Source organism: Zalophus californianus, chromosome 3 (assembly GCF_009762305.2).
Source record: "Zalophus californianus isolate mZalCal1 chromosome 3, mZalCal1.pri.v2, whole genome shotgun sequence".
Lineage (NCBI taxonomy): Eukaryota > Metazoa > Chordata > Mammalia > Carnivora > Otariidae > Zalophus > Zalophus californianus.
Window position 1 is genome coordinate 56,037,099 of NC_045597.1, and position 548,998 is coordinate 56,586,096.

Consider the following 548,998-nt stretch of genomic DNA (forward strand, 5'->3'; position numbering starts at 1 on the left):
ATGTATGATGAGGTGGCAAATAACTTTTCTTTTTAGATCATAGGTCTTCAGGCTTTGAGAAACCATACTCAAGGAGATGTACTCTAGGAATCCTGAGGCATCTCCTCCACACTGAGACCTCATTTAGGTAACAAGATCCTGGACTTCAAGCTAATGCTATATAAGAATGATTTTTGGGGAGCCTTGGAAAGGTAAGTGTATTTTACATTTGCATTGTAAATCAGTAAGCCAGAGGAGAGTAGAAAGAAATATGCCTGCAAGTTCTTTGACATTGCCCTTTCAATGGATGGAGATTAATTGTCCTCCCCTTGAAAATGAGCAGACATAGTGATTCACTTATAATAACAATGTGATAGACAAGACAATGTGTGATTTTTGAGGCTGGATCATCAAAGGCATCGCCATCTTGAATACTCACTTTGGGGGAAGCCAGAAATCATGCTGTGAGGACCCTCCAATAGCCCTATGAGAGCAACTGAAGTCTTCTGCCAATGTCCAGTCTTCTGGCAGCAGAAGACTGCCAGACTTCTGGAAGACTTCTGGAAACAGATCTCCCAGCCCCAGTCATGCCTTCTGATGATGGCAGCCCTGGCTAACATTTTGTCTGCAATCTCATGAGAGGCTCTGATCCAGAACCATGCAGCCAAGTTGCTTCTGATTTGCTCCTTCATAGACACTGTGACATCATTAGTGTGTATTGTGGCTTTGCACCATAAGTTTTGGGGGAATCTGATGTGTGTGTATTGTTGATGAAGCAAATGGGTAATTACGTTGGTGTCATTGGAGTAAGAGACAGGAGCCACGGGTTTAAGATTGATGAGGTTAAAAAAATACTGTAGTCTTGAATTCAAATGGCAATAATTGCAATGGCATATTTTATGTTAAGGAGCAGGCAGAGGAGAAGGAGAAAGAGGAGGAGGAAAAGGAGAGCAAAAGCCAAGTTTCTTAATTCTGTCCACAGAAAGGACTTTGAAAAATGAGTACCTTAAAACCCAGATCGCAGCTTCCATATAAATTTTCCCACTTAAAAACAAACTAGATCTTTTTGAAGAAATGTCTTGTTCCAGATCTGGAGCAGAAAATGTTTACGATGAGCCTGGAACATCTCATCACACCAGAAAGTAAGGATGCAATGAAAAAAAGTACTAGAAAAAAATGCTAGGGTTTTCTTAAGGATTCAGAAAACAATGCGAAGAGGCCCCCTACTAGCTGAAGATGGGACAATTGAAGCATGATTAAGAACAATAACTGTAATGGACTAAAACACATCAAATATGTTTAAACCCATGCATTCATAGTGATACTAGAAAAACTAATTAGTTCTCTTTGGCTCGTAGTTGGCATTTAATTCATTATTTTGATTATCAGTGAATGAAAGGAATAAATTAGGCATTTATCCTGCCTTTCTTCTATGAATGATACCTTGGTATAATTAGATAGCCAATGAGGAGAAGTTTCTCTTTGTAGAAGTACTCCAGTTCACAAATGAAGAAATAATGGTAAAATGAGAATATACTTTTTGGAAGTTCCTCATGACATAATGGATCTGGGCAGCGAGTATCACTGCTGACATCACAGAAGGACAGCCAGGTCGTGTGTGCCACCTGGGATTTCTACAGCATTGCCTGCAGAGCACTCTGGCCAAAGTAACAAATGTGCGTCTGATTGAACTTCTAGATGTAGCTCCAGTTATTAGGGGATCTAGGGGACAGAGAGGCAGGATAAATGACAACATGAGGATCTGACTAGCAAAATCCAGCTTGTAGGAAAAATAACAGGTACACTGCAGAGACAGAGAGAGAGAGGAGAAAGAGAGAGAGAAATCAAGTTTCAATTAATTTTTATAACATGCAAAAATGCCCAGTGTATATTGAATTAGGAAAATCAGGATATAAAATTGTATTTATAAAATAAGTCCATCGTATTTTTAAAAGAAACATGCAGTACAAAAGAAAAGAAATGTAAAAAAAATAGTTAACAGTAATCTGTGGGCAGCAGGATTGTTGCTAATATTTCAATTTGTTCTATATGTGCCCAATCTGTTTTACGATCCAAATATTTATTTTACAATCACTACATTATCTCTTCTTTGGAAGAGGACAAATAGGTAACGTAGTGAACATATGTCTATAGTCAAGAAAAAGTGCGTATCATTATGAAGTACTTGTTATTTCACATGGTGGTCCTGTGATTCTGTCCATGGAGATTCTGTTTTCTTCAAAAATGTGCACTAATCCCATTGGATTGTGATGTGTTGGTGGGTCCTGTCTCCCTAGTTGCAGGTGTATATTTTACTAAGGGTCCTATGGAAAAGACCCGAATCCAAAGGAATGAATCAGCCCTCCTAACTTTGAGATAGTTCTCCTAGAACATCTGAGACGTTCGGTTAGCCCTCATAGAACTGTTCAGGAAGGTCAGCATCTAAATAGGAAGCCCGACTTTTGGCAGATGACAAACAGGAAAAGGAAACAAACAGCTTCAACACAGCTCAGGTTGGGTACAGATGGTCCAAAAGCAACAAGTTTATTCTGTAATGTTGCCAAGGCAACAGCAGCTGCTCCTGTCGTGGTGGAGGGTGGGGGAGGGGGAAACAGTAGAAATGAAGAAGCGGAATGATGCTGTAAATCTTTCCTAGGAAAATAGGAAAAAATGCTATAAAATATTGAATACTTTCCGGGTGAACATACTTCCATAACACGTGAAGGGTCATCAGTGAAAGGCAAATGGTGTTTTTCATATTAGAATCTGCCTAGACCCAAACAGGAGTCCAGTGTCTGTTGTCATATTGTCATTTTCCCTTCCATGACTCCCAGCAGCGGTGGACAGGGCTTTCTTACGGCTCTATCCTCTTGAGTGTGAAAACGCATTGACGTTTTCTTGGGACAGGTACTGCGGCATCTGGTCAGGAGGCTGAAAGATGCTTATTATTATGTTTTTACCGTGTCTGGACTTGAGAGGGAAGAAGAGAAGAAAGGAATAGCGTTGGGCTTCCTCCTCCCCTTCTCCTCCCTTTGGCTCTTGCCTCCGCTTCTTTTTAGCTGCAAAGGAAGAGGCTGAAGGGAGGAGAGTGTGGCAGTGAGCGGAGGGAGAGAGAGAACAGCAGGTCTGGGGAATGTGCTAGAGATATTTTCAGCCAACGGGTTGTGCAGCCAACAGGCTACCTGGCCAGAAGGCAGCCCCCAAAGGGATGCTGGGAGCCTGGGGAAGAGCGCAGTCAGGAGCCCAGCTCTGCATGTAATGAGCCTTCGAGAGAGATCAGCACTGGACATGAAGACAGAGGTTCGGAAACAACTGGGGGGAGACGTTGGGCATCTCAGTCATTCTCCAGGCGGAGAAGCTGAGCGCTCTGACCTACCGGCTCAGGGAAAGGCTCTCTATCCTGCCTGAAGCGCATTGTGTGTGTTCAGAAGCTGATATAGTCTTTGGGTGGTTTTCACATGCTCAGAAGTAAAGAGAATTTAAAGCCCTGCTCATGCCCAGTGGGGGCTGAGTCTTTTTTCAAATGTCAAACCATTTCTATAGCAAGGCGGCGTGGCTTAGATAGGTCAAAAGCCTGAACTTGGAAGCCAGGCAGGTCAGGCAAACCTGGATCAGGACCCAGGCCTGCCCCCTGGAGCTGCTCAGACTCTTTAGTAGGAGTCACATTTACAAGGATAGCATCAGGGTCCCTGGGCCTTAGCTTCCTCTTCTGTCAATGCAGGCTCCTGGGCCAACCTCCTAGTGTTGGGCTGTGAATTTGGCAGAGTGCCTGGGACATTACTATGATTACCACTGTCATGTCAACTTGTCTTAGAAAAGTGGGAAGGCATGGATTTCACCTATGCTTGCTTCTTGGATTTGGAATTGACACTAGATAAGGTAAAAACCCTGACCAGAAAGCTCTGTCCCAAGCTGATGATGGGCCTATATTAGGATTCTCCAAAGAAAGAGAGCCAATGAGGTCTATAACTATATCTATGATAGAGAATTGGAATGGATTTATTTTAAGGAATTGCCTCACATAGTTGTGGAGGCTGGCAAGTTCAGAATCTGCAGGGCAGACGAGCAGCAGGTGCAGGGAAGATTTGATGCTGCAGTTCAAGTCCAAAGGCAGTCTGAAGGCAGAATTTCCTCATCTTCAGGGGAGGTCAGTTTTTTCCTATTAAGCCCTTCAAATGATTGGATGATGCCTGCCTCCCTTATGGAAAGCAATTTGCTTCACTCAGGCTCTGCTGATATTAAATGTTAACTCATTGAAAAAAAAACACACTTTCACAGAATTATCTAGAACAACGTTTGACCAAAATATCTGAGTATCATGGTCTAGCCAAGTTGACAGAAAAATTAGCCATCCCAGGGCCCTTAGGGCACCGTCCAAACTTTGGTATCACCTCACAAATCAGTAACTGTGACCCCAGAGAGTCACTCACACAATGAATAGGGTCCCATTAATGCGGTTAATGTCATGGCATATACGCAGACTAGCTGGGGCCAGATCTCACTGTTTCTTTATTTGCGCTGTCCCCTTCCTTAGGAGAGGCTCAAAGCATGACAAAAGTCGATAGCAAGAATTCTGTAGAAAAGGCAATTTTTACTACAGATCCTGGGGCTAATATGTATTTATTCCAATGTCTTACATAGTAAGTGAAAGAGGAGCATATTCAAAGGGAGCCCTAGCCTGGGGACCAGGAGCTCAACACTCTACCCTGCCATCTAGGCAAGTGTCTTAACCCACAGCAAAGCGGATGCTTATACCTGCCCCAAATCACGCAGCAGTGGGGAGGGTTTGCTAGGATGATCTATGTAAAAGCACACAGGTATCAACTGTACTCCAATCTGGAAAGAGGGTTGGACGCTACAACCTTGCTGGGGTAATCTAACTTTTCCAGAAGAGCCTCACTGTCTAGACAGAAAGCATTGCTGCTTTTAAAACAGAAAGGAAGGAAAGAGAGAACCGAGCCTCATAACTCTGAGCCTGACACCTCGCTCTTTTCTTTTCTTTCTTTCTCTAGAGCAAAATTTCACTATGTCTTGACAGCGCCTCTCTGTTATTCCTCCAGCTTATGGCTGCCTGCCCGTCTTTCTTTGTCTGGTGCACACGCGTGGTACAGAGCCCTTTCTGTCAGCTGTTGTCAGGAAAGGAGTGTGTCCTGGGTGGGAGTCCAAGGACAAAGATGAGACAGAGGATTTTCAAAGGTGCCTTTCACGGGTCTAGGGAAAGAGGCTCTCTTAGACACTGTTGCTAGAAGTGTAAATCGGTACAATATCCTGGAGGACAGTTCAGAAACACATAGAAATACATGTCAAAAGGGTATGTGTCCCAAACAACTCTGCTCTAAGAAGTTTATGCTAAGGAAGTGACAGACAAGTATGCAAAATGTGCATACAAAGATACTCCTTATGGTCTTTTGATAGCAAAAAGCTGCAAGTAACCTAGATGTCCAATGGTATACAGGATTGAATTACAGTTCACCTTGAAAATAGAATTATTGAACGGTTAAAGATAATAAAATGATGATGTACATGTGTGTGTGCACATAACTATCTAAAGATATTCATAACATATCAAGAGACAAGTAGGTCACTAAATATTAAATATAGTATTAATTCCATTAAAAAACAAACACACATAAACATATGAAAAAGTTTTGGTGGATGTCTTAGTATGTTTGGGCTGCTATAATAGAATACCATAGACAAAGTGACTTATAAACAACAGATATGTATTTCTCCTAGTTCTGAAGGCTGGGAAATCCAAGATCAAGGCAGGAGCACATTCACTATCTAGTACGGATCCACCCTCTGTTTCATAGATGGTAATCTTTTCCCTCTGTCCTCACATGGAGGAAGGGAGGAGGGAGTTTTCTGGGGTCCCTTTTATAAGGGCATTAATCCCATTCATAAGCGTTCCAGCCTCATGGCCTTATCATTTCCCAAAGGCTGTACCTCCTAATCACACTGGAGGTTAGGATTTCAACATATGAATTTGGGTGGGGGGCGGGGGGACATGAACATTCAATCTATAGCGATGAATATACACCAAAATATTTACAGTGATTTTTCACTGGGCAGTAGAATTTTGGTTGACTGTTTTTATTTCTTTTTATTTATCTGTGTTTTCTATTTTCCTACACTGAACATATGATTACTTGTATACCTGAAAAAATAGGGGGAAAACTGCCTTCCTTAGATATTATTTACTTCTTTGTAGCCTGCCCACTCTTGATTAGAAGGGGAGTTCCGTGTATTCTTGAGAACCATCAGGACATCTGGGAAGGAAAATTGTTCTTGGCATTATTTCTGTTATTTCTCAACTTCCACTGGCATTTTGACATCAGCGTTCATGGTAACCCCTCAGGCTGATTTTCTTTCTTCTGTAGAAAAGAAACTCTTAGCAGACACAAACACTGGGCAGCTCTTTCCAAAGAGTCTGGATCATGAGCCATTATAAGGTAAAGCAGCCATGTACCTGGTACCCATAAAGAGGCCCTGGTACCCATATTATCATAAGGACTACAAATTCTTTGAGGTTTGTGGACATGAATCCATCAAGAAGGTTCTGAGGTTAATGCAAAAACCTGAAGTCAGGAATATAAACAAAGGTAACACTGAGAAACCTTGACAGGCGGGTGTGTATTTCTGTAAGGAGGGTTGATATTTTTCTTCTTTTTTGGCAGATCATGAGATCTGATATTTTTAGTGTATGCAATGGCAGGGCTTGAAAGGCTGCTATTTCTTGATAACCCTGGGACATTTTCCCCTGTCGGTAACCTAGAACACACTTTGCAGGTTGGACGATGCAGAAATGCCGGCGTGGACTCATGTTATGCTGTCCTTCTTCTGGGCTGTTGGCTTATATTTAGAGATTTTTGTCTCCTGACTGCACAAATATTAAGACAACTTAAAGTAGTCTCAGGCTTGTAGATCCTGAAACACAAAGCAGAAGGCCCAAAGTCACTCTGTTTCTTCAAGAGGGAGCAAAGAGTGCGTCCAGATGAGGGGACCAGGGGGTGGTAGGGAGGAAGGCCAGCATACTGCCCGTATATCGGCAATGTCAGGCTGGCTTCTGCTTTCTGATGAGCCTCTTTCCTGTCTCCACTCTCCTGTAACAATGGAGATGGTAGATTCTTCTCTTGCCATATCTCTACCACCTCAGAGCACCTACTAGCCTTCACTGCATCTCTCTCAAGACATTCCCTTTATCCTGCCTTGTGCTGTAGTAACATACAAATACTTCTTAGACTCGACTAGGTTGCAAGCTCCCGGAAGGCCCCGACAGTTTCTCGGTTGGCTTGGCATTGATGATATACAGTACCTAGCAGATGCAGTTAAAAAAAAAAAAATTCAGTTAAAAAAAATTCATTGAATGAACAAATTAATGAATGGATGAATAAACCATAGGCACTCAAAATTTGCTCATCTCCACTGGCAGAGAGGACAAGAAGGTGGAGCTCTTGAAAAAAAATTGATTTTCGATCTCCTGATGGTTTAATGGGGTGTGATTCTCCCTTCTCAGGGGAGGAGTGGCTCTGATACCCCTGACATCACTGCTCTGATGCTTTCCTACTCTTCCTCTCCCGGTAGAAAAAGTGAATTTAGCAATGAATCCAATGGACTCATTATCCAAGGACCTGTTCTCCATCTGGGGCTCTGCCTAGTCTGTTTCTCTCTGCCCACCACACCCCCCCCCCCCACTGTTAACCAGCTGTCTGATGATGGAACAGGCTCAGTCTTTCCACCTACAACCTATTAAATGGATTCATAAAATCAGCCCACGGGTATTTGTTATTCAACGATTACACGCAGAACTCCGAGAGGTACAATACTCATAGAATTTGGCGACTGACCAGTAAGGTGTCTTTTCATAGATGACATGACATAGCAGAGATAATGTAATCCCTCCCTTTTGCAGACGATGGCACCAAGCCATTCCAAGGCCTCATCATCATCTCCTCCCCCTCCCCCTCCTCCAATCATCAGCCACAACCTTTACCAAAGGCCCTGTGTACAGAGTACTTTGCTAAGTGTGTAAAATGAATACACGGAAGTGTTCGATCAATATATGCCTGTCCAAAGAATTGTTTTCCTGGTTTAGTTTTACATTGTGGACTGAAACGGAGACTATATCTTCCATTTCTAATGATCGCCTGGTGCTTTGTCACTGCTTTGAAGGACATGCTAATAACATTAATAGAACGCACAACAATTTGCTGGCCCTGTGCCTCTTTCCTTCTCATAGGCTCCAAAGGAGCGTGGCCACGGGCAGGCTCCAGGTGGTTCTATTAAAGGGGCCATGGTCTCCCTGATGGAAGCTCCTGGGAGAGGGAGGCTGGCCCTGTAATTAGGTAGCGCCCCCTCCTTGAGCTCCCCTGAGACGTGTGAGTGACGCATTCCCTCACACACGCATATCAGCCGTGCCTTCCCAACTCATGGGCTGCCTGTAGATCTCTCTTTAGTGAAGGAGCTCCACTCTCCCTTACCTCAGGTTTAAATCGAGGCTCAGACATGCCCCAAATCGCTGGGCCAAATCTGCCAGGAATCATAAAGGAAAAAAACATTTTTCCGGGAGTGAGTTATATATGGCAATGAATTCATACACTTTGTGTAGCTCCTCATTTCCTTCCATTATGTTAATTCTTCTAACTCAATAACCTAATTCCACCCCCCTGCAACACACACACACATTTTTTTTTTTTACCCAGGGAAGAAGCTGATTGATGTTGAAGTCAGAATCCATCCAATTTTGTGATGGTCTAAGTAGTCCAGGCAATTGGCCTGCAGTGACCTGCGGCAAGCTTCAGCCCATGCTAAACCAACCACGTGCTCAGCAGGCTTGTTTAGAGCGGCAAGGAGGTCAGGGGCGTGTCCTAGGTGTGCCTTCAGGAGTTTGTATGCGGCTGCGTGTCCTGGACAAGTGCCAAGGTCAGGAAACCTATAGAGGGTTGTCGTAATATTTCCTCTTTGCTCGAGAGCAGCCTGCCTTGGTGCCACTCGGGGAGGTGCAGCTCCAGCCTGTTGGCATCGCTCCCTCACACGGTCTGTGCTGACTCGGTACTTATTTATTATTCAATTATTAGAGTTATCGGGTGTGCTTATGGCTTATTACCCTCTGGATGCATTTGCAAGTAGGATAGGAAAAACCCACAGCAGCTTAATTTCTGGGATCATCAAGAAATGTGTACTTACTGTGAATCATTGTCTTTGTTTCATAAAGCTTCTCAAACCTTGATTTTCCATTTAGGGGCTACCTAAAATGTACATTTAAGTCTTTTATATGAAGTAGGTTAGAAGTAGGCATTACTGATCAAGAGGCTAGGCGAAGAACCAAGAGCCCGTGCTGTTAGGGAGAGGGCCCCATGCACTAAAACCTGCAGGGTGGTACCTGGCTCCTGATTATGTCAACATTTGCTTAACAAACTGCATTTCCATTTCTTTTTGGTCTTTCTCAGAAGCTTGTTCTGTCTCCAGTTTGTGGACAAACACATGTGTACACAAGCAGATGTAGACACACACACACACACACACACACACACACACACACACAGCAGCAACATTGCAGTCTTCTATCCACAACACAAACAAAGAAGCATTAGTAGTTGTCTGGGGATGAAGGAGACACATTTCAAGTCATCCCAGCAGACAACCACATGGATTCTTTCAGATGACAGAAGGTTCCTGATTTCCTGCATTGCCATATACCCTGATGCAGAAGGAAGGCTCTGAGTACCTATGGACCAACTGCACCCAGGGATGGTCTTCTCTGCACATAAGAGGATACAAGGTTCATAGAGGGCCAATAATGTTGCAGAACATTTCTCCCTCCTACTTAGGAAGAGAAGTGCTGGATGAAAAGGATCTGGGAACCTAAGTTTGATTGTTCTGGCTATAAATTTTCAGTGATGGTCAAGAAAAGAGAGGAACGTGAGAATTCTGTCATTTCTTCTTTCACATTTTCTCTCATTCCTGCCCTTGTCTTACTGCAAACCATCCCTGTGATTAGGTGGGACTCCAGCCACCCTGACATCACTACAGAGATCATCTGGAGCCCAAATGACTTCCTTGTCTCCTGGCAGCTCACGTTGAAAGTTCTGATCCTATCTACCAGCCAGGTATTTATCAGAAACATTGCTCTGCCTTCTTGTGGTTCAGGGTGGTGACAGGGCAGCAGTTAACTCTGACTTCTCCCATAGTACACCTGGATGTTCCATCCACTTACCTTTTCAAGGCTTGAACAGAATGTCCCAGAGTACTTACATGCAGCCAGAGCCTACCCAACTCTGGTTGCTCCCTGGAGAAGGGCCTGGGACTAGCCCATGGCAGAAGGCATCTGAAATAGCCCATATGAGGTTTTGCTAGATGGGCTGGGAGCCTTGGAGACGGCATCCCATTGGCTCCCACTCTAGTCTGGGTTCTAGAGCCTGTGGGGGAGTCACCATTTACTGAACTTAGGAGTCTACAGGAAAGCCAGAGGGCGGATCTCTTTCAGGGGTCCTGAAAACTGTGAGACCATCCAAGCAGATGCTTGGTCTCTTAGAGCAAATGCATGATTCACATGAATCTGAGTTGTGGGAGTTGGCTCTGCCCAGGGTCATACTCAATCTTAAAAGCAACGCTAACACTGAAGCCCTGGAGAGGAACATTCTGAGTAATTTGGACACTAAAGGAGTGTTCGCTGGTTGTCTATTGATTGTTCCTACAGCTGCTCTGTTATCCGGCCAGCAAGCAGCTCTGTCATCCACAAGCTGCTCCCTCCACATAATCTGCCAACTGCAACAGGACAAAATGCTCTTCCATGGGATGCCCTGTTACGCTCCATTTTCATCTCAGCATTCCAGTCCTTTAGATGCGTCTGCTGCAACAGTAAGTAGCTTCTATTGTATAGTTCCTGATGATACACTTTGGTTTGTCTCCTGGAAACACTGTTATTGCACCCCAGAGAGGCAGCCCCCAAACTGTTGCATTCAGCCTTCTTCTTGCTTGGCTGTTTGGATCAGATGACAAGTGTGCCTGATTCCACCACCATAACCAGCAATCTCTTACGGGACAGGCTTCCCAGAGGAAAAGCTCTGCCGTTGACATGCAAATGGCTGATCAAAAGCAGTCAGTCCCTTCCAAGAACAAGGTCTGTCTCCACCACATTGGGCTTTCTCATCTAGGCAAGGGGGAATGTTGGTATTTATCATCGGTCCGAGGCAGGGTTCTTCAGTTGTGGGTCGTGATTCAGTAGGGGGTTCTGAAATCAGTTTAGCAGGTTACAACTGCATTAAAAAATAGAATTGAACCGAGTAGAATAGAATAGACATACATAGGGGTACAGCTCATGTCATAAAGGCTGGTTTCTTTGTAAAATTTTCATTTTAGTGTAAACACACACACATAGATGTTATAATTAGATATAGATAAATGTGTGTACTGGTGTGGGGTATAAATGTATTTCTCTTTAGTTTTTAACCTTTATTTTAATTGTAAATACTGTTAAACTACTAGCAGCATATATACGATTTCTATTTTAAACACTAATTAGGCAAAACTCCGAATTTCCCCCACGATGGGTTGGGAACTAGGCCAGAGCTGAGACCTTAGAAACCTGCGGTCTGACCCTCCTCACCTCACCCCCGACCCCCAGAGGCAGCCACCATCCTGAACTGTATGATAATCACCCCCCGGGCCAGTGGATGTGGGGATGGTTCCAGATCGCGTGTTTACAAACAGCACCGCTGTGAAGCGTCTCCCTCATTTTCTTGGCACACGGGAGAGGGATGTTGGGTTTGTGATTCCTGCGTGTTCTACACGAGGGGGTAGGTCAGTGTTTGCACCCGTCCTCCCCTCCCCCACCAGCCCACACCTGGGTCTGTTCAGATGTATTTCTGACTGTGGATTGTGACCCACAAAGTTGGAAAACATGTCTAAAGACCCTAAGGTAAGAACAGTCCTTTCTCTCCCCTCCCTTCCGTGCTGGATTTTGTAACAGTAAGAATTTTCTCATTGCTGTGTGTGTGTTTGGGGGGGGGGGGGGGGGGGGGGGAAATTGGGGCAGGTGAAAGATAAAAGGACGCTCACATTATTGAGCACTTGTTACCTGCCACACACAGAGCACGGCACTTTACCACTTTAGAGGTACTTTCTCCGAAATCTTTTTTTTTTAAGATTTTATTTATTTATTTGACAGAGAGAGAGAGAGAGAGAGAGAGAAAGCAAGAGAGCACAAGCAGGGTGAGGGGCAGAAGGGGCAGTAAGACTCCCCGCTGAGCAGGGAGCCCGAGGTGAGGCTCAATCCCTGGACCCCAAGACCATGACCTGAGTCAAAAGCAGACGCTTAACCGACTGAGCCACCCATGCATCCCTCTTTCTCCTAAATCTTCACATCCGCCTTATGAGATGTGGTAAATCCCACTTAATAGAAGGACTGAGGTTCAAAGAAAGTAGGGAACACACCCAGAGTCACGTAGCAAGGGCTATGCTGGAGCTGGAATTTGAACCTAGGCCCGTTGGTCTCCAAAGCCTGGCCACTTTTCCCACCTTAGGTGCTCTTCCCGAGGCCCCTCCCTCTCCAGGCTGCGCTTCTCTGCTCATTGGCACATGGGCTTGGCCCAGGGCTGCCCTGTCATGCCTGGGAGAGAGGCACCATTCATCCCGGGACCTCAAGTCTTCTGGAGAGTGCGCTTTGCCTCTCACCCAGCCACCAGTGCACAGCCCCCCTCCAGATGCTTGGCCCCGCACAGCTTGCCTCCCCTGCCCTGTGCTTAGACCTCTCCTCCCATTCACCAGCTCCTCGTGTTTCTCACTGTCTCTCGCTCTTTACATTGTGCCCTCTCCCTGCGAGGACCAGATCAACCTTTCCCCTCTGAAAGTTTTCATGTGTCTGCTCCCACACGGGGAGAGGTGAGTTTTAGCTCCTCCCCCCGAACTCCACCTGACGGTGAAATTTCAGCCGCTTGAACGGCTGGCCAGAGAGAGATGTTTGCACAGAAGAAATCCTTTCCCACCTCGGCCACAGATTGCCAGAGTAGAGCAGGGCTGGCTATTCAGTTGGCAAAATCAGTGCCTGAGTGGCCACCCCAGCGGGAGTTCTTTTCGACTCTCTCCAATACAGCTCCCCACACTTTTCTCACAGACATAAGGGGGCTACCTCTAGCCAACGAAGTATTCCCCTTCATTCAAAACAAAATCCAGCATGGAGGGGAGGGGAGAGAAAGGCCGACCATTCGTTCATTCACCGGACATTTACTGGGCACCTTCAGGAACTGTGGGAGATTGCTGCTGCAGTACAATCCAGCCAGTCCTCACAGATGCAAATATGGAAGCCCATTCGTGCCTTCTGGCTTTGAGTGCTTGTTTTGATGTGCCTAACACAGATGGAGGCTTTCTTTTGGTATGAGACATTCTCCTGGCCATGAAAAGGCCCATCACGGGGGAGATGTTTCATTATCAAGGTATTCTTAGGATGTTTTTAGAATGTTCTCAAAGCTTTAACATTTCATGCAATAATTAATATATTCAGACAGATTAGTCACTTTCCAGCAAAAGCCTCAATTTCTATAGCACTGCTGGAGGCAGAAAACTCGCTGTGTTTAACAGACTTAATTAGTAGCTCAGAGTTACAGTTGAGATCATTTTAAGTCCAATGGACAAGAAAAGGTGGCAGGAAGGACTGATCACTGAAGACTGAGAAAATGTGTTATCTAGGGAAATAACATGATAGAGTTTCCATGGACTCAAATGGAGTTCACCTTCAAAGGACCCATCCCTGCTGATTAAGGACTTATATTCAGTGAGCTACTCTGGAGACCCAAAATTCCGCCACATCCTCTCTGGTCCCAGGGCACTCCACCCCGGGTCCTCAGAGGCTGGGCCTTCACCTGCTGGACAGCATGGCCTGGAGAGCCTGACGGGGGCCGGAAGGCTGGTGTGCATGCCCCTGCCCCCATTATATATCATATGTTCTAAACCACATACAGATGATAGATAGATGGACAGATGATAGAGATTTGATTTAAGGAATTGGTTAATGTGATTGTGGGGGCTGATTAGTCCAAAATTTGCAGTGCAGAACAGGAGGCTAGAAACCCAGGCAGGATTGCTATGTTATAGTCTTTTTTTTTTTAAAGATTTTATTTATTTATTTGACAGAGAGAGACAGCGAGAGAGAGAACACAAGCAGGGGGAGTGGGAGAGGGAGAAGCAGGCTTCCTGCGGAGCAGGGAGCCCGATGCGGGGCTCAATCCCAGGACCCTGGGATCATGACTTGAGCCAAAGGCAGACGCTTAATGACTGAGCCACCCAGGTGCCCCTATGTTATAGTCTTGAGGCAAAAATTCCATCTTCTTCAAGAATCCTCAATATTTTCTCTTAAGGCCTTTTAGTGGATTGGGTGGGGCTGATATGGACTGAATTGTGTCCTCTCCAAATGCATATGTTTAAGTCCTAACTGTATTTGGAAATAGGGTCTCTAAAGACATAATTAAGGTTAAATGAGATCACAAGGTTGGGGCCCTAATCCAACAGACTGGTGTCCTTATAGGAAAAGGAAGTAACACCGGGGGAAGGGGGGGAATGCACGTGGCCTCACATGGCACAGGAGCCGGGGCCATCTATGAATCAAGGAGAGGGGCTTTGCAAGTGTTAAATGAGTTTTTCCTCTTGTGTCTTTCACATTAACCCTAGGAGGTGCATATTATTTTTCCCATTTTATAGCAGAGGGAAGTAAACTCAGAGAAGGAAAGTAATTTGCCCCAAAATCACAAAGCTACAAAGAGGCAGAGCTTGGCAGAGCTTGTGACCAGCTCGCTGTGCTGCCTCCTGCAAAAGGGTTGTGTGCAGAAAGGAGAAAGTGTAACTGCTCAGAAAACAGAGCAAGTCTCAACCCGGAAGCCAACTCACTGCCACCACCCATTGACATTCTTCTGAAATCCTTCCATTTGAGTCCTGCCAAGAGCCTGTCCCCCATGCCTTGGGCCAGAGCTTCTCTGGAAAGCTTTTCCCCATTTCAGCTCCTGGATCTGTGATTGACATGCTTTTTTTCTGGGGATAGAGGTGGTAATGAAACTTCACAGGCTTGAAAGACGTTGAGCAGAGTCTCGCTGAAATTGCCTTTCTTTTTTCTCTTCATTTTTAATTTGAAGAAAACAAAGGCTCAAATGCTGCAGCAGAAGATTCATTAAATAATTTACTGCACCTGCCATTTTAAGTGGTAATTTAATACAACCAGCCTTCGAGCCACCTTTACGACAGAAATTTTCCTAGTGCCTCCCTGGAGCCCCTCCGGCGGGTGAGAAGCCGCCTTGTTTGGGAGGGAGCCTGTGTTCCCCGGAGTGGGTGCCTGGGGAGCAAGAGAAACCAGAAGCTCTCCAATGTTTTCCAGCCCTGACATCAGAGATGCAGTTGTTTAATAACTTTGCAATTTCATGCGGATTAATGTACCTTCGGGGGTGAAATATGGACACATTCAGAAAGAAAACCAAAACCCACGTGTTAAAGGTAGCCTGAAGACGAACCGGGATTGTGTGTGCCTAAGATCCTAGCTCAAAGAGATGGGAAAAGAGGTTTGTGATTTGGGGGACTCAACAACTTTTCATTCTCTCACTGGCTCTTCAAAGTTTATGGTGCCTTTTTTCTTTGTGAGCTCACCTGTAGTAAGGATGCCACTGTTGTCATTAACGAAAAAACCTAAACGGATTGTTTTTCTTAGCTTAATGAGTTAGTTGTATGACTCTAAGAAAAATCTGGAATAAAACCCTCAGGAAATCACTTGTGACACATCTTTTTAAAATTGTGGTAAAATACGCATAATGTAAAATTCGCCATCTTAAGCATTTTTAGGTGAACAGTGCGGTGGCATCCGGGACATTCACATTGTTGTGCAACTGGGGACACTTGCGCTTCCTCCTACCCTCACCCCCCGTGGCGCCGACTCACTGGAAGTGGTCAGAGCAAGATTTTGTTCAGTGATAGTTCTGCTTGTCCCTGTCCAACTGTCTCGGGATGTCGTGCCTTTATCCTGTGAGAGTCTGTCCTCCAACTGAACAGTCATTACCAGCAAACTTGTTTACCTTAGCCGAGTGCCCACAGAACGAGAGGGACAGATTTATTCTCTAATTTATAGTCACTCTTCTTTACACAAATACTACAAGAGAAAAGAAAAGTTGTAAGAGGACAAGGGCCCAACGCTTGTTGGGTAGCTCTGGGTGCCTTTTGTGCTCAGCCATTTACAGATGTCCTCTCATTTACTGTTTATAAGCATCCTTCGCCATACTAGCTCCATTTCCCAGGTGAGGAAATTGTGGCCCCGAGAGGTTAGGGAACAAGGTCACACGGCTAGGACTGAACTCCATGGTCAAATGAATCTGAAATCCAATACGGCATATCGCCTAAGAGAGAAAGAAGCTGCACAGGCAGGAAGATTCTAGAAGGGAGATGGGGAGGGTGAGTGAGTCAGAGAGTAAAAGACAGTGCTGGTCTCCCTGTCCAGGAGGAATCAACATCATTGACCTCTGCTCTTCACAGCACTTACAGATTCTGTAGCCAGCTGGGCTTCTTTCTTAGGGAGAGACCTCCCAAAAAGGGCTTCGAGACAGTGCTCTCCCTGCTTTGGGAGTCTGATTATCGGCGTTACAGATTACTTTGATCACTTGCATTCTCCTGCTCCAAGGGTCACTCCAAGCTGCAGGCAGAGTTTCTGACTCTGCCTCAAATTAAAACGCCAACTATATGTCAAGATGGATTTTCTTTAACCACTGGTCTCTCTGCCTGTTGGAATGTCTCTGTCTAGTTGAAAATGCCTTGGAGCGTTACCATGGCAACCCTTGTCTGCAGGACGACAGGATCAGATCTTTAAAAGAGACTTCCAAATTGGTGTGGCCACTTTCAGCCACAGGCCCATGGAGTGTTTTGCTTTGGGTCCCTAGCGAATAACTCTGGCTTAGGGGAGGAGAGTCCGTGAGGAAAAGTCAATGCTACCGAAACATATGATGCACTCCCCTCCCTACTTCTACCCCCCCCCCCCGCCCCCAGCCCCTGCAATGTCTCTGTCAGGCTGTGCTTTTTTTTTCTCTGTCCTTCCTCCATCTTCCAGGCTCAAGGTCAAACACTTAAAAGTAGATGTATTTCTTATAGAAAAGCACTGACATGCAAGTTAGGGAAGAGGTAGCCAGCCCAATAAAGGGGGATAAAAGGAGATCGAAATATTTGAAGGTTTGAAAACTGGAATTGGGTTTTGATAAAGGATAATATAATTTTCAAGAAAGCTCAATGACTGTCTTTCTTCCTTTCTTTCTCTCTTTCTTCTTCCTTCCTTCCTCCTTGAAATGGAATAGAAATACACACAGCCAAAAGATTTGGAATATATAATTTATTATTAGCAAGTTTAAAGTTGTACAGACTCCTATGCCAGTGTTTAGTTAGTGCCATGATCCATCTAAAGATGGCAAACAACATACCTTAGCATTTAAAAGCTGTGCAAGATTAGTTATGTGAGTGCATAGAAGAGATCTGCAAATACTATAGAAGCATCAGCCACTTCCAGTCCTTTCTGTTTGTAGAATATGGTCACATTGTTATTTTCATTGGCTATAATCACCCAGAAGGACTCCAGAAGAGTCCATTCACCCCTTTCTCCCATTCCTCTCTGCCTGATCTCTCCTGATATCACAGTCTGCCGCCCCCCACCCCGAGTAGGAACAAGGGGGACTCCTACAGTAAGGGACTATGAAACATATAACCAATGAGCCCCAGACTCAGAAAATCCAGAAGAATGAAGCATTCATTTTTTATCATAGATCGGTGTATTAGTTTCTTAGGGAAGCTATAACAAAAGACCACAAACAGGCTATATTAAAGGGATAGGAATTGATTTTCTCATAGTTCTTGAGGCCAGAAGTCCAAACTCTGGGTATTGGCTGAATTGGTTCCTTCGGGAAATTCTCAGAGGGAATCCTTTGCATGTGTTTCTCGTAGCTTCGGATAGCTGCTTGCAATCCTTGGCGTTCCTGGGCACACGGATGCATCACTCCCGTCTGTCTCCATCTTCACATTGCCTTCTCCTTGTGTGTGTCTGTGTTTCTTCTCCTCTTCTTATAAGGATGCCAGTCATTAGGGCCTACCCTCATCCAGGGGGACTTCATCCTAACTTGGTTTCATTTGCAAAGATCCTATTTCCAAATAAGATGAGGGGGCAGAGATCAGAACTTCAACCTATCTTTTTGGGAGACACAGTTCAAGCCACAACAGTGGAGTTCCTCTTGAAACAGAATGCAAATAGTTTATTTTTGAGGGGCCCCCAGGAAGCACTGGTGAGTCAGTGGAGAAATGAGAACGAGAAGGAAAGGAAGCCAATACGGAGTGCATTGATGAGCAAGATGCTGTTGTGGGCAGTTGGGGTTGTCGTCATGAGGGTCTCCAGGAGACAGTGTCAAATGCATCTCAGAGTTGTTCCACCTGGGGAAGCTGGGGGATTTATCCCCTGTCTTCTTTCATGGGTTGAAAGCCCTCCAGCAGAACCGTAGACGTGGCAGTAGGAAATGGCTAAGTGCAGGAATGGTGGGGGCCACGGGTGGACTGCAGGCAGCCTCTGCTACAACATCAGCTCATGGAGCCTTCTCTTACACTGAGAACAAAGAATTCTTACTGTAAATCAATTATTTTTTGAATGTTGGCAGATAACTACTGTATGATTAATTACAAGTAAAAAAAAGATATTTTACTCCAGCATAATTTTCTTCAAATATTGTCCAGTCATAGATCATCTCAGATGTTTTTAAATTACTAATTGTATTATCTGAACTTTGAAAAACCTTGTGCCTATGTCATATCTTTCCATCGCTTCAAAGTTTGACTTTCAGTCCTGTGCCTCCCTCCTCCCAACACACATCCATCTGGTAAGTTCCAATTCGATCTTTGAGACAAACTTATCCATTGGCTTGGAGCTCCTCTTAGTCATCCTGTATTACCGAGCACAGTGCCTCACACACCGTTGTTGCCCCATAAATGTTCGATGAGTGAATGCGTGAACATGGGATCATTGGTTATTTCAAGCTCTCCATACCACACCTGGAAAGTGGCACTCCAACAACAAAACTGTGCAATTCATTGCCCTTTGAAACATGCCATAAACCAGGACACACTTTATATTCACACAAACACCTTGAGAATAGTTATTGACAATTTGTTCAGGTGCCACTGAAAAGGCCAACGCGTACCAGGCTTTTCTCCCACGGTGAATGTTTCCGGTGCGCAGCTGTGCTCTCTTGTCACAGGGCCTGTTGGGGTTCTGTCCACAGCTTCTTCTCTTTGATTGGGGTCAGCTTGTTGTCGCCCCCCAGCTAGCCCAGTGCCTGTCACCTGTCACTTCCAGAAGCCTGACTCCTCTGGGATCACATCCCAGCTCTGCTCTCTGGGCTCTTGGTGCTGGTGTGGGGCAAACGCGGTCTTTTCCTGTCTTAGACCTTTGGTTTACTTTTTCTGGATTTCTGCAGGAGCTGAGGAACATCTACAACACAGGCAGCCTATCTTTAAATCACCCAATCTTGGGGTGCCTGGACGGCACAGTCGGTTAAGCAGCTGACTCTTTGTTTCGGCTCAGGTCATGATCTCGGGGTTGTGAGATGGAGCCCCCCTCAGGCTCCCCGCTCAGCGTGGAGCCTGTTTGGGACTCTCTTCCTCTGTCCCCCTAATAAATAAATAATTTTTTTTAAAAAAGAAAATAAAAGAAGTGACCCAATCTTGCCATCATCTATGATTCTGTGAAACTCAGTACTACATCATTCTTCATTATTCTTGCCGTGAGTGTCATCACTGTCAGTACCCATAACATCTGCCAAGCACCGGACACTGTGAGCTGCTTTTTTTTGGAGTTGGAGATGAGGTAACAGGACCCTTTCAGCTTATAGGGAAATGTAAATCTATTACACTGGCATATTTTTTTTCATAACCAGCTTTTGAACATCCAGCCACAAGTATTTATTGCAAGCCTCCTGCACAGAGAGTACAATAGTGGAAAAGACCCAGTTCCTCACCAACATTTAGAGCAACACTATTCATCATACCAAAAGGTGGAAACCATTAAACACCCTTCAACAGGTAGTGGGTTAAGTAAAAGGTGGCATATAAATAGAATATTACTCAGCTGTAAAAGGAATGAAGTAGTGATACATACTACAACGTGGTCGAACCTTAAAATATCTATGCTAAATGAGAGAAGCCGACGCAAAAGGCCATATATAATACGATTCCATTTATATGATATATCCAGGTAAATCTATGAAGACGGAACCCAGGTCGGTGGTTGCCAGGGGCTGGGGAGGGCTATAGGAAGTGACCGCCTAATGGGTACAGGATTTACTTTTGGTTGATGAAAATGCTTTGGAGCTAGATGCAGGTGGTGGTTGCATAAAAATGCGAATGTACTAAATGCACCAATTTGTATACTTTAAATGGTTAATTTTGTATTATGTGAATTTGCCTCAGTAAAGGGTTTTTAAAAAAGAACCCGTTCCTACACCTCACAGTCATTATTTCACAAAGTTTCATGTTTACAGTTTTATGAGCACCCGTGGGACGCCTGGGTGGCTCCGTTGATTAAGTGGCTGACTCTTTGTTTTGACTCAGGTCACGATCTCAGGGTCCTGGGATGGAGTCCCGCATAGGGCTCCGCACTCAGAGGGGAGTCTGCTTGAGATTATCTCTCTCCTTCGCCTCTGCCCCCTCCCTGCCATTCTCTCTCTCTCTCAAATAAATAAATCAAATCTTTAAAAAAAGTTTTATGGGCATCCAAAGAATCTATAACGTAATAGGGAGACAGGCAATAATCTTACAGTAGAGGCAATAATTTATATCAACAAGAGCTTTGAAGTGGAGGACAAGGAAATGATCAGTGGATAAGAGCTAGAGCGGATTGGCAGAGACTTTAGGTACTATGGTGCTAATGCTCCACGGCCCAATGCTTACTCAATAGATTTTTGTTGTTGTTGTTTTTGAGGGTTTTTTTTTTTTTTTAGACAACTACTCGTCAGCCACCAGGCAGGCGGACTGAGGAGGAAGGAGGTACAAGGATGAATGAGATGAAGACTCTGCCCACTATCCAACCAGCTTACATTCTAATGGCTGCAGACAACTGCAAAATGAGGTAGAACAAAGTATGCCATGGGAGAGGGTCCCATTGAACTCTCTGGTGCAAGCCCAGGAGGCGGAATGGAAATGAGCTCAATCCAAGAGAAGGAATCACTTTATACCCACACAGGGCCCAATGGTTATGAGGAGGCCGTGCCTCAAACTTTGTCTTCGTAAGCTTATTTGGTCCCTTCAGTAAAAGAGGCCGGTCGGGCATGTGGCACATTGTTTCCGGGTTAGAGCAGCAACCTGCTGAGAATTAGGGATGTGCCCAAAATGTGGGCTGATTCTGGTCTCTTATTTTTCTCTCTCCAGAAGTTCTCCACCTGGCTTTCCACATGCCTTGGGGGTGACCTGTTAGGGACACGAGGCATTGAGGAGAAGGAGATCCTCCAGCTGGGATTTCACTCTGCCCAAGAGGGTGCTCGGTGCTTTCCCTCTAAGTATTCCTCATAGTTGTCCTTTCAAAGAGGGATTGTAACCATCCCTCTTTTGCCAGTGAGGCCCAGAAAGATGAAGAGATTTGCGTATATCACACAGTCAAGAGGTGATGGAGTCAGGATTTGACCCAAGACCTGGAGCCCTGCACAGGCTCTGCATGTGGGCCTCACCCCACAGCCTTCCTGTCTGGCTAGGAATCGGTGCTACAGAGCCTAAACCTGAATTAAGACAAGCTCTCTGACTGAAAACATTAAAGGAAACATTAGCGGGAAGCTAAAAATACTAAGAGCTAGGCATTTAAAATATGCACAGCACAGAACTTGCCCTCCTGGGTGACCAAGGCTCGCTTCCTCAAGATCTTCCAGCCGTTGGGTCCAACCACTGAACCGCACATTAGGGCAAAGTTGCCATAGATCAGAAGCCAGCTGGTGGGGGGATGGGAGGTGTGGGGAGTTGGGGGTGGGTTGGGAGGAGAACAAACCTGGCCCCCAGATGTGTCCTGTTAGGGCCTCACAGTGTTCTTTTTTTAATTTGTGAGTTTGAGGTCACTATTTAACATTCAAGAAATGTTACATAAAATACAGAGTGTTCTGCTTTTCCTCAAGAAGCCATGCTGAACGTATATTGCTGGGCACTCCCAGGAGTTGGGTGGCCGGGCGGGCTTCATCACTCATAGGGTGTCCCCAGTTTCCCTGGGCGTCATAGCCTTGACCGCTGCACAAAGTCATGTCCTCAGCATGGAGCTGAGACCTGTGAAGTTTCTGACGAAGAAGAAGCAAAGTGTATGCAGACTTGAGTTACACTCTGTCACGGTGAAAAGGCCAGAATTGGCATTTTAAAAATTCATCATCTTCTAATAATAAAACTCTGTATTTACAGAGAACCGTGCTTCTGAGAGCATCAGGCTTGTGCAAACATCACTTCTGGAAGGATCATCGCGGAGGCTCAGGGAAGTGAGAAGGTGACTTGGAGTGGGGTCTCTACAGTTCGAGCAAGAGGCATAAAGGCAAAGTGGCCTATCCCAGGCGTCCAGAGGGATATGATGTGAGTGCAAAGAACAAATATTTGCTGAGCATCCACATGTGACAGGCACCAGGCTTTGCCCCGTGGAGGATCTGCCTCCAGGCTCCTGGGCTCACTTCTTTATTTCTTGATTGCAAACGAGATGGAGGTGGAGGAAGCTGGTCCTCAGAGGGCCAGAGGGACAAAGTCCACTTGGTGGCTTCCTGCATGTCCTCCTGGCCTTGCACTCACCCTCTTTATATTAGGCTCCAAGCCCTGGCTCATCCTTGTCCTGCTGCAACTTGTCCAGCTGGCCGGGGCTCTGCTTACCCTGGCCTGAGCCCAGAGACCACCTGCTCTGTAAAGCAATTATCTTATTGTTTTAGAATTCCTTCCCTGTCTCCCTACCGCAGGGCTGTCCTCTCCATGGGGGGAGGGAGTGCGTTAGGGGACATCTCTAATTCCCTGTCCCATGATACCAGGTGGAGGGGCTTTAGCCAGTACAACGTTCCTGGCCCATTCCCAACCTCATCCATTCCTTATTTGCGGAGGAGTAACCAGCATGTGGAACCCAGGGCACTTCGTAAAGTGCCTGGTCTGCTGGGCTCTCCCCTTCTTTTCTCTTTCACATCTGGCCCCTGGGGAGGAGGGGATGCCCACCGGCTCTGGGCCTGCCCAGTGAGCTCCCAGGGCGTGCTCCGCCCCTTGGGGGAGGCTGCAGCAGTGGGTTGGACAGGTGTGGAAAATAATAGAAGGCTGCAGATCTAAACCGCGTCCTCAATCTGGCTTTTACCAATAATAAAGCTGATATTTTCATCTCCATCTGTCTCACTCGTGAATGTGTCTCTCCATTGGTTCTGGAACTTAGAAGATAGAAACAGGAGTTGAATTTCTTTCTTTTCTGGAGCCATAGGGGTGTCTGTTTTCTCTCCCTGTGCCTAGCACACTGCCTGGCACAGAGGAGGTGCTCTCCATGTCGATCAACGAATTTCTCAAAGATTCTGGGCTGGGAGGCCTCTGCTTTTCCTCCCTCAAGACAGGAAAAGTGTGAAGGACAGCCACGGTCACGGACCACGGGTGAAGCCCCCAAATTCGATTGGCTGAGGGTCTCCTATCTTTGAGGGAGTTATGTATGAAATGGAATTCACCTCAGTTTGAAATGCCCGAGGCAAAACCCCGAAGGATCTTTCTACTGGAAGAACAAAAACAATGTGAATTTGACGAAGTTTAATTCTTTTTCAGGAGATGGAGATAACTGTTCAAATTTGTTTGAAAAGCACCTCAGCTGTCTGACAAAAAGACAGCAAACGTTGAACTCATCTCAGCCAAGCCGCCGCTCTGCGCTCAGATTGTGACCGGACCTCAAAAGGAAGCAGAGTGTGGTCAGCAGATTTGGGAATAGAGAAGGACAAGGAGGTTTTCCAAGCCTTGGCTGTGAGGAGACGAGAAACGCCATGGCAGATGTCAGGTGAGACTTGGAACGCAGGTGTCAATTTTAATGCTGCTGAGGTGCTAACTGGGGCTATGGGCTTCATGCAAGTCCCAAGAAATGACCGAGCAGAAAAAATGTTTTTTTTCAAGGAGGATAAAAGTAAAAATAATAAGAGGGACATGAGAGAGATCTCAAGACACCCACCCATAGGACAGAGGAGGAGACTGTAGAAGTCTTCCCGAGATAGTAAACGACCAATAAGGTGAAAATAAAATCCATTGACGAAAGTACCCGGTAATCCGCTTGTATTTCTGTTGTCTTGGTGCCATAGCAGGATTAATGCCTGAATCTAATCTTCCAGGCCACACAGAAGATATATTTCTTTCCCTGTCATTTTTTGCTCTGTGTGTGGTGTGGGGGTGATGTTGGGGGACGAGAAATGGAGCCCTCCCCACCGCCCCCAACAGGAGGTGTGCCTGCAGAGCAGCCCAGCTTCACTGAGGACCAAGGACACGGAGAATGTGCCAGTTTCAGGAGGAAGCAGTGGATTTGCTCGAAGGAAAAAGAACAAAACCAAAAAGACAGGGGGCCTTTTGATTAAATGCAGATCCCATTAGGATACATTCCCATGGCTCCCTGCTCTTTCACTGCAATCCAGTGAGCTGAGAGATGGGGTAGCGACTGGTTCAGTGCCCTGGTTGGAATGCTGGCTCCTCCACTTACCCAATTTTGATACTGGGCAAGTTGATTAATCTCACTGTGTCTCACTTTTCCCACTTGTTACAGGAGGACAAGAGCATCTGTTACCTCGGAAGTTGTTGTGCAAATTAAACTAATATTCTGTGCCACAACCTGTCCCATCACCTTGTTGTAGATCCAGAAGTCCCATCCTTAGAAAGCCTCCCTTCTTGTGCATCTCTTTGGAACTCAGCCACGTAGATTTCTTCCTACTATGGTAGCTGCCCCCGGAAGCACAGCCCTTCTGGGATGGGCCACAGATGGCACTGGGGTGGGGAACGATAATACGATAACATCATGGCAATACCTGGAACTTCCATGAATGGCAATGTCTGTTCCGGGTGTGAGTTAATCCTCCCAACCACCTTACGAAGCAGGTGCTGTTACTCTTCTCCTTTGCACACAAGGAAAATGAGGGCACAGAGGGGTTAACTAACCTCACGTCACAAATCTTTTCAGTTTCGTCAAGCCGGCTGTGGGTGGTGTGAACTCTGCATTTACCTTTCTGTCCTCCTGCCCGCCTCCCCCCGCACCACCTCCCCCGACTCCATTCACAGCCAGACTGGGAGGGTCACAGACGTTAAGTGAAGGAGCTCCAAGAGATCTGGAATTGCTCTGGGGTTGGCCTGCCTGGGTGGCATCCTCTTGCCAGGGCTGGGACTTTGGACAGGCCACTTACCTGCTCTCTGCTTCAGAAGCCCCCTCTGAAAAGAGAACATATCTATAAATTAAACATACACACGGCGCCCTCCTCGAAGGGCTGTCGTGAGGATTCAATGAGGATAATATGAGATGTGCTTACAAGGGTGCCTGGGACATATTAAGCATTCAGTAGACGTGGGCTCTTATGATCATGATTGGATTCATCCTCTCAGCCGGAGCATTCCTGAAGAGAGAAAGAGCAAGAAGCTCCTGGAGCACTGGGGGGGGCCCCCCCCCCCCCCCCCCCCCCCCCCCCCCCCCCCCCCCCCCCCCCCCCCCCCCCCCCCCCCCCCCCCCCGCCCCGGGATCATTAGTGCTCTGCAATCAGATCTTAGCAGACTCTTTTTTTCTCAGAGATACAGGAGGGCGATTGCTTGAATCTGCCAAAAGAAATAACTCGTGCCTGCGGTCACCAGATTGAGCAGCTAATCACGGCTCTCCATCTGTGATTATAAAGTCTCGAGAGACGTGAGCACGGGGAGATTGTTAAGAACGGAACCAGCATTAGCCACTTCTAGAAGCAAAACTTGCAAGGAACATCAGAAACTGCTGTGTCTTAGGCATTAATCAGGCAATGGCTTATGATGGGTTTTTTTCTTCTTTTGAAATATCCAAAGCCAAAGCTCAACAAATCTCAAACATCTTAAAGATGAGGACCCAGGACAGACTATGAGTCGAAAATACCCAGGGCCAAGTGAACTCTAAGGTTTTAATATGGAGTTGAGTGTACCACTCAGTTCTGAAGACTGTCCTCAGACTTCAGCTGCTAATTAGGGGGTTTAAAGTACTTTGTTTCCCCCCGACTTTCTCCCTTGTGTGTGTTTTTAGTGTTGAGTTTCCAATAAATCTGGGGTCACCTGCAGTTATTTTATTTCCCCCCCTCAACTCTCGGGCATTGCGTCAGAGCGCGGACACCTGGGTGAACCAGCCACCCCAGCTTCTGATTACTGTGTTTCTCTTGCTGCTCCCATGAGGAGCAGAGCCCGCCCCCCCCCACCATCCCCTAGCTATAGGGTCCTTGTGCAGAGCAGGCAGCGATACTCCACATGTGTAGTGGTCGCTGCCCAACATTGTCCAGTGCACACACCCGCAGGTGCACTCATGTTCCTGCATCCTGGCCTCTGCTCACTGGACCCCAAGGGAGATATCTGACCCAAGGACTGTAGTCATCTGGCTTTCAAAGATGGCTGAACCAATCAAATTCCTTTGTTCAGAAATTCAAACTAAAGAAAAATAGAGATAGCACATTTACCCACTGTTTTTTTTTAAAAGATTTTATTTATTTATTTGACAGAAAGAGAGCAAGGGCAAGCACAGAGGGAGAGGAAGAAGCAGACACCCTGCTGAGCAAGGAGACTGATGTGGGGCTTGATCGCAGGACACTTAACCAACTGAGCCACCCAGGTGCCCCAGCCACTGGTTTTAAGAGCTACCACTGAATGGTCATGCAGTGGACATGGACATGGGGGGGATCTTGCCTCGATGGAGGGGCTGCTGGTCGTCCTGCAGAAAAAAGCAGAGGTGGGTGGCCAGGCCTGACCAAAGTGGAGGGCCAAAGTGAAGGTCCCCAGATCCAGACTCCAGGTGCATTTTCAAAAGCTTGGCCTGATTACAGGTCCATGTGGATCCTCAAGAAGAACCCTATTTCAATAGTGCTGGCTGAGCCAGAGTCTCTTTATTGCAACCAGATGATCCTAATCCCACTAATCAGTATTCTTCTATAAGATGCCCTCCGAGGGCAGCCCTCTGACATTGAAACAAGCCAGCCTGGCCGTGGCTCTGGGCTGGCCAGTGGAATACTGGGCTCAACGCTATAATTGCCGATCCTGCTCTTGGGGTGGTATGTGAGTAGCTGTGACTTTGGGAACATCCTCTAAAACAAGCACTTACGGCCCACTTACAGGTAAGTGGTAAATGCATCCTAATTCTAAAATTGCTTTTTGGGGTCAGCATATACATAACTATTCAACAAGTATTTATTGGGTCCCTCTGATGTTCAAGTCCTTGTACTAGGTGCTGAGCATGATTCAAAGTTGAAACATTCAGGCAACTCTTGCTCCAAACATACAATTTTGAAAAATAAAATGCAGCACTGTAGGAGCCATGGTAAAAAGTGATCATTGTCTTACAGAAGTACGAATAAAATGCCATAGGCATTCAGAGTAGGAATAAGCTACTTCCTTCCAGAAGGATTAAATGGAATGTTGAGGCTGAGATGACATTTCGTCCGGGCCTTGACCATCAGGTAGGATTTGAAGGCTGGTGAGTAGGAGGCATCAACAGGAAATAGCTCCTGTTTAGCCGGAGAGCAAGAGGCAAGAAAAGGAAAAATCCTAAGTCAAATTGTGGAGGCAGATTGTGATGTTTGTCATTTAAGATCTGTCTTCAATGTGGAATCTATGCTTTATTATGACAATGTGATGTCTTTGAACAGAACAATTGTGGGCAGAACTTTAGAAAAATTACCACAGATTGTAGGAGGGAGGGAAGCCCTGGTGCCCCATAAGGAACTCCCCAAATCTCACCAAGGTGGGAGGAGGGTGTGCCTTCCATCTGGAGGCACCCTTCCTCTGCTCACTCCACTGAGGTCCGAGGGAGCTCTCCTCTCCACAACAAATTTTTTTTTCCTCCTGAAGGACCCCACCTCCCTCCATGGTAAAACGTTGCCAAATGGATTTAATTCAAATTCTATGTAATAAAAACATAAAGTAAAGCAAAATAAATGGGAATGCTTTAAGTAACGTGCTCTGGCATCTCATAAAACCTCTTAAATTGATCACCTAAGAGCGCATGGTGTAGACTCAAGAAAAAAGGTTTTATGGGAGCTCTGGCAGAGCCCCAAAGTGAAGTCGCGCTGTGCTTGCTGCGATCATAACTCTTCCTCATATCACGTTTTGTGCTTGAAATGCTGCACCCCACACAATTTTTTTCCTTCCCTAACCAGGGCGTATATTTAAAAACAAAAACCCTCAGTCATTAGCAATTCCAGTCAGCTCTGACCAGATTCATTATGCTGGGCCTCTTGGCTGCTAAAATCCTGGGGTCTGTTTTCCAATGATCGTGAAAACCAGGAGGTTGAGATAGTTGTCCCAGAAGTTGAGAAAGATCTGCTTTTGCCCGGGTCTGGCAGCCCCTGGGGGAGGGGGCTGATTTTGCGTGGCGCCCAGCCCCAATCCTGCTAGGAAACAATAATGGCAGTATTCCTTGCAGCTGGAAAACTCCTCAAGAGGTAGAAAGCTTTCTTTCTGATTCCACTCCAGAGTCTCCTCTTGCCTGTCTAATTCTCCTCTACAAAATGCCATCCAAGTGCAGATCTCTGCCAGCAGAGCAAATCAGCCAGGTTGGGGGGTTGGGGGGCTGGGGCAGGGCTGGCCAGTGGAACCCAGAGGCTGATCCTTGCATTTTGCAGAATGGTATGAGGGCAACCTGATTGTCAAAGAAATTGGCTTGAGTATAGGAACACCTGGCAAGGCTTGGAAATAATTTGTGTCATAGAGGTGGAAGGTCTTTAAGCTGGATGCCAGACTAGGAGAGAAATGAGGGACTGCAGGCAAAGTTCCAGAGGCTGCTTGATGTGTGTTCTGTGAATGGTTTAGATTAGTGCTTAGGAGACCAGTAATAGCTTCCGTGGTTTGGCTGTGCCCTCACACCGGACACCGGTGCGCCTTTCTCAGTGGATCTATTCTGGCTCCTAACTTCTTGAGAAGTAGATCTGGCCCTTACAGCTAAACCTGGAAATTTCTTTTCACAAAAATCCTGTATTAACTTGCAGTATTTTTCCCGAGTGTACCATTCTTCCAATAAGCCTAGAACACCCCCTGCTTCACCCCTCCACCCCCCTTTTTTTTCCTTTTTCATTGCACAGTGACTGGAAAGCTAAGTGCTATTCTGCCATAGGTTAAAAATGAACAAGACATGGGGCGCCTTGGTGGTTCAGTTGGTTGAGTGTCTGACTCTTGGTTTCAGTTCGGGTCATGATCTCCGGGTCCTGGGATAGAGTCCTGCATGGGGCTCCATGGTCAGTGGGGAGTGTGCTTGAGATTCTCTCCTTCTGCCCCTCCCCTGCTGGCACGCATGCTCTTGCTCTCTCAAATAAATTAAATCTAAATATATGAATAAGGCCCAGTCCCCAGACCTGGCCTGCTCAGAACTCACAGTTCAGTTCAGTATGGTGTTTCTCAAACGGGTGCACATCAGAATCACCTGGAGCACTTAAAAAAAATTCGTGGGCCTTACCCCACCTACTAAATTAGAATCTTCAAGGATGCTGCCTAACGATAGGTATTGTGGTAGGGAAAAAAAATCTTCCCAGTTGATGTTTATGTAATCAAGGAGAGAACTACTAGCCTATTGGAGAAAAATAGTTGCAACATTATATAGTAAGTGCTGGAATAGAGGTCTGAACACGGAGCTGTGTCAGCAAGGAGGGAACTTGGAATTCAGTTGTCGGAAGGGCATTGGTGGTCTGGGAAAACCTGACCGAGGTAATGCTTGAACTGGGTCTCGAAGGGTGGAAAAGGAGTCTGCTAGGAGGCCACGGGGACAGGTAAAGGCTGGATGGGGTGGGAGAGTGCTTTTGGATAGATATATACACCTGAAGAGAAAAAATGGCTCATTGCAGGAGCTCCATGCAGTTCCACGTGGCTGGAATGGAGTGGACCGATGGAAGCGCTTTGACATGTGGCCAGAGGCCAAATGATGCTAGCTCTAGAAGTCTTGCCAACTCCTTTGTAGGTTTTCCCTGCAAGCCATAGGAAACCTTGAAGCATTTCAAAGGGGATATAATGAAATTACATTTACCTTTGAGAAGGATAAATGAGGGGCATGGTTGGGAGGCTGTGGCTGGCAAGATGAGCTAGAGTTTTCTTCCATTAACTTAAAAGACCGACTCAGCATCTCTGAAGGCCCAATATTAAAAGGACAAGATGGCTTTGTCGGACATACAGGCAGGACTCTTCAGACCCTTTACAAATGTGTCCAAATTCTTCAGGTTCCATTTATTCCAATGGGAATTTAGGTCGTGCTCTTCCTATTGCCCCATTCTTTCATCAGGCACACCCACCTGGTGTGAAAAGGGGTTTATAAGCCTTAGTTAACAGACTGATTGCTTTTCAAGCCCCTCCTCCTTAAGACCACATGGTGGATGAAGACCTGGATCCTGAGGCAGTCTTAGTATTAGTTGATCAACAAGTATTTGTTGATCAACTCTGGCAGGTAATAATGATAGAAAGAATCCACGCCTTTACTTCATGCAAAAGATGTTTTCCAGGAAGCACAAGCTTTCATTTCAGGGTTAAATCAAAAACAGCTTGTTAACTTTATTGTCTTGTAAATACATTCTCTACTTTATGTTGCCAAAACCTACAGAACTGATAAAACACAAGTGAATGAAAAACTCGGAATTCCCGAAGAATAGCCTATAATGCTCACAGATAGTTATTAAACAGCTCAAAGATAATTTTTAAATCAAATGTTTATCTAGACTTAAATTTGACTCTGCTCCAAAAAGCTTTGCGACCTTAAAAAGTAGGCAAATATAGATCAGTGTCAAAATCCCAAATGAATGTGATTAAAGCAGTCTCTAGGAAAAAGATTCTAAGTGGAAAAGCAGATTTGCTTAAGAGCCAAATACTGAATGAAACAACCAAAAATAATGGGTTACCTGCTGTGATTGCATGTTACAAACAAATGCTTTAAAGTGTGACAATAGGTGATAGTGTTCATAATATATGCTGGGGTTAAAAACTGATGTCTCCATTATTTTGTACTGGTTGCTTATAACTTGGTGTGAGAAAGGGATTTATAAGTCTCAACCAATACACTCACCGCCCTTCAAACCCCAGTCCTCTATCTCAGAGAATATCAAAAAGCAGTAAAAATGGACTGAAAAAAATGCCTGGAGACTTACATTAGGCTTGTGAGCCAAAATTGTGATTTTTTTTTTATATGCATAAACAGTGATGAAATCATCAAAGAGGTCAGAACAAGTCACAAAGCCCTAGAGAAACTATTAACAATTTAGCGTTTTCAGATCATCTGGAAATTTTAATTCCATCTACCAAAGATACGTGCAGAAATGGTATTTGTGATGATTAAGACCTGTAACTGTAAAATTGGGAAATTTATAGCATCATAAAATGGTTTGTATGAAATGCAAATATCCCAGCTGGGTGGGTTGGCCAAGGAGGTCTCAGTTGGGTTCCTGCCTGAGCTCATTACCATTCTGAGTTCAGCATGGGCATTGGTTTTTTTTTAAAAAAAAGGCAGCATGTTTTTCTTAAGTAGCTTCTTTGATTATCTTTTGAGCACTGTGATGGCCTCCTCAAATGGTGAACAGCTGTGTAAGGCAAACACCTAAGCAAAAAGTATGTTAATTTGGGGGCTAAATTAGGGCATTATCCTATGTTCTTAGGACAGCGGAATAGTTCATTCAAGTCTGAGTAAATTAATGTTATGTTATCTGGTATGCAAGAGGAACCAGGACCACTAAGATCCCATGTTTATGGACCTAAACGGTGGGAGGAGACTAGGCAACTACAAGGTGAGAGCTAGTGGAAATAGAGAAAATAGAAAGTTGGAGTAAAGTTGGCATTCAAAGGAGAAGGGAAGGGAAATTAGATGACTGGTAGGCCTCAATTCCAAAAGTATGGCAAGATACTGAACACTGGTGGGGCCTACTGAGCAAATGAAATTATCCCTGAGAATTACTTCCGCTTGTCCTGTGCATTAGTCAATTTAAACTATTAGTCCCTTAGTCATAGTCCCCTCTCTGGGACTATCCCTGCCCTTAGCCCATGGAAGAGGCAGGTCTTGGCAGCCTGGGGTGAATCCTGTGGTTGTGATTGATTGAAATTCACACTTGTAGTCATGGTTGAGTGGACTGGGGTCCATTTTAATGGCTCAGAATGATCAACTTCTCTCCTGGGAACGTGAGCTAAGACACTGTGTTGGAAGTGCACCTCTATTATCACAGAGTTGGGGGTATCTGGAAATGCATGGAGGTATTTTTGGTTGTTACAATGAATTTGTAAGGAGACATTACTAGCATCCACTGGGCAGGGGATGCTAAAACTCTAGCTATGCACAGGACAGTTAGCTCAATGAAGAATTGCCCCACCCAAACTGCCAATGGTGTTCCCCCTGGAAAAACACCATCTCTAAGAAATAATTGGTTAGGGTGTTGGGGGCACAGGCATGGATAGCAATCCAGTGCAGTGGAAGGAGACAAACACAGTGATGAAGGGGACCACTGGCCTTGAGAGATGGCAAGATGGCTCCATGTCTCGTACATTTCCCATTGCACTTAGGCATGGATAGAATTCCTATACTTGATTCTGTGAGGTGTTCCTATATAGCCTTCCAGTAAAACACTTTAACTTGATCTCATTTCGGTAGGACTTTTTTTTTTTTTTTTTTTGCAACCAAATGATTCCACACTGAAGCAAAAATCTATGACCAGATCCCCTCCCTCAAGAGCTTAGAAGTCCATTTAGAGCCAGGACCATGTACATTAACACACAAAGCATTATGTAATACCTTTGTTAATGCAGATAGTGTGTTCCAGTGATAGGATTCTTTGTCAGTCTTTGTTTTACTGAAGGGAACATAATACAGGTATCTCTTTCACAGCAGTTTGTTAAATATTCATGACAAAAACCAAATGTGCTTCCCTCAAAAGAAAAGTTATGCTCATATATTTGGGACTTGCGAGGAAAGGAATGTTGGGGGGAATTGTTTGTTTTGATTTTTGAGACTGAGGCCCAAGCTGTGTTTGGGCAAGAAGCAAAAGGGAAATCTGTGGGGTCCTACCTCCCACCACAATCCTCTTTGCATTTTTGCGCTTGCTGTCTTCTCTCAGCCTTGGGATACACAATACTATCTGCATAAAAGCCAATTTTGGAAAAATACATATGTTTACATTTTCCCTCTTTCAAATAAAAACCAGCATTATTGCATTCCATAGACACACAAATATAAGTTTACAATCTAGCTGACCTACTTTATCTCAGGGGAATGTCAGTGGGAAACATGACACTATTTTGCCACAAATTATTTGAGTGTATTTGAGAACTCCTATGGAGACAATTTTCCGATCTATCTTCCTGGAACTGGATTGTAGATGATAACAAAGTGGACCCCATAAGCAAGGTCGTAGCTCCTTGAGACTGTCCTCATGCACACCTGTTGTGTCTGCAGAATTAAGTCTCCCACCCACCCTGTCATTAATCTCAAAGGCATTCCAGTTTGGATGACCTGGTTCTACTACACATGACCTATGTGGACTCTAGGTTACTCTTCACTGACTTAGAACAAAAAGACAGGCTGGAAGTCCTGCACTAGGGAAGGGTCTTTGGGCCCTGGAAGCACCAGCCATTTCTCCCTCCAGTTATTAAGAAACATTAGTTCTATACTTAGCCTCTGGCTGAGATGGGAGCTAGAAGAACATCAAAAATATCCCTGCCCTCGCAGAGCTCAAATCTGTAATGCTTGGGGCAGATCACTGAGCAAAGCAAAGTATTCCCTTCCCTTATGGATTTCAATTCTAGCAGGAGACAGAGTGAACTATATACACGATCAATGTATAATTTAACACGTTAGAAGGTGATAAATTTCCTGGGGTGGGGGGAACATAGATCAGGGTAAGGAGATTATGAGTGTGGTAGGTTAGGGGATTCTGGTTGTAGAAGTAAATAGAGTCAGATTAGGCCTATTTCCCTCTAGCTTTATACGATGTTATATCAACTATGTGTCCTTAAGTTTAAGGTGTCCAACAAAATTATATATATATATATATATACACACACATAGGGTAGACCTTATTGAGAAGGTTTTACATTAAGAAATTAGATCCTTTGACAGTCCTACATGACCACCTGAATCCTAGAGATTTCCACTGTGCTTCTCAAACTTTGTGACCCTTCCAATCACCTAGGGTTCTTGTTAACTCGGGGATTCCAATTCCAGAGGTCTGGAGTGCATTATGAGATCCTATAAGCTCCCAGGTGTTGCTGTTCTAGCTGCGTTGTGTCCTTGTCAAGTTAATATTTGTTTAGTAGGGCACAGGGTGTGGGATGGTGAACAGAAGTTCAACAAAAGACCACAAAGGAAATTGACATAAGTTTATTACAGGTCCTGGAGGAGGTACACAGCATGCTTTGAGGGGACACCTGGGAAGGTTAGGGCAGGGTGCAGGCAGAGAGAGTTGCAGGAACTTGGGTACATGCCCTTAAGGTTGGTGGGTGGAGTGCTTTGCACTTCCTGGGGTAAGGCGAGAGAAGTCCATTCAAACGAAAGAGTGGAATTTTGGTAAGCTTCTTGGGAGTTTTGTCTTCAGGGCGGCCAAGAGGAAGACCCTAGGAGGCAGGGGAGAACCTTTATCACAAGGGCTGTTGGAGAAGTCCTATCAGGCACTTAAATCTACCTGGGCTGTTATCCTGGGCATGCACTTGCTTGAGGAGCTAATGTTGGTTCCTGATACCGGCAGACTGCTTGGCCACACCAAATGGAAGCTGAGGCAGTTAAATTTTGGAGTAGTTGGGCTAAACTCTCCATATGCTGGTTCTCAGAGCACCTTGGCAAAGCCAAGACCTACAGCACAGGGACCACACCTTTCATTTGAGTTGTGTTCCCCAAGTCCCCTGCGTTTGAGCAAGTGTTCCATAAATGGAATGTTGGAAAACTCAGCTGAGAAAAATGATGCAACACAGAAGGTGTCAAGTAGTAGTAAAGAATAGCTAAGTTATGGTGATTGAGTCTCTTAATGGATTCATTTTCAGAAGCATGGCCTCGTCACAATTATGTTTGTTTGCATTTCATTTTAATAACACTTAAACCATACAGAATTAATGTAGCCTTAAATGTGGATGTCGTTAGTGTTTCTGAAAGATTTCTTGCCCTGGAATTTTTAATGAATTCATCACGAATTTAAATTTGTTTTAGCTACATCCCCGGGGCTGGCCCAATGCTTAGAAAATGACCCATCTAGTATAATTTGATGGGTGCCGGAATGGGCCATCGGCTCAAAAATACTTCCTGCCCTGACTCCAGAAAATTCACCATCATAGTTTGACTTAACAAATCAACAAATAATTTGATTGATAGTCAAGTCAGTAAATACTTACAAAATACCTACAACTTGCCAAGAACCATAGGTTGTATAAAGATGAATAAGACATAGTTCCTGCCTGTGGGGACCTCTCTGCTTGATGTAAAGTTAAGAAATAGATACTTAAAGATGCACGAATGACATGTTATTTGTTAGAAGCCCTAAGCAATGCAAAGGGGTAGCTTTCTAGTTCCTTAAGCTTTGCAATTATGATGGTGTCTAATTGGGGAGGGAGATGGGAATGTAATGATACGTAGACCATGATTATTGGGACTTTGGAACCAGTGGTGCAAACTGGGTGCCTTTGAATAAACTCCTTCCCTCTCTAAGCCTGCTTCTTCATCTGCAGTAGAGAAATAATAACCTCCATCTCCCTGTGTTGATTTGAGACTTACTGAAACAGTATATCCAAAGCACTGAGGATATTGTACTGTATTTGGTACAATGCCTGGAGCAGACCTAGTGCCATGTTATTTCCCATGCCCTGGTCATTTGAGTAGGCGAAGCTGTGAGCAGCATGCATTTCTTCAGCTCGATCTTCAACAGACACCTACCAGGTGCTTACTAAGTGCCAGATACTAGGTTAGATGCGGGGATAACAAGTAGAACTGCCTTCCTGTCCTCACACAGTTTTGAACGTTACACAGAGAAGTCAACGGTAACAACAGTCAGCTTGGGGCCAGGAAGAGGCTGGACCGAACTGGGAGGGTCAGAGCTGAGTCTGGAGGATGACTAAGAGTTGGCCAAGAGAATACAGTAAGGGCATCTCACTGGGAGCGAGTGGCATTGGCCAAGGCCTCTAAGCCAAGGAGAGCAAGGCCCTGCAGGAGAGAGGGCAGTGGGAATAGGCTGGAGGCAGACAGACCAGCTCATAGGTAAACTTGTCCTCCCTCTGGGAGGTGATCAGGACCTGAGGCCAATAGTGGAAGTGAGAATGTCACTGAGATTGGTACACAAAACACCACAAGGAAGAGTTGAGAGGACCCTTAAGGAGGAAGGTGTCAAAGATGGCTCTGGTTCTCAGCCCCATATCTAGTCATCAATGCCTTCTAACAGAGCATGCAATTTGTGAGGGGAGCTGGCTTGGGCAGGTGGCAATGGCCTCAGCTTTAGACCAGCCGAGTTTGCAGTGCCTTCCAGGAGGAAACGCCATTCCTCTGTGTTCCCCTAGGAGCCACCTGCCACATGCAATATGCCTACAGGCAGTAACATACTACAACCGCATGTCAGTTGCTTATGCAAGATTTTGTGGAAGGGAGAAAAGTAAGAAAAGAGTAGATAGCTATGGGTGTCTAGAATGTATTTTAATAAGGTAAGAAAGACCCTGGTCCCAGCTGTGACCCAAGGACAAAGTGAGGAGTGACAAAGAATTCTTGCTCTCCTAAAGTCAAGCCCAACACCAGTCATGGGCCCCACGCTCTGCACCAGAGAACACAGTCCTGGGGCACCTGGGTGGCTCAGTGGGTTAAGTGGCTGTCTTTGGTGTGGGTCATGATCCTAGAGTTCTGGGATGGAGCTCCATCAGGCTCCCTGCTCAGCGGGGAGGCTGCTTCTCCCTCTACCCCTCCCCAACTCATGTTTTTTTTTTTCTCTCTCTCTCTCTCTCTCAAATAAAATCTTAAAAAAAAAACAACAAACAAAAAAACCCAGTCCTTTCTGAGGCCACTCTGGGCTCCTCTCCCCTCCCTCCTCTTTGGAACATTTCAGGAGTGGAGGGTCCCTCCCATCCTTCTAAGATCATCTCTTCTCCAGCTACTGATCTGTACCCATGGCCATGGTCATTCTCATTAATTACTCTTACCTTTGAGTTTTTGGTTTCACCATCCCTATTGTATTCTTCTTTGCCTAAAAGGATGGTCTATTGTATCTTGCCTTAAAAGAAATTTAACCAATCCTTCCCAAACCTTGCTACCCCTTGAATTACCATATTCTTTCTCCCCATCCTTTCAACTGAATTTTTTTAATTGAAAAGAACATAGTCAATAGTCACCTTGGTGTACATTTTACCCCCAGGACTTATCTTTTAACTGAAACTTTGTACCCTTTGACCACCTTCACCTGTTTCAACCACCCCACCCTCTGCCAACACACCAATCTGTTCTCTGGATCTAGGAGTCTGGTTGTTTTAAGATTCCACATATAAGTAATATCATACACTGTTTGACTTATTTCACTTAGCCTTCAAGGGCCATCTATGTTGTCACACATGGCAGGATTTCCTTTTTTATGGCCAATAATATTTCATTCTATTAATATACCACATTTTCTTTATCCATTCAACCATCAATGGACACTTAGGTTGTTTCCATGTCTTGGCTATTGTAAATAATGCTGGTATGAACATGAGAGTGTAGATAGCTTTTTGAGGTAGTGATTTTACTTCCTTCAGATAAGTACCCAGAAGTGGAATTGCTGAATAATATGGTAGTCCTATTTTATAAATTTTTTGAGGAACTTCCATACTGCTTTCCACATTGGCTGCACCAATTTACATTCCCACCAAAAGTGTACAAGGGTTCCCTTTTCTCCGCATTCTTACCAACACTTGTTTTGATAAGTCTTTCTAACTAACAGGTGTAAGGTGATATCTCATTGTGGTTTTGATTTGCATTTCCCTGATGACAAGAGATGTTGAGCATATTCTCATGTACCTGTTTAGACATTTCTCCAAAGATATCTAAATGGCATTCAGTTCCTCTCTCCATCTTAAAATCAAGATTTTTTTTGTTTTGTTTTGCTACTGAGTTATAGGAATTCCTTATATATTTTGAAATTAACCCTGTATCAGATATAGGATTTGCAAATAGTTTCTTCCATTGGTAGGTTGTCTTTTCATTTTGCTCATGGTTTCCTTTGCTATACAGAAACTTGTTCGTTTGATATAGCCCTACTCATTTGTTGTTGCTTTTGTTGCCTTTACTTTTGGTGTGAAATCTGAAAAATTACTGCCAAGACTGATGTCAAGGAGCTTACCCCCATGTTTCATTGTAGGAGTTTTATGTTTCGGGATTTACGTTTGTCTGTAATCCATTTTGAGTCGATTTTTGTGTATGGTATAAGATAGTGGTCCAATTTTTTTTTTTTTTTTTGGTATGTGGCTCTTTAGTTTTCCCAACACCACTTATTGGGGGGGAAAAACTATCCTCATTGTATAATCTTGGCTCTTCTGTAATAAATTAATTGACCATATATATAGGTTTATTTCTGGGCTCTTTATTCTGTTCCAGTGATGGATGTATCTGTTTTTATGCCAATACCATACTGTTTTGACTACTATAGCTTTGTAATATACTCTGAAATCAGGAAGTACGATGCCTCCAACTTTGTTCTTTTTTCCTCAAGATTACTTTGGCTATTCTGAGTCATTTGTGGTTCCTTACAAACTTTAAGATGGTTGACTGTAAGTGAAAAAATGCCATTGGAATTTTGATAAGGATTACATTGGGTCTGTAGATAGTTTTGGAGAATAGGGACATAATATTCTTCCAATTCATGAGCACAGAATCTTTTTATTTTAGAATCTTTTTATTTCTATGTGTCATCTTCAATTTTTTCATGAGGGTCTTAAAGTTTTCAGTGTACAGGTTTTCACCTGCTTGGTTAAATTTATGTATTTCATTCTTTGATGCAATTATGAATTGTTAATATCTCTGAGATTCTTTATCAGTGTGAAGTACAACAAATTTTTATATATTGATTTTTGTATCCTGCAACTTTTTGTTCTAACAGTTTTTTGGTGGCATCTTTAAGGTTTTCTATGTATAATATCATGTCATCTACAAATAGACAATTTCACTTCTTTTTAAATTTGGATGCCTTTTAAATTTTTTCTTACCTAATTGCTCTGGCTCGGACTTCCAATACTATGTTGAATAAACATGGCACAAATGGGCATCCTTATCTTACTCCTGATTGTGGTGGAAAAGCTTTCAGTTTTCACCATTGAGTATGATGTTGTCTCTGGGCTTATATATGGCTTTATTATGTTGAAGTACTTTCCTTCTATATGGTTTCTTGCAAGTTTTATCATGTTAAATTTCCCAAATGCTTTTTCTGCATCTATCAAGATATGATTTTTATCTTTCACTTTGTTAATGTATCACATTAATTTACAGATGTTGAACCATCCTTACACCTTGGAATAAATCCCAATTAATCATAGTATATGATCTTTTTAATATATTGTTTGCTAATACTTTGTTGAGAGTTTTTGCATCTATGTTCATCATGGATATTGACCTGTAATGGTTTTGGTTTGGCGGGGGGACTTGTGGGGTATTTTTTGTTTTGTTAGTGTCCTTGTCTGGTTTTGGTATTAGGTTAATGCTGGCCTCATAAATGAGTTTGGAAGTGTTCCATCTATTTTTTGGGAGAATTTGAAGAGTTTGTATTCTTTAAATGTTTGGTAGAATTCACCAGTGAAGCCATCTGGTCCTGGACTTTTTTTTTTTTTTTTTGGCAGTGGGGAGGTTTTTTTTTTTCCTGTTTCAATCTCCTTACTAGTGATTGGTCTGTTCAGATTTTCTATTCTTCATGATTCAGTCCTGGTAGGTTACATGTTTCTAGGAATTTATCCATTTCTTCTAGATTATCTAATTTGTTGGCATAACTGTTCATAGTAGTCTCTTATGACACTTATATTTCTGTGGTATCGGTTGTAACATCTCCTCTTTCTAATTTTGAGTCCTCCATCTTCTGTTCTTATTGAGTTGAGCTAAAGGTTTGACTATTTTATCTTTTAAAACTGCTCTTAGTCTCATTGATCTTTTCTATTGCCTTTTTACTCTCTATATCATTTATTTCCACTCTCTTTATTTGCTTCTCCTAAATTTGGGCTAATTTTGTTCTTTTTCTAGTTCCTGGAGGTATAAAGTTAGGTTTTTTTATTTCACATTGCTCCTGTTTCCCTTTTTTTTTTTTTTAAGATTTATTTATTTGAGACAAAGTGCAAGCAGGAGAAGGGGCAAAGGGAAAGGAAAACCAGCAGACTCCCTGCTGAGCAGGGAATCTGATGTGTGGGCTTGATCCCAGGACCCTGAGATCATGACCTGACCTAAAAGACTTGGATGCTTAATTGACTGAGCCACCCAGGCACTCCCCTTCTTGTTTCTTAATGTAGGCTTTTATCTCTTGTGAACTTCCCTTTTAGAACTGCTTTTGCTGCATCCCATAGGTTTTGGTATGTTGTATTTCTATTTTCATTTGTCTCAAGATATTTTTTTTCTTTGACCCATTGTTTAGTAGCATATTGTTTAATCTCCATATATTTGCAAGTATTCCAGTTTTTTCTTATAATTGAGTACTAGTCTCATACCATTGTGTCCGGGAAAGATGTTTGATGTGATTCCAGTCTTCTTAAATTTATTGACTTGTTTTGTGGCCTAATATATCCTCTGTCCTGATGAATGTTCCATATGTATTTGAGAAGAATGTGTGTTCTCCCTTTGATCAGAAAGTTCTGTAAATGTCTATTAAGTCCATCTAAGGTGTTTAAGACTAGTGTTTGCTCATTGATTTTTTTTTTTTTTTTTTTTCCTATCTGGATGATCTATCCATTGATGAAAGTGGGATATTAAAGTCCCCTACTATTATATTGCTGTCCATTTCTTTATTATTTAGGTGCTTCTATGTTGGTTGCATAAATATTTACAAATGTTATATCCTCTTGTTGGATTAACCACTTTATCATTACCTAAGGACTTTCTTTGTCTTAATGTCATCAGAAGTATGGCTGTCTCAGCTTTCTTTTGGTTTCCATTTGCTTGAAATATCTCTTTCCATCTCTTCATTTTGTGTGTCTCTTGTAGACAGCATGTAGTTCAAAGCTGAGGTGCATCTCTTGTAGATGGCACATAGTTGGATCCTGTTTTTTTATCCATTCAGCCAGTTAATGTCTTTTGGAGAATTGTCTATTTATATTTAAAGTAATTATTGATAGGTAAGGGCTTTTGCCATTTTGTTAATTGTTTCCTGCCTTGTTTGTAATACCTTTGTTTTCTTCTATTCTTTGTGATTTGATTTTTCTGTAGTGGCATGCTTAGATTTCCTTCTCTTTCATGTCTCTGCTACAGATTTTTGTTACCATGAGGCTTATATAAAACATCTTAGAGGAATAACAGTCTATTTAAAGTTGATAACTTAAGTTTAAATGCATTCTAAAGTTCAACATTTTTATTCTCCCTCCCCCCCCCCCATTTTGTCTTTGATGTCACAATTTACATCTTTTTATCATGGGTATCCATTAACAAACTATTGTAGTTATTTTTACTATTTTTGTCTTAACCTTCATACTAAATTTATAAGTGACTTGTCCACCATCATTACGTTAGGCTATTCTGAATTTAAGTATGTATTTACTTAAAACCAGTGATATTTACTTTTATATATTTTCCTGTTACTAATTAGCATCCTTTCATTTGAGCTTAAAGAAGTCCCTTTCCGTTTAACATTTTGTGTAAGGCTGGTCCAGTATTAGCTCCTTTAGCTTTTGCCTCTTTGGAAAACTTTTTGTCTCCAATTCTGAAGGATAGTTTTGCTGGATAGACTATCCTTGAACTTTCAGAACTTGGAATACATCATGCCACTCATTTCTGGCCTGCAAATTTTCTGTTGAAAAAAATCTGATAGTCTTATAGCAGTCTCTTTATATCCAACAAATAGTTTTTCTCTTGCTGTTTTTAAGATTCTCTCCTTGTCTTTGACAATTTAATTATAATGTGTCTTGGTAAGTCTGTTGGATTTATCTTGTTTGGAACTCTCTGGGATTCCTGGATCTGGATGTCTGTTTTCCTCTCCAGGTGAAGGAAGTTTTCACTTTTTCAAATAAGCACTCTTCTCCTTCTGGGACCATTTATCTCTTTATGTTGTCCCATAAGTCTCTTAAGCTGTCACCACCTTTCTTTCAGTATAATTGATACACAATGTTACATTAGTTTCAGGTGTAAAACTTATTGATTTGACAAGATTATACATTATGCTTTGCTCACCACAAATATAGCTACCATCTTTCCTGTTACATTGCTATTACAATATCATTGACTATTCCTTATGCTGTGCCTTTCATTCCCATGACTTAATCATTCCATAACTGGAAGTCTATATCACCCTCTCCTGTCCACCCATTTTGCCCACCTTCACAGTACAAACCTACTCTAAAAAAAAAAGAATGTTCCCTTTTTTTATTCCCTTCTTGTTTATGTATATGTTGTCATATTTTACATCTTTTTTTCATAATTTTCATATGCCAAATTATGGCCATTTCTTTTCTATGTAAGTACCTTTAACATTTATTGTAAGACAGGTTTAATAATAAACTGCTTTCTCTTTTGTCTAGGAAACTCTTAATATTACCTTCAAATCTACTTTGCTGGGTAGAGTATTCTTGGTTGTAGGTTTTTTCCTTTCAGCACTTTGAATATATCCTGCCACTCTCTCCTGACCTGCAAAGTTTCTGTTGAAAATAAGCTGATGGCCTATAGGTCATCCTTTGTAAGTAACTTTTTGTTTCTCTCACTGCCTTTAAGATTCTCTTTATCTTTAACCTTTGACATTTTAATTATGTGCCATGCTGTGGATCTCCTTGCATTCCTATTGTTTGGAACTCTGTGATTCTTGGAGCTGGATGTCTATTTCCTTCCCTCAGTTGGGCAAGTTTTCAGTTATTTCTTCAAATAAGTTTTCTACACCATTCGCTCTTCTTGCAACCCCTAAAATGAGAATGTTTTTTCACTTGATGTTGTCTAAGAGATCTCTTAATGTATCCTCGGGTTGTTGTTGTTTTTTTTTTTTTTTTTTTCCTCTTTGCTGTTCAGCTTGTGTGCTTTCCATTTCCCTGTTTTCCAAATCACTGATACATTTTTCTGCATCCTCTAATCTACTGTTTATTCCCTCTAGTGTTTTATTTCAGTTACTGCGTTCTTCAATTCTGATTGGTTCTTAATATCTTCCATCTCCTTATGGAAGATCTCACTGAGATCTTCCACTTTTCAGTCTAGTGACTATCTTTACAATCACTACTTAAATTATTAGGCATATTACTTATCTCTTTAGTTTAGGGTTTTTTTTTTGAGTGTTTTTTTTTCTTGTTTTGGAGCATATTCCTCTGTCTCCCCATTTTGCTTGACTTTCTGTGCTTATTCTATGGATTAGGTAGAATGGCTACTTCTACACTTGAAGGAGTGGTCTTTGTATAGTGTCCTTTGTGTAGATTGTGTGTGCTTGGTGACTTTTGCTGGTTGGCTGAAGCTGTGGCTATATGTGTTAGTTACTCTTTTAAACCATGGCTTTTTTACAGGAAAACAATTGGTAATTATAATGAAAACAATAAAATTAAATTTAAAAAATCAAAACCCAAAAGAGCAAAAATTAAAACAAGAAAAGACAAATTAGAAAAATAAAAAAATTGAAATAAAATAAATAAAAAATTTTAATTAAAAAACCCATGGCTTATTTTCTGTGCCCCGGCACCATAGAGGCTGGTATGGACCTAAGGATTCTGGGCTCACTGATGTCACAAGCTCTCTGAGCAGGACCCTGCTCTAGCCTAGGCTTTTAGGGTAGAGGAGGAGAGAGCATTTCCACAGCTCTTAAGCCTATTTAAATCCTGGCTTTTTCTCTGTGTTCCAACATGACTCGGACTGGTCTGCTTTGTGAATCCTGGGTCACAAGCTCGCAGTGGCACCGGACACCCTTGTTATGGTGTCCAGGCTCTGCTCCAGTTTAGTCTTTTAAGGTGGATGGGAACATAAAGCATGGCATTCTCTGGGCCCTTTGAACTGGAGCACTTTCTCATGGCTCCTCTACCACATGGCAGAGTTCTAGCATGTCTGTTTTATATGCTAGTCACTCTTTTAAACCTGGCTTTTTTTCTGTGCAAAAGGACAGAGGAATCTGTTCCCAGTCCCTCATTACTTTTCCTTCCCACTGCCATTCAGAGTCAGGGATGGGGGTTCCCTTTGTTACCATGTCTGTCTCTTGCTGTTCTCTCTATCTTGGGTTGTTTAGTAGCTGTTCCATCACCTCTGTTCTTCAGGTTATATTAGTTTCAGGTATACAATATGGTGATTCAACACTTCCACACATCACGCAGTGTTTCATCATAACAAGTGCCCTCCTTAATCCCCATCATCTATTTTACTCATCCTGCCACCCACCTCCCTCTGGTAACCATCAGTTTGTTCTCTATAGTTAAGACAAACCAAGAAACACTTTTTTTTTTTTTCCTTTGCTCTTTTTGTTTCTTAAATTCCACATATGAGTGAAGTCCTATGGTATTTGTTTTTCTCTGACTTATTTCACTTAGCATGATATTCTCTAGCTCCATCCATGTCATTGTAAATGGCAAGATTTCTTTCCTTTTTATGGCTGAATAAGTGTGTGTGTGTGTGTGTGTGTGTGTGTGTGTGTGTATGTGTGTGTACCACATCTTTATCCATTCATCTATTGATGGACACTTTGGAGGTTTCCATATTTTGGCTATTGTAAATGTTATAAACATAGGGGTGTGTGTATTATTTTGAATCAGCATTTTTGGATCTTGGAATTATGTACCCAGTAGTGCAATTACTGGATTATAGGGTAGTTTTATTTTTAACTTTTTGAGGAAACTCTACTTTTTTTCACAGTGACTGCACCAGTTTCCATTCCCACCAATAATGCACAAGGGTTCCTATTTCTCCACATCCTCAACCCTTGTTTCTGGTGGTGTTTATTTTAGCCATTCTGACAGGTGAAAGCTGATATCTCATTGTGGTTTTAATTTACATTTCCCTGATGAGTGATGTTGAGCATCTTTTCATGTGTCTATTAGTGATCTGTATGTCTTCTTTAGAGAAATATCCATGTATTTTGCCCATTTTTAAAGTTGGATTATTTGGGAGGGTTTTGTTTGTTTTTGTTGTCTTTTTGGTATTGAGTTAAGTTCTTTATATACTTTGGAAACTAACCCTTTATTGAATATGTCATTTATCAATACCTTCTCCCATTTGGTAGGTTGCCTTTTAGTTTTGTTGATTGTTTCCTTCACTGCACAGAAGCTTTTTATTTTGATGTAGTCCCAATAGTTTACTTTTGCTTTTATTTCCCTTGCCTCAGGAGATATATCTAGAAAAATGTTACTACAGTTGATATAAGAGGAATTACTGCCTGTGCTCTCTTCTAGGATTTTTATGGTTTCAGGTCTCCCATTTAGGTCTTTAATCCATTTTGAGTTTATTTTTGTATACAGTGTATGAAAGTGGTCCAGTTTCATTCTTTTGCATTTGGCTGATCAGTTTACCCAACACCATTTGTTAAGGAGACTGTATTTTTCCCATTGGATATTTCGAGCTTTGTTGAAGATTAATTGACCATATCATTTATTTCTGGGTTTTCTTTTCTGTTCTGTTGATCTATGTATCATTTTTGTGCCAGTACCCTACTGTTTTGATTACTACAGCTTTGTAATAGAACTTGGAGTCTGCAATTGTGATTCCTCCAGCTTTTCTTTTTCAAGATTCCTTTGTTTGGGGTCTTTTGTGGTTCCATACAAACTTTAGGATTTTTTATTACAGTTCTATGGAAAATGCTGTTGGTATTTTGAGAGAGATTGTGTTAAAAGTGTAGATCACTTTGGGGGGCGCCTGGGTGGCTCAGTCGTTAAGCGTCTGCCTTCAGCTCAGGTCACAATCCTGGGATTGAGCCCCACATCGGGCTCCCTGCTCAGCGGGAAGCCTGCTTCTCCGTCTCCCACTCTCCCTGCTTGTGTTTCCTCTCTCGATGTCTCTCTCTGAAATAAATAAATAAAATCTTTAAAAAAGAAAGTGCAGATCACTTTGGGTAGTATAGACATTTTAACAATATTTGCTCTTCCTATTTGTGAGCATGGAATGTCTTTTTGTGTCCTCTTCAATTTCTTTCATCAGTGTTTTAGTCTTCAGAGTACAGGTCTTTCACCGCTTTGGTTAGGTTTATTCCTGGGTGTGTTGTGTTTTGTTTGTTTGTTTGTTTTTTTGGTGCATTTGTTGAATGGAATTGTTCAATGTTGAACAATGGAATTGTTCTCTTCTGTTTCATTGTATAGAAATGCAAGAGATTTCTGCTCATTGGTTTTTTTTTTTTAATCCTGTGACTTTATTGAATTCATTTACCAATTCTAGTAGTTTTTTGGTGGAGTCTTTAGGGTTTTTTTATATATAGTATCATGTCATCTGCAAATAGTGAAAGTTTTACTACTACTTTACCAATTTGGATGCCTTGTATTTCTTTTTGTTGTCTGATTGCTGTGGCTAGGACTTCTAGTGCTCTGTTGAATAAAAGTGGAGAGAGTAGATATCCTTGTATTGTTCCTGCCCTTGGGGGAAAAGCTCTGTTTTTCCCCATTGAGTATGATGTTTGCTGTGGGTCTTTCATATATAGCCTTTATTATGTTGAGGTACGTTCCCTTTAAACTTACTTTTTGGGAGCTTTTATCATGAATGGATGTTGTATGTTGTCAAATGCTTTTTCTGTGTATCAAAATGATCAAATGGTTTTTATCCTTTCTCTTACTGATGTATCACATTGATTTATGGACACTGAACCACGTTTGCATCCCAAGAATAAGTCCCATTAGGTCGTGGTGAATGATATTTTTTTAATGTATTGCTGGATTTGGCTTGCTAGCATTTTGTTGAAGATATTTGCATCCATATTCATCAGATATTGGCCTGTAGTTTTTTTTTTTGTGGAATCTTTATTTGGTTTTGGTATTAGAGAGATACTGTCCTCATAGAATGAATTTGGAAGAATTCCTTCCTCTTGTTTTTTTTTTTTTTTTTTTTTGGAAATTTTGAAAATAGGAATTAACTCTTAAATGTTTGGTAGAATTCGCCTGAGAAACTGTCTGGTTCTGGACTTTTGTTGGGAATTTTTTGATTACTGATTCAATCAGGTTATATATTTCTAGGAAATTAATCCTAGATTGTCTAATTTGTTGGCATATAGTTTTTCATAAATATTAATTTTTTGTATTTCTGTTTGTCCTCTTTAATTTGTGATTTTGAGTCTTTTCCCCATAAGTGTGGCTAAAGGTTTATCAATTTTGTTGATCTTTTCAAAGAACCAGTTCCTGGTTTCATTGATCTGTTTTATTGTTTTTGTAGTTTCTGTATCATCTTAATAGGTGTAATTTGATGTATACTATGGAAGAGGTGAGTTCAGAGTCTTCCTACTTTGCTCTCATGGACCAGAACCCCAATTTTTTGTTCTCTTTTTGTTCCTCTGGATGAATTCCATTGCCTTGTTTTTCCATTTGCTGGTCCTCTTCCATTTTAGTCTGCTGTTGAAACTTTTATAGAATTTTTTTTATTCTTCAGCTCTGTGATTTCAGTATGGTACTTTTTTTATAGTCTCTTTGTTGAAATTCTCACTTATACATTGTTTTACTACCTTATGGGGCATCTTTATGTCAATTATTTTGAACTTTTTCAGGCAAATCACTTTATCTCCATTTCATTAAAATCTTTTTCTGAGGGGGGGTGCCTGGGTGGCTGTTGGTTAAGTGGCCAACTCTTGATTTTTGGCTCGGGTCATGCTGTCAGGGTCCTGGGATCGAGCCCCATGTCAGGCTCTGCACTCAGCAGGGAGTCTGCTTCAGCATTCTCTCCCTCTGGCTCCCCAAATTCTAAAAGAAGTCTTTAAAAAAAATATCCGAGGTTTCATCTTACTCTTTTGTTAAGAATATATTCCTATTTTTTTTTCCTTTTCCTTGACCTTGTGTTAGTTTCTATGCATACATAAAACAGCCATCTCTCCCAGTTTTGATGAAATGGCTTTGTATAGATGAATCTAATCATTCATCCATGCCCTACCTTTTTGTTATGATTAAGTAATAACTTTGTGATTAACTATGCAGCCTTCTTTGTTCTTAGCAGATCCCAGTAGCTGAGGGTATGCCAAAATCTGGTAGTGTCCTAAAGGTGAGGATCGCAGTCAGCACTTAGATGCAGCACTTAGACTATAAGCTAGATCCTCAGGTAGCAGCTTGTAAAGTATGCAAGTATACCCCTTTCAAGGGAAGACTGGGGGATGTGTATTTTTGTTTGTTGCCTTTGTGAATCACTGGTTAAGTACTGTTTCTCTGTTCTAACCCTGTGGGACCTATGAACATAAGCCTCATTAACCATCAGAGCCAGGCAGAGTGTCCCCTGGGTGGTAGCATCAAAACCTGGAATGCCAGACATGTGCATAAACTCCTTTTTTTTTTTTTTTTTTAACAAGAGAACAAATCTACACCTTCTATTTCCTTTTCATTCGATTTAAATCCTTGAGGGGTACAGCATCACATGGATTCTGTGGCCAATGGTTTTAGCAGGAAGGTTGTTTCAGAATTGGGCACAAACCATGCCACTGTTTCCATGAACACAAGTTACTTTTCCCCAGATTACTCTGGTTTTGTTTAGTTTGCCACCAGGAGTCACTGTGTTGTTCTTTGCTTTGTATACAAAGCAATCTCTTGCCTAGATAGAATTCCGGTTCATCTTGAACATAAACACCTTCAATTTTAAGAAGAGCTGTGCGCTCCCTCTGGTTCCAGAGACGCTGCTTATAGCCAGCAAAAATGGCCTTGGAGCACAGCCTTCCAGACATTATTTGGCGTTACAGGAGTCCTGTTCCCAGCAGGCCTCCACAGACTCCAAGATGGCAGAAAAAGAAAGGCAAAGCCCATGAACTCCTTTCTTGAAGATACCAATAACCTAGAGCAAGGCAGAGGGAGAACCCAAAGATAGTGCTTTCTAGCATCCCTGGTCTCTGGAAAGTGTTGCAGTCATCCCCTAGATATGTGTTAAGTTAGTAGCCGTATTCTCAGTCCAAAGCTTTTAGGATAAGCAAATAGGTCTCTTTCATGGAAAGACTGGATTTGTTTCAGTCTCCTGCCTTTCTACTAGGCCCTGAAGGTTTAGCCATGGTGAATGTGTGGGAGCCCATGTGACCCCTTTAAGAGCTGTCTCTTAGTTCCCTGTAGCCTAGTGGGTCTTCTGGATAAGCTCCAGTGGCTTTCAAAGCTAGATATTTTGGGAGCCCATCTCTCAGGTGGAAGTGTTAAAAGTTTGGGCACCAGATATGGTGTCCAAACTCTTTACTCCTCAGGAAGAAGCTGGGGGTTGTCAGTTCCTTCCTAGTTGCAGGTTACCATGTTGGGTACAGGCTTTATGGTGAGATTCTCAACCTCTTATATTCATTTCATTGTGGGATTTTCCTCGTTTGCCTGATGTGTAGGAGTCTCTCAGCTAGTTTCTAGAATTCTTTCAGAGGAAATTGTCCCATATGTAGCTATAGATTCAGTGTGTCCTTGGGAGGAGGTGAGTTCAGAAGCTTCCTATGTTACTATCTTGAACCAAAACCCTCTTGCTTCTTAACTTCTTAAAAGACCATCTTTAATCCTTGGTTCTACTTCCTCACCACAGGCTCATTCTATTTTAAAAGAAACTTCTGTTTCCCTGATTATAAGCATGACTCATACTTACTACAGAAATTTGGGAAATACATAAAATATTAAAAAAGGAAATGAAAATTGTCCATAAGCCCACAATGCTGATATATCCACTGACGACTAATGTTCTAGCAGGTTTCCTTTTTAGTCTTTTTATCTGTGGGGCTAGATACAAAAATAGTAGGTGGATGGATGGATGGATAGATCTAACCCAGTTATTCTACAAAATTTAACTTCTACTGAACATAGCACTTTATATTCTGAAGTTTGGTTAAACATGATATTGTAATCCTAGGTGATTATACTTTGTAAATGTAATGAAGGTAATGACTAATATTTCTTTTACTTTATGATTATCAGTGTTGTGATAAAATTCTTATGCTTACATCTTGCTAGATGCCATGCCTAGAATAACTTTTAAAGCTCTCACTACAACATCACATCAATTTATATTTGAGCAGTGCTTGAAAGGGCATCTTACCAACATTGAGTACTGGCCTTCATTTACTTCTTAATGTTTTTTAATCTAGCTTTCCTTGCAACTATGCCAAAGTTGCTTTTCTCCAACTTCTCTGGTGATCTCTTAATTCTTGAATTCACAAGTTTCCTTTTGGTGTCTTCTCTCTCTCCCTGTCTCTGTGTAGTTACATGGTCTGTCTCATCTTCTTCTCTCCATCAACATCCTTGATTCTCCATTGCTCCAATCACCTGACTTCTCTCCCTCTTAAGCTCCTCTGGTGCTGCTCCTCACAGGCCCCCGTCCCCTAGTCTTCACCCATAGTCCTTATTAAATACAGGAAGGACTTATTAGGAAGCAGAAGAGGCAGAGGCTGTTCTCAAAGAAGTTAGGCCCATCTTAGATGGACATATGAGTTCTTAGAGCCCTGACAAATAGAAGTCAGTGAATCACAGAGGAAGGATAATGACATCAGTCAGGTAAAGAGATTCATTAGGGGGAGGAGGAGGCGAGAATACAGCTTGGTGAAGAGGAGTTGAGAGGACAGACCCTACTGAGAAAAGGAGGTGTGAGGGTGGGACCTAGTGGCACTGGGTAGTACCCCTATAAGTCTATACCCTGGTCCTGCCAACTGACCTCCTCTGGGCTGGGTCCTTTGTCCCTTCCTCTTCCAATTCAATCTCACTACGGCCACCACAGGAAAGGCAGACAGCTGAGGCTGGTGGAAGACAAGCAGCTCAGGGAAAGGCCAGGCAGTGTGTGTCATGTATAGGCTATGGGGACTACAGGGAAGAGGGAGGGAAGCACCAAACCACAATGAGAAATTTTGTCTTGAACCTAGAGGTCTATGTTGTATGGCTCATGGTCTCGCCTCCTTGCCCACCCTAATTAGCTCTGATTCAGGCTCAGGACAAGGTCTCACCTTGCTTTGTTCAGTTTTCAATCAGTAGATCTAAAAATGTCTAGCATTCCTGGAAATTCTGAGATCCATGGGGTGTTCCTATGAAAACTTCAGAACCAGGGACAGCAACATCAATTGCATTATAAAGATGGGATGAGAGGCCAAGCTCCTCCCCGCCACCCCTTTGTCTTATTACCTACAGCATTTTTATGCCAGGAGAGACCATTAGAAAAGCGTTACTGTCCTCCTTAGAACAGCCACAATGCTTCAACATCTTAATGGAAAGAAAATTATCGATGAGATCACAATCAAAGACCTTGAGTCTCTAATGGAATATTAGTCCTTTCCTATCCATCTCAGACCTGTGGAAAGAGTAGAGACCTCGCCTCTGTGGAATTAACATTTGAGCTTTAGACTCCTTGTAAGAACTGATGAGCTGGAGTCAGTCACTTAGGGAGCATCTGTGTGGTTTTCTTTTTTCCTTTTTTTTGAACTGGTTGTCTTTTTTTGAGAGAGTATATACTTGAGAATTGTTAATATCTCAGAATATTTCTCTTGCAAATACCGGTTATATATACATTTAATAAGATTTATATTTCATTCATTCAGTGGAAATACCTGAGTGCCTACAACATGCCAGGCACAACTGTAGATGCTGTGGGTTTGCCATGATTAAGACAGAAAAGGTACAGGATTCCCCCACTGTTCAAAAGCATAGTGTTCCTATGAAAACTTTTGTAAACCAATGGCATAAAACTATTATTTTGAGTATTCCCAGACCCAAACAATAACCTCTCTTAGGCTTTTCTGAAACCTTGGGACACATCTTGCCAATGAAGGTACGCAATAAATTGGGATAAAGCACAGATACTCACAAACACCGTTCAAAGCTATGGCGTGCTGAGATGTTGAGATGTTGAGTGAGTTCCTGGAGAAGGAGTTTGGTGGTGCCGCTCTTGCTGCTCAGGGGGTGTGCTGCCTCTCTAATTGCGTGTTGCAAAACAAATGCTGAACACTGTTTTTACTTTGTGCCTTTTCCCCTAAAAGTGAAAATCCTCTTTGGGTATCAGTTAGTGGAAACAGGTACTAATATAGGTCTTTTGTAAAAGCATGGTGTAGTATAAAAAAGCAGGGATACCTGCACCTGCCCTTACATCTATCTGGAGGACACAGAGTAATCAAAGAGACAAATGAGTAAGATACTTTTAGACTATAATGTGCAGAAAAAACAAAGCTAAAGAGTGATAAGGGGGAAGGGAGTGGCTGGGGTCTTTGAGGAGGTGACATTTGGACCGAGCCCTGAAAAGCTATGTAGCAGCCTCATTCTCTTGATTACAACCTACTCATCTCATAGAGTGAAGGGTAGGGTCACAACCCCTCTGAGGTTCCTGCCAGTGTTAGATCTCTGCATATGTTAGTGTGGAGGTTCGTTAAGCCTCTTACAGCAGAGGTTCAGAGCCATAAGCCCCTTGGCAGAGGCTGACCTCAAATCCCTTTTGGAGGATACTGGTGAGGTTTTCAGCATTCCTGTTTCTGGTGAACAGTTCTGAGGTGGAAGATTAAATTCAAAGTCTCTGGAAAACAGTATGTCAGTTCCTCAAAAAATTCAAACCTAGAATTGCCATACTCCAGTAATCTCACTTCTGGGTATATACGTGAAAGAATTGAAAGCAGGGACTCCAATACTTGTACAACAGTGTTCATAGCAGTGTTATTCACAATAGCCAAAAGGTGGAAACAATCCAAACGCCCATCAACAGATGAATGGATAAACAAAATGTGGTCTATACATCCAATAGAATATTAGCCTTAAAAAGGAAGGAAATTTTGATACATACTATAACATGGATGAACCTTGAGGACATGCTAAGTGAAATAAACCGGACCCCAAGGGACAAATATAGTATGATTCCACTTGTATGTGGCACCTAGAATAGGCCAATTCATAGAGCTAGAAAATAGAGGTTCCCAGTGCTGGAGGCAGGGTGGTGGGGTGTTATTGGGTACAGAACTTCTGTTTGGGATGATGAAAAAGTCCTGGAATCAGGTAGTGGTGATGGTTGCACAACAGTGTGGATGTGCTTAAGGCCACTAACTCGTATACTTAAAAGTGGTCGAAATGGTAAATTTTGTGTTCTGTATATTTGACCACATTAAAAACCAGCCCATGGGAGGCTGAAAAGATACTGCTCCAATAGTTACTTGGAGGCAGACTGACTGGGAGGATGTGGAGGCAGAAAGGAATCCCGCCAGGTCTCAGCAGATGCCTCTTGGTTAACCTCTTGATTCCACCCCAGGTGTTACCTATAGACAGACCTCGCAGTCCCCATCAGAGTAGAAAAGGACTGGAGCCCTGGACTCAGGCAGGGGGTGGGGGAGGGAGAGGAAGTTCGTGCCCAGTTGCCTACCTACCAGGTGGTGTACCAGCCTGAGGCCTGAAGAAGAACCGTTCCCCCACCCAGTGCCTCTGTCAGCAGCTCTCACCACCCTGGTGGCTGGCGTGGCTCTCCGGGGGCCAGAGTCAGCACTGAACACAATGGTTCTCAAAGTGTGGTCCCCTGGAAATGGGTTAGAATGTAAGATCTCAGGCTCCATCCAGACCTACTGATCTGAAACACCAGACATGGGGCCTGATGGTGTGTGTGAGAGCATGACCTCCTGCAGGAGGGTCCAATGCTGGAGCTGAAGTTGGAGAGCCACTGCCCTCAGATGACGCAGGAGCCAGGCATCGTGCTCCATGAACTCCTCCTGAACGCAGAGACCCACACTGGGCTCTGGGAAGATGGGTCTCGGGGAGCACACGTTCCCCTGTGGCACTAGGACTCCAGGGCAGCAGGGCACTAGAACTTGGGCTGAGTGACCATGAGCCCAAATCTGGGACCTGGGGCTGAAGCACACCCTCTCCGGGTGTGGGCATGTCTGGCGGGTCTGCCAGGACCCCTTCATCATGGATGCCATGGTGCTGCAATGTCAAGGTTATGACCTCAACTCAGCCATCTACATATGTAAAGTCCTGGCCCAGCTGGGCTATATGGGCTGCCCACTGCACCCCAACTTCTTTGAAGATATCTTCAGAGCATCAAGGCAGGGTCTTATAACTTTCAGGTCACTTTAAATCTTAAAGTTCATTCCAGCCCCCTTTGAAACGTCCACTTTCCCAGGCATTTTCATAGCCCACCTTGTCCTCTCTCCAAGTGTGCGGTCTTCCTAACTGACCGCATAGCCCTCCGAACCCACGAAGCTTGCCCTGCCTGCCTGGCTCCCCTCCTTGCCAGCATGCTACTCCAGAGTGCTTCTCCTCCTCCTCCCTTGGCTTGAGGGTAAGAAAGCACCCCTCTCCTATCCCCCAAATCCGTTCACTCCACACAAGGTCTAAAACTCAGATGACTGCTCCTCTCTCTCTCTCCAGTCATGTTAAATGGGCCAGTAAGGGCCCACCTGGTGTGATGGTTGGCCAGTTTGGCAGTCTCTTGGAGGGGACCAAGTGGGAGTACAAATACCATTTTTTTTTTTTTTTTTTTTTAAACTAGAGCTGGACTCCGCAAATCGAGGGCAAGAGAAGAGTCTCCTCAATGTCCTTTGTATTAGCATATCCTTTTCGAGGCCTGGCCACACTGACTTATCCAGGGCAGGGCCCCTGGGCAAGCCGGACCAAAGAGGCCCCACTGCAGGATTCTGGAATCTTTGGACCTGAGAGAGTTGTGCCAACCTCTGGGAGGGAGCTCTGGTGGCTGAAAACTGCAGCCCTAAAGCTTGGTTATGGTGGCGCAGGGTGTTTACTGACACATGGCTCAGAATGGAGAGGAAGCCAGTCTGGATGGACAGAAAGGTGAGGCAAGGTGGCCGACCGGGTTGTGACTGTGTGTGACCCTAGTTCTATTCTTGTCCAGGGTTCCCTGGGATGCCTTTTGAAGTGAATCCCCCTTCATGTTTAAGGAAGTCAGGTTCAGTTTTTGTCCTTTGCCCCCCAAATTGCAAACTAAACCTACCACTGATAAGTGGTCCTTCCCCAGTGCGCACTAAAAAATCTGATCTGCTTGGCCATGATTTCCCTGTAACTGGAGGAAATGAAAGAAGAAAGACCCAGAAAACAGGGCCCGAGTGGGAGGGCGTGTGGCCTCCGTGTTTTATGGGTAATGGAAACCCATCAGGTTCTGTGGAGATTTAGGACTTACAAAGCCACCATTACTGCCAATAACTCAAACTATTTCACCTGCAAAATGGAGATACACAGCCCACCTTGGTATTTCCCTGTTTTTAGCAAATCTGTAGGCTATGTGCTAACTTTGCTAGTCTTGCTGTGAGAACTCTTGGGGGCCGATTTGTTTAAGCACAGGCAGAATCTTCTATACCCCAAGTGTCCTTCAAAGACTTAGTGTGATTTATTCACTTTTGCAATATACTGGGAGCTATGACAACAGGCACTGTGCTAGCCTTAAGAGCTGTAACAGTGAACACGAGACCCATTTCCTGCCCTCATGGAGCTTACGGTCTAGTAGAGGAGCCCCATTCTAAACCACCAATCCTGCAACACGGTAACACTGTAATTACTGATAAAAGGACTTATTGTAGAGATACGTGATTCTTAGAGGAATCTTCACCATTTTGATTTTTCTCCCTTTGCTTTTCTCCAAATTCTAAAATCCCTCCTCCTGCTCCTCCTCCTGCTCCTGCTGCTGCTGCTGCTGCTGCTCCTCCTCCTCCTCCTGCTGCTGCTGCTCCTGCTCCTCCTCCTCCTCCTGCTGCTGCTGCTGCTGCTCCTGCTCCTCCTCCTCCTCCTGCTGCTGCTGCTGCTGCTGCTGCTCCTGCTCCTCCTGCTGCTGCTGCTGCTCCTGCTCCTCCTCCTCCTCCTGCTGCTGCTGCTGCTCCTGCTCCTCCTCCTCCTCCTGCTGCTGCTGCTGCTCCTGCTCCTCCTCCTCCTCCTGCTGCTGCTGCTGCTCCTGCTCCTCCTCCTCCTCCTGCTGCTGCTGCTGCTCCTGCTCCTCCTCCTCCTCCTGCTGCTGCTGCTGCTGCTGCTGCTCCTGCTCCTCCTGCTGCTGCTGCTGCTCCTGCTCCTCCTCCTCCTCCTCCTCCTGCTGCTGCTGCTGCTGCTCCTGCTCCTCCTCCTCCTCCTGCTGCTGCTGCTGCTGCTCCTGCTCCTCCTCCTCCTCCTGCTGCTGCTCCTGCTCCTCCTCCTCCTCCTGCTGCTGCTGCTGCTCCTGCTCCTCCTCCTCCTCCTGCTGCTGCTGCTGCTCCTGCTCCTCCTCCTCCTCCTGCTGCTGCTCCTGCTCCTCCTCCTCCTCTCTGGGATGTCTGCCGACAGCTGCTATTACTACCACTGTTTCAGCAACACAGAAATTCTCATTCCAGGAGGCCCCGGAAGTCCGTTTGTTTTATCCTTGAGCTGTGCTTCCAACACTGGCCACGTGTGGCTACAGAGCCCTTGAAATATAGCTAGATCACCTGAAGTTCTAATTTCCTATAAATTTAAAAATGGAAGCAGTAGAAAATACTTTTCCATTAAACGCAAAGTTATAGTTAGGACCCCATTTCACTTTGCCCATTGAAGACTGAACTGAGACGCACAGTAAATGTAAAGACACAGCGGGTTTCTAGGACTTACTGTGGGCTGGGGAAGAACATAAAAGATCTCATTAATTTTTATATTGATTATGTGTTGTGATAAAATGTTGAATATATTGAATATATTAAACTTTTACTTGTCTCTGGCCCGTTAAATGTGGCTACTAGAAAATGAAACCTCACATCTGTGGCTTCAGTTGTGTTTCTGTATTGGACAGCTCTGGCCTACTGCTGAGAGGGTAGGAATGGGGAGGGGGTAACCCCAGCTCCTGTGGGATCTTTTAGTCCCCATAGAAAGGTCTGGTTGAGCTTTTATTTCTTCGTCTGTTTCCTGTTTCCCAAACACTATGCTCCCAGGCATTCAGGGTGCTGTTGAGTTCTCTCCAGGTAGAAGATTTGAAGTGAGAGATGTGAGGAACACTCATTCCCTCCAGCCTTACCCTGCACCAAAGAGAGGGGCGCTCTCACTGCTGCTGGCCCAGGCATCAGAAGGAGCCTCGCTGTCTTGCTTCCCCTCCCGCAGGCGTGTGCATGACCTCCCTTAAGATCCCAACTCAGACTTCTGTCAGGGCGGTTTGATGGCCGATGTAGTCACTTTAATGCATGGAGCTACTTTAGACCATCTGTATCTAAAACCCACAGATGTCCGTGGATGTATCCAGACAGACTGAGGAATATCATGAAACCCAAACCCCTTAGGATGGGGGTAAATATGGCTCCAGGTGTGGACTGTAAGGTGATTCAAGTCTGGGACAAAAATAGGAGAAATGTAACTGAAGGAAGACCCCAGGGTCTGGGGCAAATCCAGGCTTTGGGGGGAATCAAAGCAAATACAATTTTAAGGATCTGCCTTAAAAAAGTAACATACAAGTAAATTTTTCAAAATTATATGTTATATGATCTTATGAATACATTTTTAGGATCCCTCCGGGGATCTTGGGAGGAGTTTGTGCAAAGAACCTGTGCAAGGAAGGGGATCATTAGCTTCACTGTATGTCAAAGGCGGGGGTGGGGGGGGTGGCGGAGAGACTTGGTAGCAATGCCAATTCTCGGGCCTCACTCCAGACCTGCTTAATCAAATCCAAGGGGGATGGGGTCCAGAAATCAGCATTCTTACAGGCCCTGCAGGTGATTTCGATGCCCACTTAAGTTTAAGAACCACTGACAACATGGTTAGAAGCACGGATTCTGGAGTAAGGCGGCCCGAGCCTGGTTTTGCAGTTTGCTTGTGTCCCGGATGACTTTGGTAAGTTACCCAATCACTCAAGCCTCAGTTTTACCATCTGTAAAATGAAGCAACAATAGAATGGATCTCAAAAGTTGGTGTGGATTAAATAAGATAACATATGTAGTACTAAGCATGGTATCTACTGTGTTGTAGGTGTTTAATTATATATTCTGCAGAGTGTATATAGTTGTTGGAGGGAGGGCGAGGAGGAGGGGCAAGAAGCGGTCATCTTAGGCATAATCAAAGTTCAGATGTGACCTTGGCCCCTTTCTCCAGGGTCTGCTGTGTGGCCCTCCCACTGGTTTGTCCTTCCTGGCGACAGAGCGTAGAGCCCCCTCCTCCCAGATCACCTGGTCATTGTCTCTTTTGACAGACCTGGGCCCACCTTCTAAATTGATCACATTAATACATTAAATTGAAGGAGACTTTGGTGAGTCCTAGACCTCCTTGAAATACAACGAGAGTTACAGGCCTCTCTCTAGAGATCTATGTGCATATAACACATGCACTAAACTGAAAGACTACCCGTGTCATGGAGCCACTGAAGCCCATGGCTGGGCCCCTCATCTAAGAACGCCTGAGGTAATCCACGGTGGTCACTCGATATTTAAGAAGGAAGAATGGGAAGGGGAGATGTGGGGAGGGCTGTGTGCTAGTTGGGCAGCTTGCTGCCTGTTTTGGGTGATGTCACTGAATTTTAGAAGATGCCTTTTGAATTCAGTGTCATATCCCAAACAGGTGCCTTTATTTTTTTTAACATTTTTAAATTTAAATTTGATTAACATATAATGTGTTATTGGTTTCAGAGGTACAGGTCTGTGATTCATCAGTCTTATAGGACACCCAGTGCTCATTACATCCCATGCCCTCCTTAATGTCTGTCACCCAGTTACCCCATTCCCCCACCTCCCTCCCCTCCAGCAACCCTCAGTTTGTTTCCTATGATTGAGTCTCTTAACATTTTGTCTCCCTCTCTGGTTTCATCTTGTTTTATTTTTCCCTCTCTTCACCTATGATCCTGTTTTGTTTCTTAAATTCAACATATGCGTGCGATCATATGATAATTGTCTTTCTCTGATTGACTTAGCAAATAAGTGCCTCTAATTGTGGGAATTGCAGGCGAGGAGAAAGGTTTGGGACAGGGAGTGCCTTTTAGCACCTTTCAAATCCCATCACAAATCACCTTCAAGCTCTTCTGATACGTAAGGGGAGTTCTGCATGGTGAATGTTCATTTCAAAGACATTTACAGTCCCAGAAGGACCATGTAATAGCTGGAGATTATCTAGTGCTGATAAAAGCATAAATGTGGTTAAATCAGAAAAACAGACCAGCCAGAGATGTGTATATGACATATTAAGATATGACTATCTCTTGTTTCTGTCACTCTCATGGAGTTTATGAGGTTTGTGACATGTTTGTGTTGTATTTAGCTGTCACCCAGCTGCAATTTACAACGTTCCTTGGAATCACACTTCAGGTTGACTGGGGCAGAAAGCGATTCATGATGACAGCCTTTCGGCTGTGGGCATTACAAGTCCCTCTAATGATGTTACTTGGTTTGAAATCAGACTGGAAGGAAAATAGGAACAAGAAAACACTTTGCCTGAACAGAAAGGCAGCTGGTCAGGACATACAGGTGGGATGCACCCATGAGCATGGGAACATCCACAGGGCTTTCCCAGTGTTCCGATGGTCTTACCCACTCTGGGCGCGACCAAACAAAGTTGAGGGTAGGAGAGTGTACCTGGGATGAAGGGGCCCAGCCTATCAGACCTCCAGCCCACTGTGCAGTGGGTCTTGGACCAGTTCATGGGAGGGAGGTCAAATGGCAGGTAGTCATGAGTCCAAGCACTGGCAAGACAGGAAGAAAGGGGACCGGTGAAGCAGGAAGAGCAGGAAGAGTCGTTGATGAAACAGGGTGGCCTGGCATGAGAAGGTTCTGGATTATGCCACCTTGCCCCTCACATGCACGCACCCCTTACTAGAGGCAGGCTTCCATAACGTGTGGTGGCCAGGGGATAATACAGTGTGAACCCGAGACAGTCTCTCCAGCCTCCCTGGCCCCACATCTATTACCTCCGCCCCCATCTCTCCTGACACCAACACTGAGCTTCTGTGCAGTGGCCCGTGGGTGTGCCTGAGTGCTTTCGGGCTAGCCCTGCTACCCTGTTCCATGAGTGCTCGGTGAGCAGAGCCCTGCCACTCCAGGCCAAGTGCACAGAGAGGAGCCCACCCTATGTGGTCCCTTTAGCCTTTTTCAGGATGCTGGAGAAGATGCTGGCTTGGGATGTCACCAGACCTCTTTACGGGAGAGGGTCACCCTCAGCCACCCTCCTGCCAGGGCCACTTTCCCAGAAAGAGCCCACAGACATGGACCTTGACAGAAGAAGAACGGGGAAGAGAATCCAGCTGAGGTGTGGGCCAGTTGTACTAAGACGGTGCCTGATGGACCTGCATTTTTGCAGCCAGTGGGCGCCTTGGCTTCCTGGCTGTGGTGGGGTGGGAGTCACTTGACCTTTCTGAGCCGTGGGTTTCTGCATGTGATAAGGCCTAACTCGGGGTGTGGAGAAGACCAAAGGAGACAGCAGATGGGGCAGTGCCTTGCGGATAAGGAGTCATGTTAGCTGTTGCCTCCTCTTTACTTCCTGTTCCCTTGGGGGTGGGGAGGCAGCAACACGACCTTCAGTGGGCATTTTGTGAGCAGGCTGTGCCTGCCCTGCAGAGACGGGGCTGGGGCGTCCCTGGCCCCGCCTGTCTGCCCCCCTCCCCTGACTTGGCTGCCACCGCCTTATCCTTCTCTCTTTTCAAATGGGGCTCAATAGGCAATGGCTTCTTACTGCAGTCTGTGGGCTGGGATCTATGTGTAGGATTAACTATTTTAATGCCTGTCAGAGCACCATTTCATAGCTGCTGAAATAGGTGCAGAGAGTTAGTCCTTTGCTCGTGGTCACAGAGGTAGAGGTGGTAAGGGATGGGGCCAGGACCCACTCCCAGGCAGTCTGCCTCCAAAGCCCATGCTGTTAAGCTTCCTGGTTTATCATCCAGTCATTCTCAGAGTCTGGTCCCTAGACCGGCAGCATCGGCAAGGCCTGGGAATGTGTTAGAAATGCAAATTCTCTTGGCCCCACACACAAAGCTACTGAATCTGAAACTGGGGTTGGGGTGCAATCATCAATGAGTCCCCAGCCCTCTGGGGCATTCTGGGCACTTGCAAGTTTGAGAACCATTGCCTTCCTATCTCCCAGCAAGCCCCATGTATAATTTCCTTAAATTTTGCAAGAAATTGGCTACAGTGAATAACAGCTGGTTTTTAAGGGTATTAGAAAGAAACTGATGGAAAATATTGATGTGGAAATAAGAATGGGGCTGGCTGGGAAAACACAGGCCCATCTCTGGGTTCTGGTTGAGAGGAGAGGAACCACTAGCCCCAGGTAGAAACCTGCCTCTCCAATCATCCTCTCTGCCAGTCTTTGCCTTTGACCTGCTCATGCAAAATGACTCCTTAAAGCCCCTGTGAGATGGCTGTCTCCCAGGCAAGGCCATGATCGTTAATATTGAGGCTCGGTACAAAGAGCCTGGAGGGCTTATTTTTATTCTGCTTCTCTTTCTTGTACACAAAGACATACATTTACATATGTTAATCTTGATTCAATCTTATATTTCCAAAATCTATTTCTGGACCTTTGAGCTAAGTTGGTACTTCTCAGGGTTGCTATGTATGGTTGCACAGACTGCACACTGCACCATCTGGGAGGGGCCTTTTACAGATGCAACCACTCATCTGGCCCAGGAAGGTTGACTCCTGTGGGCAGCCTCCTCCCTTCTCCCTTCCAGGTTAGCTTTGCTCGGTAGCCCAGGCTTTGCCTTCCCCCCCTTTTTTTTTTTTTTTCCTTCCAAGGCACTCCTGCTTCATATGTTTGCTGCAGGACTAGGGCTGGCTCCCCGGCAAGGGCCCCTCTGTCTACACAAGCTGGGCCTGCCTGCTTGAAGCCCCACAGACTCCTGGTGTCCAAGACTGAGAACAAAGTCCCCTGTGGGCTCTTCACCATCCATTCCCAGACCATTCTAAACTCATCAGGTTGACTGGGGATGGGGAGACTGTCCTGGATGGAGCTATAAGGAGATGGTGTGTGGCTGTTAAAAAAAATCGTTAGGAAAGAAGTTCTTTTCAGAAACAAAAGCCTCCAAGTCTCTACATTATAAACATGAATCAACACAAGGATAGCCCATTTCTGTTCTAGACAGCGTGGGGAAATGAGGACTCTCAGCATGGCTACCATTCAGATTCTGCATGTGCTGAGGGGAGAGAATCCTGAGTGAGAAAGGCCACCCCTGGAAACTTTGCTTCCCTGGCCACACCAGAAGAACTCGTGCCTGCCTTCCCCACACACACCTCTCTGGCATTTATTTCTCGTACAACTAGGGGTTGTGTAGGTTTTGTTTGCTTTTTGAACTAGGAAACTAAAAGTAAATACCAACTTTGGAATATTCCAGGCCCTTTTGGCTGGCATTTCAGACCCTGCAGCCTCATGCTCAAGCCTGGTTCTCTTGATCCATGGGCTAAGAAGGTATTGACTGTCTACCATGTTTTAAAGAACTGAAACTTGCCTCTCCTTTTCTTTTCACCAAGAGAAGGCCGCTGGGCCAGGAAGGCGTTCTCAGAGAAGCACTCCCTGGTAAAAACATTTCCTGTATTCCCATCTCTTAAATATGAATTTGGCTTTCGGTTTGACTTTGCCAGCTGGTTCTGTGTCCTTAAGAAACCATATAGGCTTTCTAAGCTACTTGATTTTATCTTTTTTTTTTTTTTTTTTTTTAACCTACAACTAGGAAATGATAGTAATTGCATTTACCTCCTGGGGTTGTCTAGAGCAGGCTGGCAAGATTTTTTTTTTTTTTTTTTTTTTTTTTTTTTTTTTTTTTTTTTTTTTATAAAGAGACAGATAGCAAATATTCTAAGTTTTGTGGACCGTAATGGTCTCTGCAGCCACAACTTGGCTGGGCCATTTTAGGGAAGGCAACCATAGATACACCGTGAAAGGATGGGGTTGGGTATGTCCCAGTAGGAAAAATAGGCAGTGAGCAGGATTTGGCCCCCTTGCGATAGTTTGCCAACCCTTGATTTAGCAGATGAAGTAAGAAATCTATGGGAAAGTAGACTGTGAAGTGCCATCTCAAAGTAAGGGATGATGAGGAGAGGCCACATGGCAGGCTCAGGTGAACCCCAGCAGACCTCACTGGCACAGAATGGAACCTTCGACAGGAGGGCCAGCAGCTGTGCAGCCTCGTGGGCAGGTACGCTCGGGCACAGGTGAGCAGGGCCTGCTGGCCCGCAGAAGAACCTCCTCCCAGGGAGAATGTTCTCCTTTACTGTAGAATAGGTAGGACAGTGGACTTTGAAGCTCAGGGCAAAAAAAAAAAACAAAAAAAAACCAGTCCATGTTTGGGCATCAAATGATCTGAGCTTTGGCACCAGCTGTTTATAGCCATGGTTGAAGAAGTCTGCTGCCCACATCTGGAGACCATGGGGAAAGCTTGGTCAGACCCCCTGTACCGGCCCGCACGTTGTAGACTACTGGAGGGCATCCCCAGGCTCTGCCACACATTCCTCCGTGTTTCCCTAGCAGGTGAATGTGACAGGCCAGCTGCCTCTAAAGAAGGCAGCATGGAGTCGTGGAGAGACCAGTAGCCTTGGCGCCAGGCAGAACTTGGCGTGAGTCCCATTGCCACCATATAGAGGCTCAACAGTTACTTAACCAGAATCCAAGTCCCTTTTTGGAAACTGTCAAATGTAAAGAACAATACTTATGGCTGTTGTGTTGTTAATTAGATACTATACATATAGTATGTGGTCCTTAATTATTTTTTAAAGAAATCTTAGTCCCCCTCTCCTCGGTATGCATGCGTCCATGAGAGGACTCCCCTCCATGTGGAAGGGGTGGTGATCTTGGATGCACAAGGGCAGGCTGCAAGGGGGAAGAGCCATGAAGATCTTTTGTCCTCCTTTGCTTGAGGTGATGCTGATTCTAGTACTGGGGAGGCATGATGAGCTGTGTTCTCTCTTCTCTGCTGGGCATCATACCAGACTTAATGGGCTTACATTTCAGCACAAACAGTTCGAGGCTTCCTGTTGGACCTATAAACTAATGACTTTGGATGAAGGAAGAATTGTAAAACAGGGTGTCGGTGGGGGAGGTAGCATTTTCTTATCTAGAGATGTGAGTTCTCTGGTTGGGGCCGGAACCTCTGTTCACATGGTCAGTAAATGATATGGGCTGTGCTCCACCCTCCGAAGCTGAGATAAAAAACACTAGTACTGGTTCTCACGGGAGCTCACAGGTTAGTAGGGACGCGTTTATACAAACTGTGATGGTTAATTTTATGTGTCAACTTGACTGGGCCCTAGGTGCCCAGATATTTGGTCAAATATTGTGGGTTTTTCTGTGGGGATATTTTTAGATGAGGTCAACTTTTTTTTTTTTTTTTGGTCATCTGGTCTTTATTTTTTTAAATTTTTAAAAACATTTTATTGAGGTATGGTTGAACTACAAAAAGCTGACCTATTTAATGTGTATAACCTGATAATTAGTGGATACCTATGAAACCATCACCATCCATCACCATAATCTATACCATAAATACATTGATTGCCTCCAAAATTTCCTTCTACCCTATTTGTATGTAATAAGAGTACTTGACATGAGATCTACCATTTTACCAAAGTGTTGAGTATACAATACAGTATTCCTAACTCTAGGCACTGCAGGGTATAGTAGATATGTCTCATTTACCATTTACGTATCTTGTTGATCTGGTACATACTGAAACTTTGTATCCTTTGACTAAGGCCTTCCCATTTATCCCTCCTCCCCAGCCCTTGGAAAATAGCATTCTACTTTCTGCTTCTATAAATCTGATTATTTTAGATTCCTCATATAAGAGGCGTCATGTAACATCTGTCATTTTGGTGTCTGACTGACTTAGCAGAATGTCCTTCCAGGTTCGTTCATGTTGTTGTAAACGTCAGATTTCCCTCTTTTTTGAGGCTGAATAATATTCTGTCGTATGTATACACCACATTTTCTTTATGCATTCATCCATCAGTGAATGTTTAGGTTGCTTCTAAATCTTGGCTATTGTGAATAAGGCTGCAATAAACCTGGGAGTGCAAATATCTCCTCAAGATCCTGATTTCAGTTCCTTTGGATATATACCCAGGAGTATGATTGCTGAGTCATATGGTAGTTTTTTGTTTTTTGTTTTTTTTTTAAATCTTTGAGGAACCTCCATACTGTTTTCCATAGTGGCTGCATCAATTACCATTCCTACCAGCAGTGCACAAGGGTCCCCTCTTCTCCATATCCTCAACTTGTTCTCTTTCTATATAACAGCCCTCTCCCTGGTGTGAGGTTACATCCCATTGTGATTTTGGCTTAATGTGATTTGCTCAATGTTTAGTGATGTTGAACACCTTTCCACCTACCTATTGGTCATTTGTATGTCTTCTTTGGAGAAATATCTATTCAAATTCTTTGCCCATTTTCCAAACCTAGTTATTTTTAGCTTTTCTACTGAATTGTAGGATTTCCCTCCAGGAGGTGGGTACTGAGACCGGGGCAAGCGGGCTTCTGAGAGCGCCACATCCAGCCTCTGTGGAAGAGTTGAACTAACAAGAACAGCAGGTAGCACTTAGGGACCTGCTATTATTTGCCAGTCACTGTGGTAAGTGCTTTCCAAGCAGTTCTCAAGTCCCCTAACGAATGAGGAAAGTAGCCTTATTACTCCCTGAGAGAGGTCAATGAACTTTCCTAAAATGACCAAGGTAGTGAGCGGCAGAGCTGGGACTGGAAGCCAAATCCACCTGACTCCAAAGTGCTTTATTCTACGGATTCGGGGCTCTTTCACCAAGGTCCAAGGCATTGGGCTCCCATGGAATTGCCAACCATACTTACCCAGCTGCTGGCCCCCAGTCCTAGTCACCCTATACCTCTCTAGATCCCCACTCAGCCTCCTCTCCATTCATTCATTTACTCACTAAGCATTCAGCACGTACTAGGGTGCTCGGCCATACACTGGGCACTGGGTGTACAGTGACAAACCAAATGTACACAGCTCCTTTACTCTTGGGGCCCACAGTCCAGGGGGCGGAGATGATAATTGCACTGGCAGTACTGTCCATGGGATGAAGGATGGAGCGACAGGAAATAGAGTGCAGGGGAGCATACAGCAGGTGGCATTTTGACTATTTTGAGGAAGGGCCATTGCGTCTGAAAGCTAAAGAATGAGAAGGTGTTTAAGGGGCAAAGACTCCACCTGCCTCAGTCAAGAGAGGGCATGAACATGTTCAAGTGATGGTTTGTAATTCTATCAGATGCAACGTGCCTTTTTTTGGGGGTGGAATTTGTAAGACTCCCTTTTTGGTAGTATAACTAACCTACACACATTTTTTTAAAAACCGATATAAAGTCATACTTGTAATATAGAAGGAACAAAGAGAAAGTATTTTTTAAAGATTTTATTTGACAGCGAGAGAGCGCACAAGCAGGGGGAGGGGCAGAGGCAGAGGGAGAAGCAGGCTCCCGGCTGAGCAGGCAGACTGATGCCCGGGGATCGATCACAGGACCCCAGGATCATGACCTGAGCCGAAGGCAGACGCTTACCTGAGACATCCAGGTGCCCCAAAGGGAAAGTATTTTAAATACAATGCCATGCATTTTCATCTATGCTCAAAAACACAACTACACTCAAAGATATAGGGAAGTAGGCAGAAACTTACACCTCTCCGGGGGTTGGGGGGGGCTGACAGTGCCTGGTGGGGATGGTTGTGTGTTATGTTGGCAACTCAAATACCATAAGCAACATTGCCAACAGTGCTGTGAATTTCTAAAGTGATGAACAACATTTGGTAATGTTCCAGTGAAACAAAGTGCAATCTTTCCTTGATTTACACAGCAGCTGTGTCCTTGGAAACTCCAGTTTGTGCAAAAAAAACAAAAAAAAAACAAAAAAAAAACCCCTCAAACCTCGTGTTTATATGTAAAATGGGGTTTAGTTGAGGTTCAGATCAAGATAACCAATTTTTCATCTATATCTTGTCTGTTGGGACATTCAGTGATGTGGGTCATGGGATAACCATCGTGTTGCATCTAACTGCTCTTGGTCATTGTGGGACTCTCCACATGCCTCATGCCCAACACACTGTGTCAGAAGCATCTCCTGCAAGCAGTGAGATACCGAAGAACCCTCTAAAATTTCTAAAAGGCCCTCTTAGGGGTGATGAGTCCCCCTCGCCCCAAAACACCAAGCTACAGAAACTCTAGAGCAATAGTGGCTTACAGAAATATGTGAGCTACATATGTAACTTTAAATTCTGTAGCAGTTATATTGGGAAAAAAGTAAAATGGAACAATTGTAATTAACTTCAATGATACGTTTTATTTAATGTGATATAGCCAAGATACTATTTCAACAACATAATCTAAAAATTTTTTCTCCCATACAGTCTTTGAAATTCAGTATGCATTTTACACTTAAAGCCTATCTCCATTCAGACTGGCCACGTTTCAGATGCTTCACAGCCCCACGTGGCTAGGAGCTGTCATACTGGAGAGTGCGACGCCAGAAAGCGTTAAGTTCCCTTCTTTGGCCCAAGGACTTCTTTTTTGAAGCCTCAGTTTCCAGAACTCTTAGACTTGGAGAAATACGGACTCGGGTTTTCCAGACGAGAGCATGGAAACCTATACACAGGCCCAGGACCCTGAGCCATGGTAGACAGGCTGCTCGGAGCGAGCCACAGAGCCTGTGCGTGCAGCCGCTGAATCCCAGCATCCAGCTCCCAGCTCTTGGTCATGAAGCTGTGTGGAGTCACAGTTGATTGCTGATAACCACATGGCTCAGTGCTGCCTGCAAATTGAAGGCCCCCTTGAAAATGCTGGAAACAGATGTTCTCAAGACTCTGACCTCTCGTCATTAATTTTAGAATTTAAATGTCTTAATTTCCCCCCTTTTATTGCTGAGCTCCACACAGCAGCATGCTCAGTGTCAATGGGAATATCGTTTGGAGATGTTCCATATATCAAATCTGAAGGTTCCTGGAAATCTGGGCACTTAGAGGAGGAGAGGAAAACCAGGAGAAGAGGGGTTGGGGAGCACCGTGGGGCACAGGGTGAGGCTGGAAAGAAGCTTCTCTGACTGGGATGGAGGCCTGGGTGGAAGACCTGAATGCTCAGTCTGTGTGCCCTTGGCTGGTGCATGCACTAACAAGCCCCACTCTCTCTGTGCCCCACCTGAGGACTTAAAGTGGCTTACCAGTAGACTACAAGCAGACCCTGGAGTCAAGCCAACCCAGGCTCCAATTCTGTTTCCCTTACTCTCTAGCTAGAGGACCTCAGGTACCCACCACCTCCGTTTGCTTGGGTAGAAAATGGGGGTGAGAGCCCCCTTGCAGCTTTATTAGAATTTCATGGTGTAACGGACCCAGGACCTCACACAGTGCCGGACATGGAGAAAGGACATGACCAACACCATCCCATTACCACTTGTCTCCTCTTCAGAGCCTTGGGTGATGGAGGTGATGGCGTTCGTCGTGGGTGGTAGTGACTTCAGGGAGCTGATGGTTCAACCATCTAAGGCACTGTCCTCTGGGATATGGAGGATGTTTGTGCCCAGACCTCTGGGGGGGGGGGGGTAATCAAGGTGGCTTCCTACTTAGACCAGAGGCTCTCGAGAAGAGCTGGGGCTGAGACCAGACAGGGTGCCTAGCAGGTCCAAATGTTAAGTCCTTAAGTGCCACAACTTGGTTCTTGGCTACTTTCATGCAGTCCCAACACTTCCTCCGAGAGTAGGGGAGGAAAATCTGAACAAAGAGTGCCCCATTGAGAGGAGACTCCATGTGTGACCTCTCTGGGCCCCCTCTGCTGTGTCTGCCTGCTCTACCCTGTTTAGGGACAGATGTGGCCACACCTTGGGATGGACCCTGGGAATAGATGTCGCCTTGATTGCCCAGCCCCTGCTAGAGCCCCAACCATGAGCCCCCCCTTTCCACCATCATGTCACTTTTCACCAAGGCCTCCTGGGCTTTCTCTAAACTCTTTGCTGCATTGCCCTAGTATGGGCTGGAGATTTCAGCCAATTTTTTTGTGAAGAAAAATGATCATATTTTGTCAGTACTTTGGAGGAAATACAAGGTTTCCTTCGCAAAAGAAAGACCTCTAGGGTTTTTAACTTCCCTGCTCTAAGAAAGGAGGGAAGAAGCCTTTAGCAGCCAACAGGGTCTCTGGCAAATCTCCAGCGAATGTCCCAACATCCACATTGTCCTTTGACTCTTGTAACTTCGCCCACTCCCTATAATTTGGCTGGGGGATGTTGGAGGAAAAAGTAGACTCTGAATCTGCATTGCTAATGGCCCCAAGTGTTCCTCCCGGGCCCAGGAGCCCAGCCGGGAGGGGCTGGTGGGGACTTCCAATATCTCCTGGCAGCCATTACAGCCTCCGGGTGTGGGGCCTGGGGTCCCCTTTCCTGCCTTCGGTGTTGAGGAAACCCCTCTCCCCCGCTGCTGAGCCAGACGACTTGTGACCTTGTTTTCAGTGTTTGCCCTCCTGTTTTACGGCGAGGCTGGTGCCTCCCAGCATTTGTTGGAAATGACTGCCTCCTTCTTCCCCCACTACACCGTTTTAAGTCTCCTCAACGATCCTTGCTGGCTGGAGGGTAGGTGAGGTGGAGACGTGGGGGCTCAGTGTCCTCCCTCTCTGCTGGGATCTGTTTCAGGATTGACATTCAAGATCTTCACATTCAAAAATATCTTATCGTAGCTCCATGTCCTGATTGGAGTGGCAGTTACACAAATCTATCAGTGTGCTAACATTTCTTAGTACCGTGGCATGCAGGTGCACACAGGGGCGTATTAAAAATGGTGAAAGCTGAATAACCCCTCCACTTGAATTAGTGTTGGGATAGCATCCGCTTCCTAGTTTTGGAAATGTGCTATGGCTGTGTAAGATGTTATCCCTGAGGAAAAGCCTGGGTGAACGGTCCACAGGGACGCTCTGGGTTTTTTGCATCTACTTTCGAATCTTAAACTACATCTGAATAAAAGTCTCCCACAGAAGGGCCCTCAGGTCCTCATGGAAATGAAGCCCAGTGACCTGCCCCAGTTACCCCTCTTGGTGGCACTGCATAGTGGGTCTCCCTTTGGAACATCTGCTCGGGGGACCATGCTCACTGGGCACCAGTGTTCATATTCACTGTGCTCTGGTTCTTAGTTGTTTTTTTTTTTCCCCATTTCTTTACTATTTGGGGACATGTCCATTTTTTAAAGTTTTTATTTAAATTCCAGTTAACATACAGTGTGATATGAGTTTCAGGTGTACAATATAGTGATTCAACACTTCCACACATCACATGGTGCTCATCACGACAAGCTCATTCCTTAATCCCCATCACCCCTCCCCTCTGGTAACCAGCAGTTCTCTATAGTTAAGAGTCTGTTTCTTGGTTCGGCTCTCTTTCTCTTTTTTTTTCCCCCTTTGCTCATTTGTTTTGTTTCTTAAAATCCGCATGAGTGAAATCATATGGTATTTGTCTTTCTCTGACTTACTTCACTTAGCATAATACCCTCTAGTTCCAACCACATCATTGCAAATGGTAAGATTTCATTATTTTTTATGGCTGAATAATATTCCATTTGTGTGTGTGTGTGTATACACACACGATACATGATATCGTGTATATACATGATATATATCTATATACCTATCACATTGTCTTTATCCATTCATCAGTTGATGGACACTTGGGCTGTTTCCATAGTTTGGCTATTGTGGACACTGCTGCTGTAAACATCAGGGTGCGTGTATCCACTCCAATCAATATTTTTGTATCCTCTGAGTAAATACCTGGTAGTGCAGTTGCTGGATCATGAGGTAGTTCTACTTGTAACTATTTGAGGAACCTCCATACTGTTTTCCAGAGTGGCTACACCAGCCTGTATTCCCACCAAGAGTACAAGAGGGTTCCGCTTTCTCTGCATTCTCACCAATACCTGCTGTTTCTTATGCTGTTAATTTTAGCTATTCTGACAGGTATGAGGTGATATGTCATTGTAGTTCTGATTTGTCCATTTAAAAAATTTTGTTTGACTCCCCCGCCCTTGCCAGCCTCTGAATGCCACCAGAATATGAACAATGAATTGCTCTTTCCCTAACCCATCCTGAAGTCACTCAACTTCTTCCCTTTGCTCTCTTCTTATTGCTGTATCCTGTGCCTGCCACAGAGTGTAGATGTTCAAGCAATGGGTTTTTGAATGAATGAGTCCTAAATAGAATCAGGTAAGACCCAAGTGTGTTGGGAAGGTTGCTTAAGTTGGACAGTTTTTTCCTCCTTGTGGACTTAAGGGGGGGAGGCGTCTGTTTTCTATTGGGATGGCTAAGTCATGTGAGCCTGGGGCTTCTGAAGACCTCTCTGCAGCTGGAGAGAGCTCCATGCAGAACAAGACAAGTGGGGAGAGGCAGGACCTCAGATAGCAGGATGGGGGTAGGGGGCTGGAGAGTGAGGGAGGGAGAGGAAAAGAAGACCCTGATGGCCCTACTCAAGCTCCTAGACTCAGCTGTGCCTGAACCTCCCAAGTTCTATGCCCAGAGCTGCCTGCCACCTCACCTGGCAAACCCACCTGGATAATCTCCTGCTTCTAGTCTGGCACAAAGATCCCTGTGGCCTGGCCCAGCTTGCCCTTGAACACCACTGCCCCCACCCCCCAACCAAGGTCCCTCTCAAGCTTCCTAGACTCTCCCTTCTTATCCTCTTTACATCTGTACTCAACCAGGGGCTGTGCAGCAGCTGTGTGAGCTTACGCACTACCAAGATCCCTCTTCCAACAGATCAGAAAGGTCTATCTTTACCTAACTCATGGGCCCTCCACGCTTCATTGCTTATCCTCACACATTTAAGCGAAACATATCAGAAACCTCACAGATGCTCCAATAGCACAGAGAATTGGCATCTAAAAAATTAGGCATAGGTGGAGTGACCTCAGAAGACTTCTTGGATGTGGTGCACTTTGAAGAATACGCATTATTTAGATGGAGTAACAGGGACATGATGACCGGTGGAGGGGCGGCACGTGGGAAACCACCACAGAACTGTGAAGCATTTAGGGGAGAGCAGAGGAAGGGCCAGAGGGAAAGTCATCCTTAGGATATTAAGGATCGCAGGGGCCAAAGCATGAGAGTCTAGGATGTTAAGTCAAATACTGAGTTTTCCCTGTGATGTGGAGAACCACTGGAGAGTTTTAGGCAGAAAGTGACATCAGAATTGTGTGTGAAAAGAATGATTCTAGTAGCGGGGGTGGGTGGTGGTGGTTACTGGGAGGGCAAGAGGCAGGGAAACCACCACGTAAGTCTGGGTGAACACAGATGCTCTTAGCAGAGGCTAGTGAGGAGCTCATGGAAATTTTCATCTGTTGCTGCATTTTCTCAATAAAATGGGAGGCAAGCTGTTATAACTGAGTGTGACCCTTCCCAAAAGTCATACATTGAAACCTAACCCCTAGAGTGGTGATGTTGGGATGGGCCTTTGGGAGGTGGTGGAGGCCTGGGGAATGGGAAGAGTGAATGCCCTGATGAGGAGGTTCGCAAGAGCTCGTGCCCCCTCTCTGCTGACCACCAAGGAGAAGGCAGCTGCTGACAAACCAGGAAGAGGCCTTCCTAAGACACCTGATCTGCCGGCGTCTTGATCTTGCACTCCTCAGCTTCCAGAACTGTGAGTTGAGAAATGTCTATTGCTTAAACCATCCAGTCTGTGGTGATTCGTTATAGCCACCCAAATGGACTGGGACCCATGCATGGGCAGAGGGGGCGAGTGAGGGAAAGTATGGGAGGCATCGGAGGTTTGGGGGGGAGGAAACCAGGGGTAAATGAGCAGTAGACGTCTCCTGAGGAGGCAGGAGGAATAGAATTCAAGTCCCAGGTCAGGAGATGAAGTTTAGATAGTTGAAGGGGTTCCTCTTGCTGAAATGAAATATGTGGGGCAAGGGGGGCAGGTCAGAAGAAGGGTAGTTGTGTCGGGGTGGAAATAGGAACAATCCCTTTTGGGGGTCCTGGGTCTATTTTCACTAGTAGTCCACAATCGTTGCTCATTGACAATGGTGTCCCCTTGTGTCAGGGCAGAGCATGGTCAGAACCACTGCAGTTTATGTGGGCAGGGTTTCCTAACTTCAAGTACCAGAAAGAGGAGATTTGGGGGCTGTCCCTGGCCTCTCAGGGGACCCTTAGTTTTTCTATGCAACTTCATAGTCAACCCCACCCCAGAAGTGTGCATGCCAAAGAAGGGCAGTCTCTGCTACACCATAAACAACAAAAACGTTAAAAACCCCAGAAGCTTCTATTGTACTCTTTAAGCTTATTAAGGAAGCCACTATGGAAATTTTTCACATAAGATAACTTGCTGTCTCCACCTCCAGATGTAAAAAAGAGACTGGTTTACTTGTAAAGTCCTACCTCAGCAGGTGTCCAGGTGAGACTTGAATAGCTTTGGCAGAGTCTCGGGTTAGAGCCCCTGCTGACACCATAGATGCGACGTCAAGATTCCAGAGTCCCTTACCCAAAATTACGGTTGCATTGAATGCCTTTTTTGGCTTATTTTGTACCCTGAATGAAATGTCAATAGCTTTGCTGACTCAGATCGGTCACTGCACGTTGCTTTCCAAAGCACACATTCTCTTACCCCTTCTCGGCTCATCCCCCATTTAGCGTCTCCTCCTCTTTATCTTCCTCACTTTTCATTTTTAAAGTTCTTATTCTTCTCACCTCCTATCCAGTCTCTACAGTTTTTCTCTTCCCAGTTCTCCACAAAAGCCCTTGTCCAGCCCATTTTCTTCTCTCATGTTTCATCTTGAAATAGAAACCCGAGCATGCGGGATTTTCACAGGTGTGACTCATGTATGTATACAATCGCAGTGAAACTGGAAATGCACGACCAGCTCTCCTGGTTCTGGAGATGGTGGTGGGAGAAGGGCTGGTCCTGGTAACGTTGCAGGACCCTGGCTGTCCGAGGTCTGCAGCCCAGACCCCTCGATCCACAACCGTGCTATCAGGAGCAGGCTTTTCATTTCCTTCACGCTGACAGTGCTTAGGAATGTCTCAGATATCAGGCTGTCCCTGCGTGAGAATCAATGATAAAGAATTCCATAAAAAATTTAGCAAAAGCTGGTGATGAGGGAAAATTCTAAAGTCACATACCTGGGGGGTGCCTGGGGGGGGCTCAATCAGTTAAGGGACTGTCTTGATTTTGGCTCAGGTCATGATCTTAGGGACCTGGGATCAAGCCCTGCATCTGCTCCACGCTCAGCAGGGAGTTGGCTGGAAATTGTCTCTCTCTCCCTCTGCACCTCCCCACCGGCTTTCACTTGTACTCTTTCTCAAATAAGTAATCTTAAAAAAAAAAAAAAAAAATCACATAGCTGGGCCTTCGTGGAGGTGAAGGAGCCAGGAGTCTAATCCCGGGGACAGTGTGAGTCTGAAGGGTGTTGTGTCCGCCCCATTCATCCCAATCACCACAAAGAGATCCTTGTTGGGGTCACTTAATGTCAAACTCCGTCTGACAAACAGAACATTTCTTTAACTTTTAGATGTGCATATAAAAGGGCAATGGGTGTCTGAAGAAGGAGCAGTGAACCCAATGATGCTCCTTGGATAATGAAAGGAGATGCTAAGACTTCATTTATCAAAACCAGGTCTGTCTCCGCGTATGTTGGGCTCACATATGGGTGGGGCAGGCATGTGAGTTTATTCTCACACGAGCACAGGAACAGGTGTACCGAAAAGCTGATTGGCCACAGTACACCTGCAGCCCACGAGCCAAGTCCGTGTCCTCCTGCTTCGAAAGATCAGCTCCAGTGAGAACTGTCAATAAAGGTCATTTGGGGAGAGGGAAAATGAAATGGACAATAGGGCTGCCACATCCATCTGCGATCGAGTGTTTTTCCTTTCCGCTTTTCCAGCTTTGGCCTCAAAAAGGCCAGAACCGTTCCTCAGACCTTCACGCAGCAAGTCTGAAGCTCTGTCAAGCCGTCAGTGACTGCTCTCGGTTCCTACGCCCTTGTTGTCTTGCTTGTGCAATGCCAGAAATGCATCTGGCGATGATTCTTGTTCTAAGTAATAAAAATGCATCCTTAAGGAGCATTCAGCGCTGCACCTTGTTGATTGGAAATTTAGATAGCTGCTAAGAAATGATGGGTGAGAGAAAGAATCTAGCAAACACATTTCTTTTGGATGGTGGGCCACTCTTCATGCTAACAGGGTGTTTTCATTAGTTAATGGGTCTGTCCAGAGAACTGATAAAGCTGGCTAAATGTTGATCATTTGATAAGCATTATTTAAAGAACTCAAGGGACTCACTGTGATGTCTCTCCTGAGTGGGAGAAGGGCAAAAGTTGAAAGCAGCAATGCAAAAACCAAAGCAAAACAAAAAAACAAATCCTAGTGAATAACAGGAACTAAAAAAATGGAGATTTGCCACTTTTCTTCAATATTAATACTAGATGCTTTTTTTTTTCTTTTTCTTTTTTTTTTTTTTTTTAAAGAGGGAGCGGAGTGGGGAGAGGGAGAGGGAGAATCCTAAGCAGGCTCCTCGCCCAGTGCAGAGCCTGATGCAGGGCTCATCTCACGACCCTGAGATCATGACCTGAGCCAAAAGCAAGAGTTGGACGTTTAACCAACTCAGTCACCCAGGCGCCCCTAAACTAGATGCTCTCTAAAGATGCTTTTTGTCACAAAAGCATTTTACAAAGTTACTGAAATATGAGTCACTGTTGTTGACCATTCTGTGCCTCCTAAAACATCTGCCTTCCATTTTTTCCTCTGTACAGAAAGAAGTACTATTGAAAATAAACCTGTTGTTGCAGCCGGCTTCACTAGAAGGACTGGAGTTGTTTATAGACATTACTTAGTCCAGTCCTCAGAATTATCTCACGTGCCAGTTTTATCCCCACATGAAAAGGTTAAATAACATCGCTCAGACCATACAGCTATCATACAGAGGAATAAGGATTTAACCTCAGTCTGTCAGGCTACCAAGGCAAAGTGTTATTTTCAAAATTATACACTGACCAGAGACTGGCAATCAAGTCATTTTTAAAGGAAAGAACATGACACTAGAATCAGACTTTTGAACTACAATGTATTATGCCAGCAGGTAAGGGGTAGTAAATTTAAGATATCCAAGGGAAGAAAACGTAAGCCAAGGACCGTATATCCAGACAAACCGACCTTCAAGTATAATGCCCATGGATGAATTGTTATGAACATATTAGAAATTAGGGAATATTCTTCCCATGAACCCTTCCTGAGGTATACGTTTGAGGACAAGCATCAGCCAAATGAGGGGTAAGAAAGAGGCACAGGGACTGGAGGTAAACTTTATGGATGTACCTATAGAACTAATAGAACTGTTGCAAATATGGGAGATAGTGTAGAAACAACGCATACGGAGCTCAACCATCCAAATATGGAGAGCGTAGGGAAGGTAGAGAAGCTTATTGGCAGATTCGTGATATTAACTATGAGAGAATAATAGTAATTTAAATTAAACACTAGAGGATAGGGAACGAAGGGGCAAGAAGAGGTTTTTGGCTACTGTTAGGATTGCTCAAAGGAGAGAATAGGTAGTATCCCCAAAAGCAGGACTGAGGATATTAAATAACGTTAATATAAAGCTAAATTTTAGATAAAAATACAAACCTTCCTGAACACAAAAGGTATATTCGAGAGAATAAGTAAGATAGGAAGCCACATAATAAAATAGATGAAATATATCAACTATATCAGTAAAACAGGTTTAACTCACCCGTAAAAATAAAAAGGTTTTCAGACTGACCAGCAAAGCAATATTTTAAAATTATGATGTACTCAAAAATAGGATCTAAAACAGATTCAGCTAGGTTGACATTAAAAGGCTGAAAACAAAAAAAAAAAACAACTGCCAATTTTAGTCCTACTGTTAGTGGTGTACGTACCCTTGTTCTGGGTCGTTATGTGCAATATTGTGGGGACAAGTAAATAAGTAGTTATGCTGATGTTGAGAAGCAGAGTATTTTGGGGATATAATTGACTTACAATATTGTATTAGTTTCAAGTGTACAACAATGATTCGCTATTTGTATATATTGTGAAATGATTGCTATGATAAATTTAGTTGTCATCTTTCATTACACGTAGTTACAATTTTTTTTTCTCGTGAAGAGCACTTTGAAGACTTACAACTTGCAAATATATAAGGTATTATTAACTATAGTCACTATGCTGGAGATTCTATCCTCAGGACTTCCTTATCTTCTACCTGGAAATGTGCATCTTTTAACCACTTTCACCCATTTGCCCCCTCTCCGCCCCACCACATGCCTCTGGCAACCACCGATTTGTCCTCAGTATCCATGAGTTTAGGGTTTTTTTTTTTTTTTTTAAGATTCCACATATAAGAAAGATCATATAGTATTTGTTTTTCTCTGACTTATTCCACTTAGTATAATACCCTCAAGATCCACCCATTGTTGCAAATGATAGGATTTCCTTTTTATGATTCATATTTCATTGAATCACATTCCATTGTGTATATATACTACATTTTCTTTATCCATTCATTCTCAGATGGACACGCGTCATTTCCATGTCTTGGCTATTGTAAATAATGCTGCAATGAACATGGGGGTACCGATATCCATTTGAGACAGTTATGTTGTCTCCTTTGGATAAATACCCAGAATGGAATCGCTAGATCATATGGTAGTTGTTTTTAATTTTTTGAGGAAACCCCATACTGTTTTCCAGAGTGGCTGAACCAGGTACATCACCACCAACAGAGCACAAGGGGTCCCTTTTCTCCACAGTCTTGCCAACAATTGTTATTTCTTTCCTATTTGATAATAGTCATCTTAACAGGTGTCGGGTGATACTTCATTGTGGTTTGGTTTGCATTTCCTGACGATTAACGTTGAGCACCTTTTCATGTGTCTGTTGGCTGTTCAGATTCTCTGCCCATTTTTTTTTTAATCTCATTGTTTTTTTTTTTTTGCTATTGAGTTGCATGATTTCTTTTTATGCTTTGAATAGTAACTCCATATCAGATGTATATTTTGCAAATATTTTCTTTCATACTATAGGTTGCCTTTTCCTCTTGTTGATGGCTTCTTTTGCTATACAGAAGCTTTTTCATTTGATATAGTCCTGCTTGTTTATTTTTGCTTTGTTGCCTTTGCTTCTCATGTCAGATCCCCCCAAAAATCATTGCCAGGACCAATGTCAAGGAGCTTACTGCCTATGTTTTCTTAGAGGAGTTTTATGGTTTCAGGTCTGACATATGTTTAAGTCTTTAATCCATTTTGAGTTGATTTTTGTGTATGATATAAGATGGGGGTCCAGTTTCATTCTTTTGCATGTGACTGCCTAGTTTTCCTTGCACCATTTATTGAAAAAAAAAAAAAAAACCAAACCTATCCTTTCACCATTGTATATTCTTGGCTGTTTTGTTGTAATTTAATTGACCATATATGCCTGGGTTTATTTCTGGGCTATTTTGTTCCATTGATCTGTGTGTCGATTTTTGTGCCACTACCATACTGGGTTTTTTTTTGGAGTTCTGCTGACACACGTTACGTTAGTTTCAGCTGTACAACACAGCGATTCACCAAGTCTGTACATTATGCTCTGCTCACAAGTGTAGCTACCATCAGTCAGCATACAACCCTATTACAATACCATTGACTATGCTATATCTTTTATATCTGGGACTTATTTATATCATAACTGGAAGCCAGTATCTTCCAGTCCCCTTCACCCATTTTGCTCATCATCCCCCCACCTTACCCCCTTGGCAACCATCAGTTTGTTCTATTATGGGTCTGCTTTTTTTTTGTTTTCTATTTTAGATTCTACATATATGTGAAATCGTATGATGTTTGTCTTTCTCAGTCTGACTTGTTTCACTTATAATACCCTTGAGGTCCGCCCATGTTGTTACAAATGGCACAGTCTCATCCTTTTTCATGACTGTGTAACATTCCATTGTATATACACCACAACTACTTTCTCCATCCATCTGTTGATGGACACAGGTTGCTTCCTTATCTTGGCTTTTATAAGTGCTACAATAAACATAGGGGTGATTATATCTTTTTGAATTACTGTTTTCATTTTCTTTGGGTAAATTTCCAGTACTGGAGTTACCAGATCGTGTGTTATTTTTAATTTTAAGGGAAACTCCATATTGTTTTCCTCAGTGGCTCCACCAGTTTACATTCCCACCAACAGGGTACAAGGGTTTCTTTTTCTCCACATTCTCATCAACACAGGTTATTTCTGTGTTTTTTATTCTAGCCATTCTGACAGGTATAATATCTCGTTGTGGTTTTGATTTGTATTTTGCTGATGATGAGTGATGTTGAGCATCTTTTCATGTGTCTCTTGGCCATCCGGATGCCTTCTTTAGAGAAATGTCTGTTCAGATCATGTGCCCATTTTTAATTGGATTATTTGTGTTTTTTCTGGTATTGAGTTATATACATTATTTATATATTTTGATACCCCTTATTGGATGTATCATTTGCAAAAATCTCCTATTCAGTAGGTTGCCTTTTCATTTTCTTGAATGTTTTCTTCACTGTGCAAAAGCTTTGAATTATGGTGTAGTCTCATTATTTTTGCTTTTGTTTCCCTTGCCTCAGGAGACAAATCTAAAGAAATGTTTCTACAGCCAATGTTGGAGAAATTATTGCCTGTGTTTTCTTCTAGGAGTTTTGTAGTTTCATATCTCACATTTACATCTTTAATCCATTTTGAGTTTATTTTTGTGTATGTTAGAAGAAAGTGGTCCAGTTCCATTCTTTTGCATGTGGCTGTAGTTTTCCCAGCACCACTTACTGAAAACACTGTCTTTTCCCCAGTGTATATTCTTGCCTCCTTTTTCGAAGATTAATTGACCATATGATTGTGGTTTATTTCTGGGCTCTCTATTGTGTTCCATTGATCTACACGTGTATTTTTGTGTCTGGACCATACTGAGGTTTTTTTTCATAAGTTTTTTTTATTTAAAATTTTCAATTTTACTTATTTCTGCTCTAATCTTTATTATTTCTTTCCTTCTGCTAACCTTGGGCTTTGTTCTTTTTCTAGTTCTTTTATATGTAAGGTTAGATTGTTTATTTGGGGTGTTTCTTGTTTCTTGAGGTAAGCCTGTATTGCTATAAATTTTCTTCTTAGAACTGCTTTAGCTGCATCTCAAGGACTTTGGACAATTGTGTTTTTGTTTTCATTTGTCTCCATATGTTTTTTATTTCCTTGTTGATTTTTTTTGTTGACCCATTGGCTGCTTGGTGGCATGTTTAGTCTCCATGTGTTTGTGTTTAAAAAAATTTTTCTTGTTGTGATTTTTAGTTTCATACTATTGTGGTTGGAAAAGATTCTTGACATAATTTCGTGATTTCAATTGTCTTAAATTTATTGAGACTTGTTTTGTGGCCTGACATTTGATCTATCCTGGAGAATATTCAATGTGCACTTGAAAAGAATGTGTATTCTGTTGTTTGGGGAGGAATGTTCTGTATATATCTGTTAAGCCCATCTAGTCTAATGTGTTTTTCAAAGACACTGTTTACTTATGATTTTCTGCCTGATCTATCATTAATGTAAGTGGGGTGTTAATGCCCCTACGATTATTATTATATTACTATCAATTTCTCCCTTTAAGTCTGTTAATATTTGCTTTATATATTTAGGTACACCAGTATTTTAATTGTTATATCTTATTCCTTTATCATTACATACTGCTCTTTGTTTCTTGTTACAGTCTTTCTTTTATTTTTTATTTTTTTTTAAGATTTTATTTATTTGACAGAGACACAGTGAGAGAGAGAACACAAGCAGGGAGAGTGGGAGGGGGAGAAGCAGGCTTCCCGTGGGGCATGGAGCCCAATGCGGGGCTCGATCCCAGGACCCTGGGATCATGACCTGAGCCGACGGCAGACACTTAACAACTGAGTCACCCAGGCGCCCTACAGTCTTTCTTTTAAAGTCTACTTTGTGTGATAAAAATGGCCAACAGACACATGAAAAAATGTTCCACACCACTCAGCATCAGGGAAATACAGATAAAAAACACAATGAGATACCACCTCAGTCAGAATGGCTAAAATTAACAAGTCAGGAAACAACAAATGTTGGCGGGGATGTGGAGAAAGGCGAACCCTCCTACACTCTTGGTGGGAATGCAAGCTGGTGCAGCCACTCTGGAAAGCAGTATGGAGGTTCCTCAAAAAGTTAAAAATAGAGCTACCCTAGGACCCAGCAATTGCACTACTAGGTGTTTACCCAAAGGATACAAACGTAGTGATGTGAAGGGGCACCTGCATCCCAATGTTTATAGCAGCAGTGTGCACAATAGCCAGATGTCCATTGACAGATGAATGGGATCCACACAATGGAATATTATTTGATCAAAAAAATGAAATCTTACCATATTCAATGATATGGATGGAACTAGTGAAATAAGTCAGAGAAAGACAAATACTATATAATTTCACTTATATGTGGAATTTAAGAAACAAAACAGGATCATAGGGGAAGGGAGGGAAAAATAAAATAAGATGAAATCAGAAAGGGGGAAAAACCATAAGACATTCTTAACTCTAGGAAACAAACTGAGGGTTGCTAGAGGGGAGATGGGTGGGAGGATGCGGTAACTGGGTGACAGGCATTAAGGGGTGCACGTGAGGTAACGAGCACTGGGTGTTACACACAACTGATAAATCACTGAACTCTACCTCTGAAACTAATAATACACCATATGTTAATTAATTGAATTTAATATAACCCCCTCCCCAAAATAAATAAAGTCTGCTTTGTCTGATATAAGTATTGCTATTCTATTTTCTTTTTCTTTTTGCTCCTATTTGCATAAAATATCTTTTTCCATCCTTTCATTCTCAGTCTGTACGTGTCTTTAGGTCTGAGATGAGTTTCTTTTAGGCAATAGCATACAGATGGATCTTGTTTTTTGTTTTTTTTTTTAATCCATCTGCCTTCTATGTCTTTTGACTGGAGCATTTAGGCCATTTACATATAAAATAATCATTGATAGGTATGTACTTATTGTCATCTTGTTATTTGTTTTCTGGTTGTTTTTGTAGTTCTTCTCTGTTCCTTCTATGGCTCTCTATCATTGTGATTGATTAGTTTTACAGTGTTATTTTTGGCTTTCTTTTCATATTTTGTGTATAGGTTTTGTGTTTATGGTTATCATGAGGTTCATATATAACATCCTAAGTATATAGCAGTCTGTATTAGGTTGATGGTCATTTAAGTTCATGTGTGAGCAGGGGAGGGGGAGAGGGAGGCAAAGAGAGAATCCCAAGCAGCCTTCACGCCCAGTATGGAGCTGGATGCTGGGCTTGATCTCACGACCCTGAGATCATGACCTGAGCCAAAATCAAGAATCAGATGCCCAACTGACTGTGCTACCCAGGTGCCCCAGCAATTATTTCTTCAAATAAGTCCTCTGCTCTTGCTCTCTTTTCCTTTAGGACCCCCATAATGTAAATATTTGTTCATTTGACATGGTCCAAGAGATCCTGTAACCTATCCTTATTTTTTAAATTCTTATTTTCTTTTTGCTGTTCAGCTTGGGTGCTTTCCATTATCCTGTCTTCCAGATCATTGATCTGTTTTTCTGCATCTGCTAATCTGTTGATTCCCTCTGGTGTATTTTTCATTTCAATTATTGTATTCTTTAAATCTGATTGATTCTTTTTCATTCTCTCTCTTTATTGAAGGTCCCTCTGAATTCTTCCACTCTTCAGTCTGGCGTGCATCATTGCTGTCATTGCATATAGCTTATTTCTATTTCATTTAGTTCTTTTTCTGGGATTTTGTGTTGCTCTTTCATTGGGAGCATATTTTTCTGTCTCCCCATTTTGCTTGACTTTGTGTTTATTTCTATGAATTAGGTGTAACAGCTACTTCTCCTAAACTTGAAGGAGTGGTCTTGTATATGGTTGTTACCTCGGTAGACTATGTGTGACTGGTGACTTGGCTGGCTAGAGCCATGTCTGGCATGGGCTGGGGCTTCCCTGCTGGGATGGCTAGAGCTGAAGTGGGCCTGGGTCAGGGCAGTCCTGGAGCTCTCTGCACAGGGGATCCCCTGGCAGGACAGTTCAAACTAACATGAGGGCAAGTTAGTGTCCTGGGGCTCTTCATGTAGAGGGCAATCTGGCAAGATGGCTGGAAACAAGGTGAGGTGCAGTCCAGTTTGCTGGGGTGCTTGTGCAGGGGGAACTTCAGTGGGATTGCTGAATGTGAGGTGGGGCACAGGCTGATGGGTCCTGGGGCATTCTGTGCAGAAGGCCCCCTGGCAGGAAAGCTGTAGCTAAAGTGAACATGAGTTACGTTAGTCCTGAGGCTCTCTGCACAGACTGTTCGTTGGGAGGACAAGTGAAGCTGAAGTGAATGCAAACTGATGTGTCCTGGGGTGCTTAGAACAGGAGGTGCCCAGGTGGGGTGATTATAGCCAAGGCCAGTGTGGATCAGCTGTTCCATGAAGGGGACACCTTGGCAGGGTAGCTGGATCTGAAGCAGGTAAGAGCCAAAGGGTCTCGGAGTGCTTTGCACCTGGGATACCTTAGTAAGCCATTTGGAGATGAAATGGTACAGGTCTAGAGAGTTCCAGGGTGCTTTGTACCTGTGTCACCTTGGTGCAACAGCTGGAGCTGTAGTGAACACTGACCTGGTGTGTCCTTGTTGTGCACTGCATTGGGGCTGCCTTGATGGGATGCCTAGAGTTGGTGTGGGCTAAGGGCCCAGGGCTCACTGAGGAGACGGGCAGGCAGGCTATGGTGCCTGGACCTTGCTCCCATCCACGTTATCAAGGTAGAGGGTGAATGTAAACCATGGTGCTCACCAGCCCCTCATACCTAGAAAGAGTTCCCTCACTGGTAGGGTTCTAGGACAGTTTCCTTTATATTCTAGTTGCTTTTTAAGCTGCAGCTTTCCCCCTGTCTTTCGGGGCATATGGGGCTGGTGTAAGCTAGATCCCTGGGGCTCACTGAGGCAGCAGGCCAGCTAGGGAACCTGGAACCCTCTCCAACTTGCATGCACTATCTTGGTGGAGGGTGGATGTTAACCACAGCACTTGCCAACCCCTCCAACCTAGAGAGAGTTCCAGCAGCTTCCATGTCACATTTGGTGGAAATCTAAGGCTGGATCTTATATATTCTAGTTGCTCTTTTAAACCATAGCTTTTTTTCCCCTGTGTCCCAGGGCAGGTGAATCTGTTCACAGTCTCTCAGTACTAGCCCTCCCTGCTGCAGTTCAGAGTTGGAGGTGGGGGTTCTCTTCATACCTTGTTTCCATCTCTTGTCATTCTCGATGTGGTCTATCTTTTGTTGTGCAGAGATGTTCATACAGTTGTCAGTTCTTCAGGAGGAATGACTCTGTAGATAGGTAGAGATTTGGTGTGTCAGTGGATGAGAGGAGTTCAGGGTCTTCCTATATTGCCATGTTGGACTGGACCTCAGTACCATAGTGCTTTGATTGCTATAGCTTTGCAATATAGTTTGATTACTATATTCTTCTTTCTCAAGATTACTTTGGCTATTTAGAGTCTTTTGTGGTTCCATACACATTTTAGGGTTTTTTAATTCTATTTCTGTGAACAATGCCATTGGCATTTTGATAGAGAGTGCATTGAATCTGTAGATTGCTTTGGGTAGTATGGACAGTTCAATAATATTATTTCTTCCAATCCATGAGCATGGACTATCTTTCCATTTGTTTGTGTCTTCAATTTTTTCATGGATGTTTTATAGTTTTCAGTCTTTCACTTCCTTGGTTAAATTTATTTCTACGCATTTTATTCTTTTTGATGTAATTGTAAATGAGATTTTTTAAAATTTATTTCTGATAGTTCATTATTAATGTATAGAAATGCAACAGATTTTTGTATATTGATTTTGTACCCTGCGATTTTACTGAATTTTTAAATTAGTCCTAACAGTTTTTTTGATAGGTTTAGGGTTTTCTATGTATAATATTATGTCATCTGCAAAGGGAGACAGTTTTTTTTTCCAATTTTTTAAGTCGGGGGGGGTGGGCAGAGGGAGAGGAAGAGAGAGGATCTTTAGCAGACTCCACACCCAGCATGGAGCCAAACATGGGGCTCAGTCTGACAACCCTGAGCCAAAATCAAGAGTTAGATGCTTAACTGACTGAGCCATCAGGCACCCTTCTTTTCCAATTTGGCTACCTTTTATTTCTTTTTCTTGCCTAAGTGCTCTGGCTAGGACTTCCAGTATTATGTTGAAAAGTGGCAAGAGTGGAAGGAATTTAATGTGAAATAAAGAAGATACTGATGTAAGATAGAAGAGATTTAATGAAAAACTTATAGTTCTGAATTAATTGTATCAGTATGAACTCGTATGTATTATAACCTTTTCAAAGAAATACATGTATTTCCTAGATCTGTCCATTGAAAGAGCCCGGAGACAAGATCTTGATCTATAAATATCATTCACCACTAAAAGAAACAAAGATCTTTGGAGAAATGGCTGATTCCAGGTCTTGGCAACAAATGTACAAAATAATTCTGAAATATCTTTTTACACTAGAAAATAAGCTTAAAAGAGTTGTGTCAAAAAAGTTTAGGAGCCAATTTGAAAAGATTTCCATTGGCCAGAGATGGTATAACTGGGGTATCAATAAGAATAATACCTGCAGTGGACTGAAGCAGATCAAATTTGTGTAAATCCATGAGTTCTAAGTTAAAAATAAAAACTCCATTACCCTTGAGGGTGACTGGTAAGTAGAGGGAAATAGAGGGAAAAAATAAATACTTATCTTGCCTTTTCTGTATGAATTACACCTCATGGTGACCAAAGAATTGATAAGGAAAATTTCCTCTTTAGGAAAGCTTCTAGTTTATAAATGGAGAAAGAATGATAGAATCAGACTATTACCATTTCACATCATGTAATAAAACGGTGGATGTGGACAATAATTGTTAATGGCTACTAACATCACAAAAAGACATCTAGACAGTATATGCTTCTTCTTGGAAGTACACACTACTATCCATGAAATATTTTTGCAAAATAACAACCTCACTGTATTCAAGTCTCTAATCTTCAGAGAGGTTACCACTTTATCTAAGATGGCACCCCTGCTCTCCACCTGGCTTTAGTTTTCATCATAGTACTTATTTTGTAAAAATATATTTTATGATTGGGGCTTCTGGGTGGCTCAGTCAGTTAAGCATCTGCCTTCGGCTCGGGTCATGATCCCAGGGTGCTGAGATCGAGCCTCGCATCAGGCTCCCTGCTCAGCGGAGAGCCTCCTTCTCCATCTCCCTCTGCCTACTTGTACTCTCTATCTCTCTGTCAAATAAATAAAATAAAAAAATATATATTTTATGATTAATGTTTCATTTGTTCATCTGTTGACACTGCTGGATTATAAGCTTTATATGGATAGGGAGCTTGTCTTTGTCAACATTTTATTCTCAGCATCTGGAATACTGCTTGGTACTTAATTGGGCACTAAGTAAATATCTGGGCCAATGATTTTATGACTCTCAGAGGATCAATGAATGATCAGCTAATACCTTATTGAGGATTAGTTGATAAGCAGTTGAGGGTAAAATTATGCAAGCATGGAAAAGCTAGAGGCAGCTGGAAATTTGGAGTAAAGAGGAGAACTGTGGAGGGTAAGTGAGGGGGAAAGAGGTTTTGCGGGCAAGACAGGAAAGATGGACTAACTTCAGAATCTGACAATTTCACAAAAATGAATCCTTTTAAAAATTTGGATTTCTCTTTATGACACTGGTCTTCCTTTGATGGAAGCATATGACATATGTGAAGATTTGGTGACGTAGTGGTTAAAAATGTGCTTTGAAGACTGATAGAGCTGTTTGACCTTGGGCAATCAGGTAATTGTTTTATACCTTCCTTTCTTCATGAGAAAACTGAGGTGCTGATAGCTTTCTTACAGCTTTATGAGGAACCTGTAACTTGGGAAGTTGTCTGGCCCATAGCAGTCATTCCTCCAATGTTCATTCCTCTGCCCATGCCTCTGGTGGGGAGGGTAATTAGTGTTCGTTGACAACAATGCCACGTTTGACGAGCGAAAATGAATTTTGACTCTCTTGGGTATTTGCATTCTTTCATCCCAGCATCGTTGAATATCCTTCCTATGTTTGGGCATTCTCTGCCCAGTGAGTCTGTGTTTCCACCAAAGTAGAAGAAACTCACATTCCCAGACTCCTGTTGTGGCTGGGGCCAAATATGTGACTAGGCTCAGAGCTTCTACCAGAAACTCATTCAGCAGAGAAGGGAGAAGCAGCTGTCACACAGTCTCCATTCTGCTGAGGGAGGCAGTAGTACCAGGGCTCCTGGTGGGAGCATCCTCGGCCCTCCACATCCAGGACAAGCTGTAGGGTCCTATGTCCAGAAACACAGACAGGAGTGATCCTGCGGTATGATTTGTGCCCTACTTCTGGTTGTATAGACTTCAAACTTGTTCTCTGGCCTTTTCACATTCTTTGATAAAATCTTTTCAGCTTTAACCAGGAGGAGTAGTTTCTGTTCACCCATATACTGAACTTCTCAATTAGCCAACATAAGTACACTGCTATAATGACCTAAATCTCAGCAGTTTACCACACTGGTCAAGTGGCCTTCCCCTGAGCAATGACTTGGGGGACTTGGGCCCTTTCAGCTTGTGAAGCCACAGTTCTGCAGGGTCTCAATGTCTCCTGCTGGATTCTCTGTTGGGTCTAGGCAGCTACTGAACAAAGAGAGTATGGAGGTTCTCATGGGAGTTAGTGGGTGGTAGGCCTGAAAGTGACATGAATCACTTCTGCATGTCAAGAGGGTTGGAAAATGTAGGATTGCTTGTGTGCCTGAGAAGAGGAAATGCCTAGCTTCACCACTGGCCTTGGACAAGACTTTCTGAGCATCCCTTTCCTCATATCTGAAATGCCTCCCTCACTGGTCACAGCAGTCCCCAAGGGGGATAAAAATGTGATAATACAGGAGAAAGCGTTTTTGTAAACTTGCAAAGGGGCTATTGCAATTAGAGCAGAGACCATGGTAGTAGAGAGAATGGCCCAATCATTAGATTTGCAAGCATCTCAGAGGCTGGGCAAAAGGGTTTTTCTTTCATAGGGAGGAGCAAACAAGCTAGAAAGGACAAGAGTAGGCAATGAGATTAACAGGGATGTGATTGGATAGTTGAGCAGGGAATGATGTTCCCTGCAGTAGGCTGATTCTCAGGAAGGGATATAAGGAGGAATGACTCTTTGTTCTTTAACCTGAAGGATGGGTCAAGATCCAGGGGTTGGGGGAGGAGAGGAGCCTGACTGAAGTTTAGTCAAGTTAAATTAGTGGATATTTATTTAGTACTGATTGGTAGTGGTGACAAACTGTCTAGCTAATCACTTAGGAGACAAGGAATTGGAATTTGGAGAGTCTGTGTTTGGCCACATCATAGATAAACAAGAGGTTTACGCAAGTCTTACCCAAGTTTGTGGGGAAGGATGATTCTTTGCAGTAAGCCTTTTCTGGAACATAAAACGTGTGGCTCAGGTAAAACTCAACATTGTAAACCAAATATGGAGAATTATATAAAATGACTATAATTATAGAAACACTAAAAAGAGGGTGCCTGGGTGGCTCAGTCGGTTCAGCGGCTGCCTTTGGCTCAGGTCATGATCCCAGGGTCCTGGGATCGAGTCCCGCATCGGGCTCCCTGCTCAGTGCAGAGCCTGCTTCTCCCTCTCCCTCTGCCATTCCCTCTGCTTGTGCACTTCTGTCTATCTCTCTGTCAAATAAATAAATAAAATCTTTAAAAAAAAAAACACTAAAAAGAATAACAATGGACACCAATAGTTAACTTTCACTTCTCTGGTCTATTTTAATACATCATAATGCTAAGCATTAGATAGGGTGTGCATCTAAGACAACTGCGTCATGTATAGGACAATTAAATCTGAGTTATGAAATAATAATGAGCTACATTTCAATGTTATCTATTAAGTCCCTGGCATTTGGGATTTTCGTTCAAATAAAAATATAATTTCAGCCTACTTGTGGATAAGATTAGGTTAGTCTTTTTGATTCAACTTAGATGTTTTTCATTCACAATTTTTAATGTTTAAAAACTTTCCAACTGAATAAGTATTAAACCAGCTTAAGCTAATTACGGCTTAAAGTAAGTATGTTATGTACTTAGATTTCAGAAGTCTCATTATTTAAACTTATGTTTTAATGTATTTTATGAACTCATTGTGAAAGTCATTAAAATCAGTTATTACTTATGCTCAGCAGGTTCATTTCAATTCTCCATATTTAAGCTGTTTTCACAGTTAAAATACCAAAAAGGCTTACTCAACACTATGCACCAACAGCAGGAAAAAACATTTTCATAATTGAAGTAACTTTCAATTTATGTGTACAAAACATTCAAGATCAAGGAAATGCCTCCTACCCATCCTATGTATCATAAATAGAGGAATTTTCTCTTCCCACACAGAGAGCTAAAGAGGAAAGAAATTTCCACACAGATGGTTTTTGGAATATGGGTGGAAGAAACAAGAGAATCGTGTTAATGGCCAGCAATTAGCCCCTTCAAAGATAGATTATCTCTACCTTACCTGTGCTTATAAAGCCTCCTTCCCTGCACATACCCCACCCCCCTACCCAAGTGGAGTCCTTTCACGTTTCTGTGAATGTTTGGTCTATTTCACATTTCACAGGGAAAGGAAGCCAGCACCAAGATCCTGGGGTGGGATTATCTAGTTACTAGTGTCCATGGAGTGCCAGTATAAGCCATGACCCACTGAGGTCTGGGGACATGGTCTCTGCTGCCCACATAAAAACCCCACATTATAAGCCAGTAGGAAGTAAACTGGACTCCCCCAGTTAAAACAAAAAAATACCCCTGTCCAACATGATCTTTCTCTGGTTTAATCATGTGAAGTTTTGGATAGATTTTTTTTTAACCTAATGGATCCTTGATTGAACAGTGATACCATTGGCAGAGTTATTTCCCAACTTTGCCAAAGTCGGCTTGTTAAAGATAAGTGCTAGGAGTTTAATTTATGCTATACCCTGTGGAATCTGATTGAAAATAAAAGCCAATATCTATTTAAGGATTGTAATATGAGATTATTTCCAAAGAGAGAGGCAAAGATCTTCAGGAGAGACGGTAATAATATCTCACATATAGCCACTAGAAATGTCATCAACTTATTAGGAAATTCCCTACTAGCCCCTTTAGCCTCAAAATGATTAAAAGAGCTTCTTGGTTGGATGGCTAACTTGGATAGGAAGTCTGTCCACATTTGCCTTTTAGGGAATTTATATTCTCTATGAACAATCAAATTCAAGGATGAACCTATGCAAAGATTAATTAAGCAATAATCTCTGTAACGCTGCTCAACCATGGTTAACAGGTTTGCTAAGTAACTTCCTAAAGCTAAATCCATGGTGGTGTGGATATTCTAGGCCACTGGTTAACCACAGTAACAGTTTTAACAAAGCGTAGCACTGCCTTCAGTTGCCCTTGATGATTTTTGGAACATTTGTAATGAATTCATAAATATTATGCACAGCATAATATTCCACAGCAGCGCAGATGGAAAGAACTGGCATTTATCCACGGGGGGGCCCAGGGGCAAGAACGGAGGTAACAATAGAGACGGGATTGCTGCCACAAGTGTAAAAACCGTATTATAGCTTCCCTTTTAAAATAACTTTTTGGTTATTTTAAATGATTTTGTCCATTTTTTCCCCCCATCACTACAGATGACACTTAATTGACATGGAAAAATAGTGCAGAGAGCTGAAATCTGGGAATTGAGAGTAAAAATTAATGAGGTCTAAGAAAACTTTGCTACCTATATTTACATGTTAACATGAAAAAGAGCTATATTACATGGATGAAAGTTTTAAGTGAACTGAACTGCAACCTGACCAATTCTAATGATTCTATCACAAAACTCCTGTCCTTACTTAAAGGAATAAATGCAAAGGAAAAAATATCCATAAATTTTATGAACAAGCAGACAAATTTCACTTATTCTACAACTGGATTCAGCCAACATTGGAGTGTTCGCTTTTGTTAAAAGATAAACTGAAGTGTGTTTAAAAATCTTAAGAGTTTATTTGAGCAAAAAGATTGGAATCGGACAATAATAGTTAAAAAGCACTGGAAGTAGTTAAAAAGTGCTCCACCAGGATCAAGACTTTTATAGAGAAGAGGTGGAAGCAAAGCAAGAAAATTACTTGGTCAGCTATAGCTGAAGTGTTTGCCTTATTTGGGAAAGCCTGGTTGGCAGTTAGGGATTAGTTGTCCTTAGGTTTTGATTTCTTAACCTTGAGGCATTTCAAGCTTAGGTTTTGGTTTGCTTAGGAAGGCTCCTAAGGCACTGGAATCATCTTGGTCTAATGGCTTCCTTGTTTAATTAATTTAGCACCATGTTCAAGGGAAAAGTGTTCACAGTGCTAGAATGAAATGGGTACTAAAAAGTTCATTTAAAGATGGTCTCTGAATTCAAGTTGTTTATAGTCTGGGAAACCAGCTGGATGCATACATATCCAGCCAACTAGAATGCAACTATAGAAGTGACATAATTGAGACCATAATGATACAGTGTACAGTAGAGGCATGCTGTGAGAGACAAAAAACAAAGTTCAGAGAGGAGAGAACATTTAACTCAGAATGAGAAAAGTTTCATCAAAGAAGTAGCAATTGAACTGTATCTGAAGGATAAATATAGATTTAATATATAATAAAGGGGGAATTGGAGTTAGGAGCAGGTAAGTGGTATTCAAAGCAGAAGAAACAACATCCAATGTTATGAAATTACTTAAGCATCTGGCACTGTGATGTAGGGGAGGAAAAAGTTTTCCTCAATCCTCTTAGGATCCCTGACTGAATGGAAAGACAAATGACATACTAATAGGAGAAAATCATTCACATTAATATAAATTTTATGTGACATGGGAGTCTTCATAAGAACATAAAGACCTGAAGAAATCATTAATCTTGAGTGTTTTTTGTAGGTTTGATGAAGATGGGAAGTTGTGGGAAAATAAGATAGGACAAAAAGGGTAGGAGCTAAATGTAATAAAGTGGGGGAATCTTTGCAAGACCTGTTTCTTTAGATTCTTCTCAGCATCCCTCCGTCTTGAAGATAGGGAGGGACACCTCTCACCCAAGGGTCTTATGATGTATTTCAAGGGAAAGGGATAAGGGAAGAGATCAGCGAGATCTTCCTGCGTCTGCTGTTTCTCAAATTCCTTCAGTTTAAAATGTCCACTACATCAAGGTGCCCTGTTTTGGGGGTAGTGTGTTTAGGACCCTGTCAATGTCCCACACTAGTCACACAAAGGTAGGTAAGACACAATACCCAAGATGCTGAGTCTCACAGAAGATGAATAAGCCCACAGAGCCGCGGAGATCTATTGGGTATAAGAAAAAAGATAAATTATGATGGGAAGGAGATGTCTAAAGGTAGGTTGGGGTGAGATTGTGAAGGGTGTTCACAGACCAAGCTCTCTGTTTGGACTGTCCTCCATAGAAAACCAAAGCATTCACCGAAGTTTTTTGTTAAGTGCAGGAGTGACAGAGAAAGTCCTGGAAATTTAAAACAACCTACAACTCAACTCCCTTACTTTATAGATTAAGAAAATGACACTTAGAGAGACTAAGTGATTTGCTTAAGTTTATTTACTTGACAGTGGCAGGACCCCAGCTAGAAACCAGGTCAATCATGCCTGTATTTTAGGATAATTTAGAGAGATTATTCTGGTGTCAATGTGGAGAATGGATTAGGAAGATAGGACTGGGAGAGAGTGTCTGAATAACAAGCAGAAGCCTGCAGAATGTTGAATGGTCCAAATCAAGAAATGATGAGATCTAGAATTTAGTATAAATGGGTGTTTTGGTGTCATTTTGATGTTTTTGTTTCTAAACTTAATATGCTTTAAAATCAGAATCATTCTTCTTAATCATTTTCATATAATTTTCCTGATGCTTTTTATCACATTAGAGATCAGAAATAAGGTATAATTCCCTATTCCCTACCTGCAAGTGCTAAGAATGTGTCCTATATATGTCATAGTGTTTTGCCCTAATTTCTTGGTTATGCAAGAATGAACTGTTGGGCTTGATTAATTGTAGATACATTGTGTGGTACATTTAAAGGTTATTGAATGCAATGCTTTATTTAAAAACCTAATTCTTTAAGTATTTTAAAAGTAATGTGAACGTGTGCTTGAACTGTGGCTGTGAAAATGTACAGATTGAAGAAATGACAACACTAAAAGTCACCAGTATTCATTTGCTAGGGCTGCCATAACAAGATACCACACACTGAGTAGCTTAAAAACAAATTTATTTCCTCACAGTTCTGGAGGGTGAAAGTCAAAAATCAAGGTACCAGTAGAGTTGACTTTCTTTGAGGTCTCTCTCATTGATGGTCAGATGATCATCCCGCTTGCTGCCTCCACATGGTTATTACTCGGTGCAAGTGCACCGCTGGTGTCTCTTCCTCTTCTTATAAGGACACCAGTCATACTGGATTAGGGTCCCACTCTAATGGTATCATCTCTTTAAAGATCTCATCTCCAGATGCATTATACCCTGAGGTACTGGGGAATGGTATTTCAACATGTGAATTTGGGGCAGTGGGCAGTGGGGAGACACAATTCAACCCATAATACTACTCTATAAAGAGCTGGTGAGATAAAAATGATAGCTGCAGTTATCTTGCATTTGTATAGTACTTCACAGTCTACACAGCAATTTTACATACTTATCTCCTTTAATTTGAATAGACTTTTGTTATTTGATCCAAACTTTTGTTAGAGCAGCACCTACAGAAGAATTCTGCCCATTAAAGTTTATCTGGAATGATTAGGTGATGCAGATTGAAAAATATCCAAATTATGTTCTAGTAATCTTTAAATATCAGCTTTCTTTAGATCCAACTTATTTTGAAGATAATAAACAAGTGCAGGAGTGACAGAGATTTAAATCTATATCCTTTATCTCTTCTGATGAAGAAATCAATTAAAAAAAAAACAAACCCTAAGCTAAAGAATTAGAAGGCTTGAAGGCTTGACTGGGATTGGAGGATCCACCTCCAAGATGGCGTATTCACATGGCTACTGACAGAAAGCCTTGGTTTCTTACCACATGGATTTCTCCAGAGTGTTTCAAAATGTTCTTGTGCGTGACAGCTGGCTTCTCCATAGCAAGTGATCTAAGAGAACAAATAAAAGGCTACCATGCCTTTTATGACCTAGACTCTATTTCTGTGAAAAGTAACATTGGAATTTTGATAAGGATTGCCTTGAATCTATAGATTGCTTTGTGTAGTATGGACATTTTAACAATAATAATTCTGTCAATCCATATGGGGTAACTTTCCATTGATTTGTTTCTTATTGAGTTTCTGTCATCAACGTCTATACTTTTCAGTGTGCAGATCTTTCACCTCCTTGGTTAAGTTTATTCCTAAGTACTTTTTGCTGCAGCAGTTATAAATGGAAGTGTTTTTTTAATTTCTCTTTCTGATAGTTCATTATTAGTGTATAGAAACTCAACAGATTTTTATATATTGATTTTGTATCTCACAACTTTACTGAATTCATTGATTAGTTCTAACAGTTTTTTGATGGAGTTTAGGGTTGTCTATATATAATATTCTCTGCAAGAAGTAAAAATAGTTTTACTCTTTTCAAGTTGAAGGGACTTTTATTTCTTTTTCTTGTCTGATTAATTTAGACAATTAATTAATTAATTTTATTTCTTTTTCTTGTCTAATTGCTCTTGCTAAGACTCCCAAAACTATGTTAAATAAAAGTGACAAGAGTGGGCATCCTTGTCAAGTTCTGATCTTAGAGGAAAAGTATTTAGCTTTTTGCCACTGAATATGATGGTAGATGTGGGTTTGTCATATATGGCTTTTATTATGTTGAATTAGGTTCCTTCTATACTCACTTTGTTGAGAGTTTTTATCATGAATGGATGTTAAATTTGGCAAATGCTTTTTCTGCCTCTATTGAGATTCACACAGGAATTTTAACCTTCATTTTGTTAATGTGGTGCATGTTAATGTGGTGCATTGATTTGTAGCTGTTAAATCATCCTTGCATCTCTGGGATAAATCCCATTTGATCATGGCGTATAATCCTTTTAATGTATTGCTGAATTTGGTTTGCTAATATTTGGTTAAGGATTTTTGCATCTATGTTCATCAGGGGTAGTGGCCTGTAATTTTCTTTTCTTGTGGTGTCCTTTTCTGGTTTTGGTATCAGGGTAATGATGGTCTCATGAGATGAGTTTCTAAGTGTTCCCTACTCATTTTTTTAGGAAGAGTTTGAGAAGGATTTGTATGAATTTTCCTTTAAATGTTGGTAGAATTCACCAGTGAAGCCATCTGGTCCTGGACTTTGGTTTGTTGGAAGTTTTTTTGATTACCTATTCAATTTCCTTACTAGGTAATCAGTTTGTTGAGATTTTCTATTTCTTCATGACTCAGTTTTGGTAAGTTATATGTTTCTAGGAACTTACAAATTTCCTCTAGGTTTTCCAATTTGTTGGAGAATACTTATTCTGATAGTGTCATAATCCTTTGTATTTCTGTGGTATCAGATGTGACATATCCTCTTTCATTTCTGATTTTATTTGAATCTTTTTTTCTTTTGAGTTGAGCTAAAAGCTTGTTGATTTTTTTTCTTGAAAAAATAAAAAACCAGCTTAGTTTTATTGATCTTTTCTATTCTTTTTGGTCTCTATTTCATTGATTTCTGCTCTGATCTTTGTTATTTCCTTTCTTTTCCTCACTTTGGGATTTGTTCTTTTTCTAGTTCCTTGATGTGTAAAGTTAGGTTTTTATCTGAGATCTTTCTTATTTGTTATTGTAGGGTTTTATCACTATGAACATACTTCTTAGAACCGTTTTGCTGCATCCCATAGTTTGGGTATGTTGCATTTCCATTTCATTCATCCCAAGGTATTTTTAAATTTCTCTTTTGATTTCTTTTTTGAGTCACTGGTTGTTCAGTAACATGTTATTTAATCTCCACATACTTTGAATTTTCCAGTTTTCTCTTGTAATTGATTCTTAGTTTCATACCATTGTGGTCAGAAAACATGCTTGATAAGATTTTAATTTTAAACTTATTAACACTTGTTTTGTGGCCTAACATGATTTATCCTGGTGAATGTTCCATGAGTGCTTGAGGAAAAATGTGTATTCTGTTCCTTATGAATGGAATGCCCTGTATATATCTGTTAAGTCCACCTGGTCTAACATGTCATTCAAGGGCAGTGATTTCTCATTGATTTTCTGTCTGGATGATCCACCCATTGATGAAAGTGGGGTATTAAAGTCCTCTACTATTATTGTATTGCTGCCTATTTCTCCCCTTTAGGTCTGTTACTATTTGCTCTCTATATTTAGGTGCTTCTCTGTCAGTTGCATAAATATTTATATATGTTATATCTTCTTGTTGGGTTGAACTCTTTATTATTATATAATGAACTTTTGTGTCTTATTACAGTCTTTGTCTTCAAGTCTATTTGTCTGAGAAGTAGAGCTACCCCAGCTTTCTTTTGGTTTTCATTTGCATGGAATATCTTTTTTCATTCCTTTACTGCCAGTCTATGTGTCCATATATCTGAAGTAAGTTTCTTATAGGCAGCATATAAATGAGTCTTGTTTATTTTTTTATCCACACAGCCACTCTGTCTTTTGACCAGAGAATTTAGTCCAATTACACTTAGTAATTTATAGGTATGGATTTATTGCCATTATGTTAATTGATTTCTGCCTGTTTTGTAATTCCTTTGTTCCTTTCTTCTTGCTCTCTTCGTGATTCGATGATTTTTTTTGTAGTGGTATACTTAGATTTCTTTCTCTTTACCTTTTATGTTAAGTTGTTGCTTTGTGGTTACTATGAGGTTTACATAAAATGACTTATATTTATAATAGCCTATTTAAGTTGATAACAAGTTGAACTCTTTCTAAAGCTCTAAATTTGAACTCCCACCACAGCCCAACATTTTGTTTTGATGTCACAATTTACATCTTTTTATTTTGTATATCTATTAATTATTATAGTTATATATACTATGTAGTATATATTATATAGTTTTATTTTTTAATCTTTATACTAGCTTTATAAGTGATTAACACATCACCTTTACAGCGTTGGGTTGTTCTGAATTTTACTGTGGGTTTACTTTTACCAATGGGATTTTACTTTCAAATGTTTCCTGTCACTAATCACTACCCTTTCATATCAGCTTAAAGAAGTGCCTTTAACATTTCTTGTCAGGGCAGTCCAGGGGTGAGGAATAACTTTAGCTTTTGCTTATCTGGAAAACTCTTACCTCTTCTTCAATTCTAAAAAAGAAATTTTGCTGGTAGAGTACTCTTAAAAAATTTTTTTTTGAGTATAGTTGACACAAAATGTTACTTTAGTTTCAGGTGTACAACACAGTTATTCAACTTCTCTGTACATTATACTATGCTCACCATAAGCGTAGCTACCATCTGTCACCATACAATGGTATATTACTCACTATATTTCCTATGTTGTGCCTTTTATTCCTGTGATTTATTCATTCTTGTGGAAGCCTGTATCTCCTACTTCCCTTCATCCATTTTGCCCATCCCTCTATCCTCTGGCAGCCATCAGTTTGTTCTCTATATTTACATATTTACAGGTCTGATTTTGCTTTTTGTTTGCTTATTTCTTTTTTTTAAAATTCTACTTATGAGTGACATTATTTGGTGTTTGTCTTTCTCAGTCTGACTTATTTCACTTAGCATAATACGCTCTAGGTCCATCCATGGTGTTGCAAATAGCATGCTCTCATTCTTTTTTTGACTGAGAAATATTCCATTGTGTGTGCATACCACATCTTCCTTATCCATTCACCTATCAATGGACACTTAGGTTGCATCCATATGTCGGCTATCATAAATAATGCTGTAGTAAACAAAGGGGTGCTTATATCTTTTTGACTTGGTGTTTCTATTTTTAATTTTTTGAGGAACCTCCATACTGTTTTCTACAGTGGCTGCCCCAATTTGCATCCCCACCAACAGTGCATGAGGATTCCTTTTTCTCCACATCCTCACCAAAACTTGTTTTTTCTTGTCTTATTTATTTTAGCCATTCTGACAGGTGTGAAGTGCTATCTCATTGTGGCTTTGGTTTGCATTTCCTTGATGATTAGTGATGTTGAACATCACTTCAAATTTCTGTTGGCCATCTGTATGTCTTCTTTGGAAAAATATCTATGCAGATCCTCTGTCCATTTTTTAATTAAATTTTCTTTTTTTGGTGTTGAGTTATGTAAATCTTTATATATTTTGTATACTAATCCCTCATTGGATATATCATTTGCAAATATCTTCTCACATTCAGTAGGTTGACTTTTTGTTTTGTTGATGATTTCCTTCACTCTGCAAAAGCTTTTTATTTTTATGTAGTCCCCATAGTTTATTTTTGCTTTTGTTTCCCTTGCCTGAGGAGACGTATCTAGAAAAGTGTTACTGTGGCTGATGTCAGAGAAATTACTGCCCGTGTTCTCTTCTAGGAGTTTTACGGTTTCAGGTCTCACATGTAGGTCTTTAGTTCATTTTAAGTTTATTTTTGTGAATGGTGTAAAAAAGTGGTCCAGTCTCATTCTTTTGCATGTGGCTGTCCAGTTTTCCCAGCACCATTTCTTGAAGAGGCTGCCTTTTCCCCAGTGTATTTTCTTGCCTCCTTTGTCATAGATTAATTGACCATATAATTGTGGGTTTATTTCTGGGCAGCTTATTCTGTTCTTTTGATCAAGTGTCTATTTTTGTTCCAGGACCATACTGTGTTGTTTTTTTTTTAATTAAGTTTTTAATTTTAATTCCGGGATAGTTAACATACAGTGTTATATTAGTGTCAGGTGTAAGGACCATACTATTTTGATTACTACAGCTTTGTAATACATATTGAAATCTGGGATTGTGGTATCTCCAGCTTTGTTCTTATTTCCCAAGATTGCTTTAGCTATTTAGGGTCTTTTATGATTCCATACACATTTTAGGATTATTCATTCTAGTTCAGGGAAAAATGTTGTTGGTATTTGGATAGGGATTGCTTTGAATCTACAGATTGCTTTGCACAGTATGGACATTTTAACACTATTATTCCAATCCATGAGCATGTATGTCTTTCCATTTATTTGTGTCATTTACAATTTTTTCATCAATATTTTTTCCCTGAGATTAAGAATTCCTCATATCAGTGAGATCATATGATACATGTCTTTCTCTGATTGACTTATTTTACTCAGCATAATACCCTCCAGTTCCATCCATGTCATTGAAAATGGCAAGATCTCATTCCTTTTGATGGCTGCATAATATTCCATTGAATATAGATACCACATCTTCTTTATCCATTCATCTGTCGATGGACATCTTAGCTCTTTCACAATTTGGCTATTGTGGACATTGCTGTTATAAGCATCAGGGTGCAGGTACCCCTTCAGATCCCTACATTTGTATCTTTGGGGTAAATACCCCAGTAGTGCAGTTGCTGGGTCGTATGGTAGCTCTGTTTTCAACTTTTTGAGGAACCTCCATACTGTTTTCCAGAGTGGCTGCACCAGCTTGCATTCCCACCAACAGTGTAGGAGGGTTCCCCCTTCTCTGCAACCCCACCAACATCTGTCATTTCCCAACTTGTTAATTTTAGCCATTCTGACTGGTGTGAGGTGGTATCTCATTGAGGTTTTGATTTGGATTTCCCTGATGCCGAGCAATGTTGAGCACTTTTTCATGTGTCTGTTGGCCATTTGGATGTCTTCTTTGGACAAATGTCTGTTCATGTCTTCCGCCCATTTCTTGATTAGATTATTTGTTCTTTGGGTGTTGAGTTTGATAAGTTCTTTATAGATTTTGGATACTAGCCTTTTATCTGATATGTCATTTGCAAATATCTTCTCCCATTCTGTCGGTTGTCTTTTGGTTTTGTGGACTGTTTCTTTTGCTGTGCAAAAGCTTTCTATCTTGATGAAGTCCCAATAGTTCATTTTTGCCCTTGCTTCCCTTGCCTTTGGCGATGTTTCTAGGAAGAAGTAGCTGCAGCTGAGGTCGAAGAGGTTGCTGCCTGTGTTCTCCTTTAGGATTTTGATGGACTCCTGTCTCACATTTAGGTCTTTCAACCATTTTGAGTCTATTTTTGTGTATGGTGTAAATAAATGGTCCAGTTTCATTCTTCTGCATGTGGCTGTCCAATTTTCCCAACACCATTTGTTGAAGAGACTCTTTTTTCCATTGGGCATTCTTTCCTGCTTTGTCGAAGATTAGTTGACCATAGAGTTGAGGGTCCATTTCTGGGCTCTCTATTCTGTTCCATTGATTTATCTGTCTGTTTTTGTGCCAGTACCATACTGTCTGGATGATGACAGCTTTGTAATAGAGCTTGAAGTCCCGAATTGTGATGCCCCCAGCTTTGGTTGTCTTTTTCAACATTCCACAGGCTATTCGGGGTCTTTTCTGGTTCCGTACAAATTTTAGAATTATTTGTTCCTGCTCTGTGAAAAAAGTTGATGGTATTTTGATAAGGATTGCTTTGAATGTGTGGATTGCTCTAGGTAGCATTGACATCTTCACAATATTTGTTCTTCTAATCCATGAGCATGGAACATTTTTCCATTTCTTTGTGTCTTCCTCAATTTCTTTCATGAGTATTTTATAGTTTTCTGAATACAGATCCTTTGCCTCTTTGGTTAGATTTATTCCTAGGTATCTTATGGTTTTGGGTGCAATTGTAAATGGGGTCGATGCCTTAATTTCTCTTTCTTCTGTCTTGTTGTTGGTGTATAGGAATGCCACTGATTTCTGTGCATTGATTTTATATCCTGCCACTTTACTGAATTCCTATATGAGATTTGAGTTCTAGCAGTTTTGGGGTGGAGTCTTTTGGGTTTTACACATAAAGTATCATATTATCTGCAAAGAGTGAGAGTTTGACGACTTCTTTGCTGATTTGGATGCCTTTTATTTCTTTTTGTTATCTGGTTGCTGTGGCTAGGACTTGTAGTACTATGTTGAGTAGCAGTGGTGATAGTGGACATCCCTGCCGCGTTCCTGACCTTAGGGGGAAAGCTCTCAGTTTTTCCCCATTGAGAATGATGTTGGCCATGGGTTTTTCATAGATGGCTTTCTATGATATTGAGGTATGTACCCTCTATCCCTATACGCTGAAGAGTTTTGATCAAGAATGGATGCTGTACTTTGTCAGATGCTTTTTCTGCATCTATTGAGAGGATCATGTGGTTCTTGTTCTTTCTTTTATTAATGTATTGTATCACGTTGATTGATTTGTGGATGTTGAACCAACCTTGCAGCCCAGGAATAAATCCCACTTGGTCGTCGTGAATAATGCTTTTAAGGTACTGTTGGATCCTGTTGGCTAGTATTTTGGTGAGAATTTTTGCATCCATGTTCATCAGGGATATTGGTCTGTAATTCTCCTTTTTGATGGGGTCTTTGGTTTTGGGATCAAGGTAATGGTGCCCTTATAAAACGAGTTTGGAAGTTTTCCTTCCATTTCTATTTTTTGGAACATTTTCAGAATAGGTGTTAATTCTTCTTTAAATGTTTGGTAGAATTCCCCTGGGAAGCCATCTGGCCCTGGGTTCTTGTTTGTTGGGAGATTTTTGATTACTGTTTCAATTTCCTTAGTGGTTATAGGTCTGTTCAGGTTTTCTATTTCTTCCTGGTTCAATTTTGGTAGTTGATACATCTCTAGGAATGCACCCATTTCTTCCAGGTTATCTAATTTGCTGGCATAGAGTTGCTCATAATATGTTCTTATAATTGTTTGTATTTCTTTGGTGTTGGTTGTGATCTCTCCTCTTTCATTCATGATTTTATTTATTTGGGTCATTTCTCTTTTCTTTTTGATAAGTCTAGCCAGGGGTTTATCAATCTTGTTAATTATTTCAAAGAACCAGCTCCTAGTTTCGTTGATCTGTACTACTGTTCTTTTGGCTTATATTTCATTGATTTCTGCTCTGATCTTTATTATTTCTCTTCTCCAGCTGGGTTTAGGCTTTATTTGCTGTTCTTTCTCCAGCTCCTTTAGGTGTAGGGTTAGGTTGTGTATTTGAGACCTTTCTTGTTTCTTGAGAAAGGCTTGTATTGCTATATACTTTCCTCTTAGGACCGCCTTTGCTGCATCCCAAAGATTTTGAACCGTTGTGTTTTCATTTTCATTTGTTTCCATGAATTTTTTTAATTCTTCTTTAACTTCCTGGTTGACCCATTCATTTTTTAGTAGGATGCTCTTTAGCCTCCATGTATTTGAGTTCTTTCTGACTTTCCTCTTGTGATTGAGTTCTAGTTTCAAAGAATTGTGGTCCAAAATATGTTTTTGGATGGAATGTTCTTTATATATCTGTTATGTCCACCTAGTCTAATGTTTCATTCGTTCAATATTTTATAGTTTTCAGGGTACGGGTCTTTCACTTTTTTGGTCAAATATATTCCTAGGTTGTTTTGGTGCAATTTTAAATGGAACTATTTTCTTTTTCTTTCTTTCCTTTTTAAGATTTTATTTATTTATTTGACAGAGAGATACACAGCGAGAGAGGGACCACAAGCAGGGGCAGTGGGAGAGGGAGAAGCAGGCTTCCCACTGAGCAGGAAGCCCGATGTAGGGCTCGATCCCAGGACCCTGGGATCATGACCTGAGCTGAAGGCAGATGCTTAACAACTGAACCACCCAGGCGCCCCTGGAATTGTTTTCTTAATTTTTCTTTCTGCTACTTTGTTATTAATGTAGAGAAGCACAACTGATTTCTGGGTATTAATTTTGTATATTGTATCTTTACGGAATTCATGTGTTTAGGGTTTTTTATGTATAGTGTCACGTCATCTGCAAACAGTGACAGTTTTACTTCTTTCTACCCATTTGGACACTGTTTATTTCTTTTTCTTGTCTGATTGCTGTAGCTAGGACTTCTAATACTATGTTGAAGAAAAGTGGCAAGAGTGACTATCCTTGTCTTCTTCCTTAGGGGAAAAGCTGTCAATTTTTTACCATTGAGTATGATGTTAGCTGTGGGTTTGTCATATATGGCCCTTTTAATGTTGAGGTATGTTCTCTCTAAACCTACTTTGTTGAGAGTTTTTATCATGAACAGATGTTAATTTTTATCAAATTTCTGTATCTATTGAGAGGATCATATAATTTCAATCCCTCTTTTTGTCTTTTAATGTGGTGTTTCATGCTTATTGATCTGTAATTATTGAACCATACTTGTATCCTTAGAATAAATCCCACTTGACCATGAGGAATGTGGTTTGCTATTGTTTGTTGAGAATTTGGCATCTATGTTCATCAGGGATGCTGGCCTGTAGTTTTCTTGTTTTGTGGTGCCTTTGGTTTTGGTATTATGGTAACCTGGTGTCATACAATATATTTGGAAGTGTTCCCTCCTCTTTTATATTTTGAAATAGTTTGGGGAATATAGTAATTCTTTATTTTTTTTATTATTATTATTTTTTTATATATAGTAATTCTTTAAATGCTTGGTAGACTTCAGCTGTGAATCCATCTGGTTCTGGACTTTTATGTTTTGGTAGTTTTTTGATTACCAATTCTATTTTGTTACTAGTAATTAATCTGTTCAGATTTTTGATTTCTTTCTGATTCCATTTTGAAAGATTGTATATTTCTCGGAATTTATCCATTTCTTCTAGGTTGTCCAATTTGTTGACCTGTAACTTTTCATAATATTCTCTTATAATGCTTTGTATTTCTGTGGTGTCAGTTGTTCTTTCTCCTCTCTCACTTCTGATTTTATTTATTTGGATCCTTCCACTTTTTTCTTAATGAGTTTGGCTAAGGGTTTGTCAATTTTGTTTATCTTTTCAAAGAACCAGCTCTTGGTTGATTTTTTTCTATTTTTTAAAATATCTTATTTATATTATTCTTATCCTTGGTACCCTTCCTTCTCTCACCTTGGGCTTTGTTTTCTTCTTCTAGTTCCTTTAGGTGTAGGGCTAGATTGTTTATTTGAGCTTTTTCTTGTTTTTTAAGGTAGGCTTGTTTTGCGATATATTTTTCTTTTAGAACTGCTTTCATTGCATCCCAAAGATTGTGGAACATTATGTTTTCATTTTCTTTAGTCTCCATGTACTTTTTGATTCTTTGATTGTACCATTGATCCATTGGTGGTTTAGTTATCATGTTGTTTAGACTCCATGTTTGTGTTTTTTCAGTTTATTTCCCTGTGATTGATTTCTAGTTTCATACCATTGTGGTTGGAAAAAATGCATGGTATCTTAATCTTCTTAAAATTATTGAGGCATGTTTTACATGTGATCTATTCTGGAAAATGTTCCACGTGCAATGAAAAGAATGTATATTCTGTTGTTTTTGGATGGAATATTCTTTATATATCTGTTATGTCCACCTGGTCTAATGTTTCATTCAAAAATACTGTTTCCTTATTGATAATCTGCCTAGATGATCTATTCATTGATATAAGTGGGGTGTTCAAGTCCTTTACTATTATTTTATTATCATCAAGTTCCCTCTTTATTTCTGTTAATATTTGTTTTATGTTTTTAGGTGCACAGATATTTACAATTGTTATATCTTCTTGTTGGATTGACCCCTTTATTATTGTGTAATGCCATTCTTTGTCTCCTACCACAGTCTTTCTTTTAAGGTCTATTTTTTCTGATATAAGTATTGCTACCTTGGTTCCCCCCCCCCGCCCCCCATGTCCATTTGCATGGTAAATGCTTTTCCTTCCTTTCACTTTCAGTCTGTATGTGTCTTTAGGTCTGAGGTGAGTCTCTTGTAGGCAACATATAAACTGGTCTTTTTTTTTTTTTTAGTCTATTCCTCCACCCTGCATGTTTTTTTTTGTTGTGGTTTGGTTTGGTGTTTTTTGTTTGTTTTTAAGTAGCTCCACACGCAGCATGGAGCCCAATATGGGGCTTGAACTCACAACCCTGAGATCAAGACCTGAGCTGAGATCAAAAGTTGGATGCTTAACTGAATGAGCCACCCAGGCACCTCCATCCTATATCTTTTTTTTTTTAAGACTTTATTTGTTTATTTGAGAGAGAGAGTAAGAGAGAGAGAGAGCACATGAGAGGGGGGAGGGTCAGAGGGAGAAGCAGACTCCCTGCTGAGCAGGGAGCCCAATGCGGGACTCGATCCCGGGACTCCAGGATCATGACCTGAGCCGAAGGCAGTCGCTCAACCAACTGAGCCACCCAGGTGCCCAATCCTATATCTTTTAATTGGAGCATTTAGGCCATTTACATTTAAAGAAATAATTGATAGTCATGTACTTATTGCCATTTTGTTATTTGTTTTCTGGTTGTTTTTGTAGTTTTTCTCCGATTCTCTTTTTTTTCTCTTGCTCTTTGTGATGGATGGATTTTGGCATTGTTATGTGTGATTTTCTTTCTCTTTAATATTTTTGTGTATCTATTACAGGTTTGGGGTTTGTGGTTACCATGAGGTTCGTATATAACATCCTAAGTATACAGCAGCCTATATTAATTTGATGGTCATTTAAGTTCAAACACATTCTAAAAAAAACTTTTTATTCTCTCCACATTTTATGTGTATGCTGTCCTATTTTACATCCATTTATTAATAATTTTTTTATGTCTAATTACGGTCATTTCTTTTCCACCTAAGTCCCTTTAACATTTCTTGTAAGCCTGGTATAGTGGTGATTAACTCCTTTATCTTTTGTTTGTATGGAAAATTCTTATCTCTCCCTCAAATCTGAATGCTAATCTTGCCATATATTTTTGGTTGTAGGTTTTTTTCCGTTCATCACTTGGAATATATCATGCCACTCCCTGCTAAGTTTCTGCTGAAAAATCAGCTAATAGCCTTATAGGGTTTCCCTTATACATAACTTTTTGTTTCTCTCTTGCTGCTTTTAAAATGCTCTAACTTTTGACATTTTAATTATGTGTTGTGGTATGGACCTCCTTGAGTTCATCTTGTTTGGAACTCTGTACATCTTGAATCTGAATATCTATTTCCTTTCCTAGGTTAGGGAAGCTTTTAGCTATTATTTCTTTAAATACATTTTCTTGCCCCTTTCTCTCTCTTATTCTTCTGGGACCCCTATAATGTGAATGTTTGCTTGATGTTGTCTAAGAGATCCCTTAGCCTATCCTCACTTTTAAAATTCTTTTTTCTTTTTGCTGTTCAGCTGTAGTGTTTCTATTACCCTGTCTTTCAGATCACTGATATATTCTTCTGCATCTGCTAATCTGTTGATTCCCTCTAGTGTATTTTTCATTTCAGTTATTGTATTCTTCAATCTTGATTGGTTGTTTTTTATATTTTCTATCTTTTTATCAAAGGTCTCACTGAGTTTTTTCTACTCCTCTCTCTAGCTTTGATGAGCATCTTTATGATCATTACTTTAAATTCTTTATTAGGCATGTTAATTATCTTTCCTTTCATTCTTGTTCATTCTTTTGAAGCAATTCCTCCATCTCCACATTTTGCTTGACTTTCTGCATTTTTCTATGGATTAGGTAGAACAGCTACTTCTCCTAAACTTGAAGGAATGGTTTTGTGTATGGGCATCCCCTATGTAGACTGTGCTTGGTGACTTGTGCTGGATAGAGCTGTAGGTGTTGTGGATTGGGCGTCCCAGGGCTCTTCATGCAGTGGGTGCCCTGTCAGGACAGCTAAAGCTAAAGTGGGTGCAAGCCTCTGTGGTCCCTGGGCTCTCCATACAAACTGTGCCCTGGCAGGACAGTTGAAGCTGAAATGGTTGCAAGCCAGGTTGTCCTGGGACTCTCCACAGTGAGGGTAACCTGGCAGTACAGCTGAAGCTGAATTGGGTGCAAGCTGCAGTGTCCTGGGGTACTCAGTCAGGGGGTGCCCTGGCCATTTGACTGGAGCAGAAGCTGGTGCAGGTGGGAGTGTTCTGGGGCACTCCATGTAGGGAGTGCTCTTGCAGGGTGGCTGGAACTGATGCAGGCATGATTGAGGGGTTCCCAGGACACTCTGTGCAGGGGGCACCCTGGTAGGGCAGCTGGTTCTAAAACAGGTCAGTCGGGAGGTTCTGGAGCACTCTGCACTGGAGGTGCCCTAGCAAGCTATCTGAAAGTGAAGTGGTGTGGGCCTGGAGTATTTCAGGATGTTTTGCACCTGTGTCACCTTGGCACAAAGACTGGAGCTATAGTGAGCACTTACCAGGGGCGTCCCAGTGTTCACCACCCTGTGGCTGCCTTGGGTTGGCTGAGGCTGGTGTGAGCTAAGGGCCTGGGGCTCCCTGAGGAGGCAGGCTGTTTAGGGTGCCTGGACTGTACACTGGTCTGTGCTTTCAAGGTGAAGGGAGAGCATAGATTTTGTCTGTCAGTGACTCCCACCCAGAGAGATTTCTAGCAGTTCCCTATTCGGTGGGGTTCTAGTGCTGGCTCTTTTATATGCTAATTGCTCTTTTAAACCATGGCTTCTTTTCTTTTTTCTTTTTCTAAGATTTATTTATTTACTTGAGAGAGAGAGAGAACAAGCAGGGGGAAAGGCAGAGGCAGAGAGAGGGAGAAGCAGACTCCCCACTGAGCTGGGAGCTCCATGCGGGGCTCAATTCCAGAGCCTGGATGGCATGACCTGAGCCGTAGGCAGGCGCTTAACCATCTGAGCCACCCAGGCGCCTGACCATGGCTTTTTTCTTGCCCAAGGACAGAGGAATCTGTTCTCCATCCCTCAGTACTTTCCCTCCCCACTGCAGTTTGCAGCATTGGGGGTAGGGGTTCCCTTCGTTACCATATCCCTATCCCTCTTGCTGCCCTCTTTCGCCATTCTCTCTCTCTTGTTGTGCAGAAGCTGTTCAGTTGGCCCTCTGGTCTTCAAGAGTAGTTGTTCTATAAATAAGTGTAATAAATAGGTGAGTTCAGGGTCTTCTTATGGCACCATTTTGGGCCAGAACTCCCCCTTGGGTATTCTTGGTTAATAGTTGCTTTTTTTTTTTTTATTACTTTGAATATATTGTGCCAATCTCCTCTGGCCTGCAAAATTCCTGCTGAAAAATCTGACTTACGTGGGTTCCTTATACATGTTTTTCTTCTTTTAAGACTTTTGGCACTTTAATTATAATGTGTCTCAGTGTGGCTCTCTTTGGATTCCTTTTTGGAACTCTCTGGGATTTCTGAATCTGGATGTCTGTTTTCTTCCCCAGGTTAGGGAAATTTTCAGCCATTATTTTGTCAAAAAAGTTTTCTGCCCCTTTCTCTCTTCTCTGGGACCTCTATAATGAATCTTGGTTTGGTTGATGTCATTCCATAAGTCCCTAAAGCTATCTTAACTCTTTTTCATTCTTTTTTCTTTCTGCTGCTCTTATTGGGTGAGTTTTACTGCCCTTTGACTGATCCTTTCTTCTCCATCTAGACTGCTGTTGAACCCCTCTATTGTATTTTTTAGTTCAGTTATTGTATTCTTCAGCTCTGTGACTTCTGTTTGCTACTTTCTTACATTTTCTATCTCCTTGTTGAAATTTTTAATTTTTGTCCATTCTTCTAAGTTCAGTATCTGTATGGCCATTATTTTTAACTCTATCAGAGGGAAATCACTTACCTCCATTTCCTTAAGTCCTCTTCCTGAGGGTTTAGTTGTTCTTTCATTGGGAACATATTCTTCTGTTCCTTCATTTTCCTTGACTCTCTGTAAAAGTTACCTCTCCCAGTCTTGGAGGACTGGTCTTGGGCTGATGAAACCTGCTGTTCAACCCTGCTCTAGCTCAATTGTCTCTCAAACCTTTGTGACTTTCCAAGCAGAAAGTTGGAAAAACTTTGTTTTTAGTGGTTCCCAGTAGTTCACCATAATCCAAGACCTGTCAGTGTCCCAAATGGGGGGATCTTAGCAGCACTTAGATTTAGGCTGATTGGGAACCAGACCCTCAGGCAGCAGCTCTTAAAATATGTAAATATACCTCTTTCTGAAGACTGGGAGATGAGGATTTCTATCTACAACCTCTGTACTGACTGGATGTCAGTGGGCCCAGGAATCCAAGTTCCACTGGCCATCTGAGCCAGGGAATCCAGGGGCTTCCCTGGGTCACACTACAAAAACCAGGGCACCAGACATATGTACAAGCTCCTCTCTGGGAGATACCATTAGTCTGGAGTGCGGCAGTGGAAGAGCCTTATTAACACAGCGGTCCCCCAAACCCTGCGAAGGATTACAGTTGGCCCTTAAATGCATTTAGTTAGAAGCCTGTCCCTTAGGCCACAGCTATGAAGATAAGCTAATAGGCCACTTTCACAGAAAGACTAAGTGCTGCCTCACGGCTCTGCCCTGGGGGAGGTAGCCAGTTAATAACTCGGGTTATAGGATCTGTAACAATCCTGTAGGACCCACAATAAGCCCCACTGGCCACCAGAGCTAAGCAGGGAAGAGGTGTCCTCTGAGCGGTAGCCCCAAAAGTTGGGGTGCCAGGTGAGTGTACAAATTCCTTCTAGGAGATACCAGTGAGCTGGGAAAAGGCAGAGGAACGGCACAAAGATTGCACCTAATGGCTTCCATTTTGGGAAGTATTTCAGTAGGCCCCTAGATGTGTTTTAAATTAGGCCAGTGCTTTGAGATAATCAAGTAAGGCTCTTTTGCGTAAGGTCTGGACACTTTTCGGACAACTGCCTCTACAGTGGGCCCTGGGATGGGGGAGTCCATCTGACCCCTATGGGGTATGGTGGATGAAAGCCCCATGGCCTTTCAAAGCTACACATTTTGGGGCCTTGTCTCTCAGGTGCAGCTCTTAAAAGTCAGGCACAGGATGTGGGGTTCAAATTCTTCACTCCTCAGGTAAAGGCTCAGGGTTGAGTTCCCTCCTGATTGTGGGTCTCCACATCGAGGATGGGGTTTATTTCAGGCTCTCCTACTTGCTTCGTTGTGGATTTTTTTCTTTTTTGCCCACTGTGTAGGAGTCACTCAGCTATTTTTGTTTTTAGGGACCCCCCCCGCCCCGAGAAAATTGTTCCGTACGCAGCTGTAGACATGGTGTGTCTGTGGGAGGAGGTTGAGTTCAGGATCTGCCTTTTATTAATACCTTGAGGTGGAAACCACACACCTTTTAAAATAACAAGTTGAGGTTCAGCTGCTGGCTCTTCTTTCCAAGACTCAAAAGCATCACTCACCACACGGATAACATATACCCTAATCTTTACCCAACTGGACAGTAACAAATAATGTGGGATATTCTGCCAATGGCACAAAATTTCAAGTTAATAATGTAGTCATGGGGTAGGATGAGGAAGGTAACATGGATTTACAGAATAGAATGAAGAGAAGTGACATGTTAGATTTTTCAGCATATTAAGTTACAAGTAGGGTATAGTTACAAAATTTTTGTGAAAAAGTTATCTATTGTCAGTTAGTACAACCCTCTACAAAATGGTGAACATAGCTGCCAAACAAATCCAACAAGTGACTCAGTGGTCTATGTTAACGCTCATTTATTTTGGATTGCAGACATACTCTTGCCAACTCTTTATTACCAAGCAGCTGGGGTCCAGTTGTGCAGTTATGGGAAATGGGCAAACTTGAGCCATCAGTTATGAGGCAACACACCTTCAAGTGTGCTACCAAATAATTTATAGACTAGCAGATGTTTTCAGGAATATTGGTTTCATTGAGACTTTAATTATGGTCCAAGAACTTTTATGGAAACTCAGTAAGATTTGCTTTAAAGAACTTTAAGGGTATGATTAGCAATACATAGAATGTTTGGATTAAAAAAAAAAACTGAGACCTAACAATACGTTCCCACTGGGAACATCAAACTCTGAATACTGTGACTCAATGTTCAGAGGAATAGCTCTGAAATTTTCTTCTATAATTTAACAAAAAGACATTCAAACCTGAAAAGGCAACAAATTTGATTACAGGGCAAATTTAAGTACATAGTTATCATTCTGTAAATGAGTAACTTGTGAAACATTCCTAAAGTCAGTGGACAAAACAGGAAAACCATTATTTTTGTTCCACAATTCTGGGAAATAAGATTGGAAGTTCTAGGACTTTAGATGCTTGCGCTACAGCAAATATATACTATAATTAGGAAGTCATTTTTTAAAGGATATTTATTCTTCAGGGTCATTAAAGAATTTTTTTTCTTCTTTATTTAAAATATCCATAAATTGGAAAAGGAAACAGATACCAGGAAAATCTGGTTACATTCCCCCCCCCGCCCCCCCCGCCTCCGCTTGCCATTTTCTCATACACACTTTCAAAGTCATTTGAAAATAAGACGATTTCCTTTGCTGGGTCAATTATCCGATATAAATTAAGTAGACAGTGAATGTTTCATGAACAGAAATTTTATATCAGTACCACTGTTACCTTTAGAGGATACAAAAACTACTGACCCAGGTGTAATGCAGGATTACAGTTTTGACAAACCTATGAGAGCCAATGAAAAAAACTTTAATTTTGATTGGTTTCCTTTATTATTACCACTGTCTGCCCCCAAATTCTGTAGCTTGGATTCCTTTTCAAATCCTTCTAAGAGTCCACTTCATGAGTTACATATATACACACAGAATAAAACAAATATTGTAATTTTAAAAAATTAAGTCATTCTACATATTATGGGCTAGACAGTTCAACGTAATCAAAGGTTATAGCTCTGAAAAATATGATGGTAATGGATTTTAAAGCTCAGATGACAAAGGTTTGCTAACTCCTGGTTTGCTTCAAGTATTACTGAGCTGCATCGGAAGTATATTCCTCAACTCCTGTTGCATTATTGAGCAGTAAAATACGTGAAGTATGAAGTGTAATGTTGATGACAAATGTTTCAGAACATCAGGAATAAGATCAATGAAGAGCAAAGTGAATCTAGAACAAGGAAAGGAAAGGTACATTTATTAAAAATAAGAACGGTAGACAGTCTTTGATAAACAAAACCACTGAGAATCCAAACACGTCCAATATACATTGTAACAATGCACATATAGTTAAAAAAAAAAAACCCATTAGTAATTTTTTTTTAGAACTTTAGAGAGGAAAAAAGTACTTTGGCTCTCCCCTGCTGGAGGTCTGCCCACAAACACAGCATGTGGGACCAAGCATCTGCTTTCAAGAGTTCTGTACAGCACAAAATTACAGTGTGTGCATTCATTCTGTGAACACACTGATTCTGAATAAAATCAGTTTCTGTAGGGATGATCCAAAACGTAAGTCAGTAGCTCCATTTCATAAAAAATATTCAGAGGCCGCAAGAGCAGTGGCAACCGTTTTCCAAAATCTTCAGTTTTAACAAAAGGTACAGAATAAACTGCTAAATCTAGATGTTTTCACATTATTTCGCAGGAGTATCAAGTAACTGTAAAAATTTATGTAAAATCTTAAGTTAGCCAAAACTAGTGTCTTTAAACTTTAGATCCAAGTTGTTCTTCACCCTTTTACCACAGCGGATAAATCTTTTCTGCCTTTGTCCTGAATGTTTGTCAAACCAAAGAACTCTGAAAGAGAATATGCAATCCTGAAGGAACACAGTCCCAGAAATGTCACTGGAATTCAGCCCTAAGACACACACAGTCCCTGCTGGGCGCTGGGCTGCGGGAATTTATTATCGTCGGCCTTCTCGTGTCCTGGGGCATGACAAGTAGTCTTCTTTTTAAATAGCCGAAGACTCAATCGCAGCAAGTCATTGTCTACCACTGGAGCATTCGTGTAAGCTTGTTTTACAGTGCCCTAATTTGAAGAAAACAAAAACAAATTTTAAAAGATGTATGTTATTAGTTAACAGGAGGAAAGACAGGTTAACCTCTAACAAAAATATCAAAGCTGCAAGAAAAATTAATTTGGGATGGATATTTAAAAGCAAAATTAAATGTTTTCAGATTCAAGGAATCTTAGAAAAGAAAGCAATCTTTAAAAGGGGACCTCTTAAAGTAGGAATCTTCAGCCGTCCCTGACAGGTAATCAACGAGCTTTTATTTCCAATGACAAAGCAAAGAACAATCACTGCACATTCTTGAACATGATGACATAAAATCTCTTTAGAGCTGCATACTAATTCAATTTTACTCTTCCATGACAACCTTTCAGTCCTCTGACGAGAAGCACCGAACACTCCACACTCCTTTCTGGTCTGTTACTATCCCATGAAATGCGGGCTCTAGAAGTGAACAAATTCTCTAGAAGACAGCTGATCACTGCAGTGTGAGGAGAAACTACTACCTCCCTTCTGTTAAAATGTGTATCTCTTGGAAGTTGTCCTAAAATTTTGTTAAATGATTGTTCTCCAACTATGTTCACAAATGAAATAAGGTGAGTTTTGACAATCGAGCGTTCTGCCATTTCTCTTCTTCCTAGGATCCTTAAAGGAGCAGTGGTTCTTTGATCACATCTACACTAAAAAATATGTATGTTGTGATACAGTAAATTGACTTTTTGTGTGTAGTTCTGTGAGTTTAGACTTACATATTGATTCACATAACCATGACCACAATGGGAATAAAGAAGTTTCATCATTCAGAAAACTCCCTTTGCTGTCCCTTTTTGTATTCACACCCCCTGCCCAACTCTAACCCCTGGCAACCAATGATGGAGTCTCTTTAATCGTTCTGCCTTTTCCAGAACATCAAATAAATGGGATTATATGCTGTATGATTTCTGACACATACTCTTGAGATTAATCCATGTCGTTGACAGTACTGACAGTCTGGTTATTTTTTATTAAAATTAGTAATCCGTTATGTGGATGTGCCCCAGTTTACCAATTAGCTATGTATAGAACACTGGGGTGGTTTTCATTGTTGGAAATTATGAAAAGACCTGTGCTAAGCTTTTGTGGACAGGTTTTTATATGAACGTAAGTTTTCATTCTTCTAAGGAACATACCTAGCAATGGGATTACTGGGTCATATAGTGAGTATATATCTAACTTTACAAGAAACAACCAAACCGTTTTCCAAAGTGGCTGTACCGTTCTGCATTCTCACCAGCAATACTGGCAGTTTAAATTGCTCTGCATCCTAACCACGGGGTTTTTTGTTGTTTGGTTTTTAGCTATTACAATAGATTCACAATGGTATCTAAGTTTTAATCTGCATTCTCTAGTTAATTTTGTTAATATTGTTAATATTTTTGTTAATTTGTTAATATTGTCAAACATCTTTTCAGGTGCTTATCCATATATATCCATTTATCCTCTTTGGTGAATTGTCCATTCAAGTCTTGCCCATTTAAAAAAAACTGGATTGCCTGTTTTCTGTTAATTTTTGAGAGTTTTTTATATACCTTTTTCCAAAAAGTGATTCCAAATATTTTCTCCCAGTATACCTGTCTTTTCATTCTCCGTCTTTCACAGAAGTTTAAAATTTTGATGAAGATCAAGTATCTCAAAATAAAAACTTTAAACACACCCCGTTTTTAAATCCCCTCCCCCCCCCCAGCTGACTAGTCATATTTGTGTGGGTTTATTTCTGGACTCTGTTCTATCGATCTAAGTGTCTCATTCCTGGCGCCAGTACTTGAGTATTGCGGCTTTATAGTAAGTCTTGGAATTGGGTACTGTGAGTCCTTCAACTTTCTTCATCTTTTTAAAAAATTTTGTGTATTCTTGTTGCTTTGACTTACTTACCACGTTGACTTTAGAATCAGTTTGTATATACAAGACAAACAAAAAAACCTGCTGGGATTTTGCCACATTGTGTTAAATCTGTAGATCCATTTGGGGAGAATCCTAGTCTTAACTATATTGAATCTTTCAATCCATGAACATGATGTATCTCTCCATTATTTAGGTCATCTTTGATTTTTTTTTTTAATCAGTGTTTTATAGTTCTTGGCACATAGAGCCTATACATGTTTTGTTAGATTTATACCTAAGTACTTTTTTGGGGGGAGCCATTGTAAAAAATACTTTTCCTCTTCGTTTCGTATTTCCAGGTACTTCTATATACTATCAGAATATGGAGATACAATTGCTTTTTGCCTGCTTTGTTGCCTGTGGCCTTGTTAAACTTATTCTAAGAGCATTTCTGATAAATTCCTTGAAACTTTTATGTAGGCAATCACGTTGTCTGTGAATAAAATACAGTTTTACTTCTTCCTTTCCAATCTGTATGCCTTTTATTTCCTTTTCTTATTGAACTGGCTAGAACTTCCAGTAAATGCAGAGTAGGGGTAGTGCGAATAGGCATCCTTGCCTTGTTCTTGATCTCTCCGGGAAATCGTTCAAACTTTTACCATTAAGTATGATGTTAGCTGTAGGTTTTTGCAGATGCCCTTTAAAAAGTAAAAGACTAGGGCGCCTGGGTGGCTCAGTTGGTTAAGCGACTGCCTTCGGCTCAGGTCATGATCCTGGAGTCCCAGGATCGAGTCCCGCATTGGGCTCCCTGCTCAGCAGTGAGTCTGCTTCTCCCTCGGACCCTCCCCCCTCTCAAGCTCTATCTCATTCTCTCTCTCAAATAAATAAATAAAATCTTTAAAAAAAAAAGTAAAAGACTAATTCTAGCTTGCTAAGAATTCTTATTGTAAAGGAATGCTGAATTTTATCAAATGTTTTTTCTGCATCAATTGATAGGATGTATTTTTTTTCTTTTTGGTCTGTTACTATGTAGATTACACTGAATGATTGTAGAATATTAAAACAGCCTTTCATTCAGGGGATAAATGGTTCTTGGTCATGGTGTAGTCTGTTTTATATATTGCTGGATTTGATTTCCACGTTTTGAGGATTTTTTTGTCTATGTTCATGAGAGATATTGATCTGTAGTTTTCTTGTGATGTCTTTATCTGGTTTTGATATCCAAGTACTGCTGGCCTCATACAATGAGGTGGGAAGTATTCCTGTCTCTTCAATTTTCTGGAAGAAATTAGGTAGAACTGGTGTTATTTCTAACTTAAATGTCTGGTAGACTTTGGCCAGTGAAACCACCTGAGAGTGGAGAATTCTTTTCCAACAATAAAAACAAAACCAAATGAAACAGACATAGGACTATTCAGGTTATCTATTACTTCTTGAGGAAGTTTTGGTGCTTGTGGCTTTTAGAGCAATTGATCCATTTCTTCTAAATTGTCAAACTTACATGCATAGAGACCTTTACAATATTATCCTTTTAATATCCGTGAGACTTGTAGGGGATTATCAGTATTTTTCATCTCTTCAGAACCAAATTTGGGGTTTTACTACTGCTGTTTTCCTATTAATTTATTTTTGGTATTCTTTCCTTTTGCTTGCTACAGGTTCTATACATTCTTTCAAAACTATCATACCAAATGAGAGTTAAACATTTAAAAAACTATCATACCAAATGAGAGTTAAACTCATTTAAAGCAGCTAAGTGTTCTCTTCACATCCTTCACCTTCTCTTATATTTTTTAAAAAATACATAAATTATAAAGACAATGCCAATCAATATGAGTTTACCATCGTACAACTTTCCCCAATGAACGGTCCTAGTCTGTACTTTTCTTTTATAGTTATACATTTTAAAGGTTTTTATTTTTCTTAGCATTCTTCGAGACTCTCTAGCATCTGAAATTTTTCTTCAGTTCTCTCTTCAGCTTTTGTGCAAATATTTTTAACCCTGAGCGATCAGAAAGCTCACAATGCTTTCTTTAGATGGATCTTTATACTGTGCCACTCTTTTGATAACGTGTCATGTGTTAATGGGCTGTGCCCTGTACTGAAGGATTACAAGGGTCTGACCACAGTGCTCAAGGAGACTTTTACAAGGGTATTTTTGGTTGTCACAATTTTTGAGAAGCATATGGTGTATCAGAGGAACCAGGGAATGTTACAAAATATTTTTTATAAAAAAGGGGCCAGGATTCTGGTGAGACTTTGAAATGTGTAGCCTTTCTCAACTGAAGTCCCCTACCTGAGCCAAAAGAAAATGTGATGGATTATTTTTCAAATTCGATACTGAGGATGGAGGCAGTAACACTTCAGATACATAAAAGAGAAGGTGATGCATTACCTACATGCTTATTAGGGCTACCTGGGGTTTAATTGTCTTGGGAAAATCTCCAACTGAGAAAAGCTGCAAGGAGCAATGGGCACCTAAGCAACACAATGCAGGGAACGAAGTAGTATATGAAGCACATGAAACGGGAGTGCAAAGAAGAATGACTGTAGCAACTGTCAAAAGTAGTTCTGAGAAAGGCCTTTAATCAAGGAAGACTTTAAAAACCTATGCCTTGTATCTGTTTCCACTTTAATCTTTGGCGTTGAGTTCATCCCTTGCTTTTTCATGAATTTTTCTTTAATGAAGTACACTTTCTGCTAGCAATGTTTTCTTAATGTCCCCAAGTAAAAAGCTAATGAATATTTCTCTAATCTTTAAAAAGCCTAAGAGAGTTGGTTTTAAAAGTTAAGACATTTTCAATTTCTCATGATCAGATCTCTCCCAAATCTAAATTTCTGTTTCTCTTGTGTTTCAATTCCCTTTATTCTTCTCAAGTAAAAGCTTAAATATAATCACTTGTATTTATTTCCCTTTCTTCTGACCTGGCACATTCTCATAAACACTATTTCTTCCTATAAATATCCTTATCACTTTGTGTCTGGAAAATTTTTTCCCTAATCTTGTTTAGATAATGAAACGTACTAGAAATTTATCTTGAGAAACTTTTCACAAATGAAAATATTTCACAGAGAATTTTAAACTCTTTATGCATCTAATTTTGCATAACAAATTGCTATTCACAAATGTTCAATACTATTAAAGTAAAATGAAAACTATTACAAATAGAATTCCTTTTACATGTGTAAAAGACTAGGAAACCGAACTCATAAAAGCAGATGAGACCTTAATCTCACCTTAAGCAAATAAAAAAAAATGCCATTCATATAATTCATTCATACAATGCATACACTTTGCATTTTTTTTTTTTTTCAAGGAAACAACAGTACCTTCTCATTTTTAACAAGCTGCTTCCGGATTGCTGAATCCCGTCTGAAGCATAACGCTTTACAACATGGTCCAAGATTACTAAGAAGACTTGCTCGCTCTTCTTTTCGTAGTAATGCAGCCATGTTGAGAGCCCCCAATTCATGTTCAAAAAGACTGTCTGCATCTTTCAATAAAAACACAGGCATTAAATTCTCCTAAAATAGGAAAGTGTTACTGGCTGCTTCCATATTCCACATAGTCTATACTTTATCAAAATTACCATAACAATGGTGAAAATTATAGGCAATATACATAATAGGCCACAAAACAAGTCTCAGTAAATTTAAGAGGATTGAAATCATATCCTGCATCTTTTCAGCCCACAACAGTATAAAACTAGAAATTATAAGGGGAAAAAAACACGTGGAGGCTAAACAACATGCTACTAAAAACCAATGGGTCAACAAAGAAATGAAAGAGGAAAACAAAAAATGTGAAGATAATGAAAATAAAAACACAATAGTCCAATACCTTGGGGATACAGCAAAGGAAGTTTTCGGAGGGAAACCTACAGCAATACAGGCCTACCTCAAGAAACAAGAAAAATCTGAATCTAACCTTAGACCTAAAGGAACTAGAAAATAAAAGAACAAAGCCCGAGGGGAGTAGAGAGAAGGAAATAATAAAAATCAGAAGAAATGACAGGGAATAAAGTAAAGTCAACAGAAAAGAATCAATGAAACCAAGAGCTGGTTTTCTAAAAAAAATTAATCTTTAGCGAGACTCATCAAGAAAAAAGACACAAATTTAATAGAAATGAGAAGTAACAACCAATGCCAGAGAAATACAAAGGATTATAAAGAGTACTATGAAAAATTATATGCCAACAAATTGGACAATCTAGAAGTAAATTCCCAGAGAGTCTTCCAAAATGGAATCAAAAAGAAATAGAATCTGAACAGACTGATTGCTAGTAACAAAACTGAACTGGTAATCAAAAGCCCCCACAGATGAATTCTATCAAACACTGAAAGAAAAGCTATAATACCCATTCACCTCAAACTACTCCCCCCCAAAATAGGAGGGAAAGCTTCCAAACACATTCTATGAAGCCAGCATTACCCTGATACCAAAACTAAAGACATCACAAAATAAAACCACAGGCCAATATTTCTGATGAACACAGATGTAAAAATCAACAAAATATTAAGAAACCACATTCAACAATACATTAAAAGGATCATTCACCACAATCAAATGGGATTTATTCTGGGGATGCAAGGATGGTTCAGTAACAAAACTAAGTATAAAAATTCTATTACCTCATTGGTAAAGAAAAAGCATTTGAGAAAATTCAACATTTCTTCATGATAAACACTCTCCACAAAGTGGGTTTAGTGGGAACATACCTGAACATTAGAAAGGCTGTTTGTGACAAACCCACAGCTAACATCATACCCAATGGTGAAAAACTGAGAGTGTTCCCTCTAAGATCAGGAATAGGACAAGGATGTCCACTCTTGCCACTTTTATTCAGCAATAAAAGGTGTCCAATTTGGTAGGAAGAAGTAAAACTGCCACTGTTTGCAGATGACATAATACATAGAAAACCCTAAAGACTCTACCAAAAAGTTCCTAGAGGTAACATGATTTCAGTAAAGTTGCAGGATACAAAATTAATTATATTGAGCATCATGTATCAGTTCTCTTGTTCTCTAATAAAGCTATCACAGCAAAAAGTAAGAGATCTGATTGGTAAGCAACAATTAACCCCCTTTTACAATGTATGTCGTCAAGTTAGGGCCAAACTGCATTTCCATAGTTAGTTAGCAAAGTCATGGGAGCAAATAGCTTCAGAGGTGGGTAAGACCTTAGGGGTTTCGTTCCATCATTTTATACCCACAGGAGTTATTTGCTTAAGGTCACAGAGCCAACCAAACAAGGCAGAAAGAGTGGGGCAGGAATCCAAGAGTTTGGTCACTTGTCAAGTTAATATACATTCACAATTATAATTTGTTTCATGTACATACATTCTATGTTCATTGGGACATCTCAAAGAATTTTACTGCTTATGCTAACAGTCAAAAAACCCTGAAACAATTTTTTTCAATTTTATATTATTAAAAAGCTTAATTTTTTTACCTAAACTTTTTTTACTCTCACAAACATAAAATTAAATGTTGCTTCTCTTCAACAAATGGTGTTGGGAAAATTGGACAGCCACATGCATTTCCTTACACCACACACAAAAATAGACTCAAAATGGTTGAAAGACCTAAATGTGAGACAGGAGTCCATCAAAATCCTAAAGGAGAACACAGGCAGCAACCTCTTCGACCTCAGCCGCAGCAACTTCTTCCTAGAAACATTGCCAAAGGCAAGGGAAGCAAGGGCAAAAATGAACTATTGGGACTTCATCAAGATAGATTCATCAAGATAAAAAGCTTTTGCACAGCAAAAGAAACAGTCAACAAAACCAAAAGACAACCGACAGAATGGGAGAAGATATTTGCAAATGACCTATCAGATAAAGGGCTAGTATCCAAAATCTGTAAAGAACTTATCAGACTCAACACCCAAAGAACAAATAATCCAATCAAGAAATGGGCGGAAGACATGAACAGACATTTTTCCAAAGACATCCAAATGGCCAACAGACACATGAAAAAGTGCTCAACATCGCTCGGCATCAGGGAAACCCAAATCAAAACCTCAATGAGATACCACCTCACACCAGTCAGAATGGCTAAAATTAACAAGTCGGGAAATGACAGTTGTTGGCGGGGATGCGGAGAAAGGGGAACCCTCCTACACTGTTGGTGGGAATGCAAGCTGGTGCAGCCACTCTGGAAAACAGTATGGAGGTTCCTCAAAAAGTTGAAAACAGAGCTACCATACGACCCAGCAACTGCACTACTGGGGTATTTACCCCAAAGATACAAATGTAGGGATCCGAAGGCGTAAGTGCACCTCGATGTTTATAGCAGCAATGTCCACAATAGCCAAACTGTGGAAAGAGCCAAGATGCCCATCGACAGATGAATGGATAAAGATGTGGTATATATATACAATGGAATATTCAGCCATCAAAAGGAATGAGATCTTGCCATTTGCAATGATGTGGATGGAACTGGAGGGTGTTATGCTGAGCGAAATAAATCAATCAGAGAAAGACATGTATCATATGACCTCACTGATATGAGGAATTCTTAATCTCAGGAAACAAACTGAGCGTTGCTGGAGTGGAGGCGTGGATGGGAGGGATGGGGTGGCTGGGTGATAGACATTGGGGAGGGTATGTGCTATGGTGAGCGCTGTGAATTGTGCAAGACTGTTGAATCACAGATCTGTACCTCTAAAACAAACAATGCAATATATGTTAAGAAAAAAACAGCAGCAGGAGGGGAAGAATGAAGGGGGGGAAATCAGGGAGAGACGAACCATGAGCGATGATGGACTCTGAAAAACAAAACTGAGGGTTCTAGAGGGGAGAGGGCTGGAAGGATGGGTTAGCCTGGTGATGGGTATTAAAGAGGGCACGTTCTGCGTGGAGCACTGGATGTTATGCACAAACAATGAATCATGGAACACTAAATCAAAAACTAATGATGTAACATGATTAACATGTGATTAACATAACAAGTGATTAACATAAAAAATTAAAATTAAATGTTGCTTTAATGTTTTATCTCCTTTCCTTCTTTTTACCATTCAGTCATCCCCCTCCCATTAATAAAGTATTAATAAAGTAGGAACCAGATAAAACAGAAAAAAAAATGCATAAACTAAAGGAATATTCTAGAAAATAGAAAAAAATTGTAGAATAGTGAAAAGTTTTTGCCATAACGTCTCAAATCAATGTGATAAAATATTTTCAAACGAAATAGTAGCAGTCAATATTTATTGAGTGTCACTAAATGTCAGGAATTGTTCTAAGTATTTTACTTATAATACCTCATTTGTTCCTCCTAACGATCTTATGAAGTTGATGGTCTAATTATTCCCAGCTTACAAACGGTCGTGACACTAACACATAGAGATTAAATAATAGCTAATAAGTGGTGGGCCTGTTGAGGAATCCAGACCATCTGGTCTAGACACCAAGTTCTAAGTTTTTATCCTTTCGTTAAAGGCTCAACCTACATATTTGCATTTGGTTAGAACTCTGCATTTTCCAGGGGAAAGGGTTGCCAAGACACCCTGGTTTACTTAGATATGAAAAATATCTAGTTCACTCTTCCAGGCTCTGCTTTGTTTAGTTTTTGGGAACACCACTGAGGGCTCTGACATTTGAACTTACCTGTTAAAAAGTAATTACGGTAAGAAAGATCATTTGTGCTATTTCTGTAACTTTTCTGTGGGTTTTAATTTTCATGGTCAAAATTCCTTTCTAAAATTTCAAAGAAGATTTAAATAAAGAACCTAAGTGAGTCACCAAAACAAAAACACAAACCCAGTTTCTATATGGTTAAGTGCTGCATGAGAACAGAACAGCACCCTTTGCAAAGGCACTTAATTAACAGTTATAGCAGACACTGCACAAAGTAGAATGCCAATTACCTTTGGGTTTTTCTAAAAGTCTCTGACATGTTTCTTTGACTTTGGTAAAGAGTTCAGAACCTGCCAACTTTTTAGAAATCCCAACTCTAAGCATAACAGCTCCAGGTGTGAATTTTAACAGTGCAGCCCCAGGCTCTCGTGGTTCTTTTGGATGCTTTGGCATAAGACCAGACCAATCCACATCTATCACATCTAATGGATCTGTAAAAAGAACAGGATTTTTTTTTTACACCAAGAAATAGCATTCTTGTTATCTTTAGAGAAACAGAAATTGCAAATCACAAGACGGCATTAAATAGCAAGTCCTTTGAACCAAAAATGTCCTATTCTTAAAATGAAAGCTTTCCTATAAAGACTAATATTTAGAATCTAAGGACCTTTACAATAAAAAACCTCACCAAAAGAAAACAGGCAAGCAAACAAAAACCCAAACGCATTCCTATAAATAACTCAGGCAGTGGCTATTAATACAGAGAACAAATAATCCATCCACTGACAAGAACTGAAAAAATTAACAAAGTAATATTCTATTTAGAAGTACCTAATGGCATATAATAAAAAAGATAATCATACATACCTTCTACATTAGTAGAAAAAATTGTGATATATATAAAAAATTAAGTCAAAATAAAAGTTTAATATTTTACATACCCAAAGCAAAGACCCTCACCATGATTTAATAAAAAGTTAGACTAATGGGGATGATTCAACAGGAACATCAATGGGTGTTGCTTCATGGTGCAGTCACTAGAATAAGCTCTGGCAATGCATAAAGTATAAGGGAAAATAATTCCTGAGTTCAGAAAATTGACAGAAGTATACAGATATTGTTTAAATATAATTTCAACGAATGTAAATTTTTGAATGTTTCAAAAGTTGGCTTGTGGCACCACAATTTTGAAGCTCTGTACCATATATCTACCATCTAGAGCACCGCTAGGCAATCAGTATTTGGTTAGATTCCAGGTCACAGAATATGAATCTTAACCTGCAGAATGGAAATCTTAGAATTTTGCTAATTTAAATGGGACCCTTTCCAATTTATGGGCACTGTCTACTTAAAAATGAGAACATAGTTTATAATTTTCATTTTATTGGCCTTTAAGTCTTAAAGGGAAATTCTAACTGCCTTTCATTATTTCGCACAGTATGAAAGGGAACAAAAAATACCTTAATATCATAAATCAGATAATTTTTATGTTCAACCACCCTTGTAAATGATTACCTGGCATCTTCTCCTCATCCTGTTGGTCTTCCCTCTTTTCAGCATCACCTGCTAGAATTTCATCTAGTTCATCATCACTGATTGGCTCATATCCTTCTCCAGCACCAGATCCTAATGAATGTGCATCATCTAACTTGGATTCGTCATCTCCTGCTTTGGAAAGATTAATTTCATGTCAAAGAGCACATCTAAGGGACATCTAAGTGAAACCAAAGAGGAAACACTAAAAATATCTGAAAAGTATTTTTTTCCTTAGAAAACTGTATTTCTTAATTATTCAAAATACTTGATTCAAAAAGAAAAAAATAAAACAATTAAATTTTAATGGCAAGAATACAGTATGAACAGCAATATCGAAACAAGTTATTACAATTAAAATATAACAAAAGGTACCACTAACTTATTAATGTTGCTTTTGTGTTAATCTTTTATAATAAAACTTCAAATAAATCCAAATTTACTAACTTCAATAAACTCATTAAAAGACTTGCAAGCTTATTAATAACATTTATTTGAAACTTAAATCTTAGTTCATAACATTTAGCTCATGATACGAAGATGTTTACAGCAGGGAGGTAAAAATGTAAAAGTGCCATTAATCCTCTCCCTACCTCCCAATTCATCTTTCCTATCCCAAGACAATTTTAAAAAGAATGTTGTAATATAATTTAAAAATATTTTGTAGGTACCACTAGCATACATTTTATTTATCTTACCAATCTTTCTCAACCATGTAGGCTAACCTTTGTCACCTGATGAGTTAGCTGTGAACTTAAAATTATCCTAAAACTACAGAGTATGTTTAACATTTCTAATCAGCAGTTATCCATACACTTTACCGAGTTTACAACACTAGTTATCAAAATGCAACCCTATGCTTTACAGGTATAAATTTGCAGCAAATAAAATATAATAATCTATGTTTCCAGTCATTCTATAATTTTCTATTCTATTAAATTCTATAATAATGTCCTCAGGCCTCCACCAATTCGCTTCTAAGGTAACCAACTTTAATGACTTCATTATACAAATATATGTCTAAACATAAATGCAGATAATAGGATTTTTATTTTTTCAAGTTTATCCAACCCATTTTGCTACTTTAGGTGAATAAAATTTTTCATCTTACATTAGGTAATTCACCTATAAATTTCTATGCTATGTTATCTGTGATCACAACCAGTGAATGATGTATTTTAGGGATGAGGGGCACTGACTCCAATCACAAGAGAGCTGTTATAATGATTAATTCAATTACATTCAATTATACCCCAAAGTTGTACCTCCATTAGTACCATGGCTCATGATTTGAGGTTATTTATACTCAAAATTGAGATGAAAATGTAATGTGAACACAGAGAAATGTTTTTGTCAAGAAGAAAAAAATATGTAACAGATGGTATACTGGAATATATCTAATCAGACAACCAAGAAATGGTAAAGATGTTTATAGTTCCAAAAGAAGGTGAATTTTACTCTGGGCTCAATGTTACCATACAGCAAATAAAAAGAACCGTAAAATACTGCCACTTATATACTTACAACCGTAAAATACTGCCACTTACATACACTGCCACTTAATACTGCCCCAGACGTTTCTTGAGGGCTTGAAATGGATAGGTAATATCAGAATAATGATATAAGCACTGGTACCAGAACTAGACAATTCCCAAGGAGGCAGAATTTCCAGGAGAATTCCCAGGGGAGCCATTACTATTGTTAAGCTAGCTTATAATTCACCAAAGAATAAGATGTGGGGTATGTATGCACAGGCAGAACATATTTTCATTCATCAACCATTTACTGTGTCCTTGCCATAGTCTTGATGATAAAGAAATGAAAAGCTGTGGTCCCTAACAAAGGAGTACAGTATAGTGGGGAGAAAACCATGGAGAAATAATTGTAATACAGTGTGGGGATGCTGTAAAAGCGATACAGACAAGGTGCAATGGCAACCTGAAACAGCCCCCTTAGCAGAGAAGGTTTCACAGAGGAAATGACACACAGACTGGGAGCTGACGTCTGAGTAAGAGAAGAGAAAAGGGCAAACATCTACCAGGCGATGGGAAGAGAGGGTACGAAGATGGCTGGAGCAAAGTGCCTTCAGAGAATTCAGAGGTGTGAGTCAGTCTGTAGTGCAGACTGGGGGTGAACAAAGAGTGGGGCAGTGGAGAATGATGGTCCCCACAGCTGAGGCTGGCTGTGAGTGGGCCAGAGGGGAAATGCAGCTTTAGGGAATGTGTACTGTTTCATGTATTCTCAAGTGCTCTGGAAAACAGGATCACTAATAAGTTATTTAGCCTGTTTCTGAACCAAGAAATAACTTCCATTTATATGATTTTTTTTAAAGATTTTATTTGTTTATTTGAGAGAGAGAGAATGAGAGATAGAGAGCACTAGAGGGAAGAGGGTCAGAGGGAGTAGCAGACTCCCTGCTGAGCAGGGAGCCCGATGTGGGACTCGATCCCGGGACTCCAGGATCATGACCTGAGCCGAAGGCAGTCGCTTAACCAACTGAGCCACCCAGGCGCCCCTATATGATTTTTTTTTTAATATCGAAGAAAAGGAGGTGATAACTCCTTTTTAACATCTACGGACACTGCATTTAAGTTTCTTTTATTTCATTTAGGCTAATTTGAACCAAGTCTACCTTGATAGTACCAATCAGGGGAACACGTTTTTGAAATATCATATGCATATGATATTTCCTTATGCATTATCAGAACACCTTCGTAAGAAAATATTTTGTTTCCTATATAATCTGAAAAGGAATGGAGCAGGGTAACAGACAAAAACGTGTGGCACTCACCTTCCACACTCTCAGTTCTCTCAGCTTTGTTTAGATCTTCAAATCCCTGCACAGATCCTAGATCTTTATCCATTTTTTCTTTATCCGAAGCAAGAGAGTCTCGGGAAGTGCCTTCTAGGTCTCTTTCATGTTCACTTTCCAGTTTTGCTTCACTGCGTTTAACAGACTCTATTTGAGAAGAACTCTCAAAAGTTCTGTCTCTGTCTCTGTCCCTGTCCCTTTCCAAAGAATCAGGAATTAGTCTCTCCCTTTCCCTGTCCAAATCTCTCCTTTTGTCTCGTTCTCTCTCTCGTTCCCGCAATCTATCTCGGTCCCTGTTCCGTGGCCAATCTTTTTCAGCATCTCGGTCCCATTCTCTCTGTCTTGTATCTCTCCTCTCTCTGTCCCGCTCTCTATCATGCTCATATCGATCACGTTCTTGAAGCCTATCTCTGCTATCAAACGACCCGGATCTTGAATGGACCTGTCGATCCGATTCAGGAGAACTTCTTCTCGAACTATGGCTCCTTGAGTCCTGGCGATCTAAAACAAAGAGTTAACACATGAGAAGATAAAAAATGCTTCACTGTTGCTATGCTTGTGGAGAGCACAGCATAAGTCAAATCACTGTGCTATATAACACCTCAAATTAATGTAACATTGTGTGTCAACCATACTTCGATGGGAAGAAAGAAAGAGAAAGAAAATGCTTCATCTTAGGGTCCTTTAAAGCTTACGATTTGATATTTCTATATTCCCAATTATTCAAGGAACTCATTTTAAGGAAAAATTGATCTCTCTCCATTAAAGTGCTAATTAAAATATGTAAAAGACATGGAAACATGTTTATTTCCACTATAACCACAAAGTATCTTCCAAGAAATATGTACATAAAATGGGTAAGTGTTAGTAGAACTGATCACTTTATCATCTGATCTCTTCCTATGCCCTACCTTATTTTCTGTGGTCAAAAGAACAAGCACTGGCTGCAGGAAGAAGAGCAGGAAGGTTAAAAATTTTAGGCATCAATAAGGGACTTGAATACATAAGCCCTTCCACCAAGATATACTTACTAACATCCTGATATTAAACTGATGGATGTCACTCAAAGTCTCTCCATTATAACGCTGGTATTAATGGTAACATTTTGGTGGCATGGTTAAGCTTTTAAGCTCCTTAAACTTTAAGGCAGTGTATATCATAACCAACTTAGCATTTACTTTATAATTTGCATAAAATATAAAATTGTATAAAATATGCTAAGACAGGAAACACTTGGTTAGATTATAATTCAATTTTATTACCTGAAGAAGTACTTCGACTGGGTTCTCCACGCTTTAACTGATCAATCCTAGATTTTCTCTCTCCTGTGATTTCCAGACTTTTTGTTTTCTCTCTATCTCTTGAGCCACTATGGAGTACTCTCTTTCGACCACTCTGGTCATCTCCACTTCGATGGGCAGAATCATTGGATGGGGAACGGAGACGACCCGACGTATGACTACGATTACTCCGATTGCTCCCAAGGCTGCTACTCCTCTTTTGATCCACTGGCTTGCGATGCGGTGCATCTTCTATGGTAACGTGAGGTGCCTCTACTTTTTCCGCTCGTGCTCTATGGCACTTTCTGTGCGAGTCTTCATTGGCGGTACTGGTGGGGGTGGCAGAGGAGGCAATGGCGGCGGTCGATGTGAAGCTGGCGGCAGTGGACGTGGCGAGAGGAGCCGGGCCAGTAGTACTGGCAGCAGTGGCCGCAGGAGGAGGAGGAGGAGGAAGAGAAGACGGAGAAGGAGTCCTTGCAGGAGTAGCAGCTGTGGTAGCGTGCTCCAGTTCTGCCCCCTCCGCCCGCTCAGGCACATCCTCATCAGACCAGTCACTGAACGCCGTATCTTCTTTTTTCTGAGAATCCTCTAGACTGCCATCCTTACCGTTGGAAATTTCAACCAGCTCCTCTTTGGTTGTTATTGGGGGAGTCCGTGGGCCTCGCTTCTTCTTACTCTGCAGGGCTGCTTCTTCATCAGAAATATCAGAATCACCTTTGGATTTTTTACGTTTTTTTTCAATACTTTTCTTCTTCTGTCCTTTTTTTGGTGAAAATACTTGACCATCTTCAGATGCTGTCTCTGCGTTACCCCTCTCTATCCCAACATCATCCTCTTTCTTTTTCTTAATAGGTTTCTTTTGAATTTTTGCTTTTTTCTTGTTCTCATCATGAGCTCGATCAGATGTGTCTCGATCGTCAGACGGGTGGTGTCCTATCATGTCTTGTGCACGAGTTCTTGAGCTTTCCATGATTTCTGTCTGTTCTCTCTGCTTATCTACAGAAGAAACTTTCTCTTTGAGTTCTTGCTCTTCATACCGTCTTGAACTCTCTTTTCTTTCTAGTTTACGATCTTCCTCTTTCCATCTACCCTGCCTGTCTTCTGTAAGGTGTGACGGACTGAGAGAACGAGACTCTTGAGGTCGTACAACCTGGCTCAAGAGTCTATGTTTTTCATCTATACAAAAAGATGAAAGTAATCACACTTTCACCAAACAACATTGCATGTTACACAGAAAAAATAATAACCTAACCTCTTACTTTTCATTTTAAAACTTTAAAAATGGCAATAATTTTACTCCACATGGCTTTATTACAAATAGTAGGAAATGAACAGTGCCAGTACGATAAAGCAACTGTATTTCTAGCATATACTTTAGTCACATGAGATATTCAGAGGCAGCAGAGTAAGAAAAATTTTAAATCTTACTTCATCATTTTCTACTAATGCCAAAGAATGGTCTCATGGCTATAAAGGCATGTGGACATAGAAACAGAAAATATTCTGCTTACTTTTATCATCTCCGCTGTTGTATGCATCACTGTCAGGAGAATGTTCTCGCCGGCGCTTAGGTGACTGACGAGGGCTAGGACTCCCTTCATTTCTATAGCGTTTCCTAAGTTGGACAAATGTAACTTATAAACTTCCAGGGGATGAAAAAGCAATTTCTTTACTAGTTTTTAGTATTATTTCTTTACTATGACCAGAATATAAAATTATAAGAGAGTAATACTGTCAGAGCTATATCAGACAAAAGGTATTCAATATCTTTAATAAAATTCTTTACTTTGTTAAGACACACAATTGTGGACTTCAAAATACATGGCAATTGGTCTTGCTTCATTAAATCACCAGATTTAATTACTACAAGATGGTAACATACAACAGAGGCGTTAATATATTAATGTACCCTCTACTAAAACTTAACTCATTAATTTTACATTTTTATGATAAAGAAATACTTTATGTTGGGAAGCCAAATGAGAAAATTTAGTATTTGCTTTGGAGTTAAAAAGACATGAATTTAAATTAGTTATATCATAAGCCCAGTGCCAGTCATGTTGTGGGTATACTGTAAAAATTGGTTCCTTACCTCTTCCTCGAACGAAATCACTTACTTGGTGGCAAATTAATAAAATAATTCATATGTTCACTGTATTTCTTGTTCTTTAAGGTAAACATTAAGTGACTAGTCATTTCTATCTCTGGTACTTAAATGATCCTAGTGTTTTCCTATTTTCTCATTAAATTTTGGCCACTTTTTTTTTAATTAACATTGTTTATAAATACTATGGTTAAAAGTGACAAAAACACTGCAGCACACCTATCTCCTTGAGAGCTCATTTATACAGATGAGTAACCAGGTGGAAAAAAGGAGATTAGAATGACAACTTAACAGGTCCAAGCTCATACAATTCCCTATCCAGAGCTCCTCATCATTAGGCCGTCTCTCTCTCCATTCTTTGAATCTGGGCTGGCCCACTGACTGGCTATGACAAGAGAATGTGGTGAAAGAACACAGTTTAAGTTTGGAAAGTCAGGACTCAAGAGGCATCACAACTTCTGCTTTTGCCCTCTGGGTATGTTTCCATCATTATATGCACAGTTTAGACTATATTGGAGGATGAAAGGTCATGTGGAGAAGAAAAGAGATGCCCTAACCAACAGCCTGTACCAAACGCCAGACATAAGAGTGGGACAATTCTGGGTCATCCAGACACAGATGAACTGTCAGACTGACTGGAAACATGAGTGATCCCAAGTAAAACCAGTAGAATCGCTCTGCTGAGCCCAGCCAAAAGTGCTGATCTACAGAATTATGAGCAGATAAATGGTTGTTTTAAAAACTACAAATTTTTTGTGTGGTTTGATACACAGCAAGAGATAACTGATAATACCAGAATAAAGTGATTAATTAAAATACACAAAAAAGAACTTTAACTTCAAGGAAATAGCTACAGAAACAAAATTAAGAGTAAAATAAACAGTATGGCAATTCAGCAAATAAAACCTTCTACGTAATAGGGGTTAAAAAACGTTCTGGATAAATTCAACTACTGAGATGACAATATAATTGATAAACATATCAAGATATTAATTTCAGATAGCTATTGTTATAGAGCTGTTTGACTCCTAAGTTTCTGGGGTCCTTACAATGTTTAGATTGTCCAGCTACAAAGAACCAGAAATTTTTGCCACTATAAGCAGAAATCAAAATCATGGAAAAATAAAGCATAGGACTGGATAATGATAAATAAAAAAGATTTCAATCTTAGCTTAAGGAGGTCAGAGAAATAATATGTATTGTGTGCCTACATGTGTTAAGGGCAGTATCTGAATTTTATGTTAATGTAAGATTTTTTTTTTTTTTTAATGGGGGGAAAGGGAAGCCAGTTGGTGAACTATAGAAAATCCTGGCTGCAGACTGAAGGGAAGCCAAGACCTAAGAGAAGAAGCCTCCACTTCTGTGCTATGTTCTTTGTCCATAACCATAATCTACAACAGCAGTGATGAAAAAAACCTAAAGAAGGGAGCTGTATTCACCATGATTCAAATGAACTGGAGGCAGAAGCAATGGAATTGAATATATAAATTATTTCTGCAGTTTGTTCTAGCAAACTTAAAAAAAAAGGCAGTTAACTCCAATGAAGTTGGCTTTATGTCCACAAAACCTCAAAATTGACCAATGAGTCCAAAATTTTCATGGCTACAGTGATTGACTTAGCTCCCTTGTCTACTCCTCAACTAATGAGAGCCCCAACATACAGAGAGGGCTGTGAAGATGATAGGCATACACTCGGGCCATCTTAGCCATCATCTGGAGAAACCTTTTTGAGACTGGAACTCACACAGAAGAAAACAGTGTAGAGACAGAGAGACAGCATTCCCGATACCTTGTTTGGAAGTCTGAATACAGTCACATCAGAACAAATGAACACCAACCATGGACTTCCCAGATACCTAAGCAAATAAATTCTTTTTGGTTAAAAAAAAAAAAAAAAAAAAAAAAAGACAGAAGGGAAAAAAAGAAAAAGAGAAACTGTCCTCAGATATTTGAAATAATAACACATCTTTTGAGCCCAGTAATATACTATAACTCCACAGCTCAAGAGAGGACAACTCCTGTCTCTCATCACCTTCTAGCCAGGCAGTGGTTGCAGGGCTTCCCTCAGTTTTAAGACATGTGAATGCTTCTGGCGCTGCGGGTAATGACTCCAGACTAATAAGGACACAAAACTCATGAAGGATTATCAAGAATAGCACAGGCAGTATCTCCTGGTGACTGGTCAACTCCAGTAACTTGTTATAAAGTGGATATGATGAGCTGTAAGTTTATTGGTTGTATCACTTTTAGTTGGATTCCTTAACAAGTCTATAGAAGTTGAATAAGCCAGTATGTCATCAAAAATGGCACAGTAAACAAGAATGATTAATTATATCCATGGTTACAGAAATAGAATGAGAAAGTGTTTTTTTTTTCCCCTAGACAATTCGAAAGACTTTAAACACCAAATATATACAATAAAATTAAAATACAGGAAAATGTAGAGAAGAATAAGAATTATTAGGACATCAGGGGCACACTAAAAAGCCTTAAATGAAACTTTCTGAACTCTTTACTGAAATGTAACTTCAAAGAACTGATTCATTCTCATTCTTACTTTGACTTTCTCTCATCGTGTCCATCTCTGGGATTCCGGTCTTCTCTGGTATCTTCCCGCTTTTCTCGGCGGTCATCTCGTCCTTTGTCTTTGTCTTCCCAATCCCTCTGACGCTCTCGTTCTTTATCCCTTTCTCTCGCTCTCTCTCGTTCCCGCTCTCGCTCTCGTTCCCTCTCCCGCTCTCGCTCTCTCTCTCGCTCCCGCTCTTCTCTCTCTCGCTCCCGCTCTTTTTCCCTATCTCGCTCCCGCTCTCTCTCCCTCTCTCGATCATGGTCACGATCTCGCTCTCTTTCGCGGTCCCTCTCCTTTTCTCTTTCTCTTTCTCTCTCCCGCTCCCTAGCACGCTCTCTTTCCAGCTCTCTTTCCTTCTCTCTTTCCCGATCCCGCTCACGCTCCCTCTCCCTCTCACGCTCTCTGTCTCGCTCTCGCTCCCTCTCTCTTTCTCTAGCCCTTTCATCTCTTCTATCCTCCATTCTGTCTATTCTTCGTTCCTCTCTTCTTTCATCACGCTCAAGCTCGTCATTCCTTCCCTGATGTCGAATTGGTGAGCTTGGTCTTTGATCTACAATGAAAATCAAGTTTTGTCAGTGATTAATTTGACAGATAACCTATTGGTAAGACAGTATGGCAACTTAAATTTTATCTGTGTATAGGGTCACACTGGCAGCAAATATAAATCAGGTACTATATTTACATTTTAAGTTAATCATCCAAATAATCACCCCTAGATGTTTACAAATTTTTTTAAAGGTAAGTTTTATTTGCCCTCTAACTAACATGTTTTCTGCTCCCCATCAACCCCCTTCCCACCTCCCACTGATCCACCTTTGATCTTTCTCTGCATGCTCCCTACCCTACCTCCAGCCCACTGCTCCAACCCCACTTTCTGCCATCTCTACCCTTCACCTCTGATCTTCTCTGTCCCCCCAGCAGGACCTGAGAACACTGGTGGCAAAGGATAGGGGCAGCAGGAGGTGTAGAACATAGGAGCTGAAGGAAAAAAAAAATTTCCCTCGTAAGTCACACCTCTAATTTCAGGCCAAAATATATACACATCAAAGTGCAGCTATTATGTGAGGAAAATATAGAACAAAACATCTGTCAGTAATTGTTGCTGCAATATCAATTTATCATAAACTAGAATATTAAGGGTACTGATGCTTAGCAATCTTGAAGTAATCAAATGTAAAGTGTTTCATATTAGTGATATATATATTTATAATAAATTAAAAGTTTTATTTAATCATATAATTCATCACTCAGATGAAGAGCTGTTTTCTTAAAAATGTTAACTTATCATCTCATCACATTTTGTATAAATATATATTTTTTTAATACATGAATCATATAAACACAGAGAAAATGAATACATGCTGCCCAAATGCCCAGCTGAGCAGGAAATTAGTCTGGGACCAAAAAATGTATGAGAAAATGGCATTAACTTTTCCACAGAACTAGCCAGTTTTGAAAGTAGTTCACTGTGGTAGGATCTAGGCTACTGTGTGATGTTTCTATTTTCATATTATGTAATAAAGTTTATGGGTTAGTCATAAAGGTCATACTACAATATGGTCAATAGGTTTTCAAGTGGAATATCTAACATCAACTTATTAAGCAGAATAACTTTAGGATATTTCCAGGGAAGGATTCAGTCAATATAGTAATTTGAATTTCCTATCTTATCACAGATGAAAAAGGCAGGACTTACGCATATTTACTCTTTAGAGGTTACATATCAATACAAAAGTTCATAGAATTTTAAAACTAAAACAAAACCTTGTCCAGCCCTTTTCTTCTTAAAAACACAGAAATTAAGGTCCAGAAGTTGACTGGCCAAAGTCACAGAGATGGCAGATTTATTAGGACATCAGGACTAGAAGTCAATTCTCTTAAACCCTTTTTTACTTTTGCTGAAGCCAACTTAAATTTAAATGGTTCTATTGTCCACTTTTGATTCCCCAAATGCAACATATTTATGGTCTTAGATTGTCTGAGTTCCTGGTTTAGGGGTCATACTAATGTCACAATGATTACAACAACGTGAAATTCAATACTGCAACTTGTAGTAATTCATACTTGAAATTTCTGATTATAGCAATGTCAGGGAATAAACTGTTTTACTCTTTTCTTGACAGATAAAAATTCTATTTTCCCCAACGAAAAAGACAATGTCTCTTACTTCAAAGAAAATGAAGAGGATATAAGAACATCACTTTAATGTGCCTAAGCTGTTTTTTTAATCTTTTCCCCAAAGTATGTTCTTCAAAGATGCTCTTCTCTTCATATTATTTCCTTATCTTAATGAATGACATACCCATTCATGAAAGCTGGAAATCTCTGAGTTACCCATCAATTTCACTCTCAAAATATTTCTTTATTCCATTTCCTCTCTCCATCCCTGTGATCTGATCACCTCTTCTTAGATGTCTATGTCATCAACAGTCTAACTGGTTGGTATCCTTGTCTTCAGTCCTTCCCCAGTCTTAACATACTTTTTTCATGAAAACTCTTATTTTTTTCTAACTGCTTAAAAGCAGTTGCCTCGTAGGCAGTGAAAAGGCAACTGAATCGAAATTTTTAGCCTGGTTTATTAGGCTATTTAGAACCTGGCCTATAGTCCCTCATCAATCGTTTTTCCCAATTTCTTTCCTTTCCTACCAATTATGGGATACCTCTGCTCCCAACATTTTAATTCATTATTACTCCACAGCATTTGTTTAAGTCCTGCATGTCTGCACATGCTATACCCTCTCTCTGCCAAAGTGTTTCTTCCTCTGTTCCTCCCAGCAAACTCTTTAGGGAAGCTTTCCTGATCTCAGATCTATCTGCTCCTCTGTCATCTCACAGAACTTCACACAGTAGTAGCTAGCATTCATCAAACTCCAACTGATTCTGTGTACCCTAATCAGCCTGTGAAGAACTAAAGGGAAGATTGAAATTCCTGAGCACAGAACATGGTGCCTGGGCACATCTCTCCCCTCAACCTCTATCAATCTTCCTACTGCTCATTGTACTCTGGTCACATTGGTTTTCTTCCAAACTCTAGGACATACTAAGGTATTTCCTATCTGAGGGAACTGGCACATATTCTTCCCTCCGTATGGAATGTTTTTACCATCAATCTTTGTAATGCTAGCTTCTTCTCTTGCGGAAGCATAAATGCCATCTCCTCAAATTTTACATACACAGTCTATCTAATCAGGTCCCTCTCTTATCCTTTATTTCTATCTGGGAACATTCTTTGTGTCCTTGATTGCACTCAATAGTCATTTCTCTTTCTGGGTGTAAGGGGAGGTATCTTCCCTCCCATTAAGTTCTATCAAGAACTATGGTACTTCAAGAACCTAGCAAAGTGCATGAGTACTCAATAAACATGGTGGAATATATCAGTAACCTCAAATATATAGTTCTATTTCAATCATGCAACTGATATTTATTGAAGTAGTTATAGGAAAGTAAAAGAGAAAGAAGACAGATCTTGCAATCAGAAGGTCTGAGTCTGAATTCCAGCTCTGGAACTTACTTCTCTGTAATAGTGGAAAAATCACTACCCTTCTCCTAGCCCAAATCTCCTAAGTTATGAAATGTGAATTCTCTTGTCATACCTACATTCACAGGGATATTATAAAGATAGAAGGATTTTAAAGGGTATTTTATATATATTCCCAGACTTAATATCTTTTACAATAGTAAGTCTGGGAATATATAAAAAGCAACTATCAAAGTTCCCGGAAAGTTAACACATGTATGGTTGAGAACTAAATATAAGATTGAAACCAAATGTTACTACTGAATTCCAGGAATAAGATGAAAAAACCTGAGCTAGGATATCCAACTAGGAAAAAAAAAGAGAGAGAGAGAAAGAAGATATATTAAAAAAGCACAGCATTACAAGGACATAGTGTTAGATTAAAGGGAGGTGAATCAGCGTTAGGGAAGATATAATTTCAGATATCAAAACACAACATATAAACTCTAGCCTCAGCTATAACTAAGGAAATCATACACATCTTTTAACCCAAATGCATTAGGCTTACTCTAACAAACTCAACTCAACCAAGTCTGACCTCATCTATACTCCCAAAATACATGGTGTCTTAGTGACTTCCTTCTTTCATTACTGTCCATATCAATATACACTATTACCTTTGTGATTCAGCCCACTATGAAACACCTTTATTCAATTTCCTACTCAATCAAGTTTTGTCGTATATTAATCTCAGCATTATAGCAAACCTTACTTTAGTAATCAGCCAAAGTTAGTAAGACCTTCATAAAATCTTAAAGAGTTTAAAGGCCCTAATACATATAGACAATAAAAGCTTGTTAAAGAAAGTACTTATAAACCCTTCTTAAATGACTTTGAGTAATCTTGCTTCAAAACTGATTTAAGAGAGTAGATCTAATAGAGTACAATCTAATACAGTAACCAAAAATGTTTAGCTTAAGATATACAAGAATATAAAATTAGCTAAAGCAAGTATAGCAAATTCTCAAGAAGGAACATGCATAAAACGTTCCCTCAAACCACCCCCAACCCTACCATCATCAATTTTTCCCTTTGTTCTTCTGACAGCCCTTACAAGACTCTGTTTATTATCACAGCTAGTGAGTGAGTGCCCAGGATACTCAGGTGAGAAAGTATCTCCTGAATCAGAAATGCCTACAATGGGCACATCTACATTCTTTAAAGGGTTGTAAGCTATCTGGTTAAGGTGAGAGACATAAAGTAGGGCACCTAGGTTCTTGTGGTATGCAAGTACTTATTACACCTCAGTACGTACTCTGTTGCCAAATAGGTACTCTGGTAGCTAGCTATTTACATACTCTCTCTTATACTAAGTAAACAAGGAAGATAACGTGAGTAAATATAATAATTTCAAATGTGTCAACAAGCAAAAGTCTTAAAAGATGTATTAGAAAGTAAATTGATAATGGTATTTAAAAGACAATTCTCCTAATCACTGTTGGTCATTATTGAATAATATGTGATTTGACAAACCTCTCTCTCTGTTGTCACGACGGTCTCTCTCTCCATGTCTTCTCTCAAAGGAAGAATCCCTTGCTTGGTCTCTGTTGTCTCTTTCAGGATATCTGTCTCTTTCAGGATAGCTACTTCGAGTTTCCCAGCTGTCATGATAGTTGCTACTACTACTGTGACTATCAATTTGAGAACCTCTTGTGCCTCGACTTCCTAAACAAAGGATATTCACACAAATGTTTAAACACATACACTTTATTAAACAAGTTTCATCAGTCACAGTCTTTCTTCCCAAAAAACATACAGATAAAGAAGGTGTGTTAGTATTTCAAAGTATGGTAATCATTACTGAAAAGAATATTAAATGTTGAATCAAAGCACCCAAGTTGTCTAATGATGGGCTTAGGTAAGCCAAGTCCCAGTTTTCTCTATCGATAAAAAAAAGTCTTAATGGAATCATAAAGCAAGACGGTTCATTTTCGTTAACCCAAAACCCAACAAAACAAAAAATGAAAACTATCTGTTCATATCTAATTCACAGAAATATGAAAATAAAAAAGTTGATACATAAATTACTGCTTTAATTACAATTTATAGCAAAAACATTCCAATACAGAACCAAGGTAATTTGCTGACATTAAGTGGGTGCCTGAAAATCTTCATTCAAAAATGTGGGAAATGAATGTTCATAGTATAAAAGCCAAAACCTGGAAAGTACCCAAATGTCTTTCAATGGTGAATGGTTAAACTGTGGTATCCCCAGACCATGGAATACTACAAGGAACAAATTATTAATACATGTAACAACTTGGATGAACCTCAAGGAAATTATGCTGAGTGAAAAAGCCAATCTCAACAGGATATATATAGCATGATTCCATTATGTAACATTTGTGAAATAACAATTATAAGATGGAGGACATATTAGTGGTTGCCAGGGGTTCGGGACAAAAGAGGGAATTTGAGTGTGGCTATAAAGGGGTAATACAGGGAGTCCTGTGATACACAACTGAGTATCTTGATTGTGGTAATGGTAATGCAAAGCTACACAGCCACTATTGGAAAACAGTACAGAGGTTCCTCAAAAAAATGAAAAAACAGACCCATGTATGATCCAGTAATCTCACTTCTGGGTATATATCCAAAGGAATTGAAATCAGGCTCTGGAAGAGATACCTCATGTTCACTGCAGCATTATTTATAATAGCCATGACACAGAAGCAACCTAAATACCCTGATAGACAAATGGATAAAGAAAATGTGGTATATACATATAATGGAATATTATTCATCCTTTAAAAAAAAAGGAAATCCTGCCATTTGAGACAACATAGATGAAACTGGAGGACATTATGCTGAGTGAGATTAAGTCATACACAGAAAGACAAACAGTACATGATACCACTTATATGTGGAATCTAAAAGAGTCAAACTCTCAGAAATAGAGAGTAGAATGGTTAACTGCCAAGGGCTGGAGGTAGAAGGAAACAGAGAGGTATTAGTCAAAGGGTACAAAGTTTTAGCTGTATAAGATGAAAAAGACTTAGAGCTCTACAGTACAGCATAGTGACTACAGTTAATACTGTATTGGAAAGTCAAAAATTTGCTAAGAGGGTAGATGTTATGTTAAGCGTTCTCATCACACATATACAAAATAGTAAAGAGAGAGCAAGAGGAAACTTTTGCAGGCGATGGATATGCTGATGGCATAGACAGTAGTGATGGATTCATGAGCATATACTTATCTCCAAGCTCATCATGTTGAATACATTAAATGTATAGAAGCTGTATGTGCAGCTTTTGGTATGTCAATCATATCTCAATAAAGTGGTTTAAAAAAATGCAGAGCTACACACACACACTCACACACACATTATACATAATAGGCTTTGAGCCTTCAAAGAATTAGAGAACAATTCTAAATACTGTTGCAATGTATTTTAATAGTCAAAATATCAGTATAATTAAAGACCACAAGGAAGAAATTTAAAACATTTTCTAGAAACTAGAAATGAGCTACATATAACATCTAGGAATGAATAAGTTAAGTAACAGCTTAGATGCTGCTAAAAGATAACTAGTAAAAAAAAAAAAAAAAAAAAAAGATATGTCTGAGGATATGACCCAGGAAACAAAAGAGAGATAGAGAGATGAAAAATCCGAAAGTTAAGAATCAAAGAAGATACAATAAGAAGATTCAACATATGTCTAACATATGTCTAACCTATGCTGTTTAGAGTCACATTTAAAACAAAAGATACAGCAAGGCTAAAAGGATGAAAAAAGATACTTATCAAATATTAACCAAAAGAAATGTTAGTAAAATAGCCTTCAAGACAAAAAGCACTATTAGGGATAAAGAGGGTCATTCTGCAATGATAAAAGAAATAATGTGCCTTATGTATACCTAACAGCAAAGTCTTAAAATAGTCAAAGCAAAAATTGATCAAATTACATGAAATCAACAAATTCACAATGACAGTGGAAGATTTAACTCACTTCTCTGTAATGTTAGAAAAAGCAGACTAAAAATAATTACAGATTTGAAACCATAGTTAACAAGCTTGATCTGAGACACCCTTTGCATCCAACAATTAAAAGCACACACAGAACATTTATATAAATTTCTGAGCCACAGCTAAGTCTTAACAAATACAAATGCCAAAGAGTCGACTTTAAAGTCTTCTCTGACAACAATTAAAATTAAAGAAGGGGATTTATTTTAAAAGGTTATGATTGGAAATTTAAAATCCTATTTCTACCTAATTCATGAGTCAAGGAAGAAATCATATTAAAACTTACAAAGTGTTTAGAATGGTTACTAATACAATTACCACACATTTCATAACAAAGTAAAACCTAAGAGTAGAATTAATAGAACAAAAGAGATACAAAAGAATATAAACCAAAGATTAGTTGTTTGAAAAGACTCAAAACAGACAAATCTCTGGCAAGATTGAGCAAGAAAAATAAGGGAATATAATTATAGATATAAAAGATTTAAAAAAACAAACTTTGGAACATCTTTGTAACAAAAATTTGAAAATAAATTTCCTGGAAAAATATAACTTATTACACCGCTTTAAGAAAAAAACCAAACTACAACTATTACAATAATCTAAATCTATAACTCTTACGAGAAACTCAATTGGTAGTAAAAACCATAACCATCAGAAAAATAGGAAACAATGTTTAACAAACAAATGTTGTTAAATTGTCAAAGAATAGATATCATATATAGATTGTTCCAGAGAAAAAAACAAGCAACACTAACACATTTTGTATGTCTAGTGTAACTCTGATCCCCAAACCAAAAAAGAAAAACACAAAAAATGAACTATGCAGTGGCATGCTAGAACTGGTTCACACTGGCTTGAAAGAGCCAATTGTGTACATCTCTTCTCATGTCAGTAGCTCAAAATCTGCTACAGCAAGATGGTATAAATACCATGGAAATTGGCAAAAACTAAAAGTCAGGACTTTTTCCGAAGAGTTCGTTGTAAATATTTATCATCATGCCACTAATTATATGTAATCTCAATTGAAAACAGAGATGTTTAATTCAACATCAAATTTTAACCTAATCTAGAACTTTAAAAAAATGAAAAAATTCCATTTATCTTCGAAATGCCAGGATAGTTCTAAATTTTAAAGAAATATATAAGTAAAAGGTTAAAGAGACCAACTATGACCTTCTCAAGATACAGAAAAAATGGTCATGATAGAAGTTAGCTAAGTTGGGGAAATTAGGGGACATCTGTAACAATAAAAAACATCTGCTAAAAATCTACAAACACCATGCTTAATGGTAAAATGCCAGCAGTAACACTTTAAAATCTGAAACGGAGCAAAGAAGCCCATTATACTACTTATATTCAACACTATACTGAAAGATGATCAGCAGGTTATCGACAGTAAATAAATAATAATCAGAAAAGAGCCAAATCTGTTCCCGACATAAATGTTTGAGATAATCTAATTAGATCTCCTACAAAAATGGAGAAACATAACAATGTAAGATTAATATACAAATATCAATGATCATTTCCATACACCAACAATAAGTGGTAAAAATAAAATACTTTAAAAAGATATTATTTAGTGACACACAGTTATTCACTGAAGCACTGTTCAAAAACAAAGACTGGAATACCTACACATGTACCAATATACGATTTATAGTAGTCTCTCCTATCTGTGGCTTCACTTTCTGTGATTCCAGTTACCCACGGTCAACTGGGGTTCAGAAGCAGATGATCCTCGTTCTGACATATCATCAGGTCAATGGTAGCCTAATGTTACATCACAATGCCTACATCATGCACTTTGCTTCATCTCATTACGTAGGCATTTTATCATCTCACTTCATCATAAGAAGGATGAGTACAGCACAATTAAGGTATTTTGAGAAAGACCACATTCACATAATTTTCATTGTGGTATGTGGTATGTGGTATGATAACACTGTTATCACTGTTTTATTTTATTATTAGTTACTGTTAATTTCTTACTATGCTTAATTTATAAATTAAACTTTATCATAGTTGTGTATGTACAGGAAAAGACCCAGTATATAGAGAGTTCAGAACTATCTGAGGTTTTAGGCATCCACCCAACATCCTGGAACACATCCCCTGCAGATAAGGAAGAACTACTGTATTAACTTTAGATTGTTTGTTCTAGCTCTGTGCAAAAAGGTGTTGGTATTTTGATAGGGACTGCAAAACAAATAATCCAATTATAAAATGGGCAGAAGACATGAACAGACATTTCTCCAAAGAAGACATACAGATGGCCAACTGACACATGAAAAGATGCTCAACATCACTCATCAACAGGGAAATACAAAATCAAAACTACAATGAGTTATCACTTCACACCTGTCAAAATGGCTAAAATCACAAGAAACAATAAGTGTTGGTGAGGATGTGGAGAAAGGGGAACCCTCCTGCACTGCTGTGGTGGCAATGCAAACTGGTGTAGCCACTCCAGAGAACAGTACGGAGGTTCCTCAAAAAATTAAAAAAATTAAAAATAGAACTACCCTACAATCCAGTAATTGCACTACTAAGTATTTACCCAAAGAATACAAAAGTACTAATTTGAAGGGATACATGCATCCTGATTATTTAATAGCAGCACTATCTACAATAGCCAAATTATGTTAATAGCCCAAGTGTCCAATGACTGATGAATGGGTAAAGAAGATGTGTTGTATATATACACAATGGAATATGAGCCATAAAAAGGAATGAAATCTTGCCATTTACAACGACATGGATAGAGCTAGAGAGTATCAGGCTAAGCAAAGTAAGTCAGTCAGAGAAAGACAATGTAGATTTGCACTCTTATGTGGAATTTAAGAAACAAATGAGTAAAGTTAAAAAAAAAAAAAAGAGAGAGAGAGAGAAAAGGCAAAGCAAGAAACAGACTCTTACCTAAAGAAAACAAACTGAAGGTTACCAGAGGCAAGGTGCGTGGGGGATGGATTAAGTAGGTGCTGGGAATGATTAAAGAGGGTGCTTGTGATGAGCAATGGGTATTGTATGGACATGCTGAATCACTGTATTGTACAACTGAAACTAAGATTACACTGTATGTTAACTGGAATTTAGTAAAAACTTAAAACTTTTTAGTAATTCCTACAACGGACAATGTGCACCATTAAGAAGAGGATAGCTGTTATCAAGTTGACTGATAGGTAATGATCTCCAAGGTCTTTTTTAAGTGAAAACAGCCAGGTGGAGAGTAATACACAGTTTAAAAAAAAAATTACGTTTGTAAAACCAGATGGGGATATCAGTAGACATACAAATCTGCTTGTGTAGAATATTTCTGGGAAGGACACAGACAAAATTGGCAAAAAGATGAATGAGGTCAGGGATAGAGTCAAGGCTTTTCACAATATATTCTTTTGTACTTTTGAAATTTTGAACCATGCAAATGCATTATTAAAAAGAGAGAAAAAAAATTTTTAAGTACCACTGACGAGCACCAAAAATGTTGCATACCCAGGAATAAAATATGTATAAGACCTTAACAGAAAAAGTTATAAATTCATAAATTTAATGCATTTGAAATAAAAATCCAAGTTTTTCATTACATTAAAACAAAAAAACTCATTTAAAAAATGCATATGAAAAAGCAAAAGGCCAAGAAAAGCCAAGACAACTATGAAAGAGCAGGTAAGGGGCCTTCAGCTTAATATGAAGCTATAATATTGACAAAAATATACCAAAAGACCAATAGAAATAATGAATGTTCAGAAATCTGCAGCAGTATTTTAGGGGAGGGGGAAAAAAGAGGAGAGAGGAACAGAGGTCAAAACTAATTCAGTCCAAGCAGTCTGGAGACAAAGACATTTAGGCAGGTAGTTACTGGGTGTTGGTAAATGCTTTTTAGGGGAAGAAGAAAAATGGCTCAAGATTCTGATGTGCAATTATCTGAAGTGGTTTGAAGCAAGCACAAGTAAGTATACTAAGGAATACACAGTCATTTCTGATACCACCAATTCTGAAAGCCCACCATTTTAATTCTACTTTAATAATCACTCTATCATATATGTACCTGTTCAGTAGAAATTATTTCCTTTTGACTCCACTTTTTTGCCTGACAGGAATTATCTTAGTGTTCCACACTAATCAGGAGGGTAGGCATGACTGGATATAATTTACCAGGGGATCTGAATCAGGACCCATTTATCTTTTGCTACTTTAGCAAATTCCTAAATCCTAGGAATTTAATAATTCTTATTTGGAATTTATAGGGAAGGCCAAAATTCAATTAACTGAAAATTACTTTGATAAAATGATAATGAATGTAAAAAAGAATAAATTTAGAAAAGAAACCTTAAAAGATTTAATACTTTCTATATAAGCATACAAGATACAGTTCACTGACAAGTCAAAAACCTTACCCTTTTCAGGTAATTCTGGACCTCTCCCCCTACTTCTGCCCATCCGGTCATTCCTAATTTCACTTCGAGACTCATTTCTGGCATCATTCCTTATTTCAGTACGAGAACTTTCTTCTCTCAAATGGTTTCTGCCATAACTTCGGGATTCTTCTTGATAGGTATCCTCCTTTCGATGAGAATCTCGACTTTCACGGTCCCTGTAGTCATGGGTATCACGAGCAGACCGAGAATCTCTGGGATCACGGCTCTCTTTGTTATCTCTGCTATAATCTCTCATCTCCCTGGAGTCCCGAATGTCTCTGGAGTCCCTTAGTTCCCGTCGGTCTCTAGTATCTCTGGTATCTCTTCGATCCCGACCATCTCGAGGTTCTCGGTCCTCTCTGTGGTCTCTAGAAGAGCTCTGATCTTGTTCATACTCTCGTTCTTCTCTTGTGTCCTTTTCTCTATCCCTTTTGCTTCTGGTCTCTGTAATGCAAGTTTAGAAATCAACTAGAACTCCTTTCACAAAATTTTGAGAAACTAGACAATACACATAAATATTAGAGCTTAAAAATTTTTTAAAAATGGTAATTCACGTTCTTTGCAGAAAATAAAAAAAGAAAACATAGGCAAATAAGAAAACCAAAACCATGCATAAGCTACAATTCCAAAGGTAACTTTATTAACACTTGGATAACTATGTTCTTGATTAGATAAACTGTGATTAGGATCTTCCCATGCCCCAACTTACCCATACTTATCTTCAACAACTGAAACAAATAAATTGATCTGATACCACTGATGGCTTATTTTTTAGAAACTACTTGTAGATCCAGAGGTACACAGTGACTTTAGCCATCTCTACCAAGTATTAGGCCAAACTAGACCACCCATGACCACCTCAAATGTACTTAAAGCACTTACGAAAGGCCTACAGTTAGTAAGCTGGCTGGCAAAGAGATATTGTTATTCACCCTCTCTTTTCTTGAACTGTTTACTGGAATCACTCCTGTCTCTGAAGTTTTCTCTCCTTAAAGCATTTTCTAACACTTCACAGAAAAATAAGAAAAGAACTTCAGTTTTTAAAAAGCTGAAATGAAACTCACTGATTATTTAATTCAACCTTGTCACCGTCTAAATGAAGAAATAAGGGGCCAAGAGCCTAAATGGCTTAGATAACTGCATACCTAATGGAATTTGCCAAGAATAGAAACTATTCTTTAGATATGCCTAGAACAGGCATAAATTGATCACAGCATAAATCTGACATCTGACATGAAGTCAAAGGACTAACAAGAGAACCTCGGAAAACAAACACTGCCTTGTTTTTAAATCAGATTCCTTTATGTGTTGCTCTGACCCTGTGGACTGCCTCAATATCTGAGGCTATTTTGGCAATTATAGCAGCCGTAGGCCTATTATAAATTTACCTTTTTTTCTTTGTCCCAGGTGGCTAGGCCTACAGACTTTCTCAAGCACCCAAACACCTAGTATCCACAAAACCCCCTAGATTTTCACATTAATAACTCATCTCTCCTGTCAGTTACATTGTCCATATGCTTATATCCACAAATGCCCATTAAGAACAGAAGCAGTAGGCAAGGATCTGCAAGGTTTCCATCCCTTTCTGTGCACATCTATGACTTCTAGTCCTCCTCCAATGCCAACTGTGCCTAAAAATATGTTCACTCAGTACCATATCCTTTTCATGATTCCATCTGTCTTTTCAAATCTAGTTACTATATTTTGTTCTTTACCTACCTCCCCACTCTTCCACTAAAATTATTCTTATTTCAGAAGATGACATCTAAATAGAGGAACAAACACCTGCTACATCTCTTATATGGAAGGTTAAAGAAACCTCTTCTTTACAAAGAAACTAAACACATATGGTTTATTATTAAATGGATTCTTCCTGTAACAGAGGCCACTCAGCACACACACAAAAATTCTTATAAGACTCAACCGCATACTATTTCCCGTCATTATTACTTCAAAACAGACATCAAACACACTAAAGAGTTTTCATTCAATAAGTAGTCATTAAATGTACACTATATTCCCAGTCAACTCTAGTTAAATATTTTTTTAAATTAACAGAAAGGTGCTAAGAGAATTTTCCTATCTTACCAATGTTCCAAAAATATTGCTATGCTGTTCTGGTTCCAAAATGAGGTACACAAGAAGTATTTCTATACAACAGATGCTCTCTCTGTTCCCTACCTGGGCATTCATCATTTTCTTGAATAAAAGAACTTGATTAATTATTACACTGTTGACAGGAAGAGAACAACTAAATTCAACACGTTTCACAGGAGACTGCTGTATTATACTCTCAGAGAGGTTTATTTTAAAATGCACATTAAAGAGAAATGTTGTAAGTAAGCAAGTATTTCCTGAGTACTCATTATGTTTAAACACCAACTCAGAAGCTAGGGAAAAAACTTAAATATATAAGGACAAGAAGCTTGGGTAAGGAGTACAGAAAGAGATGAGAGCTATTAGACTATACTGCCAGATAATAATAGCATCTCAGCTTGAACAAGGAGTAGCAAATCCAAAGTTAACTTAATTATCAGGGATCTCGAAAGGAAAGCTGCACTGCTTACTTCTTTCTTGAGTTACACCTAGAAAACTGATCACTTGGTTTACACTGACCTTCTGAATGTTCCCCCAGCCCTTACCTCTTTATCGAAACATGTCTGATGCTCTCAAACTTTGTCCCCTGGTTTGCTGCATTTCTTTCCTTCATTTCTTTTTTTTTTTTTTTTAAAGAATCAACTAAGCAATTAGAGGGATGCTTCAAGAGTCAGATAGCCAAAAATTTCTCAACTTCAGAGTACTCAAGTGAAACATCTTAACTGAAGAAAGCACTACCTCAGTATACATAAAAATGCCCACTTATGTACATTTAATAGCTTATGTTCCTGTGTCATTATAAAAGCACGTCTTATTGCCCTCAAGAACACTTCTCTGTTACAGAAGACTTAATACAACACAGTTTTCTTCTTTCCCTTATTATAACAGTAAATCTGAATGGCCAGTTCTTTAATAAAGAAAATACTTAAAGAATTCGAAAAAAAATCAAGATAAAGTACAGTGCATACCTTCCCTTCTTTCATGACGCCGATCATGAGACTGTGAAGTTCGTTCATGGTCATGCCTCCCTTTTTCTCGCATTGGAGAGCGATGTCTTGGGGGACTTTGCTTTCTCTGAGGAGAAGACAGAGAATGTGAAGGATAAGGAGAAGCAGAGCGTCGTAAAGGTGGAGTTATTGTCCTCTGATAAGATGGTGAAGGAGTTCTTTTTCGACGAGGAGAAGGAGAATGTCTTTGAATAGATGATCCTGATTGTGAGGAAGATGAATGATGTCTAGAAGATATAGGAGAATGATGCTGTCCTACTGGGGAAGTAGACCTGCAAAGAAAAGCAACAATAAAAAAAACTGAATGCTAAAGTTAAAGCTAAAAGTGTGAATCATAATTCCAGGATAAATATCAATTCATAATGCTGTATAATAAGTTAATTTTTAAAGATCTGATTGATTTTAAGTGAGCCTGAGGTCACAGTTCTAGATGAGATATGCACTGCCTTGCTTCCAAGCTTTGGCTCCAAGGAGCACTCTCCCTGAGCACAAATAGAGAGAATATTACCCTCACTTAAGTATGGAATTCACTCTTATCAGAGATAATCTCTGACAGTGCGAATAGGTACTTGGAGGCAGGAAACCACAAGAGGCTAAAGAGAAAACATACTGTAAGATCTAGATAGAAAGTGGCTGTGAGAATGCCTGTAATTCAAGGCTGCGGGGAAAGGGGAAAAGTCATCACCAGCTAAGCCAAACCTGAAGTCTGCACTGCCTGGGTTGAGATTTAGGATGGGGAAAGAACACTACGGTTAAGGAAAGGACACTGTCTATACTGTCTTTATCTTAAATACCTGGCCTTCACTCTCGGCCAGCACAGACTAACTTCATGAGTCTTGGTTTAAAGAAGGCTTCTACTCCCTTCAAATCACCTTCTTTCACTGCTGCCAGAGAAACAACTTACAACCCCACAAAGCACCTACAATTTGTTAAATCCTGGGCCCTGGTTTACACTGAATATGCAAAATGTGTGTGTGGAATACACACACACATTTTGCAGTAACTAAAAAGAAATAGGACTAAGGTTTAAAAAATAACATTCCATATACCACATACCTGGATTAGTATCCTATTCCTCAATCATTCTGAAGACTAGATGTTTGTTCAAAAACATTCTGGAGGCCTAGTCAAAGTATGTTAGAATTACCTTCAGTGTCTATGATAAATATTTTTTAATATCTGCAATGGTGGCAAAATTATTAATCCTAAACCAGGGTTTCTCAATCTTGGCGGTCCTGATAGTTTGTATTCAGTAATTGTAGTGGGGGGCTGTCCTGTACATCATGGGATGTTTAGCAGCATCCCTGGCTTCTACCCACCAGAAGCCAGTACCATGCTCCTTCTCATCCCCGTTCATAACAATAAAAAATTACTCCAGACATTGCCAAACGTCCCCAGGAAGGCAAAAATCACCCTTTGTTGAGAACTGCTGGTCTGAACTATGTTGTTTATAAATGATGCCTCAGTAGACCTTTTATCAATAAAAGCGCCAAATACATAAAATATATGTTGATTCACAGAAGTGATCCAATATATTGAAAAGAATTTCACAGAACAAGGATTTTAGCAAATAAAAACACCTAAAAAAAGTCAGCTAACTAGAACATCACATTCACCTAAACATTCTAGTTATCAGTAATTCCACTACACCTTCATACTTTTCATAAAAATTATTTCCTTCTCATAAAAAAATAAGCCATAAGCCACTATAATTTAACTGATTCTTAATAGAAATGTATTTACTTACGGGTATGAGTAGAAATGCTCATAGGGTCTTACCCAAATCTGGAAAACCAGCTATGATCAATGGTCATTCAAATGCATCTTACTGAATATGAATAATTATTGTTTGGTACATTCCAACTGCAATTTCATCAGGTTCTGGTCAATTTGGAAATCTCTAAATTGATAAAATAAAAAATGCGACTCTCCACTGAACTGACGTTTTGGTTAGTTTCATTTATTTTGCATACTTAAAATTGTTTCAAGAAAGTCTGCAATACCCTTTGGTGATTAGTTCACAGAACTTAAAAAATAAAATAGTTCATAATACTATCTTTAAAAAACACAATACAGTCCAATCACATTTGTATTCAAATTTGGTGTTGATAGCATGTAGTAAAAAAACTTCAGTTCAAGCTTAGGATAATCAACCTATCAAATTAAGGTCAGAGGACCAATGCATTGTCAAGTTATGGTTTCAGTATTTTTCTTCCTACCCATCCTTCAAGAAAAAAAAGAAACTTATGGACTGAATGTGTCCCCCCAAATTTATACAACCCCCCGATGTCACAGTATTTGAAGGTGGAGGCGTTTGGGAGTAACTGGCTTTGATGAGGTCCTGTGGTGGGGCTCCCATAAGATTAGTATCCTTACAAGAAAAGGAAGAGACCAGAGCTCACTGTCTCCCTCCATGTGAGGAGACAACTGTTTATGAGCCAGGAACCAAAACTGCTGGAACCTGGACCTTGGACTTTCCAGCCTCTATAGCTGTGAGAAATGAATGTCTGTTGTTTAAGCCACTCCAGTCTATGATATTGTGTAATAGCAGCCCAAGTTGGAATCTTTATTTTCCTGTAATTATTTTTTTAAAAGTCTGATGACTAAAGAACAGTGAAAAGAGAGGATCTGTTACCAAAACAAGATGCATCAAATTATGGATGTCAGCATAACTGGACCTAGGCCTACGTTCATTCTACACATAGGAAAGGTAGAAAATAAAACTGTCTTGAAATCTGACCAAAATTATTAGTACTTTGGCTTTTAGACTATTGCAGAGGTATATTAAAATACATTTCTAGTTAGAATAGCAGTAATTTTAGATTATTTTTAGGCTTTAGAATTGGCTGGCTTCTTGTCTGAGGAGGAAAAAAGGTGACATTTGACATTCAAATAAAGAAAAGAGTTTATTATTGCATGAAGAGAAGCTCAATACCTTTAAGAAGAAATCTGTGTACTGTCAGCAAGAGCTGACTTATATGTGATTTATAGCACAGGGAAAGCCAATCTTTACCCTGACTTGATTCTAATCAAAAGTTTTTTAATGCTGCTATAACTAGAGGACAAAATGTGGGATGAGAATATTCAGCGCATATTTCATTTGAGGAAAACGTGAAATGTTACAAAGTTTAAAAAGAAAAACTTTCTCTCATTCAAGATACATTAATTTCACCTACAAACCAGTATGCTTACCCTAGACTTTCCTAAAATTACTAATACCAATTTTTCTTTTGGTAAATAGTTTCTATTTCTCAAATACAAAAATATGCCTTCATAATGTAACTAACATTTATAACTCACCCTTTAAAATCATCATGCAGAAGGAGGAGGAGCAAGATGGCAGAGGAGTAGGAGACCTAAATTTTGTCTGGTCCCAGGAATTCAGCTAGATAGGGATCAAACCATTCTGAACACCTACAAACTCAACAGGGGATTGAAGAAAAGAACAGCAGCAACTCTCAGAACAGAAGAGAGACCGCTTTCTGGAAGGTGTCTTCTGATTTGTTTAGTATATATTTTTCTGGGGCCAGTGTTACCCTTTTAGCATTTTGTTCTCTCATTCATCTATTCTCCTCTGGACAAAATGACAAGATGGAAAAACTCACCTCAAAAAAAAAGAACGAGGGCACCTGAGTGGCTCAGTTGGTTGAGTGACTGCCTTCGGCTCAGGTCATGATCCTGGAGTCCCAGGATCGAGTCCCACATTGGACTCCCTGCTCAGCAGGGAGTCTGCTTCTCCCTCTGACCCTCTTCCCTCTCGTGCTCTCTCTCATATAAATAAATAAAATCTTAAAAAAAAAAAAAAAGAAGAACAAGAGGCAGTACCGACTGCCAGGGACCTAATCAATATGGACATTAGAGTAAGATGTCAGAACTAGAGTTCAAAATGACGATTATAAAGATTCTAGCTGGGCTTGAAAAAGACATGGAAGATACTAGAGAATCCCTTTTTAGAGAAATAAAAGAACTAAAATCTAACCAAGTCGAAATCAAAAAGGCTGTTAATGAGATGCAATAAAAAATGGAGACTCTAACTTCTAGGATAAATGAGGGAGAAGAGAGAATTAGTGATAGAGAAGACCAAATGATGGAGAATAAAGAAGCTGAGAAAAAGAGAGATAAACAACTACTGGATCACGAGAGCAGAATTCGAGAGATAAGCGATACCATAAGACGAAACAATATGAGAATAATTGGGAACCCAGAAGAAGAAAGAGAGAGGGGGCAGAAGGTATATTGGAGCAAATTATAGCAGAGAACTTCCCTAATTTGGGGAAGGAAACAGGCATCAAAATCCAGGAGGCACAGAGAACCCCTCTCAAAATCAATAAAAATAGGTCAACACCCCAACATCTAATGGTAAAACTTATAAGTCTCAGAGACAAAGAGAAAATCCTGAAAGCAGCTCGGGACAAGAGGTCTGTAACCTACAATGGTAGAAACATTAGACTGGCAGCAGACCTATCCACAGACACCTGGCAGGCCAGAAAGGACTGGCATGATATATTCAGAGCACTAAATGAGAAAAATATGCAGCCAAGAATAGTATATCCAGCTAGGCTGTCAGTGAAAAGAGATAAAAAGCTTCCAGGACAAACAAAAACTAAAAGAATTTGCAAACACTAAACCAGCCCTACAAGAAATATTGAAAGAGGTCCCCTAAGCAAAGAGAGAGCCTAAAAGTAACACAGGCCAGAAAGGAATAGAGACAATATACAGTAACAGTCACCTGACAGGCCATACAATGGCACTAAATTCATATCTTTCAATAGTTACCCTGAATGTAAACGGGCTAAATGCCCCAATCAAAAGACACGGGGTATCAGACTGGATAAAAAAAACAAGACCCATTGATATGCTGCCTGCAAGAGACTCATTTTAGACCCAAAGACACCTCCAGATTGAAAGTGAGGGGGTGGAAAACCATTTACCATGCTAATGGACATCAAAAGAAAGCTAGGGTGGCAATCCTTATATCAGACAAATTAGATTTTAAACCAAACACTATAATAAGAGATGAGGACACTATGTCCTACTTAAAGGGTCCATCCAACAAGAAAGATCTAACAATTGTAAATATCTATGCCCCTAACATGGGAGCTGCCAATTATGTAAGCCAATTAATAACAAAATCAAAGAAACACATCGAGAACAATACAATATTAGTATTTTTACACTCCCCCCTCACTGAAATGGACAGATCATCTAAGCAAAAGATCAACAAGGAAATAAAGGCTTTAAATGACACACTGGACCAAATGGACTTCACAGATATATTCAGAACATTCCATCCCAAAGCAACAGAATAACATTCTTCTCTAGTGCCCATGGAACATTCTCCAGAATAGACCATATCTTAGGTCACAATCAGGTCTCAACTAGTACCAAAAGACTGGGATCATTCCCTGCATATTTTTGGACCACAATGCTTTGAAACTAGAACTCAATAACAAGAGGAAAGTCGGAAAGAACTCAAATACATGGGAGACTAAAGAGCATCCTACTAAAGAATGAATGGGTCAACCAGGAAATTAAAGAAGAATTAAAAAAATTCATGGAAACAAATGAAAATGAAAACACAACTGTTCAAAATCTTTGGGATGCAGAAACGGTGGTCCTAAGAGGAAAGTATATAGCAATACAAGCCTTTCTCAAGAAACAATGTCTCAAATACACAACCTAACCCTACACCTAAAAGAGCTGGAGAAAGAACAGCAAATAAAGCCTAAACCCAGCAGAAGAAGAGAAATAATAATGATCAGAGCAAAAATCAATGAAATACAAGCCAAAAGAACAGTAGAACAGATCAATGAAACTAGGAGCTGGTTCTTTGAAAGAACTGATAAGACTGATAAACCCCTGGCCAGACTTATCAAAAAGAGAAATGACCCAAATAAATAAAATCATGAATGAAAGAGGTGAGGTCACAACCAACACCAAAGAAATACAAACAATTATAAGAACATATTATGAGCAACTATGCCAGCAAAGTAGATAATCTGGAAGAAATAGATGCATTCCTAGAGATGTATCAACTACCAAAACTGAACCAGGAAGAAAGAGAAAACCTGAACAGACCTATAACCACTAAGGAAATGGAAGCAGTAATCAAAAATCTCCCAACAAACAAAAGCCCAGGGCCAGATGGCTTCCCAGGGGAATTGTACCAAACATTTAAAGAATTAATACCTATTCTTCTGAAACTGTTCCAAAAAACAGAAATGGAAGGAAAACTTCCAAACTCAATTATGAGGCCAGCATTACCTTGATCCCAAAACCAGACAAAGACCCCATCAAAAAGGAGAATTACTGGGGCACCTGAGTGGCTCAGTCGTTACTGAGTGGCTCAGTCGTTAAGCGTCTGCCTTCGGCTCAGGTCATGATCCCAGGGTCCTGGGATCAAGCCCCGCGTCGGGCTCCCGGCTCAGCAGGAAGCCTGCTTCTCCCTCTCCCACTCCCCCTGCTTGTGTTCCCTCTCTCGCTGTCTCTCTCTCTCTGTCAAAATAAATAAATAAAATCTTTAAAAAAAAAAAAAGGAGAATTACAGACCAATATCCCTGATGAACATGGATGCAAAAATTCTCACCAAAATACTAGCCAATAGGATCCAACAGTACATTAAAAGCATTATTCACCACAACCAAGTGGGATTTATTCCTGGGCTGCAAGGTTGGTTCAACATCCACAAATCAATCAATATGATACAATACATTAATAAAAGAAAGAACAAGAACCACATGATCCTCTCAATAGATGCAGAAAAAGCATCTGACAAAGTACAGCATCCATTCTTGATCAAAACTCTTCAGCGTATAGGGATAGAGGGTACATACCTCAATATCATAAAAAGCCATCTATGAAAAACCCATGGCCAACATCATTCTCAATGGGGAAAAACTGAGAGCTTTCCCCCTAAGGTGAGGAACGCGGCAGGGATGTCCATTATCACCACCGCTACTCAACATAGTACTAGAAGTCCTAGACACAGCAACCAGATAACAAAAAGAAATAAAAGGCATCCGAATCAGCAAAGAAGTCAAACTCTCACTCTTTGCAGATAATATGATACTTTGTGTGGAAAACCCAAAAGACCCCACCCCAAAACTGCTAGAACTCATACAGGAATTCAGTAAAGTAGCAGGATATAAAATCAACGCACAGAAATCAGTGGCATTCCTATACACCAACAACAAGACAGAAGAAAGAGAAATTAAGGCGTTGACCCCATTTACAACTGCACCCAAAACCATAAGATACCTAGGAATAAATCTAACCAAAGAGGCAAAGAATCTGTACTCAGAAAACTATAAAATACTCACGAAAGAAACTGAGGAAGACACAAAGAAATGGAAAAACATTCCATGTTCATGGATTGGAAGAATAAATATTGTGAAGATGTCAATGCTACCCTAGAGCAATCCACACATTCAAAGCAATCCCTCTCAAAATACCACCAACTTTTTTCACAGAGCAGGAACAAATAATTCTAAAATTTGTATGGAACCAGAAAAGACCCCAAATAGCCTGCGGAATGTTGAAAAAGACAACCAAAGCTGGGGGCATCGCAATTCTGGACTTCAAGCTCTATTACAAAGCTGTCATCATCCAGACAGTATGGTACTGGCACAAAAACAGACAGCTAGATCAATGGAACAGAATAGAGCCCAGAAATGGACCCTCAACTCTATGGTCAACTAATCTTCGACAAAGCAGGAAAGAATGTCCAATGGAGAAAAGACAGTCTCTTCAACAAATGGTGTTGGGAAAACTGGACAGCCACGTGCAGATGAAACTGGACCATTTATTTACACCATACACAAAAATAGACTCAAAATGGATGAAAGACCTCAAATGTGAGACAAGAATCCATCAAAATCCTAGAGAAGAACACAGGCAGCAACCTCTTTGACCTTGGCCACAGCAACTTCTTTCTAGACATGTCTCCAAAGGCAAGGGAAAACAAAGGCAAAATGTGAACTATTGGGACTTCATCAAGATAAAAAGCTTTTGCACAGCAAAGGAAACAGTCAACAAAACCAAAAGACAACCAAAGGAATGGGAAAAGATATTTGCAAATGACTTATTAGATAAAGGGCTAGTATCCAAAATCTATAAAGGACTTATCAAACTCAACATCCAAAGAACAAATAATCCAATCAAGAAATGGGTAGAAGAAATGAACAGACATTTCTCCAAAGAAGACATAGAAATGGCCAACAGACACATGAAAAAGTGCTCCACATCACTCAGCATCAGGGAAATACAAATTAAAACCACAATGAGATACCACCTCACACCAGTCGGAATGGCTAAAATTAACAAGTCAGGAAAAGATACATGTTGGCGAGGATGCGGAGAAAGGGGAACCCTCCTACACTGTTGGTGGGAAGGCAAGCTGGTGCAGTCACTCTGGAAAACAGTATGGAGGTTCCTCAAAAAGTTGAAAATAGAGCTATCCTATGGCCCAGCAATTGCACTACTAGGTATTTACCCCAAAGATACAAATGTAGTGATCTGAAGGGGTGCCTGCAACCCAGTGTTTATATCAGCAATGTCCACAACAGACAAACTATGGAGTATAGAAGTCCATCGACAGATGAACGGATAAAGATGTGTGTGTGTGTGTGTGTGTGTGTGTGGTATACACACACACATCGACAGATGAACGGATAAAGATGTGTGTGTATACACACACACACACACACACACACACACGGAATATTACTCAGCCATCAAAAAAATGAAGTCTTGCCATTTGCAACGACATGGATGGAACTACAGGATAGTATGCTAAGTGAAATAAGTCAATCAGAGAAAGACAATTATCATATGATCTCACTGATATGTGGAATTTAAGAAACAAAATAGATCATAGGGGAAGAGAGGAAAAAATAAAACAAGATGAAACCAGAGAGGGAGACAAACCATAAGAGACTCTTAATCATAGGAAACAAACTGAGGGTTGCTGGAGGGGAATGGGATAGGGGGATGGTAGCCTAAATCAGCATTCACATGAAAACACTTGTTAGGCTTATACACAGGGCTTGATTAAGTGCAGAAAAAAACATTAATGCCTCAGATAAGCAATTTCCAGCCTGAACATAAAGGTCCCATTTTAATATTAAAAAGTCTGCATATCCTTCATTATATTATTTGTGTTAATACCCATTATTTATGAAAACGTTATAAAAGGTATTAAAATCATCAATACTTTTAAAATTTATTATTTTAAAGTTATACTATTCTCCTTTTTCCTTTTAGGTGTGATACTAGTGTGGTGATATGTATTTTTAAGTGTATTTCTCACCTGGAGATATATTCTAAAATATATATGGGTGAAATAGTAAGATGTCTGGGATTTGCTTCAAAATAACTGGAGGAGGGGAGGTGTATAGGAGTATGCATGGAAACAAGATGGATATAAAAGGATCATTATACTATTGTATTTTTATGTGTGTAAAATGTTCCATAATAATAATGCTAATGTAACATTTTTCCATCCTCTACATACAGTCCAGCAACATTAGTACACATTTACTCAAGAAACCGTAATTCAGTCTACAGAAAATGCTTGGTGCACAAATGGATTCTTCCTCGTCCTGTGGCTCATGGCCATAGGGTGAGATTTGCCAAACCAGACCATGGTACTTGTACATGAATGGAAATACTGAATATATCCAATAAATAATATTCCTTGCCAAAAGTCTGAAACATTCTGATTTAATTATTTTGATAAATGTGTGCAATCACTGAAAGGATATAAGACTGTCACTTTGATGATGATTTGCTTATTCTCCTAAATTGAAGTCAAAGCCAACAAATTTTGAATGATCACATCTGTCTTTCAAAGCTGGGTAAGACTCATCATGCAGGCATTTGTACTATTAAGAGGTAAGTAGATTTCTATATTCAGGTGATTATAATGAAGTGTTTTTTTTTAAAGTGATTAGCTATGCTCTCAATATTATCTTCTCATTTAATCACAAAATTTTGCATCCTAGCATTTTGATTAAAACATATTACCATCCAACAATAAAACCATATTTAACCAAATGTCCAGCAGAATGAGCTATACACAATTGCTAGCTTACTCCTTTGGTTAACTACTATCCAAAAAGTTTGTGTTTGTTTAAGCCTCTCTTCTTAAAGTACACTAGTAACTTGGTTCACTTTCCTAATTCAAAAAGCATACAGAATATGGATTTTTACTACTGAAGAAGATATTACAGGTCCACTGAAATACCACTGCAAATATCTACTTCAGGATTATCTAGATGTAACAGGTTAGGAATACAGACACAAAATATTCCCTTCACAAGTGATTTTCTGACTAAATACCTAACTTGAATTAATTTTCCTGTGAATTGCACCTCTTCTAAAACAAATTATAGAATAAAAATGATTTAGTTGAGTTCCAGGTAATCAGTAATCAAGATTTTACTATTTTCTGTACAGAACAAGTCATGAAAAGTTTACAAAAATGTAAGGGGAAATTGTTTTTTAGAAAACTAAAAGTAGAGTAATAAAATCCGTAAGGCTTTTTATTTTTCTTGGATAAACAAGTGGTATTCAGGTTTTGATCAATGTTGCATAAATAAATCATAGCTCAGTAAAGTCTACCAGCCAAATGGGAAGACATTGATTCACTTCAAAACATGACAGAACTTATTGCTATTAAATTAACAAATATTCTGGGAACAGAACATATACTTAACAAAGTTGATGTGGCCAATGAAGGTCAGGGGCGGGGAGGTACTCAAATTCTCAATGCCGGGTGAGTGGCAGATAGAGGGGGGAAAATCATGCCCTTTTTCTGGGAGGGAGGGTACTTTCCCTCTCACCAAAACACACACAGGCAAAATTTTACCCACAAATCAAGAAATTTGCAGATCCCCTGAAATCCACCAATGGATCTCGGAGGTAGAAGGTAAGGAGCCCCTGATCTAGAAAATTACGAAATTGAGACACAGAAGACAGGGAGAGGGACTTAAGCCATAGGATCATATGGTTTTGTTGCATCATCTGTCCTACACATACAAATACTCTTGTGTAACTAAATAGGGAACCATCCTTAAGAAACATAAGCAATCCCCTACATCCAACAGGTCTTGTAAGTTTTACTTGGAAAAAGAAAATCCATATTCAGAGATATATTATTTTCCACACACGTGATTACTATATTACTTCTACCTATAGTAACTAAGCTTCTGAGAACATTTTTGTTCACTGCCTTATCACCAGCTTTTAGAACAATGCCTACCCTACACCCAATAACTGAATAAATGAATTAGCACATTTTTACCTTAGCACAACATATCCTAACAACCAAATTATTCTGAATAAGCCCATTATAACATCTAAATTAATTTTAAAGGGCAATTTTCTCCGAAAAGAATCTAGATACTGACATTTAATTATATACCCCACCAATCTGAAAGCATGATGATGATTCTTAATACAGTATTTGGTTTTAGAATAAGTTCTCCTTCAAAGTAATGGGGATATATTAAAATAAGAGATCCACCTCTAAAAACCCCCCTCAAAATTAAATTAACTCCTCCTAAATCAAAATGCCCCCTTTTTCAACTGTGTCAAATATGGCTTCAGAACTCCACAGCAAGTCAGGTACCAATGCAGTTCTTCAGTACTCCTAGTTCTGCTGCTTTACTTTCTTAGATAAACAAAATAAACCGAGTTCAGATTTTTCTATATACTAAGCAACATGTAAGTCCTAGCCATACCTTGCTGTTCCTGGTAGAGACAGCTAGGAAGAAACACTGGAAAATGAAGAATCAACCTATATAATACTCAATTCCTCATAATACAAAACATGTAACTATTTCAATGGTGAAGTATCCAGGGACATATGTTAAGAATCACCTACCTCTCAGAGATTTCTGGGTCAAAATAACGAAATGAAAATACCAAGAACCATTAAAGAATAAAGCTTCTTTAAAATGTAAGTTAGTAAGAACATTTAACATAATTTATATCTGATATACATGTCATTTTCTAAAACATACCTATTAGATTGAATAAAATACAGAATATATTTTAGGAAAATATGTTCAAGAATTGTGGGTGCTCCACTTAACCATTCCGTTATTGCTCCAATAAGGCACAATGTTGCTAGGTCCTAGAAATGGTTCACAGAATCATTCTGGTTCTTCTAAGTCAAGTCACCAGAGGGGAAGAGAAAAATATTGATTCATCTAAGACAAGATGATCTCTTATCAAGACAAAGAAAGGACAAAGCTTATCATGCTTATCATCAGAATCTATTTTTTGGACAAAGATTGGTTTTGTTGAACTTTTAATCATTAAGCTATCTTAACTGCTTACTGGGTAGGTAATTTATCCTGAATAATATTACAATTACCAGTTCACAAGGCTTTCCAGATAAAGTGGCAGGTAATGCTGCTTTCATTCTAATAACACGTTGTTACTTAATAACGTGAACAGAAATGGCATCTAGACTGCAATAAGCTATCCCACACACACTCTCTCCTTGCTCTTTAGTAAACCCAGTTTTATCTGAGTCAGTTACATGCTCAGCTAAAGGATTACATTCCTTTCCTTTCCCTCCCCTTTCTCTCTCCTTCCTTTCTTCCTTCCTTCCTTCTTTTCTCTCTCTCTCTCTCTCTCTTTCTTTTGAAGGATTACATTTCTAAGACACCCTCAGAGCTAGATGTAGCCATGTGACTAAATTCTGGCCAACAGATATAACAGGAAATAGTGTTTGGAAACAGGAAAGGCTTTCTTCCCTTCATTTTTCTGTGGCCTGGAATATGGGCGAAATGCCTTAAGTCATCAGTAGTCGTCTTAAACCATGGGATAATCCTGAAAAAGAAAGCATGGGGGTGCCTGGGTGGCTCAGTCGGTTAAGCGTCTGCCTTTGGCTCAGGTCATGATCCCAGGATCCTGGGATCCTGTCTGGCTCTCTCAGTGGGGAGTCTACTCCCTCTCCCTCTGCTGCTCCCCCTGCTTGTGCAAGTGCTCTCTCCTCCTCCCCACCTTCCTCTCTCAAATAAAAATAAAAAATCCTTAAAAAAAAAAAAAAAAAGCATGTACAAGGCAGACAGACAGTACTTGGATCACCAATGACTGTGGAATGAACAGTGTACAGGTCCTGGACTGCCTCCCTCTGAGCTTCTTTATATGAGAGAATAAATCCCAATTTATGGTTCCTAAACTTTGATGAACATTAGAATCACCCAATGAGCTTTTAAAAAATCTGGATACCAAGGCTGCTCCTCATACTAATTAAATAAGAATATCTGGGGATTGAAATCAGGTTTTAAAATTTTTCAAAGACTCTCAGGCAGATCCCAAGGTGCAGCAAAGTTTGGGAACTATTGCTTTATGTACGTAAGCCCCCCACATTGAGTCCTTATTACTAACAGCTGATTCTAAATCTGATACTGCATAAGTATCAGTTAGAAAAAAGAAGAATATCTTTATGGCTACATTCTATTACCTATGTAGTTTAAGTGAAAACCTGCAAATGGAAAGACATTTTTAAATATCACTACACTCTAATTTATCATTAAAGTAGGAAGACAGAGTATATTTATTAAGTACTCTGCTTATTTTTTAAAGCATTATCTCATTTAATCCTCACCTCAACCCTATGAGGCAGTATCATGCATATTTTACAGTTGAAGAAATAGAAGCTCAGAGAAAACAACTTATTCAGGGTCTCACATCATGTAATTGGCAGACCCAAGATACAAGTTCCTATTTGTATTAACTTCAAGGCTTGTGCATTTTCTTTGAGAGCCCTCTAAAGAGTTACATTTTTTCTTGAGGAAATATTAATTTCATGAAAGAATAAATTTGAAAACCAATTTTTAAAAATGGATAGGGGAAAAGCATCCCTATTAAATCTGCATGCATTTCATAAATCTTGTGAACCACAAAAATATTATCTTCAAGTTAATTTTTTAAAAAATTTTTGCTCTTAAGTATCACTAAATAAATGAATTTTAAAAATCAAGAATTTATAATTTGTCAGTTTTGAAAATAGATATTTAAGAAGTACTACTGTTATAGAATAGAGGAAAAACTGGCTATGAGAATTTATAAAAATACAAAGAAACTAAATTAGTTAATGCAGTTACTTAACTTTAAATTTTGAAACAATGTTAATTTTAAAATGAACAGATTATCAGAAGGGTTTCAGCTCTTTCACTGGCTGGCTCTTTTATATAATTCCATTTATACCAAAAAGTTAATGTTGATTAACTGACAGAAAAATAAGGAAACAGAGGATTTGAACAACACTACAGATCAACTGGACCTAACAGACATATAAAGAACATTCCACCCAACCGTTGTAGAATATGCATCCTTCTCAAGTGCACATGGAATATCCTCCAGGACAGACCACATTTCAGGCCATGAAACAAGTCTTAACAAATTTAAGAAGACTGAAATCATACAAAGTATCTTTTCTGATCACAATGGAGAAAAACAGAACTCAATTTGCACAAGTGAAAACCTGTAAACAGAAAGGCATTTTTAAATATTATACTGCAATTTATTATTAAAGTAGGAAAATAAAGAATATATTTATTGAGTATTTTTTAAGCATTATGTCATTTAATCCTCAAATATATGGAAATTAAACAACACACTCTTAATGAGTCAAAGAAGACGCCACAGGGAAATTAGAAAACACCTCGGAACGAATGAAAATGAAAACACAACATACCAAAACTTATGAGCTGCCGCGAAAGCAGTGCTAAAAATAATTTTATAGCTATAAATGTGTACATTAAAAATAAGATCTCAAACTAACAACCTAATTTGACACCTCAAAAAACTGCAAAAAGAACAAACGAAATCCAAAGCTAGTAGAAGGAAATAATAAAGATTAGAGCAGAGATCAAAATAGAGAACAGAAAACCAACAGAAATAATCAGCCAAACTAAGTTGGATTTTTGAAAAGATAACAAAATTGACAAATCCTTAGCTAGATGAAGAAAAAAAGAAGACTCAAATAACTAAAATCAGGTAAGTGGGTCAATACAACTGATGCCAGAGATAAAAAGGATTACAGGAGAATACTATGAAACACTGTATATCAACAAACTGAATAACCTAGAAATAATGGATAAATTCCTAGGCCTACAACCTACCTAGACTGACTCATTTAAGAAACAATTTATCTGTACAGACCAATAATGAGGAAGGAGATTAAATCAGTAATCTAAAACTTCCCAAAAGAGAAAACCCTAGGACCACATGGTTTCACTGGAGAATTCTATCAAACATTTGAAGGAATTAACACTAATCCTCTGGAATTCTTCCAAAAATACTAAACAGGAGGGAATACTTCCAAGTTTATTCTATGAGGCCCTGATAGCAAAGCCAGACAAAAACATTGTAAGAAACCTAGACAAATATTCCTGATGAATACTGATGTAAAAATTCTCAACAAAGTACAAGCAAATCAAATTGAATGACACATTAAATTCAATGTAAATTGAATTACACACCATGGCAAAGTGGGATTAATTCCTAGAATGCAAGAATGGTTCAAGAATTAAGAAAGTCACATGATCATCTCAATAAATGCAGAAAAAAACATTTGACAAAATTTAACACTTTTTCATGGTAAAAACACTCAACAAACTAAGAATAGAAAGATACTATCTCAACATAACAAAGCAACTTATGAAAAAGTCCAAAGCAAACATCATACTCAATGGTGAAAGACTAAAAACTTCTAAGATAGGAACAAAGTAAGGATGCCTGCTTTCATCTCTTCTATCCAACGTGGTATTGAAGCTCTAGCCAGAGCAAATAGGCAAGAAAAAGAAATGAAAGGCATTCAAATTGCAAAAGAAGAAGTAAAATTATCCTCATTCAAAGATGACAGGATCTTACATATAGAAAACCCTATAGGTTACATGCATGCATGTGCATGCACATGCACACACACACACACACCCACCACACACACACACACACACACACACAGTTAGAATAAATTCAGCCAAATTGCAGGACACAAAAATCAACACACAAAAATTAGTTTCTATAGGCTAACAATGAACAATCTGAAAAAGAAATTATGAAAACAACTCCGGTTACAGTGGCATAAAAAAAGAATATAACACTTAGGAATAAACTTAACCAAGGAGTTCAAAAACTTGTACACTGAAAACTACAAAATATCACTGGAAGAAATTAAAGAAAACACATATAAATGGAAAGACATTCCATGCTCATGGATTAGAAGACTTAATATTGTTAAGATGTCCATACTACTGAGACGGACCTACAGATTCAACACAGTCGCCATTGAAATCCCATGGCATTTTTTTGTAGAAATACAAAAATTCATCCAAAAATTGATACAAAATTCCAAGGGACATGTAAATAAGTCAAAATAATTTTCATATAGAAGAACAAAGTGAGAGAACTCACACTTCCTCATTTTAAAACATGTAAGAAAGCTAAGTAATCAAAACAGTGTGGTACTGGCATAAAGACAAAACAGACCAGTGGAGTACTACAGAGGGGTCCAGAAATAAATCCTTGCACATATGGCCATATGATCTTCAACAAGGGTGCCAAGACCACTCAATGGGGAAAAGACAGTCTTTTCTAAAAAGAGTGCTGGGAAAAATGGTTATCTATATACAAAAAAATGAAGTTGGACCCTTATCTTACACCATGTACAAAAATTAACTCCAAAGGGATTAAAAATCTAAGTGTAAAATCTAAAACTATAAAACTCCTACACAAAAAAGCTTAGGGGAAAATCTTTATAACACCAGAGATGGCAATGATATTTTGGAAATGACACCAAAAGTACAGGTAACAATAACAAAGATAGACAAATGGTATCACAACAAACCTAAAATCTTTTGTGCATCAAGGACATTATCAACAGAGTGAATGAAAAGGCAACCTATGAAAAGGGAGAAAATACAAATCATATATCTAATTTGGGGTTAATATCCAGAATATATAATACATTCCTAAAACTCAAGAACAAAAATCAAATAACTCAATTAAAAATTGGGTAGAGAATAGACATTATTCCAAAGATGATATACAAATGGCCAACAAACATATGAAAAGATAATCAACATCACCAATCGTCAGTGAAACGCCAAATCGAAAACCACAATGAGCTATCATCTCACACCTATTAGGATGACTACTGTCCAAAAAAACCAGAAAATAACAAGTGTTGGTGAGGATGTGGAGGAATTGAAACCCTTGTACACTGTTGATGGGATTGTAAAATGAGGCAACTGGTACGGAAAACAGTATGAAATTTCCTCAAAAATTAAAAACAAAACTATCATATGACCCAGCAATTCCACTTCTGAGTATATATCCAAAAGTATCAAAAGAAGGGTCTTGAGATATTAACACATCTATGCTTACCACAGCACTATTCACAATAGCCAAGAGGTGGAAGTAACCCATATGTCCAACAGGGAAATGGATATACAGTGGAATATCATTCAGCTTTAAAAAGCAAGGCAATCCTGTCACATGCTACAACATGGATGAATCCTGAAGACATTATGCCAAGTGAAATAAATCAGTCACAAAAAAACAAAATGGTTCCATTTATATGACTACTAAAGTAGTGAAATTCATAGAAACAAAGTAGAATGGTGGTTACCAGAGGCTGGGGTACTAGGGGAGGAGGGGAAAGGGAGTTGTTTAATGAATATTCAGATGAATTTCAGGTGCGCAAAATGAAAAAGTTCTGGAGATCTGTTTCATGACAATGTGAATATACTTAACATTACTAAACTGTACACTTAACGATTAAGATCAAAAATTTCATTATTTTATGATGTTAAGGTAATGTTTACTGAATTATCCCTAACTCAACATGGGAATTATTAAATACACAGAGTTTTAAAACACTAAAAAATCTACTACAATGATGCCTTAAAAAGCTTCTGAAAAGTGAGTATTTTAGATTCTACAAAAGTAAGATTGTTAAAAACATACAATCCTACTTACCTTGGCTTGTCTCTTTTTTCCCTTTGTCTTTCAAAATCTCGTCCTCTGTCTTTTCCATCTCTTGGTTTTTCTTCTATTCTATCTTTTACTTTATACTTTTCTTTATATTTTTTCCCCAGAACAATATCTTCCTGTATAGGAGGGGGTGGACTAGGAGTTCGAGGTCCTTTCTTTTTACTCTGGTTGCCTTTTGAATTCCTGAAGGTAATACAAAGCTATCATTAGAGGTCCAGATACTTTTGGAAGGTCAAATGGGTATTTTTTTTCATTTTAACAAAGCACACTTAAAAAATATTATCAATACCCAGGAAAAAAATACACAGAAATGAGCAAATAATTAATTTAACTTGCCACTTACATAATTTTAAAGGACAGGTTTCTGAGAAAGATAGAGGTGGTGTAGGAAGAGAGTCTTTCAGAAATAGAAATAACAAGAAAACTGCATGAACTGAATTTTTTTAAAGCTTATATAGAAAAGTAGATGTATGATTCCACTACTCAAGGATAACCCTTGTTAACACCTTGGATATATGCCCACAGTTTTTCTATGTCTCTTCTCCCTCCTCCAACACTATTATAATGTTTTGTAAAAGTTTTTGTACTAAACATAGCATGGGTTATCTTTTCTATGACAAAAAACAGATGTAGATAATTATTTTTGTAGACTGTATCAAATTTCATAGAATAGAGATGCTCCATAACTTCTTTAAACAGTTTCAGATTGGTAAATCTTTTAGGTGGCCTCCATTTTTATGATAAAGAATGCAAAATTACATCATCTATAAATGAAATCCTAAACACTGTTAGTAAACATTTATTTAAACATTTAAGTCTTTTTTTTTTTAAGATTTTATTTATTTGACAGAGAGAGATAGCAAAAGAGGGAACACAAGCAGGGGGAGTGGGAGAGGGAGAAGCAGGCTTCCCGTTGAGCAGGGAGCCCAATGTGGGACCTGATCCCAAGACCCTGGGATCGACCTGAGCTGAAGGCAGCTCAAGGACTGAGCCACCCAGGCATCCCAATCTTTAAGTCTTGTTTAAGAAATCTTTCTCAACACTAAGATTACAGTGACTAAAAATAGTCCCTTAAAATTCGGGAATTTTACCTTTCACATTTAATCTACCTAGAAGTGATTACTGGGTGTAGAGTAGCCTCTTTAATTTGGCACTTTAAATAACTTTATCCAAATGGTATAACTTTGACCTCTTATATATCCAAAATTGTCTTTACCTTGTATCTGCACAGTCATTTGACTGAATACAGCATTTTGGTGTTAGATAACCTTTTCCCTCAGAGCTCTACAAATATTGTTATAATATTTTATAACATTTAGTGTTGCAGATGAAAACTACAAAGAGAGTCCATTTATTTTTCCCCATGCGTGTTACCCAGTTTTTCAGCTGGGATGATTATAAGACATTCTTCTTTAGAAATTAAAAAATGCACCAAGATATATTTAGGTTTTCTTTTTTTAACCTTCTCCAGAACTCAGTAAACCATTTCAATCTAAAACCTTAACTCTTTCAGTTCAATTTTAAAAAATTTTTATTTCATCAATTCTCCAAATGGCCCAAGTCTCTATGGTTAGCTTTATTATAGTTACTGCATCTCCTGGATCTCTCCTCCATGTCTTATTTTTCTATTATTTCCATCTCTCCTTTTGCTTTCTCATATCCCAAATATGTCTTCAAATTCACTAATTCTTTTAAGCAGCACTCATTCTACTTGTTCCAAATTTGGCAATCTCATTATTCTGCCATTTTTAGTTTCTTAAAAACTGTTTTTCTCCCAAAATATCTTTGTTCACAGATTGCTTTAATTTTCGTGTCAACTGGTCTCATCATGTCAATGCAATTATTCTCTCAGATTGTACTAAAATTATGAATTTATTATTATTTTTGTTTGTTCTTAAATTGTTATTAAACTTGTTCTTGTTTTTTCCAACACTGTTTAGTCTGGTGCTGAATTTTGAAGAAGCCCTCTCTTTTCATGTATCTGGTTCACCAGCTACTCATTTCACTATCTCTATTAGTTTTTATAAATGATGACCTAAGTCTATATCCTAGAACTTACTTCCTGTAACCGTGATGTCTCTAATCCCACGATTCCTTAGCTATGAAAAGGTAATGGACAGCATCTTCCTCAAAATTGCTGGTAAAATTTTAAAAAGATAAAAGTATAAAATCAATGGACTCAGTGGGCATTCAGAAAATCCTTATCCCTATTTCTTATTATCGTAGGTAGGGTTAGCTATGTAGCAAGTCAGAAGTTACTAAAGTACAATCAAATCTATTTTTCACTTTTGTCTCCTGCTATGAACCTTACTAGCCACATATCTCCTTACATATTTATGAGATAACTCAAACTTTTAATGTATCTAACAGATAAGTGATAAATGCCTGCATTTCTAAATGTTTTCCACTTAAAAGACAAAAATAGTAGTATCTATTAAAAATTATTTTAAAGATAAAATAATAGAGGAATTCTTGATACGAACTGTATTTTTACATTACTTCCTGTGACAGGGACTAGCTAGGTATTTACTAAATGTTGTCTTTGGCACACTGTTGAACCATACTGTCTAGACTTTTTTGAAATCAGGTATGGCCAAGTGACCAAGTTCTGGCCAAAAAATGTGAGTAGAAGTGATATACACCACTTCCAGGCCTAACTAATAAAAGACTCTCATACTCCAGGCAATTGTAAACTGTTCAGCCAAGTAAGAGCAATACTCCAATTAATTTTTTTCTCTGCACATTCCATTTTTTGGTGTCCCCAAAACCCAAGTGGAGCCAATGTCACAAGGAGCCTAGGCTAATGAATCTCTATGATAGGAGAGCAATGTATTAATCAGAACACCCATTTTGATTTTACTTCAGTGAAAAATAAACTTCTGTAGCGTTAAACTCACATTCTGGGATTGAGCTATTACAACAACCAGGATTACACCAACATACTCACTGAAGTACAGAATTTCTTCACATTACCTTCAAAAATATGGGTAGTTGGAAATCACAATTACGTTACAATATGAGATTTCAAGTGCCTTCCAACTACATGGGTCAAAATTGGTTTTGCACATTCTGAAGTCAACAAGATCTTTCAACATTTTTTTAAGTCAACTGATTATTCTTTATTGGCAGAACCTACTTCCTATTTGTGACATAGAGCTCAATTATCTACTTCTACCATTTTTAGATCCTTTCCTTCTCTCTCCTTAAAACTACTCCTTTTGAACAGCTTTTGACCTACTTTGTACAACTTTGTACATCTTTGTACAACTTTGTACATCTTCTTTTTTTTTAAAGATTTTATTTATTTATTCATGAGAGAGAGAGAGGGGCAGAGGGAGAAGCAGGCTCCCAAGGAGCAGGGAGCCCGATGCGGGACTCGATCCCAGGACCCTGGGATCATGACCTGAGCCGAAGGCAGATGCTTAACCATCTGAGCCACCCAGGCACCCCAACTTTGTACATCTTTGTACAAAGAGCTATAAAGAAAAATTTACTTAATAAAAACTAAGAGACAATGTAGATGGACAGAACAGATAATACATTTGCTGATGTATCTAAGCCACACTGTATCTCACATATTAGCCTAAAGCTTGCTATCAGGATATATCTCACAATGAACATCAAAGAAAACAGCCAGCTTTCAGGGAGAAGTATGAATTTCAATTTGTCTGTAATTACGCTGACTACCCAATATGATAACAACGTAAGACCAAGGAGCCTATTTACCTGATTGTCACCTCAGATGACTTACTGGCATTGCTACAACACTCTACTGAATTTTAACTGAAATTCTAATTCTTACTTTTTGCTTAATATGCCTTCATACAGCTTACAGTATGATTCAACAATGAAACCAGAAGTTGATGATCTGACACACACTACACAATGTATAAACTGCATGGCTAAAGAAATGCTATACTCTTAGAATACAAGAAATATACTAATTAAATCAAGGTGAGCAATTATTCCTGCTAAATAATAAGAGGATAAATGAATTACTAATAAAGCTGTAAGAGAAGACTATATGAAAAAGAACAAGATGCAACTAACCCTTCATCCAAACAAACCCTTCATCCAAACAGTTAACAAAATTTTCTACAAAGAGATTAAATTTCAAAGATTTTATAAACAGAAAGGATAAGGAAACAAAAGAAGGGTATTTCTGGTATGCTGGTTTTTGTTTTTTGTTTTGTTTTGTTTTTCGGAAATGGATGGAAGGAACTGAGGGATAGTTATTTAACTGGTTAGCCAAGAGGATAAAAGAACAAGAACAAATGAAGTGGATGCCATCACATAGATCTATCATTCACTTCTTCCATATTTCTTTGCAACATTTACTCAATTCCAGGAGCAAAGGAGAGGATCAAGTCATCTTTACAGAGTGTCTTAATACAATGCAAAGCTCTATGCAAAGTAGGTGCAGTGGGGAGAAAAAACAATGAACCACCAAGATCCCAATCTTCAAGGAACTTAAGTTTAACAGAGGTTCTAATATATGTATGCCACAGATAAAATATAATGCAAACAGTAATATTAAGAGGGAGGTATAAATAAAATCTGATAGATATACAAAAAGAATAGAAATTATGCTCAATAAAGAGAAATGGAAAAACTTAATGGAAAGACAGAATTTGAGCTGGACATTGAAGAACTGAAGGTGGAAGAGGGTAAGAAGAAAACTGGACAAAAATATTAACAAGACTGAAAAGATCAAAGTATAAACGTCATCTTAAGGAATACAAATTTTAGGGCACCTGGTGGCTCTGTCAGTTAAGTCTCTCACTTCAGCAGGTCATGATTTCAGGATCCTGGGATTGAGCCCTGCATGGACTGAGCCCTGCATCCAGCTCTCTGCTCAGTGCGGAGTCTGCCTGTCTCTCTCCCTCTGCTCCTCTCACCACTCATGCATGCATGCACACACGTGCACTCTCTCATAAATAAATAAAATCTTTAAAAAAAATAGAATCTGAATTTTATTCAACAGAATGGAAATCCACTGAGTTTTTCAATGGCATAGTAAATTAACTGGAATTGTTCTTTCAAGATTTCTCTCACAACATCTGTAAAATGAATAGGTTGGGGTTGCTGAATAAAATGTTTATGTGTGTAGGGGAGTGGCACTGGATAAAATAAACACAGTTAGTAGGATATAATAATCTAGGCAGAAGGTACCTGGAGTCTGTAGGGTTAAAGCCTCTAGAAACTAAAAGGGAGAAGACAGATATGTTTCCTTGTGGGTTCAGATAAACAGTTTGCCAACTGGTCATATGTTGGGAAGAGGTTTAGGTTTTTTTCTTAAAGAAAATTAGTATATGTGCTTTAATTAAAACAAAATTTAAATAGTATAGAGTGACATTAAGTGGGAATGTGTCTTCTGTCTTATTTTTAGTCCCTCAATGTAATCATATTTTCCTATTTCTATTTTTATTTCCTCAACTGGCTACTGGAATAATTCCAATATCTTCATACTGCTATATATAGGCTATAAAGAATCTAATCTCAGAACCACGTGCACAAGGAGACAAGAAGAACATTCACTGTGTATAACTTGTAATAGTGAAAAACTGAAAACAACTTCAATGTTCAATAGCAGAAAAGTAAATATAGTATAAGTACTCAAATGAAAAAAAGGCTATATACATCAATATAAATACAAAAAATGTTAAGTGAAAAAGAAAGTTGCAGAAGCAAAGCTTTAATACAAGTATTAAGATTAAACAGATAAAAATAATACATATGAAAGTATAAAAACACATGCACAAGTATCAAAAACAAATTCAAGAGGGAAAGACAGGATATATATGTATTATGTTTTATTCTTAAAAAATAAAAAGCTCTGAAGCATACGTAGGTGGGACACAGACATCTGTTTCATTGTTCTGTATAATTTTCTTTTAAATTTAAACTTTTTGTACCTTTTTTTAGAAGAAAAAAATTTACATTACATACTGAAAGTACCCTTCTGTCATCTACTAACTCTTTTGAGTATCATTTCAGAAAAAGCTATTTCATTCTGGCATTATTTACCACCCTACTGACCTCTGCTGGTCCAATAAGGGTGAGGATACTGCAGCTGTCTTCCTGTCTTTCTTGCTTGCTGAAGATGATGACTTAGGGCTTGATTTTCGCTTTGGAGATTTGCTTGATTTTCTTAGAGAAGGTGATGGAGATAATTTTGATCTAATCACTTCTGGTGAAACCTTTTAAAAGAATTCAGTCAGTCAATTCAGAAACTCCTTCAATCATGGCTGTTATAATCAGACAACAAAGTAGGTGTTTCTAAAATATACCAAACTTCAGATGAAATATTAAGCGCTATTACAGACACCATGATTAATCTGACTCCTAAACACATGCTTTTAACCAATATGATAATTAACTGCCCTAACTTAACACTAATATCAATAAAGCAAACTAAAATTATAAAACTTCAAAACCTCTTCGGAAAAATCACAAATTATATTCAAATAAGTTGTATTTCTACCCTTTAGAAAGTAAACAAGTATTCTAGAAATAGCTTAGGCCTAAAAAACAGACATACATAGATTCAAATCCTATTTAAATTAGCTGGCAACTCTACGCAATACCACCTCAGTTTTTTACCTGTTCAAAAGCAAAAATATTTCATATTTATTATATAATAATGTGAAGATTAAATGATTGACATATATGTAGTTGATATACAATAATTTGATCAGTGTATCAATATCCTAATACAATTTAAGATAGAGCTAATGAATTCTCTGATCAATAGCCATTTATTTGATGCTAATTAACATATTTCAATAAACAGCATACCTCTTTTTTAATAATAATTTCTTCTCTCTTGTCCATGTTTTCTTGTTCCAGCTTCATTAATTCCCTCTGTATCTTCTGACGCTTCATTTCCAATGACAACTCATGAACGTAATCATAATTAATATCTCCATTGTCAGAATCTTTAAAATAAAAATTACATTACTTGTCAGAAACTATCAATTATCTATACCAAAAATTAGAGAAATTTTTTTCCAGTAAATTTTATACAAATTAAAATGGTAGATTCTTTCATTAGAATAACATACTTCTTAAAGATAAAATATGTACTGGTTCTATAAAGGATTAAAATCAATATGGTTGATTTTTTTATGAAAAGCCAAACATTTTTAAGATTCTTGGGTTTTCTGAAAGTAGTTTTGGGTTGCCTGAGGTTGGGATTTTGGTTAGGAGACGGGATTTTTAAAAGATACAATTAAAAACTAACAAGTAAATTGTAAATATTAAAGATACCAAAGCCTTCAATATTTCATCCTGAATATGATGTGATTTCATTATCTCCTTGACTTTAAGAATTCATTAGTATTAAATGAAGGTTACATTAGGTGTCCTACACTGCTTCCATATTCTTTTTTTACTAGTGACACAACTGATTTGTATCTAAAACTAAAGTCTGATAATTTCATACTAATGTGTACATGAGCTAATGTCTGAGGGAGCTGTACATTTCCATTATAAGCGATTTGTACTGGTTCCTTAGATCAGAACTGCCTATCTCCTCAACAGATATGATACTACGCCTTTATTTCCATTCACCTTTTCCAATGAAAAAAATATGATGGCTTGGTTGAAGGAAAAAAAAAAAGAAAGAAAGAATGGTGTGCAGAGCTATTTCATCACAATATGCGGAAGTTTTCAGTGGCTACTGGCATTGCCACCCAACCTCTCACCCTCATTTGCTATAATGCCAAAAAGCCTAGAGGAAGGAATTTCAGTGACTCCTATCCCAACACATGACAATGTTGGGCTTGACTGCTTAGGAACTGAAGTGTCTTCTCAAACGATACTTTTAGCACTTAAGATCACCATTCCTTAACCTGGGGTAAAGAAATAAAATGAAAAACTAAAAAACAACGAAGAAAGGTAGTTCTACTTGATTGCTTAAAGCACAAGAAAATGAACATCAGGGCACTTGGGTGGCTCAGTCGGTTAAGCGTCTGCCTTCAGCTCAGGTCATGATCTCAGGGTCCTGGGATGGAGGCCCGTATCGGGCTCCCTGCTCAGTGGGGAGCCTCCTTCTCCCCCTACCCTTCCCCTCTGCTCATGATCTCTCTCTCTCTCAAAATAAATAAATAAAATCTTTCAAAAAAAAGAAAAGAAAATGAACATCATTGTCATGCATAGACCAAATACATTATAATGCCAACTATCCATTTATATGCTTGGGAACTGAGAGGGTAGCTATATAGCCTTTAACTGTGTAACTCAATTGATTACTCACCTAATAGAAGATGATGACAATTTTTCAGTAAATATATAAAATACACTAAACCACATTTTTCAGTCAGAAAGCAATCACTAAATATTTAAGGACATAAAGCTTTTACTAGATAAAATGATTAGAGATACCGAATTTTTTTTAAGATTTTATTTACTTGAGAGAGAGAGAGAGAGAGCACACAAGCAGGAGGGAGGGGCAGAAGGAGAAGGAGAAGCAGACTCCCTGCTGAGCGGCGAGCCTGACGCTGGGCTCTATCCCAGGACCCTAAGGTCATGACCTGAGCCAAAGGCAGACACTTAACCAACTGAGCCACCCAGGTGCCCCAGGAGATACTAAATTTAAGTAAATAAATAATGGCTATCTTCAGTATTACTGTGCATTCTGACACTTTGTATCAGTGAGTAATAGGGTTCAAAGATTCAGTTTGATGGTATTCTTAAAATATTAACAGAAAAAATTCCATAATTAAATACTAAGTATGTATAAAACAAAGGGAAGAGTAATTAATTGCAAAGAATGATTTATAGCATTTTTAAAGGTATTATCAATAATGTCCCACGTCCCTCTAAAAACTGCTATCTGGAAATATCACCAATACAGAACACACGTAAAAAATGAGAAGCTGGCTTTCAGTCCTTGAGTCCCCAACTACCCCACAAGGGGCTAAGCCTGAACAGTTAAAGTCAATGTACTATAACTAATATATCTTGCTTAGAGGAAAAGCTCTCAAGTCTTCACTCAGATACTACTTATTCTTATTTTATGGCTATCTATTATAAACAAAAGGAAGATGTTTTCCTGGCCTATAAGAGATGAGCTACAAAACAGGCATGATGCAACTGATAGTCTCCTAACAAAAAATGAAAAATGAGAAGGCACAAAACATAAAATGAAACTCAAAACAAGGTCTGAAACCCTTTAATAAATTTAGAAAATGTCTCTCATATCTTATAGCTTGAGGTTATCATAATTGCCTAATAAAAACTGATTCATATAGATGATTAAGTCATTAGAAAAATATTAAATATAATTAGAATGTCATATTTTATAAGGCAGAGATTTTTAAGAACATATACAATAGAAAAATACAATACATAAGGTTGACATTCTTTTTTTAAGATTTCATTTATTTATTTGACAGAGAGCACAAGCAGGGGGAGCAGCAGGCTGTGGGAGAGGGAGAAGCAGACCCCCCCAATGGAGGAGGGAGTCCGATGCAGGGCTAGATCCCAGGACCCTGGGATCATGATCTGAGCCAAAGGCAGATGCTTAACCGACTGGGCATCTGGGGCACCCAGGTGCCCCATCATTCTTAATACATAAAGAGTTCATACTGATTCAAAGGAGAATGAGCAAGGACACAAACAGCAATTCACAAAAAGAAAAAAACACAAATGATATATAAATATGGCTTTTTCATGTATGAAAGAGTCATTTTTTTCTAATTATAGCATTAGGTATTAGCAAAGGTACAGATAAAAGGTATGTTCATTATCTGAAGGTAACAATGTAAACTACTACATCTACCTTGGAAAGTAATTTGGCAACATGGGTAAAAGCCTTAAGAATATTCATACCTTTTAATAGAACAATTTTACTTCCAGTAATCCATTTTATGCAAATAATCATAGATATATAAAAAGTATATGTATATGGATTAAAACTATATATATTTAAGTATTTCCTTTTGTCTTTAACATATACATTCTCACTATTAAAAGTCTTAATTCTGGGTGGCTCAGATGGTTAAGCGTCTGCCTTCGGCTCAGGTCATGGTCTCCGGGTCCTGGGATAGAGCCCCAGAGCCCCATGTCGGGCTCCCAGCCCAGCGGGGAGTCTGCTTCTCCTCCCTCTGCCTCTCCCCCTGCTTGTGCTGTCTCTCTCTCTCTGATGAGTAAAATCTTTAAAAATAAATAAATAAACAAAAGTCTTAAGTACACAGGATAAAATGTGAAATTCCCTTGCACTCCTCCCACTGCCATCCTTACTCCAGTGGTAACACTGTTACTAGTTTAGTGTTGTAGGCATAAAAATAAATGTTTATATTTATACTCTTTAAAATAATGGGACTAAAACTACACACACTGCCCTATAGAAATATCTTTCCAGGGGCGCCTGGATGGCTCAGCTGGTTAAGCAGCCAACTCTTGATTTCAGCTCAGGTCATGATCTCAGGGTCCAGGGATGGAGCCTGCGTCGGGCTCCACGCTCACTGCAGAGATGCTTGAGATTCTCTCCCTCTGCCCCTCCCACCACTTGCACTCACTCTCTAAAATAAATACAATCTTAAAAAAAAAATCTTTCCATGTCATGCATAGAGATAAACCATTTTCATTTTAACATCTGTAACGCATTTCATGATATGAGCATATTGTAATTTATTTAATCATTTTCCTCTGACACACACTGTTTGTTTTCAATATTTTGCTCTATAAACAATACTTCAATGAACATTCTGACAGCTTCCCTGATTCACAAGTGCAAATTATTATTATTATTTTTTTAAGATTTTAGTTATTTATTCATGAAAGACAGAGGAGGAGAGAGAGAGAGAAGCAGAGGGAGAAGCAGGCTCCCAAGGAGCAGGGAGCCCGATGCGGGACTCGATCCCAGGACCCTGGGATCATGACCTGGGCCGAAGGCAGACGCTTAACCATCTGAGCCACCCAGGCGCCCACAAGTGCAAATTATTTCTTTAGGACAGATTTCTTAAATTAGATTTGCTGGATCAAAGATAAGCAAAATTTTATTTTAATATTGCCAAACTGCACTCCAAAATAGCTTTGCCAATGGAAACTCCCACTTCATAATATTAGTATTTTTCATTTTCACCCATCTGATGGGTGAAAAATGCTACGTTTTTATTTTCATTGGCTTTCTTCTGTAGTAAGCCTGAGCATTTACTGACCACGTCTATTTCCTCTATGAATTACCTATCTAATTTTTGTTTTTTGCCCATTTTTCAACTGGACTGTATCTTTTTCTTATATCTGTGGAAGTTCGTTATATGTTTACATAGTGTTTTTGCTGTGTGCTTACACATGTTACACATGTCAAATATTTTCTTATGGTAATCTTTTAATTATTAAATTACAGTTTAGTTATATAGAAAATTTAAATCTTTATAACTCAAAGAAGCCTTCTGGGTTTTATGCCTTACTTCAGGAGAATGTATCCACCACTAAGATTACCAAAATATGTTCATGTATTTTCTCTTCTCTTGTAATGATACCTTTGCTTTTTATGTTACTGCACTAGTCCCTATGATAAATAAATAAGAGGAAGTTTAAGTAACCAAATAAAAAACACAGACTTGGGGGTGAGGAGTTGGAAATATAAGAAGCAACCAGATAATGAAAAGTTCTGTAAAATAAGAATTTGTACTTGATCCTGAAGGAAATGGGAAATCCAAATATTTTTTAAAGATTTTATTTATTTGAGAGCTCGAGAGTGTGCGTGCACGTGCACCAGCAGGGGGAGGAGCACAGGAGGAGGGAGAGGGAGAGAGAATCTCAAGCAGACTCCCGCCGAGTACAGAGCCCAACGCACGGCTCCAACCAGTGACCCTGAGATCACAACCTGTGCCAAAACCAAAAGTCGGACACTCCACCAACTGAGCCCCCCAGGCACCCTGGGAAATCTGAATTTTAAACAGAGGAATGAAGTGAAGCAATTTATTCTTTCATAAGAGCATTCTGTAACTCACAGAGTGGAAGAAAATATTTGGAATACATGTATCTGATAAAGATCTTATATCCAAGGGGTGCCTGGGTGCCTCAGTCGGTTATGTGTCTGCCTTCGGCTCAGGTCATGATCCAGGGTCCTGGGATTGAGCCCCGCATCGGGCTCCTTGCTCAGCAGGGAGCCTGCTTCTCCCTCTCCCTCCACCTGCCGCTCCCCTTGCTTGTGCTCTCTCTCTCTCACTCTCTCTCTCTCTCTCTGTGTCAAATAAAAATAAATAAAATCCTAAAAAAAAAATCTTATATCCAAAATATAAAAGGAATTCTCAACAATTAAAAACAGGTAATACAACAGAACAGGCAAGTCTGGAACACATAGTTTACGAAACAGATAATACAGTGGGACAAAAATTTCTCAACTTTATTGGTCATTAGGGAAATGCACACTGAAAACACAGTAGGATACCAGCACACACCTCCAGAATGGCTGAGATGAAAAAAAACAAAAAAATACTATATAAAAAACAACAACCATTTTTAAATTATCTACTAAAGATGAACACATGCAAATTCTGTGGCCCAGCAATCCTACTCCCAGGCATAAACAGAAGAGAAATGGGTACATGTTTAGCAAAAGACATTATTAAGAATAGTAATAGCACTTTATTCATAATAGCTCAAAACTGGAAATCACTCAAATGTTTATCAACAGAAGAATAGATAACTATGGTACATTCATACAATGAAATACTATATAGCAATAATGAACTACAACTACATGCAGTAAACAATATGGTTTAATCTCAAAAATACATTGTAAGTAAAAGAAGCTAACCATAAAAAGAGTACTGCTACAGATTCCCTTTCCAAACAGTCAAAACTAATCAATGGTGGTAGAAATCAGGGCAGTTGTTACCTTTGGGAGGTGGGGGTTGGGAGGTGGTGACTAGAAAGGGAGCACAAGGGGGCTTACGGGTTACTATTAACTTTCTATTTATTGATTTGGATGCTGGTTATAGAATTCTGTTCTGTTTGTGAAAATTCAACGAGTTGCACACATGAATCATGCACTCTTCTGAATGTATACTACACTTTAGTAAAAAAAATTCTTTTAAGATTAATCTGACTTTCAAGAGGGAATGAATTTAATTAGGAGACAAGATTAACCTCAAGGCATGAGGTTGTTATTTTGATATTTAAAGGCAATACACAAATATCTTAGTAACCAAAATATTAGTAGTCATGCAGAAAAATAGATAGTTCTGAAAGATATTCAGTAGGTAGAAATGTCAGAACTCTACAAATGTCTAGGTTGAGGGGACCGAGTATCAAATAATGATTCCCAGGTTTCGGGGGGCCTTGATGGAAAGTGGTACTCTATATAAGGAAATCAGATAGAGATATACAGTTGATAGATGCCTCAACTGAGAGCTCTAGATACTGGAATCATTAATACATAGATGGTAACGGTGCCCTAAAAGTATGATTTCATCTGGAAGGAAAAATTAAAATTGAGAAAAGGTGGCCAGGCAAAGGGAAAATAATTGAAAGCAGAAGCCACTTCTAGAAAAATGTAGTTCTCAAAGAGTGGTCTGAGGACTTCTGGGAACCCCAAGACAATTCTGGGAGTTTTAGAAAATCAAAAATATTTCTATAACACTATACTATTTGCCGGTTTATTATTCTTTCCTGACTATATAGTGTTTTCTAGAAGTCACATGAGATGTAATACCACAGATAGATAGACTGAATGCAGAAGCAGATATGAAAATCCTTATGTCTTCTATTAAGCCAGATGTTAAAAAGATTTACAAAAACATGTAAAACACTGCTCCTCCTAATTTTTATTTTTAATTTGCAAAACATGTCTATTTTTTGTAAACATATATGCTGGGTTTATTATTGTCATTGTTAAATAATTCATAAATAAATATTTAAAAAATTTCTCAGATTCAATTTCTAGTATGGTAAGAACTGAAACAGATAACCCACCAGGTCAAAAGTTGTTTGGGGGGGGGGTGGCATAGTCGGTCACACATCTGACTCTTGGTCTTGGCTCAGGTCCTGACCTCAGGGTGGCTGAGACTGAGCCCTGCATCGGGTTCCACACTCAGCACAGAGTCTGCTCAAGACTCTCTCTCCCTCTCCCCCTTTCCCCCTACTTGTGCCCTCTTTCTTTTCTCCCTCTCTCAAATAAATAAATCTTAAAAAAAAAAAAAAGCTGTCTGGGATCCTTTAAAAAAGTGAAATGTGTCCTAAGACCAAAAAACTTGAGAAATATTGGTATAAAGCAATTTCTTCTGAGTCTAGCTAAAATTGCTATTCACTTTAGATTGAAAATGAAGAAGGAAAGCCTATTAAACTAGCTCACAGTCTCATTATCTGGGGATTGAGATAGCTAAATCCATGCGTCAATATTCCTTCAAGCATATTTTTAATATATAGAGATAAATGATCAAAACCTTTGAGTTCTAATCAAGAGAAACTGGGTAATAAATAGCCATGTGTATATTTTATATGTGAAACTAGATAAAAGGCATCTACTCACCTTTTAAAGGAATTTTGTACATAAAAGGCTCTTGTAGTAAAATCACTTTAGTTTTTTTTTTAAAGATGACAGTCTAGAGCAAAGCCTTGGGAAGCAACATTTAAGAGATAGATAAAATACAAGGAACCTCTGTAGAAGACTGAAGGGCTTCAAAGGAAGACAGAAAACCTAAAGAGGGACAGATAGATGAAATCCAAGGGGAAAGTGCTTCCAAAAGACAGAGGCTCTCAAATGCTGTGGAGAGATTACAGAAGAGAGACAAGTAGGTCTCCGTTCATTTAGCAAAGAGGAGGTTATTAGTAACTTTGAAGAGCAGTTTTAGTGAAGACATCGGTCAGAAAACGGAGTTAACTATTGAGGTGAAAAAGTAAAGACAGTAAGGTACAGATAAGCTTGGGATAAGCAGGGTGATGGCTGAAAGTCACATGGACAGGAGAAAAAGTATCCAGATGGGTGTTAAAGATATATAAAAGAGAATGTATGCTAAATGAACAAGACTTCAGAGGGGGGAGGAAATCGGATCCAGAACATAGGGAAATACAACCTTATACAGCAGAAGGCAGGCTTCTTACACAGAACAAAAGGGAAATAGTAAAGTTCAGGTGGGAAAAGGAGACTAATTTGGAAGTATGATAGAGGAAGTTGAGGGAGTTAGCGGACGGCGAGTTGCATGGTCTATGTGTAGTAAACAGCAGACAGGAACTATGAAGGGTTCATTGGGAAATTTAAGGAGAGGGTTTGAAATAGCTATTATGAAAACAAGGAGAGAACTGTCTTAAGCTTTTCCAAACCTTTTAAATGGGAATAGAGAAATTTTTGTTTCTAAAGATAAGTATTTAGTACATTTCAGAGTGTTTTTTTATCCACAAATAACTAAAATCAAAAGAATGCTGTGTTGAGTTAATCCTTTCATAACCTTTAACAGTCAAGGTTTGTAATATTTTATTTCAGTATATTAACTACTCAATTAACTACAATGGGACATTTTAGCTGCTTCTATTTTGTAGGAGGTATTAAATTGGCTTATGAAATCCCAATAAACTAATCATAGGGAAGTCTCCTATCTATTTTCAGGAGTAAGTTTTAAGTAGACAACACTGTCCAAAGATGGAATGGATTTCCTTAAAAAATACTGATGTTCGAATTACTAGAGAGGCATTTAGCACACTTTTCACACATGAGAATATAAGTCCTCAGAGGCTATTCTTAAATGTAACAGTAAATATTTTAGGCTTACAGGCTCTTGGCTCTCACAGATGTCTATGCATCCACTGTAGCTAAAAAGCAGCTATAGAAAATATGTAACCAAATGGGCATGGCTGTGTTCCAACAAAACTTTATTTGCAAAAACAGGTGGCTGGCCCACAAGCTATTGTTTTTTAACTCCTGGTCTAAGTTATCAGTTTACTATTAAGGAAGTTGCTTAAATTCTTAAACTCTTTAGTTTTGTCATCTGTAAGTACAATAACAAAGCTAATGAATTAATAAGGTAATTACATAAATTATATTAAAATGCCCAGCACAGGGGTGCCTGGGTGGCTCAGTTGGTTAAGCGACTGCCTTCGGCTCAGGTCATGATCCTGGAGTCCCGGGATCGAGTCCCATATCGGGCTCCCTGCTCAGCAGGGAGTCTGCTACTCCCTCTGACCCTCTTCCCTCTCGTGCTCTCTATCTCTCATTCTCTCTCTCTCAAATAAATAAATAAAATCTTAAAAAAAAAAATGCCCAGCACACCCAAAGCATTCAACAAATGTGAGTTCTCTTTCTCTATATTTGATAGTGTGAGGCTACAGTGCTCCCCTTCAGAAGGTCACAGAAGTGAAGAAGAAGAGAGAATATTCATGGTGTGGAAAACAAATGCTGCTTTGTTAAGACAATGATGCAAAGATGATTTTGCTATTTTTCATCAACAAATCCCTGATCTCAATTATTTGAACTGGATTTCTTCTGAAAGATGAAAGTCTACAAAATTTCTTGGAAATAATTTTCCCAGATCCTTAAGATTTAAAAATCTCATTTTAATATTTTATGTGAAAAACAAAATTTAGACATAATTTTTTCTAACCTTGGTATTGAGGAACTAAAAAAACTTAGAAAAGTAATACAATTTCAAAGGACTGTGATGCTGCCCAATATAGTTCTAGGGGGAAAAAAGGATGGGGAAGTTGAAAAATGCAGTGTGAACAGCTTTCTCTGCCTTTGTTCCGCTACCATAAGCCATCTGTATTCTAACTCAGTAAGGTAGAAACAAGGCAATAAGATGATTCTGAAACAACAAGAGGATCACAGTTGAAAAGTGTTTTGAAGCCCAAAAAATCTACAAAGTAAATAATCAATAAATTGACGATATAAACAAAGATTTTTTGAAACTCACCATCTCTATTAGTTTCCCATTCTACATTTTCTTCTTCACTTTCTGGAGTTCTCTCCTTAGTGATTTTTATGTCTTCCTTTTCCCTATGTCTCCCTCTTGAAGATTCTTTCTAAAAAGTATATACATATACACATATTACTATATTTAAAAAGTATTATGAGATAGTTACTATAATACAGAATATTTCTAGCTTCATTTTTTTTTGAATCTGTTCTGCAGATAATCCCTTATCCACTAAGCAAAAAAAGTGACAAGTTCTAGTGTTAGCACCACAACGAGAATACTATTTTATTAAAGAACAGCAACATGGTAAAAGGAATAACTGAGATTTTAAAATATACAATGCAAATATTTAATAAGCACTGGATAGTCTACAACATAGCAAGTTTCTATTTCTAAGTTTCTAGGGGAAAAAACTGTTTAAAATGGATAAAATAAACAAAAGGATAAGTGACTATATTAAAAAAGGACTAAAAAACAGCTACACTGTTCACAGATTATCAAAAATAATTACTAATGTAAAACTTGTCATATACTAATATAACAGCATTTCCCTATACACCGAAAGATAAATCCAAACTCATTTGATAATTTTATAAATGCTTTTTAAAAAAGATTTTTCCCTATTTTGATGAAACCAAAATGGTAGCTAAAACAGAAAATTAGTCCTTATCCTGTAGCTAAAAAACAGAAAATTCTACATTTTATTCCAAGTTTAATAGTATCCTACAGACAAAATAGGACAATAGTAATTTAGCTGATAACATTTAATTAAATATCCTATTACATAAAAACTCCAAACAACATTTTACTAAGTGGTAAGAAAATAAAGTAACCAGTGTTATGGAATTGTTACCCTCCTACCACAGTGTCTCACTTTTATTAAGTTTAAATCCTGCCTATGAAAGAAACTAACACATAAAGACGTTAAATGCTGAAAGTTCTTTACCAAACATATATGGGGCTGCTTAAGACACAAAATTAATTTCTCTTTGAAATCTTCTTTTTAAAGAACTCTAGTATATATTATAATTGCCCCTAATTTTACATATTTAAGTATAAAGTCATGCTGTATCACTTGCTAAATGACATATGTAATTGCTGTTAAGACAATAAAGGTGGACAAAAGTCATTATAAAAGATTCTACAAGAGTACAACCAGCCATGGAAAATGGTAAGAGGTCAAAAGAAGGAAGGAAGGAAGGAAGAAAAGGAGGGAAAGAGGGAGGAAGGATCGATCCTATTTATACATAAGACAAAAGGAAAAAAAGGAACATGATCTATTTTTATTCTTAAACTATATTCTAAAGAATATCAATGATGAACTAACTATTCTATATCCCATGCAGTGTGGGGCTTGAACTCAGGATCCTGAGATCAAGACCTGAGCTGAGATCAAGAGTTGGACACTTAACTGACTAAGCCACCGAGGTGCCCTCCACGCAACTTTTGAATGTTCTGCGGATTAAACTCACTATGAATATAAACTAGTACAAGTTATATCAAAATTTATAGAAAGTTATCTCCAAATTACTGAAAAATATATTGTTTCCTACTTAAATTATCATGTAATATTCAAATACTAATTTAGTTGAAGAGAGTTTCAGAGCCATAGTGCTGATACTGCAAAATAAACAAAATAACCTGCAAGTGTGTAAGAGTATTTATAAGATTTAGAACCAAAAATGTAATCATCTTAATACACTTCCTTAATAACTTATGTAAATATTTCAAAACATTCACCCTACACAATGAAATTATGTAATTTTTGAGCTATTGTCTTTTTTTTTTAAGATTTAATTTATTTATCAGAGAGAGAGAAAGAGGGAGAGAGAGAACACAAGCAGAAGGAGCTGCAGGCCAAGGGAGAAGCAGGTCCCTGATGAGCAAGGAGCCCATTGCGGGACTTGATCTCAGGACACTGGGATCATGACCTAAGCCAAAGACAGTCGCTTAATGGACTGAGCCACCCAGGCGTCCCTCTTTTTTTTTTTTAAAGGCTATTGTCCTTTAATATGACTCTGATACTGTCCTTAGAGATCATATATGACTTCTGTTATTAAGTACTAGAGACTGAATGCAGGCTTCAATAATGGAATCTCATTCAAGTTAGAAGATATTTTTTTCTAATATTTTGTCACTATCAAAATATAGGAATTGTTTTGATAATTAGTAAGAAGGCTCAGATCATTTTTAAAAATGTCACATTTCCCCATTTTTTTCAAGTCAACCATGTTTAGGCATAATTTGGTTAGGCATGTTATTTCTTTGTCAGTTATTTCTCCCTTTCGTTTACCATATTCAAATAAACAGGGTCTGGTATTCCCTGTCCCACGTAGCACAGCATGGCCTGCTCTCTCACCTCTTGAACAGAGTATCTCGTCATCTTATTTCTCTTAAATGCAAACATATTAATCAAATGTGCAGCTGTTTGATTACTTTATTATGCATTCTAAATTAGCCATCCCAGAACACGTACATGTTGAAATACTTGTTAATGAACTAAAATATTTCAGCCAGTGCCGTTGGGATGAGATATTTTAAGAAGTCAGAATTTTTCTGGACTTCAAAGTATATTAAGTAACACCCCCAGCAGGGTCTGGAGCAGCAACCTGTGATCAAACACACGAATATTTTTGCAGCAAAACATGAATTCGCCAATTGTATAAAGACTATAATTAGCTTCATGTCAATTAAAATTAGGTTTTGCTTTCAAATATATGCCTGACTTAGGAGAAATGTTTGGTTTTAAAAATGTCTTAAAGATTTCAGAAATGGAGTCATTTGATTGTGGACTTTTACTTTATTTACATTTTATATTACATTCACATTTATTCCTTAAACATTATATGTATGGACAGATAATATTCATTATGAATTTTGTTTTTAGATAGTAAGGAGGCATTACCAAGAATTTAATTTAAAAAATAAGTATTGAGGTTAAGAGTTGAAAACCAATATTACAATAACTGGATTAGCAACTAGAATAATAAAATTCTAGGGGTCTTTGTAAATAATATAATTCAACCTCCTCCTGCCTTATGTAGAAAATTTTTCTAATACTATATAGTTATGAAAGTCCTGTTAGGAGAATTTCAGAAAAAAAATTTCTTCCCTATATCTCCAATGATAGCTCTTCACTGCTGCATCCCTTTGTCCCCATTTTCAGACAGCTCTAAGTATTAAAACATTCTTTCTTATACTGATCACAACTCTTACACCTCTCCAGAATTCTTCCTGATTACAATCAGTTCTGATGTCTAGATCATGTAAAAATAAATCTAATACTTCTTTCACACGATAGCCCTTTAAATATGTGAAAACCAGTGTTACTAAATCTCTTCAGCATCTTCTTATACTTCTTATACTATTATCTTATAATATGCTTCATATTCATCATACATTAACATTTCAGGATTTTCACACTCTTCCTCACTCTGTCATCTTCCCTGGACATACTAATTTGCCTATGTACTTCAATAAAACGTCGTAACTAAAATTAATCTAGTCTTGTTAGAGCAATATACAGCATATGGCTTTTACTTTTCCTGGTGTAGAACTGAAATTATACTACTTGTATTAATGAAGTCTAACTTGTTTTGCAGGATAAGTTTTGGGTGGAGCTTAAATAAGATACTATAAGCTTATAAACTTTACATTTAAACTACAATCTCACATAAAATAGAGCAAACTTCAGGGCTGGGTGATTTAGTAACACACTGAAATCATTAGGGGTCAATTTTACTGCTGTTTTTCCTTTCTCACAGCTCTGCTATTCCTACTGTTGACTTCACATTAAGGCATATTTCTTTTACCATAATAAGAAGCAATCTAGGTTCTCCCAGTGTGCCTCTCCCTCAATCATGAAGAATTCTTTCCTTTAGTTTGAGTAGGCCAACTTCAGTCACATGACCACATTTAAGTCAATAACTACCACCAAAGTAATGGTCACAGGCAGGATGACTTAGGCCTGGTTCCTGAATCAACTGAATTATCAAGGAGAATGGGATTATTTCCGACTGAATTAAACTAATCAGGCCCTAGCAGTGAACTGGGGTCAATTCCCCCCAAACACAATGCAGCTACAGAATGAAAAAGTGATGGAATGGATTCTGGGGAGTTCAAAGCAATTTACACTTACACTTTTGGTACAATACCTCACCTCACGCTTTTGACAACTTCAAAGGCCATTAACAAAACAGACTGTCTAACCTAGTAAACATTTTTTCTGTTCACTTTTACTATTCACATTTCAGACCCTCCTTCTAAGGTCATTTGCTATCTCCCTGATACATATCTTTTTAGATATTCTCTATTTAGTGACGGTCTCCTAGTACTCAACACTCTCGATTTTATTTGAAAATGTCTGTATTATATCCTCATTCTTGAAAAATAATTTCACTGGGTATACAGCTATGGGTTGACAGATTTATCTTAGCACTTTGGAAATATTATCCCACTGTCTTTTGGCTTCCATTGCTATTGATGTCATTCTGTTGTTGCTCCTTTGTAGGATGACTTGCCTTTTTTTCTTGGGGAATTTCTAGTATTTTCTCTAACTTTGGTATTTTGCAATTGCATAATAATATCCTATTTGGTATGTATTGTGCTTTCTGTATCTGTAGCTTTGTCTCATCAATTAGAGAAAATTCACAGCACTATTTCTTTCAATATTGACTCCCCTACATTCTATTTTTTCCTGGAGTTCCAACTAGAGGTACATTAATTTTCTAAGTATTTCCCTCACATTTTTGAACCTCTTCAACATTCCCTGTAACTCTGTCTTTATGTGTTGCATTCTGGGTAATTTCTTCAGCTCCCATCTTTCAATTCAACAACTCTATCTCCACAGATGGACCAAAGGCTTACTCTCGAACTGGCTCTAATTCTAGTAAAAGCTTCAAGGTCACCACTAGCTTTCGGGTTTGCTACTTAATCCCTGGTTTCAATTCCTGTTCATGTTTGTTTTTGCCGCTGTTTTGCATTCTTGAGAAAGCAGCAATGCATTTAAAATGTGTTTGTTGTCACTTAGCCAGGATCTAGTATTACTGTAATGGGAGGGCCCTCAAAGTATATAGACCATAATAGTGCTGAAAGGGAAAGTTAATACTAACAATTTTTTCTTTTTTTAAGATTTTGAGAGAGAGAGCGTGTGCCCACACAAGCAGAGGATAGGGGCAGAGAGAGAGAGAGAGAAGCAGGCTCCCTGCTGCGGCAGGGACCCTGAGATCATGACCTGAGCTGAAAGCAGATGCTTAACCGACTGAGCCACCCAGGCACCCCAAGACTAACAATTCTTAACAAGATTAACAATTCTTCAGCAATCACATCAAACTTTGCCTGTTGTTTGAAGTATAGCCAACTATTTCCCCCTTGGACTTATCCACAACCATTGGTCAGATCAAGCCACCCTAGGCCATACTAGCGCAACTGACATTTGGTTCCTAAAATAAAGTCTGTTTATCCCTAACACAAGTTTGTTCTTTGTTAATGACAGGGAACAATATTATTATGTATTAGATGAGACAAAGAAGACGGGAAGGGGAAAAAATCTACTTTGACTAAGTTTTTCAATTATCCCATATAATCTCCTTACATTTCCTTACATCTTCCAAAATTACTTGGAGAAACTTCCTTTGAGACTAATAGATAAAAGTTATCACAGAATATTTAGTCAAAGAGTAACTCAATTATTTATATACCAATGAAGTTCTCCCCTTGTACGAATATTCACTTTAAAACAACTGTGTAAATTTGTCCATTACTAGCCTAAACCTATTATCGATCATAGTAATAATTCTGTTATATTAAAGAATATCGAGTTTTTAAACACTAATTGTTTTATACAAAGACTTTTTTTTCCATATCTTTTATTTTTAAAGAATAATGATTCCACAGACGTCTGGGTGGTTCAGTTGGTTAATCATCCAACTCTCAATTTCGGCTCAGGTCATGATCTTGGAGTCATGGTATGGAGCCCTGCATGGGGCTCTGTGCTCAACACGGAGTCTGCTCATCCCTCTCCCACTGCTCCTCCTCCCTGCTCCCTCTCTATCTCTAAAATAAAATCTTAAAAAAAAAAAAACAAAAAAACAATGATTCCAAACCCTATTATTCTAAAAATATACATAGTTTCACAAACACTAACATCATTAGTGAATTCTTAATTTTCTGTCAGAAGCTCTAGAATTAATGTTAATTCAAATTTTTCTTGCTGTAATTTACTACCACATATCATATCAAAGCTATTAACAACTGGAAAAAACTGCTATTGAGATTATGGTTCTCACCTTAATGTTTTTAAAACTTTTCAACTGGACACTTCTGAAGAAGGGTAAAAACTTTAAAAAATGAACAATGGTTCATTTTTTTTGGCCTGAACATTAGCCCAAAAACTCAGCTCAGTCTATAGCTACTAGAATAGATATAATCAGACATTTTAAAATTTTAAATTATTCACAGATGTACAATTTCAGATCCTTTCAATATTACAGAAACACAGAGAATAAAGAAATGTGGATCTATACTGGGGAAACCAGTATAATTTGTTTACTACTGAAGAAAACTCCCCTAAATAGGGTTAATGGAGATTTTGTTTTATGAAGTGATCACAAAAATTATATTATCTTGTTTCATAATAAGCAGAGCCACAAATAAATAAGACTATACTTTAAAGAACATTCAACAGATAACCAAACTCAGATCATCTCTAAACACTGCATTAAAAAAAATTATAATGAAAAGAGAACAGTTATTATCTCTATCTGTGCACTCAATACAGCAGTGAAGTACAGAAAGTACAGAGATAACTAGACAGAAACGTACCACTAAGCTACTTCAACAAGGTCTTCTCAAACCAAGAGATCAAGCAAAGATATTAAAAATACAGAAGATCAAAACAACAGAGGTTTTAGATAGACTCTAGAATCTGAAAACTAAAAGTAGAAAATACTCCTTTTCAAGCACACATGGAAAATTTAGATAAACTGATATTTTAAGTCACAAAGAAAATCTCATTAAAGTTAAAAAAATAGAAATATAAAGAGCAATAACATAGAACTTATTTTTTTATTCAAAATAACACACACATAACAAAAAGTTCTTCAACCTGAAAAATTTAAAACATGCAATTAAAAGATTATTGGATCATGGGTGAAATCCAAACCTAAAGAGAATTTCTTGAAAATAATGATCATGAAAACACAACATATAAAATCCATAAATTCAGCTAAACCATTTATCAAAGTTTAAAGCATTAAATACTAATACAAATCAAAGAAAATAAATGCTCAACCAATTCAACAAAGAAAAGAAATACAGTAAACCAAAGAATAAAAGAAAAAACAAATAAACATATTAGAAAAGAGAAAGAATTAATCTACTAATCCAAAAGCTAACTCTTGGGGAAGAAAAGAACAACAATAGAAAAATAAAAACCAACAACAACAAAAAAAGAATACTGGCTTACCTAATTAAGAAAAGGGAAAAAAGCATAAGTATCTAAAATCAGATATAACAAAGTAAAAACAGGTTTTAGAACAAAGAAAAATAAAGAAAAACATGAGATTTCTTCACACAACTCTATGCAGTTTAAAAACCCAGAGGAAATAATTTTTTAGAAAAATACAACTTAACAAAATTGACTTCAACAAAGTCAAAAGTCCACTAATTTCCAAATTAAAAAAAATAGTTAAAGAACTTTTCATAAAACAGTACCAGATTCAGTTGGTTTCACATGGGAATTCTATCAAACCGTTAAAGAGCAGAAAATCCCAATATCACTTATGATAGTCCAGAGCAAACAATCAGTAATATTTTGTTATTATACAGTACGTGGACTACCTGTGAAATACTACAGTGTTATGTGAAAGGAGACTTGAATTGTAAACTTACACTGCAAACTCTAGTGCAACCACTAAAAAAGTAAAAATAAGTAAACCGATATGCTAAAAAAGGAGAGAAGCTGAAATAATATAAAATGTGTGATTCACACCATAACAGGCACAAAAAGAGTAGAAGACAAAACAACAGGAACAAAGAACTATGGTAACAAACTAGAAAACTGTAACAAATATAATAGACATTAATTCAACTATATCAATACTTTCATTAAACATCAATGGACAATATTGATTAAAACAGAAACTATCAGCGGTGCCTGGGTGGCTCAGTCAGTTAGGCGGCTGGCTGCCTTCAGCTCAACTCATGATTCCGGGGGTCCTGGAATCAAGCCCCACTCAGGCTCCCTGTTCAGTGGGGGAGTTTGCTTCTCCTTCTTCCTCTGCCCCTGCCCCCAGCTTGTGCTCTCTCTTGCGCTCTCTCTCAAATAGTCTTAAAAAAAAAAAAAGACCCAAAAAACAAAAATGGACTGTCAGAGTGGATCAAAAACTAAGACCCAAATACACGTTGTCTACAAGAAACAACCTTAAATATGAAGACACATACAGAGTAAAAGGAAAGAGATGGAGAAAAATATACTACGCTAGTATTAATCAAAATAGAGTGGGAATAAGCTACATTAATTTCAGACAGAGCAGACTTCAAAGCAAGTGAAGTTACCAGTGACAAAAAGGGGCATACCGTAATGATAAAGGGGTCAGTTCTCCAAGAAGACATAATAATCCTTAATATATATGTGCCTAAAAACAGAGTGTCAAAATATGTATGGTAAAAACTGATATACAACTTGTAAGGAGAAGAAATGATCCACAATTACAGCTGGAAATTTTAACACCTCTCTGTCAAAAATGGATACATCCAGCAGGCAGAAAAACAGTAAGAACATAGTTGAACTCAAAAGCACCACCTGGGACGCCTGGGTGCCTCAGTCGGTTATGTGTCTGCCTTTGGCTCAGGTCATGATCCCAGGGTCCTGGGGTCAAGCCCTGAGCCCTGCATCAAGCTCCTTGCTCAGCGGGGAGCCTGCTTCTCCTCCCTCTGCCTGCCGCTCCCCCTGCTTGTGCGCTCAATCTCTCTCTCTGACAAATAAATAAATAAAATCTTTAAATAAAAAAAAAAAAGCACCATCCATCTACTGGAAACAACTGACATCTGTAGACTACTTCATCCAACAACAGCAGAATACACACTTTTCTCAAGCTCACATGGGACATTCACCAAAACAGACCATATTCTCAACCATAAAACACACTTTTAAAAGAACAGAAATCATACAATGTCTGCTTTCAGACTACAATGTAATTAAACTAGAAATCAGTAACAAAAAGATAGCTGAAAAATCCCTAAGTATGTGGAGATCAAGCAACACACTGCTAATTAATACACAGGTCAAAGAAGAAGTCTTTTCCTTTATTCAGTAAGTGAACTTACTAATGCCAGGGAGGTGAATCTGTGAATAAAAATAGATTCCTGGCATACAAATCTCTTTTCTCTTGCCAAACCCTGACTGATACATTAAGACTATTCAAAATGTGATTTACCTAATCTACCTCTTCAGCCCTCACCTCAAATTCACATGCTAAAATTTCTATACGTTAGGCACAGAGTCAGTTTCTCAAACACACTAGTCCTTTAAACCTCCTTACTGTTGCTGTGTTGGTTTCTTCCTCTTTCTAAACTTTCACCACCCCGTCTTTCATCCCACCTACCCTTTCAACACTCAGTGCAAATGTCATTTCCCTCTGTAAAATGTTCTCTGGTTCCCCAGGCAGTTATTCATTCCTTTCACTGTGTGTTTTGCTCATCTCTCTCTGTCATGCTATCATACTCTACAGAATTACAATTTATCTGTTTATGAATTTGTCTCCCCACAAGATCACGGGTTATCAACCTCAAAACTCAAACATACTGGAGCTGAATTCAGCGGCAGAGAAGGGGTAGAATTACAGTTCGTTTGTATCCTAACTTAGCTACGCTATGTCATCTAACCTGTAGCTCCCCCTACCTAAACTAAATCTGACTTTTCCATAGAAATTCATTACACAAAGATCAACAGATGTCTCTGTTGCAGTAGGAATGTATCACAGAAATGATCAGCATTTGTTATCCTAGACCAGATAGATCACTCAAAATAATTAATACCCTGGTATCCTAGCTTATTAACAGTTTTCTCTAAGTTTGGATAGGGAATTTCCTAAAACCTGGTCACTCTTCTCACTATTACCCTTAGGTATGCATGGCACTCAGCACCTTTGAGGGCTTTCTCATCTAGGGAAAGTGAGAAACAGGCTTCAAATTTCTTGATGAAATGCCAACTCTGCTGTCTACTAAATTCATATGCTGAACATATAAACCTTTATGATCAGCAACACACTTAGATTTAGATATCTGTTAACAACCTAAATCTCTAATGCTGATATTCATCTCCTACTAAGAGCCTAACACCAATTTATATTGAGAGGAAAGGCCAAGAGCTATTCTAATACTGTACATACCATTTATTAAACAGTCATCATGGATTAGCCACTCATGTTACTTGTTTTACATATATTTTCTTCACAGCAACACAATGATAGAGCTATGGCCTCCATTTAGATAAGGAAACTGCAGAGTTAAAAAATGATTCCTAAAATAATGTCTTCAGAATATGAATTCTAGATGTTTGCCTTTTAAACTACACTACATTTAGTGGTATGCTAGATAGAGCCAGTTCACACTGACTCACAAGAGCCGACTGTTAAATTTTTAGGAACTGTGTATGCCATTGTTAAACACAGCTATGGTTAAAAATTAAATGCTATAAGCTAACAATTACACAAATAATAAAAACAAAGGTAACTGTTATTCAAAACTCACTTCCTAAACATTCCAGTACATTTTACTCTTGAGGTTAATTACATTTATTTTATGTGTGTGTACATATATGTGTGTATGTGTGAAAAATACTATATAATGGTATGAAAATGAGTATCTCTTCCAACTCTGTATTCAGTAATACCACTTTGCTAGCTTGAAACTGACTAGGATGGGAGCATTTATGCCAAAGAAATTGGCAAATCCTACAAAGCATGGCTTTTTTTCCCTGAGTGGTTGTTAAACATTACCAACAAATCATGGAGTTCATTCCTAATTCTGAGTAATCGGTTATTTCAAAATACAATACACATGCTCAGCCCCTACCCAGAAATTCTAATTCAGTAGATCAGGGGTAGAGTATCAGCACGTTATTTCGCAAAAGACTATCTCTCCTCCAAAAGAATTCTGATATGTACATACCTCTAGCTGAGAATTACTATCTGAGACTTCTAAAGCAGTATTATGTATCATCAGACATTAAAAAAATACATACTTAAAGTGTGTTACTTTAGGTTCCTGAATTTAAGTCTCTACAAACTATAATGTAAAACTGTAATGCAGCTTTTTTATCAAGGATCAAAAACAGTCATAAACAAGCTTCTATGTAGCTTAAATTATCAGAAAGGTTTCTCTTTAAACAATTCGATAATTTTAATAAAAAGATTATAATACGAGACAACTAAGATATCCACATGAAATGAAAAAGAATAGGGCTGGACCATAAATAAAAATTAACTCAAAATGGATCAAAGCTAAAGCTAAAGCTCAAAGATTCTTTGAAGAAAACAAGGCATGTATCTTTGTGACCCTGAATTAGGCAATGGTTTCTTAGATAAGACACCTAAAACACAAACAACAACAAAAACAGATAAATCGGATTTCATCAAAATAAAAACATCTGTGCTTTAAAGGACATCATCAAGAACATAAAATGATAACCCACAGAATGGAAGAAAATTTTTGCAAATAAGGAATTTGTATCTAAAATATATAGAGAGTTGTTACAGATCAACAATAAAAAGACAACCCAAATTAAAAATTAGGAAAGATCTGAAAAGACATGTCTCTAGAGAAGATAAACAGATGGCCAATAAGCACATCTTATTGTTCAATATCACTGATGTTCAATATCATTAGCCATCAGGGAAATGCAAAAACTATAAGATTACCACTTCACACCCATTAAGATGGCTCTAATCAAAGAGTTCAATAATAGCAAATGCTGACAAAGATGTAGAGAACTGAAACTTCACACACTGCTGGCAAGAATGTAAAATGGTATAGCTGCTTTGGAAAACAACATAGCAGTTTCTCAAAAAATAAACTTGGGTTAGTTTATGACTCAGCAATTCTACTTTTAGATATAAACCCAAGAGAAATGAAAATATATGTCACTCAAAAAACTGTTTATGGATGTTTATACATAAAAGCCAAAGGGTGGAAACAACCCAGATGTTCATCAATTAATGAATGGATAAACAAAATGTGATATATTAATACAATGGAATATTATTTGCCAAAAACAAGGAATAAAATATCGATACATCCTATAATCCTTCATGAACCTTGAAAACACTATAGTAGGCAAAAGACACAAGTCAAAATCAAAGCCACATATTACATGACTCCACTTAAATGAAACATCCAGAACAGTCAAATCTACAGTTACAGTAAGTGGCACAGTCGTTGCCTAGGGCTGTTGGTCAGTTGGATGATACAGGTATTACCATTAAAAGGTATGTGGGGTTTTTTTTCTTTTTTTTTATGATAATGAGAATGCTCTAAAATTGATTGTGGTGATGGTAGCATGACTCTGGGAATATACAAAAAACCACCAAAGTGTACGCTTTAAATGGACGAATTGTATCGTGCGTGATTATATACCAATAAATCTGTTAAAAACACATATACATTAAGTTTTTTTAAAAAAATTAGCTCAGGACAAGATTTCCATATCTGAAACACTGATGTTTTCTTTTATTCAATAAGCTACATCATAAAACATATTTCTCTTTTGGCTTCATTGCCAGGAAATTCACCATTAAATTTTGTAGTCACATGAGCTTTCCCTCACCTAAGTTCTCTAGTTCAGTTTCTGTCACCACATGCCTTGCTTTCATTGTTTTAATTTCTAAGTGTTCTACTGTAACCCACTTCAATCTTTCTTGAAAACAAGCAGGATATGATGGCTGGCTGAATTCTGAAAATTTAAGAATACTTTTAGAAAAAAAAAAAGGAATACTCTTAGATACTAATGATGCCCACCAAGATACAGAAATCCTATGAAGTTCAGCTTGAGCTCTGCTAACCAATTCCCTTCATCTTAACTACCATCAAGAACTGATTCAGAGAATTAATGAGTTTTCCCAGGGACTTTTTACTCTAAATTACATTATCCATATAAAACATTATAATGTGGTATTACACATCTACCATACATTTAGCACAGAAGATAATAAATCACTACTGAAATTTAACTTTGTTTTGGGAAATTCATTCCTACCCTAACAGGTGAGGAAGACTCCTCTGTATTTCGTTTCTGGGACTCAGTGTCCACATCTTGGCGCTTGTTCTTCATTCTTTCTCTAAGATCCCCTGTAGGTCTTTCTGGTGACCTTTGAACCAAAAAACAAAAACAAAACAAAAAACAAAACAAAACAACAAAAATCTATATTTATATAACATTTATAAGAATATATTTACAGAAATACCTCACGAATCTCAATAAAATTTTTCTGTCCGTGGTTCCTAACGTTCAGAAAAACAATTTGCTTCAGCTTAAATATTAATATATAAAAAATATGAGCATCACTTACAAGTTTTCTCCCCATAACAATCAGAAATGTATACAATAAAATTCCATGGGGTGGCAGGTACTGGTGACATGAATAAGAAACTGTATGTGAGCCAAGAAAAAGGAATTTATAATTAACAGCTTAATTTGTTTTTCTAAAAATCACATAAAGGTATTAGTTGTATTTGAAAGTAAAAAGCAGGAAGATAAAGTTTTAAACCACAATGTTGTAAAATTAATCAAGAGGCAACAGTATTATCATGCATACATGTATGTGGCTGGATGCAACATCAACAACGGAATTACCCATCTTAAGAATCATGGGACACAGAGGAGCTTTGTGTTATTCTTATAAATTTTCTTAAAATTTGAAATGATTACAGGATAGAAAATAGTTAAAGGATTCAAAGCAAGATTTAGGCAGTGGATTTCTTTTTAATTAAGGAAAATCATACATATTTATATTCAACACTCATAAGCATTCATAATTCATACTGAAAATGTGACAAGTGGCTATCCAATTATTTTTACACCATATTAGGTGAGAAAATAAAGCAGACATGGAAAACACACTGCCTTTAAAGAATATTCCTAGAGGACCTTTTAAAAAGGGCAAAGAAGTTAAGGAGTGGTAATTCCTCATTGGCCACCAAAAATACTGTACACAATATTTTTTTAAGGATATAAACAAATCACATGAACATTTACATCTATTTCAAGTAATAGTTACCAATCAAATCAATTCTTTTATCAATCATACAAGTCACATGATTAATGAAGAAATAATTTCAGTTAATTCACTTTAAAGGATCTCATTAATATCTGTATGTACATTTTATAGGACTATATTAAATGTTTTAATAGTTAAATCTAACCTTGAAAGTGGAACTTACTAAAAACCAGTACTTAAATGCTTTAAATTATAATTATGACGTAAATGTACATCTTATGTGCCCTGGTCTCCTTTATGTAATAAGACAATTTATTAAGAACTTATTTCTACCCTAAGTAGCGCCTAACAGAGTGCTCTACATACAATGAATGCTCAATAAATGACTTAAATATTTTGTGACTAAGCATTTCTGAAATACACTGCTTTTCTTTCCATCTTTGAATCACATTATGAACTGTATTTTCTTCCCTATCAAAAAAGAAAAGAAGACAAATCCAAAGGGGGTTATCAAATGGAAAAACATGCACAAAATAACAACAAAAAGCCTTTATTCTAAGTCTAGTAATGACACTATTTCTTCCCATTTTAGACAAATTTCTCTGCTCACTTTCCTCAAAATTACCTCTTATATAAAAATTTTGTGTCAGTTAACAATAAATTTCACAGATGAATTAAAATGTATTAAAAGTGCGGTAATAATATGAACAAAACATTAAAATTATTGAAACAACTTTACCTAGGTATAAATTTATACACATAATTAAACATATGTTTAAGAACTGGTTTTCCTACATTAACAGAAGGCACAGGTGACAATCTAAATACAAATAAAACAGAGTACTCAGCATCACAAGTAAACTAAAATGTACATCTAAGTGAACAGGAACTCAGTTAAGGGTCTGAATTTGAAATTCTATTAAGCTTCAAAATCTACACACACACACACACACAAATTCACCCATTTAAAAAAAAATCTGCAAATGCTAATGTTCAGTTTCTATACTATTGCTGTAACCAAAGCAATCAGCACACCCAATTTTAGGATTTGGTTAACTATTTGTTTACCAATCAAGTTTAAACTGTTTTTGTGACAACCTTTACACGTTACGTATTTAAACATCATAACATAATCATCATGAACTGAACTGAAAGAAAAATTAAAGGTCTTTATTAGGAAAGTTTCATTTAGCTTTGCCTTTATTAAAGGCAAAAAGATGTCCTAAATAGGTAGTAGTACCTTTATCTACGTATAAGTACATGCTTTCATTTACATTAATACATTGTGATAAGGGATTTGGCAAATGCATTTAACGTACAGAGCTTGCAGTAGACTGTCTTATGTCATTAATGTTAAAACATCTTAAAAAGCTAAAATTATATCTTTGTTAAATTTTAATTTTTTAAGAGTTAAAAAGTCTTTCCTAAGTAAAAGTAAATCCATGAAATTCTGCTATCATAAACCATTTTAGTACATAACTGGGGTTGGGGGAAGTTAAGTCATACATATATTATTAAAAAAATCTACTGGCAAAAACAGTAAATGCTGAGCAAATAATTTTAAAGTGTACATTTTATTAATCTTGAAATTAACAACTGAAAAGATCTTGTTCATCTTTGACTATTGATAAGACCGCCACCAAAAGAGAAAAATCTAATCAAATATATGCTTGTATTTCAGATTTTTATACTAGATAAATTACAAAAGCCATCTCCTAATAGTATATGAACAATTCAAAGTTCTTAATTTACCTTCTATAATTGCTGCTATAACCTTTACCACGGGGTGAAGGGCCATGTACGAATCTACATGTGTTTCCATAGAGGCAGTTGCCAGTCTTCAGCCAGTTACGGCACTGTGTCTAAGAGACAGATATTACTATGTAAATTTCATATTTATTTCTGGAAAAAAGATGCTAGTGGGACAAAATTAAAATAAATGCTACCAAAATTCCAGCTACCCTGAGATACATTATTCACTCCCCAAACAATAAAAACATCAGGAAAAAAAACCATAAAAATTATTACTCTTTTCACTCTTTTATGAAACTCAGTTTTAAAAATTTACTGAACATTCCTATAATACAACAACCTGTTCACCTTTATGATACAAGTCAGTATTCAAGAACAGGATTATACGATAACCCCTGTGACTGAGCTAGTGACAACTCACCTCTGCTGTACTGCCAGTGCTGGGTCCAAGCCTCTCAAATACACTGGGTCTTCGGGATGTGCTATCAGATATGGTCTTGGTATTTTCCACTGTGACCTTCCTTCTAATTTTTGACATTTTGTACTACTTTAACCAAAAAAGAGAGAGGCAAAACTGTAAAATTCTTCAGTTGTAAATTAACTGAGCCCATAACTTACACGTAAAGCTGTAGATAACACTGTAAAATTATGGGGAATTTTCCTCAGAAGAAAAAAGGCATAGGAGAGGTCACAGGTAAATAGAAGGTATCTTCTAAGGCACGGCACATTAATGAACTTACAACAATGTTGAAATCTGTTGGCCAGAATTTTTACTCTTCTGCAGAGTGAAGGAATAAGATTCTACTCGCACAATTTTCATAGTACGCCCAACCTCAGAAAACAACTATGAAATGTTTAGTTTCTAAGTTCCTTATAAAAGTTTCAAAATTTAGTCACCTATCTTTTAAGGAAAAGCTGTGCTATCATTCTCCATAAGGTAGTTAACTGGAAAAGAAAGCCATGTCAAAGAGAATGGGAAAATAAAATCAGGTGACAATTTTATTGATAGTGGAAATTATGCTTTATACAGTTTGTGACATTAGGTATGTTCTAAAAATCAGCTTGGGAGAAAAACGCAAACTATTTAAATATTTTCTCCAATTTAGCAAGCTTGAAAAAGAACAGTCTAATCAAGGACATTTATTTTCAATAATATAAAGAAAATTCAATGTTGATAAAATGACTTTCTTTCAAAATAGGACAGGCAACAGAACTAGAAGTCAAGATGTTTCTATAATTTATACTACATTGACATAAAAGTCAAAGATGCTAAAAGTGATGAACAGGCTACCTTACCATCATTAGAAACAAGAAAGACAAATTGTAAAAATATTTTACAAAAGTAAATAAAACATTTAAAACTAAAACCATAACAAAACAAATCTAAGTATATAATCAGGTGATTCAATTGGAAATGAAAACATCAGATAACAGTATTATGATACATGTTAGAAAAAACATTAAATTCTAGATCTAGAAAAAATTAGCACATCACTGTGGGAACTGGGTAGGAACTGCCTAAGGGGGGGGGCTAAACCATATCACATTTCATATAATCCAATTAGTTGAAATCTTATCAATAGTCAAAAGTTACTAGAATGAATGATAGCTAAAGAAGTGAAAGTTCCATTTGGTATGGAACTGGTCTCCATAAAATTCACAAATTCAAGAAGCTGTTTAATGTGGTTTCAAAGTAAAGACATATCACTTGAAAGGAAATTAAGTCTTGATAGTACCAAATCAAAAGCTTAAAAATATTATAAACAATATTTGGTTTAGTTAGATACTTCTATTCAGGTCATATTTTTAAAAGAATCCTAAGAGTAAGGACAACATTTGACAAATGAACAAAGATAATGAACCAAGAGGAAAATAGGAAATACCATATGGTAGTTTTAAATTGGAAAAAAAAATGTGTTCTTATTCTTTAATATAAAATACAACCATTTTAGTAATCAATTTTTAGTGATTCAAAGAAGTTGGAAAGTAACTTTACAAATTCTTAAAAATTAGTGTAGAGCGGCACATTAATAAGAGTTTGTTGCAACATAAAACCACATATGTATCAACTGTTCTCCAAATAAGGAACTATACAGCCAACCCCACATACAACAGTTAGTATTATAAGATAATTTTTTATTTCATTCTCAGCCCAAATGTGATTTTACAAAGTAAAATTTGGTAAAATTTCATATGTCCATTTGATTTACTGAAAAGTTCTTTATAGAATGGAAGGCCAAGATAAATGGAACTGAGGAAAGATCTGTAGAGCTTTGATTAACTGAGAAAACCACTTTTTTACAATTTGTATCTGAGCAGGAGTCAATAAAAAGTGAATATGTCACAAAAAATAGGGAAAGTTTAGAACAAAAACAAATGTTCAAAGTCTCATTATGTTACTATATTAATATAGAGATGTACATTGTAATCTTCATTCACTAATAAACTTACAAGTGAATGAGTTCTAAAAGTTCCTTATTAGCTCTTATTAGTTATTTAGAACTTGGAAAACAGTACACCATCCCCCCATGCTGCCTCAAGAAGACCAACCCTAACCTTACATATTTCCCTCCGCTATCAATGGAAATAGTTCTGCTCCCGAAACTCCTATATAGCTGCAGCATGCTGCCACTCCTAACACACCCTCCTCCAAAAAAATTAATGGTAGTGCTTTCTATACTTAGGGGAACAGCTATTTATTATTATACCTGAAACACTGGTCATAGCATCTCCTTTCTTGTTTTTCTGAGGGCTCCAGGTATTAACTGTTTCTCTTCCTGCTCTATAATCCGTTGCTTGGATCAGAACTCCACTACTCCCCTGACCTACCACTGAAAACCATGGCTTCTCTCTAATCCTAGATCAATAACATAAATTTTGAAGATTTCAAAAGGTTTGGACTACTATGTCGAAGACAAACTAGTGAGGACTTACGATGGAATCATATACCCCTCCTTGTATGTATCCCTGCCACTAAAAAAGTACCTTCCCATAGAGACAAAGTTGCTTGTACACGGGACACAATAAGAACTACTCAAGATTCACCTACACAGTTATTATCACTGGAACTTTACTTTTAGCTACTGTCGAGTCTTCCAACTTAGGGGAAAACAGCAAAGTAAAAGTCATATTCTCAGCATCCAACAGTGTCAGGCTTCCTTCTAAAATTGCACTGACTTTGAGTACCAGGTCTATGTTATAGGGAGGTCGTAGACAGAAAAAAAAATCTGAGGCAAAAGGGAAAAAGTAGTATTTGAAGTTTTCTAATTGAAAGAGGAATTCTTCTGATCATCCCTCTAGGAACTTCTATCAGTAGTTAGCAATAAGTTTTTGAAATATTACTGAAATATTCATGATTGACATAGATAAAATACTTTATGCTTATAAAGAACACAAAATATAATATTTTAAATCCTATTTGCCTAAATATATACATATAATCTATAATACACCAGAAAAGCATTTACTCATATACATTAATATATTAATTTAAAAGTATGTTACCAATTAAAATGACTTAATTAGAATTTTCTATCTAAAAATTTGGGTCCTCAAAGGCAAATAAATACTACAATCTAATAAAATATAGATTTGACTGAGAGGGGATAAAAACCTTTTTCAATTAATATCTGAACAGGCTTCAATAAGCAAACGCTTCAAAGTATGTGAGAAGAGTTACAAACAATAAAATAAAAATGTAAATATTAAAGTCTTCCCTATTTCAGAGACTTTAAATCTTTTCCCTCCAGTTTTGTTTTCAAATTAATCTTTGATTTCAAGTTGTCATTACACTTTTACCCACATCATCATGTCTTTCCCAAACACCAACATTATCAAAGCCCAAGTGACACCGGTGAAAGTCTTTGGAGTTATTTTCCTATTTCTCGCCTCCATTTGCAGAGTAAATAAATATCAAGGTTTTTATGATATATTTTCAATTGAAAAACAGGGGATACAGAGTTTGAATCTATTAGAATACAACAAAAGAGGGTCTTAATAAATGGGAACAGTCCCCTTTCTCCCAAAACTCACAAATATCATAATGTACTCAAAGCTCCACCCTATAAATATGGCTAAGACTGGGGAAACATACAAATGATCAATGACTCCTGAAGCCTAATTATTAAAATCTTGTCAATAAAACATGTATCAATTCTAGTATCCTCATTTAAATCCATAATTACATCTTCTTGAGGCCTCATCTTCCCCTAGGACAAATGAAAGCATTTATCATTTTAACCTGGATAAGTTGCAGCATAATATTCGGAAACTGTCAAGTAAACAATTAAAAATACATAAATGTACTAACTGGTAGAATAAATTCTTATCCACTGAAGTTCTAAAATTAAAAGGTTTATATTAAAAATAAGGTCTCTTCCCATTTATATTTCATATATTTGAAAGAAAAAAAGTTTATTTGATGCATAGTCTGGGAGAAGTTTTTAAAAAATAACTTTCTAAAACAATTTTGCAGGTTGCTTCCAGATAGACTAAAACAATTCCAAACTTAACTCCAAACAATTAACAGAACTAAATTGACTATACCACTATGAGCAAGGCAATACTGTAGCACTGTATAGAAAAAATAATTTGTTAAAAAGACTATGCACAGAAGATAGCGGAAGCTAGCAACTACTATAAAGTGAAATAAACAGAACTGCAACATGCACACTACCAAAAAAGAATAAAGACACTTTAAATAGCAACACCAGTTAACTTTCAACTGTTACTAAGTATCTACTAAAATAGCTCCAACTCTACATGAAATGGAGAATGGGGTTGGGGGAGGTGGGAAAGACTAACATTCACTGAAAACCAATTCCTCAAATAAATGTCAATTAAACAATTTTGTTTTCTATATTTAACTGCCAATGCATACTGTAATACCAATTAACAGTGACAACTTATTAAAATTCTAATAACTTGTACAGAAGTGAAAATAGCACCCACTTGAATTTTAGTATTAATTTACCGATATGAAAACTGGATTGATTTGCATATCTTAAATATGCAATCAATATTCATTTTGAATCAGCAAGAATTAGGAAGCCAGTAAGAGGCATGCATTTGATAAAACTGGATCCTACCAGATCCACACAGTAAAAGTCTAAGTTTCATGGTGCAACTGTTTTTACAGACACAAATTGCTACATACCTGCATCAACATTCTGAGTAGTCTCTTGTTTAAACTGTCATTTTATAATCTATTGCATTAAGAAATTGTAAAGTATTTGAAAATCTACAGATTATGTCCACAAAACTCTTAAAAATATTGTCACTTAGGTACTAAAGCCAGTAATTTCCAATATTACAAAACTAGACTCCGCTAACTGGCACCATATACACATGCATGGATTGTACTGCATAAACATTTAGATTAACTGCAACAGTATCATGGACTTTGAAAAGTTGAGCTGTGAAGATATTTTCCAAACTTTTAAAATTATTTCTCCAAAAAACCCCCAAAATCTGAAGGGATAGTATACGCCTATAATTTTCAGAGTAGTTCAAATTATCTAAAAACTTCACAATATACCCGAATAGCTTAAGACACTACGCTCCACAAACTACATCCTACCAATATCGTTCAAGTAATATCAACTCTGAATAATTTGCAGCCACATAAATTATTTTAACCTGTTCAGAAAGAGATAATGCCAAACAGCAGACCCTCTCCTTTCACTCCACCTTCCCCAGTTTCTGACAGATAGTTGCCAAAATTAACTTCCAGGACCCAAGTGGTTAAATTATCACTGCCGGGAAATAAGCAAAACCAAATACAACCAACAGCAAGATAATTTTTCCTACAGGTCTGGAATGCGTAGAGGGAGCCTCTAAATCTAAGACCATATTCCTGCCCCCGTCCAGCGCATACAAATGCGAATACTGCGCCAGGGTTCCCAAGCCTTTCTGGTAGGGACCCAGCAGAGTTTTTTTGTCTGAATCCCCCCGTCCTTTTAAACAAACTCGCCGGAATCGGAACAAGAGCTAGAAACGCAGCCTGAGCCCAGGGAGCTATTGCAGAGTTAAGGGTGGGATGCTCAAGGAGAGCTCAAAATCCTGGCGTGACCCAAGAAGGGATGGAGGACAACCCGGGGCCTTCCCATCCCGGGTCCGTCCAACGCCTTTCCCCCGATACCCACACCAATTCACAGAATTCAAGCTTACCTCCTCCCCGAGCTCCTGTCGCAAGCTCAGTCAGGAGGCGCTACCGCCGCCACCGCTCCGAGGAGCGGGGGAGGCGACTCTCTGTCCCCGCGCCTGGCCCCGGGAAGACGACGACGAGGAGAAGGAGGTGCGCGCGCGGCTCCCGGGAACCGGCCCTTCGCTAGCAAGAGGACCCCGGGGCAGCTGAGAAGCAGAACCCGCCCGCCGCTTCGCCAGGGTCAAGTGAGACTGAGATGTAGGACGAAAATGAAGGAAGAGAGGTTGGAGAGCAAGAAAAAGCAACGAAAACACTAACAAGCCGATAGGAAGATCGACTCAAAATGCCGCCGGAAGTCAAGTGTTTTCCCTGATCCCCAGTGGACCCGAAGCAGCTTCCGGCCGCCAGATTAGTCGTCAGCGCGCAGGCACCGCCCCTCCGGAGACACGCCCCTGGGCGTAACGTCGGCTCGTAGGAGTGCAGTGGAAATCCTCAAATTGGTGCTTTGTGAAGGGACCTTTGGAGTGGAATCTCTGAGCCAGGGAGAGCCAAAATTTACGATAAAAAGTGAATTTAAGAGAGAGAGTTTACTTCTTTTATTACATAACTTCTTACAATAAACAGCTGTTGTAAATGCCACATCTGTTGTTGAAAATAACTACAGCTGTTCATTCATTTGCTCAACAATGTTTACTGAGCAGTGACAGGGGATATTTGTCCTGTTTTTGACATTCCGCTATCTGGGCCATCGCTTATTACTGTGGAGCAAAGCATACACGGCTGTGTTTTTAAAGGCGCAAGCAGTTCACTGAAAATTTGGAGCAGAAATCTTTAACGTACTTCTAACCACCTTTCCTTTTGTGGTCCAATGATCTGCAAGAAACTAGTTATTAAAATTGCTTGAGGTGGGTAGTCAGACATCCTGAATCAAAATCTCTATCTAGCCTCTTACAAATTTTTTAAAAAGGAAAAAGAAATGTGAGCCTTTTTCTGCCTTAATTTTAAGGTAACATTTATTTTGTTCTGTGACAAAAGCAAAGAATAGGAAAACCTTTTCTCAAAACTACTGATCAAATTTCAGAAGAACGGGTACAATGATTTGGTCCTGTTGGAACCAGTAAACTAAAATATGGGAGAAGAGTGAAAAAATTAACGACATTAAACATTCTTGATGACATGCCCAACTATTTTAGAGATAGCGGCGAAAGCTTCTCTACAAGTGGGCTTGATGTAACGCTCTGGCAGCAAGAATCCGTATCTGCCTTTATCTCGAAGTTCAATTGTAAACGAATATTTTATGCCCAAGTCATAGATCCAGTCATCTGAACCTCCAGGAGCTAGGTCTACAAGAAGAAAAAAGAAATTACTTTTTGAAATACAGATGTTTCAAGTTAACTAACAAAATGGATTTTTTCCCCTAAAAATAGCTCTGCTTTTTTCTGATTATTAAGTAATCTAAATTGCTGGTAGAAAATGGAGATTGAAGAAAAACAGGTTAAGGAAGAAAATAAAAATTACCCATATCTCTGCCAAGGAGTAATAATCACCAGTAACATTTTAGTGTTATTTTTTTCCTCAGTGCATGCTTTAACAACCTTAAATTTTTCCTATGGAAATAAGATCATCCTATACATGCAGTTTTGTAGTATTTCTACACATAATCTATCTGACCAGCTTTATGTATCAATAACTTCAAATCTACATTATCATTTTTCATGATCTCATAGCACTACATTGTAAAGCTGGATATAATTAAGTTCAATATTTACTTGGAGACATTTAGAATTGTTTTTCTAATTTCTAATTAATATAAACAACTTGACAATGTCCTTTTTTGTTTTTACTAATTGCTTGTTTCTCTACAATATTCTTCCCTAGAAGTAGGTTCACTAGCCTATGTACTTTTTACAATTATGCTACATGTTCCCAAATAACCTTCAAAATAATTGAACCAATTTACATCTCCATACTAGCAGGGTATGAATTTGCCCACTTCTCCCTCCCATACCATGCACAGGAATTATGCATTTCTGGCAGTATTATGGGTGAAAAATAATATTGAATCATCTTATTTTGTTTATTTGATTACCACTGAGCCGAACATTTTATTTGGTATATTTATTGTCCATCTTTATATTTTTTATCAGTTGTCTTTGCTCATTTTTCTGCTCAATTGATTTTATAGATTGTTTATAACAGCAACATTAGTGTAAATTTGAATTTGCTTTGTGTATTATTTGAATTTTTTTCTTATTTGGTTATTTAGCTTTCAACTTGGTTTTTGGCAGAGTGTTTATATTAAAATATTTTATCTATCTAGGATTTATTTTAGAGAAATATATGTTAGTAAATCAATTAATTTCTTTTTCTGAGTAACTTGTCAGGTTTTCCAATCCTATTAATTGAATAACTAACATTCTTAGAAATGCCTCCTTTATGAGAAATAAGATGCCCTAATATATTTAAGTGTCTTTCTGTTCTCACTATTCCCTCCTGTTGATCTGTCTTTTCCTGGCTCAGCTCCACAATCTTAATTACTCTAAGTTTATAATGTACCTTAATACCTTGTTGGAGCAAATTCTCTCTTATTAGTCTCATTTTTCAGAATCTTACAAGCTCTTCTACCAAATCCATTCTTTCAAAAGAAATTCAAAGTCATTTAACTGTTCATTGGGATTGCATTAAATATACAGATTAATTTAGCATGACTGACACATTTTTATTTTGCTTTCCTACTCAAAAACATGGTAGGTTTCTCCTTTTATTTATCTTCTTTTATGTATAGCAGTAAAATTTTCTAGGTTTTTCATATAAATATATTGATTTGTGTGTGTACCCACACACATACATTTAACAATGACTCCACATATATGTATCTGTATGTATATATGTGTGCAATGTGTATATTTGTACATAAAGAGGGGCAGTAGGATCTTTTTTTCATTTTATTTTCTACCTGATTATTTTTGGTATATAAGAGAGCTTTAGATTTCTGTATATTTAGTTCATATTCAGCCACCTTCAACTTTTGACTGTTACTAATATTTCTGGTTGATTTCTATTGTTTTCCAGGTAGACAATCATATAATATGTGAAGTGATCATTTTTGCCTCTTTCTAATGCCTATACTTAAATGAACTACAAAAGTGTTTACCAAAGCATTGTTTATAATACTAAAAATATCCATCAGCAGTGGATTAATGAGTTATTCAGCAAATATTTCTGACAACCACTATCAATATTTGGCATTTCTTCTTCCAGCCATTTTCTCATGCTTATGAACAGATTCTCATAGATGTATACTGACTGAATGAATGAATGTGTAGAGATGGACTGATTTCATCACACCAGAAAGTTGCTTTGTAAGCTCTCTAGCCCTGAGACACCTGTGATTATGCTTTGGGGAGCAATGGTAGAGAAGAGGATGAAAATCAAGAAAGCTCTGAATTGTGAAAGGAAGTTGTGGGGTCCCTCTCTGACAGAGCAAGCACCTGGGTCAGCAAAGGCAGCAGTGGGCCAGTGATACCAAGAGACAGAGATACCATGTGGACCAATCTGGCCCCACTTTGTTCTGAGATATTTTGGGGTTGTTGAGGTGGAAGAGGAAGATTCTGGACTTTCTACTAATAGGGCATCTGGTGCTCAAGCAATTTATTGAAAATAATATGAATGTGATTATTAAGATGAGTGTGTTTTTATATTCCTGTAGATCATACCTGTTAAAGAAAATTTGGGGGCTTTGAATATTGTCTCAGGGCCTTCTCACAACCCGTTTTCTCTCCCTGGTTTTCCCCATATATCACTGTTTGTCAGACACTTATCAGGTAGGTCTCCCAGAAGTGTCACCTACAGAGAGAGAGACCCTCCTAGGCCACTTTAGCTAAGTAGCCTCTCTCCTGCAGCCATTCTCAAACCCTTAAGCCTATTTTATTTTCTTCACTTCTCAATGGGATTATACTATATTTGACTATTTCATTGTTTACATCAGAGATTTGCAAACTTTTTCTCCAAAGGACTAGATACTAAGTATTTTAGGCTTTGTGGCCCACAAAGTATGTCACAACTACTCAACTCTACTATCGTGAAAGCTATCATAAACAATACATAAATAAATGGGTGTGGCTGTGTTCAAATAAAACTTTATTTTCGAATACTGAAATTTGAATTTCATATAATTTTAACATGTCACAAAATCTTTTTTTAAACCTTTTAAAAAATGGAAAAACTAGGGTGTCTGGGTGCCTCAGTCAGTCAAGCATCAGACTTTTGATTTCTGCTTAGGTCATGATCTAAAGGTTGTGAGATCCAACCCCTCATCGGGCTCCATGCTAGGCATGGAGTCTACTTGGGATTCTCTCTCTCCCTCTGCCCTTCCCCTCACTTGCTCTCTCTTTCTCTCTCTCTCTCTCTCTTTAAAATAAATAAATAAATCTTTTAAAAATGGAAAAACTATTCTTATCTCACAGGTGATACAAAACAAGCGGTGGGCTGAATTTGGCCTATGGGTCATAGTTTGCTGACACCTGGTTACATGTTTATTTTCTGTTCCTCTTTTTCCATTTCCTCCTCTGGCTTCAAAAGAAAAAAAATCATTGTCATCCTAAAAAGAGTCCCTCAATAAATATCTACCAGCAGAAATTAAATTTGAAAATGTTCTTAAGAGTTTGCCACATACAAGCTGTTATCAGTGTTATACAAACAAAAGACACTTAACTATATAGTGTGCCTTAGTGGGCACAGTGTGTTATTATAAGGCATTTATTGTAAAAATGTTCCCTAGATTTGTATAGTGTTCAACCTGCACAACTTTTCTTGGGAACCCTGGACATCTTATACATTCTTTTGGCCCTTTATGACCTTTCCTGCTTCACTCAACCAGTGTGATGCCAATTCTATAATCTCTGCTCTATTGCAATGAACATGATTTCTTAAATATCATTTTGGCTTCTTCTGAGGGTATTCATTTATTAATATAACCTTGTTCAGTGCTCTCATAGCTATTACGCTTCCATTTCTAATTGTTGTAATTCAACTATTTTACATGTGACCTTGTTTGAAGATTCCATTTAGGAAAATTAAACCCACAGAGAAAAACCAAACACACAGATTTCTTTAGTACCTCACAATTCTCCAGATCTTAAGAAGAAATACTTACATAAAGTTTCTGAACCACTGCCATGAGTGTATCTGATATTTTTATTAGTAGTCTCAATAGCACGGGCTGCTTCACTGGCCACTAGGGACTGAAATCAATAGAATATGGAATTTCAGTTAATGTGCAGCTTTGAAGCGGGACAGGTAGAAGTTTCTTAATAAAACAATCATATGTTAATTGAATCAAACTGTGTATAGGAAGAAATAGAAAGTAGAATGGTGGTTGCCAGGGGCTTGGGGTGTGAATGCAATGCAGAGATGTTGGTCATGGGCTATAAATTTCCAGTTATAAGATGAATAAGTTCTGGGGATCTAACACACAGCATAGTGGCTATAGTTAAGGACACTATTTTATATACATGAAAGTTGCTGAGAGAGTAGATTTTAAATGTTCTCACCACAAAAGAAAAAGTTGCAATTATGTAAGGTGATGGCTGTGTTAAGTACCTTTATTGTGGTAATCATTTCACAATGTGTAAGTGTATCAATTCATCACATTGTACACCTTAAACTTATACAATGTTATACATCAATTATAGCTGAATAGAGCTAGAAGAAAACTGTGCATATGAAAAAATCTACACAGGGGCGCCTGGGTGGCTCAATCCGTTAAGTGGCTGCCTTCGGCTCAGGTCATGGTCCCAAGGTCTGGGGACCAAGCCCCGCATCGGGCTCCCTGCTCAGCGGGGAGCCTGCTTCTCCCTCTCCCTCTGCCTGCCTCTCTGCCTACTTGTTCTCTCTCTGCCAAATAAATAAATAAAATAAAAAAAAAGAAAAATCTACACAGTAAGAATAAATAAACTTTAACAAATATTTTTTCACTTTATGGAAATCACAATTGGGTGGCTTTAAACATAGACTCTTCCAATACATTGAAAATTTTATTTAAATTGAAGGAAAAATAATTCTCACATGCTTTTTGGTCTTCAGGAATCCACTTATCATATAAAATGAAGTACAACTGTATTTCAAAGGCAAACAGCCTGGGGTTACCCTATTCCTACACAAAATTATCACCAAACTTTATTTATTTTTTTAGAGAATTAAATTAAATTATTTAGGGGCGCCTGGGTGGCTCAGTCATTAAGCGTCTGCCTTTGGCTCAGGTCATGATCCCAGGGTCCTGGGATCGAGTCCCGCATCAGTCTTCCTGCTTGGTGGGAAGCCTGCTTCTCCATCTCCCACTCCCCCGCTTGTGTTCCTGCTCTCACTGTCTCTCTCTCTCTCTGTCAAATAAATAAATTAAATTCTTTATTAGGGGAGGAGGAGCAGAGGGAGAGGGAGAATCCTGGAGCAGACTCAGCGCTGAGTGCAGAGCCTGAAAATGGGCTCAATATGACAACCCTGAGATCATGACCTGAGCCAAAATCGAGAGTTGGACACTTAACCAACTGAGCCACCCAGGCACCCCAAAATTATCACCAAACTTTAAATGTGACTTCTCGAAATACTACATACACCTAATGCGTAGATCATTTCCTTCTCACAGACTATTGTCTTCATGTGTAAAATGTCTAATAACTCCTAAAGACTCATCAGGTAAAAAGGATCATGTGCCAGTATGGGATAGGCTAATAAATAAATCCCTTATTCTACTACATTTGGTTCTACCTTATCTAGATCTTTTATGAGGTTGATGCTAGTACTCACTGACACTCTCTTAAGTAACGTAGAGGAATATCAGCGCATATTACATTGCGGCATTCCTTTGTTAAAAAAAATTTTAATGGAACTCCATTGTCTACAGAATGAAATACAAATTCATTCTGACATACAAACAAACTGACCACATCTACTTTCTGATGATGTCACTTGCCACTTTCACACCCCCACACACTTGAACACACCCCCATACCTGAACATACTTCCTGTGGGGAACACATTTCCTCAGCTTTCAATGTCCTCCCTTCCTTGCCTGTCTCTAGAATTCCTATCTTTCCATTTCTGGCTGAAAATGGATCTGTTCTTTGATGTCAATAGCGCTTTATTATTATTTTTTTTCTTTACAATATGTCACCCCTTGATAGATGATAAATCCCTCAAGAACAAGAACTTTATCCCCTGGCTTTTCTAGCATTTCCTTCTGAATCAGTTAATGAGGCCACCCCCTGCTATCCCAGTCAGAATTGAAGTCTACCATCTGTGCCACTTATTTAGTAGTTACTGCACTTAGGATATAGCTATCTGTAACATTTGCTAATGACTGAGCTCCCTAACCATATCATGTTCTCTTAAAGGGCAGGGTCCCACCTAATGCTTCTTTTAATGTCCACCAAACACAATATTTTACACAAAATAACTCTCAACAACTGCTAGTGATAACAGTAATCCAAAAATAAGGGAAATCAGACTAATTCTATTTCCAAATCAGGATAAATAGCCTCCCATTCTTCAAGGATAACACCAATAAAGGAGCTTTCCTTAAAAGTTTTCTCTTGAGAAGAAGAAAGAATTGCAAGTATCAGATGTGTTTATGTTCTAAATGAGCTATTTTCAGAAAATGCAAATAACCTTATATTTGTTATCAGCAACTGCTAGCCCCTAATGTGGCTATAGTTTATTCTTGTAAGAGAACCAGGACATACACATCAACACCAAAACAACAAAAACAAAATCAAAACAAAACCCAAATCCACAAATAATCTAAAAAATAGGCAGGGAACCTGAATAGACATTTTGCTAAAGAAGGCATACAGGCAGCAAACACATACACGAAAAGATGCTCAACATCACCAAACATCAGGGAAATGCAAATCAAAACCATAATGAGATATCTCCTTACACCTGTCAGAAAGGCTATTATCAAAAATACAAGATATAACAAGTGTTGGTATGGATGCGGTCAAAACGAAACTCTTGTGCACTGTCTGGTAGGAATGTAAATTGGTGTGACTCCTATGGAAAACAGTATGGGGGGGTTCCTCAAAAAAATTAAAAATAAAAATATCATGTGATCCAGTAATTCCACCACTGGGTATTTACACAAAGCAAATGAAAACACTCATTTGAAAAGATATATGACCCCTCTGTTTATTGCAGCATTATTTACAATAGCCAAGTTATGGAAACAACTTAAGTATCTGTTGATAGATGAATGGATAAAGAAGATGTGGGGTGTACATATATGCAATGAAATATTATTCAGCCATATAATAGAATGAGATCTTGTCATTTTCAACAACATGGATGGGCCTAGAGGGTATTAAGCTAAGTGAAATAAGTTAGAGAAAGACAAATACCGTGTGATTTCACTTACATGTGGAATCTAAAAAACAAAGCAAATGAACAAACAAAAATACAGAAACAGAATCATAAATACAGAGAAGAAACTGGTGGCTGCCAGAGGAGGGGGGGAGGCATTGGGAGGATGGATGAACTATGTGAAGGGAATTAAGAGGTGCAAACTTCCAGTTATAAAATAAATAAGTCATGGAATAAAAAGTACAGCATAGGGAATATAGTCATAATATTGTAATTATGTTATATGGTGACAGATGGTAACTACACTTACTGTGATGAGCATAATGTATAGAACTGTGGAATCATTATGTTGTACACCTGAAACTAATGTAACATTTTATGCCAACTATACTTCAATAACAAAAACAAATAAAAATTAAAATAAAAGGAGAGAGAAAGGAAAAAAAGAGAACCAGAACAAAAGGAGTTAGTAAGAAACAAACCACTACATAAAGATCAGACCTTAGCCAAGAGTCAGACTGTCACCATAACCCTTCCATGGTCTGGAAAGCATCTGGGGTAAGAATGTGGCCCATCCTAGCTACAGCAGATCAAGAACTCTTATATTCTTTGTCATCAACCCAAACATAGAACATCTGGGACCAAAAAGCAGTGAGAGGTTAGCAGGTTATATGAATCCTCTTCGAACTTCCTGTATCTTCTACTACATTCCAAAATGTTGACATTGGAGGTGCTTTTAATAGGACCAAACCTCTGGGGGTTAGGGAGGTGAGTGTGTACACAATTCCCAATGCTGGTATTAGATTGATGAGTGTTGTACCAGGACTTGATCTATGTCAGGCTGTTGTAGAAAGCTAGTTACCACAAAGCAGACCCACAATTCCAGAGACTCTTGTCCTTGCTTTTATGGTTTTATATGTAGTTCAGCTCCATGTGGAACAGTTCAAACCTGACGTTCAAGCAATATGTCTGACATTTTCTTAGGGACCCATCTGCTGGACTAAAGTTCACGTCCACAGGGTCGGACCTGTTCTTTACATTCCCTCAGTGAACCCTGACCCAGGATGACTCTCAGCAGAGTGACACCAAAATATAAACCATCTTTCCCTCTGTCCTCCAAAGGAGAAATTTTTTTCCCACAGTTTTTTATTCTTGAGCTAGGTATTATTTTATTTCTGAAATGCCAATGAAAAACATAAGTAGCACTTACCAGTTCCTCATGGTCTTTGCTTTTGCTTCGATTATAGGAATATGGAAACAGTATCTGCTGGGAGTATGAATGCATACTGATGTAAGCCTTAATATGGTTGATGTTTTTTCTCAAGAAATTAGCCATTGCCTTCACTTCTGGTTCTGATTCAGGGTACAGGCCACAGTAGGTTTCTGAGCATGAGAAACTTGATGCACCTTCCCCTGAAGTGAAATTGATAGAATGGGATTAGAGGGGATGCATATGCTATTGTAATTTGTGATTTCCCTGACAGTGCCTTTTCTGAATATCTATGGTGCAACATTTTTAGAGAAATGGATTAGATAGAACTCTGTAAAGAACATATTTATATTTCTTTTGAAGTAAATATTTTTTTAAAGATTTATTTATTTATTTGAGAGAGTGAGAATGAGAGAAAGAGAGAGAGAGAGAGTACCTGAGGGGGGGAGGGTCAGAGGGAGAAGCAGGCTCCCCGCTGAGCAGGGAGCCCGATGCGACTTGATCCCGGGACTCCAGGATAATGACGTGAGCCGAAGGCAGTCGCTTAACCAACTGAGCCACCCAGGCGCCCCTGAAGGAAATATTTTTATGCCCTCATAGCAAACACCCCAACAGTTGCTGCCTGGGGGCAGCCATCTTGTACCCTTTGTGAAAGGAAATCTCAGCGATGCCAGCCAGCCCTGCCTCCAAACTCGTGGCTATATGAGAGAAAAAAAACAAACCATTTTTTTTAGAAACCCCATTTTCTTTAATCCTTTGTGAGTTTGGTTTTTCTGGTATTTGTAGTTTAAAAGTTACTAATCAATATAGCCCATAAAAGACAAGTCTCATTTGGGAATTCAGAATATCCAAGTCTGCCTTCAGTGCTACTTCTAACTTCCTAAATAAAGAAGTCTGGTAAACAAAATAAAATGGTGATATTGGGGGCCAGCATAATATTTATTCATACTTTTGAGAGATTATAGTATACATCACTTCAGAGGGTAGTTTTCTTCCTTAATGCACCAGGGTGGAGCCCCAGGGAGCCATCTCTGACCCCAAACATTATTCCCTCCTGGAAACAGTTGATTAATCCTGAACTGGATCCTTAACTTGTGTTCTGTCAATCTGAATCCCTCCACTGATAACTTGAAATTGAGATGAAGATTCTGGTGTCAGTCTAGCTGCTCTCTAGAACAAAGAAGACAATACCAGTAACATCACCTGCTGACACAAACTCTAAGATTTACACGCAATATCTCACTTAATCCTCATGCAACCCTGTGAAGGAAATACTGCTATTTCAGGAGATACAAAGTGAACATTCTTGGTAGTGATGGCCCTTTACAGTAAGAGGCTAAGCGGCATAGGCATATTTTTAGTCATCCAATCACTTGATTCTAATCTTGGCGCTGCCATTTAATAGCTATATAGCCTTAGATAAAATGTTGTAAACCTATCCACACCTTGATTTTTTTATCTGCTAAGTGGGAAAGTTATATACTTAATGAGGATTCAATGAGCTAATGCATATGAAGTGCTTCGCATGGTGCCTTGTCTATACTAAGTGTTCAGTGACTACAGTTTCTCCCCTTTGTAGTCGTCGTCGTCATCATCATCATCATCATCATCATCGTCATCATCATCCGGACTGGAATAAAAAAAGAATCCAGTGTGCCTCACAGTGATGAATGGGGAGAGGAAGGACTCACGGAGCCCACTGCAGTGCTGAGGGCCAGTTCCAGGCTATTTCTGAGGCTCAGCTGCATCCTTGTCCTCAGGTCGCCTGGGCTACTCCATTAACCTTCCAGGGCTTGCCTGCCTTATTTAAGCTTGCTCTGCTTTCTTCCTTTTATTTGCAATAAAACAACCTTAATGTTTGTGAAACATTCTTTTCCCTACAAGAAAATGTTGTGCTAAACATCCAAGGCTTTTCCAAGTACTTCATTTGTATTAATTTTTTTTGTTATGTTAATCACCATATATTACATAATTTGTTTTGGAGTACTGTTCCATGATTCATTGTTTGTTCATAACACCCAGTGCTCCATGCAGAATGTGCCCTCCTCAATACCCATCACCAGGCTAACCCATCCCCCCACCCTCCTCCCCTCCAGAAACCTCAGTTTGTTTTTCAGAGTCCATCATCTCTCCTGGTTCGTCTCCCCCTCTGACTTACTCCCCTTCATTCTTCCTCTCCTGCTATCTTCTTCTTTTTCTTTTTTCTTAAAATATGTTGCGTTGTTTCAGAAGTACAGATCTGTGATTCAACAGTCTTACACAATTCACAGCGCTCACCGTAGCACATATCTTCCCCAATGTCCATCACCCAGCCACCCCATCCCTCCCACCCCCAACCACTCCAGCAACCCTCAGTTTGTTCCTGAGATTAAGAATTCCTCATATCAGTGAGGTCATATGATACATGTCTTTCTCTGATTGTATTAATTTTTAACCAATAATGTGATCAGCTGAACCGTTTTCATAGTTCTGTCCTCTTTGATTACTCCTGCCCTTTTCCCCCTGATATATAGTTCTAGAGAACAGAGATTCTATGTTAGGAGTAGAGACAGGGGAGGACATGAAAGAAATGAAGGAGGAGGTGGTGCCCTCACGTGAATCCTCAGACCAGAGCTCTTCCATAGATACATGAAGCAAGTCACAGGACTTATTTTTCAATCATTAAAAAAAAAAACCCAGGTGAACCTATTTTATTAATATACTTTATTTAACCCAATATGTACAAAGTACTACCATTTCAAATGGAATCAATATAAAAATTATTCATGACCTGTTTTATGTTACTTTTCTTAGGCCAAGTCTTTGAAATCTGGTGTGTATTTTACCCTCACTGCACATCTCAATTCATACAAGCCACATTTCAAGGGCTCAGCTGCCACTAGTTACTACTGTAATAGACACAGACAGTGCAGTCACAGAATTCTCCTTCTGTGACTGCCATTCTGGAGATTTCAAGTATTTTGGTAGGAAGACTCATGGAGAGTCAGGAAACTTGAGTCTGAGATCTGCTTTGCCATGAAACAGGCATGTTCATCTGGGCAAGCTACTTCATCTCTCTCAGCTGAAGGTGCTCTTTTTGTACCAAGAGACACCTGGTGTACCAGGTCCCTTCAAGCTCAAGCATTCTCTGATCTATAGGCCTAGTAGAGGAAAATTCATAAGGGCAGAAAGTAGAGTAGAAACTACCAGGGGCTGCAGGAGAGGGGGAATGAGAAGACGTTGCTTAATGGTCACAGAGTTTCTGTTTGGGATGATGAGAAGTTTTGGAAATGGATATTAGTGATGGTTTCCCAGACCGTGAATGTACTTAATGCCTCAATGTACTGAACTGTACACTTAAAAATGGTTAAAATGACAAATTTTGTGTTATATATATTTTAGTACCATAAAAATGATGAAAAGACACTATGGTCTCATAGGAAAAGAAATAAAGGATTTTCTACTGTACACCGGTTATAAACACTTTGTACTTTAACTTAGCAGTTTAGAAAATAAGTGGATCTCTCTCAGGAAGTTTGAGACCAGACGTCCTCACAAAATGTTCCCTGTTATAGACTGAATTCTGCCCCTCCGCAAATTCATATGTTTAAGCCCTAACGCACAATGTACTAGGTTTGGAGATAGGACCTTTAAGGAGGTCATTAAGGTTTAAGGAAGTCATAAAGGTGGGACCCCGATCTAATATGGCTGGTGTCCTTTTAAGAAGAGACACTGTGAGAACACAGTGAAAAGGTGACCATCCACAAGCCAAGGAGAGAGGCCTCCGGACAAACCCACCCAGCTGACACCTTCATCTTGGACTCCCAGCCTTCAGCTCTGCAAGAAATAAATTTCCCTTGTTGAAGCCACTCAGCCCGTGGTATTTTGTTATGGCCGCCTGAGTGGTCTAAGGCAACCTCACCCCCATTCTCATCTCTAACACACACACACACACACACACACACACACACACACACACACACGTGCATATGCACACGCACACAATTTTAATACAGAGGAAGGGGAAAATGAACATGAAATAAACAGCCTTGATATGTCAATTTTTGTTAATAAGTAAGGTGCTCTTTTAGATTCTTAAAAAAGTATCATAAAGGCATGTTCTAGGTGCATGAACAAGGAGGAGATAAGATTTAATTCTTTCTCACTGGCCTGCTTACATAGTACTAAAGAGATACTGGGGCACTGGACAAAAAAAAGAATTCTTGCAATTAGTTTTTGTTTTATTTGGCACTCTTTTGTCTGTATGCTTGCTGCTTCTGTTTCTGTTTTTAACTCTTGTGACAGGTAATAACATAGTGCCATGCCTCAGAGGGACTACCATATGTCTTGAGGGCAATAACAGGATATATTTGCCATCTTGATTATTCAAATTGGGTAGTACTGACTTCACCATAAAAAAATATTAAGTAAGACAGAGCACCAAAAGAGCATGAAGATAAAATAAGAAATTCCAATTGGGAACTTATAATAGAGGGGTGATTCTCTGAGAAGAATTGCGATAACTTTGGAGTCAGTCAGCCTGGCTTTATATCCCAGCTCTGCCGCTTCCTAGGTTTGTGCTCTTAAGCATGGGATTGACCTTCTAAGGCTGGAATTCTCCATCCAGGATACATAGATAATGAAACCTAGGGGGAGACATATGTAAACAGCTCAGCACTTAGTAACCATCAGCTCTATTCAGACCTATTTCATATTTGTTGCTTCTTCTCTGACTTCCTGCCCAGTTATCGCTGCTGTGGCAGTCTTTGGGCTTCAATGGGCACTCTTATTGGACAATCTTAAGAATGGCTCTCACGGAGAAACCACTAAGTAATTCCCTTAATCACAAAAGGAGTGAGCCCAAGGCAGGATTAACTGCCCTTTCCTCTGCTTGCTTATTACATCTGCAGCTCTCTTAGAACAATTCATTCATTCCTTTATGCATTTAAGTAATTTCTGGCAATGCTGCATGTGCCAGGCATTTCACTAGGTAATGGATAATGGTCCCTTCCCTCACGGAGTTTCCAACCTAGAGAAGGAAGGAATTAAGGAAATAAGGTAAGTACTCTCTTGGGAAGTTTTCATGTGGATTCTGAGATAATGATGAAATGTTCAAAATCACAAAACTTCCCTTCTTTTTTTTAGAAAGGGAATAGGTACAATCATGTATATAGCATTGTGTAAGGCAAAGGGTGGTTAGAAGCGGGGTTTTGTGGCTTCAGTCACTTTCAATATCTTCTAGTCCCCACAGAGCCACATGTACCCACTTCCAAAAATGAAGATGATTCAAGATCATTATTAGGTTTAGTTTTGTTTTGTAGCTCTTTCTTAAATGTAGTAACTATGAGATACAATGGGGGAAAGGCAAACCACCATCTACCTCCCTGAGAGCAGACAATATTCTTGAATGCCTAAATCAATATTCACTGAGTACTTTAACTCATTCAGAACAATGAATAAGCTCCCACTATGCTAGACATAAGTTTATGACATTCATGAAAGAAAAATTCCTGTTAAGTAAATAGTGAAAACCAAAGAAAATGTTTTTGAATGCTGTCGAAGTGAATATTTTCTTATGCAATTAAAAAGGAGAGGTACCCACCCCCAATCCTACTTTGAAACCCTACTGATGAATGTTATTTGTTCATTGAAGTAGGACTTTTAACAGTCACTTCCTTACTATTCTAGAAAAGTAGAATTTTAGAATTTTGAAACTAGAAGGACCTTAAGGAACTGGTCCAATTTCCTTTTTTTTTTTTTAAAGATGAAATCGTAGGGCAGAGAGGTTAAGGTGAGCTGTGCACATGCACAGCATCACATTTATCTAAAACGTTTATTAAATTATATCCTGATTCAGATAGGCCTCCCCTCTAATTACTTTGAATTATGAGCCTTTCTTTATGAATATCCCTTTTTAAATGAATAAACATTGCTAGAAATGAAGCGAATAACCTACCACACCAGTGTTTGGAAGCAAAGTTCCTGTTGAGGTCTGTTCCGATGCAACGATTATTTTCATGCAAGGACCGGTTCTTTCTCCACATTCGATTCTAAATAAACAAAATACTGATAACCAGGATGGCCATGTTCCTAGTTCAAGCAGAGACACGACTTCTAAAGCCTAAGTGGGCAGGGTTGTGTGTCTCCCGAAAACCCATCACTCCACCTGTCATGATTTTTTTTCTTTTAAAGACTTTATTTATGTGACTGAGAGAGACAGCGAGAGAGGGAACACAAGCAGGGGGAGTCGGAGAGGGAGAAGCAGGCCTCCCGCTGAGCAGGGAGCCCAATACTGGGCTGGATCTCAGGGTCCTGCTGGGATCATGACCTGAGCCGAAGGCAGACGCTTAAAGACTGAGCCACCCAGGCGCCCCCAGCTGTCACGATCTTCACAGCATTCCTTTCTCACAGCCCTTGTCTCCATCCAGGTCTCAATTACATTCCCTCACAACTATTTCAGTCTGAACCGAATGAAATGGTAATATTTGATCAGTTTTGACCTATACCAACAGAAATTTCATTTGGTTTTGCTAGGCTGCTTATTGGTTTTCTTTAATCTTATTTGCTCTAATTTTAATTTCTTCTGAGAAAAGTAAAATAACTTTGTGTTTCAACAAAAATTAAAACTATGAGTCATGAGTTTCAATGTTCCCTTTAGACTGAATTCAACTCTCACATTTAAAAGCTTCAAGAGGTAGAGCTGTGAAGACACCTGTAGCCTGATGGTTCCTTTGATCGCACTGATTCAATCCTCATTTGTAAACATAAAGCAAATTCCCCCATTGGATTCTTGGGGCAAACTGAGAAATTTGACCATGTAAACAGTTGCACAAACATCGTTTCAATCCTGGGGTTGGGATGATGTGGTACCTTTCTCCCTGCTCTCACCAACCCTCTGGAAAGCTTCCCAGTCTGCTTCCAACCCCTGGCCTGTGGTTTGGTAGCAAGAATTGCCCTGGAGAAATTAGGTTCTCAAACTGCAGGGACAAATTGGCAGTGTTAAGATACAAAGGACAGTGGGGGAGTAGCAATATCTAAAGTGTGGCTGAATTCTACCATGATTCAGTGAAAGAATAAATTTATTGTAATACCAATCTGTGAATGTGATTGATTATTTATTTATTTATTTATTTATTTATTTATTTGAGAGGGAGAGGGAGAGAGAGAGAGAATCTCAAGCAGATTCCCCACTGAGCATGGAGCTGGATATGGGGCTTGATCTCAGGACCCTGAGATCATGACCTGAGCCGAGATCATGACTTGAGCCGAAATCAAGAGTCCAAGACTGAACCGACTGAACCAACCAGGTGCCTCAATATGATCATTTACTGAACCCAAATTTATGTTAGGAACTATGCTAGGAATTTCTCATTTATTTAGTTCAGGATTTGCCCACTCCTCCCTACAAACTTATATTCACAGTATTCCTTTCACTTGGGATGACTTTTTCAGCCAATCCTCTTCACCATTCCCATTTCTTTTGCAAAAATTACCTCCTGCATAAAACAACTTCTCTTTAATCCTGTATGTTTCCAATCAGTCTGATTATTCTCCTCGGTATTTACATGTGCTGCTCAAGGAGGCTTTTCTGAACTTATATATGCTCAATTATGTTTTATGTGCTCCTCATTACATTAGAAAGGACAGCACTTATATTGCTTGAGTAATTTTCCTGAATCATGATGTTGATGGGCTAGAAATAACCATTGATAATGGTTTCCAGTATAGATTAGATTGACCAGGAAACTTACTCATATTTAAATGCTCATCACTAAATTAAAGGGTCCTAAGGCTTAAATTCACATATCAGTTAGAATGCAATTCTACCAGAATGCAAGTGCAGTTAGGATGCTTTTCTAAATCTTGCACTTTATGATTTTATAAATCAAAATGCTATGCAAAGGATTCCTAGTAAGAATGAATGGATCCAGGCATTGTGTATTGATGGCAGCTAACATCACAAAGGAAATACAATCAGACATTATGCAGAATACAGAATCACAATGAAGTAGTCCTACCCAAAACAGTCAAACCTGAATCTGGTTTATCCTCTACAATCCAAATTTCAAGTTTTAAGAAAGCAGAGGACAGAGGAATGTAAAATTGCAACATGGCAATGCAATGAGCAAATTCAGACAATGGGAAACCTTTTCTTCAATGAATAAATTGCAAAGAAAAAACAGAGAGAGAGAAAGAGAGGGATGGCAGGAGAATCTATGGATTGAAATAGAATTAAAAGATATCTAAACCAATCATAATATATTGGCTTTAATTGGATCCTGAATCAAAGAAAAAACTTTTTTAAGTTATGAAGCAATTACAAATTTAAATATCAAATGGACATTTTATGATATTAAGTATCGTTAATTCTTAGGTACAGTTGTACCATGTTTTTTTTTTAAAGATCTCTTTCAGAGATGCATCCTGAAATATTTATTGATGAAATGATATGGTGTCTGAGATTTGCTTCAAAATAATATAATAAGATAGAATTGGTTTGGAGATATACGTGAGAAAACATTGGCCATGAGTTGATTATTTTATTTTTTTAAAGTTATTTATTTATTTATTTATTTATTTGAGAGAGAGAGAGCAAACACAGGGGGAGGAGCAGAGGGAGAGTCTTAATCAGACTCCATGCTGAGTGCAGAGCCTGATACTTGGCTCGATCTCATGACCCTGAGATCAGAACCTGAGCCAAAACCAAGAGCCAACCCCTTAACCAACTGCACCATCCAGGTGCCCCTGGCCATGAACTAATTACTGATGAAGTTGTGTGATGGGCACAAAGGAGTTTACTGTGCAAGGATTTCCATTCATATGTTTGAGCTTTTCCATAATAAGAATTTAATTATATGTATACATAATATAATAAAATTAAATTAAAAAATAATTATATGTATATTTAAACCAAACCACTGTGCCAAGATCCACGATTCTGTGAATGATTCAGCCTGTGCATCCTGTATCCCCAAATAGGGTATGCTTTGTTTTCTTTGCCTTCACCTACCTTTTTCCATGTAAAGTCATAACCATCCACATTAACTACTGGCATCACATAGAAATCCACGTGCATCAGAAGATCAGTGTATGGTGTTTCTTTCCCATATGATTGAGTTACCTACAAATTAAACCAAGTATGTTTAATAATATCTCTTTTAAGTCCTTCTAAATTTAGTCTGTTTCTTTTATGTGTTTTATTTTTTTAAGAAGTCATTTGGAATGTTTAGATTTGTGTATTTAACTTTCAGGAAGAATATTAATTCCTTGAAAAGTCTGAACTGAGGGCACTATCCTGTCAAATGGTGGTAAATGCCTTGGACATGGGACAAATGGTCTTCTTATTTAATGAAGGCAGAAAATAGAACCATATATTTTCTAAAATTTTCTTCAAGAAACAAAAAAATTCTTTACTAAAGCAATACAGCTCACATCAGAGATTTAAAGAAACAAAACCTAGATACAATTCCACTCCTTTTTCAATAATCTTATCGATCAGAGTTTAAACTAACCTTGTCTTATGCCCAGATACGACTAGGTAGTTCCTACATTGTCCTTATTACCCAGGGAACTAAATTTTTAATTTTAATTCTTTCAACAAATCTATGAAACATACATTCCAACCCTAAACTCATCCCTTCTGTTTGAAGTCCTGCTTTTTGGATAAGAAATTCCAGAGCTAATGTGGATCATCTGTCAGAGCCCAACAAGAATTTTTTGTGGAGCCCAATGCGGGGCTTGAACTCACAACCTTGAGATCAAGACCTGAGCTGATACCAAGAGTCAGACACTTAACTGACTGAGTCACCCAGGTGCCCCTCTTTTCTTTAACAGCTTTATTAAGATACAATTAACATAAAAAGAAATTCGCCATTTTGAAATGTATAACTCAGTGATTTTTTCTTTAGTATTTTTACAGAGCTGTGCAACCATCACCACTCTCTGACTTCAAAACATCTTCATCAGCCCTCCCCCCACCAAAAAATCCTTACCCATTAGGAGTTATGCCCCTTCTACCTATCTCCACACTCACCCCTGACAATCACCAATCAACTTTCTGTCTCTGTAGATTTACCCATTCTAGATATTTCATTTAAATGAAATCATAAAATATATGGCCTTTTATATCTGGCTTCTATCACTTAGCATAATGTTTGCAAGATTCATCCATTTTGTAGCATGAGTCGGTACTTCATTCCTCTCCATTGCTGAATGATATTCAATTATAAGGATATACCACATTATTCTGTCTACTCATAGATTGATAGGCATACTTTTTGACTATTATGAATAATGATGCCATGAACATTTGTAAACAAATGTGTCTACTTTCCTTGGGTGTATACCTGGTAGTGGAATTGCTGAATCATACGGTAATTCTATGCTTAACCTTTCAAGGAATTGCCAAACTGTAAAATCATGGCTGAATTATTTTACAATCCCAACAGCAATGGATAAGGGTTCCAATTTTTTCACATCTTTACCAACACTTGTTATTACCTTTTTAAATTTTAGCCACCCTAGTAGGTCTGAAGTGGTATCTCATTGTGGTTTTGATTTGCAAATATTTCCCTAATGACTGATGATACTGAACATCTTTTCATGTGCTTATTGGTCATTTGTATGTCTTCTCTGGAGACTTGTCTTTTCAGATATTTTGCCCAATTCAAAATTGGATTTTCATTTTATTGTTTATTTGTAAAAGATCTTTATATATTTTGGATGAAAATCCCTTATCATATAAATTTCCCCCCACTCTGTGGGTTGTCTTTTCGCTTTCCTGATGACATCTTTGAAAAGCACTAAGATTGTTAATTTTGGTAAAGCTCTATTTATCACTTTTTTCTTTTGTTGCTTATGCTTTTGGTGTCATATCTAACAAATAATTACCTAATCTAAAGTCACAAAGATTTACTACTTCTAAGTTTTCTTCTGAGAATTTTATAATTTTAGCTTTTAAATTTAGGCCTCGGACCCATTTTGAGTTAGTATTTGTACATGGTATGAGGTAGGGGTCCAAGTTCATTCTTTTGCATGTGGATATCTAGTTATTTCAGCAAAAGATGTCTTTCTTGATCCTTCACAAGGACACCATCTGGACTACGGGTGGGCTTGTTTGGGTGCATCTAAAGAAGATGAGGGCCCAGAATAAGTGGGAATTGGTGATCTGAAGAGAAATAACAAGATGAAACCAGGACCTCAGTGCAGAGGCTTAGGAAAAAGAAAGACAGGGTAAATTGTGCATTAAGGGGACTTCTCAATGCCTATCTATAAGAGGAGACATGGACCCAAATGGGAGGGTGACCTGAATGGATCAGCTAGGTAATTTTATAGCATCCTCAGGACTTTGGGTATTTTCCTGATTGGCTAAGGGTAAGATTGGGTACTTGGTAATTGGGCAAACCTGTGTTCTTTTCCAGGCATTGTGCTGATTAAGGGCAGAGATACATAGAAATAGAGAAATGTAAGAAATGTTCTCAATTAACTTTGTGAATAATGTTATTACTCATTAAGACATTTTCAGATTTGATATTTATCCAGTAATTTGTATTTCAAAAGCATACAATCTAGATATATAATCATATCATTGAAGAAATACAGCCTCTAAAATTCTATAAGCCTTATAATTCTGACTTGGTATATCACCTGTGTTTTAAATACATGATTTTTTAAAATAACATTTTCAACCAAACTTGAACATGCTTATGAATCTAATAGTTCTTTACCCATTAATTTGTAATTTGTGTATCATGGGGCTCTCCAAGCATGTGTTATCCACTGAGTTTTCATGGTAGTTTGCAAATATGTTTACAGTCATGGTTTTATATCACTCTTAATCGGGTAGGTAGCTGAAGAAATTGTGCCTGACACACAAATGACAACAAATAAATATTTGTTGAAAGAATGATTTACCAACAAGTAACATAGTTGAAATCACTGTCGTAGTAATAAAAACAAGAGAAGAAAGATGAGAATAGAGGGAGGACTGCACAAGAGTGAGAAATTAGGGGGCGGGAAATAATGGTTTGTCTGATTCCTAGCAGCTCAGTCTGTGGCAGGTTACTCACCAGTCTTTTCCTGGGGTACGCCAAAGCTTTGTCTTTGGCCCTAAACAATAACAACAATAACTACCAACAAATTAACCAGCAGCCATTTGACAGAATAAATTAATACAAAAAGGCATATAAGATGCTATGAATGGAAGATTTTAAAATAAACCATTACTCCCGCTACCACTAGAAATACAGCAAAGAGCGTAAGTCCCAGTTTTTCTACAATGGCAATAAAGCATTTAGCACAATGGTAGGTACTCTCTGGACGCCAGAGTTGTATTTGAGCCTAATCTGAGCATTAATTTAAATTTTAAATATAACGAGAGGATGTTGAATGCTGGTTCTATGAACCAAATAATATACTGAGTTACAGGTAACAACAACAAAAACTGACTTTAGAGATGGTCTTTGTCCCTAACAAGCTGACAAAAGTGTCAAGTTGGAAAGGAAAGAACAGCAATTCAACGTTACAAGTATGATAATAAAATCAGGATATACAAGGTGGCTTAGAAGAAGGACAGTTAATTCTGTGGGGTGTTTGGGGTTAGAACTCCTGAAGAGCACATCACGGGGACAAGACATTCAGGATATGGGTGAATGGGTGATGAACAGGTGTGAGGAATGACAGAAGTAGAAAGAGAGGAAATTAAGTGGTCAGACTGTTAAGTGGCTTCTCCTATCATTCCTGGTTACTCTCCTTGGCCATATTCTGGATCTAAAGGTCAGGGAGAAAATTATTTTTGAGATCCAGAGGACGGCCATGGGGGAAAGATACTAAAATAGAGTTGAGGTTAGGTTTGATGATGTAGAATTCAAGTTGCTGAGATGATTCTTTGGGTGGACCTCCCTCACATATGGAAATTGAATTCACTCAGAATAAGGGCAAGAATTGGAGAGGAATAAAGAACCGTGAGCCAGGTTCCAGGGAATTATCCGGAGATCATTAGATGACAGTAAAAAGAAAAGACAAGGATGGTTCAACCAGATCAGATCAGGAATTTGGAGGAAAGGGCAACAGCAGTACAGGTTTCCCGCGCTATCCGAAAGCAGAGCATGCCTATGAAACATTTCCATAAGCCAAAACGGCATAAAGTCAAAAGTATCCCCACTTTGCAAACACTTTTACATTAGTACCTGTTTTTGCTGACTGAAAGAAATCTGAAAGACTTTTTTTTCTTTAATGAAGAAAACCATTCCCATCAAATGTAGGTCTTTCATAAAAGTGAAGTGGCATCATGCCAACTTTTGGAAAGTAGGGATTACCTGTATTAGGACAGGAGAACATTGATCTATTACTCGGGTCCCTCAGCATATGGAGACATGGAAGAGCAGCCCCTCTCCTTGATGGAGCTTCTATGAAGCAGTGTTCTTCACAAGTCACGTGTCAGCTAAGGTGAGGGGCAGCAGAAGGAATTCTGTGGAGGACCTGAGGTTGCAGGGTACCAACTTTGTGCGCAGCTACATGAGAGTTCTCCGGGTCAGAAGTTCAGAAGGAGGTTGGCACTGAGAAAATCCAGTTGGCAGACAAAGTACTGAGCTAGGTGTGATGCCCAACACATGTTCCTTGGGCTCCAGTGATGTGCCAGATCCTGTGTTGAGTTTGGTCCTAGTGATGCAGTCATGCGCAAGCTAGGCTCAGCCCCTGCCTTTGCACTAGTAGAAGGGACCTAAATTTGGCCTCTACCAGATGAATGAGAAGCACAGAAAGAAATGACTGGCCTCAGGGTCCCCAAAGTGTAGAGCAATGCATTTCCTTAAGCTGAGACTGCACCATATTGAGTTGGAGAAGACAGTGAGAATTGTGAGACAGAAATATGTATGTATATATGTTGGTCTCTACCCCACATCCCCTCTGGTTCCTGGCACAGACCTTGTAATTTCCTAAATGATAAGAGCAATAAGGGCATCTTTTGGTCTAGCATTTGGTCTTTGACCTAGGTTCCTGACACAGGACTTTTAAATCCCTTGGAATTTCCTGGGTGATTGCTGTGTCTTTTGTTCTCTCAGGTGACTCTTGGTGGGCTCCTGGAAGAATGCTGCTCAACAGAAAGACCAAGCCAGGAACTTGGAACTCTTAGCCCCAACCCGATCCTCCAGGAAGGGGAGAGGGGTTAGAAATTGAGTTAATGATCCATCATGCCTACATGATGAAGCCGCTTTAAAAATCCCAAAGGTATGGGGTTCAGGGAGCTTCTGGGTTAGTGAACGTGTGGAGGTGCTGGGAGAGTGGCTCATCTGAAGAGGGTGGGGGAGCTCCACGCCTTTCCCCACATACCTTGCCTTAGGCATCTCTTCCACTTGAATGTTCATCTATATCATTTATCATATCCTTTTCATAATAAACTGGTAAACAGTAAGTGAACCGTTTCTCTGAGTTCTGTGAGCTGCTCTAGCAAATTAATCAAACCTAAGGAGGAGGTCATGGGAACGTTTGATTTGTAGCTGATTAGTCAGAAGCACAGATAACAGCCTGGACTTTCAACGGGCATCTGAAGTGTGAGGGGGGCAATCTTGTGGGACTGAGCCCTCACCCAGCGGGATCTGACTCAATCTCCATGTAGATAGTGTCAGAATTGAGTTAAATTGTAGGACACACAACAGGTGTCACAGAATTGCGTGGTGTGGGGAAAGTGCCCAGGTATCTGGTGTCAGAAGTGTTGTGTGTGTTGTTGTACAAGAGGAAAGGAGAAACACAGGGATGGTGTAGGTTTTCTTTACAGAGACTTAAAAGCTAAGACTTCAATTCATCTTTGGGTTCCTTACTTTTTAAGTATAAAATCTACCCACATAAATTTTTAAAGCTAAATCTTTTATTTTTCCTTCTACAGTTGTTTGAATCATTATGAAAGATGATCTAAATTAGTTGTAGGCAGGCCAGGCTAGGGCTCCTGAAATGTCCATTAAAAAGAGTTTATTGACTGTGTTGCTTTGGGTTACAAAAATCAGACTCAAGTTGTTGGGGCAAAATACTTGACAGTAAGGTTTTTGAGCGGTATCTTGTTTCCTTTGGTATCTCCAGAGTCTGGAAACTCATAGGCAATTTATAAATATTTGTAGAATAAAGAATTTAACCTTGCAAAGATTCAGCAAGGGGGCAGGGTAGAGGCGAGCATGTGTAATAGGAGAGAAGAGGTGTCAGTTTGAGAAGGATGGCAAGTAAGGACAACTTCACCAATAGGAATTAGAGTCAATATGAATTAGAGTTTCTTTCTGGCCCTTTCCAGGTTCAGTGTTGGAATGAAAAAGAAGTGTTCTTTCTTGCTTGCTTTGCACCTTTCTTTCTCCACTAACTGGTACTCCCTTCATTACCTAAAATGAATAAAACTAGCCAACTTCAGGAAGGATCCTTAAATGGCTGGGCTGTGTTAAGGATCTAGTCAGTTGAGAACTATCCTCATTTGGTCAAGGTAGTACCGATGGTGGCTGGAAACTTTGCAGAAGCCTCAGGGATGCTGCAGCTCCCGTCAGGGGGAAGAGCACATGGCAAGGCAGGAGAAGTTAGGTAGAAATGTTGTATTTGACAAGACCCAGCAAAGGCAAAAACATTTTTACCTTTGATGTACTTCATTTGTTAATCTATGTGATCAGATCTATCTAAGCGACTATCTTTTAATTTTTAAAAACAAATCTATTTTGTATAGTTGTATACCTGTGAATAGAGGGAAAAGAAGCATCAGCAAGAAGGACACATATTTTAAGTTATTCTTCCAGTGGTAAAGGCTCTTTGTATAAATCAATAGAGAGAACATTTATGCCCATTTTATAGGAACTGAAGCATAATTCTTATGCTTTCATTTATGATAGAGGTTTATAGTCATTATAATTTTGATTTTTATGCCATACTCCTTGTCTTATATATGGATATATGGATTTTTTGCTGTCAAGGCCTTCTTCAGGGACAAAATCCCCCATTATGACATATAAGAAAATATGATCCGCTCTGTAATGTTGTACTTCATGTTCAATTTCCATGGGCAGACCATGGCCCTTAGTAAACACATTACAATTGTAAAATATTTCTTGATTATTTTCCAGTGTTTAGCCTTAGCCAGAAATGTAGGAAGGAAAAGGTGGACAATCTTTAGGGTGATTTAAATGCTTGAAGTTATGGTTCTCAAACCTAATATGCACAAAATCACCCAGGTAGCTTGTGAAAATTGTAGATCACCAGACCTCACCACCAGAGAGTTTAAGTCGAGAATTCTAGGATGTGACCTGGGAAAATGCACTTAATAAACAGTCCAGTTGATTCTGCACATGTTGTCTTAGGCCACACATTTAGAAACTCCGGCTTAAGAGAATGTAAATACTTACATGGTCTATGAACCACAAGCAGAAAGCAGGAGAGATCCATTCTCTGGCATGGATGCCACAGTCGATCCATATGGCATTTTTGGCTGTTTGTTCTTTTCTAGAAACCTGTCCAAAGAAAACCCACAACAATAACAAGAAGCTTCAGGATAATACCTCCATTTATGTAGTGCTTATATTTAATTCTTGCAACAAATCTGTGAAACACACATTATTCTCTGCATTCCTTTGAGGGTTTTCAAGGGACATTAAAAGCTGGTGAGATTAAAAGATACTAGTTAAAGTCACATAGCTGGTGAGAATCAGGATTGACATTTGCACTCAGGACTTTCAATTTAGAGCCCTCTTTATTCTTCCACAATTGCTTAGTCATATCAGAGTTGCATGTGGAAGTGTAGAAATAAAGACCAGAGCACTAGTACTTTAGCTGTATCTTGACAATTCCGTGAGGTAAATAGGTGTGTGTAGCATGGGCAGTTTCTGTAGGAGACTGGAACAAAGAAAGGTTTGGGGAGGGGAAGCCAGTGGTGCTGAAGATAAACTTGGACTCCCTCACTGTTTTCCCCAGGGTGCATACTTTTTACGTATAGACTATTTCCTCATTTCCCACAGAAAAAAAGCACACATTTAAGTTCACACAAACTTTTTACCACCAGATGTGGGGACAGAGGCCTTGTTTTGATTCATCGTATGGGGAGCTAGCGCAAGCTGCCAATTCTGGAATAAGAACTCCTAATCTGTCCTCAGTGATAGACTTTGGTGCCTTCAGAAGTATTCTCAAAAACACCTCCACACAAAATGAATCATGGTTCATTTGCTTTTAAAAATTAGTTTCAACACAATTAGGGTATGGAAGGGAGGGAGAAGAGTATTATAAAATTAAACAAATATGTGGAGTTGAAATTCCAAAACAAGAAAAGGAGAGAGTTCAATTTTTATTGCCATTCACCAGCACTCAGGGAAGTTTGTTCTTAACTAACCTGGAGCTAGTGATACTCCAGTAAGAAAGCCAGGGAGAAAATCAAAGGGCATTGGCTTCAAAGAGTAAAATAGTACACAGAGGAGAACTATGTGGCTGATTTAATTTACTCAATTTAAAAGAAAATCTTGAGTTATCTGGACTAGTTGCCTGACTCAATTTTCTGTCTAACAGTGCCAAGCAAACACTCTTGGTACCGGTCCTGACACTGGAAAGATGAAGGAACCCCAGAGACTCCCATCGTGTGCACGTTCTTGGTCAAGTAAGACTGGAACTAAGGCACGCAGGAAGCATGATCTTCTAATGTGTAAATCTGGGCCCCAGAAACACAAGTTCTGAAGAGCACATACATTATGGCCAAAAGCAAACAGCATGGGTAGGTAGACCACAAATGTGTGGATCCAATTTGATGCACCAACTCAGCCATCAAGAAGACCTGCTGTTTCATCTACCTTGAGTTTGCACTGCAGGTTCTTGTCAAAACAAATGAAAACCCAGGAACCCCAAGTCGAAATCTTATCTTTGGCTGACTAAAGAGGCTCACCTCTCACAATTTAGATAGATAATGTTGGGAAACTATATGTAAATTAAATGTTATTAAGTCAAAGGTATTTTTCTGATGCTTACTTTTTTCCTAGAACTTCTTTCTAATTATTTGGGTGGGGGGCAGGGGGAACTGCTAAAAAAATGCAGAATTAGAAATTAACAGCAGGAATTAGTATGGTTTCATGGCTCCCCAAAATTCTTTCTTTGGCCATAGTCACAGACCTTTAGTAAGGCCAATTTATTCAACTAAAAATAAATAACCAAATGGACAGGGATTGGAACAGAAGCTATCATATCAGCCCTACTGCCAAGGCCCCCAACATTGCCCTGGTTCCTATCTTACCCTGGGTTTGATTGTTCAGCTCTTTCTTTGGTTCCAAAAATTACAGCAGTATCAGTGTTTATCTAATAACAGGTTCCTCTTCGTTCTCTTCCCTGCCAGGTAAGCCAGTCAGAGGTGGTGGTGGTGGGAATAAATAAAGTACTGGAAAAATAATCCATATGGCTCCCCTCCTTTTACGAAGGTAGACACCAAAGCTCAGGGAGGTTAAATAGCTTATCTATGTCCCATAGACAGAGACAGAGTAAATTCTAAAAATAGGGTTTTCACTGTTACACCAACATTGCATTAGTAAAGGAAAGAATGTAAAGGTAATAACCAATCCCCAAATAGCTGGATATTAAAATTGAGGAACACTTGTAATACAAATATTTCCATAGCTCAAAGAAAAAAAATCCAAGTTATAATAAGCAGCAGTGGAGAACTAATACATTCTCCAAAGCTGAGAGATCAGTGACTCTCCCCACAACACACCTTTAAAACATAAAGTGGGTACTTCTCGTATGAGGATCCAATGTGGATTTTTTCAACCATTTCAGGATAGTTCTTAGTTATGGCTTCCATCCAAAAGTAGATCTATCAAAAGAGAAACCAGCAGTCAGTCACAGAGCAAGTTCAAAGCCTTTCCCTGGCCAAAGGAAGCAAACAATTTCTTCAGGGCAAGGCGATCCCTTTAAAACATTTGTATAAAGAAAAAATAAGGAACCAAAGCAAGTTGGGGCTCGGTGTTTCTTCTGCTGTTTAGGAAAATCAATAAAATTAAAGTTTTCAAAAGTATCAAGGTTTAGAGAAATAGTAGAAGAGTACTAAGAAACTTATGACAAAGTAGGAAAAGTTTAGAGTAGATCTCCTGAAAATTATTTTTAAAGGCTCATCACATCGAATCCCTGCCTCCGCGTGTGAAATCCTCTTTCCCATTCATTCCTGAGTTCACATTTCTATGGGACTTTTTTATTTTTTTTTTAATATTCACTTTTCAAGAGTAACCTAAGGAAGTCCTGGGCACTATCGTTGCACAGGATAAATAGCAGTGCCATTGTTTCCCACTAGAGACCTGTGTGCTCACAACAAGACGTGTAAAATGAGAGGAGGCAAAGGGGAGGACAATCTGGAGGGAGAACGTTTTCTCCGAGAAGTGTAATTCGGGACCATTCTCCTGGCTGGAAGTCTAGTGGTACCGGTGATTCTGTCAAGATTACAGTGGGAGGGCAAAACGAAACCTCCTGGCCCTGACTTCAGGCTAGTGGCCACTTCAAAGCAGGGTTTGAATGATGGAGGGAAGAGGTCTTGGCAGAATAGAGACAAGGGAGGAGAGAGAAAGGAGGGGGGTGCAATTCTAAGCTCCCCATCAATCAGCCAAGCGCATTGATTCTAGAAGGAGACTGAGTTCTGCTTTAACTAACCGGAAAGGAACAGATGCTTTTGAGGATTAAATAGAAAATTGATTCTTATTTCTTAAGTCTTAGATGTCTTAAAAACATGGATATGGTCCTTAACAGTTTCCGGGCACCTAGCCAAAGATGATAAAAATACTTATATTAAGCAATAGAGCAGCATACTCCTATGAAAGAAAAAAAGGTATCGAGGGATTTTTATTACTTGGAGCATACTATATAAAAAGAAAGTCCTCCAAAGAGTTTACCCTTTCAACTAACAAATATGGAGATATGGTTCTTAGAGTATTACATGAAAGCTCACACCAATCAACTGAGCCCCAGCATCTTTCTCAGGTTCCCTCTAGAAAAATTGGAACCTGTAAGAACTGATAGAAAAAAAAAATCAACTTTTTGATTAAAGTACAGGTGGTGCAAGAATAAAATACAGGTGGTGTTATTATTATTATTATTAGTTTAAATAGATTCCTCCCAAGGGGAATAAAATGCACTGGTTTACAGTGCACTAAAAGTGTATAAATTCCTTTAATTCAGTGAGATAACGTTGCCATTATTCAGTAAGAGTACAATCAGGGTAATGGTCCAAAGAGACATGATTAATTGGATTGTTAATTTTTTTGTAGCAGTTTCAATAAAAAGGGCCCTATTTTTTATTTCCTGTTATTCCTTAGCATGCAGTATTACTACTAACAGTTAGAGATACTCTCAGCTGTGGACAAACAGCCTGCTTAGAAGCAGTTTACTAAATACGACGCAATCTTCTCAGGGCAGATATTTACAAGAGGGTAAGTTAACACCATATAATCAACTGAATCATGATTTTTTTTATCCTTTTCCACTAATTATGTTTCTTTAATAATATCCCATGGTTGAAATGGCAATGTTAATTAAATGAAAATAGTAATTTTGGAGAGAAATGTAATGGCTTACTTCATTTAGTGGGTGATACCGTTCATAGTATGAGGAGGAAGTCCGGGGGGTGACCGTGTCATTGAGAGTTTGCTGTTTGATAAGATCTTTCACTTCTTCCACCAAGATTCTGGGTACAAAACAGAGGGAGAGCTGATTTCCAAACAGGACTCATGGCCCATTGCAGGCACAACAACAGGTGAGCATGGGAAAAAATCATGGAGAAATCTAACAAGCAAAAGTTCACCAAGGTGCAAACAATAACCCAGAACATTGTATTAAGCTGAAATTCACAAACCTTCTTGGGAGAGCCCACACAGGTGCTGGAGAGAAAGTGGCTTCTACATGGTATGTTTTCAGGGCCTCCAAAAATTCACCCTTTCCCCACCATTACCAACATTCCTTGATTGTGATTCATGAGTGTCTTTAATGTATGGATTAATGGACAACTTTCTTAAATCCAGAGTAACATTGTATTATTCTGTTTTCAGTTAAGGACCAAGGAGAAGCAGAAAGCCTTTTCTTTTTGTTTTTCATTGCGACAACCGTTGACCTATACCAGATGTTCTGCATAGCCAAAGATGATCAGACCTCTAGAGAAATAGAAGCACAGGGAAAGGGAAGGTACTGGAAAGTCATCTTGTTTAATTCTCTTCAGAAGTACCACCTTGTTAACTAGGCAAACATTTTAACTCAATTAAGCTGTTCCTTCACTTGGGATGAACAGTTTGAAAGTTAGCTATCATTTTAATATCATTTTCCTTTTTCTTTTTTTAAGGCCAACGGATAAAAGCCAAGGCTTTGACATCAGAAGAGTCTGAGTTCAACTCTTAGCTCTGCTATGTTCTATGTGGTATGATCTTGCAAAATTCCTTTGTGAATATGAAACATTTTTCCATCTGCATAATGAGGATAGTATCTATCTCACAGAGTTAAATAAGAGTTAAATGAAGCAATGTATATAAAGGCTCAGCACAGTCCCTGAAAGGCAGTAAACACCTATAACATATTATTAATAATTATTATAGCGGGGGCGCCTGGGTGGCTCAGTTGGATAAGCAACTGCCTTCGGCTCAGGTCATGATCCCAGGGTCCTGGGATCGAGCCCCGCATCAGGCTCCCTGCTCCCGTAGGAAGCCTGCTTCTCCCTCTCCCACTCCCCCTGCTTGTGTTCCCTCTCTCGCTGTCCTCTCTCTGTCAATTAAATAAATAAATAAAATATTAAAAAAATAATTATTATAGCGGCTTATCCAAAGGCTGCCCATTGATACACAGACTAGAGCATGGCCTCCAGGAAGTACTAGGGTAGCTGGTGGAAGACCCGCTCTTGGGCAGTGGATGCAGGAAGGAGACGTTGGACACAGGAGAATCCAAGAGTAAGGGACATGGAGTCTGAACAGAAATTGCCTCTGATACAGTGTTTCATTTAGGGCCAGACATTCAAGAATGTTCACTGACCTTGTGAAGCAAGGAGGAAGCCAGATCCCTTTAGCACTGCTTTTTCAAGAAATACCACCAAACCTACTAAGGTGAATGACAATTTTGCTCCCCAGGTCTAGGCTCAGAGTAGAACTACAAGAAGGAAGGAATAAGGAGGAACTCTAAGAGGCTCCTCAGATCGCTGAGTCTGAGGCATTTTCAGATAAGGGACCTAGGTCTTGAGAGATTAAGCCACTTGTCCAAGGTCACAGAGCTAGCCACTGGGGCCTTATCACCAGTCCACTTTGGAGATTTCCATGTTGCCATGTTCAACATAAGTGTTTATTTTTCCAGGAAGCAATTATACTGTCTGCTAGTAAAATGCATCATACGTGCTTATAATGACTACTCAATAAATATTGAATGGTGCCTACCTGAATTGAATTGTGCTGTCATGTAAATGGGCTTTCACATTGTTTACATCAGACTTATTCACAAAAAAATGGACTTCTTTCTGCTTCTTAATAAATTCAGCTGTTACTGGCTGCCAGAGAACAATCTGCATTTTCAAGGGGGAAAAAATGAAAACAAAAATTGTTGTTCGCATCATTCTCATCTGTAGTTAAAGCCATAAGAATGTGTCCATAGGAGAAATGAAAAAGACATTTCCTGGCCACTGGTAACCAGTCACCATTCACACACGTGGTAGTGTAAACATTTATCTTGCAGGGGGCTTGTTTTATTCTTCTCTGTAACCCCAGTTGCTAAAGAGGGCCTAGGACATATAGGGCACTCAATAAATATTTGGTGAGACAAGAATAAATGAGTGAATAAATACATTTTTGACCCAACTATAAAGCTGGCTGTGTATGTCAGATGTGTAAAGGAGAAATGCAATTCTGTCTAGAAAGTTAATTAAGCGTTGATTTTCTTTAATAAAAATTCCATGTCCTTGATATTATTATTATCCTGTCAGTATTCCTTTTCTTTAATCTAATTATGGACTTTGGGCAATGCCTTTCAATAATACTTACATTTTTTTCTATTTTACTGGGCTTTTTCCAAGCACTTTCTTACCCATTTCCTTTGACCGTTATAATTACACTTTGCTATGGGCTGGGCAGGTGTTATTATTTTCACTGTCATTATTTCATTGGAAATAATGAAGAAATTAATGCTCATAGCCAACTTGTCTAAAATCATACATGTAGGAAGTGGCAGAACAAGAACTCTGATGCTTCCTCTGGTGGTATGTCCTCTGGCCGTGGTGTGGTGGCCATAAAAACGCACCACTCAGTTCTGTTGAGAGGAGCATAGTTGAGTGCCCTTCCCAGCCCCTGTACCTCTTGATCCACTGGAGACTGAGGCCAAGCTGCCCCAGGGCTGCAGCCAGCCACTGATTGAGCACCGAGGGCATATTCTTGCAGGCCCATTTCTGCAAGATCTGGGTTTCCTCTTCCAGGTAGCTTTGGTTTAAGGACGCACCACTGGTCTAGCTAAACCTTCATCAGAACTACCCTAGAGAATCTCCATTTCTGCACAAGGGTCAGAGCTGCGTCACGGTCTGAAAGTGCCCCCTACCGTCTCTAGCTTCCTCCTCTTCATCCATCACAAGCATTCCCCCCCTAGTCCATCCCTGGCATCTTTGTTTTTTTTTTAAGATTTTATTTATTTATTTATTTATCTGAGAGAGAGAGAGAGAGAGAGAGAGAGAGACAGAAAAGGAACACAAGCAGAGGGAGTATGAGAGGGAGAAGCAGGCTTCCTGCTGGGCAGGGAGCCCGGCGCGGGGCTCAATCCCAGGACCCTGGGATCATGACCTGAGCTGAAGGCAGACACTTAACGACTGAGCCACCCAGGCGCCCCTATCCCTGGCATCTTTAATCTGGTTTTGATGTCTGCTTCTTGGAGAACCTTAACTGACAAATAGGGAGACATCAATTTTCTACCATGACATTTTGTAACTCTTGTCAGCTTTCTACACCTTAAGCATTCTGGGGAGATGGGTCCTGGGCATGAAGATTTTAATAAATGTTCCCTTGTGGTTTGATACTTATTCCTTTTACAAACCATTGTTGTATAAACAAAGTTCTATTGGACTTCTGTTATCACAACATCTTTGTAAGTACACACTTTCATTCCCAAAGTACAATTATTATGAAATTGGCTGAAAAGCCAATAGCACAAATGAAGAAGTTTTGATTTTAGCAACCAGCAAAATCATGTGATGATGGGAAGGGGGAGACGGCTATAAGAAGAGGGGCTTAAGGGCGCCTGTGTGGCTCAGTTGGTTAAGGTCTGACTCTTGACTTTGGCTCAGGTCATGATCTCAGGGTCGTGAGATCGAGCCTTGTGTCATGCTCCTTGCTGGGCATGGAGCCTGCCTAAGATTCTTTCTCTCTCTCTCTCTTTTTCTGCCCCTCCCCCCTGCTCGCTCTCTATTTCAAAATATACCAACTATATGTAATTCAGACAACGTATGAGAGAACATCGTACACAAAATTCACACCTAGTGAGGCTAACGTACAGTTGATCCTTGAAGAATGTGGGGGTTAGGGGTGCCGACTCCCATGCAGTTGAAAATCTTCACATAACTTTTGATTTCCCCCAAATTTAACTACTAATAGCCCACTGTTAACTGGATCCTTACTGATAACATAAACAGTTGATGAACATGTATTTCATGTGTTGTATGTATTATATACTGTATTCTTATAATTAAACTAGGGAAAAGAAAATGTTATTAAGAAAATCATAAGGAAAATACATTTACAGTAGTATACTGTATTTCTCAGAAAAAAAAAAAACGATCTGGGTGTAAGTGGATCCCCACAGTTCAAATCAGTGTTATTCAAGGGTCACCTGTAAAGATAAATGAAGGAGAATTTACCTCGAATGTTGTAGTAAGATTCTGCAGAATCTGAACTTGCCTGGAGGTTCTAGGAAGAGCAGATAAAACCTGGCCACTGGGAAAAAAATAAAACAGAATTTTGATGTTAAATAAAAAGCGAAAATGAGATAAATTATACTGGGAGGGGCTTCTAGGTAATTGTGAAAAGGAAACAAACTTTAAATGGTAAAAGAGGATCTTGCTACAGACTAAGTGTTAAAAAGAGAACATGCACTTTCTCATTCTTTCTGCTCCTGAGCACCTGCCAAATCAATAACTCTGTTGAATGGGAGTACTTACTTCTTTCTTCTCCTTTGTGTGCGTGTGCATGCCTGGGTGGTTTTAATTTTAAAAATTAAATATTTGATGCATAAGGGAATATTTATATTCATATTCACTGATTACATTATAAGATGAATGTCTGGGAACCCATTATGCCACTTAAGAAATCCAACGTTATTGGATGTCCTTGAAGCTCCTTGTGTCCGTGTCCCCACTGTCTCCCTGCCACAGCCCCAAAGGTATCCACTACCTTAAATTTTCATTTTGCTCCTTCCCTTACTTTTCCCCGATAGTATGGATTCTTAAATACACGTTTGGATTCTTGAATGTGTAGATTCTTAAGATACGCTTAGATTTGCTTGATTTAACTCTATAAAAATGGTGTACTATAAATATCCTTCTGTATCTTATTTTTCTCACTCAACATTTTATTTTCAAGTTTATCATCTGTGTTGAAAAATGTAGCCACGGTCCCCATGTGTTGGGATTTGTCTACAAGTGGAATTGCTATTTCTTGGGGGTACACATATTTTAATTTCATAGAATAGTACCAAGTTATTTCTCAAACCCTTTACACCAGTTTCTATTTTCACCAGTAGTGGAAATGATTTCCTATAGCTCCTCCTCCTTGCTAACACTTGAAGCTGCCTGACTTTTTAATTTTTCCAATTGAATGGTTGAATTGAAATGGAATCTTTAATGTAATTTTAATTCTAATTTTCTGACTTACTAATGAAGAACAATTATTTCCATTCAATTATTTTTTGTAACAGTCAACTAGTAGAATTTCTTTTTATAATCTAGATACTAACACTTTGGCAGTTAAATGTATTGAAAATATCTTGTACCAGTTTGTTTCTCCTTTCTCTTTCTGTATGATGTATTTTTAGCCATCATTTCCTTCTAGGTTTGTGCTTTACTGTGTGTTAAGAACTCTTTCCCAATCCCTAGGTCTTAAAGGTATTCTCTTATATTTCTTTTGCCTTTCTTCTTTCTCTAATTTGAATTCCAGTATAGTTAACATACAGTGTTGTATTAGTTTCAGGCATATAATACAATGATTCAACAATTCTATACATTACTCAGTGCTCATCATGATAAATGCACTCTTAATTCACTTCACCTCTTTCATCCATTCCCTCCCCCACCTCTGCTCTGATAACCATCAGTTTATTCTCTATATTTAAGAGTCTGTTTCTTGGTTTTTCTCTCTCTCTTTTCTTCCTTTGTTCATCTGCTTGTTTAGTTTCTACATATGAGTGAAACCTATGGTATTTGTCTTTCTGTTTGACTTACTTCACTTAGCATTATACTCTTTAGATCCATCCATGTTGTTGCAGATGGTAAGATTGTATTCTTTTTAATGGCTAAATAATATTCCATTGTATATATACACTATATCTTCTTTATCCATTTATCTGTTGAGGGACACTTGGGCTGCTTCCATAATTTAGCTACTGTAAACAATGCTGCAATAAACATAAGTGTGGGTACATCTTTTCGAATTAGTGTTTTGGTATTCTTTGGGTAAATACAGAGTGGAATTATTGGATCATATGATAATTTTAGTTTTAATTTTTTGAGGAACCTCTATACTGTTTTCCACAGTGGCATTCCCACCAATAGCACATGAGGGTTCCTTTTTTTACCATATCCTCGCCAACACTTGTTGTTTTTTGTGTTTTTTGTTTTAACAACTCTGACAGGTGTGAGGTGGTATCTCACTGTGGTTTTGATTTGTATTTCCCTGTTGTTGAGTGATGTTGAGCATCTTTTCATGTGTCTGTTGGCCACCTGTATGTCTTCTTTGGAGAAATGTCTGTTCATGTCTTATGCCCATTTTTAATTGGATTATTTGGGGGTTTCTTTGGGTTTCTATTTTTTTGATGTTGAGTTGTATAAGTTCTTTATATATTTCTGACAATAACCCTTTATCAGATATGTCATTTACAAATATCTTCTCCCATTCAGTAGGCTGTCTTTTAGTTTTGTCTTTTGTCTTTCTTATTTAAGTTTTTAAATCTATTTGAAAATTATTTGTTTGTGTGCAGTGTAAAGAAGGACTTGAGTTCCTTTTTTTCTTCATAGTGTCATTTGTTAATCGTTAATACCTTCCTCAGGGATCAGCTATGCCAATTCTGTCAGGTATAAGTTTTCATACTCTTCAGCAGAGATAATGCTGGTTCATCATATCATTTTTTGTTTCTGGGGATACAGAAAAAATCTGCATTTCCCAGCCTTCCCTATAGTTGTGTTGAGACCATGTGCCTGAGTTCTTAACAACGGAAATGTGGGAGGGAGGGATGTGCCACAGTTAAGAGCATGTGGGAGTCTTTATGTGCCATGTGGTCTCTTACCCTGGGGCTAGAAGCAAAGAACCCCAAGGAGTTGCAATAGGGAAGCAGCCCAGATCTCCAAGTTGGAGGAGAGGACTAGGGAGAGCCAGATGGCTTCATTAATTGGTGATATGCGTGACAAAGAAACCTGTGTTGTGGCAAGTAAAGCTATTTCAGGGTGCATTCCTTATACAGCATAATCAAGGATTACCCTTACTGATGTGGTGTGGTCTCTTTCTTGGATCTCTTTTAAGTTCCATGGATTTATTTGTCTATCCTTGGGCTGATACCATTCATCCATGTGATTGTAGCTTCATATTAAATCTTAACAACCTACAGGACAAGTTTCCTGTTTCCCCTCTCCCTTGTCTAGTTCTTTTTAGAGATTTTGTTGGTTTGACATTTTGCTTTTCCAAATAAATTTTAAAAATCAGAGAGGAAAAATGAAACAAGATGAAACCAGAGAGGGAGATAAACCATAAGAGACTCTTAATCTTAGGAAACAAACTGAGGGTTGCTGGAGGGGAAGGGGATGGGAGGATGGGAATGGGAGAATGGGTGATGGACACTGGGGAGGGTGTGTGTTGTGGTGAGCGCTGGGTGTTGTGTAAGACTGATGAATCACAGACCTGTACCCCGACACAAATAATACATTATATGTTAATTAATTGGATTTGAATTTTTTTAAAAATCAGCTTGTTATGTTCCATGAAAAATGTTTGGATTTTGATTAGTATTATTCTAAGTCAATAATTTGGGAGAATTGATATTCTACTGATTCGGGGTCTCCTTATCATTAATACAATAGATTTGCCAACCAGTTTAGGCATTCTTTAATAACCTTCGAAAAAATTTTATAATTTTATCCATAAAAATATTGCATATGTGCATTGATGCCTGTGATCTCTAGGTTTATTAAAGGCTAGGTTTATTTGGGCAGTATTAGAAAAAATACCAATTCGGGATAATCTCAAGAATTTTAATAGGTCCAAAACAAAGTTGGTGACCTAAAGGCTTGTTGGTGATGGGGAGTTTCTCCATGAACTTAGTGAAAAATGAGTTTTGTCCTCTCTTAGGAAAACTGGCAGCTCTCTCCAGCCTAATGTGTATTGTTTGTGTTCGTCCTGACTGTTCACCAAACAGCTAGTCATGGAGAGTGCAGGCAGGTCACGTCCCTCCAGAAATGGTTCGGGCATTGTGTATGGTTTGGTTTCTTTTACTTACCTGCTTGAACACTTGAATAAGCCATTCTCCAGTTTAAAATATATATATATATATATATATATATATATATTGCATATTTTTATTATATTTATTCTAGCAAATTTCTTTTTTCTTTCACAAATAGTCACTTTTAGTATTCCATCTCTTCATTCTTTCTTGTTGAGGCATAGAAATGAAATAAATTTTTAGATATTAATTTTCTATCCAGATCCCTTGGTAGTTTCAATCATTTTAATGTAGATATTTTGGGGTTTTTTTTTCTTTGCAAGAAATCATTACAATTGTACCTACTAAATTTTGCTTCTTTCGTTTCAAAGCTTGTAGAATATTTTTCTTGCCTGACTGTATTGACCAAGACCTGCAGTACAATGTTGAACAGAAGTGGAAATAAAATGCATGATGCATAATTTTTAAGAAAAATTTTATAATGTTTCACCATTAGGATGCTTGTGGCAGGGTTTTGTAGGTGCCTTTTTATCAGGGTAAAGAAGTTTCCTTCTACTCTCTGCTATGAGTTTTTATAAGGAATGGATGTGAATTTTATCATATGTTTTTATGAGATGAGCACAGTGTTTTCTAGTTTCATCTCTTAATGTGATGAATTACATCAATAGATTCTTTTTTCAGTAGACACCTGGTTTAATTTGTTTTCTCACCTTTGCTTTGTCATATTTCTTTCTATCTTATAATGCTTGCTGGGGCCGTAAGGGATGCTCAGCAATTCTTGCAAAGCCAAGGCAATAGATTAGTGTGAATCAACGTGGATTGACTTTATTTTTACATACCACCTAATCAGAAAGGAAAGAATTTCTTAAAAATTATTCTCATTCTTGCAGCTCTCTATCCATTTTGTAGGTGAGGGAGATTTGGATAAATAGAGAATGGAGGCAGTGAGGTGAGGAATTGCAGATATATGTGGAATCTGTTAACAGCAATGGCATTCTCAAATTTCTAGTATGCCTTGAAGTAACAATTTTATTTACATTAACATTAAGCTATATTGGTGGCATTTGCCAGAGGGAGCCCATTTTTTAACTTAAAGAAGTTTTTCTTTTATTTTTAGACAAATATTATCCTTGAAATGTGGGATAAATATTTTTTTTAATCACAAAGAAAATGTTTTGCTCTTTCTTTATTTAAAGCTAATTTTAACAGGCGCCTGGGTGGCTCAGTTAGTTAAGTGTCTGCCTCGGGCTCAGGTCATGATCTTGGGGTCTTGGAACCGAGCCCCACCTCGGGCTCCCTGCTCAGCGGGGAGTCTGCTTCTCCCTCTCCTACTGCCCCTCTCCCCTGCTCATGCTGTCTCTCTTTCTCTCTCAAATAAATAAATAAAATCTTTTAAAAAATTAAAAAAATAAAACTAGTCTTAGACTTTAGGGCGCCTGGGTGGCTCAGTTGGTTGTGTCCGACTCTTGATTTCGTCTCAGGTCATGATCTCAGGGTCGTGGGATCCATCCCCACATCAGGGTCTGCACTGGTCATGAAGCCTGCTTGAGATTCTCTCTCTCCCTCTCTCAAAAACAAAAACAAAAACAAACGAAAAACAAAACTAAACTAATCTTAGATTTTGCTCTTAGTCAAGATGGAGAAAAAAGGACTAGGTTTACTCTCCTGCCAGAAATAAATAAAAAACTGGACTCTCTCTCTCTCTCTCTCTATATATATATGTATATATATATAATGCACTTAAAATTGAATATCAGCAACATGATGACTAGATACAACATTGTATCCTAGATTAGATCCTGAAACAGAAAAAGAACATTAGTGGAAAAACTGATGAAATCCAAATAAAGTCTGGAGTTTAGATAACAGTAACAGTGTTAGCAATGTTGGATTTTTAGTTTTGACAAATATAACATGGTAATGTAAGATGCTAACAGTAAGGGAAACTGAGTGAAGAGTCTTCAGGAACTCTCTGTAATATCTTGCAACTTTTCTGTAAATCTAAAATTATTCCAAATAAAATTTGTATTAAAAAAATGTAACAAGAGCTCTGGAAGTGCAAAAGAGTTTATGACAACTTATGCTTGTCATTATTAGTGACGGCATTATGGAAGAGATGACTGGGTAAGTGAGAGTGTGGAAAGACCCTGTGGCAGGGGAACTAGCAAGCTGCTCCTTGTTGCCAAGTGTAGGATAGGATAGCAGCTAAACAGAAATTAATTGGAAAACTTACTTTCATCCTCCTCTAGAGAAGGTTTTGAATGCCCATTGAGAAATCTGGTCTTTATCTTGTAGGCAGTTAGGAGTTAGGAAAAGGACATCACTTGTGATTTGTAAGAATAACTTTGACAGCAGAGTGGAGGGTGGTTTTATTTTAGAAATCCTAATTAGAAGATTTAAATTCTGAAAATAAGTCCATGGAGACTTGATTTTCAGAAGAGGGAAAGACCGGCTCACAGAAAAAAGAGACTAGGAAATTTTATGTCAATCCCTGGTACAGTGTTAGTGTACATTATTCAACCAGTGCTTGAAGAAATATATTAAAGGGTAGGTACTGCAAGATCATTCATAGTAACCTGGAAACCACGTGAATGCTTCTCAGTAACAGAATTGTTGAATGATGGTAATGTCTGCACATTCTGGAATGTTTTGTAATCATTATAAAGAATGAGTTAGATTTATAACAGTTAACTTGCAGTAGGTTTACATGACGTTCTAAGAGAAAGAAGCAAGATATGGAGAAGTCTATAAAATATCCCATTTTTGTGAAAAAATAAATTAGAAAGAAAAAAGAAAATTACATGTGTTAAAAGCAGGAGAAGAGTGATGCATGAATAAGCAGCACATTAACATTGATTTGGATGGTGGGGGATGGCCATTTTTCGACTGGGTATATGAGAGAAGTGGTGGGAGGAAATAAGATTGTTTTTTAAAAGAAAGGACTCTAGAGTTCCAATAGAAGATCCGATATTCGACGAATATAAAATTATACAAGGGTGTATACAAATGTATAGAGAAACGCAGGAAAGAATGATCACCAAAATGTTAATGATGTTTTCTCAGGGTGATGAAATTTCAGTGTTTTTTCTCCCAATTTTATGCCTTTCCATATTACTAATTAACCAAAAAGAACTCTTATTTTATTTAATGGGGGGGAAAACTATTAAAATGTTACTCTAACTGTGAAAAAAACACTGCCAAGCTTCTTATACTGCTGATGACCCTTTTGCTAGAACATTCCTTGTTGTTTTTAAATGTTCTCTGAGCCCATCAGGGGAGTATAGTGGGTTTTCTAGTCTTTCATAGTATTTTCATTCTAGCATGTCCTGTTCTAAGAATTTTTTTTATTTTTTCTTTCACCATCTGCCATAATAGCTCTGGCATTTCTAGTTCACTAAATGTAGGCCACTGTTTTCTCCAAGCTTCCAAAAAAACACCCTAGCAGCAATTAGCACCACCTCCCAAGGATCTAACTAGAATGTCAAATCCTGTATCTTGGGTGAGTGTACCTCTTTAGAGATATAGTCCCTCTCCTTTATTAACATACTCAGCACTTGTGCCGCCAGAGTATGTCATGACTTAACCCTAGCTACCAGTTAGGAGGGTAGGGGGAGAGGTGGGAGTAGATTCTGAGGGCTGAAAGTAAGAGATGACATTACAGAACTGAGCTCTCTGATAGCAATGGGGGTGACGAAATCATTATACAATAGAAGCCAGGTGGCAGTGTTTAACCATCCTTGACAAGTTGGGCCCAGAAGAACATGATCCACAGAAAGCTATAGAGTTAGTTAAAAGAACATAGAGGGCACCTGGGTGGCTCAGATGGTTGGGTGTCTGCCTTCGGCTCAGGTCATGATCCCAGGGTCCTGGGATGGAGTCCTGCAATGGGCTCTCTGCTCCTCGGGAGCCTGCTTCTCCCTCTGCTTCTCTCTCTCTCATGAATAAATAAATAAAATCTTTAAAAAAAAAAAAAAAGAACATAGAGTTCTCAGGGGCAAGATAAATGGCAGCCAACAAAAGCATTGCTCAATCTTTATAGTCGAAATAAATCAAGGATGAATATGAGAGAAGCTAAGGACAGCTATCCCAATCAAGAGTCACAATCCATTGCCCAGTTTCCAGATGTAGGTTCTTAGACTCAGTTCTTAGACCCAGAATTTCTTTCCTGAAGTGGGGAGGCAAGTCCCCCAAGGAAAGACCCTGCAAGAGTATAGAAAGGGTATATGATCATTACTTCCTCCGTCCCTTCCCAAAGCAACCTATGAAAATGTACTCAGGAACTCTGCACACTGGAGAAAGGGGAATACTCAACCATTTTGAAGGTCTTTTGGATGCAGGGTCCAAGCTGACATTGACACCTGGAGGTCTGGAATGCTAGTCTAGATCCAGCTCTTGGTGGAGGCACTGGGTCTATGGACCCACCAATGATCATTTCCCTGGTCCCCAAATGTAAAACTGAGATGGACATACTTGGTAATTGGTAGAACCCCCACATCAGTTCCTTGCCTGTAAAGTAAGAGCTCTCATAGTGGGAAAAGCCAAAAGATGAAGCCCTCACCCTCAGCCAGGAGAAGGAAAAAAAATCCCAAACAAACCAAAGAAGCATTCTAGGGGAAATGGGAGATATTAGTGCCACCCTTAAAGACCTAAAGATGCAAGGGGGGTGGTTTCTACAAATCCACTTTAAATTCATTCGTCTGGCTTTCACAAAAACCAGACGGGCCCATAGTGGACAGCTAATAACTGAGCAAGGTGGGGATACCAAGGCAGACTCATTACTGAAAGATGGGGGGGGCGCTCTTCAGATGGATGACATTAGCTCAAGAACCGTCTTACCAACTTTGCAAAAACTTTCTTAGAACTGCACTACAATCTAAGACCTTCTGTGTTCCACCTTCCTTCCTTCCTTTTTTCCCCCACAGGGGTTAAATCAGCACTGCAGTCTTATGTGTCTCCCAAGAGCCTCTTCTTGTCCCCTCCTCATTTCTTCCTTTCAAGCATTTTTCTCAATACATCTCTTGTATGTCTAATTCCATCTTGGTGTCTGCTTCTTGGAGGACTAGGAAAGTGGGAAGAAAGTGTGGAGATCTTTGTATCACATTGTAACCCCTAACAGAGAGCACCCACCAAACAACAGGCACTAACTAACTGTGTAAACAAAATGATTAGGCAGTTGATGTCAGCCAGCCTCTGTCAACAGTCACTGCAGCGCTGGCACAAAGGGCACATGAACAGACTAGCCATGATGGTGAGGATGAAGTTTTGCGTGGCCCAACAGGTGGGTTCCTACTCACCAAGACTGATAGAGCAACGGTTGCTGCCAAATGTCCAACTTGACAGCAACAGAAACAAAAACCAAGCCCTTTAATCAGCACCATTCCACGAAGAGACCAAGCAACCACTTTGGGAGAAATTGCCTACTTTGGTCCCCTTCCACTCTGGGTCTGGATTTGCCTCTTTTACCTGCAGGGTCTCAATTAATGTGACCATACCAGGACTTATATGGTGTTTGATTCACACAGGATCCCACCTAACACTGTATCCGATTAAGGGATCCACTTTACAACAAGGGAGGTGCAGAATGGGCACCTCCATGGGATCCACTGGACATATCACACACCATACCACCCAGAAGCAGCTAGCCTCATACAGCAATTAGAATGGATTATCTGAGGTGCTAGCTTGGAAAGGGGAAACATCTTCCAGGATGCAGTTTTAAATCAATAATCATTATATGGTGTGGTGTCTCCACAAGTTAGAATACATGGTTCCTGGAACCAAGCTGAAGTGGCTTTATTCACCTCCATTCCAGGCGAATTAGGGGAATTTGTACTTGCAATCTACAAATATGGCTCTATAAATTTAAAAGTTCTGGTTCCCAGGAGAGGAAAAACTCCCACAGGGGTCATGGCAAGAGTTTTATTAAACTGACTGCTGTTGCAGCTACCCAGTCATTTCAGTCTCCTTGTCCCAAAAGATTATCAGGAAGGAGAGGAGTTATGCTGGAAGGGCTAAGTGACCTTGATCATCAGGAGGATATTGAGGGCTGCACTCACACACAGTTACGCTGGCAGGGAAGAATACATTTGGTACGTAGATGATAAACTTAGGCATTCTGTAATATTCCCTCATCCAATTTTGATGTATACAGACAAATGCAACAGTCATGGCCCAAAAGGACATGGTGATTGGAGGCTCAGACCCTTGAAGGTCAAGGGGCTGGGTCATCTCACCAGGTAAGTCACCTAGACCATGGTAAGCCCTGGTGAAAGGGAAACAGAATGGATTATAGAAAAGGAAAAAGATGAGTATTGGTTATTGTCTCAAGACTAGGTATAGCTGGGATGGACTGCAGTCAATCCTACTCATGTTCCCCTTGTGTGTTTCCTCCAGCAAAAGACAGCAACCAGAATCCAGAGGGGCTGCTCCCAAAGCTTATTTTGGAAGCAGACTGATCTGAGTGGCACAAGGGCTGGACTATAGGAGACTCCATGTTGTGCTGCACAGGTCCCCATGTAGGAATGAACTCTCATTTCCCCAGCTTCTGCAGGTGTTGGCTGCGGTCACTTGAGTCCCTTTCCAGGATTTTTCCTTGACTGAAGAAGGGCATGTTGCCAAGGTCATGCCCCCTCCCAGGTATAGTCCACCTCCAATGACTAATAAGTATGGGTTATATATTATATATGTGTGTATATATATATATATATATATACCCTTGCCCCAGCGTGGGACAACTTTGCATGGACAACTTAGCTTTAGGGATCCCAGGGCTTCATGTGACTGAGTCATTTTTCAGTCTCTCCTCATCCAGTTCTCTTTCCTTCATTCCTGCACAAATGTTGGTCCCAAGATCACTTTCCAGGAAACGTCCTACACGCAAATCTCTATCTCAGAGCCTGCTTCCTGGGGAAACTAACCCACAACAGATACAGGGGTCTACTATGTGGGATAAAACACGTGAAGTGCTCTATGAGTTTGTATTCTCTGTTATAAGAATACAAAGTCAGAAGTTATTGGGGGTTGAGGTCATCAGAGAATGGAGACGCTTTGAGCTGGACTTCTGAGATGGGCAGGATCCGGTAAATATAGGGATATTAGACTGAGATAGGTAGAAGTTTGGCAGATGAATTGGAGAAGAAATGACATAAGTACTGACACGTAAGTGGAAAAGCGAAAGCAGAGCTCGAGGAATGGCAAGCCATCCGGGTGGGCAGGAATATGGGGCTTCTGTTGGGATATACCAGGAAATAAAACCAGGATGAATGGGCAGGATGGGATCGGACCACTGAGGGTCTTAAAAGCTGGGGTCAGGATTGTGGCCCTTATTTATAAGGTCGTTGGGCCCCATTTGGGGAATTTGAGCCAAAGAGTGAAAAACTCAAAGCTGTCTTTCGATGTGAAGTATAAAGAAGTGGGGACTCATATAAGTAAATCATAATTTGAGAGTGAGCTCTCTAACAGCTTAAGCTAACAATGAAATGGGATGCCTTTTACCCAGCAATGAGCTCTCCATTATTCAAACAGGCTACATTTCAATCCCACGTAAGGGAAGTGTTATGTTGACTAGAAGATAAGGGCATTTTTCTAATGTATTTGACCAAAGTTAGTCAACAGAAAAGAGAAAAAAAGAAAAAGTAAAAGGTAAAAAATGTGTTATCCCAGTGGGCCTCTTTCTTAAGGAGAAAAAAATTTAAGGAAATATAGAAAAATAAATTGGGAAATGGAGGGGACTAAAATGATGAGGCTAAAACTGCACCATAAAGTATATTAATGTGTCCAGGTTCCAACTGTGGTGAGCCAGCCTCTTCCTGTCTCACCTGTTTGGCCCAAGTGCCCACACAATAGAATCAGGAAATGGGATGAGGGTCAGTCAGGTCACCTTATGCAGAACTTAACATAGTTTCTGAAAATCAGTTTCCTGACTCAATGTCCCCTTACTTCATCAGAAAGAGGCTCTGAAAGGTGGTCTGAGTGAAGAAAGGGAGAAGATTTGTGACAATATTTCTTTGGAGCAAGTTGTTGCCGTCTTGTTAGTACCCTTTCTCCCAAAGAGGATGAAGTTTGGAGGTGTTACTTCCCTCATCTCCAACTAGTAGTGGGGACTTTCAAGGGGTAATGGGAAAGTCTGAACATGTTTCCTCAAGTTTAGAGACACAGGGACTGGGGCCTGGCTTGCTCCCAAGGAAGCTAAACATGCATGCGGCCGGTCTCCAGTTGGTTGGACAGTGATTAAAATCAAAAGAAGAAATACTTCATGGGCAAGTAGTTATAACTCAGATGCTGTCAGATAACGCCACCTACAGGGGCAGGAACATGGGGATGAAGGCAAGATTCCTAGGGGTGAAACATGGAGTCACAAACGGCCACCTAGTGAGAGATGCATCTGTCCCTGATCTGGAGAATTCCTCAGCAAAGAAATCTGAAAAATTCCTAAGAAGTTAAAACCCAAGAAAAGGGCAAATGAGAAAAAGAGTCAGGGGTGTGTATGGAGAGGGGGTGAGGAGTTGTTTTCCTATAAAAACTGACATTTGAATAATACCTTGAATGGACCCAATATTCTAGTTTCTAAATTGAGATTGTTTGCATGTTAACACGGCCCCAAAATTATCAGTTACTTAAGAGTGGACTAAAAAGTCAGAATTTGCACACTTTCCGTGTAGGGGCAGAGAAAGATTACTCCACCACATGGAACATAATGGGGCAAAGGGAGACGAGAAAATAAAGAAATGTTTTGATTGCATCTCTGAAGTGATACAGTTAGAGGATTTGACTGATAGCCAATTGAAGAGTAAAAAAAAAATAGTCGCACCAAATATCAAGTGAAAAGTGTAAGCACAGTGAAATAACAGGTCATTTTACACAAAAAATAAGCTGAATTTCAAAGAGGACAAGTAAATTGTCCAAGGCTGCATAACTTATAAGTCGCAGCTCTGGGGCTATCTCCAGATCCCAAGATTTTAATACTTGACAACATTTCCTCTGTTGCTTCCCCTCTAAGAATATGATTATTTTCATCAAGCTCTGTCCCCTGCTATGGTTTACAGAAGAAGGTTCACATTTGCCATAGTTCTGCAAGATTATTTTTGAATTTGAAAAACTGGTGAGATGCCTCTGAACAATGGAACAGCGCTCAAGGCTGCAATTTTGTTTTATGCATTACAGTGTTTCAAGGCCACCAGTGCCCTGTTCTTTAAGATGAAAATAATATATCAGGGGGAGCTAAGTGAAAGAGAATAAACTGGTCTCTAGGTGGCAGATCGTGTATGAAGTTGACAGAAGGAACAAGTCCTGTGGTCTATTAATAATTCAGAAGCCCTCTCTCCTCAACCATTCTCCACTCTCCCAATTCTTTTTCCTTCTTTTCTTAGTACTTCCCCACCCCCACCCCCGCCCCTTCCCTGTTTCAAATAAATCGCCTCCACTGACAGGGTGCTCCTAGGTCATCAGAGCACAATACAATTAATGTCTCTGTTTACAGGGTTCTTGCTAGGATTTTATTTTTGCCCTTTATGGTGTTTGGCCTTTAAGAGCACGTGACCTCGGAGACATGTTTTGGTTTTTGTTTGTTTGTTTGGCTGCTTTTCTCTTTGGCATATGGTATTAATGCCTTTAAAACTTTTCTCGTTCTCGTTCCGGGGCATTTCGCTGATGAGATGTATCAAAAGGCACCTACAAATCAGCCAGTAAGAAATTGCCTGAATACAAAGTGTTATTAGGAAAATGATCACGACAAGAAAACAATAACAGAGAACAGCTTTAGGGAAAAGCCAGACTGTAAGCTCTTTTTAGAAGGGGTTGTATTCTTGCCCCCAGAAATAATCCATCAAAGTCTCTTGCCCTGAATGAAATTAGATTTCTGTTTTAGCTTTAGTAATAGGCTCTTCCTGGAAAAGCAGAGCCCAGAAACAGTTGGTAAAATGTATATATATATATATATTTTTTTTTTTTTTTTTTTTTTACTCACAGAAAGAAGAGTTTGGAATGTTCTTTCTAGTGGAGGGATGGGAGAGAGGAATCAGATATGTATCTGCCCACAAAGCTGCAGCTCGCCCTTCCTCAATACACACGGACAATATTTCCAATACCATGTGGTTGGTTAAAATATAGTCATATTCTTATTCCTCTCTTCAAGCATAGATATCGATCAGACTCCAAAGTATATGCTGAAGCAAGAAATAGTAAGAAAAGCCATTTAAAATAATAATATAAAATATTAAAATAAAAATATTCCTGAAGGAATATTCTCAATCATTTCTTTGCTATTTTTTTTGCGTAAGTCCTTTATTTGTGTAATATTTAGTTCCACTAAACTGTTATATGCTTTCTCATTTTGAAGCAACATGGTAAAGCTTTGGAAGTACCTTACTAATGATTGTCTTATCTAGGGGTTCAGTTCATGATATGATCCAGGCGGTGGCATGTGCGTGAGCCGCCATGCTCTGTGGCCGCCGGCTGCCAAGGGGCAGGCACCACACCACCAAAGACCCACCGCAGGTGAGGACCCTGACACTGAACTTCCAGCCCATCCCTCTCCCAGGCTGCATTCTGGACCACCTGTCTTCTCTGCAGGCTCACTGTCTCTAAATCTGACCTCCATCAAAGTAGCTTTCTTCCTAATTTCTAGATTTTTAGAGGCAATGCTATTCAGTGAAATGAATTGAAATGAGGCGAACATGGGTTCAAATCCAAACTCTACACTTATTGTTTGATTTGGGGCAAATGAATTCTCCTTCCTAGGGCTAGTTTCCTTCTCTGTAAGGTGTCACCATCAAGATTCCTAGGGTGTAGGATTTAATGAGGCATTTAATGAGATAACATTTCTAAGTGCCGGGCCCAGTGCATGACACAACACAGGTGCTATACAACCATGTGTCCCTTCATTTTCCCCTCCCTGTGGATGATACTGCCACTGTCTACAGTACCCAGCTGGATATGCTGATACCAGCTTTCCTCTTTCCCTCTCCCCTACCTTTAATTAAGGCCAATCACCAAGTTATGGGATATTAGAACTGGCAGGACCTTAGAAATTATAGTCATCTTATTTATTGATAACACATAGAGATATACGTCACCAATTATTCCAGCAATTTGACTCCCATGTCGAATCAATAACAATCATTATTTGGTGATGGACTTTGTTGCATGACACTTGACAATCATATTGAACAAAAAAGAATCAATGATGATGTATAAACACAGCATCAGGCTCTCAAGTCAAGCTCTGTTTTCTTAAATGCTGTCCCATGGTTCTTTCTGACTCAGAAGAGTATTTTTTTTTTTACAGATTTTATTTATTTATTTGAGAGAGAGAGAGATAGTGAGAGAGAGCACAAAGGGGGGAGGGGAGGGAGCAGCAGAGGGAGATGAAGAAGCAGGCTCCCCGCTGAGGAGGAACCTCCACGCCGGCTCGGTTCCCAGGACCCCGGGATCATGACCTGAGCCGAAGGCAGACTCTTAACCGACTAAGCCACCCAGGCGCCCCAAGGTAAGTATTTTTGACAGAATTTTCCTGTCCCTGGTATGTTTTTTCCCTCTTTACTATTTACTGAATGGGGAGAGGCATTTGTCTTGGAGATAATAGGAGAAGAGAAGAGTCACAGAAGCAAAACACAGGAAAAAAAAAAGATAATTCCAAAGGAAATAATATCAATTTTAAAAATCTACGAGTTCACTAGTTAATACATTACAATTTACACACGTAGCCTGGGACTATTTGCCATATATTATATGTCTTAGAACACAAGTTCATTTGTACTCTTCTAAGTGGTTTATAGTAGAAAATCTCCAGGGAATCACTCAACTAAGCAAAATAAGAATTAGATACGTTCATATACGTGTTCTTTATAACACATCTATTCTTCCTCTCATATCCCTTGTGAATACCCATGCCCAACCTAAACCTCCTGTTTCATACCTTCACCTTCCTCTCCATCCTGTGTTCCATGTACAAGAGGAAAATATTCATAGTTACCCATAGTTACATTATTCATAGTTAATACAAATTATCTAGTTAATATATTTTGTGTGTGAAGACAAAAAAAAAATAAGTCATGTGATGTGTTAGAGTGTAAATAATTATTTTTATAAAAGCTTCTATTTCCTTAGTCTCCCTAGCCACTGAATATACATATCATCCAGCTTTCTCTCAGTAATAAAAGTAGAGCCAGAAAAGACAAAAAAAGACCCTAGATCTCGTGAGAGCCTTATTACACTAAAATGTACTGTTTGTCAGGGCAACATGGAAAGTTTCTGAAAGAGCTGACCTTCAAACTTTTAACATTTTGCCCCCCAGGTTAGTGCACTGACTAGATTCCATGTGGGGCAAACAAGTGAGGAAAACAGACCCCCACCATTTAAGATTCTATTGGGTTACCTCTGAAAAGCGAAGACATGCTGCTCACACAAGAGGAAGATGGCTACCAGGACTCCAAAGCTACAAAGCTTCATCCCAACAGCAATTTGCTGAAAAACAAAGAGAAGGACCCGGATGGCAGGTTACATAAGAGCCTTCTTTACACACTGGTTAAAATGTAATGGCATGTTCCCTCTCATTTCTGTGATCAATTGACTTAGCTTCTATTTTCACCCTTAAAAGATAAAGTATGATGAGAGTCATTCTTAATTTCTACTGTCTAGAAAATATTTAACTCCTCAGGGAAGATGAGGCCAATACTAAAAGTATAATGATGTTGCAGAAATGGGTCTGGTTTTTTGAAGAAAAATAGCCCTAGAGTATTAACTAATGGCTCGTAACCCATGCTGAGGGAGGTCTCCAGTGGAGTACTAAAGAGGTCTTCCCTTGTCTCTGTCTTTTTCAACATTTTCAACTTAGATGAAGACATAAAAGGTGAGTTTCTCCACTTTGTGTCTCTTACAAGGCTGAGAAGGAGAGCTTGTATAGAGGATTATAGAATCTCCATTTAAATAAATTTTTCCTCGGTAATATGGAGTGATGGGCCCACCTGTAAGAGAATAGGAATGTTATGTCCTAGAGAGTTCTCTGAGCAATAAAAAATCAGGTTGCTTTGAATCATGTTTATTTAGGAAAGGTCACCATAAGAGCCATTATCTAAATCAAAGCTCATCACATGTCATTCTGGAGGTAGCATCTTACTTATATTGTCTGGCATGAGGCTACATCTTACCTAGTAAGTGGTTGAAGCCCAGGTATTATCCCCAAATTCCCACTGGTCAATGCGTTAGAATGTTCCTGAGGTCAGGGCAGGCAAATTTGAAAAATAAAACAACCTTCCCACAATGGACTTCTGAAAAGGAAAGGATTGAGATTTCAAGCTTCTCTCTCTGAGATTCAAAGCTATTAAAACATATTTAATGGATTAAGTTGACTTCACTGAAACTACCTCTTATATAAGAAGGAAGAAGAAAAAGAATATACATGTATATCTGATCACTTTTAGAGAAAGATACATAGGAAGAATAGACCAGAAATCCATTAGACCGTGGTTACCTACAGTGGGTGGGTAGAAAGCTGATTGGAAAAGATGCAGGAGTAAGAACAGGGTAGAAGAGATGCGAGGGGGGATGCTTTTTTGAGTAGACATCTTTGAATACTTTAGAATTCAAAAATACTACAGAAAATATACGTCATTTTTTCACTTCCTCAAAACAAACAAGTAAATAAAATGAATACAAGTAAAAACACATGAACTGAATGGTGTTTGTAATGAGTGACGTAACTACACTGAAAGGGAGAGAGGAAAAACTAACCCAAGGACTTTCACTTTGTTTTTTTAAAACACAAAAAGTAACTTTAAAATACAGTCAATGGGGCATCTGGGTGGCTCAGTCATTAAACGTCTGCCTTCAGCTCAGGTCATGATCCCAGGGGTCCTGGGATTGAGTCTCCGCATCGGGCTCCCTGCTCAGCGGGAAGCCTGCTTCTCCCTCTCCCCCTCCCCCTGCTTGTGTTCCCGCTCTCGCTGTTTCTCTCTCTCTGTCAATTAAATAAATAAAATCTTTAAAAAAATAAAAACGAAAATAAAATACAGTCAATGGTGGACGTTTACTGACAAATTTTATCAATTTTTGTCCTCCCTATTGAGTTGTATCCTATGTCTCCACTCCGGGTTTACACTTCTTGCTGAAGCAATCTTTGAACAGTTGCTTTAGTGAAGGTCTATTGGTGGTAGATTCTATTGTGCTCTGTCTGATGAGAACTTCATCCTGCCCTCACTTTCAAAGACCAGTTTAGCCAAAAGTCACATTCTAGTGTGACAGTTCTTCCACTGTCCTTTGGCATCTACTGTGGTTAAGGTAGGAATCTGCTGTCAGGTCTTGTTTCCCTGCAAAATAATCCCTGCAAAAAATCCCTTCACACACAAAACTATTCTTTCTAATAGATGACTTTTGAGGGATTAGGGATTATCTTTATCTTTAATACTCTTCAGATCCATTACTCTTGTCTAGCTGTGAAATTATTTTTTGTTATCTAGTTTGGTACATGGAATGTAATTTTGATCTGAGGATTTTAGATATTTCTTCAACTTGGGAAAACCATTTTATTATTTCTCCAGCTATTATCTGCTAGTGCTTTTTAGGGGCTCCCTTTGGAGTTCCTTGATCTACCCTCCATGTCTTGTAACTGTCTTTTCATGTTTTTAAAAAATCATGGTCTGTGTCTCCGTATGCTGAATCCTGGGCGAGAGTTTCTCAGTACCACCTTCAAATTCACAAATTCATTCTTTGTGTCTGGTTTAGACTACATGGTCAACTGACCTGTGTTTTTTAAAAATTTCAATAACTTTATGAATCTTTTCCAACTTTTACAATTGCTTTTTTTCACATTTATCCATTTTGCTTTTTTTAAAGATTTTATTTATGTATTAGAGAGAGAGAGAGAGATCATAAGTGGGGGGAGGAGCAGAGGGAGAGGGAGAAGGAGAGGAAGGCTCCCCACTGAGTGCAGAGCCTGTGGTGGAGCTCAATCCCAGGACCCTGAGATCATGACCTGAGCTGAAGTCAGCTGCTTAACTGACTGAGCCATCCAAGTGTCCCCATTCTGCTTTTATAAATATCATTTTAAAGCATTTTGTTGTTTACTTTTTAATAGATATGGTTCCTTCAGAGTTCTTGCTGAGAATCCTTAGAATACCTATTTTAAGGTCTGAGTTAAATTTGCTCTCAAGGATTAATTGTATTTGAGATGAATTCATACTCTGAGTATTGATTTTGTTGACTGCCTCTCTTAGCATTTGATTTCTTCTGTGATTTGGAACCTTAGTTTGCAGGCTCATTTTGAAGTCTTTTGTTTTCCTTTCCTGCTTTTCTCCTTCTATGGTTACTCTTCTCCAAGCAGCCCCTGGGTTTCAGTCCAGAACACTGTCTTAAACTGGTTTTTGGAGTTTCTACACCATGATAATATAATGGTTTTCAAAGATCTAGTCACCAGTCAGGATGACTTAACTTAGTTACTGGCTTAGTCACTCCTGGCCTGGTTACTCCTCTGTCTCCTACAAACCAGCAGATACTTATAAACCAGTCCTTGGCAGCAGTGGGAACTATCTTTCTAAAATTGAGGTACATACATTGAAATGCACAGATTTAAGTGTTTGAGGAGATTAGTCTTGAAAAATACATATACTTGAGTAACCCACACCTCTATCAAGTATAGAAAATTTCCATCATTCCAGAGAGCTCTGGAATGAGTTCATATCCCTCCCAATCAATTTCCCCTCTATTCTAGCAGCCTCTGTTCTGATTTTATCATAATAGATTAATTTTGCTTGTTTTAGAACTACATGGAATCATATATTGTCCTAGTCAGTTCAGGGTGTTCCTGCCAGAATACCATAGACTAAATGGCTTAAACAACAAACATTTATGTCTTACAGTTCTGAGTTTGGGCTTTGCTGTTATTTTAATTAGATTTTATTTACCACAGTCTCAAATTACTTAAAAACAGGAGCAAATCCTTCTCTTTAGCAGTGACTGGGGTCTGATTGCCTCAGGATTTGCCCTCAACTCTCCTCTCTGCCCTCAGCCTTCAGCAGCAGAGGAGAGAGCTCTCGGATCTCCTGTCTTTCCCCTGGTAGCAGGTAGCCACTCTGCACTTTTTATAATGTTTACACTTAAAGTAAAACGATTTATAAAAGCTAAAAATAGCAGGTATGTAGAATGAGACATCAACAAAACAGAAACAAAAGCTAGTGTGGAGCAGTAAAAGGTAATGACCTATCAAGCCACAGAAAGACATGGAGGAAATTTAAAAGCATGTTGCTAAGTGGAAGAAGCCAATCTGAAAAGGCTACAGACTATGTGACATTCTGGAAAAGGCAAAGCTGGAGACAGTAAGATCAGTGGTTGCACCGGGCTGAGGGGAGGAAAGGAGGATGCATGGGGGAACACAGAGGGTTTTTAGGGCAGTGAAACTCTTCTGTATGTTACTATAACGATGGACACATGTCATTATGTTTGTTAAAATCCATAGAATGTACAACACAAAGAGTGAACCCTAATGTAAACTATAGATTTTAGTTAATAATACTGTATCAATATTGATTCATTAATTGTAACAAATCGAACTCCACTAAGATGGCAACAATAAGGGCAACTGTGTGGTGAGGGAGGGGTATGTGGGAACTGTATTTTCTGATCAACTTTCTGTAAATCTAAAACTGCTCTAAAAATAGGTTATTAATTTTTTAAAGGTGGTAGTGTTGAAATCAGACAAAGCAAGTTTAATCAACACAAAAGCATTAAAGAGGACAAAGATCAATTGGGATCGATAACAGGTATAATTAATATACAACAGTCATTAAACTTTATGAGTTGAAAAATACCAGTAAAATATAAAAGCAAAATGTGATAGAAATACAAGCACAAGTGCATAAAAACATAGGGATTTTAGCATACTACCATTTTTCTATGGTAGTTTACACAAAAGGAGATACAGAGAATATGTAGCCTGTGATCCAGTGGGGGACAGAAGTTTCTGCATGAAAATGTGACTTTCACTTATCTTTCTCACTCTCCTCCCCTAATAACTTGATGAAGGTAACATGTCAACTAAATTTAAGGCAATACTGTTTATGGTAGAAATAACCCCTGCTGGGTAAATTGTATCTGAGCTAGGAGACACCATAAATGAGCTGATTGGGACATCATAGCCTTAGGCTTCTGTGAATGTGATGACTTTTGTATCTGGGCATGTCTCTACAGGGACCCAGGAATCTAGGCCTGTGAAATTGTTACAAAAAGTTGGCTACTGGGGGCATGGGGCTTCTAAGCCAGGGTGATTCTTACACCTGCCAGCTATAAATCTCATTCCTTCATATCTGAAATGTCATTTGGGGAGCCTGGGAAGCTATGTAGAGCATTTCAGGGACTGCTCCAAGACCTACTCAAATGCAACAGGAACTGCTGATATCATTTTGTGTCAGGCTTTGGTTTCTATCTTATACATCTCTGAGTGAATGGTGCTGAAGGAGGCTGGTGAAGGTTTTGTGAGTCTGAATGTTTTGTGGAACCTAAGAAGACTTCCTGGTGAATATCGCAAGATGGTACACTCAATTTGGTTGATTTGTAGAGAGTTTAATAAAAGTATTGTTTAAACTGATGTGGGCAGGATATAGGGAAATTACAAAAGATCACTGAGTACACCAAGACAAGTAACAGCAAGGCACTGAAAAGATGAGAACCTGGAAATAGAGCCATATGCAGAGGACTGACAGACAGGAACTGTGACTTCTCACTGAGAGACTCAACCAGTTTTTCCTAATCTTGCAGGGAAGGAGAAAAATAATTTTTATAGAAAGAAAAATAATTCTGACCTCCCTTTCCTCCTTTCCTTTGTTTTCCTGTGGGGGCTTCTTATGGCTGAACCCAAAGAACTTGAGTCAGGCAAAGATTTTTTAGATAGAGCATAAAAAAACACAAATCACAAAAGAAAAATTTGAAAAACTGGACTTCATCAAAATTAAAAGCACTTGTTTTTCAAAAGACACTTTTAACAAAATGAAAGGACAAGCTATGAACTGAAAGAAAATATTTTCAAAACTTATTGGGTAAGGGACTCATATCAAACATATATAAAGAACACTTAGAAATCAAGAATAAGACAAAAACTATTTTTTTAATGAGCAGATTATACACTTTCCCAAATATACAAATGGCCAGTCATCACATACTCAACATCATTAATTATTGAGGAAATGCAAATTAAAACCACAATGATATGTCACTCCTCACCTCTGGAGTGCCCCACTGGATCACAGGCTATATATTCTCTCAAGTTCGCTAAATGAAAAAAGGCGAACAATAGGAAGTAATAGTGAGGATGTGGAACACCTTGAACTCTCATACATTGCTTGTGGGAATGTAAAATGGTATAGCCATTTTGAAAAATGGTAATTTGGTAATTTCTTATAAAGTTAAACATAGTTACTACATATGTCCCCGGAATTCAATTCCTGGGTATTTACCCAAGTGAAAGGAAAACAATGTCTGTGCCAAGACCTGAATGTTCATAGTAGCTGAGTATTCAAAAAGTTGACTGTTTCATAACTGTTTTAGTCATAATTGAAAGAAAGAAGAAAGAAAAAGAAGAAAGAAAGAAAGAAAGAGAAAGAAAGAAAGAAAGAAAGAAGAAAGAAAGAAAGAAAGAAGAAAGAAAGAGAAAGAAAGAAAGAAAGAAAGAAAGAAAGAAAGAAAGAAAGAAAGAAAGAAAGAAAGAAAGAAGAAAAAAGAAAGAAAACTTGAAACAATCCAATGTCCATCAACTGGGGAATGAATAAACAAATTGTGGTTCATCCATACAAAGAAATGCTCCTCAGCAGTATAAAGGAAGAGCCTACTGATCATGCAACAAGATGGATAAATCTCAAAAGCCTCATGTCAAGTAAAACTGGCAGATACTACAAGATTGATAGTGTATGATCCTGTGTATATGACCCACTATAAAAGGCAAAACTATAGAGACAGAAAATAGGGTAGCTTTTGTCAGGGGCTGGGGCTAGAGAGGAAGGGATCAACTTGCAGAGAGGTACCGGAGAATTTTTTTGGAGTGGTGGAAAGATTCTGTACTTTGATTGTTGTGGTAGTTACACAATTGTTTACAGCCAAAATGCCTCAAACTTGACACTTAAGAGTTGGATTTATTTTGTAAGGAAAAAGATGAAAGGAAGGAAGGAAGGAAGGAAGGAAGAAGAGAAGGGAGGAGGGAGGGAAGGAGAGAGGGAGGAAAGAGAAAAGAAGAAAATGGAGACAAGTTCTTTTTCCTCGTTCTGCATCTCTATTTGAGATTTCTGATCTTGAAGAATGAAAAGAACACAAAGTTTGGACAGATGGACTCCACCCTTCGCTCACAGGCAAATCGCTTAGTCTCTCAGAGGTGCAGTTTCCTCTTCTGAAAAATGAGATTAATAATAACCTACATCAAAGGGCTGTTGTAAGGATTCAGTAGAATAACATGTGAAAGTAACTGGCAGAAACAGGTGCTCAAAATGTCCCACATATATTAAAAAGATAAACCAGGAAGGGGGTTGGTAGGGGCCAACATGTTCTCTGCCCAGAGTCTTATCTAGCTTATCGTGACCTTGGGTACAGCTCTTCCTCTTCCTCGGATGCTCCCAGAGAGTTAGGTAATGAGTTACCTCGCCAGAAGGCAATCTAGTTCTGGGGGATCAATTTATTTGAATCATGTCCCCTGGGACCCATCTAATTTATACATTTGTTCTCCAGCCATTTCGGACATCAGCTGGCAAAAATAATATGGCAAGTGCTTCTTCAAGAGCCCTAACTCTCAGCCTTTGTTAAGACTGCGTGTAAGAAGATAATTTCCCCTGTGAGGTCTGGTCTGCTTCGCCTTTCTTTCATCTGGAGCAGCCTAAGGATCAGGGTAAATGCCACAGAGATCTTGGCTGGCCTCACTTGGATATACAGCTCAGGCTTATTGTTAGGTAAGCGCTAAGAGAGTCAATTAATTTAATGGCTTTTTATTATGAGTTCAGGTGCACTTCAATTTACAAGTTTTCCTTTCAGAATCATTCAGCCATTAACGCCGCATAATCTTGGGAGGATTTGAAGACACTTAATTGATAAATGTTTTTTCTCTCCATACATTATCTCTCATGTTTATTCATGAAGAGTGAAGCAGTTTTATAATTTGCACAAAGGTTTGGCATATCTGGCCAAACCTTTCCAAAGGGGAGAAAGGATGATGCCATCTCCAAAGTCACTGAAGAGGGGGATTTGAGGTGTGAAGGCAGAGAACGCTATCTCAGGTAGCTATTCCCTTGCTTTGGCTAACAAGAGCCTGTGACCTGGGCCACCGAGGGGCTTACTTGGCACCCAGACAGGCAAATGCATGTTGGCTGGATGGTTAAATTGTAAACAGAGCAAGGTTTGTCTTTAGAAATTTCCATCCCTTCATTCCCCCCTTTCTAAATCATCATCCCTTGGGGCACCTGGGTGGCTCAGTTGATTAAGCATCTGCCTTCAGCTCAGGTCATGATCTCAGGGTCCTGGCATCTCCTGGGATAGAGCACTGCATTGGGCTCCCTGCTCAGTGGGGAGCCTGCTTCTCCCTCTCCCCCTCCCCCTGAGCTGTCTCTCTCTCTCTCAAATAAATAAAATCTTAAAAAAATAATAAATCATCATCCCTTGTATTGGTCTCCCCACTTTCTAACATGCTTCACCCAGTCCTCCCCTTTGAAGAGTACACCAGGCTATAGACCTGTGTTTCTCAAACTTGACCCCATATTGGAGTCATTTGGAGATCTTTTAAATATCTGGCTGCCCAGGCTGCACCATCACGTCAATTATATCAGAATCTTAGAGGGAGGGGTATAAGCATCAGCATTTTTTAAAAGCCCCCGAGATAATTTCAATGTGCAGCCAGAGTTGAGAACAGCTGCTCTGGACCGGCGCTTCTCCAAGTGTGGTCTGTGAGTCATGGACTCTCTTAGGGTATTTGTGGAAAATGCAGATTCCCAGGCCAACCACCTCTATAGGCACCGAATCTTGTGGTGGGATCTGGGAGATTTGTGTTTTAACAAGCTCCCCAGGGGATTCTTAAGTGCCCCAAATATCTGAGGCTCATACTAAACTTTTGCTAGACCATTGGTTTCTTGTGGTATGGTGGGTCTCACTCCCCATCAGCCATACTAGTCTTTCAGTTCCTCAAAGATAACGGACTCCTCCTTCCACTGGACCTTTGCACATTGTAGTTGCTCACTTGGAAGGCACTTTCCTCTCTCTTTGCCACTAGAAAATTGACAAAGATAACAATGATGAAGCTATATCCCCAGAAAGTCATTTCAAAGTGCATTTCAAAGTTTTGGTGGAGAAAAGAGTAGGCTCTGGAGGGCCGTGATCCCTCCCCTTGGGACAGTTTGGTTTCATACGTTACTTGTCGTTACTGGAAACCACAGAGAGATTGCTTCAGAGACAGTGGGAGAAAAGCCAGTAGGCTTGATGGAGGTAGTGAAGGAACAGGAGGGAAGACCAGTGATATGGCACTGGGTCAGATGCATTAAAATGGCAGCTGTAGGCATTCAGTGAGAGAAGGCTGTGCCAAGAGGCACATTAAAGGTACCCAGGAGGACCAGGAGATAAAGCTTGGGTCTGTGCCTCGGAGTGGGTGCCACAGGGAAAAGAGGGGTCAATGGAGAGAGGGACAGCAAAGGGCAAGTCTGTGTGGTGGGGAATACACCCCAATATAGGGCAAAGCCACTCTGGCTACCTCAAAAAATTATTGATGATGGAAAAATGTTAGTGGAAAGTTATTTTAATCCCTCGAGCCTGCTGTAATTGGGAAAGTATAATTTAATTTGAAGCTGGTTCAATTAACTACCTATCAACTGGAGGTCTTTTAAGAAGGCTTCTATTCTTTTAGGACAGTGTTTCTCAAGCTTTAATGTGCACATGAATTAACTGGGAATCTTATTAAAATACAGATTCTGATTTAATAGGGTTTGTGGCAAGGGCTAACCAGTGTCCACGTGCCCCTGGCCTGAACACTACCCTTAGAGCAAGGAAGTTGGAATATTTGCGACTCATCCTTGGGCCCTTGGGATAGCCAAGTCCAGGAATGCCTACCAAATTATCAACTTTTATATTACATTACACATAGCTTTATTATTTTTTTATTTAAATTCAATTAGCTAACATATAGTACATCTTTAGTTTCAGATGTAGAGTTCAGTAATTCATCAGTTGCATATAATACCCAGTGTTCATCACATCACGAGCCCTCCTTAATGCCCATCACCCAATTCCCCCAGCCCCCAACCCCCTCCCCTCCAGCAACCCTCATTTTGTTTCTTAGCGTTAAGAGTCTCTCATGGTTTGTCTCCCTCTGATGACTTGTCATTCAGTTTTCCCTCCTTTCCCTTACGATCCTCTGCATTGTTTCTTATATTCTATATATGAGCGAAACCATATAATTGTCTTTCTCTGATTGACTTATTTTGCTCAGCATAATACCCAGTTGTTCCATCCCATTGATGTAAATGATAAGTATTCATCCTTTCTGATGGCTGCATAATATTCCATTGTGTGTGTGTGTGTATGCATATATACCACATCTTCTTTATCCATTCGTCTGTAGATGGACATCTTGGTTCTTCCCATAGTTTGGCTATTATGGACATTGCTGCTATAAACAGTGGGGTGCAGGTGCCCCCTCAGATCACTACATTTGTATCTTTGGGGTAAATACCTTGTAGTGCAATTGCTGGGTATATTAATTATTATATAATTATATAATATATATTTATATTAATATATATATTTAATATATAATATATATTATAGGGTAGCTCTATTTTTAACTTCTTGAGGAACCTCCATGCTGTTTTCCAGAGTGACTGCACCAGCTTACATTCCCATCAACAGTGTAGGAGGGTTCCCCTTTCTCCACATCCTCACCAACATTTATTGTTTCTGGTCTGTTAATTTTAGCCATTCTGACTGGTATGAGGTGGTATCTCATTGTGGTTTTGATTTGTATTTCTCTGATGCCGAGTGATGTGGAGCATTTTTTCATGTGTCTGTTAGGCATTTGGATATCTTCTTTGGAGAAATGTCTGTACATGTCTTCTGCCTATTTCTTGACTGGATTATTTGTTTTTTGGGTGTTGAGTTTGATAAGTTCTTTATAGATCTCGGATACTAGCCTTTTATCTGATAAGACATTTGCAAATATCTTCTGTCATTCTGTCCGTTGCCTTTTGGTTTTGTTGACTGTTTCCTTTGTTGTGCAAAAGCTTTTTATCTTGATAAAGTCCCAATAGTTCATTTTTGCCCTTGCTTCCCTTGCCTTTGGAGACATGTCTAGCAAGAAGTTGCTGCAGCTGAGGTCAAAGAGGTTGCTGCCTGTGTTCTCCTCTAGGATTTTGACAGATTCCTATTTCACATTTAGGTCTTTCATCCATTTTGAGTTTATCTTTGAGCATTACACATAGCTTTAAAATTAAATATTTGCATGCATTCTAATCCTCTAAAAGCTCCTATTCCAAAAATGATATGGTAGCTCTCTTAACCAAAATACCTATTCAAATGGTAATCCCCAATTTTGACATACCAGATAACAAAAATTATTGCCATTTTATCAAGCCCAAGTTGTTAAGGTTGAGATAGTGGGTATTGACTAGATTATCTGTTTTTGTGTTTGACAAAGGTGGATATTAAATATATGCAGACTTTAGACATGCAAAAACATTTACACAATTTTCTTTCCTTTTGATCTTTTTGGGGGGTCACTCATGTACAAACTCAGATGGTAAACTCTGTCTTTCAGAAATAGGGAGACAGGACACTGAGTAAGGTGTAGTCTTTGGCAGCTGCTTTTATTACTGGAATTTTATTAGGAAACTGTCAAAGTAACTAGATTTCACAAGAGGATCAGTCAATGCTAACTTGTCATGAGCATCAGCTCTGGTTTCTGGATCATGAGGCTTGCAGGGACGTGCTGGGCAAGACACCAAGTTCACAGAGAGTGCTGCCAGCATTTAATCCAAGTGTATTGGGTCACTGGGGTAGACAGAGAACAAAAGTCCATAACATCTCAGCGGCTGCTATGTGACAAAAGGCACAGTAACTGTAAAGAAGGTTGGAACGGGAGCCATCCAGGGAAATGTCTATCCCGCATCAAGCATCTGTCTGAGTCGGGCTGTGTACAACAGGCTGAGTCTATGTAGTTTTTACAATCAAGACCACAGTTCTGCTCCCAGAGACAGACTAGATTGTGTCTGTGTAGGTGGATAAAATCATTCAGTTGGTTGAGACTTTAAAAGCTCATCTAGTCCAACACATTGCATCAGACAGACTCGATTGTCATAATTTCTAGACACACAGGAATCCCTTCCGTTCTAAAATCTCGGTAGGTAAGTCTGTTTCACCACATTTCCCCACCTCTCTCTGTTTGGCATCTCTCTGGTCAGGAAACACTTATTTATGTTTAAAACGAGTCCATTTTAAAAACATTATGTTTAATAATGTTTAAAATGTTATTAAAAATCTAGAAAAGCACTTGGCATTGTGTGTAAAGCATGGTTCCTGCCTTCGCATTTGTTGGACTTCGTTTCTTCTGCCAACTTTGGTAACCCTTCATTCAGAATGAATTTTCCCGAGTTCCCACACTTTATGAATTTGTTATAGCATTTACCACATTCTGATTTTTATGATGTTTTGTGTGTGCATGTGTGCGCCCGTTATCTCCTTGCTGGATCAATAGACTTCTAAAGGCATAAAATGGAGAAGTTGGGATCAGCTCGACAGTCTGTTTTGCCAAATAATTTGAAGGAACTTGAGGATCTATGTTTTACTATCCAATGTTAATACCTTTGATAGAGCAGAAACTTGATAAATCTGTCAAATTAAAATGAACATCTTGTGCGTAAGAAGTGGAGATAGTATTATAAGTTGTCTTATTGCTGAGGCAAACAGCCTAAATCTATTTATAAGCCCCTGGTTAAATGCAGTTTGGGATACTATATAATAAAATACTATGCCCTACTGAAAGGATGGAGGCATGTCTATACATACCAACATGGAACAATCACCAAGATATGGTGTTAAGTGAAAAAAGCGAGATGCAGAATGATGGTATGGAATGCTAGTATTTGTAATAAAAAAAAGTGTGTATGTATGCATTATGTGCATAAAATATTTCTAGAAGGATGCAGAAAGAACTAGTAACAGTGGCTGCTGATCAGGAGGACAACCGGGGGATGGGGAAGGGGGAGTGGTGGGTTCATAAACCAACTCTCTGGAGATAAGGAGAAAACCCTGTGTTAGAGTTTGATCATGATTGTGGTGTAAATACCTCCATTGTGGCCAATTGCAAGCTCACAGTGATACAACAATAGGCTCACAAAGTTGGCTCCCTGAGGTGATAGGAGGTGGCTTTAAAGCCTATCTCCAGACACAGAGGTGGGAAGGTGGCCTACCCACTGTAGCCCCTTTGGTACAATTTGAATTTCTGATGCCATACTTGGATTGACTACTTAAAATGTTAACAAACTCTTAAATTTAGAAAAATTTTCCATTAGCCTTCTCTTCTCCAAGAGCCTTAGTTTTCTTTCCTTGAGAGTACCCGTTTCTGCTCACCTCTACCTGGTCAGTCTTTCCATTAGGTGATGTATCAAGGCAGTCTTGTACAAAAAGGAACACTGAAGATCTGTAGCCTCTTGATCAGCAGAGAAGGCAGCTACCTAAGTGTGGAAGCTGCAGGAATGTTCAGGCTAGGAAAGAGCCACTTCCAGAAAGAAGCTGCTGGTGAAGCTGGGACTCACGGTGTAAGCAACTCATGGTGTAAGCACAAAAATCCAGCTTTCTAGCAGTCGTGTGGGTGTGTGGATCCTCTGCTGGTCAGGATGTAACCAAATGGACGCTTCTCCATCATAGCGGCCCACCTGAAAGGATACTGGCAGGTGGGAAATTCCTCAGCGTTCTCCCCATGCTCCTCCCCCACGATGCCTGGCCACCCAAGTGAGGACGACCAGGCTAGAGAGTGGACATCAGTTACTGCCAGCCAAAAAGATTCCTTCTCCAATCTCTCTAGAAGCCACCTTGCACCAATCCCCACATCTGGTTTTTGTTCACGACTGGGGTCAATGTGTCTAATACCAGCTTACTTTTCCGTTTTTAGCTGAAATACTTCTCCTTAGACTGTTAGAAGCTCACCCTGCCCTTGTCTATCACTTATCACACCTGACGGTTTATTGAACCTCATCAGCGGAGCACAATGCCTGTCTTATTTAGAGGCATATTTCTAAAACCTTGCACAATGCCTACCACATATTAGGCACTCAATGCGTGTCAGCTGAATGAAGTAATTAGTAAGTTATGCTACATTCTAACGGAACTTTCAAAAGCAAACACCCAGAGACATCTCATAAAGGGAACATTTTATTTGGAGAGATCTTGAGCATTACTTTATCTTCATTTTCCATTAAGGCAGTAACAGTCTTCCTGGAGGCAGGTGGGGGAGAATCATCTGAGGCTACATTAAATTCAGTCTAAGATGAAGCCAACCACTTTGTATTCAGATACAGCAGAAATACAGATCATGAGCTAGGAGAGGCCACAGACTGGCTTCTCGAACGTGCTGCGGAGGAACAGATCCAGGGCGAGTCATCTCAATTGCTTTGAAAAATGGCTAAGTTCCATTACATGCCGTCCCTGAAGAGGATACCTCGTTGATGAGCCCTGTTACCGTGACGGAGGCAGTCTAGTGTTGGTTCACAAGGCTCTGTTTCTTCTTAGCCTTAGGTAGGTTTTCATGGAGATCATATCATCTATTACGGCTGCTCAAATTCACACTGCTCCTCTGGTTTTGTTTCAGAATTCTTAAATGTCATACGTATATGACTCTGTGGCGGGGGGGGGGTGTCAGGGGGTGTGATGGGGGCACTGTTCATTGGCACATGTTGCCCCCTTGAGCTTGGGGGTGGCAAAAGCTTCTACACTACCAAAAAAGTAAACATTGAGAATATGGCCTGCAGCAATCAGATGTACTAAGATCTAAGAGCAAATGAAAGTCGAGCTGAATTGCTTCCAGTCACCAGATAGCCATACACCACAAGGAGATCTAGCATGCAGGACTAAACGGGCGGCGAGGCAGGACCTGGAAGGATAGAGGCTTTGTTGTGGCTCCACACTGCCCCCTAGTGGTATGATACTCAATTACACCTTCCTTGGATGTAACCTGCCTAGTTAAAAAAGAATCTCTCTGAAGGCACAGTATTCAAGATGTTAGACCTGGTCTGAGCCCAAATAGTAGAGTTAAAAAACAGAAGCTTCCTATTGGCTGATAAAACCAAAACTTACGACATTTGGGACACAAGTTCTGAGGAGAGGCTCTGAGAATGTCTTACTTCTGCAAGTCACCATTGACTCTCGGGACCCCAACAGCCTGACTGATCTGTCAGATGCTCAAACATGAGGATGGACAGCAGAGGTGGGCCACAGAGAAGGCGTAGTTCTGACAGACTGTAGGAGAAGGGGAGCAGGAGGACAGGCCTGGAACAGAGCAAATGCTGGCCTCCAGAAACAGGCTTTAGGACTGGTTGGATGAGTCCCCCCTCCTGGCTCTCACCTTGAACAAAAAAGGCAGCCAAATTAAACTGCTTTGAAATATTGTTAAAATTAATAACACTGCAGCTACTATACTTGACTAATGGCAAAAGCAGGAAGGGTGCCTGGAAGATAAGTTTTTTTTTTTCCTTTTCCTCTAGATTTTCAAGAAGCAATAAATTCAACGATAACAAAGATTTGTAAGAGGGTTTTGTCTGTTCGTTTGCAAAGAACGAAGCATTTTTGTTAAATACAGGAGAGGCTACCTGGCTTAACAAACATACACTTTTTGGAATCCTATATAATGTCACCAAGTTGAAAACTCTGGAATGGCTTCAATCATCCCCATGCTTCCTGTAGGCATCCCAGGCTGAGCAATCAGGAACGTGCGTGTCGCCTCCCCACTGGGATTTACACCCTCTTCATTCCTTTCCCCATGAGGCAAGCAAACACTGTCATGACCATTTTGGGGTTCACTTCGACCAGGTCTTCTGGAAGGGCATACACTCTGGCACCAATTTTTCGGGCCATAGAAATGGCATACCTAAAAGGGAGGAAAGAAGAATGAGAACCGCCTGAGCAACAAAGTGTGAAAAGTGTGAAGGGGATCCCTCAGGCTCACAGTTATTGCCGTTCCACACACCACGTACCACGTACCACGTAGCACGTACCACGTACCACGTAGCACACACCACGTACCACGTACCACGTAGCACACACCACGTACCCTATCCTCGATACTCTGCAGGACTCGTTCTTGGAATAGCCAGAGTCAGTCATGGCATCCTCCCACTTTTGTGGGCAAGTCTTGGCCCAACAAAGCTCCTGACTCTATCAGACTTGCTGTCTAGACTCAGGATAATTACCAAATTTATTATCTGTCTGTAGAGACCCCCTTAGCTCTTGCCACTTTTGATGCCTTCACCAGGAGGATTCTCTTGGGCTGTAGAGCAGCAGAAAAAGTCATAGAACTGAACCAGAATGTGTGCTGGGAAAAGTTGGCAGACTCCATTTCCACCACAGGCACGTTTTTACGAGGAAGAAAAGCGGGGAGATGCATCTGTCGTACTTCGACCTCACACATCAGTTTTATTGTTTGTTCCATTCCAGTCCTTGCCCACATAGGCATGTATTTATTTATGTTACTATAATACTAGTATAGCCAGAGTTTTATACGACACATTTTTCACATAAGATTATTATGGCTCCATTGGAACATTTTGCTCGCTTTTTAATTATATGAAAATAATTTTTATGAGTTGTAGTCTATTTTCAAATGAGCCCACACTACTACCTGGCAGTTCTTTTATTCACCTCATTTATTATCTAGTCACCTCTTACAAGGACTACTCGAGAGATCCTCCATTCTACCCACAGCCCCATTACTCCCTCTGCTCTGTATACTAAATTTATTCTTCCTCTATCGATCATATTAAATGAAAAGCATCAGGCAGGCATAGTCCCCATTCCTTCTCCTTGCCCATTTCTCAATCACTTGTTCTATATTAATTATTAATGAACTAAAAATGTACTTTTCTACTATAAATATAGGAGGGAAGTTGCTGAAAAATTAGAAAAAAGAGCTTCAAAAAATCATGCAAATCTTGCCACCAAAACATAACCATTTTTAGCATCTTGTATAATCCCTTTTACCCATTTTTCTAAGGAATTTTGCATCATGCCCATAAAGACTAGTGCTTGGGAGGCTGGGCTCTGATGTCCCTTAGCTGAACCACTTAGCAACTCTAAGACCTTGGGCTCTGTAAACGAATCTAGGGAACTTTAAGTTCTTTAAACCTAAGCACATTCCCCTTGAACAACTAGGCCCATTTTTGTTCTGTTTTGTTTTGTTTTAAACTTCTGGGTCTTCATTACGTATTCTTCCCTCTACCTGGAGTATTCTTTCCGCTTCCTTCACCTGTCTACCTCTACCCTCCTTCTTACTTGTCCTTTCAATTAATCTCACCTTAGATGTTATGTGCTTTGTAGAGCTTTGTTTCCCTTCCTGTCTCTTCCATAGCACCCTGTATCCTCCATCTAGCCCATCCATCTGTTGTAGTTACCATTTATAATTCCAGCATACAAGGAACACAGGCCCCCAACTTTCCCAAATTGGGAACAGAAAGAAGAATACTGTTGAGGTTTTATATATATATACAGGGCTGCTGGGCACTATTCAACTTGTTAATTCTGGAACTTTCTGACGGATTGAATTGCATCTCCCCCCAAAAAAGATATATGGAAGCTCTATCTCCTAGTAACTCCGATTATGACCTTCTTTGGAAAGAAAGTTGTTTCAGGTGTAATTAATTAAGATGAGGCCCTGCTGGAGTAGGGTGAGGCCCTAATCCAATATGACTAGTGCCCATAAAAGAAGAGAAGAGACCCAGACACACACACACAGAAGGAAGACAGCCATGTAAAGTCACAGACACATAGGGGAGGTCATGTGAAGATGGAGGCAGAGACTGGAGGGAGGCATCTATAAGCCAAGGGCTCTGGCCGTCACCAGAACCTAGGAGAGAGGCAAGGGAGAGATTCTCCCTCACAACCTCAGAAGGAACCAACCCCGCCAATGTCTCAATCTTGTGCTTATAGCCTCCACAACTATGAGAGAATACATTTCTGTTGTTTTAAGCTGCCCTGTTTGTGGTACTTGGTTAGGACAACCCTAGCAAATAATACAACCTGCTCCGAGAAAGGCACCACTCCAGCATATCGGTCAGCAAACTTTCCATAAAAAACCAGGCAGTAAATATTTTAGGCTTTGTGGGCTTTGTCACAACTACTCAGTGCTGCCCTTCTAGCAGGGAAGCAGCTAGAGAAAATATATAAATGAACAGGCATGGCTATTCCAATAAAACTTTATAAAAGCAGACAACCATCCAAATTTGGCTCACAGACTGTAGTCTGCTGACCCTTACTCTACATGGTAGGCTGCCCTCAAGCAGCTGCTCCCAAGCTGGTTACAGACTGGTCTTGAACCCCAGTCCTGCCCAGTCATATCCATGGATAATCACAAAGGGGGTGTTTATATTTGGGCCTGGCATGGACTTTATTTAGGAAGTCTCTGATAGATTACAATTAGGAAATGGGTTTTACGAAACTATAGGCTTGCATATCAATTGGAAGAATATTCTTGTTGTTCTCTATCTTGCTCCCATTCTAACACTAGGACTCTTAAACTGCTATCATACCATATCTAAAGTAATGATGATGGGACACAGTAAATAATGAGAAGAAAAAGCAAAGAGTGCAATAAACTGTTTGCACAAAGGCACAAGCAACAGACTTTATAGCTATCCAGTTGCCAGTTGGGTCCTCCTCTCCCTGACCTCAGGTTTATTTACGTACTTTGCATTGTTGAGTTTCTCGTCATCATTCAGGTTTTCTGTCTTCAGAAGGTCATAGTTGATGGAACCTGGTTGAATGGCATCAATGAGATCCAGAACAGGCAGACTTGTGCTAATCTTTGGATCCTGCACAGAGAGAAAGAGTTAGTTTCATCAGTATGTCCCCAAGTTACTTCTGTTCAGCTCAAGGGAAGTAGGTGGTTCTCCCCTCTTAAATATGAAAGATATATAGCCTGATCTGGGAAATGCCACAGCGTTCCACATGGGGTTTCAAGTCAGCTGTAGTTTCTGTAGGCAGGAGTGTCACCAAGTTCCTAGTGGCTCTGTAAGTGGAGGAAACCCACTGTCTGCCAACAGGCAGGGAGTGGTTCTCACGGAGTGAATGGAAGGAAGTTTGAAGGACATCCCGGAGCTGACTGGCAGAGATCATGATGAGGACCCAGCTGGGTAGGAGCTTCAGCACATGCTCCTTTCTTGGAGACCTCAGGGAAAGAATAGTGTCTGTAGGTCCAAGGAGGCAGTTACAGCAGTGTGATTAATATGCAATGACACTAACTAGTACTGGTCAGTGCCTCACGGTTTGCCCAGAACTTCTTGTAGGTTACCTCATGTGTCACCACCAGCCTCAGGTCTAGGCATCTCCTCTTAATGGACAGTGAGTAAAGGGAGTTTCTGAGTTTTGGTGACTTACTAGTAAGTGGTCGGGCTGGCATTTGAACCTAGTTAGTCGGACTTAAGAGCGTGAGCTCTTTCTTTGGCATCGAAAACATTTTCATGTTCACGCCTAGAGCTGTGAGTGCTCCCGTCTGCTATCCCCTCTCCTGGGCACCTCTGAGTGCATGCATGGAGAGGTGATTGCACGTGACCCTCTGAGCACAGTCAAATCCAAACACCGCACACCTTGAGGGTTCAAATCAGAATGCCTTCTTAGCAAGAACAAGCTATAGGACCCCTGCGAGATGCTAGGTCTCCAGCATTGGTCCTCTGGAGGAGAGGAATGATATTTTAAGAAGTATAATGGGTCCATTTTTATTTACTCCTTGGTAATGTGAGGACTATTACAAAATTAAAATCACCATGTAATCGTAATCTAATTTCCAACATAAGCCTGAGCTTCTATCTCCATAGAACCTTTTGAAGAACCACGAGGGAAGCAAAATGGAGGGATCTGAGTTTGGCCTCCTCCCCTGCTTTCTGCCCACAGTCTTGTCAAAGCGCTGACAGGCAGAGCTCACTAGCATAGATGGGGCGGGGGGGGGGGGAGCCAGGACTAGTTCCAAAACGGTTAATCAAGAGTGAACTGTGTTCATTTTTTTTTTTTTAAGGGTTTCACTTAAAAGGACTGTGGGGCTAATTGGACATTTTCCTTTTGTGTTTTATTTATTTATTATTTATTATTTATTTACTTATTTACTTACTTACTTTTTTATTTATATTTATTTATTTATTTATTTATTTTACTTAATCAATTCTATAATGACTTTGTGAGAAGACAGGAGAAAATTAGCCCAGAGCGACACAAGGAGTAAAAGAGCTGTCAAACCTTCTCAAGAGTGAGTCCCCACGAGAGCCCGGACGCCACAGGGCGTCCTAATGGGCGGCAGCGGCTGCTGTTGTACGGACAGATTGCAGCCCCGGGCTACCAACCCGAGCGCTGCAGAGTAATGCTTCAGTGACCTGTAGCTACACGCTGCTCTGTAACCTCCCCTCACAGGTAAAGGCGCTTTCTGCTCACTGATGGATCATCTCCTGCAATTACTAGCTGTAACCTCAATCACTTGAGCTCCAGTTTCCTTACATATAAAATGAGGTAGCCAGTAAAGCTGCCTTCACAATGTTGGTGAGATGACACGAGGCATTACAAACAAGGAGCCCCTGGTGCTCAGGGCACAGTCCATATTGAGAGTGCTCCCAGATTTGGCCTGTTGTCTGCTTTTATAAATAAAGTTTTATTGGAACACAGCCATGCCCATTCATTTATATATTTTCTGCAGCTGCTTCCTTGCTGCAACAGCAGAGTCCAGACAAAGTCGGCCCTTCCAAATCTTTTTGGAAGGACTTGCTCATGCTTCTCACCAGCCTCTCTGCTCCTATCTCTGCTCAGCTCTTCAGACTGAAGGGTAAACTGGAGGAGAGACAAAGGCGGCCATTATCTGTGATGAGCTCATAGGGAGTGGACACTCCTGGTACAGCGCAACTCAGAAATACTGTCTGCTCTTTTGGATGGGTGAAATTTTAATTTTTTTTCCCTTGATTTTGAAGCAGAAGACAATCATGACAAACTGCCTCACCAATCGTGTTAATACAAACTCTGAAGGGATCCCTCCCCCTAATTCCTGACCTTTAAAACAAAACAAAACAAAACAAAACACAAAAAAAACCATAGTTAAGATGGCACAGACATTATGACATGAATCAAGTGCGCAAGTCCCTAGGGGAAGGATCCAGCTAATGCATGAAACATGAGTTAAGAAATTTAATAAAGTATAATGCAGTTTTTAATAAAAATGGGATTTGGATACAAGTACACAACTGCTTTTCCCCAAAAAACACCACAGGGGAGATCTTTTAGCATTTTATATTCCACCATCATTAAGAGTATAATCTGAATCATGAAGCTGTGTGCATTTAAAAAATATTATCGTATTTTACGTTACTTTGGAAGAAAAATGCCTAAAATAATGCATTTAAAATGATGGGTTTTTAAAACTAGTTATTACAGGAGAAAGTGACAAGAAATTTGTCAATGAAATGGCCCGTGGACACCAAAACAATAATGGGTCATTCAAGCAAAATCAAAATTGGAGGGGAAGCCTCAGACACCTCACAATGAAGGTCACTTTAAAATAGAGTGAAAACAATAAAGATAAGCATAGAGCTCAGGTGGCTGTGAGCAGCAGACTAAGACTTTTTACCTTGAAACTAGAGATGGATGAACTTTTTGCCGCTTCCTTCAATGTTTCATTCACCCAGTTGACAATAATGTCGTCATTGACCTTCTGCCCGCCTCCAATTTCTTCAAGAATATTCAACGTGTACCTAAACAAAATCAAGAATGATTGCTGGAAAAAAGTCGCTAAGGAACTCAATAACACAGACAGTAGCCAAGGTAGAAATGTTCTTTTCTTTCTAGGTATGCCTCAGAAGATAGCGTGGACACCATTACATTTGCAAGGAAAAAATAAAATAAAAACAACATTATTTCCTTTTAGAATATAATTTAAAATGTAGCTTTGTGGTTATTATCGTGAGATGCAGAGCAAATGCCTCCTTCTAAGCACTGTCATTGCTCTGCGTAGGAAGGGAAAGCAGAAGAGAGGGAAAGCAAAGCAAAGATTCAAACCTGTGACACTTTTTTTTTTAAGATTTTATTTATTTATTCATAAGAGACAGAGACAGAGAGAGAGAGAGAGAGAGAGAGGCAGAGGGAGAAGCAGGCTCCCCGCCAAGCAGGGAGCCCGATGAGGGACTCGATCCCAGGACCCCGGGACCATGACCTGAGCCGAAGGCAGACGCCCAACCACCTGAGCCACCCAGGCACCCCCGTGACACTTTTCTTAAAGGAACCACAAAAATGGAAGGACAAGTCAATGTTAGAAAAACCCAAGGGGCCAACATAATAAAGGAAAAATATAAAAGTTCCCTTCTTATACCATAAAAGTAGAAATATCAGGAATACACAGACCAAAGTTAATCTTTAGTCTGAGTGTTAAGAATCACCTTAGGTGCATACTGTTATGACAATTGGGTTTTTTGGGGAAAAGATTAAAAAAATGCTTCAAGGGGCACCTGGGTGACTCAGTAGTCGGGCATCTGCCTTCGGCTCAGGTCGTGATCCCAGGGTCCTGGGATCGAGTCCCACATCGGGCTCCCTGCTCAGCGGGAAGCCTGCTTCTCCCTTTCCCACTCCCCCTGCTTGTGTTCCCTCTCTCACTGTATCTCTATCAAATAAATAAAATCTTAAAAAAAAAAAAAGATGCTTCAAGCTCTAGTAAATCAAAAAGTAGAGTGGTAGGTGTAATAACTAGAATAACTTTCTCGCAGGGAAAGCAAGGAGAAAGTCAAGGTGAGAAATACTTAGTCTGGGCCCAGAGACGGGACTAAAGCCTAAGGAATTAATAGGTATGAATGGGATAAGGCTCACGTGGATTTTCAAAATAATCCTATCCTGGAAAAAGGCCCCAGTTTTGATCAGTTCTTGAGATGATGTTTTATGGCCTCACTGGCTTCTTATTTCCTGATAGTAAGCATGGGTATTGAGTTATGAGCATTTACCATAACAATGAAGCATTTCCGCCTGGTGAATGTGCTAAGAAAAGGCAGGTGAATGCACACTTCATCCGTCATGTCTATATACTGCCTCATGGGACAAATGGAGTTTGATCAGCTAGAGGCTCCACTCGTCTCAGGGGTGAATTCTCACTTCCCTTTGTCAGGATGCCCATACTGCTTTGTTGACAGTGTAGGGGCCAAGGGCATAAAGATTATTTTGAGTTAAAAGCAATCAAAACCCAGCAGATTCAGGAAAAGCTCTTTTCCTCCCTCCAGACCTGCCGAAAAGAATTTAGATGGAGGACCTACTCCTGGAAGAGAGCTATCAGCATAGATAATTGCATTATACTATGAACGAGGTATGGTAGACACGGGGGAACATAGCAAGGCCTGTTTGATCAAGGTCCTCTATGTCCCATGTTTCTGAGTGGCCCCACCAAACATCCGTTTACCAAACATTTACTCTCTTCATCTTCCTGTGAATTACATTCCTTTTCTTTGAAGGCCCACACCCTTTCCCCTTCTCCTTAGTCCAGAATGACGTACAACTTCATTTCGCCTGACCATCTTTGGAATTTCCACGTCTGTGTGGATTCCTGTTTGTACAAAATTAAATTTGCTTTTCTCCTATTAATCTGTCTCATGTCAGTTTGATTCCTATGCTGGCTAGAAGGACCCTGAAAGGCAGAGTAAATTCTTCCTCCCTGACAACACTCTCAAGTGGACAGAAGCTAGGGAAGAAACTGGTATACACAGGCTCACCTCAATACAAAAGCGTATCTGTGCAAACACAAAAAGCCACCAAGGACCAGGGAAACTGAGAGACATAGAGAAAAGCATGGAGGCAGCTGGCTGCGTTCAGGGGTCTGAGTACGGTCCCTCATGGTGGCACAGGATTCTGGTGAGTACAAAATTGCCCTTTGCCCACCTCAAGGGAGGTGTGGCGGTTTAAATGGAATCGTATACCCACCTGTAAGTACAACGGTAAAAACAAAGGGAAGAAAGGACAGAATTGGGTTGGAGTCTCTACTCTGGACACTCCACTAAAAGCACTAGCTATAGATTCAAAATGTAAAACAAAAATCAATGTGGCCCAGGTCTACCTAGGATTTTCCTTGTGAGATAATCACTCCATACCATCAAACATTTTGGGGGGCAACAGTGCTTTTATTAACTGGAACCTCCAGACAGGATCCCAAGTATCACTGGTTCTTGCACACTGCCCTGTGCTGAGAAACCATCGGTCACAGTGAAAGGGTGTCACGAGCCTTAGCTTCAGCCAGTGCCCGATTCAACAGAAGAGGATGGATGAGGTGTGCATGCGCAGCGCCGGAGGGGCTGCGATTATTACTTGCCTTTCTGCCTTCTAATGCTTGTTTGATTTATTTAACATTTGACCCAGAGGGACCAACTGTGATGTTTTGTTTTGCAAGGACCTATCCCAAATTCACTGTCCACAGCCTGTTTGATCTGGGGTGAATTCCTCATTTGCCTGCCTCTTTGTTCATTTGCTGGAGTCTGACACCGCCGTCTGCTGGCAGCTTCCTTCCTTCCAGCTTCTGTCTCCAAATTTATACATACACTGTTTGCCAGCTTTCTAATCTGAGAACGATTTCCAGGCTCCTGAAGGGGAGACGGAGGTTTAAGCACACATCTCTCATTTGTTCTTAGGGGGAAAAAATGACACACCATTTATTGTCCAGATAAATGGCCAAATTGGCACATCTGTGCAATCCAGTGAAATAAATTCCAACTAGAACTAGCTCTAAATTTAGTAGATCTGTTAATGTGTGGCACAGAGAGGAAAAAGATCCCTTCTCGTGGCATTTACATAATTATCAGTCATTCCATCACCTTCAACAGTAATGTACTTCTCTGTCCACTTTCTTATATGCACCATTCTTGAATAAGCACTCATGAGAAATGTGACTGATTAGCTAGGTAGGGACAGCAGGCTGCAGTCTAGACCTTATCGTATATAAACCAGCTATCAGGTACAACATCGGGCCGCGTTTCTATAAGATTACAGAACAAAGATGGTATTACAAGGTGATTTTCAGGTATTATGAAATTCAAAATGGCTTAGAGTTGGCCTGAGGTTTTTTTTTTTTATCATTACAAGAGAAAATATCAAAGATTATCTCATATTCAAACCCAAAAGTCAACTTAACCATTCCAACTAAAAAGATCTGTTTTGTTTTTTAAAGCAACCAGTAGCCCAAGTCAGTGTGTTAAGAATTAAAAACACACATCACCACATCAAAAACTAATGATGTATTGTATGGTGACTAACATAACATAATAAAATTTAAAAAAAAAATTAAAAGATCATTTTTAAAAAAAAAAAAAAAAAAAGGAGTGAAAAATAACAAGCAATGCATTATCATACTGCTCTGTCTTTGCATACAGGCCAGACCTCCTGAATTTACATGAACTTGGCAAAGAGATGTCTATAGTGTTCTGCTTGAATCAAGCACTTTATGATAAAGTTGTGTTCAGTGTCAGAGCCTGACGTAGTTTTGGAATATAGGTGAGGTTCGGTGGGGTGAGGTCCAGAGCCGACAAACCAAGAAAGAATTCTTGAGACATCTTTGGAGCAAAATGGTAGTTTTATCAAAGCTTGGGGACAGGACCCGTGGGCAGAAGGAGCTGCTGCCCTGGGGTTGTGAGCGGTAAAAACAAAAACAAAAACACACACATGAAAGACAATAGAGACTAGGTCACACGTTTCTGAAAATACGCTGGTGCGGCAGCCTGTAGGGGCTTTCAGTGACATCCTTCCTAGATGTATGCAGCAAGATAGAAGATGGGGCTCAAGTTCCTTTAGCTCTGGAGTTTTCTGTCCCAGAAGAGCCTGATGACATCTGCCTTTAAACTTCAAGGAGACCCCAGTTTAGAGATGAGTAGTAGAGCGCTACACTTGGTAAAGCAAGTGTGAATCAGGTAGCAAACTCCATCATGATCACTTCTGATTATACCACATCACCTGGGAACACTGACATACTTAGAGGACCATTATGAGTATCAGGAACTAGAGACAGTGGCTTGGGAATAAAGCTGAAGTGCCTAGAGACACTACACACCTTGTCTTTGCCATTCACTTGTGAGACATCATGTAATGTGACATGTGGTTTCTGGAACTTCCTTCCAGGTAGAAAATGAATTAAGTCACAGTAACATAGGCTCTAATAAAGGGATGTAAGATTTCTGCCTGGTCAAGGCCACTAGGATGGGGGAAAGAGTGAAGCATTTAAAAGTAAACCATTTTACACTTAAAGATTTGCTATCTTAAATTCTTCCCAAGCTCATGCTTTCGCACCAAAAATCGTTTCCTTTTCTTGTATTTTCTATTTATATATTACATTCTACCTTGTCAAAGGCTCTCACGTTAATTCAACTCTGAAAGGTATCTAAAATAGTCTTGTGACGAACTAGCAGGAAATTCTGCTTCTGGCCATGGTGTGGTAACGGGGACCGGCCTTACCCTTCTGCCCTACTGGACAAAGTAAGCACAAAACAGTGGTCCCTGAAAGAAGGAAAGCAAACCTGGTGAGCCCTAAGACTGTCCCAGCTTATTGTGTGAAGAGTTTCCAGGCAGAGAGAGAGAGAGAACCCGAGCAGAGCATAGCAGTCCCCCTGAGTTGAGAGGACAGGATCGAGAACTCAAGGAAACCAAGGTGCCTGAAATTTGTGGGGCAGAATACCAGAGAGGAGAGAGCTGCCTGGAGAGGAAGGAGTCATCTGGAAAGAAAGCTCCAGACATCTTCAGAGGGTTTGCCGTAAGTCTTTAGCTGCGTATTACTCAATGCATGTGTGTGAGCAAACTACCAGAAACTGCGACAAGAACTGTCAGAAACGAATGAGCAGAATGATTCTCAGAACACACACAGCACTGGAAATAATTTGGTTCCCACCAGTCAGAGTAGAAACACCTCATGATACCTGGAGCATCGAGTTCAATACTCAGAGGAGATTATCTCAGTACTGAGAGACAAAATTAGCTCAAGACTATTTAAACTTTTAATAAGCCTCAAAAGGATCAGACTGTGTTTAAGTAGCTTAACTGCATCCCAGGAGAAAATTCAAGAATATTTAAAGGAATAAAGAAATATCAGCACACAGCAAGGTGAAATTCACAATGCCTCACATACAATAAAAAATTAGTAGGCATGCAAAGAAGCAGTAAAATATGACCCATAATGAGGATAAAAATCAATTAATAGAATCAGACCCAGAAATAACAGCTACTATAATTATGTTCTGTATGTTCAAGAAGGTGGAAGAAAGAGACATGGGAGACCCTGAAAAGACCCAACTCAAATTTTTATCCATGAAAACTGTAATGTCCAAGATAAAAAAAATATATACACTGGATGGGATTGATACAAGATTAGACATTACAGAAGAAGAGATTAGTGAATTTGAAGAGAAAGCAATAGAAATTATCCCAAATGAAACAGAGAGAGGAAAAACGAAACAGAGGGGAAAAATGAACAGAGTATCACTGAACCTTGGGACAACTTCAAATGCCCAAATAGGTATGTACCTGGAGTCCCCCCAGAACAAATTGGGGTGGATTATACAGGAAATATATTTGAGGAAATAAAGACCAAAAGTTTTCCATATTTGATGAACATTACAAACCCTCAGATTCAAGTTCAACAAACCTCAAGCATGCGAAAGACCAAAGCCCATTATAATCCACTTGCTTAAGAACAGTGGTAAAGAGAAAATCGGAAAGCTAGAGAAAAAAGACATTACATACCAAGGAATAAAGATAAGAATGACAACAGATTTATCATTGGAAACAATGCAAGCCAGAAGGCAAAGAGCACTATCTTTAAAGAACTGTAAGAAAAAAACTATCGATCTAGAATGCCACAGAGAAAATATCTTTCAAAAATGAAAAATGAAATAAAGAATTTTTAGACATCTAGAAGCTAGAATGCTTCCTCCCAGCAGATCTACACTGTTAAGAAATATTTCAGAGAGAAGGCAAATGATATCAGATGGAAATCTGGATCTACACCATGGAAAAGCACTGGAAATGGTAAATGGGTAAGTATAGTACATATAGCACATTTCCCTCATATTTGGAAAGCCTCCTTAAAAGATAATTGACTATTTACACAAATCTAAAAATAAAAGGTTGGAAAAAGACATGTCATGCTAAAATTAATCGAGAGAAAGCTGGAGTGGCTATATTAACATTAGAAAAAGTAGATTTCAAAGAAAATAGTACCAGGAATACAGAGGGTCACACCATAATGAAAATTGGGTGATTCATTAGGAGGATAAAACCATCTAAAATATTTAGGAATCTAATAAAAAAGCTTCAAACTACCTGAAAGAAACTTAAAAGACCTGAAAAGAAACAAAACAAACAAAACAGGAAAATAACAAAACACTCCTTTGGTGGTTTTAAGTTTAGCTTAAAATATCGTTTTGCTGGTTCAAACCACATTCCTGAACATTTACTAGTATGTTTCCAGGTCAATAATATACTCAATAAAAAATTATTTCCCTGAGTTACGTTACCTTCTCATTAACTGCCAAATCAAGGCTAATGTTAGAGTGCGGTTTCCTTCATTGAGATCTTGTCCCCCGATGCCAACCAGGGAGAACTTAGCTTGATTCTTCCCCAACTCCACTGCATAGTTACAATTTTCAAGCTGTTAATGAGCAAGAAGGAAAACATTCTAATGTCATCATCTCTATGATGAGAAATACAAGATACTAAAAATAAAGACACAAAATGAAGTAAGTGTTGTCAGGCTGAATGATCTCTCAAGTCTTGCCTGGTTCTGCAATGCTAGGGTTTTAAACTAGTCCAAGAATTTCCCATCTTTTTTTTTTTTTTAAATAGAACCCCTCACTTCCACCAAATCATATTCATAGTGTACTCTAAGTGCAAAACCAAAATGAATTCATTATTTTGAACACTGTCATGGCTATATCACACTCCAGAAATAGAGGGCCATGCTCAGTTACCTGGCCATGATATTCCTGAAACAGCTGAATGCATGGAGATTGTCATGGAAAATCTGGATTCTCCATCCTACATGCACATAATGGGCTGTCATGTGGGACAGGGAGGTATTCCCGTGGCTACGCTTGATCATTAAGAGCCAAAAAGACAAGGAATGGTGAGAAATATGTGTGCCAACCCATCGCTGCTTTTACAAAACAGTATGTTCCCACTGTGTTGACATTAGACAAACTATTTGTACAAGTCAAACTGTCAGTACAAAGCTCTAATTCTTTAGGAAATTAGAATAAGGATCCTGCTGGTGGAAAAGCGACCCTGTGGCTCTGCTTGCTCTAATTATCTTAATTAGAATTTTTACATCATAATGTTTAAAGACATCCAACACGGAATTATAAATAAGTAATCAACTGAAATAATGGACTCACTTTAATGAAACCATTCAGGCTTCTGATTGCTGTGCTATAATTTAATCCCTGGATAAACATTACTTATCTAAGTCTGGCCTCCTAATAAAGTATTCACAGGGTGCCCTTGCAGGCTTGTGACTTCACCTGCCCGTTGGAACATCTGGAGAGTCATTGTTTACCTTCTTCATGTTGCCCCCCAGTTTGGGGTATGGTGGTTTGTTTACTCTGTTCCAATCAACAGGGACTTTAATCTTTTCATAGAGCTGGAAGATGACCAGGGCATCTGATAAGTCACTGGACAAAAACAAACACAAAAGAATTCTGAGAGAGCCACCATTTATTAAGGGCCTACGGTGGGCAGGCACTTCCTTATATATCAGCACAAGGAACGTTTGCAACAACCCGACAGAAATTGGTTATTTGTAGCTCCATCTTTAGAGGTGAAGAAACTCTGACACAGAGAAATTGAAGAAACTTACTCGAGGTCTCTCCCAGCTGTGGCTACCTATGCCCCTGGAGCTGGAGCATCCTGCCTCCAGGAAGAGAAATATGGTTTCAACAAATGGCACAGGAGACACGTCACCATAAACTTAACATTTTTTTGTTTTGCCTGCTTAGGAGCAGATCACAGGCTTACAACATGTAGTAAATGTGTCCTTTTGCTGCGTTATGATTTTGTACTGAAGTGAGTTTCTCAGCTAAAGAGCCAACAACTGCAGCTCCATTTGGCACTAGCCCCCTTCTCATCAAGGTGCACACATTTGTGAAGAGAACTGCACACCACAGAGATATTTGAAATCGCGGGGATCTTCCAAGGTCTCAGTGTCTCCCGTTAAAGACGAGTCCCCACATACTCTTACCTGTACAAGTGATTGACTCGAGGGTTAACGCCCAAGGAATTCATCCAGTTCCTAAATGTCCGCTCTTCCCTCGTCTCACCTAAATTAATGAAGACCTGTTATCTTTCGGGCCCCTAGAAAATGTGCCTTTTTTATGATCAAAGTTTAACTAAAGAGGCTATAATAAAAATTGAACCTAGAATGAAAAAACCTCATTCAATAAACCTTAACGGATTTGGATGAGAATTGTTATTCTGTGTTGGTTTTTTCTTTTCTAGTCCAATTCAGTGAGTGTTTCTATAGCATCTATTAGTAGGGCACAAGTTCCTGTGTGGAGAAGCAGTTCACAGTCGGCCCCCAAAAGCTTACATTCTTTCAGGAGAAACAAGACTTTTAGGCAACAAAGCGAGATCATGCAAGCCCCAGGGCTAACACATGAGGTCAACATATTTGCTACTTGAGTTGAAATAGGAGAGGGAACAGTTTGGAATGGAGTGGAGTTTGAGCTTCACCTTATAGGGCTAGTAAAACCTGGACCGGAAGGAGGAAATAGGAGAGGATTTGAGGCAACAGGAAGTAGTGGGAAGAGAAGACAGCATACATAGGAGCATGAAGGGAGTGACAGACAAGGTCTGTATTAAAACCACCAGGAAGTCATTTTTCAGGGATCTGTGTGATTCGCGGAGAGAAGGCTGCTTGGTGGCTGCAACCAGAATTGGGGCTCTCTAAATGCCAACCACCAGATTTGGGTTGACAATGCCAGTCATCATAGGTTCTTTTTGTTATTACGACAATAAATTCTTCAGCAAGGCACAAATATAATGAAGGCGGAAGTGTGATGTGCCTGGCAGCAGTGTGCAAAATTACTGAAAGGCAATATGCATTTAAATTAAACATGCAGAGGGGAGGGTGTGTGCCACCCACACATGGGCACATTCAAATGCTTGATAAATGGAGGAACAGGCCCCTAAGACCTATTGAAACAGTTGGTGTATGATTTAATAAGAGTCCAGAAAACAGTAAGGAAAAATAACAATCTAAAAGACCTTCTGCAGGAAGAATTGTTAGTATTTACTAATTCAGTAGATTTAGGGGTGAAGAAGAGGAAAATATCAAAGTGGGACCCAGAGTTTTGGAGACTGAAGAAAAAAAAAGTGGTATGGTTAATGAAAATGGAGAGTTTCTACAGGAGATGGGTGGGAGGCGGGGAGGGCAGAAATGCGCCACAGGGAGGAGAAATGATCATTTCTGTTTTGTATATGCTGAATTTCAAGTGATAGCAAAGGAACCAAATGGGGATGTTCCAGAGGCAGCTGGAAGTGGGTGATTAGAGGGCTTGATTTATATACTTGGTAGTCAACAAAATGCCTGGACCCCTGACCACAATTTATCAAATGATACAAATGCAGCACTGTTGCAATACGGATTGAATTTTGCACTTCCAGCTTGGGTAAAGCATTGCACGGGGAAAAAAAAAAAATCAATCAATACTTTAAATCTGGATTTCCTTTCTTTGGCGATACGCATTTAGTATTAATTTTGTCTTTTTTTTTTTTTTTTGTCTCAACATCCAGACTAATTCATGATGGAAAAAAAGAAGAACCTGACGATAGCTACACACTTTTCATCCAATCTTAGGGCACTAACCCCCAAAATACAACTGTCAGGGATTCTGCCTCAAAACTTCTGCTCTGCCCCACCCCACCTCCCAAATCCAAATCCAAGAAACAAAACAGAAACAAGCACCTCACTAAGCACCTCTCAGCATTAAGTTAAATATTTTTAGATGATGGGCGGCTGCAATCTCTTGCGTGAGGAATGAACACTCAGTCCATTAAGTACATAAATTAGGTTTTTGGAACTCGGGATTTATTTCACCCGATAATTAAATGCATTGTCTTCCCTAAAACATTTAATTCTGATAATGGATGAAGCTTATGTATAATGGATGTGATATAATGGTATTTGATTATTCCTGCTTGGCTGTAATCGACTTGATTAATCTATTTATTCTCTTTGTTACATACCAGAGAATTGATGACCTGTTTGCAAATCTTCCCCAGCACGTAAGGGGTTTATATCTGTTTAGCAGGTAATTTCGAACTGCCCTTGAGTTAGAGTGGTGAATGCTTTTCTGAACCTCTAAGCAACAGGTTTCCAGTTACCTTCAAGAGCCCCCCAGTCGATGTCCTGGTTCTCTGGTTTGTGAAGGGCAGGATATCTGTTAAAAAGGTTGGCAATGAAAGCCAAGTTCAACTTGGGGTTCCCTCGGACAACATCGGTGGCCGTGACAAACTGCCGGCACCCCAGCCTCTCGGCCTGCTGCAACATGCATTCTGCCCTCTGGATGTCATCCTTCTCCTGTAAGGAAGAAGGGCAAGTCAAGGTTGGGTCAAGGCTGTCCACGCAGAAAGGAGGCAGGGGTAAATGAACAGAAATGGGAATCTTACTGACACCCTCGGTGTTTAACCCAGATCGACACTTAATCACAGCAAAAGATTACTTATGTTTGCCTGAACCGAAATCAGCAAGGAAAAGGTATCTCAGAAATTGAGAAACTGAGTCTCTCATCTCTATATAGAACCATGTCAGATGAATGCTTAGTTGTCCTGTTCTTCAAGAGATTCGGTAGATTCTATAAGCTTATTTAAGTTGATCTTAATTATTTTCAATGATGAAGTTTCCTTTTTCTTATTTGCTTATACAGACTCTGTGAGATTTCGTCTACCAAAAGTGTGCATTTATTGTCATAAATAATACTCCTATTGTCAGTTCATCGAAGACATTTACACCCGTCAGTAAGAACTTCTGATTCATATAGCCACCTTTCCCACACGGAGCTGGTGTGCGTGCAACTCAAACACAATAAATGTGATCAGTTAGTCAAGCTATATATTGTCATTGATGAATCTACAGCAGCAATTTGGCTTTTGCAGACTTCAGATTGAGGGCTTGATATGTTAAAAGTCTATTCAAATAGTTCTAGAGAATCTCCAGTCATTTGTAAGTAGACTCTTATGAGAACATAAAGTTTTGTTGAAATGTGGCCTACCATTCTTAAAACTCTTAAGAGTTTATGAAACCACCAATTTTCAGAAAACAGAATTTTAAATTGTTTATTAACATAATGCTTTATTAGATGACACTGCACATTACACATTTCATGAACTTGTCATTCGGGAATGAGTTGACTCTAATATTACTCATTGGATTTAATTCTAATGATATCAAATGAGGCCCAAGAATAAATGAGGCAACCTCTCAAGGTGAGTATCAAAGTGGTGGCAAAACCAGTTTTATCATTCAGACCCATGCTGTGCTGTTTTTAAGAGCTCTCAAACCAGACACCTCTAAGAACTCACACAATTGCACCCAGTCCTTTTCTCCGATTACCTCTCCAGTGATGTAGTGAGGTAGGAGTGTGGCTGGGTGAATGCTGGAGCCGTCCTGGGTTTAAATTCCTTCTGTGTCAGGTACTGGCTCTGTGGCCATGAGACGGTTACTAGCCTCTCTGACCTTCAGCTTTCTCAACTAGCAAATAGTTATTAACACTTAGCTTAGTGATATTTGTGAGGGTTAGAGACCATGTATGCAATGTGCCGAACATGGCACCTGGCACCTAGTACCAACAGATGGGGGTGTTGTCTCCTTATTACTACCAGAGGAAAAGGACCCCAGCCTTGGATCAAATAACTTCCAATAATCTGTCATATTAATTAATCCATGTGAGACTCAGTTTTTTCATTGATAAAGTGAGAATTTATTTATTTGCATAAATATCCCACTGATTTCCAGAAATAATACTCAGGCACCTAAAAATAAACATAATAATACCTCTTGGTGTCCCTGAGTCTCTTAAATGATGAGACATACAGACATGCCTAGCATGGTGTGTGGCAATTGAGTGGTATTAGTTTCTTTCCTTCCTTACTGTCTATTTTCAGATGCAATTTCCCACAATTATCATGCAAAGCCATTAACGGTTGTTAACAGTTTTAACAGGGCTTTAAGCAGACGCATGAACTCATGGAACCCCAGAGTCAAGGTCACACAGGGCCATGGACTGCCAATACAAAGGCGACATCACGTTCTCTAAACACAGCTTGGGACATGGCCTTACCCTTAGTCCTGACATGTCAATAACAACAGCAGGAATACCTTCTTCATCTCCTTTTGGAGCCACCTGCTCAAGCAGGTGGTAATAAGCTTTTGAGTCCTGTGAGAAATTAAGAAATTAAAATTTCAAAACAGCACAGCTAATCACATACTTAGCACGATAATAATTTCTCAAAGCAAACATTTTATATTTCTTATTTGACTGTCATTCAAGAATGCAACTTAATTAACAAAGCTGGAAGCATTCACTAATTTGAATTTTCTATCTCTCGTTTACATACTGTTATCGGACCTTCTCTTTTAAGGGAGTATAACAAACATAGGATACATACAAAAGGCAACCCAAAGAAGCAAATGCTATTTTGTTGTTCTTAGGGGAGGAAAATAATTCATTTGTAGGTATTAAATTGTATATAGGAAAATGTATATACCTTTATATTGCTGCAGAAGTCAGTCAGCTAAGGTTTAATTAAAAAAAAAGTGACAGAAAAAGGAAGCAGAAGTTTAATGGACAGTCAGCAAAAGAAAAATAAGGACTTCAAAGACAGAAGGTTGAAGCGTTAACAAGCAATCATTATGTAAAAGGAGATATTAAGATGACAAGCACATTTAATGTTTATCAAGAAGTTTGAAAAAAATGGTTAAATTTAGTGATAGCAGCTTGGATACAGATATTGAATTCTCCTGTTTTCCTAGATTTACAAATATGCTTATTGATGAAAAGAATTCATAGAATCCTAGTCTTAAAATTGTAAATTTACGCTCATTCAATAAAAGCATACAGATAACCAGATAATTTATTTAAATAATTTAAAAGCATCTTAATTTCTCTTAAAGACTGAAAAATCAGCTGTTCTCTTTTTGTTTTTAAAACTAGATGGGGCCTGGGGACAGCAGAGGTAGGCTCCCCACTTGTGACATTAGAGATGTTAAAACCAGAGAAAGCCTGCCACTGGCGCTGCACCTGGGGAAACCTCTTTTCATCTCTCCCTTCCACCCTCCCCTTCTCTTACTTTTCGATGTAGCTATTTTGAAGTCAGTGAAAGTTGCGCGCAGGTGTCGGGCACAAATCAAAACTGCCTACCACGTGTTACATCTGCTTAGCTTTGCTAAATCTCCTCTCATTTTATCTGACCCTAATAAACCCTTCTCACTTGCTCCAGGGTGGGTGTTCTCCCCACGTTTGCTGACCTTGTGTGATTTAAGGGCACCTCCCAAAGCTGCCAGATACTCAGACATACGTCACAGCGCTGACCTTGGGCAGGATGCAGCTGCCTGCCCCCTGGTTGACAGGCACCACCCAGGTCTATGCTCAGCTTGCCAGCTCCTATGGTTATTATTCTAAAGAACACAGCTTTTTAGTGATGAGAAATCAGATAAATTTATGGCTCAGACGAAGCAGCCTAATTTTGGCTGAAAAGCTTGAAAATATTGGCTGAAACAGGTGCAGAGCTTAACTGTTGAGCACCAAGGAAGATAACGCTGCTATCCAGCTCCTGTTAAATCCCCATTTGGTTGGTGGTGCCAGGTCATCAATAACCAGTGAAAGTGGTGTAGTTAGAAAAATGCATGTGGCATTATTAACTTAGGTGCTAAGGAATGGGGGACTTTCCATCTAAAAGCTTCCATCTAACCAGCACCACGCCTGGCAGCCCTTGCATCCATGGCAGGGGGAAGCTGTCACTCAAAGGAATACAAGCCTGGGTGACTCTTAGTGAGTCTTGTGACCTTTCCTCTGACTCTTTCTCTTTGGAGAAGATTTCTTTTTAACTTTTGAGAAAGTGGAGACTGAAAAGGTTTTCTCATGCTGCATCCCAGCATCTCACACCGCTCCTTAAGCTCCTTCTGTCTTGGCCCATCTGTCCTTAGTGCCAACAGCTGTCTTTCACCCTGACATGGAACTTTTCACCAACTGGAAAACCACAGGGCATGCTTCCCTCAGCCTTTCCCCCTTTGGATCTCTGCTGTAGGACTGCCTGCCCTTCTACCTGCCCTGGGGGGCATTCTCATTGCAGACGGTTTCCAGAATCATTATCTTTTAAAATCCACTCTGGTTTCTACAAATGAATACCTTTCAAGAAAGTCACCGGTTGTTTTAGAGAGGCAGTATGTACAGTGCTCAAGGACGGGGATGTTGGAGGCTGACTGCTGGGTTTGAATTCTGACCCCGTTCCCCAGCTCTGTGAACCTGAACAAATTACTTAAATTCTCTTCTACTTAGTTTCCTTATCTGTAAAATGAGAAAGTAATAATCTTTACCTCAAAGGTTTATCGTGAGGATTAAATGAGCCCATACACGTAGAAAGCAGGTAGAACAGTGCCTGGTATGCAGTAGACACCGTGTTTGGTGTTCTTAGTGTCCTCAGAAGAGGAATCCTCATTGAATTTTTTTAAAGGATTCCATCTGATGCTCCCATCAGATGCTCCCCGATTTTTGATAAAATCAGAAGGACATCACTAGTCCTACACATACTCTTCCTTGAAAAGCAGTCTGACCTCTTGCCCTTCCTCCTTCTACTTGCTGACGCTGTCACTCCAGGGGAGCCCCATCTCCCTTTGATGCTGCGGCCTCGCTAGGACTTTGGACAGATCTGCACGGGGGCCCTTGAGAGGAGCGGGCAGCTCCCACGGCACCAGCTGCAACCCACGCCCCCGCCCCCAACGAACTCTGTAGAGCCTCTGAAGTGATGGAGCCGAGTCTGTCTTTTCTCCACAAATGCCCCAATTCCCCTCTCTGCTGCAGTTCATCCTGTTCAGAGCACGCTCCTCCTACCTTGATGTCAGTACTGAAGTTGCTGAGCCTGTTGCAGCCTGCGTTCTCCAGGTGGTAGTTAGCCCACCTCAGCAGGAGCTCCTCGGGGGAGAGTTTCATCAAGTCCTCCAGACTCTCCCCTTCTCTCAAAAGAGCAATCAGAGCTGAAGAAGGACAAAAGCCGAAGAAAAATAAATACAGGGGATATCTGAAGGGATCAGTTAGAACTTCAGCTGAGCTCTGTTAGAAAGCTGACAGAGAAGCCCCTCCCATGGAATAAACACTTTATTATATTCCCTAGAAACGGAAGGTAAGGTTTTGAGAGCGTATCTATTATCCTCATTTTTCAGTGTGGGGAGACATGTCACCAGTGAACTCAGCACTATGCCTAAGGAAGACCATGGCCATGGCACCCAAGACTATCAGGCTCAGAAGGCTCCAGTGGGTCTGTCAGACCACATCTCACAATACGACAACAGCTCTGCTTTCAAGAGATCAATTTTGTAATAATGACAATTGTCTTCTTGTCTACTCCCAGAGATGTTTATATTTCAAATGCTTACTTGCTAATTACAGCATCTCGAAAACTGTAATCAACTCTCTCTATTTTTTCCCCAGCTGAATAAATATGTTTTGCTCAGCTAGAAGGTTTAAATTTAGTTGCGGTCATAATTTGTAAATCAATATTCTTTCTCATGGGTTCTAAGTTTCCTATTTGCTTTTTCTCCTCTATATTATGTTTAATATATATTTGGTTTAAAAATGGCAACCCAGGGTTCTTCTCTGGTTATTGTGATTTGGAGATATAAATTAAAAAGTATGTATAACTAAAGATTAGAATTTGGCTACAGATTTCATAGGGCTCTGTCCTGGAAAGCTAAAAGGTAATCCTGTTTTTTTTATGATTCTTATCACAATCTACTTCTTTTATCTAAACAACAGGGCTGTACTTGTTTAAATGCAGATAGGATGGGGAGAGGAGACAGAGTAAGATTGACAGCTACAATATTTAGTTGCGAACTTTGAAACCCTACATGTAATCTTCCATAGTCTTGGTAAGAAACAGATCAATTTTCTCCTAATCTGGTGCTATCACTTCAGTATATGAATGTGAACCGCTTCATCAAATACAAGTTAAAAAGGAGTCTATTTGTTACAAAGTATCTAGAGGCAAAGTGAACCCAGAAAAGCCCTTGAGGTTGGATCCCAGACAGCCAGGACTGAGCTCTAGGTTCTAAGTAAGCGTTATGATTAGTCTGTGGTCTTAAAAAGCTTTTGCTCTGTCATTTTAAAGAGTCTGGTCAGTGTGGATAGAAACCATTTAATGCAATGGATTCAATGTAACTATAGTTTTCAAAAATTGAGGATTCTGAGCTTGACTATTCTGACATCTTCCCCCTACAGCCCCCAACACATGCATTAATAAAAAGCCAGGCCACTAATAACAACTTGTGGCTTTGCTCATACCTTCATTTCTACTGAGTTCGATGTCAGCAAACAATCCAATCTTGATGACTTGCCACAAAAGTCCCAGGACCAGATAAGGCTTCCCCTCCTTTAAGTCCTCAGCCCCAATGTTAACCACATGGCATCCAATGGCTGAGGCAGAATTCAGAGCCAGGTTCAAATTCTCCTGAGGTAGAAAAAGTGTACAAATGTTGTTTTTAACTTTGCAGATGTCAAACAATGATTCCTGGATGACAACAATGCTTTGCCTCTGGAAAGTTCACAGGTCTAGAGGCATGGTCTTCACTAAATTTTAACACTGAAAGCAGTGAGTAACAACTGAAAGAAAAAAATCTGGTCACCCAGATACTGGGCTTATGCCTGTTCACTCAAACTGGCAGCTTGCGTCTATAGTCCATCCTGGCCTGGATCAAACTAATGAGTCTTACAGTTTTACACTTTACCCTGTGATGGAGCCTACACACTTAACATCCCCACTGGCCAGACATAAAGGGGTACCTTTGAGGGTAGTCATTGTCTTGCCATTGGCGATCATGAACAGTGCAATTGTTGATATAAATCAAGGTCATTAAAAAAAGAGCAACAAAATAGCTTTTTGACTTTCAGATTGGGTATTAAACCCGAGAATGAAAAATACACAAATCAAATTCCTAGAAAAGATAAGAGTGGTTTTTACTGAGACAATTTATTGAGTTTCCAGAATATCTAGGGGCCTTAATTATATACACACCTACACACACATACACACACGCACACACGTACATGTTCTTATCACTAATAACAATGTATATAATGTGTATACAACTCATACACAGTTGGAATAGAATCAATGCCATTTTCAGTCTAGAATCGACATACTGTTCTTGGGTCCACAAAGGAGAAGATACTAGAGGTAGTGATGTATAGAAGTTGTTTTTATGATAAATTAAAAACAAAACACAGGCCCCCAGTGAATTGGAAAGAGGACTATCAGACAACTGGGTTTTTGCCCGAGTGTAGAGCTCAAATGATGAAAGAAAAATATCATTTCTATTTATGGCCAATATTAAAATTCAACATCAAGATTAAATTTACCATTAAGTGCATTCGTATAGGTTTAATCACTGTTCTCACGTTAGTTACCGCTTCCGTTTTAAAAGTACACGGCACTGCTTACAATCAAACAGCATAACATATTGTTCATGACTTGAGGAGTGAGACAGGCTTTCTGAGCAAGAGAATTACAATAGTGTTGAAACACTGGAACGTAACACAGAAATACAGCTTACTTACTACTGGTTACTGTTCCCGTTAATCAACAAATTGAAGGCTTAAGACCAAGTTATATTTATCACACTGGCAGCTGTAGCCAATACCACTGTTAGGCTGCCGGGGGACTTCCCCTTTGTTGCCCCCTCACTTCTTAGAAAGGCTTATCTTTTCGGCTAACATGCTGTGGATTTGGCATCAGCTCAAAGATAAACTGCTAGGGAAAGTGGAGTTAAAACTTTAGCCCATGTGAATTTTATTCCTAAGGGGCCAAAACAGACTAAGAATGCCCCCCGACTACCAACACCCCACAAGCATTCCCCCTCCCACGTTCCCTGTTATATTATTAAAGATAGAACAAAACTGTCTCCCTCTGTCCCCACGAGTCGTGGCGAACCACCGGCCACAGAGCCGGGTTTGGGAATAGCGCGCAAGCACCTGGCAAAGGCTGGCTCTGCATTTCCAGGGCTCATTCATTCCAAGCACAATCTTATAGTTTGGCAACAGAGAGAAAACATACCTGAATGGTGAAGGGGGTGAGTTTCTTTTTGTTGATTGTCCTTTCATCAATTGTATCTGGCACTGATAGGTTGATCATTTTACTGAAAAAAGAAACAATTACATTAAAGAAAGCTGGCTGAATAACAGAGTCCAGTGACACGGAATTTAAATTCTAGCAATACCACCAGCAAAGACAACAGCAATATAATCTGTGTGATCCAGTGTTTAGATATAAAATCAGTTATGCAATTTTGATTAGATTTTTAAACTCTCTACGGGAAAGGTTAATGTTCCTGAAATCATACTAATATACTGAGGCAGGAAATAAAGACCCCACTTTATTCATGCACCTAAGAAGCTGCAAAATCATCCTGCTGTCCTCAGCGTATTAGGAAATTCTGGGTAGAAAGCCAAGGCAAATCCTCCATAAGTACTTTACTTTCTAAGCTGTGAAAATTGTATATAAATGACTATATATATATACACTATGTGACCACCTGTACACTTCTGAGCTTATATAATGTCTCAATTTCTGACACTTGGTAGAACTCTATACTTCTAACTAAGTGCATGATAAAATGTTTTATATCCTGCTGAAGTCACTGTTGTATCAGTACTTGAGAAATTTCACCCGCTTAAGTGTCTCTAATACACTGATCAGATATCTAAGGTAAGCAATTATTATTTGTGAAAAACTGCTTTTATTCATTTAGCATTGGTTTAACCTCCAATGGGTCATAGAAAATAAATCTCCTTAGGTCACCTCCATCTTATTTAAAGAAAGGAAGTTGAAAAAGCAAATCCAAAGAAACAACAACAAATTCAAAGAATAGTAAACTTGACTGTGGCTATTTGTTTTTAATGAGAAATCAGCATTAACATTTTTCCCTAACAATTTTTAAGTAACTGCCTTTTCTGTGGTGTTCTCTAAAGATGTATTTCTAGAACTTTTTCGTGCGTGTATGTGTGTGTGTGTGTAACATATATTTAAATGAAAGGCACTTTTTTGCAATTCAGGCAAAACAAACTCTTAAGTCATTATTTGAAAAATCTGAAACTGTTGGTGAACTAGAAGCTGTGGGAGATGGTAGGAGGGAGGGGTGACTAAAAAGCAGAAGGTAACCTTGCTCTTGAAAAGCTTATGGTGCAATTATAGAGACAAAATATATGGATATGAAAAGTTACCTAGTGGTCCAACAGAAGAGCATTATAATGGCTCCCAAAGTACTACAAATATGTGCTTTGAGAATCCAGTGAAGGGAGAGACCCCTGGGGGATTGGAATAGACCAGGAACTGTTAGGGTAAATGGATTTCTATCGGAGGAGAGGATGCGAAAGAGTATTCTTAAAAAGAAAAATAGAAGGCCAAGCCACAGTTGCAGTTATGAGCAGGACGTGTGTGGGGAAGAATTAGGATGGCTGCTGATGCATTCAGTCATTCACGCAGCCATTCACCCAGTAGCCTGGGCTGGGTACCTGAGTCACGGGGGTCCTGGGAGGTAAAACTAGAAGGAGACTGAGGGAAGATGACCGAGTGCGTTGGATGCCAACCTAAGGAACTAGGACTTGATCCCGAGGCTACATTTTTTATGTCTTTTTTTTTTCCAGTTGACGGTTTTTAACATGAAATCTCAAGGTGAACTCTAATAAATAAAACACCAAAAGCAGAACTGTTCTGCTCAGAGCAGGGAAGAAGGGGTTCTAAGTCTAATCTACCCATCCTTCCCTCCAACTCCTGTGCCCACCTGAGAGTGAGCATTTCACTAACACCATGTCTGACAATGGTCTCAGAAGCTGCTAAAAGCAAGAGCTACAGAAGCATTTCAAAGACACCATCATGACCATTGTGTGTCGAGGTCTTCCGCAGACCAAAAATCTTCCTCTTTTTTCAGGTGTCCTCAGCATCTGAAGTGCACGTTTGTATGTACCACTCAAAAGGCCCTTTGCTGAAGGACTTGCACTGGGTTTCTTCAATTATCATGCTGCTATCATCAATCTATCTATTTTCACGGTAGGTCATGTTCGGATGAAGCCAAGTGGCATATATTTCAAAAAGAATTGCTTTGGGCCTTGTATTATTGCATCTTTATCTGTATTTATTCGTCTCTATGCTGTACATCCCTCTCCTCCAACCAAGCAATAACAGTTTCACGTTTCTCATTAGAAGTTGCTTTTGAAATTAGTTTGCTTCCCAAGGACCTGCCAAGTAAAGTCCAGAAAGCAGTTCGGGTCCAGCTGAGGACCAAAGGAAGTTGGCCTAGGATAAACACAATGAATTGTTGGTATTCCTGAAAATCCCAGGAAAACCTCTGGAAACCAAGAAGGAAGTATTATTTACCAAAGGACAATGCCATCCCCAACGGCACTGAAGAGATCATTTGTGTTTGGATTCATTGGAATAACATGTCGACAGTCGGGGTCATTCTCCAGGGCTTTGTTTATCCAGTTGACAAAGGCATACTTCTCTTCCTCTGCAAGAAAATGATAAAAATGACTTACTTGCAAAGTAAAAATCTGACATAAACAAAATTATACACATGGATCTCAGACTGTCATGCCTAGGAGAGACATTGAGATATTATCTGGTCCCTTATCCTATCATCTTACATTCTTTGACATTAAAAAAAAAAACCTCAGATGACTTCGGGAACAGGCACAGAATCTCTGTTCACTCCAAGTCATAAAATATATGGCAGACAGATTTAGAAATTATATATATAATATGTAACTATCATATATAACTATATACATAAATAATGAAGATACATTTTATTAATATTTAGATACAATTTAAATTTTAATGTGATCTCATGCTTATAGAAAAAACTCAGGCTATCTTTAGCCAAGCTAATTTAAATGTGAGATGATCACAGATAATCCCTGTAATGTCTTTGAGCTTCTTTATACAATCATAATGAAATTGCTATGAAATAAAACCTTTTGTGATATAATCTTTCTTGCCTATCAGTAAAGCTGCCAGAAGTTGATTTTGGAAGTTTTAATAAAACCTCAAGTTATGCCTTACAGCCCAGCACAGTGTTTCCCAAACTGTGTGTCACTGAAAACAGTAGGGTCCCTCAGAAGAATCCTGAGTCACGAAAGTTTGAGAAGCACTGCAGAAGCACATCACTGTCTTGAAGATTCATCAGGCATATTTATATAATTTCTGTCTTTACTTTAAAAAGTAAAACGTTAAACATTGTCTCCACAATCAAAGACCGTACTTAATCATGAATTTACCTTTAAGATCAGTTAATGTTTTGAAGAACTCAGCTTGGGATTTGTTGGATTACCGTCCTGTTTGAACTTTTAGTTTCCGTTAAGGCTGTTGGATGCCAGCCTTCAGAAGAAATATACAACTTCTTTCCAAATCAGTGAAAACACAATTTTTTTTTTTTGACCAATCAGCAGGCACTGAGAATTATTACGAAGTTTAGAGGAGACAGAAGCCTGAGTAGTTCATCTTATCCGTAAGATTTACAAAGGAGTTCTGGCAGCCTTGGCGTATTTTTTAAATGCTATTGAGATGATTTGGTATTGGATTCTACCTACGATTAGGAGTGCTCCTCCTACCTTATGTCCTTGGAACTGACCCACCAACCACAGGACAACAGGCGGTAGTCAACAAACTTGTGCTGGCTTCTTTGTTTGTACCCCTTAGGTTTGAATACCAGGTTTAGACTCTGTAATGCCGGGAAGGCACAGATCCTTTCCATATGGCTCCCTTTCCCACTACCCCGCCAGTCTCCCCTCATGCCGGCCCCCACCCCACTTCCACCATGCACCCACTGGGACATCCTACCTGAATAGGAGTGCTGGGTGCCGACACTAGACTGCTCCGAAGTACCGCCAATTGCACAGATCCCTTCCTTCTTGTTGATTGCCTTTCTAAAGGTCTTGGCAACCTCTGTGCTTTTTAGGCCATGAAAAACCTGCCAAAATGTAATGTACCTTTAGAAACCCAATCTGTGATCAAGAAAACCACAAAAGGAAGAATATGTAATGTTGAAGCAAGGAGGGTGGGAATGTATTTCTGGATTTTTCAAATTAAAGCCCCAGGTTTCAAATGCCATCTCCTTGTATTCTGCATCATACTCACCTTGATAAACTCATCAAAGCTGATCCTCCCATCCTTGTCTAGATCGCCTGTAGCCATCAGGTTTTCTGTGATTTCTCTCACTCTGTACCCAGGCAGAGGCAAGCAAGCAGCCTTGAACAAGTCATTCAACTCATTGCAGCTGATGTACCCATTGCCGTCGGTATCTGCAAAGCAAGCGGCCACCTGATGAAGTCTCAGGGCAATTCGGGTAATAGGATGAAGAGGTGAGGAAAGGCGAGTGTGCTGGCGAGGCAATCATTTAGAGGCCACAGCCTGACCCCATGCAAGAGCCAGAGTCTCACGAGGGGCCTGTTTCTATGAGAGATGGACATCAGTGTCACTTCCAACATCCACGAGTCATCATGTCACAACAGAGGTTCTGGAAGCAGAATCTGAAGAGACTTATAGGAACAGATGGGAAAATAAATCACAAGCTTAGAGATATAAAGAAAAACTATGGAATTGTAGAAAAACAAAGGAAGCCAAAGAAAACAGGCAAGATAAAAATAGGGAGAAAAGCTGCAGGTGTGAAAGGGTTCATTCCATGTTTTGATAGAGAAAGAAGTAATTTTCCTAAAGTGAACCTTTCAAAATTAAGTTTCCCCGGCTCCTCTGGCCAATACCACTGTATTCCTTTCACTTGTACCATTTTGTTTACATTACCGTTTCATCCAATCTGTCCTGAAGCTACTCAGTAAAGAGGAGAATTATGTGACTTGAGCTGCCCGGTCTACTCACCAACTTTGGCAAAAGCTTCTCTGAGCTCCATCATTTCTTCATCGGACACTGATCCTCTGGCCATTTTTATTGCTTTAGGCAGCAGATCTGCAGAAGGAAAAGAATAGAAGGAATGACTTCTGTGCATCTTAATTCTTAAAGTACCACATTAAGCAGCAATCTCCATTTATTAAATGAAGAAATAACCCTCTGCATCCCTCATGATTTATAACTGTCTTTCCAATATGTAAGAAATCGCCTTATGCTTAACCCTCCATGTGGTGGTCTCCAACTGGCTCTCACCACTTTCTCCTCTCCCTGTGTATACAGGCTGCTCCTCACGTCAGGAGGTGGAGCTGATTGCTCTCCCCCTTGAATCTGGGCTGATCCTGCACCTGCTTTGACCACTGAGAAGGCAGAAGAAAGTGTGTCTGGGACTGGAACCTTCTGGCTCCTTCCTTTTGGAATGCCCGTTCTTAGGATGTTCCCTCTTGGAAACCAAGTGCCATGCTGTGAGACGTCCAAGCCACATGAAGCCAATGACTGGGCACTCTGGTTAACAGTCCCTGCTGGGCTCCCAGCTGACAGCCAGCATTGACTGCCATGCACTGCAGTAGGGCCATTGGAAATGTTCCCGCTGATTTGAGACCCTGGATGTCTACAGTCCCAGTCAAATCACACGGAGCAGAAAAGTCATCCAGCTGTGCCCAGTCAACAGAATCAAGAGACACGATAAAATGATTGTTGCTTTAAATCACCAAGTCTTGGAGTGGTGTGTTACATGGTAATATACAACTATAACACTGAACTTTTACATAAATGTCTTTTTTAGAGATGATGTCATGTTCACATTGAAAATTAGTATGTTTGGCCAAGCCAACAGGTAATTTTTATAACTTCAAAGGGAGTTTTCAAAGTTCTCTAAATATTTAGAGAAGGAGGAAGGGAACCTGACCCTCTAATAATTCATATATGGGAATCTGAGGGACTTTTGAAGTGTTCTTTTTTCAGAAAGTCTCGTCTTGTTGAGAAACCTAAGGCTGGTGCTGGAGTTAGTTGTTCTCCTTTCCCTGTGCTTTATTGCTGCCCTCTAGTGGGTAGAAAGAGAATGAAACAGACAATACAGTCTCCATGCCTCTAGCTAATTTCACACCAGAGTATTTCAAATTGGAGTTCCACTAAAGCTTGCTGGATTTCCTGGTGGGGAAGGAATGAGTGAGTGGGGTGGGAGTGTGGATGATGGGATATTTTTACATGGAATTATAATTTGAGCATTTTTGTGAAGTTATTGATTTTTAAAAATATATTTGTTGCAGGATATTGTTTTAAATGAATTTCCTTTTCTGTATATTCACAGCATTCTCTAGTGCTGTGCTTGTTCTCAGTGGCAACCAACAACCACAGAAAAACAACAGTTTTAACACTTCCACCCATAGGCCAAAAATGCCTTATGCTCAATTCTACAAAGCCGCATCTATTATCCACCAACCGACTGTTTCGTCATGTACATAGAGCAGTGGCTTCAAACTTTTGTTTCCCCCCAAATCCTTTGTTACCAGAGAAGCTTTACATGTAGACAAAAGCGAACAAGTAAAAAGAAAAACTCTGAGAGGCTGTGGTTGAAAAATCCCAAATGTCTCCCTGCAGCCACGAGCCCGCTTCCTGTCACCTTATGTACCTGGAGGAACTCAAGGGAGCATGATTTGAAAGTCACAGAATTAGATATTGCTGCTATTTCAATTTCTACAAATGTTTTATTATCCATAAAAATTTTATTATTTACCTTATGTATCTAAAAAGTTTCACTGGGTTCTCTGAAGGAAGGTAAAACTGTGTAGAACTTAACCATACAAGCAAACATGAGTTACACAGCACAGTGACCCTTGGGGACAGGCAATGGCTAGCTGACTTTCCTGCCATCTTTACTCCCTCTCCTTTTTTTGTCTGCCTTTCTCTGTCTCCTTCCTCCCTTTTTTCTTTTTTCATCCTTTCCTTCCATCCATCCTTCCTTCCTCCCCACCCCCCACCAAGCCTTGTCCCCAAAACAATTTGAGCCAGGTTACAAAATTACATCCAAACCTAAGAACTGAACGAATAAAATCATACAATTGTTTTTTGTTTTTTTAATATAACTTTTTAAAAAAGATTTTATTTATTTTAGAGAGTGAGAGAGACAGAGAAAGAGAGAGAGAGCATGAGCAGAGGGGAGGGGTAGAGGGAGAAGGAGAAGCAGATTCCCTGCTGAGCAGGGAGCCCCCGATGCCGGGCTCGATCCCACGACCCTGGGATCATGACCTGAGCCGAAGGCAGACGCTTAACCGACTGAGCCACCCAGGCGCCCCAAAATCATGCAATTGTTAAGGAGAAATAAACATGGGCCAAATAAGATAATGGCAGGGAGGAGCTTTTAATGCCTCCAAATCCAGAGTTAAGACTGCACATTTTGCTAGAAGGAGGCTAAAAATCTAGCTCCAAGTTCTCTAGAAGCTAATGCAAAAAGGAAAATGTCATCAGTTCCATAATTCACTCTGTCTATATAAGCCAAAGAAACCAATTTTTTTTAGGGCTACACAACTGAGGTCTGATGGCAATCCCTTCACACAGGCCTCAAGGAGAAGACATTTGTGGGATGCAGTAAACACAAGCTTTGTGTTTATTATAACGTCTCTCAATGAAATCTGATGGCATAAATATATGTATTCCCATTTTGTAAAAACAGGAAACAGAAGCTCAGAGAAGTTGGGACACATATCTCAGATCACACAGCCAGGGAGAAGAGCAGCCAGGATTCCAGTTCTCAAATTTTCTCTTCACTCATCCTATCTGTTCAGGCTCAATGCCTTTACACTCGTGTTAGATATTCATTTTGTCCACTCATTCACTCACTTAGCAATTATTCATTAGCCGTCTAATATGTATACTCCATGGGAGATTTAAAAAACTGTAACAGAGAGCCTACCCAGGTGTTCTAGCTTAGGAAGATCATACTTTCACGTGTTAGGAAAGCAAGTCCTCTGGGTTAAGAAATTAGCACATTAACTTTGCACCCTTTACTAGATCCTTGTGACTAATCTGGCCAGGCTCTCCCTTATGCCTTTTCAAATATTCCCTAGACATGAAGAGAAGGCTCTCCTGCATCCTATTTTAGCAAGATCTTTGATAAAATCTGGTCTAAAGCCACTTAACACTTCTTTGTTCATGGATGTTCATGGGATTATGAAATCCATTCATTTACAAATATTTTCTGAATGTCTACCATAAGCCAGGTGCTGCCCCTCATTTCAGGCAAGGGACATCTACATTGACCTAGTTACCCTGAAAGCATGAAGCAATGTTAAAGGTTAAGGAGAATGAATGGGATCTCTGAGCCTAAACTTAGCCCTATCCTTTGACGTAGAGTTTTAGGTTGTAGAGCATGGTAAGAGACCGGTGAAAAACACAAGTAAGGTAAAAAGATGACATTTTAAGGGTCAAGAGTGGGACCAAAGAAGAAACAAAAGAGTTATAATATTAGGTGAGAAAGAAAATCTAAAGATCATGGTACAATGAAAAAGTAGAGAAAATGTTTTGGACAGAAATTGCATGGCCCATTCAAATTAAAGACCTAGAAAGGGGGGTAAAAAAGCATTATTTTAAAACCACGTGATTTTTAAACCATGGCAAGTAGGTCAAGGTGAAAAACATGAGCATCTGGAGAACTGTATTTTTCTAAGAGATTTATAAATGGGGAAGATCAACTTGGAGAAGCCATATAATCAGACAGTTGTCACATTTTAAAAATCCAAAATCCTTCAGTGATCAAAAGCTAAAGGAAAATTTATTTGAAAAGGTGAATTGGATGGGGAGCCTGAGTGGCTCAGTTAGTTAAGCATCCAACTCTTGGTTTCACCTCAGGTCATGACCTCAGGGGTCGTGTGAGATGGAGCCCTGCGTCGAGCCCCATGCACTGGGACTCCACACTTGGTGGGGAGTCTGATTGACCTTCTTTCCCTCCCCCTGCCCTGCCCGCACTCTTAAATACATTCATACATACATACAAACTTTAAAAAGGTGAACTGGAGAAGGAACAGTCAACAGCCCAAGTTACTGTGCTACTGTGTTGTTTTGGGTGCAAGCATGAGTATCCAGAGAGGGTCTCATTTACTATCAGAATGAGCAGTAAGTCCTGGAAACACAAGCCAACTTTTAGAGGCAGAAGGAACTTAAAAGAAATAATTGATTACAACTCCTTCATTTTATAGATAAGAAAACTAAAGCTTCCATGAGATGAAATGCTTTGTCTATGTACACATTCTCAAAGCAAGGCTGGAGTTTTAAATGCAGTTGCTGGTGAGCAGAGCAGGGAGAGGATGGAGGTACCCTTAATAGGGCCATTAAGGTTCATAACTGGGAAGAGACCCTTCACCTAATTGAACCGAACACGCAAATGGCAGCATGTTCACAAAACAGAGAAGCAGGAAGAAGAGGGAATTAAAAACATGCAGATGAGACCATTTCTAAGAAGGGTATTGCTGGGGTTAGAATCAACTATTAGGTACTTTACACAGTCTATTAATGTGTTTTCCTGGAAAAAACATACCCACTTCATGCCCATTCAAAGGTACGGGTTATAGTAATGGTAGTCAGACTCATAAGGATAGTAAGTTAGGGTTTCAGTTTGCAAATTACTGGCACCACGTTGGCGGCAGTCTCTAGAGAGCTTGCTGCAGTAATGGGATGTGCTGAGCCATTTGGAGCCTGAAAGAAGTGGCTGGGGAAGGCGTGTTCCTTCCTGGTTCCACTTTACCGCTCCTGCGTTAACTGCGGCCCCCTTTGTGTTTTTTCCAGTTTTACTGAGAAATCATTGACATGGATCACTGTGTAAGTTTAAGATGTACAGCATGATAGTTTGATTTACGTATGATCAGAAGAGGTTCGGCTAACATCCATCTTCTACAGATACAATAAAAAAAGAAAGAAGAAAAGAAGAAAGGGACTATTTTTTCTTCTTGTGATGACAACTCTTAGGATTTGCTCTCAACAGTTCTCCTATACACCACACGGCGGGGCCAGCCATGTGCATCACATCCCTAGGGCCTGTTTATCTTATAATTGGAAGTTTGTACCTTTTGACTGCCTTCCTCCAATCTTCCCTCCCCTCCCCCACCACCAACTTTTAGTAACCGTAAGTCAGATTTCTTCTTCCATAAGTTTAGTTCTCATTGCTTTGTTTTTATTCTTAATTCTTTTTAGATTTCACATATAAGCAAGATCAGACAGTATTTGTCTTTCTGTCTGACTTATCTCACTTAGCATAATGCCTTCAAGGTCCATCCATGTTTTTGCAAATGGTAGGATTTCCTCCTTTTTTATGGCTGAATAATATTCCACTGTATATTCTTTATCCCTTATTAATGCCCTCCCAGAAACCATTTTAAGGTCTCTTGCAAGTCAGTGGTGAATTTTGGAACGCTGTTTCTGAATCACTGCCCAAATCATAAATCTAAGAAGACAGACTCAAACCATTCATCTAAGTCACATCTGGCTGCTAGTTTTCCTGTAAGCACTTAGATTTATTAAATCAATAGCTGTAAAATCCTAAGACATTTGGCCAAAGAAAGTACTGGTTGTTCACTTTTATAAGATTATTTCTAAAGTCCTAAGAAAACAAAATAACCCCCCAAATTGCAAAAGCCACAAAACCTGCTCATTTCCTTTTTTTATGTTATGTTAATGACCATACATTACATCATTAGTTTTTGATGTAGTGTTCCATGATTCATTGTTTGCATATAACACCCAGTGCTCCATTCAGTATGTGCCCTCCTTAATACCCATCACCAGGCTACCACATCCCTCCACCCCCCTTCCCCTCTGAAACCCTCAGTTTGTTTCTCAGAGTCCATAGTCTCTCATGGTTCGTCTCCCCCTCCGGAAACCTGCTCATTTCTTTACGTCCGTTAGTTTTGAGTCTCAGTTTAGAAGAGGCTGGTATTTTCCAGATCAGTAGTGAAAGAGAATTTCTGATAATGACTATTTAGATTTAAGGAACCTGACTCAACTTCCCTAAAGCTGGAACACAGAAACTATTGGTAGGAGATTACTATAGAACAGTGCTGTGGAATTTACAGAAGGAAACACATTCTCTAAAAATAAATGCAAAAATGTAAGTTGAATTTTCTCTGAGGAGTTTCCTGACTGATAATGAAAGGCAGCAGAAAAGGATGGGAGAAGGTGATCTGCCCAGAGTGAGATGCTCACGGGCTAGATTCCTTTCTGAGAGGTGGTAGCGGTGTGCTGGTCAGTATTTTGCTTTGCTATACTGATGCCCAGTTATATAACTGCCAGGATCGGGGAGGCATCTGGAACCTGACATCACATTGCCTAGGGACTCTTTTGAATGTGTCCTACTTTTCCTGCAACTTGACACACCGGGTAAAGTAAAACTGGAAACTCAGGACCCAGATTCCTAGCTCTACCTCAATAATTTCAATACGTAGACAGGAGAAAACTATACAGCTTCCAAACATTCAGTTAATAATCCAAAACAACATGTAATCGAGAACATCATTAATACTGCAATCTTTAGTGCTAGACTATGCTGCTTGAAGCAGAGGACCATAAAATATAGGAGTCCGAAGCAAAACAGCCCCAGGTTTTTAAGAAGCCATCATGATAAACTTCTGAGACAAGGAAGAAGCTTTGCTTCAGGTAATTCGGTCCCCTTCATGTTACAAAGTAGCCCACTGCAGGGGATCTAACCACCACCAGTAATTTACTATATCTTCTTGGGATACCATTGGATCTATGGATACAGGTATTCCACAGTTTTACATAAAGGATGATTCCGAAAATGTTTTCTAAAAATGACTTTGTTTTTAAGAAGCCAAATAATGATAAATAGCCTCAAATATAGATGCCCATTTAAAGGAGCTCTTATGAGTTCTTTTGTCCAGTCAAAATCTCCTTTGGATAGTCTTTTTTCTCCCTGCAGATACACTGATTTGCCCAAGGGCTGCTCCAGAGCACAGAACTTGTATCTCTGTGGCCTTGGAGGTAAAGGTACCGAAGGAATGAGGCGGGGGCACGTACTCAGTGGCTTTCTTCTCTAGCTATCTCCGACCCTGTAAACCCTCACGGGAAGCCAGCAGGTGAGATTACTCTAAACCTAGTGAACGTGTTGTTCTCGGAGCCTCTGTGGTCTGATTACGGTTGAGGGGCTTTGGAAGCTGTATAAAGCAGAGCACATAGACCTCGGCTCAGTCTCCAACCACGGAGTGCCCATCTCCCCACCTGCCCTCCCCAGCACACCCCTGATGCCACCTGTTTTCTACCGAGTTGCTCAGAGCCATTATGGATGTGACACAGAGCAAACCTCTTGCAAGCCGAGGGGATACTCCAGGCTTGGGGTTGTGGAGGCCCTCGATGCCTTGTCATCTCTCACCTTTCCTAGGGTATAGACGATGATGCTCCTGGTGTTAACATCTTGAAAATCTGCAGCTACCCTTCATTCTACATTCTACCACAAGGACTTTAAGATCCAGACTCTTCCCTACTGAAACTTCAGGGTATCCTTGGATCGTTTCAAATAGCTGAATATTATTACGGACTAGTAGATTATCTACTATTCAATTATCTCAATATCAGACACCATCTGTTCATTCACTGTTTAATCATTCATTCTTTCTCATCCTCTATGACTATATGTGCAAAGCACAGCTCTGGTAGCTGGACTATGAGCATGGGGGTCACAAAGCCTCGGGCTTCAGGAAGCCCACAGTTACATGTCGTTTCAAACGTGATACAGAAATTATAGGTCACTCATTGCAAGATGGTTAATACAACGCAAAAAGTTCTGAAGATGGAAAATGAGTAAGTGAAACAGGGCTGTGAAGGGAAAAAAAAAAATGACTAGCTAAGACTAAGAAATTAACATAGAAACTTACCAAAAAATAAAAATAGCAAACATCTAAATCAGCCATGCAAGAAGGTATCCAGATAATTTATACTCCTGTACACCTCCAAGGAAACCATAACCAAAATAACCGGCAGGGAGTGGGACAAAGTGCCCAGCATGGGGGCCTGGGAGACCTAGGGTACTACCTGTCTGTGGAATATCGGGCTCCAGTTTGCCTCCTTGGGCCTTTTGTTTCCTCATCTATAAATTGAGAGATGAAATCCCTTCCATGTTAAAAGTTCCAAAAGTCTGGGGTGCCTGGGTGGCTCAGTCAGTTAAGCAGCTGCCTTCAGCTGGAGTCATGATTCCAGGGGGCTGGGATTGAGCCCCGCATCAGGGTCCCTGCTCAGTGGGAGCCTGCTTCTCCCTCTCTCTCTGCCGCTCCCCCCTGCTTGTGCTCTCTGTCAAATAAATTAATAAAATCTTTAAAAAAAATAAAAAGTTCAAAGTCTATTCACTAGCTGGTAAGTGCACAAGTTAGAGCCCGGAGAAGGTGTATTTCAAATGGACCCAGAAATAGGGGGAGGGGTCATCAGGAGCTGTGGCAGTCACCCCGATGGGCCTTCTCTGGGAGGCGCCGCCTCTGAAAAGGACTCAGCATCTCCCAGCCCCTCCTTGCTCCTGCTCTTACCTCAGCAGCAGGTAAATCTCTGTCCTCATGCATTCCGCTCACTGACCAAGGCGGATGCCCACTGCTTGGCTGCTTAGCACAGAGCAGGGAAGTTACCAAAGCAGCACGTGGGGACCTGTTTTCTGAGATGTCACTGTGAACAGCTTAAGACCTGCTGATCCGGTTCACTCCCAGTTTCTAGGCAAGACTGTATGCAAACTGTCCCAGAAAGAGAGCCATCTACTATTTTCTTAAAAATATCCAAATAAGGAAACCCTATAACCCCTCTGGTGTCTCATATCCCTACCTGTAACCTAAATCTTTTCTGATATGATTAAAGCTTTCTCTCTCCTGGGCTATTCTCAGAGGGAATTATAGAAGCTGCTCAATTCATAAAAATTCTGTCACATGCCTTAGTGATCGCCACCAAGGCTTTTAAAAAAATTCTTTTAACCTGTTTTTGGGGGGCTTATCTTCAAATCTTTAATAGTTTTCTTTGCTATATCTGCCAACTTCCTTAAATGATGACATAAGAAGAACAGAGTCATAGAATGTAGAGGTGAAGGGACCATAGAGATTATCTATCTGGCCACTCTCCTGCCACAGAGGAGTGAAATGACACCCCAGTTAAAGGATGCTGTCACCAGGCTCACTGGGACTGGAGCCCAGGCCTCCGTATTTTTCCTCTTTATAAGTTTTCAAACTTAAGAAGTAATGCTGTTCTTTTTTTTTTTTTTAAGATTTTATTTATTTATTTGAGAGAGAGAATGAGATAGAGAGCACGAGATGGGGGAGGGTCCGAGGGAGAAGCAGACTCCCCGCCGAGCAGGGAGCCCGATGCGGGACTCGATCCCGGGACTCCAGGATCATGACCTGAGCCGAAGGCAGTCGCTTAACCAACTGGGCCACTCAGGCGCCCAGAAGTCATGCTGTTCTTTAAGGAAGACCTGCTCAATATACAGTAAGAGTAATTCCCCCATGATTTCAAATATTTAATAAATATAATTTCATGTGTTTCCTGTACATGAAGAAGAACTTAATCTAGGTATTGAGAAGGCACTGTCAGGCTACAAAGGTCCTAGGTCCTAGGCTACAAACAACAGGTGTCAAATCCTATGTACAGGTACTATTGGCACCTTCTAGGTTATAATGACCAAGGCTAGGCAAATGAATTCTTCTGGGTGTTTTTTCTTGACTTTGCATTGAGGCCCTCTGATTTTCCTTTGCAATCAAAATAGCAAACCACATTAAAACAACTCACCCTGAGGCACAATGTTCAAAAGATAAAATGCCAAAATCACAAATACTAAAATGACACCTTCAGACTTCTAAAAACAATCTGCATGGCTTCAGACATTCCGTTCTGGCTGTTGGGTGGGGATCAGTGAACTCTTCTACCTCTGAGGTCTGGTCCTGACCTGGGCACGTGGCTTCCGGGTCCACACCCATCTCTTCCAGCAGATTATGAGATCACAAGCTGGAAGTCTGGACCAGAAGTCATCTCATGGAGCTGCCACATGGCAGGTAATCAAGTGAACGAACAAACCCATTAATTGATGGCATACAGGGCTTGAGAAGTCTACTCTCACCTCCTTTGAGGCGTTTAACGATAATATTCTTGTGCACATGCTAAAAATATCCCTCCGGTGGAAAGGGACAAATGCCTAGAGCAAGCAAGCGAGTGCTTTGAATTTTGTGAAACCATTTTGCTGGAAGAATGACTTCGCTGAGTTGATTTGGGGACTGAAGAGAGGCTAATGTCCCTAGGCAGTCTTCGACCTGGCCATGGAATGCTCCCTGGCCCTGCTCCACCAGCCGCCAGCCACGGGTTTCTGCCTGCGGCAGCAGAGCCTAGCACTGAACCTCTTCAAGCTATTTCTATAAACCCTGCTGGCTGCCTGTGATGCTTGGCAGTGGGTATCTAAGTACAGTGTCTGACTTTGAGCAGAGTCCTGCTGAGGTGAGAGGAAAGGAACTATGGAGACACATCAGTGACCAAAAGGAGGGTGAAACCAGCCAGGATGCTCTCAGAACCAGGAGCATCTAGGAAGTAGTGAGGAATGGGTGCTAGAGTTCCCCTGGACATAACTTGCATAGCACTATCTGGACTATGAAATTCATCCTCTGGTAATTCTTAAACATCTGCTATGAAACAAATGCATATATCTGTACATTTCTTCTTTCAATAGTATCTGCCAAATACCTACTCTGTGCAGGTCCTGGGTTAGATGCTGGCAACACAAAGATTAGATGTGGCCCAGGTCTGTTCAGTACAGGGGAGAGTGGATTCTAGTTACTAGAATACAGAGGGAAATTTAGATCCACAGGAAGGGGGAAAAGAGCTCTCGCCTGGAAAGCCAAGCATGGCCCCCACAAGAAGTGACATTTGACCTGGATTTCCACAGATGAGGAGCTGCTTAAAGATCAGTCTTTTTTCTTATTCATGCAGGATGATTAATCCTTATTCCCTCCATAGAATGTTCTCTCCATCTATGTTGGAGTCAGAGAAAACAATAGCTAAAGGAAAAATGGGAAGGCCAGCTAATGTTTACTGAATGGTTATTCAATGCTAAGTGTTTAATATGCATTATCACATTTAACTTTAGCCACAATCCTATAGAGCATTATTATGGTTTCCTCTGTATAGATGAGGGAACTGAGATTTTAGTAACAGGCCCAGGGTTACCTTGCTATGAACTAGGGAAGCCTTACGCTTACACCAGAGCCTGGGGGTAGGGGAGAGCACCCTACCGCTACCCCTACACTGCAGGCCAACACAATGTAGGTCTTACTGGAGGCACCTTTCCTTGTGCCTGTGACCACTGGGTTTCTTTATCTTAAGGTTCTCTGCTCTCCTTCAGGGTTACTCAGCTCTGACCTCGTGTTAACGAGGGACACACACCCTTTGCAAGATTTTACCTATGACTGAGGCTTTTCCTGGGCTCTTTTGAGAAGTTCTAAATGTTTCTTCTCTTCAATTCTTCACCATCTTGAGCGAAGAGTTAAGAGCGAGAACACCACCAGGGGGATCTTGCCCGTTCCTGCCCATGCCTCCTGCCTTTGGTGCACAAGGGATCCTCTTCGCTAGAAGCTCCACACCTGTCATCCAATCACATTTCATAAAGCACTGGCCTTCTTCTAGGTGCTGGAGATGCAAAGATGAATAGATGAATCCTTGCTCTTACAGGAAACCCAGTCCCGTGAAGGAGGAATTTGCCTATGCAACTCAGAGCCCACCCTGACCTTCACACTCGAAAAGGGGTTATTATCACGGTGCTGTGGGAGCACAGAGAGGAAAGCACTTAACTCTGCCCCAGAAGGGAAGGGAAAGCTATCCAAAGAAGGTGATGCTAACCTTCATTGAGCTACATCTTAAAGAACCAGTTGGAGTTTTCCAAAAAGAAAAAATGGAAAAGGGCCCTCCATTTCTCCACACATTGGTGCCTCCCTTACCCACGGGGTATACGTTCCAAGACCCCCAGTGGATGCCTGAGACCACAGATAGTACCAAACTAGAAATACCTATAAACACTATGTTTTCCTTTATATATACACAACTATGATAAAGTTTAATTTATAAATTAGGCATAGTAAGAGACTAGCAATAGTAACTATTAGAACAATTCTAACAATATTCTGCAATAAAATTTATGTGAATGTGGTCTCTCTCTCAAAGTACCTTATTGTAATGTACTCACCCTTCTTGTGAAGATGGGTGATGATAAAATGCCTACGTGATGAGATGAAGTGAGGGGAATGATGTAAGCACTGTGATGCAGCCGTAGGCTACTGTTGACCATTGACCTTCTGAAAATATGTCAGGAGGAAGATATTCTGCTTTCAGGACCACAGTTGACTGTAGGTAACTGAAACTATGGAATGCGAACCACAGATAAGGGGGGCTACTGTATAAGAGAAAAGAGGCCTGCAAAGTGAGGAGACAGGCAGGAGATCACCAAGGAAGCTGTTGTGGGTTTGGCATGACTGGCCCAGGAGGTAGCTCCTAGAAGAATTTGGGCAAGAGCCAGCATGGTTGCCTTCCTCACTAGCTCTTGTTTCTAGAAGAAAAACCTTGGTGGTCTAGGCTCTCCTTGCTATCTTCAGTCACAATGCTTACGGCATCCCCTCTAGGTAATACACTCTCCAACCTCCTCAAGCCACAAAATGATCACACCTAGAAGCCATTTTGGTTTGTTTGTATGGACAAAGCTTCCTCCTCCTATCACCATCTCCCATCTAGAAAATACAGCCCTGCAGAGTGAGAAGGGAACTGGACATGTTAAAAATGGGAAATGGGGACCCAGAAAAGTGAAGTTGCTCCCCAAAGTTTCACAGTGAGTCAGTGATTGGTCTGAAAAGAGAAGTAGGAGAATGGAGAATGCTAGTTTGGTCTAATCAAGATATGGGAAAAACAGAAGTCCATTAACATTTAAACTACCTAACAGATTACAAACAAACAAACAAACCCGTGAGATGCAAAGTCCATGAAATGTGCTTTATATCTCAGGTACGTAGAGCGAGAGGAAAACAGGGGAGGGGGTTCTTCTCCCTCACCTTTCAAGATGGCATAGGCTCCATAATTTACACCTTCTCCTATTGCTACCAGAGGAGCTTTTTCCCAGTCCAAGCCAGCAAGAAGGCATGTCAGGCATCCCATAAACCTCATCCAAATGCTAATGATCTTATCTTCCTTTGGGAAGTTATATGTATAATTGTATACCTACAGTAAACTAAAAAGCAACATGGTATGGTGAAAAAATGGATGAGTTTCTACGCAACTGCTTCTTGCTATGTGTTTCTGCGTTCCTTAAGTTTTCTGAGCCTCAGTTTCTTCATATGCTCATATGTTAATAAAAAAGGATATTAGCAATGCAATTTACAGTGCTCACTCCATAGGGTTGGGTTAGAATTCAATGAGACAAAGGGTTTAAACTGTATATAACAGTGTTTGGTGAAGGAAGGAAGGATGGAAAGAGTTAAGAAATGAAGGGGAAAATTAAAAAAAAAAAAAAGAACTTTCACAAAATTATCCTGGGGAACAAACTCAATTTCCACTATAAATTGTATAAAATATTATGTAGAGTCACCACCTAAAATCCACACTTAACTGTATGTATGTTGTGTGTGTGTGTGTGTGTGTGTGTGTGTATAAATCTAGATTTCACATCTATGTTCTATCTTCAAATGTCCTGAGCTTGGCTTGTTTGGGCTTTTACCACATTTCTCATCCAGAGTCCTTGAAGGCAGTTTCAAAATGTATTACAGAAGTGACGGATGCCACAGACGAGAAGCTGAAGGCATTGGTATTGGCTGATCTCAGATTGAATGGTCAAGGGGCTCTGGGCTTAGCCTCACCTGAAATACTGACAGTGGAAAGTACCTACTAACAGTTGAGGAAGTGTGGACAGAGGAGGAAAATGCACAGCAGTCTTAAAAGGCTGACCACATCCACCATGAGTCACAAAAAGCAATGAGACCTATGGGTATGTGTGAGAAGGACCATCGGCCAATGCCTCCTCAGTCTCAGGGGTGCACCAGTACCCGGGGACTGATTCTGTCAGCCCCAACTCCTATCCGCTCCCTCCTTCTCCAGGCATTTTCTCTATTACCGTTGGAGCTGGAAAAATACTGAGACAATGTGCAGCCCACATTTGTCTATTAGCAATGACAGCAGAGGCTTCTATTTGTTCTTAATAATAGGACCTACCTCTTTTCTATAGGCTCTTTGGGGGTAGTTGTTCTAGAATCTCTAACGACAAGCTGATTCTCACAAAAAGCAAATGAGGACTAACAGATACACGGGGGCAGGAAATTTGTATTAATTTGATGGTCTATCCTTATCTCTGCTCTGTTGGAAGCCATGGTTTGGTTGGCAAATATTTACCAATACCAGTTAACAACAGGTTTTGTGATAACATTTCTTTTGTCAAAATTTTAAAACACCTTTAAGAACCTGTGACTGTAAAATGGGAAAGAGGCAGGGTGTAAATCTTGGTTCCGGCACTTCCTGGCTCTGGGACCTTGGATGTCACCTTCCCCAAACCTCAGTTTGGTCATCTGTTATAAGAATAGGACCACATCAACCTTATCCAGCTTTGGTGTGAAAATGTTAAGAGTAAATATATGTCAAGGGTTTAGCACGACGCCTACTAAATAGCAAGGGCCCGGTCAGTCCGCAGTGATGCGTGTAGTAGAGTGAAGTGTGCACAATGGCTGATGGCAGGAAGAAGTGGAAGAGGAAAATGAACCCAAGAACAGACGGAGGAAACAGATAGTACTTTCCCCCATTTTACAGATGAAGAAACTGAGACTTGCTCAGGCTCCACACTTAGTACAAGGCTAGAAAATGCATCCAAATTTGCTCTCCCTCTGTATACCAATACCACATTTCACGCACAGAAAGGACAGTCCGACTCACAAAGTTTAAAAAACTAACATTATATACAATGTTAAATACAGTATATATTGGGACGCCTGGGTGGCTCAGTCGGTTAAGCAGCTGCCTTCGGCCCAGGTCATGATTCCAGGGTCCTGGGATCGAGTCCTACATTGGGCTCCTTGCTCAGCAAGGAGCCTGCTTCTCCCTCTCTCTCCCTCTGCTTGTGCTCTCTCTGTCAAATAAATAAAATCTTTAAAAAAAAATACAGTATATATTATATACATTCTATATGATCACCAGACGGATGAAGTATCACAATTGCCTTTCTCTGTGGTCATTGGAAAGAAACGAAGAATCAAGGATATTTTGATGAAAAAAATCTTAATTTGAAAGACAATGAGGGAAGGGAAAGATCTGAAAAATGTCTCAAAGGTGACTATAGTGTTCTATCTCTCCAAAGGGAAAATTTTTTTTAACGTTCATAAAGCACTGGAAACACCAGGGAAAGGTCGTTTCACATTTTTAAGATGAAGAAGGGGAGCTCAGTAATGCCCAACGGCATAGTCGCTCATTGTGTTCGTACTTTCACTTTGCACATATTACCCAGATTTCTCCTTAGGGACCCTCCTGGTGAAAATAACCTGAGCTGATGATGTCAAGGAGGTGTAGAGGACCCATGTTCTAAAATGTTACACCAGAGGTTAACAAAGATGCCGTCTGAATTCTATATTTTGCCTGAAAAATGACAAAAGGAAGATGTAAATTTTATACAAATACATCTGTGTGCCTCTTAACTTCATACGTTCGAATACACGGCTTGCATGAATCTGGGTGCTGACTGCCCAACTGAGGGATCAAAATGCAGGCTCTTGTTTAAATGCAAAGTAATTATTCTATTAATTCACTTCCCTCTTGAAATTACAAGAGAAGAAAGGAAAAATTATCCAGGAGATTGCAATTCACATGCATAATTAATTGGCCTACAGAATTTGGTGTCTTGGCTTTTCTGCCTGTGGAGAACATAATCTCTTCCCCACTTTACTTCTGCCACTCAGGAAAAGAGAGAGAGAGAGAGAGAGAGAGAGAGAGAGAGAGAGAGAGTGTGTGTGTGTGTATGTGAATGTGTGTGTGTGAGTGTATTGTGAGAGTGTGTGTGTGTGTGAGAGAGTATGAATGTGTGTGAGTGTTGTGTGTGTGTGAGTGTATGTGTGTGAGTGTGTGTGAGAGAGTGTGTGAGAGAGAGAATGTGTGTGAGAGAGATGTGTGTGAGAGAGAGAGAGAGAGAGAGAGAGAATATGACAGAGAGACAGAGAAATCCATCTGTCAACAACTGGTGCTGGACTAAAACAAGAATCAAGGCTGCAACCACAGGACTGTGGCTTTATTAGATGCTCAATTTAACATTTTAGCTTGTCTTTCCCCCAGACAAAAACTAATGACCATATTTGAGAAACAAGCCTCCTTTTAACTTATAAATGGGGCTGATGCACAGGTGTGGCTCTGAAGTCGACCACAACTTATTTGAACTTTAAAAATGGGTCACTTTTCCCCCTCTCTTTTTCAACTCACAATTAAAACACTCTCATTCTTTCACAGTTTGTAGGACACCGATGTTTGGCCATTACTGTATAATTATGGGTATACGTGCTTTGGTGTAAATACTAAATTATTTATTTGTCAGTCAGTCACAAAAATCAGAAAATGTGAATACCACTTGACTCAAAGTATTCCACCCTTCTAAGACTGAGAACTTTTCCAAGCTTTTGAAGATAGAAGTCATGTTTTACGACCAATGCAGAGATCTTTAACTTGGTAAAAACTAAACCCTCAGTCAAATGCATAGAGATGCTGGGTAAATAGTGATGATGATGATAGACAAAGAAGTAGTCTGTTTGATAAAAGCAATTATAATATAGATGCACTTATTTGGGATAAATTATGATTATTTGAGCTCAGCTCAAGAGCTGAGGTACAAATAAGCACCATGGTCTGCTGCCTGTTTATTCCAGGAGAATATTACTTTCTCCTGGAATTCAGCAGTTATACAAAATTGATTCGGCTGTGGAAAATTAAATAATAAAATATTTGAACGCAGGGCGCCTGGGTGGCTCAGATGGTTAAGCGTCTGCCTTCAGCTCAGGTCATGATCCCAGGGTCCTGGGATCGAGTCCAGCATCGGGCTCCCTGCTCCTTGGGAGCCTGCTTCTCCCTCTGCTTCTCTCTCTCTCTCTCTCTCCCTCTGTCTCTCATGAATAAATAAATAAAATCTTTAAAAAAAAAAGTAAAATAAAATATTTGAATGCATTAACTTGTCTTCAAATCTGAAGGTAACACCCGTAACCACTTCACAAGATTATTGCGATGATTACATGCATCAGTATGGTTAAAAACACTTAGGAAAATACTCAATCCAAAGTGAGTAGTACGTTAAGTGTTAGCTGCTATTATTAGGGTGTGCTGTGTCTTATAAGATGGAGAGATGATGAAATTACGGGGAAGACTGATGTAATCACTGACACTGGCAAACCAGAACAATGGGGACAGTCTGACAGTTTAAGGAAGCTGATTTAGGAGGAAATTGAGGAAAGCCACGGGAGATGCTATCTGGGCAGCCCCGTGTTGGCTGTAGCTGGGGGGAGATGCCCCTAGAATGTGGATATCTAATCTGGTGGCAGCTCCTCAGAACTTCAAAATGGAAACAGTATGAAACATACTTTTTTTTAAACTTGAAATTTCAAAGTTTTTTGTCTTTAACGTTTAGTTGTTTACAGAAAGAGTGAGTGCAGAGGGGGAGAGGGAGAGAGAGAATCCCAAGCACTTTCCACTGAGCGGGGAGCCCAGTGGGCTCGATCCCATGACCCAGAGATCATCACCTCAACCGAAATCAAGAGTTGAACGCTTAACCCACTGAGCCACCCAGGTGGCCTGAAACATGAACACTTTTGATTTAAGCGCATTGCCATCTGGCAAAATAGGGAAACTTGAAACTCTTGGAATCTGCTGACCATGGTTAGTTTTATATTTCGGTGGGGCTCTAATTCTAATTTTTACGCCCGCAGGGTTCAATATGCAGATGGCATAGCCTTATTTCAGTTGATGATTTCTGGGGGTTGGGAAACTAGCTGACAGAAAACGCTAAAGAGACAATTAGACTAATATAATGTTATTCTGCTATAAAATCTTCTATTAGTCATAAAATCCAGTGCCTTCACAATCTTTCTAAATTGTGACTCTTCATTAATATAATCTCATGAGCAAGTTTCTTAATTTTATTTCACCTAAACGGATATAAAAATTTGTTTGCCCTTTCTCCTGTATACATAAAGGCCCTTTATTTTGTAAGTAACAAGGAGAAGCTGACTTGAGAACTTTCTAGAATAATCCAAAGTAATTAAGCAAAAGTTAATGATATCTGTTTCCGTGTTTTCTGTCATCAAAGAAGCCTATTATCGGTGCAATAATTTCGGTAAGGGTAGTTAAGTTTTAGCTCAAAGAATGTTTTTAGACTAAAATAATGAGATTATAATTTTGTCTGTTTGCTGTAGTCATTGGACAATTTCTTAAATACCTTGAACTCAAGGTCCATTTAGTGCTTTGAGGCTAAAATGAAGAACAGTGTTTTGGCAAAGAGGAAGCATGGTTGAATGCAAACGATTGTATGATTACTGTAACTTCTTTCACGGCAGTCACTGGGGGAACTCAGTAAATATTAAGTTAATAAGTGAAGTCAAAGAAAAGACTTCTGTTGCATATCTCAGGAGCTGAGAGAAAATACTTATGACAACTTTTCAATTCAATCAATGTCATTAGCGCCTCCCATGTGCTAGGAGAGCTAGGGAAGGGGCTCAGGCTGTCAGCAAAAAGGACTTGGCGCTAAAACAGTATGATTACTGCTATACTTATTCTAAGATCAAAGCACTAAGCGGGCACGCACAGAAGAAACCGTTAGTGGGGGCAAGGAAGACGGGGGAAGGGTCCAGTAAGGACACGTTTCTTGATGTGAGCCCTGAAAACTGATCCTAAGTTTTACAAATTAAAGAAGAAAGCAATCAAGCGCAACAGTTGGAGCAAAAAGAAGTTAAAGAGCATAGAACTTTCTGGCGGCTTGTGGTCTTGTACACCCAGAACGTGGCCAAGAGAGGATGGTGGAGAGCCAGAGCAGAAGGAAGTGACAAGAACTAAGGTTGGGGAAGTGGTTGAGGCAAGCTGGTGAAGGCACACAATTCTTTAGTAAAATTATACATTAATTAAAAGAGAATACTTCTTTATTATTATATGAAACCCACAATGATATAGCTTACTTATAAAAATAAAAATGCTTCTGGGTTTATTGCGAATTTTTTTCTCTTCTTTCTTTCTTTCCCCCCCCCTCTCTTTCTCCCCCTCCCTCCCTTAAAATTATGAGCGCCAAGATCTCTTCAGTCAGCTTCAGAAATAAAAGCCTCTAATGATCTACACCTAGGAAAAATATGCTGGTGCGGAAGAGGGGATCTAAAATAAACAGCAGCTTATAGAGAAGCAATATGGAGCTGAACATCCTGGCTATCTACCATTCCTCGACCCTCCAAATGCCCAGTGACCTTTGGCCAGTTCCTTCCAGGGTGATTCCACTCCTCAGGTCTAGGGGCGGTTAAGAGAATTACGTGAGATAATGCACAAAGACTGGCTGCACATATTAAGTACATATAAATATTATAATAATAGTATTATCACTTGTCGTCTTTAAGTAGGTAATATCTCAATGAGACTTGTCCACCTCCTCCCCTTCTTCAAAGGGATTGGAAAAAGAATTATAAATGAGATTAAAATGCTGAAATTGTTTGCCAAGTTACCGATTGTTTTGAGGCATACTCCCCTTTATAAACTAAAGGAGACAAAATTTAAAATGTGACAAAGAAAAGCATCCCTGAGATAGTTAATGAAGAGTCCCACCATAGCAGTGCTTGTTCAAAGGACAAGACCCAGAAGATTCTTCCCTGATGATACTGGGGGTGAGTTGGAATGAAGAGAAATGGATATTTTATAACACTTGAACAGTCTAAACTTGATTTAAATCAAGAGAGTTTTTTTCTTCCCATTTTGAATTAACTTTTTCACATTCCATTTTATTTCCTCCCAAAGTAAGGAAAATACGGACATACCTTCACATTCTAATTTATTTTGTTCTCATTAACATTTTTACTGGAAATAAGAGCATTTTTTTAAATTTGTTCTCTTCTGGGATTCAGGTCCTCCTCCCCCAATTCCACATTCTTGCTAGTTTGAAACCATTCAGGAAAGATGTGTAAACAATATGGACGGCCACATTTTGCAACTTTCAGAAATTCACATTTATAGGCAAATGACTAATTCCATTCAAATTTGCCCGTGCAGATGTTCTTTGAAAATTTTTATTTAATAGAAACCAGTTTATGATCAATTTATGTAAATTTAAAATTAAGACATGGCGAATAAACCACCATTGTCGACTGAGTTTTTTTTTAAGTTGTCCCGAGGAAATCACTTTAGAACACAATTTGCTCTACTGAATAAGAAAAATTGGGTTTTGGTAAGTGTCCTGATAAATTAATCCATTTCCACCCCAAATGCCTTTTTATGTTTATCATCTGTCGATGGTTCTTAATACCGTTGGATAAGGATAATTAAATGAAGGTTGATGCTACAAGATCCAAAGTCTATGTTTCAACAGAGCTTCTGGAGTAAATATCCTATATCAACTCTATCAGAATTTCTGTTGTAGACAGAACCCTTTCATCCAGACCTTAACAGTCATTTGGCCATAAGCCTAACCAATAGTTGAGACAATTCTGCAAAAACAGTACAATTAAGCAAGGCAAATTACTTTTATTTCTACAGAATAAATAAAGAAGAGGCACCTCGGATGCTTTGTGGTTATTAAACACACCCATTAAAAACTGTTGGCGCCAAAATCACTCAAACACCCAGTAACACACTCAGTAACGTATGACTCAAGACATTAATATAACCACTCAAGTACTGTAAAGAAACTTTTTAGAAAAACAGAACCACAGGAGATAAAATTAAACTACTCCCACTAGGCCAACGAGCAGCACAATCTAAGTGATCAATACGCACTTTCCTGAAAACATTTTAAGGTAGATAAAATCACAGTAAATAGCCTCCCTGAAATGGAGCAAGAGAAATAAATCAAAACATGGTTTGGTTTGAAAGGGGGGAAAAAGAAGAATCATTGTTTTGGGGGGTGATAGCTGTGGGTAACTAGAGAAGCAGCCCCCACCCCCCAGAGGACTGAGGGGGTCCCACTCTGGGCAGCCACACAAGGTGGCGGCAGCTTGGTGGGGCAGTTAAACCGTAGCATGGCTCACACAGGGCTCGGGTGACAGGTGCTCGGATCTCAGTCCCCTGAAGGCAGAACCCACAATCCACAGAAACAGAGCTGCCCAACGAGCAAAACATCATAAGCGCTTAGAAACAACAAAAAGACATGAAGAAAATTTACCTTGTAGAGAAACTGTCCTCAGTGGTACTGGCGTGTGACCAGAAACCCCCTTCTTTCTGATCTGCAGAACAACTTTGTCAAACCCGGGTGTGCAGTCACAAGGCAGGAAGTGACTAGAATGACAAATCATCAGCCAGGAAAGAAATAGATTTTGTCTTTATAAGGACATTTTACCTAACTTTTTTTTTTTCTTTCATGTCTCCTCCCCCACAGGAATCACCTGACAGAACAGGTCACACTGAAATTCAGAAGTTTCCTACCACTTCCTCTTTATAAAGTATTTCTCTCTCTCCTTCCCTTTCTTTCTTCTCTAGCTGTCTCTTAGGCTCTGGGCTGCTTAAACCTGTCTGATTTCAGATAACAAGGCAAGGTCAGCCTGCTACCTCTACTACTTGCTCTGGCCCCCAGCGGCAAATGCAAAGCCCAGGTGCCTGGCTACTCACAGCAAAGACAAACGATTAGTGGAGTAGCCAGAGGGGAAAGGCGGCAGGTACACCTGAAGCAAACTAAAAGGGATTTCCTTGGGAAAGCCCCGCCCCAGCCAAAACCTAACTTTGCTTAAGTGTCCCTGAACAATGATCTTATTCGAGCGAACAAAACAAAATGGTCTCTTTAAGGGGAAGGACCTACAAAAGAAAGGCCACTATATTATTTACGCATTCTTTTATTTATAGAACATCTATGAGCTAGGGATCTCTTTAACCCAATTAGAGATTTCAATTATTTAGACGCTTCCTATAAAGAGCACCGGTGGATCACACAGGCAACTGCTAGAGTTAAATGGGTAGCTAGATTCCTTCCTACAGACCAGATTTAGTTTTTGAACGCACATTTTATCAAATGAGCGAGAGAATTTTAAAAAGAAGTAAAAAGCTCTATTCTATGTCTAAACGCTGGATGCGGGTCTTGAGGGCAAATTCCCATTTTCAAAAGCTAAGTGCTCAAGTACCCATGGCCTCATGGAGGCTGTGAAGGTCGTGTTAGTGCCCGGAGTCGTGTTAACTAAACATGAAGCATCATCTCCAGATTGTCTCCACACTGTGTGCGGTTCCAATGGTCAGCTGTTGAGGAATGAGGATAATGGCTGCGCTTCAATCTGATGACAGTGCTTGATCATTCTATATGCCTCTGTAGTTGCTGGGGGCCTGGGACACAACCAGCGGGTACTCTGGTTGGGGAGCTGCCCTTATACTTCTTTCGCTTCTTTGATTTCTCCTCTAGAAAGTTCCTGCTTCTGACCTCAAAAGTTAAGCCGAGATATTTCCGATTTATCTACTTCATTAGCCCCTGGTGTGGTAACTTCTTGGTCAGAACCACACAGAGGCCATTTTGAAGAAGAGGGTGGACAGAGTAATGGAAGAGATGGTGGAGATTCGGTCCATTCTGAAGGTGGTTCACCTCCAGGGAACTATCAGCCCTCTTGTGACTCCCAAGGAAGACTGAGAGGGTGAATCAGACCCTGTTTTCTCCATTGCATAATTACTCCCAACTAATAGAATGCAGAGGGGTTTCAAGAAGCACCTAAATTATTTTGGGACACCAAAGAAACACCCGTACATCATTGTGACCGTACTGGTCCCACTACAAAGCAGCAAAATGCTAGTGGTTTCTACTCTGGTGGAAACAATCACCACTCTGGGCCCTGCAATCAGACTCTCCAGATAATGTCCTGATGGTTTGAGGATGAAAACATGTGAAACGTGGAGCTCCCTAATCTGGTTCTACGTCCCAGGTTGGAATGATGAACAGAATGAAGATCCAGGAGTAACACGTCATAAAGGGGAACGAGACTCATTGCATTTACCTGGGAGAAGGAGAGCAGCCGCATCCTGATTCTACTGGCGCCTGGTCATCGGAGAACTGAAGAATTTGTGAAGAAGAGCACGATATAGTTGTGCATTGGTTCAACAAGCATTCAAGTGCCTGTTTGCAGGCACTGGTGCTTCAGAGATGAATATGGTACGATCACTGCTCTCAAGGAGCACATAGTCTAGTAGGGAAGAAGACCATGTATGTAAATGAATGCCACCTGTTAGGAAAAGGGGTGCAAAGGGCTGCAGAACGGTGTGGCAGGTGCAGATGTGAGCAGAGCTGACACGGGAAGAAGGTGAAACACGTGTGGTGATGACGAGCCATCAGAGGAAGGATTCAGGATTCCAGACAATATCTAGTTTCTGGAAGATGAAAGTCACTGAATGGTGCCACTTTACCACCCAGGTGAAGGAGGCTTCTACTTGAGCACCAACTCAGCTTCAGCTCCACTCGGCCACCCACCGGCACCTCACCCACATCCTGGACTACTCCCTCTATCTGAATCACTTTATCTGCCTCCTGGCGGCATGTCTACCCAGATACTGGCAATTATTTAGGTCTCAGATCAAGGCTTTTTCAGAGGGCCAGATTTTATCACTGTCGGTGTTTAGAACAGCTTGTACATCATGATAATAAGAAGAAAACTGACTTCTGGTTTTACTGTTATTTTTCTGCTCTCTACAGACCATGCACCTCTGATGGCGGACACCCAAAGAGGACCTCCCTCACCCTCCATCAGCCTCTACTGCCACCTCTGCCATTTCTTCACCGGCCTGTCCTTTGCTTTCCTTCTACCCCTGCTGCCCTCCCCTACTCCCCCCACCCCTGGGCTGCTCACAAGCCCATGGCCTCAGTCCCTAATTCCACACCTAATTCTGCATCAGCACTGGATGCTGCTGAAGGAGGTCACAGAAACACAGACTTAGAGTTCAATCTACCTGCCTTCAAATTGCTGCTCAGAAATACTTCTGTTCAGTGTCATTAGTTCCTGAGAGCAAGCGTTACCAACCAGGGGTCTCTTGACCTCTAAAATTATATGCCTAATTTTGTGTGTATGTTCTTCTTCCTGGGTTAATCATATTACTTATCATAATATTAAAGAGATCACAGACCCCAAAAGTTAGACATTTGTTCCAAACTCTCTCCTCTTGCCTCAATCTCCTACTCCACCCTCCTGCAGCCTTTCCCGCCCCTTATTTACTGAGATGATCCAAGTCATCTGGCCCGAGAGTCCTCATCTAGCCTCCTCTGCTCTCACAAGATCTACCTTGCCCTCCTCTGTCCATCTGTAAAGGAAGAGGTGTTCTTGTGTCTTCTCAAAGTCAATAATTCCTCATTTTAATCCTAATCTTGTACCTTCTGTTTACTTAAAAACCTTGCTCCATCAATGACTATATATTTTTCTGGCATCTTTAATTTCTTATATTCCCTTCACTTCCCCTCCATGCATTGTGGAACGGGTACAAAGGGAGGAACACCTCTGCTTCACTCTGTTGTCACCTCTTCCCTCCCCCACACCTCTGATGGCTAGAGAATGAAAGTAAATAAGATGGGCACAATCCCCGCCTTTCTAGAATGTCCCCTGTAGTCAAGGACACAGACACATGAAAAAGCAAGAAGTACTCAGAACCACGAGATGAAAAGCAAAGTGCCTGTGGGAACACACAGCACTAAATCTAGACTTGGGGTCAGGGAGGCACACAGAGGGCAGAGTGGCGTGGTTAAGAGGAAAGACAATGGGCTACTTGTCTGGCGTCAAACCCCAGCTCTACAGCTGTACTTGTCATGTGACCTTGGGCCAATCACTTCATTTCGCTGGCCTCAGTTTCCTTATCTGGAAAATGGGGATAAGAACAACGTCTATTTTATACAATTGTTGTGAGGTTTAGGTTAAATTGTTAGATGTAGAGAACACCGTAGAGTGCCTGGCACATAATAATGATATATTAAGTATTAACTAGTCTTTTAATATTTATACCAGTCTCTGGACTAGACTCTGCACCTACATTATTTCATTTATTCCTCACAATGGCCCTCTCAATTACATTATTTTTGTGTTTCCTTCTTTTCTTTTTTTAGTATTGTTTCCAATTCTTCAGTACCTCTTTGCTATGGAATTCGATGCTGACATCTTTGCTGTGAGACTTTTCAGGACCTCCTACTAGAGAAGGTAGAGTGAGTAGGGTAAACCCACCCAGGCTTACTTCATGTAACTGGGAACAGAGCACTAATTAGAATGTTATCAGACGAGACACAAACAAGGGTCTTGAATATGCTTACATCATCTGACATGGTCTCCTGCATGTCTCACATTTACTATGAAGAAAATACACCCTTGTTTAAGTGGAAGGAGGAGAGGCTTGAGGCCAACCCGAACCCAACCCACAGCCCAGGGTGAATCTAGCTGACATTCTGAAGCAGAGCCATCCTGGCTGACCCATAAACCTAGGTTTGTTGTTGTGAAAAAGGTGAGATTCGGGAATGGTTTCCTATGCAAGGTTGTCCCAGAACACGTGACTAGTACTGCCCCCCTGACCAACTATTTACAACTCTGCTGCTCCTGGCATTGCCCATCATCCTTACTCTGCTCTGTTTTCTACAGAGTTAACACCATCTAGCATGCAATATTTTAACATAAAGTTTACTGTCTTCTCCAAAACATAAGCTCAACTTTGGGCAGATGTTTGTTTGTTTGTTTATTTATTTAAAGATTTTATTTTATTTGAGAGAGAGAATGAGAGAGAGAGAGAGAGAGAGCAGGAGAGGGGGGAGGGTCAGAGGGAGAAGCAGACTCCCTACCAAGCAGGGAGCCTGATATGGGGCTCAATCCCAGGACTCCAGGATCATGACCTGAGCCGAAGGCAGTCGCTTAACAGACTGAGCCACCCAGGTGCCCCTGGGCAGATGCTTATTGGTTTTCTTCCTGGCTCTTGGAGCAATGCCAAGGCTCAGGTAGGGAATGGGATGAATGAGTGAAAGCTTATTGTCCCTTTGCTTGATAGCAAAAATACAAAAGAAGCACCAGAGTGAATATATAAATTGTGGTTCCGTATAGTATCTAGCAGTTATAACAAGTGAACTACATGGCCTAAGGAAAAATAAATCTTAGAAAGATAAACTTGGGGGAAAAACAAACATTGCAGACTAATACTAATATTTGTATGCATTTTAAACAACTATCATAGTGTGGTTTATAGATGTGTGTGTAGATGTGTGTGTGTGTGTGTGTGTGTTTATAATACAAATATGTCTAAGGGATTATAATTGCCAATTTAAGAACATAGTTACCTCTGGTAAGTTAGGGAGGGAGTGGGATCAAGGAGGGTAGATAGGAGAATTCAACTATATCCAAAGCAAAATGTTCAGATTTGGCAAAAAAAAAAAAAAAAAAAAAAAAGTGTTGGTTGTGATAATTCTCTTTTATCATATTTTAAATATTCTTCATTTAAATTTTTAAAAATTTACTTTCATGATTAATAATATATTCACATGGCTTAAAATTTAAAAGATGTACTAAGTTATATGGTAAAAATTTTGTCTTCCTACTCTGTTCCCTGGTAATTCATTCCCTCTTCAATTTTTAAATAAATAATGGCTTTGTTGAGATATGACTGACCATAAAATTCACCTTTTAAAACTGAAATTCAGTGGGTTTTAGTATACTAACAGAGTTGGGCAACTATCACACTACCTAATTCTAGAACATTTCATTATCCCAGAAAGAAATGCTACATGTACCCATCAGCTGTTACTCCCCATTTATCCTCACCTCTCAACACCCCAGCCACTTATTTATTTAGTCTCTAGATTTGCCTGTTCTAGACATTTCATATAAGTGAAATCGTATGATATGTGGTCTCTAGTGACTATTTTCTTTTACTTACCAGGATATTGTCAAGGTTCATCTATGTTATAACATGTATCAGTACTTCATTCCTTTCTATAGAAGAATAATATTGGCATATGGATATACCACATTTTATTTATCCACTCATTAGTTGATAGACAATTGAGAGTTGTTTCCACTTTTCAGATATATGAATAATGTTGCTATGAATGTTTGTTTACATGTTTTTGTGTGGACATATGTTTTCTTTAATATTTTAATCAAAGCAATATTTGAACACCATGGGGTTAGGAGGGCTGACCCCACACACAGTTGAAAATCCATGTGTAACTTTTGATTCCCCCAAAACTTAACTATTAATAGCTTACTGCTGACTGGCTGTTAAGCCTTACTGATAACAGAAACAGCTAATGAACACATATCTTGTATGTTATATGTATTGTATACTGAATTCTTACAATGAAATAAACTAGAGAAAAGAAAATGTTATTAAGAAAATCATAAGGCAGAGAAAATGCACTTATAGTCCTGTACTATATTTATTTTTAAAAAACCCATGTACAAGTAGACCCATGCAGTTTAAACCCATGTTGCTCAAGGATCAACCATATATGGTTTTAGAAGTCAAATATCACATTGGGGCTTATGAGGAAACACCAGTCTCCTGACATACATCTTTACCTCCAATTCCCGTTCCCCAGAAACAATTATTTTCAACAGTTTGAGCTATTTCTTCCACTACTCCGGATTTCGAAGACGATATGCTTATGCTGTGTCTGGATTGTTCAGGTTCAGATTTTGTGTGTGTGTGTGTGTGTGTGTGTGTGTGTGTGTGTGTGTGTCTTACTAGGGAGTTGAAGATTTGACCCCTCACTCCCCCAGTGTGTACACACAAGCTCTCCCACCAATCTCTAGAACAGGTTATAACACCTCTTTAGTGAAATCATTCCATCTTGACAATGACTGCATAAATAGTCATAGCTGAGTTACGTAGAGCACAATGTTTATATTTCCCTTTTGTATCTTTTTCTTCATTTGCTAGGTTTCTATGTGTGTATTACTAATTCTTTACCAACCTCTCCAACAGAGCTCAAATATGATTTCAAAAATCAGGAGATGAATCTGTTTCTCTTTTTTTCCTTCTTGGAGACGTGCTTCCTAGCGTCCTTTGTCCTCTTGTCTGGTCCTGCTGCCCAGCTGCCGTCCAGAAGCTTCCCTCTGTCATCATCCTGGGAATTCCCTTATATCCCTCTGGGTCCGATCTCCTGTTTCTGTACCACACACCTTCCATCTTCTTGATCTACTTCCTTGTTTTAAAAAGTAATCCTCTAGTGGATTCCTGAGAAAGATTACATGGGACATAAATTTCTTGAGACGTTTTATAGCTGAAAACATGTACGGTCTAGTCTCATTCTTGGAAGTCCACACTGGAAATCATTCTCTCTCAAAATTCTGAGGGAATTGTTCCAGTGTCTGACATCATCCTCCTTGTATGAACTGTCTACCAATCCTCCTGTTTTCCAGCTCCTTCTCGCACAGCGACCTTCAAAGGTATGTGATGCCTCAGGGTTTGGAGCTTTGCGGAGTCCATGGTGTGATTTGAATTGCTTCTTGTTTGAGGCTCTCATTACAGGTGTAGGGTCCAGCTCTGTTGCGTGTGCTTAAGCACTTTCCACAGTCCATCTATTTTATGGCCTCCAACATTGGGCTCACATCTCTTATTGATTATTACCTCATTTGATACTGGGCTCTCCTACTAGCCTGGGAAGCCCAGAAGTTCAACGGCTGTGCCTGTTTTACTAGCTTCTAAACATTCTATCTGCCATTTCAAAAATGTTTGTTTAATAAAATGAAGAGGACTCAGCTGACTGGACGGAAAAGGCAGAAATGTCCTTTGACCACAAGGGAATGCCCTGTGCTAAAGACCACAGGAGTGAGAAAGCAACTCCATCTAGAACCTGAGAGGGGCTGAGTACGTGTGCTGTGTGAAGAGCGCAAGGGGGTAGGGATCGGGGCGGCGTGCAAAAAAAGAGAAAAGGCTGGAGAATCCAGCGAAGACCAGATCATGGCGGCTCTTTTAAGCTGTGTTAGGAAGTCTGGTCTTTACCCTGAAAGGAATAGGGAGTTATTTTAAAGCCTCTCCTAGTTTCCTAGGGCAGCTGGAACAAAGTACAAACCACACACTGGGTGGTTTACAATAACAGATATTTATCATCTCATGGTTCTGGAGACTAAAAGTCTCCAGATTGATTTCACCAGATTGATTGTTCACCACCTTGATTTCAATCAAGGTGCCAGTAGGGTTGGTTCCTTCTGAGAGCTGGGAGAGACATCTGTCCCGTGTCTCTCCTACTTTCTGGAGGTTTGTTGGCAATCCTTTCTTGTAAAGCCATCACCCAGATCTTTGTGATGCTGAATTTCCCCTTTTTATACAGAGACAGTCATATTGGATTAGGGCCGACCCTTCTGAGCTCATCCTAATGTCATCATCTACAAATACCCAGTATCTAAATAAGGTCACATTCATAAGCACTGGGGTTTAGGACTTCCGGGTCTTTCGGGGAGGACACAATGCTCAGCAGTGTCCTAACAGGAAGTGACATAATCTGCTAATCAGACCTATATTTTAGGAAAACCTCCCCACCTCCAAGGAGAAGGAGCAGGGGCGGAGAGGATAAAGGTCAGACCACACTCCAGAGGCCTCCGCCTTCAGCTCCTGTGAAGGGTGAGGAGAAGCAGTGTTGGGACAGAGAGAAGTGGGCAGATTCCACTTGGATGGAGGCGTGGGAACCCAGTAAGTGGAAAAGACAAGAGGGAGCTGACTGAATACAGAGGAAGAAAAACGCTGAATAGAGGAGAAAAGGCAGTTAAGGATGACCCCATTTTTTAACTCCCACACGGTCTTTACTGGGCTGCTCATCTCATCCCTGTCCTAAAACTGTGGCCTAATAGACTTTATGTAGTGTTTATGTCTTGCCCAGAGACAACATTTGACTTTGATGCTGTTAACCATCCTTTCCATTTTCGAACTCTCTTCTCCATGAACAATTATTTACACATAATTGTAAAATAAGTCATTCTATTTTGAAATCCCACTAGCATTCAATGATCTAAAACTGAACTCATTCTTCTTCTGACAAATGAGCTACTGGACACCCCATCCCTTACTCCCTTAGTTCAGCCAGGAGCGCATCACTGACCCAGGACAGGCCGGAGTCCTTTTTGACTCCTACTTTTCCCTCCTTCTTACATGTGGCCAAGGTTGCGTCTATTTTTCCCTGACAGTCGTTCCCAATTTTGTGCTTTCTGTGCCTCTTCTACCTTATTTAAGCCCTTACCACCACACCCCTGCCCTTTGGGTCAGCTTCCCGATTCACTACTTCCTACTTCACTGCTCCTTTTTTTTTTTTTTTTAAGAGAGAAAGAGAGCACGTGAAAGTGGGGGGAGAGGCAGAGGCAGAAGAGGGAGAGAATCTTAAGCAGACCCCATGCTGAGCGTAGAGCCTGACCCGGGCCCGATCTCATGACCCTGAGATCATGACCTGAGCTGAAACCAAGAGTTGGATGCTTAACCGACTGAGACACCCAGGTGCCCCCTCACTGCTCCCTGATACATCCTGCACATCCCCACCATATACTCCTCTTCATCAAGCTACACCTTCCTCCCCTCATTCTCCTGCTCTTTAGTCACCTGAGATTACCCATCCCCTCTAGCTTAACGTCCAAATGCTGCCTCGATCCGTCTTTCAAGCCTCATACTACCAGCATAAACCCCCTGGTGCTCTCGAGCTGGTCTGTTAACTGTGGAACTTGCCTGGCACATTTCTCATATGCCCATTAGATTCCTGTGCTCTCTCTGCCTGCTTGCCCACTCCCCGTTTCTATAAATCTGAATCATTCTCTGAGAACCAAGAGCAAGACCGGCTTCATAACTTGTAGGTTCCAGTGCAAAATGAAAACATGGGGCTCTATGTTCAAAAATGATTAAGAATTTTTAGATGCTGACAACAGAACATTAAGCCAAATGTGGAGCCCTTCTGAGCAGAAGGGCCCTGTGTGGCATGGGTCACATGTCCACAACGCAGGCCCTGCTCAAGAATCCTTCCTTGACCATTTTTTATTTTTATTTATTTTTTATTCTTTATTTATTTTTTATTTATTTTTCTCCTCCTAACACCTGTAGTAGGTCTACAAGCCATTCTTGACATTTGTTGCATGCTACCTTTCTTCGTCCATTAATCTCTATGTCTGTATGTGGTGGTAGCATCTTTGTTCATTCATCAAGCTCTTATGAGGACCATACTATGTGCCAGGACCTTAGAAAACAAAACCAAAAGACTCCTCTCATACGCTCAAGGATTTCACAATCTGGAAGGTTACTAAACATCCTAACAATTATAATGCCGTGCGCTAAACACTGTGAGAGAGAGATGCCCAGGGTGCCAGGGACATGGGGTGGGGCTACAGGCAGGAAGGCACCTTAGAAGATGTGTAGCTGGGTCTCCAAAAGTGTGTAGAAGCTGGCCAGGCCAAGCAGGGGAAAGAGAGCAGTGAAGGACATTTCAGACAGAGAGACCAGCATATACAAACCGTGAGGGAATGTTCCGTGCCTCACCCAACTGAAATGTCAGCCTTTGGAGTACAGGAACTGCATCCTCTCCTATAGCACTTCATACAATCCATTGTTCACAGTACAAATCCAACAAATATTTGATTAGTTAAGGAGGCAAACTGATTCCGTACACAATGTGGGATTTAAAAGTTAAACCAAAGAACAAAAGTAATTAGAAATTTTAAATATATATCTAAAATTCACTAAGCATGAGGGGTCTTTCAGAGAATTTATATATGCTGCTGCCACATAAAGACTGATTTTACATCTGTTTAACGCTAATTTTACTACCCTTTTCTGATCACAGAGCAGCGAAAGCCAATTATAGCTACTACCGCCAGGTAGAGTATAAGAGGAAGCGGGCTGTTCCTAGCCGCGATTTTGATTTTCATAAAACGTCAAGTACATAAAAATGTTATCCCTGCAATATTTTTAAGTATCAAAAAATTTAAAAATTTGAATCTAGCCAACAATGCAGGCTATGACCATTTCAAAAGTAGGGAATTTGCATAACTTTAGTTTATAACAACAGCGTAGCTATTCCCTGGCATTTTACATCCCATTTGCACTAACAGAGTCAATAAAACAGATGCAGGCTGAAAGCAATGTATGCCACCTACCTTTGGCTTCCCACACTGGAAAGATAATATTTCCTCAACTTTTGTAAACAGATATGCTGTGGCTGCTGAGACAGTGTTTGAGGTGTTTTCAGCCACCAAGAACACAAATACAAGGACAAAGTTTTTAAACTAAGCATGTAGAAAATAATAAAAGAAAAAGAAGTGTGTGAATCAAGTACTGCAATGGAAAGTCATGAGCCTTTTAACAACGCAAAGCTAAAAATAAATAAAAATGAAAAAACTAATAAGAAAAATATTTGAGGAGCGCGGTGCACAGGAAAAGCAAAAGACCTGTAATTCGAAATCTTAGAGACAAACCCTGATCCCCGCGCATGTAACAGACCTTGTGCCAGGCGCTTCCCCTTTACTCGGCTGAACTTGTGTGTCAATGGAAACAACACCACCTACGTCACAGGACTACCTTGAAGAATAAATGAGAGAAGGTATGCTAACACAGCTAACACAGTGGTCCTAGCCACGGCCAAATTTCAGTTGAATCCGAGTTTGCAAGTTGTGATATATAGAAAACACCTAAATAGCGACACCTGGGTGGCTCAGTTGGTTAAAGCGTTTTCCTTCGGCTCAGGTCATGATCCCAGGGTCCTGGGATCGAGTCCCACATCGGGCTCTCTGCTCCACGGGGAGCCTGCTTCTCCCTTTGCCTCTGTCTCTCATGAGTAAATAAATAAAATCTTAAAAAAAAAAAGAAAATACCTAAATATGTCATTTTGTCAAGTCGCTTCATTCATTCAAACAATCTTTTTTTTTTTTTATTACGATTCAACTGGAATTTCTTTTGCATCCGCCAGTGCCCAGCGCTGGGGGCCTTCACACATCACATGTAAATGCTTTCAACAACCCCATGATGTAAGCGGCATTTCTTCCATTTTAAGGTAAGGAAACTGAGGCGCAGAGGAAAAGTTGTTGTTTTTACTGTGTATCTGCAGCTGCAATATGAAAATATTTCTGGTCAAGTTCTCCATTCCTTAAATAGAAATATGAATCAGCTGCTAATTCTCTGCATAGTCGGCCAAAACACAGAGTAGCTTCAGTGAATTCATATGACACCGTTTCCTTATTTCAGTCACTCCTTTATGAGGCAAGTATTTACGGTGTTTAATGAAGAATGTATTGTGTATAAGATGCAAAACAAAGGTATAGAGAATCACAGGAAATGTATGCGCTAAAGAATAAGGGAGTGAAATAGGCTATATTAGATCAGTCTGGTGGCAGACAGATGGAATGGGCTGGGCAGTGACTGGAAAGAAGGAGAAGGGTTCGGAGGCCATGGCGACCAGGGAGGGAGGAGGCTGGTGGCAACGGGCAGCCAAAGCAAGAGAAACACACAAGACTCTTTCTGAGGCTGTGTGTAGAGGACAAATGAGAAACATGAGTCAAGAATGACTCAGGTCAAGCAGCTAAGGAATTCAGGGAAGAGGGATGTCCTGGGTCAAAGTGTGACATTTTAGGAAGATGTGGAAGAAATCCACTGGATCCAATGGCATTAAGGCACACTGCAAATGCTCAGGATTGCTCACCTGTGCGAAATGCAATCTACGTAACTGGAGTGTGGGGCTAAGTCAAGGCAAAAGACACAGATCTGAGCCTCATCAGCATGGAGAGAATTAAAACTATGAGACAGGGTCAACTCTCCAGCAGGAAGCACTTAGAAGCAAAGGAGCAGAAGTTCAAGGACTGACCTCCAACATCAAGGAGTGGGGGGGAGAAGAAAGGCCAATTTGATTAATTTTTTGGCATGTAAAGGAATATACTTAGATAATATGAGATTGGATTTCAGATTATTTTAGATTGTATTAGATAATAAAGGACCATATTTTATTCTTGTTTTTCTGTCCCAGGAAAGGTTAAGTATCAATAAAGGAGAAGGCATGTGCAATTTAAATTCTGTCCATTTTGAGGAAAATCGTATTCAGGAAAAGGAAATGGCTCAAAATGAAGTCTCTTGGACCAAACAAGAATATTAATAATCCATTTCCATTCACAATAATGTGTAAGATCTGCTTCCATCGGCGAGACCCTGGAAGTGCCCAGAAAAATCTCAAAACTTGTTTCTGCCTGCAACAATCACAACGTCCAAATTCATTCACTATTTTTCTCATTCAGCCTACTTTTTACAGGACGTTGAGACAATAGCGGTGGATAAAACACACACATTCTCTGTCCCGACAGAGTTCAAGGCCTAACTCCTGACAATTTGCATCCTGCCTTTTGGCTTCCAATCCAGAGTAAACAGGATTGAACCTCGGTGACATTCAATTAACTCACTTTTCTCGTTGTCCTTTGGCTACGAACTTTTTACAGATGAAGGCTGAGTGCTTGCTAACCAGCAAATGGAGGTCTTCTTTTAAATAAATTAGATAGTAGCCAGAAAATGGAACAAAATATGCCCAAGTGGTCACACATTTTAACCCGAGTCATTGAGTGGTCCCTGCTACCTCTCCAGTGGGTTGTGTCAGCCGTCTACACCATGAGGGTTTCGGCCTTTAAAGGCCTCCTAGTCTTTGACAAATTCCAGTCAGAGGACTGAGAAGGTGGGTGGGAGAAGGATCCTTTGTCATCCCATCTCCTTTCCCGTTGTCCTTTCCTGTTTAAATCAAGAGAGATGAAAGGTAAATGAAAGATAAGCAAAAAAATATATTTTTAAATTAAGATAATTAAAAAAAAAAAGTCACAGAATGAATGAAGCATGAATTCTCCAAAATTGCTGTTGGTTGTAGATTCACTGAAGCTCCTGAATTTATAAACTTTCATTTTGTAAGTGTTCAGGAAAACAAGGCTTCAGACTAAGTGTGCCAACTGGCATTAATGGGCACACAGGGTTGTTTTCATCTCTAAAGTCATTTTCCTGCCTGTGGTTTGAGTCAATCCCAAATGGCTCCGGGGGCCAGACAGGTACTTAACCGGAGTGATGTGGGCTGGGTATAAGTGGCAGAAACTGACATCTGCTGGAAAAATAGCAGTCTTGTCCACAGGTGGTAGCAGAAGGAATGCCAACCAGACTGCTCAAGAGAAACCAGAAATCTGGGTTTTTATGTGAAGTCATCTGATTTTTAAAATATTGTCCATGAATTAACAAAAAAATTAAATGTCATGTCCCTAACTTACAGCCTCTGGTCTATGGCAGGTTTGCTGTGTTTGTGCAGAAACAAGGAAGCCATGGCAGAGTCATAAACATGATTGACCCTCTCATGTGTAACCGGTGCAAAGGACTCAAGAATGTTGAGATCACCTGACAGAGGAGGCATACCGTTATAATGGAAGCGAAAAGAGAGACAACTGAAAGACCTAAAAATGGTGAGAAAATAATGCCTATTACTGTACATATGGGATGAATGGTTTGACAGTAAAAATGATACTGAAAGGTTGGTAACAAATCATGCAAGGTATTGAAACGAGCCTGACCTGTTATCATCATTGTTGGCATCATCATTAGCTGGAGATGATGGGAAAATCTTTGGTGCGGTAAATACTGGATGCCTAGCATTAATCCAAAGAAGGCAGGGAATCTGAGGAATACCATGGCAAATTACTGCTGAAGGTTGTCACAAGGCATGGAACATTCCATTGGTTCAAAGCCCGTTGCACCAAAATTTGAGGGTCCGGTGCAGATTCATGCACCCATTCATTCATTTTTTTCAAAAATATTTATTGAGCATTTACTATGTGCCAGGTACTATCAGAGGCACCGGAGATACAGTTGTGCATGAATCAGACAAAAGTTCCTGACCTGTTGTAGTTTACATCCTCACTGGGAGATGCAGACAATATACAAGATAACAAAGTATACAATACACTAAATAGTGATAAATCTTAGGAAGAAAAAATGATATCAGGGAAGGGGAACAGAAGTATGTGTGTGCGTGTGTGTGTGTGTGTGTGTGTGTGGTATGTGTCTGCCCTTTAGGCAGAGAAGGGTGATAGGGAATTGAAATTCTAAAGAAGGTTACCAGGCAAGGTCTTACTGAGAAAGCGACATTTGAGTTGAAACAGGAGAGAAATGGGTGCTGACGGTGAGGAGTGGAAGTGGAGTAAGCCCTGCGGAATCTGGGATAAGAAAATTCCAGGCAGGAGGAACAAGTGCAAAAGTCCCGAGGGAAAGGTGCACCTGCTGTTTGCAAGGCCAAAGTGATGAGGCAAAGATGGAGAGGTAGAGGAGCAGCAGATGAGGTCAGAGGGGCCTGATCGCACAGGGTGTTGGCTTTTATCGTAAGTGGTGTAAGAAGTCATTGCAGGGAAGGAAGTCTCCTGATTAAACCAAAGGAGAGAAAGCTGGGCGTAGTGAGATCAGTGGGAGGCTGTTGCAAGAATCTTTGAGAGACAGGGGTGGCTTGGACTAAGGTCACAGCAGTGGAGACGGCAAGAAGTCACCCGATTCTGTGTGTATTTTGACAGTAGAGCTGAAAGAATTTACTGAGAGATTCTTTGCAGCATATAAGAAAGTGAAGAGTCAAGGATGAATTCAAGGCCTTTAGCCGGAGCCATTGGGGGGATGAAGTCTGCATTAACCGATGTGGAAAGACTAGATGAGAGCAGGCTTGAGGGTGGAGAACAGCACAAGCTCAGTTTTTAGACTGGCTGTGCCTGTTAGGGACCCAATTAGGAGATTTGAGTAGGCAGTGGCCTATAGTATCTGGAAGCCCACTCTGTAGGGTTAAATTTGAAGTCATCAGTGGTATTTAAAGCTATACAATTGGATGAGATCACCTAGAGAACAAATATAGATAAGGAAGAGAAGAGGTCCAAGCTCTGAGCTTTGAGGCACTCTAATGTAAAAGGTTAGGAAAATGAAGAGGGGCCAGCAGAGCGTAGTAGGAAGGAACTCTCGGAGAGACAGGAAATAGACCAGGTGCCTGTGATGACTTGGAGGCCTGGTAGAGCTAGATCTCAAGTTGGGAAGAGGGACCAATCTGAAAAGCTGCTGCTGGCCACAGAAGATAAGGCTAGAGAACTGCCCACTGAAACATGGAGGCCATCGGTAATCACATAAGGACAGTTTGGTAGAGACACGGGGCCAAAGTCCCATTGGACTCTTTTTCCTAAAAGAATGGGAGGGAAGACAATGGAAACAGAAACTATAAACAAATTTCAAAAGATTTGTTCAAAGGGAAGAAAATAAATTTTGTGGCAGCTGGTTCAAGGGGGAAGTGGGCTCAAGTGTCTTTTTTTTTTTTTTAAGATCTTATTTATTTATGAGAGAGAGCACAGAGAGAGAGGGACAAGCAGACTCATGATGAGTGAGGAACATGATGTGGGGCCTATCTCAGGACCCTGAGCTCATGACCTGAGCTGAAACTAAGAGTCAGATACTTAACCGACTGAGCCACCCAGGTGCCCCTCAGGTGTCTTTTTTTATTTTTTTAAGATTTTATTTATTTATTTGACAAAGAGAGACACAGCGAGAGAGGGAACACAAGCCAGGGGAGGGGGAGAGGGAGAAGCAGGCTTCCCGCCGAGCAGGAAGCCCAATGCGGGGCTCAATCCCAGGACCCTGGGATCATGACCCGAGCCGAAGGCGGACGCCTAACGATTGAGCCACCCAGGCATCCCTCAAGTGTCTTTTTTAAGATGGGAGAAATAACAGTAAGTTTCTATGATTCTGGGAATCACCCATCGGAGAGAGAGAGAAAAAAAAATCATGCAAGAGACAGAGAGAAGATGTGCTAGAGCAAATGTCTTAAATAGGTAAGAAAGAATGAGCTCTAGTAAACAAGTCGGGGGGCTTGTCCTGGTCAAGGAACAGAGACAGCTCACCCACAAAGACAGGAGAGAAAGCAGAGTAGATGGTCACAGGTGCTGGAAGGTGGGCCTGTGCAAGTTCTTCCGACTGCCTCTTTTTCCACAATGAATGAGTTTGGGGAAGAAGCTATGGAAGGGCTGTAAAGAAAGGAGAGTGTATGAAATAGCTGGCTAGGGGTTTGGAAGAGAGGCTGCTTGAGGGGCATTTGGTATGATGCCTGAGCAACATTAATGGCTAGTGATTACACTTTAAAAAAATCTTTTTCTTTTAATTACTTAACGTTTCATTTTGAAATCATTTCAGAATTACAAAAAAGGTGCAAAAATAGTTCAAAGAATTCCCATATGCCCTTTGCCCAACTTTCTTAAATGTTAACATCTTATATAACCACAATACAACTGGCAATATCAGGAAATTAGCATTGATACACCACTACTAACTAAACTACAGACCTTTTTCAAATTTAGCGCACTGTCTTATTAATGTTCTTTTTCTGGAGTAGGACCCAATCCATTATCCCAGAGTCCATTTAGTTGTGATGTCTTGTTAGTCCCCTATAACCCGGGATATTTCCTCAGTCTGTTTTTCAACACCTGGACACTTTAGAAGAAGCTAGTCATAGAATGTCCCTCAGTTTGGGCTTGTCTGTCTCCTCACAATTAAATCAGGTATGCATTTTTGGCAGTAATGCCACGTAAGTGATGTGTCCTTTTTAGTGCATCGTATCATGGAGCACCTGATGTCTGCCATGGTCCTCTACCATAAAGCTAGTGCTTTTCCCCTTTATAATAAATAATAAGGTGAACGTGAATTCAAAATACAAGCATTAGGGCATGTTTTTTTTCTCCCATCCTATTCATCTCCACTGGTGCAGGTACTGAGTAGGTGGAGAACTGATTTAAAATTAATATTGTGGTCTATCAAGTGAGTACCTTAGCTAAGTGTATAACCTAAAACAGCTGCCTGTATCATCAAAGAGAAAGGTTAACTGCTTCGATAGATTTTCAGTGTAGATCAAGACAAGCAATTATAGAAGAGGATGTTTGATGACTTCCAAAGGAGAATAATAGCCCTGATTCTAAAGTTTGGTGGCACTGATTAATGTATACGTAGCTTTTGTGGAATTACTTGTGCGTACTTCTGGGAAATACTTCTTAAATCAGTTTTTGTCCCTCTAGACTTATATACAAGTGTACAAGTACCAACAAATACTTAGGGGACCAATATCTGGTCCAAAACCTGAACACCTGGTGTTGCTACAGGTGATAGGGAAAATAAAAGATGTATCAAATATCTAATTAAAACATTCTAGCGACTCCACGAAAAGTCATCTGCTGCCCCTCTACCTCTCCAACTTTGCCTCATCACATTGGCCTTGCAAACACGAAAAGTCAAAGTTTTTCTCACGTGAAATTAAAAATATGACTAAATATTCTGAACTTCTGATATAGTAGATGTCAGAATGACATCTACTATATCAGAAACATTTTTCTTACAGTGGGATCTTGAACTACTCTGTGGTTTCAGCTATCTACTTTCAAAGATATGGAGGCCTGAGGTGAGGGAGAAAATACACAACACAAATCAGGGGATCAGGTATTTAAATTTACCCGAGTTTCAACTTGTGTGGCCAGATCAAGCCACTGGAGCAAAGAAGTTAGGAGCACATGCTCTGGAGTTACCAAGGCTTGGATTCCAAACCTGGTTCCTGGGTTTATGATCTTTGTAAGTTTGGATGAGTTTCTTAATTCCTGTAAGCCTGTTTCTTCATCAAAATAAGAAAAGTAAACAGCACGCACCTCCTAGCATAGTTCCAAGGCATACATGAAAAGATGCGTGGGGAGTGCTTAGCATAATGACCAATACACACCATCCGCACCGATAGTGCTAGTATTCATACTTAACAAAATGATTTTTATTATAGTTACTGTTATTATTAATCACCTTTCTGGGCTTCATTTTACATTTTAACTGTAACTGTGAAATGAGGGGAGTCAACTAGACCAGAATTTCTCTAACATAAATAAATATCTGGAAAAATGATCCCAGACTTCCAGAGTTGTCTTTAACTATTTCCATTACGATAAGCAAGCATAAAACTTGGTATAAACTGCTAATGCACTTAGATCCTACCTATAAATAAAAAAATTAGCTTAAAAATTAAATTCAAAACAAAAATGACAAAATTGAGGTACATCTTTGAATGAGAAGAGCGGTGATTTTCTGGAATTAAATCACTCGCTGCCCTGTGAGCAGGGTGTCGATCCCCGCGGGCGCAGGTTATTCTGTTCACTGGCCCATGCTACCTACTGTGTTCTCCAGGAGATCAATTCTTCACTTCGCTTGCTTTTGAACTACTGCAGCCCACAGTGACATCATTTGGCCTTCATGTTGCACAAACTCATGATTTATTTGGAGCTGGTTCTTTTCTCACTAGCCCTTGGAAATTAAGGGAGTAACTTGGCGTCAATTCCAGATTCATCTCTTGATGCAGATCCTGGAGACGCCCAGCTCCAAATCTTTCAGGGGCTCTCTACTGCTTCTGAATCCTGAGATCTGGACCTTCATTGGTAGCCTTCCCTAACCAGCTTCTTCTCTAGTCAAACTGCCACAGCCTGAATGTCTATGTGCCCTCAGATTTTGTATGTACAAACCTAATCCCCAGAGTGATGATACTGGGAGATGGGGCCTTTGGGAGGTGATTAGGTCATGAGGGTGGAGCCCCCATGAAAGAGATTGGTGCTCTTATAAGAGGTCCCAGAGAGCTCCCTTGCCCCTCTACTTCCCCGGCCAGGGTGCAGATTCTCTAGTTTCAGAGACAGGATCGCGGTTTTGAGGCTCTCAACACTATGCAGGGTATTTTGTTTCAGTTCTCTGCCTGCTGCAGACCAGAGAGTTCTTCCCCACTTCCCATGTAGGTGGTACAATCCCCGTGCCTGGCCCCCTACAAGCCCATGTCCAAATGGGACATCTCTGTGGACTGCCGTGGCTCCATTCTGACCTGACTTCACTGCCATTGAGTTCTTTTTCTTTCCAACACGAAGATTTATTTTCCTTTATGTTTATCTCCACTACATTTTTTTTAAAGATTTTATTTATTTATTTGAGAGAGAGAGAGAGAGCACAAGTCAGGGGGAAAAGGAGAAGCAGGCTCCCTGCCAAGCAGAGAGCCCGATGCGGGACTTGATCCCCAGACTTTGGGATCCTGAGTCAAAGGCAGACGCTTAATGGACTGAGCCACCCAGGCACCCCTCAGCTATATATTTTATCTGACATTTCTATGTATTTGGGATGGTAGGAGGCTGTCCACCTCAGCACTGGCAGCCACATAAAAACTGTAATTCCTAGCACTGATTTCTAACCAATTAAACAAACTACACATGCCCAAGTATAAAATAACTTTGTTCATATAATGTACACATATATACATACACATATATACATGTATAAATACATATGTATGTATTCTATAACTTTATGGTTGTTCATACGATATATGTATAGATACATAAATACCTATATATGTGTGTATTTTTTAAGAGCACAAGTTCCATTTTAGTATAATTTAGCAACAAAGTCACTGTTACATACAATTACAATAATAATGGTCATGGTGTGACATTTGATTTCTACTATTAGGTTCTGAATTGTCATTGAGAAAAATAGAAAGCTGACATTTACTGAACATTTTTAATACTCCAGGCACCGTGTTAAAGCACTTCGAGGACATTCTCATTGAATTTTCATAGCTCTTTATGGGATAGGTGCCATCCCAATTTTACAGATGTAGATATTAAAGCTTAAAGGGTTGAGTAACTTGACCAAAGTCATTCATCTAGTAAATGGTGAGGCCAGCACTCAAATCATGTCTGTTTGGCTTTAGAGCCCAAATCCGTAACCACTTTACCCCTCATCTTAAATAGCCAAGGTAGGCAAACTGGGTATCTTAGGTATCCATAATACACAAAGATACCTTAAAAATCATTAGGAGGGAACAATAAACCCTACAATGTAAAAATAGGCAAGACACCAGGATAAATCATTTATAATAAATTATAAACAGAGGCATAAGATGTTTAAGCTCGTTAATGATCAAACACAAATTAATTTATTTTCTACCTATCAGAATAAGATTAAAAAATGATTAATTCCCAGGATGAGTTAGCTCCCATGAAGGGAAATAAACACACACAGCTGGTGGGAACTTAAATCAGGATTTCTAGAAGACAAATAGGGGGTTATTTTATCAAAAAGCTTTAAAATGCTTATGTCAGGGGTGCCTGGGTGGCTCCATCAGGCGAGTATCTGACTGGCTCAGGTGATGATCTCAGGGTCTGAGATCCCCATGTCTGGCTCTGCACTCAGCGGGGGAATCTGCTTACCTCTCTCCTCCCTCTGCCCTCTCCACCCCCCAGCTTGTGATCTCTCATCTCAAATAAGTAAATAAAATCTGTTTAAAAAACCTGAAATAAAATAAAATAAAATGCTCATGCCACATGGAAAAAAAATTCTTACATTTTTGAAAGAAACAGTAAGGTTACAAAATAGTAATGAAACAATATTTTTAAATTAAAAAATATATATGTGTACATATATATGTGTATGTACATAAAATGCTTTTAGTTTTATATATCAAAATGTTAACAATAGTTATCTCTATATGAAAAGGATTAGAGGAAATTTTTCTTTTTTTATTTATTTGTATAATTGATTTTCCTACAATAAACATGTACTAGTTTCATGATCTCTAGTTCAGTGTTTCTTAACAATACCTGGGCAGATTGAAAAAGCAGGGTTCTGAGACTGTACAATCAAAGGCTGGATTGGAAAGAGTAAAACGGGTCTATAAATATGGTCCCATAGGATGTCTAAGATAAAATAAAATAAATGAAAAAAACGAGCTACCAAATAATATAGACACTGTAATCTCTAATTAAAAATTATATAATTATATATTTTAAATTATTAATAGATATGAAATTTTATATATTGATTATATATTATATATTAATTGTATATTAGTTATATAATAAATATAATGGTTTGGGGAGCAGACGTTACTTTCTACACTTTTCTATTATTTTTTCCCAAGAAGCATTAATTACCTTGATATTGAAACACTTAATTAAAAATAGGAAAGTTGAAGGAGGAGCTGATCAAAATTCAGAAAGCACACACGTTTTTGTTCATTAAATTGCGGAAATACCAAACTCAGTGTTAACATCCCCCAAGCTTAACAATTAAATAATAATTATTTAAGAGCAAATAAAATCACCCAGTCTAGTACCCGAAAATCAAACAGATTTAAAGACATTCTTACTCCAAGACTGGTCTATGTGGGAAATGTCAGGATATTCAATATTTGGCTACATTTATGGTTACCGATCAATAATTGCTCGTGAGTAGAAATTAGTAATAGAATCATAGAGCAGGAGTATGGAAAGAGCCTTAAAGGTGAGGAAACTGAGCTTCACAGAAGTTAGCCACCTGAGGTGACACAGTTCTCTGAGTCCCAGTTTAGTTTGAGAAACTTCCTGGATTGAAAACACAGACAATCCCAACAACTCTCTCGGATCTTCCATTGGAGATTCAGGCTAGAGCTGTCCTGAAGTGACTCAGTAATGATATTTCTTATATAAACTTCATGATCACACACTCAGGAAACACACCCATTGTTTAAAAACAAACAGTATAAAACTGCTATAAAGGGCATATAAGGTGCCAGGAGACAGGATCTTGATCTTCTCTCTCATTAGGGCTGTGTGACCTCTCTGGTACCAACTTCCTGTACTGCACCCTGACCCCATCCAAAGTCTGTCGCTTGTACTTCAGACGGGTGCCTGTCATCCCGATATGGTGCCTGTCAGCTCTCCCGGGGGCCCTCAGCCCAGGCTGCCGACAGACAGACATTCCTGGGGAATGGGACCGCCCTTCTCCCCCCTGCCCCTGGGACTCCCGCCCCCAGCCCCCTGTCCCTCCTGCCCTCTGCCCCTCAGCAGCAGCTTTGCTGGGCCTGGGTCCCCTGACACTGTGGACTCTCCTGTCCTCTTGGCTTTGTGTCCCCAGTGGCTCTCCCCATGGCGGGGGAGGGCGGGGGAGGGCGGCGGGGAGGAACCACCGCCTGGCTCCTCCAGCCTTGCGGCCTAAGCGCACTGCATCTGGACCTCCTGGCATGCCTGGAGCACTCCAGGCCACCCCCCCGCCCCTTACCATTCCCAGCCACCACCCTGGGGTCGGTGCTGCTGGTGGAGCGTCAGAGGTGTCTTGCTGGGGAGACACATGCCTCCCCTTTTGGGGTTGGGGGGCTGCTTGTCCCACTGTACCAGGTGGACTTACTTGGCAGGGCCAGGCATTACCTTTGCAGTGTTGCAAGCCGGGGACTCAGCGATGGTGGAGGGCTGAGCCAGCCACATGGTGCTTGGCCGTCTGAGGACTACCATTTTGCCCATATGCGTGTGCTTTGGATCCCTTACTTGTTCTTACTAGAATGGTGCCTGTTTGTCTTTGTGAGGATGTTTCAAAAGGACAGAGGTCATTTGGGAGAGGTCTGGAGGTCAAGCAGGAGGTAAAGTCCTCCCTTCCATTTGAGCCAGAGCCCTTCTCTTATGTGATTCCTTTATCCTCCAGCCAGCTCATGTCAATAACTCATGGAAAATCCTGGGCTCTTAAAATCCACACCTCCACTACTGTAGGGCATCCTTGCAGCATTTGCAGCTCTCACCTTCTACACCTTATGGAAAACACTTCATTTTCAAAATGACTTTTCTCCTTGAAAATAATAAGTGAGATATACGTATTAAGAAACACTCTGGGCCAAGTCTAGTCGTCAAATGTGGGCCTAAAAAGCACAATGCTCTAATTCATCACAGCTCATTTTACAGCAGATTAGCAAAACCAGCCCTTCTGGTTCCTAACTAAATAATCTCTACCAAGAAAATGGTGGCAAGCCAGAACTGTTATATTAATGGACCCACTCTCAATCACTGTGGTCAATCACTTTAGCACCTCACTGACCCCATTAGTGCCATCTCCCTTTTACCTTCACTGGGGACACCAAGTGTCTCACAACTATGTACTGAGAATAACCAGAGTGAGTGTGCAGGATGAGATGCTTTTTTCTCCTCCCAAGTAGGATCACTTGGGTAAAGTTTTATACACCAAGTTGGGCAAATCCACTGGAAGCAATCCCTTTTAATGCCATGAGTCTGGGCTTGGGAAAAGGGGCAAGGAAGGAGGGAACATTCTGGTTTCTCTAACTCCTGCTGAAAGGAGTGACGACTAGAGGTATCTCCTTATGGGTCTGATTCTGGGTAGGTTGGTAAGTGAACGGGTGTGTGGGGTTCCTGAACACAAGGAAGGGACCCCCACCAGCAATGGCATGCAAAATTCCCATGGCTCAGAGCAAGGTACCATCCAATGAGAAGTAGGACCATAGACTAAGTCTCATCTTGTTTGGTGGTATGCATGCAAATCTCTTGTAGTTACAGAACTTTTTCTTTAAAGCAAGTCTTCCATCCAAGTACTAACCAGGCAGCAGAGTCATATTAATATACCAAACAGATAAAAGTGTAGGTGTTCTGCTTGGAATTGCAGTGGGGGGGAAGAGTAAAGAACCACAGTCTGTCTTCCCCATGGCTCCTGACTGGAGCGGGACACCACATCTCCTTCCCTGGGAGGATATCACTTCACCTAGCATAACTGGCGGAGGAAATGAAGCCACTTTCTCCATGCCACCAAGGCAGGTCACTCCTGGGACAGGGTGAGGAGAGAGGCAATGTCCAGGAACTCCCTCATTTCAACCCTGATAAAGTCTTTGACATCAGAACATAAGGGTGGGGGATTGAGACTGTTGTAAATCCTGAAGGGCTGTCAAGAGCATGCTAGATCCACTGCGATGCTGAGACGGCAGGCCCGCATTCTACTCGTCCACCTGTTGTCTAAGAAAAGCAAGTTCCTCATCAACACAGAGAATATGGTGCACCCGTCACATGTCCAGGCAATCTGTGCTCTTCCCTACCCTGGTCCCCACATACCATCTTAGCCTCCTTACACTTAAGAATAAAATATACATATGCATAGACAGGGTGGTGAGCATAAAGCAGAATGATAGGTTTGAAGAGCAAAGCCATTGTGTTTACTGATCAAGGTCGTAAATTGCTATGTGTCTTAGAATGAAGAGTGTTATCACACTGTTTAAGGTCATAAATTGCTATGTGTCTTAGAATGAAGAGTGTCATCACAAAGCATTTCCACTCATCTCTGATTCTAAAAACACTACATGTCTTTTTTTGAGGACTAAACAGAGGGCATGCAGCTCATACATCTTATGGGGATGGGGCATATTCCTTATAAATTTAGGACTAAATCCCTGCTGGTTCTAAGGACTCAGTAGATGAAGGTGCACATGAGAAAAAACCTGGGAAGGATTCTGTGCTTTTGGAACACCTTTCCCTCTAGCCATTCGAAGGAGGGTCATATTGCAGCCCCTTTGCCTTTTCCACCTCTGTTAGTCTCACCAGCTAGCTGGCCCTGAGGATGTTGACAACAAGGCAGCTTTCATCCTTGGGTCACTGGTTGAGATTCACTATGGATTTGGTCCAACGCAATCAATGCTCACAGCAGTTCGCAGACTAGACTCATGGAGGACGAACCAAGGTCTCCTTACTTACATCACTGACTTGGACACTTTCATGTACAAGCTGTCCCACACACAGGTCCTCTGCAGCCCACAGGGACTGTGACAGAAGGGAGGAACCTGTCTAGAGCACGCATTTGTTTTACAATCCGAGAGCCGCAGGCGAGGTTCTCTGCCATGCCCGAGACGGTAGCAAACCAGGTGTGATATTTTATGGATAAATGCCCAGGATTCACCTATCATCAACTATTATCACATAAAGCAGGGACAATGCAGACAGGACACCTGGGCCGTTTGTTTTCTAGCAATTAGCATCTAATGAGGACTCACTGTATGCAGCACAAAACTGAGTCCTTGACACAGATTATTGCTTTAAATCCTGACAATACCCTGCGTTAGGTCCCATTTTACCCCAAGTTCACAGGTGAGGAAACCAAAGGGGCTTAGAGAGGTTCAGCAGCTCATCCAAGGGCAGAGAGCTAAGAAAGGGCAGCCAGGGATCTGAACCCTGCTGAGCTGAGTGAGCTATGTTATGCAGCCTTTGATTGAAATTTGATGCAGATACTAGAATGTTCAATTAGCATGATAATTGTGGAGTAAGATAAAACAAAATCAAAGCTAAGAACAGTGCCTTCCACAGAGTAAGTAATCAACATTGACATTTCATCATTCACAGCACCAAAGGCAGGGTTGCTTAGTCAACCTAACATTAAGGAAACAAATATTTTTTACCTTTTTTTTGGTGAAGGACACAAGTCACACAATATACATAGGTATCTAATATCTGCTGGGTGCAGAGGAACAGTCTAAAACCATCACTGAAGCAAAGGAAATACACAACTGTTTCCAAGTATTTGGGGTAGTGTAAATAAATAATGTTATCCTACCCAAACAACATAAAAAAAGTTAAAAATTTTAGAAAACCTCAAGTAGTTATAGATAAGTAAAGCCTCTGAAAATGATTTAAAATTTCATTTCAATGTCTAAAATTATAAATTCTCAAACAAATCATTATAAGTTATTTTAATAAAGCTTGAAGTTTAGCACCTACAAAGTATCTTATGCATAGTAGGTTTCCAATAAATCATTCTGGAATGAATGAGTGAATTCATGAATATACTTTTAAAAACAGACACTGTCCTTTCATTATGTTTAGGATATTTTTTTTAAAGTTTTTATTTATTTATTTGAGAGAGAGAATGAGAGCACGAGAGGGAAGAGGGTCAGAGGGAGAAGCCGACCCCCCACTGAGCAGGGAGCCCGATGCGGGACTCGATCCCGGGACTCCAGGATCATGACCTGAGCCGAAGGCAGTCGCTCAACCAACTGAGCCACCCAGGCGCCCTAGGATATTTTTTTTTAAGATTTTTTTTTTTTTAATTCTATGATGCAGGTTGCATGATATTTTCTTATTAACAATTTTTAAATCATTTCCTTAGTAATGATTTTTTTTCTTTAAAGGAATCTCAGAATCAGTCTCTACTTCAAACAAAGGTAAGGAAATAACTATCATCCTGAAAGACAAAAAGAAATAACTAAATAACTGGCCAGAAATAATTAAAATAATTAAGAACAGAAATGAAGTTTTCAGATATGAGAGGTAAAAAGAAAAGCAGCTTCAAAATATCTTTATTACCATTTAAGAAAATATAAAACTGTTCTCTATGTAGCATAATGAAAACACATGAAATGTATAAATTTAAGCCACTGTGACTGGTGAAGAGTGAAGACATTTCCCAGTACTGTATACATAATTGAATAGATAAATTCAGACCAAGAAAATACCTCTTTCTCAAAAGCACTGTGGTGCCCTGGGTTACTGTGGGGACTCAACAGTTTAACTAATGTGCACTCAAAAATAACTTCATTTTTTAAAAAGAACTTCTAAAAGACTAATATGAGCATAAAAATACAAATTACTGCAGTTATTTCTATACGGTAAAATGTTAGATTAAATCACTGATGAAACTGTTCAGTAAACCTATTATGTTTAAAAGGAAAGAGGAGAGAGGTACATGGAAAATAGTAAAGATTTCTAGCAACAATTTCTACACCTTTCCTTCAGAGCTGTGTCCTTTCACCAACAGGCAAATCTGAGATTCCCCAGGTATTCCCCAGGCATTAGGAAAGTCAATAGCATTACCTTCGGGTCCTAAAGTTGCTTTTGAATAAGCTTTTATCTCATTTTAGCAACAGTTTTTTAAAAAAGCACAAAAACACAGGACATATATAACCTTGGCTCACCATTACTCTGCCTTCCTTAATACAATCTGCTAAAAGAGCCAAAGTGTTGTGGTTCAATTTCATAAGCTTCATCACATGGTTCTGCCAAACTGCAAAGCTAATGGGACAAATACATAAGCTGACCATACTGTACAACAGGTAAAATAGACCCTTAAAATAAAAAACGGAGCTATAGTCCTTAAGGAGACACGCTTTTTTTTTAAAGGATAAAAAATGAGGTAGTAACATTTTCAAAAAAAGTAAAAAAAAATTTAAATAAGTAATATAAAATAGTAAAATAATCCAAATTGAATGTGATTTGTGCTTTCTAAATCCAGCCTGCATTTGTACATCATTTCCATATTAAACAGCCTGAGGTTCTGCCTGGTACTTGCTAGAAGAAATCTGCAGGGAATGAAGCCTAGTGCCTGATTCCACATGTGACAAAGCATTTTTTAAAAAAATTACTGATAAGCACATTGCCTTGATTGTGACCATGCCACACTAAGCACAAATTTTAAAGCCAAGCACTGGTCAGTAAAACTGTCTCTCAGTAGTTCTCATGGTTCCAACAACTTTTAAGAACACAGGAACATGACTCAATTTAAATATAGGAACACAGATTAAGTATGAGAAATACACATTTTTATGCCTAAAAACAAACATTTTTCACACTTACAAAATATGCACAACAAATATTACTTGAGACAAAACCTAGCAATCAGATCTGCCTATTGCTGTCAACTTTCTTGTCTTTCTGAGAGGCTAATCAGTCTATGGAGTAGACATAGGCAAAAGTGGAATAAATGCATGGCAGCCGCCACAGTCTCATTGGGACCCAGGAATTCTACAAGGAAAAAGAAGCCACGTGCTAATAATACTCTAAAGAAAAACAAGCTGCATATTTCTCAGAGTCTGATGAATTACTTTTTTTACTTTTCTACTTTTTTCATTGACTGTTTTAAAATACATGCTTGGGGGTACCTGGGTGGCTCAGTCTTTAAGCGTCTGCCTTCAGCTCAGGTTACGGGATCGAGCCCCGCATCAGGCTCCCTACTCCCCGCGGGAAGCCTGCTTCTCCCTCTCCCACTCCCCCTGCTTGTGTTCCTTCTCTCGCTGTGTCTCTTTCTGTCAAATAAATAAAATCTTTAAAAAATAAAATAAAATATATGCTTGCTCCTAAGGAGAAAAGAGGAAGACTTGGTTAGGGAGTAAATCTTAAAAGACCCCCAAAGCTATGCAGGTTTATACAGAAGTCTTTCATCTTCCAACACCTGTTACTGAAGTTCCTACACTTGTACTTAAAAAAAAAAAAAAGAGAGAGAGACTGGGAGGAAGCTCCATCTGGTTTACTTTCTGAGTTGGGATTTGCACACCTACTGATGAATTCTCTCTCGCACTCTTTCCCCCGCAAATCTTCAGAGAAACATGCACATACATGCAAACACAGACGATGTATGACAGAGGAGACAAGCCATCCTACGATAATCAAAACAAATCACTGTTAACAGTGAGAAAAGGGTTCTTTTAAAGCCAGCTTGGACTCTTCATGCCCCTATTCCTACTCAGTTTCTCTTCGTCCAGAAACTTGAAAGGATCAGAAAGACAAAACAGTTTGCATTAAAGGAAAAGAAAACAGAATGTTCGCTTTTCGGGGGTACTACAAAATCAGCAACGGGACCCGGCTGCGCCCAAGTGCAGCATTAAAGACTGCCAGCCCAGACCCTCAGATACGTCGTGTAATCAAGAAAAGTAAATAAATAATAGTGGTCATTGTCATTAAGAATGAAAATAGTAATAACGATTGTCACCACGGGGTTCCGTACAGCAGCTGCACATGGAGCGGACTTCTCCTCCAGCCCCCACCGCGCGCAGCCTCCCGGCAGCAGGACACCGCGGCGGAGAAAGGCCCGTGGGCTCTGCGCGCGCCGAGCCGTGGGGCGGGGCCGGCTTCGCGGGGTTCCTCGGGCACGCGCCCCGCCCGGCCCCGCCCTCCCCTCTAGCGCCTGAGAGGCCAGCGGGCTGGGCGGCATTATCGGCTTCCGGTTGCTAGGGCCAGTCTCCGTGGCCTCTGGCCGCGCCTTGCCAGGGGACCAGGATAACCTACGTGCTTTCCGCGGGAAGACCCACCACCTCCCTTGACCTTTACCTCGCTGCCTAAATTCCGAGGCCAAGGGGAAAAGCCAGTTATTTTTAGAAGCAGCTGATTGATTGCCTTTGAGGGTAGTATAGGAGTCCAACCGATCTTCTCCGATAATACGGAAGGAAAATTACCAGCATCAAGTGGACGTACTAACAGGGATCATACCTTGAGCGCTTGTGTGCAAAGTTATCTTTGGAGGCTAAAACGGCCCATTTATGCAGCTCCAGAGCATTCCCTTCTGGAGTGTCAACGGAATAGTGATGTGTCAGGCACTTTGATGTGGCCCTGAGAACTAAGCGCATGTTTTGGGGGTCCATCTTCTGGCATCATTTCTAAATAGTACTAATTGGAACAGAGATCCTGGAAAATCTAATTAGATTGAAGACCATCTTATTTTTTGATTAAATAGTATAACCCAACTAGTAGTGGTTGCAATTTATAACAAGTCACTGTTACTGAAAGAAAACAGCTTACTTGTGAATACTTAGATATGGTGGGTCTTAAGAGGCTATCATGGAGGGATTTCTTATCTTTTTGACCAAATCTTTTTCCAAATATGTAAAGTGATAACATTTTGAAGGTAGAGAAAAGAAAAATGAATGTTATTTCTACTGTTCTGGAAAATCAGTATTAACTAGATGATCTAACTTGGCAGACTGAACATTTTTGCTAACATGGGAAATTTTAGAATGATCCTGATTGGTAATAGTATATGTATTTTAAAATTCTGTGTTAATTATAAATCTAAATTTTATCTAGATTCTTTCTAGCAGTTTTAAGGAATTTTATTTCTTATCCTCTCTTTTATAGGAATTCTGCTTGGACTCAGTACAATAAGTACAATATTAGCACAGAATGATTTTCACTAAGATGTAATCTAGATTCTAACAAATGATTTTTCAGCAACAATTCAAACATATTCAAAACGTTTTCAATTCTCATTTAACCAAGAGCTATGAAAAACATGCTTATTGTTAATTAAAATGCAAAACCACCCACAACTACTTCGAAGACCTTTACCTCCAAAATTCCCTAAGCTGCCTTTAAGTAAGAAGAAAGTCCATACAGGTATGTGTGTTAATCAGATATGTTATTAAGTTTATTTATTTTTCATAGAAATTGCTCAACCTGCACAGTTCAGAATCACAATAGTGAAAAAGACACTCACTAATAAGCAGTAACTTACAAATGTTTGTTGTGAGATGATAACATCCAATTCAATTCTACAATTACAGTTGATCCTCATTGTTTGTGGATTCTATAGGTGCAAATTTACCTAACTGCTAAAATTATTTCTAACCCCCAAGGCAGTACCCTGTGCTGTAGTTTGTCTTTTTAACTCAATGATATATCATGAAGAACACTTCAGAGCCATAGAGAGAACTCTTTCTCCTTTTATAATAGGTGACACTGTATGCAGGAGAGTAGCATATATGGTGACTCTTGGTCATCAGTGGATGAGTATGAGCAGGGCAGTGAAAACACGCATTCGCAGCTGACGTCCAGCAAGGGATATGCTCTGCCTTCTTGTTTCAGCTCTTATACTGTAAACAACGGCCCCTTGCTCAGTCTGTTTTCAGTCTTTTCTCAGTGCCATGTTTTTAAATTTTTTTGTGCTTTTTGTTGGTGATTTTGCTGTCTAAAATAGCCCCCAGGCATAGTGTTCCAGTGCTGTCTTGTGTTCCTGAGCACAAAAAGGCTGTGATGTGCGTTATAGAGAAAAACATATGTATTGGCTAAGCTTCCTTCAAGTATGAGTTGCAGTGCTGTTGGCTGTTTGTTCAATATTAATGAATCAACAATATATATTAAAGTGTCTTTAAATAGAAACACTTGGGTGCCTGGGTGGCTCAGATGGTTAAGCATCTGCCTTCAGCTCAGGTCATGATCCCAGGGTCCTGGGATGGAGTCCTGCATCGGGCTCCCTGCTCCTTGGGAGCCTGCTTCTCCCTTTGCTTCTCTCTCTCTCTCTCTCTCCCTCTCTCTCTCCCTCTGTCTCTCATGAATAAATAAATAAAATCTTTAAAAAATATATAAATAAATAAATAGAAACACATATAATACAAGATTGTGTATTGATTGGTTGCTGATAATGTTGAGACCAGAGGCCTAGAGGAACCTAACCCTGTATTTTTCCTAGAAGCAACGACTCGGTGTTGGATAATTCAGTGTTCACTGAGATTTTTATAGAAAAGAACTGTAAGGAATAACAAGAATCAACCAAACTTCTGAGCACAGTGCTAGGAATCGGGGGTGCAATAGTGAGCAAAAGAGACCCTGTCCATCCTCTTCATTGGTTACCCCCTGGTTGGATGAAATAATCATATAAGTAAATGTAAAATTATCCTGTGATAAGTGCTATGAAGTGAAGATAAGCCTCTTGAATAACTATCACTTTATATAATACCCTTAATCCTTAATTTCCATATGTGGTATCTATTGACTCCTTACTTGTAGCAATGATAAAATTAGCATATTTCCACTTTTTTCCCCTTTTCAGGGGAAAATCTAAAATCAAGTGGTTGAGTTGATTGTTTTCATTGTAATTTTAGTTGATGTAGTCATTATTTTATAATGTATTTCCTTATTTTAGTGTCAACATTTATACTGTGAAAGTATGTGTAGTCTGTAACTTGATTTACAATGTCAAATTATTACCTCTGATTCATGGCTATTAAAGATATATAAATCAACATGCCATACAACCTCCAATTTCCTATTCCACTTTCCCTTTCAACTTTTGTTATATCCTTTCTACATTTCTTTTGTGTTCTATATTTCTACATTTACAACCTGTTCTATAACAATAATGCTGACACAGTTATGTGGATTTACTGCTCACTACCAGTTCTTCTGTTGTAGTTTTTTCATTCATCTTTTAGTTGAAGTTTATCCACGAGTACAGGACTGATTAATTCTTTTTTTGTCAGGGAGGTGGGGGAGCTCTCCTGCTTTTTGGCACCTCAGAGGTTCTGTGACCTTGACTGTTACTAATCCCATGTTTCCAAAGGCTCTTGGTAAAGTAGTTTGCATTTAGTAGGTGTTCAAAATATTTGTTGAGTGAATTCATTAATACTTAAAACGACTCAAGTACAGTTTATAAAAATGAATATTCAAACACTGAAATAAAACCCTGAAATAAATATCTATAATTTGCCTATGATTCTAGATACTATAGGGAATTAATAACCTGAATGACCTGGTGCTTGCCTTTCAGGACATTTTAAGACCTTTAATCAAGTTCTAAAGATGAGTTACACATAAAATCAGAACCTTAAATAACAGTATAAGGCAGCATAGAATTTATGTCCAATTAATGGTACAGACGGTAGTTCATAGATACGAGAGAGCACTGGGGCTGGAATGGGGCTTGAACTAGGACTTGAGGAACTAGTAAAAGTGGAATGAAATATGTTTTATAGAGGAGAACTGTGTCGTTTCTGATGACAGAGGAGAGTCTTCTGGAAAAGTAGAAATTTAATATATTAGATAAAAAAAGAAAAGAAATCATGGGGAAAGTATCAAAAACTAGGGAAGTATAGAATTGAAAAGATGATAGCATCTTCACTGAGAGGATTTCCCTAAGCACCTCTTCTCCCTCCGCCCAGTCAGAGTACTTTCCTTTATGCTCCATTAGTATTCCACATTTACCCCTACCAAGCACATACATTCTCTGGTGTAACTGTTTTGTTTTGTTTTGTTTTGTTTTGTTGTTTTTTTTAGATTTTATTTGAGAGAGAGCACACACAAGCGGGGGGCAGGGGGCAGAGGGAGAGGGAAAAGCAGCCTGGGACCCCGATGTGCTCCATCCCAGGACTCTGGGATCATGACCTGAGCCAAAGGCAGACGCTTAACCCACTGAGCCACCCAGGCGCCCCCCTCTGGTGCGACTGTTTACCGGTCTAGTTTCTATACTAAATTGTGAGCTGTTGGCTGTTAGTAAGGTGTGTGCTGTGTGATTGTACCCTCAGCACTGTGTACAGCTGGTACATGATATGTGTCAAACGTTTATCGAATTAATGAGAACAGTAAGTGTGGGCTATATTTATCAAGAAAGATGGATTGAATAAAGTTTAAGGTAGACTTTGGAAAGAAGAAAATGATCTCAGTTTTTTTGTAAGAGAAGGTATTCCGCGCAGTGTGATCAACCTAAGAAATGAAATCACACATAAGCAGTATGGGCTTTGTGATCATCGGTAATAATTAGAGTATCTGAAGGTTTCCATTGGAAATTAATGAGGCATTACCCAACAAGGTTAGGTGAAGTGGATCCAATTCACATAGATTTTTACTCACCAAAGTAAGGAATCTGAGCTATCACTGATAAGATTCAGATAATGTGATGGAAATATTATCAGACTGTGTCAGAAAATCAAGGGTGAAGTTAGATCAATGTCAACTAGGATGATGGCAGTGAAAACTAGAAGGGAAAATCTGGGTTTTTTTTAAAAATATCACTTAACTGCAATAGAAAAAGTTTGAAATGCAAGAGCCTGTGTGAAGGCACTTCATAAACTATAAGATCATTGCATAGTTTTGAGATGTTACACTCCCTGTAATACTTCTTGCTTGGCCTGCAATTGTTTACTGACTTGCAGCAACCTGGAAAGTGCAAAAGTCCCTAGAGTGGGAGTCCAGGGATCTGAATGCTGGTCTTAGCTCCAACACTGATATGATGCATGGCTTTAGGAAGTCATTCAGTCGGTGGGTCTTATCTTTCTATTCTGAAACAGCAGAACTTGATTAGGTCACTGATTTTCAATCCTTTTCTCCACTGTAAACCAAATGAAGATGGGACATGAATCCATCAGAACAATAGCTCACTTCTTTGTTGATTCTCATGGTAGAAAAGGAAAGGGGAGTGGAGTAGGGAAGGAAAAGAAGTAGGGAATTAGAAGCTTTGGAGCTGACATATGTAATTTGAGTATAGCCTGGAGGTGATTAATTGGATATGTTAAATGTGAGGACTGAGGAATTGGAAGTATGGTAGACTAAAAAATAACCCCATAAAAAGATATCAACATCCTAATCTCTAGAACCTGTGAATGTTATCTTATATGGCAAAAAAAAAAAAAAAAAAGTTGTATGGGGTTACAGATAGAATCAAGTTAAGGATCTTGTGATGAAAGATTATTTTGGATTATCCAGGTGGGCCCAAAATGCAATCACATGTATCTTTATAAGAGAGAGGCAGAGGGAGATTATACACATAGAGGAGAAGATGATATGAAGATGGAGCAAAGAGAGATTTGAAGATGCTGGCCTAGTCTATGGCCATACCACCCTGAATGCGCCCAATCTCATCTGAAGATGCTGGCCTTGAAGATAAGAGTGATGTGGCCACAAGCCATGGAGTGCTGGCAGCCACCAGAATCTGGAAGAGGCAAGGAATGGATTCTCTACAAGAGAGTCCAGAGAGAACATGGCTCAGCTGACACCTTGATTTTTGGCTCAGTGATATAATTTTGGCTTCTGGCCTCCAGAAGTGTGAGAGAATAAATTTCTGTTGCTTTAAGCCACCAAGTATGTGGTAATTTGTTACAGCAGCTAGAGGAAGCTAATACAAGAGAAATCCAAGATTCCAGTATGTGTATGTGTATGTGTGTGTGTGTGTGCGTGCGCACATATGTGTGACAAGATAACAGATGTATCTCTATGAGATAAAGGAGAACAGAAACTGCTGATGAGTTTGGTGTAGACATGATAAGTTTGAGGTGCTTAGGGTTTCCAGACCCAGACTTAGAATTATTATTGTATATGGAAAATTAGTTAAAAGTGAGAGGAGGGATAATGATAGAACCTTTGGGAATACTAAATGGTAGATTGAGAAAGAAAGATTTGTCTAGAGAAAGATGAATGGCCAGGTGGCATTAATGGAGAAATGATGGTGTTCCCATGAGAGCCAAGGAGAGAGTGAATTTCATGGAGAAGAGAGTGGATTAAAGTATCAAATGCTAAAAAGAGGTCAAATAAAGTTAGTAATAATTTGTCTCCATTAGGTTTAGCAACCAGATATCAATAACTTTGTGATAACAGCTTTGGTAGTAGAGGTGGAAAATTCTAGGTCATAATGGTTTGAAAAGTAAATGGGAGGAGACTTTGAAAGGACAATGAAAGAAACTTTTTATTATAAATTAAATATCCTTTCTAAATGCAGCACATCAAACTTAAGTTGTCTTGTTGGTTTTTTTTGATTATCAAGATAGCTGGAATTTAAAGTATTAATACCAATCAATAAAGTATATACCAATTCAAAATAAAAGAAAGTAGACTTAGATGAATTATAAATGTATATCGCAAACTTCAGGGAAACCACTTAAAATTTTTTTAAAAGAGGTATAATTGATATGCTAAGAGAGAAACTGAGAAACTGAAGGAGAGAAACTGAATCATAAAATGCTCAATTGAAACCAGAAAAAGAAGAAAAGGAAGGGAAGATTTAAAAAAGAAGACGACGAAGCAGCAAAACAATAGCGATGACTAGAAAACTTTATAAATGTGGCAGATATTAAGCCAATAATGTCCATAATTCATTAAAAGTGAATGGTCTAAGTATACCAATTAAAAGACAAACTGTTATAGCAGATAAAGAAACAAGACCCAACTCTATGTTGTCTATAAGCAACTTACTTTAAATATAAAAACACAGGTTAAAAGTAAAGGTGCAGAGAAAGACATACCATACTAACACTAACCAAAAAAAAAAGCTGAAGTAGCTATATTAATTTCAGACAGAGCAGATTCAGAACAAGAAAAATTATTAGGGATAAATAGGGGCAATACTTAATTATAAAGGAGTCGATTCTTTAAGAAAACATAATAATCTTTGACATGTACCCCAAAGAGGGAATCAAAATATCTGAGGCAAAAACTGCTAGAATTGTTAGGAGAAATAGATAACTCCATTGTTATAGTTTAAGAGTTCCACACCCCTTATCAGTAATTAATAGATCCACAGGTGGAAAATTAGTAAGGCACCAAATAGTACCATCAACAGGATCCAATTGTCTTCACCTAACAACAGCAGAAAACATTCTTCCCAAACTCCTATAAGACTCTTATCAAGCTAGGCCACATTCTGGGCCACAAAACACACTTTTAAAAGAACAGATATTATAAGGTGTTTGCTCTCAGAACACAGTGGAGTTAAACTAAAAATCAATAACAGCAGGATATGTGGAAATCCCAAAATATTTGGAGATTAAACAACACACTTAGGACAGGGGTCAAAATAGTCACAGAGATATTTTAAAATGTTTTGAACTAAATGAAAAATACAACCTACCAAAATGTGTGGTATACAGCAAAAGTAGGGCTTAGAGGGTAGGTATAGCCTTGAATGCATATATTAGGAAAAGAAGATTAATCTAAAACAAATACTCTAAGTTTTTACCTTAGGAAACTAGAAAAGGAGAAGACTAGGTATCCTAGTCAATCATTCAGAAGGTAATCTAGATGAACTCTAGAAGCAGAATGCCAATGCTGTTGGATGCCTTCACGAGCACATTTCTGTGAATGATACAAATTCATTAAAAGATGAATAACTATAATGAAATCATACCACCCTCAACATGAATTTTCAGAAGTATCCAAAAGGCAAAACAATAGCACACACACACACACACACACACACACACACACACACACACAAATCAGTGGTTGCCAGAAGTTTGTTCAGGGAGAGGAGAAGTGTTGAATAGGTGAAGCACAGGGGAATTTTAAGGTGGTGAAATTTTTTATGCTATTTTAATAGTAGATGCATGACATTGCACATTTGTCAAAATCTATGGAACTGTACAACACAGAGAATGAACCCTAATGTAAACTATTGACTCTAATTGTATGTCAACATTGGTTCGTCAATTGTGATAAATGGCCTACACTAATGCAAGATGTTACTAATAGATAAAACTGTGTGCAGGGGAGGGGAATGTATGGGAAATGTCCTCTTAAGTTTTTTTTTTTTTTGTATCTAAAACTGTTCTAAAAACAAAGTCCATTGGTTTAATTGAAAGTTAGATTAAATAAAGTGAAACAACAAACAACAGAGAGGAGAAGAAAAGACATCAAACTGAGCGTAAATTACTTCAGCTTGCCATTGAAGGGAAGGATAAATATGGTGAGATGGTGGTGGTTGGAAGGAGTTCTGGAGTTTGTTGAGGATTTTGCTTGTGTTACTATGTTTGTTTTCATATGGGAGAGAGAAAAAAAGGTGAAGATGGTGGTGTAACCATTTTATTGAATGAGTTACTTTTTATTGGTTCCATATAAAGAGGAAGCAAACATTCTTCTCCTCCTCCTCCTCTGGCCCCTTCAAACTCACATGGCACACATTTCTCTTCCCAGGCTTTTCTCATCATTTTCAGCTATGAGCCTTGTTTCATTTTCAGATATTAAATGAATATTTCAATCTAAATCATTACTTTTAACTAGCGTGAAATCAAACCTTGCCCTTTCTCCCAGCTCAGACTAGGTCTGCTAATTTTTAGACAAGTCAAAGGAAACAGGGGCATGATAAGTCCTTCCAGCTTGTTCTTTATTTCTTTTCCACAACTTATAGTTTCCGCTCCTCCATAGGTGGGGCTAGGGGTGGGGAAGAGTTAAGGAATGAAGGCAAGAATCAGGCATCAGTCTCTGTACCCCCTGAAATGTCAGGAGATACAGATCAAGGAGTTTCAAGGATCCTCTCGCCTTGCTCCAACTGGAACACAGCACTGGATGGGCTAATACTTTTTTGCTCCTCTGTAAGTATTAGTGGGGGATATGACGAGGGGAATGGTGAGATGTTATATTCTCCTTGTGGCATACGCTCCTCTTCTCTATAAATGGTTCTCTGAGAATTTCCCTCACATGGTTTGAGGTGGGAGGGAAATCATCCTCTCCCACCCACCACGGGGAGGGGAAGGTAGGGAAAACACATACCACCCCAATAGCTCTATTCAGAACAATTCCTCTCTCCAAACTCAGGGCAGTCTCTAGCCATCTCTTATATATAGATAACAGATGGGTGAGAGTTGGATTTGTTTTGGCCATCTCTTTGCAAGCCTTGCCTTAATGAGTCTGTTTTCTCTTCCTTAGAAGGTAGAGGTCCTCATCATTTATTGTACTCAACTGAGACAATGGAAGAAAAGTCATTTAACATTCAGTCACATAGGAGAGAGAAAGTATATTTGGTGTAGTGAGGTACTGAAGAATGCAGGCCCAGTGCATTTTCTGCACCGAAGAGAGAAAAAAACATTTACCATTATAACATAACTGAACCTGTAGTACCTTGTAGCCGATATCAGGATGTTATCGTGTTCAGACATTGGTCTGCCCATTTGGCATTGAAAAGAAATGTCTTTGCTCGAAGAAGTTTCAAATGAAGAAGAGATAATGATAAGTGATAAATAACAAAACTTCATCAAAATCATTTTGCCCATCCATATTTACAGTTTTAGTAGTAACTGCTCAAAAAAACTCCCTTTATGTCCTACTCTTCTATCAATTCTGTTCTTCCAAGAGTTGATCCCTACCCTTTCTAAACCAAATACAATTTAGTCTTTCCCCTTCTCCAGTTGATCAAACTTTACCCCAGTCAGCTAAACAAAAGTCCTGATAGCTGAGCAAGCATATACAGAAATTTTCAGAAGGTGAAAGAGGCGTGAGGAAATAAAGAAAAGCTATGAATGCTAACGCATTAATAGTTTTGTCCCTGATACCTTGATAAACATAAACTAATTGTGCTTTTTTTTTTTCCTGGTTTAGCCAAGACTGGTAAAACTGAGCCAAAACATGTGAAGTTCATTCAAGATGAAACCACTTCAGTTGAAAGAAAGAAAACTAGTTTTCCTGATGTTGTTTCAAGAAATCAACCACAAACCCTTGTCAAAATCCAAAATCTTTTTCTTGATCATTATGTACAAGAAAGAGTGACTACTAATTCAATACCCAGAAAAACTTTTAAGAATGTCTATTGGCACATTCCAGAGACTGCCACTGGTTCCATATTTTTTCCAACCTGTCATTCAGCCTCAAGTCGAGTTTTTGGGAAAGAAACAAGACAAATGAAAAGGTCAAGAAAATCAAAAGACAGAGCATCAAAAATAAAAAATTTTTATTTTGGTGACATGTTCAAAGACATTCTGTTTCTCTCCTCAGAGTTCTCCAGACTTCCAAGTACCACTTCCCTAGCTATTCCTCCCAAACCCGAGGAAGTTCACTCTGAGTATCTACCTTTATCTACCTATAGTTTTAGGCAATCTCTGATAGGTCCACACGCAACAATGCCAAGCCCTGTTCCAGGATTTAGGCGTGCTAAAGCAGAAAGACGATGGGCTAAACACTTAAAACAAAATACTGCCATGGTACTAAGTATTACTCATTTTCCAGGCTTCATGTCCATACCAACACCAGTTTTGCCAAGAAAACCTCGAAGACAGTCTTTGTTAGGTAAATCCATTCTGAACATGGTTTGTAATAATGGGATCAAGTAGAGCAAAGGGGAGAGAAGGCATGCAAAGGGTAGTTATCCCTTGGGTTTGCAGCTTTGGATGATGGGATCACTTTTTGCCTATATATTCAATATATGAGCCAGAATGCAATAACAGAGGTACTGACCTTGAAGGTCTTCCATGGTCAAACTGGGTGCTCTACCCAAATGGTGGTAGTGGGTAGTGGGAACCAGATGAGGGAGTTCAAAGGATCAGAAAAGTCAATATAAAAGAGCAGTGAGAATGAACAATCATTCAGAAGGTAATCTAGATGAACTTTAGAAGCAGAATGCCAACGCTGATGGATGCCTTCATGGACACATTTCCATGAATAATACAAATTCATTAAAAGATGAATAATTATAATGAAATCATAACACCCTTAACATGAATTTTCACAAGAATCCAAAAGTTGGTTCATTTTTTTCTTTTTTCTAGAAACTCATATAACAGAATCCGAAAATGTAGAAAGTACTCCAAGGCAAAGCATGCCAAACCTGCCTGAAGGTAAATGCTATATCATTCTTTAAAAAACTGCATATAAGTTTATCTCTCTATAAAAGTATTCATGATTTTGTGTGTTGGTGTATGTGTGTGTGATTCACATGTATGTCTCACCTCATTTTCAGCTCTTTAGGCCATTTAGTCAGTAACTATTTTTTTAAAATATTGACTATAAACCAAACTTTGTACTGATGTTGGGAACATAAAAGCTCAAGTATCCTTATTCTGGGTGGGGCAGATAAACATGAAATAATGAAAAGTAACTACTCTCCAAGTGCCAGGCACTATTCTAAGTGCTTTGACTTTAGCTACCAAGCAGAAACAAATGAAAAATTATCTTTAAAGAAAATTACATCATCCTAGACTCACATTATTTCTACAAATAATTTCACAAATACAGTGAATAGTAAACATTTCATAATTGTGAGGCACACAAAGAAAGAGACAAAATGAATGAGAACTATCAAAAAAGTAAGCAGTAAAAACATGCTCACAGGAGATCCAGGTGTTAGAATTATCAGATACAGATTTTTAAATAACTTGAAGACTTTTGGTCTGTCTACAATTGAGTAGCTTGTATTGGACAAACCCTCCCACCAAAATCAACTATTACAGCTGCCCAAAATATATAAAATAGCTACTGAAGGTATTGGAGAGTAACCATTATAGGCCTGACACGAGCGGCTACAATCTTTGCAATAAGGGAAGCTCATAAGTCAGCTCTGCCTCTATCTTGGCTTTTGCCTGAGGTCATTTGTGGTGTTAAAGAAGAGAGCACAAGTAGAAAGGGGTAGTATTAACTGAGTTGAGGAGATAGCCATCAGACCTCAGGGCTGTCAATATAGCTGGGGCTTGAGATGCAAAATCTCAGAGAGGAGAAAAGTGAGTCCAAATGTCTGCATACATATCTGCTGATTTCTAATCTGTGCATATGCAGGATAAGACTGGCATGTATCAGCTGATATTTTCTGCTATGAAACACAACAGAAACTATCAGCTGAGATGCTAAAGAATGAACATATATTTTCATAGTGGCATGGAAGACAGTTATTGGAATTAAAGTTCTGCCAAAATGTAGGGGCCTTGTAAATACACTGGGCTTTCAGTTGAAGATCCAGAGGACCCATGCATTAGAAATAAGGATGATGTTTTAGAAAAAGGCACAAAACTAAAACAGATTATACCTAACAAACTCAAAACCAATCTTTAATGAATCAAAGTGATACTCTTTGCCTAATCAAAGAAAATTTAACACTTGCTGGAGAGACATAACGTTATCCTGATCCTTTAAAAATTCTCATCCACCATGTCCAGCATTAAATTTAAAAAATCACAAGGCATCCTAAAAACCGGATAAAATGTCTGAAAATCAGTTGAAAGAAACAGACAGTAGAAACAGAGCCATAGAATCAGATACTGAAGTTTTCAAATGAGGATTTTAAAATAACTGTGACTACTATGTTTAAGAAACTAAAGAACACATTGGAGAATTTTACTAGAGAACCAGGAGTTTTGTTTTTAAAAACAAGAGTCAAATAAAATTCTAGAATAGAAAAAATTATCTAACAAATTAATGATTCAATTAGTGATTAAACATAGAACACTCCAACTATAGAACTCTTTTTTCTGGTTTATTTATTGTGAAATGATTACCACAATAAATTAATATCTATCACCCCACATTTTTCTTGTTATGAGAATTTTTAAGATTTCAAATATACAGGACAGTATTGTTAACTATAGTTAACAATATAGCAACCGTTGGACTCTCTGAGCTCACTGTCCCTCCCTACCACTACAGAATGGTAGTTCTGTACCATTATCTGTGACATAAATTAACTTCTCAGTCTCTTCCGCATCATAAACTGAAACAAGTCATGCTGCTACTTCTGATTTATTCGGTTTGTCCCACTCTGGTGGTTCCCTCTTTGAAAAATTTCAGGTGAGTTTAAGGGTCTTCAGATCCTTCGGAGATCCATCAGGGAATTTGTACTTACTTCTCCACCTCCGTCTCCTTCATTTCCACTCAAAAACCAACTGCTTGGGCTTACTCCATGAGGATAGGTGAGCTGGGAGCAGGCCACAGCCTTAGGTCTTAAGTCACTTTCCTTTCCTTCTTGCTCCACTCTCCCAAGACAAGGACTCTCTCTATCATATCACACGTCTTTCTGCTGCAGTTAACTTTTACATCTATTGATCTGAAATGGGCACACAGGGCCTATTTTAGAAACTAGAAGCTGAACATTGTTTTCTCTGGTCTAGGATGCATTATATCCTTTCGTTGAAGCAATGGCATAAGAATTACTGAGATTGTAAAATATCATGCTGCAAATAATGCAGCAAGAATGGCTGTGAATATAAAATTTATGTTACAAAATTTCAAAATATTTTCCTGCTGCACTTGGGTGTATACTTGGAGAGGACATTTTTGATGGAAGGTGAAACCCACAAGGGTCATGATAAAGTAAATTTAGATGATCTCTGTTTGGCTAACTTCTGAGTTGTTCGGATTTTGTTCTTTTCTTGTGTGGGGTCTTCAAACTGAGGGAAGGAAGCTGAGTTACAAAAGGCACTTGAAATATGCATCAAGATGGTATTAGGAGAAAAAGCAAGGTTGTTCCTTGGGAGGTGATCTCTCTCTGACTTATGATCATATGATGTCCTTTATTAGTTTTATGAAGCAAGAACTTGCTTATGTAAATTAATAAAATTTTTAAAAATATTTTTACATATAACACAAAAAGACTGAGATTGATGGAATTTAACTTATCTAGATAGAAATCTATAAGCATGTGGTTTTCTTTTTGAAAGACGATTGTACTAATATTTGAAACACACACACACACACACACACACACACCCCACCCTGTTTAGCAACCAGCTGAGATTGGGTGGGTGAAGGTTATGAGGAATCTCTTCCAGAGGATTTACACAGCTAACCTATTTATTATGACTCACCGTTATGATAACATAAATACTTTTTAACTTTCATTCTAAGTGCTAACACAGTTGAGTCTCATGTTTTCTTTTGTTTACTTAGGTATCATTAAATCTAGAAAACCAGAGGAATCACAGGCACGTCTCATTCGTGGTGGAGGTCTGAAGACTATTAATGCAACACGATATGAAACAATAATAGCCGTGACCAACCTTGCCATAGTAAACTGTCAAATATATGGAAGAAATGCACTTAATCTTAAGGTATGCTAGATCTTTTTAATGGCAACTTCTTTTTGTATTATCAATTCTTTTTGCTTTAGGTTTCTTAATTTAGGTCAGTTTCCATGTTATTGAAGGGATCTTTCCTGTTGCAATAGAGATTTTCCAGGAACACATTAAGATTTATCTCTAAACCTATGTCCTAGTTTGCCTTCATTCTAGTTTCTTAAAATGTTAAGATCCAAAGCAACTGGATGTTTTTCATTATAATGTTTTTTCATTATCTAGCATGATAAGAAAATACCTCTAATAGTATTCTGAACCCAGTTCCACCATGGTGGGGGGAATAGTTTCCCCACACCGTCAAGCAATTCTCAGACACCAGTTGGGTGTCCTACAGTTCAACTCAATTCTGCCACTACCTAGAGCTAACACCAGATTCCGTAGGTAAAATGTTCAGTCCCTCAAGAATGCCTTCCAGCTCAGAATGCCAATCACAAGCCCAGGTTGTTACTTGCACTTCTGACCACTGCCTATAAATTAGACGTTCCCATAATCCTCTCCCTGGGTTCAATTAACTGGCTAGAGTAGCTCTGAGAACTCACGAATCCCATTTACTTACTAGATAACTGGTTTATTACAAAAGATATTAAAGGAATTAAAGGATATGAGTCAACAGTCAGATATAGAGATACATAGGACAAGGTATGGAAAAAGCTTCCATGCCCTCTTCAGGCATAACTCTCCCCAAATCTCCATGTATTTACCAACCTGGACACTCTCCAAACCCTGTCCTCTTGGTTTTTATGAAGGCTTTATTACATAGGCATAATTGGTTAAGCCCTTGGACTTTGGTGATTGAACTCAATATCCAACCCCTCTCCCCTCTCTGGAGGAGGGGGGAGTTGGTGAGGCAGAAAGTGCCAACCCTCTAATCACATAGTTGGTGTCCCTGGAAACCAGCTTCCATCCTTCAGTGCTTTCCAAAAGTCACCTCATTAACATAAACACAGTTGTAGTGGAAAGGGACTTGTTATGCATTTCACCTTTATGGCTCTGAAGTGATTTCAGGAACTGAGGACAAGGGATCACATAGAACAAAAGATGATCCCATTGCTCTTATGTCTCCAGAAATTTCAAGAATTTGGGGAACTGTGAGCCAGGAACTTTGAATGAAGACCAAATATATATGAGAGATATATTTTGGTCATCTGAGTGACCAAATACAGATTCTTTTGAATTAGAATATCACAATCTCTAACACATTCTATGTTGTCAATATAACCTAGATGCCAAAGGAACAAAAGACACCAAAGAAAACCACAGAACAACACCCCTTATGAAAATAGATAAAAATCCTTAGCAAAATACTAGCAAACTGAATCAAAAAATTAAAAGGATTATATATAATAACAAAGTGACATTTATTCTTGAAATAAAAGGATGATTCAACATAAGAAAATCAATCGAGGGTGCCTGGGTGGCTCAGTTGGTTGAGCGACTGCCTTCGGCTCAGGTCATGATCCCAGAATCCTGGGATCGAGTCCCGCATTGGGCTCCCAGCTCGGCGGGGAGCCTGCTTCTCCCTCTGACCCTCTCCCCTCTCATGCTGTTTCTCTCTCTCTCTCTCTCAAATAAATAAATAAAATCTTTAAAAAAAAAAAGAAAAGAAAATCAATCGATATACATTAATGCATAAAGGGAGAAAACATAATCATCTTAATTGATGTAGAAGAGGCATTTGACCAAGACTTAGTTCTTTAAAAGGATTAATAAAATTTCTAAATCCATAATATGATTGGTGAAGGAAAAAAGGAAGAAAACCCTAAATACCAAATTCAAAATAAAAAAAGGGGAAATCACCACATGTCTCACAGACATTAAAATAGAAGATAACAAAACACTCAGAATAACCTTTTCCCAGTAAGTGCCACGGCTGTGATGAAATGGAAAAATTCCTTGGAAAACACAACTTGCTGAAACAGGCACAACAAGAAATAGAACACCAATACAGTTTTGTGCCTGTAACAAAATCTAATTAAAATTTTAATTAAGAGCCCCTTCACACAAAGAAAGTTCTAGGCCCATAGGAACTTCCTTGGTGAGTCTATCAAACATTTAAGGAAAATAACACCAGTTCACATGAACTCATTTTATGATGTCTATTAAACTCCCACACAAAAGCCAGACAAGGATATTATAAGAAAGGAAAATTATAGACCACTATTTTTCATAAATTAAGTGTAAAAATTCTCAACAAAATATTAGCAAATCAAATTCAGCAATATCAAAAATTAAAAATGAAGGATAATGTATCATGACTAAATGAGGCTTTCACAAGCAATTTAAAGTTGTTTTAATATTTGGAAAGCAGTGTTATTCTCAACAATATCATCTCAATAAATTAAAAAACTTGACAACATTCAACACCCATTTAAGATGAAAGAAAGGGGCACCCAGTGGCTCAGTCCCTTAAGCATCTCCTTTGACTCAGGTCATGATATTGGGGTCCTGGGATGGAGCTTCCTTTCGGGGTTCCCAGCTCAGCAAGGAGCCTGCTTCTCCCTCTCCCTTTGCCCCTCACCCCAGCTTGTGCTCTTTCTCTCTCTTTCTCTCTCAAATAAATAAGTAAAATATTTTTTTAAAAAGATGAAAGAAAACAAATATACCTCTAAGTAAACTAGGATTAAAGGAAACCTTTCATAATTAAATAAAGGGTATCTATGAAAACTTGGGAACCAGCATCATACATAATCAGTTAAGGATTGAATACTTTCTCCCTAAGATTAGGAGCAAAGCAAGAAAATTTTTTATTTCACTTTTATTCTACATTGTAGTGATGATTCTAGCCACTTACATTAGATAAGGTATATTGGAAAGGAAGAAGTAAAACTATCTTCATTGGCATACAACATGATTGCTTATGTAGAAAATCTTAAGGAATCTCAAAAAAATCCTACTAATTAAGTAAATTTAGCATGGTTGCTACATTTACACCATAATGTTCTTTATCACAGAGGGATCTAATCCAGGGTCACATGTTGAATACAGTTGTTTCAGTTTCTTTCAAGCTGGTGTTTCCAGCTTTCTTTGACTTTCATGACTTCGAAGCTTAAAAATCACAGGCAAGTTATTTTGAAAAATGTGCATTATTGTGTATTTGTCTTATATTTTCCAATGATTAGATATAGGTCATTCACCTTTGGCATTAATATCGCAAAAGTTTTTTTTAATTCTATCATATCACGTGGTGCATGATTTCAATTTATCCCATTACTAACAGGGTTTACTTAGATTACTTGTTTAAAGTGGTATCCTCAGAGCTTCTCCACTGTTACTCTTTTCCCCTTTGTACTTAATGTGTAAAAATTATGCAAATAATCTTATTTCTCATCAAATGTTCAATTATTTATTAATTTACATCATTGTTTCATGTCATGAGTATAATCTGTTACACCGTTATTTATTTTTATTCTGAAGTTGTCCCAGATTTCCTTAGTAAAAGCCCATTCAAGTTGGTTTCTGTGTCCTTTCGACATTTCCTGTCATGTGCTGTGGCTGGTATGGGGGATCCCAGAGCGCTCTGAGCTGGGGCTACCCTGGTGGGACAGCTGGAGCTGAAGTGGGCATGGGCGGAGGTGGTCCTAGGATTCTTTGTATAGAGGGTCCTCTGACAGGACAGCTGAAACTGAAGTGGGTGCAAGCCAAGCGGTCCTATCATGCTCAGCACAGGGTCACTCTGGTAGGGTGGCTGGAATGGAGATGGGGCACAGACCAGGGTATACTGGGGTGCTCTGTGCAGGGGGTGCTAGTGGGGTGGCTGGAGCTGAGGCAGGGGGTAGGCTGGGGGTTCCTTGGGATGTTTTGCCCAGGGAATACCCTGGTAGGGCTGCTGGGGCCATAGTGGGCATGAGCCAGGAAGTCCCAGAGCACTCTTCACTAGGGCTGCCCTGACAAGCCATCTGGAGCTAAAATGGTGCAGACCTGGAGTGTTCTGGGGTGTTTTGCACCTGTGTCACCTTGCCTTGATGGCTGGAGCTGTAGTGAGTACTGACTAGGAATGTCCTGGTGTGTACCATCTTGGGGCTACCTTAGTGGGGTGGTTAGGGCTGGTGTGGGCTAGGGGCTCAGGGCTCCCTGAGACAAGCAGACTCACTATGGTGCCCAGACCCTGCTCCTGTCCGCTCTATCAAGGTGGAGAGGAAATATTAAATGTGGTGTTCACCAGCCCCTCTGACACAGAAAGAGTTCCAGCAGCTCCCCCACCATTTGGCAGAGTTCTAGGGCTGTGTCTTTTATATTCTAGTTTCTCTTTTAAACCATGGCTTTTTCTCTGTGCCTCGGTAGATTGATCTGCTCCTGGTCCCTCACTACCATCCCTCCCCACTGCAGTTCCAGAGGCAGCGTGGGGGGTGGGGGTTCCCTGCCTTACCGTGTCTCCATCGCTTTTGATGTTCTCTGCATGGTCTGTCTTCTGTTGTGCAGAAGCCATTCAGTCAGCCCTCAGTTTTTCTTCAGGAGGAATTGCTCTATAAATAGGTGTAGATGGGGTGAGTGAATGGAAAATGTGAGTTCAGGATCTTTCTATGTCACCATCTTGGACCAGAAGCCTCAAAAGTGCTTTATTTTAACCCAAGCTTCAGTCTTTACAGAGCTTTCCGGTTAACTTTTTCTCTTAGGGCTGTGGCCTTTCAGCCCTTTCATACCAAGTCTGAGGCCTCTTGCCCTTGGTAAGCCATGAATTCCAATTTTTATCTCTGTAGCCCTATTAGACTGGCTAGCATTCTTCTCAACTTCTTGTCCACAGCTTGTGATTAGGCAAATGACTTAGGGAGAAAATTAGTGTTCTGCCTACCACCCTGAGAGTCTCTTCCTTCTAGAAGTTTGGCTTATTAAGTCCTAGCTACCTTGGTAATTCTCCAAGCATTTATTGTGTTGTGTTTGTTGACCTTTTTGGTTTTAGTGAGAAGGTTGGTTTGAAATATGGTTGTTAACCATTAGGAGAAGTGAATAATCAGATTATCTGGTTTTGAAGGGAACTACTTTATTTTTCTTTAAAGATTTTATTTTTAAGTAATCTCTACACACAACGTGGGTCTCAAACTTACAACTCCGAGACCAAGAGTCACATACTGTATTGACTGAGCCAGCCAGTTGCCCTTTGAAGTGAATTACTTTATTCATTCATTTATTCGTTCGTTCGTTCTTTCATTCATTACATGGGACTTGAACTCATAACCCTGAGATCAAGACCTGAGCTGAGATCAAGAGTAGGATGCTTAACCAACTGAGCCATCTAGATGCTCCAGGAATGAATTACTTTAAATCAGAGGTTGGTGAGTTTTTCTGTAGAGGGCTGGATAGTAAAATCTTAGTCTTTGAGGGTTGCATGGTCTCTGTCACTACTCAACTCTGTTCTGTAGTGCAAAAGCAGCTATATATAATACTTAAAACTTATGAGCATGGCTATGTTCCATTAAAACTTTACTTAGAAAAACAGGTGGCAGAGTGTAGTTTGCTAATTCTTGATTTAAATGGAGAAAGAGTGTAGCTTATAAAGAGTTGGGTGGAGCTAGTGAAGAAAAACTTTATTTCCACAGCCATTAATATTATTTTAAAAAATATTTGACTCCAGAGTAGAATCCTGAACTTTGTGGGGGGTGATATAAAAGAATTAAATGTCATAATTCCTGATCTAGTTCAGGGCCTTATTAAAAGAAGCAGACTTTAGGTGACGTCGAGTTGCCATGGCCAGCTACCTGTACGGGCAGGGCTGCCCAGGAGCTGGAGGACAAGCACCCGGAGCCCCTCCGGGCAGCTACTACCCTGGACCCCCCCATGGTGGAGGGCAGCATGGCAGTGGGGTACCCCCCGGTGGCCATTATGGAGGGGGGTCCTGCCCCCAGAGGCCTTATGGACTGACTACCAGCTGGTGGGGGACCCTATGGACACGCCAACCCTGGGGGACTCCCCTCTGGAACTCCAGGAGGACTATATGGTGGAGCAGCCCCAGGGGGCCCCTATGGTCAGCCACCTCCGAATTCCTACGGCGCCCAGCATCCTGAGCCTTATGGACAGGGACCTCCTCCAGGTGGCGTTCCTCCCAATGTGGATCCTGAGGCTTACTCCTGGTTCCAGTCAGTGGATGCCGATCACAGTGGCTACATCTCCATCAAGGAGCTGAAGCAGGCTCTGGTCAACTCCAACTGGTCCTCTTTCAATGACGAGACATGTCTCATGATGATAAACCTGTTTGACAAGACGAAGTCAGGCTGCATTGACGTCTGTGGTTTCTCAGCCCTGTGGAAGTTCATCCAGCAGTGGAAGAACCTCTTCCAGCAGTATGACCGGAACCGCTCCGGCTCCATCAGCTACACGGAGCTGCAGCAAGCTCTGTCCCAGATGGGCTACAACCTGAGCCCCCAGTTCACCCAGCTCCTGGTCTCCCACTATTGCCCGTGCTCCGCCAACCCCGCCATGCAGCTAGACCGCTTCATCCAGGTGTGCACCCAGCTACAGGTGCTGACGGAGGCCTTCCGGGAGAAGGACACAGCCATGCAGGGCAACATTTGACTCAGCTTCGAGGACTTTGTCACCATGACAGCTTCTCGCATGCTCTGAGCCAGCCCCTCTGGAGAATGGAGTGTACCAGGGACCTTTCCTGGCTCCTGAGAGTGGGAGAGGCCTGTATTTTCCTGCCCCTCCTAGAAAAAGATTCTCCCTTGCCTGATGCAGCGCTGTTTTTTCTGCCCCTCCTTTTTTCCTGCCCCTCCTAGAAAAAGATTCTCCCTTGCCTGATGCAGCGCTGTTTCCGAAGAGGGCTGGGAGTCTCCCCGTCACCAAATCATGGGGACCTGGGCTGAGGCCACACAGGTAGTGGCCTGACCTAAGAGAGGCCTGGAAGTTGAACGTCCTTAGAGCCCTGAGCATTTGAATGGCCCAGCCTTGCACCAGGAGCAGGAGATGTCAGTCACTGCTGTGGAGTGAGTAGCATCAGTCAGCTGGGCTCCAGCCTTTGGCTGTCCCTTCTGCGCCCTGACACCAGCGGTGAGTGTTCATCTGCCTCTTGCCATTAGCACCTGAGCCCCCTCACCCATACCGTCTTGTCCGATGAACCCAGTTTCTCCAAAGTGGAAGCTAACCAAGCATGAGAGAGGTTTGTCCGAGGGACCAAGTGGCTTGGGTTCCACCAGCCCCATGCCCCAAATCTGCGCGCATTGACTTCTCGCTGCCTGGGTGCCGTCCCTGCTCAGGGAGCTCCGACAGGCTGCTCTCTGGGCATCCTTGGCTAGGCTCCCCCTCTGCAGCTTGGACCCCTCCCTTGCCTGCCATTCTCTGCTTGGCTTTAATCCCCAGGGGACAGGTGCCACCTCCCACTGCCAATGCTCTTTTTTTATTTGTGTGTGTGTGTGTGTGTGTGTGTGTGTGTGTGTGTGTGTGTTTTTCTTTCGGGGCCAAAAGTTCAGTGAAACTGTAAGCTTCAATAAAAGGACAAAACTCTGAGGGAAAAAAAAAAAAGAAGCAGACTTTATATGAACAAAAATTTACACAAAACAAGTATACCAATTAATCTAATACAGACCCAAGATATAAGTACTTAAGGTTGCTAGAGCAGTTCAAGAAATTAGGAAGGGGTCGCCTGGGTGGCTCAGATGGTTAAGTGTCTGCCTTCGGCTCGGGTCGTGATCCCAGGGTCCTGGGATTGAGCCACACATCTGGCTCCTGGCTCAGCAGGGAGCCTGCTTCTCCCTCTGCCTCTCCCCCTGCTCGTGCTCTCTCTCTCTATCTCTGTGTCTTGAATGAATAAATAAAATCTTTTTTAAAAAAAGAGAGAGATTGGGAAGGACTCCATATTCTTAGTGATTAGTTTTTTCCTTTTCTTTTTAAATTTAATTTTATGTTACTTTATTTTTTTATTATTAACATATAATGTATTATTTGTTTCAGGGGTACAGGTCTGTGATTCATCAGCCTTACACAACTCACAGCCCTCACCATAGCACATACCCTCCCCAATTTCCATCACCCAGCCACCCCATCCCCCCACCCCCCTCCACTCCAGCAACCCTCAGTTTGTTTTCTGAGATTAAGAGTCTCTTAGGGTTTGTCTCCCTCTCTGGTCTTATCTTGTTTCATTTTTTCATCTCTTCCCCTATGATCCTCTGCCTTATTTCTCAAATTCCACACATCAGTGAGATCATATGATAATTGTTTCTCTGATTGACTTATTTTGCTTAGCATAATACCCTCTAGTTCCATCTGTGTCATTGCAAATGGCAAGATTTCACTTTTTTGATGGCTGCATAATATTCCATTGTGTACATATACACCACATCTTCTTTATCCATTCATCTGTTGATGGACATCTGGGCTCTTTCCATAGTTTGGCTATTGTGGACATTGCTGCTATAAGCATTGGGGTGCAGATGCCCCTTCAGATCACTACGTTTGTATCTTTGGGGTAAATGCCTTGTAGTGCAATTGTTGGGCCATATGGTAGCTCTATTTTCAACTTTTTGAGGAACCTCCATACTGTTTTCCAGAGTGGCTACACCAGAATGCATTCCCACCAATGGTGTAAGAGGGTTCCCCTTTCTCCGCATCCTTGCCAACATCTGTCGTTCCCTGACTTGTTAATTTTAGCCATTCTGACTGTTGTGAGGTGATATCTCATTGTGGTTTTGATTTATATTTCCCTGATGCTGAATGATGTGGAGCATTTTTTCATGTGTCTGTTGGCCATTTGGATCTCTTCCTTGCAGAAATGTCTGTTCATGTCTTCTGCCCATTTCTTGATTGGATTATTTGTTCCTTGGGTGTTGAGTTTGATAAGTTCTTTATAGATTTTGGATCCTAGCCCTTTAACTGATAGGTCATTTGCAAATATCATCTCCCATTCTGTTGGTTGTCTTTTGGTTTCATTGACTATGTCCTTTGCTGTGCAAAAGCTTTCTATCTTGATGAAGTCCCAAGAGTTCATTTTTGCTCTTGCTTCCCTCCCTTTGGCACTGTGTCTAGGAAGAAGTTGCTGAAGCTGAGGTCGAAGAGGTTGCTGCCTGTGTTCTCCTCAAGGATTTTGATGGATTCCTGTCTCACATTTAGGTCTTTCAGCCATTTTGAGTCTATTTTTGTGTATGGTGTAAGGAAATGGTCCAGTTTCATTCTTCTGCATGTGACTGTCCAATTTTCCCAACACTGTTGAAGAGACTGCCTTTTTTCCATTGGATATTCTTTCCTGCTTTGTCAAAAATTAGTTGACCATAGAGTTGAGGGTCAATTTCTAAGTTCTCTATTCTATTCCACTGATCTATATGTCTATGTCTGTGCCAGTACCATACTGTCTTGATGATTACAGCTTTGTAATAAATCTTGAAGTCCGGAATTGTGATGCCACCAGCTTTGCTTTTCTTTTTCAACATTCCTCTGGCTATTCGGGGTCTTTTCTGGTTCCATATATATTTTAGGATTATTTGTTCCACTTCTGTGAAAAAAGTTGATGATATGTTGATAGGGATTGCATTAAATGTGTAGATTGCTCTAGGTAGCATAGACATTTTAACAATATTTGTTCTTCCAGTCCATGAGCATGGAAACTTTTTCCATTTCTTTATGTCTTCCTCAGTTTCTTTCATGAGTATTCTATAGTTTTCTGAGTACAGATTCTTTGCCTCTTTGGTTAGATTTATTCCTAGGTATCTTATGGTTTTGGGTGCAATTGTAAATGGGATCGACTCCTTCATTTCTCTTTCTTCTGTCTTGTTGTTGGTGTATAGGAATGCCCCTGATTTCTGTGCACTGATTTTATATCCTGCCATTTTATTGAATTCCTGTATGAGTTCTAGCATTTTTGGGGTGGAGTCGTTTGGATTTTCTACATAAAGTATCATATCATCTGCAAAGAGTGAGGGTTTGACTTCTTCTTTGCTGATTCAGATGCCTTTTATTTCTTTTTGTTGTCTGACTGCTGAGGCTAGGACTTCTAGAACTATGTTGAATAGCAGTGGTGATAGTGGACATCCCTGCCGTGTTCCTGACCTTAGGGGAAAAGCTCTCAGTTTTTCCCCATTAAGAATGATATTCGCTGTGGGTTTATCATAGATGGCTTTTATGATACCTAGGTATGTACTCTCTGTCTCTACACTGTTAAGAGTTTTAATCAAGAAAGGATGTTGTACTTTGTCAATGCTTTTTCTGCATCTGCTGAGAGGATCATATGGATCTTATCCTTTCTTTTATTAAGGTAGTGTATCACATTGGTTGATTTGTGGATGTTGAACTGAACTTGCAGCCCAGGAATAAATCCCACTTGGTTGTGGTGAATAATCCTTTTAATACACTGTTGGATCCTATTGGCTAGTATTTTGGTGAGATCCATCCATGTTCATCAGGGATATTGGTCTGTAATTCTCCTTTTTGGTGGGGTCTTTGTCTGGTTTTGGGATCAAGGTAATGCTGGCCTCACAAAATGAGTTTGGAAGTTTTCCTTCCATTTCTATTTTTTGGAACAGTTTCAGAATAGGTATTAATTCTTTTTTTAAAAAAAATTTTATTTATTTATTTGAGAGAGAGAGAATGAGAGATAGAGAGCACGAGAGGGAAGAGGGCCAGAGGGAGAAGCAGACTCCCTGCTGAGCAGGGAGCCCGATGCGGGACCCAATCCTGGGACTCTAGGATCATGACCTGAGTCGAAGGCATTCACTTAACCAACTGAGCCACCCAGGCACCCAGGTATTAATTCTTCTTTAAATGTCTGGTAGAATTCCCCTGGGAAGCCATCTGGCCTGGGCTCTTGTTTGTTGGGAGATTTTTGATTATTGCTTTAATTTCCTTGCTGGTTATGGGTCTGTTCAGGTTTTCGATTTCTTCCTGGTTCAGTTTTGGTAGTTTATATGTCTCTAGGAATGCATCAATTTCTTCCACATTGTCTAATTTGTTGGCATATAGTTGCTCATAATATGTTCTTATAATTGTTTGTATTTATTCCACGTTGGTTGTGATCTCTCCTCTTTCATTCATCATTTTATTTGGGTTCTTTCTCTTTTCTTTTTGATAAGTCTGGCCAGGGGCTTCTCAATCTTATTAATTCTTTCAAAGAACCAGCTCCTAGTTTCATTGATCTGTTCTACTGTTTTTTTGGTTTATATTTAATTGATTTCTGCTCTGATTATTATTTCTCTTCTCCTGCTGGGTTTAGGCTTTATTTGCCGTTCTTTCTCCAGCTCCTTTAGGTGTAGGGTTAGGTTGTTTATTTGAGACCTTTCTTGTTTCTGGAGAAAGGCTTCTATTGCTTTATACTTCCCTTTTAGGACTGCCTTTGCTGCATCCCAAAGATTTTGAACAGTTGTATTTTCATTTTCATTTGTTTCCATGAATTTTTTTTTAATTCTTCTTTAATTTCCTGGTTGACCCATTCATTCTTTAGTAAGATGCTCTTTAGCCTCCATGTATTTGAGTTCTTTCCAACTTTCCTCTTGTGATTGAGTTCAAATTTCAAAGCACTGTGGTCCGAAAATATGCAGGGAATGATCCCAATCTTGTGGTTGAGACCTGATTTGTGACCCAGGATGTGATCTATCCTAGAGAATGTTCCATGTGCCCTAGAGAAGAATGTGTATTCTGTAGTTTTGGGATGGAATGTTCTGTATATATCTATGAAGTCCATCTGGTCCAGTGTGTCATTTAAAGCCCTTATTTCCTTGTTGATCTTTTGCTTAAATGATCTGTCAATTTCAGTGAGGGGGGTGTTAAAGTCCCCTACTATTACTGTATTATTGTTGACGTGTTTGATTTTGTTATTAATTGGCTTATATAATTGGCTGCTCCCATGTTAGGAGCATAAATATTTAAAATTGTTAGATCTTCTTGTTGGATAGGCCCTTTAAGTATGATATCTAGTGTCCTTCCTCATCTCTTATTATAGTTGTTGGTTTAAAATCTAATTTGTCTGATATAAGGATTGCCACCCCAGCTTTCTTCTGATGTCCATTAGCATGGTAAATGGTTTTCCACCCCCTCACTTTAGGTCTGGAGGTGTCTTTGGGTCTAAAATGAGTCTCTTGCAGACAGCATATAGATGCGTCCTGCTTTTTTATCCAATCCGATACCCTGTGTCTTTTGATTGGGGCATTTAGCCCATTTACGTTCAGGGTAACTATTGAAAGATATGAATTTAGTGCCATTGCATTGCCTGTAAGATGACTGTTACTGTATATTGTCTCTGTTCCTTTCTGTTCTATGTTACTTTTGGGTTCTCTCTTTGCTTAGAGGAACGCTTTCAATATTTCTTGTAGGGCTGGTTTGGTGATCACAAATTCTTTTAGTTTCTGTTTGTCTTGGAAGCTTTTTATCTATTTTCAATGAGAGCCTAGCTGGATAAAGTATTCTTGGCTGCATATTTTTTTCATTTAGTACCTGAATATATCATGCCAGTCCTTTCTAGCCTGCCAGGTCTCTGTGGATAGGTCGGCTGCCAATCTAACGTTTCTACCATTGTAGGTTACAGACCTCTTGTCCTGAGCTGCTTTCAGGATTTTCTCTTTGTCTCTGAGATTTGTGAGTTTTACTAGTAGATGTTGGGGTGTTGAGCTATTTTTATTGATTTTGAGGGGGGCTCTCTGTGCCTTCTGGATTTTGATGCCTGTTTCCTTCCCCAAATTAGGGAAGTTCTCTGCTATAATTTGCTCAAATATACCTTCTGCCCCTCTCTCTCTTCTTCTTCTGGGATCCCCAATTATTCTAATATTGTTTCACTTTATGGTATCACTTATCTCTCAAATTTTCCCCTCATGATCCAGTTGTTGTTTATCTCTTTTTCAGCTTCTTTATTCTCTGTCATTTGGTCTTCTATATCACTAATTCTCTCTTCTGCCTCATTTAGCCTAGGAGTTAGAGCCTCCTTTAAAAAAAAAAAGAGATTTTATTTATTTATTTATTTAATTAATTTATTTTTAAGATTTTATTCATTTGATAGAGAGAGACACAGTGGGAGAGGGAGAGAGTGTACAAGGAGGGTAAGCAGCAGGCAGAGGGAGAGGGAGAAGCAGGCTTCCGCTGAGCAGGGAGCCCAATGTGGGGCTTGATCCCAGGACCCGGAGATCATGACCTGAGCTGAAGGCAGACGCTTAACCATCTGAGCCACCCAGGCGCCCCTAGAGCCTCCATTTTTTATTGCACCTCATTAATAGCCTTTTTGATTTTGACTTGGTTAGATTTTATTTCTCCAGAAAGGGATTCTCTAGTATCTTCTATGGTTTTTTCAAGCCTAGCTAGTATCTTTATAATCATTTTTCTGAACTCTAGTTCAGACATCTTACTAATCTCCATATTGACTAGGTCACTGGAAGTTGGTACTGCCTCTTATTCTTTTTTTTTTTTTAGGTGAGTTTTTCCATTTTGTCAATTTGTCCAGGGAAGAACAGATGAACGAGAACAAAATGCTAAAATGGTAACAACAACCCCAGAGAAATACACACTAAACAATCAGAAGAGACCTAAAACCAGGGGGAAATGAAAAAAATATATATATGATCAGGCTGGTGAATAGAACAGAGCCATACACTAGATTTGGGGTGTATTTTGGTCAGTTAGAAGAAACTGCATCCCAAAATTTTAAAGAAAGAAAAACATATACACACACAAAATAACGTTAAATACAATGAAGGGATAGAATATGACTGTAAAAATGAAAACTAAAAAAGATTTTGAAAAAGGAATTGATAAGATAAGAAGTTGGTTGAAAAAGGAAAGAAGAAAAATTCAAAAAGAAAAAGATAAAGAAAATTTTTAAAATTAAAGTTGAAAGAATAAAGAAACAAGAAAGCTGGGGTGCCTAGGTGGCTCAATCCTGAAGCGTCTGTCTGCCTTTGGCTCAGGTCCTGATCTCAGGGTCCTGGGATCCAGCCCCACATCGGGCTCCCTGCTCAGCAGAGAATCTGCTTCTCCCTCTCTCTCTCCCTCCCCCTACACCTTCTCTCAAATAAATAAAAGTCTTTTTTAAAAAATAATTAAAAAAAAAAGAATCATGGGGGAAAAAGCCATGAATTCTATGTGCAGTATTCCCCTAGCCCTGGAGTTCTGTTTTCATTGATCGGTAAACTTGGTGTTGGCTGGCTGTTTGTGCTGATCTTCTGGGGGAGGGGCCTGTTGCCATGGTTCCCAAATGTCTTTGCCGGAGGCGGAATTGCCCTGCCCTTTCTGGTCCGGGCTAAGCAAGCTGCTCGGGTTTGCTCTCGGGAGCTTTTGTTCCCTGCAAGCTTTCCGTACAGCTTTGGAGGACGAGAGTGAAAATGGCAGCCTCCCAATCTCCATCCCAGAGAAGCCGAGAACTCAGGGCCCCACTCCTCAGTGCGCCCCCAGAGAAAGGCAGTAAGTCACTCCTGTCTCCCCGGTCTCCAGCTGCACTCCGTGCTCACCCGGCCTCTGGCACCCGACCCCGTGTGGAGTCTCCAAACCCAGCAGATCCCTGCGGTGCGCTCCCGCGCTGCTCCTCCCAGGGGAGAAAGGGGAGTCTCCCCGGATCTGCCGCTTGTTGGGTCCCTGCTGGAGGAGCAGTGGCCTGACTGGGCCGCAGATCACAGTTTATGGCAACCCCGAGCTGAGAGCCCACGCCTTGGCTCCGTCTCTGCAGCTGGCTTCCCTGCTCCGATACCTGGCAGCTCTGCCGCACTCAGGCTCCCCCGGTCTTTCTGTGACCCCGAGGGTCCTGAGTCCACACTGTCCGCGAGGGTTCCACCCCCCGCTTAGCCACCGGAATGACGTCCCTCAGAGGAGCCAACTTCTAAAAGTTCCGATTTTGTGCTCCGCGGCTCTAGCACTTGCCAGAAGTGGCCCAAGGAGGCCCCTCCCCCGCCGTCTATCCTCCCGAATATCACCTCCGATTCACTTCTCCGCACGTCCTACCTTCCAGTAAGTGGTCGCTTCTCTGTTCAGAGAGTTGCTGCTATTCTTTTCTTCGATCTCCTCTTGAGTTTGTAGGTATTCAGAGTGGTTTGATAGCTATCTAGCTGAATTCCTGGGACCAGATGAAATTTAGGTCTCCTACTCCTCTGCCATCTTGGACCACACTCCTCTTAGTGCTTAGTTCTACACAGCCTTTACATGATAACCACAGCAAACAGGTTTTATGATGGGATGGTAAAAGAGAGATCCGGGGTACCTGTGGTGGGCCAGCCTCCTAGTGAAGGTCCCTGGGATTACATGAGGCAACATCAAGGTTCTGGATACTCATTCAGCCAATATTTATTAAGAACCCACCATGTGCCAATGGTAAACTATGTATCTTACTATATAGCAGTATGCAAAACAGAAGAGAATACCTATTTCATGGAGCTTATTATACCTTAGTGGGGTGAGACCATACATATATTTGTACACAGTCTGTCCTGTGATTATAAGAACTATGAAGAAAAATAAAGCAAGTGACGGGACAGGCAATCATCACTGGAGTGCTGGTTTGAGAGGTTGCTATTTGTCATAGGTTGGTTAGGGAAGGCCTCTCTGGTCAGACGGTGTATGAGTAGACAGCTGACTCTATGTAGGCCACTGATGAGGTGAGACTGTATAGTTCATGGGACGAGATGAGGAAAGAACTTTGCAGGCAGAAGGAAATGTAAAGGCGCTAGCTCCCTGAGTGCACTAAGTGGAAAGAATAGAGACTATGACAGACACATTTCTACTATGTAAGTGCAGCACTAGTTCTGCAGAGAAGTGTTTATGATAGGAAAAAAGAATGCCTACCTTTGTCTACATACACATTTAGAAACAGTAATACTTTAATAAAAGGTCAGTCTTGAAACCAGTACTATCAACTTCACGGTTCTTTAGCCATGAGCCTTTCATTCTTATATGGTAGGCGGCATAGCCTAATGCTCCTGCAACTATGTCCCCCATCTCTGCAAGCCAAGGTCTGTCTGATTCTCCAACAGTGGAGGGCCTTGGTCCATTCACTTGACCACTACTGATCCTATGACCCTTAAGAAACAAATGTTTCAGTTTTCCTGGAATATTAAAGATACTGGGGGCACCAGACAGGTCTTAATCAGTTCTGACTGCTCTGACAAAATACCATTAATTTCTCACAGTTCTGGCAGAGGTGGGTGTCAGCTGATTTGTTTCCTGCTTAGAGGTCTCTTGCTCACACCTACTTTCTTCCTGTATCCTCACCTGGTGGAAAGAAAGAGCTCTGGTCCCCTCCTCTTCTTATAAGGGCACTAATCCCATTATAAGTGCTCCACTCTTAAGACTTCATCTAACCCTAATTACCTCACAAAGGCCTCACCTCTAGATGCCATCACATTGGGGTGTGGGGCTTCAACATAAAGGTTTGTGGGCAGTGCAAACATTTAGTTCATATCAGGGCATAATTCTCCTCAATCAGAATTGGCATATTTAAGCAAGAAGTTTTAGATAGATATTAGATTAATATAAAGATAACAGAAATAGAAGTAGAAACATGAAAAAAATAAGATAAAAGAGATAATTAAATATAAAATATATTTACTTACATTTCAGCATGCAAGGGACACTCCATAAATGTTTGCTTGTGGTTAATCAAAATAATTCCTGTCACACATCTAACACTAAACTTATTATATACATGAATACTTAGCAGTGTTTCTATTTTGTTTCTATCCTTTCCATATTTAAGGAATTATTATTATGGCAGAGTAACATAAATGAATGGAAGGTGAGTATAGGTTTGCTAGTGTATTGTGTCAAGCACTGTCACTCAGTTATGTGCTCATTTTTTTTTTTACTTTTGTATAAAATATTTTGTGCATTGTTAATTAACCTCTTATCTCTTGTCACTTTCTTTTAGGGCTTTTTTATCACGAAATGTCCAGACTTAATGATTTTGGCTTCCCAATTGATATATCTTAACTTATCCTTTAATGACATCAGTTACTTTCCCACAGAAGTGAGTCCATTTTTATCATGTGAATATCGCACTAATTTCTTATTAATAATAATTATAAAAAATAGACACTTATGATACCCTGGAAAAGAGTAAAAAAAGAGATAGATGATACAGCTGATCAATGTTCCTTTGCTGATTCTACTGCATTAGTTCAAATGGTTTATAAAATGTACCAAATAGAGATCTGTGGTACTTTATCATTCTACTCATGTTTGTTTCTCTTTGCTGTTCCTCAGATACTTTGTCTTAAAAATTTACAAATACTATTACTGAGAAATAATCCTATCAAAGAAATCTCTTCTGAAATTCAACAACTTAAGCTCCTTAGAGTTTTCAGCATTGCCTTTAATTTGATTACTACTCTTCCACCTGGGTAAGGTCCATAGCCTGAGATTATGAGCACAGAAAACAAAGAGCTTATAATTTAGAAAGAGATCAATTTCCCTTTTGAAAACGGGCTAGCAACGTTTTTAGCCATTGAATGATTCCCATTCTCTTCCGATTAGCTGATTTGCTTCTTATCATTGTGTTAAAAAGTAATCCTAGCAGCTACATAGATGGCAACTAATGCGGGGCTAGTGAATGCTCATCTAGAGATTCATTATTTGAGTATGGATTAAATGAACACAAATCACAGAAGGAGGCTCAAGTGAGAAACTTGCACTGATCCCTTGACAGCCTTTATATATATGGAAAGGACACTGCATGTGGAATTAGGAAATCTAGACTTTTATCTTCAAAATTGATAATGATCTCTTTTGTCTGGAGAGTCACTTAACCTTCTTGGTCTCAATTTCCTAATCTATAAATCAAGAAATTAACCAGTATGATACATAACATCCTTTAATAGGAATGTTGATATTTGGTTTTAAAAGAGATGGAATTTTTCCAGACATATGGACTGGTAATTATTTTTAATTCCTAAACCAAAACCTTAGCCAAATGCAAAACAAGATACATCTTTCAGGTTAGAGTTTAACAAATTGAATGTGGGTTAAGGGCAAAGGGACAGGGACTCTTAAATAGTTGAACAACATTTTGTAAAGAAGATTCTCATAGTAATTAAGGAAACGCATCAAAATTCACTTATAAAGTTGTTCACCCAGCATTGTTTATATTTATCAATCCAACAAATTCTACATTCATAAACTGTAAAACTATTCAGTCATTTAAAAGAACAAAAAAGCATGTAGAAGTTATGCCATGTCTGTATAAATAAATATATATATATGCATTTCACATCACACATAATATGTATAAGAAATCAACACTGAAAGTAAGAATATTGCATTGTGTGTATTTTATTTCTTTTAAATCATCTATATTTTTCAACAGTAATGTAAATTGTATTTTCCCTGCCTTGATACTAGAAGCAGCTATTTCTCTAAGCAAACCCTGCTTCCTTTTTATTGGAAGATGGTATTTAAAACTGAAATCTGGGTACTAGGTGTCCCAATGCTATTGGGACGACATTGCTTCTAGACACTCCCTGGGAACAGAGCTAAGTAATATACGTACGTATACTAATCTGTGTGTACACACATATCTATAATTATTTCTGTGTGTGTATATATATATTTGTGTATATATACACACACACACGTAACCCTGCATGTATATATACACATATATGCACACACACACAAATACATATATATGTGCATATAGAGACACTTATATATACGTATATGTGCATCTAAATAAAATTTATATTTAATAATCTATAAAATTGTAATTATAAACTTTAATAACCGTAACTGTCATTTAAACAAAATGTAAAAATTCCTAAAGCAACTACGACTTGTTCATAACTACAGGGTCAACATTGTTCACTATTTAGAGATTAAGCAAATTAGTTTGAACTATTGGTTAACTATTGGTTATACTCAAAAAGTTTTAAGGAGCTATTTCTCAAAAATATTAGTGTTTCTAAAATAAATCAGTGTATATATATATACATATATATATATTTAAGATTTTATTTATTTACTTGACAGAGAGAGAGCACAGGCAGGCGGAGTAGCAGAGGGAGAGGGAGAAGCAGGCTCCCCGTTGAGCAGGGAGCCCGATGCGGGGCTCGACCCCAGAACCCTGAGACCACGCCCTGAATCAGAGGCAGACGCTCAACCAACTGAGCCACCCAGGCACCCCTAAAACAGTATATTTTTTTATTAAATAACATAGGTTATGTATGCATATCAAGGGGAGACCGACAGCACAAATTCACCAAGGCCTAAATTTTTGTTGCTACTATTTTTGCTTTGACCTGCTTGGGGCATAGAGTATAAAGCAAATGCAGATAGGAAAGCCCGGATTCCTTAGGCACAAAGAACTGGGTTCTCATCCTAGCTATGTCCCTTACAGGTAGGCCCTCTACAGTTACAGTTATGCCCTTGATTATACTATGGAAATGTATAATCAACTCTCTCAGATTAAATGTTGGAAGTTTTGTAACCACGAAAAGGTCTGTGATTTGCCTATTTAGTTTTCTTGTAAAATAAAGACAATAGATCATTTCAAAAATCCAAAAGGTTTCTTCTTTTTCCCAAAGCTTTGAGATAGCATTTGTTCATGAAATATTTGAGATATTTTGTTCATTTAAGGGGTAATGACATCACCAGGATGTGTCTCTCTCCTATCCTTGTTTTGTTTTGTTTTGTTTTCCCCTTTCTTTTCTGTTTCTTGTCTTTTTCCATCCCAAAGCCTAACTGGAAGGCCCTCACAGCCTCCAGAAAGAACCCACTCCGCTAACATCTTGACTTCGGACTTCCCGCCTCCAGAACTGTGAGAGAATGTGTCCGTTGCTCTGAGCCACCTGGCTTTGTGGTCATTTGTTAGGTCAGCCCTAGGAAACTAATACAGCAACCAAGAAAAGACTATCTCTAAATGTGTTAGAAATTTCTCAGGTGGCTTTATCTGTATGGGGCTTTATCCACTCCAAACATTTCAAAGCAGTCTTAAAGGATAGATGAATCCTTTTAGGAACTTTGGTTGTCATTAAACCACCTACAATGAAAAAAAGTCCATAAATTTCAAGATCGTAGAAAAATGTAGTTTCTCTATACTTCTGTTTGCTCAAGTATTTAATTCTTTATTCATACCTCGTAATGACAAACATGTAATCATTTTTAATTTCATTTTCTCTTTCTATCTAAGGTTATTTTTTTTGTCCCATCTTGAGGAACTTGATATTTCTTACAATAGTATTGTTTCCATTCCAAATGAAATCCAGAAACTCAGGTATTTTGGAAGTCGTAAGTACACAAAGTCATATGCCCTGTAAGGATATATTTAGTGATGGCTGTGTTGGAGAAAATTGAGTTCTTCCATATATTTAATAGCCACAAAATATAATATATGAAAACATCACATTTACAAAAACATAATTTGAATGATTGGCATTTTTAAGACGTAACATTTTCAGTAATTATTTAAAAGCTGTACCGATGGCTTCTTAATAGAATGACTTGCTTCATTTTGTCCATTTTTCTGTGTGTACACCTCTAGTTCTTATCAGTTTTATTTATTTGGGGTAAGGAAATACATATATACAGTGTAAGCCTAATACGAAGCTCTGATTCTTTCTCACATTGATTTTTAAAAAGTCTCTGAAGTTCATCTATGTCCTCCTAGGTCAGTACCATACTATTTTGATTATGACTTTAGAATAATTTTTAATAATTAGTAGGGAGATTATTTTTCAATAATATTATTTTAACTTTTCTCTTTAGATCATTTAATATAATTCGAAGCCCCTCCACCCCAAAAAAACATAAACACAAAACTGAGGTTTTGATTGGAATTGTCTTGAATTTACATATAAATTTTGAAGAATTTACATTTCTGATGTTAATAAATCTTTTCATCCTAAAACATAGTATATTTTTTCATTTGTTCAGATCTTGTTTTATGTCCTTCATAAGAATTTATGATTTGCGGTACCTGGGTGGCTCCGTTGGCTGAGGGGCCAACTCTTGGTTTCAGCTCAGGTCATGATTTCAGGGTTGTGAGATTGAGCCCCACCACCAGACCCACATCAGGCTCTGCACAGAGCCTGCTTGAGATTCTTTCCCTCTCCCTCTCCCTCCCTCTCTCCCTCCCCACGCTCTCTCTCTCTAAAATAAACAAATAAAATCTTTTTAAAAATTTATGACTCATTTCACATAAATCCTTTATCTTTATTACTAACCTTCTCTAAGTATTCTATAATCGTGTTGCTACCATGAATGTAACATTTTCTCTAATTTTTATTTCTAGCTATTGCCAGTACAGAATAGAGAAAAGCTATGTCCTTTTCTTGAGTCCTTACATGAATTTAAAATCAAGCTATATAACCAAAATTATCTTCATTCCTATTTCAGTTTTACTAGATTTTCTTTGGTTTTCTAGGAGCATAGTCTTATCTTCAGTAAAGCGAGATATTTTTCTCTCTGCTTTTCTAATATTTGTACCAATTATTTAAATACCCATGTGACAATCTTTATATTTTAACAGGAGAATTCAACCTGCTCACATTTGTTATGGTTGATAGCTGATATATTCAATTTTTTTCCTTCCATTTTACTGTGTATTTATTATTTATTTACTTTTTTCTTTTCCTATTTGCCTTCTGTGTGTGTGTCTGTGTGTGTGTGTCTGTGTGTGTGTGTGTGTGTGTGTGTGTGTGATTTTTTTCAGGATGCTATTTGTTCTCTTTTTTTCCTCCCTCATTAATTTTGGAACTCTTCTGTACTTTCCCAGGCTATTAATGGCTATCTTTTTTTCCCTCCAAACACACAAACACATTTTTCTTTAATATTTTATGAAATCAAGATAAAAGCTACTTCCCCCTCTATGATGGTCCATCCCCCTCTGCTGCCTTCCACCGATAGTTGAGACCTTGAGAATTCTTTTATCTTCCTGCTTTTCCTCCAAATTCACTTACGCCTTATTTGATTCTAGGTGTTGCTGAGATGGTGTAGAAACTTCGGTTTCATATTCTCATTAGTATTTTTCTCTTCATTACATCTCTTTTTATTTAAAGAATGTTTATTTAGTGCTGAGGTCTCATGAGCATTTGCAGTCATTCTCCATTTATATTTCTCTATGTATTTCAAGACCCATAGCTTACTGCCCTTCTTTCGTCTCATCTGGAACCTGGAGATACCTCCTTTGATTCATTGTCTATTTAGAGTTTTCTCTTATTTACTTTCCTCAGATGGAGTTTGTGGGCCATTTTTTCCTCTGAATCTTTAATCCTAACAGATAATTGGTGGCTCCAGTAGGTGGGTGGTTGTGCACTGCAGCCCCTTCCATGAGAGGTCCCCAGCACCCCAGCCTCCCCCAGATTCCAGTGTTGTACACAAGGTGCCTGATGCCGGTTTGATTTCTTCTTCCTTTTAAGTGGTTCTTACTTTTATCTGGAAATATTATGATTTTCTCATAATCCTGGGTCTTCAGGAATTTTATTGGATTATGCTTAAGAGTGTGTCTTTTTTTTTTTAACCTGTTAAAACTGTTCTGCACCTAATTCTACCAGGGCTAAGGGAAACTGATGTTCCCCACACCAATAAGCAATTCTAGGACATGTGCTGGGTGTCCTACAATTCAACTCAATTCTGACACTATCCACCTGGAGATGGCATCAGATTTCACCGATTGAGGGCTCAGTTCCATAAGGCAGCCCATCCCCCCACCCCCCACTTCAGCTACAGGTAGAGACCTGTGCTTCTTACCAACCAGCTACAGGTTGGAGGTTCCCATGACTCCCTCTTCGGGTTCCATTAATTTGCTAGACTGGCTCACAGAAGTCAGGAAATCTGTTGACTCCCTGGGTTACCTGTTTATTATAAAGGATATATATTAGAGGATACAAATCAACAGCCAGATGAAGAGATACATCAAGCAAAATCGCAAATAAAGGAGCTTCTGTCCTCATGAAGTTTAGGACCTGACCCACTGGCATATTGAAGTGTTCTGATTCATCAACCTGGAAAGTCTCTGACCCATCTCTCTCTCTCTCTCTCTCTCTCTCTCTCTCTCTCTCTTTTTTTTTTTTTGTGGAGATTTCATTACATAGGCATGATTAATTAAACCAGTGGCCATTGGCGATTGATTTAACCTCTGGACCCTCTGCCCTCCCTGGAAGTCATGGCTGTTCATGGTTGGAACGGTTCCCTGAAAACCAGCCTCATCTTTAGGTGCTTTCCCCAAGTCACCTCATTAACAGAAACCCAGTTATGGTGGAAAGGAGCTTGTTATGAAAATAAGACATCCATTTCACCTTTATGGCTCTGAAGTGAATTCAAGAACTGAGAACAAGAGACAAAACATAACAAAAGATGCTCCCCTTGCTCTTACTGCTCAGGAAATTTCAAGGGTTTTGGGAGCTGTGATCCGGGAACTGTGGACGAAGTCCAAATATATATTTCTTGTAAGTTACAATATCACATCTGTCTTTCAGGGAATTCAAGGAACTCTTTTAATCACCAGCTTAAACTTTTTTGTTTTTAGTCAAGGAAATATGTTTACCATCACCGCTTCTCCATCTATTTTCTCTTCCGGAAACACCTATTATTTATATGTTAGGGCTCTTGGACCTATCTTCCGTGGCATCTATATGGTTTTTTTCTTGTACTTTTTCTTTATGTTTTTGCTCTGTTTGAGTTATTTCTTTTTTTTTTGAGTTTTTAAAGATTTTATTTATTTATTTGACAGAGACATAGCGAGAGAGGGAACACAAGCAGGGAGAGTGGGAGGGGGAGAAGCAGGCTTCCTGCTGAGCAGGGAGCCCGATGCGGGGCTCGATCCCAGGACCCTGGGATCATGACCTGAGCTGAAGGCAGACACTTAACGACTGAGCCACCCAGGCGCCCTCTGTTTGAGTTATTTCTTCTTTGTCTTTGCCTCTAATCTGTATGAAGACCATGTTCTTCAGCTCATCCACTTAATTCTTTAGTTTTACAAATCATGTATTTGGGTTCAAGAAAGGTGTGTGTGTGTGTGTGTGTGTGTGTGTCTGTGTGTGTGTGTGTGTGTGTGTTATTAAGTGAATTTTATTAAGTGTTTCTCCTGCTCCCCACCCCAACTTCTCTGCCTCCACAGAGTGTGATTGCCCCAGGAGCACTGTTCTGTGTGTTTGTCAGTTTTTCTCTTCTGGCTACACTGTCTTCTGCTCAGGACCAAAGGCAGTCTTCGAGCACCGTTCAGAGAGTGTCAGTGGTGTGACAGGAGGAAGTTTCTCTGCTCCCTAGGATGCTCAGCTGCTAAGGCTGTCTCAGTGTGGAGCTCTTCCAGCTTTAAAGATTGTTTAGCCTATCAAACTCCACAGAACTCATCGAGAGGAAAGATGAGCCCAGACTGCTGAAGCCTCTAAGATAAAGCGACTCTGGCGGGGGCAGCCTCCCCCAAGGCATTTGGGGACCCTCACTGGCATCTCCCTAGAGTCCATAACACTTATTCTGGTTTTCCACTGGGCTCTCTGCTGCTGGCCCTTAGGCTTGTGTTTGGTGTTGAGGGAGGAAAGTGGCCATGCCATCTCTCTCCTTTGGGACCAAAGTAAAGCCTGGGATCTTGCTCACTTTTTCCAAACTGACAAGTGCAGTAGTCAGTCTGTGGCTGAGGGATGAAGACAGCTAAGGTGCCATCTTCCTAGCCTCATTGTTTCAAATCCCTTCTTGACCGTGTTTTAGTATTGTCAGCAGGAGTCAGAACCAAAGAATTTAAATTGTGTGAGGAAGAAACTACACTGCACATGAGAATCTAGAGTTCCCAGCAACCTATGGCCTCCAGCCCTCATGTCATCCACTTCACTCCTAGCACCTTTGACAAGTCGGGCTAGCCTTTGATTTGTATTTATGTGTCCCTCATAAACAGATACTTTTCTGCCTGTCCTCAGCACTAAGTAGAAAGGAGATGAGTGACTGTAAAAACAGACAAACAAACAAACAAAACACCATAGACACAAGTAGTATAAAATGAGAAAATCAGTAATGTTGGTTCTCTTTGAACAAAGGAATCACTATTATCAGAAGCAACTGACACAGTAAAAACCAAGAGGATTCAGGTGATGAAAAATCAAAGTTGCAACATAGCACATGATACATTTTGATAGTGTTAATTTCACTGTTTTGATTAGGCTTGAAGGAAAAAAATATGTGCCGGTGTTCAATTTGTCTATGAAAATAGATTCATTCTTTGTATCATTATACTATACTATATTTTTTCTTTTTTCATAATGACATGTTGCAAAGACCCAGAGTACATGCTGTAACTCTACTAGTCACAGAAATGCACTCATCTGTATAATAATAAACTGTTTCATTTGCTTTATAATTCTCTGATTCTAAGGAAATACTTAAATACTTGTATTTTATTGCTACTATGTTTGATGCCAATTTGCAGGAACACTGGGAAAAAAATTTACTTCAGTATTATAAATTGCATAAATACCTTTTAAATTTGGTTTCCCTTATTTGCAGATTACTTGAAAAACTGAATGTTGATGGGAATGAACTGATGACTTTTCCATCTGCAATTTTGAAGCTTAACCTGAAAAAAATCCTGTTTGAGAATACTTTCACGCATCCTGCTTTTTGGAAAGAGAATTCTTTGAATAGCCCACCGTCTCTTACTCAGATTACTTCTTTTTTCTTTTTAAAAAATAATCTACATGAATATTATGATGTGATCCCAGTGGAAATTCAAAAGCTACTAAAATGGTGAGCAAATTCTAAAGCCCTTTTAATGAAAATACACTTTTTAAGCATTTAACATGTTATTCATTAGAGGCCAGGTGACAGTTTTACTATTAACATACCCACACCACAGCCTTGAACATACATAGAATTCTTTAAATTTCTCCTTCTGGCTCTTCCAACGTAATAATATAGTCTAAATTCAGCCCGTTTACCAATATTCTTAAGTCACTACTTCATTCCAGTGTGAGTTACAAGTTGCTGAGGCATAGCTGGCAACATCTATACCATTGTGATATTAATCTTTGCTATGAATTACTAAGGACTAGAAGTGGTTTCTTCCAAAAAAGCGTTCTTTAGTCCCAGGCATACTATGCAGGGAGATGCTTTATATTCTAACTTCCTAGGGACCAAGAAGAGAGCAGCTTTATTTAGAGCAATTTCTCCTCCTCAGGGATTAATGGCCAGCATGAGAATCATTCCCTAATCTCAGGACCAGGGTTTTCAAGCCCCATGCATTAGGAGTCCACTCAGCTTATCTCATATTTCCTTCAGATGGTATAAAACTATTTTTATACTCATCAGTGCTTATATTACTAATTTAACAAATATTTGCCGTATGCCTAAGTAAATTTCCCAGGAGTATATAAATTACCAATGTTGACTCCATAAAAGGCAGGAAGCCTAAACAGACTAGTAATCATCAAAGAAATTGAAAAAGGTGATTAATAATCTACCAATAAAAAAGGGACCAGGACCCGAAGTTTTCAATTTTAATGCAATGAGATGTCAGTGCTCATGAGATTCGAATGCACATGAAAAACTAAGAAAAATCTCGAAGGCCAAAAAGTTGTATAAAGAAGGAAAACCTAACTAGTGAGTGGTAAACAGATATGGGACAAAATGATTTGAATTCACACAAAGTAGGGAAAGCTGAACCTGACATTCCTCAAATCTGTACCCAAGAATGGGCTAAGTGTCCTCAAGCAGTGAATACCTTTTTTCCAGTTAAACAAATGTTTTCAAAAGACACATCCTCAATTTAGACTTTGGAGATTCCAGGAAATTAAGTTCAAATGAATATTATCTCACAATTTAAAGAAATTTCCAAATACATGAGGAAATAAGCCACCAAGAGTAAAAGTCAGCAAAACCAATCAACAGGTACACATCTCCAAGGATCTAAGATATTAGAATTTTACAGAACATGAAATACCTATTTTATGTGTTTAAAGTAATAAAATATAATTTTAATTTCAAAAGTGGTTAAGAAATAAAAGACTATCGAATATGGCCGGGCAAATATGAACAAGAAATTTTAAATGAAATTCAATTCAAGAAAGTAAGTGTTAACAGTTGAAATTAACTTGGTGCATGGATTAAACAGACAATTATACACACATGCAGAGGGAACTGAAGACAGTCTTGTGTCTCTGCAGACAGGAGGTAAAGAGATACATACTCTCACATAGACGTAAATTCCCTGAGAATTCTGTAAATTCTCAGAAGTAATGGAAGATGTGAATTCAGATGCTGAAAGCTCTACACAAGCTGTTATTTACCACCTGGTGGTAAAACTGAAGGACACCACAGACAAGGGCAAAGACTTAAAATCATCTAGGGACAAAAAAGCCACTTACAAAGAATAACAAGCCCGCTGCCAGAAACCGTGGGACGGTAACTGAAGACCTGTGATTCTGCCCAGCACAACTAACCTGCAAGAACAAGGGAGGAAGAATGTCATTTCAGAAAAAAGAAAGCAGATAATTCACTCGCCCTAGATTTTCACTAAAGGAATTTGTAAAGGCGGTGCATCAGGACTCCAGGAGCAGGTCCTGGGATGTAAGAAGAAATGGAAGGAAAATATATTAGAAATATGTGGATAAACAAACATGATCTCTATGATCTATGAAATAGTAACAACAATGCCTATGGTGTGGTGTTAAAAAGAAGGTCTAACTAAAACCAGACATCAAAAAATGAGAGATATGGGGCGCCTGCGTGGCTCAGTCAGTTAAGCGTCTGACTCCTGGTTTCGGCTCAGGTCATGATCTCAGGGTTGTGAAACCCAGCCCCACATTGGGAATCTGTGCTCAGCAGGGAGTCTGCCTAAGATTCTCTCTCTTCCTCTCCCTTTGCCTCTCCCCCACATGCTCGTATATGTGCACACACTCTCTCTCTCTCAAAAAAAAAGAGATATTTAATGTGTGATATTTAATCGTGATATTTAAATGATACTTTTTGTAATAGCAGAAAGAAATATATTCTGTATTTATGGAGAGAAAACTTAAAGCTTGACAAAAAGGTAAAGAAGTTTGAATTAAATGAGAAAAATACATATTCAGGTATAATAAGATTCAATGCCAAAATATATCAGTTCTCCCCAAAAAGAGCTGTATATTCAATGTAGTTCTGGTCAAAACCTCAACAGAGTCTTCTGAAAAACTTGGTAAGCTGATTATAAAATGTATGGAAAAGCAGAGACTCCAAAATGGCCAAGATAAGCCTGAGAAAGAAGCCTAACATTGAGGGACTTGCTGACCAGATATAAAGACTTATTATCAAGTTAGAGAAAGTAATACAGGTGGTATTACATGCAAGGAAAGACAAATTAACCAGTGGGAGGGAACTCATAGTCTAGTTACATTCTCATGCATATGTGGAAACTTGGTATCCGACAAAATAGCACTGTGGATCAGTAGGGAAAGGAGAGACTTTTCAATAAATGACACTGAGATCTTTGGTCACCTATAGGGGAAAAATGTACAGTTAGATTTCTGCTGTTTGTCACTATTACATATAAAATAATTTCCAGTTGGATTAATGATTTAAATATGAAAAGCAAAACTTTAAAGCCTTTACAAGCAAGTATAGGAGACTAATCTGTATGACTTCATGACAGGGAAAGATACTTTAAGCAAAACAAAAAATATAAACACTAGGGGCTCCTGGGTGGCTCAGTCGGTTAAGCATCTGCCTTCAGCTCAGGTCATGATTCCAGGGACCTGGGTTCGAGCTCTGAATCAGGATCCCTGCTCAGCGGGGAGCCTGCTTCTCCCTCTCCCTCTGCTGCTCCCCCTGCTTGTGCTCCCTCTCTCTGTCAAATAAATAAGTAAATAAATGAAATCTTTAAAATATATATATAAACAGTAGAGCCAAGTTTCATTATTTGACAAAAGTAGAATCATTCCATGTAATATGACACTCTCAATGAAATTAAGAGACGAGCCACTAAGAAGATATTGCAATGGGTATAGCTGTTGACACATATATATATGTCTCCTTCAAATCAAAGAAAAGATATAACCAATAAAAAGTGTATAAATGTTAGGAATATGCAATTCATGGATGATGACACAGATAGCTGATAAACATGACGTGTGTTAAATCTTACTAATAATCAAGGAACTGTGATACCAAATAGCAACAGATTTTTTGTTTACCTGTTTTATTAAGATTAAAAAGATTGACATAAATGCTGCCGTTGGATACCCCAAAACTGGATTATCATATACCAGTAGTAGTGCTGTAAATTGGTGAAAGCTTTGTGGAAGGCAATTGGACAGTATCCTATTTACCCCTTGAAATAGAAATGTAAATCTTCAGAATCTGTCTCATAGAAATAGTTAAAAGTGAACACAAAGTTAGATATAAGGATGATAACTGCAGCCTCAATGTGCATCAATTAAAAAGTGGTAAAATATATCATGGTGTATCCATATTATGGAATATTATGATGCTATTAATATGAAGTGAAACAAAATGTATTGCAATAAAAAGGTGTCCAAGACATTTTGCTAAATCTCTCTTTTGAGATTTTATACATAGAATTTAACATGTATACATTTTTTATATTAAATTTTTATTTTTTAAATCTAAAATTGGTAAATTATACCAATTTCTACACCACCAAGAAAGTATGAGTGTCCCTGGTGGTTCTTATCCTCACCAAACTTCGTACGGTCAGACTTTTCCATTTTGCCCATCTGATGATTATGAAATGGTATCTGGCTTCTCTGATTACTAATAAGATTGGCAAGCTCCACTTCTCAATGTTTTCTAGACATTCAAGTTTCTTCTTCTGTGAATAGTCTGTTCACGTGCTAATGTCAATGGACTAAGGGGTTGATGTCTTTTTTTTTTTTTTTAACTGATTTGGGAGCATTTAAAAATATATACAGACACTAATCCTCTATGAGGCTACAATATAGTCTCTTTATTTAAAAAACAATATATTTATTTTGAATTATAAAAATAATGCATATTTATTATAGAAAATTTGGAAAATGCAGAAAAAGATTATAAAGGTATATAAAATTTCTTGTGATCACATTGGCCAAGAATAATTACTATTTTCTACTTGGAATCTATGCTTAGAGTGTTTCTTGCTATGCATCTATACTTTTTTGTTTTAGAAAACTAGAATTGCTATATATACATTTATCTACTTTATTTTTTAGCATTTAATTTTTACTTGTGTATGTTTTAGCTCAATTAGATGGTAAGATCAAAAATGACAAAGGCCATATTTTATACTACTGTGAGTCTCACATAGCATCAAGCACAATGTCTTTTCTTCAGTAGAGATTTCCTAAATATTGACTTGATGTGTCTTTCATTGCAGCGCATCTAGATGTGAATGGTGTCAGGGTCCCAAGTTTGGTGAAGGTTTTCGAGTCATCCAGTCCTGTGACATTTTTGGAGCAACACACCTTCCTGTTTTGTTTCTTGTCTGTTCTTCTTCCTGCTATAGAAAAGTAAAGGAAAGCAGTTTTATTTCAGAGAGCATTCCTAGTAAAAAAGTAACTCTAAATTCTGACTTGGTAAGTCATGCAATGATTTAGGAGTCCCACTTTAAAAGCAATTAGAGTTTATGTCTATAGTAATGGATTTCTTCGAGAGTGCAGTTTCTTTCTTCTGTGACTCCTCTTTGTAATCCCAGCTCCTTATGAAAGTCTGTGACTGTTAGGGAATTGTTGCAGAATGATTACTTCAGAAGGATTAGTAAAGGTCTTTGGATTTCAGCAAAAATCTAGAAAATTTCTTTTAGAGCATGTTTGCTGTAAAATGAGCAATGATGGAAAATTTTGCAAAAAAGGATTTATCTTAAAACTTGCATTTTGGTGCATCCATTCCAAGTGATGTGATAGCATTTCAAAGTCATCAGTGGGGTTTGTGTCTCAGATGGGCTCAGATGGGTTCAAAGTCAAGTTCTCTTTGTGAATTTCTATGGAAATCCATCCAGTGCCAACCGTCTCAATTGTGGATTGTTTTAGGGAATAAAAGATTCATTCCAGTCCTATATTTAGTTGTTTGAATTCATTACCCAGGCTCTTAGAAAACTGGTACAATCTCTCAGTTATCCTGACCTTCATCTTACAAAGCCTGATTCCATAGACCAGTGCCAGCATTCAATGAGCCTTCAATGAGAGCCTGGCAAGAAAATAAAGTAAAACTTACAAAATTACATTGCAAAGCAACATACGAATACAGTAGGACTTGAGGCTTTAAGAATTTGTGTTTGGTAAGAGAAAGGTAAAAGCATTTTGATATACAAACAATGAAATTTTAGAGCGGCATAGAATTGTTTCATATTTGGCGTATTTTTTATGTGCACTTAAATCCAAAATGTCATTGCGAATGACAAAACTTGATAAAAACAAATGATTGAAATTTATACAGGTATCTTATCTTTAGAGAATATCAGAAAATACACATTATGCCAGGTGTGTGTGTTTCATTTAGTAATATTTAAATCAAAGATAAAATAAACCAGGCAAATATTTTTTCTGGTTACTGATTTCAATAAATTAGAATACTTGTATTCTTCTCTTTGAGATGCAGTTTGATTTTAAGCAGAAATAAAACATTGCTTGAGAGGTATACACCATATTCACCAGCAAAAGAATGAAATTATTTATACAGAAGTAACTACCATATCACACATGTAATCCAGAAGGGGATATTTATAGCATAATAACAAATACATGTATTAAAATGTAATATATCCATACTATAAAACAAGATAAAAAATAAGATTAAATCCAAGTGGCATATAGCCTATTAATACTCACCTTTGTCCCTGAAATGATTCTTGGAGGAAGAAGTACATTTGTTTTTTAATTTAAAAAATGTTGATTTAATGCTTTGAGTAACAAGGTGATGTCATATTGAGATCGGGAATAAAATAAATTGAGATAGGGAAGAAAGAACAGGTTTCAAGGGAAATTACAATATCTTAGAGATGCTGCAGAAAATGAATATACCTAGACATTTGAACAAATACAAAATACATTTAGAGCCCAATCTCATTATTTCCTCATGGTTAGTGTAAACCTTGAATCTAAGTGATCTAAGACATACTTATTACACAAACATTTGAAAATAGAACTAAACCTAAGAAGAAAACAAAGTTCCCCTTATAATGCCACTCAGTGAAAACCAGAGATAGCCATCTTGACATTTGGTTACATGTCTGCCTTTGGCTCAGGTCATGATCCCAGGGTCTTGGGATGGAGTCCTGCATTGCGCTCCTTGCTCAGCAGGGGAGCCTGCATCTCCCTCTGCCTCTGCTTCTCATCCCACCTCATGCGCAAGCACACTCTCTCGCTCTTTCTCTGATATATAAATAAAATCTTAAAAAAAATAACAAAAAGATGAACTAAATCTTTAAATAGTTGTGACAAAATTAAATATACATATATTTACATCATAATCATTATAAGAATTTATTGCTGAAGAATACTTGCATTTGTGTACAAAAATATACCCAAGGATGTTTGTAATAGTGAAAAATTGGAAACATTCTACGTTTCCATCAGTAGAGAGTTGGTTAAATATGGTAAATCCAACAAGTAATATCATTCAGCCATTTAAAAAATTAGATAGTTCTGTTTTCCCTGATGTGGAAAAATATTTCCAAGTATTTTTAGCAAAATATTTATTAGATAATATAATCACATAATTCAAAATTCAAAAGGTTACAGTAGACCTTAAAAATTCTTTAAGCCCAATGCTCTGCCATCTATTTCCCGTCTCAAAGGCAATCAGTGATATCAAGTCTTTTGTATTCTTCCAGGATATTTTATATATCTGTAAGCTAATAAGTAAATATATTTCTTTCCTACTATTTATACAATATTAACAAATAGATACACTCCTTTCTAGACCTTTGCATTTAATATGATGTCACAGAGGTGGTTCCACATCAGTCCATTATTACCCTATAATATTTTTTATGATTGCATATTAGGAATAATATGCAACCAAGAAACATATGTACTTTATTTTACCAGTTCAGTACAAATGAACTTTCAACTTTTCATAACCTCTTGCTATGAAAAAAACTGTTGCAATGAATAACCTCGTCATTTGCACGTTTAAATATATTTGTGGGATAAATCTTTAAAGGCGAAGTTGCTGGGTCAAAAGGCATGTGCATTTATATTTAAGTGGGGGTTGGGGGAATATATATTTCCTGTATTCACTTTTGAATAGGTAATACTAACATATTGTACCCAGTTCAAATAAGATTTCGGACAGAGTGAAAAGTAAGTCTATTTCATATTAATTTCCTCCAGATGCCAGTTCTTCTCAGAGGCAAACATTGCTACCAGCTTCTTATGTTTGCCTCTAGGGAAATTTTAAGCCCATAGAAGCACAGACCTGTATATAGAAGAAATTCCTTACTCTAGTAGGTTTTTAAAAGAAATGTTTTGCATCATTTTCTATAGCAGCAATATTAACTTCATTTGTAAGCTTCTTGGAAATGCAGAATCTCAGATCCACCCCAAACGTACTAGATCAGAATTTCTGGGGATGGTATCCAGGAATCTTCACAATCACTCTCTCCAGATGATTCTGTCACTCACTAACATTCAGATTCTCTGGTCTCCAGAGGTCAGAAGACACACCAAGATGTCAGAGAAAGAAAAGATGCAGGTTTTGGTGTAATGCACTTTATTGTCTTCTCATTTAGTCTCAGCCATAAACTGTCATCCTTGAGATCTCATCCTATAAAAATAATCCAGGAATGTTATCCCAGGATGAGCTTAACATTCAAAAATTGATCAGTGTAAGCCACTGGACATCCAGAACTCCATGAGCACCAGAGGCAGGAGAACAGAGACAGGTGAATGTTTCTCTCTCTAGGTGTTCATTATCCTTGTCCAAAACACCTCAATAAGCAGGTGCTGGTCCCTCTGCTTTCCTTCACTTGCCTTGCCTTCCATTTCTTCTTCCACTCCCCTACCCTCCCTCCTTTCATTGTTTTCTCTGGGCCTCTGTTTTTCCCTGTTTTCATTCCTGATGTAGAGAGTGCTTAATTCAATTGACACATGAAGGAGGACCAGGGATCACTGAAGTAGTTTGCCTGTAAATACTCAAGATAATCCTAAATCGTCCTATAACAGCAAGTGCGTGTGTGAGCATATATCCGTGCATACATAGAAGAGGGCTGGAGAAGCGGTACGGATGATATACCCATGATAAACAATGGGTTTGTGGTTACCTCTGGGAATCAGAATCTGGGGGCTGGGAATAAGGCCTTGTACTTTCTACTCCGTGACTGTTTCCACTTGTTTGTTTGAATTGCAGTTTAATTATGCATTATTCTAACAAACATAAAAATATTTTCATTTTTAATGGGATCATGTAATGGTGAAATTTTCTTTCCATCTTTCTTACCTTGATCATATATTGCAAACATTTTTTGAGGTTATTTATATCCAATATTGTTAAGTCATCATGGGAGTGCCTTAACTTGATTATCTAAAATTCTCTTGTTCAATAAACTATCTTCAGTGTTTATCTATTGTAAACAACAACAGGATTTAACAAATATAATAAAAACTAAAGCTAAATCTTTGCCAAAATCTAGATTTGTTTTTGGTTTGGTTTTAATAAAAATTTCTGACACTATGATTGCTAGACAGACTTTGGCAGAGGTTTAAGCGTTTTATTCTTAGGATGAAATTGTTACCCTCATATCAGTTTAGCTTTTCCCCAGCAGTGTGTCAGATGCCCTTTTCCCCAAACCCACAACGTCATTGATTTTAGTTAACTAATTAACTATATTCATTGCTAGTTAGATAGACAGAAAACGTATACGATTAATTTACTTTCTTTTATTACTAATAAAGTTGATTTGGGTTCCATGCTAAATAGTTATGAGTCTATCATCTTTTGTGATTTTTTTTCTTTACATCTTTTTCTGATGTTTCTATTGATATGGTCATCTTGTTGGTTTGTAATGCTTTGTATACGGTGAGAATATTAACCTTCTGTCATGTATGGTGAAAGTTTTTTTTTCTCCATTTACTACCGGCCTTTAATTTTTATTCAAAGTGGGGAGTTTTTTGACATGAAGATTTTAAATTTTAGGTTGCAAAATCATGGATGAGCCTGGAGGATGTTATGCTAAGTGAAATAAGCCAGACACTGAATGGAAAATACTGTCTGATCTCTCATATATGCAGGGTCTAAAAAAGTCGAAGTCACAGAATTAGGGAGTAGAATAGTGGTTACCGGGGGCTGGGGTTTAGGGAAAATGGGCAGATGTTGGTCAAAATTAATCTATTCCCTTATGTTTTTGTCTTATATTGTTAAGCTTAGCAAGTCTGTCTCCCATAAACCGCCCTTCCAACAACACACCGTGACAATTTGAAGGATTCCACGGTGTCACTGTCTGCCAGAGATACCAGAGGTGGAAATGGGGAAGCACCGGTCCTCAACCAAGGCAGCTAAGAGCATTCTCCAGCCCAGGCTGGTGCAGCTGCAGTGAGCCTTCCAGGTTGTACCACGTGGGGCCTGCACCTCCTGCAGGCTCCGCGGGGTCAAGGGCCTGAGGCCCCAGAGTTGATTGCTCAGGAAGCCGAAGGAGTGTCCTGTTTCAAAGTGGTGACTGGGCCCTTTATAGGCCAGCCACTCTTTGGTAATTCTCCATCCCTACCAAACTCCCAGACTCAGGGTCCTTACTTCCAATAAGGTCAAGGAAAGCAGAGAAGGAGTGACGTGGCTGAAGCTCCTCGGTGCATTACAGGACTGACTAACAAGGTACCTAGTGCAGGACTTGGCCCAGAGCAGGTGCTCTGAAAAGGATAGCTCATATCTTTAATGTCAGAATGTGTATTTTCCCAGACTCAACCCAATTCTCCCTTCTCCTATACCATGATGGCTGCCTTCAAGGGTGTTATGGTTTGTCTTTTTATATAGATTTTAAACACAGATTTCTCCAATTTCTTCTATTTTTAAATTATCAGCAGAAAGACATTTCCAATGGATTGAATGTCAATTGAAGATCTCTGAATTTTTTTTTTTATTTGTTGTTTGTGTTGCATTTAAGGGAGGGGGAGGATGTAGAGATTAATGGCAAAAATTGATTCTTTTTTTCTATTTTCCCCAAGTTGTGCTTAGTTAAGCACTTCTAATCTTTAAATAGCATTCCTTTGGCTAGAAAACAACGCAAATGTTCCAGAGACAATTAATCTCAGAAATCCATAACTGCACAAATCAAGAATGCCAACCCATTTGACGATCTAGCCACTCTTTTCTAACATATCAGGAATTCCTGTTTTTCACCAATAAGAAATGCTATATGTTTGATCAGAAAATGGTAGTTGGAGGACATATGTGTGGGAAGCCAAAGGGCCTTTCTGCTGCATACCTCTGGGGAGACCTGAAGAAGCTTTGTTTTGTAGTGGAAGAAAGAAAAATAATAATCACATTAGCATTATTTGAATAAAACTTTCAAACTAGTGTTCCCTGGAGATCTTTTTTTTTCCCCCAATGGAGTTCTATTCACCAGTGATTTATTGAGCACCTACTAGATGCCAGGAGCCATGAAATATAGGCTCTTTGGATAAAGTATCATGTGGAATGTTCTTTGATAGAGGTGTGCCCAGCATGGTAGGAGCACGGTGAAGTATCACAGAGTCAATTATAGAGATTCAAGGAAGATTTCCTGAGGGAATATTTGTCAAGCCAAGTGAACAGGGTTAATGTTGTAAAGTTTACAGCAGAGAATTTTGGGAGATGAGGCTTAAGGCTAGAGAAATAAACAGGGTGGGTCATGAGGCTCTCACATGATGCGCTAAGAAATGTCATTAGCTGCTAAGGAGTCATTGAAGATTTTAACGGAAGAATAACATGATCAAATGTGTATTTTAAATAGATCGGAAAATTCAGAGTGCTGGGTTTCCCACCAGGCCTGACAGTAGTAGTAGGGAGGAAAATTTTCCAGAAATATTTAGAATGTAAAATTGGCAGAAAGGATGTTGGGAATGAAGGAGAAGGGGAGCCCCTGGAATGATTCCCTTGATTTCTGTTTCATGGGAGGAAGAAGTCTGAAAAAAATCTTAACTTCACTCAGTTCACCAAGCCTATAACTGTGTCATACAAAAACAAAACAAAACAAAGCAAAACAGTTCTATAGACCCGATATGATGTTTCAAAACTGCATATTGGTTTTAATTCATATTCTGTTCTCTTCTGGACACTAAAGTGGAATTGAAGCTACTTTAGACAAATGTCACTTCTGTCCAACAAAACAAGGGTGATTATTCTCTTTGTAAAATGATTCTTTGTTTCATAAAATAAATCTTTATATGACACCTCTAAATTGTGAGCTCTAGGGGCGCCTGTGTAGCTCAGTTGGTTAAGCGTCTGCCTTCGGCTCAGGTCATGATCTCAGGGTCCTGGGATGGAGCCAGGAGTTGGGCTCCCTGCTCAGTGGGAAGCCTGCTTCTCCCTCTGCCTCCACCCCACCCCGCCCCATGCTACTCCATGCCTCCACTTGTGCTCTCCCTCTCTCTCTCAAATAAATAAAATCTTTAAAAATAAATAGTCAGCTCTAAATATAATTTAATATTCTGCTCCTCAGAAATATACCTCTTTTATAAAAACAGACATATACATACTTTTGAGTTGATTTGTGGGTTTTTTTTCCAAGATAGTTTTTGTTTTTGTTTGTTTGTTTTAGAGTAAGTGGCAGGTCAATATTTTCTCGGATGAATTTAGTCATTTATTTATTGATTTATTTATTCATTCATTCAGTTCACAAATATTTTTTGAGTTCTTATTGTATGCCAGATACTGTCCTAGACACTCCAACAATAGCAGTGAATGAAACAGACAAAAGTTCCTGTCCTCATGGAATTTGCATTCTAATAAATTGTCCCTTTTTTTCTTTTTAAAAAATAGGGTATGTTATTTTCCCTTTTGCTGGTTTTTAAGGTATTTTCTGGCATGGTGCCTGGCACATGGCAGGGACTTTCTATATATTTATTCATTTGAATAAATTCTTCACAAAACAGAAAGTGACTCTCATAATATCTTGCATAAATGACTTCACAATTTTAAATATTCTGATCTATTGTCAGACTCAGATGAGATGCCAGACTATATATTCTCATTTAAAAACTAATTCAGATATTTGCTCACAATCTTTAAGTTAGTTTTTTAAAGATTTTTATTTTTATTTATTTGAGAGAGCGAGAATGAGAGAGAGAGAGAGAGAGAGCACATGAGAGGGGGGAGGGTCGGAGGGAGAAGCAGACTCCCTGCTGAGCGGGGAGCCCGATGTGGGACTCGATCCCGGGACTCCAGGATCATGACCTGAGCCAAAGGCAGTCGCTTAACTGACTGAGCCACCCAGGCGCCCTAAGTTATTTATCAGGAGAAAAAGACACTAGGATTTGAATACTCCTAATTTGCTCACTTAATCTCTCATCAAATGGTGAAATGTCTTGGCATCACTTCAGACTCTTACATACTATTCATTGTAAAGCAGATTACATTGTCTAAATATTTTATAACCTGCCAAGCACTTTCATATACCAAAGGAAAGGAGGGATTTTTAAAGCCATCGTGTTTTTAGTTATTACCTGTGTGTCATGGAAGATGGATTACCCACCACATTTCCTTTTTCCTTTTCCTCCTTTGGAATAGAATCCTACTTTTTTAACTAGACACAACTGCCTCCCAGTATAAAAATACTATGTTTCCCAGGCTCCCTTGAAGCTAGATCCAGTCACTAACGTAGGGCAATGCAGTGTCAGTGAAAGCAATGGGAGGATACCAGGAAGGCTGGTTAAAGGAACAGGTTGATTTGAGAGAAGACCCTTTTTACCCTTTGATCTCTCCCCTTTCCTCCAGGCTAGAATGCAGACAGGAGAGCTGGAGTTCCAGTAGCCATTCTGGGCCATGAGGTGACCTTGAAAATAGAGAGTAGGAGCCTAGGTCCTTCATGACACCATAAGCCACAATATCAGACCTGTATGCCCACCTTGTACATGAAAAGAACCCAATTTCTATCTTGTTTTAGCCACCAACCACCAATATTTTGGGCTTTTATGTTATCTCCAGCCAAACTTAATCTTAACAAATACAGCTTGTAATACACTCCAATCAACTGCCTTAGGAAAGACTCATATATTCCCTCTACTAGAGTAACGTGTTTTTAGCTCATTTCTTTTTCTTTCAAGATGCTCTTAGCTTCTTTTTTTTTAAGATCTATTTCTTTATTTTAGAGGGGGGAGGGGCAGGAGGGAGAAGGAGGGAGAGTCTTAAGCAGACTCCTAATGGAGTGCGGAGCCCGATGTGGGCTTCATCTAAGGACCCCAAAACCAAGAGTTAGACACTCAACCTCATCAGACACTGGTCTATATGCCCTATGGGCAAAGAAGAAATCAACTACTTCTGCTGCAAAGCTCTTCTGACCCAAAAGGGCAGGAAGAACTTCCAGCATCTACCAGAGATTTCATGCAGAGGCAGGAAAGAACCAGTCCTTGGAAGGGGTTATAAAGGGCCCAGGAAAGAAAGGGTCAAGTTACTCCATGCCGCCCCCAGCTGCCTCCACCCTTCGCCAGGTCTCCTTGCTCAGAAAAGCAGCCACACCAGCTTCACCATCCGGCCCCTCGGTCCCTCGTGGCCATAGGCAATGCTCAAGTCCAGGGCACTGGAACTACCTGTCCCTTTGGAGAGAATTTCTATCCTAGCTGCTCCTGAAAATTGGAAAGGATGTTTCCTGACACCTGGAGCATGAGAAGAAGAGGGGTCAGCGTCCTCAAAGTGTCACATCAAGTTTGAAATGTCTGACCCTCCTCAACATTTCCACGGCAACTTGCTGGATGTTTCATCACTGTGAAAATCTGAACCAGTTACATTTTCAATATGTTTCAAATACAGAAAGCTGATGTTTAGAAATTCTGCAGAAGCCACGGATATGTGCAGAATAGGATTATGACTAGATTTCTCTTAGGTTGATCTTTTATGGGGGAAATGGGCATATTCCTCAGGAACTCAGCCAAGGCACTTATAATTTTTTAAAGTTTGGTGAGAACAATGGGCTTACTTAGAACTGCAGAAATAACAGCTTGATGATCTTCCTTTACTTTTTTGTAGCTCAGTTTCACATAGCTTAGGGGTTGTATACATTTTTGTACTAAAAAGAGATGCACATTAATCTCATTTTTTGATCCCTGAGTCACTCTTGCTTCTGTCATACACTTTCAATTTGAAAAGTGAGGCACTAAAAAGTAAGAATTACCCAAGTCATTTATAGTAATGCAAAATTTGGCTCAACAACCAGATCAATAGTCTCCATAAGGCCTAGGACAGATACAGAGACAGTTTACAAGAAGTCATTATCTAATTGGGAAATATCTGCTCGGACACCAGATTTCCAATTGACCTTAACCGAGGATTCTCTTGGCCCAGAAAGCATAATAGACAGTCCTTAAAACAAGGGCATTTCTTTGTAACATCATACATCATAGAAAGAATCGCCTTAACTGGAACTTTCCAATTTCATGTCCCCTTCTATTTGGCAATATGCCAAAATGATCTACTCTATTCCTTTTGGTGAAGCTCAAGGAGCCCTCAAATGTCCCTGTATTTGGATTCCAACTGCCTTCATTCCATTAGGATAATAGAGGGTGTTTGTTATCATGACTATTAGATCTAGCTCCTTGCCTGACCCCCCCCCCCCGCCCCCGGCCTTTGACTGAGCAAGTAGAATTACAGCTGTTAGTAGTTCTCAGTGGACACTGAGTGGATAGTATTTCCTATGCAAAGACAAACAAGCTTAAAAGAACTAGGAAAATAATATTATTTTATAAAGGTAACAGGGATGCCATTAAGCACTATCTCAGCCTGAGGGTCTAGATCTTCCTCAGTCTGGCAGGACTCCTGCCCAAGCACAGGACAGAGAGCTCCCCTGACGCTCCTTTTGGGTTTCCAGGTATCCTGGGAAGTTGTGGGGAGGTGTCTGCACAGGGACAGAAGCAAGCCTGTGTCACTGCTAGGGGTCGCCCCTGTTAGTCCGGCAGCTGGCAGGGCACAGGGGCAGGGGCAGCCAGCTTTCTCCTGCATGCAGCTCGGAGATGGAAGGGATAGTGGTCTCCATATGGGCGAAGGCTGGGTGGTCAGTGATGAAGACATCATTGAAGGTGGCTTCTGGGTGCACGTGAGGGACCTTGCACAGGCCTACCAGTCTACACCTCCGGACCTTCCTCTCACTCCCCTGACAGTCTCTCCTCCCCATTCTGACCACTCTCTCTTGCTCAGGGCCCAAGTCACTGGGTCTCCATCCCATAACCACTAGAGCTCTCTCTTCTCTATTCTCTGTGACTTCCTGGGGCACACCATCTTTACTGCCTTCCCAAACAGCTGTATTCTCCTTTTCTTTCATAAGAGAACGTGATTTCCGTATCTAAACCACAGCCCACAATTCCCAGCCAAAGCCAATCTGGATTCCCTTTCCTTAGGGGCCCAGAAAGTTCCGTCTTCAAATCTCTCTGAAAACCTTCAAATAGACCCATATCCTAGCTCTATAGCAGTGTCTGCTGAGAAAGGTTGGTAAGCCCATGCTAAACGCGTAATTCCAGGAACAGGGTGCTCACCAGAATGTTCCCTCAAGAGAACACTAAGTTGGTGCAGAAGTATCCCATAAAAATAATATGTGCAGTTTTCTTATGTCAAAGAAGTCCTTACCCTTTTTTATGACAGTATGTCTGAGTTAAATCAAGATCCCTAATTTACATAACTTTGAGACATCTTAAGAGATCTATTTCAAGAGCTGAATGGGAAGTGGGTGAAACAAAGCTTTAACTTTGCTCAAGCACACGGCTCGATCAATGCCTGAAATTACTATGCCACGATGTTGCAGTAATTTTTATCTGGAAACAGTCTTATTTTTCATCACTTATGATGATGCCTAATGACTGTCATGCACAAATTGTGTGCCAGTTCTCCATTATTTTGTTTCTCACATCACTCCATAGTTTCTATTAATAGCTTGATTTTACAGGTGAGGAAGCTGAAAGCCTGAGTTTTAAAGGTATGGATTCTGAACAGTATCATTTCAGGCTTATAAACATAAACATGTTTAGGCCTCCAGATACAGGAAGCCAATTTGCTTTCTGGAAAATCTGTACCTCCCACCTGTGTACACACCACACACTCACCAACACAGTGAGGATTATCTTTTGAAATAGTTAATCAGTCGATAGAGGAAAACGGTACCCTATTGTGGTTATTCCAGTGGTCTTTATTTGAAATTCCCTATTTTCTAATAGTTTAATTTTGTAATTCTTCTGAATTCTGTGGAAAGCAAACATGACAGAAATTCTCAACAAAAATGATGAAATACTTCCCTCTTCTACCAGGAGCCAGCCTTAGCCATTTTATTTTTTAAAGGAAAAGAACAATTTAGAAAAAGGAGAAGCTAAAAGCAACCCACATTTCCACAGCTCGATCCAGAAGTAGGAACAGCTTGTTTACTCTGAGGAACCAGGAGGAAGTTTGCTCTGCCCGCCTTCTCGAGAGCCCACGTCAGCGTCCGCCTCAACACCAGCAGCGTTGGAGAAGCTGAGAGTGCTGACCCACGTGACCGGAAGCCTGTGGGACGGGAGGGACCTATGGAAACGAGGTGGAGCCTCACTCCGCTTTTTCTCCTCATATAAATTCATCACTGGCAATGGTCAGGTCATGATGTCTCCACATGTTGAGAATTGTATGGAACTTAATGAACACGTGCTTGTCAACCTGCAAATCCGAGTAGCTGTACTTGGGTATAGGGGAAGTGGGTCAAACGGAGGCGCTCACTCCTGCTGCAGTGGCTTTCACGCTGCATCAAAAGGTTGTGCCAAACAGGATGATGGGTGTTGCAAGGGGCAGAGACCACAAACCGTCTGCCACCAGCGCCAGTCACCACGGAAGCTCACTGTTGCCTCTCTCTCAACCCTTTCCTGGCAAATAACATCTGAAGCATTGCAAGAGGGCAGCACTTTCTGGGAAGACTGCAGCTCTAACCAGAATGTATGATCAGGCACGACAAAAAAATATCAGATTGCCAGCTTTTTTCGAGGACATTTGCATTCCTGAGTGTGATGGATCCCAAATGCAAATCATTGCTTTTGGTTCAGCTCTACCCCAGCTAGCTAAAAGGAATTGAGAAGCAGCAAGAGAGAGGCTATACCCTCCAAAGAAGCAGCCTTTCTGTTTTGGTTGGCTTGTGTTAAGAACAGATTCTGCCAAAGAATACCACTATGAGGCGTGTCCTCCAAATAGCTGCATCTTCTTAAAAATGATGATGTGGAGACCACTCTGGGGGAGCAGGAACAATGCTCAGATGAGAGGTCTATTCATTTCCTATAGCAGCTGTAACATTAACACGGATCAGTAGCTTAAAACAACACACCTGTATTATCCTAGTGTTCTGGGGTTCTGAAGTCTAAAATGGGTTTTACTGGGTTGATGTCAAGGTGTCAGCAAAAGTATGTTCCTTCTGGAGGCTCTAGGGATAAGTCCATTTTCTTGCCTTTTCCAGCTTCCAGAGGCTGCCTACATTCCTTGGCTCATGGCCCCACCTCCATCTTCAAAGCCAGCAGTGGCAGGCTCAGTAATCCTCACACTGCCATCTGGATTCTTCCTCTTCTATATCCTTCTTCTAAGGACCCTTGTGATTACACTGAGCCACCCAGATAATGCAGGATAATCTCCTCGAGATCAGCTGATTAGCAACCTTAATTCCCTCTGAAACCTTAATTGCCCCATTGCCAGGTAACAACACGTAGTCACCGGTTCCAGGAATTTGAATGGTGACATCTTTGGGGGGGGGGGCATTATTCTGCCTACCACAAGAAGGAACACCAGAGAGTGCAGTCATATGTCTCTAATCCTCATAGCAACCTTCAAGGTGGAATGTTTACCAAGAAACTTTGAGAATTTAAGTACTTTGTACTTTTTCCCAAGATATTCTGCTATTAAGAGATAGAGCTGGAACATGACCCAGATCTGTTCTGAAAGCCTGTGCTCATGCTCCATGCTATGTTCCTCCCCAGGAGGCAGCCTGGCCCCTCTACTGAATCCCTACACCACATGGAGCCTAAAGATTCCTCAGCAGGAACCTCAGAGAAAATTCATCTTCATTCAGGCATTTCAAGGAATACTAGCAATGACAGAGTCGGGACAATTTGCCTCTACTTCATATGGCATTGCAACCACTGCAGAACTGGGCAATGTGCTAAAACTTGCAGGTTCTTGGGACCCTCAACTGTTAAACCAAAGATTTGGACTGTATGATGTCCAAGACACATTCTAGCTCTAAAATTCCAAGACTGAGTAATGGTACTGGTGAAACCACTATGCTGCAGAACAGGTCCACTAAATGCATGGTTAAGTGTTCCAAATGCCCCTTATTATTGTCATGGACTCATTAGTAACATTTTCCAGGCACTCAAACCTATCAGCTAATTTTAGTGTTTTTCCCTGGAGCCCTGTTCTCCTGCTCCAAGTTGGTCTGTCTCCTGCTCATGCTTGCTGCACATGACATCCCACCATTTTTGTCCACTGCCATGTCAGGACTTTCTGTTTGCCATTCTCCTGTGTTCGATCTTCTCTTTTCTAGACCAAAATCCTCCTCTTTCTTGGTTTATTCCTTTGTTTTGATGGACCACAGACTCTGGTAGTTTCCTAGGAAAGTATAAAAGGAAGGCAGTTCTTTTGAGGGCTTTGAGAATGCCTTTGTTCTAACTTCAATGTGTGTAGCTTATAAAATTCAGGGTAGAAGAGCACCATCCCTCTGCATGGCTCCTTGCCTTGTCTACTACACCTCCGGTGTGGCTGTTCAGCGTCTGATGCTGGTCTGACTCATGAACGTTTGCAGATTGTTGTTGTTGCCTTTTTTTTCCCTCTCTCTCTCTTTCTCCAGAAGCTTTTAGTATCTTTATCTCTTGAGTTGTGCAACTACATAATGATGAGCTTTGGTATGAGTCTTTCTTCAGTTGTTGTGCTGGGCAGTCTGTGAGCTCTGTCACCTGGAGCCCAGTCCTTCAGTTCCGAGAGCTTATCTCATTGCGTTGCTTTAGCTCATTTCACTACTTCCTCCTCCTGTTCTGTCTCTTCTCCTGTATGAAAGTCATATTGGACATTCTAGACAGATCTATTTCCCTTATTTTTCTCCCATATTTTCCACTGCTGTAACTTCACTTCTATTTTATGTGAGATTTCTTCAATATTATATTGCAGCTCTTTAATTTTTTGGAAAAGTACCATTTTTAACCTCAAAGAAATGTTTCTTCCTTTGCTTACTTTTATAGTATCTCGTTCTTGTTTTGGATGCAGTATCTTCTCTTAACTCATTGGGGATATTAGTTTTTTAACTTTTTGTTTTGAAATAATTCTAGAATTGGCAGGAAGTTGCAAAGATAATACAGGGAGGTCCCAAGCACCCCTTCCCCCTTTGCCTAGTTCCCCCAATGGTTACATCTTACATACCTGTAATATAATATCAAAACTAAGGAAATGACATTGGTGCAAGGTGTGTATATAATTCTCTGTCATTTTATCACATAAAATACATTGCCACTAAGATCCCCCTTGTGCTACCCCTTTTTAACCTTATCCTTCCTCTTTCACCATAGAATATTGAGTTTTTAAAGTTATTTTTTCCTATTTTCAGCATAATCTGTTTCCTCAGTGTTCTCTCTCTCTCCCATCTCTTTTGTTTTGGAAGCTACTTACAAATGTCTGGCAATGTTGCCTATCCATTCATAGTTGAGCATGAAGCTCAGCTGTGGGTATTTGGGGGCCTCACCACAGTGAGATCATTGGCAAGTCTGCTTTTTCATTGGAGGATCCTCCAGTGTCAGTGCCTGGGATCTTTCCTCTAGGTTCCTTAGGAAGCTCCAGTGCAGAATCCTCTGATCTTCTCCCCAGGGATGGGGAGGACTGTGAGCCTGGCTGCCAACTTCCTGAAAGCAGAGTGTGGGGAGGGACTGGAGAGCCTACTATTCCACGGACAGATGTTCACTTAATGCCCTTGTCTTCAGCTTGCATTCCATCTCTCCCCACCCCCTTCACTGTGATTCTCCCAAGTTTCTTAAGTTCAATTTCTTTAGACAATAAGCCTCCAGTCAATGAGAACAAGCCTCCAGTCTCTCAATCCAGTGAGAAGGCAGTTGCCTAACTTCACGAGGATAGGGGAGGGTGTCTAACTGCTCCCGACAGATTTCCAGGTAATTCCTTGTTCTCAGCCCTTTGCCCCATGGCACCTCACACCTGTGCAGAGCCTTTCTGAGGGTCTAAAAAGGAACCCCCGACTTCCCATCATGTTCCCTCTCCGTAGCCACCATCATTAGTTACAAATCCTCCAGCACCCAAAATTTTTTTGAAGTCTCTTTCATATCATGCTGTTTCTTATCCAATTCACTTTGTCCTCTTGGACTTAAGTATTTTCTTACTTCCTTTAGAGTCATTTTAATAGGATTCTGGGAGGGAAGGGGAAAGGAGTATGTTGTTAATCTGCCATGCTTATGCAGCATTCAGTAATTGTTTTTTAGAACCACATTTGAAATACATGATGAAAGCTGAATTTGTGTCCTAGTGAATTTTAAATATAGAAGTAACATGGTCATATATTTCAGAAAAGTATCACACACAAAAAATTGACATTACCTCTACTACTCAGAGTAATTTTTTTCACCTCACTTGTCTTTAAAACTTTGTTGGGTGATATATGGCTCTATCTTCCGGGTACATTAATCCTCATTTCCTGCTGTTGCAATACCAATGTTGTGAAATTTGACAGCATATATGAGAGAAGGCTAAAGTCGAAATGAGTTCCAGACAGCATGTAACTTTTGCCTCTGGAGTTAATCATGTCTAACAAAAGACATGGACCCACAGAGCTCTTTCTCTGGGTTTCTTTGCAGATGACTTGCAGTGACTTTTATTTTCTTTGTCTTCTAGAATCCAAACTGCTTCTGACTGATCATTGTGCCAGTGGATGCCAAATAAGGTGTGAGGGAGCTGGGTACAGATCAGACTTGTGTATTTTGAAAGATGTGAGTAAGGTCTCCTGAAGGTTGAAAACCTGCAACAAGTGTGGAAGCAAGAGAGAGACCTGGTGAAGAAGAAAGAATTTAGCAAGAGGGAGAACAAAGAGAAAAGTGGACAGTAATGGAGAGAAAGACAGTGGAGAAGGTAGGAGAGGAGATTGAAAGCTATATGAGAGACATGAACCCAACACAGAGAAAGCCAGCACCATTAACCAGCAAATACTGATCTGAACAGAATTGAAATTAGCCCATTCATTCACTTAACAAATATTCAATAAATCTATTAAGCAGCTACAGTGTACAAGCCCTGGGTCAGAAGAAGTAAAAAGGACCAATAAACATATTTTTTAAAAAGAGGGAAAAGAAAATATCAGATAGTAAGAATTAAAATAAGATATAGCTGAGTGACAGAGATGGCTCGAGGTTGTGGTTGTTTAAGCTCAAATTTGAGCGACAAGAGGGAACCAGCCTGCAGAGATCAGGGCAAGTAATCAGCAAAAGGCAAATTAAAAGCATAATGAGATATCACTTTATACCTGTCAGACTGGCAAAAATTTAGAAGCTAGGTGATACCATATATTGGCAAGGATATAGAGCAACAGGAATTCTTATTCATTGCTGAAGACAGTACAAACTGGTACAACCACTTTGAAAACAATGTTGTGTTACCTAGAAAATGTTGACATACTTATATCCTAGAAAGTACTAGTCCACACCTGAGTATGTACTGTAGAGGAATTTTTATATGTGTATTAGGAGATATGTCTGAGGAAGTTTGTAGTTTTGTTGTAATAGCAAAAAGTGGGATAGGCTCAAATGTCCACCAATGGTAGGAATATAAAATCGATAACTGCATCTTGATATTTTAATGCAATAAAATGCTATCTAGCAGCAAAAAGGAATGCATTACAGCCTCATTCAACATCATGATGAACCTCAGGAACATAGAGCAGAATGAAAAAAAACAAATGGCAGAAGTAGTATGATTTCATTAACATGCAATCTAAACACTGTATTGTTTAGAGATACAAGCAAACAGACCATAAAGAAAAGCAAGAGCATGCTCCATACAAAATTCAGGCTAGAGTTTATCTCAGAGTGAGGAGAAGAAGGGCTGGGATCAATGCGTATCTCACAGAGTTGACAGTAAATGACTGGTGATTGGTGGGTACATGAATATAAGGTATGTTGTTTTTCTTTAAACATGATATGTATCCATCAAAAATTGCTTTTAGTTAAAAACAATTGTAGACAGAGGAAACAACAAGCACAAAGGCTTTAAAGTGGGAAAAGCTAGATGTTTTCCAGGATATGAGAAACCAGTGTGGCTGAAGCCCTTGGGGACAAGGTAGAGAAAGATGAGGTCAGAGGACTAAAATATGTGGGGTGATTGATGATGAGAAAGTCTTAGGGCCAAGATAGTGAGGGACTCAATAATACTGAAGAATTGCTGGAGTGAGGATAGAGATGTATTAGTCAACATTCTCCAGAGAAACAGAGACAATAGGATAGCAGAGGAATTTATCATGAAGAAGTGGTTCACATGAAACAACCCACCTGGACTAGCCTGGAATCGGGCCCCTATCATTGTTGAACTGATCCCAGGAGCCCAACCTCAGAGGCAAAGGCAATACCCCCTTCCACAAGAAGCTAAGATAGGCATCCAAGAACATTTGACCAAACTCAAAGAAGCAGGTATTCTAGTCAAGTGCCAGTTGGCCTGGAATACCCCACCGCTGCCAGTCAAGAAGCCAGGAGGGAGATACAGACCAGTTCAAGACCTGTGGGCCATCAACAAGGTTTCCATCTCTCTGCACCCAGTGGTCCCAAATCCATACACCCTCTTCTGCCATATCCCAGAGTCGGCCAGATGGTTCACATGCCTAGATTTGAAGGATGCCTTCTTCTGCCTCTGCTTAGCTCCCCAGAGCCAGCCACTATTTGCCTTTGAATGGACTGAACTTGATACAGGGCGCCAGATGCAACTGACTTGGATGTGCCTCCCGCAGCGGTTTAAAAACTCACCAGCCCTCTTTGGGGAAGCGCTGGCCATGGACCTCGCTAGCTTCCCAAGAGAGGCCACATGGTGCACCCTCCTCCAGTATGTGGATGACCTCCTCCTTGCCAGTGACACACAAGAAGACTGCACAAAAGGCACAAAGGCCCTCCTATAGCTCCTGGCAGACTCGGGATACCGAGCCTCATGGAAGAAGGCACAAATCTGCCAACAACATGTCTGATACCTTGGTTTCCTCCTCATGCAAGGGAAAAGAGAACTAAGGCCGGAGAGGAAAAGGGTCATCATCTCCCTGCCAGAGCCCCAGACAAAAAGGGGCCTACGAGAATTCCTGGGGGCTACAGGATTCTGCTGCATCTGGGTCCCTGGGTTCTCGGCCATAGCAAGACCCCTTTATGATCTCTTAGGGGGACCAAATCAAGAGCTCCCTGCCTGGACTGAGGAAGCAGAAGCCACTTTCACAGAGATAAAGACTGCCCTGGGGCGGGCTCCAGCCCTGGGCCTACCAGATGTAGAAAAACCCTTCAATCTCTTTGTGCATGAAAAGGAAAAAATAGCACTCGGGGTACTACCCAGACTGTTGGGCCCTGGCAATGGCCAGTTGCTTACCTGTCAAAGGAGCTGGACCCCGTAGCAGCAGGATGGCCACTGTGCCTCCGGGTGCTGGCAGCCACAGTCCTACTCATCAAAGAGGCAGACAAACTTACCCTGGGGCAAGAACTTAACGTCAAGATCCCTCACACAGTTGTGTCTCTCGTGAATGCACAGGGACACTGCTTCCTTTCCAACTCTCAGCTAGCACAATACCAAGGGCTCCTCTGCGAAAACCCATAGGTCACCCTCAGAACAGTAAGGACATTAAACCCAGCAAACTTTCTCCCCTTTGAAGAGGGGGAACCAGACCATGACTGCTCTGAGGTGACTGATGAAGTCTATGCAAGCCATCCAGATCTGCGGGATCAAGCCGTAAAGAATCCAGAGCTCGTGCTGTTCAGTGATGGCAGCAGTTACCTATAAAAGGGTGCCCAGAAAGTGGGTTATGCAGTAACCACAACCACTGAAGTCCTAGAAGCTAAGGCATTACCAGCTGGATGGTCAGCTCAAGTGGCTGAAGTATATGCCTTAGTCCGAGCCCTCACCCTTGGTGAAGGCAAGCGAGTCAACATTTATACTGACTCTCGGTATGCCTTCACTACTGTACATATACATGATGACATCTACAAGGGGAGGGGCCTCCTAACCGCAGCAGGAAAAGCTACCAAGAACAAGGAGGAGATACTGAGACTCCTTGAAGCTGTCTGGCTTCCAAAGGAAGTAGCAATCCTGTACTGGAAGGGACACCAGAAAGGAGACGACCCCATAGCGCGGGGAAATCCATCTGGCAGATGAGGCAGCTGAGACTGCAGCCAGTGAGGACACGGACAGAGCCCCTTCCCTCACCATGGCCCTGACACCCCCAGAAGAAGTCCCTCTGCCCAGTTACACGAAAAAGGAAAAGGAATGGGCCATGGCTGAGGGGACCACCCTGACTGAAAAGGGATGGTGGATGATGCCAGATGGGTGCATCTTTGTTCCAACAGCAACTGGAGGGCATCTAGTCAAGGAACACCACTGACTCACTCATCTGGGAAAAACTGCATTAGAGGCCCTTCTCAAGAAGCACTACAGGGGCGGCTCAGTTGGTTAAGCGACTGCCTTCAGCTCAGTTCATGATCTCAGGGTCCTGGGATCGAGCCCCACATCGGGCTCCCTCCTCGGCGGGAAGCCTGCTTCTCTCTTTCCACTCCCCCTGCTTGTGTTCCCTCTCTCGCTGTCTCTCTCTCTGTCAAATAAATAAATAAAATCTTTAAAAAAAAAAAAAAGAAGCACTACATCAGTCAGCTGCCAGCACTGTGCCTAGCAACGAGTGAATGATGCATAATATGTGCTAAAAATAATGCTTGGTCTGCACCACAGCCCCCTCCAGGTGTCCAGAGGTTGGGAGCAACCCCCTTTGAAGATCTAGAGGTAGACTTCACAGATGTGCAGCCAAGCAGGGGGTTCAGATATCTCCTAGTAATAGTATGCACATACTCTGGGTGGGTCGAAGCCTTCCCGACTTGGACAGAGCAAAGCCGGGAAGTAGCTAAAGTCTTCTTGTGGGAGATCATGCCCTGGTTTGGCCTGCCATTAACAATCCATAGTGACAATGGACCCGCATTTGTGGCAGACATTGTACAGGTCTTAACCAAATCTCTCAGCATCACCTGGAGCTTCCACACCGCTTACCAGCCCCAAAGTTCAGGGAAAGTAGAGCGAATGAATCACACCCTCAAGGGAACCTTAGCAAAGTTTTGCCTGCAGACTAACCTCCCATGGCTGGAGGTTACCCTTAGCTCTCATGCGTGCTCGCTGCATTCCTGAAACATTAGGTTTCTCCCCATTCAAATTAATATATGGACAGCCTCCCCCATGCCTAGGGAGCCTTCCAGGAAAATTACATCAGGTTGGAGATAAAGGGATAAAGGAGAAGCTTCAGGCCCTGGGGGCCACCTTAAATAAATTACAAAAGTACACCATTGAGAGGGTCTCAATCTCCTTAGGGTCTCATGTACACTCCTTCCAGACAGTGGACTCCGTTTGGGTCAAAGATTGGAAGAAAGACCCCCTCAAACTGCAGTATGGATAGGGCCCAACACTGTTGTTCTAATGACCCCTACTGCCCTCAAAGTCTCAGGTGTCACCCCGTGGGTCCACCACTCAAGAGTGAAGAAAGCTCATCATTTGGACGAGGAGCCATGCCAGTGGAGAGTCCAGCCAGACTTCACAAACCCACTCTGGCTTCACCTTCAATGAGACCCTATGGAATGATGGACCCTGCTCACCGTGGTCCCTGGCTTTCATCGGCATGGTTTCCCTCATCTTGGGAGTCAGACATTACACCGTTGCCCCTCCTGACTGGACTTTCCCCCAGAGGCTTACTATTGTCATTGCTTATTGGGTGACCCTAGGGTGTATTACTGCACTCACTTGTCCACAGGTTTCATCTGCTGACGGGTTAGCCACGATGGCTCCCTCTAACTGAGGTCGTAGACCCCACTTTTACTGGCCCTCTGCTGTCTACTTCTGAGCACATTCCGTGGTTTTCCTGGCCCCAGTCAGTCCTGGTCTTCTGCTACCTGGTGTGCTGTTCCTCTTCACTGCCTCTAGCTTGCCTGGCCAGGCAAGGGGGGCAAAGTCTCATATCACCATTACTGGCAAATGGACTTTCCAGCTTATCACCCTCGATCTCTCACCAGCACCCCCACTGACTTCTTCCACCTGGGTTGGGCACACACCAAAAGTTAACCTCCATTTTGATGGATGCCAGCTTCTTGATACCTTCTGGGAACCTCATAGACAGTGTTCCTACCATGGCCCTCACTCAAGGGGCCCTATGCCTCAACAGCCAAACACCTGCCCTCAGTTCTGCTCGCAAGCCTGGGGATGTGAGTCATGGGTGGCAACTTGGCCAGGAGTGAAATGATGGTCCACCAGGTGGTGCCCTAAACAGCGCAGTGACATCCGGATTTCCGTGTCACGCAGCGCCACCCCAACCTCTTGCTCTAACAATCACTGTATACTGCTCACCATCTCAGTCTTAGAACCCAGTGCCACATCATGGGCTACAGGAATCATTCTCCTGTTGGGCCAGTATCACCCTAGGGGGACTGACCCCATGGCCAAATTTATGTTAAAGTCCATGTTCACTCCAAGCCTTACGGTCAACCCCCAGAGTCAGACAGAAAATAAGTTGCCCTGGCACATCCCTGGGTCCCCCATCTACACGCAGCAAGCATCTATAGCGCAACTGTTAGGTATGATTAACACCTCCCACCAAGTGCTTAACCACTGAAATCCACCCCTAGCATCTGACTGCTGGATCTGTATGAAGCCCAGTCCCATCCAATACCAGGTGTCATCCTCAACCAATCCACCATGTCACCTCCCACCTTGGCACCGGGGACCTCAGATCATCCCTTTCTGGCTTTGGTACCACTGTATGGCAACTCTTCCTCTCCCATCATGGGCCACAGTCGGGTCTGTGCGGCTAACAACACTTCTGGCTTGTGATCAAGGTGTATACATCTGCATCACCCCGCGCGATCAATCATGCACGCTTGTCAGTCTCTTACCCAATCTTTCAGTCCTTCCCCGGGAGCGAGGCCCCACTCCTATGGAGACCTCCTAGCCGCCCTCGACGCTCCCCTGTGGCCATCCCTCTTACCGTGAGCCTGCTGGCCACATCAGGTGTTGCCCTCAGCGCCACTGGCATCGGGATGTCTCAGGCTCAGTACCAGGGGTTAATTCAACAACTCACAGCGGATTTTTTCGGCCCTCACTCAGTCGGCCCTGTCCCTGCAGCACCAACTCGATTCACCGGCCTCAGTGGTCCTCCAAAACAGGCGCAGGCTCGACGTGCTCACCGCCGCGCAAGGGGCCTCTGCCTCGTCTTACAGGGGAAATGTTGTTTCCATGCTAATGAGTCGGAGGTGGTCCAAGAAACTCTGACCCAATTACAGGAACGAGCACATCGCCAGTGGGAAACACTCCGGCAGACAACTTGGTGGGATTCCCTCTCACAATGGTTCCCTTGGTTCGCCTCCCCCGTCGGCCCCCTCCTATTGCTTCTCCTCATAGTGGCATTTGGTCCTTGTATTCTTAATGCCCTTACTAGGTTTATCACTACTCAAATTGCTAAAATCAGACCGCAGTTACTCCTTACTCACTATATTGCCCCTTAGAAGATGAAGATGATGTTCTCTAAACTAGGTATTTGGAGGGGCATCAAAGGGGGGAATGATAAGGGAAATCTGTGTCCTAAGATGGCTGATCAAGCGAGCGAGAGCGTCCCAGTCGTTGCCCCGGGGCTTTTCCGGGGTCTTCTCCCCGCCCCGCTTTGCGCGTGCACCAAAAGTGCCAAGTGTGCGGAAGTAGAAGTGTATAAATTGCCCCCTTTGTGCTCGGGGCTCAGACTTATGGAGACCACTCTCCTCTGATCCCGCTGGCATTAAATAAACCTCCTATTCTCCAAGATCTCCGGGTGCCGCTTGGTTCTTACCTCGGGCGATCTAGCCCAGGTTCCGTAACATACTCCGTAACATACTGAGTCAACTGATTCAAATGCTAATCTTATCTGGAAACACCCTCACAGACACCCTGCAAAATAGCGTTTAACCAGATAGCTGGGCATCTCTTGATCTAGTCACACATAAAATTAAGCATTACAGTGCAGTAAGTGGTCTGGGGGTCAAAAGATGGTGCTCAGAAAACAGGAGGCTTGAAGTTAAGATTTCAGAGGTGAGAACAGCCTGGGCGGCCCTGTCATTTTGACGTTCAACTCTTGGTTTTGACTCAGGTCATGATTTCAGGGTCATGAGATCGAGTGCTGGAATGGGCTCTGCACTCAGTTTGGAGTCTGCTTGGGATTCTCTCTCCCTCTGCCCCCTCCTCCCCCCACGCATGCACACACTCCCTCTCTCTCTCAAATAAATAATCTTTAAAAAAATATTTTGGAGGTGACACTATTACTAGTGATGACAGTGTCATAGGATTTTAAGAGTGGGTAGTCAAGAGGGTTGAGAAAGTAAAGGGCAGGGTGGGTCATCTGCTGGGACACAGGTCCTGGACGAATCTTACAAGCTGCTTGCCCGGCAGCCATGTGGGCCACGATGGGGCCACCTGTCCTGCCATCTCCAAATCAGCTACCTTGAGATCCAACTTTTCCTCTCAGTCTTCTGTGGGAAGGTGGAAGTTTGGCTAGATGACTAAGCCAAAGTGGCAGCATGCCTGGGCTTTGGGAGTGGGCAGAGTTCAAGGGGGCTGGCACACTGGCCCCAAGAGGGCAGAAGGCCAGTCCTTGGGCTACGTGTCATCTCCCCACAGCCCCTCAAATCTGCAGTGACCTTACTAAGCTCAAAAGTGGTGAGTATGTTGAATTCCTGATTGGAAATGGTGAAGGAGGTGAGCCGCATGTCTGGATTTAACACAAGGCCAAATGGCAGCACACACAAGTGTGGAAATTTACAAGAAGGGAAAAGCATGAGAACCAAGGCCCAGCGACTTTCAGAAATCACCAGAAGGACTTGCCCAGCTGTCCATCCTGGAAGTGAGGAGCCTGTCTGGGGTAGCCACTCCTGTAACAGCTACAATCTCTCATTTGTCCAAGGAGGGACCCAGGTCTCAGAGAGGTTAAATATTTGCCCAAGATTATTCACTTGCTAAAATGATAGAGGCAGGATTTGACCACTGGACTCCAACTCTATGCTCTTTACCACTCTCTGGCGGCCAGAGAAGGGACGTACTGGGTTCTGAAGGCTGAGTGGGAATTTTCCAGGGAAGAGGTGGGGAAGTGGTAGCAGGCAGAGGAGAGCACAGGTGAGCAGAGCCCAGAGGTGAGAGACCGTGCTGTGTGCAGGTCTCTTCTTCTTTTTTTTAATCTTTCAAAAAATATTTATTGAGCAGCCATATCTGCCAGGTCCTGGGATTGACACCGTTCCTGGTGCAGAGGCCCAGTGAAAAGCTTTGGGGTGGTAGGACATTGGGGGAGCCCCAGAAGGAAGCAGCCAAAGGAGCTCACTGCTCCTCGAACCTGGCAACGGTGGCATTGGCCAACCTCCCTCTGGAGGTGGCAGGGACTCTCCTGGGCATCGGCAGGATGGCTGGGAGGCCCTGTGGCGGCAGGGGTGGTGGCCTGGACTGCAGCGGGAGGTTAGAGCCCAGAGGTGAGAGATGGTGCTATGTGCAGGCTTCTGCAGAGGCCACACAAGATGACCAGCAGCTCCCCAACGCAATACACTTTCTCACCCCCAAGCAAGTGAGCTGTTTCCTCCCTCCAGAATTACTTCCCCTCAGTCTTTATCTCAAAGCTTTTTCTTATTCTTCAAAACCTATTTCAAGGGCCATTCTTTCAGGAAACCCAGCTTTTCTCCGAGCGCTGGGCACTCGGCTGGAAGCACCTTATGCTGTAGCAAAGTGCAAGGCTGCATTTTCCCTGCAGCTGAGAAAGGAGAGTGTGTGTCTCCCTGACTGAGCAGGACACACCCTCACTTCTGTGATATTCCCGCCGCAAACAGAGAACAGGGTGGCGGTTGAGAGAAAACAAACCCAGATGGAGGAACATTCTAGAGTAAGTAGACTGTCAAGGTCAACGGAGGAACTGACCCAAATTAAAGGAGCTGAAGGGGTGTGACGTATAAATGCAGTTCATGACTCTGGAGTAGAATACCAGTGGCAAATTTTGAACAAGGTTTATAGGTTTTTGAGAAGAGAACACCACTATATCAATATTCATTTTCTGATTTTCATCACTGACCTCTGATTATGCAAGAGAATGTCTTTATTTTTTTTTGAAACCACCCACTTCAGTGCTTGGAGGTCAAAGAGCATCCTTTTGGCAGTTCTTCACAAGCGTCCCTGAGAAGTGTTGGTAGAATTCCAACATTTGGGGAAGCCAGGCAAAGGGGAATGGGGATTCTTTGTACCGTCTCTGCAACTTCTGTAATTCTTGAAACGATTGCAAAATAAAAAGGGTTTTACTGTTAGAGCTGGGAAGAAGGAAGAGAAAGCAAAGAAAGGGAAAGAGGAAAAGAAGAGGGGGGCAGGGTGGAAGAAGAGTGTGGAGAGGGGGAGGGGAAGGGGAAGGAGGAGGAACATCTCCGGCTCCATTCCCGCTCAACACTCACACACCCCTGCAGGCTCGCTTACAATGAGCTCCCCATCCTTAAACACACACCTTCAATGTTGCCTTTGTCATGAGGTCTCCAATCTGATAGGGTCTTCAAAACTTTCTGTTGTCTTCATTAAGCAACTTAGTTGCAGAAAACTATAGAGACCCAAACTGCTTAAAAGAAGAAGAAGGAGAAGGAGAAGGAGAAGGAGAAGGAGAGGGAAAAGGAGAAGGAGAAGGAGAAGGAGAAGGAGAAGAAGGAGAAGTAGAAGAAGAAGAAGAAGAAGAAGAAGAAGAAGAAGAAGAAGAAGAAGAAGAAGAAGAAGAAGAAGAAAGAAGAAGAAGAAGAAGAAGAAGAAGAAGAAGAAGAAGAAGAAGAAGAAGAAGAAGAAGAAGAAGAAGAAAGTGGAGGAGTTCTGCACCAGGAGCCCCGCATTTCCCTCAGGTGGTCCAAGGGCACACGGTCCCCTCTCCGCCCGAGGCCACACCAGTGGCTTCCCTTCCCTTGAGCCTGGCATTGCTGTTAACCCATCTGATGTCTTCCCTGCTTCCAGAAAAACAGAGTTTCTGTCCTACCATCCAACTCCAAAAAGAACATACCTAAAGTTGTATTTCCTGGGACTACATTGGTTTCCTAAGGCACACTCACCAGGCTCCACCTTTAACCTCCCGTGGCTTAAATTTGCAAAATCTGATAACTGGATTATATCATCTGCGGGGTCTCTTCCAGCTCTGCAATCTGTGGTTCCGCAGCTCTTGGGAGATCAGACTGAGGAGACCCCAAAGCTGCCTGGCCTTCCAAGATTTGAAAACATTTTCAGTCAAGGCTGTGTTGCCAGCGCCCTTTTGTGGGAAGATCTGACACCTAACATAGCCAGGAAATTGAGTCTTTAGGAAATTACAAATAAAAATAACAAAACCCTTAAATAATAATGATTGACATTGATTGGAGGGCGTGGATGCTGACCAGCAAACTGCACGAGTATGACCCCCCCACCACACTTCCAGCACCCCTGTGCGGTGAGTGGTGCTACCTCTGCCATTTTAGAAGTCACTTGTCCAAAGTCACCCAGCTCCCAGAACTCAAGCAGCGGGATTCCAAGCTTTATTCAGAACCCAACATTATGCTGCCTCATCAGAGGAAAATGTCTTTTTTTTTTTTTAAGATTTTATTCATTTATGAGAGAGAGAGCGAGCACAAGGTGAGACAGATCACGGCGGGGGGGCAGGGAGAAGCAGACTCGGGGCTGAGCAAGGACCCCGAAGCGGGGCTGCATCCCAGGACCCTGACACATGACTCCAGCCGAAGGCAGATGCTTAAACTACTGAGCCACCCAGGCCACCCTGGAAAATGTCTTTAAATGGTTTTTACAATGGAAAACAACTTTAGGGATTGTCTAGCCACATTTCCCCAAAAGGCCCACTATCTAGAGACAGTTTCACAGGCTGTGGTAATGTTGTGGGTGTATGTTGGTGGGGGTGAAGAGACAGAATGTTCCAAGATCAAACAAGTTTGACAAATACCGGGTTAAAGAAAATTTATGGTGATACATCTCCCTACCTTCATTATGCTAATGTGGAAGAAAGAATGAGATAGAATAATGAGAAAGAAAGTGATAGAACTCCACATATATCCCCACATATATCCCCAACTCATTATTTTCTCATTAGTTCCTCCACCTCAGAACACTTTGGGCCAGGTAGTTCATTGCCGTGGGAACTTTCCTGTGCATTGCAAGATGTTTAGCAGCATCCCTGGTCTCTGCCCACTAGATGCCCATAGCACACCTCCCTCTCCTCCACATCGTGACAACCCAAAATGGCTCCAGACATTGCCAAATGTCACATGAGTGGCAAATACACACCTGGTGAATCCTCTGTTTAGGCCATAGAATTCTTTTCTTCATGGAGGAACTCAAAGGACTCATGTTACGGAAAACTCACATCTGGAAACACCACTTTAGTTCACTTATGCTCACCTTGTAGCAGAAGAAATGAAGACCCAGGGAGGTGAGGTTACTTGCTCACATCAGTTATATAACTTGAGTGATGCACATAAGAGCTATGTTTCCATAGGGGCTTCAACCCTATCCTAGCACCTCTTGGGTGACTCTGACAATGGGGGCTGGGAGCTGGAATATGGAGGCAGGCCTCACTCAGCTCAGCAAAGCCCTATCTTGGTCACTGTTCTGCAGATATTCAAATTCTCCAGCCATGTTTTTTCCTCTTATTGATGCAGCTCATGGACCCAGGGCACTTAGACACTCATCAAAAGAAAGACCAGCTCATGGCTGACCCTGCGGTCAAGATCATACTGTAATGAATTTCTGTTTTCCAACCAAAAGCACTGGGAGGCTAAGTTCAGAGACGATCCCTTTTCCTTAATCAATTTTCCCGAAGTCCCCTTTCCTTAAGGATTTACCAACAATGGTAGTATTGGGGGCCAAAGTTGACCTCTTGTGTCTCTTCTCCCTGAAGAACCTTTGGAATGGGGGCAGACTTCCACTTATTGAGGCTGATGTGATGTGGAATTAGGATCAGGGGTGCGAATGGTAGAGGGTCAGATGGAGTCTTAGAGAGCAAATGCTGTGCTTTCTAGAGTGTTCAAGCAGAGGCCAAATCCTAAGGTCAGGAGGACCCACAGGAGGGGAAGTTGGACTAGGTACAAATTTAGTACCCACCCTGCCTCTGCATGGGCTGGCCTATGGATCATTCTAGAAGCAGGGACACACCTTAGGTCTTTCTCAGTCCACTGCAGCTTTGGGTTTCAACCACCTCGATGTTAACTTTGGAAGACTAAAGAGACATTCTGGGGCCAGTTGCTTCCGGTCTGGGGCGATGAGCACTCGGTGCTCTGCAAAGCTGTTCTCACCCACCAAGTACACACACGGTGTTGACAATGTTAGCTGTCACCCCTACTGGGCTTGCCATGGGGCTGGCACTGTCCAGCAGCCTTTACACTTACAACTCGTTTCATCTCTACAGCCTCCCGTGGCAGGCACTGTTATTGTGCCCATTTACAGACGAGGAAACTGAGACACAAGAGTTCAGTAAGTTGCACAAGGTCATAGAACTAATAAGTATAAGAGCCAGCTTTGAAATCCAGGTGGTCTGGATCCAGAGGCTCTCAAACTCTGCGCTACCCAGCCCCTCTACATGCCTGAAAACACAGCTCTGAGAGCCCCGCCATTAAGGTGATAAAGACACTGTGGACTGGTCAGGAAACCACCCAGGGCACTGTATGTGATTGGGAACGACTGGAAAGACAGGAAAAACCAACTCTTCCTTTTAAAAAGGCCTTATGGGAAATGACATCTTTAAAGCAGAATCTGATCAACCACCTTCCTAAAGGGTGATATTCTAGAGTGATCAGCTGCTTCTCTTCCCGCGCGGACGGACACCAAGGTGAGGTAGCCACCCTAGAGTTTGGTAGCCTTGCGGGGCATGCTCTTTGCTTGAGGCGCGTGATGTGTGGAACGCAAAGCAATGCTGCCACCTGCTGGAGGAATGGATGATTTTCCCCGTCTTTCCTGAGCAATTTAACTGCGGTGGAAATAAAGGAGAGAGATTTCAATCTCAACCCATCTCCCCATGTGCTGAGTTGGTGCCCACTTGTGATCATGGCCAAAGACATTATTTTGGTTCACCTCACATTAGAGCATAAGTATATTTCCAGGTCTGTTGACGCTTGAAGAACAGACTTCCCTCAACCTCCACAGCCGCCACTGACACTCCAGGCATCTTTCTCTCTCCCCTGGACCTGGAGCCACCTCCAGCTGATCACCTGCCGCCTTTTCCTCCCCTACACACGCCCTTCTCCAGGTGATCCCTTTCGAGGGAGGGCAGAGCACATACTCGCCTTCATTTAATCCCCCGGTGGGTTCCTGTCGCGCACAGAGAAAAATGCGGACTCTTACCATGGCCTGGGCAGCCCTACACGATCTAGCTCCTGCCTGCTCTCTGATCGCCCCCTCGGTTCCTGCAGCCATGACCCTCTGTCTGTTTTTTGCACATGGAAGGCTCCTTTGCACCTGGGGTCTTTTGTATTTGCCATTCTTTCTGCCAAAAGGATGCTCTGGACCCAAATTTGCAGTCTGTCAACTCTGTGGCCCATGGCCACAGTGTCTCCTGCGTGCCCCCCATTCCCACCCCGGCTGGGGTTCGGGGCAGACGCGTGAGGCCGAGGTGAGCCAGCGCCGGTAGGATCCTCTCTTTATTTGAAATGTTGATATTTTGTTCATCATGAGTTTTTTGACATTAATTTTTTAAAAAATATTGCACAAAACATGATTTCTCTTGAATCTTGAGTTTTCAGGCTCCCCCGAAGTTTATGCCTGAGAACGAGTGCCTCGTTCCCCTCCCGCCAGTTCTTTCCTGCCTTTTCAAGCGTCTTTCCCTTCTCATTTCTTCCGTGGCAGCCCTGGCTCAGAGCCTCATCTCGTCAGCCTACAGTTCCTGGCTCCCATCCAACCTCAACCCGGACCCAGCATTATCTTCCTGTGTAGAGGTTGAGTTGTGAGCCTCTCTCTCCCCAAATCCTTCAAAGTTTCCTGCCTCTTTTGGGTCCAAAGCCCGTCATGCTCACTGGCTCCATGTTCACTAGGCTCCATGTTCTGGGTCCTGTTAACCTTTCTGGCTTCCTCCCAGGCCAAATCCCTCAGTTCTATGCTCGTTTACGCACCTTTCCCCAGAGAAGCCTGCGGTCTGCCTCACTGCCTCTGGGCTGCCCTTCCTCACTTGGGGCTTCTTCCCTCCCTTGCCTTCACTGTGGGGTCTGTCAACTCTGTTACTTAGTTTTAAGTTTTAAGTGACTCAGTGTCACTTCCCCAGGGACATTTTCTGGCCATTTATTTTAAAACATAAAACCTCAGTCTCTGCTGCATAATAGATATGTGATAAATATTAATTTCCTTCTTTTTACCACACAGCACAGGCTCGGATGCCGTTGACACAAACAGAGCCATGAGCGTAAAGAATTACTGTCTGCAGTCCTCACCTGCTCCCAGCTCTGAAGTTAGTACAGGACTGGGAGAACACATCACCGGTTAGCAAAAGTTCACTTAGCTGGGAAGACCGAGGAAATCGTTATACACGGGCGAGTTTGGCTTGTGTCCCCCCGCCCCACACACACACCCACACCCACGTTCATCCTTCCAGTTACCCACACCCTGGTCTGGTTACTAATAAGCCATTTCCTATTGGAAACTGTCCCCTAGAGCCTTCCACCTTCGGTGGTAAGGCAAGGTGCTCTTGTTTGACACTTGTGGACTCCGAAAGAAGCAAAGTAGGTGAAAGACTTCAGATCTATAGTCAAGCCCTTTGCCAAAGGCATGAGCTCTCGTGGTGGTGTCCCAAGTGGATCCTGCCACTCCTGCAGTGTTTCAACTAAACCTGCTCTCCGACTTCTATTTACTTTACCTGCCGCCCTGCCCCTGCCTGCCTCCCTAGGGGTGACTGTGGGCACCTTGTCCCATGAGCCCGAGCCTTGTTCCCCATGCCCAGGGCTGGGTGGCAGCACTGAGGACACTTTGGCCTGCCCTCAACCTCCAGCTCCAGTTCATACTTTGACACATATTCTGCTTATCTCCTTCATGGCCTTTGTAATGGATCTTCTCCTCTGCCTGATGGGTGTCCAGTGATGCCTCAGACTTGATCTGAAGTTGGAGCCTTAGGCTGACACTCTAAGCACCTAGAGCAAAGGTCTACGAAAGTGACCTCTTTTGTCCACAACCAAAGTTATTCCATAGGACACCACAACACCTTCTATTTGGCAGTCTCTCTCCCCCTCTGAGGTCCTCCACAGGGACCTGGGATGGGGCAGGGCTGCTAGAATCTGTCCCCGTTACACGCAGACGCCCATGAGTGTGGCCAGCAGCGAGCACCCTGTGTAGGCAACGAGGGAAAGGAAGGGTCTTTTTAACGCTCACAATCAACGCCCCCCTCGAGATTGGTCTGAAAGTATATTCCAATTTCTGTGAAATCTGAACATCAAGATGGATTCATTTGCTTTTTCATGTGAGGTAATCGCCACTTTCCCCGGCCACTCCCATGATGATTCAAAGCAGCACCTTCCAAGCTCGTGGCTACCCTTACCACCTGAGGGGGGTGGCTCTCCCCACTGCTCAAGGGCAGGAGTAGGAGAGGCGGCGGTAGCCTCAGTTGCCATTGCTCTGTGTGTGGGGATCTACCCGTACAGACACCCACAGATCGAGACATGGTATAGTTTCCGTGCCATTGTTACCGTTCAGAGTCCATTCTCTGTGTCTTGATGCTTGAAGGTAAGAAATCGAGAACAGGAGGACGCCAGAAACCGTGCCATTCACTCACCATTTAGCCCTCCTGACGACCCTGAATGTTGGTGCATTGGTCTCCCAGGCCTGTGGCAAAGATGACTGCAAACCGAGGGGGTTAAAACAACAGACATGTTTTCTCTCACCACTCTGGAAGTTAGAAGTCCAAAGCCAAGGTGTCTGCAGGGTTGGTTCCTTCTTGAGGCTGCGAGGGAGAATCTGCTCCACGCCTCCCTTCTAGCATCCGCTGCTTGCCTGCAGAGCCCCGTGTTCCTTGGCTTATGGACACATGGCCTCAGGGTCTGTCTCCATCACATGGCATTCTCCCTGTGATTTCTGTGTCTATGTCTCTGTCCAAATTTTCCCTTTCCTTATAAGAACACTAGTCATTAGATCAGGATCCACCCCAATCCAGTATGACATCATCGTAATTACATCGTCAAAGATCTATTTCCAAATAAGGTCACATTCACAGGTACCCGGAGTGAGAAGTTCAACATTTTTTTTTTTTTTTTGGCAGAGGGATACAGTTCAACCCACAATAGTAGGTACTGTTCTAATCCGCATACTAAACAGAGACACAGAGTAACTTACTCAAAGATACACAGAAAATAGGTGGTACGACTCAGTTTTTAATTTGTCTAGACCTAAATATTACCACTTGATAATTGCTTGTACCAGGCCCTCTGCTGCATATATTTATTATCCCCCATTTTATAAAGAGAGGCACGGAGCGTTTAAGTAGCTCCTCCAGAGTCACACGAATATGAAATGGCAGATCTGGGAATCGATCCAATAATTCTCACCCAGGTCAACCCACCAGCACATCTCCGAGATGCCTCACCCTTCCTCCCTCCCTGTCCCCAGCATAACTCCCTACTGCAGCTGAGAATCGTGGCTGCAAGGGACATGTTACTGGAATGTCCCAAGTGAACAGTGTAAAGGCAAAACGGATCATTGGGACCACAGCACTGCCGCTTGATACCTCACAGCGGGTACGAGTCTGATGGGAAAGACCAAGTCCTCGTCTTCCTTCTGGCAGCCAGGGACGAGCTGCCCGGAAAAACCAGGAGAGTGAGTGAGTCCCGTTAAAGAGCAATATATGTCATAACTAATCACTTCCCCGCAGGGCGCTGCACATACGCTGAGGCCACTTCTGGGTTCTAAGGGGCACCTCACTGGGAAGAAGCGTCCACGACCACAGTGGGGAGGGACCACGTCTCAGCCAAACCCATTGAGTGGCTATTTATGTTGCCTCATTCTTCCTCAAAATAAAAAATCAAAAGCATCACCTTCTTCACCTCCTGCCGACGACTGTGCACTCTTCCCTCCTCAACACCAACGAGGAGGCTCACACGTACACGTTCCAGTGCAAACACAGCAGACTGTACATGGCAGAAGCCGCAGAAACTTCAAAGCAACACAAGAGGATGAGTGAGAAAGCCCTCAGCCCAATGCCGCTAACTAAGGTCTGACCAGCACTTACAAGCTAGGATTGGTTTTGCTTGTATTATCTCAAAAAGATAGCGTATGGGTAGGGGCGAGGAACATGGGCTTTGGAGGCAGGGGGGCTCAGATGCCGACGCCAACTCTCCCAGGCACGACCTGGGGGAACTTAGGTCATTTCTCTTCTCCCAGCCTGTTGTCTTACTTGTGAAATGAAGATGTTGACATAAATTCATAGAGATGTTATAAGGAATATTAACATACCAGTCTGACTCTTGATTCCTAAGAAGGACTATAAGCTACGGGTAAGAATAAAACACTGCTTTAAATTTGATCTTATTTATCTTATCCCATGTACCTAAATTTCTGTTTAAAAGAGACCTGGCTTAGGGGCGCCTGGGTGGCTCAGTCGGTGAAACGTCTGCCTTCGGCTTGGGTCATGATCCCGGGGTCCTGGGATGGAGCCCCGCATCAGGCTCCCTGCTCAGCGGAGAGCCTGCTTCTCCCTCTCCCTCTGCCACAACCCCTGCTTGTGCTCTCTCTTTCACTCTCAAATAAATAAATAAAATCTTAAAAAAAGAGAGACCTGGCTTAAGTGAATGGGAGCACAGCTCTGGATGCATCCGGGATGTGAAAACAAGTAACAGGATGAGCAGATACCAGATTGGTAGGAGACACTCATTTCTTTCACATGCTTGATATTATCCCACTGAATAACACACACACACACACACACACACGACTGGACGGGGTTAGGGGAGAACCAGTACCACTCTATTGCCTGCCCCTCCTGTTGGAGAAGTTCATTTGGAATAGGATTAGGGCATGTGAGTCCCGGGGCTATGACCCCCAAGCTCCAGACTGAAGATGTGCCGGGAAGGGACCCAGGCCCAGGACCTTTCTCAAGTAGGAGACAGTACATAGGAGATGGGAGAAAATAAACCAGACTCACATGTCTCAAGAAAGCATATAAATAAAAGAAATCTTAGGAAAAATAAATTCATAATGGTTTAGTGATTTACCTCACCTTTTTAATTGATGTCTATGATTTTATTGTTATTACTAAAATCACATTGTTCATTGACAGTAGTTTCTCACAATTTAAGTCTGTAAATACCTTATGTTCAGTTTTATATCAATGAGACAAAATCCTAAAGGGCAGGGATGACGTTCTACCCAGCGGTGCCTCCCTTGACTTAGTGTGTGGAAGAGAGATGACAAATGCAGGCTGGATTTGTGCGCCTCTAAGAGAGCTACAGAGAGTCAACTACTTCAACCAGCAGCTCCGGGAACCGCCAAGCAACTCAAGCTCCTCTTGAAATTGATGCACCTGCAGAAGTAACGTGTACTCTCTATACCAACCCTGGAATAAGGAAATTCCGTAATAGGGATACAATTACAAAATGGCATTTAAGTCGGAAAAAAACCGGGAGTAAACAGATCGCTGGTTGCATTTTTGTTCATTGAAAGTACCAATCCGTTTCACAAAACAAGCTTTATAGAAAGAGGAACAGGGTAATTTGTCTTGTCAGTTACAATTCATACAAAAATAGGCTCCAATATTAGCTACACACAGCCACTCAAATACGATTTAAGAAGTATCAAAAAAAAGCTCTTTAAAAAAATACAGTAGCAGCAAAAACACTGAACATTTGTAAACAAAACCACCAGGAACAAACCTATGCTTAATAACACAAACACATGCATTCTTTTTAAAACATTAAATATATATAATAAAAAACAATATTGGCCATTTTTTCTTAACATACAATACTCAACATCTGAAACGATATGATGAATAATAGACACGAATCGGTGTTATAAGGCATGTTGAACAGTCTTTTCCACGACATTCAGGGCATCATGTTGCTGCAGAAGGTAAACTATGCAAAAGTCTTCTCCTAGCTGTGATCCGTGCACACCGGGGGCACTCGGAGGACTGGAAGCACTGCTTGTGAAAGCAAGCTCTGCACCCTACAAGTAGGAGGACAGCCATCAGCGATCGTCCTATCTCGTCTTCTCACATACGTACAGATGCTCATCCCCACCCTGGGGAGAGAGGTTGTCTGAATCCAGAAACCAGTCGTGCAACAGGAAATGAGGAAGGTTGTGGAAACTGCGGGATTCTGAAGTCCCCGGTATGTCATGAACACGAGGCTGAGAGAGTCTGATGCAAGGGATGCTGCCATACACCGCCCCACACACACACCCCAATCTGCCCCAGGACTGCTGCCCCAGCTGCTGAGAGTGTTGGTAGCTGACACTCAGGAGGCGGCCCTAACTGGAAATGGCCCTAACTGGAGAGACCTGCCTCCCTCCCTTCCCTCCCTCAAGGTCATCTCCCTTTGCTAGCACTGGCCTACATCCGGTGACTGATCAACACGGGGTTTAAAGGTCTGGCTGGCCCCTGTCCCCAGTATGTGACAACGCGAAAGGCCATCTTGCTTCAGAGTGCCCTGTGAGATGTGCTGAGCCTTCGTTGCTAACACACCACGGTTCACCTTCTCCCTCTGCCAAGTCCTGCTGACTTCACACCCCCACCGGTGTGGAGCCTGAGAACACGCCCCAGGAGCTTTCCGCATGCACATCCATGCCCTGGAGCCTCTCCTACGATCCTGCCTAAGGGGCTCGGGGAGACAGTGCTGGTGTGGTCTAAGGGGACGAATGGCTCTTATCAAGGGTAAAGGCAGAATGCATGGTCAGATCTCTCCCACGAGACAGCTTAGAGATCACGGGATTTCCTCAAGCATGAACACATACAGTCAAACAATGTCTGAAAATCTCTGCTGTGAAGAGCCACACAGTAAATGCGTTAGGTCTTTCAGGGTACATGGTCTCCGTGACAATGACTCAAACTGCCCTTGGAGTGCGAAAGGTGCCAGAGACAGCACCTCAGCCTTAGGCATGACCATGATCCTATTCTAAAGCTGGGGCGGTGGCTGTGGCTTATCCTGGTGGGAAAGAACGGGGGCACAGGGAAAAGGGGGACCACTCTTCCCTCCAAACACTATATGGGGAGACGTCACCCTTCATCCACACCCCACCCAAATACTCCTCCCCAGGCACCCAAAATTCCACGAGCTCCTACCCAACATACAAGCACGCACCAGCATCATTATACCTTAAGCAACGCTGCACTTGAATGATTAAGTTGCCATTAGGCTAATTTCGTGCTTCAGTTCTTAAGCTATTATCAAGCTGACATTATGAAGTTATTAAGATACCTGCACATCTTCTACATGTTTCGGTCTGAAAGGGGAAGATGACGGCTGTACTCTGGCAAAATTCACAAATGAAGCCCTTTCCTTGACACAACTGCAAGAGAAGGGGCCAAAAGTTAAAATCCTCCTTGGCAACGTTTCTTTTGATGGAAAAGCCAAGTCACTACTTCTACAGAACTTTATAAACATCTGTTTTTAAGTGTCTGGAACCCCAGCTCTAGAAGGAACGGGCTGCTCTATCACGCTTAGTAGAGTAAACGAATGCGAACGGTAGGTGCGCATCTGCTTTGCCTGGAGAGATTTCACAGCCCTGGATCCCAAGTCCACACGGCTGTCCTTGGCATGGCAGGGCAGATGGGAGTCAGGCAAGGCCCCGAGCAGGGCTTGGCACCGACACTAAGAAGTCACTTGGCCCAGGCTTGCTTCCCAGCCCTGCCACTTGCCAGCACGACGGCCTTGGCGGTTACCGAATATCTCTGAACCTCATTTCTCTCATCTGGAAATAGTGTTCCCCGCACTTCCCTCCCAGTTGGTGGGGGTTAAATGAGGTCAAGTGCAGAACACCCATCCCAGGTCCGGATGGGTAAAGGACAGCTCAGGGACACACCAGTCCCAGGTGCACCTTACCTCACAGCTGGCCACGTGTGCAAGGGAAGCTTTTAGAATGTCCTTGAGCAAGGGCACCAGCAGCCTTTTCTTGACCCTGACCAGATCCTCCAGGGAGAACAGGTGGAGCTCATCAGTCAAATGCCTCGGCACCTGCTCAAACTCCTTTAGCTCGCTGCCAGGGAGGAAACAAAGAGCAATTCAGACAGCCACCCACGCAGAGGCCACGACACAAGAAGGCTGAGCGGGCAGTGGTTTTCTCTGGTGCTCACACTTAATTTTTTTTAAACTCAATTAAAAAAAAACACACACACACAACAAAACCCAAGAGCAAGTTGACCTGACTCACCATCTGACATTTTGCAAGTCTGTTTGGAAGCCAGGAACTTAAAATTCCATAAAAGCGGATTTCAAAAAGCTGAACCAGCAGAAAAACCTATCTCTTGTAGTCTGCCTATATAGATACTGAGCAAAAGACAACTGCACATTGATTTTTCAAGGCTTGGAAACATGTACTGAGATTTAAAAAAAAAAAAAGACTACCTTACTCATTCCAGCTCAATTTCAAGTCCATCCGCATGCTGACTATTGTCCAGCCAACAGGAGAAGCACTGCTCGTAGGCAGGTGCACGACTCCCCCATCCAGGAGTCTACCACTGAGCACAAGACCCAAGCATCCAACTGTGAGCTGACCGTAGCCACCTGTGTGTCCCAAGGACATTCACATACTGATTGTAACTTTCTCCAACCCCTACTGATCTCCTCCTGAATTCCCTAAATCAGTTAGTGGCATCACCATGCACGCATGCCCAAGCCAGCCACTGCCTACACTGGACTTGACATTCCAGTCATGCCAAACTGGGCTGAATTCTCCATCTGGCCTGAGATGCTCGCTCACACTGCATCTTCTGCTGAGGGATCCCTGACACTTCTTCTTTAGTCCGACTTGCTCTTCAAGCTCAGCCTTTTTCTCCAAGAAGCTCTGTGGCCCTCTTCCCCGCCCCACCCCTTAGGACCCAAATGTTGCCTCTTCTGCGTCCTCAGGGCCCCGTGCATCTGTGTCTAACACACAGTCCGGCAATGATGGGTGTGTGCTTTCCCCCTGGACGTAACCATGAGTCCTGTGGATTGTTTATCTGAAGCACAGAATGGATACTCAAGAAATTTTTGTAGACAGTAATTGTGGGGAATGTTATATGTTACAGACAAGAAAACTGACAGTCTGAGAAGTAATTAACCTGTCACACCACCGCCATGAGGTAGAGCTTAAGGCCAAATAACTACAGGAGACGTGCTCCGCCCCAAGAAATTTAATTCAAAAGCAATACATTATCATTAAATAAAGATCAGAAACTGAAAGAAGCTTTAAAACAAAACAGTTTTTTAAAAACTATGATCCCATTGTAACAGATAATCTTAACCCCTTGAGTAACCTATTTTTTCACTTAAAAAATTCTATCTCTGTCATTGAATTCATGCCTATACCTTTATGCCATGGCTGCCCGAAATTCCACCTCTAGTTTACCCTAAGGACATATTACGGATGTGCACAGAGACTCACCTAAAGCCTAGTTTTTTTTAATAACAAATAGTATTAAAAATCTAAGTATCTATCAGATATTAAAATCTATTAGGTTTAATATCTATAGAGATATTAAAGTCTATTTTAATATAAAGATATTAAAAATCTACTAGATTAAAAATCTACCAGTAAGAGAACAATACTGACATTAACACCACATCATACTATAGAATACTACACAGTAATGACAGTTGGACACACCTCTCTATCAGGGCTTTCGATTCATTGATACACTCATGCTCATAGCGGCACTATGCACAACAGCTAAAAGGGAAAGCAACCCAAGATGGCTGAATGGGTAAACAAAATGTGTTAGATACATACAATGGAATATTTTTCAGCCCTAAAAAAGGAAGGAAATTCTGACACATGCCACAACATGGGTGAACCTCCAGGACATTATGTTGAGTTCGATAAGCCAGTCACAAAAGGAAAATACTATATGACTGCACTTATATGAGGTACCTAGAGGAGTCAGTTCATAGAGACAGTAAGGAGAATGGTGGTTGCAGGGGAAGAGGGAGTTACTGCTAGATGGATATAGAATTCCAGTTTTGCAAGATAAAGAAGTTCTGTTGATGGATGTTGGTGACGGTTGCACACGAATTTGAATGTACTTAATGTCACTGAATTGTGTACTTCAAATGGTTAAGATGGTATATTTTGTTATGTGTACTTTATCACAATTTAAAATAACAACAACAATAATAATAATGGCCACTGGCTAGAGTTATTTCATCTTTGTTTTGGCCAAGTCTTCTAACATGTTAAGTTCTCTACTCGTGAGCCAGGAAGTTTAGTAACCTTAACGACAGGGTCTGCATCACCAAGGAGGGGCCCCGAGGGAGTTGCTGTGCTAAGGGGCCCTGTGGACTGGAGGAGGTGGGAACCAGGTGGCACCCAGGGGACTGGCAGGTGTGTCGAGGCTCCCAGCCCTCCCTGCCCCTCAGGCCTGGCCTGGCCCAGCCAACCCCAGTACCTTTCAGCAAACCTGCAGGTCTTCAACAGCTTCTTGATATGAAAAAGCTGCTCCCGGGTTTCCTAACGTGAGAAACCAAACGGAGGAAAAGTTAATGTGATCAATGGCACAGGAAAGGTATAAGTCCAATTTAAATGTTATTTCTAACTTTGAAATGCTACAACTCTATAAGACAAGCCTTTGAAGTAAACAGTCTATATAGCAGGGGTTCCTGACTTGAGTCCAGGAGGGACCCATGTTGAGTGGAGCCTGAAGTTTACACAACTGTTGGGGGCCTTCTTTGAGGAAAACACAAAACTATGTATAAAAGATGGAGATCCTGCCCTTTGTGGCAACATGGATGAACCTGGAGGGCACTGTGCCGAGCGAAATAAGACAGACACAGAAAGAAAAAACTGCATGGTCTCGCTTACACGTGGAATCCTAAAAAAGTCAAATACACAGAAGCAAAGAGTTGAACAGAGCTCTCCAGGGATGGGGAGGTGGGGCAAATGGGGAGATGTTGGTCAAAGGGAACAAAGGTGAAGTTATGTAGGATGAATAAATCTAGAGATCTAATATACAGTATGATGACTATAGTTAATAATACTGTATTGAGGACTGGAAATTTGCTAAGAGAGTACATTTCAGGTGCTCTCACCACACACACACACCGTAACTGCGAGGAGATGGATAGGTTAATTATCTTGACCAGTAATTATTTCACTTGTATTTGAATATCAAATTACCATGCTGTACACCTTAAACATAAACAGGTTTATTTTAAAACTACTAATAAATACATTTCAAAAGCTACGTATACATGCAAAACTATGCGTAAATAGGAAATTTGGTACGGGGCCTTGGAAGGGGGTTCGCGAAACTAAAGCTCCAGCGGCTGGCGGTAAATCCGCCCCGTGGAGGGTCCGCCTGGGTCAGCCCGGAGACCGTGCGAGGCGCATTCGCGGCCAGGGACCTTGGCGCCACCGGCCCCGCCTCCCCTCGCGGAGGCAGCTGCTCACCCTCGCTCTGTCCAGTTCCTTGGCCTTGGCGTACAGGCCGGGGCCAACGCTCAGCAAATTGAAAACGGGCTGGTGCCACAGGCCGTCCAGCAGCCGTCTGGAGAAATGGCTGACGTAGTATTTCCTGAAGTCCCACGTGGTCAGGATCCGGGCAGGGATGCAGGTCTCCTCGTACGTGTGGCAGCAATCACAGAAATACTTCCCCAGGTAGGTGCAGTACCGTAGGCGCTTCACAAACTCTGCAAGAGCACACGGGGCGGGGCGGGGCGGGGCGGGGGGGGGGGTGGGGGGGCGGAGCACAGCTCACCTGGGCTGGCAGCCCACCGCCCTCTGCCCCCCGCTTCCCATTCCCACCCAGGTTCAAGCCTCGGACTGCTGGGTTTGCACTGGACCCCGCAGCAACTGCGAAAACCTTGGGCGGGAACTGGAGGCCGTCAATTATGGCCACTCCCGAGTGTTGCTTTCCAAAAACAGGTGTCAGAAAAAAGAGAAACCTCCCCCCAGCCCCAGTACTCCTGAATTTGGAAGACGGGCATTGTAAACTGCAGCGTAGCCAAAAGAACAGGAGATTTAGAGTCTAGCAATCCGGTGGGCGTCCACTCTCTGCCTCCGGCTGGCAGGCAGCCTGAGGGCTGGTGGGAATCTCTTCCCATAAAAAGCAACTCAGAACTAGATTCTGGGATATCACATGGACCGAAAGTGCTTGGTAAATTGTCAAGCACCCTACATACACTCTTAGGGAGTAGCACCCCAAAGACTTCCTGGATAAATCCGTGGGAAACACATTACAGAAATGCACCAAGGATGGGAATAGGTGAGACGTGGAAACACGGAATGCCGATGACCAGGAATGATGTGAAAAACCATCTCAACAACAAAGACGTGCATGTTGAGTGAACTCTTTGGTTTTGCATCAAACTCTTGCAAAAGTAGAGGACCCAGAGCAGGCGAGGTGCAGAGGGGCGGACACTCACTCTCAGGGCTGACAGGAGGGAACTTTCTCGGAGGACATTTCCATGATATACTTTAACTCTTCAGTGTGTAGCGGGAATCCTACTTCCGTGACACCAGACAGAAATGCTAACCATGCACACATGGAGATACTGACAGGTGTTCATACAGCACATTTATAGTGGGAGGGGGGACAGCAATCTAAAGATACATCAAGAAGCAACTGGCTAGACAAGTATGGTGCACTCAACAATGAAATGACAGAGAACCGATGAATTTCATGGATGAGGGTGGGCAGTGGACATCCGGTCCCAGATAGGTATACTGCGACCTTGATTTTGCTTTTAAAAACACACATACACAGTCCAAAGGATCCTCACCAAAAAGCCAGTAGTGAATACTTCTAAAGCACGGGAGAAAGGATTTTCGTTCATTCGCATTTTTTAATTTGCTAAAATGAGCATGCATTGCTTTCAGAAATATATCTAACAAAATATATCCACAAGCAAAAGGTATAGGGACAAAGACAACAAATCCCTGGGTACCCACCACCAAGTTTAAGAAGAAGACAGCAATTCAGTTAAGTCTCCCCTGTGTCCCTCCCTCAACATCTGAGTCTAAGATGAGCGAGGATGGTATTTATCATTCACCCTTTGACTCACGGGTTTCTTTGTAATGAAAATACCATAAGGTATAATACAAATATTAGACGATACAGGCTGCGAAGATGAAATGAATCGCTGGGTGAGAAAGCAGCTACCAAAGTACCTGGCACACTGCAGATTCTAAATCTAGTTTCCTCACACCAGCTTCCAGAATAAACAAGGCCGCTTATATCTTAATGAAAAGAGATGTTACTTGCATAAAGTGAGCTTTCAATGAGTTAAGTACATTGCTAGTCCTGTATGCTTCTGCACATATGTTTACCAAAAAAATAAAATAAAATAAAACCAATCAATCAATCAATCAATCAATCAACAGGGCCTGAGTGACTGCAGGAGCAATCCTTTACTGAGCACGCACTTTGTGTCATGCTCTGGTTAAAAGTCTCACCTATGGTGTGTCATTCTCTGGGGCTATTACTTCCCTTATTTCACTGATGAGAGCAGAGACAGGGAATAACAAGCTGCATATGCCAGAGACACACAGGGAGCTGGCCGGTGGGATTCCCACCCATGTCTGCTCTGAAGCTCCAGCTTTTGGCCATCACAGCTCCCTCATCCTCTGCCGCATTCAACGGAGGGCAAGGGTGAGGAGCTAATGCCTTTGTGCTTGCCCAAATTATCCCTCAGACCCCGGTAGCACCCATTGATTCTTATTATTTACAATAGTTTATGTTCTATAAAGTTGTCATGAACACCAAATTCGTGAAGACTGAAGTATGCTCCTGAGGGAAATACAGGTTTAGGCTTCTGTGAGCCTGTGGTAACAACATTTTCACCAACTGGTCAGTATATAACCTTGTTTCATGTGGTGTTTTCTGCTAAAAGACACCGTATTTAATATATTTTGTTATAATTTATTTTTAACAACCTTATATATATTACCAATAATATACCAATAATAACAATCTTATATATACATTACCAATATATTATTAATATATTATTTTGTTATAGTATATTTTGTTATATCATTGAATTCAGAGCCAACAGAACTATCTATAACTCACACCTGAATGAAGCTTATCTAATGCATGTATATTTTCCATAAAGCAAATCATAACCTTCTCGTGCTTAGAAGCACTTCAGTACTACACGTGGGGGATATTTTAAACAGCTAAATCACCAACAAAAAATGCAAAACTGTAAAAAAAAAGGCATTCAATAAACCGTGAGAAGGCCTTATTTACAGTATGAGAAATAAAAACAAGAAGGCAGAGCATTGCCTTCTGCTGGAAACATGTGCATAGGGCAACTCAAATTTCAGGCAACTCAAATTTTTGGAGCTTTGTGCCTATTTGGGCATGACTGTGAAAATACCATGAGTAATGATGTTGTGGCCACCAATAAATATTATCGAGTAGATGAATCTGCAAATATGGAATCATAAATAACCGGGTTCAACTATAAGTACACACAACTAGGGTTGACGAATTATTGTTAAGAACTTAACAATAACAATGCTTAATGTCTGAGTTCTTAAATTTCAAAGCTTGAGAAGTCAGTTGTATGTGTCTACTTCCCATCCTGGATTAAGATTTCTGATTTGGCAGATAATGAGTATTTTTTTGCTTGTGACAGGGCCTTGATACATTTTCTATAAAATGGGCAGAAAGGAAGGTATGCTCTGGTCCTTGCACTCTACATTTCTGATCAAACTTAGCAAGATGGGAAAAGAGAGAGGGACAGACGGGGCCAATAAATTTTCCTGATGTAATTCATCTTTCCCTAAAATCTGCAATCTTAACATTTCAATATCCAGTCACTTATTCATCAAATTTCATTGACTATCTACTAAGTACTACACTATCAATACAGAATAAATTATGTCTCTCTCTTTCGGTTTCTTGAGTCCTTTAATTAAAACAGAGCCAGACGACGCATCCTAAACCACCAGTTCTAGACCAGGGGTGATTTTTTTTTTCTCCCTAAGAATATTTGGAAATATCTGGAGATATTTCCAGTTGTTGTAATTGGGGAGCCACGAGGGGCATCTGATGATGCTACTGAATGTCTTAGAATATACAGGACAGCAGGACAACAAAGGTAGTAGTACTGAAATTGAGAAGCCCTGCTCTAAAACCACAACTGTTCTCATTGGAGGAGAAGTCAATGAGACAGAAAAAAAAATAGGAAGGACAAATTCTAGAACAATGCTGTCCAACAGAACTTTCTGGGAGGATGGAAATGTTCTAAGCCCGTGCCATCCAATGTAGTACCTACGAGCCCCATGTGGCTATTGAGCACTTGAAATGTAGCTAGTGTGCCCGAGGAACTGGATTTTTAACTTTAATTAATTTAAATTAAATCTTAAATAGCCACATGAGCTAGTGGCTACCATGTTGGATTGTGCAGGTATAGAATAAAGATGGCTAAAGAGAAATAATAACTAAATGCAGTGTATGAAACTTGGTTAGAACCTGGATTGAAAAATTAGCTATAAACGACATCATGAGAAAAACAAACAAATATGGACTAGTATGAGAGAATATTTAGAGAATTGTTATTAATTTCCTTTGGTGTGCTAACTGTTCATCATCCTTATTTTTAGAACACGCTGAAGTATTAAAGGGTAAACTGTCATGTTGTCTGCTTACTTTCAAGTGGTTCAACATGTGTGAGACTGGAGGAAACAAAGGAGACCTGACAACTACGTGACATGTGCAATTCTGGATTGGACCTGGGAGCAGATCAAGGTCATGGGTGAAATCTGAGTAAGTCTGTGGCTGAGTGAATAGGATTGTACCAATGCAAAGCTCTCAGTTGTAGTAATTATACTCTGATGATTATAAAATGTTAACAGGAGGGGAGGCTGGATGAAGGGAATACAGAATATCTCTGTGCCATTTTTGCAACTCCTCTGTAAGTCCAAAAATACCTTAAAATAAAAATCAAGGGGCACCTCGGTGGCTCAGTCAGTTAAGCGTCTGCCTTCAGCTCATGTCATGATCTCAGGGTTCTGAGATCAAGCCCCGAGTCAGGCTCCCTGCTCGGCAGGCAGTCTGCTTCTCCCTCACCCTGCTCGTGCTTTCTCTCTCTCACATAAAATCTTTTTTAAAAAATTTAAAAAATAAAAAGTCAAAATATATCCTAGGAACTATACAGGAAGTTCATAGGAAAAGTCCAAAATTGCCTCCGTGACTGATAACGCATCTACCATCTGTGCCCTGGGCACCTGTGAGCATGCTTTCTTCTCTCCTTATTACTCTCTGGTCACACAGGATTTCTCTGCAATCGCTGCAGGCCCTTTGCTCAGGGTGACCCCTACCCCTGCAACACACATGCACATGCTTCTGGGGATGACCACTTCCCTACAGAACTTCTCCCTCCCAGCCCCCCAAGCCCAGATTCAGTTCCCATGAGGTAAATCCCACAGCACTCTGGACTTTCTCTTTCATTGCAAGCATCATCCTTGCTGTTCACTTGGCTGATGACTCTGCCTTCCCGTAAGCAAGCTCCGTGAGGGAAGGATCGCGTTTATGCCACCAGGGAAGGCATACATCTCCGTAGTTGAACAAACTTAGGGAGATCATTTAAAAGTTGGTGGAATCACAGTCACGTGTTCATAGTTTCTGACTCATGCACTCAATCATGCACTCGATACTGAGGAACCAGGATACAGTGGTTAACCAAACAGACATGGTCCGTACTGGACTAGCTGCGAGGATGAGTCCTGTAACTGAAACCAGTTACAACTATGATGAATGGTGGGCACTGTCGTCATTCAATATGGTAGAAGGAATCCCAGACAGATTGCTGTTTTCTGTTTTTATTTCCTGAGGTGGAGCTCCTCAAAGTCTTTTTCCTTCCAAGACTTCCTATCAAAGGCCAAAAGAACCCTTTCCAGCAAAGCTCCTCTTCCCAGCCTTCTAGAGGTCAGACCTGTGGATGCCCTCATAAGCAGAACAAGTGATTCAGAGTCTTCAGTGGGCAATTTGCATTTCTGACTGGAAGAAGTCTGATTTTCTAGGCCCCAGCTGGCCCAGGAATGATTCTTTTAGGCCACCTCCTCAAACCCTCTCAGAGGAGTTTGGCTAGCTCCTTGATAAGCCATCCAAGCCTGGAACAAGTCTCTTTTGAGGAAACTGCACCAGGTGCTCTTGTAAGAGCAGGGGATAGAGCAATGAATAAAACAGACAACATGTCTGTCCTCATGGAACTTTGAATCTAGACAGGGACACAGACCAATGATAAGAAAAATCAGTAGAATCTAAAAGAGTATTTTAGGAAGATAAGTACTAGAATGAAAAATAAGGAAGGGTAAAGTGTACACGTGTATGTTTGTGGCCAGGAGTGTGGCAAGGTGGACATTTTCAATAGGGCAGCCAGAGAAAACCTTGTAACTTCTGAGTGAAGATGTGCAGGAAGTAAGGGAACCAGCCACTGGGGATGTCATTCTAGGGCGAGAAAAGCAGAGATGCAAATCCCTAAGTCAGGAGTGAGCCTGCCTCCTTCAAGGACCAGAAGGGAGGCCATGTGGCTGGAGCTGAGTGCCCAATGGGGAGAGAAGGAGGAGATGCTCCAAGAGGTAACAGGCCAGCCATGTAGCCTTATAGGTCACGATGGCCTCTTCATGAAAGAGAGGGCAGTATCATGAAGTTCTTGTAACAACTTCATCAAAGGCATCGCTCACAAAAACAGTGCACTCTCCAACTTTACTATTCTTCCCCCGTCACTGCATACTCAACAGGTAATTCACTGCTCATACTTACTAGGTTCTATTGGAGTTCCACAACCAGCACACAAAAAATTCTGGGCTGCTACCACGAGTTCCCTCCTGAGTACATAAAATGATCACAGTTACAGTTCAGAAATAGCCAATGGAGCATTTTTCACTGACTGGAAAAGAAACTGACATCATGGTGCTTTTCTTGGCTCGGGGCCTTAATTTTGTCATTTTTCATTTGGGAAAAAAATAGCATTCTTCAAGAGAGTTTCCTAGTTGAGATTTCTGGGTCTTTTATTTTATTTGATTTTATTATTTATTTATTTAGAGATCTCTGGGCCTTTTAAAAACCCCTGCTATTACCCAAACCAAAGTCGGTATCATGAATAACTATTCCACCATGGGATCTTTAGAGACTGCTTACTGTGCATGCACAGGATCCCCACCAGAGAGAACTGGAGACACACAACGCATGGGAGAAAGTTCAGGGAGATGAAACACCAAGAGGTGATGTGCCCGGGAAGTTCACAAAAGAATCCAAAGAAACTTGGATGAATAAGAGGTCATGTAAGACCTAAGTATCAAACATTATTTGGTGAGCGATAGTCTACTGAAGTATCTTCTATTGAACTGTTGGCACCACAACTTCATATGTGATTTGGAAATATGAAGGAAGTTGCAAAATTTTATTACAACTTAGGGTCAGCAAAAATGACCAACGTAAAAATGTGTGGACCCCTACCTGTCTCCCTTAGAGAGGATATAGGGAAATTCTCGAGAAAAGATAGCCCTGGCTAAGGAGAGTGACTCCACCCCAAGTCTGGAGAAGGAGCTCTTCTGCCCAAGCATCCCAGAGACCTTCTTGTCATTCTCTCAAAAGAAAAACACAAGACAGAGCCTATAGGGCACTTCCATGGGGCACAGGCAAGAACCTTTGCCAGTCCCTTCTTTATGTTGCAGTTTAGGAACACATTAAATACAAGCCAAGAGGAATGGAGAAACTGTAGTTGGTTAAAATGTCCCCTTGTAATGTCATATGTTCTCAGAAACAAATTAAACTTCTACCTTAAATTATTATATATTTTATTTATACATATACAGTTATAAAAATGAGTTTATTTCTTTTTTTCTTTTGCATCCTCTTTTGTCATTTTGTCTTTTAGGATTTTGTTACTTCTTAGAGAACAAAGCTATTTTTATTTGCATCCTGTTGCATTTTTTAACTATTAGGACCCCTCCTCAGGATTAGTTTCCCTTTAAAAAAAAAATTATCCATTGATTTTTCTTTCACATTGTGCTGGTGAATAGAGCGGTCTTTTAAAATTATTGTATATGATTTTTAAGGTTCAATATTAGCCACTTAAAAAAAAAACCCTTTAAACCTACTTAATTTTCAATTGCTATGTAATGTACATAATTAAGGACATAGTTAAATTCTCAACTTGTCAAACTTACAGAGCCCCCCCAAAACCCATGATAAACAGGGAGCTAAGAAGCTGACTCAGAAAAATATGCCCAACCTTCCTTTTCCTAAAACAAAATTTCCTTCATCCCTCGGTGTGTAATTTTCTTCCCTTCACCTACTTCCACAAAGAGGTGGGACCCAACACACCTTGTTACCTGGACTGGAGGCCCACGCAGCAACCCAGACTTACTTGAGTGGTGGATGAACATTAAATATGATTTGAAATCTGGGGGGCTCCCAGTCTTCAGCCCCTCTGATCCTCGACTTAAGGGTAATTTCCTGAACGACATCCACACTGGATTCAAAGTCTTTCCGGACCTGCTCTTCATTCACTACCTGCATAACACAGAAGAGGATTGCAGAGCAACCTAAACAAGCACATTTCAGGAACTGAAAGAAAAAGAACATTCAAATGTGTTTCCAGCATTAAAATTTGCCATGAAAAATTAGAACTGCTTTCAACTGAACGAAAGGAGCCCTCCCTGTATCTAAAGCCATCTGCACAAGACTTCCTTGAAACACCATCCAGCTGAGATCACTTTTCTTAGTATTTTTGGGAGTTCATTTGTTTCCAGACTTCATATTGCTGTAAGTAGGTCATTGTGACCCAGAATGCTTTTATTCACAGCAGAAGCCTTACTGCTCTTAGTCTATAGGCTGCCAGATGCTGCCCACCAGAACCCGCAGCTGTTGTCAGACTTCCTCCGAAACTGCTCTTTTAAGATCATTCCCCTGCTTAAAAATGTCCAGTGGCTTCCTTCTGAACCATTCAACTTCCCTGTTTGCATTTAACATGCAAACTTCTCAAAGTAGCATTCTATGTCCTCCACAGTGTGACCACATCCTTCAAACCTAATTTCCCAGGAAGATCAACGGCCCCCACACGGATACACACAAACACATGTTATCAACCACACCAAGCCACCCCGCTCGATAAACATACCACGCACCACCACCATCACTTTTACTCCTGCTGCCCTTTGCCAAGCTCCCCTTCCATGTGTTTCTACCTGCTACCATTTTCAAGTTCTGAGATCTCCAACCGGCCTTCCCAAGTCCCCTGATAAACACTCCTCCTCTGCACTTGCAGAGTGCTTTATTCCTCCCCCTATGTTAGCTTTGCCGCAAAGTTCTCTCCCCGCAGTAGGATGTGGGCTGTCAGAGGGCGGTGTGTCTACAAGGGACCAGGCTGGGCATGACTCCTGTTCTTCCACTGACCAGCCCTGCCGAGGGGCTGGAACTAACACTTTAAAATAAACATGACAACAGCATCTACTTAAGAGGATACTGATGAGGATGAAAATGTGAAAAGCTGAATTCCCTGGCGCATAATCAACACTCAATAAATGTCAGATTCATCCTTCATTTCATGTCTCCCCCAACACCCAGTGACCATACAAAGAAATGCATAAATGTCTGAAGTGAACAGCAGGAGAGAAGAGAGTTTAGGAACTTTCAATTCGAGGCCAGTTCATTTTGATACTTACTATCGAGCCAGCAGCATTTAGAGAATCTGCCAGTTGATGATTAACATCTGACAACATCCAGCACTTCTGGAATACTCGGTACAACTCTTTGGCTATTAGTTCAGCAGAACTGAAGTCTGGCTCATAAATGATACTGAAAGGTAGGAGATGCAAAAAGTGGAAAACTACACGTGTGAGGAATATGTTATGAGTCTTCCTGTTTTCAATCATCCTTCCCACTCCAAGAACTCAGAAGAGGTGTCACATGAGGGAGCATGCACCACCCACCCACCGGCTGTCTTACTCAACACAGCAGCTTTTATTTATGGAGGATACCAAGACTGGGAAATGTGGTAAAAAAAAAAAAGCACTGGATTTGGAGCCCGAAGACCTGAGTTCAAGTCCTATCTCTGCTCATTTAACAGCATTATGTCCTGAGGCACATTTAGTCTGAGCCTCAGTTTCCACAAATATAAAAATGGGGTTAAAAACCCCACCCAGCCTGATTAAATGAGAATATATACAAAGGCATTTAAACACTATATATATATATATATATATATATATACACACACACACACACACGTATATATATAAACTATAGAAAGCTCTATAGAAATTTTAGTGGTGATTGTTTCATCGCTAAGTAGTAATCCCTGTCATTAGAACTGGCTGAATTTGGTCGGATATGTCAGAGGCCTGGTGTTCACAGTGCGTCAGAGGTGATGGCCCAGGGGTCTAGGGGCAGGTGGACACGGAGGAGAGATACCTCTTAGAGGAGCTGCAGGAACATCCACAGGTTTCTGTGATATTGCTAAACTCACCAAGTTCTGCAAGTAAATCAAAGAAAAGGTATTAAAGTATTTCAGTCTGTTTTACTAACCCACACTCAATTTTATAAGAACATAAAAATAAATCCCTGCATCTCAAAAAGAACTAGTTCTTCAGCATCTCCATACTTCAGGTTCTTTGGGTTTCTATTACAAGACTACAGCTAATGACCAAAGATGGGATTTCAAAATACACTCACCTGAAATTCCACCAAAATTTAATTGAGAGGCCAAACAGATCTCAGACTATAATGAGTATCTGCTTTTGCATTCAATTCTACAAGTGAGATGAGAGATTGATTATCAAGACATTTGAAATAAGAACATCCTTTTTTTTTGTTTTCCTGACATAATTTGATCTTGGGAGAAGCTTCTTTGAAAGCCATTATAACGTGGTACTGCATGGGATGCATGTCAATATGTGTGTGGGAGAGGGGAAGTACGAGTCATCGCTGGTAAGTTTCCAAATCTTACCTACGATAACAAAGTCATCGAAATCACATTTACAGGCTTCTTTCAGCACATCACAGTAAGTGGGTGTCCCAGCCACGGGGCTGCCCTGTAGCATAGCACAACCTAGAGAAAGAAATGAAGGGGGTTTCACCAAAAAGAAGAAAAAGAAAAACTGTCACAGCCAACTAACTAGAAACAGGGAAATAAAATGGGTCAAGAGTTTACATTCAAAGAGTTTAAAAAATCCAGCTTTAAGAATTAAAAAATGCAGGGAGCTATTTTTGTGTTGTTCTTCCATTCACCGTGATTAAATGAAACAGACGGATGAGGATCTATAATGATGAGGGGGATCATAAGAGTTACCTGCCTACTTTTACGTGTGTTTGAAAATTTCCATAATACAAAGTTTTAAAAAAATGAAAGAGGGCGAAAATCAGCTTCACAGTGAGTCAAAGAGTAGAGGTGACATAAGCATTGTACTGGGTTTAAGGTGTCCCCCCAAAATTCATATCCACCCAGAACCTGTGAATGCGACCTTATTTGGAATTAGGGTCTTGAGGAATTAGATATGATGGTTAAGCTTAGGTCATACAGGATTGGGGTGAGCCCTAAATCCAATATGACTGGTTATATTATAAAGAGGGAAATCTGGACACAGACACTGACATCCAGAGAAGGCCACATGAAGACGGAGGCAGAGACAGCAGTGATGCATCTACAAGCCAAGAAACAGGAGGGACCGGAAGCCAGGAGAGGCATGGAACAGGTTCTCTCGCAGAGCCTCCAGAAAGAACCAACCCTTCCAACAACTTCATTGCTGACTTCTGGCCTCCACAACTGAGAAAGAATACATTTTTCAGCCACCCAGTTTGTGGTGTTTTGTTACAGCAACCTAAGGAAACTACTACAAATATATCCATGTTTTTCTATCCCGAATGCTAGCCTGGGGAATTATCGTAAGAATGTTGTCATTAAAAGAAAAAAAAAAGGTGAAAAAGGCAGGCTTTGATCAGAAGGAGCTATTTGCAGTCCATTTAAAATATTAAAATACTGAAAGCTACCTATATGCCAGATAATAGTAAATTGATATTGCAGATCATGTTATTGACTCAAGAAATACCATCATGGAAAAAGGTGAAAACTGTAGCAACTTGGAAGACTGGATATGAAATACTGTTAATATAATGTAATCATATTATTAATGGAATTACATTAATACGAGTATGTAATCACAATGAAACTGTACTCACTTGAATAAACATAAGAGAAAAACACAGAGAAATGGATACAGTTGTTTAGGGAAAAATTCTAGCCCGACGGTTATGCAGAGGTTACATGAAATCGCTTCACAGGGAACTGGTCAGGATTTAAAACCGCACTGCCTGGGTGGTGCAGTCAGTTAAGCATCTGACTTGACCCTTGGTTTCAGCTCAGGTCATGATCTCAGGTCCTGGGATCAAGCCCTGCGTCCGGCTCCGTGTGCTCAGTGTGGGGTCTGCTTGGGATTCTCTCTCCCTCTCCTTCTGCCCCTCCTGCTCATCCACAAGTGATCTCGCACTCTATCTCTAAGATAAATAAATAAATCTTAAAAAAATTTAAAAAACCCCAACAACACTGCCCCATCCTAGCTGGGTGACTGTGGACAATCAACTTCTCAGCTTTGGTTTCCTCCCGGGTCTGACAGGGCAACCTCACCCACCTCTGTATTTCCCCGCCCTCTTTTGACCACGATCCACAATAACATACGTTCACATTGCAACTCAGTACAAACACAAAAATATATTTCACTGATTCAAAAAAAAAAAAAAAGTTCCAGGAAGCACTGCTCCCTCTAGGTGAGTTGAATGCTGATGCTTTCTATTCTTTTTGTTTGTTCTTAAATGCTCTCAAGACCAACCTGTAACTTAAAGTATGCTGGCCTACCTCAAAGGAGAAATACCTACCACGAGAAATGTCACAAGAGAGATATGTGATTAAAAAATGCATATTTTTATTGGGGTGGAGAAATATTTTAAAATTTCACTTAACATATTTATATTCATATTAAAAATATTCAGGGGTGCCTGGGTGGCTCAGTCAGTTAAGCGTCTGCCTTCTGCTCAGCAGGGAGTCTGCTTCTCCTTCTGCCGTGCTCCCCCTGCTCATGCTCACTCTCTCTCTCTCAAATAAAATCTTTAAAAAAAATTTCCGCTCGACAAGAGCTTCCACTTAGCCATTCAACAAATATCTCTAAAATACTATTTCTGGCAAGGCACTATGCTGAAGGCAAATTCAAATGAGACAATTGCTTATCCATCAAAGAATTTAAAACCTCATAAGGGAGCTGAGACACTGACCCAGCATTCCCAGGAGCCTAGCCAAAGCAAAGGGTGGGAGGCAGAGGCTTGGGAGAAATGTCTGCAGGCAAGTTTACCAGGCTCGTGTAACTAAAACATGGGGAGATCAGGAGATGCCTGTTGGGAAGCTGCATCCCACAAGGCTAAAAATCCCAGGATCAAATGTGGCGCAATCTCAGCAGGCCATTTTAGAGGAGTAGAAGTTGTTCTAGAAAGACAGATGTGCGTGGGATCGATGAGGGAAAAGAGGCTGCAAATGAAGAGAAAATTAAAGCAGCACATGTGTCTTGAGGACCTAAAGGCACTTCTTACAGAATGACTGGCCAGAGGCTAATGTGATGGTGCAGGTCAAAGGCGGATAGGGAACGGATGGAGGGGATGTGTCATTATTACTCAGAAATCAGGGATGATTTGTTCACTAGAAATGGGGCCAAGAAACAGACACAGAAAAAGAAAGATTCAAAGATAAAGCACAGAAATGGGATACTGAAATAGGAATCATTTCTTTTCTCCCCACTGGTGGCCTCAGAGGGGATGATGATCCAATCACATTCCCTCGCTCCCCTGGCCATGGCTGGCTGACCAGCTGGGGACACCCAATCAAAGCAGGCCCCCTCATGTGCTCTTCCCTGGAAAACTGGACCCTGCACGGGGTCCTGCAGGACAGGGTTGAGCTGTGCAGCTGGTTATTCAGGAAGTTTTAGAAGGTTTTAGACAAAGGATTTGAAGATCGACTTTGGGATGTGACAGGAAAAGAGATGTAAGTGGAGAACACAGCATAAAGTTTCTCTGATTTGCCCCACTTGCCTTCATAGCCGCTGTCAGAAGAATTGGAAGACCCAGATTCTTGCTTTATGTTGGTATAAAAGGTGACTTCAGAGTCAGCGTGGTCATTCCCGAGCGCCCCACTGGCTTCTTCCACACCCCAGTGCTCTGTGTGCTGTTGACTCAGGATGGTGCACTTAACTTTCTCCATTGCTGCTATAATCATATCTGCAACATAGAAGTGGGCGTTTTCCTGCAGGAAAAAGAAAAAGTACCCATTAAAATACTCACAAGCACAGTCGATTGTTTTTCATTGAGGGTGTACTGGATTGAAAAATCAAGAAGCTGTATTTAAGTGGAGTTAATGCATAGAAATATAAATGTTCACTTAACTGAGTGATCACAGGTCATTATATGAAGTATAGCCCATATCTTCCAGACACATAAAATTTACTCCACTGCGACCAACAGACACCCCAAGATGAATTTCTCGTGATATGAGAGCCCGGGTTGGTGGTGGCCCAGGGGTAGACATCAGGCAGCAGTCATGCAAAATTTCCCAGCCGAGCACAGGCACTGACTCAGAGCCCTTCTTAGCTCAGTGCTCCTGCCAGAGGCTGAAATGCAACCACCTATCCACCAGGTTTCATCAAGTGAAGTTTCCAGATTTAAATCACAACAGCACCATCTAAGGAATTAACACTCTCTGTGGTTTTAAAAAAAGAAAAAAGAAGCTGTGTTCACCTTTTCGACATCGACTGGGAGCAGAAATACCTCTGGAGAGAAGGAATTCGAAAAAGTGGTTCTTCCACTGACTTGAACAGCACCTGCCAATGCAGCAAGTTATTAAAAACGGAGAAAAAAAAGTTCAAAGATTCCCTAAGAAAACAAAACAATGCTAGAAAGTGGCTTTTAAATATTGTGGGGTGTTTGTTTGTTTTTGAATTAGCACAATTCTAGAATAAATTAGGATGCCAGAAGAAGACAGATCCTTCTGGTGTTAGGCTTTGCAGACATTGCCTAAATGGGGGTCATTTCTACAAAAACCTATCGGAGCAACTTGGCAGGAATCCTCAGAGAAGGGATGAGAGAGCCAATGGAATGGAGACCGATGAGGTGAAGAGCGTAGGAGGAGAAGAGGATCATGGAAACTACCTAAAGGAGATGGAGAAGCATGAGAAAGAACAGTCTAGAAGCAGGGCCATAAGAATTATGGGATCTCTTCTCCCATGCACTGCAACTGACCCAAAACTTCTTTTTTTTTAAATTTTTAAAAAAGATTTTTATTTATTTATTTGAGGGAGAGAGTGAGAGAGAGAGAGAGAGAGAGAGAGAGAGCATGAGGGGGGGAGGGCCAGAGGGAGAAGCAGGCTCCCTGCTGAGCAGGGAGCCCGATGAGGGACTCGATCCCAGGACCCCAGGATCATGACCTGAGCCGAAGGCAGACGCTTAACCGACTGAGCCACCCAGGTGTCCCCCAAAACTTCTTGTTTACAGAAATAAACCTGTCTGAAAAAGGCCAGCGTTGCTTCTCTAAAATGGTCTTCCTGCAGACAAAAACTAGAAGAAACTGCCGAGGGTAGATTCAGCTGACTCATCCATGCTCCCCCCGCTCCCCCCGAAGCCACTCCATTACTGGCAGCGAACACCATCAAAACAAAACGACTCTGGTCATGTGATTTCTTCTTGCAGCATTTAAGGCGAAACATTTCCGTGAGAGCCCTGAGAGCTGAGTTGTTCAAATTAGACCAAAATGCCACAGGTGGTTTCAGGATTATACAGCTCTCAGGGTGACGAAGAGCGATGCGAGCAGGATCGCCCAATCCCTTGCCTCTTCTTCAAGAAAGTGACTGTTCATGAAGAACCTTGAATCTCTGCGCTTCAGAAGCCATCAGGGGTGGGCAAACGTTTTCTGAAAAGGACTGGGAAGTAAATACTGTAGGATCTGAGGGCCATCTGTTGCAACTACGCAGTTCTGCCACTGGGGTGAGGGAGGCGCTATGAGCAACATGCACAGCGCTTTATTTGTAACATCAGGAGGCCAGCCGGAGTTGGCCCACAGGTCATAGCTTTTGGACCCCGAGTATAGACAAAAAGGGACAGAGGAGAGTCAAAATGTGGATTCCGATTCTAGTGCAGCAGCTGGCTGGGCCTCTGCATCGAAATGTCCTCATCTCTCACACCGGGATAGGGAGCTCTTAGGAGACTGAAGGAGACCAGGAATGTGAGTGTGCTCTATAAATGAGTAAGTCCTCTGCAAGCAAAAGGATCTGTGGATTTGTTTCTTGGGGCCTCAGGAAATGCTTCTAGGCTTGGGGAGTGGGTGGGTGGGCCTTCCTCTACCATATTATCTAGAAAAGGAATACCCTGCTGCTGTCATTGGGAGGAAGCAGTAACAGGAAAAATCCCTTGTCTTAGTGGCAAATGCCTATTCTCTGCAATGCTGTCCCACAGCAAAGAAAGACCAGATCTCTGGGGACTTCTTTTTTTAATCCCATGGGCTGCATCCTCCTACCAAGTTTAAGATGGAGTAGTTTTTAAAGGAACTTAGAGAAATTCCTGGGGGTTATTGGCTTAGGACAAAAGGGGGTGGGGTACCTGTTTTCTTTCTGGGAGAAAGACAAAGCTACAGGATAATTTAAAATTGCAGAACCACTTGCTGTAGAGTGTGTCATTTTGCTTATTTCAAAACTAGCCCATTTTAAGGTTGTCCAAAATCTGCTATTCTTTTTTTTTTTTAAAGACTTGTTTATTTATTTGACACAGAGACACAGCGAGAGAGGGAACACAAGCAGGGGGAGTGGGAGAGAGAGAACAGGCTTCCCGCGGAGCAGGGAGCCCGACGCGGGGCTCGATCCCAGGACCCTGGGATCATGACCTGAGCTGAAGGCAGACGCTTAACGAGTGAGCCACCCAGGTGCCCCTGGTGAACTATTTTTTTTTAAGATTTTATTTATTCATTAGAGAGAGAGAGAGCACAGGCAGGGGGAGAGGCGGAGGGAGAGGGACCTGAGCTGGGAGCCCAATGTGGGGTTCGATTCCAGGACCCTGGGATCATGACCTGAGCCGAAGGCAGACGCTTAACGACTGAGCCACCCAGGAGCCCCCAAAATCTGCTATTCTTAAGCTATGAATAATATGTTAAAGATTGTCATCATCTTCGACTTTTCAAAAGTTTTTCCAATAGAACAAATAAACCCCATAATTTAGGGAAGGGGGAGGACTGGTTCTTGCTAGTAAGAAATGAATAAATACCTACATACAGACACACACACAGGCAGGCAGGCAGCTTTCAAATTGTTTTGAAAGAAAAAGACTTCATTGATTATCTGAACTAGGGTTCTAAGAAAAATATAAATTAACGCAGTGAATATAACATAATGAATATTTTTTAAAAAATTAGAATGTCACAAATTGTAACAGTAATAGATAACTTACTGACTCTTGAGTGGCATTTTGCACACATTATCTTATTTTAGGAATTCCAGTATTTTTAAGAATATGTGCATTACGGGGCGCCTGGGTGGCTCAGTTGGTTGGGCGACTGCCTTCGGCTCAGGTCATGATCCCGGAGTCCCAGGATCGAGTCCCGCATCGGGCTCCCAGCTCAGCAGGGAGTCTGCTTCTCCCTCTGACCCTCTTCCCTCTCGTGCTTTCTATCTTTCATTCTCTCTCAAATAAATAAATAAAATCTTTAAAAAAAAAAAGAATATGTGCATTACTTCATAGCAATGGGAGCCCTGGCTTTAATTAAAAAAAAAAAAAGGTTTTGTATAGTCTTTGGGGGAATTGTGATGACTATTTTTAAATCTTACTATTTTCTAGTCACACGCGGTTCAGGGAGAGGTGAGGTGAGTTTATCTCCTAGGAAAGTACTTGTGTGAAATAGAGCCCACTCTGTCTGGAAACACTTTCTCCCACCACACTGAATTGAGAACGCCCCCAATCCTCTCTTTTGCAGGCAACTTCATGAGCTGGAAGCTCCTGAAGGCACACACCAGCTCAAAGATGGCATTGATTATCAGCTAAGCTGAGCAAAGATGGCACCTCCCTGCTATCGAAGAAGGGAAATATCTGATTTTAGCCGGTGTGACTATCCGGGTAGCTGGACCGGGGACAATATTAAATGAGCTAATGCACCGGCCTCTGATCAAAGTGGAAAGCCATGACTTTTTTCTCATGAGGAAGACAGTAAGACGGGCTGTAGACCAAGGCCAGCATGGGAACAGATGGGAATGAGGTAAATTCCTGACGGGAGTTACCTTCATCGGTGGAAGCTGTCAGCTGGGAAGGCTGCAGCAAAGCATGGTCAGCTTCAGGACCGGGAGAGGAGCTTGTGAACAGAAACATCTGAGGAGAGTGTCCTAAAACCACCGCCTGCTCTTCTGTGGAGGTAAAACAGAGGTCGCTGCTTTTGTCACCTGAGCGCTGGGCAGAGTCTACAGGATCCTGCGACAGTGATGTCTCCACCGCGGAGTCCCCAAGAGACAATGGTGAGGAGCCGAGGGGAGAGGCGGTGTCCCCTCCAAAGTGGCTCCCACTGTGCCCCCTTGTCGGCACCCGAGGGGGCAAATCCTGCAGCTGTTGCTGCTCACACTGGGGGTTAATCCAGGAAGCTTTGTGCCTCATGAACCTGACATCTGAGTGGCAAGGGGACTGGTCAGTGTCCAGGAGGCTGGGAGAACCATCAATGTTGCCAGGGTCATTGCCGTCCCTTTCCCACAAGTCCACCGGAGAATCCTGCCGGCCTGTAGACTGTGACACCATCTTTCCAGGCTCAGGGTGGTGTGAGTTCTGCTGTGCTACTGGATTAGGGCCTTGAACTCACCAGGAGGCCAGCCAGGGGCCAGACAGCTTATCTGCAATGAGCAAAAATCATTCCAGATAAATAAGAACGCAGTCATATTTTTAACTCCAAAATCTTTTGAGGAGAAGAAACAAAAGATAAATAAGTCTGTACTTCACCCTGTACAATACAGTAAATTCCACTTGGATTTACAAGAAATAACTAAATAAACAGATAAATCAATCAATCAATCAATCAGCAATACAATTAGCAGCAGACACAGGAGGCATGACTTTGGGATAGGAAAGGGTTTTCAAGGCATAAAGATAACTGAAGATTGCTTTTATATAAGGATAAAGTCATATATGCATACTGTTGATAAAACAGATTAAAGTGTAAGGCAGCCGTGCATTATTCCAATAAAATTAAATGTCAAACCCCAAAATGGGAATACCATTGGGAAGTAAAGACACATTTTTGTCGTTTCTTAGTCTCTTGTTTTTATTTAGTCTGTGTTTGTATTTCAAAAAGTAGACAAGTGGTATGTGAAATTGAGGACAACCACTAGCACTAAAAACTTTGTTTCATGTAACTTAGATTATAATACTGAATTATAACAGCTATGGGGGAGAATTTGTGATTGGCTTATAATATCTAAAGAACACCCTGTGAATCTAGGGTCTATCTTTTCTTCTCTTTTTCTTTCTTTCTTTCTTTCTTTTTTTCTTTTTTTTTTTTTTTTTGAGAGAGAGAGAGAGAGAAGGAGAAGGGACACAGGGAGAGAGAGACTCTTAAACAGGTTCCATTCCCAGCGTGGAGCCCGATACAGGGCTTGATCTCACAACCCTAAGATCATGACCTGAGCCAAAATCAAGAGTCGGCTGCCTAACCGACTGAGCCACCCAGGCATCCATCCCAGTTTGCTCACGTTTAAGCTCAGTGTTTGGCTCTAGTAAATAAGTCATGATTAAAATGTCGAGAGCTACTCCAAAGAGAAGCACTCTGGTCACCATAATCACAGACCCAGCGTGTGTCCTATAGCTCCCACTGTCCTTCACCCTGTGAGGCTCAAGGCAACCTTCAACAGCAAAAGTGAGGTCAGCAAGGGGAAGGCCTAGAGATGGAAGCAGTCGGCTTAGGTGAGCTTAGCTTAAAGAAATGGTGGAGAACAGAGGTACAAGGTGGTGAGCTGAGACTTTGGAGTCAGTTTCAGTGTTTTAAATACTAGTGTTATGTATCTAGATGGCTCCCACCTGGATCCCTGCTCCTGACCTCCCCTGGGACCACAGGCTAGCATATCTTACTGCCTTTCCGACATTCATCCAGGGGACATCGCAAGCTAACACATCCAAACAGACCCTAATTTCCCTCACATCTGCTCCTCCCTGGTTTTCCCATCCCAGGAAACATACCTCCCAGTTGCTGAAACCCAAAATCTAGAAGTGATCTCTGATCCTATCTTTCTGTAGCTCTCCATCTTTAATCCATTAGCAAGTTCATATCCATAGCTACCACCCTCAACTAAGTCGCCATCCTCTCCCACCTGGGCCTCCTTCCGTCTGCCCAGTGGGTCTCCCTGCTCCTACTCTTGACAACTTATAATTAAGAGGTATGCAAATATCTTTTATAAGCCTACATCAGATGTCAGTCCCCTAATCACCCACCCACCCCATCCCATCGAATCTGGAATAAAATCCAAAATCCTTACCTTGTCCTTAAGGCATGACATGACAGTGCAGACCATGTTCACTTATCTCTGTCCACCCCCGATAAGTCCCAATCACGCAGCAAACTCTTACGTCCCACGGGCTCTTGCCCACCCTAACGGTGCTCCTCCTGGACCGCTCTTCCCCCAGCTGATTGTATGTCTGGCTCCTTTCTGCCTTGTTGCATGCTTTGGTTTATAAATTACTTCCTCAAAGAAGTCTTTCCTAACTACCTCTCTTAAAGTAGTTCCCCAGTTACTCCCTATCACATAACCTTGCTTAATTTTCATCATAGTCGTCTCACTTCCTGATATATTTTTACCTCTTCACTGTCATTCCCCTCCCCCCCCCCCCATAAGTCCGTGAGAGCAGGGTCCTTGTCTGTTCTCAGCCAGATGCAGAGCTGCCTATGGGGGCTCAACAAACTTACAGACTGAATGAGCAAATCCAACAAAATGGAAATAGTGTCATGAGCTAGAGAGAAGATTTCTGTGGTAGATACACCTGTCCTGTTACTCTGGCAGAATTATTCGTACACGGATAGAAGTGAATCCATGTTTCCTAACGATAAGACCTTTTTCTCACCCAACACTTACAAATAGACTGAAGGAAGGTACATGGGAAAACTGTACCACAATTCCTTGTTTTTTCTTGATTTGGGGGCCTTTCTTTCTAGGTCAAACCTTTTGAAGTGACACATACACATAGATAAGGTACACATAATACTGCATAGTACTGCAGAAGCTCCAAATTCCTGCCCACCAAATATCATGGGCTATGGTGGCGACTGCCGGAATTCATCTGAAGTGCTTCGTCTTCCTTCTCCAAACCTCACAGCTCACCTGGTGCCCCGATTTCTCTTCATTGCCCATCTTTTCCTCTCCCATAATTTTGGGTGTCATCATTACAAATGGGAACCACGACTGTGTTTTTATGGAATGCCCCAAACACAGAAGCCTAGAGTGAGTGAAGCACACACACGGGCCCAAACCTGCCAATCCCACCTCATGCCCAGAAATGACACTCGTAACCACTTTATCCCTTCCAACCTCTTCCTATGAGTTAACATACATATGTCAGATCAGAAGATGGGACCCATACACATGGGCTCATACTGGACAGAATCTATAATGAACCTTCTTTTTCTCTCAACAAGGTCTTGAGGGTGCTTATCACTCTTCACTATCTTACCATTTTCTATAGTATAAATGTATCAAAATTTACTTAGCCAGACTCCTATTGACGGAAATTTATTTTCAGTTTTTCACATACAGCAATGAATATCTTTGTGTTGCTTTTTGTAGATTTTCTCGCTAGATCTCTTCTCTTACAAGTTCCAATTTTAGTTCTGAGTCTGTAGTTCCTGATAACATCAGTATTTCCAAGAGAATGAAGCTAGGAGTCATGTTTTACGTTCAATTCTCTACACGTCATAGCTGTTCTTGTGTGGGGGAGATAAGTATAGATGTGAAATCACATAAAAACGCACAGCCTCCAACCAGTGATAAGTAGCAGTGATCCCTGTGTTTTTTAGTTCAAAAAGAATGATGTTATTTATGAGCCTTCCAGATATGGAATTGACTTAACTGCACTGAACGAAACAGACTTTCTTCTCAAAAGTAATTTCAGAAGCAGGTGCTTGCTCCATTTCCTTCTAGAAAGATGTTCTTATTTCCCACAAATAAACAGCAGGCGTTGGCTTTTCTGGGTTATAAAATGAGAACATGTTAGAGCTGGAATAGGCCCGTAGAGATTCAAAGCCATGTCTAAGGACCCAGCTGAGTAGTGGCAGAGAAAGAATGACAAGGTGGGTTGGACACTCATTAAGGAGCATGAGTTTCTCTGGGAGGGAGACTGACACAGGGGAGAGCAATGATTCGAAACAAAGTTCAGGCCCTGGTCCCCAAGGTCAATATCACCATTGCTTGATCTTTGAGGCAACAGATAATTCATGAGATACCATCATATCATTGCATTGCTCGTTGTCACCTTGCTCGTAGATTGTTAATTATTCAACTGAACAAATATTTACTGAGCACCTACTACATGCCTGGCATGGTTTTTGTTTTGGAAGTACCGGAGTAAAATAAGCTCCATGATTCCTCCAGTAGTTTATGTTCTGGTAGAGGGGACATGGTGACTAACCTTACACATTCATACATTTCAGTGCTGATAAGCAGGAGGTAATATGGGCCTAAGTGATGGTTGGCATCTTCCCAAAATGCTCCCAACTATCATAAATGGTGAATCAAAGAGGCTTAGATACAAAGATAAAATCAATTTCCAAAAACATTTTAAAGGAAGAGAAATCAAATTGCAAAGCTTACCGTCATTTCTATTGAGATTTTCCTATTGAGGGTGAGCACGGGCCAGATTACTAGTTAGTATATATGCAGCAGCAACGGTCCTAGACAAAAGAGAGACTCCTGGACCCTCCCTGCCAAGTCATTCTGGATGGGTCTCTGGCCCTCAAAGTCAGTGGTTCTGTCGAGAAGGACTGCATCATGAGGGCAACCTCAGAGCCAGAGTATTGTGGACAATTCAGTTGGGCATGAGCCACCATGACCTCTATAGTGACCTCACAAAAGTCTTTCAGACCATAACTGGCCAGCACTTTGATGGCAAAAGAGCAGCTTTTAGCTGCTAAGACCCTAACAATCTTATGAATAGGCACAGGCAGGTCAGATTTAGGGTTTTAGATTTTTCTCTGCCCCAGCACGAACTACTGACTGAATACATTACTAGGAGCATTAAAGACTCATCTTAAATGTTACCATCTCAGCAATGGCTCCATGGTCCCCCCATATAAGTCATGGCAACTGCCTCAGCCAGGAATTCCTCTCCCCCTACCCACCTCTAGTTTTCTTTTTACTCCTTAGCACGAATCCCCATCTTATTTAATCTCAAAGACTAACACCCTCTAGAATGCAAAATCTCTGAGGGTAACTTCTTAAAAAAATTCTACCTGGACACGACTTTGTTCCCAGAATGTAGAACAGGGGCACATAATAGGTGCTCAGCAAATACATTCTTCAAGTGTGAATAAAATGAATGAAAGAATGAACGAACAAACAGTACCTAAGTATGGCTCTGTTGGTTATTCCTGTTGCCCAAGAAAGAAAGTCTAGAATAGATGTCACCCTTTAGAAGAAACTGGAGATCACGACCTAAAATTTCTGTCAACCATTTCCTTAGAATAAAGGAAGTTAGAGAATAGAAATCACAAGTAAGAGTTGAAGTGAAAGATAAAATTCATTTATGCCGATTTTCGGGTGGCTTCCTGAGCGTGTTCAATAACAAACAAATGCAAGTGAACAGACAGCATGTCAGCTATTTGGGGTTAACACAGTTCCCCAGTCTTCTTCCCATCTTTCCGCATCTACTTCCCTTCAAGCTTTGACTTTAAATAGACTCACATCCCCAAAGGATGGTGACAGACTCACACTATCACTTGTCAAACAGAAACCATTAAGATGCCCAATCAAGCGAGTCCATAGCTTCCACAAAGTGGCCAGGAGTCAGAGTAAACTGCCATTTTCATACAGCAATTTCACCACAACACATGCTGAACTCTGTGTTCTGACACGAGAAGCACCAGGAAGGAAATAGGGCAATATTGCAATGGTGGCTGTGGCACTGCGCAGACTTCTCTCCGACCAACTTGACCTTTGACAATGATCCCTAATTTTGAAGGTCTGTTGTCAAAAGAACCCAGAGGAAGGACAGAAAGCAATTATGACAAATGGGTGTGGTGAGAAGGGGAAGACCCAACAAAGGCAAAGACCAAGGAACATAGATATTTTGCCTAAGAAAATTAAAAGGTTGCCCAAGATACACAAATGACTAACTTCCTGTGGTCACTGTGTATGTCACACTTACCACTCTCATTCTACACAATGAAAACTTGAAATATTTCAGGTTTTAGTATGCTGATTTGGGAACTGAAATAAAGAATGTTACGGGACTTGCCCAAAGCCTCAGCATGAATAACTACGGGAAGTAAAACAAAAAACAAGTCTGACACCTGATCCAAAGCTCGTTCCACTGATATTTATGTGTGCCATAAATATTAGGATAATTGCAATTTCATTGGCAAAGTAATTTTAAGAATTTTCCCAAGAGATCTGTCACAAAACAAAGGATTAAAAACCATACCACTATATTTGATTCCATGTTTTTAGAACACCATGCCAGGAATTTTATGATTATACCTATTTATAAAAAAACAAACAAAATCATTGTACATACATCTCCAGTATGAGACTATTTATTTATAAACCTTATATGTGCATAGCTATTCTAATAAATTGTGTAACTTAAAAATTCATGAAAATAGCACTCTGTTCTTCCTTTCCAATAAATCATCTTGTATCCTAAAGGTACATACCACCACTCAAATAAGTAAAACCTTCTCTATATAAAAACAATAATAAACAAAAAATTACCTATCCATGAATATTAGACAACAGAATAAGACTTACAAAAATATTAATACAAACATTTACGCAAAGTAAGGGTAGGTACCTACCCTTGAATGATGGTGAGGTTCCCATGTTTGAGTAAAATAAAATGGGGAGCCATGTCAGAAAACAGTCTGGCAGTTCCTCAAATGGTTCAACATACAGTTATCATTTGACCTAGCAATTCCACTCCTGGGTATATACCCAAGAGAAGGAAAGCCGGCACATGCGCACAAATGTGAGTGGCAGCACTATTCACAATAGCCAAAAAGTGGAAACCATCCAAATGTCCGTCAACTGATGGATGGGTAAGCAAAGTGTGTGACCACCAGAGAACGCAGTATTATTCGGCCACAATTAGAAGGGATGTATTAAGACATGCTGCAGTGTGGGCGAGCCCTGAAAACATTATACTAAGTGAAACAACCAGTCACGAAAGATATTTCACATTGATAGATTTTTTTTTTTTATGAAATGTTCAGAATAGGGAAATCCATAGAGACAGAACATAGATTAGTGGTGTTTCAGGGGAAGGAGAGGGAATGAGAACATAAAGAGTGATAATTAAAGGGTACAGGGTACCTTTTTGAGGATCTAAATGTTCTAAAATCAACTGTGGAAAGGATGACACATATCTGTGAATATACTAAAACCACTGAACTGTACACTTTAAAAGTGCAGTTTTTTTAAAGATTTATTTATTTGAGCGGGAGGAGGGAGGGGCAGAGGCAGAGGGACAGAGAATCCCAAGCAGACGCCAAGCTGAGCATGGAGCCTGAGGCGGGGCTCAATCCCACGACCCCGAGATCACAACCTGAGCTGAAACCAAGAGTTGGAGTCTTCACCAACTTAGCCATCCAGGTGCCACTGAACTGTATGCTTTAAATGGCTGGATTGTATGTTATGTGAATTCTATCTCTATCTCAATAACGCTGTCCAAAAAAATGAAATGGGAAGAAGTTCCCATCTCCCTTCAAAAAGGCATAGGAAGCCTAGAGAGTGCTCGTATCGCACGGGCTCCGGGGTCGGGGGTTCAGAGGAGCTCCAGCTGTAAGTCAGGCTGCAAACACAGGCGCTGAAAGCTAAGGGGGAAATGGAGCGTAGATAAAGGGAATACAGAATATAGGTGCCTAAAGTCGGTACGGAGAAGAGAGGGGAAGTAGAAGTGAAATTGCCACAACTGAATTATCTGGAAAAAGAAAAGAGAAAAAAACAAAAACCAAGGACTTTACCAAGGTAAAGACAATATCACGAGCATGATGGCAACCAGCAACTGGGCACCGGTTGCCGGACCCTACAGGGCGGTCCAGACATCCACCCTCATCTTCAAACCAGGGCTGTGAGGGAGGTTCTGCTGGTCCCAATTTATAGATGGGAAACAAAGTCAACACAGTTAAGTACTGTGCTTCTGTGTGATTAAGAGCCTATCTTTGAGAAATATATACAGACGTATGTAGAAATCATTGATGGAATTTCTGACATCCGCTTTAAAATAATCCAGTAGGAAGTGCCAGCCGGGGATATGGATGAAAGCCAATTGGCCACGTTGATAATTGTTGAAAATGGGAGAAGGGTACATGTGCTATTCCCTCTACTTTTTTTTTAAAGATTTTTTATTTATTTTTTAACAGAGAGAGAGAGACAGCGAGAGAGGGAACACAAGCAGGGAGAGTGGGAGATATTCCCTCTACTTTTAAGTTTGAAATTTTCCATAAGCAAACTCCCTAGGTAAAAGTAAAAAAACAAAAAACAAAAATAGGGGCGCCTGGGTGGCTCAGTCAGTTAAGCATCTAACTTTTGATTTTCGCTCAGGTAGTGATCTCAGGGTTGTGAGATGGAGCCCAGGGTCGTGAGATCGAGCCCCGGGCCAGGCTCCACACTGGGCCTGGAGTCCGTTTGAAATTCTCTCTCTCCCTCTGCCTGTCCCCCAACCCCTACCTTGTATTCAGGTGTGCCCTCTCTCTCTCTCTCTCAAAAAAAAAGTTTAAAAAAACAAATTTAAAAAAAGAAAAATTCCATCGACAGATGAATGGATAAAGATGTGATACACACACACACACACACACACACACACACACACACACACACACTGGAATATTACTCAGCCATCAAAAAAATGAAATCTTGCCATTTGCAACAATGTGGATGGAACTAGAGGGTATTATGCGAAACGAAATAAGTCAATCAGAGAAAGACAATTATATGATCTCACTGACATGTGGAATTTAAGAAACAAAACAGAGGATCATAGGGGAAGAGAGGAAAAAATAAAACAAGATGAAACCATAGAGAGAGACAAACCATAAGAGACTCTTAATCATAGGAAGCAAACTGAGGGTTGCTGGAGGGGAGGGGGGGGGATGGGGTAACTGGGTGATGGACATTAAGGAGGGCATGGGATCTAATGAGCACGGGGTATTATATAAGACTGATGAATCACTGACCTCTACCTCTGGAACAAATAATACATTATATGTTAATTAACTGAATTTAAATTCAAAAAATAATAAAATGAAATTAAAAAATTTTAAATTAAAAAAACATTTCGACACTGCTATATCTGCCCATGTATCCCTGAGCTACCTCTCTGACCCCTCTCTACTACCTCTGCATCCCTACACCTCTATACCCTTCTGCATCCCTACACTCCTCTATACTCTTCTACTTGCACTCCCTTCTTTATTCAAATTTCCCTTTGGAATGAGACTTTCCTCATCACCCTTTTTAAAACTGCATCCCTAAGGTGTACGCTATCCTCATTTACTGCCCTATTTTTTTTTCCCAGAGCACTCTTCTTCTGTTATCTTAACCATCGTTATCAGTTCATAACTACACTTACATGGCATTTACTATGTGTCTGGCACTGTTCTAGATTTTCTACACACACACACACACACACACACACACACACACACTTGATCCTTCTAACAATCTATGAAGTAGATATAACAACACTAGAACCCGAGGCACTGCTTGTAACTGGAGCGTTTCACACCCAGGCTGTCTTGCTCCCAAGTTCACATTCTTACCTGTGACAGCACAGGGATAAAGGAAAGACCTTTAAATCTCACAGATCCAAACATCTCTCCAGAATATCAAAACTGATGAAGCACGAAGGGGCTGCCGGTAATGTCAGTGACATGCTCATGCTTACCTCCCCGGGCCCAAATCTCCACAGGGACCAAGAGTTTAAACTAAGAATGAGACCAAAACCAAAACCAACAAACAAAAAATACATTTTATATATTTCATAGGACAGTTCAAATGATTTGGCGACTGAGCCATGTTGCTTAAAATACCCTTAAAATGTGCATAAACAAAAGTTCAACTCTCCTGACTTACCATATTTAAAATAGCCATCCCTCGAGCTGGCTTCTAAGAACAATCTCCAAATAAAGAAGGAGAGAATAGGGAAGTACGTTACATGTATCTCCTGGACAGTTGTTTTCTGACCCACTACAGATTGTTGAAATAAAAGAATGTGGAAGAGTTTAAGGCCACCCCGCCCTCCAGTCTTCAGCTCCTGAAATCAAGAAGACAAAAGCATCTGCTAGTCCGGGGTGCTTTTCAACCTGACCTGCTCCCCAAAACTTTGAGGTCTAATTTACATTTATCTCTTTTAATAAGTGTAAAACTAAAGATCCAAGAACAGAACTAAAGTATTTTCTTAAAGTAATTTCCAAACATTAATTGTTGGGCAGATCACATTTAAGTGTGTAGATTATTTTGGCTTTTTCTCCTTTGTCATTTTCCAGCCTACGTTGAGGATGACAAAAACACTTGCCTCTGAAACTTCCTTTTACATACTGGGAGTGTTTCTCTTTCACAGTTCACACTTCATGTTCCAGTGAGAAATAAAACATTCATTCAATACAGGATTATTATGACTATTTTGTGGATGAGAAAACTGAGGCCCAGGAAAAGGAAGTAAAATGAAGACTACACAGCAACTCAACAGCAAGCTCAGCACTGGGACATGGAACCTTGCTCCAGACCCCCCAACCTCACCCTCATGCTGCCTGTATGTATGGGATAAAACACAGTGCAGAAGTTAAGAAAAAAACACCAGGGTCCCAATCAAATATAATTTTTATGCCAATCTGAGAAATTCCTCACTTACTAGCTGTGTGACCTTGGGTAAGGCACTTAACCTCTCTGTGCTTCAGTTTCTTTACAGATTGTTGTGAGAACTAAATGAATTCTCAGTCTGGCACACAATATTCAATAAAAGTTAGCTTTATCATCACCATCAGTGTTATTTTATAAAAAATTACAGTTCAGTATATGACAGCACAACTAAGGAGAGCTAGTCTTATTTCCCAACTTCATAAATGAGTCACCTCTCAACTCCTTTTAATTAAAATGAAAAACCAATCAGACAGCTTGGTGACATTGACATGCTTACCTTATTTATCTTTTTAGAAAAGATATATACAATACAACATACAGGCATTAGGATTGCTCATGTTTATAATGGCTGGAAGGTTGGACATGCTTATTTAAAAAGAACTGCTTAAATTGTAACAGTAACACCACCAACCTTGTGACTCTTTCCTTTCCATATTAGAAATATGAATCTAAATTTAGTAACAAGGGAAACTATTTAAATTTGGCAATGCTATTATTTGTGTGCCCTCAGACAGGTGGGGAAAGCCTGTTAGCAAGCAATGGTACTCTTTCTTTAGCTCTTTACTATCTTCCTCTAAAGGTCCTTCGAATGAAAAATGCTTATTCTTGCTCATTTATCCTTGGCTCTGACAGAGTCTTCCCCGAATCAGAGAACAAGAACTCCAACTTCAGAAAGCCAACAATGTTTTCAGAATTAAATGGTCTCATGAAGAGCCTGTCAAATGATGAATCCCCACCCCCACCCCACTGGCCACTACCAATTTTCCTCAACTTTCTTAGCATCCCCCTCAGGCCCTAAAGAAGATGGGGAAGGCAAAGTTCCTGTTCCCTGATCCCCTGATGTCACACTGTGATGCGCGGCGTCAGGTGGTAGCGCTGGGAAGAGGAATTGCAGCAACATCCCCAGAAACAGACACATCGCGACATTTTGGATAGGGAAGCAGGAAAATGCCCACAACTACCCGGACGGTGCTGCCTTAACTCTGCTCCAAAGGAGGTTCTGCTGGCGGCCAGGAGGGAGGTGTGAGCAGCAGTGTGGTGATAATCTTAATTTATAGTAATCACACTTCATACTTTTCAAAACACTACCCTCCCTCCTTCCAAACCATCCAGTGGGGGGTGGGCCAGGAATTATCCCCCCACTTCTCACACAGGCATACTGAGGTTCAACGAGGTTTCTTGACTTGCCAAAACCTCACTGCTATTCGGCCTTAGGACAGAGTCGACGAAACCCAGATTTGCCGACCCTCAGCGCCTCGAGCTTTCCCACCACATCTTCAATTCAAAGATCCTTCCATGTTCCATTGCAATCATACAGTAAGACAGTTCTGGAATATACCCCTTCTTGTTAGTCTTAATTCCCATTTAGGGCTGAATAACCCCTCTTCCGAAGGTTTTCCACATTCTCCAGGCTGACAGCATCGGTAGTCGCAGGAAGGGGGGTGGCAAACCTCACCGCGCGGCGACAGGCAGGCTGGAAGGGGTGGGGGTGAAATGCAGCAATTCCGCTTTCCCCGCTGCAATCTCAGCAGGTGGACTTCACAACGCGCGCTCGACCACGATATGCCGCGCTCTCACGCTCTAACCTAGCTCGGTGAAGTAGCAGAAAGATTGGCTTTTGCCACCAGATATCCAAGGCTCGGGTGTGTTGGGGAGGAGATCCTCCGCGGGCCTTCGCCATCTGTGCGCGCGCTTTTGGGGAACCGAGAAAAGCCATCGCGTCCAGAACACAGCGCCTGGGTCCACGCAGGGCGCAGGCTTTGTGCTCCCTGCGAGTCGCCAAGCGATAAAGTGCCTGGAGGTCCCGCTCCTGAGCCTTCCGCATCCAAGCCGAGCACAGGGCCCCTCCCTTTTGCAAGTCCCATAAAAATCCTCTACCCCCGCTGAGGAGCCCCTTCCTACGTTCACCCAGGGGCCTCGGCACTGCCCAGCCCCGGCACGGCCCCGGGCTCGCGCAAGCCTCCCCGGCGCCCCTCGCGCCACCTCACCTCTCCAGCAGCCTCGCCCCGCCGGCGAGCCCCTACGTTGGGCACCCCTCGCACCCCCACCGCTCCGACAGCCTCCCCTGTCGGCGTGCCCCCACCTCGGGCTCCCGTCGCTCCCCCAGCCCGGGCCGCCTCACCTCAGCTCGCCAGGTGAGCGCCGCGCGTCGGCTCCCGGCTCGCGTGGATCCGCGCGGCTCGCGGCGGCCGTGCCAGGTCAGCGCGCGCCACCGCGGCGGAAAGGGGGAGCGCGGAGGGGGAAGCGGCGCCCTGACGCTGCCACGCCACCACCACCCCCCCCACCCCCCGTCGGAATCCCGGGCTACCGCCGCAATCCGAGAAGGCCCCCGGGGAAGCGAAACGCAGCCCCCCGAGCCGGCTGCCTGCTGAGAGATGCGGACGACGCGAGCCGGCAAGAGCTGGGGCGCCCGCGCTCCTCCACCCTACGCGGCCGTGCCCCAGGCCCCCACCTCCGAGCCCTGGGTGACGTGGGCTGGGAGAGCCGGGAGCAGCCGTGCTCTGCTCTCCCCGGGTTCCTTCCCGAAATCACCCCCTGCCCTCGCTGGGGGCCCAGACGCAAGCGCGCTGTCAGGGGTTGAAACCCGGAGAAAAACGCAGACCAGGAGGACAACGGATTCCCGGCCCCAGACGCCCCAAGCGGCGGTATTTGCATCCGTGCAACTGCCTGAAATGGGGAACGGTTCTCCTGAGTAATTGGGATTAGTCTGCATAGAAATCTGCACGCCCAGCGGGGACCTAAAACTTATCCGGAGCGTGACCTCAGCTGGCTGCTCCACGCGGAGCCCGGCTCCGAGGACTTCCCTGGAATCCGTCCCATGTAATCGTCACCTTGTATTCTAGAAGCGAGGCTTTGCAGTTCAGTCACAGCTATGCCGCGGGTGGTAGGTATCCAGATCTAGGTGGATGCTGGGGAGAAGCTGCCAACCGAAACAACGTTTTCATAATAGAAACCTAAGCCCTGACTTAGTTTACTAGGGCAGAGTGCACGATGTCCCTTCTCCCCTAGGGAACGCACTTCAACGCACTCCAGCAGCGCCCTAATCTCCCTTGGGGAAAGACTCTCAGAGTTACCTGTCCCCATAACAACAGGCAGGTGAGCCTGTCTGGGATTACTTAAAAGAATCCCTTCTTCAGGGTAAAACCAACCGCATCGCACCCCCCGTGGTTCCTTGGCTTTGTCTTGTGTCACTTCCAGGTTGTGGAACCAGGTCACAGGTATGTTGGCCTTTATGTGCTGGATGTCTCTCTGGAACACCCCCTCCGAACACCCCCTCCCTGGCACAGCCTAGAGTGCAGTGGCTAAGGGGCGGCTCCAGGTAGTCGCTGCTCCTTCGGAAGACAGTGGGATCCAGTATCAAAGCCGGTTGTTATACTAGCTGTCAATCACCCCCACTTTTGTTGAACACAGTCTGTGTGGAACCTAGAGCCGCTTAGACCTGAAAGGACTCTGGACTTTTGGGGTTCTGTCTCAGGAATTCAGATAGGCTGAAGGCAGACTGGGAAGGGCTTACCTTAAACAGAAAGAAAGGAAGGGAGGGAGGGAGGGAGGGGAAGGTTGTAAATGTGTGCTGCTCTCCTATGTACCAGGTACCTTTCTACATTATTTTGAGCTATCCATCAACATTCCTGAGAATAACAAATCATCTGCTTCCATTTCACAAAGGAGAAAGCTGTGTCTTAAAGAGGTTAAGTTACTTGCCCAGGGTCACACAGCTAGTAAAGTACAGTCAGGCTTTAAAGACCAGTGTCTCTAACACCAAACCTTATGTCCATTTTCCACCATGCTACTAGCAAGACACAGAAAAATAATGAACTTGGGCAAAGCAAGAGCCTTTCCCAGGAATATTTAAAAGAGAAGAATCAAGAGGAAGTAGAGAGAAAGAATATCATGCGAAGTAAATCAGTCAGTCTGCTAGTCAAAAAAAAAAAAAAAAAACCTCAAAATACAAAAACAAACTGTACTAGGTGGTAGCCTGGACAAGTCCAAGATAAGAAAAGCATTCTTGTAAAGGCACTGGAGGTTTTAAACCAAGATGGTAAGATTTGGTCAGTTCCCTTTGAAGTCACTTTGAAATCATCTTTACCTATGCCCTGTTATGTGGACATCCTATAAACTTGAACATACACATTCACCAGTCACAGATAAAGGAGGCCCACATTCTGGAAGAGTATCTCTACAACTCAGAAAGAAAGCTCAAGGACAGATTTTTTTCAAATAAGAAATACTCACTGGAAACCTACTGTCCCCTCTGGGATTAGAATTCTGGAAGTAGAATTTCCCAAGTACTAAATGCTGAGGATGGGTTTTCTAAGACTGCCTAACCAATTGTTCAATTCTGAGAAAGTCACTAATAATTACCAGCCAAAACCCACTTTGGGAAAAGCAGAGGCTGCTTTTCTTTTTCATGGGGAAGGTCATCTTCCAGGTCACAGTACCCTCCACGCCCCAGGGCCCAAGGGCAGTGAGAGCAACAGGAACAACTCACCACTTCAGCTGGTCAGGCTCGTGCCCAGCACCCACTGGTCACACACAGGCTCCATTGTGGCCAAGACAGCCTCATAGGAGACTAGAGGCCTGGCAGCTGCCTGCCCCAACCCAGCCAGACTTCACAAGAAGTGATTTGTGCCATCAGCAGGGATCCGACACTGTTTTTGAGCTCAGCAAACGAAGTCAGCAAAGGAGAACTCAGTCTCTGTGCAAAACAGGAAGGAAATGAGATGAACAGCATAATCAGCTATGAAAAGAAGCCTACTGACATCATGACGGACATTCAGGGAAGGAGGGATGAGCCTGATCCTGCGATGGCAGAGAAGTCAACACATGCGACAGGGAGGCAAAGAACCCAGGGAAGCTGCATTTGGCTTGTCGCTTGTTCTTTTCCCCCTTTCTGTCTGCTGGAAACATCCGTTATCCACAAGAGGACAAATTTGTATGATGCCACTTATATGAGGAACCTAAATAGGCAAATTCACTGAGGCCGAAAATAGAATAGAGGTTACTAGGGCCTAGAGGAGGGGAAATGGGGAATTTGTGTTTTATGGGTACAGTGTCTGTTTGGGATGAGAAGAAAGTTCTGGAGATGGATAGTTGTGATGGTTGCACATTATTGTAAATGTACTTAATGGCACTGAATTGTACACCTACAAATAGTTGAAATAATAAATTTTATGCTATGTATATTTTACCATAATGAAGTATATATGTATGTGCATATGTATATACATGCATGTAAATATATATTGAAAATATATGTATTATAATGTTACATATGTAATATACTATATAAGTTAAATATAATATGTGCTATCTTATAAATTCATATTATAAATAAGTATATATTACATATATGTATTTAAGATCTGTTATCATGATGTAATACTTCTTTGGAGTAAAAGCCCAAGTGAAAGCAATATGCCTAGAGATGGCCTCTCCCCCTGGAAACTCTTTTCTTGAATTTTGTCTTGCCTCATTTTGCTTTCCTTTAGGGGTGCCAGGGCCTAGCTTTGAGGTTGTTGCCCTCGTCATTCAGAAGGAAGAGTAATCCTGCCATTTTACTACTTGCTTCTGCTGGTGAAAGGTAGCTTGGGGGCATATTCAGAAATGCCATGTCCTTCAAGAGGCTCTTTACCTTTCAGAGAGAGAGAGGAAGCTGAAACAGGTGAAAACAAACAAACAAATATAATTTAACTGAGTATATTTAAAGATCAAATTGACTTGATTCAATGATTCATCAATCAGGGAGCAGCCCCTCCTGCGAACAGAAGGGAGCTCTGAGGTTTTTAAGGGCAGAGCAGGGCTGGGACAAGGAAGTCAAAAACAAAGGAAAGATTATTTCCAGCAAGATCCCTTTCCTCTGGGAGGAAGGCGGGGACTTAACTTCTCACGGAGACTAACCTGACTAGCACTGATCAGTTCCTTCCAGACTGACTGGTTGAAGGACACATTCCCAGGTGGGGGTGGGGGGGTGCTGCGTAATGAAGTCTTGGTTTCCTCTTGTGGGGGCAAGCGACTCCCTTTCGGACCCGTTGTTCCTTTTGTAACAAGCAAAAGCGTTGTGGACTCTGGTGACAATGTTGTTTGCTTCCAGTCAGCCAGGAATACCAGACACACAACCTCACCGCCTCGGGCACACCCTGACCCCCAGGGTCAGCCTGTTCCAGTGGAGATGACCAGATGAAGGGCATGTGCCCTGGGTCTGACAGATAATCACTAAACCTTGTTGCTAGTCTCCCCCTCCTCTCCTCCGTACACAGTTCCCACTTTTCCTCTTGGAAGATGCCCTTAGCTGGACAAGCAGAACCTCTCTCTTCTTGATTCATTTCACCAGCCATTAGGGCATTCAGCTTGACTTGATGCTCTAAGTTCATGCTCTCCAAGCTGGCTTCTATTTAAAAGTAGATTTTCTGTATCAATTTGCCTACAGGGAAGGAAGGTGGTGACCAGCCACCATGGGTATTCCCACCTACTCTACTCCCCCAAAGTTATATTTTTCATAGTAAATGGTAATTAATGATCATTCCTCCTAACGTATTAATCTCCAGTGAGTTTAGTCAGAAGGTGCACCTGTCCTGTGGTCTATTTCCACAAAAAACGTAGTATACATAAAAATTTGGGGTCTCACATGAGTGCAATGGTACACAGCAAACTGCTGTTAGAGCTAAAAATATCAAGTTGTTTGTATTCTGTCTTGCATTCTAGATGGTGGACCCAGGAGGACCTCACTTAATTCTGAATCCCCCCCCCCGCCCACAACCTCCTTCCCGAGGCCTGGTCCCGTACTTCCATGTTTCTGGTGCTCCATGTATTTGTTAACTGCTCGTGTGGCTTGTGGGGTGTGATTTGAATGCCATCCCACAGAAGAGAAAGACATTAGGCTAAGATTATCTCATGTGTGGGAAAACTTGAAGTGTCCAACATTCAGTTTCTTAGTCGACATTTAAAGTGTTCTTTACTGTGATCCCAACCCAATTTCCAGTCTCATCTCTCACTCGTGCCTCAATTACCCTAAGACCCTCAATGGCCCACCAATTGCTCTGGGAACATTCTTCACATTTTCCTATCTTTATACCTCAAGCCATTGACCACATCACATATTTTTCATGTTGGCTTCCCAGACCTGACCCAATACTTCTGTGTTTCTTGCCTGACATTTCTTAGCCTTTCTGGTAGGCTTCTAGCCCAATTTAGACGATTCCTTACGTCATTTCCACATGGACTGTTTGATAAGGAAAGGCCAAAACACCTAGATTAACTCCTGTGTGGCTGGTAGGAATCTTTCTCTATAACAGATACCAAAAAAAAAAAGAAGGTTACTTTATGTTTCCATTTTTTTTCTAAATCATAGTAAGTTGACTCAGTATCCCTACTTGAAAAAGTAGCAAGAAAAATCTGCCATGTGCTGGAGAGACTCACCCCTTCCTTAGAGTTTCTCAAGAGCTCAGGTACCTATGTAACATCTAAGGAAAGATTTCTAGTCTCTTCTATCAAGGTCACTGCAGAGATTCTCATTTTTGAAAACTATTAATTTGAACATTTCCATCACCCTATGCCAAGTGTGGGAATAAAGATCCTTCACCAGGCTCTTAGGGATTCAGTCAGTCAGCATTCAAATGTTGCCCCTTCAGAGAGTTTGTCCCTCTCTCACAGACCTTCTTTGCCCTTCCCATTAAAAAAAATATATTTATTCTTCTCTTTGAAGAAGCCACTTCCCACTCAGACAACTCCTGCTCTTCTGCTTGCCATACCACACGATCACAATTAAGTTAAACACAAAATCTCTTCACTCTGCCCTGGGGTACTTAAAGGCCTTCTGACCCTCCTCAGGGAGATGGGAGAACAGTGGTCTCATTCATTCGGATTTTTCTGCAAAGTATGAAGAATAAAACAAGTGCATTTCTCAATAAATTATCACTAACAACAAAATACAAAGTCCTCAATAAATTATTTTGCCGCATTAAGTTACAATCTTTTCATGTGCCAGTAAAGTGAATACCAACAGAGGTTGGTCTCCAGTCTGAAGAGAAGTTAGCAGAGATGGATCCAACCAACAGCGTCTCTCTCTCTTCTTAATTCATTTCACCAGCCATTAGGCCATTCAGCTTGACTTGATGCTCTAAGTTCATGCTCTCCAAGCTGGCTTCTATTTAAAAGTAGATTTTCTGTATCAATTCGCCTACAGGGAAGGAAGGTGCTGACCAGTCACCATGGGTATTCCCACCTACTCTACTCCCCCAAAGTTATATTTTTCATAGTAAATAGTAATAAGTGATCATTCCTCCTTACATATTAATCTCTAGTGAATTTGGTCAAATTAAATTAAATCAACTCCAGTGAGTTGTAAAAGGGAGAGTAATGGTCCCCCAAAGACATCTACATCCTAATCCCCAGAACCTGTAATTATGTCATGTCACATGGCAAAGGGGAATGTAGGTTGCAGATAGAATTAAGGTTGCCAATCAACTGACTTTGAGATGAGATTATCCTGGACCATTCCCATGTTCCAATGTAACCACGAGGGTACTTATAAGTAAACGAGGGAGGCAGGAGAGTCAGAGTGATGCAGTGGGACAAAGATCTAGCCCATTGCTGGCTTTGAAGATGAAAACAGGCCAGGAGCCAAAGAATGAAGGCAATCTCTAGAAGCTGGAACAGACAAGGAAATAGATTCTTCCATGGAAACTCCAGAAGAAACACAGCCCTGCTGACACCTTGATTTTAACTTTGTGAGACCCATTTCAGACTTCTGACCTCCAGAGCTGCATGATAATAAATTTGTGTTGTTTTAAGTTACAGACCCCAAGAGACTGAGTAATTTTGGTTGCACTGATGAAATGCAGTTTTTGGAGCGGCAAGGTAGTATCCTTGCCAAGTGGTTTCCTGGATTCCATTGGAAATATCTCAGTTTTTTATGTCTGATCATCAAAGTGCTTTGAACATAATAGAGACTCTTAAAAATATCTGCTGAATAAATAAATTTTGGCAAAATATAGAGTCTGTGAGCCATGATTGGTGTATTTTTGATAGCCTGGAACTTTAAGGATAACCATCTCTCTCTAGCTAGTTGTGAACGAATGCCTCTGCTATCAAGAAATTGTTAGTTAAATTATATGGACTTGAAGTAAGAGAGAAATTTGTGACGATAATACCCCGTTCTTTCTTCTGCTTACAGAGAAAAATGTGGATTCAATTTAAAAATCAAAGCCAGGGGCGCCTGGGTGGCTCAGTCGTTGGGCGTCTGCCTTCGGCTCAGGTCATGATCCCAGGGTCCTGGGATCGAGCCCCGCATCGGGCTCCCTGCTCGGCGGGAGGCCTGCTTCTCCCTCTCCCACTCCCCCTGCTTGTGTTCCCTCTCTCACTGTGTCTCTCTCTGTCAAATAAATAAAATCTTAAAAAAAAAAATCAATGCCAGTCTTAGCAGATAGCAGTTGACTTCCCTCACAAGAGGAAGCTTCATTTCTCCTCTGCGACATGAGGAAGCTCTTCAGGCTGGCAGCTGAGAGAGTGTGTGACATTCTTGTCAACACAGCTGACACCCATATCACGTACAACAGGCAACACTAGGCCTATTTGAAGAAGGAAAGACAAGTAGAGCATTTCAATGAAGCATTACAACAGTTGGCCAACTAAGAAAGGCTCCCAAGAGTCCTGTTGTCATTCTCTGGGTTTGGAGCTTCTGTCAGCGTCAAACCCAGGGTAAACACAAAGGTCCCTTGAAAAATGCCATTAGTTGAAAGTTGCTGACTCAAGAACCCCCCTGGGGAGAGCTCTGCTTCTTGAATTCAGCTGTGTACGGGGCTGACACACTGACCAAGCCACATGCACGTTCGCTGGCTCTTCTGGGCCAAGGGACCTTTTTTCTTATGTCCATCATTCCTAACCAGTGCTATATTTCTTTGGCTTTAAGACAGTCCTGTTTCAGTGAGCAGAAATATGTGCAACACAAAGAAGAAAAAGAAAGCCTGGCCGGTTCCTATTGCTGCTCTAAATTGAGCTTGGGTGGAACTCGAGAGGGAAGAGTGAGGGGAGGAGGCTGGAGCTGAGAGTCTAAGGCCACATTAAGGTGTTGGAGCCTTCGCCCGAGGGCTGGGGAGCTATTACAGGATTCTGAACAGTGGGACATGATCAGCTTGGGAGCCTGGTGACCATTAAAATGGTCAAATTTAATTTGACCATTTTCCTTCCTTGGTGATATTAATATCAAGTTCTCCAACTTGCATGTGCATGGGAATTCCCTTGAGTCTTGAAAAAAATGCAAATTCTAACCCAGCAGTTCTCAGGCTGAGCCCCAGATGTTACAACAAGCTCTTAGGTGATGATGTCGGGGCTGCTGAGCTGCAGACCACGCTTTGAGTAGCAAAGGCCTAAACAGAATCACTTGTGAGCATTCACCATTGATTTTTTCCGGAGCCTGGAAGAAGGCAAGGGAGCAGCTGGGGGGCACACACAAAGTTCTTTTCCATCTTCAAATAGCTCTGTGTTTTCCTGGGGTGACCTAATAGCCTGGGCAGAGAACATCATGACAACGTCCTTAGTCATTCTTTCTGAGCCCTTCGCTTGTTCTGGACCATTAGTCAGACACTCTGCACTTTCAGCTCAGAACTCCCTGCTTCGTCCTGCTCTTTGTGTGCTTCTTTACAAATAGGCTTTGGAATTCCTTTTTCCTAACGTCTTAAGCAGGATTGACTTCTCCATTTCTTGAGGTCGACATCAAGCCAAGAACATCCGATTCTTCAAAAAGGATCATCGTGCCTTGATTTGGATGATTGAGAGATGTGAGGAAGGTTGCAGGAAAATAAATTAGGTCCGTTTCAACTGATACTGCAGAGAGAAACACAGGACTTGTCAAGCCTTTTTTTCATCAATATTGCATATCCATACACCATTGTATAGTATAAATGACATGATAAATGTAAAGTACTGAGCATAATGTCTGGTACACAGGAAGCATCCAGTGTATGGCTTTATGATTTACTATATTAAACCGCATTAAACTTAGGTCTTCTCTTCCTTTCAACTTCAGAAAGACAGGATAATTCACTAGTTAATGCCCAAGGCTTTCATTGACTGATAGAGTAATAGAACAAAGGAGAGAGTTTGAACAGACTCAGATACACGGCCACTTGATTGGCAACAAAGGGGCCACTGCAGCTCAGTGGGAGAAAGGTGATCCTTTCATGTAACTGGTGCTTGGGCAATTTGGTACCATGTGGGATATAACTGAACCTTGATCTTTACTTCACAAGATACACAAAAATTAACTTGAGAGGTATCACAGACCTTAATGTGAAAGGTAGAACAGTAAAAAACCTTCTTTAAAACACACATAGGAGAATACCTTTGTGATTTAGAGGTGAATAAAGTTTACTTAATCAGGACACAGGAAGCGCTAACCATAAAAGATAAAATTGGTATTTGAAATAATATATTCAATAAGACCTACAATCTAGCCGTATCTTTTATATTAGCTACGATTTGTATTTATTCGGGATTTACAATGTATTGTAAATGACGACTCAGCAGGATCCAAATACTCACACACAAAGCCTTAAATTTCACATTCATTTCGTAGATGCATTACAATTGCAAAATACCAGTCCCTTTCCCAGCTAATGAATTGTAAGAGAGAACAAAAAAGAGGTCTCAGTGGTGCTTTTAAAATCCCCCTAAAAAGATGGCAGCACAGAAAGAAAACTGGCTGTTGGTGCAGAGAGCTCCTGGTGAAGCTGTGAGCATTATTTTGGGTCATGTGACCCTCCCAGCCACAGGAGCGATGATGTCCTCTTTCTCAACCCTTTCTTTTAAGATTATTTATTTATTTATTTATTTATTTGAGAGAGGAATGTAAGAGAGAGTGTGCATGAGTTGGGGTGGGGGTGGGGTGGGCAGAGGGAGAGGGAGAAGCAGACTCCCCACTGAGCAGGGAGCCCAACTCAGGGCTGGATCCCCCAGAGCCCAGGGTCATGATCTGAGCCTGAGCCAAAGGCAGACACTTACGGACTGAGCCACCTAGGCACCCCTCAAATCTTTTTAAGCACGCAATTCGAAGTCAAATTTAAGAATGAGCTTACTGACATTAAAGGTTGGTATTCCAGGAAAGTCTTTGAATAAAATGCATGACCATCATTTGTGCAATTATACATTGGATTATTCTGTCAGAAAAGAGGATGATCAGGTAGATAATTTCTGGAAGCCCGGCGACACCAGGATTCTTAGCTTACATATTACTTTAACTGCTTTTTTCCAAGCTGCAATTTATGTAACACATTTGATTCATCGACTTTTCTTCTTTGTAGCGTGTAATCCATTTTGATTTCTTCCCCTTGTGCTCTTTTGTGCAGCGGAGCTACGTTCTGGTTTTGCCCTACACTCATATTCCTTAAGGACCATCCCCCAAGCACATCATGTTCAATCAGACTCTTCCTGACTCCCAGCATCTAACTTCCAAGGGTCCCAAATTAATGTCCATCACATTATGGAAACTAAGGAAAAAGAGGCACCCTCCTAATAGGGCTGAGATGCAGGGGTGAAGACATGGGATCTTCTTTATGCCAGCCTTTTACTGATGATCAGAAATGAAAAAGTACCTTGCTGAAATGTGTCTCTTTGGTATTAGTATGTATTTCTCAGAGATAAGCTAGGACTAATGGGGACTAATGTTTGTACTTTGCCAAGGAAACAAAGCAATAGATAGTATCAATGATGAGTGTTTATATGACATTGGGCAAGATATTTAAGCTCTCTCAGCCTCTCTTTGCTTAATTGTAAAGTGTGCTTCATGATAAGAGTATCTACTTCAATATAGTGCTTATGAAGATTAAAATAGGCAATATGATATTTAGTACAACTTATATAATAAATGCTTAGAACATTATTTATTACTAATGCTGATAATTTCATTATAACTTATTTTTCCTATCTGTAAAAAAGGACAATAACACCTATTACATAGGGTTTTATGAAGATTAAATGGGGTAATCTTTTAGAGTTCTTTTTTTTTAAAGATTTTACTTATTTATTTGAGAGAGAGAGAATGAGAGATAGAGAGCACAAGAGGGAAGAGGGTCAGAGGGAGAAGCAGACTCCCTGCTGAGCAGGGAGCCCGATGTGGGACTCAATCCCGGGACTCCAGGATCATGACCTGAGCCGAAGGCAGTCGCTTAACCAACTGAGCCACCCAGGCGCCCATCTTTTAGAGTTCTTAAGCCCGATTTCAACATGGGGGCAGACTTCCCCACATACAACACCAAGAAATTCTGGGACACCAGCAGGACATCCAAGAATTTCACTCAATTCTGACTCTGTCCACCTGAAGATAGCATCACATTCCACGGGTTAAGGGCTCAGTCCCACAAGACTGCCCAAGACCCCGCCTCTACTTCAAATGCCAATCTCAAAGTCCCAGGCTGCTCCCTGTGCTTCTGATCAGCTGCCTACAGACTGGAGGTTCCAGTGACTTCTTCCTTAGGTTGGATTAATTTGCTAGAGTGGCTCACAGAACTCAGGGAAACACTTACTTATGTTTCTCAGTTTGTTAAAGGATATGATAAGGGTACAGATGAATAGCCATGAACAGATGCACACGGTGACTGTCCTGAACAAAGGAACTTGGTCCTCATGGAGCCTGGGGGCTGACTTGGTAGCACGAGGAAGGATTCTGGTTTCCCAAGTGTAGAAAATCTCTGAAGAAGACCAAAAAACTACCAAGTTTGGGTTTTTAATGGAGGCTTCATTACATAATCAGGATTGACTAAGTCATTGGTCATTGGCAGATTTAACCTCCCATCTCTGACTCTGAGGTCCAAGGGTGGGTCTAAAAGTTCCAAACCTTTAAATCCCATGGTTGGTCCTCCTGGCAACCGGCCCCCACCACTGGGTGGGTACAGATGTCACTTTCATTGATAATAAGACACCCATTTCACCTTTATGCCTCTGAAGTGTTTTCAGGAACTGTGGATGAAGACCAAATATATCTGAGAAATCTATTTGGCTATCTGAATGACCAAAATTTCTATTTCTTAGAAACCAGTATATTGCAGATAATGTGTACATATTTAAGAATATGTGTGGTACATTTCTGATACACTGTAGAACTTAATAAATGTTAGTTTTTTAAAACAAACTTCTGTCAGTTGGTTGCTTCACCAGGGCTACACCACACACACACACACACACACACACACACACACGATTTTCCCTGGTCCGCATTGATACTATTGAAGCAGACAGAAATCTATACATTGTTTCATGAACCTGTGCACTGCTTGAAAGGCTCAGGTCCGGTCATAGAGATTTGTACCATCAAACTTATTGATAGATTTAAAATGAATATTCTTTTTATTTTTTTTAAGATTTATTTATTTATTTGAGAGAGTGAGAATGAGAGAGAGAGAGTACATGAGAGGGGGGAGGGCCAGAGGGAGAAGCAGGCTCCCCGCCGAGCAGGGAGCCCGATGCGGGACTCGATCCCGGGACTCCGGAACCATGACCTGAACCGAAGGCAGCCGCCCAACCAACTGAGCCACCCAGGCGCCCATGAATATTCTTTTTAATGTATTCTTTTCCTTGAATTCTACTTGGTGGGGGAGGGGGACAGAAGCTATTTATCCTGTATCCATTTTTTTTCTAATCCAAATGGAAATTGTAAATGACACAATCTGTTTGAAACACAAAGATTCCTTTATAGTGTTGTTCCCTCCCCTCCAGTTATTGCCATCAAAAGCAGGTTGCTTGCCATGTAAATTCTCAGAAAACCCATCTAGTCCTTATCATAATCCATTGGATCTCAGGGCATTTCCCTTTCTGTGAATCAGACATGATTCTTTTTTATAGACTTTCATATTTAGATTTATGAGTAACATGGTAATGTGTCCCAATAAATGTCTTTTTTTTTAAACAAAGAGGCATTTGTTCAAGTGACTAAATATAGCAATTACTCAATCCATTTGCCCCCTCCTTTTAGCAGGGGAACTGTGTACTGTGTCAGTGACATGAAGCAACAGAGTCTAGGGGATGTGTTTATTTGAACTCAGCCTTAGTCTGCTCATCTGTAAAGTGTACATGATAAGAGTATCTACTTCAAATAGAATGATTATGAAAATTAAAGAGATAATATGAATATTTAGTGCAGTCCTGGCTTTGCTTTAAACAATTGACTACCTTTATTTGTTTTGAAGATTTATTTATTTATTTTAGAGAAGGGGGCAGGGCAGAGGGCTAGGGAGAGAGAGAATCCTGAAGCAGACTCCCCACTGAGCACGGAGCAGGACCCAGGGCTCCAGGCAAGGCTGGATGCCAGGACCCTGAGACCATGACCTCAGCCAAAGTCCAGAGTTGGCAGCTTAACCGACTGAGCCACCCAGGTGCTCCAAACTGATTATCTTCTAAAGATACTTTTAAATCATAAGAAAGAAAGTCTTCCTATTTGCCTGCATAGTGCCATGTATTTCCCCATGTAGTCCCCATTTCCAGTGCTCATCATTCCTTTGGGTGGGTCCGGGTTGAGCCGAAGTTGAGCTTAGGGTCATCAGGTCTCTGCTGTTCCTTGTCTAAACCCACCCTGTGTGTGCGAGTCAGAGCCAGGGCCAGAACAGAGGCCTCTAGACTTCCTAGGAAGAACTCCCACAACCCCACCCCATGGCCTTACACCGTTAGAGAGGGTATTGAATGGAGTCGTAAGCAAGCGAGCACCTTCAGATTACTCTGGAGCATCAGTTCCCTCTTGGCAATGATGACACCATTGACCCACTAAAGGAAAAGGACTTCAAGCTGTTTTTCTGACAGTCATCAGTTGCTGGTATTTACGGACAGCGCTGCTGACTTGGGGTAGAATGTGGCCAAGCAACCGAAGTAAACAGTTTGCAAAATGATCAAATCTATCTTCTTCGACTCACCTATATTTATTTTAATCCTATTTACGAATGTTCCGGGAAACATATTGGATGCTTTGGAAGTTACAATTCTTAAAAATGTTCAAACTGTAGGGCTTTTTTTCTGATTTTCAATAAAATATATTTATTGTAGGATAATTGGAATGAAAAAAGACTCTAAATTTCTAAATCATATATAATCCTGTAACTTATAGACAATCACTTTTAATATTTTGCTGTATTTCCTTTGTCTTTTTAATGTATTCTTTTCCTTGAATTCTACTTGGTGGGGGAGGGGGACAGAAGCTATTTATCCTGTATCCATTTTTTTCTAACATATATGTACATATATGTTGTATATGTATATGTACACACATATATTACAAAATAGAAAATCACCTCATATATATAGCATGACCCAGATTTAAAAAATAATATTATAGCATCAGCATTTCTACATTTCATGAAATAGCGTTCAAAAAACCTGATTTTGAGTGTCTGTGTAATAGTGCACTGCATAACTAATCCATGACTTCTTTAACCAAAGCTCACTGTTTCAGATGAAAAAATTATCATCCCACTGCTGGACTCCCTTTTATGAAAGGGAAAGAAAGGCATCTCGGGTACTGCCTAACATATATTATCTTCCTGGGGAAACAATTCACTTGTTTAATATAAAGGGTGGGATGGGGGGTGGGGGGCTGGGTTAGCCTGGTGATGGGTATTAAGGAGGGCACGTTCTGCGTGGAGCACTGGGTGTTATGCACAAACAATGAATCATGGAACACTACATCAAAAACTAATGATGTAATGTATGGTGATTAACATAACAATAAAAATTAAAAAAAATATAAAGGGTGGGACAAGCTGTATTTATATTGTTAGACATCAAAGAATACCTTGGTGGTTTAAGTACCTCACATGACAGATATACAAGAAATGACAGCAACTAAGAATTTCGAATCTTCTGTTTTCTCACCACCTCTACACTTTGCCTGAAGGAGGTCATGTGGTCACTGATGTATTTGTCTATGAAGATAAACACTTGGTGCATTACCTTGACTCTTATATTTAGCTGTTCACTCACGTATTTCCAGAGGATCCTAAAGAAATAAAAGCTCTGTTCACAAATGAATTATTTTTCCCTCGATAAACTCAAATCCTACCATATTGTTGCTATTCCCCTTGGCCATGTCGAGCTGGAGACAAATGAATTCGAATTTGAGAAGAGATCTGTATTTACAACTGTATGAAAGGGATATTCAAACTAATTTAAATGTAAACTCTTTCTATAAATTTTTTTATTAGTTTCAGAGGTAGAATTTAGTAATTCATCAGTGGCATATAACACCTCGTGCTCATCATATCACGTGCCCTCCTTAACGCCCATCAGCCAGTTACCCCATCCCCCTCCCCTCCCCCCTCCCGCCACAACCTTAAGTTTGCTCCCTGTAGTTAGGAGTCTCTTATGGTTTGCCTCCCTCTCTGTTTTCCCCTTATTTTATTTTTCCTTCCCTTCCCCTATGTTCTCCCATAAATTTTAAACATATCTAGCTCTTTCTTTTATTTCCAAAAGTGAGATGTCATTTGACTTTCTTCCATCGAAAATGTTTTTCTGGCATTGCACAGGTTTGCCCTGAGCCAGCCACATTCCCCACCCCCTCATTCCCTGCCGCCCCAGCTGTGAGTTCCGCCTGGCTCTCTGAGGATGGGTTTATGAGAGATCTTCTGTTCACTGTTAGTCTCAAGGTTGCTGTATCACTGAGTGTGACGGTCGAGAAAGAATTCTTGAGATGTTTTATGGCGCATCTTAATAAATTTCTTCTAGTAGCACGGGGTCAGGACCCGTGTGCAGAAAGAGCTACACTGTGGCTGTGTGAAGCTGGTGGCTACATGCTTAGTGCGCAAGGGGGAGGGGACATGCAGGGAATATGAGATCATAAATGTCTTCAAATTCCTACTCGTAAAAAGACTTTTTCAAGATTTCTCTAGTGCTTATCATTCTGTTTGATATTAACCATCGATGAGACGTACAGGCAGTCATGAGACCCTTTAAGAATGTAGCAACCAGGATGTATTTGATCCTTATCAAAACTATGCAGGCGATAGGTCAGCCTTCTGGGCTAAAGGTGAATATTTTTCTGCTTCTTTCCCCCATGTCCTCAGGATCCATGTTACTAATGAAGCAGTTGAGGGCAAGAATAATGGACTATAAACCACCACCGACGGTGTCCTGATCCAAATTACTTGGAAGAAACCATGTCCCAAGCCACAGTACATGCTGGAGTGGGGGGTGGGGTAGGGGGATGTATGTGGACTGGGTTTTAAGGAAGGCAATTGGAAATGAAGTGGAATTCTGTTTGGGGGAGGGGCAGGACGGAGTGAGGAGAGGCCCAGGAAGGACATCTATTCACTTAGTTGCAGGATTGCGGGGGTCTTGTCTCACAGAGTCAAAGAATGAATCTCGAGGACATGAAAGGGTGAAGTGAAGTGAAAGTTTATTAAGTGAAGGTGAGAGCAGAAAGGAAAGAAAAAAGCTCTCTAGAGTGAGAGGGCTCCAAACGGGTTGCCGCTTGAGGGCTTTGAGTGGCAGGCTTTTCTTGAGAACTGGCTGGGAAGCTTGTGGCCTTGAGATTGTTGGGTCTTGGGTTGTTCCCTTATTTCTTGTTCTGCTCTGTCTCAGGATCTCCACCTGCCAGAATAGTTTCGGAGCCCAGTCAGGAGAGTCAGGGACCTCCTATCTCTCCTGCCTAGACCTTAACCCCTTTCCTACTCACGGGACAAGATCTGTGGGCAGAAAGGCTGTACTGGGATTGTGAAGAGTTGACTATACTTTTTAATTAGTGGGGGTTAGGGATAGTGAAAGTCTCCAAGGAATCTGGAAGCAAGACTCTCAGGACCTTGAGGGGCCAGCGGATGCCAAGGTAAGTTTCCTTTTAAACATGAAGGCACCAAGGAGGCCACGAGTTCCTCGAGGAAGGTCACGCGCTGCATGTTCAGGTATCTGTGGGCTGCAAGCTGTAAGGAGATTTTCATTTAAGCTACATTTCTTTTGCCTTTGTTTCCCACCTCAACTTTGTGCTAGGGTTTTTCTTTCTCTCTATGATGGCAGTCAAGGAGAGGACAAAAAAGAACCACCTCACAGCCCCTTGTGTGGTATGTGCCTGGGTTGCACAGGTAAAATTTGTTCCAAAATTGCACACCCTGTGTGCAAACCCTCACTGAAGGGTACTTTTACCCTAACTTCTTCTGTGTGTGACACTCCAGCTCCAGAAGCCATGAGACCCTGTCACGTGACAGTGTCCACAAGACAGTTTTCAACTGCTTTTTGCCATCACCACCCGGTCTTTCCAGCACCGGGCCACCTGGATGGACTTCTCTTGGGGAAAGAAAGGTCCTGCCATGAGGGCTGGTCTGAGCACCAAGAGGTTGTCATCGACTTTGCATTTTATTTTCTCCTTTTTCCTGTATTTGAAAGCCCTCAAATGGTTATGTGAACGTAACCTCAGCCTTTCTCTCTTCCTCTCTCTTATTGGGAAAAGAGTATTTGGCTGTGCAAGGGGTAGAAACACAGAGGCAACTGGGGTGTTTTGGTGCGCCTGAGCATTCAGGGCTTTGGGTACTTAACTCCTGAATGTAATTTGCTAAGATCCACCTCCCCTCCAAAGGTACCATCAAGATTCCTTCTTGTTAACACACACACACACACATACACACACACACACACACATACACACACACACACACTCGTCTTCAGCCCTCAGCAGCTGGGAGCAAGGGTAAGAAATAGAACCTGCTGATGCAGCCCTTTGTAACTTAGCTGCATGGGGGCCAAACCACCCTAGCGCAGACAATGAATGAGCTCAGAACAATAGGTAGATTTATGCAATGTCTCAGAACCACAGTGGAAGCTTCTGACTGGACTGCCAAAACGGAGGTGTTTGTTTTTTCTCCTCTTCTTTCATTCTTTGCCTCAGAATGACCACTTCCAACATATAAATCAGTTCTGGGTGATACTACTGTTTCAGAGAGCCAACTTTGGAACAATGCCAACAAGGCACACGACTTTCATGACTCATTTCAAAGCAGAGAATACATTCAGGCCTGATTTACAAAACTGTTGCACAGATTGGCTTTCCAAAAGATTTAGCTTGAATCAAAAGACTCATTCATATCACTATGTTTTAAAAATCGTTATATTCTAGAATTAGACTACTCAATATTCTTTAAGTAATATGAATGTGCTTTAGAATCGGGGTACTTCAAAATGTGTTAGTTTGTTCCCTTTTGGAGGCCCTAGATAAAACTTCTCTTTACAAAGGATTAGTGGCTCGCTGTTCCACATGGATTGTTTTTATCCAAGACTGGCCAGATCTTCCACGTTCCCTTCCTACGACAGGACAATGGCCTCAGTAGTTCTATTTGTCTATAGAATAAGAGCTTATATATTTACATACCACATTCCAACTCAAGTCATTAAGAATTTTCATCTCTACTATAAATGTGAAAATGTAGAGGTAAGAAAGCATCTTATGTTCTTTGTTTGGTTGAAGGGATAGGCGGTAGGCAGCTCGGAGGGACTTAGGGTTTGGACTCCAGAATTGGGTTTACTACCAAGCAATCTGGAAAACATAGCGATAAACCCTGTCTGGAAACTGCAAGTCACATTCCAAAGAAGGCTGGAATGAGACAAGAGTAAACTTACCAGTAATGATTCTTGCTAGATGCTGCTAGAACAGGCAGAGTGATGAAAAAAGGAGCATGCACTTTAAGAACAATTTTCTCATACAAAAGAGTCACCATCAAAGCAGGAGACACAAAAAGATAAATATGTTTTGCCTCCATTCATAGAAAGTTCAAAGTTGACAAAACCGAACTCTGTTTTTTAGGGATGTATACATAAGTAGTATAGTTAGAAAGAGAAATGAAGAAATAAACACAGAAGTCACTGTAGTGGTTCCCACTAGGAGATGGGGCAGGATGGTTATGCCCGGGTAGTTCGTGATTACGGGTCACGTTCTATTTCTTCATCCAGGTGGTGCCCTTGCTAGATTCATTAAATGACACATATGTGTTTCATACATTTATTTTCTGAGTACATGTTTTATTTCACATTTTTAAAAAATAATATGGGAAAAAAAGGCAACGTTAATCATCCCTAGGAAGATAAACACGAGATTTGGGAGCTATTGACTGTTTAGTAACTGATATACTCCGGATTAACCTAGTATGAAAATCTCACCTAGAGATCCCTGAAAGCCCTTCATATTTAAGATTAGAGGCTGAGAGGGCTACTGACCTTGATGCTGACTTCTCTATGGCAGTCTGGGGAACCACACGCAGCAAGGGCAGGAGCTAGAATGAGGAGGGCCCAGCAAAAGATGGGGAAGTAAGATGGAGGAGAAGGCATAGTATAGGCCAGGGAGGCCAGAGGTCTCAGTGGAAACCAAAGGTCAAGAAGGCAGAGCTCTTGGTGGTAGGAACAAGGCTGTGTATCTGGGTACCTGGCTGGCTCAGTTGGAAGAGCATGCGATTCTTGATCTCGGGATCGTTAGTTTGAGTCCCATGTTGGGTGTAGAGATTACTTAAATGAGTGAAAATTAAAATAAAAAAACAAGGCTATGTATCAAAACTAGGCACTCAAACAGAGGGTTTTGATCTACTAATATTGGCAAGTTTTCAGAAGGAAAATTTAGAGCTCAGGAGATGTGATGCTTAGTCTCCTTCCACGGGCACAGCAGAGCTGAGGAGGGAGAGACCAGTGGGAACTCAAAATTACACTTATCTACTATGACGGCAGTAGCTCCTGGGGTCCCAGAAGAAGGCAATGTAAGAAATGACTGAGTAAGTGAAAGGCAGGTTAACCTAAGGATTGAGTCATTCAAATACTTATTGACAGCCTACTATGGGACAGATTCTATCCTAGGAATTGGAAATTCAGTGTAAGCAAAATAGTCTCTGCCCTCCTAGAACTTATGAGCTAAGAGGTAGTGAAGGAGCAAGAGGGGCAGATAATAAATAGGTAATTATACAACTAAAAGGTAATTCTACACATGACTATCGAGAAAATAAGACAGGATAATGGGGAATGGTCAGGGAGGCGCTGGTACTCAAGAATGTTGAGAAAGCCTCTTCTGGAGGAATGACAAGTAGAAAGACCATGAGGTGAGGTGTTATCAGCAGCCTGGAAAAGTTGTCAAGTGCAGGAATACAGAAAAGAAGCAGAGATGAGATCTGTGATTAAGGTCCAGCTGTTGAAGGGCTCAGGGCCAGGATAACTGGCTACCTGGGAAAACTGGAAAGATTAAGAAGAGCCCAGTCCTGAAGGGGCTGAGGTCCTTGACCCATTATCAAAGTTGGGGGCCCAAGCTTGGCAGAGCCCAATAGAGAACATGACTCCAAGCGGGGCTGCTGACCTGGAGCTTGATCCTAGAGAACATGTCAGGTCAAAGCCAGGCCTCAGAGCCAGAAAATTCTTAATTCAAGACACACAGTTCCATTTCCTGAGCCAACTGTCTTTTCCCCAAGGAAGCCTCAGATCTCTGGTTTGGAGTTCTCACTGTGATCTATAACATACCACTTGAAGCACATCACAGCCCATCAAAGCTAGAGAATACTACCAGATTCTCTCTTCTTGGCTGAGGATGGCTGCCATATTCCAGTTGTCCTGGGGTTATAATACACAGAGACGGACAATGCAGAGAAAAGTCCCTTGGCCTCCACAGACGTCTGGAACACATTTTATTTATCAGTAGCCTACTTGTAGAGGCTCCTGGCAAGATAAGGTCTCCTGGAATACTGATCATTGAAAGCCATGAAATCAAGCAGGATAAGGTCAGTGAACTCATAGCTCGTCTACCTCATGGCTTGCCTTAGGCGTACCCCGGAGATAGGAAGGTTCAGGTCCAGACCACCATGATAAAGTGAGCATTGTAATAAAGCAAGGCAAATGAATTTTTTAGTTTCCCAGTGTATATAAAAGTATTGTATTCTATTAAGTATGCAATAACATTATGTTTTTAAAAAAACAATGTATATGCCTGAATTAAAAATACTTTATTGCTAAAAACTGCTAACCGTCATCTGAGTTTTCAGCAAGTCATCATCACTAATCCCAGATCACCATAACAAGTATGATGAAAAAGTTTGAAATATTGTGAGAATTACCAAAATATAACACAGAGACACGAAGTGAGCAAAAGCTGTTGGAAAAATGACGTCTATAGATTTGCTTGACACTGGGTTGCCACAAACCTTCAGTTTGTAAAAACACAATATCTGTGAAGTGCGATAAAATGAAATATGACTGTATTTACAATTAGCCCTTAGCTGTTCAAGTATGCATTCTGGAAGGGTCATTGGCCCAACACAGCGGCCAGTTCTGGTCCTTAGATGTCAAAACAGTTGAGAAAAAGGGCAAAGAGAATGATTCTATGAGACTGCTCTATGAGAGGCTGGGAGAAATTCCTTCCTGTTCCTCCTGCTACAGTGAGGGTTCACCAAGCTTGTCCCTTCCCCAATGAGATTGCTAAGACAGACGGCTCAATAATCTTCCTGGCCTACCTCCTAGCTTTGTTGAGAGGTCAAATGGGGGAAAACTATAGGATAGCTGTAGAGTATTATGGAAATTTAGGGGGTCATCATTATTATTATTTTATAGTAGAACCACATTAAAATCTATTGTAGGCCCACAACTTCAATGGTTCAACAAAAAATGTTTAAGTCTGTTTAAGTCTAAGTGGCCAGGGAGTGGTGTGGTGGTAAATATTTAACAAACCACCCTTAGGGTGGGTGAGACCCAATTGGTAGCACTTACCAATTTCTGTGGTGTAAATATTGTCATGGCTGGTATTGAGCTGCCCCTGGGATGCCACCAAACACAGAATTGGGAAGATATAAGCACAACGATGCGAGCTGGCCCCAGCACACTTTTGGCTGCACTGAGGACTCGGGGTTCAGAGGTAAATCAAATACAGTTCGTGCCCTCATAGACTAATGCATGGATGGGTTGAGGAGACGGACCATCCAGTAAAGCATCCTGAAGTAGCATAATAAATAACAAAATCACGTACTTAAAGCAGATACATGCATTTATTCCCCCAGCGGGATCTGTGTCCTAACGAAACAAAACCTTAAACTAGTAAGATGAAGTGCTGATAGTGGAATTCAGGCATCAGCTACAAGTCAAGGGAGGTCACGGGAAATTCTACCTCTAATAGATAGCTGCCTACTATTTTATGAAGACTGGCTCTAAATATAATGACACTATAACAGATTATGTTCAATGATCTCAGCTAGGTTACTGATAAGTATCAAAGGCACTGAGTCAGGGGCACCTGGGTGGCTCAGTTGGTTAAGCCTCTGACTCTGGATTTTGGCTCAGGTCATCATTTCAGGGCCCTATGATCAAGCCCTGGGTGGCTGCACTCTGCAGGGAGTTTGCTTGAGACTCTCTGCTCCCCCCCCCCCGCCCCGTGTGTGCACTCCTGCACACCAGCTCGCTTTCTCTCTCTCAAATCAATAAACCTTCAAAGGCGCTGAGTCAGAGAAAGAGTAATTAAAGCTCAGGCATCTATGAACTAGAAGACCTGCAACCCATCCTCTTAACATCTGCTAGCTCCTGTGGTTACCTGTCCCTACATTGGCTGGGGAAGGGGCAGTAGAGTTGGGGAGGGGTGGGGGAGGCATGGAGAACCTTAAGAACCAAGGAGAAGAAGACGTGGACCCCATTAACGTTTCCTTGTCCTGCTCTTTTGAAGTCCATAACGTGTACTCATACCACACGCTCCTGGGCAACCCTGTCGTCTGTCGGGGTTCAAAACTCAGCCCCACCTTCTTCAGGTATTTGAGCATCACACAGTCCTCCTCGCTCAGCTGTTCCTTCTAGGCTCTTCTAGCTCTCTGATGGCACTTTTCTCTCTCCTTTTCTGGCTCTTCACATGTAGGGGCTCAGTTCAAGTTTCCATCTTTCTTTCTTTTTTCTATTTTCTCTTTTAATATTGACATCAACTCCCCTAATCTTCCTCCATGCAGATCACAACATATTTGCTGATCAAGACTTTCCCTCTCCCCCTGAGCACCAGCCTTCTGTTCAGTCATCAGGTGCACAACTGGTCCTCCACAGACCTCTGGAATGTCAGTTTAAACTGCAAGTCTGGGGTCAGACTTCCTGCTTTCCCCTCTGGCCAGTTCCTCCGCTCGACGTCTCCATTTCTCATAATGGCACTAGAGTATTTTCAGTCAGCAAAACTTGAAGTCATTTTTCAAGGCTCCTCTTTCTCTAGTAGCTTTCACCATATTGATTGCTGAGTTTGTTTTTGTACTTCTTGGCACCAGTGTCATTCAGGCTTTCATGATCTCTCATGGGACCACCTCTCTTTCAGTAGCTGTTTCTCTCTGCTCCATCATGTACCTGGGGAGGGGATCATCAGTCATGGTACCCCATCTGGCCTTTACCATAGTCATGTGACCTGAGCTTGGCCAATCAGAGTCCTTCCTTGGAGGTTTCCCAAATTGGAGCTCAGAGGAAGTTTTATGTTCTCTTTGGTTTTATATTCTCTTTAGTTTACAGGCGGAGCTATAAGCATGTATCCAAATCCACTGGTAGCCATGAACCCTAATGTCTGGAGAAGCCTAAGAGAAAACAGTTGATTCACAAATAAGAAACAGCTATGAGAGTCATGCCTTTGTTCTCAACCTGATTTCACTTAACTTTAAGGGTGGCTCTAGTCCCATCCCCACTCAAAAAACATTCCCTTATCTCACACTTACACAAGGTGGTTTTTTGTTTGTTTGCTTCTTATCACAAAGCTATTTGCTGGTACAAGGGAATGGAACCATACACACATTTTTAAAAATGTAAATTAAAATATATGTTCTTGCCCAAAAGGGAGGGCATACAACTTAAATGGTGAAGAAATTCCTATTCGAGTTTTGGAGAAAGCAAAGCTGGAATTAATCAATCAGTTCTCCCCTCGGTGGATCTGCAGTGCCGTACGCCTTTCTTAGAGTGTGTGTCTTCTCAAATTGAGTGTGATTCTAGTGTTCAAAGAGTTGGATCTTATAATCACGCAATTCCTAAATGCAATCTCATTATTTCATTTGGTTCAACTGCAGAAACAGCCATCATTTCTATGATCTTGGGAAAGCGTTGGGTTATAAAGGCACCTTCCCAAAGGCTTTTCAAGAGTAATTGCTGACTTTCCTTACTTTTCTCCTTACCCATCAGCTGCCCCCCCCCCCAAAAGAGGCAACTCTCTGGTACCTGTTCTAAGTCACTTAGTACAACTTTGTAAGTAGTAACGTGTTTGTTTTAGGCTCCTTTCTAGGTCATAAACTCATTTTCTGGTAGAGTTAACTTAAGAAACAGCTTATTGGTGTGCTTGCAGCAGCATAAAGCACCAGGGGTCTGTTAGCAAGGGAGTTACCAAAATCGGTAAAGCTAGACTCCTGCTCCAACGGAGTTTATGATCTCATACAGTAGTTTTCAAACTTGGCTGCAAATTGCAGACAGCTGGAGAGTTTCTCTTTCAAGTGGTCTGGGATTGGTCAGGCACACAAGGACTTTTAACTCCTTCGGTGATGTGATTGTGCAGCCAAAATTGAGAAATGTTCTTCTGGATGAAAAGAAGCATATTATTTCAATACAATACTAAGGGTGCTGTGGCCTAAGTATTCACAGGGTGCTGTGAGACTCCCCCGGCGGCGGGGGGGGGGGAGCACCCTAAGAGAGAATCTCAACCCTGCAAGTGAGAATCTTACAAAATGCCCTTGCTCCACCCCAAACTCATGAATTCAGACTCTCAGATCACAGGGTATTAGTATGTTTTAAAAAGCTCCCTGGGTGATTCAGATACCCAGAGATGGTTGAGAACCATTGGAACCCACCTAGGGAGATACAGTGAGGGGAAGGCTTGCTAGAAGGGGTAACAGCTACATGGAGACTTGGAAAGTACACATGGGTAGTTAGGCAAAGGAGGAGGCCAGGCCTTGGCATTTATTTTGCTTTTCCCATAATGCCCACACAGGCTCTGGAACATTGTAGTTACAGAACTTCTGTGAAATAACTGTTCAGGATCACTGGGGTTACATACGTGGAAACATCTGTATTCATTTTCCAGGGCTGCTGTAACAAAGTACAACCATCTGGATGGCTTAGCACAACAGGAATTTATTCTCTCAAGTTCTGGAAGCTAGATATCTGAAGTCCAGGTGCCAGCAGGGTTGGTTCCCTTTTGGAAGCTCTGGGGGAGAATCTACTCCATGCCTTTCTCGATTCTGGGGGTTGCCAGCAGAGATTAGAGTGCATCACTCTAATCTCTGTCTCCATTGTGTGTGTTTCTGTGTCCAGATTTCCCTCTTATTCTAAGGACGCCAGTCATTGGGTCATCCAGGCCCAGTCTAATCTAGTATGAACTCAACTTGATCACATCAGTAAAGACCCTATCTCTAAATAAGGTCATATTCATAGGTAAATGGGGTTAGGACTTGAACAGATTGGGGGGGGCACAATTCAACCCACACGGAATCCCAAAGGGTAGGAGAAGCTGGTTGCCCCAGAACAGAAGAGGTGGGCTAAGGAAGGAGCCTGAACTTGTCTCAATCTTGTCCCTGTTCTCATTGGATCTATTCACTTGAGTGAGTGGCTCCGAAACATTTTCCAGTTATGAACCCGTAGTTTCTGTATGACTCTTCCACACATGATACATCATTAATTTGTGAAGTTACACTTCACATTTTTAGGGAGAAACGACAAATATTCTGTAAACCAATTTGAGACTGTGACATCTACCGTCCTCCATCTGAGGCACCTAGCTTTATTGATTTGATTCCTCTTCTAGCTCAGACGAGAGCTCAATGCACACTCACAGACTCAGACGTGTGGTGCTAAACTGGGACAGCCCCCGGCAAACTGGGACAGATGTCACCCTATCTGCTTCTCACTCTGTCTGTCTCTCTTTTCCAGGCTCCCTCTTTGTCCTCTGTTTGGGTGTGCCCTGTTGGAAAGGATAAAGACACACGTGACATATTTAAAATTTGATGAAAGGATTGAAGAATTCCAGATGATTTTTATCCAGCCTTAACACTTAAGTTTTCAAGAAGCAAGGTGGCTTTATGAATTGGTAAGATTAAAAGGAAATATTTTATCCTATATCCTTATCCTTAGAAGGCCCCATCTCACTGCCCACACTGTGAACTGGGCAAATAATAAACTGTAAAAAAAGTTTTTTTAGAGAGGGTCGGGGAGGGGCAAAGGGAGAGAGAGAAAGAGAACCTTACCTAGGCTCCACGCCCAGTGCAGAGCCCAACACGGGGCTCCATCTCAGGACCCTGAGATCATGACCTGAGCTGAAATCAGGAGTCAGTCACTTAACTGACTGAGCCGCCCAGGCGCCCCTAAACTGTAAAATGTTTTAATTCAGATATAAGTTGAGTATTTTGAGTATATGACTATGGCCTGTACGTAAACTTGGAGCCTTCCGGATAGCTTAAAGTCTCTGAAAACAGCCTACACTCAGTCTCCGCTGCTTACCTTCTGCCTTCTCTGCCCATTGCAGTCTGGCTTGTGTACCCACAACTGCAATGAAAATACTTTCTGAAGATTATCAGAACCTTCCGATTGTCAGATTTCATGGCTTCAGACTTAGAATGGCTAAAGTTTAAAAGACTGCCATAGCAGGCACTTGGGTTGCTTGGTTGGTTAAGTGTCCGACACTTGATTTTGACCTCAGGTTATGATCTCAGGGTCGTGAGATCGAGCCCTCCATGCTGGGCTTGGCGCCCGCTTAAGATTCTCATTCTCTTCCCTCCCCCCGACCCCGTGCTCTCTCCAAAAAAAAAAAAAAAAAAAAAAAAAGACTGTCATAGGGAGCGCTGGCAAGGATGTAGAAGGCCTAGAACTCTCAGACACTGCTCGTGGGTATGTAACACGTAAAATGTAAAATTTGAAATACAGTTCAGTGGTTTTTTAAAAAGTTAAACATGCACATATCATATAAGCCAGCCTAAAGGTTCACCCAAGAGAAAAGAAAGAATGCATTCATACAAGGGCATGAACGTGAATAGTCACAGCAGCTTTATTTGCATTAGCTGAGAATTGGCAAGGACTCAAATGTCCATCAACAGGACAATAGATAAACAAACTGTGATACATCCCTTCTGTATCCACAATGGAATACTACTCAGCAAAAAGGAAGAAGGAGGGAGGGGAGGACAGAAAGCTATTTATATATGCTCCAAAATGGATGAGTCTCAATCTCAAAATAATTAGTCCCGTTCCCAAAATAAAGAAGCCAGATTTAAAAAGGAGTACATGCTGTATGATTTCATTTATATAAAATTTGAGAAAATGCAAATTAATCCATAATGATGGATCAGTGGTTGCCTGGGAAGGAGAGATAGGGAAAGTGGAGAGGAGAGGCTACAAAGGGCCAGAAGGAAGGTTTTGGGGTGATGGATGTGTTCATCAGCTTCATTGCGGTGATGGTGGGTACGTCCATATAGGAAACGTATGAAACCACGCGCTTTAAATGTGTGTGGCTTATACCTCAAGAGAGCCGTTTTTAAAAGCCTCATGCATGCATTTCAGTCCTATATTTACTGATCTATGGACAGCATTTGGGAAATCTGTCAATTTCCTCCTCTTTGAAATGTTCCTCTCCCCAGGGTTTCGGGATATTGCTTCCAGGTCTCTTCCTGCCTTTCCACACAGGCAATCAGAGGCGAATGCCTCAGCTTGACGAATGAGGTGAGAGTTCTGGCCTGTTGACTTTAAGCATAGAGACCTATTTGTCTACCATCATTTTGAGCAGCCGCAATAATCACAAAGAAGCAGGGCAACGTCTAATCAACCTGCAAATCCAAATATCCCTTAAATACGTTTGTATTTCCTGGCTGCCGTGATACCAGAAAGGGGTATAGGTTGGTGTCTTTGGGGGGGTATTTGGTATTATTCATCATATGGAAATGACTGCCCCTATAAAATAAGGAATTGTGGAAAGACAAAAGATTCTAAGAACCAGCCCCCAAGGAACCCGACAGCTCTTTAATGTGGCCCTAAGGCTGGAGAGAGGTAAGGAGGTGATGCCTGGAGATCCAAAGATTTCTCCACAAATCTGGGGCAGACAGAGGGTGGACTCAGCCAGGCTTCGTTCTCCCTCGATGCAGTGCAGACACGCATCTCTGGCTTGACCCCCAGGCCTCTCTCTTCACTCACCCTGTTTGTGAAAGAAGAGCCACTTTTCCAATCCTCATCAGTCTCACAGCTGCTCACACCAAGGGCTTCAAGAAATGGCAGGTGGCCATGCTTTCAGAAGCTGCCTTGCCTTTCTAGACAATTGAGGAACTTTTCTGAGATCTGTTGCCAACGTTTTAGTTTGCCCAATAGTTGCCCAAATATGTTATGACATGTGCTTATTTAATAAGTCCTGACACATGGTTTGAATTTAAGTGATGAAATCTACCAGACTGTGGATCTGTAGTTTGACCAGGATGCTGAAGTGCAAAGTCAGGGAACTGCAGCCCAAGTGGCTATCTACACGCCATGAGTCACAGTTGTTCATCCTTACAGGAATCACATGCTTCGGTATTGACAGGCGCCTGTTTTGAGAGTCCTCTGTTTACTAAACTCACGGCTGTCATGGCAATTAACAGTCAAACGTGGTTGTTAACCAAACTTACTTTTAGTCTTGTTCCAGAAAGCTTTCAGTGGAGTTTCTCTTTCAAATGGTGTCAGAAGGGTAGGTGCCCTTAAGATCCTTAATTCAAAGATCTCACTACAAATTTGTCTGTTGACTTCTTCTAGATAAGGATGTGGTCACTTGCTCTGGGAGAGAGGAATTCTTTTTACTTCCTGGGAAGAAAACAAACAGGGTCTGATGGAACCATTGCATAAGGGCCAGGCAAATCCCACTTGACTAGGAGAGAATGCCTGTGTTAAGATAAAGGAGAAATACCACAGCCTGCCGGGGCACCTGGGTGGCTCAGTTGGTTAAGCGATTACCTTCGGTTCAGGTCATGATCCTGGAGTCCCGGGATCGAGTCCCGCATCGGGCTCCCTGCTCAGCGGGGAGCCTGCTTCTCCCCCTAACCCTTCCCCCTCTCATGTACTCTCTCTCACTCTCTCAAATAAATAAATAAATCTTAAAAAAAAAAAAGAAATACCACAGCCTGCCACAGTGAAAAGTAGAGGGCAGGGGCTCCGGGAGCTATGATCACTGTTCGCTCTTTTTTTTTTGTTTTTAAGATTTTATTTATTTATTTGTCGAGAGAGCGCGAGCACCAACGGGGGGTGTGGGGAGCGGCAGGCAGAGGGAGAAGCAGGCTCCCTGCGGAGCAAGGAGCCCGGTGTGAGACTCGTGACCTGAGCCAAAGGCAGACGCTTAACCGACTGAGCCACCCAGGTGCCCCTGTTGGCTCTTTTTAGATACAGGATCCAGTTGGCCAGGAGGCCCTATTAGTCTTCTATTCCATCAAAGGGTGTTTGCATCACGAAGTCACTGAAGGAGACGAGAGGTCAGAGAGATGGAGCCATTTGCGGGGAGATAAAAATAATCGAACCCAATCAAAGACCCAGCTTCCCTTTGGGGTGAGTGTGTTCAGAGAACAGTTGCCTCTGAGAAGCTAACAAGCAGGGCTTCCTCTTTCTATATTGACATGAGTCTTGTCAGTTATTTAAAGACTTTCTTCCTCTGGGCCCCTGAGCCTCAGAAATGAGACATGCTAAAAGAGTACGGAAGGGCCTTCCCTTACACCAAGTGCTAGTATTGAAACTGTTATTTTATTTTATTTTATTTTATTTTTTAATTTTTTTATTGTTATGTTAATCACCATATATTACATCATTAGTTTTTGGTGCAGTGTTCCATGATTCATTGTTTGTTCATAACACCCAGTGCTCCATGCAGAACGTGCCCTCCTCAATGCCCATCACCAGGCTAACCCATCCCCCTACCCCCCTCCCCTCTAGAACCCTCAGTTTGTTTTTCAGAGTCCATCATCTCTCATGGTTCGTCTCCCCCTCTGACATACTCCCCTTTTCTTCCTCTCCTGTTATCTTCTTCTTTTTCTTTTTTCTTAAAATATGTTGCATTATTTGTTTCAGAAGTACAGATCCGTGATTCAACAGTCTTGCACAATTCATGAAACTGTTATTTTAATTTTGAAACCAAGAGACAGACCCAGAGAGAGGCTAGATGGATCAACCGCTACATATAGAACAGTAGGTGAGAAAAACCCTATTTTAAAGAAATCACCCATCAAAGACTTTAGCTAATATAAAGGAAAATAGGGACGCCTGGGTGGCTCAGTCAGTTAAGCGTCTTACTCTTGATTTCAGCTCAGGTCATGATCTCAGGGTCATGAGATTGAGTCCCACATCGGACTCCATGCTCAGCGGGGAGTCCGTTTGGGATTCTCTCTCTCCCTCTGCCCCTTCCCCCCAAACTCTCTCTCTCTCTCTCTTTCTCTCTAAAAGTAAACAAACCTTTAAAAAAAAAAAAAAGAAAAAGAAAATATTGTGAATTCCACCAATGTAGACATTTCAATCTGGATAACTGAAAGAATTCTTCAAATAATAATAATAGCTAATATTAATTGAATATTGACTAAATGCCAGACTCTGAGTGCACTGAACTCACTGAATTCTCTCAAGACACACAACTGTCTAATCTATTTTATAGACGAGGAAGTTTCGATTGCCTAGGGCCATAAACAGGTCAATGGAAGAGCATGGATTGGGACATAGCCCCAGTGACTGTGGATTCCCCCATAATATTCCTGATACTCTGCTGGTTCCGGGAGAGGGTTGTTAATGGTTTTGTCCATTTGTTTTCATCAGTGGGTTTGTTTTTGTTTAGTTTATCTTAATTGGAGACTGGGCGTGGGGATGCCGAGTCAGTGGGGATTGCTTGTAATATCTAAATAATATTTTATTTCGAATTCAATTTTATTTATTTACGACTCATTCATATTCATTTATTCATATAATTAATTATATTCATATAATTCATACCTATTCATTTATGATTTATTTATAATTCAGTTTTAATTACTGAAATATCATGTGTATGTGATGCTAAAATGTCCAGTTCAGGAGTCAAGCTCCCTGCCATGGGGAAGCACTGCACCATGGAATGGATGGAGTATGGAATTGGGAGTCCGGAGCCCAGGTTCCTGTCCTGGCTCCATCACTCACCAGTCGTGTGACTTAGAGCAAGCAGAGCCTTTGAGCTCCCGGTCTTTATCGGTACCTTGAGCCCTACCTTCCTTGTACTCATAGTAGAAGAATAAGGCAGTGATTTTAGTTCTCTTGAACTCGTAATTAAATCAAGAGTTTGGTTTGACTCAACACTTTCCAAAGCACACAGAGAGGCCATGGAATATGCATCTTTTCATCCCCTATAAATCTAGGGGGTCTGCAGGCATCGTGGAGGTGACACTGCCTTTATAGTCTTGTGACAAATAGCAGGTTAGGGAGAGCAAAAGGGAGAAGAGTGTTGGGGCCCCAAGAGACACGTTTTAATGTGTTCTTTGCTCCCATTATGACCTCCCGCCTTGATCTTCAACTTAGAGTCAACATTTATTGCCCATCTGTGCTAAGCACTGGGGGAATGGGGATAAGTAGCTGCTCTCCTCAAGATGTAAAGCCTGTACTCAAAGAGCACAACCACTGAGGAAGAATTCAGATAAATTCCCGGCTAAGTACAACAGGGGTCGGCCTTTATAGAAGACTGCAGGCGGGTGGGCGCCCCAAGAAGAAATGGACAATTTTTTTTTTAACCCAGAAAATGTTTTATCAAGAAAATGACACTAAGGAGCCTTGCAAGATGAGCAGCTAGCTGGCCAAGAAGGCATGGGGACGGGGAGTGCGTGGAAGAGGGAAGACTGGAAGCAATTAATTTCTAATCCTCTTTATGCTTATCTCAAAGTCCCTGCGCTGGCTACAGACAGAAAAACCGCATCCAGCCTGACTACATCTTTGGTGGGTGGAAGGTCGATCCGAAGTTGATGAGAGCCACTGCCAGCATTAGAGGCAATGAGCTGCAAGGAAGCCATCTTCCTCCAAACTGAAACTAGATGCTGTTCAGTGAATGTAAATGTCTTAGGGAGCCAAACTTTTCATTGTGTTTCTCTTTTAAAAATGAGAGGCCGCAAGAGGGCGCCAGACTTCAGTTTTCTGGATCAGGAAGCCAGGGCATGGCGAAGTACAAAGGAAGGGGTCACAGTTAAAGGGAATTAGCTCTTATGGTTTAAAGTGTATTCTTGTTCTCTAATGAGAGTAGACATATAAATATTCACAGTACTTTGAATAAATGTGAATGTTGATTTATCTTTCAAATTCTAAATTTGGGTTTAAAACACGAAATAAAATAATACATCAAGTATTGCTTCTTGCAATGGAATTCAAGCCCAGTATTTAAGGATTGGTGAGTCCAATAATGAACCTTCCGGCCCACCCTCTTCTTGATATTTGTCTTCTGGGCTGAGTAGACTATGCCTGCTAATAGGTGCTTTGTTTGTTTATTCATTCATTTAACAAGTATTTGTTCAGATTCTATTATGTGCTAGGCAGGTTGCTAGGTGTTGAAATAGAAAAGTAAAAAAGACATGGTGAACGGATAAATAAACCATGGTCCACCCATACAATGGGCTGTTATTCAAGGACAAAAAGAAATGAGCTATCAAGCTCTGAAGAGGCTTGGAGAAAACCTACATGCGTAATACTGAGTGAAAGAAGCTAATCTGAAAAGGCCATATACTGTGACTCCAACTATATAACATTCGAGAAAAGTCTCAACTATGGAGACAGTAAAAAGATCAGCGGTTGTCAGGGTCTAGGGAGGAGGGTGGCGTGAATAGACAGAGGACTTTTAGCGCCCTGAAACTATCCTGTATGAGGCCGCAATGACCGACCCGTGTTTTTATAAAGAAGGTACGCCACCGACAGTGAACCCTAATGGAAACTATGGGCCTTGGGAGATACGATGTATCTGTGTGGGCTCATCAGTTGGGCGATGTTGATGGCAGGGAAGGATGTGCACATGTGGGGGCAGGAAGTGCAGGGGAAACCTTTGTACTTCCTGCTCAGTTTTGCTGTGAACCTCAAACTGCTCTAAAAAATTAAGTCTGTACAAAAAAATAAAACAAAACAAAACAAGATACAGGTGTTGCTCTCAAGTTGCTTAGAGTCTGGGAACAGACAACCCAGAAGACAAGAACAATACCACAGGGGCAGTGCTCCAAGGAAGGCTTCAGGGTTGTGGGAGCCCAGGAGTGGGGCCCCACGTCGCTGTGCAGTGTGTGTGTGTGCGTGTGTGTGTGGGCGCGTGCATCTCCCCGGAGGCCCTGGGTTGTTACAGCTGCTGTGGGAAGCCCGGGGGCTGGAGAGGCTGGAAGAGCTTCCATCTTCGTGCTGACGGGACGTGAGCTTCTTGGTAAGTCTCTTCACCTGCCGGAGCTCCGTTTCCTCATCTCTGACTCGGCACCGCTGTTCCCGGCCATCTGTAAGCCCGGGACATAAAATCGATCATTTCGGTTGTGATACCAAGTTCGTGTGTGTGTGTGTGTGTGTGTGCGTGCGTGCGCGCGCGCGCAGTAAAATATGCAGAACCTAAACCGCCTTAACCGTATTCAAGTGTGCGGTCCAGTGACGTTCCGTGCATTGACGTTGCTGTGTCGCCGTCACCACCCTCCATCCATCCCCGCAGCTGTCTCACCTTCCCAAAGTGAATCTGTCCCCACTCCTCCTCCCCTAGTCCCTGGCAACCAGCATTCTACCTTCTGTCTCTATGAAGAGAGAAGGGTACCTCAAGTTCGTGGAGCCAGATAGGATTTGTCCGTGGTGTCTGGCTCGTTTCACTCAGCACCATGTCTTCAAGGTTCACCTGCCTTGGCCTTGGTCAGAGTCTTTTCAGAGTCTATTCTTTTCGAAGGCTGAATATCATTCCATTGTGTGTCTGTGGCCACTTTCCTCTGAAGTGGCTGTTTCCGACCCCAGCAACTTCGCGATGGGAGGAGAGCCCTGGCAGAGAGCACACTGGCCCCCTTTTTATCTTTCTGGATCCAAGGACAGCGAGTTCAGATCTCGGCGTCCAGCAGGCTCTGCCACTTCTGCTGGGATAGCTCATCCTTTTCACCAGATAGGCTGGAGCTCCTGCCCGTGGAATACCCTTGGATTCTTCTTGTTTGTTAGGCAGGAATCTGTTTCCCTCCCGAGTAAGACCATGCCCCATTATCAAGAGTCACAGATAGGGAAGACTGAGAGAACGAAGGCACGTGCCTTCAGCCCTCTCTGAATCTGTTTGGGCTGCTGTAGCAAATGCCACAGGCCGGGTGGCTTCTAAACAGCAGAAATGTATTTCTCCCCATTCTGGAGGCTGGAAGTCTAAGTTCAGCGTGGCAGCATGGCTGGGCTCTGCTGAGAGCCTGCTTCCAGGCTCTCCACGGCTGATGGCTCACTGTGTCCTCACTTGGGAGGAAGGTGTGAAGGAGCTCTCTGGGGTCTCCTTTATAAAGCCACTCATCCCACTCAGGAGAGCTCTACCCTCATGACTCAACCACCTCCCAAAGGCTCTGCCCCGGAATGCCATCACATTGGGGGTTAAAGTTTCAACATATGGATTGGTGCAGCAGGGGTGGAGACACACATTCAGTCTGTAACACCTCCTTCACGTGAGACAGCAACAAAACCAGAGTCCACAGTGTTTACAACCTGAATGCTCCACTCATGTAGTTTATCAGAGAGCAAAAAATCGAGCATGGGAAATGCAGTCTTAATTAGCGCCATGTGAAATTGCTCAGTGATGTCGTTGTGAGGAATGAGATTTCTGGAAGAATAAGAAAGTTAAAGCCAGTTTGTCCCAATAGAACTTTATGCGTTCCTCACATGGAGACTAGAGGCACGTAGGTGACCATTGGCTGAAAGCAATTGCTGTTGGAAACCAGACAAGGAATAGACTGGCTTTGAGAGCATTTGCCAAACCTACAATAAAATAATATGGTTTCATTTTCAAAGTGCCTCAGCTGTGAGACTCTCTTGGAGGTTCACAAGTGCTTCAATCCCGGCTCCGCTGGAAAGCTTTCTGGAGGTGTAGAGCGAAAGGCAGCATTTGCGTCTGGGCACAGTTCACTGCTAGGCTAAAAGAATTTCACACTAAAACTAAAGGACACCATTGATACAGAGCTCTGATTTTTCCCTAATTGGAACAGACTAGTAACATAGGATTGCATATTAGCACACTCTCGATGCATAAAGCCTAAAATAAATCAGGTTGGTTGATTAGAAAACAGATGGCAAGGCTTTTGCCCTCATTTCTTGAAGCCTGGATTTGTGGGTAAAGAATAGTGTGGTGTAGGTGTGCACACTCCGGGAGCAGACTGCCTGCTTGAAACCCCGAGTCAGCCTTTCCTCTGTGTAGTGTTTTGGGTAAGCTGGTGAAATCCTCTGAGGTTCAATTTTCTATAAGATGGAGGTAATAATAGTTATTGTAGAGTGTTATGAGAATTAAATTGAACGACAAATGTAAAGTCTCGGGCATGATAGTGCTATTGGTGGTATCATTACTATTACTATTATTATTATTATTATTATTATTATTATTATTGAATGCTTTTAGGACTGGATCTGTTTTCTCCTAGCCACCTAAACTCTAATCAGATATAATAAGAAAGGCAGTATGCTATAGAAAAAAACCAATGACCTCCATGATCTTGGAGAAATCATTGTATCTGTCATCTCAAAGCTTGGTGTGGTTATCTATGTCATGATGATGAAGATGCAATGAACTTTACCCCACAAACTTGGATACACTAGATAACTGTTACATCCTTTTGTTCTTTTAAAGTCAGGTTAACTCTGACCCTGCTCCCACCTGGGAAGCAGGAAATTGAGTATTAATCTTATTGATGGGCTCCCTCCTCCCCCACAAACATCTGAGAAAGGGCCCTCTGTCTTTAGCCCATAAGGGGCCCTGGTGCTCGGTCCTCTGTTGAGGTCCTTTGAAGGTAGGTCACTCTGCTACTTCTTTGCCAAACGAGCAGAGGGCGTTGGTTGGGCATCAGAAGCCGCATGCAGACGGTGTTCCATCCAGACATTCCCTTCTAAGGCCTACTGACCTCCTAGAAGTGTTGCAAGGACCAGAGGCTCAGGTTACTGACACTTCACCCCTCTCCTTGTCCCAGACTTGGGAGAAACCCTCTCCCCACTGTGTTATCACAGCTTCTACCACTTTCCTCCTTAAAGATGCTCACTCCTCTTCTCTCTCTTGCCCTCTCTTCCTGGGAAGATAGAGCATAATCCCCTCAAGGCTTTTAAGAGCTAATGCTGGGAAACTGCAGGTGGTAGTGGGGTTATCTCCAATAAACTTCTGCTGTGAGTGTTGAAGCAAGAGAAGACAAAGGCCCAGCCACATTCCAAAATCAAAAGAGAGGGTAAAAATCCAAAGAACATACAACACAAATTAATGTTGCAGTGAATACTATTTTAAGTGGATAAGACTAGCTTGGATGATTCTTAATTTTTCCTTTCCAAGAACTCCTTCCATATTATCATTTTATTCTGCTCCCAAATATCACATTTAAATTATTTCTCCGAAGGGGTTGCCTGGCTGGCCTAGTCAGTGGAGCATGCGACTTTTGATCTCAGGGTTGTGAGTTCCAGCCCCACGTAGGGTGTCGAGATTACTTAAAATAAATAAATAAAATGTTAAAGAAGTAAAAAATTTCTTTTAAAAAAATAAACCATTTCTCTGAATGTTAATTTATTAAGACATTGCTTGTACAAATTTATCTTAGGTAAGTGTAGTGTCTGTTAGATTTTTTGAAATAATGACTTTCATGTCGCAAGGGTCCTTTCCAGGCTGCCATTACTCACATAAGGCAGGTCGGGGCAAAGTCTACCATGTCATATCATATGGGTTCAGAAATAGCCTTTAAAGGTAGCAAGAAAAAGGCACAGGGCAATGAGGCAGAGGTGAATATGGCCCACCAATCTCTCCATCGTCCCTGGATGAGGATCACACCTGGGCTATGGTTTCGTTCCATGGAGGGACTTCTCCCCTTTGTGGGTGGGCCTACTTAGGACAAGTGTGAGGAAGTGGCCTCATCAGGAAGACCTAGACTATTACCACTATTTACAGACTATGACCACTATTTCCAGACTCATCTTAGAACATTAAACCTTCTTCCCGTGGGAGAACTTAGAGCAGGTGGGGTCCCTGAGACCCATGGGATATTATAACCACCCCCTACTCTCCCCGGGGTGGGCAGAAGCCAACTGTCCAGTACGAGGCAGAGCCTCTCCCTCTGGGGGTCTCATCTAGCTTGTGGTCCAGGCAACCCTTGGTGAGCACACCAGTCATTTCTATAACACAGTCTCCTTGCATAACAATGACAGTTACTTCTAGACTACCATTCTTACCTTCAGGGGTACCTGGTGAGAGAATTCTATCAAAAGTTAAAGGCTGACTTCACAGTTCTGCTTCTCCTGGGCCTTTTGTGCTGCTTTGACTGATTCTTTCCCTTTAATTCTTTTCAGTGTTTCAAAACCCCTAGAATCATCAATTCCCCACTCCTGCATAGCCTTGCTATTCAGAGTGTGGTTCTCATACCAGCAGCTTTCATATAACTGGGAAGCTTATGAGAAATACAGTTTCTCAGACCCCATCCCAGACTTACCAAACCAGAATCTGCTTATTAACAAGATCCTCAGTGATGCCTATGCACAGAAAGCTTGAGAAGCATGGTCTCCTGGCAGTGCTTCTTGAACTATCTGTGGTAAAGAACCAGTTTTCTAGGTTTCCAATCCATCTAGGACCAGCACTTTTGTAAAGTAATTAAACATGAATTACTTGAACAATGAATTCAAAAATTCATAAAATAAACAAGCTCCATTATTTTATTGTTAGCCTCAGCAAACTTAAAATTACATTTAGGCAAATATAACTGGAGCAAAAACAAAAAAAAATAATTACATAAACTATACAGGTTTATTAAAAATGTGGATTTAGGCAATTAGTAAGGAAAATCTCTATTACACTTCTAACTTTTTGCAGTTGTAACTAAACAAAAAATTATGAGTGAAATAGTTTCCCCAATATTAAACACATCTAATCATGCTTTCAATGAATATTGGGTATATAAATAATTAAAGTTTTTATTATGACAAATAATATTTGCCTCTTTCTTGTTACCTACATTGCACTGATAGAAACTATTTGCAGGGGATAATATATATCTAAACTACTTCTGTTTTAATAACACATAGTCAAGATACCTGTCTCAAAGAGGTATATTAATAAGAATGGAAGAAGAGATTTCAAAGGAATTTTAGCAAGAAAATACAGTAAATGAGGCTGTATTTCTGAAAGGTTATTTTTAACCTTTTCATCAGTATCCGTTGTTCTCGAGAATTCTCAGCCATCCCGGGATAAGCTTGTTTTGCTTGTGACATGGCTGACTCTTCTTTTTTTTTTTTAGGTCAACACCTCCATACATAATTTCATTTAATCTTTTTAACAACTATGTGGTGAGTACTGTTCCTATTGCTGTCACAGAAAGAACTTGAGATTCACTGGGTTGATATTTCAAGGGCTTGAACCCAGCAGGGCTCCCTCCCCAGCTCCTGTTACACAGAGAGCAGGTTAAGCAGAAGTCTAATTAAAACAAACAAACAAACAAAAAAAAACGCCCACTGCTGGGAATGTCATCTGCTTTCATTCTTTTGCTGCAGGTTTCTTTCAAAAATTGAAGGTGTTTAAGTTATTAAAATTGCCCAAAGTTTGCCTTCAGGATCTTAGATTATGTCTCTTTTCAGTCTCAAAATAATTATGAAGCGGGCGCCTGGGTGGCTCAGATGGTTAAGCGTCTGCCTTCCGCTCAGGTCATGATCCCAGGGTCCTGGAATCGAGTCCCGCGTCAGGCTCCCTGCTCCTTGGGAGCCTGCTTCTCCCTCAGCCTCTCTCTCTCTCTCTTTCTCTGTCTGTCTCTCATGAATAAATAAATAAAATCTTAAAAAAAAAATATGAAGCAATAATGCTGCCACAGGAAAGTGAAAGTTGGAATAATCGATTATTTATCTTCTCTTCTTGTTTCTGTTGTTTTGAAATGAGTGGATTTATGTCAGTGCAGAGGGCAGCACCAGAATAAAAGTGGAATTTTGTTTAAGTCCTGCTTATTAAAGGGATGATAATAGTGAGTTGAATATTAGACATCGTGTGTAGAATTTGTACTATAAAACAAATGGCCATGTTTTGTATTTTAAAATTATTTTATAGATATTATATATTGTGAAAGGGCCAGTAATTTGGTGTAGATATGCACTCATCATATTCTGACTTAGAAGAAACATGTTTTATCTATCTGAGAGGTTGTGATGAAAGGTTAATCATTTGTTTTCTCTAATTTGAGTTCATTGATTTTGTTAGTATAACTGTTATTCTGACCTTTCTTTACAGTGTTGGGATCAAAACATAAAGAAAATTACTACCTGATTTCAAGACTTAATATAAAGCTGTGGTAGTCAAGACAGTGTGATTTTGGAGAAAGGGTGGATGTATGGAATGATAGAACAGAAAAGAGTCCAAAAATAGACTCACGTGTATATGGTCCGTTGATTTTTTGACAAAGATGGAAAGGCAATTCACTGAGTTCACTGGGGAAAGGACAGTGTTTTCAATAAATGGGCTGGAACAATTGGATATCTACATGTAAAAAATAAACCTGGATCCATATTTCTCTCCATATACAAAAATAAACTCCCATATATACATGTAAGATCTAAAACTCTAAAACCTCTAGAAAAAAATATAGGAGAAAAATCTTTGTGATCTTCGGGTTAGGAATGGATACTTTAGAAATGACACAAAAGACACTATCCATAGAAAAATGACATTGAACTTTTTTTATTATTATTATGTTATGTTAATCACCATACATTACATCATTAGTTTTTGATGTAGTGTTCCATGATTCATTGTTTGCGTATAACACCCAGTGCTCCATTCAGTACGTGTCCTCCTTAATACCCATCACCGGGCTAACCCATCCCCCCACGCCCCCCCTCTAGAAACCTCAGTTTGTTTCTCAGAGTCCATAGTCTCTCATGGTTCATCTCCCCCTCCGATTTCCCCCCCTTCATTTTTCCTTTCCTGCTATCTTCTTCTTCTTCTTCTTCTTCTTCTTCTTCTTTTTTTTTAACCATATAATGTATTACTTGTTTCAGAGGTACAGGTCTGTGATTCAACAGTCTTACACAATTCACAGCACTCACCATAGCACATACCCTCCCCAATGTCTATCACCCAGCCACCCCACCCCTCCCACACCCCCACCACTCCAGCAACCCTCAGTTTGTTTCCTGAGATTAAGAATTCCTCATATCAGTGAGGTCATATGATACATGTCTTTCTCTGATTGACTTATTTCGCTCAGCATAATACCCTCCAGTTCCATCCACATCATTGCAAACAGCAAGATTTCATTCCTTTTGATGGCTGCATAATATTCCATTATATATATATATACCACATCTTCTTTTTTTTAAGATTTATTTATTTATTTGAGAGAGCGAGAATGAGAGGGAGAGTACATGAGGGGAGTGAGGGTCAGAGGGAGAAGCAGGCTCCCCGCTGAGCAGGGATCCCGATGCGGGACTCGATCCCAGGACTCCGGGATCATGATCTGAGCCGAAGGCAGTTGCTTAACCAACTGAGCCACCCAGGCGCCCTATACCACATCTTCTTTATCCATTCATCATGACATTGAACTTTATTGAAATTAAGAACTTCTACTTTCTGAAAGACTCTGTCAAGAGAATTTAAGGCAATTCAGACTGGGAGAGAGTATTTCTAAATTACATATCTGATAAAAGACTTGTTTCCAGAATATATGAAGAACTCTCAAAACTCGGGAGTAGGAAAACAGCCCTTTTTTATAAAAAAAAATGGAGAGCAGATTTGAATAGACCATTGACCAAAGATGATAAATGATGACAAATAAGGACACAAAAAGATAGTGATCACTAACACCACTAGTCATTAGGGAATTGCAAATGAAACCTCTGTGAGGTACATACCTACTAGGATGACTGAAATTTAAAGAAATGCAATAACCTGATAATGTCAAATGCAGATGAGGAGTGGCTGCACTGCTCACAGGTTTTGCAAGTGGGAATCCAAAATGGTATAGCCACTTCAGGAAGAAACTGGCAATTTCTTGTACAGTAAGCATACACTTACCACATGACCTACCAATCTCACTCCTAAGTATTTACCCAAGTGAACTGAAAATTTATGTTCACATAAAAACCTGTATGTAAACAATTATAGCAAGTTTATGTATAATTGCCCAAAATAGGAAAAAATACAAATTTTTCTCAATGGGGGGATGAATAAACAAATATGATACATCCACGTAATGGAATACTATTCAGCAATACAAAGGAATGAATTACTGTTATATAGAACAACGTGGATGAAGCTCAAGAAGGCATGATGCCAAGTGAGAGAATCTAGACAGAAATGGAGTACATTTCTATGTTATTCTGTTAATATGACATTCTGGAAGAGGCAAAATTATCAGGATACAAAACAGATCACTGGTTATCAGGGTGTGGGGACGAGTTGGCTCTAAAGGACATTTGGTCTTGGTGGTGGTGATACCCCAATATGCATTTGTCAAAACATGCAGGACTGTTTACTAATCAAGGGGGAATTTTATTGTATTTTACTGTATATCTTAAAGAAGAAAAAAGAATAATAATAATTTAAAAAAACACATTGCAAAGACACAAGAAAGACTGGCTTTATGTCTGAATCTGGTCTGTCTCCACTCCCAAGTTTTCCACAACTGCCTCACACGGGTTCTACATGCAATCACTTGAATAACTATATTGATCCGAGTGAATAATTTAGAGTTTTAGGTCATCCTCCATGCATTAAACTAGTCAAAATAAGTTGATAAAGTAAAATTGTTTTCCATCTCTTCTTGCTTATCCCTTTCTTCCTGGTCTCCCTTGCAGATTCCTCTCCCTTGCAGATTCCTCATCCTCGGACCACCCACGAGGACAGTTGTCCTGGATCCTGTGTGTTGTGACTCTCCATCCCGGAGTGACATTCTCTATTTCCAGGTCTTTTCTATCGCCACTTATATGCTTGTAAATCTCAGATCTGTTTTCAGCTCAGATTTTTTCTTAAACTCTGTTCTAAAACTTAGGACAACCATTTTGATTTTTCAAAAATATTTTATGTGTCAAGAATTTAGGAAGGGCTCGGCTCTCTGCTCCTCCCCGTTCGACAGACAGCTGCGTATTCTGGTGCACTGCCAGCCGCGTCCCTGAGACAAGATGGTGAAGGTCGGAGTGAACGGATTTGGCCATATTGGGCGCCTGGTCACCAGGGCTGCTTTTAACTCTGGCAAAGTAGATATTGTCGCCATCAATGACCCCTTCATTGACCTCAACTACATGGTCTACGTGTTCCAGTATGATTCCACCCATGGCAAATTCCACGGTACAGTCAAGGCTGAGAATGGGAAGCTTGTCATCAATGGAAAGTCCATCTCCATCTTCCAGGAGCGAGATCCCGCCAACATCAAATGGGGTGATGCTGGTGCTGAGTATGTTGTGGAGTCCACTGGGGTCTTTCACCACCCTGGAGAAGGCTGGGGCTCACTTGAAGGGCGGGGCTGAGAGGGTCATCGTCTCTGCTCCCTCTGCCGATGCCCCCATGTTTGTGATGGGTGTGAACCACGAGAAGTATGACAATTCCCTCAAGATTGTCAGCAATGCCTCCTGCACCACCAACTGCTTGGTTCCTCTGGCCAAGGTCATCCATGATAACTTCAGCATCGTGGAGGGACTCATGACCACCGTCCATGCCATCACTGCCACCCAGAAGACCGTGGACGGTCCCTCTGGGAAGCTGTGGTGTGACGGCCGAGGGGCTGCCCAGAACATCATCCCTGCTTCCACTGGCGCTGCCAAGGCTGTGGGCAAGGTCATCCCTGAGCTGAACAGGAAGCTCACTGGCATGGCCTTCCGTGTCCCCACCCCCAACGTGTCCGTTGTGGATCTAACCTGCCGCCTGGAGAAAGCTGCCAAATATGATGACATCAAGAAGGTGGTGAAGCAGGAGTCAGAGGGCCCCCCTCAAAGGCATCCTGGGGTACACTGAGGACCAGGTCGTCTCCCGCGACTTCAACAGTGACACCCACTCCTCCACCTTTGATGCCGGGGCTGGCATTGCTCTCAATGACCACTTTGTCAAGCTCATTTCCTGGTATGACAATGAATTCGGCTACAGCAACCAGGTGGTGGACCTTATGGTCCACATGGCCTCCAATGAGTAAGAGCCCCTGGACCACCAGCCCCAGCGAGAGCAAGAGGAAGAGACAGGCCCTCAGCTGCTGGGGAGTTCCTGCCCCAACTTATCCCCCAAAACACTGAGAATCTCCTGACCTCCACCGTTTCCATCCCAGACCCCTTGAAGAAGGGGAGGGGCATGGGGAGCCCTACCTTGTCATGTACCATCAACAAAGTATACTGTACCCAGCCAAAAAAAAAAAAAAAAAGGAATTTAGGAAGGGCTCAGCTGGGTGGTTAGTATCCATTCTGGGGGCATCAGCTACATGGCTGGGACTGGAGGAGCCACTTCATGATGACTTCTTCACTATCTCCCTGTGGAAGGGGACAGCTAACAGCTGGTGCAGACTCTTGGCTGGTAACTCAGCTGGGCCGGTCAATCAGAGCTTCTACCCATAGTCTCTCCATACATATGATCTGTGCTTCTTGTAACATGGCCACAAAAATGGTAATCTTTTTATGTAATCAAATTCATTAAATTCTGTCTTACAGTTTATGTTTCCAAGATTGTGTTTGAGAAATTCTTTGCCAATTCATGTGGCAAAGTAGAAAACACAGCATAAATGGGTGGTCACGTGCCCCAGAAGAATGAAGAATGGATTTCAACAATACTCTCATGGGGTTACATGTGGGATTTAAATATGATACTGCATCCTTAAATGATTGCTCAGAGCAGAGCTACCTGGCTAACCGGAATACTCACCTAGGAATCATTACGTGTGATAGAAATAAGCTTTTCTATTCTTAAGGCTGCTGTATTTCTAGGTCTCTTTGCTACAGCAGATTAACCTTGCCCTAACTCATACATCCATCTTACAGATGAAGAAATGAACCTTGAGAGATCATACAACTTCTCAAGTTATTCAGCTTGAGCGCAAACCTCCAGGTAATTCCACTCCAGGTATTAGAGACTGTATTTTTTCCCCGATGTTGGCTTTGCTCTGCTTTCTCTTCTCAGAATTTCAAATCTTTCCATTAACTTTCATGTGAGTTTACTGCTCATCAAAGGCAATTAATAAAAATTTAAAGTCAATATGAGGTTTATGCTCTGAAAGATGAAGTGCTAATAATAAATATCAAACATTATTTCTTTTAAATGACCTCTTTCATATCTGAATATTACTTACTATCAGGTAAGCTTTGGAGAAGGCCACAGGCAGTTTCCATGCACTGAAAACCATGGTCTTGGTGATGGTGAGCACCCTGAGGGAGAGCAAGGATGATGGATACTGAAGAAGAATTTAAGTTAAACATCAGGAAGCAGTAGTACCTTATATAGTCAGATGAAACATTATGCATAGACATTCATATGAAATAGTCTAGGGGCGCCTGGGTGGCTCAGTCAGTTAAGCATCTGACTCTTGGTTTCGGCTCAGGTCATGACCTCAGGGTCATGATATCGAGCCCCTTGTTGGACTCCACACTCAGCAGGGAGTCTCTTCCTCTCCCTCTGCCCCCCCACCCTGCTTGTATGTGTTCTCTCTCTCTCTCTCTCTCTAAAATAAATAAATAAACCTTAAAAAAATGTCCTGAAAATTTTGAAGAATTTTGATAGGTGTTGTATTAGCCATCATGACACCTGGGAAGTAAGGATGTTGTATAGTAATTTTAACTTACTCTATACTCCAACAATCATCTTGTGAAGTGGATAATTGTAAGAATTTCAGATATGAGGAAACTTGAAGTAACTCCACAGGGTGTAGAAACTCCTGGATACACTGTCCAGGAGTTGTTAGGTTGTTAGGTGACAGATGATCAAGCCTGCCATTCTGACCGGTGTGGTTAGATGAGATGGAATGGGTGTCCATCCACAAGATTCACCCGAAGTAGAATGAAATCCAGTTCTCTTAGTCCACCATGAAATCTGATGAGGGGTCATGTGCTGTGGGCCATGAATAAGTTTAAAAAGAGCCAGGACTTAAAAGTAAGGCAAATCTGAATCCTCTTCAGAATGCTTTATGATAACTTTGGAGCGTATTTCCTAAAGAATTTTTTTTCTTTAGCGAGCATATGAAAAGTGAAAATAGTTAAGAAGCAAAAAAAGACATTGTTAGTAGAAATCACAGCTGATTAAATGCATAGAGGCAGTTTTTGAGGGTCAACCTGAGAAGGACTGGACATGGGAAAGAAGAGAGACCATCTACAGGTGTGCAGACTTCTGGGAGTCTGCTCAAGTTCTCGCCATCATAAAGTAGTGCCTAGATCTCAAAGGTGAGCTGAGCAGCTTGGAGCTATCTATGGTTTTCAGATTGGATATGCTTAGAAGTCTCGTGGATTTTTCTTTAAATTTTAAAGGGGGTTGGTGCTGTGCAATAGCTTTGTGTTCTTAGAAAGATGAGCTTTGTTCACCAAAGAGGACATCTAAATGCTGATCGAAAGATTCCTAGTAGTTGTTGATACCTGGTACTACTCATCAGTTATGAGACTACTTCAGATAATTATGTATAGCTTCATTTTGTCATGTAAACATTCCAAGAACCGCAGCCATTGAAAACTCTGTCAGCAGAGACCCAGGGCCTAATCATATGCTTGGAGATCAGTGAGGCCTTGATGGTCTTCATCCCTGTAGGACTGAGTAGGAGGTGGGTTGTTTGGATCCAGACTTAGATACAGGGAGCAAGAGGGGATTCAGTTACTACAAACAGGGTGTGGACTGGGAATTGGTCTCAGGGTCAAAAACAAGCCCAGCTTTCAGAACTGGGGAAGTGGCCTAAAGTTAGATAAGCAATGAAAGTGAATTGATCCTTTGGCCAAGAACATAGGTCTCAAGTACTTTAAGTCCAGTTTAAAGTCTGGGTGGGTCTTTCAGGTTGGGGCAGGACTGAGCCTATATATGGGGGCCTAACTGCCCAACTGGTGAAGAAGAGGGATAAAGAGTTTAGGAACTCAAGCAGTGCTGGCCATGGGGAGTGGAGGTTGCTCCCATCTATTGTGGGAAGATGAATGAACCCCAGAGATTTGAGTTCTGTTAAGGTGAATTTATAAAATAAGTCTTTGTAGGGAACCCTGGGTGGCTCAGTCAGTTAAGCATCCTGACTTCAGCTCAGGTCATGATCCCAGGGTCCTGGGATCGAGTCCCACATCGGGCTCCCTGCTCAGTAGAGAGCCTGCTTCTCCCTCTCCCACTCCCCCTGCTTGTGTTCTGTCTCTCTCTCTGACAAATAAATGGGTAAAATCTTTTAAAAAAAGAAAATAAATCTTTGCAAATGGGTATTCTAGTTTTTTTGGGGGGGATAGGTCTCAAATTTAAATTAATGTGTCATTTAAGACAATCTTCACTCCCCTACCCCATCTAGCAATAAACCAAAACATCCTTTAGAACAGAATTCCCCGAACATTTTTTCAAAGTTGCATAAAACTATCAATTTTTGAGCATCTTCACTTACGTTAATCTATTTATAAGTAATATGCTTGCACAACTTTCCTGAAATATTATATATATCAAAACCCAGAAAGATAGAAACTCAAAAGGATGAAGCAAAGAATAGATAGAAATTCTAATATGATGCTGTTGCATCCCAGTAGATTATCTTGGCCCTCTTTGGGGTGAGCACATTCCATTTTGGAGATCGCTCCTTTAGAATATTAATGGGGAATTACATGGTCTGAATGGCATGACTGAGTTTTCAAACTACTTACTCCAGGTCTGGAAACATGATTTTTCTTCCTCCCATTCATTAATTTGACAGTGTAGGCCCTATAGAGCTCTATCTTGGGTATTCTGAATTATTCTGATTAATGGCAGATAGCACTGGCCTCAGATGGCAATGTTGTCCTGTCCCGATCATCATAGCAAAGCTAGAGTGCACTGATTTATTTTCTGCACAAAAAGTATTAGGCTCCAGCTGCTGAGGTCAAAGGCCAAAGGAAACATCACCAGATGCTGAATCCAGGAATTCTCTTAGCACCTGGGGCTCAGGTTCAGAGCCCAAGTGAATCTACTCTCTGTCGATCTGGGGGCCTGGGATCAGGACAAGCACAGCTGGATGCAAAAATGCTGCTAAAGCAATCCTGGTGGCGCCTTGTAGGACTGCAGTATTGTGGCTGTTGCCACATCCCAGGTCCTTAAACATGTGAGCCTGAGCCTTGGATACCAGCAGAGTCCCCGCTGAATGCCAAACATGCTGAGGCGTTCAGAAAAGCATTTTGATATCTACTTCTCCATGGACTTTTAAAATACGTTTTTTTGAGATATAAATCACATTTCATAAAATTCACCCATGCAAACCAATGCAATGGTTTTTAATATATTCACAAATACGTGCAACCATCGCCACAATCAATTTTAGAATATATCCACCAGGGGCGCCTGGGTGGCTCGGTCATTGGGCGTCTGCCTTCAGCTCAGGTCATGATCCCAGGGTCCTGGGATCGAGCCCCGCATCGGGCTCCCTGCTCAGCAGAAGCCTGCTTCTCCCTCTTCCACTCCCCCTGCTTGTGATCCCTCTCTCGCTGTGTCTTTCTCTGTCAAATAAATAAAATCTTTAAAAAAAAAAATAGAATATATCCATCACTCCAAAAAGAAACCATTAACAGTCAATCTCTCTAAAGCCTGCCATTATTCAATCAACTCAAAATAAACCTCTTTGACCTTGGCTGTAGCAACTTTTTACTAGGCACGTCAGCACAGGCAAAGGAAACAAAAGCAAAACTGTACAGTAAAGGAAATAATCAACAAAACTAAAAGGCAGCCTACAGAATGGGAGAAGATATTTGTAAACAACATATCTGATAAAGGGTTACTATCCAAAATCTACAAAGAAATGATCAAACTCAATACCTAAAAAACAAATAACCTAGTTAAAAGATGGGCAGAAGACATGAATAGACACTATCCAAAAAAGACATCCAGATGGCTAACAGACACACGAGAAGATGCTCAACATCACTCATCATCAGGGAAATACAAATCAAGATCATGATGAGATACCATCTCACACCTGTTAGGAAGTCTAAAATTAGCAATGCAAGAAAGAACAGGTGTTGGCGAGGACACGGAGAAAGGGGAGCCCCCTTGCATTCCCATCCCTCTGTTGGTGGGAATGCAAACTGGTGCAGCCACTCTGGAGAACAGTATGGAGGTTTCTCAAGAAGTTAAACATAGAACTACCCTACGATCCAGCAATTGCACTACTAGGTATTTACCCAAAGGATACAAAAATACAGATTTCAAGGGATACATGCACCTCGATGTTTATAGCAGCATTATCAACAATAGCCAAACTATGGAGAGAGCCCAAATGTCCATCGACAGATGAATGGATAAAGAAGATGTGGTATTTATATACACAGTGGAATTTTACTCAGCCATCGAGAAGAATGAAATGTTGATATTTGCAACGAAAGGAATGGAGCTAGAGTGTATTACGCTAAGTGAAGTAAGTCAAAGAAAGATGATGTCACTCATATGTGGAATTTAAGAAACAGAACAGGTGAACATACGGGGAAGGGGAAAAGAAAAATAAGGAGAGAGGGAAGCAAACCATAAGAGACTCTTAAGGATAGAGAACAAACCGAGGATGGCTGGAGGGAGGTGGGTGGGGGATGGGCTAGATGGGTGATGGGCATCAAGGAGGGCACTTGTTATGATGAGCACTGGGTGTTGTATGTAAGTGATGAATCACTGAACTCTACTCCAGAAACCAATATTGCCCTGTATGTTAACTACCTAAATTAAAAAAAAAACAAAAACAAAAAACAACCCTCAGTCTTTGTGTCTCTTTTCCAAGTTTCAAATTCTCAGGTGAGAGAATCTGATCGAGTGAGCTGTCTTCCCTTAAAACAGTCTCTTCTGGCTGGGAGCAAAGTTGCACAGACACTGTTAATGGGGCCTGTCCTTTTGTTGGGGGCTATACGAAGACAGCACATCCATCTCCTGAGCCTTTATAGTACCCCCTTCATTTTTCTCCCTGCCTCTAGGCTCTCTTCTCCGCAATCCATTTTTCTGGCTACCACCAGATTATCCAAGAGAATCTTTCTGGGACAGTCAGTGCGAGGTCACATTCCCGACATCAGGAATTGGGAGCTTCCTAGAATTGATCAGCATGGAAACTTGAACCCGGAAGATGGGCCTAAAGCGGGCGGGTGAGGGAGCTTGGCCTTTGCCCAGTCTTTCTTAACTAGAAGAGTACAGAGAATGAAGCCCTCCCTACCCAGCTCTCCCAAGTCCATAGCTAGTTCCATTCCAGATGCACAGTAGAGATGTCGATTTGTTAAAAATGTGTTGAGTGCCTTAAGGCCTTAAAGATGAATGTTTTGGGGGAAGTGTGGTTGAGAAGGGCTGGTAAGCTTTGAGGAGGTTAGGGGTCTAGGCATGTGCTCCTGGATGGTAGTTGTCCGGGGCGTGTCCCACCCATCCCTGCCCTACTCAGGTAAGCACATCCACATACAGGTGTGTGGAAGCTTCACCTACACAAGCAGTAAGGGCAGAATCGGAGCTGGAGGGGACCAGACCTCCACATCCTGAGAGTAAGGCACCTTTTATAAATTGTATAATCCTACTCTGTTTATTTTTGTAATGCCAGGGTTTAATAAAATCTTGTTCAATGTCTTTGTCAGATCTTGAGGTATCACTGAATTGTTGGAAGAGCCCTCTGTGCAGCTTGGTGCAGAGATCTCTTTGAGACCAGAGTAATACTGGAACTGACTACTAGGGACCCATTAAAAGCTGAAAGTGAACCTAAGGGAATAAGATCTCATAGGGATTTTATTTAAATTCTTAATAACAGAGGATATGGATATTTTCTTGAAGAAAAAGAAAGCAGAGATACCTAATTAAAACCCTCTCAGCAGCTCATCACCACCTGTAGGATAACATGTAAACTTCCAGGCCTGGCTCATCAGCCAGTCAGTCTGGACCTAGCCCTCTTCCCCCCACCCCAACGAACACCCCATATCCTAAATACACATGTACTTTAAACCTGTGCCTTTCCCACTATGCTCCCTTCGCCCATGCTACCTGCCTTTCTCCTACCTGTTCTTCGAGACCCTGTTCAATGTCGCCTCTACTATGAAGCTGTTCATCCATCCCCTCTCCTCCCTACAAAATTAGACCTTTCTCTATTCCATGCCCCTATGGCCTTTGAACCATAATTCGATTGCATCACTCTCCACATTGTTAACATCACTACGTATCTGTCTCCTGCCAAGAACGCGCATTTCCCAAGGGTAAGAATCTCTCCAAATCCAGCAAAGTATGTCTTCATCATGGGTGTCAAGGAATGTTATTCAGTGAATGCATGTAAAGAAATCGCACTGATGATTTTTTCTATTACGAGGAAGTCCACCAGTTATTTCTCGCAAGCCAATGTAAAAGGCAGTGCTTGCTTCTAATTTGGAAAAGCCAAAGGATTTTCCCAGAAACCTTCCCAAGAAACTATCACCACATTACAAGAACTATTCTGATAAATTCTGAAGAAATGACTCCTGCCTGAGTTACTCTAGTAACTGAGGGTAAAGGATGGCTACTTGAATGGAACTCTTCAGATTAGTCTTTTTATTACTGAATTTCACTGAAACAAAATGTCGGCATTATTCTTTGCTGCACAAGATCTTCTAAGGAAGGCTAAGGGCCAAGTACTACAGGAGTGATGGTCAAGTTTTTTTTCTTTGTCAAAGAGGAGAAAAATGAATATGGGTATCATTTGAGAAAAAAATTGAGAAGCTACAAGGTATTTGCCAGGTTCGTGATAATGTATTTCTCAGCATAAAATATCACATAGATCCTATATCCAGTTTAGTGCAAGGGATTGTAATTTATCTTGCACAGGGCTGCATTTGGAACTCATTTGAGTTTTGTAGGCTCATGTTCACAATACCTACAGTTGGAGTATCTGATTTCATTCTCCAGAACAATGAGGAGACCTCACGGACTGCCGTATAAATACAAAGGATTTTGTGCAGAGTCAAGATCTGGTCCCAAGAGAAGGGCAAATAAGACCAAAGAAGCAAAACAAAACAAAACACAAAAACAAAACAAAGTTAAAAGAAAGAAAAAAAAACAGAGCCATCTATTAATCCAGGAAGAAAATGCATAACATCGTTTTCATTATTAGGATTCCTTTTGTTTTTACTCTCAAAAGAGTCAGCCAACATAAGTTTCCTTTCCCGTTTAATTCCCAAGAGGGCAATTTTGGTGTTCAGGAAAAGCACCAAGCTGAATTGTTTAGAAAAATCTACTCCCAGTAAAAATACTACACGAGAAACCACTTTTTTATCCTTGCTCCAACTTCTTTTCTCCTATTTCCTGTGGGGATTGGCACGAAAGCCCCCAAAAACAAAGGCTCCTATGCTGGATCCAAGGACAGCAAGGAATGGGGCCTGGGCAACCACATCCCACTCCTCATCCTGGCCAGGGGTGCGGAGCCTCCCGAGGTGGTGCGGCAGGAGCACGTGCTCTAGCGAAGTGGGGACAGGATGGAGCGCCTGAGCCCGGCTCCCAGGAGGAAAGACAGCGAAGCACAGCTGACCTGACCCTTCTTGAGCTTGGAGGTGGTTAGAAGGGTGTTTTCCTTTATTTTGCCCTTGAACTTAGAAAAACAAACGGCTTTCTCCTCCACTGCATCTCCCTGTCAATCATTATGTTTACTGGTTAGCTCTTCTTTTTTTTTTAAATTGATTTCCTAAACTTTAGACTCATATAGCTAACTGCCCACGAGATATTCTCCTCCTCCCTCCACTCGCTCCTTCTCCTGCTGTCTTCCCTTCTTCATCGTGGTGTCAGCACCTCCCACAGCCCCAACCACACAGGCTACAAATGCAGAAACCATCCCATTTCCACACTCTCCTTCCACCCCACCCCCCCCGCCCCCCAAACCCTGGTGCCCAGGTAGCTAGTTCCTAGCTTCTGGTGAACTTCTCCCCAAAGGATACCCCCCTCCTCCCACCACCCTCTCTTCTTCCATGGCTAGCTCACCATTTCTTCCTGTAGAGCGCTCTCTGGTGCCTAGCAGGCACTTCAAGAATGTTTGGTTTTGATTGAATGAAAACGGATCTTCCCGTTAATTTACTGTAGCATGAATGACTTTACCAGATTCTTTAGAGCTAGGCTGAAGAAGCAAAATAGAACAGGATCTCATGAGATATCTGAGAGGAAGGAGTTGTTAAAAGGGGATATAATACAAATTTCCTCTGCTCTTATCAGCCTGGTGCATAAAGAACCATCAGTAAATATTTCACAATGCTGACCCTCTGTCCTGCCTTAACCATCCTTTTGAGCTAGGCTCTACGCATGCAGTAATATACACTGATCTTGATGATCTATGGGTTACAGGAGTGCTTCTCAAAACCCCCAATTGTCTAAAATCTTGTTAGAATGCAGATTCTGTTTCAGGGGGTCTGGGGTAGAGCCTGAGTTTCAACATTTCTTTTTAAATTTTTATTTTTCTCTCTTTCTTCCTTCCTTCCTTCCTTTCTTTTTCTTTCTTTCTTTCTTTCTTTCTTTCTTTCTTTCTTTCTTTCTTTCTTTCTTTCTTTCTTTCTTTCTTTCTTTCTTTCTTTCTTTCTTTCTTCCTTCCTTCCTTTCTTTTTCTTTCTTTCTTCCTTCCTTCCTTTCTTTTTCTTTCTTTCTTCCTTCCTTCCTTCCTTCCTTCCTTCCTTCCTTCCTTCCTTCCTTCCTTCCTTTCTTCCTTTCTTCCTTTCTTCCTTTCTTCCTTTCTTTCTTTCTTTCTTTCTTTCTTTCTTTCTTTCTTTCTTTCTTTCTTTCTTTCTTTCTTTCTTTCTTTCTTTCTTTCTTTCTTTCTTTCTTTCACAGAGAAAGAGAGAACACAAGCAGGGGGAGCGGCAGGCAGAGGAAGAAGCAGGCTCTCTACTGAGCAGGGAGCCTGATGAGGGACTCGATCCCAGGACCCCGGGATCATGACCTGAGCGGAAGGCAGACACTTAACCGACTGAGCTAACCAGGTGCCTCGAGTTTCAACATTTTAACAAGTTCGCAGGTGATGCCAAGCCTGCTGGTTTGTGGGCCACACTTTGGGCAGTGAGGGCTACCAAAAATAATCTCTTCCAGAGTAAAAGCTCATTACCACAAACTATAGCACTGTCAATATTGAAACATTAAAACTGGCTTAAGGCTCGACAGCCTCCAATGATGCAGTTTCAGCAGCAAGACAGTAAGGCTTTCAACCCAAATGGCAAAGGCTCTTGGAAATAAGAAACCCTCAGACAAGTCCTCTGCAGGCTGCAGAAGGCATGCTTTGCCGGTGATTGCGAGTCTTTCAGGACAGGATGTTTGCACGGGTATGGGCAGGCTTCAGAGCCCCCAACAAACCCAACAAACAGCTAGAGGCAGATAGAGACAGCACAGCAGGAAGCCTTTGCCCCCGCACCCCCGACTCGACGTGATGGGAACCTGCAAGAACCAGGGGCCATCAGGGCAGCCACTCCTCAGGCTGAGAACCCACCTTAGGGGAAGACCTTGGCCAGGGCCAGAGCCACAGTGCTAAAGCGGGGAGGAAGGAGGCAGGGGAGAAATACCTCGACTCGTTCTCCCCTCAATGGTGAGTAGGCTTGACCAAATCCAACTAGAAAAGGGAGGGTAAGGGAGCCCTGTGATCCAATCCAGTGGGAGCCAGGTTCCCGGGGAACAGGGCAGGACAGAAAAGAGCGAGAAATGGATATGGATTGGTTAGTAGAAAATAAACAGCTCACCAGCCCCTGCGGTGAGAGATTCAAAGTGATTGAGAATTCTCATCCTTTTTATAAAAATGTGTGGCTATTTTAAAACATGCCATCCCTAAGGACAGAGAAGGGGGGAAAGGCCACTGTTCAAAGGGTTTGCTGTATACCCTGACTACCAGGGCGAGGTCAGCCCAACAGTAAGCAAGCAATAGGTGTGGGACCCACCCCTGCCTATTTTGGCTCCAACCACTACACAGAATCTCACCCCAAACTCCCACTTCACCCAACAAGTTAATTCTTTGAAGACTCTAGGCAAAAATGTACGGGCTCAATCACAGTTCTAAATAACACTGCTGGCTTTTCCGAGGAAATTCCTGCTTTCTTGTCCAAGGAGCACTGTCACGTCTAGGAAAATGCAAATAGGAAAGTGGTTTCCATGAGCTCAGACCTCCTCCAGATGCATCGAAAACGCAGTGAAGGAAAGCAGGAAAACTGATTATAGGAAAGCACACAGGACATTGGGATCGAAATTTTACCTTTGAGTTTGCCCTCAACAGAGCCACAGAAAGCAAACTGCTGAGGCTTAGCACATCCAGCTTAGGAGGGTAAAGGATTTCTCTGACCTCATTGCCTCAGAAAAGCTCAATAGGTCACATTTCCAGCTTGGGCCACCAAGTGCTCCTTTGGCTTTTCCTTCCTATGCACAAAATTTCAGAAGTCACTGTGTTGCTGATTTTCCTTTGGTAACAGAAGAAACAGTCATCACTGTTGACTGCAAGGAACAGCTCTGACCTAGAGTCAATGATTTCTTCCTGCCGGTGACAAAGCGTGTTTCCTCCAGCTGATGATGACACTCTGAAAATGTGCTGGACATGCATTTCAAAAGCAAACAATCCATGGCAAAGATGCAGCCTTGTACTTTAATCAATCGAAAATGAAGAATCATATTTTTTAAGACAGTTTTATTTTTCTATTGTGGCCAAACCTATATAACATAAAACTTCCAATTGGAACCATTTTTTGGGGTGCTATTTTATCCTTTACTTCATTAGTATTAAAAAATTTGTTATTGAGGTATAGTTGACACACATTACATTAGTTTCAGGTGTAGAACATGGTGATTCAACAACTCTATACGTTATGCTGTGCTCACCACTGGGGTACCTACCATCTGTCACCGTTTGAACCATTTTTAAGTTTGCACAATCAGTGGCATTATGTACATTAAGAATCACATTTTATTTTATTTTTATTTTCATGCTAGTGATTTTTTAAAAATTTAAATTCAATTGATGAATATATAATGTATTGCTGGTTTCAGAGGTAGAGGTCAGTGAAGAATCATATTTTATTTATTTATTTTTAAAGATTTTATTTATCCACTTGACAGAGAGAGAGAGAGCACACAAACGGGGGGCGAGGGTCAGCAGGCAGAGGGAGAGGGAGAAGGCTCCCCAAGGAACAGGGAGCCCAACTTGGGCCTTGATCCCAGGACCCTGGATCATGATCTGAGCTGAAGGCAGACGCCTAACTGACTGAGCCACTCGGGGGCCCGGAAGAATCATATTTTAAAAATAAATTGCTGGAGCGCCCAAGTGGCTCAGTCGGTTAAGTGACTGACTCGCGATTTCAGTTCAGGTCATGATCTCAGAGTCCTGGGATCGAGCCCCACACTGGGCTCCACACTCAGCAAGGAGTCTGCTTATTTCTCTCCCTCTCCTCCTTCTGTTGCACTCTCTCTCCCACTCTCTCTCCCAAATAAATAAAATCTTAAAAAAATACACTGCTAAAAATGGGCATAACAAAGAAAGAGCTATCATTTTCATTCTAGAGAAGAATGGGAAAATGTGATACTTCCACAAGAATAATGTTATAAGTCTCAACAAGAAAAAAAAATCCTAAATCCCTCTTTTCCATGTAGGGAAGGTGAGCAAGGGTATTGAGGGGCTCTCTACCCATCTTTCATCAGCTTCAGGAAAGTTCCCTTGACGTCTGCTGGATATACTATCTGCCTGGCCAGCAGACCTGTCCTGGGCTTATACCATTTCATTTGCAAGACTCACTGACAGAAAGTGCATCCTCCTACACATGGCAAGAAGACATTCCCCTGATCCCACACAAAGGAGTGTGGTTTAGGGGGAAACTATGCCATGCTCTGGTAGAAGTTAAGCTTTGGAGTCCAAAAGATCTGGTTCTGCTGCTCATGGTATTGTTGCAAGTTACTTAAGCACTTTGCATCAGTTTTCTTATCTATAAAATGAGGATTAACATTAATATCTACTTGATAGGATGGGGGATAAGTGTTAAATTAAATAAGAGGATTAGTCAGGATATGATAGGTTCTGCCGCAGTAACAAATAAACCCCAATATTTCAGTGGCTTCACCTCACAAAAGTTTACCTCTTGCTCATGTCACAGTCTGCGGTGAGGCAGGTGGCTTTCCTCCAAGGGTGCTCAAGATCCTGGGCTATTTCCAAATAGCAGCTCTGACATCTTGGAGGTCTTTGCTTCCTGATGAAGGGAGGATTCGCACTGGCTCTCTACTGGCTTGGCCTCAAAGTGACTATGTCCTTTCTGGTTATGGCCCATTGGAAGTAAGCATGTATATATTAGAGTCACAGCAAAAAACATACAGCACACTCTGAAGGGCCACTCTTTAATGGGTTCTTTACAAAGCCAGGAAGCAAGGTCAAGAGAAAGCACAAGGGATGGTGAGGCACATCAGGGGTACCAACAGCTCAATCCAGGTCCTGGATTTTCAGTACCTAAAACTCAGGGAGGGACTGTGAGATGGGGGTGGCGGTAGGATTAAGTAACCTAAACCCTCTCTCTTCCTGCCCCACCTAACTGTTGCTGTTGCCTCCCCTGTGGCCAAACTCAAATACAAACCAGAAGTCGGTGGAGCCTGAGTGACACTGCCTATTCAAGGTGAGCTTCCTGGGGTCCAGGGCAGGGTGGAAAAGTGGGTCTGGGACAGCAAATGGAGAATGTCTGGCAGAACATGCAGAAGGCTTGACAATGTGCTGAGCAAGTAATTAGCACTAGAAAGAAAGAAGGAATGAAGTCAAGAATACATGAAGAAAAATATTTAAAAGTTGCTGGTGTTTATTGAGGTTTTCACAGTTAACTTTACCCCTGACAAAGAGAAATTAGCATTTGCTAAGGAGAATTTTTCTCTCTACCACACAGATTTTCCAACAAGGGCTCAGCATCCAAACCTGGGCTGTCCTTCCTCCCTCCTAAAAGATGAGTTTAACAAGAAGAATAGTGTTTTGTTTGCACAGTGAGAAACATAGATAGCTCTGCCCCGAAGTACCTTATCTGTTCAGCCAGCAATTACAACCTGAGTTAGGACTAATGGCATAGTTACACTGAGAAGTTGCTGTTACTGTTTTCATTCTTTAACTTGCCAACACGATCCTCTGTTCCCTTATCTTGTACTGGGGTCAACCCTACAAGAGCAGGAGAAGTTGAAACTCTGACACTTCAAAGCACAGGACGTTGTGAACAAGCTCACTAGTTGTTTGTGTTGGGCTTCACTAGATGAGAGGCTGGATTCAGGGCCAGCAAAAAGATTTGGAGAACAGTTTCTGATCTTTACTCATATGTAGCTTCTCATTCTGCATGTAAGCCAAAGGATCTTTTCCAAGGATCAAATTCATTTCTGGTTTCTTTCCCACAATTGTGTATTTTTATGTCAGAAACTCATCGGAAGTTTGAATTTGAAGGAGGTTTAGAAGTCATTTCGCCTAACCTCCTTACACACCATCAACACCTTGACGAGATTGGGGTTCTGCTTTTGCTTGTCTGCTTTCCGTGATAGGAAGCTCTCTGAACTAATACCCACAGCATCTCAGTGTGTGCTTTGAGCCAGGGATGCGGCTTTGCCACATTATCTCATTCACCGCTCACAGTTCTCTGGGGTAGCTACTACTCTTTGCCCCACTTCACAAATCGGGAAACCAAAGCCAGAGAAGAAACTTGCCCAAGGATACACAACCAGACTGCACTGATGCAGGAGTTCAAACCCAGGTCTGTTTTCCCCCAAACCCCAAGTTTTTCTCCTCTAAGGTCTCCCTGCACCTTTCAGAACAACCCATTCCCACCAGGACTCTCTGAAATATCCTTACCTATAGCCACCCCCCCCCCATAATTTTAGCTAATTATTTTAAATTTTGCATGAGATCAAAAGATGGGAATGAAAAATCTATTAATGATAATTTACATTTTATACCACTTTACCGTTTACAAAGCATGTCAGTGAACTTTTCAACAGTCCTGTGAGACAGTCAGTATCATCTTTATTTTACCTGTTAGAGAGCTGAGTTTCAGAGAGTTTGCACATGTTCGTATGTGCAGCCTGATGGTGGAGCCAGAAACAGAGTCCAGTTCCTTTAACTCTTGGTCCTGGGCTCCTTCCATCATATCATGCCATCGACTCAGTGAAACATGAAAACTCAGTCAATGTGTTAGCTCTTGATGCAGACTCCTTCTCAAAGTGCTTTGTCTAGACCATCAGGAGAAATCACCCTGGCCCTGGTTTCCACACTACTTCCTGTCTTGTTCCAGTGTACCATGGCCTCCTGAACTACTGCAATGAGGAGGTTCAATCCTCCTAATAAACCTGTCCCATGCCTACTCCTTAGATCTGAATCCCAATGAGAAATTTCTGTCTCCAACAACTTTACCACTTGACCTTGGTCCAAACTAGTACTGGCCCTCCTTGGTCAACATTGTTCCTGAGACTGGATCTTAGGAACAGGAGCAGATCAGACAGAAGGCAATCTAGGGCCTTTGCCATTGTACAGGAGTATAATGATGTTTCTATTTGATCCACAGGATGCCAAACAGCTGCTTCCAAATATCCAGATGTTTGGCATCATGAAGAACAAAACTTGGATTCGTTGGCCAAATATTTCATTGCCGTCTAATCAATCAACACGTGCTAGATGTTTTGGCATCCCGAAGACATTATGCTTAGTAGTGATTAGATTTTAATATTTCAGCCTCCAAAAAGTATCCCACAACAAAAGTTCCCCACAATATTTCCCAGTGCACAAATCTTCTTTCCATGTTGCTTGCCAATCTAACAAAGAGGAAAAGGTCCCCCCACATTTTGCAAACTCTTTAATCAGCTAAACACATCTGCATCAAAGGCCAACGTGTTCTTCTGTTGAGCCACCAGAGAAAAAAGAAAATCTTGGTTTTCCCCCATGTCCCCGATGTGAGGAAGCTCAAACCAGTGTAAACAAGACACATTTTAATCTTCTTTACCCTGTGGTTGGTTTTTTTTTTCCATCGAGGTGTAATTGACATGTAACATTGTATTAGTTTCAGGTGTACGATGTCATGATCTGATTTGTATATATTACAAAATGATCACCACAAGTCTAGTTAACATCCATCACTATACATAATTATGAAAATTTTTTCTTATAATGAGAACCTTTAAGATTTAGTCTCTTAGCAACTTTCAAATGTGTTTCATTTTATATCTTGTACTTTACATAGACTAATCAATGAAAATTACTTCACTGTTTTTCCTAATTGTTTTCTCTTATCCAGCTACTTGGAAACACATTTCCTAGATCATTAGTAACGAGTACTTGAAGTAGTCTCCAGTGAGCAAGATCTTCAAGCTTTCTCTCCAAGAGAGATGATAGTTTTTTCCTCCTTGGAAGATACTAGATACAATCTGAGCTTCTTTACTTCCGGCTGGAGCCTTCAATCTACTGCTATTCAAATTCCCAATAGTATAAAAAACACTTTGTATTAAGCTATCATGACATTTGTCAGACTGTGCTAAGTGTTTTAAAGCCATGATGCACTTAATTCTCTCAAGAAGCTGTCTTTTTTTAAAGTTTTTATTTATTCATTTATTTTTAGTAATCTCTACACCCAGCGTGGGACTTGAACTCACGACCCTGCGATTAAGAGTCACATGCTCTTCTGACTGAGCCAGCCAGGCACACCTCTCCAGAAGCCTTTTTGATATATGCCATTAAGAGTACCAGTTTGTACATAAGAAGCAGCAGCTTATAGAGGATCATCACTTTGGTCAAGGTCACATGGCTATTGGGCATCAGAGCTGGGGCTCCAGAGCCTATGGGCTTAACCTCTCATTCTTCACCTGCTTTCAAAATGATCATCCTCACAAACAGGATAGAATCTACTAGCCCAGAGCACAAGGTCCATCCCAGGATGGCCCTTCCTTATCTTTATGTGCCCTGTGCTAATTTTCTCACCATGAACCCTGAGGTGCAACCTCATAGAATGCAAGCATTTCCACCAAACACTCCCTCCATATGCACACCCTACTCTCCTCACACACAGCATCATACTTGCCCAAACTCATACACTATATGCTCAATATCTTTCCAAGGGACAATTCCCACTTGTGGAGCAAGGACTACTCAAAAGGCAACTCTTCCCTGAAGTTCACCTGACCCCTTGCTGGTTTCCCCTTCTTCCATGACCATGGTTACAGATTCCTTCCTTGGTTACAGAACCTAATGTAGAATGCTGAACACATGTTTTGAAATAATTTATTTGCTTGTCTGTTTCTCTCACCAGCCTGAGAACTTCTTGAGAACAAGACTGACTGCATCTCTGTGTCTCTAGGGCCGTGTATAGCAGGTTCTCAATTGGTGTTTACTAAATAAATGATGAATTGCATCTACACAAGTTATGAGGATGTGTGAGTGATTGCTAACATTTAACACCTCCACAGAATGCAAAATGTTCTTAATTTGTGCCTCTACAGGTTTCTTAGAATGGGGCTCAATTCCTGTCTTCACAAGTCTTTGGGCAGAGAGTTTCTGCTTTTGCCTTCTGTGTAGATTAGGAAATTACCCTTTAAAGAGAGAGAGAGAAAGAGAGAACTCTTCTTCTCTGCAATTCCACAATCACAGGGAAGGACCCGATTTACTCAATTCTGACCCTGGAATGATCACCACCAATGATCACATTATTCTAACATGATTGCTCCCATGTCACCGGGAGGAAGTTGCAATTCAGTTAAATGAGAGTGGGGGTGGGGTCCCGAGCTAAGAAAACAACAGATGTCTATGACAGTGTGCTAACATCAAGGGTTGAAAAACAATCTCTTACTGGGGTTAGCGAACCCTTGTTTATACAGTCATCCTTCTCAATGTTTGGGAGATTTTCATAAGGACCTCTTAAAAGACCAAAAGGTCACTCAAACTCAGAGAAATGCTTTTCTAATAGATGCATTACAGGCCCCGGTGGTTGAGATATTTAGGGGGCACAAAAGCCTTCTCCAGAATTTTCAAATTACCAGGGAGCTGTGAAGGTCCTTTACCCAGAAAGCCAAAGAGCTCTCTCTATTGACACCTATGCTTCTGTCATTGGTGGAAGTTTTGGGGCAGTTAGGTTCTAAAGGTAAAAATCTGTCAGCACTAACATATGCAAAACAAATGGAATCTAGAAGTGCTGTCCATGTTGGGCTCAAGCTATCACCCTGTGTCCCCAGACACTAGATTTGAGAACAGGCCACTTAGTGTCTTCAAGCCCCTCTTTCCTCAGCTGTAAACAGGGAATAAATAACCAAGCTGAGTTGCTGGGAGAACCAAGTAAAACCAAGTATGGAAAGCACAGTTACATGAATATTATTTACTTGTGCTATTTTAGGAAGAAAATGGAAAATAATTGAAATACTCATTTAAAAGGGAATGGTATATCAGCTGTATGTAACTACTCATATTTTGGCATTAAATGGTTTGCAGTAATCAAAATGAAAACAATAACAAAATGGGGAAATGACTGGCACACTGAATGAAGAATATCAGTGTTATATTTTTCTACTATGATTTTATAAACACTATGTATGCATATGAAAAAGAACTAGAAAGGGGGTCAAATAAACATAACTTGGTTTTCTGGGAGGAGGCAGAATTGGGTGAATTTTTTTCCTTTTAGCTTCATTTCTGTTATTATTGTCTGTGTTTGACATTATATTTTAAAAAATTCCTCCTTAAAATGACAGAAAGCAATTAAGTTCTGTCCCTCCTTTCTCATAGGCGTCCTTCTCCGAGAGACAGGCAGCCACGGGATCCTTGGCCCTTTGTCTGAGTCCTGTGGAATTCTGTTAAGTCTTCATGGAGTCCTGGGTCCAGGGAAGAGGCCTGAATGTGGAATTGCAACAAGTGTTGAAATGGGTTAAGACATACCACATCCTAGATAGAGGTGGAAGCATGGAGGCAGGGCACACGTGGGCAAGTTGGCACAGTTTGCAATTTTTTGCCCTGCCCGCCATCTTGTTGCCCATCTTCTCCTATCTGTGCCCATTCTTCCTCTGGGAGACCTCCTCCTCCCCATCTCAGTCAATGTGTCCCAGGTGGAGATGCACTGGAGCAGGGCTTTCGAGGTTTATAAGTCAATTAGCACATCTGTCAAGAACCATAAAGGCTCTGAGATTTTATCCTACTTGCAAGAAAGCAAGTTAGCTTGCTACTATTTCATGGATGCTTACAGAGAACATAAGACTCTTTGACACACACACACACACACACACACACACACACACACACACACACACATACACACATTACTCAGAGCAAAAACAGTAGCTAAAGTGTCAGCATATTTGTTTTGGTCTCCCAAGCTCTAATTCCACAGGACAACAAAGAAGGAGAAGTGATATCTGCACATATAGTGGGTTGTGTTACAACAGAAAACTCAGAGCCCAGAGCCCAGTACATTTTGAGCAAGCAGAGAACACTGTTGCCAGCAACAAGTCAGTCTTTCCTCCCTACTCCCCCCATGCAAACGGTAGTCAAACTATAGGTCCTTGACCTACTCGGTTGCCCACATGACTAGCTCCAGAGCTGCTCAGGTCAGGCACACCCAGCAGGGACATAACAGATGCCCAGGGCCATGTGTCCCCCAACAGCATTAAATTTGGTTGGCCATACCCAGACATGCGTGTGGGCCAACCAGAACTACTGAGACAAAATAAAACCTTTGAAGCTTTTGCTCCAGATGACAGGCAACTTACTTCCCACCCCACTTCCACCTCAGATAAGAATTTAGAAGAGCCATCTTGTGACTAATAGGGAAAAGTCTGTGTGAGAGTAGAGTCTACTCAGAGAAAGCAAAATTGAGAAATGGAGAGATCAGGAAAATTGATCCTGATATCATTATTTGAACCAGTGTATAAAGCCAGGATTCAAACCAAGCCATGTACCTACAGAATGGCCACTTTTGGAGGGCAATGTAGGCACAGTTTTCTGTCACTTCCCAGTAGAGTCTGGACACAGATATCAATATAAACCTGTATTAGTCAGGTTCTCCAGAGAAACAGAAACAATAGCATAGCTAGATGATGGCTGGATAGCTAGATGGAGAGAGAGGGGGAGGAGAGAGAGAGAGACAGAAAGAGATTTATTGTAAGGAATTGACTCATGAGATTATGGAGGCTGACAAGTCCCAAGATTTGTAGTTGGCAAGGTGGAGGTACAGCAGAGCTGATAATACAGTTCTCGTCCAAGTCTGAAGGTCTGAAGGCTGGGAAAACCCATGTCCCCGTTCAAGACCACCAGGCAGGAGGAATATTCTTGTCCTTACAAGAGGGTCAGTGTTTTTGTCTTCTTCAAGCCTTCAACTGATTAGGTGAGACCCACCCACATCGGGGAGAACCGTGGGCTTTACTCAAGTCTCCCAATTCAAATATTCATCTCCTCCAGAAATACCTGCACAGACATACTCAGAATAATGTTTAGCCAAATGTCCAGGCACCTTGCGGCCTAGCCAAGGGGACACATAAAATTTAACCATCACAATACTTGTACTATTAAATTACATTCATGAACTGTTACGAATGTGCTTAAATCTTTTTTCTTTGGTGAATGTTGAAAGTCCCTAACTGATTCAACTTCACAATTTTTATTCTTCCAGACTCTTAGTAAAAATGGGGCTCTTTGATGAATCGTTTGTTGATTCATTTCATCCAAGATTTTGTTAGGGGTTTTTAAGAGCTTAAAACTATGTTTTCATAGTTGTGTTGTTCCTTAGGCTAAATTGAATCTGCTGGGTAAAACCTTCCCCTCTATTATAAGTGTTATTGCCCCATACTCATCTCTCCTCTTCCTGAAATAAAAATGGGGATGGGGGAGAAGGCGGGGGTAGATAATTTTTCAGGATAAAAACCTGCTTGGCTTTCTCATGCTATTTTAAGTTCATGATCCTGTCCATTTGATATTCATTTTACATGCCTGGCTTTCATCACAATGATTACCTATCTCATTACATTTTAGCTGAAACAGCCAGATAGCCTTTCAGTGAGATTGAGGAAAACCTGAGCTTCCAGACTTTTCTGAATCCTTCTATTTCTCTGTGTTATCTTTACAGGCAGCCTTTAATACAGAGACTACAGTGGAGATAATTAACCTTCTAATGGTGCCAGGTACATTAAAAAAAATGGCTTGATTTTATTTCTGTTCCACGCTAAGTCTTCATCCATGGCTCATCCAAATATTTCCCCTGCTTGAGGCACTTCTTCTCATGCAGTTCCTCTGCCAGGGGACCAGTCAGCTATGAAGGAAGGCATGTGAGTGAAACTTAATTCAAACTGGAGGGGGATGTCTTTTCATTTTTGTGCAGTGCTCTCCATCTTGACTGTAGAGTGGTAACTCCTGGCCTCTCCAGATTCTGAGGAATTCACCCCCGGTCCCTCAGCCCTCTTGGAGAACTGGGGGGAAGCTTTTCCTCTCACTGGCTCCTCACCGCAGTGAGAGACCAATAGGAAAGGTGGGATAATGGCTCAACCTCCTTTATCTGCCAGCGCGCAGCGAAAGTCCCCTCTCCCCAGCTCCTCCTTTCCCTCAGTCAGCTCAGCAGAGGGCTTTCCCACCCTGCAAGGGAAGCCTGAGTCCTCTGCTTTTCCACTTGTGACTGCTGAATTTGTCAGGGAGAATAGGAAGCTCGAGGTCAGCCTTTGGGTCAAGTCACATTCTTTACGCCAGCAGCTGGACTTGAACATAGCTGCTGTTGTATCACCTCTAAGTCTGGCTTCCTGAGTCTTTTTAAAATTTATTCCGAAGCTGGAGGAGAGACTAGGTAATAGGTTCGATCACCTCCCGTCAAACCCCACATCTACCCCAAGAGAGTTGAGAGAACTGACAGGGGGTTAAGTGCGTTACTGTAACAACATGATACCAAGTTCCCAAGAAAATATGCGCTTGGAAGACCAAAGCCATGTGGCATTTGGGAACCTGATTCTCTTCCATTTTTTTCCGCATACCATCAAACATGTAAGGTAGTTTTGATGGACACCATAAATGCAGCATGTTAGTCACAAGATAGACTTTGGAATTTCCCTTTAGCTTCAGTTTCTGAGATGCAACTGTAAATGACTGAACAAAAGCCACAGTTCATGTTTACAAAGTAAATGACTTTCACTTGTCATTACTATCAAGCTTACGAATACGACAACCTCCATAAAAAAAAGCTAAAAGTAATTTATCAAGAGATATGAAAAAAGACCTGAATAAATGGAGAAGCAAAATGTTCCTGAAAAGGAATACTAAATTTTATAAACATGTTAATTATTCCAAAATTAACATACTTTTTTCAGTAGGTTGCAATTCAAATCGAAATCTCAATGATTTTATGTCCCCTCAATATTTTATTATGAAAACTTTTTAAACAAACATAAAAGTTGGAAAAAATAGTAGAAAGAACACCAATATATCCACCACTTAGATTTGATAATTGTTATATTTTGTTATATTTATCTATATCTATATCTATAATTGTTATATTTATCTACTCATGCATGTTTATATGTTTATACATGTATCTAAACATATATGCACACACTATACCTATATACACATACCATATATATATATATATACACAATTATTTATACTGTTTTTTATTGTTGCTGAATCATATGAAACCAAGTTGCAGATGTCATCACACTTCACCCTAAATACTTTGATATCCATGTCCTCAAAATATATTTTCCAATATAATCACAATAATGTGAGCATGACTGAGAAAATTAACGATGATTTCCTAGTATCTATTTCATTTTTAAATTTCTTAGTTGTCCTGAGAATGTGTCACTTACTGCTGCTTTATTCCCTTCAAATCAGAATCGAATCACGTTACATTTGGTTATTATGTCTCTCTAGTCTCTTTTATTGTAGAAAACAGTCCCTCCACTTTATTTTTCATATCTTTCGCTTCTGGAAAATACTTTTGTTGTTTTGAAAATAATTTTGAGGTGTTTTGAAAATCATTTTGATCTTTTGAAAACATCAGGCCAATCCTTTTGGATGTGTCTGATTATCTTTTTATGGTACACTTTAACTTGCTCTTCTACTCTTTGTATCTTCCAAACAGGCTTGATTAGGTTCAGAGTAAACATTTTTTTAAAGATTTATTTATTATTGTTTATTTATTTGAGAGAGAGAGTAAACATTTTTTTAAAGATTTATTTATTATTGTTTATTTATTTGAGAGAGAGAGTAAACATTTTTTTAAAGATTTATTTATTATTGTTTATTTATTTGAGAGAGAGAGAGAGAGAGAGCAAGGGGAGGGGCAGAGGGAGAGGGAGAGAATCCTCTGTTGAGTGCAGAGCCCGACGTGGGGCTTGATCCCATGACCCTGAGATCATGACCTGAGCCTAAATCAAGAGTCGTTCCCTTAACAGACTGAGCCACCCAAGCGCCCCCAGAATAAACATTTGTAACAAGAGCGCTTCCCTAGGCCATGTGATTTGTTCCAAATTGCATCACATGTGGAGGCATACAATTCAGGCTATCCTATAATTTAGCGGATGGATAAATGGTGACCACCAAATCTTTCTATTTTAAAGGTGTGGGGAGTTTTTCCCCTTTACAATCAGCAAATACCCTGGAGAGAGGGGGGACAAAATTATTTTCAAGTGTATTTGGTAGAATCAATAGATAAAGATATCAAAGAAAATTTAGAAAAGGAAGAGTAATTTAGAGTGACTATCAGGTATTAAAATATATCTTAAACATGGTGACAGTAGAGCAAATCTTAGCCCCCTAATGGGTTAAGTAGCCTAAGGCTGGCCAGTCCTGTGGCTGTAGTGAGAGGCCCCCCACCACAGGCTGGCATTTACCATTAACGTAAGTCCGGTAACTGAAGAACCTGCCGTAGGAGCTCTTGGCTTTAGCTGATTCCCAAGTCCCTTTGGTCTCTTTTGCCAAGTCACATGAACACACACACACCAAACTGGCATGGATTCTTCCAAAGAGAGCTATGAATAGATCGTACAGAACGCGTTTGTTGACTCTATTCCATTGTTTGGGATCATATTAGAACAAAATCCTTTTCAACAGAAGCCTATTAAACCGGCATATAAGAAAAGGACCGACAATGCTGGCAGTTGAGAAAAACAAAACAAAACAATTTAGATAAACAAACAGTGGGTCAGAATGTGATAGGGTTTTTCCCTACTCTCCTGGGAGGCAGTCCTCCTCCTCAGGAGCGTGTGTCCATACCAGCTTTGAAACTGGGAGAACAAAATCCCCCGAAGATGGCCTGAGCGAAGGCCAGGAGATCCTGAAGGAGAGGATACAGGGCAGTCCCAGGCAAACGGGGAGGGTGGATGAGAGCTGGACCCGACGTCAGGGCAGGGCTTCGGGAAGAATGCCACTGTGGGATGGCCTTCTGTTTCTGAGTCTGCATCTCTGTGCATCTTTCCCCATAGGTAGACCTAGCAGGAAACACACACACACACACACACACACACACACACGAAACTTACTACCTATACTCCTCCCACCCCAGCTCTGAAACCATCATGAGCCCTGGAAAATGATAGATTTCCTAAAAAGGACTTTGTTCTGCTCCGTTCCTTGATGAGTTTCTGGAAGCAGGCTGGAGAGCTGGGGGGGGAAGGAAGCTAAACCACCTTTTCTGACAGAGTCACACAAAGGATACGCAGGTGCGAAGTGGCGATATCACTGTCGTTGGCGGTGGCTGTCTGGGACCCGTAAGGAACCTGGAGCCTTAAACCAGCCTTCTGGGTGAGCCACCCTGTGAGGATTCTCAGCTGGGTTCCCCCTCCTCCTCCTCGTGCTGGAGCTGCTCTCCTAGGACCAAGAGTTGATTCAGCTGGATTTGACCTACCTGGCGGATTATTTTCCAGCCGAACCAAAAAGGGTGTCCTCTCACTACTGTTTGGGAATTTAGGAAAGAAGAGAGCACTTTGAGGACTGTACTGCTGGCACTATGGTAATGCCCCATTGGTCAGCCGACGGTCTCACTTCCTCTCCCTGCCTCCAATGTCAGCACAGACGAGGCAGAAGGGAGAGTGTGGGCAGTTGTACAGACTCAAAACCAGGGGCTCAATAAGCCGTTCTTAAGGAAAAGGCATAGTCCACACCTCTTAGATAGGATAATCTAGTTCAGATAATCCAATTCCTCCGATAATGGTTCACATCTCCCTTTTCATGTTTTTCTTGGAAGTCCCAAGCTCTGATCGGTCTCTCATTATTTCCTGGTGAGGGCAGCATCAGGGTCCTACCTGAGAATAGGCATCCAAATCAGATATGGTGCTCTTCACTTACATCAATTGATCCACAGGATTTTCATCTCCAGTAATTGCACAGTAACTTTTGAATGCTACTGTAAGGCTAAAGCAATTATGGAATATGATTGTATCAGCCGACTGCCCTGCTTTTCAACATCCTGCAGTTAAATTTTTGCAGCATGCATTTTGAGCCCAGGCTACAAGCTAGCACAAAAACTTCCACTCGGTATATAGTGTTTTTCCATAGTTAAAAAAAAATTGCTTTAAGGCACACACATTCCTTTCATAGCCATAGGCATTGACATTTTTGATAACAAGACTGTGTTCAAAGCATAAAAATTCAAATTATAGAAATAGTTATGTTAATAACAGTAGCTAACAGTCCTTCAGAGCTTCCTTCTCCTTAGGTACCTGGAATGGTATAAAACATTTCATAGACAGTACGGCATGGGCACTGACCAGTCAGAACTCTCACTGGTCTCACACCTGTAGTAGGATACCTGAGACCGGTCACCACCCTGGGCACTGACCCTTTAGTTGCTGGGTCATAGGGAAGTATGACCGAATTTAGGGGGAGGAGCCTGGCAGGTGATGTGGGTGTTTTTTTGGTGGAGAGAAGGTGGGGAATATGTCCAGGGCAGCCTGTATGGAAGTGTTGCGTATTTGAACAACAGGTACATACAGGTGGGTCCATCTGCTGAATATCATTCGAAGCTGCCGGGCCCTGTGCTAGAGCTCCTATCCCCAACACAACCCTGCAGGGAAGATCCTGCATTTACCTTCATTTTACAGAGAAGGAAATGCAAGCTTACAGAATTTAAAGATCTTGCCCAAGTTCACACAGCCAGTACAAGGAAATAACAAGGATTCTCGGGGGAGCAGTTTTAGGTTTACAGAACTGAGCAGAGAGTGGGGAAGTTCCCATATCCCCCCTCACCTGCACACCTGTTTCCCCTGTTATTAACATCTTGCATTAGTGCAGTACATTTGTTATATTTCATAAGTTGATATTGATATATTATTATTATTAACTAAAGGTCATAGTTTGCATTAGTGTTCACTCTTTGTGTTGTGGGTTCTATGGCTTTTGACAAATGGCTAATGGCATGTGTCCAACATTACAGTATCACACAGAACAGTTTCACTGCCCTGAAAATCCTCTGTGCTCCTCTTTGTCACCTGGCCCTCCTCCCCTCTGGAAACCACCGATCTTTTTACTGCCTCCATAGTTTCACCTTTTCCAGAATGTCCTATAGCTGTAATTATACTGTCTACAGCCTTTTCAGATTGGATTCTTTTGCTTACCAACATGCACTTAAGTTTTCGTCATGTCTTTCTGTAGCTTGATAGCTTATTTCTTGTTATCACTGAATAATATTCCATTGTCTAGATCTACCACTGTTTGTTTAGCTATTCATCTTCTGATGGACATCTTGGTTATCTCCAAGTTTTGGGAATTTTGAACAAAGCAGCTGTAAACATTCATGTGCAGGTTTTTGTGTGGACATAAATTTTCAACTCGTTTCTGTAAATACTAAGTAGTACGATTACTGTATCATATGGTAAGAGTATGTTTAGCTTTATAAAACTGCCAAACTGCCTTCCAAAGTGGCTGTACCATTTTGCATTCACACCAGCAATGAATAAGAAAAAATGAATTTTTGAATCACTGTGTTGTACACCTGAAACTAATGTAACATTGTGTGTCAACTATACTCAAAAGACTTAAAAAAAGAAATAACTAATTTTTATATAGACTTTTATATTTACAAAGCACTTTTACCTGTATTAACTGTACCTGGATCACAGACAGAGAGATTTCTTCACAAGTATGTTCTAACAAACTGATGGATTTTTCTGTGTAACTGGTACTACCAAAGAAAGGCTACTACTTATTCGGTGGGCTGCAATAGTTTCTTTACATGTTTCTCTTATTTAACCTGCATAACAATCTTCAAAGATAGCTAGCATCATTCCTATTTTACTGAAGAGGAAACTGAGACTCAGAAGTCAAATACATTGTTCAAGATAACAAAGGAATTCAAACCCAGGGCCACCTATCGCCATGTCCGGGGTTCATTACGCTCTACCACATTACATTCCCTCAATGCAAATTGTCAGGAAAAATCGTGAAAGACTTTGAAGGGGGGAAAAAAGGTAAAGAGAAAGGATCCCCAAGTGTCCTGTCTAGTGTGCCCTTCTTAGTTAGCTTCCCTTTCACTGTCTCAGAGCTATCGTACAGCTCTGCAAATTACAGAAAGCTAATAATAATGCAAATGATTCTTGTCCACAGAGTTGCAAATTACTTGCCTTTCGTGGAGTGCAATTGATAATTGCCCTGTGGATAGCCTGCTCTTTTTTTTTTTTTTAAAGATTTTATTTATTCGACAGAGAGAGACACAGCGAGAGATGGAACACAAGCAGGAGGAGCTGGAGAGGGAGAAGCAGGCTCCCCGCCGAGCAGGGAGCCCGATGCGGGGCTCGATCCCAGGACCCCGGGATCATGACCTGAGCCGAAGGCAGACGCCCAACGACTGAGCCACCCAGGCGATAGCCTGCTCTTTGTGTCTACTTGTAAATTCATTTCAGCATTCCCTCTCTGCCTGTATGTGTGTGTATTCACCTGAATTCTCCTTTGAACCAGCTGAAATATCTTATGGGTTTAATGATTAATGAAGGAGTTAAATAAATTCCTTGACATGCGTTTATTTTATATTGGCATGACAATCATGGTTTTGTCCTTAAAGATTATCTTTTTTTTTTTTTTTTTGAGGGGGCATGGCAGGAGAGGGAGAGAGAGAGAGAGAATCTTAGGCAGGCTCCAGCTTCGTATGAGCCCAACATGGGGCTCAATCTCAGGACCCTGAGATCACAACCTGAGCCGAAATCAAGAGTCAGACTCTTAACTGACTAAGCCACCCAGGTGTCCCAGGATTATCTTTTAACAGAATGTATTTTGTATATATGCATCAACAGAATCAAAAGCAACGCCAGTATTATTTCCTTGTCATGGTTTCTGTTTTATAACTCAGGGACCTACACCATCAGCATACAAAGCCCTGATCACTCTGGACTTTCCCTAAATCTCACCTTTTGAGATGGATGTATGAGAGGGTCTTTCTCTTAATTCTTTCTCCAGTGCTACTACTACATCATGTCTCATTTCCCCCCTGAAACGTTTTTCTTTTTTTCTGCAAAATTAAGATTCTCTGCTTATTGATACTTTAGAAGCAAGGTGTTATGAGAAGGGGAATATAAAATTGGAGCCTGATTAAGAATTTTAGAATTGAATTTGCCTGCAGTACTTCACACACCTAATTGTATGACAGATTATTATGTGTTCTGTGGATTTTTCAGGATACTAGTTTCTTCTGCCAGCCTCAGGCTCTTCATTAGCCATTTATAGTTTTTTTCTCCTCTGATGAGGCAGGGGATACTTAGGAGATATGTCTTTCTCTGGGTGTGAAGTAATGTCAAAGTACTTTTGGTAGAACAGAAAGTTGAAATTATTGCTTAAACTGTAATTTTGAGAGTCATGAAATTTCAGGGAAAAAAGATCTTCGACATAAACCCTCCAAACCCTTTATTTAAACACAAGTAGAAACTGAGTTCCAGAGAAATTAAATGACTTGGCCCCAGCTGACTGGTGACCTTTCTTGAAATAGGACTGCACCCTCATTTCCAGTTCAGTTCTTTTTCCATGACACACAGCAGTTCAATGACCTTGCCCTTCAAGAACTCCAATTAGCACAATAGTTAAGAAATAACTATAGTATGCATTATTTTCCTGAACTTCTCTCATCGTATGAAATCATGCAATTTATAAAAGCTTATTGTTTTACTAATTTGAAGGAAAAATCAAGGGCAAAGTCAATGGTAGCAAATTTGCGCTTAAATTACAACTTGCAAAAATAAATTTTAAGCTAATATGAGATTTTCACTGTTGTTCTCACTAACTGGTCTACGTCATATGATGGCCACACATTCCACCTTCCTCCATTTATGAAAGCCCTCGGGTTTTTCTCTTAGCTTTCTGAAGTTAGGCGAGGCTGGCTAATTGATGCTGAAAACATCTTTGCCTACTTAATTCAATAGTTAATGACTAAGAAAACAGTCCATTATTATGAGCCCTGCATTTACTATCTCTCATTTGCATTCAAATTATTTTTTAAGTTGAAAAGGAAGTTTGAGGGGGAAAAGTGAATAAAAGCCTGGCCTCACTTTTAGAAAACCTTAAGCCTAGAGGATCCCTTGGACTTTGAGGCATGATAAAGAGAAACAGGTACTGCCTAATGCAGCCATCTGGACCCAAATGGTCCCAGTTAGGGGAAGAGGCACGTATAATTAGAAACAGTCCATGCCGAATAGTGTAACCTAATCAGCAGCAAGGACCTGAAAGATATGTGCTTCTCTCATATCTCGGTCTGGAGCTTTAGGTGGCCCCATTCCCACTCCCTGGTTTGTGTACAGAATTGCTAACCACACAAGGTAATCTACATGCTTCCCAGTTTCCCACCTAACGGTGTGTGAAGACAGGAAGTACCCGCTTCTGTTCAGATATCTCTCCCGGTCATCACTCCCTGAATGACCTGAGTAATCTGGAACCCCTTGGGGATGGTGTTGGGTGAAAATCTGTTTAATATATCCACTGAACTCAGTAGTAAAGCCCTTGCCTCCTGATTTTTAACCCCACAGGAGTAATGGGTGGTTAGTTAGATAATATCTGTGACTACGTGTGAAATAACTCGGACAGCACTGAGTTGCTAGGGAAGAGGCAGGTGATGGACGACTTAAATTAAAGGTAACTCAAACACATTTATGTCATTCACCACACACTCAGCCCGGAGTGGGAGGAACCACTCATTTGTGTCCTCATTGCAGACTCATGCAAAAGAGATGCCTGGTGTCATTCGGGAGTGAGCCTTACACTGGGAAGCCATGCTGTTCGCGGGGGCAGGGCTATGCCCCAAGCCATAGGTGGATGCCCGTATCCTGCTGCTGACATATGGCGCCCCATCATTAGCCAGATGGCAGAAATGCTGGAAAAGACCTGAGCACACATGAATTTTCTAACCTGGGCTGTGGGAGGCTGTTAGGAGAGGCCGGGCAGGGATCAAATCTGGTGTGTTGCTGTGGAAGCCTGAACAGGAATTTAAAATGTTACAGATGGGGGTCCATGGTCAGCATGGATGAATCTTTGTCATCAGCATCACCTCAACTACCTGCCACCTCTACTTAAGTGTTGGAAGACGGTTCCAATGTCACACACTTCCCCTTGTGCCCAAAGGAAATATCAGGGGTTCAGAAGAAGAAGAACATGCTGTACCTAAAAAAGAGAATATTTTCTGAGATAGTCTTATGGCTCAAACTACTTCTCTTGATATATTTCTTTTTAATAGGAAGGTTTGTTTAGAGTCAGAGTTGATTAGATGATGCTTGACCAGCCTTAGAAGGTTCAGAGTATCTCTAGTACCTTTGAATTGTACAGAAAGTGGTGCATGTAGGATTTCAGGCTCATTTTTCTGGGAAGAAGGTATCTCTCTTCCTGGGGGGCACCTGGGTGGCTCAGTCAGTTAAACATCTGCCTTCAGCTCAGGTCATGATCCCAGGGTCCTGGGATCGAGTCCCACATCGGGCTCCCTGCTCAGCGGGGAGCCTGCTTCTCCCTCTCCCTCTGCCTCTCCCCCTGCTTGTGCTCCCTCGCCCCCTCCAAATAAATAAATAAAATCTTAAAAAAAAAAACCTTAAAGGATCTGCAATGCCCAAAATGTTTTGTAGCCACTGGTATAGAGCCCGGGGAACCCAGCTGGGTTCCTGAAATGTCATTTCAGGAAGTATCCTGAAGTGTCATTACAGGAAGTGGACGTCGGGTAACTTATGACCTTGAATTTTGCCTGGCTCTTGGGTACTTACAACACCCCTCAGCCGACCGAGGGCACACTGCCTGTCATGTTCCAGAGACAAGTAGCTAGGCCATCTCAGGTGTCTCGGACCAGCTCCCACCAAAGCCCTTACCCAGCAACAGCCCGGTGAGCTTGCACCCTAGATGATTCCCCTTTCACAAAGTCATACTCAGACAGAAAGCAAATGAACCACATTGATGGAAGGACAAGAGCAGATGTCCAAGCATGGCAGTGGTATTGTCTCATGAGGGACAAGGAGAACACAGTGGATAGGAAATGACCTGAGTTCTAGTCCATGTTCTGCACTGGCCAGCAGCATAACATTGAGTAATTCACCTTCACGCCTTTATTTCAGTTTCCCAATCTGCAGAATGGGGAAGATGGGCTGCATTCCTGAGGCCTCCCTCGCTGAGGACATGACAGACTATATACAAACTCCCTGGCATGGCTCTGTCTACAGAGAGGTTATGGGAGAGAAGTGGTCTGTTATTAGGAGCTAGTTCATTTCTTTTTCTTTTTTTAAAAAATATTTTATTTATTTATTTGAGAGAGAGAAAGAGAGAGCATGAGAGGGGGGAGGGTCAGAGGGAGAAGCAGACTCCCCGCTGAGCAGGGAGCCCGATGTGGGACTCAATCCCGGGACTCCGGGATTATGACTGAGCCAAAGGCAGTCGTTTAACCAACCGAGCCACCCAGGCGCCCAGGAGCTAGTTCACTTTTCTATCTTAAACACCAAGCTATATGTTTTAAGACATGTTGGATTTTGCAATCCACAGAAGGACTAAAAGCAAATAGACACATCCAAGGGGAAAAACCATCACTTGTGGGTAGTATCGAGGTATCAGTGATAGGTTAATGTGCTAGTTAAGGCTGAAAGCCAAAGATCACATATTTCTGATTATAATGGGGTGCCTGCTCTATGGTTTCTGATTTGAAGTATTGTTCATAAATCTCTTTTCCTACCTCCAACCTCCAGTTCTGCTCTTAGCAGATAATATATATTTAGATTTTTGACTCTTGGCACCCAATCCCTCAGGGGCCTAAATTGCCAGTTTGGCATATTAGCGTTCTCACTTAGGTCTCCTAACGTTTTCACTCCAGTCTCCAAAGGAGGCATCTGAGTCCTTCCATCCAACCTGGAACCCATCCTTTTAGTCTCCTCCCCTTTCCTGTCTATCCCACAGCCAGCAGTCTCTGCCACCCTCACATCCACTTCCTCCTGCTGGGTGCTCCTGTCTTACCTTCCTTGCAGGCTTTGTCCTCGCCTCTCGAATCTTCTCAGGTCTTCCCTACATTAAACATCATTGCCTTTTTAGTCACCTTTCAATTTTTTTCCTCCCCCCCGGTTCCCAAATCCTTGGAGTAAATAGCTTACATCTGCTGTTTGTACTTCTTTCGCCTTGTTACCTCTGCAGTCTGGACATTCCCAAGCTGCCCTGGAGGCGCGATCTTGCAGACAGCTTTCCATGTTCCCCTTCTCCTTGTCTCTGGCATTTGCTATAACCATGGGGTAGAGACAGTGCTTCCAGCCACCGACCACCAGTACCCGGCGTTGACGGTGGCTCCGAAGCGGCGGGGCAGACCTCTGTGGAACACTGACACTCTGTCCCCTCTTCCTTCCCAGCACTTCTCATTCGCCCATTCTCCCGCATGCCCTGTGCCTCATCGTCACTTCTGATCCATTCCATGGCGTCTTTTATCACTTCCATCTTCCTCAGGACGCGCCGGCTCTTCCCCACGGACTGGTGATCCAAACTCAATCTCCTCAGTTGGTACTTTAAAAATGTAATTATTTGGGTGCCTGGGTGGCTCAGTTGGTTAAGCGACTGCCTTCGGCTCAGGTCATGATCCCGGAGTCCTGGGATCGAGTCCCGCATCGGGCTCCCGGCTCAGCGGGGAGCCTGCTTCTCCCTCTGACCCTCTCCCCTCTCATGCTGTTTCTCTCTCTCTCTTTCTCAAATAAATAAATAAAATCTTTAAAAAAATAAAAATAAAAAATAAATAAAAATGTAATTATTCATTGCTTAAAAAGAGTCATAGAGGCACTAACAAAACACATAAACAGAACAAAAATGTATCTGGAGAAATAGAAGTCTCTCTCCCAGCCCACTCTCCAAGTTTTCTTTCCCAGAAACAATCATTATTAGCAGTTTCTTATACATCCTGGCGGAGAGAGTCCACTTCCATACAAGTGCTTCCTGATCGGGCTACAGCTCAGTACCATGCTGTCTGGACATTTCTGTTTACCTGCTGGACATTTTTCCCAGAACTGGGCTCTACCACACACACTCCTCATCACCAGCTTGTGATTTGCTTCACCCCACATGAATCTGAGACAACCCTTGCTCTTACTAGATTGTCTGGGGCTCCCGGGGGCCTCCCCTGTGGCTACTGTGAGGGGCTCCAGGAGTCCTTCCTGGTCAGTCCTCCAGCCCCAACCCCACTAATTTTGACTTTGCTGTTTCTGCCAACCAGAAATTGAAGAAAGTTCTAACTTGTTTTGCGTCTGAACCATGGTTGATTCATGCTACCTGTTGACCTGATCTGCCAGGAGATAAGAATGAAATGACCATGTACCTTTGCTTCTGAGCTGTTGCTTCATTGCCTGGCCTTATTCCTAAGTCCATACCTGACCCTTCTTTTCTTTTTTTAATTAACTAATTTAGATAGCACCAGCAGAGGGAGGGGCAGAAGCAGAGGGAGAGAGAGAATTCCAAGCAGACTCCGTGCTGAGCGTGGAGCCTGACACAGGGCTCAGTCTCATGACCCATGAGATCATGACCTGAGTGGAAATCAGGAGTTGGACACTTCACTGACTGAGCCACCAAGGGGCCCCGACCCCTCTTCTAATGATGCCCTGGAATGATTCGAGAAAGAACTTGAGGTTCTCCACATCTACACTTTAAATCCTGGGCACATGAACAGTGATAACATCTGGGTGCAGAAAGCTTAATGCCCTTGTGGCCAGAGAGTGTTTCCTGCTAAATCTGGGGAAAATGGCCCCTCTGGGAGGCATGCTCTGGTTCTGCATCTGACTAAGCAGTAATGACAGCCTTGCATTTGGAAAATATCCCTATAATGACATCAGGAGTCTTAAAAACTGCCTTTGGGGGACATATAAATTACTGTTGTAGTTAGATGCACAGTACCTTAAGTACAAATGGGAAGACTTCTTTGTTCTTTTATAATCCACCTAATGAATAACAGGCCTGGAATGGCATTTGCCAAAGAGATGCTACAGTAGTAACACTTGGCATCATTTTAAATGTTGATTTGGAGGTAAATTTTGATCTGTTCAACTGTGATTCATTATAGATAATGTCAGGAGAGAGATTACCCCAACCTGGGGTTTCTCAATGTGATTACCCTAATCTAGGGTTTCTCGAATATATATGAAAAAAGCTGGAGGTAAGCCACTACTCTTTCATGCATATTCACAAAGCACATTAGCCTACTGAAGACTCTAAGAAGTCCCAGAGTGAAATAACTTCTAAACTTTTTTATTAACCTAAACTTATTTGGCAATAAAACCCTTTATGCACATGCCTATTAACAGCCTAGAGAACTATGGTTCAGAGGGCTCATACTGGATAATAATGTCACTTCAGTTTATCCATGCAAGTTAAGCAATTTATAAATAAATAATTGGTTGCCCTAAATATTTCGTGTATTCGTTATACAGTAGTCTCCCCACTTATCATAGGGGATACATTCCAACAGCCCCAGTGAATCCCTGAAATCACAGATGGTATCAAACCATATATATGCTGTTTTTTTCCTATACATACATACCTATGCTAACGTTTAATATAGAAATGGGGCACGGTAAGAGATTAGCAAGAATAAAAAGATAAAACAATTATAACAATATTTAGTTGATATGAGATGATAAAATGCCTATATGATGACATGAAGTGAGGTGAATGTCATAGGCATTGTGACATAGGGGTAGGTAAGCTGTTATTGACCTTCTGATGATATGCTAGGGGGATATCATCAGACTTCTACACTACAGTTGACCACAGGTAATCAAGACCACAGAAGACAGAACCACAGATAAGGGGAGACTACTGTATTACAAGCCAATAGCATAATATGCAATTATATTGTAAACCAATAACACACAATATAAAAAATAGATGAAATATTTAGGGGAACCAATCATAGTAAAGTTGTTATCTAATGTCATCTAAAATTCAATATTTACATTCACATCTTTAAAAAGCCAGTTACTCAAAATACATTTTTTAAACAGATTTTATTTATTTATTTGAGATAGAGTGAGAGAGAGAGAGAGCACAAGCAGGGGAAGGGGAGTGGCAGAGGGAGAGGGAGAAGCCTACTCTCCACTGAATAGGGAGCCCAACTCGGGGTTCGATCCCAGGACCCAGGATCATGACCTGAGCCAAAGGCAGATGCTTAACCGACTGAGCCACCCAGGCGCTCCCAAAATACATTTCTTTATAAGTTAAAGTTCTGTTAGCTGGTGCCCTTTAGTCGTCATTGTCCAGTGGCTCTTCCCCCAGTAGCCTCTTAAGAAACTTCAGACAGGAACCCGAGGCTCAGCTATTGGTCTCTGACATTTTCTCCTTACAACTTATTCAAAGAGGTATCAACCTAATTAAGCCAAAAAACTCTTTGTCACAATCATCTTCACATGCTGGGTGGTCCAAGCTATCTCTCCCTCACAGCTTCTTTCAAAATGCTATTAGGGACGTCCCAGTGGCACAGTTGGTTAAGTGTCCTACTCTTGGTTGCAGCTCAGGTTGTGATCTCAGGGTCGTGAGATCAAGTCCCACATAGGGCTCCACGCTGAGCGTGGCATCTGCTTGAGATTCTTTCTCCCTCTCCCTCTGCCTTTTCCACTTATGGCTTGCTCACATGCTGTCTCTCTCTCTCAAATAAATAAATCTTTTAAAAAATGCTATTAATCTCTCAGAAGTTCTAGGTCAGAGTGTTGTCTTCCCGCCACACGTTGGGCTCTTGGGGAAAAAAGGCCTGGGTTCTGCCCCTGATGTACTTAAATACAAATGAATACAACACACTCTGATCACTTCCAGATAAATATCTACTTATAAATATTTACTGATATAGTGCAAAGAGAATACTTAAGTCTGAGAGCATGTGGAGGGAATAATCAAAAAGGTTGGTGTTATGCAGGGAATATTCTTACTCCTTTTTTAAGAAAGAGGAAACTGAAGCAGGGAGGTTGGAGAATATCAAGGTAAGAAGATGGGAATAAGCCCTGACTCTGGCTGCCTTTGGGGTCAAATACCTGCTGTTACTTGACTCTGGTCTTGGTGTGTTTTGCTTCAATTTTCAGGAGAGTCCGATGGGTGAACTCCCCTGCTTGGGGCTGACTAGATCTTGTGTCAGCCCCTCTTATTGAGTTCGCTATGGCTGGCAGGGGCAGTCAGGACCGTGAAGGTCAAACCTGGGTGACCATGCCTACCTCTTCAGCAAACGATTCAAGTTCCCACCAAAAGAGAATTGTTCATGGCTTTCTGAGAAGGTGGTGTAGGCCAAATAGCCTTGCTCAAATCTTTTTTTTTTTTTTAAGATTTTATGTATTCCTTTGATAGAGAGAGAGAGCATGAGCAGGAGGGGAGCAGAGGGAGAGGGAGCAGACTCCTGCTGAGCCCGGAGCCCAATGCAGGGCTCTATCCCAGGACCCTGGGACCATGACCCAAGCCCAAGGCAGACACTCAACCACCTGAGCCACCCAGGTGCCCCAGGCCCTGCTCAAATCTATCTGCCATTCTTAATAAGTCTGATTCTCATCAGCTTGTCCACAGCTCTATTTTCCAGGCAAGAATAAAAGAGCTGGGTCTTAAATATGGAAAAGTCTGGTATCTTTTCTGAGCGCAAGAGGAATTTTTAAAAAAGAATGGGTTCTAAAATTTTTTTGTTTTGATGAAAATGATGACTTTTTTCCTAATAGCCAATATTTTAATCTGAGAGTATTTCTGTTTCCCCCATTTTCTCAATCATTTGAATTCTGTCAACTTTGTAGGATGATTGGAAGGTAATAAAGACAAAACATGAAAAAAATCTGCTGACATTATCCAAATAGTTTTTAAAAGATTATTTGTTGACCATCCAAAAATGAGGTTATATAGGAAAACAAGGGGGAATAAAGACTAAAATATGGTAAATTGAATGTATTAATTAGAACTCTTGGTTACACCGAGAGAAAACCAAATAAAATTGACTTAGGTGAACCGTAGAATGTATTACAAATATACTGGATATCTCAGAGAAACTAAAGACGCAAATCAGGAACAGTCAGAATCTAGGATTTGAACATATTCAGGACCTTCCGATCCTCTGGCTGTTCTGTCATTTGGTCAGAAGTCCACTTCTAGACTAACCGAGGTGACCAGCTGTGTTGAAGAACTGTAAGTATGGAGTGGGGAGAGTGAACAGAAAGACGGTACTGTTTTCACAAGAAGTAAAAAGAGTAACCAAACAGAGATGCCCCAAAATAGAGAAGCAAGACAGCAAGAGAAAATAGTTTGTCACGTTCTTGAATATTTAGAAATAATCAAGGTCCGTTTTAAGGGTCAAGTACTCTCCTCCATTTCAAGGAAAAACTCCTTTATTCAGGGACATAATTTGAAAGACATACCAACAAATGGCAAGCTTTCTATTGTGCAATAGACAGGTTTATTGTGCTCTTGGCCTATTGTGCAATGCTTAATTACCAATATTTATTGTGCGCTCCTTATACACAAAGTACTCTTTTAGATATGGAGTGGGAGTTACAAAGATGAATGGGTCCCGCCCCCAAAGAGTTTACACTTTGTAGTCTGTAGAAGGAAAAGCAAACTATAATGACTATGTCATTCTAACATAAAGACTGATCACTTGCTAAAAAGCAAATTCTGAACTATTCCATCATTTCCTCTAAAAAAGAATTTGTGGCCTTTTTTAAAAAAAAATGATGCTCTATATGATGCATCACCACAATCTGTGGTCTGAACTAAATTTGCAATCTGCTAAGTGTCCTCAACTA

General features: G+C 40.7%; 5 protein-coding genes, 1 long non-coding RNA gene and 2 pseudogenes across 19 annotated transcripts; 4 read left to right on the top strand and 4 right to left on the bottom strand.

The window, feature by feature from the left end:
- The first annotated feature begins 9,980 nt into the window (after window positions 1-9,980).
- On the top strand, window positions 9,981-22,560 carry LOC113919280. Its single transcript, XR_003518932.1, has 4 exons — window positions 9,981-10,088; window positions 10,679-10,839; window positions 20,970-21,097; window positions 22,402-22,560. It is a non-coding gene; the product is annotated as an uncharacterized LOC113919280 (long non-coding RNA).
- Window positions 22,561-112,041: 89,481 nt separating this feature from the next.
- Window positions 112,042-204,973, bottom strand: ZC3H13 (zinc finger CCCH-type containing 13). Of its 6 annotated transcripts, none has more exons than XM_027588859.2 (20): window positions 204,634-204,973; window positions 198,887-199,009; window positions 198,466-198,575; window positions 195,753-195,864; window positions 182,495-182,603; window positions 172,434-172,573; window positions 171,675-171,835; window positions 165,621-165,818; window positions 147,582-147,892; window positions 144,496-144,960; window positions 137,601-137,792; window positions 133,505-133,588; window positions 132,599-133,160; window positions 129,449-129,552; window positions 127,920-129,113; window positions 126,637-127,158; window positions 123,828-123,980; window positions 122,603-122,803; window positions 118,063-118,226; window positions 112,042-112,889 (listed from the first exon to the last, which is right to left on the bottom strand). In XM_027588859.2, the coding sequence occupies exons 2-20, from the start codon at window positions 199,001-199,003 to the stop codon at window positions 112,719-112,721; spliced, it is 5,070 nt and encodes a 1,689-aa protein (XP_027444660.1). In that variant the 5' UTR covers window positions 199,004-199,009; window positions 204,634-204,973; the 3' UTR covers window positions 112,042-112,718. The 6 variants fall into 6 exon arrangements, with proteins under 6 accessions (XP_027444660.1, XP_027444661.1, XP_027444659.1 ...); XM_027588860.2 differs by having other exon boundaries at window positions 123,828-123,977; window positions 198,887-199,012; XM_027588858.2 differs by having other exon boundaries at window positions 198,887-199,012.
- A 223-nt stretch (window positions 204,974-205,196) lies between these two features.
- Window positions 205,197-255,947, bottom strand: CPB2 (carboxypeptidase B2). Its single transcript, XM_027590179.1, has 12 exons — window positions 255,929-255,947; window positions 255,157-255,245; window positions 238,996-239,071; window positions 236,540-236,664; window positions 234,708-234,816; window positions 232,858-232,959; window positions 230,522-230,626; window positions 223,165-223,275; window positions 220,111-220,204; window positions 214,176-214,378; window positions 209,766-209,853; window positions 205,197-205,953 (listed from the first exon to the last, which is right to left on the bottom strand). Exons 2-12 carry the CDS (start codon window positions 255,228-255,230, stop codon window positions 205,769-205,771), a joined length of 1,272 nt encoding a protein of 423 aa, XP_027445980.1. The 5' UTR covers window positions 255,231-255,245; window positions 255,929-255,947; the 3' UTR covers window positions 205,197-205,768.
- Window positions 255,948-269,140: 13,193 nt separating this feature from the next.
- LCP1 (lymphocyte cytosolic protein 1) lies at window positions 269,141-369,723 on the bottom strand. 3 transcript variants are annotated; one of them, XM_035726654.1, is made up of 16 exons: window positions 369,704-369,723; window positions 300,102-300,188; window positions 299,364-299,527; window positions 299,067-299,196; window positions 297,603-297,735; window positions 295,284-295,365; window positions 293,516-293,681; window positions 292,070-292,212; window positions 289,301-289,396; window positions 287,346-287,541; window positions 285,202-285,280; window positions 284,521-284,635; window positions 283,484-283,617; window positions 276,589-276,712; window positions 273,675-273,799; window positions 269,141-270,864 (listed from the first exon to the last, which is right to left on the bottom strand). In XM_035726654.1, the coding sequence occupies exons 2-16, from the start codon at window positions 300,163-300,165 to the stop codon at window positions 270,732-270,734; spliced, it is 1,884 nt and encodes a 627-aa protein (XP_035582547.1). In that variant the 5' UTR covers window positions 300,166-300,188; window positions 369,704-369,723; the 3' UTR covers window positions 269,141-270,731. The 3 variants fall into 3 exon arrangements, with proteins under 3 accessions (XP_035582547.1, XP_027445173.1, XP_027445174.1); XM_027589372.2 differs by lacking the exon at window positions 369,704-369,723 and adding an exon at window positions 321,487-321,610; XM_027589373.2 differs by lacking the exon at window positions 369,704-369,723 and adding an exon at window positions 311,546-311,566.
- Window positions 351,013-396,152, top strand: LRRC63 (leucine rich repeat containing 63). Of its 3 annotated transcripts, none has more exons than XM_027589374.2 (10): window positions 351,013-351,838; window positions 351,947-352,204; window positions 360,884-361,567; window positions 362,047-362,115; window positions 365,153-365,313; window positions 382,088-382,186; window positions 382,423-382,559; window positions 385,343-385,426; window positions 390,646-390,885; window positions 395,486-396,152. In XM_027589374.2, exons 2-10 carry the CDS (start codon window positions 352,120-352,122, stop codon window positions 395,703-395,705), a joined length of 1,779 nt encoding a protein of 592 aa, XP_027445175.2. In that variant the 5' UTR covers window positions 351,013-351,838; window positions 351,947-352,119; the 3' UTR covers window positions 395,706-396,152. The 3 variants fall into 3 exon arrangements, with proteins under 3 accessions (XP_027445175.2, XP_027445178.2, XP_027445176.2); XM_027589377.2 differs by having other exon boundaries at window positions 351,013-351,629; XM_027589375.2 differs by having other exon boundaries at window positions 351,013-351,216.
- On the top strand, window positions 371,019-371,892 carry LOC113919743 (annotated as a pseudogene).
- A 34,490-nt stretch (window positions 396,153-430,642) lies between the features above and the next one.
- RUBCNL (rubicon like autophagy enhancer) lies at window positions 430,643-470,836 on the bottom strand. Of its 5 annotated transcripts, none has more exons than XM_027588427.2 (14): window positions 470,192-470,836; window positions 454,885-455,481; window positions 451,367-451,449; window positions 450,665-450,875; window positions 447,543-447,644; window positions 447,008-447,068; window positions 446,260-446,392; window positions 444,963-445,108; window positions 443,354-443,418; window positions 437,029-437,267; window positions 436,028-436,089; window positions 433,488-433,641; window positions 432,864-432,954; window positions 430,643-431,613 (listed from the first exon to the last, which is right to left on the bottom strand). In XM_027588427.2, exons 2-14 carry the CDS (start codon window positions 455,387-455,389, stop codon window positions 431,501-431,503), a joined length of 1,965 nt encoding a protein of 654 aa, XP_027444228.2. In that variant the 5' UTR covers window positions 455,390-455,481; window positions 470,192-470,836; the 3' UTR covers window positions 430,643-431,500. The 5 variants fall into 5 exon arrangements, with proteins under 5 accessions (XP_027444228.2, XP_027444231.2, XP_027444229.2 ...); XM_027588430.2 differs by lacking the exon at window positions 470,192-470,836 and adding an exon at window positions 468,155-468,725; XM_027588428.2 differs by lacking the exon at window positions 470,192-470,836 and adding an exon at window positions 467,825-468,146.
- A 39,074-nt stretch (window positions 470,837-509,910) lies between these two features.
- LOC113919861 lies at window positions 509,911-510,914 on the top strand (annotated as a pseudogene).
- Window positions 510,915-548,998: the final 38,084 nt, after the last annotated feature.

Excerpts from the sequence above, each read along its gene's own strand:
- LCP1 (XM_035726654.1), bottom strand. The coding sequence starts at position 300,165 with ATGGCCAGAGGATCAGTGTCCGATGAAGAAATGATGGAGCTCAGAGAA. Across the intron at positions 287,542-289,300 it reads TTGACATGTCAGGACTAAGG|GAGAAGGATGACATCCAGAG; the intron begins GTAAGGCCATGT and ends TCTTCCTTACAG. Across the intron at positions 284,636-285,201 it reads CGAGTCAATCACTTGTACAG|TGACTTATCAGATGCCCTGG; the intron begins GTAAGAGTATGT and ends GTTTTTGTCCAG.
- ZC3H13 (XM_027588859.2), bottom strand. The coding sequence starts at position 199,003 with ATGTCAAAAATTAGAAGGAAGGTCACAGTGGAAAATACCAAGACCATA. Across the intron at positions 195,865-198,465 it reads TATAGCAGCAATTATAGAAG|GTCACCAGAAAGACCTACAG; the intron begins GTAAATTAAGAA and ends TTTGGTTCAAAG. Across the intron at positions 127,159-127,919 it reads CAGTCGAAGTACTTCTTCAG|ATCGCCAGGACTCAAGGAGC; the intron begins GTAATAAAATTG and ends TCTTTGTTTTAG.
- RUBCNL (XM_027588427.2), bottom strand. The coding sequence starts at position 455,389 with ATGGTGTCACAGTCTACAGGCCGGCAGGATTCTCCGGTGGACTTGTGG. Across the intron at positions 433,642-436,027 it reads ACCTGCAGGTTTGCTGAAAG|CGAGCTAAAGGAGTTTGAGC; the intron begins GTACTGGGGTTG and ends CCTCCCTGGCAG. Across the intron at positions 432,955-433,487 it reads CACACGTGGCCAGCTGTGAG|TTGTGTCAAGGAAAGGGCTT; the intron begins GTAAGGTGCACC and ends CTTCTCTTGCAG.
- CPB2 (XM_027590179.1), bottom strand. The coding sequence starts at position 255,230 with ATGAAGCTTTGTAGCTTTGGAGTCCTGGTAGCCATCTTCCTCTTGTGT. Across the intron at positions 214,379-220,110 it reads TGCTTCCAAACACTGGTGTG|GGGAAGGTGCATCAAGTTTC; the intron begins GTAGGTTATTCG and ends ATTTCACTTCAG. Across the intron at positions 205,954-209,765 it reads CAGTGGTTCAGAAACTTTAT|ACCTAGCTCCTGGAGGTTCA; the intron begins GTAAGTATTTCT and ends TTCTTCTTGTAG.
- LRRC63 (XM_027589374.2), top strand. The coding sequence starts at position 352,120 with ATGCAAAACCACCCACAACTACTTCGAAGACCTTTACCTCCAAAATTC. Across the intron at positions 362,116-365,152 it reads CATGCCAAACCTGCCTGAAG|GTATCATTAAATCTAGAAAA; the intron begins GTAAATGCTATA and ends TTGTTTACTTAG. Across the intron at positions 390,886-395,485 it reads ATTCAAAAGCTACTAAAATG|CGCATCTAGATGTGAATGGT; the intron begins GTGAGCAAATTC and ends CTTTCATTGCAG.